We start from the raw sequence: 576,716 nt of genomic DNA on the forward strand, positions 1-576,716 counted from the left end.
GGCATCATCTGCATATATAAGGTAATTGATATTTTTCCCAGCCATCTTAATTTCAGCTTGTGCTTCATCCAGCCTGGCATTTTCCATGAAGTACTCTGCATATAAGTTAAATAAGCAGGGTGATAATATACAACCTTGACGTACTCCTTTCCCAATTTTGAACCAGTCTGTTGTTTCATGTGAGGTTCTGTTTGTTGCTTCTTGACCTACATACAGACTTCTCAGGAGGCAGGTCAGGTGGTCTGGTATTCCCATCTCTTAGAATTAACCACAGTTTGTTGTGATCCACACAGTAGTAGGTCATTTTCGTCTTTCTGTAGTAAAACCTAGACATCTTTTCTTTTTATTGAAATATAGTTGATCTAAAATATTGTTTTGTTTTCAGGCACATAGCACAGTGGTTCAGTTATATATATTCTTCAAATTCTCTTCCCTATAGACCACTATAAAATATTGAATGATTTCCTTGTACTATAAAAGCAAATTCCTGTTGGCTATCAGTTTTATATACAGTAGTGTGTGTATGTTAATCCCAAACTCCTAGTTTTAACTTACCATCTACTTTGGCAACCATAAGCTCATTTTCTACATCTTATTTTTTTAATCTCTCCCTGAAAGCACTTTGAAGATCAAGACTTCTCCCTCTGTTGCTTATTTGTAGTCTTGCATATATTGGAGATGAGTTTGACTTAATTCTACAATCTCCACTCTAAATATATGATTTGGTTAACTATTATCCCAACAAAATGGAAAATAAAAGCATATTTTAAACAGATAATATCAGAAAAAAGAAAACATGAGTTCTTTAGTAATAGCTTTGCCTGAAGAAATACAACATTTTGGCCTATCGCATGACGACAACAGGTGATTAAACCCGTACTATTTGGCAATTCTTTCATTAAACCACCTAGAAATCTGTCAAAGATCTTATACACAAGCAAATACCAGAGTAGGAAAAGGAAAAAACCCAGACTATTACTTGCTTTCATTGTTTTTGGCCTGGATTCTGAATAATTCCTTAAAAATTATTTAAAGTAATTTATGACTTTAAATTTATGAATTTAAAGAAATTATTTAAATTATTTATGACAGCTTTTCAGGAAGAAGTCAATATAAAATTTTAAAAATTGATGTCTCAAAGTTCTTTTTCCAGTATCTCAAGGAAGTAATTTTTACTGAATTACGTAAAAGCAAAGGTTAGTAATCAACTCTTAATATATTCAATATTAGAAAAATAATATGTCAAATCCCAAATTCCAAGCCCTATGCTGTCTCCTATTTAAGTAGCATGATGACAATATATTACAGTATTAATTTGTGTATCAGAGAATCATTCAAAACACTAAATCTAATAAAACTAACAAAATAAGATATTATCAAATTGGCAGTATTTTGAAAGAATATTGGTATAAATATTTCCATTTGCATATAGATTTACATTAACCAAATAAGACCTTCAATTTGCCACAAATATTGCTACATCAATAGAGCAATAATCTTAGGAACTAACTAATAACTCTAAAGTTCTCTTGATACCTAACTGACTAAAACCCTTTGGTTAGGGTTTATTACAAATTGTTTCTTCATCCTTTCTTCTATTGGTTCAACCCTTATTTCTCTCTGGGTGCTTGGCCCTGGGATACAAAGAATAATAAGATACTCTTAATGCCTATTCGGAGAAGGCAATGGCACCCTACTCCAGTACTCTTACTTGGAAAATCCCATGGACGGCGGAGCCTGGTAGACTGCAGTCCAGGGGGTCGCTAAGAGTCGGACACGACTGAACGACTTCACTTTCACTTTTCACTTTCATGCATTGGAGAAGGAAATGGCAACCCACTCCAGTGTTCTTGCCTGGAGAATCCCAGGGACGGGGGAGCCTGGTAGGAGGCCATCTATGGGGTCACACAGAGTCGGACACGACTGAAGTGACTTAGCATCAGCAGCAACCGCCCATTAGGAGTTCATAGTCTGAGAAAACAACACACACAAACAAATAACTGTGGTATTTAACGTGGCAAATACTATGACAGAAACAAGAACAAAGGATAGATTTGGAGCACAGTAGAGGGAAAGATGTTCTTTATCTGGAGAGTTTAAAGAAAGTTCAAAAAAGAAAAAGAATAATTTGATCTGGAACTAGAACCATGATAAGCCTTTCACACAGAATTTACTCTATCAAAAGGAGATTCCTGGGGTGCTTAGGAATTTTTATTTCAAAGGTAAATATTTGTAATAGTAAAGGAGATCAATCCTGGGTGTTCATTGGAAGGACTGATGCTAAAGCTGAAACTCCAATACTTTGGCCACCTCATGCAATGAGTTGACTCACTGGAAAAGACTCTGATGCTGGGAGGGATTGGGGGTAGGAGGAGACGGGGACGACAGAGAATGAGATGGCTGGATGGCATCGTCAACTCGATGGACATGAGTTTGAGTGAACTCCGGGAGTTGGTGATGAACAGGGAGACCTGGCGTGCTGTGATTCATGGGGTCGCAAAGAGTCGGACACGACTGAGCGACTGAACTGAACCTCTTTTTTAAAAAGTTCCTAAAAGTAACTTCAGGAAGTTACTTCCTAAACAAAGCAGAATTTTGAAATTTAACAACATGACTTCATATTAGCTTAATTACAAGACAAAAAACATAATCACAACCTCAAGTCAACAAAGGCAAAAGTCATTTAGCCTGAGTTTGAAATGGGAAAAATAAGAATTAAGTTCTTCTTTCACCAAACAGTGAGAACTAGCTCTACGATCCTGCAAAAGAAGTCTCAAAAATAAATACCACTCGCCAATGAAGAGCAAAGATTTAGCACATTTTCAGAATGTAGGCTCTACCTCCTGCTGTGGTAGGAAGAATAAAGGAAGGACGTATCTTTTAGCTCTGGGGACTCTACAAGATTCCGCACTGTGGTTGCCAAATGCCAGATGCCCTTTGGCAATTCCTAATGACTACTGGCTCTGAGGTAAGAATCAGAATAAGGAACCCATACACTGAAGAATAAACCCCAATGTTTCCAAGACACATAGCCTAGCAGACATCTGTGTACCCAATAAGGCTTGTTGTATGTGAACTGATTCTTGTATGATCTTAGAAGGCCAGGAAGTACATTCCCTCTTGACTTAAGATTTCTGAAATAGCTCTCTGCATTTCAATTAATCCATTGCTAAAGCTCTTTTTTATAGCATGTCAGCTGCTGAAACAGTGATAATGATAGTTTCTAATTAACCCAGAAAGTTCAGAGGAGAGAGGAAGAAAAATGTGCCTTGTTGGCTCCAGGGCATAAGTCAACTTTATAGACGAGTAATGTTAAAACTTCACAGGTGCCAGAAGCATCTCCTGGCTGCATTCAGAATCAGGACACCAACATCTATAAGACATCTGACAAATCTTTTTTTGAAGTCTCCCCAGGGAATGAGGTTTCCCATTGTCCTGTGAGTAGCCATTTCTATGGAAAGAGTAATGTATATTTCACATAATCTCCTGCTTCTAAATTCTTCTTGACATTCCCTTCCTTTAAATAATAAAGCTAAAATAAATCTATGCATCTAAATGTTAAGAAAAAGGATAACTCAATCTTCATATTTAAAAATTCCCCCCTCTTCTCATTGTTTCCACTGAAGAGGAAAAACATTCTCAGTCTGAGAGGCTAGGAAATGTTAGAAAATACTGCCTACACTTAATTTTTCATGTTAGCCAGTTATGTTTTTAATTTTTCAGGAATGACAGATCATATGTTGCACAATTGGTCTTCCCTCAGGAAATATGGGAAGGAATTTCCAGAAAACTTGGTAACTGCCACTTGTTCAAATGCCACAGAAAGAGATGTTTTTGGCTCGATTTGAGTCCTATTGGGAGGCTGAAAGTGATGGGCAAGGAGTATATTCAGTTCCAAGTACACTGTACACTGTACATTTTGCACTCTATGATTCTGAGATTAATAATGTATCCAGCCCAGGTGTGAAAACACCGAGCACATATCCCAGAAAGTTGTATTCTGAAATTGTTTTAACCTCTCATAATTAAGGTTGGGCAGTAATGGGAAGATTTAAGCTTCCAGAACTTTCAATCTGATCATTATTAGCCCAGATCTAACATCTGCAATTGTGTGAAATACCTTGGGGAGAACCAGAAACACCTCAGTCTGTCACTGAAGATTGCTGCTGATATTCTTACTGTACTACTATCCTCTGTAGGACTTAGAGTTTACCAAAGGGTGAATTGTAGTGCATTACCATATATCTGATACATAGAGTGCCTGATGAACTATGGATGGAGGTTCATGACATTGTACAGGAGACAAGGACCAAGACCATCCCCATGTAAAAGAAATGCAAAAAAGCAAAATGGCTGTCTGAGGAGGCCTTACAAATAGCTGTGAAAAGAAGAGAAGTGAAAAGCAAAGTAGAAAAGGAAAGATATAAGCATCTGAATACAGAATTCCAAAGAATAGCAAGGAGAGATAATAAAGCCTTCCTCAGCGATCAATGCAAAGAAATAGAGGAAAACAACAGAATAGGAAAGACAAGAGATCTCCTCAAGAAAATTAGAGATATCAAGGGAACATTTCATGCAAAGATGGGCTCGATAAAGGACAGAAATGGTGTGGAACTAACAGAAGCAGAAGATATTAAGAAGAGGTGGCAAGAATACACAGAAGAACTGTACAAAAAGATCTTCACGACCAAGATAATCACAATGGTGTGATCACTCACCTAGAGTCAGATATCTTGGAATGTGAAGGCAAGTGGGCCTTAGAAAGCATCACTACAAACAAAGCTAGTGGAGGTGATGGAATTCCAGTTGAGCTATTTCAAATCCTGAAAGATGATGCTGTGAAAGTGCTGCACTCAATATGCCAGCAAATTTAGAAAACTCAGCAGTGGCACAGGACTGGAAAAGGTCAGTCTTCATCCCAATCTCAAAGAAAGACAATGCCAAAGAATGCTCAAACTACCGCACAATTGCCCTCATCTCACACGCTAGTAAAATCATGCTCAAAATTCTCCAAGCCAGGCTTCAGCAATATGTGAACCGTGAACTTCCAGATGTTCAAGCAGGTTTTAGAAAAGACAGAGGAACCAGAGATCAAATTGCAAACATCTGCTGGATCATGGAAAAAGCAAGAGAGTTCCAGAAAAACATCTATTTCTGCTTCATTGACTATGCCAAAGCCTTTAACTGCGTGGATCACAATAAACTGTGGAAAATTCTGAAAGAGATGGGAATCCCAGACCACCTGACCTGCCTCTTGAGAAATCTGTATTCAGGTCAGGAAGCAACAGTTAGAACTGGACATGGAACAACAGACTGGTTCCAAATAGGAAAAGGTGTACGTCAAGGTTGTATATTGTCACCTTGCTTATTTAACTTATATGCAGAGTACATCATGAGGAACGCTGGGCTGGAAGAAGCACAAGCTGGAATCAAGATTGCCGAGAGAAATATCAATAACCTCAGATATGCAGATGACACCACCCTTATGGCAGAAAGTGAAGAGGAACTCAAAAGCCTCTTGATGAAAGTGAAAGAGGAGAGTGAAAAGTTTGGCTTGAAGCTCAACATTCAGAAAACAAAGATCATGGCATCTGGTCCCATCACTTCATGGGAAATAGATGGAAAAACAGTGGAAATAGTGTCAGACTTTATTTTTGGGCGCTCCAAAATCACTGCAGATGCTGATTGCAGCCTTGAAATTAAAAGACGCTTACTCCTTGGAAGGAAAGTTATGACCAACCTAGATAGCATATTAAAAAGCAGAGACATTACTTTGCCAACCAAGGTCCGTCTAGTCAAGGTTATGGTTTTTCCCGTGGTCATGTATGGATGTAAGTTGGACTGTGAAGAAGGCTGATTGCCGAAGAATTGATGCTTTTGAACTGTGGTGTTGGAGAAGACTCTTGAGAGTCCCTTGGACTGCAAGGAGATCCAACCAGTCCATTCTAAAGGAGATCAGTCCTGGATGTTCATTGGAAGGACTAATGCTAAAGCTGAAACTCCAATACTTTGGCCACCTCATGCGAAGAGTTGACTCACTGGAAAAGACTCTGATGCTGGGAGGGATTGGGGGCAGGAGGAGAAGGGGAAGACAGAGAATGGGATGGTGGATGGCATCATCGACTCGATGGACATGAGTTTGAGTGAATTCCGGGAGTTGCTGATGGACAGGAAGGCCTGGCGTGCTGTGTTTCATGTGGTCACAAAGAGTCGGACAGGACTGAGTGACTGAACTGAACCGTACATCCAGTGGTTTAGAGGAATACGTAGAAATGCTGGTCCATTCAGACTTTAGGACTGAAGTTCCCCTGTTAGATGGCTTTGACTTTAATAAGCATTTTCCAGGACTCCTCAGAGAAGGGAAGAGATTAGGATCATGCTCACTGTGTGGTCCCCACAGGTGGGGAGCAAAAGATGTGACAGTGTGCATTTACCACTCCTTTAGCCATCAGGAGCTTCCCCAGAGACGTGGTCTGTTACCTGGATATCTGCATTAACATCCTGGGGCAGACCCCTTCACTCTTCATCTTGCTCAAGAGTCCTATGGAAATGATGGAAGAGTTCACACCCAAGAAGTAAAGGACAACAGCCCAAAAATGTGTTCGAATTACAGAGGAGATTTGGAGGAACTCCAGCCTCTGTCTTCCCATATATTCAACACCTCTCTCTGCTTGTGCCCGTGTATGGGCGTTCAAACTGACTACAAGTAAAAAAAAACGCATACACGTTCTGCAATTAGAACTTGATTGTTGTTTTGAAATCTTTGCTATAAAAATGCAAAATTGGAATTGAAATTCATTTGAATTCATCACAGTAACTAGTACCATTATATTTACCATTGAAAGAAAAATAATAGCTACATGATTCTTTAAATGTTCATTTTAATTTTTGAAAAATTGGGGTTGCTGTAAAAATAAGAGTTTCAAAATGAAATTTCTTATCTGCAATATATGAGTATCAAATATGGAAGAGATTAGCATTAAAATGTCTTAATCAAAGATTATATGTTCACTAAAGCAAGTCAAGTTTATTTAAATGTTGATAAGATTTGAAAGTTTTACATATATTTAATTTTCATCTTTCAAAACACTTTGCGTTTATCTCTTCTATCATGAATATATAACATAAAGAAAACAATTTTTCTTTACCAAACCCCATGTTAGATACCTTTCCAAAAATGCTCCATTTTACCCCTGAGTACCAAATACATCATCTTTTATGCATTCAATGAAGTAAAGATAATTGGAAAGCACTTCCTTAGATATGTAAACTTTGCCTGATTTAACAAGTTTGGTTTATGTTTGGCTTAGTCATCAATCTGAAACTGCAGTTGATATTTGTCAAGATAATGGTCAGTAGTGCATAATTCAAATATTCTAAGGCCTCATCAGCATCATATTATAAATTAGATAATATTAATATGCAACACCAGTTATCACAGCTTTAGTCTATCTGTCAACTCAATTCTCAATGAGTTAAAAGTCCCCAGTAGAATCAGTCCCCAATATCTTATTCATAAATCAGGCAAATTCAGTTTACAGATTCATCACCATTGGATATTGAAGATCACCATTCACAAACACCTGGGGCCCCACTTATGCCACTCCAGTAACTTCTCTTCAGGCCACACATTGGCATCCAAACTGCTGCTGCTGCTGCTGCTAAGTCACTTCAGTCGTGTCCAACTCTGTGTGACCCCATAGACGGAAGCCCACCAGGCTCCCCCGTCCCTGGGATTCTCCAGGCAAGAACACTGGAGTGGGTTGCCATTTCCTTCTCCAATGTGTGAAAGTAAAAGTGAAGTCGCTCAGTCGTGTCCAACCCCTAGCGACCCCACAGACTGCAGCCCACCAGGCTCCTCCATCCATGGGATTTTCTAGGCAAGAGTACTGGAGTGGCTTGCCATTGCCTTCTCCAGGCATCCAAACTAGAGAAGAACAAATTAGAGAAGGTACCAAAGGCTCTGATATGCCCAAATAATAACTTGAGAGGTTAGCTTAGGATGCTAACTAACTTCATGGTTCGCCACATTTGCTTAGTAAACACTGGATTTCCCTGGTGGTACAGTGAATAAGAATTCACTTGCCAATGCAAAGGACACCAGCTTGATCCCTGGTCTGGGAAGATTCCATGCCATGGAGCAACTAGGCTGGTGTGCCACAACTACTGAAGCCCACACGCAACAGAGCCAGCAAGCTGCAGCTACTGATCCCCATGTGCCTAGAGCCTGTGCTCCACAACAAAAGCCACCACAATGAGAAGCCCCACTCACCCGAACTAGAGATTAGCCACCACTCTCGACAACTAAAGAAAGCCCACATATAGCAACAAAGACCCAGTGCATCAAAAATAAAATACATAAATTATAAAAAATAAAAATAAGTGCTAATGGTATCAAATACACGTCTAAAAACTGTGAAAAAGCAAAATGGTATTGGCACAATTCATTATAATTTTTCTGTCTCAGGGCAAAGGTAATTCATAAGGCACAGTCCCACATTCCAAAGCTATACCGCTATTCCATGATTACACTACAAAAGTCTCTCCAAATATTTAAGGAAACTGAACCATACCTAAATCAACGGGGACATTCAGGCAAACTTTCCAACCCACATGATCTGAGCATTACCAGAAATCAGATATTCAGTTGATTTGTGACCAATTTGTAGTACTGTGGACTGTTAATTATTCAGATATGAAATTGCATGAAAGAAACACTATATATGCTCTAAAAATTGTACCAGATACGTAAAAATTAAAAATTATGAACGAACCATGCCACCCGCACACATATATACACAGAAAGTGGGCAAGATCCCACTCTTTTGAAAGTTTCTCAGTCTTCTTGCTCCACTAAAGAAAATTAACATATAATCATTTGTTTGCATTTCCTTTTCCCGTACTTTTTGGTGAACGCTTTGACATGAGTTAGATGTTGTCCTCTGAAACGCTGATTGAGTATATGTGCTGGTTGGCTGCAGGACGGGAGAAGGGTGAATTCAATAAAATGTATTGAGCACCAGACAAAAGGTTGGCACAGTGCTTAGCTCTAGACATTGTATACATATCCTCACTCTTTAAAATAACTAAGAATGCATAATTACCCAATTTGAAACATATTCCAGATGTTTGGAGGATTAAATGTAAAAAGTGACACTATCAAAAGTTTAGAAGAAAACATATATGAATATTTATTTAAAATATCTAAGGAAAATCACTTTCTATGTTTAAAGGCAAAAGAGAAAATCATAAAGAAAAAGATCAGCTTGGCTACATACAAATTTAAGTGAAGTGAAGTGAAAGTCACTCAGTCGTGTCCTACTCTTCGTGACCCCAGGGACTATACAGTCCGTGGAATTCTCCAGGCTAGGATACTGGAGTGGGTAGCCTTTCCCTTCTCCAGGGGATCTTCCCAACCCAGGAATCGAACCCAGGTCTCCTGCATTGTGGGCAGCACAAATAAAGGTGTTTAAAAAACTGTTGAAGGAATAAATGTTCAACCTGAAAAAGATTTTGGTCATTCGTTCAGTTCAGTCAGTTCAGTTCAGTTGCTCAGCTGTGTCCAACTCTTCGCAACCCCATGGACTGCAGCATGCCAAGCTTGAGTTTCCATCACCAATTTCCAGAGCTTACTCAAACTCATTCCATCGGGTAGGTGATGCCATGCAACCATCTCATCCTCTGTCATCCCTTTCTCCTCCTGCCTCCAATCTTTCCCAGCATCAGGGTTTTCTCCTATGAGTTAGTTTTTCCCATCAGTTAGCCAAAGTATTGGAGCTTCAGCATCAGTCCTTCCAATGAATATTCGGGAAGGATTTCCTTTCGGACGGACTGGTTGGACCTTCTTGCAGTCCAAGAGACTCTCAAGAGTCTTCTCCAACACCACAGTTCAAAAGAATCAATTCTTTGGTGCTCAGCTTTCTTTATAGTCCAACTCTCACATCCATACATTACTACTAGAAAACCCATAGCTTTGACTAGATGGATCTTTGTCAGCAAAGTAATGTCTCTGCTTTTTAATATGCTGTCTAGGTTGCTCATAGCTTTTCTTCCAAGGAGCAAGCATCTTTTAATTTCATGGCTGCAGTCACCATGTGCAGTGATTTTTGAACCCAAGAAAATAAAGTCCATTACTGTTTCCATTGTTTCCCCATCTATTTGTCATGAAGTGATCGACTGGATGCCATGATCTTCATTTTTTGAATGTTGAGTTTTTAGCCAAATTTTTCACTTTCCTCTTTCATTTTCATCAAGAGTCTCTTCAGTTCCTCTTTGCTTTCTGCCATAAGGGTGGTGTCATCTATAAATCTGAGGTTATTGATATTTCTCCCAGTAGCCTTGATTCCAGCTTGTGCTTCATCCAGCATGGCATTTCGCATGATGTCCACTGCATATAAATTAAATAAGCAAGATGACAACATACAGGCTTGACGCACTCCTTTTCCTATTTGGAACCAATCCACTGTTGAATGTCTGGTTCTAACTGTTGCTTCTTGACCTGCATACAGATTTCTCAGGAGATAGGTAAAGGTGGTCTGGTATTTCCATCTCTTGAAGAATTTTCCACAGTTTGTTTTGATCCACACAATCAAAGGTTTTGGTGTAGTCAATAAAGCAGAAGTAGGTATTTTTCTGGAACTCTCTTCCTTTTTCATTGATCCAACGGATGTTCGCAATTTGATCTCTAGTTCCTCTGCCTTTTCTAAATCCAGTTTGACCATCTGGAAGTTCATGGTTCATATACTGTTGAAGCCTGGCTTGGAGAATTTGAGCATTACTTTACTAACATGTTATATGAGTGCAATTGTGCAATAGTTTGAGCATTCTTTGGCATTGCCTTTCTTTGGGATTGGAATGAAAACTGACCTTTTCCAGTCCTGTGGCCACTGTTGACTTTTCCAAATTTGCTGGCATATTGAGTGCAGCACTTTCACAGCATCAGCTTTTAGGATTTGAAATAGCTCAACTGGAAATCTATCACCTCCACTAGATTTGTTTGTAGTGATGCTTCCTAAGTCCCACTTGACTTCTCATTCCAGGATATCTGGCTCTAGGTGAGTGATCACACCATCGTGATTATCTGGGTCATGAAGATCTTTTTTGTGTAGTTCTTCTGTGTATTCTTGCCACCTTTTCTTAAAATCTGCTTCTGATAGGTCCATATCATTTCTGTCCTGTATTGTGCCCATCTTTGCATGAAATGTTCCCTTGGTATCTCTAATTTTCTTAAAGAGATCTCTAGTCGATTCACTTGTTAGCTTTATAAATACAGATTTTTCAGTAACAAGCATGGTCAAAAGATTGGAACAAAAATACATGCAGGTCAACTTTTTTCATTATAAATGTTCAAAGGTGGTACCTTTGGAAATCTGTTACTAAGGTACACAGAAATTAATTTTTCTGTAACAGTCATTCATTTATTTTCAACATGGTTTTAGGAAAATAAAGGATACTAATTAATTATTTACCAGGAGAGGGAATAAGTACGTGCCAATTCATTCCCATCCGTGAATCTGGAACATGTATAGCTCATACCAAGAGCTAACTGATAACTTTTGATGTCTTAACAGAGTATTCTAAACAGCCCACAAAATAGTCATAGCATCCTGGTAAACAAATGCATACACATGTATACTTGTATATACTTCACGAATATATAAACACGTGATATCATCTGTAGAACTATTCTTGGAGTCTGTAATGTCATATTGCCTTAAGTAAAGCCCTTTATAATGAAGTAATTCAGTATCTGAAGCCTGTAATACAACATTCAGCTTAGATAAGTTTTATTTTATGGCAAATAGTAACATAATAACATTCCTCTATATTTTAGTAAGTGTTCCCAAAATCATACCAAAGGATAAAATAAAAATTCATGTTTTTCTGTAATAGCATCTAAATTCTTGCACAGGAACTAAACCTCTCAATCTTGAATACAGTAATAACAATTTGAATTTTAGTTGTCTGAGGAGGCCTTACATATAACTATGAATAGAAGAGAAGCCAAAGGCAAAGGAGGAAGGGAAAGATATACCCATTTGAAAGTAGAGTTTTAAAGAATAGCAAGGAGAGATAAGAAAGCCTTCCTCAGTGATCAATGCAAAGAAATCGAGGAAAATAACAGAATGGGAAAGTCTAGAGATCTCTTAAAGAAAATTAGAGATACCAAGGGAACATTTCATGCAAAGATGGGCACAATAAAGGACGGAAATGGTATGGACCTAACAGAAGCCAGAAGATATTAAGAAGAGGGGGCAAGAATACACAGAATAACTGTACAAAAAATATCTTCACAACCCAGATAATCACAATGGTGTGATTACTTACCTAGAGCCAGACATCCTGGAATGAGAAGTCAAGTGGGACTTAGGAAGCATCACTACAAACAAATCTAGTGGAGGTGATAGATTTCCAGTTGAGCTATTTCAAATCCTAAAAGCTGATGCTGTGAAAGTGCTGCACTCAATATGCCAGCAAATTTGGAAAAGTCAACAGTGGCCACAGGACTGGAAAAGGTCAGTTTTCATTCCAATCCCAAAGAAAGGCAATGCCAAAGAATGCTCAAACTACTGCACAATTACACTCATATAACATGTTAGTAAAGTAATGCTCAAATTCTCCAAGCCAGGCTTCAACAGTACGTGAACTGTGAACTTCCGGATGGTCAAACTGGATTTAGAAAAGGCAGAGGAACTGGAGACAAATTGCCAACATCTGTTGGATAATTGGAAAAGCAAGAGAGTTCCAGAAATCATCTATTTCTGCTTTATTAACTAAAAAGACTTTGACTGTGTGGATCATAACAAACTGTGGAAAATTCTGAAAGAGATGGGAATACCAGACCACCTGACCTGCCTCTTGAGAAATCTGTATGCAGGTCAGGAAGCAACAGTTAGAACTGGTCATGGAACAACAGACTGGTTCCAAATCGTGAAAGGAGTACGTCAAGGCTTGTGTGCTTATTTTATTACTATGCTTATTTAACTTATATGCAGAGTATACATCATGAGAAATGCTGGGTTAGATGAAGCACAAGCTGGACTCAAGATTGCCAGGAGAAATATTAATAACCTCAGATGTGCAGATGACACCATCCTTATGGCAGAAAGCAAAGAACTTAAGAGCCTCTTGATGAAACTGAAAGAGGAAAGTGAAAAAGTTGGCTTAAAGCTCAACATTCAGAAAACTAAGATCATGGCATCCAGTCAATCACTTCACGGCAAATAGATGGGGAAACAATGGAAACAGTGACAGACTTTATTTTCTTGAGCTCCAAAATCACTGCAGATGGTAACTTCAGCAATGAAATTAAAAGACGCTTGCTCCTTGGAAGAAAAGTTATGACAAAAAAAAGCAGAGACATCATTTTGCCAACAAAGGCCCATCTAGTCAAATCTATGGTTTTTCCAGTAGTCATGTACGGATGTGAGATTTGGAAAATAAAGAAAGCTGAGCATGGAAGAATTGGTGATTTTGAACTGTGGTATTGGAAAAGACTCTTGGGAATCCCTTAGACTGCAAGGAGATCCAACCAGTCCATCCTAAAGCAAATCCGTCCTGAATATTCATTGGAAAGACTGAGGCTGAAGCTGAAACTCCAATGCTTTGGCCACCTGATGCGACGGAGTGACTCATTGGAAAAGACCCTGATGCTGGGATAGATTGAAGGCAGGAGAAGGGGAGGACAGAGGATGAGATAGTTGAATGGCATCACCAACTCAGTGGACATGAGTTTGAGTAAATCCCAGGAGCTGGTGATGGACAGGGAGGCCTGGCATGCTGCAGTCCATGGGGTTGCAAAGAGTCGGACACAACTGAGCAACTGACCTGAACTGAACTAAAACATTGCATAGGGAAACTGAAGTGCTCAAGGTAGATGTCTTTTAAAAAGTGGAGCATAATCACCCTTAAAGTTCTACTTTCTTAATTTATATCTCCACTTTGAAATAAATTAGAATGACCAATATCTTTACTATTGGTACATTAAACATTCCACTAATTAAATAGCTCTAATATTCTATGTTGGTGATGGACAGGGAGGCCTGGCGTGCTGTGATTCATGAGGTCACAAAGAGTCGGACATGACTGAGCGACTGAACTGAACTGAACTGAATATTCTATGTAATGGTTAAACTTCTTTACTCCTACAGAAAAATAATCTGTCATACAGTTTGACAAAGATATTCATGGAAAAGAATGGTAAGAAGAGTGATGAAAACATGACCATCAGCCTTCCTTACATTAAAATATACATCTTATACTTTCAAATAAATAAGCATTCCCATTGTAGTTTTTACAAAAAGCCATAAAACTGAAATGAAAGAGTTCTCCAAAACCACAGGGATATTCATACAGTATTTTTTAAAATAGCAATGGTAAAACCTTTGTCATAGTTTCATATAATATGTTAAGCACTTCTTTCAGAAATAGAAAAGTAACATATCTGCAGATAAATAGGAAGGAGAAAGTCTGAGGTCACTGCTTCCTATCAGCAGCATTGCCAAAGAGAAGAAAATGAGTAACATATTCAATCTAGAGTTGAGTAAAGTCTTCCTGTTTATATAATCATTTAGTTGAGAAAAGCTCATATCTTTTTATTCTTTTTTGTTGGTCTGTTAAAAACAGAATCATAAGCACTTGGAGTCCCCTGCCTCTTACAGGCACCATTCCAAAAAGAATTCTAAGTGAATAAAATGTATATTATGTGTGATTTATCCTGTTCTTAGTAAAAATGGGAAGTAAATTAGTCAGAAGTTTTCTAACAACAAACAGCTTCTTACATACCAGAAAATAATCTAGTCAGCTTTAGCCACATTGTCTTTAAATTAAATAAAGGGGTGCCTCAGGGTTCAGGTACTTCAATGTCATGCACAGTACCTAAATGTCATTTCTAATGCTCCCTAAAGCTACTGTTTCTTTTGATTTATTTCATAATTATGTTCCCTAAACTAGGTAACAAAGAAAAATCAATATCAAATATTGGTTAGGAGATTGGGCTTTTAACTTATTTTTTATAATAATGTATCATTAGACATGCTTTCTAACTTTTTTCAACTTTATATCCATGATCAGTGATTCCTATAAGCACTTTTTCCTCATCATAAGTCCATTGCCCAGTCCACTAACTTGCTTTTAGACAAAGAAATATTTCAGTGCATACTAAACTCAAAAGAGAACTTTAAGACCAATTTAACCCAATAATTCTAGCCGTCTGGAGATATGTATACAGTCAGTCAGTTCAGTTGCTCAGTCGTGTCCAACTCTTTGTGACCCCATAGACTGTAGTACGCCAGGCCTCCCCATCCATCACCAATTCCCGGAATCTAACCAAACTCATGTCGATCAAGTTGGTGATGCCATCCAAACATCTCATCCTCTGTCATCCCCTTCTCCTCCTACCTTCAATCTTTCCCAGCATCAGGGTCTTTTCAAATGAGTCAGTTCTCCGCATCAAAGTATTGGCCAAAGTATTGGAGTTTCAGCTTCAGCATCAGTCCTTCCAGTGAACACCCAGGACTGATCTCTTTTAGGATGGACTGGTTGGATCTCCTTGGAGTCCAAGGGACTCTCAAGAGTCTTCTCCAATACCACAGTTCAAAAGCATCAATTCTTCGGCGCTCAGCTTTTTTTGTAACCCAACTCTCAAATATCCATAAATATACATTATGCCTATTTCTGCTGAATTTTACAGAATTAGTTATTTTCTAATTAGTATGTTGCTAAAAATTCACTAAGGCCCCTGGAACATGCTCCAATTTTTACCAAATGGAAAAATCAAAGCAGAAATGAAGAAAGCGGGTGAAGTGGGTAAAATAAAACCTGGAGCTTACAAACTCAAAGAAACTCACAGGCAGAGATCAGCTGTTGCTTGGAAGAGCACAGAAATCATGGAAATTTGCATACAGTTGATGCAATTTAAGGCAAAGTTACATCTTAATGTGATGACTGTGTGGGAGGAAGGTAGGACAGTTCTTCTGTGCCTTTCCTAAAACTCACTTTGTCTGACATTTAGTTTTGGTTAAGAGGGACACTTGGAGTAAGAGAAATAGCTTATCTATTCAAAATTTAGCCAGAGTCAGAAATTAGAAAAATATACTCCTGAACAGATCATTATATTAATAAAAACAAATATTTACAGAGGAAAATGCTTATTCTTTACTCAAAAAAATGTTGTCGTGTCTTTTTTCAGCTCTCATCTACTTTCGCTTTTTATAATCTTAACAGGCACGGTTATTTATGCCAGAGGGATGGGGGAGCCTGGTGGGCTTCCGTCTATGGGGTCACACAGAGTCGGACACGACTGAAGTGACTTAGCAGCAGCAGCAGCAGCACTAGCAAAATAGAAAAAAGAGGAAGCAGTACACTGACAGAAAAATGTGACAAATAGCATGAGAAAACAAAAATAAAAAGCAGGCTTAAGAGTTCTCAGGAAAGCAATATGAGATCAATTAGCATAAGCAACAAAAAATTCATAAGGCCCTGAGGGCAATAAAACAGGACAGTATATAACACTTATCTAAGGCTTGTTTAAATAAGTCAAGAATGGGTAATACGTAATTCTGAAATATCTTTTATTCTTAGGTGAAAATGTTGTATTATTCAGAAAATGGCTATTTAAAATGGTTCATCCACCAAGTACTCTTGACAGCTAAGCAACAGATGCATCATAACTATAAAGAATTGATTTATATATTAATATAGAACTTTGAATTACTACTAAATCTTGGGAAGTTAACATAGTTCTCTTTTCAACTTTGAATACTGAATAACAATAATAATGAAAGCACTCATAAACCTACACAGTTTTTTTGTTTTTGTTTAGTTTGAAGCACTCTAGTAATGAGTTGTACACTTTGAGAAGCTGTCTTAATTATTTTATATTACTAGGGGTTAACTTAGGATGTTGAAATAAGTAGGAGTTTACTCAAGTGAAAGATAAAGTTATCTGAGTTAGCAAAACATATTCTGTGAATTTCTTCAGGGACAAAGAACACTGGTTCTGAGTACAAAAATCTGAAGATGATCTTATTATTCAATAATTAAAAACATGAAAATGTGAAGCTTCTAAGTATCAAGACAACCCAATAATATATCTGACTTAAATAAATCTATTAATTCTTTAGAGAAAGTGATACATAAATATATAAAATTATACTAAATTTATTTACACTTAATTCTGTCCTTTGCACTTTCATTTAATATTCTTGAGGGAATAAATAAGGAAGCACAGATCTATTGATCTCTTTTCAACTTATTTATAATTTAATAACGAGCCTAAGAATATTTGTACTAATGGTTTTATTCTAAGCAGAATAATGTTACCTTTACAAGAAAAGCAATTTAAGTCATAATAAGATTTGGTTAGGTTATACTCTCATACATTGCTTAGTGAAAACTGAAATAAAATGACACAAACTACCAGACCAATTGGACAGCATTTGAAATGTGCATACATTTTAACCTAGTAATTTCTCCTAAGGAAATAAAGAAGTGAAAAGAAATGACTTTGAAAGACCATTTATTATAGAATTATATTTAACAGGGAAAAAAGGGAAAACAACCTCAAATGTACTAGAAGAGATGAATCTGTTTCTAAAAATGTGGCATACCCACATAATAGAATATCATGTTTATTTTAAATATTAATTTATATTTATTTTTAGAATATTTTCATGATATTAGGTGAGAAGAAACAGGTAAAAAGTCATATGCATTCTCAAACTGCATTTTTTGAAGGATGACTGTCTGTTTAGAATGATTTTTTAAATATGTACATCAAAATGTTAACAGTGATTACACCTGAATGTTATTTATTTGCCTTTTTTCTATATTTTCATAATTTTTCAATCAGCATATTTATATTTTATAGGCATAGAAAAATACAACTACTGCAAAAAAAGATTTGTTTTGGTTTATTTTACTGTTCGGAGAAGGCAATAGCAACCCACTCCAGTACTCTTGCCTGGAAAATCCCATGGACAGAGGAGCCTGGTAGGCTGCAGTCCATGGGGTCACGAAGAGTCAGACACGACTGAGTGACTTCCCTTTCACTTTTCACTTTCATGCATTGGAGAAGGCAATGGCAACCCACTCCTGTGTTCTTGCCTGGAGAATCCCAGGGACGGGGGAGCCTGTTGGGCTACTGTCAATGGGGTCGCACAGAGTCGGACACGACTGAAGCGACTTAGCAGCATCAGCATTTTACTGTTAAACATGCAATTAGCTACTAAGCAAGCTTAACCCAAAAGTATCTCATGTTGATCAAGCTTAATTTCATAAATCACTATGTACAACTGGCCCATAGGCTTCTGTTGACTTCACCAAGGCTAATGACATCTTCCAATCTGGTGTGCATCTTTGATCTTTCCCTTTATCTCAAGACAAAGGAAGCAAGTATCCCCTAGTCTTCCATCCTTTCATATTAGGACACTTCTACAACCCTCAGGAACCAGCCCAAGTGCCTCCTCCTACGCAAACTGTGCCCTCACCACCTCCCTTGTAGAGCATCACTTCTTGCTTTCTGCTCCCCTAGACAGCAAGCACACTTCACTTCTGTGTCTCCCACTCTGAACTATAATCATTCCTTGAATCCTTGACCCCAAGTAGACTGTGAGGTCCTCAGGACAGAAATTATGTCTTATTCATCTCTGTACCACCAGCACTTAACTCCCATGTGGCAGAAGGGGTACAGTATACATATACTATCCACTATGCTTTATATATATTGTTTCTGAGGCTCACAACAGATACTATTCTCTTGTAGGGCAGAAGAAACTCAAGATCCTAAAAAGTTAAGTAACACTATAAAGTCATTTGTCAGGTGTGATGGTTAAATTTTGTTATTAATTTGACTGAGCTAAGGGATGCTCAGATATCTAGTTAAATATTATTTCTGCATGTGTCTGTGAGGTGTTTCCGAAAAAGATTAGCATTTGAATTGGTAGACTGAGTAAAGCAGATGGCCCTCCCCAATGTAGATGGACCTCATCCAATCCATTAATGGCCTGAATATTAATAGAACGAAAGGTGAAGGAAGGTTGGATTTGTACCCCCTCTAACCTGAATTATCAATCTCTTCCTACCCTCAGTACTCCTGGTTCTCAGACCTTTTAACCACCACAAGCTTTCTTGAGTCTCCAGCTGCAGACAACAGATCGTGGGGATTTTCAGCCTCCAAAATCCTGTATACCAATACCTTATTATAAATTATATTTGGTAGCTTGATAAGGATTGCATTGAACCTATAAATTACTTTGGGTAATATACTCATTTTCACAATATTTATTCTTCCAATCCACTGCTGCTGCTGCTGCTGCTAAGTCACTTCAGTCGTGTCCGACTCTGTGTGACCCCATAGACGGCAGCCCATCAGGCTCCCCCGTCCCTGGGATTCTCCAGGCAAGAACACTGGAGTGGGTTGCCATTTCCTTCTCCAATCCACAAACACGGTATATTTCTCCATCCATTAGTGTCCTCTCTGATTTCTTTCACCAGTGTTTTATAGTTTTCTGTATATAGGTATTTTGTTTCTTTAGGTAGATATATTCCTAAGTATTTTATTCTTTTCGTTGCAACGGAGAATGGAATAGTTTTCTTAATTTTTCTTTCTATTTTCTCATTATTAGTGTATAGGAATGCAAGGGATTTCTGTGTGTTGATTTTATATCCTGTAAAGTTACTATATTCATTGATTAGCTCTAGTAATTTTCTGGTAGAGTCGTTAGGGTTTTCTGTGTAGAGGATCATGTCATCTGCAAACAGTGAGAGTTTTACTTCTTCTTTTCCAATTTGGATTCCTTTTATGCCTTTTTCTGTTCTGATTGCTGTGGGCAAAAGTTCCAAAACTATGTTGAATAGTAGTGGTGAGAGTGGGCAACCTTTTCTTGTTCCTGACTTTAGGGGAAATGCTTTCCATTTTTCACCAATGAGGATAATGTTTGCTGTGGGTTTGTCATATATAGCTTTTATCATGTTGAGGAATGTTCCTTCTATTCCTGCCTTCTGGAGGGTTTTTATCATATAAGAATGTTGAATTTTGTCAAAGGCTTTCTCTGCATCTATCAAGCTACCAATGGTATTTTTCACAGAGCTAGAACAAATAATTTCACAATTTGTATGGAAATACAAAAAACCTCGAATAGCCAAAGCAAGCTTGAGAAAGAAGAATGGAACTGGGGGAATCAACCTGCCGGACTTCAGGCTCTACTACAAAGCCACAGTCATCAAGACAGTATGGTACTGGCATAAAGACAAAAATATAGATCAATGGAACAAAATAGAAAGCCCAGAGATAAATCCATGCACCTATGGACACCTTATCTTTGAAAAAGAAGGCAAGACTATTCAGTGGAGAAAAGACAGTCTCTTTAACAAGTGGTGTTGGGAAAACTGGTCAACCACTTGTAAAAGAATGAAACTAGAATAGTCCCTAATGCCACACACAAAAATAAACTCAAAATAGATTAAAGATCTAAATGTAAGACCAGAAACTATAAAACTCCTAGAGGAGAACATAGGCAAAACACTCTCCGACATAAATCACAGCAGGATCCTCCATGACCCACCTCCCAGAATATTGGAAATAAAAGCAAAAATAAACAAACGGGACCTAATTAAAATCAAAAGCTTCTGCACAGCAAAGGAAACTATAAGCAAGGTGAAAAGACAGCCTTCAAAATGGTAGAAAATAATAGCAAATGAAACAACTAAGAATTAATCTCCAAAATATACAAGCAGCTCCTGCAGCTCAATTCCAGAAAAATAAAAGACCCAATCAAAAAATGGGCCAAAGTATTAAACATTTAACATTAAACATTTGGAGAATTAGACATTTCTCCAAAGAAGACATACAGATGGCTAACAAACACATGAAAAGATGCTCAGTTCAGTTCAGTTCAGTTCAGTCACCCAGTCGTGTCCGACTCTCTGCGACCCCATGAATCACAGCACGCCAGGCCCCCCTGTCCATCACCAACTCCTGGAGTTCACTCAAACTCATGTCCACAGAGTCGGTGATGCCATCCAGCCATCTCATTCTCTGTCGTCCCCTTCTCCTCCCGCCCCCAACCTTTCCCAGCATCAGACTCTTTTCCAGTGAGTCAACTCGTCACATGAGGTGGCCAAAGTATTGCAGTCTCAGCGTTAGCATCAGTCCTTCCAATGAACACCCAGGATTGATCTCCTCCAGAATGGACTGGTTGGATCTCCCCGCAGTACAAGGGACTCTCAAAGAGTCCTCTCCAACACCACAGTTCAAAAGCATCAATTCTTCAGCGATCAGCTTTCTTCACAGTCCAACTCTCACATCCATACATGACCACGGGAAAAACCATAGCCTTGACTAGACGGACCTTTGTTGGCAACACATCCCTCATAATCAGAGAAATGCAAATCAAAACCACAATTAGGTACCATTTCACACCAGTCAGCATGGCTGCTATCCAAAAGTCTACATGCAATAAATGCTGGAGAGGGTGTGGAGAAAAGTGAACCCTCTTACACTGTTGGTGGGAATGCAAACTAGTACAGCCACTATGGAGAACAGTGTGGAGATTCTTAAAAAACTGGAAATAGAACTGCCATTTGACCCAGCAATCGCACTCCTGGGCATACACACCAAGGAAACCAGAATTGAAAGAGACACATGTACTCCAATCTTTATCGCAGCACTGTTTATAATAGCCAGGACATGGAAGCAACCTAGATGTCCACCTGCAGACGAATGGATAAGAAAGCTTTGGTACATATACACAATGGAGTATTACTCAGCCATTAAAAAGAATACATTTTAAAAAAAAAAAAGAATACATTTGAATCAGTTCTAATGAGGTGGATGAAACTGGAGCCTATTATACAGAGTGAAGTAAGCCAGAAAGAAAAATACCAATACAGTATTCAGTTCAGTTCAGTTCAGTTCAGTCGCTCAGTCGTGTCCGACTCTCCGCGACCCCATGAATGACCAATACAGTATACTAACGCATATATATGGAATTTAGAAAGATGGTAACGATAACCCTGAATGCGAGACAGCAAAAGAGACACAGATGTATAGAACAATCTTTTGGACCCTGTGGGAGAGGGCGAGGATGGGATGATTTGGGAGAATGGCATTGAAACATGTATATTATCATATGTGAAACGAATCACCAGTCCAGGTTCAATGCATGATACAGAATGCTCGGGACTGGTGCACTGGGATGACCCAGAGGGATGGGATGGGGAGGGAGGTGGGGGGGAGGTTCAAGATGGGGAACACATGTACACCCGGGGCAGATTCATGTCAATGTATGGCAAAATCAATACAATGATGTAAAGTAATTAGCCTCCAATTAAAATAAATAAATTTGTAAAAAATAAAAAAAAATTTTAATTAAAAAAATAAATTATATGTTGGTTTTACTTCTCTGGAGAATGTTCAGGCGTATCAGATGACCATTTAGCTGCAAACTGCAGAACAAAACTGAAAATACCATGAGAATTTATTGGCTGTCTTATCTACAAAGTCCAAGGAAGGGTTAGCCTCAAGTCTCCCTGAATGAGGTGTTAAGGGGCATACTCATTTCTTGTCTTTCCTACATCTAAGGGTAGACCTCATCTCAGGCTGCTCTTGTCATGGACAGCAAAATAGTTGCAGTTTTCATCCAATCTAGAAGTGCTTGACACTTCTGGGGGCTAGTGCTCTTTAGCAGCCCACTTTCTTTTTATTTATAATTTTTATTTATTCATCTTTGGCTGTGCTGGATCTTTGCTGCTGGATGCAGGCTTTCTTTAGTTTCTGTGAGAGGGGCCTAAGCTAGATCTAAGATGGAGTAAATCTCACTCCACTCAAACCTCATGGCTGAGAATAGGGCTATTCCCCTCAACCTCAATTCAGTGTATCTTTTGTAACAAGGTAGAAGAATGGATACAAATCAGCAAATAAAAGGGTATTGAACCATTTGGCATAGAACAAAGATTGTTCTGAAACAAATTGTTATCGTTCAGTCCCTAAGTCATGTTCAACTCTTTGTGACACCATGGACTGCATCATGCCAGGCTTCCCTGTCTTTCATTATCTCCTGGAGTTTGCGCAGAATCATGTCCATTGAGTCAGTAACGTCGTCCAATGATATCATTCTGTCACCCCCTTCTCCTCCTGCCCTCAATCTTTCCCAGCATCACAGTTTTTTCTAATGAGTCAGCTCTTCGCATTATGTGGCCAAAGTATTGGAACTTCAGCTTTAGCATCAGTCCTTTTGATGAATATTCAGGGTTGATTTCCTTTAGCATTGACAGTTTTGATCTTCTTGCTGTCCAAAAACTCTCAAGAGTCTTCTCCAACACCACAGTTCAAAAGCATCAATTCTTTGGCACTCAGCCTTCTTTATGGTCCAACTCTCACATCCATACATGACTACTGGAAAAGCCATAGTTTTAACTGTATAGACTTTTGTCAGTAAAGTGATGTCTCTGCTTTTTAATACACTGTCTTGGTTTCTCATAGATTTTCTTCCAAGGAGCAGGCATCTTTTAATTTCATGGCTGCAGTCACAGTCTGCAGTGATTTTTGGAAACGAAGAAAATAAAATCTGTCACTGTTTCCACTTTTTCCCCATCTATTTGCCATGAAGTGATGGGACCAAATGCCATGATCTTCATTTTCTGAATGCTGAATTTTAAGCCAGTTTTTCCATTCTCCTGTTTCACCTTCATCACCTTTAGCTCCTCTTCACTTTCTGACATTTAAGTGGCATCATCTGCATATCTGAGGTTGTTGATACTTCTCCCGGCAATCTTGATTCCAGCTTGTGTTTCATTCAGCCTGGTATTTTGCATGATGTACTCAGATATGCAGATGACACCACCCTTTTGGCAGGAAGTGAAGAAGAACTAAAAAGGCTCTTGATGAAAGTGTCTTAAAGAGATGAAAAAGTTGGCTTAAAGCTCAACATTCAGAAAACTAAGATCATGGCATCCAGTCCCATCACTTCATGGCAAATAGATGGGGAAACAGTGGCTGACATTATTTGTGGGGGGGGCTCCAAAATCACTGCAGATGGTGACTGTAGCCATGAAATTAAAAGATGCTTACTCCTTTGGAAGGAAAGTTGTGACCAACCTAGACAGCATATTAAAAAGCACAGACATTACTTTGCAACAAAGGTGCATCTAGTCAAGGCTATGGTTTTTCCAGTGGTCATGCATGGATGTGAGAGGTGGACTATAAAGAAAGCTGAGTGCCGAAGAACTGATGATTTTGAACTGTGGTGTTGGAGAAGACTCTTGAGAGTCCCTTGGACTGCAAGGAGATCCAACCAGTTCTTCCTAAAGGAGATCAGTCCTGGGTGTTCATTGGAAGGACTGATGTTGAGACTGAAACTCCAATACTTTAACCACCTAATGCAAAGAGCTGACTCCTTTGAAAAGACCCTGATGCTGGGAAAGATTGCAGGCAGGAGGAGAAGGGGATGACAGAGGATGAGATGGTTGGATGGCATCACCGACTCAATGGACATGAGTTTGGGTACGCTCTGGGATTTGGTGGTGGACAATGAAGCCTGCCGTGCTGCAGTCCATGGGTCGCAAAGAGTCGGACACAACTGAGCAACTGAACTGAACTGAACTCTGCATTTAAGTTAAATAAGCAGGGTGACAATATACAGCCTTGACATACTCCCTTCCCGATTTGGAGCCAGTCTGTTGTTCCATGTCCAGTTCTAACTGTTGCTTCTTGTCCAGCATATAGGCTTCTCAGGAGGCAAGTAAGGTGGTCTGGTATTCTCATCTCTTTTAAATTTTCCACAGTTTGTTGTAATCTACACAGTAAAAAGTCTTTAGCATAGTCAGTGAAGCAGAAGTAGATTTTTTGGAATTCCCTTGCTTTTTCTGTGATCCAATGGGTGTTGGCAATTTGATCTCTGGTTCCTCTGCCTTTTCTGAATCTAGCTGTACATTTGGAAGTTCTTGGTTCACATACTGCTGAAGCCTAGCTTGAAGGATTTTGAGCATTATCTTGCTAGCATGTGAAATGAACGCAATTGTACAGTAGTTTGAACATTTTTGTCGTAGCCTTTCTTTGGCATTGGAATGAAAATTGACCTTCTCCAGTCTTGTGACTGCAGGTGAGTTTTCCAAATTTGCTGGCATATTGAGCCCAGCACTTTAACTGCATCATCTTTTAGGATTTGAAATTAACTCAGCTCGAATTCCATCACTTCCACTAGCTTTGTTGTAGTAACGCTTCCTAAGGCTCACTTGACTTCATACTCCAGGATGTCTGGTTCTAGATTAGTGACCACATCATCATGGTACCGAGTCATCAAAACTTTTTTTTGTGTAGTTCTTCTGTGTAGTCTTGCCACCTCTTCTTAGTCTCTTCTGCTTCTGTTAGGTCTTTGCTATTTCTCTCCTTTACTGTGTCCATCTTTACGTGAAATGTTCCCTTGGTACCTCCAATTTTCTTGAAGAGCTCTCTAGTCTTTCCCTTCTATTGTTTTCTTCTACATCTCTGCACTGTTCTCATAGGACGGCTTTCTTATCTCTCCTTGCTTTTCTCTAGAACTCTGCATTCAGTTGCATTTATCTTTCTCTTTCGCCTTTCTCTACTCTTCTCAGTTACTTGTAAGTCCTCCTCAGACAACTGCTTTATCTTCTGGCATTTCTTTTTCTTGGGGATGGTTTCGGTTACTGCCTCCTGTACAATGTTATCAACATCCATCCATAGTTCTTCAGGCACTCTGTCTACCAAATCTAATCCCTTGAATCTATTTTTCACTTCCACTGTATAATCATAAGGTATTTGATTTAGTTCATACATGAATGGTCTAATGGGTTTTCTATTTTCTTCAATTTAAGCCTGAATTTTGCAATAAGGAGCTGATGATCTGAGTTACAGTAAGTTCCAGGTCTTGTTTTTGCTGACTGTATAGAGCTTCTCCATCTTTGGCTGCAAAGAATATAACTAACCCTATTTCATTTGTTGACCATCTCGTGAGGTCCATGTGTAGAGTCAACAAATAGCCACTCCCTAAAATCCTATCTGAATCCATTCAGGTGTTCTGATGAAGTGGTTCCTTTTTAACAGAGTTTCTTTTTGATAACCAAAAGATATAATCTTAATGATGACTTTACTGTTCTTTCTTATACTTTATTCTGATCACTGCTGTTGATCACACAGGACCTTGTGTGTGCTTGTACTCACACACAGGACCTTGTGTGTGCTTGTGCTCAGTTTCTAAGTCATGTCTGACTCTTTGCAACCCCATGGACTTTAGCCTGCCAGGCTCCTCTGTCCATGGGATTTTCCAGGCAAGAATACTGGAGTGGGTTGCCATTTCCTTCTCTAGGGGATCTTCCGACTAGCTGAACCAAATAAACAAGGTTTTACCTGAGCCAAATCATGCCTGTATTACTCACTATGAAACACACAGAACATCTTGGAATCATCTGAGACGCCCATTAAAGTTTAAACTGCTAAGCTACTAAATCAAAATCTCTGGACAAGGCTCAGGAATCTACAGATTAGCAAACAGATTAGGCTATTCTTATGACCACTAAAGTTTGATATACTTATACCCAACAACCTGCTACTTATTCTAGAGAACAAAAATAAAAATAAATATAATGCTAATTATAATCAGTTATAATTTTACAACTGTATAATCTTGTACAATAGGGAGGAAAATTATTATTCCTAATGATTGGCAAAATTCTTTGAAGTAAGTAGTTTTTATTTAGTAAAATATTTTGTTTGGCTCCTCTCGGCAAAAGAATATTACTCAGAGCAAAATTGAATAATAAGAAGTTAACCAAAGAGAGAACTAAAAACAAAGTAGGCATTTGGGGATTGGGAAAATAATCTAGAAAAAATGTGGACAGCATTTGAAGGAGAAACAAAAAGGGCATAGCAACCTGAAAAGAGGCCAGACGCCCAGTAGAAGAGACAACTAATAAAAATTTTTAGAGCCAGAAAGTTGAGAGATTTTTAAGAAAAGGGTTAACTGAGATGAAATTTTAAATTGTCTGCTGAATAACAGACCTCTTGTCGGCTACAGCTGACGATACTTTCTGTAGCAAAGGAATAGGGACCCTGTCCTATAGTTAACAGGGTAGAAATGGAGTCAGAGGCAAAGAGCTAATATGAGTCAGAGAATAATTTTAAAAGCATTAAATAACAACCAGAAATAATTACATACATTAACATCATCTCCAAAATGCTGAAAATTTTACTCCATAATATACTGGAGGAGATAAGGCTGATTTTACCTTAATATTATAACAGAAAGTGACCTTATACTTGGGGTGATGAGAGACTCTAAGAAATGCCTACAGATAGGAAGGAGCAAGTATATTTGAGCCTTGCTGAGGGTTTTATAAGTATTAAATATAATTCACCTAGAAATCTAGTGGATCTTTATTTTCCACATCATTGATGAGAAAGCATTCTTAGAGTAACCTGCACAGGGACACACAGTGGCAGAGCCTGGCAGAGCCAGGAGTTCAGCTGAGGGACAACCCTCCCCAAAGTCTTTGCTTTCTTTCAGGGTTGGTGGTACAAAAGAGTCCTTCTCAACCTTGTATTCATACTAGAATCTTCTGGAGAGTGTGAAACAGTTACTTATTCTTGAGTCCCACCTCAGACAAACTAAGAATCTGTGGGGTTGCAGATTAAGACACTGTGTTCCTAAACTACTGGGGTAGAACAATAAATGTTTTAATTTTGTTAGTCTTAAGGTAGTTAATTGAATATAGATATATTCAGCCTTTATACTTTGATATACATGATATTTGCCATGTGGCCACTCATTCAAAATTAAGTTTTTAGAAAGTGTCTGTGTGTGTGTGTGTGTGTGTGTGTGTGCATGCGTGCGCACACACACATGGGTGTGTTTGTCTTAATGTGACTCTCAAGAGATATCCCATACCACCAACATACCGGGTAGGATTTCAAAGCATTTCCTTCATTACTCTTTGCTTTGAAAAAAAATACAGAACAATTCTAAATCATAGCCATCTCAAAACCAGATATCATAAGCACACCCTTCAGATATTTAAGATTTTCCTCAGTATTTTTGCTTCTCATATTAACCTGCCTGTGAAACTACTACATGTTTGGCAGATTCCAGATATTTGGAAAATAGTATCAACAAAAACAAACCTTTACCAGCATTTTTGCAATTTTGCTTTTTATCCACACAAGTTTGTGTTAATCCTAGTCATGGTTTTTATAATATTGAACATAACACACTGATGAATGAGAGGAAAGAGATGCTAGTTTTCTTCCTCAACCCAAGTATATAAAACAAAATGTATGACTACCTTTCTTTCTTCTATAAAATAATAAACCTCATTCATAGTAGTACAGTACAAAAAATTTGAAGGACTATTAAAATATCTTCTAAAAAGATACAAAAATTATTCTAGCAATTCATAAAGCTATTCCAATTAAAGGATCTTTTATTTGCATTTCAATGGCTTGTTCAGGCTCCACAAACAATCCAATACACAATTTCTTCAAAATAAGCTGTGATCAGGGACTAGGAAAATTACTCGTGATATTAGAACTTATGCCTTGTTCACCTGGACAAGGGAATGAAAGTAATGATACTTGAGAGCAGCCAGGTGAAAACAAATGAAAAAAGTCACTCTAATCACTCTGAGGCAAATAAGCCCTCATTTATTTTAACTATAGTTATCTGATTGTTATCTTAATATCTCATATTACCAATAGTACCTGAAGTGAAAGGCATGAGCTACTAAAATAACTGAATAGATTGAGGCCCAAGGATAATTAACCTTAGTTACATATTAGCCCCTGTAATATAATTAATTGAAACTGAATTCTTGATATGCTTGGTACAGTGGACCACATTTATTTAATGTCAGACATGAGCTTATACCTATGAATATGTTGTTTTGCTGACATTCAGTGCTCTTGTCCTCTTTCATATACTATATCCCATAGGTGACAGCATTAATATCAATGATCATTTTCACAAAATAGTAAATTTCATTTTATAACACTAGCCTTGTTTTTTCTTTTCTTGAAGGTCTTCTAAAAAGAAATTACTATCTTAAAGGTTTCTTGGGATTTCCACAATATATATTAATCAGACTCCATTATGAATATGTGTAAACAAACATATATACACATATTACACATACATAGATGTTACCATATATATTAACATAAATAGTCTTGCCTGGAGAATCCCAGGGACAGGGGAGCCTGGTGGGCTTCCATCTATGGGGTCACACAGAGTCGGACACGACTGAAGTGACTTAGCAGCAGCAGCAGCAGTGCATGAAAATTTACGTTGTGATTACGTCTAACGTACAGTCCATTTGATTTGTCTTAAGTGAAGATCATTTGATTGCTTTTCATGGTACAGAATTACTGAGTCAATTATGCATCACAGTGTTTCCTTGCAAGAATGTATCTTCAGTATATATTGCATTGCATATATAATCCTCTCTCTTTCTCTGGCACTTCTAACATTAGTATGGGAAAAATTAGATTTCTTTTGTTTTATTTTTACATACAAATGTCTCCCAGAATGCTTTCCACATTATACCCAGATATAAACCAAATTATGTCAATAATTTAGATATACTTCATATTTTTCAAAGAATGTATGGTTTCAGATTTTTACATGCTAGTCACACACATTGTTGAAAATTTGATGATGATATGTCACAAGAAGATAAAAATGGTAAGATGAATTCACTTTTTAAAATTACAGAACATGACATAGTTAGCTAACAGGGACAATCTTAAAGCTTCCCATAACTGAAGAATATTAGAAAGAAAATATAATGCCATTATATAAATTATGGTGTTCTTTCACCTTTCAATTAGGGTCATTTTTCTTGGAGAGACAGGCATACAAATTTTTTAAGAGTATACCAAAAGAGACATTGAAAATGCTTTAAAGACATGGAACACTTACATGCATGAAAGGTTTAAGAAAAACTAGGACTTTTGTCTGATGAAACTACTTTCATTACATGGATAAAACTCAGATCTCTTCACCCCTAGCTTCTGTTTCTCTGCTTGTGTCTAAGAAATTTCTCAGATGTCTTGCTGCTATCTCAATTGGATGAAAGTCTTGTCAGTCAGTAACATTCATTAAGCACCACTGGGTGCTTAATAAATATTTCTGAGCATTATGACAGGTACCCTAGGGAGATGCAATGGAACAGAGGATACAGTCTCTGGCATCAAGGAACTTTCAATAGTACTGATTATTCACACTGTATAAACAGACTAAAATAGGGTTTCCAAGGAAATACATAATTTAATTATTGCAAATTAAAATGGTACAATTATTATATGTATGCCGAAGTGATTCAGTGTGTGATCTGAGTGGGGGAAGCCAACAGAATATTTTATATCATGTATTATAAGGTCAAAAAGATACAGATTAATGAGCTAAGGAAGGAGAGTATTTTGGAGGGTATAAGGTTTGCCTAAAAGGAAAGAAAAATAAATCCTGAAGTAGTGTGAGTGGAACTAGAATCTGAAAGACTATGCAGCAGGCTATTGACTCAACTTTGTTCATGCCTCTTTCCTGCAGTACTAGTTAGCAATTTTTTATCTGACTGGTATCATCTAGAGCAGAATCTCCCAATATTAGCTTTTCATTGACCCTTTTTATGAGGAGAAATGTCCTTCAAATAAACAATGCCTCTCTAACATAACTCCTACTACCTCTATCCATTAAAAACACAATCCACAATTAATGGGGTAAAATTATTAGTATTTGTTATTGCTTCCATCTCTCGTCAACGAAATGTCAAATAAGTTTCCTTCGTACATAAAAAAATTAAGGTGTTGTTGTATCATTACTATTAACACGATAGAGACCACAGTGTGAACTGTGGGGGACTGTCGTAGTCCTCTGTTCTCCCCAGACCACACTTACAGAATGGAACCCAAAATAAGAATAAAGAAACATCAATACCCTTCTACATATGCACACACTTCACACAAATAAACACCTGTATCATGCTCACTATCATTATAGTAGCAGTAGTAGTTAAGAAAATGGTGGTAGTGGCAATCTATATTGATTACATTTACTATGTTGCAGACACCATTAGAAGCACTTTACGCAAATTACTTAATCCTAATAACCACACTAATAATAGTTATTAATCCCATTTCATAGAAAAGATATTGAAGCCCAAATAAGCAACTTGCCCAATGACAAACAGCAGATGGGTGGTGTGATAAGGCTGCAATGACACAGCAGCATGCTTTTAGACATAACAACTTGACTGCCTATGCCTATGCCATGTGCTTACCCCATTAACACTGGCCCTCAGTTTCTAGCTGAAAATAATGCCTATTCTCTTACCCGCCTCTAAAATATATAATAAGGATTAATTTTTATGTCTGCAAAATGTTCTGACCTCTCCATAAAGACATCCATATGATTAAAGCTCCTTAATTTCCATTTCCTCATATGCTATATCTTCAAATACAGTATCTCATAGGTATGCAGTCTGGGAACCAATTGACTTTGCTTTCTCTCATACTACATTCAGGTTGTAATCAGTTCCTATTTTATCATAGGAACATCATCCCTAAAATTCATCAGTTTTATTCTAATTTTGATACTTAAACCATCATTAGTCTCAGTTTTGGTAATCTCCTTTACAGTACTGCATTTTACTTTGTAAAGAGAAAATTTTAATGGAAATTGGGTCCTAATACCCATCAGGGGGGAAAGAAAAAAGTTCATGTGTTAATCAAGAAACAAATAATGTCATTCAAATATGCACATTCTTAAGTGCTCTCAGCTTTGAAATCTGCCTTAAGTCTCAATTCCACTGACTACTTACAGGCTCTCTGTATTTTATTTCTGCACTTTCATGTTTAATTATTTCTTAAGATAGTAGAATTTTGGAGCTAAAACAGAACTTAAAGATAGCCTATGGCAAACTCCATTTAAGAAATGAGAAAACGAAGGATCACAGATGTTAGATAACTTGCCCAAAGTCCCTCTGCTAAAATGTGACAGATATAGAACTAAACCCAGGTATTCTGACTTCAGATATATACTATTTCTAATCTACATGTCCTTCCATTTACTCTCATGGCTTTAAATGCTTTATGTAGAAAACTTTCCAATCCTTTTCTAGTTCTATTTTTTCTCTCAGGTTCCAGGCTTGTATTTTAAACTACTTAGTGAAAGTTTAAGAGGATGATAATGTTGAAAATCAATTTTATTATCTTCCCATCAAAACCTATTTATCTTTGTCTACTTATTGCTCTTGTATTGTCACTAATGTTGAGAACCCAGAGTACAGATTTATCCAAAGTGAAATTCAACAAGGAATGAAAAAGTAAGAATGGGTTCTGTGGGCAGATAGAGGATGCCATCTTCTTGGACAATGTTTCCAGACAAAAGAGGTATTTGAGTCTTGTGCCTAGAAATATTTTCTAAGAATCTGATTTGGTTGTAGTAGCAGAGAAACTGAGCAGATTGATCTACAAAACACACACGTGCACAAACACACAGAGAAACCAAATTCATAATTATGTAAATAGAAATAATTGCTAGGGCTTTTGAAGGTAATAGAAACTTCTGTAGAAACACTTGAAAAAACAGGTTAAAAAATTTTTTTTCTTGGTATTAAGGTAAAAATTGTAACAAAGAGAAGGAAGCTCAGATTAAGCAAAGTCCCAAATCTGACAGGTAGAAGAAAAATGGTTGTCCTTAAAAAAACCTAGATGAAAGGAGACAAGAAACGCCAAATGGAGGTAGAAACAGAGAATAGTCTCGCTTCTGAAGGAAATGAGTTTGCAAGAAAAAAAAGATGTTTGTGTTGCCTCAGAAGTAGTGGAGTAATCCAAGGATGCAGGAATTCAAAAGCAAGATTAAAACTAGGCTTTGGAAGAGAACATGGTAAAGACATTGTAGTGATCACTGGGTCCTTGACAGCACATGTGAGAAGCATGCACAGTGGCAGTTCCCACTGTGAAGTCTTCAGATGGAAATTTTAGCAACTGGATGATAACATTGTGTTTGGAGGTAAGGAGAAGGTCCTGAGGTGAGAATGAGGACCATTACAATATGAAAGGATTTCTGGGCAGTACACATTAGCATCAAATACAGTTCAGAAATGGAAGGATGGGATTTAGATTATTGAAGATCTTGCTTGAATGGAAGAAAAAAATTGAGAGATAAACAGTATTAGGACTATGGGAAATACAAAATAAGGCAGAAAAAAAATGAAAAGAATAAAATCTACAACACTTTCTATTCACCACACATTTAAAAATTTTCTCTGCCTTTTACCATGGAACCATGCTTAGGATTTGAAAATATTTAATAAAGATTAAATATAAATGACCTGAGAATGAGTGAGTAACCATTCTAAATTCCTTATCAGACTGAGAAAAGCTTAAATGGCTTCCTAAAATAGATTTTCTGTTCTCTTCCACCCTGGCTCTTGACAAATATAACAAGTATCAGAAACGTTATAACAGATAATGATGGCAATATAACACCATAATACATTGGAAGGAAAGTTATGACCAACCTAACAATTGCACTCATCTCACACACTAGTAAAGTTATGCTCAAAATTCTCCAAGCCAGACTTCAGCAATATCTGAACCGTGAACTTCCAGATGTTCAAACGGGTTTTAGAAAAGGCAGAGGAACCAGAGATCAAATTGCCAACATCCGCTGGATCATGGAAAAAGCAAGAAAGTTCCAGAAAAACATCTATTTCTGCTTCATTGACTATACCAAAGCCTTTGACTGTGTGGATCACAAAAAGCTGTGGAAAATCCTGAAAGAGATGGGAATAACAGAAAACCTGACCTGCCTCTTGAGAAACATGTAAGCAGGTCAGGAAGCAACAGTTAGAACTGGACATGGAACAACAGACTGGTTCTATATAGGAAAAGGAGTACATCAAGGCTGTATATTGTCACCCTGCTTATTCAACTTATATGCAGAGTACATCATGAGGAATGCTGGGCTGGAGGAAGCACAAGCTGGAATCAAGATTGGCGGGAGAAATATCAATAACCTCAGATATGCAGATGACACCACCCTTATGGCAGAAAGTGAAGAGGAACTCAAAGGCCTCTTGATGAAAGTAAAAGAGGAGAGTGAAAAGGTTGGCTTGAAGCTCAACATTCAGAAAACAAAGATCATGGCATCTGGTCCCATCACTTCATGGGAAATAGATGGGGAAACAGTGGAAACTGTGTCAGACTTTATTTTTTTGGGCCCCAAAATCACTGCAGATGCTGATTGCAGCCATGAAATTAAAAGACGCTTACTCCTTGGAAGGAAAGTTATGACCAACCTAGATAGCATATGAAAAAGCAGAGACATTACTTTGCCAACAAAAGTCCGTCTAGTCAAGGCTATGGTTTTTCCAGTGGTTGTGTGTAGGTGTGAGAGTTGGACTGTGAAGAAGGCTGATCGCCAAAGAATTGATGCTTTTGAACTGTGGTGATGGGGAAGACTCTTGAGAGTCCCTTATACTGCAAGGAGATCCAACCAGTCCATTCTAAAGATCAGTCCTGGGTGTTCACTGGAAGGACTGATGCTAAAGCTGAAACTCCAATACTTTGGCCACCTCATGCGAAGAATTGACTCACTGGAAAAGACTCTGATGCTGGGAGGGATTGGGTGCAAGAGGAGACGGGGACGACAGAGAATGAGATGGCTGGATGGCATCACCGACTCAATGAACATGGGTTTGGGTGGACTCCAGGAGTTGGTGATGGACAGGGAGGCTTGGCGTGCTGCAGTTCATGGGGTCGCAAAGAGTCGGACACGACTGAGTGACTGAACTGAACTGAACTGAATACATTGTCAACAATTTACTGTTTATCTCCTGTACACTTAGGTGGATTCTAATTTTCTTGATTTTAAGAATAATGAGGTGAAAAACCAATGTCCGAGATAACAACTAATAGACATAATAGCTTAGTTGACAATAGAAAGTTTCCTAATAAATCTCTAGTCATACCCTTAAAAGCAAGCAAAAGAAGGATAAAACTGATTTCTGGAAAGAAAAAAATGTAAATAAAAAACATGATGTTCTTTATAAGCTCTTACCTATTTTCTGCCCCAGCAGTTACTTCACACAAAATAAAATCAACATAATTAACCTCTTCCTCTGTGGCTGCTTCCTTTATCCTTCAGAACTGGCAAAGTTTAACGTGGGTAGGTCACTGCTACATTCTTCCAATTCAACAAAACCCAAACATGTAGTAACGTTTTCTTTAATTTGAGGTATAATTTACATATTATAACAATACACAAATCATAACTGTAGAGTTCCATAAATTCTGACAGTAATAACCATCCATGTATAACTACGAGGCCAATCAAGACATAGAATATTTCCATCACCCCATAAAATTCCCTCCTAATTTCCAGTCAAGTTCCCACTACTCAGAAACAAAAACTGTTCTGATTTCTACCACCATATGCTAGCTTTGTCTGCTCTTTCTTCTCCCTTTGAAATAGCTTTATAAAAATAAATAAAGTTCACCCATTGCTGCTGCTGCTGCTAAGTCACTTCAGTCATGTCTGACTCTGTGTGACCCCATAGACGGCAGCCCACCAGGCTCCCCCGTCCCTGGGATTCTCCAGGCAAGAACACTGGAGTGGGTTGCCTTTTCCTTCTCCAATGTGTGAAAGCGAAAAGTGAAAGTGAAGTCGCTCAGGTATGTCAGACCCATTACAAGTATACAATTCATTGCTTTTTTTACTACATTTACAGACTTGCAAAACCATCACCATGAATCAGTTATGCATTTCCACCAACTCAAAACGTTCCCTCATGCCTGTTTGTGTTCCCCCACTCCCCCGTCCATGCAGTCATTGATCTGCATTCCACGAGCACAGATTTGAAATTTAATACATATAGAATCATACAGTATGTAGTCTTTCTGTGTCTAGCTTCTTTCACTTAGCTTTCTCTGTTGCAGTGTTTATCAGATGTTCCTCTTTTTTATGGATAATATTTCATATTCCATTGTACAGATATGCCACACTTTATCTATTCACCAGTTGATGGATGTTTAGATTGCTTCCTATTTTGCTTTGCCTATTATAACTTCATATAAATTTAAATATATTGTTATTTGTGTCTTCTTCCCTTCATTCAATATAAAAGTTTGAGATTATCCATGTTTTTGTTTTAGTTATTTGCTTCTTTATATTCCTGAGTAGTATATATCCTATTGCTGAGTAGTATATATTGTATTGCTGAGTAGTATGTATGAATAGTCCATGATTAATTTATTCATTGTTCCATTAATGAACAGTTCAGTTACTTTGACTTTTGCCCATTATGAATAAAAAAACTATAAACTATGTTGCATCTGTATTTCTCTTGGGTAAATACGTAGGAAAAACTTTTTGGATCACAAGTTAGGTCTGTATATAATTTTTATAAGAAATTGCCAACCTTTTCCACATAACTATATTATTTTAAACACTCACCAATAATATGAGAGTTTCAGTTTTTCATATTCTCACCAATCTTTGATACTGCCATTTTTTAAAATTTTTTATTGGAGGCTAATTACTTTACAATATTATATTGGTTGGTTTTGCCATACATTGACATGAATCTGCCCCGGGTGTACATGTGTTCCCCACCTTGAACCCCCCTCCCACCTCCCTCCTCCCCTTATCCTCCCTCTGGGTCATCCCCGTGCACCATCCCCGAGCATCCTGTATCATGCGTCGAATCTGGACTGGTGATTCGTTTCACATATGATAATATACATGTTTCAATGCCATTCTCCCAAATCATCCCACCCTCACCCTCTCCCGCAGAGTCCAAAAGACTGTTCTATACACCTGTGTCTCTTTTGCTGTCTCGTATACAGGGTTATCATTACCATCTTTCTAAATTCCATATATATGCGTTAGTATACTGTATTGGTATTTTTCTTTCTGGCTTACTTCACTCTGTATAATAGGCTCCAGTTTCATCCACCTCATTAGAACTGATTCAAATGTATTCTTTTTAATGGCTGAGTAAAACTCCATTGTGTATATGTACCAAAGCTTTCTTATCCATTCGTCTGCAGATGGACATCTAGGTTGCTTCCATGTCCTGGCTATTATAAACAGTGCTGTGATGAACATTGGAGTACATGTGTCTCTTTCAATTCTGGTTTCCTCGGTGTGTATGCCCAGGAGTGCGATTGCTGGATCATATGGCAGTACTATTTCCAGTTTTTTAAGGAATCTCCACACTGTTCTCCATAGTGGCTGTACTAGTTTGCATTCCCACCAACAGTGTAAGAGGTTCCCTTTTCTCCACACCCTCTCCAGCATTTATTGCATGTAGACTTTTGGATAGCAACCATTCTGACTGGTGTGAAATGGTATCTCATTGTGGTTTTGATTTGCATTTCTCTGATATGAGGGATGTTGAGCATTTTTTCATGTGTTTGTTGGCCATCTGTATGTCTTCTTTGGAGAAATGTCTGTTTAGTTCTTTGGCCCATTTTTTGATTGGGTCATTTATTTTTCTGGAATTGAGCTGCAGGAGCTGCTTGTATATTTTGGAGATTAATTCTTTGTCAATTGTTTCATTTGCTATTATTTTCTCCCATTCTGAAGGCTGTCTTTTCACCTTACTTATAGTTTCCTTTGCTGTGCAGAAGCTTTTGATTTTAATTAGGTCCCATTTGTTTATTTTTGCTTTTATTTCCAATATTCTGGGAGGTGGGTCATGGAGGATCCTGCTGTGATTTATGTCGGAGAGTGTTTTGCCTATGTTCTCCTCTAGGAGTTTTATAGTTTCTGGTCTTACATTTAGATCTTTAATCCATTTTTAGTTTATTTTTGTGTATGGGGTTAGGAAGTGTTCTAGTTTCATTCTTCTACAAGTGGCTGACCAGTTTTCCCAGCACCACTTGTTAAAGAGACTGTCTTTTCTCCATTTTATATTCTTGCCTCCTTTGTCAAAGACAAGGTGTCCATAGGTGCGTGGATTTATCTCTGGGCTTTCTATTTTGTTCCATTGATCTATATTTCTATCTTTATGCCAGTACCATACTGTCTTGATGACTGTGGTTTTCTTAGTAGAGCCTGAAGTCCGGCAGGTTGATTCCCCCAGTTCCATTCTTCTTTCTCAAGGTTGCTTTGGCTATTCGAGGTTTTTTCTATTTCCATACAAATTGTGAGATTATTTGTTCTAGCTCTGTGAAAAATATCATTTGTAGCTTGATAGGGATTGCATTGAATATATAAATTACTTTGGGTAGTATACACATTTTGACAATATTTATTCTTCCAGTCCACAAACACGGTATATTTCTCCATCTATGAGTGTCCTCTTTGATTATTTTCACCAGTGTTTCATAGTTTTCTATGTATAAGTCTTTTGTTTCTTTAGGTAGATATATTCCTAAGTATTTTATTCTTTTCGTTGCAACAGTGAATGGAATACTTTCCTTAATTTTTCTTTCTATTTTCTCATTATTAGTGTATAGGAATACAAGGGATTTCTGTGTGTTGATTTTATATCCTGCAACTTTACTATATTCATTGATTAGCTCTAGTAGTTTTGTGGTAGAGTCTTTAGGGTTTTATGTGTAGAGGATCATGTCATCAGCGAACAGTGAAAGTTTTACTTCTTTTCCAATACTGTCATTTTTAATTTTAGCAACTTATCTGGCTATAAAAGGTGCCATTTTAATTTGCATTTCCATAATTATTCTGAGGACCACTTCATTTCTCCTCTTTTTGAAGTATCTATTCTCTTCTGTTCATTTTTATTGAAATGATAGTTATTATTGACTTGTAGGATTCTGGAACAATTATCTTGACAGATATAAATGTTGCATATATTGTCTCCAAGTTTATAGTTTGAATTTTATTTCCTTAACAACTTTATTTGTTTTTGATGAGAGAAAAATTGTATTATTTTACAATCCATTCATCTATATTTTGTCTTGTGGTTAGGGTGTGCATGTGTGTGGGTATAGGTTTTTAAGAAATCTTCAAATGTCAAAGACACAATGAGATTCTCCTTTGTTATTTTTCTAGAAGCTTTATGTTTTGGCTTTTAAATTTGGCACATCTTGAATTAATTCTTTTTATATTGTGAAGAAGGGGTAGAGGTGCATTTTCTAGCTGTTGTAGAACCATTTGTTGAACATTTTCCTTTCTGTCATTGAGCTGCTTTGGTGGCTTTGTTCAAAATCAATTTACTATCAGTTCAGTTATGTTGCTCAGTTGTGTCTGACTCTTTGCGATCCCATAGACTGCAGTACACCAGGCTTCCTTGTCTGTCACCAACTCCTGGAACTTGTTCAAACTCATGTCTATCAAGTCAGCGATGCCATCCAACCATTTCATCCTCAGTCATCCCCTTCTCCTCCTGCCTTCAATCTTTCCCAGCATTAGGGGCTTTTCCAATGAGTCCATTCTTCATATCATGTGGCAGAAGTATTGGAGTTTCAGCTTCAGCATCAGTCTTTCCAATGAATATTCAGGACAGATTTCCTTTAGGATTAACTGGTTGGATCTCCTTACAGTCCAAGGGACTCTCAAGAGTCTTCAACACCACAGTTCAAAAGCATCAGTTCTTTGATGCTTAGCTTTCTTTATGGTCCAAATCTCACATCCGTACATGACTACTGGAAAAACCATAGCTTTGACTAGACAGACCTTTGTTGACAAAGTAATGTCTCTGCTTTTTAATATGCTGTCTAGGTTGGTCATAACTTCTCTCCCAAGGAGCGAGCATCTTTTAATTTCATGGCTGCAGTCACCATCTGCATTGATTTTGGAGCCTAAGACAATAAAGCCTGTCACCGTTTCCATTATTTCCCCAACTATTTACCATGAAGTGATGGGACCGGAAACCATGATCTTAGCTTTCTGAATGTTGAGCTTTAAGCTAATTTATTCATTCTCCTCTTTCAATTTTATCAAGAGGCTCTTCAGTTCTTCTTCACATTCTGCCATAAGGGTGGTGTCATCTGCCTATCTGAGGTTATCGATATTTCTCCCAGCAATCTTGATTCCAGCTTGTGATTCATCCAGCCCAGCATTTTGCATGATGTACTCTGCACATAAGTTAAATAAGCAGGGTAACAATGTACAGTCTTGACATGCACAATTTGCTATCCGTTCAGTTCAGTTTAGTCTCTCAGTCATGTCCGACTCTCTGCGACCCCATGAATCACAGCACGCCAGGCCTCCCTGTCCATCACCAACTCCCGGAGTTCACTCAAACTCATGTCCATTGAGTTGGCAATGCCATCCAGCCATCTCACTCTCTGTCTTTCCCTTCTCCTCCCGCCCCCAATCCCTCTCAGCATCAGAGTCTTTTCCAGTGAGTCAATTCGTCGCATGAGGTGGCCAAAGTATTGCAGTTTCAGCTTTAGCATCAGTCCTTCCAGTGAACACCCAGGACTGATCTCCTTTAGAATGGACTGGTTGGATCTCCTTGCAGTACAAGGGACTCTCAAGAGTCTTCTCCAACACCACAGTTCAAAAGCATCAATTCTTTGGCGATCAGCTTTCTTCACAGTCCAACTCTCACATCCATATATGACCACTGTAAAAACCATAGCCTCGACTAGACGGACCTTGGTTGGCAAAGTAATGTCTCTGCTTTTTAATATGCTATCTAGGTTGGTCATAACTTTCCTTCCAAGGAGTAAGTGTCTTTTAATTTCATGGCACAAACAGCATCCACAGTGATTTTGGAGCCAAAAAAAGTAAAGTCTGACACTGTTTCCACTGTTTCCCCATCTATTTCCCATGAAGTGATGGGACTGAATGCCATGATCTTAGTTTCTGAATGTTGAGTTTTAAGCCAACTTTTTCACTCTCCTCTTTCACTTTCATCAAGAGATTCTTTAGTTCCTCTTCACTTTCTGCCATAAGGGTGGTATCATCTGCATATCTGAGGTTATTGATATTTCTCCCAATTTGTTATATTTGTGTTCAATTCTGTTCAGCTGATCTAACTACCTACTCCTATGCTAATAGACACCTATCTTTATTATTTTAGCTCTAATGTAATTCTTAAAATCAAGGGTTTTATGTAAGTACTTCAACATTGTTCTTTCAAGATTTTTTTAAACTATTCTAAATCCTTTCCATTTCCATATGAACTTTTTAAAAAACTGAAGTACAGTTGACTTATAATGTTGTTAGTTTCCAGTATACATCCAAGTGATTCAGTAATATATATTTTTATCAGATTACTTTCTCTTATGTGCTGTGCTGTGCTTAGTTGCTCAGTCATGTCTGACCCTTTGCAACCCCATGGAGCCTGCCAGGCTTCTTATCCATGAGGTTCTCCAGGCAGAATACTGGAATGTGTTGCCATGCCCTCCTCCAGGGGATCTTCCCAACCCAGGGATCGAACCCAGGTCTCCTGCATTGCAGGTGGATTCTTTACAATCTGAGCCACGAGGAAAGCCTATTTTCCCTTATAAGATATTACAAAAACGTTGAGTATAGTTTTCTATGCTATACAGGTCTTTCTTGTATATATGTTAACCCCAAACTCCTAAATTAACTACCCCTCTTCCCCTTTGGTATCCATAAATTTGTTTTCTATATCTGTGGATCTATTTCTGTTTTGTATAAAAGTTCATTTGTATTATAAATTAGATTCCACATATAAGGAATACCATATGATGTTTATCTCTCTTTGTCCACATATAAATTTTAGAATCAATTTGCAATTTCTACAAAGAAAAATTGGGGAGGACTTTATTGAATCTATAGTATTTGTAAAGAAATGACATGTTAACAATATTGAGCTCCAGTCTATGAACATGGTATATCACTCAACTCATTTAGCTCTTCTTTTGCAATTCCTTTCTTATGATTTATAACTACAGAGAATGAGCTTGTGAAAAAGAGCTCTTTTAATTACTAATGATGAACTAAATTGATTATTTAAGAGAATGCATTTATTTTTCTTTGATAAATGCTTACACTAGCTTTTTTAAAAATCATAAAATTTTAAAATTATAAAGAAACCTTGGAAGTTATTTGATCCAATATTTTATTTTTATTGAAATTTGAAACCTTAAAATCAAGATATAAAGTACTTTTATATTAATTGGAATTTGTTTTCCTCATTTGTCTTTGGTAGATAAGTGAGGAGGGCTTCCCAGGTGGCATAGTGGTAAAGAACCTGCTGCCAAAACAGGAGTTGTAAGAAACACAGGTTCAGTCCCTAGGTAGGGAAGGTCCCCTAGAGGAGGGCACAGCAATTCACTCCAGTATTCATGCCTGGAGAATCCCATGAACAGAGGAGCCTGGCAGGCTACAGTCCAGGATCGCACAGAGTCTGAAGCGACTTAACACTCGCATGCAAATAAGTGAGGAAGGAGAATACTGGAAACTACTCTTTTTGCACTGGAAGGAGTAGCTTTGAAGGATCACAGTACACATAACCAAGAGTTTGCTAACTTTTATTTCCAGTTCCCAAGATACTAATTAAGTAAGCCCTGGGTATTCAAAAAGCACTGGTAGAATTTAGATCTCTTTATGACAAAATCTTGGGATTTTGTATAAATGTGTTTTATATATTTCCACTTTTAATGCTTATGATTATAAACATAGGTAGACGATAAGGATCAAAAAGATTCCTTGGATCTTGTTTAAGCCAATAACTCTAGATTCTCTTTAGTAGTCACATTATGTTAGGAAGAAAAGAATATAGAGAAAAATTCTTTAAAATGTAGCAACACAGGGCCCCTGGAGTATGAGGGCCAGCTGAATCTATGTGATAATATCTAGATCAGGGGGCATAAGTTTTCCTCTAAAGGGCATAGCTTTTCAGGCCATGCTCAGATCTGTTGTAATAGCATGAAAGTTACCACAGATAATATACAAATGAATGAGCATTGTGTTCCAATAAAACCTTACTTACAAAAATAGGCAGTGGGTCAGATTCAACCGAGTAAATTTGCAACTTTAATCTAGATTAATTCTCACCAATTACATTATGATGTCCAGTACATATTCCTGTTACATATATGTCATCATACATAAGTACGTATACTCAGACATAAACTATTACACAGAATATTTCAGGGACTGTGTCCTGAAAGTGCAAGAGTAAGCTAAATAATCGAAAATTTCCCATTACTCTCTTTTTTTTTCTATTATATGATTAGTGATGAAGTCATTTGAACCATATCAAAGATATTACATTTATTCTCTGTGGACACTTTATTATCTTTCAAACAACTAGATAACAATACCTTATACTCATTGTCTCTGTGCTTATAAATCAGATACTTTATAAATATTCATAGAAGCAGACTATTCCCTACAGAATTATCTCCAAAACAATAATTATGCAAATTTGCTGATTGTCCAAAGCACTTAATTTCTTAGCACTATGCAATCTTAGCTAGCCTAAAGACAAGTTAATAAACAGTGTTTAAAATAAATGAGAGAAGTACCTTGTATCTATAATCAGTGATAAAGTTTAGAAAACAGAATGAACAATCTGAGGCAGTTTTTAATTTGATAAACACATACTAAAACTCTTACTTCTATGAACTATATGAGAGCTATTATAAACACTACAAATAAATTCAGCATATCACAAATGCTGTAATGTAATAACATTTATTTCAGTAGTAGCAAAAGAGTAATTTTCTATCAGATTTTCCTGAAAGAGTATCGCTTACCTATTTATACATTTAACTCCACTTAGATAACTCAACCAGGATGTTGAAACATTTACTGTGTGCTTTTCTTTGTTAAAAAAAAAAAAAGTTAAAGATTTACTGATAGAAGTGTAATTCTAGTGTCTTTCTATACCCAGTTGCTTTTCTTTCATAGGTATTCTGGAAGGCTTTGAGTGATATAGGTCAACCACCTACAAGGACCGTGCCTTTATAACCATGAAAACAGGGAATTAACTTCAATGAATGAAAACAGCTTATTTAGGAAGTTATGCAATAAAACACACAAACAATATTTTAGAAAATGGTATCAAATCCTTCTTCCAAAAAGTTTGTTACAGAAATATTATGATCATTATTAACAATGTTTTGTTGATTTGACTTTCTTCTCTTCATTTCTTAAGTTGTAATAAAACAACTAAGCAGAGTTTATTGAGTAGCTCAACCCTGTGCTCAGTCACTCAACATTACAGGTGTCCAGTGGGCTGTCCCAGGTAATTTATGACCTATTTAACAACACATAATTCTCAGGAAAAATAAAATTAACAATAAAAGTTTGAAACAAAACTTCAACAATAGAAACTAGCACAAGGAGTCCATCATTAATTTTAAAATGAAAAGAAACAGTTTACATAGCTTAGAAAAAAAAATCTCTAATTATTGAGAGCTTATTTATGTGATTAAACACCCACGTTTCTTAGCCATGAAGAAACAAAGTTTGATTTAGATAAATTTCTTTAAAAACTAAGTTTATAAATAAGAGGGAAAAGTAATCACATGCCAAAATTATTCCAAAATAAATGAAAATAAAATGGAAAACAAATTGGGGCACATGTTGAGAAAAGTTTATAATTAATCACAATTAGTCACAAAATATTGGAAAAATTTCTATGAAACAAGACTATGCACTTTGGTAAAAACAAAAACAAAAAAGTCTCTCTCTAAAGAACTTATATTCTGGTTTGAGGAAAAGGATAATAAATGTAGAAGTGAATAAAAGTATTTAAGTTACTTATAAGGATGACTATGAAGATAATAATATAATCTAACATGGGAAAGAAAACAACTATGGCAATGTGGAATGGAAATCAAATATTTAACTAGATGTAGTCAGAGGGAGCCTCTTTGAGGAGACACTTGGACCAAGATTTCAAAGATGAAAAATGTGCCTGCCATGCAAATGTCTGGAGAAAACTTTCCAAGAAGAGGGGAATTAAAACAGCAAGTACAAAGCCTTCTGGGTAAGGATGAACTTGGTACATCAATGTAGGATACAGAGAAAGAGAGTCATTATGGCTGGAGTATCTTGAAAAGAGAAGGTATATTGATTATGTTAATAATCTCTTCCTACTAAATAATTTTATTTTCATCATTCATGTCTAATTGCAGGAAGCCAAAGTCTAGTGTACACTGAAGTGAAAGTTGCTCAGTCGTGTCCAACTCTTTGTGACCCCATGGGCTATACAGTCCATGGAATTCTCCAGGCCAGAATACTAGAGTTGGTAGCCTTTCCCTTCTCCAGGGGATCTTCCCAACCCAGGGACTGAAACCAGGTCTCCTGCATTGCAGGCAGATTCTTTACCCGCTGAGCCACAAGGGAAGCCCCTAGTGTACACTAGTCTGAAATTTTTTAAATATGATGCTCATAGGTAAAGAGGACACAGAGTAATGCGGGGGAAGGAGTGCTCAAATCTCAGTTTTGCATTTATCAGCTTTCTGAGACCTGGAGAAAGTCACTTAGCTTCCTAGGTCTCAGATTCTTTACCAAATCACACTCAATCTCAGTATGCTCGCCTATAAATTTGCGATGCTTCTATCTCCCTCCCAAGTAATGACCAAGGCTTAAATATGATGTGCAAGGAACCTGGTACATAACTGGCACTCGGGAAGTACAGGTTGTCATCCTTACCATCGTGGTCATTTTTACATGTACCAGCTCCATTACCATAACCATTGTCATCAGTATTAGGTAAGTTCAAGTCTGACAGAATGCTCTTCCAGAAAAGCAGCAAAAATAAGCATGTGGTAACAGTAGCCACTGGAAAAGACCACTGAATTCATATCATATTTTTAGATAATTAAAAAATTAGCTTTAAAATGTAGGTGAAATGTTACGAAAAAGTATACAGTTGTAAGAATATTTACATATTTAAAAATAGTAAAAATCAACTTATTTGCAAACTTGTAATCCCCAAATTGATGTGTAGATTCAATGCAACTTGTGTCAAAATTACAACTTTCTTTTTTACAGAAATGGACAAGTTAATCCTAAAATTTATATAGAAGAAAAGTATAAAATTAAAAAATAAAACAAAATTTATATATAAGTGTAAGTCACCTACTATAGCCAAACAATCTTGAAAAAAAGTACAACACTGAAAGACTCATACTTCCTCATTTCAAAATCTACCACAAAACTTCAGTAATCAGGAATGTGTAACACTAGAAGGGGCTTCCCAGGTGACTTGGGTTTGATCCCATGATTGGGAAGATCCCCTGGAGAAGGAAATGTAACCTACTTCAGTATTCTTGCCTGGGAAATCCCACGGTCAGAGAAGCCTGATGGGCTACAGTTCATGGGGTCGCAAAGAGTTGGACACATCTGAGTGACTAAACAACAACAAATACCTCAGTGGAATGGAATTGAGAATCAAGAAATATACCTTATATTTACACAGTCAACTAATTTTCAATAAGGATGTCAGGATCACTCAATGAGGAAAGCATAGTCTCTTCAACAACAACAAAATATATGTCAAAAGATACTACCAAGAAAATGAAAAAAAAAAAAACACAGTAATGGGAGGAAACATTTGCAAATCATACACCTGATAAGGTTTTAATTTCTAGAATGTGCAAAGAACACCTACAACTAAATAATGAAGAGACAGTCCAATTCAAAAATGCCCAGAGAATTTAAACAGGTATTTCTACAGAGAAGATATGAAAATGGAAAACAAGTACATGAAAAGATATTCAACTAATCAGGAATGTTGCAAATCAAAACTACAATACACCACTCACACTCACTAGGATGGCTATAATTTTTAAAGGGGGGAAATAAACAGTACTGGCAAATATTTGAAGAAATTTTAACCTTCATACATTGCTGGTGGAAATGTAAAATGATGCAGTCAATGTGGAAAACAGTTTGACTGCTTTTCAAATTTTTAAATAAAGAGTTACCATGGGAGCCACCAATTCCACTTCTAGGTATATATCCAAGAGAAATGAAAACATATGTCCACACAAAAATTTGTATACAAATGTTCCTGCATGAATGTGTGCTCAGTCACTTCAGTTGCATGTGACTCTTTGTGACTCTATAGACTGCAGCCCACCAGCCTCCTCTATCTATGGGATTCTAGAGGCAAGAATAGTGGAGGGGGTTGTGATACCTTCCTTGAGGGACCCTTCCCTACACAGCTTCCCTACACAGGGTTCTAACCTGCATCGCAGGCAGATTCTTTACCACTGAGCCACCAGAGAAGCCCTACAAATGTTCACAGCTGCTTTATTCATATTAGCAAAAAGCAGAAATAATTCAAATGTCCATCAACTGATGAATAAACAAAATGTGGTATATTCACACAATGGAATACTATTCAGTCATTAAAGAGGCTGAATCACCAACACATGCTACCACATGGATGCCTTATATAAAGAAGGCAAATACAGAAAGCCACATTTTATGATTCCATTTATATGAGATTTCCAAAACAGGCAAATCTACATAAACAGAAAATAGATTAGCAGTTGCCAGGGGCTAGAAGCCAGGATAATGTGGAATGACTATTAATTCATATAAAGTTTCTCTATAAAGTAATGGAAATATTTTGGAGTTAAATAGAAGTGATAGCTGCATAATCTCATGAATTTACACAAAACCATCTAATTGTACACTTTATAATGGTTAATTTTATGACATATAAATTATATCTTGGGAAATCTCTGACAGCCCAAAGATTGAGACTTTGTGCTTTCATTGCTGAGGGTCTAGGTTTGATCCCTGGTCTGGGAACTAAGATCCCACAAGTCACGCAGCACAGTCAAAAAAATTTTTAAATTTAAAACTATGAACAAAAGAGAATACATATATTTGTATTATGTACCACAAAGATTTCTAAATCTTCCATTATGAAAATATTTAAAGTGACAGAGTCCAGTATGGCTAATTTCATACAAAGAAATTCAATATTAAACAAGCAAGAAAATACAATAGGAAACAATTCAGATATAATTAGATTAATTCCAAATTAACTAACAAGATGCTTGCTGTGATAGTGGCTATTGAAGTTGAAGCCATTTTCTATAGATACTTCCACATTCAAATTAAAAATGAAGAATTTAAGAAATAACAGCATCTTATAATGGTAATTTTCCACTTACATATGATAGATGTATTTCTACAAAATAAAAGTATTTGCCATACAGAAATACATCCATAATGAATATTTGATAATAAACCTTTAGCCTGCCTCTTGTCTAGACCTATCAGTTTTGGCTCATGAGTATGAGCAAGTATCCTCCTTTTCTTCAGTTTCCCTATTTCTCTTTTGTGTGTTTTTATTCTCTAATCCCACTTTACAACCATCAGGGAAGAACTGATGCCCATCCCTCCATCAAACCATCTCTGACATAATACACCATTTTATTTTTTCCATGAGTGTTAGTTTTGTGGCTCTAACTAGACAGTAATTTCTGCTACAAGAACTGTATTGCACTTTTAAAATTTACCATAGTACCTAACACAATACTTGATTCATAGTGTGCATTCCATAATTATTAATATAACGAAAGGTAGCAAGACGGCATCTCAGCTTACTGAAGAAAAGATGGATTATTCAATAAATGCCATTGGGTAGCCATCTAGGAAAAAAATAACATTACAGCTATTCTTCATAGTCTACATCAGGATAAATTACAAATGAATCAAAGATTTAATTGTAAAAGTGAAAGCATAAAAGTATTAGAAGAAACCTAGGAAAAATATTTTATAATCTTGATGTAGAAGAAACCTATTTAAATATGACATAGAAGCCATAAATCAAAAGATTGATAAATTTTACAGCATAAAATATAACAATCTTTATAGCAAAAACTAAAACAATGGTGAAAGAAAAATAGCAAGCTGGGATAAATATTTGCAACTCATATCACAAACCAATAAATACCTACTATTTGATAATAAATGGCCCAATAGAAAAATAAGTAAACAATGTGCACAGACAGTTCGTGGAAAATGAAACACAAATAACTTTTAAACACATGAATAAGAGAATAAGAAAAATTAAAATTAAAACTACACTAATATACTACTATTTATCTATCAGGTGGACAAAAATACAAAAGATTAATAATACCGTTTGGCCAGACAGGTGGGAAACAGACATTTTTGTACGCTGTTAGTCAAACTGCAAACTGGTGCAACTTCTATAGGAGGTAATTTGACAATATTTATCAAAATTATAGAAGTATATACCCTTTAACCCAACTTTACTTAAAGGAGTTTTTCTTAAAGCCATACTTATGAGTCAAAGACCTATATATATGGTTATTCACTGCAATGAGGTTTGTAATATCAAGCTTGGAAACTACCTAAGTGTCCATAACAGATGACCATTCCAATAGATTATGGAGCATTCAAACAAGGAGATAGTTTGCAACCATAAAAACAGAGATAATCTGTTACTTGGGCTATGGAATAATCTCCAAGATATGCGTTTGAAAAGCAAGATTTGGAGCTATGTGTAGAATATGTTACTATGTGTAAAGCAAACTGTACAACCAAGATGTTGGAGAGAATAACCCCCACTTGGCTTGTATCTGCTTATCTGCATAAGGATACACAAGAAACTGGTAATATTTGTTGCCTCTGGGGATGGAAACAGATGAAAAGCAATAATTTTCATGGTGTTTTTATTATGTACCTCTATGTATTTTTAAAATTATGAACCAACTGATCATTTAAAATAAATATTCAAAAATACATAGACTTATAAATCTTTCACAGCACCTAGCAATGCTTGATTTATAGAATAAACTCAGAAAATGCCAATAATAACACTGCCTTAGGCTTGCTTATAGTTTTTAAACTTACAAATTTATTTATATTAATTATCATTTTAAGAAGTATATATAAACTATTCTTATTAATGATCTAAACATTTTAGACTACATGTGAGTGTGGATATCAAGTAATTTGTACTTAATTTCTGAGAAAATTGTCCCATAAAAGAAACACTTAACTCCAAGTATTAGAAAGAATCTTCCTACTTCGATTCAACTTGAGATACTTTTTTTGACTGCCTACAAATGAATAAAATTCCCTGTAAGATTTTGCTTAAAACTTTGATATGCTTAAGAAACACAATTCTTTTTTTTTAATATTGGCAAACTTGATATTTTTAATTGCTATATTTTCCTCATATTTTTCTTAATCCTAGAATAATTTTTTTGTTTCATTTTTAAATTAAAAACCCAAACAAAGCACTACCTATGAAGACTTTTTTCTTTGGGAGATTAACTAAATAATCATCTAGCCATAAAAATATATGCTTATTCCATCTGAGTAATGATTTAAAGGCCTATTTTAAGGATTACATGATATATACTATGATTTACTGGCTCAGATGGTAAAGAATCCTCCTGCAATGTGGAAGACCTGGGTTTGATCTCTGAGTTGGGAAGATCCCCTGGAAAAAGGAACGGCTGCCCACTGCAGTATTCTGGCCTGGAGAATTCCATGGACTACAACAGTTCATGGGGTTGCAAAGAGTCAGACACAACTGAGTGATTTTCACTCACTCACATACAAAAAGAGGTTAGTATTCCCATTCTAACCCACCCTTGCCTTTAGAAACTTTGTTTGCAAACAAAATGTAGGATTTAATCATTTTCAAGCCCCCAATGCAAGCATAAGTTTTTATCACCTTTAATTAGTCTTTAAGTCACTGTTGCCAGGTATAGAAATACAGGCATTGTCTTGAGAATCACTGTCCTCTTTGTAAACAGGTACTGAATTCTCCAGTCTCACTATGTTTAATGTTTAACAATTAGAGGTACCAATAGGGAGGAGTAATAGGAAGCCTACTCTAATCGACCACCCTTCCTATCTCCAGACTCCAGATAAAATCTTTCCATGATAACCATTTGGTTTTAGGATAGCAATTATTTGTTAAATTATAATAATTAGGAGGCTAATCATACTCTAAGCTTCTGTTAAAGCAGTTAGTTTAAAAACTATGATTAAACCAAACCAGACAAATATTTTAATTTTGTAAAATAATTTTACAACTCACATAGGGAATTAAATTAATATGAACTGCTTTGCCTTTAGAAAACCCAGTGCCAAAGAGGAGGCCATTTACATTAGTTGTTATAGGACAAGGTGTTCAAATTTGTGATTATACAGTCAAAATTGGTAATTTGTTAGTTTTAATAATATTATTTTAAATAAAAAGGTTAACAGATATACCTTTAAAATATTTGCAAAAAAAACCGTGATAAATGGATTTTGATTTATTATTAAATAAAAACCAAAAATAGATTCCTTACCTGAGTGAGAGGTTATACTGGGTTTTTGGCCCAGGTCAGCGATGTGCTCCTCTGGCAGGGGCAACAAGTGGGGATACGAATCTCTGATTTTAGCATTTGCCAACTTCCATAGAATAAACTCTCTCAATAGAGTTGATTTCAAGCTACTAAAACGAAGTCATGCAAGGCAGAGTTAGAGAGGTGCCCGATAGGCTCTCACAAGCTAGACAGACCAGCTCCAGCCTACCACTGCCCAAACCCAGAACTAATTCAAATCTCCAGAACTTAGAACATGTATTCTAGAAAAGCTTCCTTAGTGATTACGCTATAGTCAATCAATAGGCCAGTGTTTAAGAACTACAGACTACCTTGTCACACAACTATAGGAGTTTCTGAGACAGAATGGAAAAACATTTGTACGGCTTCTCCTGTGTAGCACAAACCCAGGTGGAAGTGATGTTGGCATCACTATTACCTAGGAAAATTCTGAATTGTGGTAAGAATATATTACTTTTAAATTAAAGCAAACTGTACGGCATATCTTTGGTATATGGCTACTTGTGAGCCCAGTTAAGTGACACGCCTTTTTGATACCTTCCTGAGTCAAAAATGCCTGCATCTGATAAAAGTCACTGAAGTCCTCAGTGTTCCTCAAATAAGTTATCTAGTTCAGTGCTCTGCTTCCTAGAGAGGATGGCAGTTTCATGGTATTTCAGGTCCTATTGCCCACATTCATGAACTACTTATGAGCAGTTTCAATGCTTGGTGTCAAATTATTCAATTGAAGCCAACAGAATACAGGCACTGCTCTTTTATAGATATGCCAACTTCATATGAATTTATAATTTTGAATATCTGGGTTTGCGCCAATCATCAAGAGACAGAAAATGAGAAGGATTAGTATTGGTAATTAGTCTTTGCCTGGGTCACCATGAAAGCCTTAGAAAAAGGCTTGAAGGCAGGTAGTTTATTTTGGAATTGACCTCAGGGAGAAGTAGTGAGAGATGGAGGAATCTGTGGGGAAGAAGGCAAAGTCATTACAAAGATGTGTTATTTAGTTGAAAACCTCCATGGCTAATAATTACTCAATTCAATAACTGATTATAAGAAGATTTATGAACATGCATTTCAGAATTGCCAACCTGGCACTGAAAGGAAAAAACATTTATCTATCTGGAATATTCTCTATCAGCTAAGAATGGCCCTATGGGCATTAACTCCTTTGCCTCCATTCTTTTGGTTGATCATGTGTGAGAGACCAACTATTCTAAGGTAGTCAGAGAAACACAAGATGGGAAAAAAGAAGCAACTGGCTAAGGCTGAGGCAATGTCAGTCTATGCTTATATAAATCTGGTCAAAGTGTGTGTGGACCTGGCTACTATAGCAGTGACTGGATGACGAAATGGAGCTAAGATTATATAAAGTGGTATTTAACAGGGGTTCAGTCTACTAGGTAATAATCAAGCAGCTCTACCCATTTTGTAACTGTTGCTCGGTTCCATGATCTTATTCTTTGGAATTAGATACCAAAAAATACTAACAAGCTCCAAATCAATCCCCAGATTTCTCTACACTGGCAAGAGATCAGGGGGGAACAGATAATCTTCCTCATAAAGGAACAGATTCATCTATAAATTTTTAAATATTGTAAATGTTTAAATGATCCTACTATCTAAGGCAATCTACAGATTCAATACAATTTCTATCAAAATACCAATGGCAATTTTCATAGAACTAGAACAAATAATTTTTAAATTTGTACGGAAACACAAAAGATCATGCATAGCCAAAGCAATCTTGAGAAGGGAGAACAGAGCTGGAAGAATTATGCTCCATACCGTTTTGATTGCTGGAGCTTTATAGTATAGTTTAACTGTATAGCTCCAGCAATCAAAACGGTATGGTACCAGGACAAAAACAGACAGATAGATCAATGGAACAGGATAGAGAACCTAGAAATAAACCCACACACTTATGGTCAAAGGAGGCAAGATATACAATGCAAAAAGGATAGTCTCTTTAGTAAGTGGTACTGGGAAAACTGGACAGCTACATGTAAAAGAATGAAATTAGAACATTCTCTAATATCATATGAAAAACAGACTCAAAATTGATTAAAGGTCTAAATGTAAGATCCCAATACCATAAACACCTAGAGGCAAACATAGGCAGAACACTCTTTGATATGAATCTCAGCAATATTTTCTTGGATCTGTCTCCTAAAGAAAATAAAAGCAAAAATTAACAAATGGGTGCTAGTTAAACCTAAAAGCAATTGCACAGCAAAGGAAATTGTCAACAAAATGAAGACAACTTATTGAATGGGAGAAAATATTTGCGAATGATATGACTGATAAGGAATAAATATATAACATATACAAATAACTCATACAATTCAACATCAAAAAAACAAACTGTTTAAAAATGGGCAGAAAAACTGAATAGACATTTTTCCAAAGAGGAAATGCAGATGGACAACAGGTATATGAAAAGATGCTCAATACTGCTAATCATGAGGGAAAAAAACCTGTCAGAATGGCTATCACCAAAAAGAACACAAATAACAAACACTGGAGAGGATGTGGAGAAAAGCAAACATTTGTACACTGTTGGTAAAAATGCAAATTGGTGCAGCCACAGTGGGAAACAGTGTGGAAATTTCTCAAACTCCACAATGTAGGATCCTAAGAGAAAGAACAGAAAAGCCATAGAATTGATCACATTTCTATCTAGCAATAGACAAGCTAATGCCACTGGAGAAATTTAAAGGGGCAGACAGACAAAAGTAAAGACACTTTTGGATTATGTCCTATGATTGTATTAATCATAAAGATAAGGCACCACACAGTTTCCTTAAAGCAACTGACATCATAAAAATGTTTCTATCTGGAAATTAAGTCAAGAGATGATTGTTTACTTAGATATTTGTTGACAATATCAAATTTTGGGGTTTTACCCACCATGCAACTCTGCTGCTAAGTCACTTCAGTAGAGTCCGCCTCTATGTGACCCCATAGACGGCAGCCCACCAGGATCCCCCATCCCTGGGATTCTCCAGGCAAGAACACTGGAGTGGGTTGCCATTTCCTTCTCCAATGCAGGAAAGTGAAGTCGCCAGTCGTGTCTGACTCTTAGCGACCCCATGGACTGCAGCCCATCAGGCTCCTCCGTCCATGGGATTTCCCAGGCAAGAGTACTGGAGTGGGGTGCCATTGCCTTCTCCCCATGCAACTCTAGTTCACATTTAAATTTTGTATCAATAAGGTCAGTATGAAATTTCAGGAATGTCTAGTTCCATCTGCCTTAGGAAACAACTCAGATAATGATTATGCACACTAAATCTTGAGGACACTGGTCAGTAGCAGCAGTTCTTTAGTACAGTGCTACTGCAGAAGCCATTTCTCTGCAACCCCTTCATAAAAAAGAAGAAACGTTAAGTAGGTAAAAAGAAGAGCCTTAGGTATACTGCAAGCAGCAGAGCGGTTAGGGGATTGGAAACTGCAGCTAGATTGCTTGGTTTAAACAGCAGTAACCTTGGGCAAACTATTTAATCTCTCCAAGCCTCATTTTCTCATCTTAAAAATGAGGATAATAATTTCTACTTCATAGGGCTGCTGTGAGGATGAGATGAGATAATGTATATGCAGCACTTAGCACAGTGCCTTCCATATAGTAGGTTTTTAACAAATATTACTATTATCGTTATCACATTAGTTCTCTAGAAAACACTGCAATACATATATAACACACAATGGGCTAGAGAAATTTCTAAAGTGCTATATGAATGTGAAGTGCCATTGTTGATCTCACTTTCATTCTCTTTCTCGCTCTCTCTCAAAAGGAGATATAATCAAATAAGAAGTTTGCTGTGGTACAAAGAATAAGTTGAACTAGTTTTGCACTCAACCTCTCAGAAACTCAGTTTCCCCATTTATAGAATGGCATGGGCTTCTCAGGTGTCACAGTGGTAAAGAATCTTCCGGCCAATGCAGGAGATGCGAGACGTGGGTTCAATCCCTGAGTTGGGAAGATCCCCTGGAGTAGAAAATGGCAACCCACTCCAGTATTTCTTGCCAGAAAAATTTCATAGACAAAGGAACCTGGCAGGCTACAGTCCCTGGGGTCACAAAGAGTCAGACAACTGACCACAACAAGAACAACAACAATCATATTGCAATGCTTAGGTCTCAGGGATGCTGTAACATTAGAAAAGATAGCATGTTGTGATGAGCCCAGCAGTGAGCACAGACATAATCATGGATATCAAGGGAAAGTGGCTTTGAAGCATCTTCCTTATTCTAAGAAGCTCTTGTTGCATTGCAACAGATAGACTGCAGGATCTTCACATTTGGGCTTCAACAAAAGTAAGAGAAATGCTCTTTCTTTGGAAAAGTGACTTCTTAGGACACAAGATATAAGAACACTGCAATTAAAACTCCTGCCTACCACTAGCTTTAGGCAGATAATTAAGAATATTTTTAAAGATCAAAGAGATCAAAAGAAATAAATGTTATTATTTACAATGTACTAAGAAAGCTGATGGAGAAGGAAATGGCAACCCACTCCAGTGTTCTTGCCTGGAGAATCCCAGGGATGACGGAGCCTCATTGGCTGCCGTCTGTGGGGTTGCACAGAGTCGGAAACGACTGAAGTGACTTAGCAACAGCAAGAAAGCTGATCACCGAAGAACTGATGCTTTTGAACTGTGGTGTTGGAGAAGACTCTTGAGAGTCCCTTGTACTGCAAGGAGATCCAACCAGTCCATTCTAAAGGAGATCAATCCTGGGTGTTCATTGGAAGGACTGATGCTAAAGCTGAAACTGCAATACTTTGGCCACCTCATGTGACGAGTTGACTCACTGGAAAAGACTCTGATGCTGGGAAAGGTTGGGGGCGGGAGAAGAAGGGGACAACCGAGAATGAGATGGCTGGATGGCATCACCGACTCTGTGGACATGAGTTTGAGTGAACTCCGGGAGTTGGTGATGGACAGGGAAGCCTGGCGTGCTGTGATTCATGGGGTCGCAGAGAGTCGGACACGACTGAGCGACTGAACTGAACTGAACTGCATTATGAAATTCGAATTTCAAGAAAACTTGTGTCTGGCATCATTACCCAGTTTACATTCGTGAATTTTTATTATACATATATCAATGTTCATCAAAAACAATGATTGTAAGGCAATAAATGAAATAAAAAGCAATCTGTTAAAAAATACCAAGTATTCTGAAACCTGTAAATATCAAGATAATACATGTAATTGGTATCTAATATTATTTATGAGATATAGACTGCAAATGATAAGTTTACTATATTCCTTAGGAAAAAAATGTATTCAGCACTTCCAAATCTTACACTATTTTGCAATGAACAGGGTATATCATAACTTTTTTAACCTACCCTCAGATTAATAAGGTTTGATTTAGTCACCTTATAGTCACCAGAGAAATAACGATGAAAAAAAGTATTGTTCAGGGCTATATTCCAGCATCACAAGTGAAGGAAGCAGAACTAGTACCCACTGCCTCTGTGTCTGGCCCAATTTAATCAGTCTCTTCTCTTCTTTAAGAGTAATAATTGAATGAGCTGCCAGGGTAAACTGAATGTAAAGGAGCTGGGAGAACTGTTAAGTGCAACATATGAATTGATAAGCCACTCAACCTCACCGTAACTGTTTCCTCATCTGTAAAATGAGGTGTAAGAGTTATCACTAAAGACTTTTGAAGCATGTAAATTCTGTGATTCTAGGCTTAAACTTAAGGTACCAAAATTTGAGAAAGTCCTTCTCCCACTGTATCCCATTCCTGGACATAGATCTCAACCCCCAAATCACACACCATTTTTATGGACTTTTTTCTTCATAGACTGCCTGCCAGACACAGCAGAAATTGTTTGGGTGACAACACTACCTAAGGCAACACACATCTTAAATACACATAGACCCTTCTTCCAAAAGCACTTTGAAAACTGTGAGCTTAATTGCAATTAAGACATCTATTGACATTCAGTGTAACTAGCAGACAGACTTTGAGTTTATTCCAGCATTAAACAAGTTTGTAATAAAATATACCATTATGAATTTTATGTTTTTAAAAAATGGACCCTCGATGGATATGACTATATGTAACATTTAAATATTTATGCATAAATTTGTACTTTACTGCAAATCATAGAAGATTATTGGTTTATCTAATAAGTAATCAGTGTATTAAGGGGATTTTAAATTGAAAAAAGTAATTTAAAATAGCCAAGCATGCTTAATGAAAATTATCCCTTTTAATATGTCCTTTCTAATGGTGTTCAATAAACTGTGGAGTCTAGACATTTTACATTATCCTGAATTAGATAGGATTTTAGGATTAGAAGGGACTTTAAAATGTCACCTGTTTAATGCTTTAACATAACATCTGCCAAGTGGTCATCTAATGAATGTTTTAATTCCTCAAGTTTCAGGGAACTTACTCCCTCTCATTTTAACTTCAAATAGCATAGATTACTAGGATTTCACTTATTCTACCAAAGGAAAGGAAAGTGAAGTCGCTCAGTTGTATCTGACTCTTTGCGACCCCATGGACTGTAGCCTACCAGGCTCCTCCATCCATGGGATTTTCCAGGCAAGAGTACTGGAGTGGGTTCCCATTTCCTTCTCCAGGAGATCTTCTGAACCCAGGGATCGAACCTGGGTCTCCTGCACTGCAGTCAGACACTTTACCATCTGAGCCACCAGGGAAGCCCAAAACTCAATCAAAATTTTTAACTTAGAAAATTAGCAAAATAACCAAATAATTTAATGACCAGAGTCCAGATTTGGAATAACACTATAGTCAAAGCAAACAACTTGTTTAATTCAATTATGCCTGAAGTCATCTGGCATGAGACAAACTCCACCACACAGGTGGAACAAATATCCATGGAAGTTTTTTACAGAGACCAACTGTGCACATCCAATTCCCCACGGTCTGACAATCGGGCCTGAATGCCGATGGCCAGGTGCAGACCCTGAGGAACAAAAATCAGTGAGCTCTGCTTTGCCTGAAATGAATGAAATGAAAATGAGGCCTGGCTGGATGGAGTCATGGTCCCCAAAGTCTGAAATTTGTCTATCAGCAGAAGCTCATGTCTTCCCTCACCACAGTGATGGCAAGTCCCATGCTGGAACCTTTGTGCCACCATTCATACCAAGTCTAGTTTTAGCTTCAGTCATGCCTTCCACTTTATATTCAAGCTCCCTATCCTGAATTCTGGCCCCTTTGCCTGGGATCCAAATATTTGCCTACCTCTTGTCTCTTTAATGGGCCTGGACCCTAGATTTCTGTATCCTCAGTAACAAACTAAGGTTCAGGTTCTTTCTGGGTCTATTTTCCCAGATACAAGCTACTTCTGCCTAACTATAATTTTCTACTCTCTCCAGTTAATTCTATGACTTGATCACTACTTACCATTTTAAGAGCTTCTGTGACATTGGAGAAGGAAATGGCAACCCACTCCAGTGTTCTTGCCTGGAGAATCCCAGGGACGGGGGAGCCTGGTGGGCTTCTGTCTATGGGGTCACACAGAGTCGGACACGACTGAAGTGACTCAGCAGCAGCAGCAGCAGTGACATTGGTAGTTTGTCTCAGACTTGAACTACTTCCCCTTGAACAACAGAATATGGACTTCTGGCCACACTCCACGGAAGTCAGCCCTACTGCCATGTTAATCTCCCTTAGGGGTATCATGAGAGAATAATGGCTCAGTTTTCCAAGCCTTATTCCCACCTGGTCCTGATTTACTCCATGTATATGCTACTGAAGTACCAAAATGCCTGGTGCTAAAAAACTTCTCAGATACAAGGACAACAAATTTAAAGGTCTATAAAAGTTGCTTCAGACTAAAGTGCAAGGATGGATAAGCAGTATTCAATTAAGAACAATTAAGACTACATATATATGTGTACACACACACACACACACACATATATCCTGAGTAGGAGTTCTATAGGATGGCTTGGTAAAAGAGATTGATTTTAATGCTAAATGTAACAAAATGTAACAAAATGAAGCAAACATTTCAAGCTATATAGGGAGGTATTTTCCAGGCAAGTTCTTGCCTGGAGAATCCCAGGGACGGGGAAGCCTGGTGGGCTTCCGTCTATGGGGTCACACAGAGTCAGACACGACTGAAGTGACTTAGCAGCAGCAGCAACAAGGAGGTATTTTGAAACAGAAAGATCTGACCATTGTTCCTGAAATCACATCATTTAAGTGACTTCAGCCAGCCAAAATTACAACTTCGCTTTCCTAATCCCACCAATGCATACTAATCTCCTTCTAGCACCTTTGTCTGTCATCCACTCATGGTGACTATATTCTCTCTTGCATTTTTCTCTATCTCAGATGAATGCATCTGATTTCTAAACCAGATTTCAAACGCCATATCTTACTTTATCATACTAGAAATGTTTTCAGTAGACAATAAATTCTTATTGAATTGAATTGAATCTAACTGAATTGAAACAAATTGGGAGAAAAATGACTACAGTGCAGAAGAGCTAAATTGACAAAATATTTGAATCAAACACCTAATAAAGTTCTGAGACGACATAACTGAGACTTAGAGAGAGACTAAAGCTAACATTGCACAAATTAGAAAACAAAATGCAGAACAGCTATGATACAAAAGCTGTCAGTTATGGACTGTGGGAGGCAGAATAATGGGTGCCTAAAGACATTTACCTCTTCATCTCTGGAATCTGTGAATATATTATCTTAAAGGCAAATGAAACTTTTCAGTTGTGATTAAGTTACAGCTCTTTAGATGCACAGATTATCCTGGACTATCCAGGTGGGCACACCATAGTAACATGAGTCCTTGAAATTGGAAGAGACAGGGAAAAGAGTAGGTCAGTGAGATGATATGAAAAATAAGGAGAGATTTGAAGCATGAGAAGGATTCAAGTTGCCGTTGCAAGCTTTGAAGACTGGGAAGGGGACCAAAGCCAAGGAATGCAAGTGGTCTCTAGAGGATGGAGATGGCCTTCAGCTGACAGCCAACAGTAATGCCCTCAGGGCCATTATGCTGAATGAAATAAGTCAGCCAGAGAAAGACAAATACCATATAATCTCTATTATATGTGGAATGTTAAAAAAAAAAAAAAAGTTCACAGGTACAGAGACCAGATTGGTGATTACCAGAAGTGAGAGGTAGCGGGATGAGAAAATGGGTGAAGGGAGTGTAAAGGTTAAAAAAAAAAAAATGCCATTCACTTTGATGCAATATTTGGGACACACAACGGAAACTGGGGGATGCAAAGATATAATATACATCTTTTCCCCAGTAGCTCAAAACCTTGTCAGTAAAACAGGTGTACCAACAATTTCTATTGTATTCCTAAAGATTCAGCCATTTACTTTCACCTGCATTCTCATTTAACCCTCACAGCATCTTTATACATAGGACATTAGGTGTATTGCAGATTTTAAGTAGACGCTGTGTGTTTGTGTGTGTATAGAAAAACACTAAAAATGGGGCAGGAGGGGGAAAATTCTGGAAAAAAAAAAAATACCCTGCTAAGCTTTAGCTAGTTTACTTTGCACAGTGTAGAAAGGGTCATGAATAACATTTTACCCCCCAAAAATTTCAAAATCAAAATATCTTTTAAATTAAATTCAAAATGGATCAAAAATAATTGTTATTAGTACTAAGCATCAACTAGTCTAAATCCTAAATAAATCTGTGAGCCATTAATATGCAAAATAGCTACTGAATTTCCCCCAAAGTATAACAAAAAAACCTAATGATTAGTTTACCAGAATCCCATGAAGAGATAGGAACTGCATTCACTTCACACCTATCCTATGTTAAACACTATGTAAAGTACTTTACTGACTTTATCTCATTTACCTCAATACAACAACAGTCACAATCGCCTAGGCAATTCCTTTGTCACTGAGGAATTTGAAGCTCAGAGGAAATATGTGGGCTGGCCCACTAAGAAAGAAGTATTTAAGAAAAAACAAAAACAAAGAAATAAAACTGCTGTCCACGGGACAAACTGGGCAGCAAAACAAATGTCAGATAAAGGTATTAGTAGTTTCCTATTGCTGCTATAACAAACTACCAGAAACTTAGTGGCTTAAAGCAATACAAATATATCATCATATAGTTCTAGAGGTAAAGAGTCCAAAAATCTGTCTCACTAGGCTAAGGTCAAGGAGTTGCCAGGGCTGATTCCCTCTGGAGTCTCTAAGGGAAATTTTGTTTCCATGCCTTTTCTAGGCTCTTGAGAATGTCTGCATTCCTTGGCTCATGGTCCCTCCCTCCATCTTCAAGACCAGCAGGATAGCCTCTCCCAATCTCTTTCTCTGATTTCCTACCTCTCTCTGAAAAGGATTACACTGGCCCACTGTGACTGGCTCTCTGTGATTACATTGGCCCACTCAGATAATCCAAGATGATCTTCCCATCTCAAGGTTCATAGTCATATCTGCTTAGTCCCCTTTGCCATGTATGGTAACATATTCACAGGTTCTCATAATTATCTAGAGGAGCCATCACACAGCCTACCACACAAGCATATATAAGTTGAAGTCAAGGAAGAGAATTTAGCTATGAACAAGGAAGTACTGAAGTGGGTAAAAAACTGGGTGAAATAACTTAGCATATCTGAGATTCACTCCAAGAAGGACAAATTCAGATGCAGAACATAAAAAATTAAGCTGGTTCAAGGCTAATGGACTATGCAAATCTCTCTGCAGAGCTTGGGCAATAGCAGTACATTCAAGAGACCAAGATATAATTCTCCCAACCATTGGGATTCCTACTGCTACTCATTAACTGGTTCCAAGTTTCTCTTAGACCAATGTAGAAGATTTTGCTAACAAATAATTACCTGAAATTTCTAAGCAGTTCCTGAGGGAAAAACCGTAGAGCTAGATGTTCTGGCATTATAAGGCATAAATAATCAAGGGAAGAAGAACCAGTGATGGCTCATAAAAGCATTGAGTTTCCTGAATTTTAAGGCCATGCCATTTGAAGGTCTAACATGTAGGTTATTACTATAAAATATAAGTATGATGAAGAAACATCATCAGTGTCTGAGACAGAGGAAGTTCAGTTCAGGACTCAAGCTTGTGGCCTGAGAAAAACATCTCTCCCCATCACTTACACTCTATTACCACAGCAGGTACCTAACCTGTCTCTTTGCCTTCAGTTTTGCCCCATTAAATTCATATGCCTTGGGATTTCCCTGGAAGCACAGTGGTTAAGACTCTTCACTTTCACTGCAGGGGGCATGGGTTTGATCCCCAGTATGGGAAATAAGATCCCACATGCCCCACAGTGCAGCCAAAAACAATTCATATGACTCAATGCCAAGATTATCTTTACAAAACACATATCTGATCACCTTGCTTTCCATCTTAACCTCTGGTAATTCTGTCTGTAGAATTAAGTGTAAACTCTCGGATATAACACATAAAGTCCTAAAACTGAGACTACCTACGTTTATAATTTATCTCCTACTCCTCCCTTATGTGTGTTGAACACTTTTGTCAAAAAGGATGTCTCAATATTGAAGCCACCTTTCTCATTTTTATCTTTGTGAAAGTTATTATTCCTTTGCCTTGAAAAAAAGACACATTTATTCATTGACTTGCCAATTCAAAGGTCAATCATCCAGCAAAGTCTCTCTGAAACTAGCTCGGCAAAGTTTTAAATACTTTCTATGTTGTGCTCCCATTGCTAACATAGAGGCATAGAGAAAATGTTCCTAGTACATGGCAAACTTGAACCCAAGCTACGCCAATATCACTTTCCAAATAATTCCCATCTGGTCATGGCATAACAGGGGAACCCAAGGATAATGTTTTCACCATTTGCTGCCCATCAGATCAACTATGAAGCTTTGTAAAAGATCTTTTTAAAAAGGGTCCTTAAGACCCACTCCAGGTATATTGAATCAGAATCTATGCCAGTGGTGATAAAGGGCTTGGAGGTATTTAATAAGCTTCACAGGTGATTCTGCTGCAAAAAAGAGAATGAACGTTTTCAACTAGGCCAAGACCACAACAGATAGAGGTCAATCAATGAAAGTGACTGGAAGTGTGAGATCAGACCCTCAAAAGACAGTCTAAGCCTAAGCTAAGCAGGTAGCCAGGGCCATGGGTATTTGACTGAGACTCAGGGCAGCAGATGGAGATGGAGAAGGCAATGGCAACCCACTCCAGTACTCTTGCCTGGAAAATCCCATGGACAGAGGAGCCTGGTAGGCTGCAGTCCATGGGGTCGCGAAGAGTTGGACATGACTGAGTGACTTCACTTTCACTTTTCACTTTCATGCATTGGAGAAGGAAATGGCAACCCACTCCAGTGTTCTTGCCTGGAGAATCCCAGGGATGGAGGAGCCTGGTGGGCTGCCGTCTATGGGGTCCCACAGAGTCAAACACGACTGAAGCTATTTAGCAGCAGCAGCAGCAGGGCAGCAGAAGGCTAAAGTCAGGAAACCAAGATGGAAGCTCTTCTATGTTGGCCAAAGAAACATCAGAACTGGAGGAAGAACAGGACTCAGTAAGTAATCCAGTACACCTAGCCTGCCTTAGACACACCAGTTACCAAACTTTGGGAAATGAGAGTAATTCTAGAAGTCACCAAATGGAGGCTGCAACACTGCATCATCTGGAAATACTAAAAAATATTTGGGGCCCTACCCCAGAGCTACTGAATGAGAATCTGCATTTTCACCAGATCCCCAGGTGATTTAAAAGCCACATTAAAATCTGCAAAGCATCCAAACCTGGTTCCAGATGATGCTAATGCTGCTAGTCTGTAGACCACATTATGAGAAGCAAGTCTTGACCTAAAATTGAGCATACAGAAGAAATTCAAGTGTTACCATCGTGAGCAGTTTGAGGGCAGGAATTGTGATTACCGTATCTCAGAAATGAGCATCGGGTCTTAGTAATTGATGACAGTCTATATTGGTTGACACCTCAGGACTTAGAGTTGGTTCACTTCCAACTCTACCATTCACAAGCCATGTGATATTGTGCTTCAGTCTCTCACCTGGAATACAGACATAACTGCCTCATAAGAAATAGGAAGAGATAGCATGTTATTTTTGTTAGCACTGTAAGTGCTCAATAGACAATGAAAGAAAAAAATAAGATAATCAATTACTGATTGATTGGTTGGTATATTAATTTTTGGTGTAAAATAGTTCCAAAATTCTGGTGGTGTAAATGATTTCAGTTTGATTCATATTATCTAATGAGAAGACTGAAATCTTAGTGACTGGCAGGCAGGCATTCCAGGTATAAGATTTCTAAGAGTATTAATATGCAAGTTCTCTTAAAGTGATGGGTGAAAGAACCTGCTAAAGCAAGAGAATCGTTAACCTTTTTGGAGAGGTGACATCAAAATGATGTTTATGAGACTGCAAAGCTCTCAATTCTACCCCAAACAGTATACCCAAGATGACAATTTTTTCATGGCTTATTTTCATTAAATTAAATTTAAATTTATTTACTTGACAATATTTAGAATTTTTGCATTACAGAGTATGGAAAATCTGGATAAGAATCTCTGCCATAATAAACAATACACATTCAAAAAAGCACATTTAGTTTAAGGCAAGTCCTTAAAATAACTTCCTTATTTTCGTCTACTGCTTTTAAATTTTCACAAAACGCTCACTCCTTCCACCTCATTTATCCCCATAACAACTCTATAGTTGTTGTTTTTCCTAAAGCCTAGAAAACTTTGTTATTCCTATCTGATGTTTGAGGAAATGGAAAGTGATTTTAAGTGCTCAAAGTCACATTGCTGGGTTGTGGCAGAAACAAAGCTAGAGTCAACTTTTCTAATTTCCAGCCATTTCTTTGAACTACCATGGGTACCACTACCACCATCTGGTTGCCACATATTACTCTGTAACCAAACCCAAGTCAAAGCCAGGTCACGTACTCAACTGCCCTATATCCTAATTCCTCCCCCAACCAAGTGTCCTTTCCCAAAAAGTATCAGAAAAACAACAGCTTCATAAACATAGAGGAAAATCTTATTTATTTTGTTAAAGTAACATTGTGATACAAGGTTCTAAGTATCAGAAAGCAATAGTTTCCTAAACACAGAGGAAAACCTTTTGTTAAAGTAACTTTTCAGTTCTAGAAGACAGAAGTCAAGTTTGGAGGTATGGCTTTATTTAATTAAAAAATTTTCAAATTATGGTGGAATGTAATTCTTTAAAAGTTGACTAGTTCATTCATTCACTAAATGCTACATTTGCCTGTAGATTTCTCAACTTTCTTTAAAAAAATATTTTAAGTGATTAAGTGAAGTTTTTTTAAAGTGTTACTATGCATTCCCACTTTAGATATCAATATTTATTAAGGATCCTAATACTTGGGTTTTGGAAATGAGCACAAATCTTAGACTGACAAATAATAAAGCAATAAGATCTTATTAACAAAGATTAATATTAGTCTTCAAACATATCCCAAGCAGCATCAGCATGTTCTTAAAAAAAAAAAAAAAATCACTGTAAAGATCTCAACTTAGTCATTAAACTTTAGAACTAATACTGCGAAATGATTTCCCAAAGTTAGTATACATTTTCAAAGTATTGTTAAGAGTTCTGGATAGTCTATTGTAAGATTTTATCATTTATGACAGAACACTTATTGCGGGATCACTAAAGAAAACCTGACAACGCTAAACTGACAAGTGTAAGAAACTCCAAAGTTGCACCGACAATTCAGATCTACTTCCTTTCATGTCCAGATTCACTTAATATCTCATTTGGTTTTCAAACCTCCCCTCAGAAGCAATAGGAACAAAACCATGAGCAAGCTCAATCTCCATTTGGGCATGTAACCCTTTTACAAACACAATTACAGCCAAACACTATTGTAACCTGATTTGCATTTGCACTAAGTTACAAAGCACATTGAAAATGCCTGCTATGCATACTGCAGACTTATTAGGAGGATATATTGCAGGGCTTCTGTGAACACTAATTAAAAAGGTTTTATCTTTCCCCTCTGGTCCACTGAAATTGTTCAAATGCCTTGTCTGCTACAACTTTGTTCAAAAACAGTTTTCAAACATGTGATCAGAGCTAGGCAACTATTTCAGGTGGCTTGATTCTGTTTCCAGGGTGTACAAGGCCGGAGAGACAAAGTTTCAGTCTAAACTTTGAGCTTCCTTTCCTTTGTTATTTTGTATTGCAACCTTAGCATTATCCAACTGTGGACTTTTATCTGTGAATATCTAAATCCTGTCTTGTGGAAAACTAATTACTGAACCACTGAGAGCTTCATAATGTCCTGCATTTAAGTCCTGAGCATCATACATAATGCATAGGCAGCAGTCTCTGCACTCTGATTACAGAACACTGTCATTAAGTGAGCAAATTAAAGATGTGAATAATTCACTGGCTGAGCTTATTGTCAGTGCTGCATTGTGAAATTAGAATTTCTAATAAGTACTGCAATTTTTTTAACCCAATTAACACAGAGAACATCTTGAGACTGATTAGTACAATAAAAATTATTACCTTATTCTTTTGCTTCACAACAGCCAAATTAAATACTGTACTTAATTATGCACCATTCATTCCTTCTCTGATAAAAAAAAGCCTATCATTTTAATAAGAGTTCTAATATTTGTATGTGAGCTAAAAATACAGCACATGCATCTGTAGCTCACTGTCTTTTTGCAAAGTTTTTTTAAGAGTCTGAACATCAGTATTATCACCAGTGGCAGATTATGATGACACTAAATCTATTCTTAAAGCAAATATATTTTCTAAAAAAAAAAACCAACAAAAGCAAAAAACGAGTACACACAAAATTGATAGAGTAACTAACCTCCCCAAATTGAGTTGAATATATTATACCTCTGCTTTTTCCTGGATCTTTAGATGCAGATTAACACAGATTTGCCCCCACTATACTGTTTATGATTGAGGCTGAAACATATATTTAACAAAATTAATTGATTAGGAAACAATCAAGTATCTGTAAGAGTGGGTCTTACCTCAAATGCTCATTTAGCACACAGTGATCTGTCTCACTCCTGCCAGGCAAGTGGGAAAGTCCAGTTTATGCTCGGCATGATGATCCTACGCAGAGAGTGTCTGCTGCCATGTTAAATAAAGAAAATGATCATTTAAACCGGGGCTTTTGTCTCCCAATATTTCCTCCTGCTGCCCCTTTCGCATCAAAGCCCAGAGAGGCAGGCACATCTGGCGGCAGTCCCTGCCCCTGACCGCAGCTGCCTCTGGAGAGCTCCCTCCTTCCTTTCAGCTCTTCTGCATCCCCTTCCTGGGCAACTTCAGCCCCCTAAAATGGGGGAAAGAAACGATGACATTGCAGGCAGAATATCAGATTGTTTGTTCAGCTTCTGCAGCCACCTCCTTCCTGTCTACATATTTTACAGAAAGGGAATGAGAAGAGGGAAACAGCGAAGGTGCTCTGAAAATCAGTCAGACACAATGCAATAGGGAGATGGAGAGCAGGGAAAGGAGAATGAGAGCGAGAGTGTGTGTGTAAGGGGGGGGCTGTCAGTGCAGATGAATCTGCATATGGAAATTAGGGTTATCCTGGGTACAGTTTTATTTAACTATGATCTACTGTTTTTTTAATTAGACCAGAATTTTAGCAAAGGAAAGGAAGAAGGCAAGTGAGTCTTGAAACCAGAGACAGAAACTTCTAATTCAACAGACTTAAAATTTCATAGCAACTGCAAAGAGCAGATCTAGAAGTTGTAGGAAAAAGAAAAGGAACAATAACAACCACACAAAAAAAGGACATTTTCTCCTGTTTTGTTTAATAAACAAGAAAACCTCCCCAGCTCCAAAAATAAATAAGTCAACAAGGAAATTGGGATAAGACTGTAAAGCATTCGAAAAGAAGGGGGAAAAAAAACATCTCTCACGGTCTGTGTAAAATTTTTCCTTAAATGATAGAAGAATCATATGGGACAAAGGAATTGTCTGAAGTAGATAATTGGCATTACATGCGAAAACCACAAGTGACATATTCTGCATTTTAATATCAGAAGTATAGCATTGTGGCTTAGATGATAAAGAGGCCATCTGCAATGCAGGGTTCAATCCCTGGGTTGGGAAGATACCCTGAAGGAGGGCATGGTAATCCACTCCAGTATTCTTGCCTGGAGAATCCCATGGACAGAGAAGCCTATAGTCCACGGGGTCACACAGAGTCAGACATGACTGAGTAACTATCATCTATAGTATGGTTTTTACCTTCAGAAGACACCTTTTGCAGCTCTAACATAGGGCAGAGTGCTGCTGGCTATAATCAGTTTAAGGTTGTCATTCACATAGCCAACTACTCCTCTTAAAGTTCTGGGAGTAAAACAATGAGAAGGCACAGTGACCAAGACTACAGGAAGTTGGCTGGTATTCTGGGCAACGAGCCTTCCTCCAGAGGTGCTGACTGGAGAGCAGTTTGACCAGAAAGAAGCGAAAGTTAATTCTATAATCTGTGAGTGGGGAATTTCAAGGAATGGGCTCATGTTTATAGTCCCCCTACAACATGGCAAGCATTGTAGATGAACACTGCATGGTTTCTGCCCTCATGGAGCCAGAATTCAATAGGAAAAATAAATGAAAAATGAGGTGAAATTGCACTTTTATAAACAAAAGAGCGGTTCAGATAGTCTAGATTTGAGCAGTGAGATGTCAGTGACCTCAAACCTCTCCATCCTCATGGCTGATGGGATCCTTCAAGATCAGCTTAAAGTTACTTTGTCTCTTTGAACTTTAGTTTCTCCACCTCTAAAAGACCTACTTTTGAAGTTTGGGATATGAAATAACAAAAATAAAATATCACCTTTTGTCTCGCTCATGATAATAGTTCAAAAAATATCAAATCAATTATCATTTCAGATGGCACCTCCTCTGTGAATCCTTCCCCAGTATCTACAAATAGGCTCAGAGACTTCTTCTGCAAGTCTCCCACTGTTCTCCATTATATTATATCCTTGTCATTTTCAGTATGTCTGTCTCTTTACCGGTGATTCTCAACCAGGAGCCATTTTGTGCCTTTAGGGGATATTTGACAGTATCTGGAGACATTATTGATCTTCATAACTGGAGAAGGAAGATTGCTGTTGGCATCTAATAGGCACAGGGAAGGGATGGTGTTAAACAATCTTTGATACAAAGAACATATCCCAAAAGGCCCAAAATGTTAACAGTGTAACAATGAGCCCAACTATCACCCAGATATTGGTTTCTAATAAAAGGAACTGAGGGTCCTTGGAAAAAAGGATGATTTTAGATCTCGGGCAAGAAATATAATTTTAACAAACATGCCATCTTAATGTAAAGTGCTAATAATAAGGGAAACCGGGTACAAGTGTACAGGAACCCTCTACTATCTTTGCAATGTTTCTGTAAATCTGAAACTGTCCTAAAAAAAAATGTATTCAATTTTTAAAAAGTCAATAGTGCCAAAGTGAAGATATTCTGCCCTGTACTATATTATAAGCTTCTGAAAGAAAGTGATTTTGTGGTTTTATTAAGTATGTTTATAGGCTCGGGGTGATAGCTCATCCTCAAAGATGACCCCCCTAAACCATGTTTCTCAGAATTCATATTCTTGTGTGCTCCCCTCCACCTGAATCTGGGCTGGTCCTATGCCAGAGTGCAGCAGAAGTGACACTGTGTAACCTCTGAAGCAAGATTCTCAGAAACCTTGTGGTTTCCACCTGAGTCTCTTGCAATGCTTGTTTTGGGAAAGGCATCCACTGGGTAAAAAGTCTGAATACACAGATCTCCATACTATTAAAAAGCCTAAGCTACCAAATGGGGAAGCCTAAGGAGAGAGACCGGAGAGGGCAATGGCAACCCACTCCAGTACTCTTGCCTGGAAAATCCCATGGGTGGAGGAGCCTCATAGGCTGCAGTCCATGGGGTCGTGAAGAGTCGGACACGACTGAGCGCCTTCACTTTCACTTTTCTCTTTCATGCATTGGAGAAGGAAATGGCAAGCCACTCCAGTGTTCTTGCCTGGAGAATCCCAGAGATGGGGGAGCCTGGTGGGCTGCCGTCTATAGGGTTGCACAGAGTCGGACACGACTGAAGTGACTTAGCAGCAGCAGCAGCAGCAGCAGCAAGGAGAGAGACAGAAAGAATTAATACTTATGTGTGTGACAGACAGAAACAGAGAGAAATGGAGATGTACAGCCAAGGCTGTTCCATCCACTCTAGCAGAGACACCAACACATGTGAGTGAAGAAATCACATCTGACCACCTCTACATTCAAGCCTACAAATTCAAGACCAGCCTCTATTTGTCTGAAATAGTATGAAATAATGGAGGAGGACATGGCAACCCACTCCAGTATTCTTGCCTGGAGAATCCCCATGGACGGAGGAGCCTGGCAGGCTACAGTCCATGGGGTTGCAAAGAGTCAGTTACAACTGAGTGATTAAGCACAGCACAGTATGAGATTAAAAAAAAAAAAAAAAACTATTGAGATAGCTCAGTTTACCCACAGAGCTACAGTAAATCATAATAAGTCATTGGTTTAAGACACTAGATTTAGGGGTAGTTTGTTGTGGAGCAGTAGATGAGTGACTGACTTTTCCTTAGGAGGTATTCCAGAAAAATGAGAAAGAAGCTTCAATACTGTGGAAAGAAAACAATGGTGGGATTTCTTTTAACATTTTAAACCATTACTGTTAAAAAAAACTACCAGCAGGAAAATTCAATAAGATAATGGGTTTTGCAATCAGGTATAAAAGGTTTTTTTAAAAAATGTGTCTAATATATAACACATTCAGGCAAAACTGGAATAGAGAGAGAGAAGGGTAAATGGAGAAAGACAGATTCATTATGGGGGTGGCGTGGATATATTTTAACACATGTATTTTATACTTTAATATGTTAACAATGATTTTTAAATTCATTGAGTGCCAGGTATCTTTACTTATAATATTCAGTTCAGTTCAGTCGCTCAGTCATGTCCGACTCTTTGCGACCCCATGAATCACAGCACGCCAGGACTCCCTGTCCATCACCAACTCCCGGAGTTCACTCAAACTCATGTCCATCGAGTCGGTGATGCCATCCAGCCATCTCATTCTCTGTCGTCCCCTTCTCCTCCTGCCCCCAATCCCTCGCAGCATCAGTCTTTTCCAGTGAGTCAACTCTTTGCATGAGGTGGCCAAAGTATTGGAGTTTCAGCTTTAGCATCAGTCCTTCCAACCCAGGACTGATCTCCTTTAGAATGGACTGGTTGGATCTCCTTGCAGTCCAAGGAACTCTCAAGAGTCTACTCCAACACCACAGTTCAAAAGTATCAATTCTCTGGTGATCAGCCGTTTTCACAGTCCAACTCTCACATCCATACATGACCACTGGAAAAACCATAGCCTTGACTAGACGGACCTTTGTTGACAAAGTAATGTCTCTGCTTTTTAATATGCTATCTAGGTTGGTCATAACTTTCCTTCCAAGAAGTAAGCATCTTTTAATTTCATGGCTGCAAAATTGTATGAGATGAATGCTACTTTAATTTTACAGATGAGGAAATAGTGTCTCAGAGTAGCTAAGTTACTAACCTAAGGTCTCCCATCAGGCATATATGACCAGGATTTTTACCTTGCAAGTCTGACTCCAGAGTTCATTCTCTTAGCACAGTCTAAGAGAGAAAGAAGACAAGTATAAATGAAATAATCATATAAACAAATATGTGCAAATACGAACTGTTGTTAAGTTTTAGAAAGCTGAGTGCAAGATACTATGATCATAGAACAGACACCCAACCCAGTCTGGGAGTTTGGGCACACACTAAAGGGTTGAGGTTGAAGCTGAGGGTGTCATTTGGGTTAGTAACATCAGGTGCTGGAGAGATAACCAGCCCATGAACTAGAAAAAGGCAGAGATGAAAATAGTCATATGATTGGCTGTTGGTGAACTGTCTTTCTGAGAACCCTGATTTGTAAGGCACCCAGAGATGATTTCTCTGGAAGTTATGATTTTGGTAATGATGGGCAGTCACAGTGTGGAGAAGTGAGTGTGAAGACATTGGAAGAGATGAAAAAGAGGACAAACTTAGCTTTGCTTTCCTTTATTATAACAACAGCAACAACAAAAAAAAAATCCCTAAAAGTTGTCCAAGCCATTTTCCCTCCTTTTATCCTCTCTTAACCAACTCCTTAGAGCAGTATTTGACACAGCTGATTATCCTCCTTAAATGTTTTCTACATTTGGTTTTCAAAACATCACACTTTCTTTCTTGGTTCTTCCCCTGGCTATTCTAATCCACTATGTTCTTTTATGGAGCCTCCTCTCACCCTGAGCTCTAACTAATGAAATGCCCAAGGGCTTAGCCCTTGAACTTATTTTCTTCTCTATCTATACTCTTTCTCTAAGTTATTTCAACTAAGATCACAGCTCCAAATACCGTCAATATGCTGACTCTTAAAATGTTACATATAATTCTGCCTAGACCTTACACATCCTGAATTGAAGACCTTGTATACAACTGCCTGCCAAAGCATCCAGTTAGATAGATACGTGGGCAGATTCTGGAGCGAGGCTCTCTAGATTCAAATACCAACTTGGCTTTGTTCTAGTTAGCCAAGGGATAATAACGTCCTTGTGCCTCAGTTTCTTCAATTGCAAAATGGGTAAATATTATTAATGTATTTCCCAGAGTTTCTTAAAAGAGTGAGAGCATTTAAAGCATGTCTTATAAAGTGTCAAGTGTCTTCCAAGTGGTGTATTGCTACAGATAGGCATCTTCTTCTTTGTGACTCCTTATATCAGTTAAGGATGTCTCCAGTCATCCAGTTGTTTAAGTCAAAAATTTAATCAAGCAAAAGTGAAACTCTTCTCTCATATAATTCACTACTGTCACAACAGTCCATCCTGTCAGCATCTCCTTCAAATGTATCTCAGCTATATCTGACCACTTTAACACTGAAGTTATTAAATTCCCTCATCTGGAATATTCCAAGAGCCTTCTATTGGTCTCCCCACTGATCAACTTGCTCCCTATAGTTTATTCTCCCCATTGTAGTTGGAGTGATTTGGTAGGACTTGAGTTGTGTTACTCCTCTGCTCAAAACACTCCAATGGTTTCCCATAGTCCTCAAAGTAAAAGTAGTCTTGAGGTCAACAGAATCTGACCCTCCCCATTACACACACACTCCAAAACTCAGTTATTTACTACTGTCTCTTTTTCTTACTTTTCATAAGAAACTTGCTCTTGCTCAAACATGTGAACACACTCCCCAGAAATCAGCTTGGCTTGTTCATCACTTCAGTCAAGATCTTGGATTATATGCCACTTTAAAAAGTGAGTCTTCTCTGGGTCTCCCTATATAAAATACCATACTTGCCCAGGCATTTTCTAACCTCTGCCCCCGCTTTATTTTTTTTTAATAGCTCTCACCTGTATTTTTGTTATTGCTGGTCCTGCACCCACTACAACTTGAGCTCCATGTGAGTAGGCCTCATTTTTTTTTTCTGGCACTTATAACAATACATGGTTTTTAATAGATTCTCAGAAAAAAAAATATTTGTTGAACAAATGAATGTATGTAATTTTTTTCTGGATAGATTGTTAATTAAAGAACTCTTTGAAAGTTGTTTTTTCTTAATCAGTTCACATGTCCCCACACCTTCCTAGTCTTACTATAGTATATACTTGTTCCATTCTACGCATTAAAGATGAGATCTGGCCGTGGTGATTATACATCCTGGATTATACCTGCATACCTTCTTAGAGCTGTTGCATATATGTATAGTCTCAACAAACTCTTTATTTTTAATATTAAAAGCAAATCTCTTCAAAATGACTAAGTCATAGTTTCCTGGGATGCTGTTTTTCTATTCAGGGAGAGAAATCTAATGACTTAGTAAGACAGTTTAAGGAAAATGGGATAATTATTATAATACATAATTGGATCCTTGAATAAAAGGGTAAAGTGTTGACAGGTCACAAAAGGCATCAGAACTAGGAAATTTAAAAGCCTTTAAGAACAACTCAGCTTTTATTTTTTGCTTATTCTTATTATGTTTCATTCTCTCACCTTTCTTTGGACGCATAGTCTATTATTTGTACTTTTTTATGCTTTTTTCTCTTCTCTCAGGTACCTGGTTTTCTCTGTTTCTATATGCGGTAAAAGGTGATTGTCCCATAGTTCCTGAATCAGAATCACCTCAGATCAAATACACAGGCCAGATCTCATTACAAATCCTCCAGAGAGAGAATTCTTTAGATGCTCAGGGAGGCAGTGCCTTTTACCCTACATATAGCTTCCAAATGGTGTCTAGAAGGTATAGGGGGAGGGACATGGGGCACAAAGATTCTTAAAAAAAGAAGGTTGTGATGAACTGAGCAGATAACCACTAAAGGTATCTACTGCAGCTAGAAATCAGATGTAAATAATCATGAGGATTCTTCTTTTCTTCTTAGGTTGATTTGGCCATTTCTAATATTCAACAATACAAACTTGTTATGTGTGCCTTCATTTCCATCTTCCAAACTTTAGTAATTTTGGGGATATAATCTCTGTGTAACCACACAGATATAACATTGGTGTGATATATAAATGAGTTCATACTACACATGTAAAGCTGCAACTTAAACCACATCTTAAACAAAAAGTAACAGCAAGTAGGCATATTCTCTGTTTAATAAATGAGGAGGCTGAAGTTAAATAATAGTTTTCTTTCCTATGACAACCTATTTGATTGGTCTCTGAAACCTCTAACCCAATATGAAAATTATATTTAATAAGTTCACCTATGATCTAGTGCTGACTAAAATAGAATAAGTACACACTGGAGCCCATAATTCACTCCAAATGCAACCCAAAACTCTGGACAAATACAAAAGTCAAATACCTAAGGATTCTGAAACTCAAAGAATACCAGGCAGATTGGAGATGAAAGTCAAAATTTAAAGATGAGTATAGTGATAACTTTCAGGTGCTCAAGCTGGTTTTAGAAAAGGCAGAATAACCAGAGGTCAAATTGCAAACATTCACTGGATCATCAAAAAAGCAAGAGAGTTCCAGAGAAACATCTATTTCTGCTTTACTAACTATGCCAAAGCCTTTGACTGTGTGGTCACAATAAACTGTGGAAAATTCTGAAAGAGATGGGAATACCAGATCACCTGACCTGCCTCTTGAGAACCTGTATGCAGGTCAGGAAGCAACAGTTAGAACTGGACATGGAACAACAGACTGGTTCCAAACAGGAAAAGGAGTACGTCAAGGCTGTATATTGTCACTGTGCTTATTTAACTTATATGCAGAGTACATCATGAGAAACTCTGAGCTGGATGAAGCACAAGCTGGTATCAAGACTGCCGGGAGAAATATCAATAACCTCAGATATGCAGATGACACCACCATTATGGCAGAAAGTGAAGAAGAACTAAAGAGCCTCTTGATGAAAGTGAAAGAGGAGAGTGAAAATATTGACTTAAAGCTCAACATTCAGAAAACTAAGATCATGGCATCCAGTCCCATCACTTCATGGCAGATAAATGGGGAAACCGGAAATAGTGGCTGACTTTATTTTTCTGGGCTTCAAAATCTCTGCAGATGGTGATTGCAGCCATGAAATTAAAAGATGCTTACTCCTTGGAAGGAAAGTTATGACCAACCTAGATAGCATATTAAAAAGCAGAGACATTACTTTGCCAATAAAGGTCTGTCTAGTCAAGGCTATGATTTCTCCAGTGGTCATGCATGGATGTGACAGTTGGAATGTGAAGAAAGCTGATCGCCGAAGAATTGATGCTTTTGAACTGTGGTGTTGGAGAAGACTCTTGAGTCTCTTGGACTGCAAGGAGATCCAACCAGTCCATTCTAAAGGAGATCAATCCTGGGTGTTCATTGGAAGGACTGATGCTAAAGCTGAAACTCCAATACTTTGGCCACCTCATGCGATGAGTTGACTCACTGGAAAAGACTCTGATGCTGGGAAGGATTGGGGGCGGGAGGAGAAGGGGACGACAGAGAATGAGATGGCTGGATGGCATCACCGACTCGATGTTGGTGATGGACAGGGAGTCCTGGCGTGCTGTGATTCATGGGGTCGCAAAGAGTTGGACGCGACTGAGCTACTGAACTGAACTGAACTGAAGATGAAGGTCAATTAAGTATTTATCACCATCAGACTTACTCTAAAAGAAATACTAAAGAAAGTTAATTCTTCAGACTGTAGGTAAATGATACTAGAGGGAAATCTGGAACCTTAGAAATGAAGGAAGAACAACATAAATGACAAATGTCTGAGTAAGAATAATAATTTATTATATCTTATGTTTAGAAAAGTACTTATGACTCTTGAAATAAAAAATCATAACACTGGGTAATTTTTCAATATATGTATGAAAACTACAACCTAAAAGGTTGAGGGTAAAGGAATCTGTATGGTGGTAATTATTTATGGTGGTAATTATATATTAATATGGATGACCCACAAACTGGAGAATAATAAACTAAGGAAGTTCTCGCGCTGTTGTGAGTATTCTAGGCACCCCCATCAGACTTCCCAACCTGGGGATCTAACAGGGGGACTGGAAATCCCCAGGGAATCTGACTTTGAAAGACAGGGGGATCTGATTACAGAATTTCCAAAGGACTGGGGGAAACAGAGACTCTTGAAGGGCACAAACAAAACCTTGTGCCCACCAGACCCACGGGAAAGGAGCCGTGGTCCCAGAAGAGACTGAGTCAGACCTGTCTGTGAGTGTTGGAGAGCCTTCTGCAGAGGTGTGTTGGCAGTGGCCTGCCGCAGGGACAGGGGCACTGGCAGCAGCAGTACCAGGAGGCATGTGTTGGCATAAGCCCTTTTGAAGTTCACTTTTAGCCCTACCATAAAGCCTGTAGAAAAGCCACTCCAGTACTCTTGCCTAGAAAATCCCATGGATGGAGGAGCCTGGTAGGTCGCAGTCCGTGGGGTCGCTAAGGGTCGGACACAACTGAGCGACTTCACTTTCACTTTTCACTTTCACACATTGGAGAAGGAAATGGCAACCCACTCCAGTGTTCTTGCCTGGAGAATCCCAGGGACGGGGGACCCTGGTGGGCTTCCAAATATGGGGTCACACAGAGTCGGACACGACTGAAGTGACGTAGCAGTAGCAGTAAAGCCTGTAGACTCCAGCACTGGGTTGCCTCAGGCCAAACAACTAACAGGGAGGGAGCACAGGCCCCTCTATCAACAGAAAATTGCATTAAAGATGTATTGAACATGGCCCTGCCCACCAGAGCAAGACTCAGTTTTCCCCATAACCAGTCCCTCACATCAAGAAACTTGCAGAAGCCTCTTATTCTCACACATCAGATGACAGACAGAAGAAGCGAGAACTATAATCCCACAGCCTCCAGACCAAAAACATAATCACGGAAAGCTAACCAAAACGATCACATGCATCATAGACTTGTGTAAGGCAAAACGTGGTCCACTGGAGAAGGGAATGACAAACCAGTCAGTATTTTTGCCTCAAGAACCCCACAAAAAGAATGAAAAGGAAAAAAGATATCACACCAGAAGATGAGCCCCCAGGTCAGTAGGTGTCCTATATGCTACTGGGGAAGATAAGATAACCTCAGAAAGAATAATGAGGCTGGGCCAAAGCAGAAACAATGCTAAGCTGTGGATGTGTCTAGTGGTGAAAGTAAAGTCTGATGTTGTAAAGAACAATATTGCATAGGAACCTGGAATATTAGGTCCATGAATCAAGGTAAGTTGGACGTGGTCAAATAGGAGATGGCAAGTATGAACATCGACATTTTAGGAATCAGTGAACTAAAATGGACAATAATGGGCAAATTTAATTCAGATGACCATTATAGCTAAGCACGTGGCCCAGAATCCCTTACAAGAAATGGAGTAGCCCTGAGTCAACAAAAGAGTCCAAAATGCAGTACTTGGGTGCAATCTCAAAAATGCTAGAATGATCTCAGTTCGTTTCCAAGGCAAACCATTCAAAATCATAGTAATCCAAGTCGATGCCCCAAACACAAAAGCCAGAGAAGTTAAGTTGAACTTAACTATGGAGACCTCCAAGATCATCTAGAACTAACACCACACCAAAAAAAGATATCCTTTTCATCATAGTGGATTGGAAGGCAAAAGTAGGAAGTCAAGAGATACCTGGAGTAACAGGCAAGTTTGGCCTTGGAGTACAAAATGAAGCAGGAGAAAGGCAGAGTTTTTTCAAGAGAACACACTGGTCATAGCACATACCCTCTTCCAACACCACAAGAGACAACTCTACACATGGACATGACCAGATGGTCAATGCCAAAATCAGGCTGATTAATTCTTTGCAGTCAAAGATGGAGAAGCTCTATATAGTTAGCAAAAATAAGACCTGGAGCTGACTGTGGCTCAAATCATGAGCTCCTTATTGCAAAATTCAGACTTAAATTGGGCCATTCAGGTATGACCTAAATCAGATGCATTAATAATTATACAGTGGAGGTAACGAATAGATTCAGGGGATTAAGATCTGGTAGACAGAGTCCCTGAAGAACTATGGATGGAGATTTGTAACATTGTACAGGAGGTGGTGATCCAAACTATCCCAAATAAAAAGAGATGCAAGAAGGAAAAACGGTTATCTGAGGAGACCTTACAAATAGCTGAGAAGAGACATGAAAGGCAAAGGAGAAAAGGAAAGATATATCCAGCTAAATGCAGAGTTCCAGAGAATAGCAAGCAAAGATAAGAAAGCCTTAAGTGAACAATGCAAAGAAATAGAGGAAAACAATAGAATGGAAATGACTGGACATCTCTTCAAGAAAACTGGAGATACCAAGGGAATACTTCATGCAAAGATGGGCACAATAAAGGACAGAAATAGCAAGGACCTAACAGATGCAGAAGAGATTAGGAAGAGGTGCAAGAATATAAAGAAGAACTATACAAAAAAAGACCTTAATGATCCAGATAACCACAATTATGTAGTCACTTACCTAGAGCAAAACATCCTGGAGTGTGAAGTCAAGTGGGCCTTATGAAGCATTATTATGAGCAAAATTAGTGGAACTGATGGAATTCTAGCTGAGCTATTTAAAATCCTAAAACATAATTCTGTGAAAGTGCTGCACTCAATATGCCAGCAAATTTGGAACACTCAGCAGTGGTCACAGGACTGGAAATGGTCAGTTTCCATTTAAATCCCAAAGAAAAGCAATGCCAAAGAATGTTAAAACTACTGTACAATTGTGCTTATTTCACATGCTAGTAAGGTAATGCTCAAAATCCTTTACTCTAAGCTTCAACAGTACGTGAACCAAGAACTTCCAAATGCATAAGCTAGATTTAGAAAAGGCAGAGGAACCAGAGATCAAATTACCAACATTAGCTGGATCATAGACAAAGCAAGGGAATTCCATTAAAAGATCTACTTTTGCTTCATTGACTACACAAAAGCCTTTGACTGTGTGGATCACAACAAACTGGAAAATTCTGAAAGAGATGGGAATACCAGAGCACCTTACCTGCCTCCTGAGAAATCTATATGCAGGTCAAAAAGCAGCTGTTAGAACTGGACATGGAAGAATGGACTGGTTCACCATTGGGAAAAGAGTATGCCAAGGCTGTATATTGTCACCCTGTTTATTTAATATCTATCTAGAGTACATCATGGGAAACAATGGGCTGGATGACTCACAAGCTGGAAACAAGATGGCTGGGAGAAATATCAACAATCTCAGATATGTAGATGATACCATTCCAGTGGTAGGAAGTGAAGTAGAACTAAAGAACCTCTTGATGGTGATGAAAGAGGAGAGTGAAAAAGCTGGCTTAAAACTCAATATTCAAAAAACTAACATCATGGCATCTGGTCCCATCACTTCACGGTAAATAGATGAGGAAAAAGTGGAAACAATGGCAGATTTTATTTCCTTGGGTTCCAAAATCACTGTGGACAGTCACTGCAGAAACAAAATTAAAAGATGTTTGTGCTTTGGAGAATGCTATGACAAACATAGACAGGATATTAAAAAGCAGAGACATCACTTTGCCAACAATGATCCATGTAGTCAAAGCTATTGCTTTCCCAGTAGTCATGTAGAGATGTGGGAGCTGGACCATAAAGAAAGCTGAGTGCGAAAGAACCGATGCTTTTGAACTGTGGTGTTGGAGAAGACTCTTGAGAGTCCCTTGGACTGTAAGGAGATAAAAAAGGTCAATCCTAAAGGAAATCAGTCCTGAATATTCATTGGAAGGACTGATGCTGAAGCTGAAGCTCCAATACTTCTGCCACCTGATGCAAACAGCTGACTCACTGGAAAAGACCCTGATGCTGGGAAAGATTGAGAGCAGGAGGAAAAGGGGGCAACAGAGGATGAGATGTTTGAATAGCATTACCGATTCAATGGACATGACTTTGAGCAAACTCCAGGAGATAGTGAAGGACATAGAATCCTGGTGTGCTGCAGTCCATGGGGTTGCAAAGAGTCAGACATGACTTAGCCACTGAGCAACAACACAGGTAAGACACATCAGCGGAGGATATTTAGTATGGCAATCAGTAGACATAAACAAATTAATTTTATGTTATTTTAGGTTCACATCTTTTTATCTTAGTACTCACAGTTCCTAATTGAAAAACTGAAACCTGGGTAACCAATAATGATGTTTAGGAATGGATTGTTGTTGTTATTGTTGTTCAGTCACCCAGTCATGTCTGACTCTGATAGTGAAGGACACGGAAGATATTGAAGGACAGGGAAGCTGGGCGTTCTGTAGTCATGGGCTCTCAAAAAGTTGGACACGACTTAGTGACTGAACAGCAATGACATGGTGGTAAGATTTTTACATTTTATGTAAAGTGATAAATATTAACTCTAATGATATTTTTCCTGGAGAAGGAAATGGCAACCCACTCCAGTATCCTTGCCTGGAAAATTTCATGGACAGAAGAACCTGGTGGGCTGCAGTACATGGGATAACAAAGAGTCGGGCACGACTGGGTGACTAACACTTACTTACTTACTAATGATATTCTTAAAGATTAAGTATGTACAGTGTGATCCCTAAAGAAATTACTCTAAGTATGCTACAAAGAGATATAGTAAAAAAGCTAGTAGATAAATTGTAATATTAAAATATAGCCAAATACATTTATAATAATATTCAAAATATAATCCAAAAGACTATAAGAAAGAGTAAATGTGGGAACAATAACAACAAAACCCAGAAGGGAAAAACAGAAAAGTAACTAAAAAATGTGACTGTATCACATTAAATGAAAATTACCTAAACACACCAAGTAAGACATAGACGGTCAGGTTGAATGGAAAGCAAAATCCCAGGATATGCTCTTTGTAAACTGACCCAGTTTTTGTAAGAGGTCCTCTAATAATATGACACATATTAAAAGAAAAATCATTATATTTGTGACAGGAAAGCTAGAGTGGCCATATTAATATCAGAAATAATAGACTTTGTTGCATGTGCTGTGCTGTGCGCAGTCAAGTCCAGCTCTTTGCAACCCCCATGGACTATAGCCCGCAAGGCTCCTCTGTCCATGGGGATTTCCCAGGCAAGAACACTGGAATGGGCTGCCATGTCCCCTTCCAGGGGATCTTCCCAACCCAGGGATGGAACCCATGCCTCCTGCATTGCAGGCAGATGCTTTACTACCTGAACCACCAAGGAAGCCCAAGAATACTGGAATGGGTAGCCTATCACTTCTTCAGGGGATCTTCCTGATCCAGGAATGAAACCGGGGTCTCCTGCATTGCAGGTGGATTTTTTACCAGCTGAGCTACCAGGGAAGCCCTAGTTGCATGTGTGTGCTAAGTCACTTCAGTCATGTCCAACTCTTTGTGATCCCATTAGCTGTAGCCCACCAGGCTTCTCTGTCCATGGGATTCTCCAGGCAAGAATACTGGAATGGCTTGCCTTTCCTACCCCAGTGTATCTTCCCAACCCAAGGACTGAACCTACGTTTCTTAAGTCTCCTGCATTGGCAAGCGGGTTCTTTACCACTTTGGCAGGCGGGTTCTTTACCACTAGCGGCACCTGCCATGTTTCAATATTATGCAACACAGTACTAAATAACCAATAGGTCAGAAAGAAAGTCTCAAGGGAAACTGGAAAACATTTTCAACTAAGTGAAAATGAAAATACCACGTATCATAATATATGGAATGCAATTGATTAGAGGGAAATTAATAGCACTAAGTGCTTTTATTAGAAAAGAAGAAAGTCTGAAATCAATAATTAAGCTTCCATCTTGAGAAACTAGAAATAAACAGTAAATCACAACCAGAACAAAGAGAAGTAAATAAACACTCAAGGTAAAAGCAGAAAGTAATAAAATTTAAAACAGAAAAGCAATAGAGTTAAGCCACATATTGGGAAAACAAAATTACAAATTATGTACATGATAAAGCATTTCACCAAAGAACATACATGAATGGCCAATAGTGTCATGAAAAATTACCCCAAGTCATACAGATGACAATAACAGGTATTGACAAGGATACTGAGAAAAGGGAAACTTTATGTACTGATGATGAAAATATAAAACACTGCAGCCATTTTGGAAAACTGTTTTTAAGTTTCTTAAAATGTTATACATAAATTTACCTTAAAACCAGAAATTCTATTTTTACTCCATATTTACTCAGGAGAAATCAAAGCATATGTCTACGTAAAAAACTTGTATACAAATGTTCATAGCAGCTATATTGATAATATTCAGAAAGTGGCATGCATGCCAAGTCTCTTCAATTATGTCTGGCTGTTTGTGACCCTTTGGACTGTAGCCCGCCAGGTTCCACTGTCCCAGGGATTCTCTAGGCAAGAATATTGGAGTGGGTTGTCAAAAACCAAAATATTGATACATACAACATGGATGAACCCAAAATACATTTGCCAAGTAAAAGAAGCCATATTAAAAGGCTGGATACTAAAGAACTTAATTTATATAATATTCTGGATCAGCAAAAATACAGGGACAGAGAATTGATTAGTGGTTGTCAGGAGCTGAGGAAGGAGGAGAGAAGGTCTGACTACAGTGTTTGCATGAGAAAATTTCAGGGGGAGTAATAAAGTTTTGATAGTGATTACACAACACTATGAATTTTTCAAAACTCATAGAATTGGAAAACAAAGAGTTAATTTTACTATATGAAAGTTTAAGTGAAAATTTTTTACGGTTTCACTTATGACTTTTCTTACATTAATACTTTCAACTGGAGAGAATGGAAAGGAAAAGTTCCTTCCATTCTTTCAATTTGAAAAATGATAATTCAACTTTCTTTAACCTATAGATACTTTGGAGAACAATTATAAACCGATATCATGAAAATTTTGCATATGTTAAATCTATCTTTAATTATCTATCAGGGTTTCCCTGAGAGCTCAGTTGGTGAGGAATCTGTCTGCAATGCAGAAGACCCCGGTTTGATTCCTGGGTCGGGAAGATCCACTGGAGAAGGAACAGGCTACCCACTCCACTATTCTTGGTCTTCCCTTGTGACTCAGCTGGTAAAGAAGCCTGCAATGAGGGAGGCCTGGGTTCAATCCCTGGGTTGGGAAGATTCCCTGGAGAAGGGAAAGGCTACCCTTTCCAGTATTCTGGCCTGGAGCATTCCACAGACTGTATAGTCCATGGAGTCGCAAAGAGTCAGACACAACTGAGTGACTTTCACTAAATCTATCTTGGCCTTCATTTTCCTAACATATTGCCCATTCAATACCATGTGAACATGGTTTCTAACATATACTTCTCTAATCATTTTATATTTTAAATTTTGTCTGTGCAATAGAATTAGAGCTTTCCTGAGGACAGGAATCATGACTTCTCACGATTTTTAACTACCATGGTGATAGAAATGTCTTAGAATGTTTGTAATTCCTTTTGGAATAGAATGAAATAAAACAGGGTGGGTGATACACGTTGGATAAACTGAAGAAATGGAATAGAAGAGGGTCCCCCATGCCTCTAATAAGTATTATCCTCCAATTCTTAGGTAATAAACCTGACACTCAGAGTTTAAGAAATTTGTCCAAGATCATACAACTACAAAATACAGACTGTGGGATTCAAACTTAGGTATGCTGATCTACGAAGTGTCCTTCAAACAATAATCTACACTTCAGATAATCCTATAACATGGTGAACAAATTCCAGTGAAGCTGAACTGACAAAGACTCTGACATTAGAATTTCAAAATATCAAGAGGAGGCTACAGTACTTCAGTCTTTGCTTCTTACAGAAGCCCAAAATAGTAATGAGAGCTCCCTTAAAATTAACTTATATTATGGTAGAAAGGGAACTGACCTTTGGAGCCCAAAAGTTCTGGCTCTTCCCCTTCCCAAACCTGTGCCTTGTGAAATCTATAAGATTCGGCTTCCTAGAATCAGGAAATTAGGTTAGGTGCTTTTTGTTGGTGGGAAGACTCTGAGACAGAGCTTAAGAGGAAAGAAGTTTATTAAGGAATACTATTGGAAACAACCATCTGTACAAGAAAAGGGAAGGAAAGTAGGAATGGACAGAGGAAGATAATGACTGCAATATAATCTCAATGAGGCCTCAGCTAACTGATGGGAGCTCTGAAGTTGAGATCACCCTTCAGAGTTATCCCAACTTAGGGTAGGGAGAAGAACGGCTAAACACTTATACCTTCATGCCATTGTTATTGGATTCCAGATGCCCCAATTTGGGCAAGCAATCTCTCTTTCTTGAAGGCAATTCTGAAAATGACTGACAAGCAAGGGCTGACAGGAGCATTTCGGCAGCTGGAAGGGGAATCTTCCAGGAAGGTACACCAAGTCCCATAAAGTGACTTCTAAGATTGCTCCAACTCTGGTGGCATCACAAGGATTAACCAGAAAATAATTCCAAATGAAAAATTAAAAAGATCTTCAACTCACACACCTCCCATAGAAAACTGAAAATTAAAGAAGATACTAGGCAGGGGGAAAGTGTGTTGTAGCAACATAATTACTTATAACTGCTGGGTTTCAGAGGGATAATCATAAAGCTCCAAGGAAATTAATGACTCTTCAGTTCAGTTCAGTTGCTCAGTCATGTCCGACTCTTTGCGACCCCATGAACCGCAGAACACCAGGCCTCTCTGTCCATCACCAACTCCCAGAGTCCACCTAAACCCATGTCCATTGAGTCAGTGATGCCATGCAACCATCTCATTCTCTGTCATCCCCTTCTCCTCCTGACCTCAATCTTCCTCAGCATTAGGGTCTTTTCAAATGAGTCAGCTCTTCGCATCAAAGTATTGAAGTCTCAGCTTCAACATCAGTCCTTCCAATGAACACCCAGGACTGATCCCCTTTAGGATGGACTGGTTGGATCTCCTTGCAGTCCAAGGGACTCTCAAGAGATTTCTCCAACACCACAGTTCAAAAGCATCAATTCTTCAGCACTCAGCTTTCTTTAGTCCAACTCTCACATCCATACATGACCATTGGAAAAACCATAGCCTTGACTAGACGGACATTTGTTGACAAAGTAATGTCTCTGCTTTTTAATATGCTTTCTAGGTTGGTCATAACTTTCCTTCCAAGGAGTAAGCATCTTTTAATTTCATGGCTGCAATCACCATCTTCAGTGATTTTGGAGTCCAGAAAAAGAAAGTCAGCCACTGTTTCCACTGTTTCCCCATCTATTTGCCATGAAGTGATGGGACCAGATGCCATGATCTGAGTTTTCAGAATGTTGAGCTTTAAGCCAACTTTTCCACTCTCCTCTTTCACTTTCATCAAGAGGCTTTTTAGTTCCTCTTCACTTTCTGCCATAAGGGTGGTGTCATTTGCAAATCTGAGGTTATTGATATTTCTCCCGGCAATTTTGATTCCAGCTTGTGCTTCCTCCAGCCCAGAGTTTATCATGATGTACTCTGCATGTAAGTTAAATAAGCACAGTGACAATATACAACCTTGACGTACTTCTATTCCTTTTTGGAACCAGTCTGTTGTTCCATGTCCAGTTCTAACTGTTGCTTCAATGACCTGCATACAAGTTTCTCAAGAGGCAGGTCAGGTGATCTGGTATTCCCATCTCTTTCAGAATTTTCCAGTTTATTGTGATCCACAGAATCAAAGGCTTTGGCATAGTCAATAAAGTAGAAATAGATGTTTTTGTAGAACTCTCTTGCTTCTTCCATGATCCAGTGGATGTTGGCAATTTGATCTCTGGTTCCTCAGCCTTTTCTAAAACCAGTTTGAACATCTGGAAGTTCACTGTTCACGTATTGCTGAAGCCTGGGTTGGAGAATTTTAAGCATCACTTTACTAGCGTGTGAGATAAGTACAACTGTGTGGTAGTTTGAGCATTCTTTGGCGTTGCCTTTCTTCGGGATTGGAATGAAAACTGACCTTTTCCAGTCCTGTAGCCACCGTGACTCTAAATAGATGTTATTCAACAAATTTATTACTGTAATTCAGGTGGTGGCAATTCTGTAAAAAGCCAGACAGTAAATAGTTTAGTCTTTGTGGACTGTATACTCTTAGTTGCAACCCTTAACTTCACAGCTGTAGTGAGAAAGTAACCACAAACAATATATTAACTAATGTGTGAGTCTAAGTTCCAATAACACTTTTCTTACAAAAACAGGTGGCAAGCCAAACCTGACCAATGGGTTATAGTTTGTTGACTAATTTACATGAATTTTAACTCATTCCCTTTCTAAATACCACAGAGCACCATGTTAACCCTAGAATGACTATATGACTTCCATGTGAAAGATAATAAAACCTTTTTCCTGGGAGATCATTTTTAAGATGAATTTTCTGTTACCCAAAATATTATAAAAATTTACTTTAGATTGAGTGATCATAAAAAGTTTCTATGAGGGAGAAGAGTTTTAGCCTCTGTAAATTAGTGTTGTAAGATAATAAAACTGATGGGTGTTTGTGAGGGCAACTTCTAGAGTTGTCTATCATATTTAATCTGTTCCCTAATTTTAGTTTGACAGGATAAAGATTGTTATTTCCCAGCTTGCCTAACTTTCAACTAGACGTGACAGAGCTAAATGAAGAATAAGGAAGCACTGAATTGAGTCAGAAACTGGATGAAATGCCTAGGTACATCTGGGGGTGAGTATTATTGTTTCCTAAATAAGCTGTATGATGTAGTATGTGTAAGTGAATGTAGTATGAGCAACTTTTAGAACTGAGCTTAAAAGGATACATGCCCTTCCCTCTTTTTCTCCTTTTTGCCAGATGGAAAGTACAGGTGCTGGCTACAACAGGAGCAGCCCTTATGGACCATGAAATGAACTTAAAATTGAAGCCCACACATTGTGTGGACACAAGATATAAGAATCCTGGAATCCTGAGACCATACAAAAGCACCAGGTCTAGACTGATTTCATAACATTTATGGGAAAAGAAGATGCTTTTGTTTATTGTGCCGTGGTTAGTTGCTTAGTTGTGTCTGAGTTTTTGTGACCCCATAGACTGTAGCCTGCCAGGCTTCTCTGTCCATGGGGATTCTCCAGGTAAGAATATTGGAGTGCGTTGCCATGCCCTCCTCCAGGGGATCTTCCCAACCCAGGGATTGAACCTAGGTCTCCCACATACCAGGTAGATTCTTTACTGTCTGAGCCACCAGGGAAGCCCATGAATACTGAAGTGGGTAGCCTATCCCTTCTCCAGGGGATCTTCCTGATCCAGGAATCGACTTGGGGTCTCCTGCATTACAGGCAGATTCTTTACCAGCTGAGCTACCAGGAAGATACAGTTAATTTGAGTTTTATGCCATTTGCAGCTTTGCCCAACTCAAAGTATTACAGAAATTTATATTAAATTGAGAGTTCAACAGAAACCTCAATAAGGGAGAGAGATTTTAGCTAAGATCTCAAGGACAAACAGGAACCAAGCCTAGAAAAAGCAAGAGGAAAAAAAAAATTAATCCTGGCATAAGGCACAGCATTTTGAGACAGGAAAGAATATAGTGTGTAAGAGGAACTGAGAGAAGGCCAGCATGGCTGATGATTTGTGAAAGAGGTGGAGGGTGGAAATAGGAAAGGGTCAGATCACAAATGTTAAGAGAAAGGTTTCACACTAAGAACAACAGGAGGCCACTGACAGATTTTAAATAACCCAGAGATTTGCACCTCCCCTTGACAAGTGTGAATGACTGCCCCCCAGAGCCTGACTGGCTGTGCCTACCGCCAGCCTCTTTTTAAACTTTTTTTAAAAATTTTATATTGGAGTATAGTTGATTTATAGTGTTGTGTTCATTTCAGGTGTATAGCAAAGTGATTCAATTATACATATACATATATCCATACACACACTACTATATATAACACAGATAATCAACAAAGACCTACTGTACAGCACAGGGAACTCTATTTAATATTCTGTAATAACCTATATGGGTAAAACAGTCTAGCCTCCTTCTGTTGGTGTCACCTAAGCCCTTCAGGCAGTCTTCTTCACAAACTTCCTCCCCAGATACCTCAGGTCTTGCTCCCTCCTTCAGGAGCCACATACCATGTATTTACCCCAGAGGCATTACAGCTCATTCCCTCCACAGCACTCTCTCCTGACTCTGCCACCATGAGTCACACCAGCCAATCTTCTGCTTTATCAGCACTGAGACAGGGACCTGTGTGCCCCCAAATACCAGGGAATACACTTTTGCACATTTAAGTGGTTCCTGAAGTTCTCCTACCTTGACCTGAAGAAAGAGGGGGGAAACACTTCTATGCTTAAGTCTCTAAAGAAATCCTCACTCTTAAAAGTCTAGCCCCTAGTGAATTCTTTTATATATATATAAAGGTGGATGATCAGTTAATGATGATAAAACCAAATTTTGGCTACCTACTTTGCAATAATGATCTATTACCTCAGATAGAATATTGGGTTATAGTTAATTTTCTCAGGGTGATGTCTCAGCTGAAACTGCAAAACTAAGAAAGTATAATTTTAACAACTTTCAAAAAGACCCCCTCCCAAATACAAATATTGATAGTTAAAGACAAGAGGCAAAATTTCATTCATTTATTCAAAAGTATTTTAAAGGACCTACTAAGGTACTATCCCAGATGCTGAAGACATAATAATGGACAAATCTCAAGTTTATTGCCTAGTGAGGAGACAGATACGGCACAATTACTCTGTGTATATGAAGTATATTATCCTGCATATATATGCTATGTATAAAAGTTATGTATTCCACTTGTATGACCTGAAAATCTAACTCAGGGATGTTTAGGAAAGAATAGAACCTTCGATGTAGTCTTTGGACAGAGAAGCAGGGTACCAGAAGGCCAGAGTTGAGGACTTTGTAAAGCAGACCATAAGATGATATCCTGAGCCAGGCAAAAAAATTACCAAATTCTTTGCTAGAAACAGGGCCAAGGATATGTAACTTGGGGAGGCATCAGGAAAATCACTGGGTAACTGAAGAAAAGAGGCAGAGCAGGAAGCAGTACACTGTCTGTGGGGTGGAAATTTTTCTCTCTGGAGGAAGCTGTCTCTCAGAGACAGGCAGGCAGATACATCACAGCTCTTTTGCTGTAGCACAGTAAAGGTAATAATATAGTGCATATTACTTACACAAATGTAAAAAGGAGAATAATTTATTTTTCCAGGACAGGGAGATGTTATGGTAGGATGTGACAGCACAGAAGTGATATATAAGAAGATAATCCCACCAGGTAGAGAAGAGGGAAGGAGTGTTGGGACTCTGTTGCTTTGCCTGTACAGCATTTCATCTTTCTTCTTTTGGTAACAATATTCTGCTTTTGCTTTGGAGAATCACCCCTCTTTCATTTCCTTTTCTCTTAGAGTGATTATAAATTAAGGTGTCCTATTCCCTATTCACTTTCTAACTCCAAGAACCAAATATTAATACACATGTTAAGAAGCAGGAAGTAAAGGGCATGTGTGTGTGCATGTTGTGTCCAACTGTTTGTGACCCCATGGACTGTAGCCTGCCACGTTCCTCTCTCCATGGGATTATCCTAGCAAGAACACCAGAGTGGGTTGCCTTTTCCACCTCCAGGGGATTTTCCTGACCTAGGGATTGAACCCACATCTCCTGCGGCTCCTGTATTGGCAGGCAGATTACCACTGGGCCACCTGAGAAGCCTCAAGTAAAGGGCACAAAACAGTTTAAAATAAGGGTTTTCCAATCCATCTTCATTCTCACAATGATACTGATACAGACTAAAATTCAGGGATTGCAAACTGGAAGCCAGAAGGCCAACGTGGCCTAGAAATGCGTTTTTCTTGCCTCGTGTAATGTTTTTCTAGTGTGTTTATATGTCTTTACACAGGGTTTACAATCTTCTGATTACCACATACTTCAATACTAGTAGTCTAGTGTTAGTCGCTCAGTCATGTCTGACTTTTTAAAACCCCATGGACACCAAGTCCATGGAATTCTCCAGGCAAGAATACTAGAGTGGGAAGCCATTCCCTTCTTCAAGGGATCTTCCCAATCCTGGTCTCCTGCATTGCAGGCAGATTCTTAATCTTCTGAGCCACCAGGGACCTTCTGCCTTATACCAGCCCTAAGGTCTCAGGTGGACATGAAAGGAGGCCAGACTGCTCATACTGCACTATGTCGGAAGCTTTACTTACATTTTTAATGTAATTGCCACAACAAGCTTATGAGGTACAAATGGAAAATGAGACAGGCTTTGAAATCAGACCTACGTATAGAATCATCTTGAGTCTTTCTACCATACCTAAAACCCAATTCAACAATACTGTCACTCATTTAATATCCATTCACTCTTTAATATCGACTTATTGAACATCCTCAAGGTGCATTTTTGAAGGTATCAGTTCAGTTCAGTCGCTCAGTCGTGTCCGACTCTTTGCGACCCTGTGAATCACAGCACGCCAGGCCTCCCTGTCCATCACCAACTCCCGGAGTTCACTCAAACTCATGTCCATCGAGTCAGTGATACCATCCAGCCATCTCATTCTCTGTCATCCCCTTCTCCTCCTGCCCCCAATCCTTCCCAGCATCAGAGTCTTTTACAGTGAGTCAACTCGTCACATGAGGTGGCCAAAGTATTGGAGCTTCAGCTTTAGCGTCAGTCCTTCCAATGAACACCCAGGATTGATCTCCTTTAGAATGGACTGGTTGGATTTCCTTGCAGTCCAAGGGACTCTCAAGAGTCTTCTCCAGCACCACAGTTCAAAAGCATCAATTCTTCAGTGATCAGCTTTCTTCACAGTCCAACTCTCACATCCATACATGACCACTGGAAAAACCATAACCTTGACTAGATGGACCTTTGTTGGCATAATGTTATGTATTTTTTTATTAATTTCTATTTTTTAATTTTTATTTAATAAATGGTATAGAGCACAATGCCAAAAACATTAACAGTTAAAATTTCACCAAATGAAAAAATACTATAGAATACACAGTTGTAAAAAGCTACATTAAGTTATTTTACAACTGCCTCAAGCTTCAAAAAGAAAAAAAAACCCAATGCCATACCTAAGTTATCCCTCTCTCAAAATAATGACATTTATGTTATAAACCATGAGCACCCCATCAAAAGACGGGAAATGCTTTTGTTAATTCATATATATATATGAATTAAATCACTTTGCTATATCACTGTATCACTTTGCTATATACCTGAAACAAAGCTAACACTGTAAATAAAATATAGTACAATATAAAATAAAAATAAGTAACAGAACTTTGGGGCTTTACACCAAGTTAGAGTTCCTATCAGAGGGATAACAGCACGTCAGCCATACTGAATCCTCATGAAGGAGGCACACGAATGACTGGATTACAAGAGTTACAGGAATGAGAGCTGCTCACTTCCTAGAAACTACAGTTCACATAATGTTATGTAAAAGCAGACATGGTTCCTCTTCTCTTGAAGCTTACATTGTAGTATGTGTTTTAGTCACTCGGTTGTGTCCAAGTCTTTGTGACCCCATGGTCTGTAGCCTACCAGGCTCCTCTGTCCACGGGATTTCCCAGGCAAGAATACTGGAGTGGGCTGCCATTTCCTTCTACAAGGGATCTTCCTGACCCAGGGGTCGAACCTGGGTCTCCCACAATGCAGGCAGATTCTTTACTGACTGAGCCACCAGGTAAGTAGTGCAGGATATAAATATTACCAATTACATATGTTACTATAAAGTTGCACCTGTGGTGAGTCCTTCCAAAGTAAGCTCCATGGATACCTATAATAGAGGGAGTTGGTATAAATTACAGAGATCATGGAAAATTTCTCTGAGGGTTAGATACATGAGAAGAGATCTGAAGGATGTACAGTAGTACTATGAAGGGGAAGGAAGCACTTTGGAGGCAGAGAGAATAACATGTACACAGACCTTGCGGAAAAGTGCGTGCATGCCACATCGCTTCAGTCATGTCCAACTTTTGGGGACCCTATGGACCATAGCTGCCAGATGCCTCTGTTCACGCAATTCTCCAGGCATGAATAGTGGAGTGGGTTGCCATGCCCTCCTCCAGGAGATTTTCCCCACCCAGGAATCAAACCTGTGCCGCCTGCATTAGCAGTAGGATTCTTTACCCAGTGAGCCACCAGGGAAGCCTTCAGTGTCTTATGTTGTTGTTGCTCAGTCGCCCAGTCATGTCCAACTCTTTACAACTTCATGGACTGTAGCCCACCAGACTCCTCTGTCTATGGAATTCTCCAGGCAAGAATACTGGAGTGGGTTGCCATTCCCTTCTCCAGGGGATCTTCCCAACCTAGGGATTGAAGCTAGGTCTCCTGTATGGCACACAGATTCTTTACAGACTGAGCCACCAGGGAATCCTACTTCTTCTATAAATGACAGTATTTTTCTCTTTATATATATTGAAGCTCTGTTATTTGATAGATATACACTGAATATTTATCTTCTTGATGAAATTAACTCCATTTCTGTCAGATTCACTCTATTTTTCTTCAGCCTGGACTCTACTCCATGAGCCTGAACTTTATAAGTTACATCCTTGCCCTCTGCTTTTAAGTTGGGTTTGGCCACCAGTGATGAGGGACACTGCTTGGCTATTACACTGGGGAGAGAAAGAGATTTCAGTATAGGTGTACCTTGGCAATATTGTGGGTTTGGTTCTAGACCACCGCAATAAAGTGAGTCACACAGATTGGTTTCCCAGTGCATATAAAAGTTGTGTTTACACTATACTGTAGTCTATCAAATGTGCAATAGCATAATGTCTTTAAACAATAAGGTCTATAACAATTAAAAGATACTTTATTACTAAAAAAAAGTGCTAACCATCATTTGGGCCTTCAGCAAGTCATAATCTTTTTGTTGATGGAGAGTCTCGCCTCAGTGTTGATGGCTGCTGACTGATCAAGGTAGTGGTTTCTGAAGGTTGGGGTAGCTGTGTCAATTTCTTAAAATAAGACAAAAATGAAGTTTGCCATGTTGATGACTCATCAGTGATTTCTCTGTAGCACAGAATGATGTTTGATAGCATTTTACCCACAGTAGAATGCCATTGAAAACTGAAGTCAATCCTCTCAAACCCTGTTGATGCTTTTTCAGCTAAGTTTATATACTAGTCTACATCTATGTTGTCACTGCAACAATTAAGTTTGCTGTCTTACATGGGCCTGGTTTGTGGCACCCCAAAGGAATCATAACAGTATACTCAATGCTCACAGATCACCATAATAAATCTACTAATTAAAAAGTTTGAAATATTGTGACAGTTACCAAAACGTGACACAAGACATGAAGTGAGCAAATGCTATTGGAAAAATGGTACTAACAGATTTGTTAAATGCAGGGTTGCCACAAACCTTCACTTTGTAAAAACACAGTTATCTGGGAGGCACAAGAAAACAAACCACAACAAAAATGAGGTCTGCCTGTACCTAATCCTTTAGCTCCTTCCTGTTGGGTTCAGGTTGACATTGACTATACTCCTTCATTAAGGTAGCAAAGGTGCCTATCAGGTGGGCAGCATCTCCAACAGCAGTTAAGTCTCCCTGGGTCCTGGCAATCTCTTTTTCCTTACTTCTTAAGTCTAAAGTAATCATGTCTCTGATTAGTTCTGGGAGCTTCACCATCACTTTTTGTTTCCTGGTAATACCACCCACCTCTTTGTAAAGTGCCCTTTCATTAAGCACCTTACAACTACGTCTCTTGAGCATGCCATCTGTTACTTGCTGGGGGTTCATACTGATACACCACCTATGAAAGTAGTAGCTTAAATTATTTCAGAGAATTTATTAATTCTTTACAGTCCACTCACTTGTTTAACCAAATTGACTACTCAACAACAGACACTTGAAAAAGGAAAAGGGGGTCTATTTCGCTATTACACCCAGCACAAACTATATTTGGACGAAAGGGCAATGGAGAATACTCAAATTACAGCAGGACATTTAAACGAGAAATTCCCATGTTTTCTTGAAACTGAAGACGGCTCAACGGTGTTATCTCTGATTTAGACTGAAAAGTCTTTACAAAAGTGTCCAAGGTTAAGTGTCTTAAACCTGTCCAGATAATGTTAAAGGTGGGTAGCGGGGGGTAGGGGGGAAAGGCGCGCAACAGTTTTTATACCGAAATCAAGTTCCATGTGACCTATTCAGTGTTTCCACCCACTGGAGTAACCTCACTTTTGCACCTGCCTTGTCTGGTGGCTCAGAGGTTAAAGCGTCTGCCTGCAAAGCGGGAGAACCTGGGTTTGATCCCTGGGTCGGGAAGACCCCCTGGAGAAGGAAATGGCAACCCACTCCAGTATTCTTGCCTTGAGAATCCCATCGACAGAAGGGCCTGGCAGGCTACAGTCCACAGGGTCGCAAAGAGTCGGACACGACTGAGCGACATCACTTGTTCACAATCCATGAACAAAAGGCATCTACGACCTCGACAAAGCAGATGCTGGGACTAGCCCAGGAACTAGAGGCTCAGGCGCGGCCCTCAAACACCCGCTTGCGATTGGCTCTAGCGGAGCTCTTTTCTTAAGTTCCGCCAGACTGCAAACCGCGCGGTCCTTAAACCTTGTTCACCTCAGCCCGTTTCCTTCTTAAGTGAGGTCCCGCCTTCCGTCCCAAAATACCAATTAAAACTACCAAAGGGAGGGGAAAAAAAAGAAAGTAAAAATGCAAATAGCCTGACTGAGGCCTGGACTGGAAGATTCTCGCGAGAACTTGAGGAGTGCCGACTGGTCCCTCAGAGATCTCGCGAGCGCACCTTCAGGGGCGGATTTCCCCGTGGCCCCGCCCTTCTTGAACGCGGGCGTCTTGGCGGGAATTTCGTCTGTTTGTGATCTAGACCCCACGGACTCGCTGGTCTGGCCGGGGTCGCCGGGGCGGATCTCGGGGACTCAGAGTGAGTAGGTACGACGTGCACCAAACCAAGGGCGCTGGGGTGTGCAGGACACCGGATCCCCTCGCCCTGTGGTCGGCCCGCGCCGATCACTCGCGGGACTTGCCCAGGCGGGGAGAGCGGGGATTTGCTCTGGGCCCTCTGGATCCATGCCTGGAGTCGGCCGGGGAGCTTGCAGTTCCGACACTGCGGGGAAACTGGCTCAGTGCGGTGTAGTAACTTAGCGGAGGGCGCAGGTCTAGTCGAGCTCTGGGCTTGAGGCCGAATCTGTCCTGCCAACATTTTTTTTCTCCCCCACTTCGCCCAGTACTGGGCTGCAGGGTCTGACGTAGAGGGGATTTTTAAGTTCCTGCCACAGCCAGTCCGGGGCGCAGTCTAAATTGACAGCCTTCATCTAGGGGGGTCGTGAGGAGGGGCCGGTTGGTGGGTGTATATTTATTAAGAATTTATTTCGCTTCTCGTTGTTTCCCTGTGTGCTAGGGGTGGGGGGCGTTTGGGGAACTTTCTGAGGTCACCCCAAATCTCTCGGCCTTCCCCACCTCCAGGAATCACATCACAACTTCTTTGGAGTCCTACTGATAGTCATTAATGAACTCCAAAAATTTCAGGACATGGTAAACAATGGATAACTGTCCCCATGGGTCCACGTTTCTGACCGACAGCTTGGAACTGGAACTGGAGACAGAATGGTGCAATCCACCTTGCTTTTCTTGTGATTTTGACAACAGAGGAGGAGGAAAACATTTTTCTGGAGAGTCCTACCTTTCCAGCGGAGCTCTTAAGCGGTAGGTTAAAAAAAAAGCGGAAGCTGTTTTTCCCTATTCAGAGTTTAGGAGTCTGTTTAGGAATGTTATTTAATTAAGACTTCAGTCAGTTAAACTTTAATGTTCATCAGGCACTGTTTTTGTAAATCGGCTCGAATTACCATACGGATGCGCGCTAATAGTTCTGTTGGTTTCCTGTTAGAGCATACACATACCTGAAAGATTATGGGAAGGAGAATTTCCTTGCTACCTGCTGTTCTCTTACCTCACCGCTGCCTCAGCTTTGGAGTAGGGAGCCAGACACTAGTTTTACCTTTTACTTAAAGTGAATTATAAACTATCTGGGCTTTTTGAAATGGTACATTTGTTTTTGTTGCCCCAGAGTCTTTTAATTCTTTATATTTACAGGTAGAGAAGTCTTATAGTCTTTTTTTTAACCTTTTTTTTTTAACTTTTGAGTAAATACTCGATTGTGTAAATTCACAGAAATATTATCCTTCCAATCTCTTGTCTTGAACAGTTGCATATTCATATTTCAGTAAAACTGCTGTTATTGAAATATTTTGGAAATACCTTCTGAGGCAGTTTTTTTCAGAACAGAAACCATTTTTGTTGATTTTTACAATTGTACCTTCTTTCAGACCTTAAAAGATGTTATTCAACTTGATTATGCCCCTCTTTAGACATGGCTCAGAATAACTTTAACTGTTTTAAAAATTAAATGTCCCCTCAAAGGGTGAAATTTTACCACTGAAGATCACTGTTGAACACAGGTGAAAGTATGTTCCCTATGGAAAGTATGTTCCACCTTTTCCCCTCAGGGTCTAGTGCTCTTTAGTTATACTATGCTTTTTAAAAAATCATAATATAGGGTTGAATTCTTAATATAGTTCATTTGTAGTATTAGTGAGATACAAGGTACCAAGGCATTACCTGACTTTTAACATTATCGTTAACGTGTCATGAGTAATATGGATTCATATAATGCCAGAAATTCCTGCTATAGTATGAGATATAGCATACATTTTATGAAATTTAATCAGAATTTTTATTTCAGAGTAATTTTGAATCTTGATCCTTTACCAACTAATTTTGAAGAGGATACAGTGGAAATATTTGGCATTGAGTGGGTTACTGAAACAGCATTAGTGAATTCATCTAGAGTTCTCTTTCATCTATTCAGGTATGTATTGTCTTTTTTTAAAAACTGCCATTGAGTGAATATACTGTTTGGTATTTTTTTTTTTGCTATTAAGGTTTAAGTTACATTTCTGGGTGGTTGCTAATACTGTTATTGCAAAAACACCTGTAGGATTGTGATTGCTGCTCACCTGGTTATCTTATCAGTAACAACACTTAAGCAGTAATGCCTGATGGAGTAATGGTTTTAATGAGTTTATTTTTTTAGTGGTTTTGCAGAATTTTTATTCTGCTGTATTTGACATTGGGCTTCTGCAGTGGCTCAGTGGTAAAGAATCTGCCTGCAGTGTAGGAGACGCAGGAGACTTGGGTTCAATCCTTGGGTCTGGAAGATCCCCTGGAGGAGGAAACGGCAACCCACTCCAGTATCCTAGGCTAGGAAATCCCATGGACAGAGAAGCCTGGTGGACCACATACATAGGGTCACAAAGAGTTGGACACGACTGAACACACACACATATTTGACATCATTTATTGAAAACACATAATTAAGCCTTCGAAGTATACCATAACTTTGGAAGAAAAATAAAATACTTTTGTTGCTTTTTGTTGTTCAGTCGCTCAGTCCCGTCTGACTGTTTGTGACCCTGTGGACTGCAGCACACCAGGCCTCCCTGGCCTTCACTATGTCTTGAGTTTGCTCAAACTCACGTCCATTGAGTCGATGATCCTATTCAACCACTTCATCCTTTGTCCCCCCCCTTCTCCTGTCCTCAGTCTTTCCTAGCATTAGGGCTGCCTAATAGACATAATTTTTCAGTAATCTTTAGAGAATGAACTCAGACTTTTCAGGCTGTGTAATAGAAATATGATTAATTAATCTGATGACATTAAAAAATGTTAATGAAAATTTTAAACATATTCAAATATAGAGAGAATAGTGAACCCTCATACCTTCCCTCAGTTATGATCAACATCATGGTTTTATCACATTTCCTTCTGTCCCTTTCCCTCTACCTTTGGCTTAAATATTTTTAAAGCAGATTCCAAGTATCATGCCATCTCACCCTTAAATACTTCAGTATATCTCTTAAAAATAGGATCTTTAAAAAAAACCATAAACATTACATCATTATCACAATTAATTAAATTAAAATGATTCATTATTATTTAAAACCCAGTGCATAATTCAGATTTGAGATTTGGAGTTACTTATCAAAGGCAAATATTGTCTCAAAATACATTAAGAATGTATACATGGTAATTCTAAAGTTTACCTGAAAGCACAAACGATCCCAAATAGCCAAAACAATCCTGAGAATGAAGAACAAAGCTGGAGTCATCACACTTTCTGATCTCAAACTATATTACCAAGGTATAGTAAACAAACATCATGTTATTGGCATAAAAACAGACATATAGATGAATGGAACAGAATTGAGGTAACAGAAATAGATCTACATCTAAATAGAGACAGTTAATTTATGGCAAAGGAGCAAAGAACATTCAGTAAAGAAAGGGCAGTCTCTTCAGTAAATGGTGTTGGGAAAATCAGACAAGCACAGGTAAAAGACTGAAACCAGGCCACCATTTTTTACACAAAAATTAACTCACACTGGATTAAAAGCTCGAATATAAGACCTGAAACAATAAAATAGCTAGAAGAAAATAAAGGCAGTGATCTCATTGACATCAGTATTAGCAATGTTTTTCTGGCTGTAACTCCAAAGGCAAGGGAAACAAGCGAAAAATAAAATAAATGTGACTACATCAAGCTAAAAAATTAGGCACAGCAAACAATCATCAAAGTGAAAAGGCAACCCTCTGGAGGGGAGAAGGTATTTGCAAGTCATATATTTGGTTAATATAAGGGGTTAATATCCAAAATATATAAAAAATTCATTTAGCTCAACAACAATAAAATATCTGAAAAAAATAAGCAGAGAATCTGAATAGATATTTTTCTAAAGAATAGTTGGAGACAGCCAACAGGCACATGAAAGGACGTTCAACATGACTTAAGGAAATGCTGTCACCTCACGTCTGACTGTTATCAAAAAGAAAAGAAATAACACAATGAAGAAGATACGGAGAAAAGGGAACCCTTGTGCTCTATTGGTGAGAATGTAAATCGCTGCAGCCACTATGGAAAACAGTATGGTGGTTTAAAAAAATAAGATAGAGCTACCCTGTAACCTAGCTATTCCACTTCTGAGTATTTATCCAAAGGACGTAGAAACACTAATTTGAAAAGATAATATTCATCTCCTGTGTTCATTATAGCATTATTTTTAGTAGTCAGGATATGAAGATATAGAAACAACCTATGGTCTTTCGATGGATGAATGGATGAAGAAATTTTAAATGTATATATGTAAACATTTATATATATACATTTAAAAATTAATGTATATATGTATACACACATATATATATACATTTAAAAAATTATATATACATATATATACACAATGGAATATCATTCAGACTTAATAACGAATGGAATCCTGCCATTTGCAGCAACATGGATGGACCTTGAGGGTATTATACGTAGTGAAATAAGCCAGAGACTGACAAATACTGTATGGTCACATGGGATCTAAATAAAGCAAATGAACAAACAATAAAACAAACTCAGATACAGAAAACCAGTTAGTGGTTACCAGAGGGGAAGGAGTTGAGGATGTGGGTGGAAAAGGTGAGTCGAGTCAACTGTATGGTGATGGAGAGTAATTAGACTTGTGATGGCGATCATGTTGTAGTGGGTTAGGGTTGGGGTTAGGGTACATAGACGTGAAATTATAGTGTTGTATACTTGAAACTTACATAATTAAAAAAGAATGTATACATGATACATTTAAATGAAAATAGAAAGGTTGAGTGATTTCTCCTCTCACGCTGATCCCATGGAACCTGTGCCATGTTACATGTTCTGTTGGGAAAACAGTCTGAGTGATTCTGTGTAATCTTAACCATTAAAGAATGAGTTTAGTCTTATCCAGGACATAGGTTATAAATATGACTCCGTCTTTAGGGAGTTAAGAAAGGCAACTAGGAAGAGAATGGCAAGAGAAGATTATTGTGAGAAATTAAGGTGGAACATCATAAATTAAAATTTTCCCTGATTAGTCTACATTACATATTCTGTTCCTTTTCAGAACTCCTGTTGTGTAATTATATGACACAGTTTAACATTTCCTTATGTAACTGTTAACCTAGGATGTTTAATATAACTATGTTAAACTTCTTAGAGATATAAACAGTATCTTCTTGATGTTGAAATCTATGATATTTTATTTAATTTTTGAGATAAATGTATCTCTTAGATATTTTTGGGAGGATAGACATAGGCATGTTTTATCTTCTCTCCAAGTGTTTACTACCCGAAGGTAATGCTAATAAACATTCATGAAGCATCAAACATTATTCAGGAATGAAAGGCATTGAAGCTGTGTAAAAGATTTGGAAACACTATCTGTAACTAATTGTTACATTCTTTAAACTATTCGAAAGCTAATTCTTACCCTACATTTTTTAAATTAGGCAACAGCTATACAACTTGGAAACCTTATTACAGGCCAGCTGTGACTTTGGTAAGTTTTAAGTGTGTTTAAAGACAAAAAGAAATGGTTCTCTGTTTCAGTGAATTGTACATGGGTCTATGATGTGTCATTGGATATCATCATAACATGAAGGAAATGTTAGTTCAGAAGTTCAGGAGGCAGTTATATTTAGTGTTCAGGAAAAGTATGACACTTAAATTTTGCTCCTATATGAAATTTATGGTATTTTTCCAAATCTGCAAGTAAAACTGATTTACGGCTAAACATCTCTGGAGTGAGTAACTTGCTTTGGGGGTGGGGAGTGTGGTGGAAATGTAAAGTGCCAGACCTCGTGCTACCTTCTTGTTTTCCTTTGCTGCTTTCTGTTTCTATTTTTATTGTGGGGTAGTTGGTATAATTAAGGTAGTGAAGGGAATTGAAGGACAGTGTGTTTCAGTACAGGCTAGCTGCCTCCGCTTTGAACAGTGTCAGTACAGTATAGTCTTTAGAATCGTGATTGTGTGGTCAGCCTGGGTTCCAGCCCTAGCTAATCGTAGGCCTCACACCCGCTAATGGTTCTCACCTCACTGAGTTCTTGTGAGGACTAAATGGCATAATGCATGTTAGGTGCTTAGCCTAGGATCTTTTATGCCCAGCAACCACAGATAACGCCAAACACCCCTTTGCTCAAAAAAGTGTTTTATTAGCTTAGGAGGCAACGGAGAGAAACGCAGCATGAGGAACACTTGGGGCCTCTCAGCAAGCGGAATTAGGGAGGGGCTTGTGTAGTCTGCGCTTGCGCAGACTAATTTTAGGCCGGGTTTAAGAGGCTTTATATCTTCCTTGGTGGCTCAGAGCTTAAAGCGTCTGCCTCCAATGCAGAGACCTGGGTTCGATCCCTGGGTTGGGAAGATCCCCTGGAGAAGGAAACGGTAACCCACTCCAGTATTCTTGCCTGGAGAATCCCATGGACGGAGAAGCCCGGTAGGCTACAGTCCACGGGGTCGCAAAGAGTAGGACAGGGCTGAGCGATGGAACGGAACGGATTCTGGGTTTGATGCTGTTAAGAAGCTGGAGTAACTTGGTGACAGCGTATGGTAATTTTAAATGTTTATATAGAAGGTGGAACAAAAAGAAGGAAGCAAGGGTAGGTTCTAGTTAGTGATGAAGCAATAGTCAGCTGGAAGAGAGGAATATTCTGGTTTTGGACTTTGTTTTCGTGTGGTTGTGTAGTGCCGTTTCTGTGTCAAACGATTACTGAGGCGGTTTGGTTTTTTTTTTTCCTTGTTTCACCAAAATCATGGAGTGACTTTGTGTGATTATTTTTGATAACGTATGACTGTTTAATTAGGAATCTTCATGGCCTTAATTGTTGTCTGCTGCCAGAGCTGTTTTGCTTTCTCAGTTTGTCCCCATTAAATATTGAATATTCCTGTTCTGTTGTCACCCAAGTCCCTCCTTCATGTGCTAGGTGCTGATGAATCAAAGAGGAAAATTATGCTACTGAAGAGTTTGCAGTTGAGTAAAACAGATAAACAAGCATAATTGGCATGGTAAATGGAAAAGTGTAAAAAAAAGAAAAAGACATGTGCAAGTTGCTACAGGAATCGAGGGGTTTATCTGTTTATGTGCACACCACTGAATGATGCCAGATCCGGGGCTTCAAGGATGAGGAGGACTTAGCCAGGCCAAAGCTTGCAGAGAGGTGTTGGGGATAGGCTCAGTTCAGGTGTGAAACAACTTTGTGACAAAGACATTTGATGTGTGTAAAAACATAAAAGCTGGGAGAAAAGGGAGTAAGTGGTGATTATGTAGGTTGGACCCGACTATGTTAGGAATTAATTTTTGGAAGGGAGGCAATTATAGGTGTCTTTGTAAGCAGTGCCAAAAAGCCACAATTTTACTTTTAAACCCCTGGGGAGCCTCTACAAGATTGCAGTGGAAACAGCGAAAATACCTTTACTATATAGAATGACTTAATTAAATTGGGTTTGTGGAAGGCATTTATTATGCAGGATTATTCCTTGAAAAGCAGTTATGGACCTAAAATCACTACAGTGGGCCATTTGTTGAAATGGTAACTTGTTACACTGACACTTTGGCCCCTTTAGTTGCTTAAAAAAAAAACAACATTTATTGGGCAGGTTAGCAATATTGAAGACTATTCCCTACGTCAGCTCGGGCTTCCCAGGTGGCGCAGTGGTAGGGAATCTGCCAATGCAAGAGACGCAGGTTCGCTCCTTGGCTTGGGAAGATCCTTTGAAGTAGGAAATGGCAACCTGATCCACTGCTCTTGCCTGGGAAATTCCATGGACAGATGAACCTGGTGGACTACAGTCCATGAGATTGCAAAGAGTTGGACACGACTGAGCACGCAGCACACACACATAAGCTTACCCCTTCCATGCAAGCTGTACCAGGCATTTGTTAGTAAACTCCTGGAAACCCTTGGTCCTCAGCCCTCTCCAGAAAGCCCTTAGGGTCAGTTACTGATGTACACATGGTTCTTGTTCTCCTGTTGATTATACTCCAAGGATTGCTTTCCTGTTGAGGCAGAATACTATACATAATATAATTTTTTTTTTTTACTGCTGCTGCTGCTAAGTCACTTCAGTCGTGTCCGACTCTGTGTGACCCCATTGACGGCACTATGTTACTCCTTTTTTGGTATTGTATTTTTTTTGTCTCTAGACATTTCGTCTGGATTTTTTTTTATGTTTTCCATTTCTGTTCTCGTATTTTTTTTTAATCTGTCTTTAACATATGGAGTGTATCTACAGCTGCTATTTTTATCTTTAACTACAGATTCTCTCATCATTGTCATTTCCGGGTTTATTTGTATTGACTTTTTCCTTGTAGTTTTAGGATATATTCTTCTGCTTTTTTGAACATTTAGTAATTTTTCTTGTGTGATGGACTTTGTAGCTTTTACATTGTTGCTTTCTGAATTTTCTTGTATTCCTAAAACTAGGGTTGAATTTTGTTCTGGCTCATTGTTGAGAACTTGTAATCCATTGGATCTTTTTGACGCTTGTAAATTTTGTTAGGACTTTTAAAAAGTAGCCTTTAGTCTAATGTTAATTCAGCTCTAGTAAGGCTTCTGAGGATTTTTTCTGGTTTATTACTTTTTTAAAATTCTTGCTGGTGGGAACTTAAACTGTTCCTTGATCTTCATACGCTTTGTAGGGAATTGTTTTCTGGTATTTTTCTCTGGCCTGCAGATCAGTACTTAGTCAAAGACTCAAAAGAGACCCTCTGCACATCTCCAGGTTCTTTTTTGTGTAGCCATTTTTTTCTTCTTCGGTACTTTTGCCCTGCAAATTTAGACTTCCCTAAACTGGCAGGAGGAGAAGGGTACAACAGAGAATGAGATAGCTGGATGGCATCACCGACTCGATGGATGTGAGTTTGAGTGAACTCCTGGAGTTGGTGCTAGACAGGAGGGCCTGGCGTGCTGTGATTCATGGGGTCGCAAAGTTTCGGATACGACAGAGCGACTGAACTGAACTGACTGAAACTCAGATCTCATGTTTTCTCAAGTCAGTGATCTAGGCTCTAGATCTGTGCTGCAGCCTAGAAACTGTCTCTAGGTGGGAAGCTGGTATAGTCTTGGAACTCATCTCCTCTCTGGATTAGCAGTCTTGTGTTGCCTTTGTCCAATGCCTGAAAACTTGTTTTATGGATTTTTTTTTTTTTTGAGTTTAAGATGAGAGATGAGTAAATATGATTTCCTTTGCTCCATTTTGGCTAGATGCAGCAGTACATAGCAGTTGTTTCTTTAAGAGTACTGCCTTTTTGGGCTGAGAATTGTGGCACCGGGGCATTGTTATGACTTCTGTAAGCAAAGTAGAAATAAGCTGTAGAAGTGCATTGCACTTGTTGATACGTAGATACGTGCACACTATGTTTACACTTACATTCGTGTTGATTTTGCCAAAATGGTATCCATGTTTGCTCATTTGACTACAAATTTTAAACTAAGTTTTTCTTTATGTTTAATATGAATAATAATTCGTTGCCTATTTCTCCTTTTCCTGCCTCTTTTATTTCGGCTCCTCCTCAAAAGTGAAAGTGAAAGTCGCTCAGTCGTGTCCGACTCTTTGCGACTCCATGGTCTATAGAGTTGGAGAAGGCAATGGCAACCTACTCCGGTACTCTTGCCCAGAAAATCCCATGGATGGAGGAGCCTGGTGGGCTGCAGTCCATGGGGTCGCTAAGAGTCGGACACGACTGAGTGACTTCACTTTTTGACTTTTCACTTTCACACATTGGAGAAGGAAATGTCAACCCACTCCACTATTCTTGCCTGGAGAATCCCAAGGATGGGGGAATCTCACAGAAACTGCACAGAGTCGGACACGACTGAAGCAACTTAGCAGCAGCAGCAGGACTATAGAGTCCATGGAATTCTCCAGCCAGAATACTGGAGTGAGTATCCTTTCCCTTCTCCAGGGATCTTCCCAACCCAGGGATCAAACCCAGGTCCTTCCACATTGCAGGAGGATTCTTTACCAGCTAAGCCACAAGGGAAGCCCAGGAATACTGAAGTGGGTATTCTATCCCTTCTCCAGTGGATCTTCCTGACCCAGGAATTGAACCATAATCTCCTGCATTGCAGGCAGGTTCTTTAGCAACTGAAATATCAGGGAAGCCCCTTCCTCCTCAGATCTATTGCTAATAATCAGGCTCCTCGAGTCTCTTCTCCGTACGTCTTTTCCCACATGTACCATCTCATCAGTTCATTTCTAAATGTAACAACACCAAAAATTGAAACATTCCAGTCTCCTTTGCATTGCAGGCTTTGCCCGTCATGCTGCCTGACATCTGTCCTTGGATTGCTCAATCCAAGTGCGTCCATGATGTCCTCCAAAACCAGCTCATGCTGCCCACTTATTACCTGGTGCTAACTGTTGCCTATAAGTCATTCTTGATTCTTTCATTTCCTCTAAACTCATATCTAATCCATCAAATTCCCAGTAGGTTTATGATCAAAAATGTACTTTCAACCTATCCATTTTCCTGTGATCTCTTGAATTACTGCTCCAGGTCTCTTAACACATCCTCCTTAGCCCTTCTATAATCTTGAGTACAAAACCTGCTTTAAATGTATGTCAATTCCTGTTCCTCCTAAATCAGAACCCAGTGAAAGGCCATCTACTGTATTAGAATGAAATCAAGACTCATAATGACTTGTAAGGCTGCCTATCACTTATTCCTGTTTTTCATTCAGCCTGAACCCATGCCATCTTTCCCTTACTTCAGTATGTACATCAGCGAAAATTATCTGGGTGGTTACTGTGTGCAACCCACTCCAGTGTTCTTGCCTGGAGAATCGCAGGGATGGGGGAGCCTGGTGGGCTTACGTCTATGGGGTCACACAGAGTCGGACACGACTGAAGTGACTTAGCAGCACTATGTGCAAAACACTCATAACCACTCTAGGGAAAATGCTGCTGCTGCGTCACTTTAGTCGTGTCCGACTCTGTGTGACCCCATAGACAGAAGCCCACCAGGGTCCCCCGTCCCTGGGATTCTCCTGGCAAGAACACTGGAGTGGGTTGCCATTTCCTTCTCCACTAGGGAAAATGAGTCAGCCAGAAAACAAAAGCAGAGAAAACATCAGAATTATAGGAAAGTGAGGAAGGAAGACTGGCAGCAAATGGTGTCAATGAACCAGTCGCAGGGAATACTTCTTTCAGGGCAAGTTAATTGAAGACAGGTGGTGTCCATTAGATTGGGCAACATGGGTTTCACCAGTGACCTTAATAAGAACCGTTTTTTTGGGGGGGAGGGTGGGAGGATAGTGAGAATCAGTAAAAACAAATGAAAAGAAAGAGAATTTCTGCTTATACAGCTTACAGAATTTTTTGTCACTGATCACTGCTTCTTTAAACCATGATTAACGTTACCTGTTTTGGTTTTAGGGAAGATATCAACGCTGCATTGCAAAGCACACAATATTAGGCAGCTCTGCATAACATTTCTTCATTATGTTAAAGTTTTCATCTTCAGGTAGGCTGTCAGATGAGTAATACAAATAATACATGAATTTCTGAATGCAGATTTATCCAGACTCTAATTGCCTTTTGGATCTCATCATGTTTTAGGTCCCTGCAAGTACACAATGCCAAAAGTCATGTTCCTGTCCATCCCTACGAGACTTTGGAGGCACAACTTCCCTCAGTGTTGGTTGATGAGCTTCATGGGTTACTCTTGTATATAGGACACCTATCAGAACTTCCCACTACGAATACAGGAGCATTTGTAAATCAAAACCAGACTAAGGTTTGATTTGTTACATTTAACTTTTGAAGTATCAGTTTTTGTTTTCTTCTCACACGTAATATTCATTCAAGAATGAGGGAAATTAGTCAAAGGTGTAGTTCTTGGACCAGACTGCTTGAGTTGAAATACTGGCTTCTCCTCCTGTTAATTGTGTGCCATTGGGCAGATAGCACCTCTTGCTTCAGTCTTCTCATCTCTGTAATTGGTTTAGCTTCCTGGAGTTATTGGGAGAACTGAATAAAGTGCATTAAGTGCTTAGAAATCATTTATGTTGAATCACTGATAGCTATTCTAATTTGTAACAGTGCAAATGCTTAAAAGTTTCAAAGCAAATAAAATAACCTTTATGTTCTAAAATTTGTATCCTGTCTCCCATTGATCAGTGTATGGGCAAACCCTATTTTATAGGAAGGCTTAAGATCATCACCTTTAAAAAGTTAGGCTTTCAAAACCACATTGTTATGTTTTCTGGCTTTTGAGATATTTTCAGAATACGAATGTTTTGACCATGCCTGCCATTTTTTTCTGTCTGTGATAATTATTCTCTCTGAATTTTGGCTTTTAAAAAATTGTATTCTTAGCATGACCCAGCCTGTGGATGTATTGAACAAATTCTCCATAGGAAAATGTGAGCTTCTGTGAGTGACAGATTATAATTCCCCATGGGATTTTCTGAGTTCTGTCTAATCTCTTTGACTTCACCAATTGCTTCAGCTTTTAAGAATGAGTCTTTGCCAAAATACATCAGGTACAATAAAGTGTTTATATTTCTGTGAAATTTAACCATTGAAAATCCAACTTTTCAGGGATCAATATATGTGATAATAAAAGTAAATAGAGTTCCAGCTGTTTTCACAGGCGAATACATCTAATCCATAGAAACCAATTAGGTAATTGTTTTTAATCATGTCAATTAATAAAGATTCATGGATGGATTGTGAGGAGGAGGGTAATTTTCCTTTTTAGTCTCTATAAATTGGACTGGCTTTTATTTTCTGAATATCCATCGAATGCTTAAGAAAAATAAAAATAATTTATCTAGAAGCAGAAATTAAAAGATGCATGCAAGGGTCCTCAAACTAAGTTTTACCTTTCATAGGCTTTTAATTAGACGGACTTGTTGAAAATATAGGTTACTTGAATGGAATCACCAGCACATAAACAAAAAAGTCATACACTGAAATACTGTTCTGAAACATCAGCAAAACCAAAAAACCATGAAATAGCATCTTTCAAGACTTTACGTATTTCTTATGTTTTGCTTTTCTCATATGTAAGAAAATGCTTTAATTGGTATTCTTAGTTGAACATCTGTCTTTTATTCTTTTTGAGGGACTTTTTAAAATTAGTAATATTATTTCTTGGTATTATGTAGTACAAATATTTTCATTTATCTTTTTCAACAATTAATCTGACTTGCTAGGTACATCATTTTCTGTAAAATTCTATTTATCAATTTTTTTCTTTGATATAATTCCTATGTTCTTGTAAAATACATACTTTTTTTTAACATTTATCTCTAATTCATCTGTTAAAAAACATACCTTGAAGTAGGAAATCTAGTATCTTGTAAATGAATAAGTTAATAATCCTAACTCTTACTAAATGACCCCGCTGATTTGAATGTGTGTCTAGTTCTCTCTTCCCTGTGTTTGCTGTTTATTATCTATTCCTGAGCCAGTGTTGTTTTACTAGTTTTTTATTTTGTTTGTATATTTGATAAGGCAAGATCCCTCTCCATCATTCTTAGATGTCTTAATAAAAAAGTACGAATCATTGTATTTTAGTGAATCAAAATGTTGATTGGAGAAAATTTATTGATAACCTGCTCAGCACAGTAAAGAGCACTGGCCTTTGAACTGAACAGAATTAGGTTTGAATCCTAAGGAATGAATTGAGGGGTAAATTTCTTCACCACTTTTAACTTAGTTTCTTTATGGACGTGACAGTAGTGTCTTAAATGATTTAAAAGTTCTTGTTAAAATATTTTATGGACGTTCCTAGGCATTCATTAAATTTAAAGCCATACTTCCTGGCTAAAGTCTAAAATAAAATCATGAAAATGGTGTTTTAAAAAAATTCATTTACTGGTTTGGAGCTGTAGTAGAATATCTCTTGGTTGGTAGCTACCTTTACTATGGAAGTCTGTTCTATTCAGTAACCCCGAGGTGGGTCTCTTCAACGTTAGTTGAGAGTATATCCTATATCCTATTTTTAAATATCTCTAGTGAAAAAAGTCCTCTTAACAAACAAGACAGGTTTCCCTTGCACTTGTGAATAGTGGTAGGTTAACTTGTACTTCGGAGAAGGCAATGGCAAGCCACTCCAGTACTATTGCCTAGAAAATCCCATGGATGGAGGAGCCTGGTAGGCTGCAGTCCGTGGGGTCGCTAAGGGTCGGACACGACTGAGCGACTTCACTTTCACTTTTCACTTTCCACTTTCACACATTGGAGAAGGAAATGGCAACCCACTCCAGTGTTCTTGCCTGGAGAATCCCAGGGACAGGGGAGCCTGGTGGGCTTCCGTCTATGGGGTCACACAGAGTCGGACACGACTGAAGTGACTTAGCAGCAGCAGCAGCAGCAACTTGTACTTAGGGAAGATTATTGTGACATGCTGCAAAATACTTAATGAAGTATTATGAATGTTCAATCACAGTTGATAATATCATTCACAGCTTTACCCACCATCATGGCATTTACTACATCTCCACCTAGATATCCATTGGCTGGTACTGGAAATTCTTCACATGCTTGGTGAAAAATTGAGTAAGTTTATAGATTTCTGATTTATGTCCTTTTTTTGAATCTAAACATGTTTTAATCTAGATTGTTTTTTAAGATTATACAAGTAAGTGCTTTCTAGTTATTATTATTTTCAGTCAAATAGTGACGAAACTAGAAAGTGAAGGTCTTCTTTTTTCTAGAGATAACTACTGGAAAGCATGATCCATTTATCCATCCATCTATACTTATTGTTAGTATACATATATAGAAACATATATAGGTAGAATTTTTGTTTTTGTTTCTAACCACAAGTGGTGTCATATTGTTCTGTGGAGGGTTTTATTTAATAGTGCTTTTAGAGATCTGTTGATGTTAGTACATATAGTTTTACTTGATTCATTTGTTACAGATCTTATGGACCTATCATAATTTTAACCAACTTTTTTTTAATATTTCTGTTATTTCTGTTTATTTCAATATTACAAATTACATTTCACTGAGCACCCTTGTGTGATATTCATCTTCGAATACTTGTGCAAGCTATTTTGTACGATAGGTTTTTGGAATAGAAGTAGCATATTGCACTTCTAGTATTGTATATGCTGCTCTGGTGTTGTATAATAAGTTTCCCCAATTTTATACGCTTAACCATGAGCATATCTTTGTCTCATACTCTTGCCAGTAGTGGCTATTATTATTTCTATTTTTAGCCAACTAATATGTGAAAAATGATATTGAATCTGTTTTGCAATTTCCTGATTATCAGTGAAGCTGAGCATCTTTAATTTTGTTGTCGTTATATTTGCTTTATTATTTGATTCATTATATTTTGCAAAACATATGTTGCATAATTTTTTGTTTCACTCTTTCCTGTTTTTCTTTAATTTGAAGTAGTTTGTATATATTATGGATGGTAAAATTTTATTTCACATGTTGCCTATTTATTCTTGGTCTTTTGTTCTTTATAAATATTATCTAGTTGTAAATTATTAATTATTTAGGTTATAAAGACAGTCTATACCTCAGTACCCATTTTTCAAATGAATTAATGCAAAAATACATGTATGTATACATGTGTATACGTGAGCACTTATATGGATTCATATGAACATAGAATCGTATACACAAATGTCATTTCCTCTCTCATGTCGACTCTACTTCAAATAATATTTTTTTAAAGCAATAGTCAGATGAACTTACTCTGACACAGGTACAAATTTTGGTATCTGTTACCTTGGTTTGCTCTATCTCATGCCAAAAAACAGTCACACATGGTTTATCAGTATTTGTTAAAAGAAAAATGTTTTAAAGGCATTATTGGTTAGAAATATAGGTAAAGTTTTTCTAGTATTTAGCTTCTTGTATTTTTTTTTTCTTTTGTTGCTCTTTAAATGGCCATATTAAGGAAAGAACGTCTATTAAATGGTACTTGGGAGGATTGAAACATCACTGCTCATATAAGAAAGGAATTGTTTTCACATTTAACTTCTATTTGCAGAAAAAAATTTCTTTTGTTTCTGTTGCAGTTTTGTTATGTTAATTTAAAGGTGTACAGTCACTTCCTTCTAAATTAGTAAAATCTGCTGTAGTTTTAAACAGAATTTATTTCATTTTTAGAACAAGTTGTATATAGTCATCAGTTTATGAATCTGGCAGGTGACAATTTAACCAATGTCAGCTTATTTGAAGAACATTGTGAAAATCTTCTTTGTGATTTAATAAACCTATCCCTCAACAGGTATGACAAGGTAATGCCTTAAGAGTTTATTCATATTTTTGGTATTTAATGATAGTAGTCAGTACTTAATGCTTGTCGTTTGTTCTATAAGAATTTAACCTAAAATGATTTACTTGTTAATTCTTCTAATTTTATATTTACTTTTATTTGGGAGTTGGTTGGGAAAATAATTTGAGTTAAACATTTAAAACAGGCTAGAATTAGTGTTTTAGAGCTTTTCTATTGGTCAAATAAATAAAATAATGTTTATGATGTTTGGAAATTTCTCTTCAAATAAGAGACCAGCCCTTTAATAATCTATTGTTATATAACAAAATAAATGAGTACTTAGCTAAAGTTAGTTGACACATTTAGAGTGGTTTTGTTTGGTTGTTTTCATAAAAGGTCTAGAATTGGGGGACATTATGTGTTTTTACTAAATTACTTATCGTAGTGCTTAAAGCAGTGATTTAAAAGTGCTATGGTATGCATTTATTTTCAGTCAGTAGAAATCTGTTGACTGTCAGAACTTCAGGTTACAAGCATAATTGTAACCTATGGGAAATTGGGATTTTTAATTTTTTAAAATTTAGGTCATGTTTTATGTATTATCTAAATCTAGTCTGTATTTATAATGTAATTAAGGGTAACTAGATATGATAAAGTATTATCTTGATGGTTATTTTACTATGTTATGTTAGAAAATTGTATAGTATGTGAAATAATGAACACATTATGAATTTCAGAAGTCTGGCTGTCCTTGCAAATATAGTGCATATTCTCTGTATGCCACTTGAGGGTATATTTAGGAGCACTGAGAGTCTGTTTGTTACAAAAATGGTAAAATTGTCTATTCTTTATGAATTCCTAATAAGTTTGCTTAATTATAAAAAAATTTCGTCTCAATTGCAGTGAATTTAAACTTATTTTCTAATCATTTTCTTAGAAATCTTCTTATTTGGCTGATGGATTAGATCACGGTTTGGAAACCATGACCCTGTAGCCAAATCTAGCACATCAACTTATTGTAAATAATGTTTTACTGGAACACATTCCCACATTCCCATCCTTTTCATCCATTGTCTATGACTAAAGTTGCAGAACAATGGCAGAGGTGAATAGTTGTAACAAAGGCTATTTCACTATTAAAGACTCAAATATTTACTGTCTAGCCCTTTACAGAACAACTTTGCTGTCCGTTGGGCTAGATGATTAAAGCATTTTTTTTTAAGTTGGAAATAAATTCATTGTGTACTTTTGTATTTACATGGAAATTTATTTTAAAAGTTAATGAAATGGTATGTTTTTTATAAGCAATTTTATGTAATTGAGCATAAATTTTGAGTCATCAAAATCAATCTTTTAAAACATTTGAGGGGAGATATGTGGCATGTAAAATTCTGCTATCTTGTAATTTACTCTTTTTGGTTCTTTTCTGAAGGTTAGGCCTTCTGAGGCATTAATGAGTCACCATTGCCCATGTCCATGCATTAAAGAATTATGGGTTCTACTCATTCACCTTCTTAATCACAGAAGTAAATGGTCTCTCTCAGAAGTAAGTTATAAAACTGTTGGTTATTTTTACTAACCCTTACATTGAGTTTATGCAGTTGTTTTGGCAAAGAAAAATCTTAGAGCTGTTTTCTTTATAAACAGAGCACTGAGTACTAAATACTTACTGTATTTTTAACCCTAAATTGGCAATATGAAAATTCTAGGACAGGTATGAGGTTTGACTCATAATTTTATCTTCTCAAGTTCTTTTTTTCTTCTATCAAGAATCCATTAAGCTAAAATACTTAATAAATGCTCTTGTAATTCAGGAAACATTTAATCAGGAAATGAGGCAGATTTAGATTTATTAATCAATTTTACAGTATGTTATTTCAAGGAGGGAGAAAGAAAAACACAAAGGGGAAGGTGGCAAATTTTATTTTACCTCACTTTGAATCAGGTCTTCAGAATGGGACTTTATTTCAAGTGTTCTGGATTAGGGGGAAAAGAGAAATAGCCATATGCAGAAGTAAACAAATAATTAATTGTGAAATGATACTTAAAGTGGTTTATATGTTCTTATACAGTTAGGAGTTTAGAACGATTTCTTCCTATATACATTTTCAAGACTTTATCCATAAATTAAAAAAAAACTCCTCTGTAGCTCTCTGAGTCAGAAGCTCAATTGAGCTTTAAATTTCTTTAAAGACACTACAAATTTCTTTAAAGACACTACAAATTCAGGGAAAAGTAAACTGAAAGAACCGAGATACCATTCCTATTAGAATGACCAAAACTGGGAACACTGACAACTCTAAATGCTGTTGAGAATGTGAAACAATACAAACTCATTCATTGTGGTAGAAATATAGAATGGTTCAGCCCCTTTGGAAGACATTTTGCCCTTTTCTTACAAACCTTAGCATGGTCTTAACATATTGATCCAACAGTTGTACTCCTTAGTATTTATCCAGTGAAAACTCATGTCAGCACAGAAACCTGCACATAAATGTTTATAGCAGCTTCGTTTATCAATTATAATTGCCAAAACTTGAAAGCATCCAAGATATCCTTCAGTAGGTAAATAGATGAACTGTGGTATAGTCAGACAATGGAATATTATTTAGCACTAAAAAGAAATGAGCTATTAAGCTGTGGAAAGACATGTTGGTAGTGATGGTATTCATCTGAGTTAGTCACTCAGTGGTGTCTGACTCTTGCAATCCCATGGACTGTGGCCCACCAGGTTCCTCTGTCCATGGGATTTCCCAGGCAGGAATATTGGAGTGGGTTGCCACAGGAACCTTAAATGCATTTTACTAAGTGAAAGAAGCTAGTCTGAAAGGTTACACAATGTATGATTCCAACTACATAACATTCTTTAAAAGCCAAAACTGAAAACAATGAAAAGATCATTGGCTCTTAGGGGTGGGCAGAATATAGGGGACTTTTAGGACAGTGAAAATATTCTATATAATTTTAATAATAACTTAAATTTTACATTCGATACAGAAGAGAGTAAAAGCATTCTGACAGAAAAATACTGCTTTGAAAAGAATGGCAATTAGACTGGCAGCTGATTTCTCAACAGCCATGGAGGCCAGTGGGAATGGTATCATCATTTTACTAAAACAAACTAATTTTCAACATAAAATTCTTCATCCAGCACAATCTTTCAAGACTTGGATGAAGCAGTTTTCAATGAAGCAAAATTAAAGGGAATCCTGAAAGATAAATTTAGTAGAATAATAATAATGCCAAAGTGAAAAGGAAGGTTATTTGAGCTGTAGGAAGGAGGAGAGTAATGAAAGTGGTAAATGTTCTGTATAAATTATAATTGACTGGGGTTAAGAAATAAAGTACACAGTAATACTAGCTTATAAATTGGGTAGGGCATAAATGAGAGTATTTTAAAGTCTTTGTTTAGTCCAAGAGAAAAGCAAGATATATGTGAACTTACCCAGATATTTGAATGTATGCTGCTGTTTCTAAGGTATCACTAAAAAAAAAAATAGATTATTTAACTTACAGCCTGATAAAGGAAAAAATAGTGAAGTTGTCAACCCAAAAGAAGGCAGGAAGAAGGTGTAGATGGAAAAAGTAGGTGTATAAATAGGAATATAGAATAAGGTGGTAGATTTAAAACTAAATTTGAGTCATTATAGTAACTGGAAATGGGCTACTATTGCTCATTTAAAACATATACTGTCAAAGACTGTAAGCTGTTTATAAGAGAATCTAAAACAAAGTTCAGAAGAATTTGGAACTGATAGTAAAAGACAGAAGATATATATCAAGTTATCAAAGAATGGAAACAAGCTACTTAAGAATACTAACACATAAAAAAGATAAAGCCAAACAATGTGTAATTAAGGCTTGTATATTTAAGTGGCAGAACTTACAAAACTAGGGAATGATATAGAAGTCAGAATAATGGTTACCCCTGGATGGGAGAAAATGTGATTGTGGGAGTTGCAAGAGCTAGTCATTCTCTAATTTTTAACCTGGGTATTTTTATTATTCTCTAAGTTTTACATATGTATTTTGTATTCTTTTGTATTTCCTTATAAATATGAAGGAAAAAACCCAAATCAAGGTTTCTGGATCAGTGTCTGAATTTAACTGAATCATAATATACCTCTGTTTCCATAGTCATTTTGGAACTGGTTGAATAAACTACTCAAAACACTGTTTGAAAAATCAAATGACCAAAGAAGATCTGTGCTTATAGTCCAGCCCAGGGACCCATTGGGTTTTAGTTGGTGGATTATTACTCATGTAGCATCATTTTATCAGTTCGATCGCCATGGAACACCAGATGAAATGGTAAGATTTTATTTTTTTAAACTTTCTTAAATAATTGTTAATATTTTTTTTGGTAAACAAATTAGAAAGTGAGCAGAAACAATAAAAATCAGATTATAATCCTACAGAAATAAATTTAGCTTTTGAAACTAGACCTGCTGGATCTTTCTAAATCTTTAAAAAGTGAATAACTGAAATCTCTTAAGATTGCCAAAGGGAAAGCCTACATCTCCAGAAATGAGTTACAGAAGTTTTGGGGGAAGATACTTTAATCTGTTAAACAACCATGAAGTTTACTTCAAATAAAAAGACAGATTTTTAACTAGTATGTTAATTTCTAGTTAGAAACTTTTTTTTTTCAGTGTCATTTAAAAAGCGCTATGAAACAAAACCAGCTGGTTGATGTATTCATTTGAAACCTTATTTGTATATAACTTCTTCCATCTTCAGAAGTAGTATAGTGTTTGTATAAACCCGATAGTTCCATAAAGTAAGCATCTAGAATCTTGAAACTAATGTGTCTATATTTTCAAAATTGGTCTTTTCTTCTGGGGATGATTACAAAGCTGTCTGATCAACAGGCCTACTCTGAGCTTGTAAAAATTCAGATTTTTTTAAATCTGGAGATCCTGTTTTAGTACTATAATCTGGTCTGGAGTTTGGGAATTCTTATTTTTGAAAAGCTCCATGAATCTCTATCAGGTATGGAAACCACTGCTTTATGAAACATGTTTCTTGATGAACTCTTTTTCTCTTTTTGGAATACTGGACAGAGCCCAGAAATCATCCATGGAATCTGAGGGTCAGTTAGTATTGACATAGTGTTGTAGACATGGAAAGGGCCTTAAGAGGGCCTCTAAGTGATCCCTTAGTAATAAAAAATCCTTTAGGAGAGCCCAAGATAAAGTAAGTTAAGTCAGAAAGTGCTCTGACAAGTCCATATACTGCTCAGTATCAGTGGAATTTAAGCATTTTACTGACTCTGAGAGAGAATAACAGAATGAGCTTCTCAAAGAAAGATCGTGTGTCCTTTGTTTATGCTTTTGAGTCCTTCCCTTACTGGTGTATGGAAAATGATAAATGCTATTATTACTGTAGAAGCTCTTATTGAGTATCTTAATGGAGTTAATATGGTTATGTTTCACTTCTTTTAGTTCTTAAAATACTAGAACAAAAAAGAACTCAAAAAATTTACCTATAATTCAAAGGTCTTTGCATAAGCATTTTTATTTCTCTTACCTTAATTCTTCCAAATACATATTTCTGATTTTAAATCACTGTAAATGAATATGGCAATTAGTTAAGCACTTCGTGAGTTCCTGTTGAGTGGCTATCATAATAATAGGTGCCCATGATAGGATTCTCATGAAATAAATTGTGCTGCCTCTTCAAGTAATATGCTTTCAAGTTATTAATGCTTGCTGGAACTGCCATTAACACTTATTTCAATAAGCAGTACATTGCAGTAGTGGTTGATACTGACCCCCACATACTCCCAGTATGGTAGGTAATCTAGCCACATTAATATATATCATTACTATTACTATTGTAGTGTTGAATTGTACTGGTACAACCCTCAGTTGCCATTGCTGAAATCACTCTTCTGTTTCATACAGAGAACTCCATAGGACATTATTTCTTCTATTAGCTCTGGATCAAGATAGTGAAAGAATTATCTGTATTTAAAATAGATTAACCTGTGTCTTTTAATATTGCCAGTAATTCTTTTATGATTTGCTTTTGTCAAGATACTTTTTTTTTTAAATCTTAATCTTTAAAATTATGTAGAAGTTCTAGAGAGATTTAGAGGAACGAGAACCATGTGTTAGTCGCTCAGTCGTGTCCGGCTCTTTGCAACTCTGGACTGTAGCCCGTCAGGCTCCTCTGTCCATGGAATTCTTCAGGCAAGAATACTGGAATGGGTTGCCATTTCCTGCTCCAAAAGAGAGCCAGAGGATTTGGGGAGAAAACTACTTTTATATAATAAAAATAATAAAGATGTGTCATACGTGTGTATATATGTCAAATACATTCTGCCTTTATTCATGAATCCTCAGAGAGTTTCAAACATTTCTTGATTTCTTAATGTCTTTAAAAGAAAAACTCAAACTCTCCAGTTAATGATTTTTTCATTAGGGTTGATACCTTCAGCATTTTGCATTTGCAAAGTGTTTAATATCTCAGAGTGACTATTTGGTTTTTATCTCAGTGAAGTGTTATGAAGTAGGCAAGAGATTAGTATTATATCTATTTTACATGTAAAGAGACTGAAGGTACATAGTAGTTGTACTGTGTGCAACCAAAAAACAGCTACTAAAATAGTTGCTACTAAGAAAAAGCAGCAACCTATTTTTTATTACTTAGATAAATTTGATAGTAGACTTCATCTTATTAATAGGTCTCTGGGAAGGTAACCATGTGTACCAGTTTGCCAGGGACAATCCCAGTTTGTGTCTACTTCCCCCTCATTCCATCTGGTTAGTTTTCCCCCTTTTATTCTCAAAAGTTTCTCAGTTTGGTTTATAAATCATGTAATTATTTTAATCTTTGATCATAAGGGTATATTAACTCATTCTTTCAAAGATTATATAGGATGTTAATTTGTGTCTGAGATCTGCTTAGAGTTTTGAAGATTATCTGAATTTCTTTTCTCCTTATGGTGTATTAGCATAGCCAGCTACTGTATAGAAAATGGTTATGCGTTGATCATGCTTTATGTCACTAAAGAATTACCTGTGAGAGGATGATAGAAAGCAACAATGATTAGTCATATATTCTGCAGCAGAGAACTACCTCCAGTCTTGTGATAATCATAAAGATGTTTCAAATGTAAACTGCTTTGCCCTGAAGGTTAATGTGAAATCTTTCTATTTTAGGTTGATTTCAGATATGGTTAATTTTTTTTTAAGTTTTTGTAAACTAGACATTAGCTATATATGTATTTAAATAAAAACTTGCCAATTGCTTAATACTGGCTTATAAGAAAAATTTGGTATCTCATTTTTCATTCTAGAGGCTTTATATATTCATATATTTCTGTTTAATGCTTGTCTCCCAATAGATGTGTTCTTACAACCCCAGGCATCTGTTTTGCTTTTATTCTTTAGAAATATTGTTGATTTCTAGTGTTTCAGGTATACAGAAAAGTGATTCAGTTATATATATTCTTTTTCATATTCCACTTCATTATAGGTTAATACAAGATATCGAATATAGAGTTCCCTGTGGTATATAGTAGATCCTTGTTATCTATTTTATATGTTGTAGTGTGTTTGTCGGAGAAGGCAATGGCAAGCCACTCCAGTATTCTTGCCTAGAAAATCCCATGGACAGAGGAGCCTGGTAGGCTGCAGTCCATGGGGTCGCTACGAGTCAGACACGACTGAGCGACTTCACTTTCACTTTTCACTTTCACACATTGGGGAAGGAAACGGCAACCCACTCCAGTGTTCTTGCCTGGAGAATCCCAGGGACGGGGGAGCCTGGTGGGCTTCCGTCTGTGGGGTCACACAGAGTCGGACACGACTGAAGTGACTTAGCAGCAGCAGCAGCAGTGTGTTTGTAGTAGTGTGTATCTGTTAATCCCGTATTCCGAATTTATATCTTCCCCCTTTCTCCTTCGGTAACCATAAGCTTTTATTCTATGTCTGTAAGTCTATTTCTGTTTTGTAAATAAGTTCATTTGTATCTTTTTTTTTAAGATTCCACATGTAAGTGATATATATTATTTGTCTTTCTCTGACTTATTTCACTTAGTATGATCTCTAGGTCCATCTGTGTTGCTGGTAATGGCATTATTTCATTCTTTTTTATGGCTGAGTAATATTCGTGTGTGTGTGTGTATACACACACATCTTCTTTATCCATTCATCTGTGGATGGATGTTTGGGTTGCTTCCATGTCTTGGCTATTGTAAATAGTGCTACTGTAGACATTGGGGTACATGTATTTTTTTGAATTAGTTTTTGCCTTTTCTGGGTATATGCCCAGGAGTGGGATTGCTGAATTATATGATAACTCTTATTTTTAGTTTTTTAAAGGCTGAAGACTCCTTACTGTTCTCCATAGTGACCATACCAGTTTATATTCCCACCAACAGTACAGGAGGATTCCCTCTTCTCGACACCCTCTCCACCATTTATTATTTGTAGACTTTTTGATAATGGCTGTTCTGACTCGTGTGAGTCTGATTATAGTTTTGATTTGAATTTCTCTAATAATTTTAATTTCTCTAATAATCTCAGTATTGAGCATCTTTTCGTGTGACTGTTGACCATCTGTTTGTCTTCTCTAGAGAAATGTCTGTATAGGTCATCTGCCCAGTTTTTGATTGAGTGTTTGGTTTTTTGATATTGAGCTATGTGAGTTATTTGTGTAATTTGGAAATGAGTCTCTTGTTGGTCATATCATTTACAAATATTTTCTCTCATTCTATAAGTTGTCATTTCATTGTGTTTATGGCTTACTTTGCTGTACAATAGGTTTTGAGTTTAACTAGCTCTCATTGTGTATTTTTGTTTTTGTTTCCATTATTATAGGAGATGGATCCAAAAAACATTGCTGTGATTTATGTCATAGTGTTCCTATATTTTATGGTATCCAGTCTTCCATGTAGGTCTTTATTCCAGTCTGAATTTATTTTAGTATATGGTGTTAAGAGAATGTTCTAATTTCATTCTTTTACATGCAGCTGCTCAGTTTTCCCGGCACTGCTTGTTAAACAGGCTGTTTTCTCCATTGTATATTCTTTTGTCATAGATTAGGTGACCAGAAGTGTGGGGGTTTATTTCTGGACTTTATCCTATTCCACTGATCTTTATTTCTGTTTTTGTGCCAGTACTACGTTTTAAAAAAAATTATTATTATAGGTCTCTAATATAATCTGAAGTCAGGGCACACGATTTCTCTAGTTCCATTATTTTTTCTCAAGATTGTTTTAGCTATTCGGGGTCTTTTGTGTTTCCATACAAATAAAACTTTTTGTTGTTCTTGTTCTGTAAACAATGACATGAATAATTTGATAGGGATTGCATGAGTAGTTTGATAGGTAATCTGTAGATTGCCTTGGGTAGTACAGTCATTTTAACAATGTTGATTTCTTCCAGTTAAAAGTGATGAGAGTGGGCATCCTTGCCTTGCTCCTGATGAGTGTTACCTCTTAAAATTTTAATCATGTATTTTAAAAACAAATATAGTTTAAAGAGAATAATTACTTTAGAACGTTGCAGGGATCATCAGTACAATCAGTCTGGCCAGCTGGTTCTTGTCTTTGAAACTTCTGGAATAGTGATTAGATAAAGGTGTGAAATACAACCTTAAAATGAGCATTGCTTCAGGTTACCTAGTTGGCTGGATGTGGAGACTCAGTTCAGTTCAGTCGCTCTTGTGTCTGACTCTTTGTGACCCCATGGACTGCAGCAGACCAGGCTTCTCTGTCCATTACCAGCTCCCAGAACTTGCTCAAACTCATGTCCATTGAGTCATTTATGCCATCCAGCCATCTCGTCCTCTGTTGCCCCCTTTTTCTCCTGCCCTCAATCTTTCTTAGCATCCTGGGTCTTTTTCAGTGAGTCAGCTCTTTGCATCAGGTGGCCAAAGTATTGGAGCTTCAACTTCAGCATCAGTCCTTCCAATAAGTATTCAGGGTTGATTTCTTTAGGATTGATTGGTTTGATCTCCTTGTCCAAGGGATTCCCCATTATTCTTCTTCAGCACCACAATTTGAAAGCATCAATTCTTGTGTGCTCACCCTTCTTTATGATCCAACTCTCACATCCGTATATGACTACTGGAAAAAACATAGCATTGACTGTACAAAGGTTTGTTTGCAAAGTGATGTCTCTGCTTTTTAATATACTGGCTAGGTTTGTCATAACTTTTCTTCCAAGGAGCAAACGTCTTTTAATTTTGTGACTGCAGTTACCATCCACAGTGATTTTGGAGCCCCCCAAAATAAAGTCTGTCACTGTTTCCATTGTTTCCCCATCTATTTGCCATGAAGTGATGGGACTGGGTGCCATGATTTTAGTTTGTTGAAACTAAACTGTTAGCATCACTGTGTGACGGTATGCAGGGGGATTTTGAGCATTAACTTGCTAGTATGTGAAATGAGCACAGCTGTACAGTAGTTTGAATATTTGGCACTGCTTTCTTTGGGTTTGGAATGAAACTGACCTTTTCCAGTCCTGTGGCCATTGCTGAGTTTTCCAAATTTGCTGGCATGTTGCGTGTAGTACTTTAACAGCATCATTTTTAGGATTTGAAATAGCTCAGCTGGAATTTGGTCACCCTCACTAGCTTTGTTTGTAGTAATGCTTCCTAAGGCACACTTGACTTCATACTTCAGGATGTCTGGCTCTAGGTGAGTGACTACACCATCGTGGTTATCTGGGTCATTAATGCCTTTTTTTGTACAATTCTTTTATGTATTCTTGCCACCTCTTCTTAATCTCTTCTGTTAGGTCCTCGCTGTTTCTGTCCTTTGTTATACCCATCTTTGCATGAAATGTTCTTTTGTTATCCAGTTTTCTTGAAGAGATCTCCAGTCTTTGCCATTCTGTTGTTTTCCTCTATTTCTTTGCATTGTTCACTTAGGACTCTTATCTTTTCTTTCTATTCTTTGGAACTCTGTATCTTTCCTTTTCTCCTTTGCCCTTTGCTTCTCTTCTTTTCTCAGCTATTTGTGAAATGTCTTCCGAAAACCAATTTGCCTCTTTGCATTTCTTTTTGTTTGGGATGGTTTTGGTCACCCCCTCCTGTACAGTGTTACAAACCTCCATCCATAGGTCTTGAGGCACTCTATCAGTTCTAATCCCTTGAATCTGTTTGTCACTTCCACTGTATAATCGTAAGGGATTTGATTTAGGTTGTACCTGAATGGTCTGGTGTTTTTCCCTACTTTCCTCAATATAAGTCTTGATTCTGCAATAAGGAGCTCATGATCTAAACGACAGTTAGCTTCAGGTCTTGTTTTTGCTGACTGTATAGAGCTTCTCCCTTTTCACCTGCAAAGAATATGTAATCAATCTGATTTCAGTATTGACCATCTGATGATGTCCATGTAGTCTCTTTCGTCCAGGGCAAATTCTGTACTACATGTTTTTTCCTGATAAATATTTTGCATGTACTTTATTTACATAAATATATTTGAGAACACCAATAATTCCTTTCTAAAAACTACATCATGGTACAATACTAGTTATCTACTGACGTGTAACAAAATTTTGCTCCTTAAAAGAATGAACATCTCACACAGTTCTTGAGGGTCTGACATCCAGTAGAAGCCTAGGCGGGTCGTTCTGTCTGAGAATCTCATGAGTTTGTAATCAAGCTGTCCCCTCGGACCTCAGTCTCTGGAGCTGGAGGGTTTACTTCTGTTCTCGCTAACCTTGACAGAAGGCCTTAATTACCCATCATGAAAGCCTCTTCAGTACTGTTCTTAGCATAACTTTTCCCAGGAGTCAATGAGAGAGATTGCCATTAAGACAGAAGCTTCAGTGTCCTTTAATCTTGGGAGTGACATACTTTCAGTACTGTTAGTGCTGGTATTCTTCTATTAACAGACCAACTCTGGTACAGTGTGGGAGGGGATTGAATAAGGGCATGAATTCCAAGAAGCAGAGATCAGTAGGGGCTGTCTTAGAGCTGGCTACCACAGTCACTAAGCATTTTTATTAAGGAAATACTTGTTCAGTGATTTCTTGTAGTTAGTATCCATCTTACATGAGCATTATCCAGCCATGTAAAATCTGAACGTGCTTTCACTTTTTATTGATCACTGGAGTTCATCCTTCTGAACAGCATGGGTGCTATAATAGGGTTCGAAGGGTGTGAGGAAACTCTTTGCCTTTATTCTTTAAGGCCTGTGGCTTAGCTTTCTAAGTTCTCAGGCTTGCTTTTGCACCTTTTGTTCTTCCCTTGTTTGAATCTAGCTGTGATTTGCATCTTTGTGAATGTACTTTCTTTGCTTCTGGTTTTGACCAGTATCCACATATCCAAATCTTTAAGAACTGACTATCAAGTGAACTAGCATGCGTGCTCGGTCATGTCCAACTCTTGGTGACCTTGTTGGCTATAGCCTACCGGGCTCCTCTGTCTATGAGATTCTCCAGGCAAGAATACTGGAGTGGGTTGCCATTTCATCCTTCAGGGGATCTTCCTGACCTGGAGATCAAATCTGGTTTTTCTGCACTGCAGGCAGATTCTTTACCACGGATCCACCTGGGAATCAAGTGAACCAGGCATCCTGTGAAAAGTTCCTCCAGGTTTTCCCTTTGGAAAAGTAGAGTTGTTCTCATTGCTTAGCCTTTGTGAAATATGTTGGCTTTTTGAGTCATTTAATCTTTATTGTAAAGGCTTCTGGATAGTTGAGGTTGCCGGTCAAGTGACCAAATGTGTAAAAGTTGTTTTACAATAACTTTTTTAGTTACTTGTTTACTAGAGTAGACCATTTTGAGGCCATTAGAAGGCAATGGCACCCCACTCCAGTACTCTTGCCTGGAAAATCCCATGGACAGAGGAGCCTGGTAGGCTGCAGTCCATGGTTGAACACGACTGAGCGACTTCACTTTCACTTTTCACTTTCCTGCATTGGAGAAGGAAATGGCAACCCACTCCAGTGTTCTTGCCTGGAGAATCCCAGAGACGGGAGAGCCTGGTGGGCTGCCGTTTATCGGGTCGCACAGAGTTGGACACGACTGAAGTGATTTAGCAGCAGCAGCATAAAACAAAGGCAAAAATCTCTACTGAGTAAAGTACAGAATAAGGAAGATACTCAGCGGTGTAAAAGACTCTAAAGTATACTTAAAGTTTTTTTTTTTTTCCCTATTAGATAATAATTGACAGCAAAAGTTTACTATTTGTTAAAATGTTTATAATTTTATAGAAGTACCACTTTAATAAAACAACTGATAATTGGAGTATTTAACAGCAATAATTTTAATGCAATATTTTCTCCCTTTCTAGAGGCAAATGGAATCAAATTGGAATTTTGTAGAAGAACTGCTGAAAAAGTCCATCAGTGTTCAGGTACACATTTAAAGTGAGATGGTTTGTGGGCTTTGCTAAATTTTTGTGTTACAAATTTTATTTTTAAGAACCAAACAAACCGTTAAAATGATTTAAGTAACAAACTTGGTTTACTTATTAGAAACCCAAGATAAGAATCATCATTCTTTGTTAATGAAGGGTGCTTGTACAATAGTTTTTATTTTGAAGATTTTTATTTTAACACTGAGTTGCCAGTTAAAGGACAAAGATAATTATCCTAGTTGGTGACTTTGACAAAATGTATTCAAAATAAGGAGCAGAAGCTTCAGAATCAGCCATTCCTTGACTGTCTGATATCAAGTCTAGGAGACATGATGAGGGAGATAGTCAGTGGCATTGGAAATTCAGCTGTATCCTCGTCACAGCAGGAAGGTGACTTGCCTTGCTGAGCAATTTGTCTTACAGGCTTGAATCATACTCTGACTGATAAGGTCCTAGTTTCTGAGCCCTCATTTCATAGCTTATCATTTTTCTTTCTGCAGAACTGTTAATGCAGTGCTTCATGGCCCAGAGGTCAGATCTGACCTCCTTTTAAAATAGTTTTAAGTGTGCTCTTCATCACATCTTTAAGCATATTGTATTATAGTTCTGTAAAGTTTTGTGGCATAAGTTGTTTATGTAAGATTTTAAATGGAAATTTTAGTATTTTTTTTGTTTGGGTAATAGACTCATTTTCTGTTAAGAAATGAGGATTGTTAAACAACCTGAAGAGGAATAAAAAATATAGTAGTACAAGACTGCTAAACATATACACATACATCTATTTTTTACCCATATCTTTGAAAATCGTTTTAATAGCTTAAAATTTTGTTTTCCCTATTATCATTACTTTTTTAGGTGAAAATATAAGTACATTTAGTTATGATAAAACTCTAGTTATAAACTAAAAATTCTAGATTAGGATGCCAAAGAATTCTGAATACATCAGTTGCATCAGAAGCAAAAGAGCTGTTAACTCAACCATTGTAAAAATTGTTGTTTCTTTTTTTGTATCATTTTAATTGGCTTTTTGCTCTGTTCTTTTTGAGAACATACTGATTTTAGTAGCTCAAAGTTTCAGACTTGTATTTTTTTTTACTTCAAGAATGTATGGAATCCCTAAAAAGTGGCCATTATTTACATCATCAGTCTTTTAATGGTATCTGTTAAAGGTGTTGTGAAGATACATCCCTAATTCTTATAAGGAGGTAGACTGACCATGTAGATTTACCTGACTTGGAATATCCCAAGATGTGGGACTTTCGGTGATAAAACCAGGGAAAACCGTAGAAAACTGGGCCAAGTCAATCATCCTAGAAGCAAGGATAGTACAGCTAATCTAAGAAACTTTCTTCTGTGAATTTAGGTCTAGCATAAAGTCAAAGAAATATCTCTCCTGTGAGAGAAGAGGTCATTGTAATATTTAGAAAAAAGCGGTCCATTCTCTCTAGTAATCTCAATTTTCTCTTGCCTTGATTGTATCAGGTTAGATTTTATAAGTAGTATAGGACTACTTGCTGGAGTTCTTAAAACCAATTTTGTGGGTTCAGTAGGTGGTCATAAAGAATAAATAATATGTTTGGATAGAGCTATCAGTTTGATTATCTGTTTTCCCCAACTGAGGTAAATTAAAATCTGACCATGCTCGTGTGCTTTGACTTCATCTCCAACTGTGAAAGAAAGAGTCTGTTTGCAATATTAAAAAAAAAAAAAAGTTTTACATATACACCTGTCTTCAAATAAAATTGGTGGGCATTCCGCTGTAGTTTTGATTAAGCAAATAATGTTCCAAATCTTTGTAGCCATAGAGAATCTTCCAGAAACAGGCACTGAGCTTTGCTAGTAAAGAGAACATATATTGTTAAATTTTGCTTAAACTGAATAGTTAAGTATTTGCTCTAAAAACATTCTTATGAGGTAATCCTGTGTAATATTTGTGAATGCTAACAGTAAACATCTGTCCTACCTTTACAACATCATTATTTTCCTATGAAAAGGGATGTTTTTAGTTTTATGCCACTTTTTAAATAAAGCCTCATTATTTTCTGAGTTCACAGCAATTTTCTTTCAAAGGTCATGAAAGGGTGCAAGAAGAAATTCTAAGCAAGCCTAATATTTTATAAATATTTTTATTTGTCAAAGAATCCTGAGTCTTAAGGCTAAAAACAACTCAGAATATGATTAGTTCTGAATAATGTGAGTCAATAATCATCTAATTACATCCAGAATTAGTGTGTTTCTTGGACAGAAGGATTTTTACTGGGATATTGACGTCTAACTCTTTTTGTTTAGTCACTGAGTTGTGTTGGCCTCTTTTGACCCCATGAACTATAGCCCGTCAGGCATCTCTGTCCATGGGATTTCCCAGGCAAGAATACTGGAGTGGGTTGCCTCTTCCTCTTCCAGGGGATCTTCCTGACCCAGGGATCGAACCCATGTCTCCTGCATTGGCAGGCAGATTCTTTACCACTGAATCACCAGGGTAGCCATTAACTCTCTTTATCCAATCCTGATAAAATCCCATCAGACTGACAGTTACTATTTAGCTTGAACATAAGGTTTATTCTCCAAATGGTTTCTGATAGGCAAGTTAGTTATGCATGAAAAATGAACCCCCAGTTGTTATATTGCCATTTCTATAACATAAGCTTAGAGATGTTTTTATTTTTAGTTCAGTAAAATAATTTGGTGCATGGAATATACCCAAATTTAATATGCCTGCCTTTGATCTTTCAAAATAAAAGTTCTAGGAAGATACCCTTTTTAAAAGGACTAAGAGATCAGCAGCAGACACTGTGGAGTATTCTAGGATTGCTTTTTATATGAAATAGTTTATATGTACTCATTCAGCTGAGATGAGACACCCAGAGAGCCCACAGGATCTTGTGATAAATGTAGAAATTGTAGCGTGGGCTCTGGATTTGAGATCGGTAGGTTTGAATCTACATGGAAAAGAGCCCCACGGGCCTTCCGGTTTATTAAAAATCAGAGAGCGTGGATTTAGATAATGTTAATCAAAATTCTTGGTTTAGGTAGAGTTTGGCTTCAACACTTACAAAATTAAAATATGTCCACTTAAGGTACAATAGTGTGAATGTGTTGCGTTTATTATATGATTGTCAAGACTCAATGTTTCAGCTAAAAAAATTCATTCGGAGTGACAGCTGTCGCTGTGCGAGTACTGTCCATAGCACTAAATGTACATTTTCCACTTATGACAGTCTTGTGAAGTTCCATTTTAGACATTAGGAAAACTGGGACACAGAGTAAGGCTTGTCCAGGTGCACTCAGCTAGCTAGGAAGTGGCGGAGCTGGAATTTGAATCTTCACATGTGTTTTTTACTCATTCCAAAGTGAAGTCTCTCAGTCGTGTCCTACTCTTTGTGACCCTATGGACTGTAGCCTAACAGGCTCCTTTGCCCATGAGATTTTCCAGGCAAGAGTACTGGAGTGGTTTGCCATTTCCTTTTCCAGGGGCTCTTCCCAACCCAGGTATTAAACCCAGGTCTCCACATTTAGGCAGACTCTTTACCATCTGAGCCACAAGGGAAGTCCTATGAGGGAAGTCATTCCAAACTCCCTCAAAACACTTGACTTTGTGAGATTCTTATTAAAACTCTGCTTTTTGTTGTTGTTGTTATTTTAAAACTTTCTTTTTTGAAACTTCTTTGCTGTTATGTCTTTGATTAGTAATGTACTTTGATTTGTAAGATCTGTTTTGGTAATACTTGTGGAAAGCAGCTATCTCAATTTTCCACTTTTTTAAATTTGTTTTTGTGATCTTCTCCCTCTCCATTAAGTCTGTGATGAGAAAAATGTAGGAAGAAATTAATATACTCAGATGTTCTCAAACATTATTCTTCACCATATTTCAGCTGTTTTTCCATTATGAATTTGAACTAAGATGTCTGTTGGCTCCTCTACTTCTAACTATTGTAAATTTTTATCTCTTTGGCTTTCTGAACTTGAAGATGGGCAAATCGTTTAATTCAGCGATGTGCGCCCACCCACACAATTTTTAATGGAAAATTCTAAGAAGAACTAAGGGAACATGGTTCAAAACCAAATAATGGTTGAATATACAAAACATGAGAATGTGCTTTACAACAAATACTGTGATTAATTAAAAAAAAATAAGCTTGCTTTTCAAGTCACACTCAACTGACTTACCCTGCCAAAACTTTGGAGAAAATGGTATTTTATAAGACGGTTCTTTTCATTTTAATCTGTAGCCACTAGCAAGAAAAGGGTGGGAAATTTATCTCCTTTCCTTAACAAAAAAAAAAAGGAAAAATCCCGCAGGATACTGTATTTAATTTCTTGATTGGTTACAGTGGAAAGAACATGGGCTTTGGTCTCACAAGCTTTAATTCAAATCTTGCTCTGGCCACTAAGACCAATCTTGATCAGATCTGGTGTCGATTAGATGTTCATTTTTTTTTCCCTCGTGTTTGGAAGGTGGTGTAGTATAGTATGTCTAACAAGCTTTGGAGCCATGAGTCCTAACTCCTTCCCATATGCACTTGGGTAAGCCATTTATAATTTCTGAATCTCAACCCTTTTTTTTTTGTTTTGGTAAAATGAATGTAGTGAAACTGAGATGGTATGAGACATACATGAATAACATACATAAAACATCATATAATACCAGATGCATAGTTGGTATTTAACCTTTTGTTTTTCCCAAACTTTGTATATTTTTATGGTTTAAATATCTTTTTGTGAATTTTACATGTAAAATAGTTTTTAGATACCAAACAAAGCAATAGAAAACTCTTCCGAACGAACCCACTTTTTTCATGTAATTCTCTTTTTAATCTTACAATGTAATTAGTATGTTTTAATTCACATCAGTAGTGTGCCATGAGAATAAACCTACATCTAGTTTAATATTTTCATAATGAAATCAAAGAACATTAGTGACCAATGAGGATTAAATGAGTTTAATTATCAGAGGAACTAAATATCTTTCCCTAAACCATAGAGCTACTTGATGAAAAGAAACACTAGAATTCATATCTGTTTTGTTGGTAAAACATTTACGGAGTCTCTTTGAAGCAGGCACTGTGCTAGGCCTAGGGAGCATTTTCACAGCCCTTAGGGAACTCATAGACTTGAAGGCAGATAGGAAGGTAAGAACTGTGTGTGAAGTGTCGATGAAGGTATGTAACTTTGTACAGGAAGTAGTGATCCCCTTCTCTTTCAGAAATACCTCTTTCAGAGTCCATGATGCTCGGTTTCCTACCTACTTCATTGGATTTTGCTTATAGGCCTCCTTTTTCTTGATATCTAAATTTTGGAATAGCAGTAGGCTGTCAGTTCTGGATTCTTTTCTGTTTTCTGTCCACAGTCTTTCCTGGATTGATCTTATCTAGGCTTTTAACTCTAAATAATCAATATGAAGGTAATATCCAAATTTGTATCAATAGCTCTGACTTTTTCCTTGAGCTGTAGACCCATAAATTGTCTGTGTAATATTTCCACTTGGTTGCCTTGTGCACTCTCTCTGTTCCTTCCCTGTTCTTTGCCACCTTAAGAAATGGTTCCATCAATCCATTTTCTTAAGCCAAAACTTAAGAATTCCCCTTAATTGCTATCTTTCCTTCATACCTTAATATAAGTCATCAACAAATTCCATCAACATAACTCTAAAATTGTCTGCCTGTCTTAATCTTACAGTTTCACAGTTATCTCCTAGAATTTGTAAGTTGGTGGGAGGAGAAGGAAGCAGAAAAAAGGAGACATTTTAATCTTCTGTGATGAAATAACCACACACCTTTGTTGAAAAGAGACAATACTGAATCCATTCAACAATTATTTACTTAAAGCATACTGTTTCCCAGGCACTTTCACATTTCTAGCATGTCTATTTGTACTTAACGTTTGTCTGCTTTTCTGTTACACTGGAAGTTCTCTTTCAGCTCTTCTAACTGATCTTATTCCTCTGTTCTTATCTGCTATTGTCGTCTTGCTTGATCCAGTGTAGCATTTTTGAAACATTCATTTCATGTCACCCCTGTGTTTGCAGTCCTGTAAAGGCTTCCCAAGATAATTAAAATACAGTCCATACTTCTGATTGTGACCTGTAAAGCCTTAAATGAGATATGGTTCCTGACTATCTCTGACTTAATCCTGTAATACCAAGCTTACTGCTAATTCAGGAAGTTTCCATGTATTTTCTCTGCCATTAGTGCTTTACTTTCATTTCTATATGTGTTTGGCTCTTCTCCATCCAATCATTTAACCCAAATTCCAGCCCTCAAAAGCTCAGATGGTAAAGAATCTGCCTGCAATGCAAGAGACCAGAGTTCGATCCCTGGGTGGGGAGGATCCCCTGGAAGAGTAAGATGGCAACCCACTTCAGTATTCTTGCCTGGAGAATCCCTGGAGCCTGGCAGGCTACAAGCCATGGGGTCACAGAGAGTCGGACACGACTGAGCAACTAACACTACTACTGCTAGCCCTCAAAAAGACCTTTCAGTTCGTAGTTCCTAATAAAAAAAAATGACCCACATCCTCTGTCAGTTACTCTACCACATCACTCTGCTTTTGTTTTGCTGTTTGCAGTGGGTGTAACTGTTTACATTTATCTTGTTTGTATCCTCTTTATCCATTCTCCCCAAAGTGTAACTTCATTATGCCTAGTACTTTAGAATAGTGCCTGATATATACTAAGCTTTGAATAACTGACTGGAATTTAGTGTTATGTCAGCTTTTAACAAACATGCATGTTATTTGATATATAAGTTTAAAGTGTCACTTTTTTATTCTTACCTATTGCCGCATTCTAAAAGGTTAAAGCATATGTACTCTGCCAACGCTCTGGTTTTTAGAAGAATAACTCCTATATTTCTATGAAGAATTACTGAAGTATGATTGAGTCTTCTGTATTTTTAGATAACTTATGCTACTTTCTGATTAGGGTTTCTTTCCAGTCTCTGGGGTCTACCCTATTCAGTTTTTAAATACCTATTGCAGTTGTTAAATAATTGAGTTAAAAGTCAAACTGAGTTATGTAATTTCAATTATCATATTAACCTTCTCTAAAGCAAAGTTATATACCTTATGCTGATTCAGACCTTCTGATCTGAAGATGAGAATAGGTATGACTTGGTGATATATATTTATATTCTTTTCAGGAGCAGGTTATTTGCAGCAGTGTCAAGTTATAATAATGTGTGTTGGTCATCATTTAGTTCCTCACAATTTCAGTTTATTTTTTAGGATGGTATACTAGAAGAGCAGTTACGAATGTATCTTCACTGTTGTTTGACCCTTTGCGATTTCTGGGAGCCAAACATCGCAATTGTCACCATTCTGTGGGAATATTACAGTAAGAACCTGGTGAGTAAATAGACTATGAATTTGTTCAGGAATTTGAGGAATTTGAACATGATATTTGAGGAATGTTTTTATGGTTTAATTATATATAATTACGGAGATTTCTTAAAATTAATTTTTCAAAGTAGATTAGAGTAGCTAAAAAATATGTTTCTCATTGTCTGAAGAGCATTGACATAAGGGAACGGAGCATCTGACATTCCTTTTCTCTTAAGGGTGAGATTAAGCAAAGAAACCAGAATTGTGCCAGAAAGATATTTTTTAAAATCCTCATTTATAAATGTTTTCTAACAACTACTGATTGCTTGCAACACATTGAACAGTTAATGCTATCTTGAATAAGAACTAGTCTTGGCATTTGAGTAGCTTTTAGGCTACTAGGCGGAGAAGGCAATGGCACCCCACTCCAGTACTCTTGCCTGGAAAATCCCATGGGCGGAGGAGCCTGGTGGGCTGCAGTCCATGGGGTCGCTAAGAGTCGGACATGACTGAGTGACTTCACTTTCACTTTTCACTTTCATGGATTGGAGAAGGAAATGGCAACCCACTCCAGTGCTCTTGCCTGGAGAATCCTAGGGACGGGGGAGCCTGGTGGGCTGGCGTCTATGGGGTCACACAGAGTCAGACACAACTGAAGCGACTTAGCAGCAGCAGGCTACTAGGGAGAAGCACACATATTGTAGAAAAAAAGAGTTACAGTACTCTGGAATGCTAGAGGAAGTGTATGGAATGCTGACCCAGTGTATGGACTTGTAGAAGACTTGATGAACTCACAATTTTTTAAATTGGCCTGGGGAATAAGAATTTTCCAAGTACAGAAGAAAATGAGCCTCCAAGCAAAAGGAATTATAGTGTGGACAAGTGTATAAAGACATGAAAGAACATGATTTATGCCTCATATGTTAAATAGTTCTAGTGATGGGTCTGAAGTGACTGTGGAGAAATATGGGAGATGAAGAAAGTAGAAAAGTTAGTCCAGGGCTGGATTTTGAAGGGTTAAAGATAACATGCAGTTGAGTTATGATTTATCCAGGAGACCTTGGAAAACAAAGATGTGACACATTATGTATGTGTTTGAGAAAACTTTTTTCTGAAAGTAGTATAAAGGAAGTGGGTACAGATGAGATAGTAATCCAATACCAACCAGTCCATCCTAAAGGAGATCAGTCCTTCATTGGAAGGACTGATGCTAAAGCTGAAACTCTTAATAGTTTGGCCACCTCATGTGAAGAGTTGACTCACTGGAAAAGACCGATGCTGGGAGGGATTGGGTGCAGGAGGAGAAGGGGACGACAGAGAATGAGATGGCTGGATGGCATCACCAGCTCGATGGAGGTGAGTTTGAGTGAACTCCGGGTGTTGGTGATGGACAGGGAGGCCTGGCGTGCTGTGATTTCATGGGGTCGCAAAGAGTCGGACACGACTGAGCAACTGAACTGATGGTAGTATAAGTAAATAATGCAACAAATGGGAACTAAAATAGGGACAGTGAATTTAAAAAGAGGGTAAATTTGGAAGAGAAAATTTTAAAAGTACATTTAAAGGATTGTTACTTGTTGTGAATAGAGAGAAGAGAAGATTTGGAATGTTTGATTTTCTGAGTAAGTATATAGTGAAACCTTTAATCAGGACAGAAAAAGGTATGGAGGATTTACAAGTAAATTACAAGTTTGGGTCTGTACATAATTGAACTTATTAAAAATGAGAAAAATACCTTTCTCTGAAACATGGTCTTCTGGCTGGAGAAATGACCAATTCTAATTTTCAGGCAGAATGTGTACAAGATGGGTCTGTAATGTCTTGTTATATCTGAAAACAGAAGGTATCCAAGTAAACTGGAGTTGTGTCAAAAGAACACAGGAGCCTGCTTTAAGGAGCTCCCATTCCCTGGTGCTGGGTAAATTTGGGCATGATAAAGAATAAAGAGAGCTATGGATTATGTCTTTAAATCCTCGAGTTTCTGGTATTTTGAGAAAAGTTGTTATTCTGGAAACTGTTAAATAAAGGAAAATATAAACTATATTTCAGAATACCAAATTTCAAGCTAGTTTAGAAAGAATGATAGAATTAGAAAATCACTATCTTGCACATCTGTTGAAATAAGCCATTGGATGATGATCATCCTTGGTTGTTCAAACAGTGGGGATCACTCAAATGGATCGATCAGCGTGATCAGTTTTAACATCACAAAAAGAATGAAAGTCAGAAGTTATGTGCCTCTTTGCTAACTGACATAGGAAGTACTCAAGACTGCCATTGGAAGATTCTCACCAAAAAAACTTGACCTGAATCTGATCAGTCCACTAGATAGAGCTAGCAATTTACAGAAAAGATAGCAGATGAAAGAATATATTAAGTGACTCCAGGAAGATGTAAGGAAGATCTTGAAATGTAGGAAGATATAAGCCCCTAAAATCAGAATTTAGGAAATGCTGCACAATAAATTACCTGTTAAATGGTATGATGAAACCATTGGAAATTTTTATAGGATAAAAGATTTAAGAGGCGTGTCAACCAAATGCAGTGTATGAATCTTGACACTATTCTAATTTGAACATGTTAAAAAGACATTTTGGGGATAATCCAGGAATTTGAAACACCCCTTTGTATTCTGTGCTTGAATGGAATTTTTATTTTAGGGGGAATATGTGGTAATGGCTGTGTACTTTTTATGATTAAGAAGAGTCAGAATTTTAATGAGCTAGTTGGGATTTACAGCTTTCTGTTGTTTTTTATTCAGAGATTTAATACTAGTTTTCTGTTTTTTTCCTTTTAGAATAGTTCTTTCAGTATTTCTTGGCTTCCTTTAAAAGGCCTTACATATATCATTAAATCACCTTTGTCTATGCTAGAAATGGTGAAGACCTGCTGCTGTGATAAACAAGATCATGACCTATATAAATCCAGCAGTAGTTACACTATTTTCCTTTGCATTTTGGCAAAAGTTGTCAAGAAAGCAATGAAGAACAATGGTCCTCATCCTTGGAAGCAAGTCAAGGGAAGGTGTGTGCTCTATCTTTCTTTGTCATGAATGTTCACTTACATCTTTGGAGAAATTTTACTATTTGGGTTTTTTAAGTTAATTTGTGCTTGGATGTCTTTATGGTTTACATCGTAAATGTATTTGTTAAAGGACAGCAAAATATGGAGCATTTTGATCTTGCCAATTTGTTACAGTATGAAACCAACCTAATATCCCTAACTTAGGGAGGATTTTAGTTTCTTGTTTATCTCATCAGTCCTGAAGAATGAAATTCCATGTATTAAGTGCAGGTATAAAAGAGAACTATTGTTTTTCTTGCCAAAGTTAATTGTAATGTTTCATGTAATTCCTTGCATATATTTTATTAAAACTTACAGAAATAAAAATCATGTCCAGATTATTCATTGGCAGATGGTAGATTCAGTCTGTAAAATTTTGTGTTCTTTGAGTCCACCAGTCTCACAAGCCCAGCTTTCTTGAATAAAAACTAACCAGAATATAATAGAACAAAAACTTCTGATGTTCTCATTTGAGGAGTATGTCATTTTCATTTCTGGTGTGATAAAATAAATGTTTGGTCACATTGGTCTAGTGTTGTCCTTTTTTGAGAGTTTTGCTTGTTAAACGGGTGTGACTCTTACTGTCTTCCCTTGTTCTACTTTTGCCTATGAGCTCCTTTTCTAGCCCTCTGCTGTTGACTGCTCTCTACTGCTTGCTTAGTTTAAGCAATGGATGCTCTTGCAGCAGAATACTTTTATTTCTGGTAGGTGCTTCTCAGTAATCTCTCACACAATGAATAATTCTTGCAACATTATGGTGATACAGTTTGGATTTTTTATTTAGAATATACTTTTTTTTTTTTAACGGTATCTTTGTTAAACCTCCAGTAATTAGGTAGCTCAAATAGAAGTTACTTTTCTTTTGTTGTGTTTGCCAGTTTGGTTTGAAATCTTAAATATTTTTATGGAAGGCATAATACTCTGAACTTTATTCTGTTCTGTTCTGTTCCATCGCTCAGTCGTGTCCGACTCTTTGCGACCCCATGGACTGTAGCCTACCAGGCTTCTCCGTCCATGGGATTCTCCAGGCAAGAATACTGGAGTGGGTTACCGTTTCCTTCTCCAGGGGATCTTCCCGACCCAGGGATCGAACCCGGGTCTCCCGCATTGGAGGCAGACGCTTTAACCTCTGAGCCACCAGGGAAGCCCTCTGAACTTTATTGCTTAAAGAAATTGGAATTCATAACAAGACTGTATACCTAGCCTATCATGGGTATGATGGGGAGAATATGAAGATAATTAGATCTTTAGGAGCTTATCAGTTTCATTATTTATAAATAAAAATTTAACCTCTCATAAGCATTAGTCATTTCTGTTTTGAATAAACCAATTATAAAAATTGCAGAGAAACTTAACAATCCCTAAGTAAGATTAAAAATGAATGGTGTTCAATTCTGATCCCTTAATTAAAATATATCAGCTCTTAAATTATATTAAGTAGTATTGACAACAGATTTTTAAATGGCTAGATTGGATATCTGAGCACTAATAATTTTTCTTTGTGAGTGAGTAAAAATAATTTTTCCAGTACTTTGCATTGTCTTAACATGTAAGTACAGTAAGAGCCAGGTCTTTGTGAAGGGTAGAGGGGGAAAGAATTTAAGGAACATTGTTATATAAAATTGCCCTGTTAAGAGTTCTATAAAGTACATCAAGTTGTACTTAGAAGAATTACATATTCTTTCTTATTTGTCAGTAAACACTGAAAAAGAAAGGTAATGGGGGGATTAAAATAAAAGGAAAAGCCAAGTACTATATAGAAAATAGTATTTCTGCTGTCCTTTGGGGAAAGCCACCGAATCCTTTGATTCACTTATAGATGCTTGTTGCATCCTTGAGAAATTTGAAGATTGAGAGGGGAGGCATATTCTATGAGTTTTGTGTTCTAAGCAACAGAAGTGATACAATAGCCCCACTATGTAGAAACAGCTAAACATTTAAAGTGATGAGACTGTCATGAGTATTGAGTTAAATGTTATTTTAAAAGATGGATTTTTGTGAATGAAACTGTTAATAATTCATTTGTTTTAATTTTACAGGATATATTCTAAATTCCATCAAAAAAGAATGGAAGAACTAACTGAAGTTGGTCTGCAGAACTTTTTCAGCCTTTTTCTACTGTTAGCAGCTGTGGCAGAGGTGGAAGATGTAGCAAGTCATGTTTTAGGCCTCCTAGATTTCCTCAAGCCTACTTTTAAAACATCTCCTCTCATTTGGAAGGGTCAGATGGCCTTCCTCTTGATGTACACGCAGAAAAATCTGGACATTGGTGTTTTGGCTGAGAAATTTTCAAATGCTTTCCGGGAGAAAGCAAAGGAGTTCTTGGTATCTAAGAATGACGAAATGGTACAAAGACAGACTCTTTGGACCCTTCTTTCCATATATATGGACAGTGTTCAGGAGGTGTTTGAGACAAGCCATTGCTTGCATCCTTCTCATGAAAAACTGCTTAATGATGGCTTTAGTATGCTTCTACGAGCTTGTCAAGAATCTGAACTTAGGACAGTAATGAACTTTCTACAAGCTGTTCTGGCCAGAATCAGGTATGTTTTCCAGTAATGTGCTAATGTATTAATTTGTTTTATATGATTACCTGTGTTGATTCTGTGTTAAAAGTTTTCCTTTTGACATACTCATGAAATTCAATTGTAAAGAGAGCAGTTAAAGGAAGTTTTACTGCTATGTAGTGTAAATCAGTAGTTTTCATACTGTCTTTTCAAACAGCGCTTCTTTGAAAGAAAGCTTACATGCAAGCTTATAAAACTCAACTCTGGTGCAATCCAGGAGCCATGCCTCTTGGTCCTGTCTTGCCTCAGCGATCCCGTGGACTGTAGCCTGCCAGGCTCCTCCATCCATGGGATTTTCTAGGCAAGAGTACTGGAGTGGCTTGCCATTGCCTTCTCTGATCTTGCCTCTCTACCTCTCCTAAAAACATTATCCAGAGGGATATTTCAGACATTCTAAACAAGAGCATGAACTCAAATCTGAGGTGACTTTCATTGAAACATATGCAGTTCTGTGTACTTAAAGAGATTTTGGCCATATTGTACCATTAAAAAAAAAAGTTATTTTCTTTAAATTGTTTGCTGCAGAGTTGTAGCCTCAAACACATGAAATGAGCTGTGCTTAATCACTCAGTCGTGTCCTACTGTTTGTGACCCTGTGGACTATATAGCCTACCAGTCTCCTCTGTCCATTGGGATTGTCCAGGCAAGAATGCAGGAGTGGGTTGCCAATGCCCTCTTCTGAAGGATCTTCCTGACCCAGGGATCAAACCGAGGTCTCCTGCATTGCAGGTGGATTCTTTACCGACTGAGCCACCAAGGAAGCCCCAAACACATGAAATACTCCCAGCTTGAACTGAACTGAAAGCAGTATATTCTAAGAGTGAGATAGGATTGTTCTATAGCAAGTTTTGTGTAGATGATGTTCACTAGTCATCTATACAAAACTTAGCTGTTTTCAGATCTTCGTGAATTATACAAATATGCAGATACACTCAGACCCAAACCGTAATGGGTGAGAACAGTGGTCATGCTGTTTATTGCCTTTAAGGCTCTTTTTACATAGCAGTTTCACCTTTGAAGTTCATGTTCTTAAGAAGTTAGATACTACACTCAGTGCAGTTAGGTGTAGAAATACAATTTTATTTAAAATCATGTCTGAAGTTAATGAAGAGACTGCTTCCCTTTTCTTAGTTGCACATTAAAAAAGTAGCATCTTTTTCAGAGATACTAAACTTAATGAAATTTCTGAATTTTGGATATTTATTCATTACCAATTTCATTTATTAATGATCTTAATTTACATTGGGCTGTGTGTTCATGGAGATCAATCTACGGGTTTTCACTCATTAGGTTTTATGTAGTTTTTATATTCATGTACTCTAGTTCTTGATCAGATAATCATCCCTATATCCCTAAATGTAAGGTGAATCAAATATTTAGACGGACGGATAGATAAATAGATAAGTAAATGAAGAGCCAACTTCATTAGAGGAACCTTTTACTGATTCTGGATCTTCTCCATGAAATAATTTGTTCTTAGTCTAGTAGAGTTTATTAGCAGATGCTATACTTTTCCAAGTGCCAAATTCATTTTGTTTGTTCAATTTTTAAATAAGTGGTAAGCAGTATTTTCCTGTGCTTCTTGGGCACAGTTAGAGATTTCTGGTACCATTTTTGGTTTATTTATATTCGTCTGAATATACAAAGCAAGAAGGAAAAAAAGGGTCTAAAAACTGATCTAAACCAGCCTGGCGATGTTACTGCAGCCTGGGCAAAGGAATAGGAGTTTTTAGCATTAAAACCAAAGCAGTTTCAGGAGTGTTGGGAAAATACTGCTTTCAAGAACTTTGTATGCTGTTCACTATAATGCATTTTTGTTGAATCCATGAGGGTCACTATTCAGAAGTACAGAGGTAGGAATCAAGAGGGCATAATGAAGACTGCCAATTATATAAAGTGAGAGTAACTTTACATTTATATTAGGAATTTCTTTAAAACTGGATCTGGTTTGAGTGTGTTAATTTGGTGTCATCTTAACAGGGGGCAAGGAGTGTGTGCTCTACAGGACTAACTAATTTTTAAAAAAAGGACACAAGTGTTTATGCTGATAATATTTAATTCCTTGTAGAAATGTTTATTTTTGGTTTTGCTTTATGCTATTCAACTATGATCAAAAGCAATTGCTATAAGAGAATGTGAAATCATGTGTAACTTTCTGTCACCAAAATTATCAAGCAGTTTTAACAGAAGTATGAGGTCAGTGTCTGAATGAGAATGGTGTAGTAATGTGCAGGTCCTTATTAATGCTGTCATGGTACAGGCACTGCCATCTTTTAAGTTTCTGAAGCTTGCATAGTAATTTGCAACAGTCCTTCAATGAGACTGATTGCAGTACATAATAAGAGGGACTGTGACTTGCATAGTTTTATTTTATTCCATCAGTCTTCAATACTTCCAAGCAAATATTGTCAAGACAGACTTGCTTTAGTTTGGGATATTTGCAGGGAAAGGGCCCCAGAGATCATTCAGGATTGTTTACCTTAAAAAGAAAAAAAAGAAGGGTGGGAGGGAGGGAGGGGAAACACAAGAAAAGTCTTCTAGGTATTTGATCACATGGTGATGTGTTGCTGATCTCTTAACTCCAAATTTGGAACTTCATTGAAGTTCTTTCCAGAGGACTCTTTGGGTATGCTATAATATTTTTACTATTAATATTATTAGGAAGTTCAAAAATAATTTGAATAGTTGTTAAAAATTAAAGCACAAGCTTTTCTTTTTCTTTTAAGTTAAGAACAAAGCTAAATTCTTTGAATTTTTATTTAGATGGAGAAGGTGGGTTACATTGATTGACGATATTTATTCCTGACTGCATCCCTGACAAAGGGAAGAATGAAATACTTTACCTTAAGCAGTCTCTTCTGTTTTGTAATTCAGGTGGGAGTAAGGTACCAGTCCTTGCATAAATGTGTGTGCAGGACATGTGCATGTGTGTGTGTGTGTGTGTGTGTGTGTGTGTTGAACTGGGTAATAGTTTTATAACTGTATGACAGCGAAATTATAGGTAGGAAGGAACTAAGATCACTGATTATAGAGAGAAGCGGCTCCCTCTAGGCTGTTAAGAAATAATAACTTCATATGCCACTTCCAGCTAACTGGAGCTGATGGCTCACCAGAGCATTCTTTATTGCTGATTAAGTAGCATTATGAAAATACTGACTTGGTTATGTTAACTAAATGCCTCCATGTTTAAAACTCCAAATGTCAAATAGTTTTAGCAGTCATCTTTAACATTTCACATTACCTTTCTGGAATCACATTTCTAGTTCTCACTTGGCTGTTACTTGAGGTTAATATAAAAATGGCAGTCTTTCATTTGTGGAGTTAGGTGTAGCCAAAAGCTTTTCTTTAATTATATCCATTCATGCTGCTATAGTTAAGGGTCTGTCAGCATTTCCATTATAAACCTCCATTTTCAGGGTTTTATAACACAGCTCTGAAAATTAGCTCTGGGCAAAAACTTGACATGCAAGGCCTCATGAGATTCTCCCTCCTCCCCATCCCCCTGTTTCATTTTTACTGAAGTAGAGGTGAGTGATTTCAAAATGCCTTTTGGCATCTGCAAATATCATTCGGAGTTTAAAAAGAAACAATAAATTTTCAGGCTTTGTACCTGTTTGTTCTACCACTTAAGGGAGGTTGTGGACTTATGAATTTAAGCCAAATGGATATTGATCAACTGACATCCTATCTTGTATTAAACAAGAGCCTAGTTTCAAAGAAGTCTAAAGGCAGCTGAAAACTTGTCCGAGATGTCAAATGTGCAGACTAAGAAATAGTTCAAAAGGGAAGATGACCTGTTTTTGATACTCCATGTGCTCAAATGTGACTCCTTAAAAGGTTTAAGATTCTTTTTCTTGGCTTCAGAATACATTTGAAAATACATACATTTTTTCATTCTTTTCTTCTTTTTCCACGAAATTGCAAGTTCATCTGTTTTGTATCTTTTTTGACATTTGGGATGGGTGTGTGTTATGTGTTTGCACACATTATACAAGAACTATGCGTAGCATTCTCCTCAAATATTTTCCATGCTCAATAGTTCTAGTTATTTTAATCTTTTTTGGTATGACAGCATTTATTTTGAAAAAATTTTTATTTTAATCTTTCCTTTGGGAGAGAAGTGGAAATTTTCTAGGCAGGGAAGGAGATAGTTCAAAAGGAAATATTCTTGTGAGACTGTGCTGATCACCAAATAATTTACATGATTTTTCAGAAAAAAATACAGAACTGTTGACAGTATGCAAGCCTTTTCCTCCTTTTGTTATTGGGTGTTCTATTAGTATAATGGGTTACAGCTTTTAATTACTGAAGAATTGTTTGCTACAAAACAAGTTAAAACTAATATGATTGTTTTAAATAATCAGATTATTTTGAGTTATTTGCGAAGTTTCATTCGTATATCCCAGATTGCCCAAAACATCTGGGGTTCTGCTGTTTCCTCATGTGTATATATGAACATCTGTCTATATGTACATATATGTGTATGTGTGTCATATATACACATAGGTACATCATTTTTCTGAGATATGTCACTTTTACAATTCACTTATTGACCAGCTTTGTTAAAATAAAATTCATATACCATATAATTAATGGTCTTAGTATATTCACAGAGTTGTGTAATCCCTACCACAATTTTAGAACAGTTTATCACCCCAAAAAGAAACCCTGTTAACCATTAGCAGTTAACCCCATTTCCCCAACCCCCTTTCCCTTGCAGTCACTAATCTGCTGTCTGCCTCTATAGATTTACCTGTTCTGGACCTTTCATAGAAATGGACTCATACAACACATCATCTTTTGTGACTCATTTCTTTCATTTAGAATAACGATTTGAAGGTTTATCCACATTAAAGTGTGTACAGTACTTCATTTCTTTTTATTACCAAATAATCCACTGTATAAATATGTGTGTGTTAGTCGCTCAGTTGTGTCTGACTCTTTGCAACCCCACAAATTGTAGCCCACCAGGCCCCTCTGTCTTTGGAATTCTCCAGGCAAGAGTACCAGAGTGGGTTGCCATTCCCTTCTCCAGGGGATCTTCCCGACCCAGGGATTGAACCCAGGTCTCCTGTGTTGCAGGCAGATTCTTTATTGTCTGAGCCACCAGGGAAACCCCCTCTATGAATATGCCAGATTTTATTTATCCATGTAGCAGTTGATGAACACTGAGTTGTTTGCACTTTTTCGCTATTAAGAATAACATTGCTGTGGACTTTCATGTTCAAGTTTTTGTGTGGACGTGTTTTTATTTCTCTTGGGTATATACTTAGGGGTAGAATTGCTGGGTCATGTGATAACTGACCTTTTAAGGAAATGCCAAACTGTTTCCATTGCACCATTTTATAGTCCAACTGATACAATCCGACCTTATCCAACCTGCAATGAGAATTGCAGTTTCTCCACATCCTCACCAATGTTTGTTGCTACCTGTGTTTCTGATTGCAGTGATTTTAGTGAATGTGAGGTGATAGATTAGTATCTCATTATGGTTTTGATTTGCATTTTCTTGGTGGCTAGTGGTGTTGATCACAGGCTTTTCATGTGCTTGTTGATCTTTATGTCTTACTTGGAGAAATATCTATTTGGACCCTGTGTCCATTTTTAAATTATTTGTCGTTTTGTTACTGAATTATAAGAATTCTTAATATATTTAGATACAAATCCCTCATCAGATATGATACACAAATATTTTCTCTCATTTTATGAGTTATCTTCTCTTTTCTTTCTTTCTTTCTTTTTTTTACTTTTTGGCCACACTGTGTGGCGTGTGGAATCTTAGTTCCCCAACACAGATTCAAACCTGAGCCTCCTGGGTTGAAAGGTGGAGTTTTAACCACTGGACTGCTGGGGAAGTCCCTTTTCACTTTCTTAACATCTTTTGTAGCATAAAATTTTAAAAATTTTAATGAAGTCCTTTATATCTATTTTTTCATTTGTTGCTTCTGCTCATCTCATATTCTCTTGCCATATTTATCTTGTTGGAGAGCAATTCTGCTTATGTCATTCTGTACTTTAACACCTTTAATGACATCCTGATAAGACACAAGAAAATGTAATGTCTAATTCCTTATCACAGTTTTCGAAGTTATCCACAGTCTGGCTTTATTTTATTTCTGTACCTTTTTCTTGTGGTTCTCCTTTAATCAAATGAAACTATTAATTACCAAGATATTTCCCAAATCTTTTTTTACTGTTACATTTTCCTGTCAAAACCAGTTGAGGGCTCAGATCAGAAAATGGCCAGGACAGTAGAGCTGAGGACTGAATAAACTGCAGATATGTGATAACCAATAATTGTTAAATTCAACAAAGAGTGCAAGCAGTTGTTAAGATCACAAGTCAGAAATGGTCAGTGTTGGTTACAGTAGGCAAAGAGATGGGGTGGCAGAGTACAGGAAAAGAAAGGGAAAAAACCTCGAAAGACTTATTTAGAGGGATTTGGGAGAAGGAAAAGGTGATTTGAGAACTTAGTAGTACCTAGATCAGGGCTAGAGGTGGAATCAGTGAGCTTCAGATAGGAGCATTGTACATGGGAGAAGTCAGGATTTCAGGCAGTAGTGGACAAATCCCCACCAATAAGGTGTGCTTTTTTTCTTCTGTGTATTAAGGAGGTGTGTGTGTGTTCTTCTTGTTGCATCATAGTGTAAAAAGCAGGAGTTTTAGGGTCAGTAAACCTGAGATCACATCGTCCCCCCTCTGCTTACCAACAGTACAGTCTTGAGAAGTGACGTAACCTTTTCTAAGCTTTAGTTGCCAATTTGTAAAATAGTCCTTACTTTATAGGATCTGTATGAATATCTGCCTAGATCTCTGCTGTCCACACACAGTACCTGTGTGTGACAGTTTAAGTTAATGAATGTAATATGACATGCGGTGCCTTGTTGCACTGGTTCCATTCCAGGTGCTCAGTGCCTATTCGTAGTTAGTGGCTGCTGTAGTGGGTGGCAGCAGAGCTCTCGGGCAGCACTGAGATGCTGTGCCTCCCCAGACCACTGACCATAATAATCTCTCGATACATTTATTGTATTCATTTACGTTTTCTTCATTTTTATGTGAACAGTGCTATCCTTTATTCCAAGCTTCTCTTGAAATGTATGCTTGTCCATGTGTCCACAGTCTTATATAATCTCACTTTCCTTGGAATTTCTTTAACACTTTCTCTCGAATGCTCTTGATTGCTTTCTACTTTGTATTTTTTTTTACTACAGAGGATACATCAAACAAATTATTCAGCAAATCCAGCTAATGTTCATGAGTGCCTATGGTGATAACAGGCATTATTGTAGGCAGGCACTTGGCATACATCTGTAAACCAGTTAAGTGCAGTGTATATGATATGCATTCATGTATTTATTACATGAAAGACAGACTGAGAAAATAGAAAGGTACTTTAAGTGTTTATTGAAGCCATCACCTTTTCGTCATTTTATATTTTATTATTTCAACCATTCAGTATTATTTGATAACAATTTATACTTGTCCCCGGATTTTACCTGCTTATCCAACAATTCTTGCCTGTACCACATGAAAGTAGAGAACAGTATCTGTGCAGCCAGGCTATGAGTTTAATGAATTTAATACATAATCTGAATTTAAACTCTGCTTTTTGTCTTCTAAGCACCATTGGGCAGGAGGGACTTCCAGAAGAATGACAGGAGTCCATTCTTCTCAATTAATTGGAAGGTTTTTGATGTTATAGAAAAATGAAACTCATGTCTACTCTAGCTGAAAATTTGGGACCATTTTTTTATAACCAAAACTATTCTCCCACTAAAATATGGAAACAGGTGGAATAAGTGAGCCTTTGAGCTTTTCCCTTGCTTTTGAGAGTCTCCAAAACCTCTCCATCAAGGCTGGGTCCACAGGAACACAAGTAGAGATCATCTGTATTTGGATTGGGTTGGAAGCAAGGTATTAAATATTTGGAAGAGGGAACTGAAATAATGGAATGGAGGAAATACTTGATAAAATAATTTAAAGCAGTTCCCTGGAGTGGAAGATTCCTTATTGAAAAGGCCTTTTGAGCTGCACAATGTAAGAAAATAAGACTAACAGCAAAGCACAGCTGTGTGAATTTCACAGTTTGGTACAAGAAAAAGGTATCAAAGTGTCCATGGACTTCTCAGTCTTAGCCACTTTTCTTAATCTTCTATTTTTTTCTGTTTGCTGTACCCCTGATGTAATCTCCAGTTATAACCTAGGTCAGATCTAATATTTAGCCTCATCTCCAAAATTAGAAAAGTAGAGAGGTGAATAGAACTTTATAGATTTTTTTCAAGATTACTTTCAAGAAGTAGATGAATAGAGCTTTATGACTTCTGATTCATAGTTGTTTGCAAAGTTTGAATGAAAGCAGTAAATTCCACCTCTCATAATTAGGAAAAGGAAGGTAAGAGTGGCGTAAGAACACTGAGAAAAATTATGATAAACGTTAGGATAAAAAAGGACAAGGGCAAAAGAAATACACTCTGGAAAGGAAACATTTCATTCTTTTGAAAGTGGATGAGCTCAGGGAATAGAAGTGCCATGATTATTTTCTATACCAAGCAGTGGAATATTTCTCTTTAGCAAAATGGCAATAAATCAAAAGATCCTGGGATGACGTGAAAGTTACTTTCCCCAGTCTTACTTATATGCCTGTGATTCCGTTTCTGAACTCCATGGTTCATTACAGGTATTTGGACCACCCAGATCTTTGAAGCTTTGGATGAAATTCAGTAGGCTTATAGGAAGGCATCTGCTACTGTGCTCTTTCATGGCACCACACAGGGGTATGTTTCTTAAACCAAAGAAAAGTTGTTATAATAAATATATCGAAGACCGGTAAATCCCATTTGTGATGGGTTTTCTGAAGTTAACTTGTTTCCAACTGTGGAATGGATAAAAAGACCTGAAATGATGATTTCAGTAGGCAGACCCAGTCTTAAGAAACTCAGGAGATAAACTACTGTTGTGGCTTTTGGCTTTAAAAGGGAAGTGCTCAGAGGAAACAAGTGAGGAAGCAAGTAATAATTTAAACATTTAGGTTCAATAAGTGTAGTACAATAAACCACTTACTGTTTTTTAATGATGTGATGTGTCAGAGAAGGAAACTGATCTCTTAATTATCCCATTCTTTTTAGATTAATAAGACCTCAGAAGGCACTATGTGGAAAAGTAGATTTATTGTAGTTTAAAAATGTTCCTAGGTATCCTCACCATCTTCTGATAATTCCCCTGAAGTTATTTTAAAATGTGTTTCTTAGAAAACATCAGAATACATTTTTGTTTTATGATATGGATTTACTTTTGCCATCATATGGCCTGTAAGGAACAAATTCTTACGTTTCACCATCTACCTTGTGGAGAAGGGTAAGTAATTGCTCTGTTTCAAATTTTATTTATATTTTAACAAAATTTAGAACAACTATAAGGAGTGGAACTAGCCTTTGGAACTTTTAATTTCAATTGTTTCTTCTTTACCTTACAAGATATATATTTTTCTCTCTTTAGGATATCTCTTGTCAGATTTAAGGCTTATTTAAAATGAAAAGAAAGCTAGAGCAATTTTCTTTATTCCATTTCAGTCTCCTAAGGCCTATTTCCCCCTGGTGAGCTCATAGCAACAGGGGGGTTTAAGGGAATTCAGCTTTCTGCAAATTAATGTCTCACATCATGAAAATTCAGGACTTTTTTTTTTTTTATCTTGAAAAGTAATACAGTGAGTGCGAGTATTATTTCTTGCCAGCGGGTGGAAGATGAATGATTTTGTCACAGTTTTACTGCTTGATGAGCAGTATCCTGAGGGTCAGGCTTAAGTCTGTGTCACTATGCTGCTCATTACTCTTGAGCTAAATAAGGGCTGATTGGATCTAAATTGCCTAGCACATGGGCCACAGATGAGCTCAGTGAGCAGGGGATGACCTGCTATTCAGTCTGGGAGTAACCCCGGTGTGCAAATGCAGCATTAGAACACCGTGGGAGAATGAGAGGCTACCGGCTGCTGCCAGCAAAAGAAATCGAAATGTAAAAACTCTTTGATGCTGTGATGTTAGAATTTGAAATGTAGGAAGTGACAGGTTGATGGTACTTATCAGCTTTGGCTGGATTAGAGAACAGTGTCATCTTGCTTCTATAATGACAGAAGAATGAAGCCAGCAGCTAACTACTGTGCAGAGTGAAGCCGCCGCCGTTGCCACCAGTCGTTGCTGCCTCCTACCGGCAGTTTTCCTGGAAACCAGTAAAAGAAGGAAGAAAAGAGCATCCTCTATAGATTTCCAGGAATTTGGAACTCTTTGGTGATGAAAAGCTGCTTGTGATAGGAGGCAAAGGAAAAGGGTATTTTGGAGCATACTTAATAGTAAATTGCTTTAAAAAACATTATTATTGAGGAATCGGTTGTTCAAAAATTTTCTAGTTAACCAAGAGTTAATGCATTTATGAAATGAATCTACCCAGTGCAAGAAAGCCCAGTATACTCTTCCTGTAGTAGTTTTCATTCAGGGGCCTCAGTTGGGTTTGTTTCTCTCTCAATTATGTATTTTTATAAATAACAACACTTTACTAGCAATCTTCAAAATCTAATTCAGACTACCAACCAATGTTAGCACAGTTTCCAAGGTACTTGATAAAAATATCAGTACAAAGTGAAAGATGCTCTTGATTATGTAGCTTATGTTGCATAAATCTCCTTCCTAAGTAGGGGATGGGATGGAAGGAAAAGTTTTTTCCTGTAAGTCAAATGATTTTACAAAAAAAGCAAAACCCAGCATAACCCTATGATGTGGGAATACTTCTGTTTCATTTTATTCCTGCAGTTGTGATTTAAAAAAAAAATCAGTGTTAGGCTATTATGTTTATGATATAAAACTTAGAATGAAAAAATGGGGTTACGTACTGTTTAGTGATCTGCTTTTTTTCATTTAATGTAGCGTCAATCACTTTCCATATCAGTGACATCTACGTTATTTTTGGTGATTTCACAATATTCTCATAGTTTACTTGACCAGTTCTTACTGGTGAAAACTTACACTGTTTTGAAATTTTCTCCGATACCAAGTTGTGATGAATGTCTCTTTGAGTTTCTTGAGAACTGTTGTGCAAATTGTGCACTGCACAACTCTAAAGGTGCCACTCTCAACATTGTAAATGAGACTTTGATCTTCATGGATTTGTTTGATTATATGTGGAAGATACTTTTTAAATGATTCGGTTTAAAATATAGAGCCTTAGACATAGTTTTGTTTTGTTTTTCAATTGGGAGATGGGAAAAGGGGACAACAGAGGATGAGATGGTTGGAAGGCATCACCGACTCGATGGACATGAGTTTGAGCAAACTCCAGGAGCCTGGCACGCTGCAGTCCATGGGGTCACAGAGTCAGACATGACTGAGTGACTGAACTGGGAGCCATGATTTAATTATATTCAAGGTTTACATTTACACAGATTGAAGGCAAAAGGAAAAGGGGATGGCAGAGGACGAGATGGTTAGGTAGCACCACTGACAAAACAACAAAAAATACATAATTCAATACATTCTATAGAAGCAAATTTTCAACTAGTAGTAGAAAACCTTAGACTAGAAAAATAAAGATTTTTGCTCTTTGAAACCAAGCTATGCTGCTGCTGCTAAGTCACTTCAGTCATGTCCGACTCTGTGTGACCCCATAGACGGAAGCCCACCAGGCTCACCCATCCATGGGATTTTCTAGGCAAGAACACTGGAGTGGGTTGCCATTTCCTTCTCCAATGTGTGAAAGTGAAAAGTGAAAGTGAAGTAGAGTTTGTAAAGTTTTCAATATGTTAAGTACTCACCGCCTCTAGAGAGGGGTTTTAGTGCTTCTCTATATTATTTTTATATTATCAAAATTCACTTATCCTTTAAAGAATATAAATACTGTACAGTTGTATGCTGTAGAAAATAAAAATCATTCCCTTCCTACAACTACCTCCATAAAGGGAAGTACTGTAACACTTTGTGGAATGCTCTTCTAAACTGCTGTTGCTTCTCCTTTTATCCATACTACTTTTACCACCTATTATTTTAAGTGGGATTAGATTATACCTTGGAAATTTCTACAACTTGAGTTTTTTATTTTTTTTTTTAATGAAAGGGATATCAAAGGCATCTCTCTAGATACACATATTGTATAAGACTACGTAGTTTCTTTTTGTATAATAAAATTTATTTAACCCCCTGTGAACATTTAAGAGTTACAGGTGATTTTAAGTTTGCTCGACTCTTGTACCTATATATCTGATTTTTCAAGATCCTGGTTGAAAATTTAGGTTGCTCAGTTTATTCAGGATATTAGTTGTAGTTCTGTGAGTTAATATATCAAGCATCAAAACCAGCAGAGCACATTTCCAGTTCACTCATTTTAATTTCTATGTATCACACGTGGAATTACATCTTTTGCTTATAGTAAAAAATATTGCTGTAGTTTTTTCAAAAGGTTGCAGATGTGAATTTTAATTCTGACTCTGCCACTTTACTTTCACTTTAATCTTCAGCAAGTTGTGTAATCTCCTTCAACCTCAATTTTTCAAATCTGTAAAATGTGTGCAATAATATATTAAAGAACTGGTTTGAAGCCCAAAAGAGATAACATAAGTCAAATGTCTAACAGAGTACCTAAACGATGATTGCTTTTATTACAATTACTGCTTATCCACTGGTTTCAGAGAATTGAAGTGAAAGAATATATTACACTACAAGTAAATTTAAGACAGAGTTTCCTACTCCAAGATTTTTACAATTGGTTCAATTTTATTCCCTGAAAAAAAATGCTCTTTATGTTTAAAGTGAAAGCAAAAATTATTCTTTATTCATAGTGTCTCACGTCCCCTCTTTTTTTCTTACAACTTAGAGAATTTGGACTGTATTAGTTTTGTTCCTCTTTCGTGAAACAGAAATAACTATATTTTTCAGTCAATCCTTCTTTACTGAGTGCCCAGAAAGTACTTGCTATGGCAGACTTTGTGCTGGTGTTGGAGGAAACAGAGATGCTGAAAACAGATCGCTGCTCTCAAGTGCCCCACAGTGTAGTGAAGCCGACACATAAACAAAGAAATAACACAGTGATCGATACACAAGTGTTGAAGAGACTCTTCTTAAAACTCTTCTGCATCACTTACAGAATTTTCTCTGAGATTGCCCTGTACGAAATACTGTATGTGATTATTTGGCAGTAAGTCATTCACACTGTGTCTCATAGCTGATTGGTGGCAGAAAAATTAGAGGAGAGACATTATAAGTATTTAGCACCTTGTGCTTAGGTAGATACTCGTTCAAAAGTTTTTCATATGGTTTTTGACATCTTTAACATAGTTCCTCTATTAATAAAAATAACTTAGCCACTTATAAGCATATGGAATGGTCTTTGGTGAATTTTTAATAACAGCACTATGTCATTGATACATTTTTCTGCATTTCTTTTTTCTGACATCTATTTTTCTCCTATCCCCATTCTCTGAAACCTTAATGTATCTTTTCTTCCCACCTCTTTAAATGTTCTATAAACTTTTATTTTTTCAGGACAGCATACTTTAATATTAATTTAATGTGACAAAATAGAATCCAAAACCAATATGTAGTATTGGCATTGTACATTTTCAAAAGTTTACATAAATGCTGTCATACCAGCGATGCTGTGTACAGCTTTGCCACTATCTATTTTCTTTTGGTTTTATACTGTTGAGATATACCGCCAGAGAAAATGTCCTACAGGAAAACAAAGGATTTAGCCAAGAACAGGGAACATCTTGGGTTCAAGAAATGAAGAATCCAGGATAGAATAGTGAAGGGATGGAAAACAGTTTTATGTCTGGCCCAGACAACCACCATTCCAGGTTTAAATAGAATGATGGCAAGCTTTGAGAGGAAGGCCCTCAGGAAAAAGTGGGGAAGGGAAAATTATTTTTCTTACTCTGGGGGAGAGTAAAGCAATTTTATTTTAAAATGAACTTTTCTTTGAGTCTGTAACACTGAATGAGAGATTGTTCTAATGACCTGTCAATAAGGAACCTTGTTTGATTTTTAATATTAATTTACCATAGCAAATTACATATAATGGCTTACATACATCAACTTTAGGAACATTCTGTATGTTACAAATGCATTGAAATGTGCATTTTACATTTCCTTTTGGATATATAGAAGTTTTAAGGCTTTTATGTACATAAGTGTCATAATCTTTAAAAAATATTTATGTATATATACATACACATATTTAACAGTTGACAGTTTTTTTCTATTGGTTTTCTGGGAGGAATTCCAGTGCAGTTCAGCATACATTTCTTGGATACTTTCTGTGTCAGGACTGAACTAACAAGTGTTCTGTGTACATGAAGCTGTATCCTATACTTGTAGAGCTACAGTGTAGTGGAAACCAGCAATTGAATGGTTCCACATTTTTATATCTCCACAGTTGCTCTTTTCCAAATTCTAAAATGTCTGAACCATTAGTTTGATCCAGTATATGAATGGTGTTTTCTTATATTTTGAAGATTACACATGTAAAATGGTAGGTTTGGTAGGGCCAAACAAATGATCGAGGCTTTTCAGAATTAACATTACAGTGTGAGTTTTGTGACACGATGTAATTATATATCCCGGTTTCCCAGAAGACAAGTCCATCTTGCCTACTTTAGAGATCATAAACATGGTTCTGTTTTCCCATTTTCATATGAATTGATACAGTCATATCTCATATCATGATTCAGTCATAAGTCATATGTCTTATCTGTTTGGATGCTCTTCCACATTTTTCATTTAGGTTACGACTAGTAGGCACTGGAAGCTTTTATCATTTAAATATATAACCTTTTAAAAACTTTGGGCAGATGATGTCTTAGTCTGTTCAAGTTGCCATAACAAAATACTACAGACTGACTAGTTCACTTAAATAAGAGAAATTTATTTGCTGTCAGTTCTGAGGGTTGAAAGTCTGAGATCAAGGTACTAGCATTGCTTATTTCTAGGGAGAGTTCTTTTACTAGTGAGAAGGCGTTCTCCCTGTGTGCTCACATGACTTTTACCTGTGGGAACATTATTGAGGGGAGGGGAGAGGCTCTGGTGGTCTCTTCCCACAAGGATGCTAATCCTATTGAGTCATGGCCCCAACCTTATAACTGCATTTAACTTTAACTACTTCCTAGTATATGAATCTGGGAAGATACAGCTCAGTCCATAGCAGATGGATATATTTATTCCCGTTGGAATAATGATGCTGACAACAGAGAGAGCAAAAAGGTTAAATTTTCATATACATTACTTCTCTTGTCTTTTACACCTTTTATTTTGGAATCACAGAGTTAGAGAATCCTTTACATACTCTTGTTTCAGTTCTTTTCATGTTTAATGCAAAGTTTCAAAGTTAGTGGAAAAAGTTAAAATCACTCCCTGTTCATGTTCACCTGTAGTCTTGCATATTAAATACATTTTATATGTCCTCAAATATTCATCGATACAATATTTACATTTTAGGAGAGTCTGCTGGTTTCAGAATACATTAAATTTCTGTGGAGAAGCAAATTGAGATGGGATGTGAAATGATACTAAGATCTTTTAGTACTCTAACTTCAGTGGGACCTCAGGCTGACACCCATATTTCAGTTCTTTCACCTGAAGGGTAAAGGCTTGGATTAGCTTACTTCAGTGTTTCAGATTCTATCAATTATATGTTGATTGCTTTAATATTTTGGGGTAAATTTGCTTTTCTTTTTAAAGTTGATAAATGGAAATATGATTTAATAGAGGAAACAGTGACAGACTTTATTTTTGGGGCTCCAAAATCACTGCAGATGGTGACTGCAGCCATGAAATTAAAAGACGCTTACTCCTTGGAAGGAAAGTTATGACCAACCTAGACAGCATATGGCAACCCACTCCAGTACTCTTGCCTAGAGGGTCCCATGGGCAGAGGAGCCTGGTAGGTTGCAGTCCATGGTGTCGCTAAGAGTTGGACACGACTGAGCGACTTCACTTTCACTTTTCACGTTCATGCATAGGCGAAGGAAATGGCAACCCACTCCAGTGTTCTTGCCTGGAGAATCCCAGGGATGGGGGAGCCTGGTGGGCTGCCGTCTGTGGGATCGCACAGAGTCAGACACGACTGGAGCAACTTAGCAGCAGCAGTAGCAGACAGCATATTAAAAAGCAGAGATATTATTTTGCCAACAAAGGTCCATCTAGTCAAGGCTATGGTTTTTCCAGTAGTCCCATATGGATGTGAGAGTTGGACTATAAAGAAATCTGATGCAGAAGACTTGATGCTTTTGAACTGTGGTGCTGGAGAACACTCTTGAGAGTCCCTTGGAGTGCAAGGAGATCCAACCAGTCCATCCTGAAGGCGATCAGTCCTTGAATTGGAAGGACTGATGCTGAAGCTGAAACTCTAATACTTTGGCCACCTGATGCGAAGAACTGACTCATGAAAAGACACTGATGCTGGGAAAGATTGAAGGCAGGAGGAGAAGGGGATGACAGAGGATGAGATGGTTGGATGGCATTACCACCTCAATGGACGTGAGTTTGAGTTAACTCTGGTAGTTGGTGATGGACAGGGAGGCCTGGTGTTGCAAGAGTCGGACACGACTGAGCAACTGAACTGAATCAACATGATTAAACTAAAATTTACTTAATTGGCTTTATTTTTTTAATTTTACTTAAGTAGAGCTGTTCCCCACCCCCCCCCCCCCCGTGTTTCAGGTAGTATGCACAAAATAAAAATACAAAAAAAGGATGACATAAGGAAACACTTGTCTTTAGCACCAACTAACAGCACTACAAATATTATCGAATATTTTTATTTTGGCCAGTAGTTGGTGGGCTTTCAATTCAGTTCAGTTCAGTTCAGTCACTCAGTCGTGTCCGACTCTCCGCGACCCCATGAATCATAGCACGCCAGGCCTCCCTGTCCATCACCAACTCCCAGAGTTCACTCAAACTCATGTCCACAGAGTCGGTGATGCCATCCAGCCGTCTCACTCTCAGTCGTCCCCTTCTCCTCCCGCCCCCAACCTTTCCCAGCATCAGAGTCTTTTCCAGCGAGTCAACTCGTTGCATGAGGTGGCCAAAGTATTGCAGCTTCAGCTTCAGCATCAGTCCTTCCAATGAACACCCAGGATTGATCTCCCTTAGAATGGACTGGTTGGATCTCCTGGCGGTACAAGGGACTCTCAAGAGTCTTCTCCAACACCACAGTTCAAAAGCATCAATTCTTCGGCGATCAGCTTTCTTCACAGTCCAACTCTCACATCCATACATGACCACGGGAAAAACCATAGCCTTGACTAGACGGACCTTTGTTGGCAAAGTAATGTCTCTGCTTTTCAATATATTATCAAGGTTGATCATAACTTTCCTTCCAAGGAGTAAGTGTCTTTTAATTTCCTGGCTGCAGTCAGCATCTGCAGTGATTTTGGAGCCCCCAAAAATAAAGTCTGACATTGTTTCCACTGTTCTTCCATCTATTTCCCATGAAGTGATGGGACCAGATGCCATGATCTTTGTTTTCTGAATGTTGAGCTTCAAGCCAACCTTTTCACTCTCCTCTTTCACTTTCAACAAGAGGCTTTTGAGTTCCTCTTCACTTTCTGCCATAAGGGTAGTGTCATCTGCATATCTGAGATTATTGATATTTCTCCCAGCAATCATAGTTAACTTAAAAATAAGTTAATAAATACTTAGGTTGGTACTTTGTGTAGGTTTTTTTTTTTTTTTTAAGATAGAGGCATAATAACCAAGTCAGAGTTCATTACTAAACAGCATATATGATGAAAGCTTCTACTATGTAAGGAGCTTTAGTCAGTTTGAGTTCTCATTTTCCTATGCGGGGAAGAAAACTTTGAAGAGTTAGCAAATTTTAACTAAGTAGGCTGAGTGGGTGAAAGGTAGGTGGATACCCAGCCAGCAAGTGGCTTCCTTCCTTGTGCCTTCTTGTTACATATCTGTATCACCCAGAGTGGCTATCACTTGAAACACCATCATCTGTCTTTGTCCATCCTCTTCACTGGAGGGATGCTTTTTGAGGGCGGGGGATTTGTCTTATTTGTATTTTTATTTTCAGCACTAGGTATCCAGTTAAAGTGCCTAACACATGATGTTGCTCAGTAAGTCTTTGATGGTTCTGTCATGATGGATTAAAAAGTTAAGGAAACTAAGTAGAAAGCTATTGTGGGTGTTTTGTTTTTTTTAAAACTAGTAATATAAAATTGTATTTTAAAAAATAAAAGTGATTTCAAAATACAGTATGGTAGCAAAGAGCATTAGTTTTGAAGTCAGGACTAAATGATAGAGGGAATAATGGAAAGGAATGATCTGATGACCCAGGCTGGGGCTGTGTAATCAGGCAATAATATTCAAGCAACGTTTTGGGCTATTATGGACATTTTAGGTTTAGCGACTTCTTCCAGACTGCTGAAATTTTTCATTTGTTCTGTGGTCTGTGATTTCCTTCATTGGTAGTATTGATCTCATTACTCTAAGGATGTAAAAAAAAAAACAAACCTTTAATATGATGTTATTTTATCTGGTATTTCAGCCATGTAAATGCAGAGGTTGTAATTTTCAATGACTTCTATACAGTACCTGCACAGTTTTCTTCCTTGTGTGATGTTCTTATGCAGTTTTGAAGGGGATTGTTCAAATATGAGACCTACCTCTTAATTTTGATACTTTTTCAGCAGTCTGGCTATGTATCTGTTGTCTTTGCAATCAGAGAAGGTCCTGTTTATCTCTGGGCAGGGTTAATTAAGCCTTAGGGCAGTGCTGGGTACACAGAGATCTGACAGAAAATCTGCCTGTGACTGGAAGATTGGCATGAACACTGTATTATCCCTATCCAAAAAGAATAGAAATAGTGGGGGCTGGGGAGGGGATCCAAGAGAGTCCTACAGTACAGCTTCTGAGAGTTCCCTTTTGAAGTAGGGCAATGACTTTTAACAGATGGTCACGTTTGTGTGAGAATTTTATCTTTTGTAGTTAATATTTTTCTTCCTAAAAGCAGACAGTTGTAATGAAATTATGTTTTCAGGCTATAAATGCATCTTAATTTCTATGACTCATGCATATTATGCCTTTAAGTGTAACACATGGCATTAGGCTGGAGACTTCTGTTCTTTGTTTCATGTGCAAACATAATTGTCCAGTGGAGCACTTGAGACCTTTGATGATCGCTCTCCGAATCCAGTTTTCAAAGCATACTCATCAGAAGCAAACTTGATATAATCATCTGCTCTGATATAATTTACTTACAACCCTGAAAAATTCAATTATGAAAAGATGAGTGGAACATTTTTTTCTTATCTCTTGGAAGAATTTTACCACAAACTTTATTAGTTGTATGTTTAAAACAGAGAGTTCTCACAAGTGTTGTGTTTTTTTGCCTCTAGCTTGAATTGCTGAGGTTTTACCTCTGCTATAAAATACTGCAATTGTAAAGATACTGTGTCTTACCTTGGTCTCTCAGTCTTTTACTTAGCATTAGGTTGTATTTTATTTGTCAGTTAATGATGGGAGAGAAAGGGAGTGCTAGCACAAATTGAAATTTTAAAATTGCCGCTATATTAATAGACAAATTTAGATAAGTTATTCCACACAAAATATAGAAGTTAGTAGCTAACTTATGCTACCTCTGTATTTGAGTAAGTTTGGCACGGTCCTGATAATGGATATTCAGTGGTTTCTTTTAACTGTATTTATGTCACACTGAGAAATGTTATTCTGTCTTTCCCCCACCCAAATGCTTCACTTTCTTTTGAGGCAGTAAGGGATTGTTTTAAAGAAATTGGAATAAGCTAATGTCCCACCCCTTAGAGTATACTTTGAAGGTATATCATTTGACTATTGTGAAAAAGATTATGGAATATGCAAACTATTGAATTTCTTTGTCCTCTGTAAGATAAAAATATAAGGATATAGAATAGAATTTATTTTAATTCATTGTAAGGTGTGTTAGTCTAGTGTTGTATTGAAACTTGTAGTTTTTTGAGTGTAAATTTCTTTTGGAAGATGTGTATGAAATGTTTTATTTTTACTGAAGGCATAGTGTACATGCACATGTAGATGACAGGCGAGACCAGTTTTGAAAACTCTCTTGCCATCTCTTTTTTTCTTCTTACTTTAGATATGTTCTGTAAATTGTGCTTCTAGAAAGGTAGGGGGGAATGTGGTAAGAGGAAAGTCGAGGAATTAAAAATCATTCCAATAAAATGGTTTAATTTATGCCTCGGCAGTTAAGCAGTGCTCCTGGTTAACAGAAATACCCTTCAGCTACACAGGATTTTGGAGGGTTGGAGGGCACTCATTTGCACATAAATAGCCATTAACTGATAAATTCCCAGAGGTCTCCTGTTGCATGTTAGTGGTTCTGACCTACTTAGCTAGCTTAAATTTGTTTTACAGAATTATTATAATTCTATCCTTGGTACTTAAACTTTGTGATTAATGCATGCCTCACAATACAATTAAAGTATAATTATACAGTTTTGCGGTTTCCTATCATGGTGTTATTATTACCAAGATCTGGATTTTGCAAATATTAGAAGACTTAAGGTTTTGATATTTATTACTTTTGCTGTTATTATGTGATTATGTTAAATGAGACCTTTTTATGTCTGAAGAATGGATTGGAGAGAGGCAGACCATTCGATGCAGAATTTGTTAGCTTGGAAATGATTGAATCAGTCACTGTGGGATCACTGGGTGCACTGTGTGGATTGACAAGTCCTGGTTTTTCCTGCTTAACCTTTTTCACATGTTTCTGAAGTACAATAGATTCTTCACACCATTTCCCCCCACCCGGAAGCAATGTTTGGAAAAAATGTCGGGAAGCAATAGAAAAACCCCAGAGTGGGGTTCAGTAGATCTGAACTGCAATGCTGGCAATTACAAAAAGAACTCATGTTCTTGAGGCTCTGTGTTCTCACCTGTAAAGTGAGTAATTTGGACCAGAAACGGTTGGCGAACCAAGGTGTTGCCGACCAAGTCTGGCCCATGGACTGTTTTTGTACAGCCATTGAGCTAATAATGGGTTTTACATTGCTTAAATTTTAAAACAGCAGGAACAGGTGACTCTGTATGTGATATGCAAGGCCGAAATAGTTACCAAAAGAAATTGTGCCAATGCTCTAACTAGATGTTTCATAGGGTTTCCCTCAGCTCTTGGCTTTCAGCATTAAATTGTTAGTTGATTTTTTTTAAATGTTGATGTTTTATATATAGCCATGCCCATCTGTTTGGGGTTTCACTTCTTTCATGTTTACTATTTAGAGTCATCTGTGACCCACAACCTTCTCTTTCAAACCCATTTGGAATCCAGTTAGTATCCTTTTAAATTTGGGGATGATGACTACTTTTTAAAGAACTGTTACTTGAAATTTAGATTTCTATTAAAGGAAATTTCCAGTAAAATGAGATAGTATGGTGTCCGTTCTGTCGAAAGGGAGGAAGAAACACTTATTTGAAATACTTCACACTTTGGAATGCTTTAAAAGTTGTATTGTTTTATAGAAAAGTTACATAGTTAAATAATATTTTCTAACAAACTTCAGAAACCTTTTCTATAAATTCTTTCTGAATATTACTTTTAGCTGACATATGGTATTGTATGACAGTAAGGGTTGGCATTCCCTGCCCCTGTGTCACTGAACATGAAATTACGAACCACTGTTAAAGCTTGGATGCATTTGAATGATGGTCAGCTGTGACAGCTGGAGGAATTTGGCATCATCTATTGTTTGCTTCTTAATATGCATTAAAGATAATGAGCTAAGTAAATTTTAAACCATTTTTATTTACTGTTGTGGGAGGCATTTTGGGCCCCTCAAGAAAAAAGCAAGGTCAGAAACAGGAGCCGCTTTGTAAAGTTGGCAGGTAGTCATCATATTTCTCCAAAGAGAAAATGGTTACCCTGTAATAATCAGTATAATGAATTCAGAAATTCATTGATTGTCCTAGCTCTGGGTAGATTAGGTAGAGACTTGCTTCAAGGAGTGGAATTTATGAAATGTTTGCTGCATCCAGCTAGCAGAGCCGCTATAATACAGCTGCCTCCTCAGTGCTTTGCTTTGATCCTGTGGAATGAAAGGACAGGAGGATCAGCTCAGGTCTAAATGAGATTACAGCTGGTTCTGCAGCTTATCTGGTCTATTGCCAACTAGTGTGGCTTTGCACGTCCTAAGGGGTTTACAACAGAAACTGTTTATTGAGTATCATCGGTTTACTCAACACAAGCAGGCTAATCCTTCCCAGCTTCAGCGTGTTGTAGAATTGTGCAAGAGCCAAACCCAAAGCTGGTGTAGCCAGACCCTCTAGAGCCCTTTGTCTCACTCTATATTGATTTTTACCTGAGTTAAAGATACTGAAAAAATAAAATAAAACCAATAACCAATCCTGTTGTGAGCAAAAGGTTAATCTTACCTAAAATCTTACAAAAAGCATCTGTTAACCCTAGAAGAGACAACCTTCTTTTTTTTTTCTTTCTAGACAGGTGGGATTTTCTACTTCCTAATTGTGAAGAACAAGATAAGAAAAACAGTTTAAAAGATCTTGCTGCACAGTCCAAGTTAAATGCTTAAGTCTCTAGTTGTACCCTAACAAATGGCTTTGTGTATGGAATATAGGATGATCTGTTTCTAAATGCTAAGTTTTTGTTTTATATCCATTTTGCACACTGCAGTTATTATTATTATTTTTAGCATGGCAAACAAAATTCATGAAAACAAGGCTGGAAACCTTAATTAAAGAGTTCAACTACCAGAGTTAGTAACCAGTAGTCATTTTGCCTGGTGATCCCTTGGTTAGTAGTATATTTCTTCAGTGAATAAAGACTGGTGATCAGGAGTATAATAAAGATACACCAATTATAATCTTTTGTGTGTTCAAGTTTTGTTTTACTATTTTATTAGGCACTTATTGAAAACTTCAGGTATCAGATTTTAATTACTGCAGTCTCATCTTGACTAGGGATCTTCAGTATGGCTTAGAGGAAAATGATTTGGAATCGGACACACCTGGATTACAATTCCACTTCTGTTATTTATTGATCAAGTCATTTAACCTGAGTCCATTTTTTTCACCACCAAATGGAGATACTATTTACCATGCAGTATCTAAGCAAACCAAATTAGAACATAGTAGCAAGTAACATTGGAGAAGGCAATGGCAAGCCACTCCAGTACTATTGCCTAGAAAATCCCATGGATGGAGGAGCCTGGTAGGCTGCAGTCCGTGGGGTCGCTAAGGGTCGGACACGACTGAGCGACTTCACTTTCACACATTGGAGAAGGAAATGGCAACCCACTCCAGTGTTCTTGCCTGGAGAATCCCAGGGACGGGGGAGCCTAGTGGGCTTCTGTCTATGGGGTCACACAGAGTTGGACACGACTGAAGTGACTTAGCAGCAGCAGCAAGTAACATTGGAGAAGGCAATGGCAAGCCACTCCAGTACTCTTGCCTAGAAAATCCCATGGACGGAGGAGCCTGGTAGGCTGCAGTCCATGGTGTCACTAAGAGTCAGGCACGACTCAGTGACTTCACTTTTCACTTTCACACATTGGAGAAGGAAATGGCAACCCACTCCAGTGTTCTTGCCTGGAGAATCCCAGGGATGGGTGAGCCTAGTGGGCTGCCATCTATGGGGTCGCACAGAGTCAGACATGACTGAAGTGACTTAGCAGCAGCAGCAGCAAGTAACATGGAGAAGGAAATGGCAACCCACTCCAGTGTTCTTGCCTGGAGAATCCCAGGGACGGGGGAGCCTGGTGGGCTTCCGTCTATGGGGTCACACAGAGTCGGACACGACTGAAGTGACTTAGCAGCAGCAGCAAGTAACATTGAGTTAATCACACTAGTCAAGGCTGCTATAGTTGCTCAAGAACTCAGAGGCATTGAAGATTATGCGTGTAGGATCCCTCCCATGCTGCTAGAAAGGATTTTTAAAAGCTGTGGTGCAGTAATCATGACAGCTGTGCTCTGCACATATAGATCAGAAACACCCTTTGCCATTTTTAAAGGTGTCTAAATCTTGGGCAGGTGGATAGAGGTTGCCAGGTAAATACCTTTCCCTTCATGCACAGAAGTAGCTATTGGAAAAGCCATGCGGAGTATAGAATTCTAGGCTAGTTTGAAATTTCTAAGAAGGCCTGAATCGTAAACTTGTATTTAGGATAGGTAAGTGAGCCATGTATTTGTTTATTCCTACTTGAGTGATTATTTGGTTGATTCATACACAACAATAGATGTGTAAATACTGTCAGCTGTATTAAGTGCTAAGTAAAAGACAAAGCTATACTGTTTAAGAAGAGTTCAGTGGTCTCTGCATTTACTTTCTCCTAATTGGCAGTGAACATGTATCCTCAGCTATGTGTAAGCACAAAAATGTTACTATGGAAACATTTGGAGGCTTTCTAAATGTACTGTGTGATGGAATCAGCTAAGACTGATGTTTATCTTAAACACATAGCTTGTCCAATATTTAAACCTAATGGACAAGATGTGTACCAGTTGAAAATGTAATATTTATCCAATCATTTCTATTCTATCAAGACTAGCTCTAAAGCAATAGGTTGTACTCATAGAGTAATAAATTTTTAGTGCATTTGGAGATAAAGGCTATTGGTGGTGATTGCTTAAACTCTTTTTGCTCAATCATCTGAATGGTGCAAATCAAAGCATTTTGTCAGACTGTGAGAAGTTTCACCTAGATATTGCTTCCCACACACGTGGGTCACCATATAAATTACGTTCACGGTTTTACAGCGTAGCTGGTGCTAGAAGTTAAATTGATGCCCAGTGGTGGAACTCGTAAAACATTTTCCTGTTAACACGACCAGGCAGCGTTGACATTGTTGATGGTGGGTTCGACCTAATAAACCATTGGTTCTAACAGTGATTTTTACTGTGTTTCAGAGGTGATGATGATACAAGTTTAGTGATCCAACAGTTCTTCCTGAATGATAGAAAATTAGCTCTACTATCTATATTACCAAATGCTGAGAACAGTAGGATAGGGGGTGATTGAAGCCTAATGTAACCTCAGGTTCTGAAAGATGATGAATTACAGGAGCAAACTCTTAACTCGATGTGTAGCTTCTTCACAAAGAAAAATACTGATTTTTCTCAAAAGAATTGTGTTATATATCATCTGTTTAAAATTTGGAAATAACCCTGTTATTAGAATATGTAGGATGTGCTTTCCTTCAGAATCGTTTACACAGATGCTTCTAGGCTGATTATCATTTCTGAAAGGGAAGTGGTTTTACATTTGGTTACCTTTTCGTTTCTATGTTCTCTAAAGTTACTTTTCTTTAAAGACATTAAGCTTTATCAAAGGCTTTTCAGTTAAGAACCACAGCAACAAAAATCTAAACAGTTTTTCCCCCGTGAAAGTAAATTTCAGGGGTTAATTTTCTTCTGCTGGTTATAAACAATGGAAACTAAAGTTTATTTTGAAATATTTCTTTGGTCATAAAGCTTCATCTTTTCTTGTTTAAAGTAAGGTAGTTTTTTCTCATTTCTGGTTAAAATTCACAGAATGGTAACAAAGCCCTTCTATTTTATCACTGTAAGCAAGGGTCTTTCCAATCCTTCTTTTTCGGTGCTGTATTTGCTCTTTTCTCCCTGTTGCGCATTCATACACAATTGGTGATTTTCCTGTAGTTTAGTTCCATTTTATGAGAGATCATAAGTCTTTATTCACCTCTTTACCATTGCTTACCACAGTTTATGCACAATTATTTTTTTTTTTGCGTCAGGAGATGAGCTTTTTTGTTGTGCAGATAAATATTATCAATTATGCTACACAGATGAAACCTGCCGTGTACAAATAGCATGTATCAGACCGCAAGCATGCAGAACCAGATAAATCAGCTCATATGCTGAAGCCTTGCAAAAAAACATTAGTGATATAACAAAAGCCTTTGAGGCTCTCAATCCTAGTAATGGAGCTTCATAGTAACGCTCACAGATTGTTGACAAAAGGAGTAATCTTTTAGCAAAACTTTTTCCCCTTCTATCTTTTCCTCCCTTTTAAAGAACTGTCCTAAAGGTGGCAAATGGCATCTCCAGAAAGAAATGCATGTGTAACTAAGTATCTGAAATAACTACAAAATTAAAACTAAGAAATGAGTGGGCTGTTAACATGCAGGTTTGTTCCAAAGAAGCTTATACATTTATTTATTTTGATAATTGATCTTATTGACTAGTAACTGCTTTTTCTGTATAGAATTCAGATGAAACTTTCAGAGTTAGACACTTGATACACAGGTTACAGCTGGGTTGTTGAGGACAGGAGAGGCACAGAGGGTAGAAATGAAAAGGAGGGAGAAGAGGAGACAGGGTTGGAAATCTATAGGAAACGTCTAGTGGGAAACAGGATCTAATTGGTGGGTTTCATTCATCTGAAGCAAGCCCTTTTTAAAAGTCTCATGAAACTATAGTCTTTCTCATCACAAAAATATATCTACACAAAACTTTACACATAATTTCAAGGGGTTTATAGACTTCTAAAGTGTATCTACCCCAGGTTTTGCATTATATTAGTGATTAAGCTGAAATTCCTGTTAAAATTTGGTTATTTTATTGGCTTCCCAAGTGGCTCAGTGGTAAAGAATCTGCCTGCAAATGCAGGAGACCCGGAAGACACGGGTTTGATACCTGGGTTGGGAAAATCCCCTGGAGAAGGGAATGGCAATCCACTCCAGCATTCTTGCCTGAGAATCCCATGGACAGAGGAGGCTGGCGGGCTACAGTCCATGGGGGTCACAAAGAGTTGAACACAACTGAGCGTCTGAGCACACATTCATTCTTCTACATCCCTAGGTACTTTTTAACTCTTTTGCTTGACTGAGTTTTGAAACCTGAAAACCTGGTCAGTAAGTAGGGCTGATGATGAGGTTTATTAGATCCATTATCACAATTGGCAATGGTCAGTGGTGTCTTGTTTTGTAATTTACTACATTTCTTGAATGTAAGAGAAATATTGAAGATGTAGAATGCCTAAGAGGTTTTAGAAAAAATATTTATCAAGGAACACTACTTTTTCCATTGCATTAGCTATTGTAATTATACATTGGTACAATCTGTTGACATAGAGTTGGATTTGATTTAAATGGAAAGAAAAAAAAAGACTGGACATTTTCAATATTTATTGATACACCTAGTCCATTAAGGTAAATTATAGAGCAGATTTCACTGTGACAGGAACATTTGGGTTAATGTAGTTAAGAATCAGTCAACATTGCCATTAGACCCTTTCTTTTTAGGAATTTATTACCACCAATTAGGAAAAAGTGCTCACAAATGGAATTTAGTCCTAGCTTACTTGTTGTGGAATATTTGACCTCCCAAATGTTTGAGTCTTTAATAAAATGTCCTGAATTCTTTTGAATCAAACTACTTTCTCCAGCATTGCAACTAAACACTTCTAACATGTGTAATCCTTGCAGCTGTAAGTAGAGGGTACAGCTGACTATATACTGTTGTTTTCAGAAGCGGCTGCTGGGATGGTGAAAATTAAGCTAGTTTTTGAAGGATGGTTTTATTAATTAGCTTTAAAAGATGAAATTCATAAGCTCGCAAACATGCTACTCTATATCTAGGATTATTAAAATGAAACTCGCTTTTTAAAGCTCAATTATTAATGAAATGGTAAAGCAACAGAACTGAGTAAAATTTATTGAGAGTAAATGTGATACCATCTCTAGAATGTGTCAGTAGTTGCTTGTGGTGGATAGATAGGAAACTAAAGTTGTCTTTCTTCAAATAATCTTGTCTTTGCAATTCATTTGTCCGAAAACAAGTCTGGAATTTCTGAGATTGTTGCAGATGGTCCCTCAGAGTCTTGAAACATAGCTGTTTCATCTTAAATTTTCCTTTGCATAATAAACTATGCCAAAATTTAGTGGCATAAAACACACCCAGAACAACTTTTTCATAATACGATGCTTACAGATCATGTAGGTCAAGAATATGGAAAGCCAAGGACAGCTTTTCACTGCTCTCCTGTGTCTGGGGCCTCACCTAAAATGTTTCAGTTTGGGATAACTAAAAAAGCTGGAGCCTTTCTGGTCTCACTGCAAACAAAAGTCAGTTTATACTATACTGTAATCTATAAAGTGTACAATAGATTATATCTTTAAAAACAACATATATATCTTTATTAAAAAATAAAGGTATTGCTCAAAAATGCAATCATCATCTGACAGCACAGTTGGCACAAACTTTCAATTTGGAAAAAACGCAATATCTGAGAAGTGCAATAAATGAGGTATAACATTATTGCAAAAAATAAAAATACATTCTGATTCCCTCTTTCAACCAATTCTTAAGGTCCCCCTCCTTTTTGCTTGTATGAGAATTCTATAGATAACTATTCTGGTAAGATCTAATGCATGTATGGTTTCTCAATTGTGCATATCCACTTACAGTTAAAGAGGAAGAGAACCATGTTTGAAATCCCAAAAGACTGGTATGGCAGCTGTAGATATTTTATCAAAGATGTGTACATTTTGTTGTGAGACTTATTACAGGGAGGGTCTTAACTCTGAGTGTTTCTGACATCAAGGACAAAGATGCTGGATCATTCATGTTCTTCCCCAACAGTATTATTGGAAACTAGATAGTTCTATATTGAGCCCAAATCCCTCCCCTCTTACTTTCTTCATTATCTTGTACCCATATACTTGCTATGAAATTTGGAGGGTAAATTCTGGAAAGAAGGGGTCTAACTGAACATAAGCAGTGTTACTGTAGCACTACTCCTTTGAAAATGAGTTGTCACAGGCAGATGATGATTACTATCTTGTACTTTTAGAAATCCTTTAAGTCATGACATCCATCTGCCTATGGTTTCTTTCAGTTTTAATGTCAAAGAACTTTACCCAAGCCTTAATGTGGTCTTTACCCTCAGCCATTTATTTCCATGAAGACATCTTAAGGTGCTGTAAAACTTCAATCTTAATATCCAGCATGACACTATTTCTTTGAGTCATTGTGTTGAGTTCAGGACTATTACTTGTTGATCACAGGCTAAGCTGTTCCTCCAAACAGAATAAATGGCAGGAACAGACCACAAAAAGATAAGCATTCAACTTAAGATAGTGTAGTAGAGACCCCATTTACTAAGAGCATTTGCGCTACATTGTGCTAATAATATGAATGGCTATAGATCAGGCTCAGTTTTATTAAATTAGAGCATAAGATAGCATTTCAAGCATTGGCAGAAAATATAAAAGGTATTGTGATGAGTAGTTGACCGTTGAACAACATGGGTTTGAACTGCCCAGGTCCACTTATGTGAAGATATTTTTCAGTCATAAATACTACAGTACTACACAGTTCATGGTTAGTTGAATCTATGGATGCAGAGGAACTGCAGATTTGGAGGACATATATGCAGATAAACCTCTCCGTTGTTCAAGGATTAGCTCTGTGTGTGCGTGCTTGTTCGGGTGAGCACCAGGCTCCTCTCTCCATGGGATTTCCCAGGCAAGAATACTGGAGTGGGTTGTTATTTCCTTCTCCAGGGTATCTTCCCGACTCAGGGATCAAACTCATGTCTCCTGCATCTCCTGCATTTGCAGGCAGATTCTTTACTGTTGAGCCATTTGAGAAGCCTCTAAGTCATATATACACATACTTAAGAGGTTGAATTTTTTAATGAAGATATTTCAAAGACAAATAACATTGTAATATTGCTCTGTGCAGTTACATGGGGTGTATGTTTGTCTATGATAGGGCTTATAAGCGCTAGGTTATATTGAGAACATATGTGGGTATGTTGGGTGTATAAGTTGGTTTTTTTTCTGCTAATTCTCCCCACCTTAAAGAATTATTTACTTGTATCTAAGCTGGAGAAGGCAATGGCAAGCCACTCCAGTACTCTTGCCTAGAAAATCCCATGGATGGAGGAGCCTGGTAGGCTGCAGTCCGTAGGGTCGCTAAGGGTCGGACTCGACTGAGCGACTTCACTTTCATTTTTCACACATTGGAGAAGGAAATGGCAACCCACTCCAGTGTTCTTGCCTGGAGAATCCCAGGGACGGGGGAGCCTGGTGGGCTTCCGTCTGTGGGGTCACACAGAGTCGGACACGACTGAAGTGACTTAGCAGCAGCAGCAGCAGCAACATTTTTAGATGGCATGGCCCTCCGTGACCTGGTCTCCATCAATAATATAGTTTCATTTTCCATCATTCTGCCTCTTGACTCTTCATCTTCTGAAAATACTAGCCTGTTTATGAGTTTCCTCATATACCATGCAGTGTCATGTCACTTTGCTTTACTTATGTTATTGCAACTTCCTGAAGCTTTTTGTGTTTTTTCGGTTAACAGCTTCCTTAATCTGATAATAGTGTATTTACCCCTTAAAGCCTTCATCAAACACCCAGGTGGACTAAATGTTTCCTTTGTGTGTATGGTAACATTCTGTAGATGCCTCTGTCTCCTCACTTAATTGTAAGTTCTTTGAGAGTACTGACCATATTTGATTGCATCTAATACACTACCTCAAGTAACTAATAGTCATTAAAATGTTCATTAAAATCGGCTGAACTACTGGGCACAAGTGACTTCTGAGTCTGAATGTACTCTTGGATTCTAGGTCCAGATTTCCAAAAACTTTGAGGATTTTGTTACTTAAATTTTCTGTTTGCAAATCAAATTATACCCTTCTTGTGTAGTAATTAACTGTCCCTCCTACCTTTGTTTCCCTCTCCCAAAAGTTAGCAATAACGTTGATTGGTCTTTTCTCTCCTTCACAAAATGCCAAATAATTACTGTTAGCTTTCTTGTTTCTTCATAAAGTGGCTTAAATTGCACATTAATTCATACCTGCATGTTTACAGAAGCTTCATAATTGGTCTCTCCTGTCTCTCGTCAGTTTTTATTCTAATCCATTCTGTTTGCCATTACCAGATTAATCTTTCCCAAAGCACTGTTCTCATTATATCACTCCTCATTTCAAAATCTTTTAGTGGTTCCTTACTATTCCGTTCCGTTCCGTCGCTCAGTCGTGTCCGACTCTTTGCGACCCCGTGGACTGTAGCCTACCAGGCTTCTCCGGCCATGGGATTCTCCAGGCAAGAATACTGGAAAGGGTTACTGTTTCCTTCTCCAGGGGATCTTCCCGACCCAGGGATCAAACCCGGGTCTCCCACATTGGAGGCAGACGCTTTAACCTCTGAGCCACCAGGGAATACTATTAGGTTGGTGCAGACATAATTGTGGTTTCGGACCATGAATTTTAAATCATTATAACTAGGCTCAAACACATCTTTATGAATCAAAATAGGAACCATTACAATCAACATGATTTTGCCAATGAGAAATAACGTTTGTTTATTACTGTAGTGTAAAAATCCGTGTTGCAGGATTCAGTGAACTCTTAGAAAGCATTTCCTTCATCGTGCTGGTTGTGGAAGCATTTTACCTGCAAGAAGTTGAGATGCTTACAGAAGTAGTAGTTGGTTGGCAAGAGGTCAAGTGAACGTGGTGGGTGAGGCAAAACTTCATAGCCCAATTCGTTATTCAGCTTTTGAAGTGCTGGCTGTGCCACTTGCAGTCAGGTATAGTCATGCAGAAGAATTGGGCCCTTTCTGTTGACCAGCGCTGGCTGAAGGCGTTGCAGTTTTCAGTGTCTCTCATTGATTTGCTGAGCATACTTCTCAAATGGAATGGTTTCACCGGGATTCAGAAAGCTGTAGTGGATCAGACATGCAGCAGATCACCAAACAGTGACCATGACCTTTTTTTTGGCTCAAGTTTGGCTTTGGAAAGTGCTTTGGAGCTTCTTGGTCTGACCACTGAGCTGATCTTCGCCAGTTGTATAAATTCCACTTTCTGTCGCATGTCACAAACCAGTCAAGAAATGATTCGTTGTTGTTGCATAAAATAAGAAAAGATGACACTTCAAAGCGACAGTTTTTTTGATTTGCGGTCAGCTCATGAGGCATTCATTAATCAAGCTTTTTCACCTTTCCAATTTGCTTCAAATGCTGAATGACAATAGAATGGTCGATGTTGATTTCTTCAGCAGCTTCTCGTGTGGTTGTGAGAGGATCAGCTCAATGATTGCTCTCAATTGTCAACTTCTGAAGTCAGTCTCACTGTCAGCTCCTCAGGCTCAAGGCCCTTGTCTCCTCTGCAAAACTTTTTGAACGACCACTGCACTGAACATTTTTTAGCAGTTCCGTACTGCAAGGAGATCCAACCAGTCCATTCTAAAGGAGATCAATCCTGGGTATTCATTGGAAGGACTGATGCTAAAGCTGAAACTCCAATACTTTGGCCACCTCATGCGATGAGTTGACTCACTGGAAAAGACTGATGCTAGGAAAGGTTGGGGGCGGGAGGAGAAGGGGACGACAGAGAATGAGATGGCTGGATGGCATCACCGACTCTGGACATGAGTTTGAGTGAACTCCGGGAGTTGGTGATGGACAGGGAGGCCTGGCGTGCTGTGATTCATGGGGTCGCGGAGAGTCGGATACGACTGAGCGACTGAACTGAACTGAGGCCAAATGTGTTGTTGATGTTGCAAGTTGTCTCTGCTGCTTTACGACCCATTTTGAACTTCAATGAGAAAACCACTCAAATTTGCTTTTTGTCTAACATTTCCATAGTCTAAAATAAATATAAAATAAGCTGCAAATAATAAGTCATTAGCTAAAAAACTATAAAATGAGAAATGCACATTAAAATGATATATAACATAACTACATTTATTTAAGAATGTGTTCCAATATCAAAGGCAAATTTCCGCAATGCAAAAGCCACAGTTTTGCACCAATCTAATACCTACAGAATGAAGTCGAGATTTTCTTTTTTTAAGAGCAGGATGTGCCTTAATCGTTTCTATACCTCTGGCTTCGCATACAGTGACTGGCATTATAACTTCTTGTGAAGTGAATGAGGAGAACATGTGACTGAACCAGTATTCAATATTGTCTTTATTTTCTACTCTTAAATTTATTGCCTTCTAATTCTGCTATAAAAATTAGCCATTATAGTCAGACTGGTTACTATTTTTTTCCCCTTCCCCAAATACCTTGCTTTTTCATATGTTCCTTTTAAAAGAAATTCTGTAACTCTTCTGCTTGGAACTCAGTTTCCTCTTTGATTCATCTGCTTTTCCTTCCAGCATCCTTTGTGCTTCAGCCAACTGGCCTCCTACTTGCTGTCCTTGAGCCCATAAAACCACTGGCCTAGGCACCTATGCACTTTTGTTTCTTCTGCCTGAAGTTCTCTCTCCACATGTACCTGTGTGATTCTCCCCCTTACTCATTTAAGTCTTTACTCACGTGTCACCTCTTCAGAAGGTATTTCCTGATATTCCTAGTTGAATATCGTCATCACTCATCATCCCCGTACCTTGATTTCTGTTTATCCATAAAGCTCACCACAACCTGAGGTGATCCACATCTGTGTTTAATTATCTGTCTCTCTTGAAAATACAAGCTCCAGGACAGAGACTTTGTTGTAATGACTTTGTATCCCTACTGCCTAGAACTTGTGTAATATGCATTGAATTAGAGAGAGTAAATGTGTGGAATTTATTTGCCTTTGTGTTTTTAGTTCCCTCATTTTCACTTTCCTCATCCTTAACCTGTCCTCTGAGAATCATTTCCATGCCCGTTTTATTCTGCTGCCGTCAATGATCTTTAGTTTCCGAATTACTATAAAACCTATATATTTTTTAAATTTAATGTATTTATTTTAATTGGAGACTAATTACAATATTGTAGTGGTTTTTGCCATACATTGACGTGAATCAGCCATGGGTGTACATGTGTTCCCCATCTTGAACCCACCTCTCTCCCCATCCCATCCCTCTGGGTCATCCCAGTGCTCCAGCCCTGAACACCCTGTCTCATGCATCGACCCTAGACTGGCGATCTATTTCACATATGATAATATACATGTTTCAGAATAATATTCTCTCAAATCATCCCACCATTGCCTTCTCCCACAGAGTCCGAAAGTCTGTTCTTTACCTCTGTGTCTTTTTGCTGTCTCACATATAGGGTCATCGTTACCGTCTTTCTAAATTCCATATATATGCATCAATATATTGTACTGGTGTTTTTCTTTCTGACTTGCTTCACTCTGTATGATAGGCTCCAGTTTCATCCACCTCATTAGAACTGATTCAAATGCATTCTTTTTAATAGCAGAGTAATATTCCATCCGGTATATGTACCACGGCTTTCTTATCCATTCATGTGCCGATGGATATCTAGGTTGCTTCCACATCCTAACTATTGTAAACAGTGCTTCAGTGAACATTGGGGTACACGTGTCTCTTTCAATTTTGGTTTCCTCGGTGTGTATGCCCAGCAGTGGGATTGCTGGGTCGTATGGCAGTTCTATTTCCAGTTTTTTAAGGAATCTCCACACTGTTCTCCATCGTGGCTGTACTAGTTTGCGTTCCCTCCAACAGTGTAAGAGGGTTCCCTTTTTGATAGCAGCCATTCTGACCAGCGTAAGATGGTACTTCATTATATAAAACCTAAATTTTGTTTTACCCTTATGCCTGTAGAGTACAGGAATGATTATCAACCTTCTCTCATACAGAATTACAATTGAATATTCAGTGTGATTCATGGACTACTTGTTGCATGATCAATTCTTCATCTGTTGCAAGAATCAAGTAAGACATATTCAATAAATGGAATATCTGTTATTGTTAGCCAGAAAATCAGACTGTTAAATGAGAATGTGTGGCAACCCTATTCTAAGTGTTTGACTTTAATGAACTAATTTAATCCTGTAGATACTATTATTGTCACCCTTTTATAGACAAGAAGAGCCAGGAAGGTAACTGCTTAAAGTGTGGTCATGGGCATGCAAAATCTGCCTGCTAGACAGGTAGACTCTCGGGCCCCTCCGCAGACCCACTGAGTGAGAATTGTTTTTAAAATAATAAGCTTTGACCCTAGACTTGTAGATGCAGTAGGATCTTTAGTGCAGTCGGAACTTTCATATTTCTAGAAAGCTCTACAGATGACTTTAATGGTAGTCAAGATTGAGAACTACCAAAGTAGATCCCTGTTTTAGTGTACCATAAAATGCAATGAAATATCACCAAAACTTTTAAGTCATTTGAGACCCATAGTCATCTACATATGTAAGACTAATAAAATTATAAGGATAACTTATAAAAATAATCATTTTTATTGATGTATTTTCATGCTATACCCTTTTTTGGGGGATAGGGACAAGGAGATTTTTTCCACAGGAAAATTTTAAATGGTCACATGGCATTGAAATTTGGAATCCCTACAGAATTCTCTACTTTCCAGAACTATTAAACTCTGTATATGTGTGCATCTTTTGTGCCATCAGGATTGGATGTTATACTGCTTTGTAACTACCCCTTTTAGGAGCTTAGCATATGAATGAATGAATACAGAAATAATGGCATTTAAGACATGTATTGTTTATTTGGGTCGTAAAATGGTATTTGGGTAGCTGTAGCATAGTTGCAGTGATTTTTCCTGTGGTCATGTATGGATGTGAGAGTTGGACTGTGAAAAAAGCTGATCGCCGAAGAATTGATGCTTTTGAACTGTGGTGTTGGAGAAGACTCTTGAGAGTCCCTTGTACTGCAAGGAGATCCAACCAGTCCATTCTAAGGGAGATCAATCCTTGGTGTTCATTGGAAGGACTGATGCTAAAGCTGAAACTGCAATACTTTGGCCACCTCATGCGACGAGTTGACTCACTGGAAAAGACTCTGATGCTGGGAAAGGTTGGGGGCAGGAGAAGAAGGGGACGACCGAGAATGAGATGGCTGGATGGCATCACCGACTCTGTGGACATGAGTTTGAGTGAACTCCGGGAGTTGGTGATGGACAGGGAGGCCTGGCGTGCTGTGATTCATGGGGTCGCGGAGAGTCGGACACGACTGAGCGACTGAACTGAACTGAGCATAGTTGCATGATAGCTTGACTACCTGGATTCAAATTCTGTCTCTGCTGCTTACCAACAGTATAACCCAATCAAATTATTTATTCTTTCTGTTCTTAGATTCCTTGTCTACAACATGGGAAAAATAATGCCTACGGAATTAAACTAGTTAATAAAGGTCAAAAACAGAATATGGTAGCACATACATTCTCACTAAACAGTCTTTGATTCTCTGGCCAATAATATTCCGTTTGTTGAATATGTTTTATTGGGAGTTCTTGTAACAGTTGAGGAAATGGCCATGCCACTAGTAATTGAGAGAGTAGGATTTGTTCTCTGGTGTGTCTGTCTCTAAAGCCCATGTCTTTCTAGATAATGCTCTACTGAATGTGGGGACATAATCATTAGAAATTGGAGTGAATAACAATAAAATTGAAGTAGATATTACCTTGCCTTATAGCCTATAAATTGTTTTTACCTAAGTTGTGTAATTTGACACTTTAGCAGCTCTGTAGAGGATAGTAAGGTGGTATTCCCATTTAAGAGATGAAAAACTTAAGTCTTAGTTTTCCGGGGTCACAGACTAGTCTTCTATCTCCTACACAAGTGTTCATTCGGACAATTTGTCATTACATCTTGAGGAGGCTTTTTATTCCTATGTTGTTGTTCAGTCTCTTACTCTTGTCCAGCTCTCTGCAACCGTATGAGCCACAGTACGCCAGGCTTCCCTGTCCTTCACTATTTCCTGGTGTTTGCTCAAACTCAGGTCCGTTGAGTCAGTGATGCATCCAGCCATCTCATCCTCAGTCACCTCCTTCTCCTCCTGCCCTCAATCTTTCCCAGCATCAGGGTCTTTTCCAGTGAGTCGGCTTTTTGCATCAGGTGGCGGAAGTATTGGAGTTTGGAGTTTCAGCATCAGTCCTTCCAATGAATATTCAGGGTTGATTTCCTTTATGATTGACTGGTTTGATCTCCTCGAAATCCGAGGGACTCTCAAGAGTCTTCATCACGTCAGTTCAAAAGCATCAATTCTTTAGCCTTCAGCCTTCTTTATGGTCCAACTCTCACATCTGTACGTGGCATTGGAAAAACCATAGCCTTGACTCTACAGACCTTTGTCAGCAAAAGTGATTATCTCTGCTTTTTAATACATGGTCTAGATTTGTCCTAGCTTTCTTCCTAGTCACAAGTGTCTTTTAATTTCATGGGTGCAGTCACCATCCACAGTGATTTGGGAGCCCAAGGAAAGAAAATCTGTAATTGTTTCCACTTTTCCCCCATCTACTTGCCAAAAAGTGATGGGCCAGGTTGCCATGGTCTTCATTTTTTCAGCACTGAATTTTTAAGCCGGCTTTTCGCTCTCCTTTTTCACTTCCATCAAGAGGCTGTTTAGTTCCTCTTTGCTTTTTGCTATTATACTGGTATCATTTGCATATCTGAGGTTGTTGGTATTTCTCCTGGCAGTCTTGATTCTGGCTTGTGAGTTAACTAGCCTGGCATTTCTCATGATGTAGTCTGCATAAAAGTTAAATAAGCATGGTGACAGTATACAGCCTTAATGTACTTCTTTCCCAATTTGGAACCAGTCCTTTGTTCCATGTCCGGTTCTAACCGTTGCTTCTTGTTCTCCATACAGTGGTGCATTATATATGACCAGAAGTATCATTGCCAGTACTGGGCCTTTTTTTTTTTTTTTTATCATCACTTAATAGTCAAAACAGCCCTAAACTCCTTGCCTTGACCTCACATATTCACTCAGTCATTACCACCCACTCACCTCCTCGTCCATGTACACACAGATACATGGAGGCTCCATTCCAGGGAGTCCGGATAGGATGTGCCTGGGCTACTACTCACCAGCCTGGTTTGTGACCTGTTGCGTCTCCCTGGTAACTGGATATGCAGAGAATTGTGGGGCAGGACTTAAGTTCCCATTATCTTCTAGTGAGACTTTGCAGTATTCTCTTTATACCTAGAATCTGCTTTTGTTTTTTTTTTATTTTTTGAAGACAGGATTGGATTAAATGATTTTTAAGATACCTTCCAGCTTTAAAACCTTGTTTTGGGGGGGGTTGTTTGTTTGCTTTCTGGTAATTTTGCTATTTTGGTTATCTTATATTTTTTCTGGGTGGTAAAGCAGATTATAGCCCTATTTTATAGATGTGACTAAGAATAAGAAGATCCAAAGTACCTAAGGTTTTTTTTTGTTTTGTTTTTTTTAGTAAATTTAATTGAAACTAAAAATGGTAGAGTATCCTGTTTCCCATCCAATTTTCCATTAGTTACATTCATCAGACACTTGGAACCATCACTCATAGTGATTTAGAACAACTTTTTTTTTTTAATTTAGAGCTTCCCATTATATTTTTCACTGATGTAGATTGAAGAAAGCTGGCAGGCTTTGAAGTAGAACTTAAAAAAGGAATTCAGTTATTAATTGTTGTTAACCCCCTTGCTTTCTGTTAGCTCTTACCAGTCATATTAATAGATGCCTCAGTATATTTGTATGTGTTTGTGAGGATGGGGAGGTGGGAGGGTGAGATAAATAAAATCACTACAAAAAGTAACATGGAAATAAAAATAGGAAAACAGATCTTGGAAAGTAGAGCACAAGAGCAGTTCAGGAAAGTGCTTGAACTAAAGAAGGTGAGCCCAAAGAAGCAGGACACCAGAGCTATTAATAAAACAGAAGCATTCGAAGAAGACCTGGATAACTAGGTATGTACAAGTTTGGGCATTTCCATAGTGTAGCGATGGGCTTCTCAGGTGGATCAGTGGTAAAGAATCTGCCTCTCAACCCTGGAGATGAACGTTCCATCTCTAGGTCAGGAAGATACCCCGGAGAAAGGAATGGTAATCTACTCCAGTGTTCTTGCCTTCGAGATCCCACGGACAGAGGGGCCTGGTGGGCTACAGCCCATGGAGTGCAAAGAGTCTGACACACTTAGCGACTAAACAACAACATAGTGTAGTGATAGGTTCCTGAACACTTTTGAGGATGTTATTCTTCACATATTATCTTCACAGTAACCCTGGTAGGTGGATGATAAATGATTTTTCCTAATTTTAATTCTTTCGAAAATGAAATTTGGGTGGTTGGTTACTCATTATTTTTTTAAGGTCACACAGCTCTGAATAGCTTTGCTAATAACCAGCAGTTTTACCCAACACAAGCTACTTCTATTGCCTCAGTTTCCTCGTTTATAAGGTTTGAATCATAATTATACCTACCTCATAGGGTGAGAAACAGTGCTTACAAACTTCCTAGTGTGGTTCTTGGCACATGGTAAGTACTAGTAAATGCTCAATGTTGCTATTGTTCCTGTGAAAGCTGCAATTTAAATAACTTGACATTCAGCAGATTTTTTTTTCTGCTATATTGGATTTTTTAGAACATAAGTGGGTTGGTTATGCATGTATATTTCCAAAATGATTTTAAAGTCAGTCTTCTCCTTTAAACCTACATCCCTACCACTTGACAAAGCAAAGCTACATGTGGCTTGTCCAGCTTCTTTTCTTAGACTTAGTAAAATTTCTTCAGTCCAAGTGGGGAGAGAAGAAAATTGATCAATGTTTTAATTGTGTGTGTGTGTGTGTGTGTGAGCGCACACACATGCACGTCTTAGTGTTAAAGGGTGTGTGTCTTCTTAGTGTATAAGGGAAAGTACAGGCTTCAGAGTCAGATTTTGATTCAGAGTATGGGACCAGCTCTTCTTAGCTATGTGACCTTTGGGGATATCATTATCATCTTTATCCTCTATACAAAGGATTAGTGACACCCATCTCAGAATTGTTCTGATTTTTAGTTAAAGAATTTCCAGCTTCATAAAAGATGATCAGAAATGATACCGCTTCCTGGAGAATTGACTTTAAAGAGTGAAGAAAATGGCTTATTTTATTTAGAAATAGTAAAATCCGTCATACCCAAGTATAATAAATTATTTATTATCCTTTGAGACCAATATACTTGAAAAAGCTTTAGATGGGTTTTGCAAATGGTGGTATTATTTCACTTGGACTCCAATGTCTTGAAATGTACCCATGAATTTTGCTTTGTTGATATAGGCAATTGAGTTAGTTGCCAAATGGATTTTAGTGGTTTGATATTTATCTTACTCAAAGCTAAAGGACCTGAAATAATCTTTAGCCACTAGTTCAAGTTGAAAGCATCTCAGGCAAGTTTTACACGAAGAGGACATAGCAGATATTTGGTTAGTTTTTATGAAACTTGCTTTCTATGATATTCTTTCTCCAGGTATTTTGAACCGCCCCCAGTACTGCAAGTAGCATTAAGTTGTGTCTCATAGTTATCCAAGAATTCCAGAGTAGAGAGACAGAGAGTACTAATGTTATATAAATTATAAAATCTTTACTTTTGTATAGTTATGTGAAAAATATGATGATGTGGTCTTGAAACCAGTTTGATCTTTTTGTGGAATTGCTTTAGATCCATGCATTAGTTCCATATTTTATATAGTTACTTTGAGTGTCCACTTCCTCTCGATGAATTGATTTAAAACAACAGGAATATTGGACTTAATGTAATTTTCCTTCTTTTTTTAAAGTACTAGTCATTTTTCTTAATGGAACACTGCTACTATCAAAGGAAGTATTCTGGCTTAGCTCCACTGGTTAATTTTCACTGTTTGCTCTTTAATTGAAGAAAACAAATCTAAGGGTGCTGTTTATGCATTTGCATCTACTCAGTTGAGATGGCAGTTATATATACAGAAACAGGAATAACATCACAGTTGCACATTTAGTTTTAAATAATATTGTTAATTGTTGTGGGCATATTGCAGTAATGCCTTCTATTCCAGATCACTAGAAAAATCTTTTGGTATTCACCCCTGTTATGTTTCTGTTAAGGTCTTAGAGATGTCTCAATTTTCCATAGGAAAAGTGAGTAAATGACAAATCAAAACTTGAGGCAGTATTAAATTCATGTTTTACTGATTTATGGAGAAGAATGATTTTATTATTTTCTACCATGTGAAAATGATTATGGGTCTTTCTGGACCAAAGGACTAATAATATATCTAGCACAGTTTTATATTCTATCTTAATGTCTATGTCTGCTCTAAACAAGGAAAGTATTTTAATTTAAAATATCACATATAAGCCATAAATGCTTTCCTCTTGGTACATCATAACCTAAAGCTCACAGGAGAAGTGGCTTAAAATTTTGTTTTTATGTCTAGATTGTAAGTAAAATCACTTGTCATAGTGAGTTGCAAAATGCAAACCTTCATTTTGAAGCTGCCTGTTTTTCATTTGGATCTGACATATTAAAAAGCATATAATTAATGCTTGACATTAGTAATTAACATTAACATTATGGTGCTTAATATGCCATCGTTCATCCATCAAATAACTAGAAATGCATAATGTCTTGGCATAAAGGTTTTAATTAGATAGAACTGTCCTTCAGTTTTCACATGGTGTAAATGTTAAAACCCCAAACTGTATTTAAAGGAACATTTTGTATTTGTTTGTTGGGTGTTAGCTGTATTTTTATTTATTTTTTTTTAGGAGTATGCATCAACAATTGTGTCAGGAACTTCAAAGGGAGAATGGGGACCTCATTGTGCAGTCTTCATTATCGACTAAAGAGCGCCACCTTGCTGCAGTTGCCAGTGCACTATGGAGGCATTTCTTTTCATTTTTGAAGAGTCAGAGAATGTCGCAGACAGTGCCTCTCTCGCAACTCGCGGATGCAGCCGCAGGTCAGCGTTCTTAATTTGCCAATTAGTTTCTCATTTTGCAGACTCTGTCAGTTTTTTCTTCTGTTTGCTTAGTAGCAAACTCTTATTTTATTACAGTTCTATAAGTATTTTGACAACCAGGAAGAAAAGAATTATGTATCTTAAAATTAGGACTATTTGGGTTGTTTTATTATTTTCCTGTCAGTAAAAATTAAGTGATGATTTGCTACAAAGATCATTTTTAACCTTAAAAATTCTGCATATACATGAGCTTTTCTTATTCATGCGTTATTGGGAAAGTGCAGCAGCATTTGACTTCTAGTTCAGGTCGTTTATTTTCAGATTGTATGTGCAGATACCTAGTAAAATATGAAACTGAATAAAGAGCAAAAAGAGATGGAATGAATTCCACTTCAACATAAAGCCGATGAGATCAGAATGACATGGAGTACATAGAATGTTACTGTTCAGACTTGTTAGATTCTATTTTAGGTTGTAATTTTTACTTAATTTGATTATTAGCCTATAGACATGTCCTTAGACTTTAATGGACTCTGAATCAGATGAAATTATAGACAAGAATTTGAATATATATATTCACATATGCACTTTCCCCAAAAGAAGTCTTCATCTTTTTCAAAGGGATATTTTATCCAACGTATGTTAAGAAGTACTGGAATAGAGATCAATATGGTGACTACATGTATTTAAATGCAGTTTTTAAGAAGATGTTTAATGTATTGAAATGTAAATGCTTTTAAAAACCTAAGCTCTAAACCAAGGTTTATTTTACTCTAGTGTGAATAAGGAAAACAGCTAAAAACATTACATAAAAGACTTCATGATACACATTTTAAAAGATTTTGAATTCTGGTAGTGCTTCCATAATTAACACTTTACAGTGATGTGTAGATTGGAGAACTGTGACAGGGCAGTGGTTTCCAACCACTGTAATGACTATGAAAATAAATACTGATTTTCAGTTTAACCAAAGCAGTTATTACTAGTTGATATGACTTATCTTTCTACCATTCATCATCCCAACTCTCACTTAATGACCAAAATGATACAAGTTAGTCAGTACTGTCTTAGGTACTGAAAATAAATAGTAATATAGATATAAAGCAAAAATATGTGGGTTTGGGGTTTGTTTTGAAGTAAAGACAAGAGGCAAAAATTTCCTGCGTTGAAAAATAGTTAATGAATACTTTGCCATTGGGGATTTAAAAATGGGGAAAAAAGAACTGCAATTCCTTTTTTCATGCATGAGCTCCACCTTCTTATGGAAGGAAGAGAGCATAGGTAAGTAAAATGTGTAATATGTTAGATGATGATAAATGGAGAAAAAGAAAAATATAGAAAGGGATAGGGAACCTGGGTTCGTTCCCTGGGTTGGGAAGATATCCTGGAAGAGGGCATGACAACCCACTCCAGTATTCTTCCCTGGAGAATCCCCATGGACAGAGGAGCCTGGCGGGCTACAGTCCATGGGGTCACAAAGAGTAGGACACAACTGAGCTATTAAGCACAAGGAAAGATCACAGGCAAGTTATAATTTTAAATAAGAGTTGCCCGGGAAACTTGTATAAGTATCATTTGAGCAAAGACCCAAAGGAGGTGAGATATGCAGCTATGCAGATATGAGCTATGCAAAAATCCAGAGGCAAGAGCATGTCTGGTGTATTCGAGAAACTACATGGAAGCTGTCAAAGCTCTTGTGGCATAAGAAATGGAGAAAGAGTAGTCAGAGGTGCAATCCACAGGCTACGGAGAACTGCTTTCTCTTCTGCCTGATACATAGTTGTAAAAATGTTCACTTTTACCCTGAGACTAGAAAGTCTTGAGCAGAGAGGTGATATGATTGCTCTGGCTGCTGGATGGAGATTAGATTATCAAGAGGTGGGGAGGTCATGTAGAGAACTCTTGTAACAGCTTAGAGATGGACAGCTGGGGCCACGGTGGAAGTGGTGAGAAGTGTTCAGATTTCCAGTTTGAAAGTAGAACTGACAGAATTTTCTAAGTGGGTTTGATATGGTAAGCAAAATAGACAAACAGAGAAACCCTCGATTGAGATGAGAAAGATTATGGCAGGAAGAAATTTTTATGAGTGAAGACTGGGATTTTTACTTGGGATATGCAGATATATATATATATCCCTTAAAATCTGAGTAGGGTTGTTGAGTAGACCCCTGGATAATGAACCTGCGTTTCAGGGAAGAGGTCCAAGCTGGAGATTTAAATTTGGAAACTATGTACAAATTGTCTTATAAAGCTATGACCTGGATAAGACTACTAACAGAGTAAGTGTAAAAAGAGAAGTTTGAAGACAGGTCCCAGGATATTCCCATGTTCAGATTTGTAGGATTAGAAGGAACCAAGAAAGGAGACTGCAAAGGAATACCAGTGAGGTGATGTGAAAACCCATGAAGTGTAGTGCCATGGAAACCAAATTACAGAGCATTTTAAGGAAAGAATAGTGATCAACATTTCGAATGTGTTTAATGGGTCAATTAGGATGAGGCCTGAGAATTGGTCATTGGTTGTAGCAGGACCAAGGTCACTGGTGACCTTGAAGAGCAGTTTTTTGCTGTAGTGGGTAGCGTCAAAGGCCCATTAAAGATATCCAAGAGAAGAGGAATTGCTGGCTGCAAACATAAGTAAATGAATATCACCACTAAAAGAGGCTTCCCCGGTGGCTCAGATGGTAAAGAATCTGCCTGCAATGCAGGAGACCCAGGTTTGATCTCTGGGTCAGAAGATGCCCTGAAGGAGGAAATGACAACCCTCTCCAGTATTGTTGCCTGGAGAATTCCATGGACAGGCTACAGTCCATGGGGTCGCAGAGAGTCAGATTCGACTGAGTGACTAACACACACGTATAAGAAGTAGAAAAAATGGGGATGTTAGCTGGTGAGGGAGGTGGGGTCAAGGAGGGTTTTTATTTTATTTATTTATTTTTTATAACATGGGAGAAACTCCAGCATATTTATCATGCTGACAGGAATGTATAGGAGTGAGAGAAAACTTGATGCTGCAAGAGAGTCATTTGTGTTTTAATGCCCAGGAGAAACGGGATCTCATAGGGGACTCGGCCTCAGATCTCCTGCGGTGGCAGATGAGAAGGCAGAGTAAACGGGTCCACTTGGAGGTGGCAGGGTAGATGTGGTGGTTCTCATTTCTCCATGAAGTAGTGAAAGTCGTTAACTGAAAACAAAGATAGGGAGGAGATGCTGACTGATGGTGGAGAGAGGAGAGAAGGTGGGCAGCAATCCTCTAGGAGAATGAAAGACCAGATGGACTAGGGAAATGCGGTAGGAATGATGGCCAGCTCTAAGGACCCACTTGCCATCTGCAGTCATAAATTTAAAGTGCGATCAGTCCATGGTTGTTCGCCAGCCACTTAACACTGGTCATAGGTGCCTATGGGGAGAAGACGACGAGTTGTAATTAAACAGATGGTGTTTTTTTTCCAGGCAAGTTCAGTGAATCAAGTCAGAGGCAAAAGAATTGATGGTATATGAAAATGAGTATAATGATGAAGCATTCAGTCAAGTTGCCTGAAAAGGGAAAGGAAGGCACAAAGTCAGTGAAGAACATAGGGAAAGTTGTAGGACTGATGAATCGTAGATCCTGATGGAATCAAAAGATTGCTGGAGGAGTTGGGAACCTAGAGGAGCCTAGAGGAGGAGAGCTGAAAAGCTAATTTGATGCCAGAAAGGGGTCTTCAAATTAGGGAATTCGGTGATATTGTACTTATGGGCAGTGTCGGGTTCTCTGTATCACCATGGGAGTGAGTGGCTAAAGTAGTGGAAGACAGTCTCACTGAAGGAGAGAAGTTCAAGGCCAAGAGACTGGGAAAAAATAATCATCAGGAACTATGACAGGAGTGCAGTTAGAAAGGATGATAGTGAGCTACAGTCTTCAAGGAATGAGAGGTGGTTAAGGAAGAAACAGTAGACAGGTGCAGCAAAGAGAGTGTTGGTGTAATTTGATGACCTGAGACTCAAAGCCAGAGGTTTTCAAGAAGAGGGAGGGAGAATGGTCTAGAAGCAGCAGTGTAGACCAGAAGTTGCTCACCCTTTGTGGGTCCAATGTATGAGAGTGTGGGAAGATAAACAGCCACCATTTGAGAGAGCATTACTGGAGGCAGTGCTTAATAAACAATTTATTGATAAACATAAATTGATGTCAGACAAGGAAATGGCAACCCACTTCAGTATTCTTGCCTGGAGAAGCTCATGGACAGAGGAGCCTGGTGGGCTACAATCTATGGGGTAAAGAGTTGGACACAACTGTGTACACATGCACATAAATTTATGTACTACAAATTAGGTTGGGGAATCCCAGGAAATCACAAAATAAAGTCTATTTGTTTACATGGTGATCTAAGAAATTCTGGTTCCTAGGCATTTTGAGTTCTGAGGGAAATGGAGTATCATTGATTGTAGGAGATCACTGTTTACTAGAAGAAAATGTCCAGTGTTCATGGTGAGTGAGAGCTCTTCATTTCTGTGGTCAGTGAAAGTGGAAATCGCTCAGTCGTGTCTGTGGTAGGTGATGAGTAAATTAAATTGATTGGAAAAGAATGGATGCTAGAAATATTTTTGGTAATGGATCATTTGAGTGAGAGAGGCTCTTTAGCAGAGCCATCAGGTTTAGAATTTGCCATTTGAGGGCTTTTCTGGTGGTTCAGTGATAAAGAATCCTTTGCCAAGGCAGGAAGCATGACTTTGGTCCCTGATCTGTGAAGATCCTACGTGCCTTGAAGCAACTAAGCCCATGCATTACCACTATTGAGCATGAACTCCAGAGCCAGGGAACTGCAACTACCAAAGCTCGTGCTCCCTAGAGCTTGTGCTCCACAACAAGAGAAGTGACTGCAATGAATCAATCAATAAATTTTTTTTTTCTAATTTACCATTTGAAGGGCCTTTCTATAAAAGAAGCATTGTGATGATGCTGAGACAGATTTTTCCAGACCCTTTCTTGGAGATGCATAATTAGCACAGAAATTTCTTTGACAATATGAATTTAGTTCAGTTTTAGCTTTCTGTTGTACATTTCTAAAATGTGACATTTACTGTTTAGTGCTGATTTTTTAAAAAATCACTATTAACATAATTTAAGGGAGATAGTAGGGTTTTTTTTTTTTACATTTTCACTGTAAGTTTCTCTCATTCTAAATCTAGATTTTACTTTGCTGGCAATGGACTTTCCCAGCACAGCCCCATCAGATCTTCAGCCTCAGCCAGTTACATCAATGATACAACTCTTTGGTTGGGATGATATCATCTGGCCCCAAGTTGCAGCCAGATATTTAAGTCATTTCCTACAAAATAGGTAAGTTTTCTTATTTCAGGTGTACACATTAATATAAACCCACAATAGTTCTCCAGGAAGGTGAGCGTTTCCAAAATAAAAACTGATCTTTGCTATGTATACTTTCACTTGGACAATTTGTTGCTTTTCTGTGTATCCACATTTTGACTGTATTAATAGTAGGAAACTTTTCTTAAAACAGTGTTGCTGCTGCTTTGTCAAAATGGTTTTTATAGGACTGCCTTAACCTCATCCTGAAACGATCTTTCTACTCTCACCACTGTGAAAGAAATTACACAATTAATATTGCTAAATCTGTAAGACACTGTTTTATTTTTATAGTTTTAGTTTAATGGTAGAGTTCCTCTTCACACTAGGTTTTTAAAGATCTGACTTTTGTGCAGTGATGAACAAGAGACTTCATCACCTTGAACTTTGATTTCCATGTCTTTAAGTGTCTGCATTACATAAGAGATCTGAGGAACCCCAACAGAAAAAATATACAGTTGGTAATAGAAATGGTATAGAACAATCAGGGTGATTCAAATAAGAATATAAAGATAAGGGAAAATAAAATAAGTACACAAACCTAAGAGACCAATGTAGATCTGGTCGCAGCTGCCAGTCAGTGAAAATGAAGAGAGGTATTCTTCTCAAAAGGAAGTTCATTAAACATAGTCATTAATCATTTTCTCACTAGCTTTCAGTTACACAGTAAGGGAGTTCAACTTCAATTGGATTACTTTTAGGATCCCTTCCAGCTTAAGAATTCTTTCATGACAACAAACATTTGTTTATATTATTTGTTAAATACTTGTGCTGAAATTATCTCAAAGGATTTGTTTTTAAAATAATATTGGTATGTTAGCAGCAAGGAAGGACTAACTGAAATGAAGCAACTGAAGTGAAATGCAAAGATGTTAAGTAGCTTTGGGATGTTGTATAGGTAATAAACTATCTGAGTTCTGTTTTATATATTTTTTTATGAAAATGTCTATTCAGAGTATTTCAAAACAGTACTTTTAGAGTTATGATTTATGTATTTTTCAAGTGTCTAACTTTACCCAACATTTATAATTAGGTTAAGACTATCCCCATCCCCTTTTATAAAATGATTAGAAATCAGATTAAGCCAGACCTTTGACTTCGTAAAATCATATAAAAAAACTCTTGTTCAGATGTTATTTTGGAGTTCTTTAATGATGACTACTTGTGGGCGGGGGGAGCAGGAAAGGAAGGGATGGGGATTGGATTAGTTGGGAGACCCTCGTAGAAATGTATTTTATCTTTTTTCTTCTGTATATGGTCAGGACCGCTTCTCTGTTTTACTCTAAGGGCCACTTTTTTATTGTGCTTGCCACTTCCTTCAGTATTATCACACAAAGCTACTTAAACCCCTTCCTTGTTGTTCTAATTTTAACCATGTCTCTCCCTTGGCATAAGTCATATGTATGCCACCAGTGGAAAAAGGAAAATTTAAAAATAAAGGCATTATAAATGAAAGCAAGAATATTTGTCTAAAATATTTTGTGGTATTTAGTGTTTATTTTCAGCAGAGCATGTCTGCATTTGTGAGTTTGTAAAATAAGTGAGACCAAAAACTGGGGAGTATTAGAATGTTTTATTTCGGAATCTCTGTACTCAGGGAACACATTGTCAGGGTTTTGTTTTGGTTTCCGTTTTTAATATTAATCAACTTTTTTTTACAGCATGTTATGTGAAGCACTTTCTCATTCAGGCTGTGTATCTTTTCAAGCCCTAACTGTAAGATCATGGATCCGTTGCATTTTGCAAATGTATGTGAAAAACCTTCATGTGCCAGATGACTCATTCATTGATATAAATCCTGAACAGGCAGTTGGTAAGTACTACAAGTGTTTTGCTTTCTGGACTGCTAAGTGTGTTTAGAATTTCCTGCTTTGTTACATAAATTAATAGAAAATATTAAAAATATATATTTGTAAGTAGGTATTAATATGAACAGAAGTTTATTTCCATTTGCAGTCTGTTTCTTTTTTCTTGATATTTTCCCATTACTGTATATGACAAATTTCTCTCCTATAAAGATAAAAGAACTTATTTCCTTGGAAACTCAGAACAAAAATTTGCTCTCAGGTGACAAGCTATTTTTTTACCTTGAAGAAACTGATCAGGAAAAAAAGTGGAGATAGGAAGTAAATAACCAGATATCATGCTGTGAACACCGTATAAAGAAAATATCCAATTATGAATAATTTCCTCCTTTTCCTTGTAACTTTTTTTTTTTAATATTCCATACTGTTTTGGTTGTCTGGAGCGTATGCATTTTCCTTTTCCTAAAGCTATTGTTTATGGCCAGTTGTAAATCTTGGAAAGGCTGGACTGAAAACATGCTCCACATTTACTTTTATATTTTATTATATCAGTTGGCTTTACATTAATAACTTTTGGGACTAGGATGTTCACAAGTAAATATTTGTTTGTTTTTAAATAAAGCCTTCCTGTAGTGAGAGAAACTTACTTTTTAATAATGTAGAAACTTTAATTTTAAAACAAGTCATTGTCACAAATGAAGAATGCTACTTTCTCTGCTCTCCCGTGTGTGTGTGTGTGTGTGTGTGTGTGCATCTGCTCAGTTGTGTCTGATGCTTTGTGACCCTATGGACTATATATAGCCCACCTGGCTCCTCTGTCCATGGAATTCCGCAGGCAAGAATACTGGAATGGGTTGCTGTTTCCTACTCCAGTAATGCATGTATATATATATATAACATAAATTTATATAATAAACATATAAATATAATTTATTTTGACAGAAAAGGACTACATGGAACAGTTGACTGAACTGACAAGGTTGCTATTTAAGCTATCAGAAGTAAAGGATATTTTCTCAAAGTCTCAAGTTGAATATTTACCCATCCCAGAAGATCCTAAAAAAGCACTTGTTCGGTTCTTTGAGGTATTTTTTTATTCATTAATATAATTATCCAAATCAGTTACAATTATTTTTCAAAAAATCCTGAAGTGTTCATTATGTTTTTCTGTAAAATGAGTTAAACTGAATCATATTATTGGTTTCTGCTATTATAAAATTCTGGAGGAATAGAAATGTGAATCTAAGATATAGCATACAAGTCATTCTTGAGGACAGCAGAGGAATTACATTTAATGAAAAATAATAAGAGTAAAGAATACCACATAAAAACCTTACTCCAAATCTGATCAAAATCATAGGAGTATCTTTGCTAAAATTGCTGGATAACCATATTCTTCAGGTACTTAAATTTCCTTGTATATGGTCCATAATAGTTTCAACTTAATGTTTACCACCCTGGAACAAACTGTAAATTTTACAGTAAAATTTTAGTGTGTATTCAGCATAAGCACCAACTACTTCATATCCAATAACATGATTGGGGCTTTAAAATCTAATCCATTTGTTTTGTCTCTGTAATAAATAGCCCCATTCAACATTTTACTTTTAATTATTAATTTTGTAGGGATCCGTCTTACGTGATAGTCTTTGTTTTATAGCCTGAGGTTGTTAATGTGCTTGGATTAGTGTTTTTGTAAGCTATTCACAGTAAAACTTGTTTTATTTTCCCACAGTGGTTGATATTAACTGCAATGAAAATCATTACAACCGATAAGCTCTTTCCATAAATGTGAATTCTTCCATTGGTTTTTGTTAAGTTAAAATATAATTGTAAAACAGAGATGTTGTATTAATCTTAGAAATATTTCATAATGGTATAGTGAAAGTGAATATAAAAGTCGCTCAGTTGTGTCCGACTCTTTGCAACCCCATGGACTATACAGTCCATGGAATTCTCCAGGCCAGAATGCTGGAGTGGGTAGCCTTTCCCTTCTCCAGGGAATCTTCCCAACCCAGGGATCGAACCCAGATCTCCCACATTGCAGTCTTATTATTGGGAAGCCCAAGAATAATGGAGTAGGTAGCCTATCCCTTCTCCAGGGGATCTTCAGTATATGCAAATATAAAATACACATGTTTCTGGAGCCTTTTCTTTAGTTGTTGATTGAATCTCCATCTGTAATTAAACACCTTTGCCAGGGACCATCCTGGACCAGAAAAGAATGTAAAAGTCAAGCACCCCACCAATCATATTCAAAGGCTCTCCTAATTTAATCCTACCCAACTTAATTGCTCTTTCACCACTCACTAAATTACAGTTATTCACTAAATGCTAGATAGTATTAAGTGAAAATTTCTTAGGAACTTGAAGAACCAAAAGAACTAGTCCTTGATCTTAGTGAACTTTTACTTGTCTGAGAATACAAGACATGCCCAGAGATTAAAATAATAATATAAGGTAGTATATGATAAGTGCCAATTAGTTGACAGGTCAATCAGCAGGTTAAGAATTCAGAGCATCTTGATATAAGAAGTTTAGATTTTATTGTGAACAGGTTTTATAAATTTTTAAGTAGGTCTGATTTGATCAAATGACTTTAAGAAAATTGGTAACAACGAAGTACATTGAAGGCTCAGGAGCACTAATGGCCAGAAACTAGTGGGATTTAGGAGGAATTGAAGATTGAACTAGGGGATCTTTGAATGATTAGGAAATACTATGTTTAGAAGAGTGACCTTAAGAAGAGATTATGATTTAGGATGGGGCCAAAGTAGGTGAGAAGCCCTATTTTAAACCTATTGAGTTTGAAGTGGTGTCAGGGGGTGCTCAGGAACCTCTCCCCCACCACGTGCTTTGACTCACAGAACTCAACATATAGAGTGAAAGGTTTCAAAGTACAGTCAGCAAAGAAAAGAGGTACATGGGTAACATGTGGAGTAACCAAGCACAGCTTCCAAGAGTCCTCTTCTAGTGATGTTCCCCCTGGACATGCTTAATTCTTCCAGCAAGGACTTGTGAGAGCACCTGGGAAATTCTTTACTGGGGGAGCTCTTAAATAACTGAGCGCCCAGGGTTGTTTTTTTTTTTTTTAATGGGCGCTGGCCACCTAGGCCCTGTTTGTTCAGCATTTTTAAAAATCCAGATTCTTAGAAAGAAAGCAGATATCCAGCATAACTGTATTGGTTGCACAAACTGTTGAAGCACAGTGAGCCATTCTTATCAGAAAATGATGGGGGAAAAATCTAAGGTTCCAAGGGCCAACCTTGCATATAAGCCTTTTAAAGATAGTGACATTGGGACCTGCTGTGTTAATTCTTCTTAGCAGAGAAACGATAGCATGGCATGAAAGTAGGGATAGTCAAGGCACTGAAAAATACACATGTCATAATTTGGAGAGGTTAAGGCTAAACTTAGAGAAATACGGAAATCTAGGGCACTGGTTTTCTCAGAAGTCCTTTCATAGACTTCAAGGAGTCAGTAGTTTTCAGGGGTTCTGTGAGCTCAAAAGTATATTGGCGTTTTTACAAAGAACATAAAAGTTGTAGTAGAATTCAACACCATGGCCCAAGATTATACTAGTAATCATTATAAATTTTAAGCCCATGCAATCACACAGGGGGAGAAAAGCCAGTTCACTTAAGAATATCACTAATGAAACCATAAAGTTACTGATTTTAATAAATTTTGACACTTGAGTACATGCCCTTTTTGTATTCTGTGAATGACAGTGAGTGAGTGAGTGAAGTCGCTCAGTCGTGTCTGACTCTTTGCGACCCCATGGACTGTAGCCTACCAGGCTCCTCCATCCGTGGGATTCTCCAGGCAAGAGTACTGGAGTGGGTTGCCATTTCCTTCTCCAGGGATCTTCCCAACCCAGGGATCGAACCTGGGTCTCCCGCATTGGAGGCGGATGCTTTAACCTCTGAGCCACCTAAAGTACGTTTGCTGCACACCAAAGAAAGACTGTTTAAATAAGAAACACTTTCGTAATTGAGTTGCATGCTGAACGGACACTTTTATCATGAAAGAACAACTGACAAAATATGGTTATTCAGACCTGAGTATTTGGCAAATATTTTCTTAAAAATGAGCCTATCACTTCAAAGACCGCATTTTTGCTAATAATATAATTTAAGCTTTCAAGAAAATTAGAATTTTGGAGCACTTATATTTGCCACCAGAAACTTGAAAACTTCTTGATAGTTTAAGACTTTTGAATAGCATTGGTGTTAACAAATAGCAATTATTTGTTATATTAACAAATATGATTTTTAAAAAATATAGACAGTGAAATGTGTTGTCCAAATTGGGAACCAAAATTTTTCACATAACAGGTACAGACTTTTTAGAAAGCATTCATGGGTGGAAAACATGCATTCAAAGCACAGGATAGACCAATGACTTTTAGTGTAGCAGAATACAGAATATGCATTAAAGTGACTTTGGATGCCATATTACAACTCACGTTTAAGAAATACCACCTGTCAAGTTTCCATATCAAAAAGGAATCCCACAGTCATCTGAAAAATTTATTAAAATATTTTTTCTTCTTCCAACTACATGTACTTATGAGACTTATTTGTTTTTATCTAAAACAGATTGCAACAGATTGTATGCAGAAGTAGATATGAGAATAACTATCTTTTATTAAGCCAAACATTAAAGAGATATGCAGAAATGTAAAAAAAAAAAAGCCACTTTTTTAGTACTTTTTTTGTTTTGGAAAAGAAAGTTATTTTCACTAAAAATATATTACTTGTACTAACATGTTTATAATTAAAAAATAATTTAAAATTTTCTGTTGTAATTCCTAATATCATAAATTTCAATGGATATAGTTGAAATAATATAATAATAAGCCCTTTAAGATCCTCAATTTAAAGTGTATAACAGGAAACTGAGACAAAAAGTTTGAGAATTTCTGGTCCAGGTAAAGAAGTATAGAAAACCAAGGGCAGAGACCTAAATGGAAAAGGGGATTCGTTGAGTATATATCTTTGTTCTTATCTGTTCACTTCCTAATCACTCAAGTTCACTGTGTTTCTTATCTTTTCCTTCATTCTACATTTTATCATCAACATGGCTAACTTTAATATTACCATGGGTAACTTATCTTGAGTCCTCATTTCAAATCTTCTCCAATGGTCTCTCGGTGATCTTCACTTCTGCTGTCATCCATCCACTCCCATGACTAATCACTGAACCATGGCATCACTTGGTGCATCTGAAATTTCACTGACTGTCACCACTTTCCTTCCAACTCTTTGAGTGACTTCATCAGGACCTTCCTTTCCCTTTTTTTCAAGTGCAGCATCCTCTGATGGTCTCACTTTCTTCTCTATCTACCTTAACTAAACCTCTTGGAGGCCTCATTTCAACTACTCTTAACCAACACACTCAGAATCTCCCATCCCTGTCTTTTGGTTACAGCTCTAAACCTTTAACTTTGGATCAGTACAACCACCTGGTTTCTTTCCTTTGTCTTATCTTCTGAGAACTTCAGGATAAAAACCACATAACCATGTATACTGGTGCCATTCATGGTCCAGTTTGGGTGATTGAAATTGATTGTAAGTTCTCAGTACTGGCTTAGAAACATTACTACTGTCCTCAGACCTCACCCATCCCTATCCAGTTTTCTGTTGAATCTTTTTGTGACTTCTCAGCTCTTGCTTATTCTCACCTTGTCACAACTAGCCTCTCATGTATTTACCTTCTTCTTCTGACTTCATCATTATTCTTTTACTACCTCATCTCACACTTCTCTGCCTCCCCATTTTGCCATTTCTACTCTTTGTATCTTTTTTTTTACTCTGAAAAAGTTAAGCTGGCAACTATTGGCTTATAAAAAAAATTCTGAGGAAAAAATCGACCCATATCATAAAGCTGAACTTTATTTGTGGACATCTGACTTGTAAGAGTTTATTAACCTCACCAGTAGGTCTTTTTTGTAGAAATTTTAGTTTCAGAATTCCCAGTTATGTGCTAGAAATATGGTGAGCCATCCTGTTTGGAATGCCTAATAGGAAATTTGTTTATAAGCTTCTTGTGTATTAGTTCCATGTGTCTTTAATTAATACTTTGCTGACTCATAATTAATTGGTGAGCTGATTTTTTAAATTCTTCCTTTAGCCTTTATTTTAATCATAAAAGGCAAGATAATTCTTTCTTCTGGATTTTAATTGCTGTGAACATTTATTGGAAAGTTATGGATGAAGGCTTAAATGTAAGGAATATGTATGTGCATGTGTGTGTGTAGAAAGAAATTATCTGTATTTTTCAAAGTCTGTATTGTAGAAAACTCGGGAAGCTAAATCATGTTTTTTCTTATTTATAGGCTGTTGGTATAACTTATGGGAATCTGCAGACATTTTCTGATAAATCTGCCATGGTCACAAAGTCCTTAGAATACCTTGGTGAAATATTAAAATATATAAAACCTTATTTGGGAAAAAAAGTTTCCAGTGCAGGGCTGCAGCTGACTTATACGATGATGGGTATGTATTCCTGACTTTATTAAAACTTCCCTAGACTGAACCTATGGTATCATGATGGATAGGAATATACTGATACACTGGCCAAGTCACTACTCTCCACACAATCTTAAGAATAATCTGAAAGACAGTGATTTAGTTTAAAGTAATTCATGTTGACTTTCAAGTGTATCTATGTCTTGCCCTACCTCCTTTCAGAACTTTTCTTCTTATGCTTGGTTAATACTAAAATTAATTATGATCAATCCAAAAAACACACCAGCTCCAGCTTGCTACAAATATAGTCTGTTGTAAATCATTCACATTGTGAATGCCTGCATAATTAAAATTTACCTTTTTCCAACACTTATCTATGCTTTGTTAGAATTTAAAACTTCAAAAAACCATCACTTCTTTCTATTTTTTATGGTCTGCTCTGTATGAAGGAGGTCAGGAAAGGATTTATTATAGTGCTAAAAGATATTTATGCTTCAAATCTTGTTTCTCACAATATGTTTTCTCCTTTCAAAAAGAAAAGAAATCTTTTTCTGTGTCTGCGCTATAACAACAGAGGTCATCCTTCTTTAGGAAGTCAGTAATTTGAATATCTTTGTTCACTAAAACCTTGTTGCTAACCAAAAATAGGAACTGGATAAAGGGAAATGAGAAGGATTTCCTTAGAAGTTTTTATACAGAATTTAAGTTTATTTTTTTTCTCTGTGGCCAAAACCTTATATCTGTTCCCTTTGATCTTGTGAACATATGAATAAACCTGATTTGGGCTGTCTGAAACCTTTTATCTTTGTTGTGAAAGATAAAGGAGAATGTGAAAATGTGTAAATATGGATGATGTAGGATGTAGTGAAAGCAATAGTAGCAATTCAGTCATTTTAATTTTAGAGAAAAATATGTGAGAATTTATTATAAATTTAACTTAGTAAAATGTAGAATAACATGTATTTAAGCTTATAATTTATTAGTTGCTATTAGATTTTTGCCAAGCTAAATGTATGATTTTAGAAGGATGTCTTTATTTTACAAAATACATGATTGTCTTATCAAGAACTGCAAAATCATTTGGATTGGTGATATGTAGACCTGGGACATTCGCCTGATGAAGAATTCGGGGGGCCTTTGTTTTCTTACATGCTTGATTTTTCATTTAATGGCCAGTGGATATGGTATTCTTTCCCTTTGTCTAGCCCTCAGAGTCTGGGAATAGTGTTGCCCATTTAGTCAGCAGAAATTAGGAACAGACATCTTTTACAGGTATACAGGTTTAGAAGAAAACAAAGAGCAAATACAAATTGTTGAGAGTTGGAACCTGTTTTGGTGTGTTGCTGTTGGGATATCACATCATCTAGAGTGAAAGAAAATTAACCATTGGTTGGTTGTTTACCTGGCTGGTTCCTCCCTGGGGATAAATGCCTCTGCTGTTCAGTTGCACTGCTGCTAGTGGAGGCACTAACTCTTGACAGCATCACTCCAGATTAAGGCATCTGGGGTCTTAATTGTCTCCAGGTAATTTCTGAGAAGGCAGGATTGATCTCTCAGTAGTGTCTTCAACTTTCCTTCCCTTTATGTCCCCCCCCCAATTCTTTATATCTCTGGTTTTTCTGTTTCCATGACTTTCCTTTTGATCATGTTTCTCTCTTGGGATCATTCTTCCCCTTTGATCTTTCAAATTGAAATTCTACACATGACCCTTCACTGTCCAGCCCAGAAAGACCTGCTCTCCCTGACTCTGCTTCACCTGTCCTTCTCTTCTGACTTTTTTTTTTTTTGGTAGCTTTCCGTTTATTAAAATTATTTGTGTACTTGATATGCCTCCAGTAAAATTTAAACTTGCTAATGGTTAGTGGCCATATCTTATTATTCCCATCAGCATGTTGTATTCTGAACAAATAAGAACATTTACTGAGTGTATATCAGGCACTGATTTGGGAACTAATGATATAGTGGTTAAAGAGATTGTCCAGTGTAGAGGATGGCATATATTAAGTAAATATTTCTGAAACTTAATCTTAAACATAAATCTAGCTATTAGTATGTAGTGTGTTTTGTAGTGTTACTAAATGAGCAAAGTTGCTTTCTGTTAACTACATCTAAAAATATATAATGATCTCAATTGTCTTTTTTTTTAAGGCATAATATACACATAGAGTAGAAAATAAGTAAATACATAAGAACTCTTGTGGTGTGGCTTTCAATTGTGAGAATATATTCCCCACAGTTTTCCTATATTTTTAGCTTTATCAGTGAGTAAGTAATAGTTCTTGGTTGTGGTTTAGTCACTAAGTCGTGTCCGACTGTTGCGACCCCGTGGACTGTAGCCTACCAGGCTCCTCTGTCTGTGGGATTCTCTAGGCAAGAGTACTGGAGTGGGTTGCCATTTCCTTCTCCAGGGGGTCTTTCAGATCCAGGAATTGAACTCAGGTCTCCTGCATTGCAGGCAGATTCTTTACTGACTGAGCTACAAAGGAAACCAAAATGAAAGTGAAAGTCACTCAGTGCTCTCCGACTCCTTTCAACCCCCTTGCAATTCTCCAGGCCAGAATACTGGAGTGGGAATAGTTCTTAGCCAGGAAAAATACTTGGTTACTTATGAAGCTACTCTGAGTATTTAAACCTTTTCCAGGGTTTTTTACTTAAAAAATTTTTTCCTTTGCATTTTTAATTCCACACACCCTTGAATGTTGTTTCCTGAAATTTTCAATTAGGGGCTTGATAGCAGTAAAACAAATGTATCATCTCTACCTTCTATGAACTCATGAAATTTCAGGTCTTCGTCAGTGTTATAACCATTGCAGAAGATAAAATACAAGGGTAGGTGAGGCGTTTTCAGTTGGAAGGTCCTTGCTCTTTATAAGTCAATACCTGTGTGACACTTAAGAGTGATATGAATCATTTCAAATGGTGGTGGTGATGACAGTTCCTCTTACCAGTGTATTAATGTTGCTTAGAATGTGAGCTCTTCTTACATTGCTGTCATCCTCAGGATTTTCACCTACTGGAAAAATGAGCAGCAGGACAGCGTTATTTAAAATATTGCTAAGTGAGCATTGTGTTTCTTTTGATTGATTATTATATTTCCTTTTACAATAGAAGATTAATGTTGTTGTTTGTTCTTAGAAGTGATTATTGGTGGTGGTTTTTTTTTTTTTAAACTGTATATTCATCGATAAGCATATTTTTGTTTTCCTTCAGAGCTCGAATTTTAAACTTTGTGTTTTATGGAAATGATTTTAAATTTTATCTTCTTTTTTGCTTTCCTAAGATGAAATAAAATATAAAAGTTTATGCAGCAACTGTGCCACTGCTGTTTGGACAAGTGCTTAATTATCTCCTTTTAAATTAATAGCAGTTTTTTGATAGACTCCTACCATTAGGAAACCATAATACAGTTCATGTAGTAAAGAAGTCCATTTCTCTTCTTTCAGAATCAAAATGTAAATTCAGTGTTTATGTTAAATAGCTTGAAGTTATAAAAACTGAAGTTCCAAGAGGTTAAGTGTTTGCTTCAAGATGTTACAGCTAATCTTTTTTCCAACTTCAACAATTAAATTTAGTGATCCCTCTTGTGGCAAACTGGGTTCAGACAGCCTGTAAATGTAATTTAAAATATAAAGAAGTAAGACTGTCAGTAAAATTTAGAGTAGCATGAAGAAGCCCAGGGAAAAGTGAATATATACATAAAAGCATAATATATGGTCTTACAGTGTTCTTAAAGTTGGACTGCAGATTGACCTCTGAGTTTCCTAGCAGCCTGAGCAAAAAGAGAGAGAAAGAGAGAGATCTGGCTAATTGCAACATTCAGTCTATATAACTTCACATAATGTGTAACCACACGTTGTGTGTATGTATTAAATGCCAGTTGCTCAGGAAGTGTATGTTTTTCTTGGCCCAGAATTCTGAGACAGTTGCCTCTTTAGTGAAATACTTGGCATATGTCTTTTGACTGTTAATACATATTTCTTCCTATTGCCAACTTTAACTTGGTCCTCTGTGTTTTAAATATACTTTTTTTTTTTTAAACTGGAATGACAAAATTTTCTGGTTAGAAGATAACCATAATTTCTCTTACCACTCCTCTTTGTTAGGAATTCTAGTTAAATCATGGGCACTGATCTTTGCCACCTCTAAAGCCCAAAAATTACTATTCCGGATCATAGACTGTTTACTGCTGCCACATACAGTATTACAGCAAGAGAAGGAGCTGCCTGCACCTATGTTGACTGCAATTCAGAAGAGTCTTCCTTTGTATCTCCAGGTATAGTAAGTGTGACTGCTTAAAAGTAAAAGGAAAAAAAATTGACACTTGCCTTAAAGCAGTTTACTAATTGCAGATTTCAAAACCATACGTTGTATTCCTAATGTACATGTGTGATGATGTATTTCCACTGAACATGTTTAAAATTCTTTTGTGCTGAGCTCTGAAAACAAAGATGAAAGAGGCAAAACCTCCACTCTCAAGAAGCTTAAAGTTGAGCGAAGAGACTGACTAATGTAGACAATCCAGCATTTGCTCAGTATTTTCCTCAGAGGACTCTGCTCTCTGTCAGCCAGACTGGGCTGAAGAGATGCAAGAGAAGATAACTGTAGTAAAGAATATTAGGTGTTAAAGAGCAGAGTGGGTAGGAGTTGAAGGACTGTTCCTGTAAGAGGGAACAGCATGTGGAGAGCATAAGCTATAAGAAAACATGACTCATGGGGAAAGGCAAATAATTCTTCTGTGGCTGGAGGCTTATACAGGAGGAGCCACATAGTGAAGAGTTTTGTGTACTATTAAGAAGTTTGGACTTGCCCTTGTACAAGGGGAATGTTGTTGGATTGTGGGCAGAGAAGTGGGAGAGACATACCATATTTACATTTTAGAAAGGTGATTCTAGTGACCACCTTTAAGCTGGTGAGGAGGTTAGAGTGGAGATTTGGAAAGCAGGGGGTAGTTCATTATCTGAAGGTATGGAACTAAGGCAGTGGGTACAGATCACACAGCAGATTTTAGAAACATTTCGTATCACCAGTCACAGAGTTGCTGAGTATGAGTGTTGTAGAGCAGCAGAAAGAAATAGAATACTTCTTAGATTCCATGGTGGCTGCTTATATCAATAGTTGTGTGGAGTCCTTGCCCCAGTGTGGCCCTCTGATACCAAAACAGTTCACATAATAAGAATTCTTACAAACTTCCTAAGTTAAAAAATGGGTTGAATTATCCATTTGGCACTTGGAGCTATGTCTTTAACTTCTTAAAGGTATAAGCTCTTCTCATCAGAAAATTTTTTAAAGTATTCATTTATTATTTTATCTTGTGATGTAATATGCTTTTCCTCAAACAGAGCATGAAAGAAATGGGTGGGGGAGTCCACTGTTTTGTTTTTTTAATTGTTGTTTAAGTGCTTATGTTTTAACAGCTTTGTACTGGTTTTCATTAGAAATAAACTTTCAAAATTTCTTACTGGACAAATACCATTTACAGTTAAAATAGAGACATGACCGTCATTTCTGATTATTTCTCTGGAAAACCACATTGTGAAATCACCAAGGTACCAAATTGTAACTGAACTTTTTAGAGCATAATTTGTTACTCTGTTGGTGATTATTTAGTAAAATGAAATATTTAGTAATAGTAGCAGAAAAAGATTTTTTTCTTAGGGTGTTGCTTTGTTTGTAAGTATCAAACACTGCAGTCCATGTGAAAGTATCTCATTAACTCTGTACAAATACAAGAGTTTAAATCAACAGACATATAATAAGACATTGTGAGTTCTGTTTGACCATGAATTCATCAAACTCTTCTCTAAACCTCAATTTCTCCAGCTGTAAAATCAGAGATATAGCACTATGTCTGTGAGGATGTATTTTGAGAAATTTAAATGAAATAATGAATACAAAACATGTGGCACAGTGCTGACATATAAAAAAACCTCAAAACCAATTGTCATTATTCTGAGTCTTCTGCATTTCTCTCCTTTTGTTATTTTTATTTAAAAAATATACTATGTTTCTTAGCATTGAAAATTTTAGCATAAATTTTATAGTCTTATTCAGATAAAATGACCAGTACCATAAGTTTTAAAATAAACCTAACAAGGGTGGGATGATTTGGGAGAATGGCATTGAAACATTTGTATTATCATATGTGAAACAGATCACCAGTGCAGGTTTGATGCATGAGACAGGGTGCTCAGGGCTGGTACACTGGGAGGACCCAGGGGGATGATATGGGGAGGGAGGTGGGAGGGGGGTTCAGGATGGGGAACACATACACCCGGGGTGGATTCGTGTCAGTGTATGGCAAAACCAAAGTAATTAGCCTCCAATTAAAATTAAATAAATGTATATTTATAAAATAGACCTAATGTGTATTTTATAACATTGTAATTACATATATATTTCATTGATGAGTGTAATGGTGAAGTTTTCTGAAGATGAGACCCAGAAGGGAGCTTCATCTGTCTTCTTGTTTTTCTCCCCTGCTTCCTCTGGGTGTGCCCCAAACACGTGTGTTCGGTTAGGTACCATTACATACGTTAACCAAACTCAGCTGCTCCCTGAGCTTCATACAAACATTACCTGTTGATTATGGAAGGTGTTCTTGTTGACTCTGTTAAGTTACACATTCTGATATATAAATGTCAATGCTGGGGGCAAAATTAATAACTTCCTAATTTTTTTTTAAACTTTATCTTTTGGTATTTCTCTTTTTTTTTTCTCCTGTAGGGCATGTGTATTGTGTGTTGTCAGTCTCAAAATCCAAATGCCTATCTGAATCAGTTGCTGGGGAATGTTATTGAGCAGTATATCGGGCGATTTCTTCCAGCCTCAGCTCATGTCTTAGGTCTTGGACAACATCCTGTTTTGTTGGCATTGAAAAACTCAGCCAGTGTTCCACAGATGTCATTGCTAAAGAAATGCATTGTCCATGTCATAAGGTACATCTAAATATAAAGAATAAGTGGTATTTACAATGTATTATTCTCTATTAAAAACAGAATAGTTCTTATTTTCTCTATTAAATAATAAATTTCTCTAATAATTTTCTGTATTAAAAAATAACAAAAGTATTGGCAACCTGTAGGATTCTGAGTTTAGAAACTTTTTTCCTTAGAAGTATCTTAGAATTTATCAGAATGACTTGGCAGCCTAAGACAGAGCTCTTTAAATTGTTTTCTCTGAATTGCTTGTTTTCTCTATAGTGCTGTTATTTTTCTTATATATGTCCTGCTGCTGCTGTTTAGTCACTAAGTTGTGTCCAAATCTTTTGTGACCCCGTGGACTATAACCCACCAGGCTCTTCTGTCCATCTGGGAAGCCTATATATGTCATTCATATATATATATATATATATAAATATTTTTTATCAGTTAAACTGATTGTATTTTGTACTGTACAAAATGAAGTAATTATAAGAGAGAGTTAAGTGAAAAGAAGAATGCTAATATGAAAAAGGAAGCAATATGAAGTCCTGTTTCTTTTAGTCTTCTCTGTCTTAATAACGGTTTTATTATTAGGCAAATGAACCAATGAAACTTCTTAGGTTTTCTACTAAACTCCACATCTTCTAACTGCAACATTAGAAACCACATTTTTTTTTTTTTTGGTCTTCATGAAGTATTTAGCTTCATATGAAATTAGTTTTAAACTTTTAAGATGCTATGGTGATATATATTATTCTTAGTGTTTTTTTTTTCCTGTGTTTAATCGTCTGATAGCTGTAATATCCTAGTAGTATCTGTTACCTCACATTACAGAATTGTATATCTGAGATCTATTCTCCCTCTGACTTTCTCTGTGTGTTCCTAGTGTTCTGTTACTTAAGTTTGAAAGCTTCATATTCTTTGTTTCCTCTCCCTTTTCAGCCTTTGGCAAATGATCATCTCCTTCCCTTTTCACATCCCTTTTTTATCACATTATACCTACACTATTGCCAGAGTCTCATAACTAATTTCACTATCTCTAGTCTTTTCTTCCCGTTCCGTTCCATCGCTCAGTCATGTCTGACTCTTTGCGACCCCGTGGACTATAGCCTACCAGGCTCCTCCATCCATGGGATTCTCCAGGCAAGAATACTGGAGTGGGTTACCGTTTCCTTCTCCAGGGATCTTCCCGACCCAGGGATCGAACCCGGGTCTCCCGCATTGGAGGCTGACGCTTTAACCTCTGAGCCACCAGGGAAGCCCAAATTTAGAGAAACTGTTTTAGACAGACATTTTTAATCTTAATAGAGTTTATCTAAAAGCTCTTGTCTCATTTACATTTCTTAGAAGTTTTTGTGTCTTTTTTTTTTCACTCAAGGTAATTTCTTTGTCGACAAACTTGTAACAGATGTATTTAATTTATATTGAACCTAGGTACAATGAAAATATTCTACTTAATGTTAATTACTCTAAGACATGTCTATATTAGATAGATCAACAAACATTAATATCAGGTATTTAATACTGAATATTTTCCACTTTACTTGAACCTGGAATTTATTAATTTAGAATTATCTGATTTGTAAGCGCTTACCCTTTAAGCCAATTAAATAGAGCTCATTTACAAATTAACTTCAAAAATATTTCTTCCCAGTCTCACCTAAACAATTCCCCCTGATTACTTTTCCTAAAATGTTTTTCCAGTGTGACACTTCCTTGCCCTCAAACTTTCTTTGTTTGCTGTCCGTTTTCTGTCACTTAACTTTCCCATGTATATTTCATCATATACAAACCCTAATGATATTGGTTTAATTATCACCCTTCCAAAATACTTGACATTTCCCTATATCACAGCTTTCGTTCAGCCCATTTTCTCCGTTGAAATGCTAATCTACTGGGCTAAATGCTCCTAGGCTTTATGAGACCTACACCTAATATCTCAGTGTACCGTGATGCTTCTTTCTTTCTTCTGGAGCCATGTGCTCTGTATAATTCAGTTCTCAGAATCATGATAGGTTTGCCTAACTTGTATGTGAATTTTCAAGCAAGATTATAGTACTCTACCACTGTGTTTGACACATTGCATAGGTAATTTTAGTAAGCCAAATGGCAAGTGCTGAGATGAAATCAAATCCTTAAGACCTTAAAGCTGTTAAAGCCCAGTGTTTAGGACCGTGGCTACTTTCCTTGACTTTCCTCTTTACTTTCTATACAGTGGAAATGTTTTTCTTACTGTTTCTAGTTGAAGACCGAAACAAGTAGCAATTCCTTTTCCTTTTTTTCTTTTAACACTCAGGAAAGACATAGAGATTGTCTCCTATACTTCCTCTATTCCAAGCTTCTCTACTTCTATAATTCCCTAGCTTAGGACTCCTTCTACTGAATTCCCAAGAATTCTGGGATTATCTTGCAAAGCACCTATCACACTATAATTGTTCTTTTCTTCCTTATCTAACTTTTCCACTGGACAGTGAACCATTGCTTTCAGAGACCATATTTTGCTGTCTTGTTCTTAGACTTCTACCAAGCACACCACATACTCAATGAATGTTTGTTCTAGGCATTAGAAATTCAGCATTAAACAAAACACATAAAACAATTGACCTCAAAGAATGAATGAATTTTCTAATATGTAATATTGTTGAAAGTCATTGTATGGAGTAGAAATGATGAAGGCATAGTTCCACCCTTAAGGAATTTATAATATTTAGTGATTTCTATGCCTCATTTTGCAAATTATATCTCTTCACAAAGTATATGTCGATGTCTGGTTTAGATTTAGCTATATTTGACACTTTTTCATATTGTCTAGACTTTTTAGAAACTGCAGTTTCCACTTTGCATTTATTCACGTAAAAAAGTACACTGAACACCTGTTATGAGTTGAGAGCTGTTCTAAGAGGTAGAGATACAAAGATGAGGCAGATGAGTTATCTTTATGACTACTAAGTTCAAATGATAAAAGTTGTCCTGCTTTAAAAGAAGATATTAAATCCTAAATTACCTCTCTAATTCTTTTACTTCATAAGGGAAGGAAGGATACAGGTTGGAATGGAAAGATAATTTCTAGTATAGTTCTCTTATTTGGAAAAATAAGACTCCCTTTCAAATCCATAGATAAATAAATATGAGGCGAGAATCTTTATGCAAATTCAAATTAAGAAAATGTATCATTGAGCTCATAGGGGAGATCAAGCTTACATTAGAAAGGAAAAAAATTAACAGATTTATTAGATTTTGATTGTTTATTTTAAGGCCAGGTTGCTTCATATTTAGTTTGTATCTGTATTCTGCTTTGGCCTTTATAGCATGCCACTAGGATGTGCAGTCATTGCTTCAAAAATCTTAGGTTTGAAGAGACTATGGTAAAATATACATAGTTTTAAAAAATTGTGCTTTATGGATTTCAGAGATAAAATAGTCCATCATCTTTCAAGTGTATGACATTTGATTCTGCTCTATTGAAACTTTAAAGAGAAGGAAGAACAAAATTGTGCTTCTTTTCAGGAAGTCCTACTTTGAGTTTAAAGGATCCTTGCTCCCTCCTCGCTTGGCATCCATTCTGGCCTTCATCCTCCAACTTGTTAAGGAAACTAACACCGATGTTTCTGAGATTGAACTACTCCTCCCTGGAGTATTAAAATGCTTGCTGCTGGTCAGTGAACCTCAAGGTTAGTTCATGTAAGAGTTTGTATTTGTTATACTTTTATGTTCACAAATTAAGAAAGTATTCAGTTCTATCAGTTAAATTGACAGTTATGAAAATATATGGTTATTTCACATCAACTTAATTTTTATCATGTTTAAAGAATGAACTCCAGCTAATAGCTGAGGTTGGGTGTGATAAAATGGTTAAAAACTAACATGATTCAGTCTCAGTTCAGTTCAGTTCAGTCGCTCAGTCGTGTCCGACTCTCCGCAACCCCATGAATCACAGCACGCCAGGCCTCCCTGTCCATCACCAACTCCCGGAGTTCACTCAAACTCATGTCCACAGAGTCGGTGATGCCATCCAGCCATCTCATTCTCTGTCGTCCCCTTCTCCTCCCGCCCCCAACCTTTCCTAGCATCAGTCTAGTCTTTTTTTTTCCCCCTCCCAAATAGTTGATTTATGTTTATTTAATTTTTGTTCAACTTGTCTCTGATACTGAATGCAACTTGCTAAATATCAAGTGGTGAGGGGGCAGCCTACTTTCTCCTATCCTGGATTCTGCTATAATATGTAAGCTGATCTCTGGGCAAACCTGTAAATACATGTTGATCCTTTTGTTTTCAGTCTCATCAGCCTTACTGTCTGTGATCACTTAAAAATATTATTTATTTAGTCCCTGCTGTGAGTAGCAGGCCTTAACAAGCTTATTGGGAATATGCAGAATAGTGGCTGTAGTTCTATCCTGAAGGGATTTTTAGTGTAAATAGATGTTTTTTGTATTTATCATTATAATGTGATCGTTTGGGGCAGGCTTCTTAAATGCTTCTACTTAAGTACTTCTAACTACTGTGATAAGTGAGTATGGTATCTATCCTATCCTAAAGAATACGAGGGCGGGATGCAGAGTGGCAGCTAAAAGCTCAGACAGCTCTTTGAAATGTTCTGTTTTATCTCAAAAATTTATGCATGTTTTGTTTTAATCCATGTTATTTTAATATTTAAAAATGGTCCTCTCTGCTTCCAAGCTTGGTTTTGTGAAAGATGTTGTATTATGTTAATGTAAAATACCCTTACTTGATAGTAACACCTCTTCAGTAAAGAATATCTAGAGATAGATCCCAGACTGTTCTTTAGAAATTTTACCTTCTTTGAAAACGTTTGCATGCTTTTAATTTCAGTGAAAGTCTGTTGTACTATACAGTACAAAATTTGAGACAGAGCAGATAGTATAGCATTTTAGCTAGCCTGTTGTTTCAGTGAGTGTATTTTATCATGAAAGAGGTCAGGTTTGGGGAGGGGCTTTTGATGCTCATCTGTAGCTAATGGTGTGTTGCATGTTCCAAATAACAGGTATATAGAGTGAATGTTCTATCTCCACATTGTCCTACAAGCTGAAGGAGCAATGTTTAAGCACAAATTTGTGTGATTGGCTCAGAAAAGATTCTCTGACTCTCCTTGTAGTCTCAGTGTTTTAGAAGGACAGTTTGTAAAACTGTAGAAAGTTAGTGTTATGCCCAAGGATATTTCAGTGTCTATGCAAAATACCTGTACACAAGAGCTTGAGTTCACTTCCAGCATGGTGACATGAAGAGCTCTGCAGCCTTGATCCCAAGAAAAACTGGTGAAAATTATTTAAAAGAAAGCATTTAAATTCTCTGGAAATGGTCCTAAAAGGGTTCACAACAAATGGAGAAATTGTATTTAAGAAAATCTACTGGAGCTTGGTAGAAACAGCAAGTCTTTGACATTTGAACCAAGACTACTACCTTCTCTCTTCCTATCTCAGAGGCATGGCAAATCTGGTAAATTAAAGAATGAGGGTTCCCTCTCCCTGTAGCTTCCAGGAGGAGGGCTGTCTTCCTAAGAGAGGCAGAGTATCAGTGTTTCTCATCCTGCCTCCTAGCCACCTGATGTTAAGCTTATATTCTAGGGGAGTGTGGGTGAGAAGTGAGGCTTTCATTCTTCCACTCAGCTCCCACTTGTGAGATGGGAGCACTGTACTGAGTATGGTATCAATGAGAATACTGGAGTGTTGATTGTCCTTGGTGCAGCTTAGAGGTAGAGAATTCATACCAAGTGGATCTGTAGGTAATACTCCTCCTTCCACAAGCATGCAGCACCTAACGTGTATGTCAGTCAGAAAATAGAGGGCACCATGATCTCTGTCCCCAGCAACAGAACTTCATCTCTGAATTTTGCCTGAGAGTGGGTGGGGGAAGGAGAAACCCATAGGACAGATAACTCTGAATTTCTCCCAAAGGAACAAACTTCATTTGCAACAAAATGTGAAAAAGTTCAAGCCTGAGGGTGCTGTCAAAAGCAGTGGAGTTTGTGGTTAAAAGGCAATAGGTAGGAGAATGATAGATTTATTGGAGGTGTAAGCGAATTGTAGGTCAACTTGTTTAGTGAGAGAATTGGCTGCAAAGAACACTGGGGTGAGAACAAATATCAACACTAATCTCAGAAATCCCCCCTTTAAAAAAGCCTGGATTTGATAAGATCATACACTTTCATTTACAGAGAGAAAATCAGTCAACAGATCCTGCCAGTATGAGTAATCAGATATAGGATTTCATAAACAAAGACTTCAGAGTAGCCATTATAAAAATGTTCATAAAGCTCAAGGAAATCATGGTTAATAAAGTAGAGGAAGATGTGATGACAATGTCACTTCAGAGAATATCAGTAGAGAAATAGAAATTATTAAAACAGAAAATAACCAATGGGAATTCTGAAGTTTAAAAGCTAAACCAAAAATCTTAAATTTAATTTGACTTGATAGACAAAAGAATTAGCAAACTTGAAGATAGATTGTTAGGTGTTATGCATTCGAAAAAACAAAAAAAAAAATGAAAAAAATGAATAGAGCTTTAGAGAAGGACATCATCAAGCACACCATCCTACATAGAATATCAGGAGAGGACAGAAAGGAGCAGAAAAAATATTGAAGAAATAATGGCTGAAAATTTTGAAAATTTATTGACTAATACCAGTCTATACATTCAGGAAGCTCACCTAATTCCAAATGGAATAAAATTAAAGAGATCCACAGACAGATGCAACTTAGTGGGGGGAAAAAGTTTAAAGTCAAAGGCAAGGAGAAAATTTTCAAAGCAGCAAGAGGAAAAACAACTCTACTTTCAAAGGAACCCTGGGAAGATTAACAGCTGACTTATCAGCAAAATCAATGGAAACTAGAAGGCAGTGGGATAACACTGAGTGATCAAAGAAAGCAGTCAACCAAGAATCCTATAGTGAGCAAAGCTGCCCTTTCAAAAATGAAAGTAAACTCAAGATATTTGCAGATAAAAAATGAGAGAATTTGTTGTTAGCAGACCTGCCTTATAAAAAATTACTAAAGGAAGTTCTTCAGAATGAAAGTTAAAGTGAGCTCAGATAGTAACTTGAATCCTTATGAGTAAAACAAAGAACAGCAAAGGTAATTATGTACATTTGACCCTTGAACAGCATGGGTTTGAACTGCACAGGTCCACTCATTTGCAGCATTTCTTTTCAATAAATCCATACTATATTACTACACAAACTATGGTTAGTTGAATTTATAGATGCGGAAACCTGACTGAACCCTTTCTGACTTTACATTCAGAAAGCAGACTATAAAGTTAAACATAGATTTTCAACTGCATGGGGGATCAGCACTCTAAACCTTCATGTTGTTCAAGTGTTAGTTGCTCAGTTGTGTCCAACTCTTGCAATGCCATGGACTGTAGCCCACCAGGCTCCTCTGTCCACGTAATTCTCCAGACAAGAATACTGGAGTGGGTTGTCATTTCCTTTTCCAGGGGATCTTCCTGACCCAGGGATCGAATACAGGTCTCCTACATTGCAGGCAGATTCTTTACCATCTGAGCTATCAGGGAAGCCCCATGTTGTTCTAGGGTCAATTGTAGTTGAAAGGCAGCATAAATGCATATTTTCACCTTTTTTCTTTCAACTGCTTTTAAAAGTAAATGTATGAAATAATATGTATATAATTGTCCTATAATGTATAGAAATTTAATATATTTACCAAAACAGTATAAAGGAGATGGTGGGAACAAAGCAGTATTAGACTAAGGAAGTGACTTCAGATGATAACTTAAATAGGAACAAATGATGAGAACAATAAATTTAACAAAACCCAAAATATATATGTGTTCTCCTTTCTTAGCTTCTTAGAAAACATAGGAATTTTATAAGGTAGAAATTATAATAATTTATCACTGAGTTTTAAAATTTGTAGATGTAACATGTATAACAGTAATTCCATGAAAGAGGGGAAAGTGACTAGAGCTGTGTAGGAACGATGTTTCTATATTTTGCTGGAATTAAGTTCGTGTAAATCTGAAGCTCTGAAGAGTTAAGATATACATGATAAACCCAGAGCAACCACTAAGGAAATGATTCAAAACTAATGGACAATCATTAAAATAACTAATATGTTACATTTGAAAATATTCACTTAATTCAAAAAGAAGAGAGATTAGATGGACAAAAACATAAGCTATTTAGAAAGCAAAAGGTAAAATGGCTGATGTATAGCCAGCTGTATCTATAGTAATATTAATTGTGAAAAAGTTGAACAATCCAATCAAAAGACAGAGATTTTTTTTAAAAGCTCTATCTTTATATGCAGGAAACACTTTTGATTCAAAGATTGGAAATTAAAGGATGGAAAAGGATGCATCATGCAAATTGTAACTGCAGCAAGCTGGAGTAGCTCGACTAACATCAGAAAAGACATCAGGCAAAAAAAAATATTACTAGAAATAAAGAAGAAACATTTTATAATGATTAAAGGGTGAATCTGGAAGATTTAACCATTATAAATATATGTGTATCAGGAAAAGGAGTACGTCAGGGTTGTATATTGTCACCCTGCTTATTTAACTTATATGCAGAGTACATCATGAGGAACGCTGGGCTGGAAGAAGCACAAGCTGGAATCAAGATTGCTGGGAGAAATATCAATAACCTCAGATATGCAGATGACACCACCCTTATGGCAGAAAGTGAAGAGGAACTAAGAAGCCTCTTGATGAAAGTGAAACAGGAGAGTGAAAAGGTTGGCTTGAAGCTCAACATTCAGAAAACAAAGATCATGGCATCCGGTCCCATCATTTCATGGGAAATAGATGGGAAAACAGTGGAAACAGTGTCAGACTTTATTTTGGGGGGCTCCAAAATCACTGCAGATGCTGATTGCAGCCATGAAATTAAAAGACGCTTGCTCCTTGGAAGGAAAGTTATGACCAACCTAGATAGCATATTGAAAAGCAGAGACATTACTTTGCCAACAAAGGTCTGTCTAGTCAAGGCTATGGTTTTTCCCGTGGTCATGTATGGATGTGAGAGTTGGACTGTGAAAACGGCTGATCGCCGAAGAATTGATGCTTTTGAACTGTGGTGCTGGAAAAGACTCTTGAGAGTCTCTTGTACTGCAAGGAGATCCAACCAGTCCATTCTAAAGGAGATCAATCCTGGGTATTCATTGGAAGGACTGATGCTAAAGCTGAAACTCCAATACTTTGGCCACCTCATGCGACGAGTTGACTCACTGGAAAAGACTCTGATGCTGGAGGGGGTTGGGGGCAGGAGGAGGCGGGGACGACAAAGAATGAGATAGCTGGATGACATCATTGACTCGACAGACATGAGTTTGAGTGAACTCCGGGAGTTGGTGATGGACAGGGAGGCCTGGTGTGCTGTGATTCATGGGGTCGCAAAGAGTTGGACACGACTGAGCGACTGAACTGAACTGAATAATAGCAAAATACAAGAAGAAAAAACTAAAAGAAGGGGAAAATAATTCACAGTAATAGTTGGAGAAACTTTGGTTTCTGCTATAATAATAAAGAGCTTGGAAGTCATCACTCACCCTCACAATAAGAAAAACTTGGACAGCCTGGAAAACAATTCTTCTTAGGTGCATCAGAGAATTGAGGTCATAGGGCAAATCACTGCCCTCAAAACTGAGCATACAACAATTTGTCAAATTCAGCTTAAATATTCCTACCAATACCAGCTACATCAGAAGGCTTCTGCTCCTGACTAGCTGTGATTCTGTGTATCCACCATTTTGTTTAGTTTTAACTTATCTAATAGGTAATTTTTTAAAGAGGTAAAGGATGTACTAAGAGAGGAGAGAAAATGTAATCATAGAAAGTTCTCAATTAAAACCTTCAGAAAAGGCAGGAAAAGAGGGAAAGATTAAAAAAAAAAAGAAGGTCCAGAGCAAAGACTAGAAAAACTATGTATAGTGTAGATATTAATTCAACTATTTCAGTAATCATTGATGTCAGTAGTCTAAATAAACCAATTAAGAGACTGACAGTGGATAAAAAGGCTTAACTGTATGTCAGCTACAAGGAATCCACTTTAAACGTAAAGACACAATTAGATTAAAAGGAATGGAGAAATATATACAGTGCTAAAAATTCAAAACACAGGTGTAGCTATATTTCACACAAAGCAGACTTCAGGACAAGAAGAACCATCAGACGTAAAGATGGGTATCACATAAAAATGATCTGGAATAGAGAAGAGAACTGCTTTAATCAGATAAAGGACAATTTTGAAAATCCTACAGCTGATATCACATTTAAGATGCTTTCTCCCTAAGGTTAGGAACAAAACCAAAGTGTCCACTCTTGCCACTTCCTTTCAACATTGTACTAGAAGTTCTAGTCAGTGGAAGAAACGGGAATAAAAGGCATCTAGGTTGAAAAGGAAGAAGTAAAATTATCCATGTCTGCACATGATATCATTTTGTTGTTCAGCCGCTCAGTAGTGTTTGACTCTTTGTGACTCCATGCACTGCAGGGTGCCAGCCATCCCTGTCCTTCACCATCTCCCGGAGCTGGCTCAAACTCATATCTGCTGAGTCAGTGATGCCATCCAGTCATCTTATCCTCTGTCATCCCTTTCTGCTCCTGACTTCAATCTTTTCTAGCATCAGGGTCTTTTCCAGTGAGTTGGCTCTTCTCATCAGGTGGCCAAAGTATTGCAGCTTCAGCATCAGTCCTTCCAGTGAAAATTCAAGACAGATTTCCTTTAGGATTGACTGTTGGATTGACTGTCCCTTGCTGTCCAAGCGACTCTCAAGAGTCTTCACCAGCAGCACAGTTCGAAAACATCAATTCTTTGGCTCTTAGCCTTCTTTATGGTCCAACTCTCACATCCATACATGACTACTGGAAAAACTATAACTTTGACTATACTATATGGATATATATGAGAACGAAATGGCAACCCACTCCAGTGTTCTTGCCTGGAGAATCCCAGGGAAGGGGGAGCCTGGTGGGCTTCCGTCTATGGGGTCACACAGAGTCGGACATGACTGAAGTGACTTAGCATTAGCAGTAGCATATATATATATAATCCTAAGGACCCACTGAAAACTATTCAGTTCAGTTCAGTTCAGTCGCTCAGTCGTGTCCGACTCTCCGCGACCCCATGAATCACAGCACGCCAGGCCTCCCTGTCCATCACCAACTCCCGGAGTTCACTCAAACTCATGTCCACAGAATCGGTGATGCCATCCAGCCATCTCATTCTCCGTCGTCCCCTTCTCCTCCCGCCCCCAACCTTTCCCAGCATCAGAGTCTTTTCCAGTGAGTCAACTCGTCTCATGAGGTGGCCAAAGTATTGCAGTTTCAGCTTTAGCATCAGTCCCTCCAATGAACATCCAGGATTGATCTCCTTTAGAATGGACTGGTTGGATCTCCTTGCAGTATAAGGGACTCTCAAGAGTCTTCTCCAACACCACAGTTCAAAAGCATCGATTCTTCGGCGATCAGCTTTCTTCACAGTCCAACTCTCACATCCATACATGACCACGGGAAAAACCATTGCCTTGACTAGACGGACCTTGGTCAGCAAAGTAATGTCTCTGCTTTTTAATATACTATCAAGGTTGGTCATAACTTTCCTTCCAAGGAGCAAGCGTCTTTTAATTTCATGGCTGCAATCAGCATCTGCAGTGATTTTGGAGCCCAAAAAAACAAAGTCTGACACTGTTTCCACTGTTTTTCCATCTATTTCCCATGAAGTGATGGGACCAGATGCCATGATCTTTGTTTTCTGAATGTTGAGCTTCAAGCCAACCTTTTCACTCTCCTCTTTCACTTTCATCAAGAGGCTTTTGAGTTCCTCTTCACTTTCTGCCATAAGGGTAGTGTCATCTGCATATCTGAGGTTATTGATATTTCTCCCAGCAATCTTGATTCCAGCTTGTGCTTCTTCCAGCCCAGCGTTCCTCATGATGTACTCTGCATATAAGTTAAATAAGCAAGGTGACAATATACAACCTTGACGTACACCTTTTCCTATTTGGAACCAGTCTGTTGTTCCATGACTGGTTCTAACTGTTGCTTCCTGACCTGCATTAGAACTAATAAATAAGTTCAGCAAGGTTCCCTCCCAGAATTCAGCAGGCTTCTTTGTAGCAAAATTGACAGACTGATTCTACAGTTTGTGTAATCCTGCAAGGGACCTAGAATAGCCAAAAAAATCTTAAAGAAGAACAAAGTTGGCAGATAACACTTTTCAATCTGAAAACTTAGTACAAAGCAACAGTAATCAAAACTGTGTGGTGCTGGCATGAAGATAGACATATAGATCAGTGAGATAGAATTGAAAGTCCAGAAATAAACCTATACATCTGTGGTCAGCTGACTTTTTCTTTTCTTTAAACAGGGGTGCCAGGATGATTCAATAGAGGGGAAAATAGTCTTTTCAACAAATTGTGCTAGATCAGATGGATGGCCAAATTCAAAAGATTGAACTTGTACCTTTATTTCACACTGTATGCAAAAATTAATTCAAACAGGATTATATACCTAAATGTCAGAGTCAAAACTATAAAACTCTTAAAGCAAGAGTAAATCTTCATGATCTTGGATTTGGCAATGAATTCTTAAACAGGACATCAAAAGCACAAGCCACAGAAGAAGACATATATATTGGGCTTAATCAAAATAAAGAACTTTTGTGTTTCAAAGAGCACTGTCAAAAAAGTATTACTAAAAAGACAATTCAGAGAATGGGAGAAAGCATTTGCATATTACTGATGTGATAAGGAAGTTGTATCAAGAGTATATGAAGAATAAAACTCAGTAGTTAAAAACAGGCAAAGGATTTGAATACAGTTTCCTCCAAAGAATATAAACAAGTCGCTAAAAAGCACCTGAAAAAGGATTTGAATACAGTTTCCTCCAAAGAATATAAACAAGTCGCTAAAAAGCACCTGAAAAAGTGCCCACCATCATTAGTCATGCTGCTGCTGCTAAGTCACTTCAGTCGTGTCTGACTCTGTGTGAGCCCACTGACGGCAACCCACCAGGCTCCCCCGTCCCTGGGATTCTCCAGGCAAGAACACTGGAGTGGGTTGCCGTTTCCTTCTCCAATGTGGGAAAGTAAAGTCGCCCAGTCGTGTCCAACCCCCAGTGACCCCATGGACTGCAGTCTACCAGGCTCCTCCATCCATGGAATTTTCCAGGCAAGAGTACTAGAGTGGCTTGCCATTGCCTGCTCCGCATTAGTCATGAGGAGAATGCAAATCAAAACTACAGTGAGATACCACTTCAAGCTCACTAGGTTGGCTATAATGAATAAGATAATAACAAGAATTGGCAGGAACATGGAGAAATCTGCATCCTCATTTACTGCGTTTGGGAATGTAAAATGGTGTTGCCGCTTGGGAAAGAGTCTAGTAATTCCTCAAATAGTTGAACATAGTTACCTTGTGACCAAGCAATGCACTCCTAAGTTTTAATATATACCCAAGATTAATGAAAAGGATAAGGCAATGGCACCCCACTCCAGTACTCTTCCCTGGAAAATCCCATGGATGGAGGAGCCTGGAAAATCCCATGGATGGAGGAGGCTTTAGTCCATGGGGTCGCGAAGAGTCGGACACGACTGAGCGACATCACTTTCCCTTTTCACTTTCGTGCATTGAAGAAGGAAATGGCGACCCACTCCAGTGTTCTTGCCTGGAGAATCCCAGGGACGGGGTAGCCTCGTGAGCTGCCATCTGTGGGGTTGCAGAGTCAGACACGACTGAAGTGACTTAGCAGCAGCAAGATTAATGAAAACATATGTCTACACAGAAACTTGTACTTTAATATTTGTAGCAGTATTATAATAGCCAAAGGTGGACTACCATCATCTGATAGATGGATTTTTTTTTAATGTGATCTATCCATACAAGAGAATATTATTTGAATATAATATTAAATATATATTCAGTATAAGGAGTGAAGTACTAATTCATGCTACAGGAAGTATTGCTACAGCGTGTATTGCTATAGAATGTATTGTAAACATTATTATAAGTGAAAGAAGCCAGTTAACACAAGGCCACATATTATATGGTTCTATTTATATGAAATATCCAGAGTAGTTAAATCTATAGAGATGGAAAGTAGATTAGCAGTTGCTTAGGGGGTATGAAAGTAGATTAGTGGTTGCTGAGGGGGTATCAGAGGATAGGAGGCAGTAGCTTTAAAGGGCGCAGTGTTTCTTTTCAGGATTAAGAAAATGTTCTAAAATTGCAGTGACAGTTGCACCGTTCTGTAATTATGCTAAAAACCATTGAATTGTACGTGTTAAATGGGTGAATTATATTGTATATAAATTATATGATAATAAAGCTGTTATTTTTTAAAAAACTGAAAGACAATCCAGTGTTTAAAAACAATGCCCAGTTCAGTTAAACAGAGGATAGATTTTTTTAGAAACCATGTACACTAATGCTCACGACAGTGTTATCCATAGTAGCCAAAATGGAGGCAACCCAGATATCCATCAACTAATCAATGAACTGATAAACAAGATGAAATAAATGGAATGGTATTTGACCATAAGAAGGAATGAAGTACTAACATGTTCCTTAACATGAATGAACCTTAAAACATTTTGCTAAGGAAAGGAAGGCAGTTACATAAGACCAAATCTGTATGATTCCATCTATATGAAATTCCTAGAAGAGACAATCCATAGAGACAAAAAGTACATCAGTGGTTCCAGGGACTGAGGGAGATGACTGCTAATAGGTATAAGGTTTTGGAGGGAGGTGTTGAAAATGTTCTGAAATTAGATACTGGTGATAGCTTCACAATTCTTATGAATATACTAAAAGCCAATGAACTGTACACTTTAAAAGGTTAGTTTTTATATGTGAATTATACCTAAATCTGTTATTTTTAAGAAACAGTGCTTACTTTTAATACTTTATGAAGGGTATTTCTTCATGTTCTGGTACTTTTTCCACAAAGGGACTTGTGGATTTTGGGTTTTTTTCCAAGGAAGTATCTTTAAGAAGAATCATTTATACTGGCTCTAGAATTGCATCTAATATGAGGACTTACTTGTTCAATAAAGACAAGTATGCTATATCTTCCTTATCCACTATCCTCATGCTATGGAAAACATTATCTGCTACTTAATCAATTTAGGTTCATGTGCATTACATACTTTGTACTCTTGCCATAGTGGATTACAGTTTCTGAAAATTTTTTTGTTCTTTAGAGAAAGTAATTTTTTTCCCCAGCTACTTAGATTTAATATGCCAAAAACAGCATAAAAAATGTATTAACACTTAGAACATGGTGAATTTTCAGTTCTTTCTTGATTTTTTTTTACCATTTTTATGTACAAATGCACAGCTGTAAAGGATTTGGTTAAATACTGAAAGAATGTAAATGATCTCTTTGTAACTTTGCTGTCTTTAAGAAGGAAGTTAGCATCAACAATAGTTGATTTTATATATATATATATATATGTAGACCATCAACTGATGGATTATGTGTATATATGCTGTCTTTAAGAAGGAAATTAGCATCAACAATAGTTGATTTTATATGTATATATATAAAGACCATCAACTGATGGATTTATGTGTATATATGCAGTCTGTGGTGTCACAGTCAGACACAACTTAGTGACTGAACAACAAATATATAAATCTAATTTTAAGCAAAGATGAACTGTTGGTAATTTCTAATTTACTACATATATATTTGTGAATGGAGGGAATATGAATTTAAAAAATCAATCTGTAAGCTGAATTATTAAAGGTTATCTGTTGTCGGTGTTTAACAGTGTTTGCAGTGTTAGGATGGTAGAATGGTTTTGAATACGGACTCTTTTCTGATAGAAAGGCATGTCTTCACATGTATTTTTTCAATTACAGTATTTTTTCAGTCACATGTGAAAAATAGACTCAAGTGTTTTATATTTTCTTAAAATGGAAGATAGCGAGACTTTAGAACAAAAGCTCATAACTATTTCACTTTGAAAAATAAAAAAGCATGTACATACTTTAAGAAAACAACATGTTTTTCTAAATCTAGAGTGCTCATGAAAATGAGGATCCAGATGGTGAATTCAGGCACAATGTGTAATGCTGTAATTTTCCCTCCTAGTTAAAAGGCTGGCCACTGAGAACCTTCAATGCATGGTCAAAGCCTGCCAAGTGGGGTCAGGAGGAGAACCTGCCGCCCAGCTGACTTCTGTGTTTAGGTAACTGGAAAATATGCCAACTGGCAAGGAGACTATTGCCAGCCATTTGACAGTCAACATGTTTTTTAAATAACTAATTATCCAAAACATAATGTGTTACTACTTGTTTGTAGTTTCAATTATTATATTTTTGGCAGTAGTTTTGCTATGTTGTTGTTTTATTAAAAAATAAAATTACTAGGAAGAAAGATGACTTAAAATTACCTGAGAATTTAGTAAGGAAGATGCTTGCATGTGTTTCAGAGGAAAGAGTGGAAAACGTGAGTTATAGTGACAGGTATACAGGCTTTGGAGCTGGTAAACATGCTACTCAGCAACCAGCGTGAACGTGCCTGTCACTGGTCTTCCTGTTCACTGTAGATGCTGTGAACCCACAAAGCTCCACTGGATGTAATTTGTGAAGCACAGACTATATAGATCTGTTGTTCCTTCATAAGAATAACTGCAACTTGTAGAACGTTTTCTGTTTTGTTTCTGTTTTCCTGCCTTGCACCGTATAGAATCTTAGGCTTTCTGTTAAGGCAGTACTTTTAAAGTGTATCTTTCTCATAGTTTCTACCCATTGACCTTCATTTCATGTATCTCTACCATAGCACCACTGTGTTAAATAGTTTGGGTCCATTTCCTTCATTCTGTGTGGGATTTTTGATTACTCAGCTTTCTTTCTTCTCACATAGTTGGGACTTGTCAGTTGTTTACAGTTTATTTACAGAATATAAAAATTGTGATCATTTGAAATAAATACTGGATTTAAGAAAACTGTAAAACCCTAAGAGATGAGGAAGGATTTTATATGAACAAAGATTCCATGTTTGTTAAGTACAGTTTACTAAGCTAGGTGACTTTTGGCGGGGGTGGGGAGAGTGGAAATTTTACGGTTAAAATATATAATTCTTTTTTATATAAAGAATTATATATTCTTTATATATAATGTATAGTTATATAATTCTTTATAAAATATATTCTTCATATTTCTTTTGTGAGTCTAAAGTCTCTTGTTCAATTGAGGAATATAAAAATTAGAAGTAACTTGCTTTCCTCATAGAAATACCATTTGATTTATCTAGAGATAGGAATAATTAATTAAAAGATATACAAAATAACCAGGAAGCTGGGCTCATTTTCTGTTTCAGTCTCTTCTACACCCTTTCCACCCAGATTGACCACATGCAAAGTATAGCAGGAAAGTCCCTGGCTTTAGATTTTTCCCTCTTAATTCTTCTCTTGGGATTCCAACTCTTCCCTCTCTCTCTTAATGCCGTCACTCTGGTCATGGCTCACGCTGAAGCCATTTCTTTTCTTTATATTCAAGTTTCAGTCTTTATATGGCATCTGTCATAGATCCTTATGATAATCTTACATAAAGTGATTTTTCTTGCATTCAGATTACAGCTCATTGCTGTAATTGGGCTAGATACATACTAGCCCAAGTAATTGCCCCAAAAGTAATTCTAAGTCACCTTTTTACTTTCAGGCAATTTATTGAAGATTATGGTATGAAGTATGACTATCAGATTTACCGCATTTTAGAAGCAGCAGCCGCACTGGACCAGCAGGTTGTTATCCACTTGCTTCCTACCCTTACTCAGTCTCTGAAGAATTCAGAGCGGAAGTGGGGCCTTGGCAGAAATACTGCACAGAGGTATGTTTGATAATTTGATTATATCCTTTTGGACAGTGATTATGAAATCTAGATTCATTTTCCTTGTAATGGCCTATTTTCCCATTTATAAAGATTTGGAGTCTGTTCCAGTGAATAGGGTTAGTGACTCAACTAGATAATATGCTTTTGGTCAAAAATAGATAAAAGCTCTTTTTTTTTTTCCTATAGGCTTATGACTGAATATAGCGCTGGACTATTTAGAGTAATGAAACACGGTGGGATAAGTCTGTGTATCCCAGAGAGATTGTTTTAGAAGAGACCCTGATGCTGGAAAGACTGAGGGCAGGAGAAGGGGGCGACAGAGGATGAGATGGTTGAATGGCATCACCGACTTTAATAGACATGAGTTAGAGCTAACTCTGGGAGACAGTGAAGGACAGGGAAGCCTGGAGTGCTGCAGTCCATGAGTTCGCAGAGTCCGACACGATTTAGCGACTGCACAGCAGCAATAAACATATATCTCTCTCTTCTTTTCTTTTGTCTTTACAGGGAAGCCTATAGCAAACTTTTATCTCAGCTAGGACAAGTGGGACAAGATGAGATACAGAGACTGGAAAATGATCATGTCGAATCTATTTTGTGATTTCATCCTCAACATTAATTATAACTACCTAAAGCCACTTTGTACCATTTGACTCCTACTTTTATTAATTGTATAATGTTCTGTTAAAAATACTTTATAGGATCTTTTCCGTACATACCTGTAAGTATAAAGTATATAAATAAGAAAATAAAAGTTAATTAAATATGTTATAGAATCATTGGAACTTGGTAAAACTGCATTCTGTTTTGAGGCAGTTTTAGCTAAAAAAACTTTAAGTTTTCCTATGTGGGAGTGTTGTCTGTGTATGTCTATGCAGGTTTGTACTGATTGATCCATGGGCATTTTATTGTAGTGTGACTTTCTGCCTTACAAGTAATTTATTTCTGTTTTTTGTTTCTTTACAAGTTATATTTAATCATGACACTATTTCACATTACCTGGCTGCCCTATGCTGGTTTTGTTACTTGGTTGCTTTCTTGTTTGCTTGTTTTTATTGATTTCTTTTGAGGAATGGTCAGGAGATAGGACTGTATATTTGGTATCCTTTTTTATACTATGTTTGAGGCAAGTTAATAAAATTCTTTCAGAGCACACTTAACTGAATCTGGCTAAGGGATTATACAGTTATATATGTAATTTTTTTTTTCACTTGGGCTAACAGTGTTTATACTTGGGATCCAACAGTTGCCAGATGTTTTTCTAGTCATCCTTTCTTTTGGAGTTGTCATATCAAGAGGAGGATAAATAAGAGCCTTTAAAAAGAGAATAAATAATATTCTGGAAATTTTTTAAGGTTACAAATTAACAGAAGAGTTCTGAAAAGTCAGCTGAATTATCTACTTGCTCTTCAACTAGAGCCTCTTATAAACTAGCATCTTACATATTTGCAGGTCACTTTCACTTTTCACTTTCACACATTGGAGAAGGAAATGGCAACCCACTCCAGTGTTCTTGCCTGGAGAATCCCAGGGACGGGGGAGCCTGGTGGGCTTCTGTCTATGGGGTCACACAGAGTCGGACACGACTGAAGTGACGCAGCAGCAGCAGCTTAGTTTCAAGGTTACAAATTAACAGAAGAGTTCTGAAGAGTCAGCCCAATTATCTACTTGCTCTTCAACTAGAGCCTCTTATAAATTACCATCTTACATATTTGCAGGGAACCAGCTTAGTTTCCTGTAGCAGTTCATTTCTCAACCCTTTAACTATCTAAAATTTCAGATTTATTTTACTGGTTGGGCTTTGTCCTTGACTGCTTTTTCTAGTGAGCATTATTTGGTAAAAACAGTTCTAATCTTAGTGTTGAGAACCCATGTGGGTCTTAAACCCAGCTCTACTTTGTGACCGTGAGCAGATTCTTAATCTTTTCTGAGCCTTAGTTTTTTCATGGAGAAAAATGAGTAATAATACTTCTCGAAATTTCACAATGTTCTGGTAAGAATCAGTGGGATAACTGATTTATAATCATGTAATTAAAATGTTTCAGCCCTTTTCTGGCTCAGGTATCTTTTAAAATGAAATGCACTGCAGTCGGGAAACTATAGTTAGTTAACAGCCCTTTCCTAATTGAAATTTGTGAAGTCTAAAGGACTTCATTACTTATAAATGGTCTATTTTACCCCTAAATAAACTTATTCAATAAATGGGATGAATAAAAGCCTCTTTAAGGTTACTTAAGACTTCATAGCAATGAATTTCTTCTCATTATAATAGTGACTTACTAATGATGTATTATTTTGAAAGTTTTAGCAGTTGAAATTTAAAATATTTAATGGAGTGCCTTTAAAGGGTTTTTTATATGTGTGTGTGTGTGTGTATTCCTCCCCAAGGGAAATTGATAAAGATGTCTTAGATAATCTTGCTCTTAGTTTATGAAACTTTTTAAGGGTTAAGAAAATCTGTTACTGAATATACATTAGGATATGTACCTGTGTACATTAAGAATAAATTTATACATAAAACTCAGTAACAAGAAAGTCTGTAACCTGTACATGTAAATATATTTAACTTGTGTATCAGTAAAATTTTAAACTGTTTTATTCATTGAAGAAAAAAGAAAATTTATGATTCAGTTCCATTTCTTAAAAATCTTCACTGACCCTTAATTATTACTATAGTCTTATCTCTTTCCATTGCCAGACTTTAGTTGCTTCCTTAATGTTCTTTTTCCCCTAAAATCCCTGTAATATCTGAGGTGACTGCTTCTACCATTGTTAAGGTAAGCCAGTCTCTTGTGGTCTAATCTGGAATGTGTTCTCATTTTCCTTGGGCTTTCGCGCCTCTGTGACATTGCACTTTTTTCTTCTCATCCCTTCCTCAGCGATACTGCTTCTTCCTACATACGCATTTTCCCTTCTTGTCCCCACTGGTAAGATCTGGCCCTTCACCCTCTCTGTCTCAACATTCTTCTGGTAGTGAACTGAGAAGACTAGCTAATAACTTTATCTTTCACATCTGTACCTAGTACAACTTTTTCTCTAAACCTATCTAGTTGGATTCTCCTGGAATCTCAGGGCAACACGTCAAGCTAACTTTGTCACCTCTTTTCCAGAGAAGGTGACACTGTCTTTGCCTTCATTTTCTACCCAGAGCATACACCACTTTCCCAGTTCACTTAACCTTGCTGTTTCTTGGATTCTTCATTCCCCACTTTTCATCTGATCAGCAGTAATCAGCAGTACAAGCTCTTGCTATTTTTTTCTTTTTGCCATCATGTGCATCCAAATTTATTAGGCACTATAATCGCCTCATCTCCAGACTATTGAAATTTATTCTTCACATATTTCTGACGTTAATGTTCCTAGAGGACTACTTTCATCTTGTTACTTTTCTGCTCAAGGAGCTCCATTTACTTCCCATTGTTAATAAGCTGACATTGAAGCCCTTCTGTCAGAAGAATTCCTGCCACCTGACACTATTCTCTTTCCAAACTCAACTCAAGCAGGAGAGTAGGCTGTCTTGGCTGCTTTCGCTGAATGACATGTTCATTCTACACTGTGGGCCTCATTCAGTTTGCCAGCTTACCACCATTTCTACAGAAACCTAACTTTAAGATCCTCAAATAGGAAAATTAAAATATACATGTTAGGCTTCCTTGGTGGTTCAGATGTTAAAGAATCTGCCTGCAATGCAGGAGACCTGGATTCCATCTGTGGGTCAGAAAGATTCCCTGGAGAAGGGAATGGCTACCCACTCCAGTATTCTTACCTGGAGAATTCCATGGACAAATGAGTCTGGCAGGCTGCAGTCCATGGGGTCGCAAAGAGTCAGACACTTGTTGTTCAGTTGCTCAGTCATGTCCAACTCTTTGCGACCCCATGGACTGCAGCAGGCCAGGCTTCCCTGTCCTTCACCATCTCCCAGGGTGGGCTCAAACTCACGTCCATTGAGTCGGTGATGCCATCCAACTATCTCATCCTCTATCATCCCCTTCTCCTCCTGTCCTCAGTCTTTCCCAGCATCAGGGTCTTTGCCAATGAGTCAGCTCTTCACACTGAGTAGAGTAGTGTAGCACTGCACTGAGTCGGAGAAGGAAATGGCACCCCACTCCAGTACTCTTGCCTGGAAAATCCCATGGACGGAGGAGCCTGGTAGGCTGCAGTCCGTGGGGTCGCGAAGAGTCGGACACGACTGAGCGACTTCACTTTCACTTTTCACTTTCATGCATTGAAGGAAATGGCAGCCCACTCCAGTGTTCTTGCCTGGAGAATCCCAGGGACAGGGGAGCCTGGTGGGCTGCCGTCTATGGGGTCGCACAGAGTCGGACACGACTGAAGGGACTTAGCAGTAGCAGCAGCACTGAGGAGCACTGAGTAGAGTCGGACACTACTCAGCGACTAACACTCACTTTCTGTACGTAAGGATTCCAGTCAGTTTCTTTAAAATATCAGGTGGAGTGTAAAAGATGATTGAAGGACAACAGGGTGATGAAAAGGACTTTTATTAGACACTCAGATTTGGTTATGATTTAAATTTCAATTGAACATTTAATTAGGTTTTCATAGGGGAGAAAATGACATGGGTGTATTATTGTCTCTATACAAAATCATTCGGTATTCAGTGCATTTGTACTGGAAGAGTTTCACAGTATAAACTTTTACATCTTTCCTTATCCCTAGCATATTTTATTTTCTTACTAAGCATATTTGACTTTTTTGATTTTTCGGGGTAAGTAAAAAAAATTATTTGTGGGTTGTTAGGTGTGTATTTTCACTACACATTGTTATTTTTATCTTCCGTGCTTCATCACAGACCTTTAAAACTACTGTTTATAACTAATTACATGGACTCCTTTGCATGTACATTCATAGAATCTTGGCAGTTTTTATTTTTAGGATTATATAATCCTATAAGAATTTGACAAGCTGTTACAGTTGAGAAAAACCTTTAAGAAAACTACTTTCTCTAAGTTCTACACTTCAACTTAACACTTTGTTCAGAGATAAAAGGCAGATATCATAGAAACTTCACCAAAAACTGTTATCTGTTCTAAACCACTGGTTTTTGATTCATACTCTTTTTTTACATAAACCTTATATCTTCCAAAAACTGATCTCCTGCCTCCTCCTCCTGGGGTTAAAAATATTGCGTTGTCAGTCAAGTGGAGAGTATGTTGGTATAAATAACAGGCTCTGTTTGTGTAAAACGGTTGGGGAACTAGCAAAATAGTATATTCTTTCACATATTTGATATAAGAGATGAGGCATATTTTGATTCTGTGATAAACTATATTGTTAAGTTTACCAAAATCAGTATCAAATGATTAGAACTGACCAACTTCTGCTTACTGAAGTTTTTGGTGTGAAGACAGTTACCCAGTTCATTGCACTTGTGAATTATGCTTTTAGAAAAATTCCAGGCATTTTCATTTTATACACGTTTTAAGTTATTTGTGTACAAAGTAATGAGATATAATAAAAATGCAGGTATTCAACTTACACCGCACCTGTGATTATTCAGCTTCCTCTTTATGGTAGATTGACTCTTTGAAAACCAAAATAAAAACGAACCATGTTACCTCGAGGAAGATTTTTTATCTTATGTACTCGTGTTGCTCTTATACTCTGCCTACACACAAAAAAGTTAATTTTTCGGCTGCTGTAATGGCTGAGGGTATACAGTATACATATGGCCAAACTGAGGAAAATACAGAGAGAAGTGGTGTGAAAAATACCCTAAAAATAACCAGTTGGCATTTTGCTCTTAAAAGATCTAAGGAATTTTACTGCGTTTTACATACATATTATTTTAAAGATTCATGTCTTTCGGGCTTTTCCTCCTAGAGTAAGAACACTGCTAATATCTGTGTTACTGCTTTTTCTTTTTTAAAGTACAATCTTGAAATGATATTTAAATTGTTTTAAGTTTCATGGTTTTATGGAAATTAATAAATACAATATGGTCTTTGAAGAATAAAAATGGAAGATGTATTACTGTAGAATAGTTCACTATAATAGAAAACATGTATTTGAATAGTTTCAGTGGACTTTGATATTTATGACCAACCATTGTTCTCTAGAATTTTTCTCATTAGCTCTTATGATTGGTAATTTGAGGGACAGGATCGAATTATAAGTGATCTGGATTTTTTCTTTGTGGGGAAGGGTTGCTGTACTTTGGATGCTATTCTTTGTTTTCAATTATATGTTTCTGAAAATTATGTAAAATTTATATAAAAATTCCAACTTCAATTTATAGTATTACTATTATACAATTATTACTGAGTAATACTATACAAGGAAAGGTTTGATAATATATACTGATTTGTTTTCAATGAACAGTTAGAAGTTTTCACAGAAATTAGAATAATCTCGGGCTGCCTTTCCATTTATCAGTCAAACAAGTTCACTTTTAGACCATTTCCTTTTTAATAATTGGGTAAAGAATCTGGGATTAAAAATAGATTGTTTTATAAGGTAAAATTCCTGGAGGGAAGAAATCTGTGTGTCAAGTAGAAATTTTAGTAAATCTGAAATCACTGTTTAGGTCCTTGTTGAAAAGATTTCTGAAATGTTGGGAGTCCACTTTCCTGACACTGTAAGTAAGGCATTTTTAAAAATTTAGATGGTTTATACTTTATAAAGAGACTCTGTTTTCCTTCTAAATATCAATTACCAATTTTCAGTACTGTACAAATACTCCTCTAAGGTTTTTTGTCTAAATTTAAAATCTTTTCTTTTAAAATTTTACCACTCTTTTTCTTACCCTAGTCTCCCCTCCCCCCTTAATCTGAACAGCCAAAAATTATATATTTATTTTTAATATATTGATATTTAATACATATTTAAAATAAGTGTTTTAGGTATTATATAATATATAAAGTTAGTGATTTCTCTATTTAGGATTAAAAATAATCACTTTTGTTCACTTCTGCTTACTAAAAGTGGCTACATGAACAAAATGACAGTTTCCTATAAGCCAAGGATTGCTGAATGCTTAAACTATACCAAGGAATAAAAGTGAAGTCTTCTTTTAAGAAAGGTGATTTATCCTAACGAGATTAGAGAAAGGGGAAAAACTCACATTATAGTTGTGGAATTTATGTTCAAATACGATTATTGAGTTGTTTTTTAACTTTTTGTTATAGACAAAGCAAATCCAAACACCTAGCCTAAAAAAATTCTTATGCATTATTAGAAATGGTAGTAATATGTATTGGTGATGGAGAAGAATCCCATAAGCACTCAAGATTGACATAACCTTTAACAAAGTGGAAAAACTTTTATTAGAACTACCGATTCTAGGTTCAAATTTATGTCAGAGCACTTTATGATACCAAAATTAGTCCAACTAATTTTTTTTCGAGCTTTAAAATGTCACTTTTCACTAAATAGTCTTAAATGAATTTGTACAAGTTTAGGAATCTTTGGCTTTGGTAAACTCCCTGTTTTCTCCTTAGTATGTCTCTTTCACATGCTTTTCAGAATCATCTCATAGCATGCTTTCAAGTTCTATCCAGTAATTCTTAAACTTCAAAAATAATCTTCCAGTTCAATTACAAAGTCCTAAAAACAGTAAAATACCTTGTAATTTGAGTGATATTTTTTCTGAGGCAAAGTACTTCAGAGTATTTGCCTAATCCTCACAACGTTCTTCTGAATTAATATGTAAATCAATAATTGCCCTCCTTAAAAAGTGAGAAAACTGAAGCACTGTAAAGTTAAGCCAAGGTCACAGAGCAACCAAGGTGAAAAATCTGTATACTCCATCTGCTGTTCCAGTGTACTTCTGTTATTCATATTACCTTGAATAAAATACGGCATTTAAAAACTTACGATGTCATAATGGTGAGTACTCTGCTTATACAGCAGTGTTGTATAATGTTGAATTTTTAGCAGAAAAATTACAAACCCAGGGTTTAGTAAAGAGATTAAGTACTGACAATTTTTTTGACGATCACTGATGGCAGTACTTGTGAAATAAACTGCCTCACTATGAGTGTAGTGTCCTGGACAGCACTGATTAGACAAGGTGTATAAAGAATGCTTTAAAGACCCATAGACCATTCAGTCGGCCCTAAGCTAACACCACAGTAAAAGTCATACATACTGTATATTGACACACATGGAGAAAAGTGACAGGCGTTTTCAATAATGTGTATTTTAGAAAACTTCATTTTTTGCTTATGTTTATCTGAATATAATAAGATCTAGAAAACAGAACAAGGAAGCATTGAGCACTGAGTATTTTCATGCCCAGTATCCAAAAGTCAGGCTTTTTTTCCTCCTGTTCATGACGGGTTATTAAGAAAGCACTGGCTTTTCAGACAGTGCCAATCCTGTGATGAGGCACTTGAAGAGTCTGAAGGTTAGGGCATGTGAAATACGGAGCGGGGAGGAAGCATGCTGCTATTCCATTGGAAGCAAAAGGGAGTCTAGGCCCATAGAATACTTCTTCTTTGCCTTCTCTACTTACATCCAGTACCTGCAAAGGAAGGGAGAAATCTGTATGTTAAAGGTGGTTGTTCAAAATAAAGCTGTGTACACATGAAAGAAAACTTGCAGTTTCAATTATGCTGACTTGACTCTCTCTTACATATTGCTATTTTTCTCACAGTGCTGTACCAGAAATATGTATTTAGTTCCTGTAAAATGCTATTCTACACATTTATGTGTATGTACATAGATGTTTGTTTATAATAATTTAGCCTTCAGAACAAGTGTTGAGATGTAGGCAGCATTATCGTCTTTTAATAAAACTGCCTTAGATTGGTTAAGTAACTTGCCCAAACTAGTAACCGTTGTTTGTATGCTGGCTTACAAATCTTCATCTGCAGTGTGAAAACACCATTGACTTTGCAGCTTTGCTCTGAAAACTGGTGAGATCATCTCACTCAGGGTCTGGCACAGACAATATTATATCTTCATAGCAGGTCCAAGAAAATCAGTTGCTTCTGGAGATTTTTCCCCAGTTATTTCCTGGTTAAGCTGGAGTTTCATCTCTTTCCTTATATGGAAAAGAATCTTTGTTAGTGCCTGCTCTCACCTCACTGATTTCTGGTTTAATCTTAACTACTAGGAAGATTCTTTTTTTAAGACAAGCTGGCTGTGTCATACTTGTTGAACCCATAAAACTAGCCCTCAATCATCTTATCCTCTCTTCATATGACCTTCCTCTTTCATTTAAAACTTTTCCTCCCTTGGGTTCTATGACCTTAAAAACAAAAAATGTCATTCATATTGTCCTGCTGTCAGCCACTTTGGTCCACTTCTTCCAGCCGCATCCTAAATGCAGACGTGCCCCAATATTCCAACCACAGACCCTGTGGCACTCTTCAGTGGTCTTGTCCACTCTTACACCCACATCTGTCACCTAAGTGGATAATTCTTAAGCTTTTAATGCAATAATGCATTATTTAAGATGAAAGGGGGCGGTGAGATTTGGGGATCCAAGCCCATAAAGATGGACATCAGTAAGGCCTAGAATAAAAGATCAAACCTGTAGCTTTTTCTCCCCAAATGGACATTTAGCTGTCCCATCCCATTTACTGAACAATATGCCCTGTCGCTACTAATTTTAAATAGCTCCAATACATGCTACATACAGGTTTTTCTTTGTTCTCTTTTGTTGATTTATGTATCTTCCTACAGTAGTACATTTACAGTTACTTTGGGTAAGGGCATGTCTCTCTCATTCATTTTCAAGCATTTCTTGGTTATTCTTATATTCTTTCCTAGAGAAACTTCAAGATCAATTTGACAAGTATTATTCCCCCACCCTGTGAATTTGACTAGCTGTGTCACACAGCTAGTAAGTGGTAGAGCCAGTTTTTTGGCTCAGAGTTGCAACCCAAGAAAGAATAAGGATTTCATGCCATTTTGTGACATCCCTGCCCCGACTGAATACATTTTTAGAACACAAAAGCTGAAGTCACCATCCAGAGAACTTTTGTCTAGTTTCCTGGACCAAGAGAGACTGCGTACGGTAAGTGCTTATGTGCATGCTCAGTCAGGTCCAACTCTGCAACCCCATGAACTATAACCCCAACAGGCTCTTCTGTCCATGGGATTCACCAGGCAAGAATACTGGAGCAGGTTGCCATTTCCTACTCCAGAGGATCTTCCCGACCCAGGAATTGAACCCATGTCTCTTGCATCCCCTGTATTGGCAGGCAGATTCTTTACCACTACGCCACCTGGGAAGCCACTAAGCAGATGTAATTTATTTAATCTGTAAGACAGGGAAAACGAAGGGTTGGTGGTTTTTCTCCAAAACACTCCCTTGAAAGCTGGCAGAGAGAAGGCATTGGGGAGAAGTAGGTGCCAACTTGGCAGCATATCCTCCAGCCAAAAAGAAGTAATAGTAAGTGAACAGCAGTGGAGGTGATCTGACAGCACAGACTAATCACTTGGGCAGCTGCTCCTTTATGCTTGTCATCCACAGGATACCAGACTAGAGTCAAGCTCTGTGCCAGCTGCTTGCTTACACACCCACTGAATAAACAAGAGCACCTGACTCCTTAGGACTTAACATTTTCCATGAGTAAGTATTACTAACAAGTCCAAAGCTCAACCTTTAAAGTATTGATTTAAGAGCATCTCAGCTTTTCTCATTTCAGTTGTCCTCATAATGGGTTAAACAGTCTGTGGTAAGTCACATAGCAGAAAAGAAGATAAAAAAGTATGGTTTCTCAACATTTGACATGCTTCATCCCTGTGTGGCTGAATCCTACAAATGATAGTTAAATAAACTTTAATGAGAGTCCAGAAGGGTCAGTCTTAATAGATTATTGTCTGGTATTTTCAAGATGGGGGAAAAAAAGACGAGTCCTTCTGGATGTTAACAGACCAGTCTGAACTATTTAAGTGTGACTTTCACTAATCTTAGTCAGCCATGCCTTTAAAATCCAAGAATTCTACATATTTGTGACTTATTAAAAAAACTTGAACTTTTGATATTTTTAACATCTATACTGTTTTCTCCACTCTTTCCTATACATTTTTCATTCACAGATCCTATCTCAATTTATTCAATGTTTTGGAGCTTAAAATTTTTTTGTTTGTTTTTAATTTTTATTTTACATTGGAGTATAGTTGGTTAACAATGTTGATAGTTTTAGGTATATGACAAAGTAATTCAGTTATACATATATCTATCCTTTTTGAAATTCTTTTCCCATTTAGGTTGCTACAGAGTATTGAGCCATGTACCCTGTGATATACAGTAGCTCCATGTTGGTTATGTGTTTTAAACATAGCAGCATGTACATGTCAATCTGAAACTCCCAGTCTATCCCTCCCCCTCGACTCTCCCCCCCATGGTTATCATAAGTTTGTTCTCTAAATCTGTGAGTCTGTTTCTGTTTTGTAAAGTTAATTTGTATCTTTTTTTTTAGATTTTGCATATGAATGGTATCATGATAATTTGACTTTCTCTAACTTCACTTAGCATAATAATCTCCAGGTCCATCCATGTCATTATAAATAGCATTATTTCATTCTAATGGCTGAGTAATATTCCACTGTATATATGTAGCATATCTTCCTTATCCATTCCTCTGTTGATAGACATTTAGGTTGATTTCATGTCTTGGCTATTGTAAACAGTGTTGCAATGAAAATTAGGGTGCACATATCCTTTAAAAACATGGTTTTCTCCAGATACATGCCCAGGAGTTGGATTGCTGGATCATGTGGTAGCTCTATTTTTAGCTTTTTAAGGAACCTCCATACTGTTCTCCATCATGGTTGTACCAGTTTACATTCCCAACAGTGTAGGAGGGTTTCCTTTCCTCCACACTCTCCAGCATTTACTGTTTGTAGACTTTTTGATGATGGCCGTTCTTACTGGTGTGAGGTGATACTGTACTTTTGATTTGCATTTCTCTAATTTTTAATGATGCTGAGTGCCTTCTCATGTGCCTCTTGGTCATCTGTGACCAAGATGTGACAGATGACACAGATTTAGGTCTTCTCATTTTTTGTTTGGATTCTTCTGATATTGAGCCACATGAGATGTCTGTAAATTTTGGAAATCCCTTGTCAGATGCACCATTTGCAAATATTTTTTCCTGTTCTGTGGGTTGTCTTTTGCTGAATTTTTTATAGTTTCCTTTCCTGTGTAAAAGCTTTTAAGTCCCATCTGTTTATTTTTGTTTTTATTTCCATTATTCTAGGAAACAGATCAAAAAAGATACTGCTGCAATTTATATCAAAGAGTGTTCTGCCTGTGTTTTTCTGTAGGAGTTGTATAGTATTGGGTCTTATATTTAGGTCTTTAATCCATTTTGAGTTTATTTTTGTGTATTGAGTTAAAAACAATAATTTAATTTTTCCCAGCACTATTTATTGAAGAAACTGTGTTTTTTCCATTGTATATATACTCTTGCTACCTTTCTTGTAGATTAATTGACTGTTGGTGTGTAATTGACCACGGGGCTTTCTATCCTGTTCTGTTGACTTATATTTCTGCTTTCCTGCCAGTACGATACTGTTTGATGACTGTAGCTTTGTAGTACTGTCCGAAGGTCAGGGAACCTCTTTCCTCCAACTCTGCTTTTCTTTCTCAAGATTGCTTTGGCTATTTGGGGTCTTTTGTGCTTCCATATAAATTAAAAAAAAATTTTTGTTCCAGTTCTGTGAAAAATGCTGTTGGTAATTTGATAGGTAAGGCATTCAATCTGTAGATTGTCTTGGGTATTACTGGTCATTTTATTAATAACTATATTGATTTCTTCCAATTCAAAGATACTATGTATCTTCTGTTTGTATCATCTTTAATTTATCAGCATCTAACAGTTTTCAGAGTCTTAGTCTTTTTCTTCCTTAGATCGATTTATTCCTAAGTACTTATTCTTTTTGATGCAATGGGATTATTTACTCTTTCTGATCTTTCATTGTTAGTGTATAGAAATGCAACAGATTTCCTTGCATTTTGTATCTTGCAATTTTACCAAATTCATTAGCAAGCTTTAGTAGTTTTCTGGTAGCATCTTTAGGATTTTCTATATATAGTATCATGTCATCTGCAAACAGTAACAGTTTCACTCCCTCTTTTCCAATTTGGATTCCCTTTATTTCTCTTTTTGGATTACCATGGTTATAACTTCCACAGCTATGTTTAATAAAGTGGTATGAGTAGACATCCTTATCTTTTTCCTGATCTTAGAGGAAATGCTTTCAGCTTTTCACTGTTGATTATGATGTTAGCTGTAGGTTTGTCACATATGGCCTTTAATTATTTTAGGTAGGCTCCCTCTATGCCTGCTTTCTGGAGAGTTTTTTAATTGTTGAATTTTATCAGAAACTTTCCCTGCATCTGTTGAGATTATCATAAGGGTTTTATTCTTCAATTTGTGGGTGTGGTACATCACAGATTGATTTGCAGATATGAAAAATCCTTGCATCCCTGAGATAAACCCCATTTGATCATGGTGTATGAGCCCTTTAATGTACTGTTGCTAATGTTTTGTTGAGGATTTTTACATCTTTGTTTACATCAGTGATATTGGCCTGTAATTGTTCTTTTGTGCATTTCCAATATCTTGCATTTGTGCTCTCCTCACAATTGCTGATTTTGATACCATATTTGTGTGCAGATGATTTCCTACCTTCACTGTATGTTTGTCTTTACCAGAGAGCTTTCCCATTTATAATTTTGTTTCTAGTCACGGCCTTTTCTTTTCCACCTGGAGAAGATCCTTTAGTATTTGTTGCAAAGCTGGTCTGGTGGTGCTGAATTCTCTTAGCTTCTGCTTGTCTGTAAAGCTTTTGGTTTCTTGTCAAATCTCCAGGAGAGCCTTGTTGAGTAGGTTGTAGGTTCTTCCCTTTCATCAGTTTAATCTATCGTGCCACACTCCCTTCTTCCCTGCAGAGAAATCAGTTGATAACCTTACGGGAGTTTCCTTGTACATTATTTTTTTCCCTTATTGCTTTTAGCATTTTTTCTTTGCCTTTAATTTCTGTCAGTTTATAACTGTCTCAGCATATTCCTCCTCGAATTTATCTTGCCTGGGACTCTGTGCTTCCTGGACTTGGGTAACTGTTTCCTTCCCCATGTTAGGGAAGTTTTTAGCTATTTTCTCTTCAAAGATTTCCTCGGGTCCTTTCTCTCTCTCTCTCTCTTCTTCTGGGACCCCTATAATGCAAATGTTGGTGCATTTACTATTGTCCAGAGGTCTCCTAGACTATCCTTATTTCTCTTCATTCTTTATTCTGTTCCACAGCAGTGATTTACACCATTCTGACTTCACAGCCACACTCCCCTAGCAGGTAAGTCTGGCCTAGTCTCATACAAGGACAATGACTGTTTTCCCTGAGTTCTGGTACACACCAAACTCTCTGTGAGTGCCCTCCATGAATGGAATTTTGTTTCCCCCAGTCCTGTGAAATTCCTGTGACTAAACTACACTGGCCTTCAAAACCAGATTCTCCGGGGGCTTCCCCTGTTGCCAGAGCCCTAGGCTGGGGAGCCTGATGTGGGGCTCAGAACTTTTACTCCTGTGGGAGAACTTCTGTGATAGAGTCAGTTTTTGGTTTGTGGCTTACCCACCCAGCATGTATGGGGCTGAGCTTTACCACGGTCGGCCCCGCCCACCGCCTTGCGGGCGCAGGGTTGGGTGGCTTCCAGCACTGGTCAGTGGGTGTTCAGCACTTAGTTGTGATTTTGGTATTTCCACAGAAGAGGTCAGCTCGTGTCCTCTACTCCACCCTCTTTTCTTGTCTGCTGTGATTTTCAACCTGATGATATGTACTCAGGAATTTCTACTGTCTAGTCAGTATCTTCTCATAAATACTATTTCAATCTCTCATCTTCTTACTTCTCTGCTGGATATTCTTCCAGAAAATAGTAAGGAAATGGCTTGAACATCTAGGTAGTCTCTTCAACCATCAACATATTTACTGTTAATGAACCAAAATAAATAGTTCTGTAGTCACCCAAAAAATAGATACTTGAGACTGTACAGCCATGGTTTAGAATGAATGATAATATAACCCATAATCAGCTGTCAGTAGCTAAACTTGAAGATATATGATGAGTCTGTTATCCAGGAAGACTTAACATTCCAAGCCTCTCTTTAAATGACAATTCATATGCTTATATGAACTTATTATCTACAAACAATAAAGGCTCTTAAAAGCTTTTATCAAGTTTATCTGTGCTTTGTGGGACTAACATGCCAGCCAAGGAAATAAACATAGCTTTTGCAAATGATTGATTGATGTGGTACTTAAAAGTGACTATGGGAAGGCAGAACTACCCATAATGCTTATTTTTTAAAAAAGCAGATACATTAGGATCTTTTATTGTCTAATCTCAGAGATGAAATTTATTCCATTAACACAAGCTTTGATTAAAACTTATTTGATTAAAATGTATGAATTGCCTCTTTCAGAATCACCTTAATCCTGAGGCTACTCTACAATATCCTCAGTGGCTTAAGATATACACATGTACTGCTTCATCTTTTTGAAAACAGATTTGTTTGGGAACAGCCAGATGTAATGAGTTAATTAGTGTACATGACTAGTGACCCTTGTGCACTGCAGGTAGGGAAAGCATGTGAATTGGTGTAGCTTTGTTGTTGTTCAGTTGCTAAGTGGTATCTGACTCTTTGCAACCCCATGGACTTCAGCACAGAAGGCTTCCCAGTCCTTCACTATCTCTCGGAGTTTGTTCAAACTCATGTCCATTTAGCTGGTGATTCTATCTCTCTCTCTCCTACCACCTCCTTCTCCTTTTGCCTTCAATCTTTCCCACATCAGGGTCTTTTCCAATGAGTCGGTTCTTCATATCAGGTGGCCAAAGTATGGGATCTTCAGCACCAGTCCTTCCAATGGATATTCAGGGTTGATTTCCTTTAGGATTGTCTGCTTTGATCTCCTTGCTGTCCAAGAGACTCTCAAGAGTCTTCTCTGGCACCACAGTTTGAAAGCATCAATTCTCTGGCACTCAGCCTTCTTTATGGTAGAACTCTCACATCTGTACATGACTACTGGAAAAACCATACCTTTGAATAGGGGGATCACTATTGGCAAAGTGATGTCTCTGCTTTTTGATATGCTGTCTAGGTTTGTCATAGTTTTTCTTCCAAGGAGCAAACGTCTTTTAATTTCATGGCTGCAGTTTCCATCAGCAGTGATTTCAGAGCCCAAGAAAATAAAGTCTGTCACTTGTTTCCATTGTTTCCCCATCTATTCCCCCATAAAGTGATGGGACTGGATGCCATGATCTTTGTTTTTTGAATGCTGAGTTTCAAGCCAGCTTTTCCACTCTCCTCTTTCACCCTCATCAAGAGGCTCTTTAGTTCCTCTTCACTTTCTGCCATTAGAGTGGTGTCATATGCCTATCTGAGGTTGTTGATACTTCGCCCAACAATCTTGATTCCACCTTGTGATTCATCCAGCCTGGCATTTCTCATGATATACACTGCTTATAAGTTAAATAAGCAGGGTGACAATATACAGCCTTGATATACTCCTTTCCCACTTTGGAACCAGTCCTTTGTTGCATGTCTGGTTCTAACTGTTGCTTCTTGGCCTGCACACAGGTTTCTCAGAAGACAGGGAAGGTGGTCTGGTATTCCCATCTCTTGAAGAATTTTCCACAGTTTGTTGTGATCCACACAGTCTAAGGCTTTAGCATAGTCAGTGAAACAGATGTCTTTATGGAATTCCCTTGCTTTCTCTATGACCCAGCTAATGTTGGCAATTTGATTTCTGGTTCCTCTGCCTTTTCTAAACCCAGCTTGTACATCTGGAAATTCTCAGTTCATATACTGCTGAAGCCTAGCTTGAAGGATTTTGAACATAACCATACTAGCATATGAAATGAGCACAACTATCTGGTAGTTTAAACATTTCTGGGACTGCCCTTCTTTGGAATTGGAATGAAAACTGACAGATTTGCTGACATTAAGTGTAGCACTTTACCAGCATCATCTTCTAGGATTTAAATAGCTTGGCTAGAATTCCATCACCTTCATCCACTAACTTTGTAATGCTTTCTAGTAATGATGCAGCTACTATTGAAAAAAGTATGAAGTTTCCACAAAAAGTTAAAAATACCTTATGATTTGTAACTCCACTTCTGGGTATTTATGCAAAGAAAACAGAATCAGTATCTTGAAGAGACATCTGTACCATGTTCACTACAGCATTATATATAATAGCCAGGACATGGAAATAACCTAAGTGCCCACTTATGGATGAGTGGATAAAGAAGATGTGAGATAGATATCTGTCTACACACACACACAAACATATATATTTAGAAAGAGACATAAAAATAGAAGTCCTTCTTCTGCAACAACATATATGGACCTTGAGGGCATCATTATTCTAGGTAATGGGTTGGCCAAAAAGTTTGTTCAGGTTTTTCTGTACCATCTTATGGAAAAACCCAAGCGAACTTTCTGGCCAATCCAAAAAAATATATATCAGAAAAAGACGAAACTCTATGATCTCACTTATATGTGGAATAAAAAAAAAATGTACTCATAGAAAGCAAAGACAGATTGGTGGTCGCAAGAGGCAAGCAGTGGGGAGTGACAGAAATGGGTGAGGTAGTCAAAAGATACCTCAAAAAAGTGATAAGATTAAGTTCATGGATCCAATGTCCTGAATGCTGATTATACTTATATTGCATATTTGAAACTTGCTAAGGAAGTAAATCTTAAAAGTTCTCGTAAGAAAAAAGTACAAATGTGAGGTAATGGATGTTCAGTTTACTGTGGTGATTACTTAGCAATGTATAGGTATATAAAATTATGTCATATACCTTAAACTAACACATTACATTCCCACTGTTAGATCAGAAACTACATCCATCAGGACAAGCCTGTTAAATATTCATTTCTATGCTACCTTTGCTGACTTAAAACTACTTATCTATATCAAAAATAGAGTTAAAATCCCCAGACAAATCTTGGGCAAGATAGATCAAGAATGGAAGGAAAGAAAAAAAAAAGCAATATTACGAATGTAAAGCAGACTATAACCAACTCAATATCTATATACTAACATTTTTGAAAACATGGAAAAGTTTCTTGAAAAAAAGATACATACCTTATGAGATGTGAAGAAGAAATTAAAAGCTCAAATAGTCCTGCAACTATTAAAGACATTGAAGCATCTGTTTAAAATCTTCCCACAAAGATGAGGTTAGATATTATGAATAGTTATAATGATATATTTTTCTGGAGATCAGGGAAAGGTCAGGGCTAATACATGTCAATATGTTACCAGAGAACTCAAAGTAGAAAAACAGCTCTGGTAAGAATTGTTAAAAAAAAAGGAAAAAAAAAAACAGCCATAAATAATACCACCTTGACTATGTATATCAACAACAGCCATTGCTGTTCTGAACAGCCCAGCTAGCAGCTTGCCCAGTCTGGGCTGCTCACATGTTGATGTGCGAAGGATACTCTGGGAGCAGAGGTTCCCCCCTCAGACCAATCAGAAAACATGGCTACTCACTTCTGCTAGGAAAGAACACCATTACAGAGGGCATTTGTTAAATGAACGAATTGGAATATATAAAAAATAAGTTTTGCAGATATGAAAGTACTGTTACCAAGATTTCAACAGGTTTTGGTTTATAAAAAAGGGAAAGGCATTCCACTTCCCCCACTTCCTGTATATATTATATATACTGTTAAAGCTCATTCCCATCTTTATTTTCAATAGGACTCAATCATTAGATATCATCTTAAGGATGCAGAATGAAGTTTAGTGGCTGAACTAGCTGCACAAAGGAGCTCAATCTTCTTTCTACATGTAAATATTCTCTTCCTTCAATTCAGCACTGCAAAAAATAACCTCACTGAACCATGTGAATGAACTTCAAAAGGGGACTTCAACCACTCACCTGGATACAAGCCAGAGGCTCATTTGTCCAAATTGAATATCCACCAACTAAGTATATTCTCTCATTATGGACAGCAACTCCAGATTCATTTTGGCCTAAAGTAAAGAGAATTGAATAAAAGAGGAAAAATAAATCTATTTCCTTGCATGTCTTAATTAACCCTTTTGCCACTGAGGGATAGTTTTTCCCTGTGGCACATGGGTATACTCCACGGGATTTTTGCCGCAACTAATCCCTGCCTCCCAGGTCTCAGAGGGAAGAATTAACCACTCTCAGAGAATGAATCTGTGCTGGGTCAGAACTGGGTTATAACACTTAATAGCCAGTCAAATTAGTAAATACAGCATTAAAGACAGAAATAATAAGCCATATAGAAGAGTTTCATACCATGTTGTATGAAACTCCAATACTTCGGCCACCTCATGCGACGAGTGGACTCACTGGAAAAGACTCTGATGCTGGGAAGGATTGGGGGCGGGAGGAGAAGGGGACGACAGAGAATGAGATGGCTGGATGGCATCACCGACTCGATGGACATGAGTTTGAGTGAACTCTGGGAGTTGGTGATGGACAGGGAGGCCTGGCGTGCTATGATTCATGGGGTCGGCAAAGAGTCAGACACGACTGAGCGACTGAACTGAACTGAATGGAAATAAAATAAATTTTAGGAATGCAAAACACTTCTTGTTCTACTGAATACAAACACTTTTAAGGCAAGTGCTTACATCTGTAACAGCTGCAACCCCAAGAAGCGAATAAAACAGAGCCATGCCCCTAGTGTGCCCCAAATGAAGACAAATGACAGAAAAAGACTGATAGTTACTACGTTCCTTTTTCTTTACATACACAACAGTTTTAAGACTATATTAAAGTTCCTGAGCTGGGACCAGTCTGGGTAGTCCCTAGATATAGACACGCCAAAATGATGAAAGGTTCCTCCTCCATTTAAAAAAAAAAAGAATAACTCACTACCACATATTCTTCCCTGGAGGCCATCAGAGAGTGAGACAGTCTCTTCTTATTGATGGGCTGACACAGAATTGACTCAGGTAATAAATAAGCTGGATCCTATAGCAGACAGAATCACAGATCGAGAGACCAAGGGGCTAAGGTACCACTACAGGAACTTAGACTTAAGTGCTTGTAGGTGGGCCTCGGATCATTTTTCAGAAAAACAGGAGCTCAGTATAAAGCATCTAAACCTCTCACATTGGTTATGCCCCCAATGTGGCCTCCTTAGCAGTGGCTGTGAGTGACTGAGTGCCCACTCGGCATATTAAAATGCCTTCAGGCCATAGTCCTGGCCAACCTTTTGAGTCTGTGATCTTAATAATGGAAGGGAAGGGATCTTAATAATGCAAGCCAAGAAGGGAGGAAGTTTTCAACTTCATAAAGAAACGTCAGGGGTAGGCTGTTTGCTGCTTTCTTTTCATTTGCTTTGGGATGAGGATGGTCCCTACCTAGTGCTGCTTGTGGTGATGGCTGGATAGGTCTGCGTGGTCAGAAGTGCTGCCAAACCCCTATGCACAGAACATCTCCAGCGTTTTCTCTTTAGGGAAAAAACAGTATCTGACAGTGATAAACAGTGAAGACCATTCTCCTGAACTCATAAGAAATAAGACTAAAAGTGAGAAGACAGAAGTTAATTGCTCCTATAGAGTTGTTAACTCTTTCAGCACCTGATCCCTCCTACTTACACCAGTGTTCCTACATGAATATTGATTGACAATAATGGACTTGACATGTCTCTCTCAACAATGTGAGAACACACACAGAGGTAAACAGGCCCTGAGAAACTGGATGCTCAGCCAATGGACTGAGTCAGAGATAAACAATGTTCACCTTTTGTAATAAAACCAAGTTGTTCTACTATCATGCATTTAATATTTAGAGCTGCCCTCAAGATGTCTAAGAAAACAAGTTTGTCAGCTTCCTGAATCTCTTCTTTCTCTTGATTTACTTAATCAAAGGTACTCGCCAGTCAACAGGTTAAAATTGCAGCGCGTCCACTGGTCAGTGTCTATGTTGTAGGAATCTATATGTCGCACGAGGATCCGGTCATTATTGTAATCCAGGTCATTGCCTCCAAGAACATAAAGCTTCCTTTGAACAGCAGCCATGGAATGGTAGACCCGCCTCTGCAGCATAGGGCTACGGCTTATCCACTTATTCTGAAAAGAAAAGAAATGCAGGTGAACTGTTAACTGGAGATGTCCATGGCAGAAAACAGCAGTTCCTCATTAGGAATTGCTGGTGGACCACATTCTATTTATTGTTTACTTAGTTTGAAAGGAATGGGTGTCTTACCTGAGCACAAGTGCATAAGATCCCACATGTTCTAACTCTGTTTTGCAACTTACATAAGGCATTTCCTCTTGTTTGGGTTGCATTTTATAGGGCATTTTGCATTTGTAAGAGGAGCATATGAGAATTTAGAAGTTTTCACGATAGTTATCTCCAAGTTGACAGAATATTGTCCTACAAATGGCTTAGGAGTGCACATGCATAGTATTTGTGTACAGTGGTGTAATGATAACAAAACAGAATCTGGATCCAGGATACCGAGTTTATAATTTGTGTGTGAGCTTGGTAATTTACTTAACCTGTCTGTGCCTGCTTCCTCCTCTGTAAAACGGAGATAACAGTACCCAATCAACAAGCCTGTTGTGAAGATTAAATGAGCTAATGCACCTTAAGCCTTTACAACACTGCCTGGCACACATGTCTGATAATGTGCACTTCAGGAAACTTGATTTAGGTCACACCTGAATGGTCTAGTGGTTTTCCCTACTTTCTTCAATTTAAGTCTGAATTTGGCAATAAGGAGTTCATGATCTAATAAGCCACAGTCAGCACTGGAATGTGAAGTCAAGTGGGCCTTAGGAAGCATCTCTATGAACAAAGCTAGTGGAAGTGATGGAATTCCAATTGAGCTATTTCAAATCCTGAAGATGATGCTGTGAAAGTGTTGCACTCAATATGCCAGCAAATTTGGAAAACTCAGCAGTAGCCACAGGACTGGAAAAGGTCAGTTTACATTCCAATCCCAAACAAAGGCAATGCTAAAGAATGTTCAAACTACCGCACAATTGCACTCATCTCACACACTAGTAAAGTCATGCTCAAAATTCCGCAAGCCAGGCTTCAACAGTACGTGAACCGTAAACTTCCACATGTTCAAGCTGGATTTAGAAAAGGCGGAGGAACCAGAGATCAAAATGCCAACATCCGCTGGATTATCAAAAAAGCAAGAAAGTTCAGAAAAACATCTATTTCTGCTTCATTGACTACACCAAAGCCTTTGACTGTGTGGATCACCACAAACTGTGGAAAATTCTGAAAGAGATGGGAATACCAGACCACCTGACCTGCCTCTTGAGAAATCTGGATGCAGGTCAGGAAGCAACAGTTAGAACTGGACATAGAACAACAAACTGGTTCCAAATAGGAAAAGGAGTACATCAACGCTGTATATTGTCACTTTGCTTATTTAACTTATATGCAGAGTACATCATGAGAAACACTGGGCTGGATGAAGCACAAGCTGGAATCAAGATTTCCGGGAGAAATATCAATAACCTCAGATATGCAGATGACACCACCCTTATGGGAGAAAGGGAAGAAGAACTAAAGAGCCTCTTTTAAAAGTGAAAGAGGAGTGAAAAAGTTGGCTTAAAACTCAACATTCAAAAAACGAAGATCATGGTATCTGGCCCCATCACTTCATGGCAAATAGATGAGGAAACAGTAGATAGAAACAGTGACAGACTTTATTTTCGGAAGCTTCAAAATCACTGCAGATGGTGACTGCAGCCATGAAAATAAGAGGCTTGCTCCTTGGAAGAAAAGTTATGATCAACCTAGACAGCATATTAAAAAGCAGAGACATTACTTTGCCAACAAAGGTCCATCTAGTCAAGGCTATGGTTTTCCCAGTGGTCATGTATGGATGTGAGAATTGGACTATAAAGAAAGTTGAGCACCGAAGAATTGATACTTTTGAACTGTGGTGTTGGAGAAGACTCTTGAGAGTCCCTTGGACTGCAAGGAGATCCAACTGTCTATCCTAAAGGAAATCAGTCCTGAATATTCATTGGAAGGACTGATGCTGAAGCTGAAACTCCAATACTTTGGCTACCTGATGTGAAGAACTGACTCTTTTGAAAAGACCCTGATGCTGGGAAAGATTGAAGGTAGAAGGAGAAAGGGATGACAGAGGATGAGATGGTTGGATGGCATCACCAACTCAACGGACATGAGTCTGAGTAAACTCCAGGAGTTGGTGATGGACAGGGAGGCCTGGCATGCTGCAGACCATGGGGTCGCAAAAAGTCGAACATGACTGAGCAACTGAACTGAACTAGGAAACTTACTGTGATGAAATCACTGGCTCACAGGGTACCCTACATAAGCTAATGGGAGGGCAGCTTTGCTGTTCTTTCCAGGATGAACCTCCTGAGGTCAATGGAAGAGCAAAGTTTTGATTCAGCAACAAACCCCTCACAGCCTTTAATATGTTTACACTCATATCTTCACCAAATTGGGAAAAGTTATTTCCAGGCATATTGTTATTTGGTCTTCTGTTACAGAAAACCAAATTTTCTGTGATAACTTTAGGAAACGGTGAAACCTCTAATGTGTGGTTCTATATCACTCTCAGGATTACAAAGGTATTCTCAACTTCTCTCAAATAAGGTTATTTAAAATATAAAAATAGGTGAAAATCAAATATGACTTTAAATTAAATCTCAAGTAACGGACAGGTAAATAAGCCTAATCATTTTCTTCTTATATAAACACTAAACATACAGGAAGAACACAGATAATTTCTTTTTGCCAAGAAAAATCATGATGTTTTGAATACATACAATTTCACCAGTTCACAGAGGTGTAAAGGCAGAATCGAAAAAAAAAAAAAAGGTTTTGTATAAATATTGGTCAGTTCACTAAGGGCATACTGACTGGCTCATTTCTAATTTCTCTTTTAAAGATACACTCACAAGAAAACAGAAAGTGGTTTGTCCAATTGTTTAAGACTTGCATTCATCTGCTCCCCCAGTTTTAAACATGTCATAATAAGAATATCCTTCCAATTAACTGTATCTTTAATACAACAGTTAAACCTTTTAGATATTCTAAGAAATACCTTTAATACATTACACATGAGTGGATTTAACTCAAGACACTGATGGTGCTTTCTGGAGGTGCTTTCTATGAGGAAACGCATCACAGTATGAGGACTCAAGTGTTTGCACTGGCAGTCCAGTCCCCTGCCACAGGACTATGGATGCCATCTGGTTTGCAAAGCCTGCCTGCATCCCCTGATTATATCTTTAGCTTTCTTCACTGCCGTGCCTGCCAGGTGAGCCGCCAACCACTGCAAAGGCAAAGAAACAGAGAGGCCTGGTGGGGTCATTCCTAATAAGCTAGCGTGTGAATACTAATCAGTGCTGAGGAAGCAGAGGTCACCCGGCCTGCCTGTTGGCAGGTAGCGATGTGCTCTGTGGCAGATGGCAGGCATTACTGACTCTCCACAAAGGCCTAGAAGAGAAATAAGCACCAGGGCTGAATGATAGAGTTATTGAGATTCTGAGCAAGATGCAAGCAGATGTGATGTTTGCCAGTACCCACCGTAAACAATATGCCAGCAGAATTTTAAAAAAGAGCATGTGTGTACAAACATGAAACAGAACTCATTTGAGAAATGTTAACACCTTCTTCCTCTTTAACCACGTGTGCACCAAACTCAAGCAACTGTAATTAATGATCCCTCTTGAGACACCCAGCCCAGGAACACATGGTCGCCAAAATCAACAGCTTATAATGACATCAGGAAACACACTTGCAAAGACAGAAATACTTTTGCCACACTCAGAATCAAGGAATTGTAAAAATTAAAAGATACAAAATAGACTGAGGTCACTCTGAACATATATTTGATGGCTAATCCCGACCCAGACTGTCAAAGCCAGCCTGTTGTTTCTGTGTTCCATTATCTTCTGCTGATGATTTGACCTCCAAATCATTCTGGAATATTGTCATAATCAGGAAAATACTTACATTACCAAAATCACAGAAATGGCCAAATTCAGCAAACATGTGCCACAGTTACAGATACTTTGGTAGAAGGAAAAGAAAATAAAAGTACTTCTTTTGTGGGGAAAGAAAAGTCATGAAATGTGCATGAGAAGTGGGCAGAAGGCACAGGCACCATCCCAATATGCCCAGTCCAGGCCCAGCTCTTAGATGAAAAACATACTCCACCTCTTCAGATACTCCTCCTTCAGACTTATCCTTCACAATGCCCTGGGATATGCTGGCTACACAGGGTTAAATAAGTTACCATTTATTTGGGAATAACAAAACCATAAGCATGCTCCCCTCCCTGAATGACAAGCCTTCTCAAAGGCTGCAGCAACAGGACAATGCAAATCCTTTCTTAGGGTATCTCAAAGACGGACAGCCACTTGAGATAAACGGAAATAAGGGCAGTTAACTCATCAACATATTTTCCCTTTTTCCTACATTATGCAAAACTCTGAAAGAGTTAAGCACTGAGTAGAGCATAAAAAGAGCTGAAATTTCGTGCTTTGTAAGGAAAAAAAAAAAAAGCAACCCAAAAGCAGTTTATCCAGATGCTTCCTTTTCTTTATGTAAGTTTAAGATGCATGTGTGTGTATAGACTTGGCGTTCCAACTCCTAATTACTGGAGGAATCTTTAAAAATTCATTTTAATTAAGGTAATCAGCTTTTTCTTAGATGAGTCTTACCTGGTTAGGTTCATATACCATTAGTCTGTTCTGATATTGTGCCGTGTTAGTTACTCCACCTGTAATGGATTAGCACATGTTAGCGCTTTCATGAATAAGAAATGGGATAGTCCAACATAAGAATGAGATACAATTAAAGGAAAATTAGCTACTGCCGAGGATCTGTTTGTACACCCTAGTGGTGAACCCATGACATAGTTAAGAAGCTTATTGTTGAAGCAGTTTCATTTTCAAGAAACATTTCAGAAGCAATCCAGTTGAGAGCAAGCAACAAGTATGCTGAGATTACCACGAGGCCCCCAATTCTGGCAAGCTGCTCTGCATGGCCAGAATGAGGCGCAAAATATGGTGAGGGAGTGGGAGCAAGCATAGCACACTTAACACAGATCTCTACAATATTTATGCCAGGGACACAGTTATATGGAAAATTCTTGTCCTTGGCCAACTTGGTCATTTCATAGCTGTAGTCTTAGGTGTGCTAACACAGTGAACTGTATCTTTTTTTTTTTTAAGCCTTTTTGATGTGGATCATTTTTAAAGTCTTTATTGAATCTGTTACAATATTGCCTCTGTTTTACATTTTTGGCTTTCTGGCCCAGAGGCATCCAGGATCTTAGCTCCCCAACCAGGGATCGAACCCATACCCCCTGCACTGGAAGGCAAAGTCTTAACCATTGGACTGCCAGGGAAGTCCTGACACAGTGATATCCTGATGTCTCTTTGGAAGAACTGTGTCTAAAAAAACATATTACTTATCAAAAGAGATCTAGAACCAGTGCTGTCCAATAGAATAAGCAAACAGGAGTCACATATACAATTTTAATTTTTCCAGTAGTCACATTAAGCAGAAAAAAGAAATCCTTTAAACTTAATATGAATTTAATTTAACTCAATAATAATCCCCCCCTTATCTCTGAAGGGGGGGACCTGCACTGGATGCCTGGAAGTGCAGGATGGTACCAAATGCTGTATAAACTTTGTTTTTCCTATATACATATACCTATGATAAAGTTTAATTTACAAATTAGGCACAGTAAGAGATTAATAACAATAACTAATAATGAATTTGAACAATTATAAAAATATACTCTAATAAAATTTATGTAAATGTGGACTCTTTCTCAAAATACCTTATTGTACTGTACTTCTGATAATGATGATGTGGATGATATAACCTACTTGATGAGATGAAGTAAGAGGAATGACATAAATCATTTATGAAGCTTCCTGCAAGTTTTACAACCCAGGAGTATCTTCCTTGAAGACCTGGGAGCCATCCCATTGAGATGTTACCATCAAGGAAGATAATGTTCCCATCTCTCAGTTTCTATGGAGGCTAGGAGCCTAATTCTGATGGATGCAAATCATGAAACACAAATGACCAAGCCACAATGGAAAACATTTACAGATTCAGGGTAACTGAATATGCTCAACACATCACAAGGATAAAGCACTTCGGTATATTTCTTCTAGTTCACCCCAATGCTTAAAAACCCTATTGTTTTTCAGAGGAGTTGACTTCAGACTGCATTCTAATCTCTCTCCCCTAGTGCAATAGTCTTGAATCAAGTCTTCCTTGCATGTTTAACTTTGTCCATTAAAATTTTTGCTTTGTAGTTCAAATGCTTTGGATAGGTCATGACTATCAACTCCATGGCCAGGAGTCAAATCAACCAAACACCACAGAATTAGTGCATCAGCTTAACAAAAGTGGAATAATCAATCAGTACTAATGGATATATAAAGGAGAGGAAACCAGTCCAGGCCAACCATGACTGTCTCAATCCCTGTAAGGAGAATATATATTTCATGTAACTGACCATAGCTACTATTAACTGGGAAGGCTTTTTTTTATAAGTTCTATGAAGCTGCAACTACTTTCAAGATCAAGGAAAGTGGTTTGTCTGCAGAAAAAATCCACAAAGAACAGAAAGAAATGAGCTTCCTGCCCTCAAATAGTCTTCTCTGGATTTCTCACTGAATGTCTCATTTTTAAAGATGAAATCAAAGAAAAAGATAGTACACTTAAGAAAGCTGAGGCTGAAATACCTATGTAGAGTCAAAATGTATGTCAAATACAGAGGGATGTTTGCTTTCCCCTCAACCTTCCTTTATTTTATCTGATTAAAAATGGAATGTCCAATAATTCTTTCTCAGCATAACTACAGAAAAGTAATCAAATCTATTGATACCTCACAAGTCTTCAGGGTTAAAATGATTGCCAAGTGCTTTTGATCTGGTCCATAACCTCCAGATTAATGTCCAGCTTGCCTATAATCATTTCTCCAAATGAGAGGGAACAGAAGGTGAACTCCCCCCACATTATTTCAAAACTCTGACAGTCTCTCTACTTGTTTTAGAAATATGAGACAGAATTAATATCTACTGCAGTAAACTGTTTATGACACCATTTGAAGATATTTACACTACAATACGTATCAGACTCTACCCATTATAGATTAAATGTACAACCAATGGATTAGAATGCAGCTACTGCACCTCTCTCCCAAGCAGGGCACACCACTTATCTTCCTGCTTTTCAGAATTACTATTTACTGTCTTCCTCAGATGCATTTATAATACAATTCTTCCCCCTTAATCTGCGCCCAGTAATTAGATTCCTTACCCTTACATACAAATTTTCACTCTTATGACAATGTTTAGAAATGAGATATTGGGTTACTAGTTGGGGGTAAGAATAAAAGTCCTAGTTAGTTATTTGGTTGATTACTTCTAGAATGTTAAACCGCAGGAGGTGCCTAAAAAGCTGAGTGCTGTAACTTTTGCCAAGTCAGGATGGCAAGGGAAAAACCTTAAGAATTGGTTCTATTGCTTTCCCCCTTTGAAACAACTTACAAATGAGCATATAAATAAAAAGCATTTCTTCTCAGTACAAAAAATAAATTTTAAAAAAGCATCCAAGTTTTCAGCCCACATTTCTCTAGCAGTATTACTCATTTTCAGAGCTTTATCATTACATTCCCTTCACATAACACTCTTCACTTTTAGATTAATCTTCTGAAATGAGATGCTAAGGATTTGCATACAGATTTGACTATACAAAAATAGATATGGAATTAATAACAGTCTCTATATGTTTTAATTTCTCCTAGACTGGAGTACCCTTGCCTGCAGCAGTATTCCTGGCTTTGAAAGTCATCAAGCTGATTTGTCTGCTCTGGGTTATGATGCCACATGCTGCTATACTGTCCCCTGCAATCAAAGCACTTGCAAAGATAGATTCCATGCCTTCCTCTATCGAGTATATTTTATAGATTGGCAGTTTTGATCTCCCTCCCCCACCCCAGGGGGGATAATCTGCATCTTAACAGCTTTCTATAGATACATCTGTCATTAAATATGCCATCTTGTATCAGCAACCATTTTTAAAGCCAAGTTTTCCCTAACTTTGAAGTGCCAGAGTCAAAGTTAAGACTTTTCAGCCAAAATTGAAAATGAACAACCCTGTCTCATACTTTTGAACTGTGACTTAAAGATATACGGCAGGTTCCCTCAAAGTCAAATAAGTCTTTAAAAACTGCCAGAAGGAATGAAAAGTTACCACCATGCTACCAGCAGTGAGAAATGCTTTCTATCATCAAGACAAGAGTAAAACATTTTTCTTAAGCTTCCCTGTTCAACTTCCCATAAAACGTTGTGATAAATGGGTGAGTGCATGCCAGGGAGAAGATGACAGGTGACTGCCAAACAAACAACCTTTGTCTCCACTACTGCGAGCTCACTACTCCTAAATGCGTTGTGCTCAAGCGCAACAACTCACCAGTGCTCACAGTGTCTATAAAATAGTGTTGGTCAATATATGTTAGTCAAGTTAGGTCAAGTCTGTTGGCTCTGCTCTTTTTTTTTTTTCAGGGATCTCTGTTGGTAAGTACAGAGTACTAAAGTCTTTAATAGGAATCTGTGATACCTAATATAGTGGTAGTACCCCTATATTGGAACAGAGCAGGATGCAAAGAACTGAATGTGTCCGTGCTCTTAGCTGAAATCAGGATTGCCAGGAGAAGTATCAGCAACCTCAGATATGCAGATGATACTACCCTAATAGCAGAAAGTGAAGAGAAACTGAAGAGCCTCTCGATGAAGGTGAAAGAAGAGAGTGAAACGGTTGGCTTAAAACTCAACGTTTAAAAAAGAAGATCATGGCATCTAGTCCCATCACTTCATGGCAAATAGATAGGGGAAAAGTAGAAACAGTGACATTTTCTTTTCTTGGGCTCCAAAATCACTGCAGATGGTGACTGCAGCCATGAAATTAAAAGATGCTTGCTCCTTGGAAGGAAAGCTATGACAAACCTAGACAGCATATTAAAAAGCAGAGACATTACTTTGCCAACAAAGGTCCATCTAGTGAAAGCTATGGTTTTTCCAGTGGTCTTACATGGTTATGAAAGCTGTACCATAAAGAAGGCTGAGCACCAAAAAACTGATGCTTTAGAATTGTGGTGTTGGAGAAGACTCTCAAGAATCCCTTGGAGAGCAAGGAGATCAAAGCAGTCAATCCTAAAGGAAATCAACCTGAATATTCATTGGAAGGACTGATGCTGAAGCTCCAATACTTTGGCCACCTGATGCAAAGAGCTGACTCATTGGAAAAGACTGATGCTGGGAAAGACTGAGGGCAGGAAGAGAAGGGGGTGTCAAAGGATGAGATGGTTGGATGGCATCCCTGGCTCAATGGACATGAATTCGATCAAACTCCAGAAGATAGTGAAGGCCAGGGAAGCCTGTCATGCTGCAGTCCATGGGGTCTCAAAGAGTTGGAACTACTTAGCAACTGAACAACAACAACAATGCTCTTAGGGAAGATGCTCCAGGCTGGAATTCCGTCAGCCAGTTCAAGATTGTGGCAAACCATCTAGAGTTCTTTGCAACTCTCTTGAAGGCCTGCAGTGCCAGCGTCACAGCAGTCTGGGGGTAGGGGAGAGAGAATTTCAGCACAAGCTGTGTTATGTGAGTCCCTCCTTACAGCTCCTTTATGACTCTATTCTTGGGTAAGTCATTTAGCAGCCAAGCCCAGGTTCCTCATATTCAAAATGGAGACTGAAACCTCTCAGGTTTCAGACGAATGAGAGTACTTGGAATAGCAGCCATCCATAAAGGGAAGTTTACCACGATATTGTAGTAGTTTATTCATAAAGGTTTCTTTCCATTTTCATAAAAGGTACAAATGAGTATATATGGAATACTGAATAAGTGACTAAGAATGGAATATTGAACTAATAAATGAATGAATTTTGTAGTCTGAAATAGATTCCTTACAGTTCTTTTTTCTAATAACCAGAATTACTGACTGGTTTCTAAGGGTATCTGTGACTTTTTCCTTTTTAACAGTTTTAGCTTCTGCTCTGGATGTAAACTTGCTCCAATTTGCAAAAGATTTTTAAAAACTTCACACTCATAGGATAACTATCAAAAGAATAAACTGGCATTATTTAAGTTCATATAAGTCATTTTTAAAAAGAGCCAGACTCATTAATATTCCTTTGTAAAAGGGATACCATGAGAATATTTATAATGAATGCAAAAATAAACATTTTCTTATCTTATTTTTACATATTATACTGCCCATATTTTGGGAGTGTTAATACTGCCACATAAACAATTAAAGCCAAGAATCTTTTTACTAAATTAGCATCTTGAATAGAAGCATCCTTAATCCATGTATTAAATTAAAACTAGAATCCATATTATTTCTGTCACACTTGAGGAAACCACATAAATGGATAGGTAATTAATACATTCGAAATCCTGCAAAGAAAGTCTCAAATTTATAAAAACCTATAACGAAAAGATTGATGCACTTGAAAATATAAATTTTATATATATATATATATATATATATGTCACCTAGAGTGAGCAGATATAAATTCGTAACCCAAAATATGTAAAGTATGCATCATGTGTTATTTTAAGTAAGTGAAATAATAAGTGATGGTAACATCTACTACAATGCAGATGTCAGCTGACCTTTAAAATCTCAGTAAAATCCATTATAACTCCAATTCCTCATTCTGTAGAAAGCTGGAATCCTGCCTCCAAAGATTCCATAGGTTCCTAGCAGGATTAAACTCTAAAGGTCACTACTGCCTATCTCTAGCGTCCTGGCTTTGCTGTGTTCTTGTTGAATCTTTTACCTTTTTCTTGCTATTATACAAACTCTTCAACCAAGTCCCTATTTCTTTGATGTATTGGGTTGGCCAAAAAGTTTGTTTGGTTAGTGAATAGGTTTTTCAATCAGGTTCCCAGTGAAAATGAAAAATATGTATTTCCACTTAAAATCGAACAAATTTTTTGGCCCACCCAATAGCTTTTCTCTCCTCTTGGGAATAAAGAAAAAATGACATATTTCTCATATTCTTAGGTAGAACAATTCAGCTCACTCTTTTTTCTACTTTCTTTTTCTAAATTCATCTAGACAGACATAAATTGATCATCTGAACAAAGACTGTTCTTGCCATGAAAGAAATGGAGCCAACTGCTGTTTGTTTTTTTTTAACCTACTTAAGCTACCAATTTGAAAGGCCATTAGGCTACTATATTATAATATGTAATCCTTTCAGCAAACAATGTTCTAATCTAAGCCAATATATTGATACTTTAGAGTAGTCCATATTATCACTATTCCTTTATAGGCTTTAACTTTTATCATTTCTGTTTCAGAATCTAAACTATAGAAGCACAAAAAGAAAGACATTATATAGGTCAAGTCTGTGCCCTAAGATGGTCAGTTAATTAAAGACAATCAAATGATCATTGATCCTACACAAATGTCCAGGTATGAAATATTCTGTGTATCATTAACTCTCAGTCATGCCATTTGGAAGTTCTTTTTACAATGTAAGCATCTGTTTTTGAGATCTTTCTTTTTTGTAACTGATTTGTGTGGTTTCATGGGGAAAGTATGGTTTTCAAAAACCAGAGACACAAATCAAATTCCTTCTTCACCAAATAATCACTGTGTTATCCAAATAAACCACTTAACCTCTTTAAGCCTCATTTCTTCAGGAGCAATGTGAGGGGAAACTAAATGCTGCTTCAGAATAAAAGGAAGTCAGTTTAGGATGAAAGCTTTGGTGATTATTTTGGAGAATGTGCAGGTGATCTGATTGCTCTCTTTGAACCATTTAGGTCTTTTAAAAGCATTGTAGAATGGTTCATTTCTGTTTGGCTCCCATCTCAGTATAATACTGTAATGGTTTTGTTTTAATCTCTCTCAGATGGGGAGTAGTACAGGACAGAGCATAACTGGGGGAGGGGGGGTAAACCAGAAGAAAAAGTAACTGCTAGCACCAGCTAGCTGCTGGGACCTAAAACAACAAAAAGATCATTTCATTCTTAGTGGAATTCCAGCTTACTAGAAACTGAGGGTAAAGAATTCACCAGGGATGCAAGAGATTCAGTTTGATCCCTGGGTCGGGAAGATCTCCTGGAGAAGGAAATGACAACCCACTCCAGTATTCTTGCCTGGGAAATCCCATGGACAGAGAAGCCTGGTGGGTTACAATCCATGGGGTTGCAAAGAGTTAGATACAACTACTGAGCGACTAACACTTTCAGGAACTTTTTAGTGGCATGTTAAGCTATCAAGCCCCAAACTCCTCCTCAGGAGCAAGAAACAGAGCCTTTTGCGCAGTCATTCCACATCACAACAAACTTATTTCTCCCTCAAGCAAACCTGAGGCCCTGGACCCCACCTAACTGGGATCCCAGCATGCTGAACTCTTCCAGTAGATCCTCTGGGCCATTCCCAGTCTAAAAACTTTCCATCATGAGTGAATTCAAGGATTTGCCCTCACCAACTCTTCTAAGTACCACCAAAAAATAGAACAGAAATTTGCATACTGGGATACCATAATTTTGTGGTTTCTAATTTAGCATAGGTTCTGACACAATTTGTATAAACATGTTAGTTCCCTCTGTTTTCTCTCAGAAACTTTCCCCAAGTCCACTGCCCTCAGGCCCTCTTCCTGATCCTGAAATGGCACGACCTCCACCAACAACTCTGCCTCTTGCTTGACCAACTTCATGAGGTCCCTGCCCCTCCTCTCTGAGCTCATCTAGGTACACCCAGCTTGCATCCTGCCCTGGAGCTGGGGGGTGCTCTCTCCAAGCCTGAGCCCCTGCCTAACTCCCACTGTCCTGTCTGGGACCCTGTGTCTGCAGTCAATACTGTATCCCCCACACTTATTCCCATTCCTGGTACCTATGAGCTGCTCTCAGCACTTAAAACCAGAAGATGCCCCTAGTCCTTCACTTCAAATTCCCTTTGTCCTTCCCCTGAGCTATAAATTTGCTTAATGTACTCATTCCTCAAAAAAAGTTCCCTCCTTTCACCTAGATTTTTTTACCTCTAGCTAATCTCCATTCTCTCAGCCAAACTTGTCTTTCCTTCCGTCTTTCCTCCTTTACTCTTCCTAAAGCCAAAATGCTATTAATTTATAATGAAAAGTACAGCTGTCACCTAGACTGAAGTATGTGAGTACCTAGCACAGTACCATCTCTTCCTGCAGGATGGAGCATGGTAATAGGAAAGTTGAGGGGAAGGTTCAATTCAGGGAGTCAAGTTTTGATGAAATCCCAGCATTGTGCAAAGGTGGTCTATACTTGCAGCTCTCACTTCTTCACTCTCCACCCACACCTTTGACCGTAGCATTCTAGCTTCTACCTTCTCTCATTCTCCTGAAACTGCTTCCAGTAAAACTACCAAGTAGTTCCCGGCTGAAAAATGCAGAGGAAATATTCTGGACTTGGACGCCCCGCAGTCTTGGACACCTCTCACCCGCCCTTCTGCACCTGCTCCTCTGGCCTTGCCATCGCACATTCTCAGGCTCCTTCCTTCGTTCCCCTTCCTCTGCTCCTTGCTAGTGTTTCCCAACCTTCTGGCCCTTTCCAGACCATCTCCAGCTCCTCTGGCTCCTCGCACTCTTCACCACCTTCTTGCACTTAATTTGCCGCAAGAAGCTCCTCACTTCCATTTGCTCTGAGAAACAGGAGGCAGGAAGCTAGTGAAGGAGTGGAGATGAGACCCTAGTGGTGGGGTGCAGAGATGACTCGGGGGCTGAGCAGACATACATACCAAGCCCCCTTAGCTGGCCTCCTCCTACCGAGCTCAGCTGCCCAGGTACATGTACCAAGTGGACCACAGGGTTTTTTCAACACTGGATGCTTGCCAGGGGCTAAGAGAGTTATGGAAATGGATGAACCACGAAGCCCAAGCCTGAGCACAGGGAGGGGTTAATGGGCAACCAGGAAGCAGCCAAAGGACCTGAAGCTGAGGCTGAAGATGCCACAAACTTCCATGAAGCCTCTGGCTCCCCTACACTGACTACTCTCTGCTTCACGCTAGTTCTGTATCTTGGGAAGACAGCTCTCATGACACACATCACACGACACTGTCATCATCCATTTAAAAACTGTGAGCCCCAGCATGGGACCTGCCTTTGTGTCTTTGTGGCTGCAGCACTAGCCCAGAACCAGACTCAGGGTGGTGAGGAAACTTGCTCAGTTTGCTGGTCGGCAAAGAGTGGAGCAAGTTTCACACATGCGTGAGCCCTAAGTCCGTGACCTCAGTTCACACAGCCAGCCTCAGTCATGCCCCCTGCGTGTCCCCAATATTTTGTATTCAGTTTCTTTAGATGCAATAATATTTGCACATTAAAGCTATAGCTGTGGCATTGTCAAAATGCTGACTATATTTTATATTGTTCTAATTATAATGAATACCAGAAAAATTAAAGTCCCTTTAGTGGGTTTGAATAAATAAAAGCTATTTTAAATGGGGCAAATGCAAACTTCATCTCAATTTAATCAAGATGAAAATAAATATATATTCTAGGGAGTTAAAGAAGCCCTAGCAAATATTCTTTCATGAATGAAATAGCTGAAGAAAACTTTTGATTGTCCACTCCTAGAGGGCAGGAAGTGTGTTTGCTGATTTAATCTTATGTATCCATGATCCAGCACTGACTTAATAAGGATAGACCATTTGCTGAGAGAATGAAGACAGCACTAAGGGCCACTCTTGAGGAAATGCAATACCATCTGTCTTATCTTTGTAGTTTTAAGGCACTAATTTTGTGGTTAGCGTCCCATTATCCTGCTGCCATTTGACAAAAATGAAAAGTAAGTTATTTTGCAAGATGAGTTTGGGATTCACTTTCACTCACACGAAAAAGGATCTTTTCAGTAGTTCACAAACAATCTCTTACAATGGAAAGCATGCCTTTAAAAAGTACAACAGCGGGATACTTAAAGCTTACTTTACTTCAGGATTGTGAATTTCAAGTAGAAATGATGTGCACATTTGTGAACTGGGTCACGATGACATATGCTAGAGGAGCCTGTAAAATCTGACTGTCTCTAACATCTTAAATCACATGCTAATAGGCATATCTACACAGCCCGATTTTCTGAATTCATCTCTGCTTGTCTCATTTTAAAAACAAGGGGCAGGTTTCCAGGTGTCTTGACCCTAAAATGGACAGTGAAGGGGAGAGGGTATAGAGAAGAGTGTGAGCACACTGGAAATACTGAGTCTCTAAAGAAACATTCATTTTGTGTTCTATGGGACAAAATAAGCCCCTAAAATCCACGTCACCTCAGGCAAAGTTTACAAAATACCAGAAGGATGCCAATGACCCAATCCACCATCAATTAAACTGGAAAAAATTAATTATTTGGTAAAGGATAAGGAATAGCCCGAAATATTTTTATCTACTCCAAAAAGAAATCAGGGTAACACTTCTAAATCAGAGACAGTCAGGGTGAACTGTATACCTTTTTTTTTAAAGGGCCCCTAGCAACCCTTTCCTATCCATGGTTAGATTCACAACTGATTTATTATAAGCTGGGCCTGAGGAAATAGGCAGACGACTCAAGGTATTAGATATTAGAGGTGATTTCCTCTTCTTTCCAATTAAAGGTATTGTACTATACACAGGGAAGTAAGCGTTTCATCTCAAGTACACAGTAGGGAGAAACAAACCTGAGAAAACTGTGATTGTTTTCATTAAGTATGGTTAACACAGGCAGAATATATTAGTGCAAAAAGAGAACAAAGGAAATTATTTCCTTTCATAGTATGGAAAAAATAAAGTGATACAGCAGAAGGAACTGAAATAAATTGATATATTTAATAAAATGGAAAAGGAAACATATAGACCTACATGGAGCAGAAAAGGAAACATATAGACCCACATGGAGAGAGAAGTCAACTAGAAGGAAAGTTATGACTAACTTAGACAGCATATTAAAAAGCAGAGACATTACTTTGCCAACAAAGGTCTGTCTAGTCAAGGCAATGGTTTTTCCAGCGGGCATGTATGGATGTGAGAGTTGGACTACAAAGAAAGCTAAGTGTCGAAGAATTGATGCTTTTGAACTGTGGTGTTGGAGAAGACTCTTGAGAGTCCCATGGACTACAGAGATCCAACCAGTCCATCCTAAAGGAGATCAGTCATTGGAAGGACTGATGTTGAAGCTGAAACTCCAATGCTTTGGCTACCTGATGCAGAGAGCTGACTCACTGGAAAAGACTGATGCTGGGAAAGATTGAGGGCAGGAGGAGAAGGGGAAGACAGAGGATGAGATGGTTGGCTGGCGTCACCGACTCAATGGACATGGGTTTGGGTGGATTCCGGGAGTTGGTGATGGACAGGGAGGACTGGAGTGCTGCATGCAATTCATGGGGTCACAGAGAGTCAGCCACGACTGAGCGACTGAACTGAACCTTGGTTGAGATCTGGATCTAGGTTAACATAAGCTTCTCTGCTTTCTTAAGGCCTCACTCAAGAAAGTGTTAAATAGTTATACTGCTAAGACTATGTAAGGGAAACTCCAGCATTCTTTAAAAAAATTTATAGCCAAAATTAAAAATAAGGAATAATCATTAAATTATGAGAAGTTTATACAAAATTTAGAAAATTCAATGCAAAATTTAGGAATGCAATATGTTAGCCATATGTGAAAACTGAATGAGCCAATGAAAGGAATGTTAAGTTGGAAGACAATATAAAGTACACTGATTTTATAAATCCATCGTTTTGTTATCTAAGTACAGATCCGTTCTTCCTAATAGCAACGACTCTCTTGTAGCCAAGTTTAAGGTTTCTTCAACAAATCTAACAGGATATAGTCCTAGTGGCTTTTTTCTTAACTGCTGAAATATATACTTAAAGAAAAAGGAGTAAGTCACAGATAAATGAGGTCTTATCTACATCAATACATCAACAGCATACACACTCATATCTAACGTTGATTTGGTATACAGGACCGGTAATTTATCCTCTTTTACCCTCTTCCTTGGTCTCAATCTTCATTCATTAATTATTGAGCAGTTATATCCAGACATGAGCCAGGTTTATTCAATAAAAATCAGTGAATTGCCAATAACTGAGACACTACCCAGAGACGCCAAGACTACAGCTGTCTCCCTAGTTACTGAAGATAGCAGAAGGAAAAATGGGCAGAGTCCAGTGAATTTACTTTAAATGCAAGGGAGAATTTTATTGGAGCAGATTTTAGACTAGAGAAGATCACTGAAGGAAACTGAGAAGTCTTCACTAGTGTACTTAAAAGTGATTGTTTCTTCCAAGTACAAACATCTCTAACTTACTCTTAGTATTTATTTGATTTGACTGTTCCTCTTTGTCCTTGACACAGAAACCTAGTAAGTTCCATTTGGGTCACAAAATGAGTATCCTCCAACTGAGAGGAGATGCAGCCCTCCTCCCTAATAGGCAAACCTTTCAAAGGAGTACATATGAGGTTTTTTTCAATAACAGGATTGGAAACACAAGTCGATAATGTGATGTTAATAACACATGGCTCACGGGTTCCTTCTGTAGCAGTGCAAAGGCAGACATGAGAAGCTAGAAGTGGCATGTGGGTGTGAATGAGTCAAGAGTGGCCCCGAGCAGGTACCTGCTGAAGCTGGGTTATAGAAGCATGGGATTCATTATATTAGTATCTCTCCTTTTTTAATAATCAAAAGCCTTCCAAAAAAAAAATACAAAAAAAAAGTAAAATAATCAAAACCCCCAAATAATTAGGAAGAATGGGAAAATAAATAGGAATAAAGGACTGGGATGGCATGAGAAACTGTAATTCATAGATAAAAGGAAAATGTTATTTTAGCCAATAATTTAAACCTCTACCCTCAATGCACAGCAATGGCTCTGACCTGGATCTATTCTCACTGCTATACCCATCCATATGGATTAACTGGGCTTTTCTTCACCTGCCCTGTCTTTGATAGAATGGCTCTTACTCAGACAGCCCAAGGTGAAAGGAAAAGCGAAGGACCACAAGGAGTGCAATACAGTCCATGAATATGAAAAGCTGACAATCTAAACAATAGAAGGTTTGGTAGAAAAAGAGATATAATGGGCCATTAATTTCCATTTTTGAAATTTTACCCCACTAATCACTCAGAAAGTCACAGAAAGGTCAATTACTTCCCTTTACACTGCTCTCTATAGAAACAGGTGCCCAGTAAATGAATGTGAATGAGCTAAAATGGCATCCTTGGCTGAATTTTTCAGACACATGTGGCCACAACCTCCAAAGCTTGACTTTTCAATTTATGAATGAAAGTGTTTGGTAGTAAATCCAATCCATGAAGCATGTTCTACCTGATATCCACAGAAGACCATCAGCCACATATCCAGCATGACAGGACAGGGAACGGTCAAAGGACTGGACAAAAGTCCACTTGTTCTTCTTGGGGCAATATCGCTCCACCGTAGGCAGAACCTGACGCAGTTCATTTCTGCCCCCGACAGCATAGAGGTATTCATCCATGGCTCCCAGCACAAAATGCTCCCGGCAGTTTTTCATGGGTGCTATCTCTGCCCAGGAGTTACTGCGGGGGTCATAGCGACAGGCCGTCCTCACAGCACACGTCCGACCACTGGCATGCTCAACTTCCCCTCCTGCTACAAACAGGAAGTCCCCCATGACGGCCACACAGTGGTGGCTCCTCCCCACGGGCATGGGAGCCAGCTCACTCCAGTTGGCCACGGCAGCGATGAGGGCATTCTCCTGATCCACGGGATTGAAGTACCGGAGTTCCTTGACTTTACAGACCTCACGCTTCTTCCCACCAATGATGTACAGGGTATCTGACTGGAACCGCGGTTTGGTCCTGCGAGTCTGCCACACGGGCTGCGCGTAGATGCTCTGGTGGTATTCCAGGGCCTCGTTGACCAGAGCTGTTGCCGTCTCACTTGCCTGGACCAGCGGGTGGGACAGGGCAACTGTGTGGAGCGTATCCACGTCCATGAGGCCAAAGCGGATATACTGCAGGAGCTCATCCAAGTACTGGTAATGGCAGCTGTGTTCCAACCACCTCACGGCTAGCTGAAACAGAGGCAGGGAGGCGGGGAGAGCACAGAGGTAAGAAAGAGCCAAAGCAAGGGGGCGCACAGGCCTTGCCACGTGTTCTTTCAGACACTTCATAATTTGCTTTTTTTCCTCACAAACCATGTACCACTCAAATCTTGTGATACCCAGTTGAGGGATATTTTTTTCCCTTTCTGCATCAGCAGAGACACAAAAGGACTCAAAACACTGTTGGAGAGATTAGGAACAATGTTATGTAAAATTGACAAGACTTAAAGTATCACTTGGAGTGCACAATAATTACTTTTCAAAAAATGAGAATATGGTGGTGCAACAGCCTGTTCTCTTGGGTTTTAGACGTAAGAGGCTTGGTGCCCCCACCTCCACCAGGAAGTGTCAACAGTGAACCGTGTCATCAGTGTAAGCAACATATGTCAACCAGTGAGTCAAGGTGCTGTATTGATACGAGTAATGTGAGAAAATATGTGAGCATCTGAGACCAGAGGGTGTGCTTGAGAGAAAATCAATATGACACTAGTAGCATGATTTAAAAAGAAAAAGGACTTTTCCCCCTGCTCCTTTGGTAAGGTATCAGTCAGGAAGCAAGAGAAGAAAAAGAAAGATGGCAATCTATCAATGTTATTTTTTCTCAATTAGTTTTCATTTTGAAGACAGTTGTTTGCACTGTAAGATACAGCAATTTGATAGAGCTATTTTCACAAAAACAGGATATGGAGGAAATTATTTTTGTATTATGGACACAAGAGCAGAATTTAACCCTAGCCTTTTTGTTTAGGTCTAGAAATCTTTCAAGAAAAAGTAAAAACTTTTGGCTACAGAAAAACAGAATTTCTTTAAGGCAGCTGCATTAAGTCATAAATAACAAATCTGAGTAATAGTTTAGAAAACAATAGCAAAAGAAGTCAATTCATGATATGGAACACTTAAAATAAGTTAATTAATGTGACTTAATATTTAAATTTGGCAAAGTTTTCCAAACACCAGCATAAAGAAGTATATCTAATAATTCCAGTCAACATATTTGATAGAAACCCAAGTCTCCCGCATTGCAGGCGGATCCTTTACCAGCTGAGGCACAGGGAAGCCCTTTATTCTTAACAGTACATATATTAAAGTAGATCTCCTAAGCAATATAAATGTGGACCTGAAGGAATTAGCATAAATAGAATACTGAATAATTTTGCTGTGTTTTACTTGCTTTCTGACCAATGGAACTGGGGTTCTGGGCTTCCTTTTTCAGCTGATTCACTGCACTAGAGAAAAAATGCCTACAGAGAGAGAAGGAAATGTCATGGCCTCAGGTCATTACTCCTTGACAAACATGAGCCGGGTTTTCATCCTGGTGAAAAGGATTGCTAAACTCTCTAAAGCATTAGATAATTTCTGACTTGTATCCATTTGACAAACGGCTCCAAAAGGCAAGGCATATTGCGAGCATGTCTTTTTAGTTTTCCAGATGAAGAGAATGTAGTCGGTGAATCTGCTTCCAATATATGCTAAATTGCATCTCTTAATGAATAATGAGTGAAGAGAAATGGAAAAAGAATGTCATTGGGTGCCAGGCAGCCTACAGATGCCACACAGGCAGATACCACAGAGGGCAGATGAGTGACACTCTTTAGCTGTTTTTCCAGAAACAGTATTTTTTTTTTAATTTAAATAAGATACTAGCCTGATGAAAAAAATTACCTGTGTACAGTAAGACAGTAATAATCAAAGACAGTGCAGAAGAAACAGATTACTCATCAATCACTAGGTCTCTGCCAGAAGTGGAGAGTTTTCCCACAGGCCACATCCTGGTTTTCCTCTACCCTAATTTTAGAAGTTTCAAGAAATGGGTTCCAATTATTTCCCTTGGGAGATAATTCTACAACTTAATAAATGATTTTCCATTCTTTGTCCCACAGAGCTTTCAAAAGTTTTCAGAGATAAGTCATCCCACTGAACGTCACTCCTGTACCAGGTAAAATTTTCTGAAACTTGATCCTTCATATTTCTCCTAATTTGAGTCATTCCAGCTGGTATTGCTTTGTTTTGTAACAAACTTCTCAGAATCCTTAGAGCCTAATGTTTTTGCATCTTGCACATGGATACTACCGGAAAACAGCTCTGGAGAATTACCAAATAAATGCTCGTGTCTTTACAGCCTCTTTTTATAGCACAGTGCCGCCCATTTAATTACTTTCCTCCTTCCTCATAAATCAGTTCTTCCCATGCCCTAATCAATCTTCCAGCCCATCTCTTAACACTGTCCAATCTACCTTGATCTTTCTAGTGAACATTGTCACTTACTGTGTAAAAGGAACATAAGCCACAGTCAGGCTCTGCTTTTAAGAAAATTTCTAAGGAAACAAACGGGCAGCGGAACAGTGACCCCTGTGATCTATCACTGATTCATTTTTGGCTTTCTGTGTACTTATCACCCCTACGTCACAAATATCATGAGAAGGTCCGTGCTCAATTTCCCCAAATATTATGTATTACAGAAAACTTCGTGCACGTGCATTTAGTCCGCATTTTCTGGGCTCCTTTTTCTTACTTACTGCCAATATGTCTAACTTCTCACATTTTTCATATAATTTTCACACATTCATTATTTATAAATATTTTCAGACTACACAGTCATTCATATATGTTGGGCTTATCTTTTCTCCAGATCAAAGGTAAATATAACTTACAGTTCTGCCAAATTCAAACCAAGATAAGAGTATTAGTGATAGATTTAAACCCAGTGCTTCTCAAACCTAACACGTGCATGAATTACCTGGGGTTTCTGGTCAAAATACAGATTCTGATTCAGTAGGAGGAAGAGAAGGACTGCAAGTCCACATTTCTAACATCTCCCAGGTGATGTGTATGCTGCGAGTCCATGAACCACATTTTGAGCAGGAAGGTTTTAGACAGATTCCCATCCATGAGACTGTAAACTGCTGCTGTATTACAGTAAACTAAGTCTGCTGTTTCAAATTTTAAAAGGCTTAAAATCAACTGAAACTTAAGTAGGATGCTTTAATAAAGATATAGGGCATGTATAGCTAATATTATGGGTAAGACAATGTATTTCCTTTATAGTAAGATACGGGTAAGATCTTACTATGGGCAAGACAGCATACTTTCAGACCTTGGGTCTATAAATCAGTACCTGATTCTGATAGCATAGAGGAAGCCATACAAACACTCTGCAGTTTTGCTTTTGTAATAATACATAAACAAAAGTAAAAGTGTCATCGTACTCAGTTTTTACTTTGGTGACAATATAAAAAGAGAAAAATCATTGAAACCATGGATAACTCTTACTTATCCAGATAATGCAAGAAATGGCAAAGAAAATCCACTGCCATGCTGAATTGAGGGCAAGGTGGTACATGCAATCCTGGAGCCCCTTTAAGAGGTTTAGAACAGAAACTATACTAGGGCTTCCCTGGTGGCTCAGTCAGTAAAAAAATCAGCCTCCAACATAGGAGACCTAGGTTTGACCCCTGGGTCGGGAAGATACCCTGGAGAAGGAAATTGTAACCCACTGCAGTATTCTTGCTTGGGAAATCCCATGGACAGAGGATCTTGGCAGGCTATAGTCCAAGGGGTTGCAGCATCAGACATAACTTAGGACTAAGCCACCACCACTAGAAACTATAGCATACACAGATGGCTGATTCATCACTGGGCATCATGAATCACAAAGACCACAGGTAGCTCTGTAGTGTATTTGGGGGCTTATATTTGCAAATGTTTATTTAAGGAGCTTTTGGCGATACTACACCTAGAAAGCATAACTCAGGGAAGGTGAAAATCCTATTCGATCTTAGTACTCTGACACACTGACATTCCCATCACCCTAATTTCTAAAATATTTTAATTGGGGGGAGGGTGGAGCATATAGTGAAAGTTTTATCTCTCACTTGCTTAGGTGACAAAGACAGCAACAGTGGAAAAGAACACAAGGATTCAGGTTGGGAGGACAGGTCAAAGAGTACTTAGGAAACAGGGCATTAGGCAAGGTGTTTCCTAAACCATCTGAAACACAGGACCGCCACCTCCAAAGACCACAGGAGATCTCCCAAGCACCTTGCCTAACCCAATCCATTTCATCTTGCCCTGATGGACAACTGTTTCTTCCTCAAAGGAGCATTTGCTACTGCTTATTCCAGTGTCAACATATCTCTCAGTTTCTTGATAAAAACAATGCCTAGCACATAGTACGGAGAAGGCAATGGCAAGCCACTCCAGTACTCTTGCCTAGAAAATCACATGGACAGAGGAGCCTGGTGGGCTGCAGTCCATGGGGTCACTACTAGTCGGACACGACTGAGCGACTTCACTTTCACTTTTTACTTTCACACATTGGAGAAGGAAATGGCAACCAACTCCAGTGTTCTTGCCTGGAGAATCCCAGGGATGGGGGAGCCTGGTGGGCTGCCGTCTATGGGGTCGCACAGAGTCGGACACAACTGAAGTGACTTAGCAGCAGCAGCACATAGTAGGCTACCTATATTTGGTGCATAATGGAAAATTCTTTATAACAATTCTTAGGCTATTTCTCACACTTCTTTTGAACCGATGACATCAGATTCTGTATATATCCATATCTGTCTGTCTATAGGCTTCCCCAGTGGCTCAGATGGTAAAGAATCCTCCTGCAATGTGGGAGACCTGGGTTCGATCCCTGGGTTGGGAAGATGCCCTGAAGGAGGGCATGGCAACCCACCCCAGTATTCTTGCCTGGAGAATCTCCATGGACAGAGAAGCCTGGAGGGCTACAGTCTATGGGGTCACAAAGAGTCAGACATGACTGATCTATCTATCACAGGCTTCAATTTCCTATTATCTCATCTTTGTGATTTTCCTATAAAGCCCTTATAAGCTCTCAAAACTTCACAAGGCAACATGCACTGCACTGGACTTATTTATATACGGTCCTCGTTTTACTCCCTCCACAATTGGTGCTGGCCACCTCTATTTGAAATTATTAGCAATGCAATGCACATTGTAATATGCTAATCCCTCAAATAAATTGTAAAATATCAGCACAAGAAGAAACTTTTGAGTACGTTTGGTTCAAACTTCTAAATCTTAGAAATCAAATCCGGACAAGTTATTTGACATACTCTAAGTCATGCAGCTGATTAATGGAAAATCTGGAACCAGAAATGCCATTTTCAAATTATAAACATGTTCTATTATATCATATAATCATTATTTGTCCATCAAAAATTATTTTAACGTAGAATCCAGGCACTCAAAACCAAACCCAACTTCCATATTGTCTAAATTAGAGAAAAAAGTCTGTTTTTTAAAAAATGCATGCTTTGCTTTAGATAGGTGAAAATGTTTTTCATTGACTCTCATTTATGGATTATTTTTGCATAAAAACCATGATTTAATGGTGCCAATTATAGAGTTTGTAAGTAAAGAACAAGTCGTTAGAGGAATGGGCTCCCCTGATTATTGAACTTCTGTCTCACTTTTTAATGGGAATATATATTTAAATTCTAGGTTATCCCCTGTTAACTAAACCTGGCTCAAAAATATATTGAAAATAGTCCCCTCCTTTTAGTTTTCTCAGTGTATCCCCACTGATTGCTATTCTATGAATAGAATATATAATACTAAATATAAAAGTATATAATTTTAAATTATGCAAAATTTTCTGATTCAATTAAAGTATTCAACCTATTTAGATGTATTTCACAAATATGTGAAATATATGAATGAACATCACATTCCTAACATGATAAACCCTCAAGCTGTGATCCAAATTCCTTTACTGTTTCTCAAACACACTGAGATAGAAGCTGCTGTTTTAAAATATAAAATTCCTGATCCTTTGAAAGAAGCTGCCGTTTTGAAATCTATCTCTGCTTATATATGTCCACAAGTATGTGTACTGTCCAACATGACCCCCAAAGCAATGCCAAAGCAATAACAAATTTTATATTAACAGATTCTCTGGAAAATATATGAATTAGGAAGTTATCCCAAATCCAAGAATACACATCAATGCGCTCTTCCATAAAATTGCCTTTATATCTTGCAAATATATATTAAAATGACCTTTACAAAGCAGTTCTCATCAGATGTGATCGAGTATTTTTAACCAACACTAACAAAAGATATAGCCCTGTCGAAAGCAGTAACTCTTTCTTTCTCTTGGTTCACAAGTATTCTTTTTCACAGAATTCATCAGCCAAAACTGAGTAAGCAAGAAGCAGCATTTTTGCCCACAGTCTGACTTGACCCCCTTGGCCTGGGGCAGCTATAATTACTCTCTTATTCTAAAACTTGGTTGCAAACTGCTTTGTTGATGGAGAAAACTGAGACCTGCCTTTTGCAGGTGCCCTGCTGTGAAGGCACAAGTGCCTATATCCTTGCCAGCCCTGTCATCCTACTGAGATAAGCCAGGGCACCCATCTCCCCTCAGTGACCGACAGGCAGCACAAATTCCACACTCCTGCAAATTCAGAAAGGAACAGAGGAAGGGCATAAGAGCAAGTCAGCAACCACCTGGCATTCCTGAAGCTCTACCACAAACCTGGCGTGTTAAAAGAGTGCTTGGGAAACAAGGAGTGGGGAGCAGAGCATGTGTTAATGGAACGAGTGACAATGCACAGAGAGAAGTTTTCCCTTCTAAATGGACGAGCAAGGATGCTCACCATCTTCTAATATATGGCCTCAAAGGGAAGCTGCACTGACTGTTTTATGTTGTGTTCAGATACACTAACTCATATGTTATTTTATAATGCCTTAAATTTCAATAAACTGTAAACACTTTAGCAAGATACCCTTTAAATATTATACACAGTTTCTTCAGATGAAAAATGTGGAAAGTTTCCCACGTGCAAGTGAACAGGGGTTGAGATTTGCCATGTTCGACTACACAGAAGCTCATTTATTTAATATGAGTCATGTTAAAGCTCTAAATGGTGACATACTACACCAGAATAATGACTGACACAGAGGAAAGTTCATATTAATAAATAAACACACAGAATTTTACAGTTTTATTCTCCTCTTTGAGATGAAATGAAAGATTTCTGTTCAAAAAGGCAACAATCTTATCCAAAAGCAGCAGAAACCAGGGACATAAGATCAGAGTGCGTTGTTCCACCAGAACAATGAAAATGTTACGATGGAGGAATATTAAAAATTACAACAGTGCTCACTCGAGTGCTATAATTAAAACTGTGTCAACATTTTGCTTGTAAAACAGTTTTCAAGGGAGGTTGTACATTAACCATTACAGCTGACTACAGACTTATATATGACACATAGGCTATTTTTTCCTCTGAGAAATATATTTCAATTGAATCAAAACTGATGAGGTCCCAGGTTCATATACTGTCAGAAAAAAAAAAAAGACCTGACAAATTTTAAATAGAATACTCAGCTTAGCAGGTATGGTAATAACACATATTCTTTCACTGTTCATTTAAAACTTTATGAAGTTGAAAGATTGACAAATGCTCTAACTGTCACCTTTAGCAAAAAATTTGTGCTTGATAATACTCTAGTTTCTCTTCAGATCATATATGTCTTTCACCTTTTACTAAAGATATCCGTGGAAAAGAACAGTTATGAGGAGTCTTTTTAGGGACTTAAAAAAAAAAGTCATGATGTATACAACTTACCCTCAAATGGCTCAGAAGAAAAGCACACATGTGTGTTCTCTCCCTCTCTGCCTAAATAGCTATTCTCCTACTAGATATTTATAGAGAGATAGATATCTAGAGATGGAGGCAGAGAACATATGATAAAGCAAATGAAGTAATTTGCTAAGAAATGAGCAAATCATATGGATGTTCTTTACTATTCTTATTCTTGCAACTTTTCTGTAAGTTAGAAATTATTTTGAAACAGAAAATTGAAAGAACAAAAAAAGTGCCTGTTAACCATCTTTAATACATATTTTGCTCAAAAAATACATACTGCCAAGCATCAGAAGCAAGAGCCCTTGCAACCAAGGCTGTCTCTCATAGACTGTGACAAACACACAGGACTGGAGGAACCACAGGAAAACTGCCCTGAGGCCTGCCCCATTTAAGTTCCAGGTATTTGTGAGGGCAAATACAAGGACTTGAGTTGTCCTTTGGTTCAGTCTTCTAACACAAGGCAATTTTTAAAAAGATAAATTATATATCAAGAAAAAACAAAAGTAGGAAAAAGAGATGAAGTTAGTACACCATGATATCTTTTACATTTATAAGAACTGGCCACCAATTTGAGCTGATCTTTGAAAAGTCACTACAAAGAACAGCAAGAATACATGGCCAACACTGGACCAGTCATTTGGCACCTCATCTGTTAAATGAGTGAGTTGATGCAAGAGTCTCTTTATCTCTGGGATATATGTCACTTACAAATCCACCAAAAAGTAATATTTTAAAGTAGAATCCTCAAATACACACTACTATATGTAAAACAGACAACAAGGACCTACGCTATAGGATGCTGCTGCTGCTACTGTCACTTCAGTCGTGTCCGACTCTGTGCGACCCCATAGATGGAAACCCACCAGAGAACTATATTCAATTTTTTTAAAAAAAACCTAAAAGGGAAAAGAATCTGCAAAAAGAATGTTATTGTTTACAGTCACTGGGTCATGTCTGACTCTGCGACCCTGTGAACTACAGCACACCAGGCTTCCCTGTCCTTCACTATCTCCCTGAGTTTGCTCAAACTCATGTCCATTGAGTCAGTGATGCCATCCAACCATCTCATCCTCTGTCACCCCCTTCTCTTCTTGCCCTCAATCTTTCCCTACATCAGGGTCTTTTCCAATGAGTTGGCTCTTCGCATCAGGTGGCCAAAGTATTGGCGCCTTAGCTTCAGCAGTAGTCCTTTCAATGAATATTCAGGACTGATTTCCTTTAGGATTGACTAGTTTGACCTCCTTTCTGTCTAAGGGACTCTCAAGAGTCTTCTCCAACACCACAGTTTGAACCCATCAATTCTTCAGTGCTCAGCCTTCTTTTTGGTCCAACTCTCACATCCATACATGATGACTGGAAAAACCATAACTTTGACTAGATGGACCTCTGTTGGCAAAGTGATGTCTCTGCTTTTAATACACTGTCTAGTTTGTCATAGCTTTTCTTTCGAGGAGCAAGCATCTTTCAATTTCGTGGCTATAGTCACAGTGATTTTGGAGCCCAAGAAAAAAATCTGTCACTGTTTCCACATTTTCCCCATCTATTTGCCATGAAGTGATGGGACTGGATGCCATGATCTTCATTTTTTGAATGATGAATTTTAAGCCAGCTTTTCATCCTCATCAAGAGGCTCTTTAGTTCCTCTTCACTTTCTGCCATTAGAGTGGTATCATCTGTACCTGAGGTTGTTATTTTTCCTGGTAATCTTGATTTCAGCTTGTGGGTGTGTATATATATATATTTATTAATATATAAATAATATATTTATATAATATATATATTTTTAACCGTACTTAAAAAATAATAATGAATTGTTTTTATTTCCCAAACAAGGGAAAGGAAATAGTTAACCAAATCCAGCACAAAGAGTCCCAGGCAGGATAAACCCAACAAGGAGCACCCCAAGGCACATGGTAATCAAAGTGACAAAAATTAGAGACAAAGATAAAGTATTAAAAGCTCCAAGGGAAAAAAAGACAAGTAACATACAAGGGAAATCCCATAAGGTTATCAGCCTATTTCTCAACAGAAACTCTACAAGCCAGAAGGTAATGGCACAATATATTCCAAGTGATGAAAGGGAAGAACCTACAACCAAGAATTCTCTGTCCAGCACGACCTTCAACCAGATTTGATAGGGAAATCAAAAGCTTTCCAAACAAGCAAAAGCTAAGAGAATGCAGCACCACTAAATCAGTTTTACAACAAATACTAAAGGAACTTCTCTATAGTCAGTAAACTTGACAAGAGAAGGAAAATATCTACAAAAAATAAACCACAAACAATAAACAAAATGATAATAGGATCATACATATCGATAATTACCTTAACTGTAAATGGATTAAATACACCAATCAAAAGACACAGACTGGATGGGTGATAAGAAAGCTGGAGTAGCAATACTCATGTCAGCCAAAATAGACTTTAAAACAAAGACTGTTATGAGACAAAAAAGGACACTACATAATAATCAAGGGTTCAATCCAAGAAGAAGATATAACAATTATAAGTCTATATGCATAAATCTATATGTACCCAACAAGAGGAGCACCTCCATATGTAAGGCAAATACCAACAAAATAATAATGAAATATTTTTAATTAAAATTTTGAAAAGTTAAAAACATAAAGTAGAACCCTCCAAAATTTCTACAGGTAGGAAAGACAATCAAAGCTAATCACTGTGTCTAGTATCCAAGCCACAGATTTCCATAGCACAAATAGTTTGTATAAATATCTTCTCAGAACAATGAAGTGATGGCTTTTGTCTATAATTCTGAACTCACCAGAAATATATATCTGTGTACGGCAGGTGAAAGTGCATGTGTACACAGGCCCACACAGAAATAAAATGATCTCAGCCAAAGAACACACATTTCAAACTTGTAAGGTAACTGCTTCAAGGTGTTATTTATTTAAAATCCCAGAATGAGATTTTATTTAGAAATGAAAATATTTAATAAACTAGTCACGTAAAGTTTTACTTCAGGAGAGGCTTTAAATACACCATCCCCATATCTAGAATATACAAAGCTTTTTAGGTGGGAAGAATGTCCCTCGGGACAATAAAGACAATCATCATGACCCATGCAGGAAAAACGAAACCTATTCTTGATCTATTCACACTTTGCAAAATATAAGTACATTTAGAAATAACTTCTTATACTTGACTTAAATGGTCTAATAATGGTCTGAGCCAAAAGATAATAGTCATCCATTAACTGCTGATGGCATCAGAGTATCACCTGATGGCAGATGGATGGGTTTTCTAAGTAAGATATTAGTGATGCACATTTATATACAATGTCCTTCTGGAAATAAAAGGGACACTGAATGCAGTGGTGAGATATTAAGCTTATATTGTCAGAACAACACGGGAAAATCAGAGAAAACCAACTTGGTCAAAGAAGAAAATCCTACGTATCCCACTGGCAACAGGGAGCAGAAGTGACCCTCCCTGGGTCACACCGTTTCACATTATCTCCCAGGTATTGCAGGCAATGAGGGTGCATTATCAGGGTGAAGTCAGCTGAAAGGACAGGGAAATTTTGATGCTTTTTTTCTACCGCTAACTGATACACGCCCATGGAGGTGAATGGGACACAATGAAAAGGAGAAAAGGTTTCTTAATGTATCTGAGCGTTTATGAAAAACATAAATATACTGAGCCTAGGTTTCACCATCTGTAAAACAAAGATGATGTTACTTACGTCACAGTGTCTACATAGGACCGAATGAGATAACACGTGAAAGTGCTTGGAAAACCGTGACGTTTAGACAATAAACAGAGTTATGATGATGGCAATGAGCCACCAAGAGATGGAGCTAATTCTCAATTCAATTATCCTTCTGAATTCATGTTAAAGCCAGCACATTCAATTTTTACATAAAACAATGCTGTGCAATATGGACATAAATTTTGAGAGATCTCTAGAGATGATAAGGAATTTGCTACACTATTAAAATACTTCATGTTATAAAATAATAGTAAAATCCCAGCAGATAATCTGTTGCAGATTAAAATCTAGGTCTAAGATGAGCCTATTTCTACACCAATGAATTCAATAATTCTAACCCAGTAATTAAAGATACAGGATTTTTGTTAAATTTCAAATAAGAGGAAAAACAAATGAGTGGATGAACAAATGAATGAAGAGAGATACAGACATAAACTTAGTTGTCTCTGCGTAACGGCCAGCGTATATTCACTTTCTTTACTTGGTTTGAATGTCCCATTAAAAATATTTGAATTCAAGTCCATCAGTTCCCTTAAATCTCAATTAACTTAGTGCAAGGAAATTATATGTATACACTAAGCTATCTGACTTGAGGAAACTAAAATAATGATTGATTAAGTTGATTACTTTCTTCTTTTTTTGGCTCTGGGGTAAATGATATAATCATGAATCTTTTAGTGTTTTTATTCATCCATTCCTCAATTTATTTTTTTTAAATTTGTATTTCTTTTATGATAAACCAAGAATTCTCTTATTTTCTTTTGACTGTACTGTGCAGTCTGTGGGATGTTAGTTCTCCAACTAGGAATTATACCTGCACCCTGTGCACCGGAAGCAGGAGTTTTAAACACTGGACCACCAGGGAAGTCCCTTCAATTTCTTATTGAGTGTCCATTATGTGCCAGGAACTTACCCAGTGAGAAAGAAATTCTCTCTCTCTCTCTCTGTATATATATATACAATCTTACTTGCCATTCAGTTCCAAGTTCTGTTAGTACCATATAACTCAAGCCTTACTCTTGACTTCAAGTGTCTTAACGTATCCCTGTAAAATATACTCAGGGTGTATGGAATTAGGGGAGGAAAAATCCTACAATTTTAGAAGCTTCAGTCTATTGTAGGCAGATTTTCAGACACAAGCAAAATCCATCTTTTAATGTTGCCATGTCCCTTATGGGTGTTTTAAATATTGCTGGTACATTTATACATTTTAAAGTTTGTTTTGTTTAAAGCTGTTTAATTTGTAAACATGCCCTGGAGCATCCTGAGAGCATCAAGCCTTTGAATATTTCTTTATGAACTGATTCAATAATAATGAATCAATTACAGGTTCACTGGTACATACACTCCCCACCTGAAATGAAACCTTTAATGACCAAAAGGAGCTCATAGGCTAAAGCAGCTGCCCCAGGTCACAGACACAGAGATAGTCAAATCCCTCAAATAAGGGGACCGTGATGAATTAGATGTTCAGAAACAGAATTAGAAAAAATATCTTCACTCTTTCCCATCATTTGTTACAACCAGTGCATTTGGAGGGTTTGCTTTAATATTAAGAAGCATCTTACTTAGTTCCTCTTTTGCCAAACCATTTGTATAACCTGGAATTGTTAGTATTTTTCTTGTTACAGTCTTGTGACTCGTGGAGATGGACAAGTACTACAATAAAATAAAGTGAATTGTTTTGTAACATGGTAAAAAAAAAAAAAAAGAATTAAATGTTCAGGAAGTACCTAAGCTGCAGGTAAGGGTAAATGTTGGCAGCCTCCAAAGAAAAAGAAAAGAATCCTCAAAGGTTACTTTAAACATTAATTTAGAGGTGAGAGTACAGTGAATGGAGTGGGGAACCCACTATATGGAGCACGTGACTAAACACAGTCAGGGGCCAGCCTCTATTATCAGGGATGGAGCTGCTGGGCTGGGGTACCAGGGCCTACACTCAGTAAGTTGCAAAGAACACACTTAGATGCCATGCTGACCACTAAACCACCTTCACCATGTGAATTTCAGCCTGGCTACTAATGTGTGAAAAAGATACTTCACACTGCATTTTTCACCTTCATTTCATCACAGTATAAATAATGGGAGACACCTATTAATACCCTGCAGCACCTTTGAATATAAAAGTGATATTTTTGTCAAAAAGATACACTCTTTCAGCACAATTATGATTTTTTTTGAGTGGGGGAGGTGACTTAGAAAGCCAATGTATAATAGCCATGTATGGAAAATGGATAGTCACATACAGGTGTAACTACGTATAGATGTAGTCACGTAAAGACTGGGTGCTGAAGAACTGATGTTTTCGAATTGCGGTGTTGGAGAAGACTCTTGAGAACCCCGTGAACTGCAAGAAGATCAAACCAGTCAATCCTAAAGGAAATGAACCCTGAATATTCATTGGAAGGACTGATAATGAAGCTGAAGTTCCAATATTTTGGCCACCTGATGCATAGGCCGACTCATTGGAAAAGACCCAGATGCTGGGAAATACTGAAGGCAGGAGGAGAAAAGAGTGGTAGAGGATGATATGGTTGGGTGACATCACCGACTTAATGGACATGAATTTGAGTAAACTCTGGGAGATAGTGAAGGACAGGGAAGCCTGCATGCTGCAGTCCACGGGGTCGCAAAGAGTTGGACATGACTTAGTGACTGAACAGTAACAATGGAAAATGGGTGTGTGGAAGACAGGCCCAGTGCAGGAGAAGCAGTGGCTTGACAATCAGAAAACCTATGAGGCGGGAGGGGCCGCAGTGGGTGAAGGAAGGAGCACTAGGAGGAATTAACAGGAGCTGTTATCCTGAGAGAAGGAGCATGTTCCACGCTCTCCTGAGAGAAGGAGCATGTTCCACGCTCTCCTGAGAGAAGGAGCATGTTCCAGTCCCATGGCCAGGCGTCCAGAAGGAAATATGTAAGTATTTGCTGAAGGAGAAAAAAAAATTTTTTGGTCAGCAAAAAAAAAAATGTGCTGAAGGAATTATGAGACTGCAATATGAAGAAGTCACTGACCCAAGACATCTTTACCACATTCAGAGGAACGATGTGTTGAAACAACAAGGGGAAGGTGGAGGCAGAAGAGTTGAAGAGGAAAGAGAAACTGGTGCCAGTAACTTGAGTCCAGCCCTAGGAGCAGAGGCCAGGAGATGAAGTGTGAGACACTCTGGGGACCCTGTAATGGGGGACATCACTGCTGAGGGGATGCAGTCTCAAGTGAATGGAGTCACCATGAGAGCACGGTTCTGGGAATGTGGTGGGGAGCTTATAATGACACAGAGAAAGTTCTTTACCTTTAGATATTACTTTTCCACAACAGGTAAAGGGTTCAGCAGGCTGGGGGAAGGTAGAAACACAGGCAGGCTTGGATCAAAAACGATTTGAAATAATGTTATACTTCAAAAAAAATTTTTTTTTGCTTAAGTCTAATTAATTTGCAAACAGAATGAATCTAAAAATAAAATATAGATACCACTGTGGCAAGTCATCTTATTTTTTAAATACTAAAGAAGAAAAAACCTCTCCTGATTGATTTGACTGAGACTTTTCTCCCCTAATTACCTTTTTATTCTCTACTGCTGAAATAAAAACAAGACATAACTAATCAGTAATTTTACTAAGCATCCCTGAGGGTGATTTTATCCATGCTATCCAGAGAGCTAAACAAAAATAATTATTCATGGTCTAGTGCAATGAAGAATCTGGTTAGATTATATATACATACATGCACGACCCTATTCTCATATATTTTCAAATATTTTAAACAGCATTGATACTTAAATAAGGGCTGCCTTAAAACAGTAACTGAATTCAATGACTTAATTCATTTTTTTGAGCCTCTTCACGTGAGACTGAATTATCGCTTAATGACTCCCTTTACCATTCAAAAACGAATAAGCTTTTTTTTAAGCAAGAAATAATGTGAAAATAGAACACTTGAAGTAAAATTATAATCATTATGACGCTGTCACTTTAACATCTATACACTTAATTGTTTTACAACTGACATGTAAGAAAAAATGTCCCACAGCTAAGTAGAAATATGCTGCTGAATGTTCATGGTGTGGAAGGGAGGACCGGAAGACAACATAAATGAAAACGCAGAACAGTGATTCTGGCTCTCAGGTCCCTAATCTATGAGACCACAGTGCAGAGCTTGGAGACAGAAATGAAGGCCTTCCTTTATTTTTTCTTTTCCTTCATTTTTTGTTTTAAAAGGTGTGCATAAAGGAGGACTAAAATGAGCCATGCATTGTAAACACCAGCACCATTAGACGCCTGCATCTTTTTTACCTTATGCTTCAAAAGCAATAAGATTAGGTGCTGGGATGATACAAATTGAAATTTGCAACTTTTAATAACATTCGTTGTACTGTGGACAAATATCTGTCTCCCCAGCTCAACCCCTCCCCTCATGCTTCCCAAGGAGGGAAAAGGAGTTAGAGGCTGCCCTTGGAAACAAGAATTCATCAGACTGCTGTGAGACATGCTGGTGAGAGAAACGTAGGGAGGATGGAGCCTTCAGTTCATATATGCGCCCATTTTGAATTTCCCAGCTTTGCTGGTTGGTGTAAGAAACAGGGCACAACAACTGTGGGAGCTGCTGCATTAGCAAACTGGCCAAAGTACCCCTGTCATCTACATCCCCCACTGCACAACCAGGATGGGAACATTTGCTCTATTGGAAGGCAGCGATAAGGATGGATTTTTTAAAGTTTCCATTTTTAAGTGAAAATGAAAGAAAAATGCTCTTCTAGATGTGTTGTGCCTTTGAGCTCCATTTGAAAAAAAAAAAAAAAAGGCAGAGAAAGCTGCTGTGAAGGTCACTGAGTGAAAGAACTTCCTCGGGGCACAGAATAAATTAAATCCCAAGGAAAAAATAAAATGTGATTTCCAGAGTGTGAGGCACAAACTCCAAATGACAATGATTGACAGCCAAACTATATCCGTGCAATATCCAAGACTGCACGTTCTCATTTACCTCAGTGTAGCCAGCAAGCGCCCATTAAACATCCGTCTGATGCCCAAATTAACCTTCTTGGCAAACTGAAAGAGGCACAAACTATCATAATCAACCTTTCATTATCACAGCAGCCTCTAGTTAAAGGGTCAGAATAATTGTGCCATCAGAGCCTTGATTGTTTTCAATCAACAGACGGCTGGAGTGACAGCTCGGTGATGGAGGGGTCTGATGAAACCGCACCAGGCCTAATCAGAGCAGATGAAAGGAAGGCATGATTGGTGCAAATGAACAGTCGTGCCTCTCCTTTTCATTTACAATCTGAAATTACTCTTAAATTTGTGGGTTTTTTTTTTTTCCTCCCTTATGAGCACCACTGAAAGAATGTTTGACTTATTATGAGTTCTGACAGTGCAGAGTTATAAAACACAGGTAGGGTTATCAGCTGAGGCTTTAAGTGGGTATTCAGCATAATTCTAACAAATTCACTCTTGAAAAGCACAAAATGACTAAAAAGGCTTCCAATGACCTAACCTCTCAGTGCTGTTTGATTAACAGACCCATTTATTCCACTGGCATTCTAAATGATGAGATGATAAAACCGAGGGCAGAAATATCTTGTAAATGTTTTCTCTCAACCCCTCTGCTCTGCTTACTTTAGTACCCATTTCTCTGTCCCAAATCCTTTACTGTTCTTGAAGACCACCACATTAGGAGCTCATCCGTCAGAGGGTACAGATCAAATAAGGGTGATTTTGAGTTAGGAACACGTAGCTATACTGGGAACCACAGGGGTAGGTGGAACCCACCAAACCTATGCTGACATTAAAAAGAATATTTGAGGAAAAGGAATAAAAATTTCTGTGATAGGCCAGGCGAAATTTGGCACAAAGAGATTTGGAAAAAAAATTGAGATGATTTTTGCTGCATTCATGTGGCAACTACACAGACTATAGTCATTAATATTCTTAAATAATTTATGATAATAGAATATACACCTGGAGTAGCAAAAGTAAGTTTCTAACTTCTGTTTTCTTCCTTAATCTTGGGATCAACCAGCCAATCATGAGAGTATTATGATTCAGGTCAATAGTGCAAAACAAAGGAAAGTTTTTTAGCTGTAAAAATACGCATGCAATCTGTGATATACATGTATGTGTCTGTCTACCTGCAAGTGTTTGTGTGTGTGGTGTGAACCCGAGCCCTATGTGTGTAAGAGACAGGACACGATAGTTTTTAACCTCTCTACTCAAAACTTTTACATAAAACGTAGGTCATTTTATTTGCTAGACTGTGAGTTGGAATGATACAATAGGGGTATATAATAGACAAAGTAAAAAGAATTATTAAAAACAGCATGGAATTTTCCATGCAATATTTAGTCTCCTCATAGCTAGATCTCATTTTATGGGTCAAGTGCTCACCACAAAAGTATCAAGAATGTACAAAATTTCCATAGTTTTACTTACATGTACGTATACTTCAAGCAGGATATTGCTAAATTTGCCATATGACTTCCTGCTGCTGCTAAGTCACTTCAGTCGTGTCTGACTCTTTGTGACCCCATAGACGGAAGCCCACCAGGCTCCCCCGTCCCTGGGATTCTCCAGGCAAGAACACTGGAGTGGGTTGCCATTTCTTTCTCCAATGTGTGAAAATGAAAAATGAAAGTGAAGTCGCTCAGTAGTGTCCGACCCTTAGCGACCCCATGGGAAACAATTCTCCTAGAAAGATACCTGGCAAATGGTTCAAACACAATTATTTTACAAAACTATCTTTGCTCTCCCACCACTGTCTCAGGTGGCAGAATCCTTTAACAGCCATCTTACTTGTGGTGTGTACATAGGGGCCTCCAACAAGTTTTATTAATGACCAGGCTCTGCATCTCCCGAGGGTTCCCTTCTTCTCCCTGAGTAGCATTGGTTTTTAAAGCACAAACTTCCTTCTGCCCAGAAGGTAGTTTGTATATTGGTCAATTAAGAGTGACTTTGGGGAACTTCCCTAGTGGTCTAGGGGCTAAGATGCTGAGCTCCCAATGCAGGGGTCCCGGATTTGATCCCTGTTTGGGGAACTAGATCTCACAAGCTACAACCAAGACCCAGCTCAGCCAAATAAATAGATAAATAAAAATATTTTTTAAAAAAGAAAAGAGTGGCTTTGGAAAACTGACAGCACGTGGGATTTAAGAGAATTTCCTTAGCTGGTTCACAGACCAGGAGGATGAAAAGCAGGCAGACCTGTGTCAGTGTCTGTTCTAACCTCTTGAATCCAAGAGGTGTGGAATTTGTCGTTCGAAAGCACTACACAGCCCCTCTACGTGGCTTAAATCGTACAAGAGTTGAGAAGAACAGAAAGATTCTTCAGGAGATCTGGCAACCTGACAAATCAATCCCTTTGTTTACTTTATTATTTACTCTCTGTGTTGGGCTTCACTACAGAGTATTCAGTCCCAGCAGTGAGCAGAATAAGAAATTGCTTACAGCCCTCGGCAGGCTCAATGTCATTCTCATAGCCAAAGAGAGGGATGTCTAAAGTCTATTTGCCTCTTAACTAAGCGTTGTCCTTTCTGGATGGAGAATTCTAGTTTTACTTTCAGCTGTGAGTAATTTCCCATTGTGATTGGCTGACTTATAGTCAATTTAGTATAATTAATGCCAAATTACATTGTAATTCACCTAGAATTACAAATTAAAAGCTATATTAAGAGCAAATGAATTAATCAAAATTAATGATATTATGCTCACTTGTTTTAAAGTGTTAATAAGATAGGTCCCCCTAAAACGTTTAAACTTCAGCGCACCATCCATCACTACTTCAATTACCTGACTTCCTTGTGTGGCCAGAGGAGCTGGTGTGTGGGCATTTCTCATCAACAAGAACACACACAAAGAAGATAAGTGCATTCAGCCTCCAGCTGGCCCAGCTCTTTTTAGCTTCTGTTCTTGAAACATAAGTAGTATCTGTACCACTTACTGAAACTGACTTCCTATAGACAAAGAGGAACAATGCAAAAGCCTGTGCTATTTATCTTTAGAATTCATCAAAGATTTTTTACCTAAGAGAATTTTTCTTTCTGGTTATGTTTTGTCTAGTGGAATACTGAAATCTGTTTACACGCCTCCAATGTGGCACCCCAAGTAACAAAGAGGTGGTCCTATTAAAGAGGAGAACCTCGACTATTCATATTTCTGAATACTGCCCATGATTACTATCTTAGAATGGCCACCTTTCCCCTCCAGGTAAGTTGAGAGATGTTCTTTAGTTTTACTTGTAGCCAGTCCTGGAGACAGGGGTGAGTCAAGCAGAGTGAAAGGATGTCGGCATTTAAAAATAAATGCCAAAGGTTCCCCAGACATCTCTTAGGAATATTAACAAACCTAGAGCCTCTGGGTCACTCCATGGCTAAGTTGAGAGCCTCTCTAAAATACCCAGGACAGGCAATCTCCCATGGTCTGATATGGCCAACTGGCACAAATACCATGGCCAACAGGCACCCAACTGGCCTGGTAAGGATTCCTATAGAAATAGTCTGGCAATGCAGGACATGGGGTACAGGCTCATTTCTACCAGAAAGACACTTAACATTTATCAGTGTTAATAAATTAATATTTTTCTCCCTTTCTTTTAAATCCCTTGTCTAGGCCATTACCCAGATGTCATTTTCTACTACATAAATTTCTCAATTTTAATATTCAGGTATAAAATTAAGATATCAGGATTAATAATTTCCATCTGACCCATCCTCACTCTCACAACAGTCTGAAGACTTTCCATCACTCAGTCTGCGGGACTGCAACAGAAATAACCATGTTCTAAGTTCTTTTTCACACTGATCAAAATCTCTTGATCGGATTTTAAGTGATCCTCCATTATGGGCTGTCTCTCCCTGCTTTGCACTTTATCCCTTTGTACCTCCAAGGAACGGAAGGTGGTTCCCTATCTCTGCCAGAGTCCTCCATTCACTCCTTCTCATCAAACCATCTACAGCCTCAATTTTCCAGGCTCTGATAAAAGAAAGACCTTCAGCGACACTTTTTTGTATGACTCTGATTAAGAGTCATTTTTGTAACTTCCCACAAAGCAGCACAACAGGTGAAAACTGGTAATTTATTAGGAAATGTAGACTGCTGGCTCACGTATTATAGAGTAATATAGTTGGTTTGACTTTTGAGGAGCTGTATCAGGTACGCTGAGTTTCTGTTTTCTTAGTGATTTGGAGTATTTGAAGAAAACACAGTGAGATCTACATTGAAACCATACTGTGAAGGGAGTCAACCACTTGTCCTCTGTTTTTCACTTTCTCACCTGTTAAAATTTGGGTGATAGTTGCCTCATCAACCTTAACAAGGCTGATGGGAGACTTGAATGAAATGATGTGTGTAAAAATGCTTAAAAAGTATAAAGCTCTCTAAGGATTGTAAAAATTATTATCGGTGTTATTATTATTGATGAACTTCTGTGCCTGGCCTCGAGGTTTCTACCTCATGTTTAGCATACAGTTTGGGTTTTATTTTTAAATCCCTGATAACCCAGGTAGCAGCAATATGACTGCAGGCTACCAATGCATAAGTAATGTTCTCCAGTCATCTTTTTCCTTCTCACAGCAGCAACAACAAAAATATCAGTCTGGAAACAACATGAATCACAATGAAAATTAGAAGCAGAGAACATAAATATGTCATATCTCATAAATCACCTTGTTGTTCTGTTGTGCTCATTTAAAACAAAATAAAAGGAAGGAAAAAGAAACTATTAACTCATGGGAACAGCAGCACATGAATACAAGTTAGGTCTCCTGTAATTTCTGATAATCACTGCCCTGCACGGCCTCTTGACAATGCACAGCTCTAGCACTGAGGATTAGCTGGAGCAAAGTCCCTCTGAAATGAATGTGCTGTGCGTCTCTCAAAGGCACACAGCCCAGACGAACAACAGCAGGACCACTAGTCAAGCTCCTCGGGGATGAGTCCTCACAAGGAATCAGCCGCATGCAGATCAGGACAAGTGACTGAATACACACTCAGGCCCCTCTGAGCACCAAGACCTGAAATAGCAGAAGCACTCAGTGTCCAGCTGGGGGCATTCCCAGGATCAGACATCCTCCAGGCACAGCACTATGTGGGATGTGAATGAACCCCTACTTATTCTCAGTGTAACATCTAGTAAAAAGGAAGTGAAGATGCCCTCATCACATTTGTAGAAAAGACTGTAGGTATTTGGGAGGGACTGCCAGAAGCTTCCAGAGAAGGCAATGGCAAGCCACTCCAGTACTCTTGCCTAGAAAATCCCATGGATGGAGGAGCCTGGTAGGCTGTAGTCCATGGGGTCGCTGGGGGTCGGACACGACTGAGCGACTTCACTTTCACTTTTCACTTTCACACATTGGAGAAGGAAATGGCAACCCACTCCAGTGTTCTTGCCTGGAGAATCCCAGGGACGGGGGAGCCTGGTGGGCTTCCGTCTATGGGGTCACACAGAGTCAGACACGACTGAAGTGACTTAGCAGCAGCAGCAGCAGCCAGAAGCTTCAGGAAGAAAACTGAGAAATGTTACACATTTAGTTAAGATGCCCAGAAAGGACCTCTCTGAAAAAATAGTAATGATACATGCATATATGAAATTAAACTGAGAAAGGGCAGGGATATAATGAAAGACTGCAATTAGGGGGTGGGGATAAGAGTTCTCAGGCTACAATATTTTATTTCATGTCTAGCTACCAAGTGTAAGAATGAGGACAGTACTTATGGAGTTTTTTGATTAAATGGTCACCCACAGTCTAATTTCTTTGAGGCTTGGACTCTACTGCAGTGATTGACAAAGGTTTGCAAAGCTGTTTAAGAGAGTAGTACAATGAACAAAAATGAACAATGAGGGACTTCCTTGGTGGCCCAATGGCTAGGACTCCACTGCATTCCCAATGCAAGGGGCCTGGGTTCAATTCCCAGGCAGGGAACTAGATCCCACATGCCACAACTAAAAAAGATCCCACATGCTGCAACTAAAACCCAGTGCTGCCAAATAAATAAATATTTTTGAAAAAAGAATTAACAATGAATAAAGCACTGAAGGCAAAAGGGATACCAGGTGATGTTGAAATGTCCAAGCAAAAGAATTTCGTTTTCTAATCCACCCATACCAACACACCCAAAATTAACAAAGAAATCACTACTGTATTTGGCAGAGGTCAGTCCCCACTGGGAAGCAATCCGGCACAGGGTGGGGGTGCACAATTAAGCACAGGGAGCAGAGAGTCAGCGTTAGCCACATGACACAGGTATGAAGGTGCAGAGCTGGCCCCTTCAACCTGCTGGCACCACACCAGGGGACAGGAACAGCCAAGCCATTCCTAATTTCTTTTCCAGTCACAGGATTAACTTGATGCACCTCTGTGTCCACCACACCCCAGGTATTTTTGCACTTCTATTACGAACTTGGCAGCTATGGGCCAAAGTGGGAAAAACCCAAGAATTAGAAGACGTGAATTTGATTTCTAGCTCTGTTACTTCAGGTTCCCCATTTGTACCACAGGAGCACAAAGCAATGCAAAATGAAGACGCATTCTGGAAACCGGGATGTGACATTCAAATGTGAAGTGTTACGATGGTATTGTTGGACACACAGTACTGTTTGAAGTCTTTCCTTCTCTCTGGCCAGAGGTGCATCTGGGACAGTTTATCATCTTAGAGATAAAAGTCAAACACTGAGCACATCGCTAGTGTCCTCTATTTTCCAACTATAAAGGGATAGTAGCTTTTTGTTTGGGTTCACTTTCTGGGACTCCTTTTGAGGGAAATGATTAAATCAAACCTAAGGTGGGTAGTTTGTAGAGTAGATAAAAGCCCAGGAGGGGCCTGTCAAAAAAATCACTGCATCAGAGGTTGTTGACTACTCTAAACAATATGTGACTTACATCTCTAGAGATATAAAGTGAATGTGTTACTAACAGTATGACTTACAGAAGCAAATTTCCAACTAAAGCGCAAGAAAAAAAATGCTGTTTTAAAAGGTGAAACTCATTTAGTATACCAATTTTCTTAGAATAAATCCAGCCCTTTATAGGAACAGTAGGATGCCTTATTATCCATTCAATACATTTTAATATAAAAACTATACATTATTGTTTTTAATTCATTATTTATAGAGTGTAAGAGAACAAGAAGGGAGCATTCAACACAAACCTACAGGTACAGCCTCTGGCTCTGGGGATGAAGAATCAAAGACAAATGTAAACCTGATTACCCACTCCAATCCCCGCAGCCCCAAACCACATGACATGGATCCTCTTTGCCAAACTAAAAGGGGACAGGACTGGGATAAAAAAGACTTTCCCTGCCAAGGTCTGGTCTTGTCTGACATCAGTAATGTGACCACTGAATCGTCTGCTCTTATTATCTACTGAAGTCCAGGCAAAGTTAGGCTCAAAATATAAGGAGGAGCCCTCAAGCCAAGGTTAGCAAAGGATGAAAACCACTGATGTATAATTAACACTTATTAAATAATAAGTGCTTTTCACTGAAAGTACGAAATAGTTAATAAAATAAGAATTAAAGGTAAACAAAAATTTTCCATGTTCAGAAATAAAGCTAAGCTAAATCCCTCTAACCTGACAACTGAACACTTTTAAAGAGCTTTTTACCCCAGGATCTAACTTCTAAAACTGTGCCGAGCACATAACAGGTATACAATAAATACTCATGTGTAAATCAACAATCTACTGTACCCATTTTTAAATATCCTTGTTTCTACTTCAGAGATGAGATAATAATCCAGAGAGCTGGGTAATGGTTTAAAACCAGAAGGATCCTTCCCAATTGGGGTGAAGATTAGGAGAGGGAAACGGAGTTAGCTAACTTGTACTCTGCCTTACATTCCATGGTTTGGGGCATTTAGTAGAGAAGGCAATGGCAAGCCACTCCAGTACTCTTGCCTAGAAAATCCCATGGATGGAGGAGCCTGGTAGGCTGCGGTCCATGGGGTCGCTAAGAGTCGGATACAACTGAGTGACTTCACTTTCACTTTTCACTTTCATGCATTGGAGAAGGAAATGGCAACCCACTCCAGTGTTCTTGCCTGGAGAATCCCAGGGACAGGGGAGACTCATGGGCTGCTGTCTAAGGGGTCGCACGGAGTCGGACACGACTGAAGCAACTTAGCAGCAGCAGCAGCAGTTTATACTGATGAATAGGGACTTCTCTGGCAGTCCAGTGGTTAAGATTCAACATTTCAAATACAGGGGTTCTGGGTTTGATACCTGGTCAGGGAACTAGGATCCCACATGCCATGTGGCGCAGCAAAAAAAAAAAAAAAAATATATTGATAGGTGGACAGCCACACTTTCTCCTTACGCTAGCAAATACAAGAATTTACATAAGATATAGGTTTTTCTACAAACTACACTGCCATAGAGGGTAACTTCCCCTTTATTCTCAGAAAAGTTCAGTTCAGTCGCTCAGTCGTGTCAGACTCTTTGCAACCCCATGAATCGCAGCACGCCAGGCCTCCTTGTCCATCACCAACTCCCAGAGTCCACCCAAACCCATGTCCATTGAGTTGGTGATGCCATCCAGCCATCTCATCCTCTGTTGTCCCCTTCTCCTCCCACCCCCAATCCTTCCCAGCATTAGGGTCTTTTCCAATGAGTCACCTCTTAAAATGAGGTGGCCAAAGCACTGGAGTTTCAGCGTCAACAACCATCCTTCCAATGAACACCCAGGATTGATCTCTTTTAGGATGGACTGGTTAGATCTCCTTGCAGTCCAAGGGACTCTCAAGAATCTTCTCCAACACCACAGTTCAAAAGCATCAATTCTTCGGCGATCAGCTTTCTTCACCGTCCAACTCTCACATCCATACATGACTACTGGAAAAACCATAGCCTTGACTAGACGGACCTTGGTTGGCAAAGTAATGTCTCTGCTTTTAAATATGATATCTAGGTTGGTCATAACTTTCCTTCCAAGGAGTAAGCTTCTTTTAATTTCATGGCTGCAATCAACATCTGCAGTGATTTTGGAGCCCCAAAAATTGAAGTCTGACACTGTTTCCACTGTTTCCCCATCTATTTCCCATGAAGTAATGGGACCAGATGCCATGATCTTAATTTTCTGAATGTTGAGCTTTAAGACAACTTTTTCACTCTCCTCCTTCACTTTCATCAAGAGGCTTTTTAGTTCCTCTTCACTTTCTGCCATAAGGGCAGTGTCGTCTGCGTATCTGAGGTTATTGGTATTTCTTCCGGCATTCTTGATTCCAGCTTGTGCTTCTTCCAGCCCAGCGTTTCTCATGATGTACTCTGCATATAAGTTAAATAAGCAGGGTGACAATATATAGCCGTGACGTACTCCTTTTCCTATTTGGAAGCAGTCTGATGTTCCATGTCCAGTTCTAACTATTGCTTCCTGACCTGCATACAGGTATCTCAAGAGACAGGTCAGGTGGTCTGGTATTCCCATCTCTTTCAGAATATTCCACAGTTTATGGTGATCCACACAGTCAAAGGCTGAGGCATAGTCAATAAAGCAGAAATAGATGTAGAGATTGTGGTAAAAAAAAAAAGAAAAGAAGGCAGAAAATATACCTTCCTGAGGAAAAAACAGGTTATCCAGTACCTCCTATGAAAAGAGAACAGACCCAATATGTGGGAGTGCAATGGAACTGTTTCATGGTTTTACTCTAAGTTTCAGAGCAGGACCCCCGGCTCAGTAGTCTGAAACTATATGTTGAATCTAACGAGAGAAATTTAACAGGCCCCTGCTGAAACAAAGTCCTAAGTCAAAGCTAAAACCTGAAAGCAAAATAAAACTGGTGGAGACCTGCCAGGTCATGGGTGCCAGTGACCTCACGCCCCGTGTTTCCTCCTCCGCTGATGTGCTCATTTTTAGTCTCCTCTTTTTTTGAACGCAATAACCAATTTGGTATCTTTCATCTGGAATCTGAGAAATTGCTGGCCTTGAACTCTAACACCAAATTGTTGAGCAGAATTGAACTGAATTAAAAAGAGAGAGATTTTTTTTGAGGGGACTTCTCTGTCTTTATATATCCAAAGTGTATACGTGGTAAAGTCTCAACAGTACCTGTGAATATAAAGTGAAGTTAATGAACAGACCCAGTAGTTTCAGGCTATGGAAGGGAGAAAGTAATTGTTTAGGGAGATGAAGAAGCCTCTGTGAGAGAGAAGACTTAAGATAAAGTTTTAAAAGGTTAGGTGGAAGAAAAGAGAGCAGACAAAAAGCATAATATCAGGGGATTTCATAGGTTTTCAGATGCACAGAATGGTTATCACAGGCTTTAGCACATTTTAGCACGAAAGGGACTAGATACGGGACAGCAGGAAAAAGAAAAAAGTCTGTTCAGTTAGGATAAAGTGACAGTTCTTATGACATGTACTTAGAGCCAAATTGTGTAAAGTATGGTGAATAATAAAAATTGGGCCTTTTGCCAAATAAAGTGGATATCCCGGATTACACTACCAGTAGATCAGAGAGTGGAAGAGCCACATGTGTAAGGGTGTGTGTGTGTGTGTGTGTTTACTGAGCTCTCACATAAGTTACCAGTTGCACATAATCAAACAACACCATCCCTCCATCTGCTTTTCCATTACTTGTCCTACTTTGTGCCAATTTTCTGTTTCCTCCCCAACACCCCTAGATTCACTGTTCTTCTTTAAGACATGGGATAGGGATTTGTCAAAGTCAATGAGCACTTTATTACAGTGAGAACGTTCCGTAATGAACAATTCAGCAATTTAATGAGATTCTGTAGATCTGTCTCCAACCTGTCCATCAAGTTTCACTTCTATAAAGTCACCCTGACACTAATCCTCTGGCATACCCAATCTTCACCCTGGGCTGAATATTAGATTCTTCCCTGGTATATTGCATTACCAGTATAACCTCAGCAAAAATGATGAACTTAACTATACTTGAGGTGATATAACTGGACTGATCTGATTTTTCTCTATTGGGTTGAGTATGAGGGAATTACTTATTTACTAAGATAATGCAAAAACAGTTTCTTATTGCCAGTTGAATGCCTAAATTGATAATATTTCTGTGAGTCTTTTAATTATTTCTTTAGGACCAGGTCTAAGAAAATATTGCCTGCAGCAGAAAGCAGCTTTTGAGATTCTACATTGTAATATTAGTAACCTTTAGAGAGGCAATTACAGTAACTCCTATGTGAATAGCGTGAAATTTTTGGACACTCGCACATCTGTACATTACCATGTTGATATCTGGCAGTGCTTTCAACCATGCCACAAAAAGAGACAGAAGCCACAGGGATAGTTGGCTCACATCTCAATTTGGTTAGAAATAATCAAATGCAGAATTCATTCTAAGTCTTTTTCCCTTTGGGAAGTCAGGAAAAATATGACAATTCCTCACTTTGAATTAACCACAGTAATTCTGAAGATTTGTGCTTTCCACACATAATTAAAATTCATACCCTCAAACTCATCCCCACCAACACTTCTGACCTCTGCCTGAACAAACACTATGAGATATACCTAAGAAGCAGAAAATAATTTGTGGCTTGTTTTTTTCACTTATATTTTCTTGTCAAGACAGTGTGGAATACTTGAAAGATGAGGGCAGGTGTCAGCAAACATGCATTTGAAGCCTGGCTCTGCTCTGTAACCCTGAAGCCTCGTTTTGTTTGTCCGGAGGATGGAATGCTAACAGCCATCCTTCGGGCCTGTTGTGATGATAAGTTAGTAAGTTTGCAAAGAGCCTGGGTCCTGTAAGGATCCAATACACTGCGGCTCTTATCCTCACTGGTGGAAGCCATGGTGAAGAGAAAAGTTGCTGATTAAAGTAAGGTAAACAAAGAAATTAGGGAGAAAGGCATCAGGAAAATTAGCCATCAGTAGAATCAGATGTGGGCTTCAAAGGTGGCTCAGTGGTAAAGAATCTGCCTGCCAATGCAGAAGACGTGGGTTCAGTCCCTGGATCGGGAAGATCCCCTGAAGAAGGAAATGGTAACTCACCCCAAGTATTCTTGCCTGGAGAATCCCCATGGATAGAGGAGCCTGGCAGGATATAGTCCATGCGGTCACAAAGAGTAGGACACGACTTGGCAGTTAAATCACCACCACCAGAGAATCAGACATTGGATAATTCACAACTACCTATGACTCCATTTCAGCCATAATTAAAGTATTCTCTAAATGTCTTTTGATAAGATACAAGGTTCCTCATCTGCTAATAGAAGACTTTATATTTTCCTTTGTATTCTGTATTCATTTTCAAATGACCATGAAATCTTGAAGGTACGGAATCCAAGAAGTAACAAGATGGCTAGCCACTACTTTAGAGAGGAAGACGGAAAGTATAAGGAGAAGCGGGGAAAGATGGACTCTGTCTTTGGAAAACAGTCAGACTGGTGACTCTGTGGTGACAGTTTTCCAAAGACACTGTGTGGACTGTTCAAGTATAGTCACTGGAGATGAGCACAATGGATTTCAACTGAATAATCAACTTGAAAACACAAAACATCCTCTGTCCCCTAAACAAAGAGTATCTGAAAGGAATGCTATGTCCGGTGAAAAGGCAGGGCATAGGAAAACAGCAATGAGCACGGAAGGAAGGAAGGAAAGAGGTTTTCCCAATGTGAAGCAGAAAGAGCTTCGTCTCGTTTAAGGTCCCAGCTGCTCTCTACTGCAACAAAGGCCTGCTCCCGAACTGTTTACAGGAAAGCCCAGAGCTTATTCTGATTCCATTGGTCTTAAATAGGCATAAATACCACTTTACAATCTGTCCTTCTCATATTCAGCTTCAGTAACTATGTTTGGCAAGAGAATAAAACTCCTTGACTCTTTCTGATGTAACCCCCTTAGGTTCCGGAAAGCCATGGTGAGGGTCTGAGGAATCCTACCTGTGATTCCCTCAGTTGAGCTGAGCGGGATGAAGCCTCAAGGGCTGATGTTCTCCAATTACTTGCCCATCAAGGACATGACTTCTAAGACTTAAAATCCAATGTGGAGCAAACCAGACAAAACAGTTGTCATTGTTCCTCAATCCTTTAACTTTTAATCATTCCATGACTTCCCGCCGAAGGAGGACCCATGCAGAGTGCCCTTACCTGCCAGATCTGCTCTTCGCTCAAGGAGGTCAGGCGGTCGCTCTTCAGTACCTCCTGAAGCAGACAATAAGGCAGCGTTAGAATGTCCTCCGGCCGACTCTTCAGGAGCTCAGAGAGGTGTTTCACTAAGAAATCGATCACTGCCTTCTCCAACAAAGTGAGGTTAAAGAGGTCAGCAAGTCTGTACAGATCCAAGTAATTAAAGCTATTTAATTCCTGGGTGTCAAAAAAATAAAAATGGAAAAAGATCTCTTAGAAATCAATCCAAGAAAGAATAAGCAAGAAATTCTGAACAGCCCCGAAGTTTGCATGACAGGAGTGGGAGAAAGGGAACTGTACAAAACAACAAAATCTTCATTACAAGGCTCTGGGCAGAGAACTGGTGTTCTAGAATTTAACATTTTTTCCCCTGAAAGGGGTTTCAGGTTTCACTGGCAAAAATGTTACTTTGCAACATTTTAGGATCATTTTCCCAATGAAGACAATTTTTTTCATTTTACAGCTCTCAGGTGATACATTTTTTCCACTAAAGATAAAATGAGGGCAGGTAGAGTGGGAGCCCTACTCTTTTTCCAAAACACAACTGACAATGAATTAAAACAAAGATTTTTACATGTAAAGTCTCAGGGAATGAGGAAATCTCACAGAAAAGATTCCTGTCCTGAGTAATTCTATATTGAATCCACCTGAGATGAACGATTTATAATTGTTCTTTGCTTTTATAAAATTTAGACAGTCAATGGCAATCTTTCCAAAGAGTTTCTGTTGCAATACTTTATTGTGAGGGAGTGGGGTGGGATTTCACCTGTCTCTACAAGTTCTCAAACTCATGGCCAAGCTATAAAATAATGCCCCCAGAAGCCAGGACATCTATGAAATCTCTGTCTTGTAACTCTGCAGGAACCATAGTGGGCAGGCAAGTTTGTTGATAGAAACCTTACCTATTTCAAGTAGACTGAGAGGAGGCTCTGTCCTAGTTCTCCTCCTGTTTTTCAACTTGGAATTATTATAATATTTCCCAGTAACTTAAGGAATGCAGGACACCATCAGATGGCTATTTACTCCATTGACTGATTTATTTTCAACATACTTAGCCCTGTTTTTAGTAATCTAAAAAGTATTAAGAACTCTTTCTAAAACCTATATATTCTAATATACCTGTTTGCATAATAGTTTAAGGTTTCAAGGAATATGTTCTAAACTGGCACTGTCCAACATGGTAGCCTACTAGCCAGCCACATGTACCTATGCAGCATTTGAAATGTAGCTAGTGTGATTTGAGATGTGCTGTAAGTGTTAAATACGGGTTTCCCAGGTGGCACAGTGGTAAAGAATTCACCTGCCAATGCAAGACATGTGGGTTCGATCCCTGGGTTGGGAAGTTCCCCTGGAGGAGGAAATGGCAACCCACTCCAGTATTACTTGCCTGAGAATCCCATGTACAGAGGAGCCTGGTGGGTTACAGTCCATGGGGTCACAAAGAGTCTGACATGACTGAGTGAGCATGCATGGAGGCATAATGTTAAATATATATGAAAGCAAAGAGTAAGAAAATTAGAATGTAAAATGTCTCATTAATAATTTTTATATTGATTATATGTTGAAATGTTATTACTCTGGATATAGTAGATTAAATATCATTAATTTCACCTTTTTTTTTACTTTTAATGCAGCTACTAGAAAATTTTAAATTAATATATATGACTTCCATTATGTTTCTACTGTACAGTGTTTTTCTAAATAATGAAAAGTATAGTGAAGATGTAAAAACAAGTCTCAGAGTAACAGTTGCAACATCATTCCAGCCACCTGATTCTTTTTCTTCAGATTCTATTTCTTTTGGTGGGAGATGACACTTTAATTACATTCCTAACAGGAGTCAAGCTACATGACTTCAGCAATCAGACATAAGATTCTGGCTCTTAATAGCTCTATTTGCCAACACAATTGAAAAAGAATAAATAACTTGTCTTTGAAATGAAGTTTACCACAGTTAACCACTAAAATTCATTACAACTCAAAATATGTAAGGGTCCACTCACAGCCACTCAATTAAAATATGTTGGCTTTCCATTCAGCAGATTTTATCAAAGGAATACTGCAGATTCTGCCTCCAGCACCAATTTTTTTAAAGTACTGTTTAAACTCATTCTCCAAATCTTACCTTTTCAGACTGGTAAATTCTACTATGGAAGGAAAGAATATGTAACCCTTGCACGTGGAGCTTCTACAACCAACTTCAGGACCATCTTCTCGGAATGAGTAAGTTATTTCTAGTCAGTACATCTAGGAAGCAAGTTTAACTGCTTCTGGGCGCTGGATACGATTTTAGCTTCCAGGTAAGTCACTCTGCGGCCTTCCCTGGCAGCTCAGCTGCTAAAGAATCTGCCTGCAATGCGGGAGGCCTGGGTTGGATCCCTGGGTTGGTAAGATCCCCCACTCCAGTATTCTGCCCTGGAGAATTCCATGGACTGTAGAGCCCATGAGGCCGCAAAGTGTCAGACACGACTGAGAGAGATGGCTACTACTACTAAGTCACTCTGCAGCCCCTCAGAAGCGTGGGGTGTCAGTGCCTTTCAGGCACCCAGGGTGCACGCCTAAACCTTGCCTCAATTCTGTGTGGCAGAGGCCGGCGGCACCGCGCAAAAAGACGAGCATGCGCAGAGGCAGAAACCACCAAGCTAGGCAAAGTAAAAGATAAACGCGCACAACACAGGGACAGTGTTTTTTCCCCACTCATTCTGCCAAAAAGGTGTACATGACCATGAGTTTGCGGCTGGATTATGCAGCAATCAAATATTCTTTTTTAAGTATCTTTGTATAGAGATACTGGGTTTCTTCTGATTAGAAGTCAGTCCAGTTCAAAATTGCAGAGGACCAGAGAATTAATACAGGATTTTAAAACGTGTTTCTCTTCTGCTGTGATCCTTTTGAATGTGATCATTTAATTCCTACTTCCACAGTCATGAAATATTTTTGTTTCCTAAAAGGGTATAATTTTATATCACTCCCAAATCCAATCTAACAAAGTATTTGATATTAGTGGAGAATGAAGGCTAAACGGACAAGTGTCAATGCTTGAGTGAAGAGCAAAGGCAAACTCAACTGACATATACTGGTGTACAAGAGAAACAACAGTTAAAAGTCTGCTCCCTGCCTTTACCTTTTCATTTCTCCTCTCTTCTGCTTAAAAGCATGCTGCTGCTGCTGCTGCTAAGTCGCTTCAGTCGTGTCTGACCCTGTGCAACCCTGTAGACGGCAGCCCACCAGGATCCCCCTTCCCTGGGATTCTCCAGGCAAGAACACTGGAGTGGGTTGCCATTTCCTTCTCCAGTACATTAAAGTGAAAAGTGAAAGTGAAGTCGCTCAGTCGTGTCCGACTCTTAGCGACCCCATGGACCGCAGCCTACCAGGCTCCTCTGTCCATGGGATTTTCCAGGCAAGAGTACTGGAGTGGGTTGCCATTGCCTTCTCCAGCTTAAAAGCATAATTTCCCCAAATCGCCAGTGCTCTCTCTGTCAGAGCTTCTGGTTCCCCTTGCTATGCATACTCAGCACCTCGGTAGTCACACTGTGTAAAGTGGGGAACTGAGAGGAAAAAAGAAAACCTTCACTGAGGTCTTGATACCACAATATACATCCCTCGTACTGGGGCCATGTGTTCATGTGAGTCTTGAGCAAAATCATCACTTCTTGTTCTACTGGCTGAGACCATGTGCAAGCAAAAAATAATGCTGCTTTTAAGGATTCCCATTAATGTGATGGGGGAGGTGGGAAGCACTGGTTAAACTGCACTGAATGTTCATCTATAATTCTCTGCATGGAAAAAAAAATCATCACTGTTATGGAAATAGTACCATTATGTGTCTGGTTATAAACAGTAATATATTTTTTCATTTCATAAAACTCAGAAAGTACAAAGTATGGAAAAGAAAACAAAAATCATTCCCATTTCACCATGCAGAGATAATCACTATTAATGTTTCTGTACATATTTCTAGACATTTTTTGAAAGAACTCCTTTATATATATAAGAAAGAGAAAGAACAATTGTATTCAGGAGCAGAACAAACCATCAACAGCCACAGGCACTCAGAGACAATCCAGGTTGGTGGAGAAGACCAAAGCCCACAGAATCAGGCAGACCTGGTTCGAATCCAGCGTGTTAATTATTATTGTTGGCTATGACCTTGCATCAGTCACTGAACCTCTGTTATTCCTCATTTACAAAATGGAGAGTCCACCCAGTTCACGTTGTTATAGAGATGACAGAAAATCACTTACCACACAGCTTGGTCCATAGAAAGCAGACAGTAGATTTGGCAGGCAAGGAACCATTAAGTACATTTGAGCACTGTTGTTTGGCATCCATAAACCCTGATTCATCATTGATGCTAGGAGGGCAAAGTGAAGAATGTGGTCCCTTCATGTATCAAAGTCTTAAATAAACTGCACTAGTAAGTCAAGGAAAAGGAGGCAAGCCAAGTAAAAACCATACAACTGAGTCACAAATTGATTACATGTTAAGGCCTCCCACTTTTATATTATTAGCCCAAACCTCTCTCCTAAGCTCTGAATTCATTCTCCCAACTGCCGATATGAGGACATCTTCTCTTGGATATTCCACAGCCTTACTGAACTCAACATACCAACGCTGAACTTATATTTTGCAAACCTGCATCTTCTCCTATATCCCCCTTCTTGGAAAATGACCACATTCTGTCCCCACAGCAGGGTCCCCAAAGGTGGTCCATATTCCTCCCTCATAGCCAATTGGTCACCAAATTCTGTTTGCTCTTCCTCCTTAGCATTTCTTGTTCTGTTCATCATCTCCTATCCAGACCTCCTACAATAGAGTCCTGAACTGCAATTTCCTGCTCCCAGTATCAGACTCTCAATCCTCTCTTTTTACAAGAATCTAACCATACCGATCATCTATTTAAAACCCATCAATAGGTATCCATTTGCTTAATGGAGAAAAGTTCAAACTCAGTTACAATGCATAGCCTTCCATGACCTGCTGATCTGCTTACCCTGTTGTGTAACAGTCCCACACACCTTTGCTTGGCTTCCGCCATTTCAGTGACCTATACATTCACATCATGTGCCAGAACCACACCAGGCATAAATAAAACAGAGACGAAGAAAAATAGGCAGGTCCTAGGCTTCATAAGATGTACAGTCTATTGGAAGAGTAAGACATTAATAAGAAGTGTTGAAAATAAATGTAAAGTTATCAGTGAGGTAAAGGTTACAAAGAGTAGAACAGAGAGCTATAAATGCCCAGTGGATAGATTTGACCTGGAGTGGAATTAAAAGACGCTTACTCCTTGGAAGGAAAGTTATGACCAACCTAGATAGTATATTAAAAAGCAGAGACATTACTTTGCCAACCAAGGTCCGTCTAGTCAAGGCTATGGTTTTTCCCGTGGTCATGTATGGATGTGAGAGTTGGAGTGTAAAGAAAGCTGATCGCTGAAGAATTGATGCTTTTGAACTGTGGTGCTGGAGAAGACTCTTGAGAGTCCCTTGGACTGCAAGGAGATCCAACCAGTCCATTCTAAAGGAGATCAATCCTGGGTGTTCATTGGAAGGACTGATGCTGAGGCTGAAACTGCAATACTTTGGCCACCTCATGCGACGAGTTGACTCACTGGAAAAGACTCTGATGTTGGGAAAGGTTGGGGACGGGAGGAGACGGGGACGACAGAGAATGAGATGGCTGGATGGCATCACCGACTCTGTGGACATGAGTTTGAGTGAACTCCGGGAGTTGGTGATGGACAGGGAGGCCTGGCGTGCTGTGATTCATGGGGTCGCAGAGAGTCGGACACGACTGAACGACTGAACTGAACTGAACTGGAAAGATAATAATGGTGTCCCAGAGAAGCCAACATGCAGCTGATAACTGAAGAAGAGCAGATTAACTTGGCAAAGGGTGGAGTGGGGTACATATTAACTATATTTTCTTGTTTTCTGTATCTTGATGCTCTGGCATCAGGGGTCTCACTGACTGGGGAGAGACCACCTCTCCCTTGGGATATCCAGTTTTTAGAAGGATTCACCTTTCATATGCAGAGTAACCAATCAAGAGCCCAAACAGCCACCCACCTCCTCTAGCTGGCTCCTACACTCCAAGGGTCAATATTCCTCTGCATTCCCAGGTGTCTCAAGTGATAAAGAAACCACCTGCCAATGCAGGATCCACAGGAGACGCAGGTTTGATCCCTGGGCTGGGAAGATCCCCTGGAGGAGGAATTGGAACCCCACTACAGGATTCTTACCTGGGAAATCTATGGACAGAGGAACCTGGTGAGCTACACAGTCGATGAGGTCCAAAGAATCGGACACTACTGAAGTGACTGAGCACACACACGCTCAATGAACCTAGGGCTAAGTAGCAGACACCCAGAGATAGCCTAAATACCTTAGACTGGATAAGCCTGCTCATCGTCCTTGTCTTTCCGGAGGACGCCACAACAAATGCTCTTGCCCACTATTTCCCTTCATTCCTTCCACCTCCTGTTCAACCCTGGCACTTCCCTCTGTGGCAGGGAACTGTAAGTAACAAAGTATCGTTTCAATGGCAGTGGTCTTCTGATTTGTTGTTTTTACCATCAGTTCAGTTCAATTCCTCAGTCCTGTCCGACTCTTTGCAAACCCATGGACTGCAGCACACCAGGCTTCCCTGTCCATCACCAGCTCCCGGAACTTGCTCAAACTCATGTCCATTGAGTCAGTGATGCCATCCTACCATCTCATCTTCTGTCATCCCCTTCTCCTCCCGCCTTTAATCTTTCCCAGCATCAGGGTCTTTTCCAGTGAGTCAATTCTTCACATCAGGTGGTCAAAGTACTGGAGCTTCAGCTGCAGGATCAGTCCTTCCAATGAATATTCAGGTCTGGTTTCCTTTAGAACAGACTGATTGGAACTCCTTCAAGACCAAGGGACTCTCAGGAGTCTTCTCCAACAACACAGTTCAAAAGTATCAATTCTTTGGCGCTCACCTTTCTTTATAGTTCAATTCTCACATCCATACATGACTACTTGAAAAATCATTGCTTTGACTGGATGGACCTTTTTTGGCAAAGTAATGTCTCTGCTTTTTAATATGCTGTCTAGGTTGGTCTTAATTTCATGGCTGCAGTGATTTTGGAGCCCAAGAAAATAAAGTCTCTCACTGTTTCAACAGTTTCCCCATCTATTTGCCATGAAATGATGGGACCGGATGCCATGATATTAGTTTTCTGAATGTTGAGCTTTAAGCCAACTTCTTCACTCTCCTCTTTCATTTTCATCAAGAGGCATTTGAGTTCCTCTTCACTTTCTGCCATAAGGGTGGTGTCATCTGCATATCTGAGGTTACTGATAATTCTCCCAGTGATCTAGATTCCAGCTTGTGCTTTTTCCAGTCTGGCATTTTGCATGATGTACTCTGCATATAACTTAAATAAGCAGGGTGACAATATGCAGCCTTGACATACTCCTTTCCTGATTTGGAACCAGTCTGTTGTTCCATGTCCAGTTCTAACTGTTGCTTCCTGCCCTGTATACAGATTTCTCAAGAGGTAGGTCAAGTGGTCTGGAATTCCCATCTCTTTCAGAATTTTCCACAGTTTGTGGTGATCCACACAGAAAAAGGCTTTGGTGTAGTCAATAAAGCAGAAGTAGATTTTTTTCTGGAACTCTTTCTTTTCCGATGATCCAACGGATGTTGGCAATATGATCTCTGGTTCCTCTGCCTTTTCTAAATCCAGGATGAACATCAGAAAGTTCACAGTTCATGTACTGTTGAAGCCTGGCTTAGAGAATGTTGAGCATTACTTTGCTAGCATATGAGATGAGTGCCAACTGTGCAGTAGTTTGAGTATTCTTTGACATTGCCTTTCTTTGGGATTGGGATGAAGACTGACCTTTTCCAGTCCTGTGGTCACTGCTGAGTTTTCCAAATTTGCTGGCATATTGAGTGCAGCACTTTCACAGCATTATCTTTCAGGATTTGAAATAGCTCAACTGGAATTCCATCACCTCCACTAGCTTTGTTCGTAGGGTTGTTTCCTAAGGCCCACTTGACTATGCATTCCAGGATGTCTGTGGTGAGTGACCACACCATCGTGATTATCTGGGTCATGAAGATCTTTTTTGTACAGTTCTGTGTATTCTTGCCACCTCTTCTTAATATCTTCTGCTTCTGTTAGGTCCATACCATTTCTGTCCTTTATTGTGCCCATCTTTGCATGAAAAATTCCCTTGGTATCTCTAATTTTCTTGAGGAGATCTCTAGTCTTTCCCATTCTACTGTTTTCCCCTATTTCTTTGCACTGATCACTGAGGCTTTCTTATTTCTCCTTGCTATTCTTTGGAACTCCACATTCAAATGGGTATATCGTTCCTTTTCTCCTTTGCCTTTCATTTCTCTTCTTTTCATAGCTATTTGTAAGGCCTCCTCAGACAACCATTTTGCCTTTTTGCATATCTTTTTCTTGGGGATGGTCTTGATCACTGCCTCCTGTTCAATGTCATGAACCTCTGTCCATAGTTCTTCAGGCACTCTATCAGATCTAATCCCTTGAATCTACTCATCACTTCCACTGCATAATCATAAGGGTTTGGCCACCTCATGCGAAGAGTTGACTCACTGGAAAAGACTCTGATGCTGGGAGGGATTGGGGGCAGGAGGAGAGGGGGACGACAGAGCATGAGATGGCTGGATGGCATCACCGACTCGATGGACATGAGTTTGAGTGAACTCCGGGAGTTGGTGATGAACAGGGATGCCTGGTGTGCTGTGATTCATGGGGTCGCAAAGAGTCGGACACGACTGAGCGACTGAACTGAATGGACTAGTGGTTTTCCCTACTTCCTTCAATTTAAGTCTGAATTTTGCAATAAGGAGTTCATGATCTGAGCCACAATCAGTTTCCAGTCTTGTTTTGCTGACTGTATAGAGCTTCTCCATCTTTGGCTGCAAAGAATATAATCAATCTGACTTCAGTGTATGGCCATAGAGTCTTCTCTTGTGTTGCTGGAAGAGGGTGCTTGCTATGACCCGTGCATTCTCTTGGCAAAACTGTTAGCCTTTGCCCTGCTTCGCTTTGTACTCCAAGGCCAAATTTGCCTGTTACTCCAGGTACCTCTTGACTTCCTACTTTTGCTTTTCATCCCTTATAATGAAAAGGACATCTTTTTGGGGTGTTAGTTCTAGAAGGTCTTGTAGGTCTTTATAGAACCATTCAACTTCAGCTTCTTCAGCATTACTAGTCAGGGCACAGACTTGGATTACTGTGACATTTAATGGTTTGCCTTGGAAACAAACAGAGATCATTCTGTTGTTTTTGAGATTGCACCCAAGTACTGCATTTAGGACTCTTTTGTTGACTATGGTGGCTACTCCATTTCTTCTAAAGGAATCTTGCCCACAGTAGTAGATATAATGGTCATCTGAGTTAAATTGACCCATTCCAGTCCATTTTAGTTCACTGATTCCTAAAATGTTGATGTTCGCTCTTGCCATCTCCTGTTTAATCACTTCCAATTTGCCTTGATTCATGGACCTAACATTCCAGGTTCCTATGCAATATTGCTCTTTATGGCATCGGACTTTACTTCCATCACCAGTCACAGCCACAGCTTGGTGGTGTTTTTGCTTTGGCTCTGTATCTTCATTCTTTCTGGAGTTATTTCTCCACCAATCTCCAAGAATATATTGGACACCTACCGACCTGGGGAGTTCATCTTTCAATGTCCTATCTTTTCGCCTTTTCATACTGTTCATGGGGTTCTTAAGGCAAGAATACTGAAGTGGTTTGCCATTCCCGTCTCCAGTGGACCATGTTTTGTCAGAACTCTCCACCATGACCCATCCTCTTGGGTGGCCCTACACAGCATGGCTCATAATTTCATTGAGTGAGACAAGGCTGTGGTCCATGTGATCAGTTTGGTTAGTTTTCTGTGACTGTGGATTTCATTCTGTCTGCCCGCTGATGGATAAGGATAAGAGGGTTATGGAAGCTTCCTGATGGGAGAGACTTACTGAGGGGGAAACTGGGACTTGTTCTGATGGGTGGGGCCATGCTCAGTAAATCTTTAATCCAATTTTCTGTTGATGGGCAGGGCTCCCTGTTTGACCTGAGGCCAAACTATGGTAGAGGTAATGAAGATAATGGTTCAGTTCAGTTCAGTCGCTCAGTCGTGTCCGACTGTTAGCGACCCCATGAACCACAGCACGCCAGGCCTCCCTGTCCATCACCAACTCCCGGAGTTCACTCAAACTCATGTCCATCGAGTCGGTGATGCCATCCAGAATCTCATTCTCTGTCGTCCCCGTGACCTCCTTCAAAAGGTCCCATGCACGCACTGCTGCACTCAGTGCCCTGGACCCTGCAGCAGGCCACCGCTGACCCACACCTCCGTCAGAGACTCCTAGACACTCACGGGCAAGTTGGGTCAAGTCTGTTGACTACAAGATGGTGGAGCAGAAGGACGTGCACTCATCTTCTCTTGCGAGAACTCCAAAATCACAACTCGCTGCTGAACAACCATCGACAGAAGAGTGTTGAATCCTACCAAAAAAAGATACCCCACGTCCAAGGGCAAAGGAGAAGCCCCAGCAAGACAGTAGGAGGGGCAAAATAACATTTAGAATCAAATCCAATACCTGCCAGAGACGCTCGGAGGGCTCTAACAAACCTTGTATGTACCAGGACCCAGAGACCCCACAGAGACTGAGCCAGAACTGTGTCTGAGAGTCTCCTGCGGGGGTATGGATCAGCAGTGGCCTGCTGCAGTGGCAGACAGCCACCACACTTACACAGGACTGGGGAAACAGACTCTTGGAGGGCACAATCAAAACCTTGTATGCACCAGGATCCAGAATAAGGGAGCAGACTCCACAAGAGGCTGGTTTCACCATACCTGAATAATAATAAAACCTACATTTTAAAACAGGATGGTGATGGGATTGAGGGAGAATATTCCAGAAGAAGTAACACTTGCAGAATTCCTATGGATGAGGAATTATATTTCTATCTTTCTACCTGACCTTATCTGAAGCAGCATGTCCCCCGCTTCCTCTCCATGCCTCCCTCTATCACATTACTCCGCTTTCTTTGCCTTGAGCATGCATCACTATCTGAAATTATCTTCTGCATTTATTTGCCTACTTATTCATGATGTGTGTGTCCCCTTTCCCAAGTCCCAAGTTCTATAGGAAAAGGGACTTATCTGTTTCATTCACTGCTATATCCCTAATGCGCCAAACACTGCCAGGCACATGGTAGGGGCTCAAGCCACACTTACCGAATGAATGAATCCATTTTACTTTTTCAGCTTCCCTTGTTCAGGTTGAATTGACCATTTCCTTCTTTGTGCCTCCACCCTGTCCTCTGTAGATTTCCAGCACTCCACTGGTCACTATAAGCAAATGCTCTTTGATTACAGATGTGTCTACTAAATCTAAAGTGCTTGGTGCCAAGGATTGTATTGTGCCCTTGGTGTTTATCAGGGAACAGATGCTCAATACATAGGAGTATAATGAAAGAATAGCCATGAGCTTTTTCCCCGTATTTATAACCAAGCGAAACCAGAATGGGCCATGCCTCTCCAACATGTCTGCCCAATTTTGAATAACATCCAAATTGGGCCATTTTCATACCTCACTGGCCGCCCTCATCTCCCTGTCTCTTTCTCGTCCTCCTTCCTACATAGACACAAGGCAAAGCCAGTGGCCAGTTTTCCAAATGGGAAAATTATTACTAATATCTAGAGTTGAAAGTGTTTAAAGACAAGCGCAATATAACAGCTCTGCTGTGAAAAAAATTCAAATATTTCAATCCACCCAAAATTTCTTTTTTAGCCCAAGAAAATTACTTTCTCTATCAACTGGCTATTCAGATCAAAGTAGCTTTTCAAATGATACTTTCTTCTAGTTATGAGATTGTCTCCCTTCTCTTATATACTGTGACTTAGAAATCCAAGTAACCCAGCAGAGGCAGTGGTTTTGAATTGAAGTTATAGCTCAGCAACACGAAACTCTCTTGAGTAAAAGGAAAATCTTTTATTTTTCTAAAAAGGTTTCATTTCTGTCACACTGCTTCTCACTTGAAATTTACTTTCTATTCAGAATTATGGTGTACACATTGTTGTTCTTTGGGGAATCTTTTTAAACAGTATTTATTTTCCTCTGGTTTAGGGCTATTTGGCTTCTGTCTTCCCTTCTATTTGTTTCTTATAGTGTGAATGACAAGTTAAATAACAGAAGAAGAGCCATAAAATGTGTCCCCAGTACTATACTAGCTATGGAAGAAATACCAGTTTTGCAAGTATAATAGTTCTTAAACCTTATATATTCTCCAAATTCAGTCTTTAGGTGTGGCCTATTTCCTTAATTAGTTAAAAACAGTTACTCCCCAGATTAACTACTGAATACACAGTAGGGAAAAGAAAGCACAGGAAAGGAAAATGCTATCTTATTGTGGCTTATATTCAAAGGTAATTACTTTTGTGAGGGAAATAATCAGGTGGTAAGGATGTGAGTTAAAGTGGGGGCAGTTTGTGGGCTGTGGGTGAACTCTGTGGCCCTTTTACCAAACCAAGGGAGTAAATCCACTTTTGTGATGGATGGTGGGGTTCTCATCTGTAACTGAGCGACTGGTCTTTATGTATTAGCAAGTGTCTTTCAATATCTAATTAAGCAAGTATTAATAATTAGTGATGAAAGTTCATACAAGACAAAAGAAAGAGCAGAGAAGATTTAAGCCTATCCCTGAACCAGTGTCACCCACACACTGCATTCTAATACGCATTCTTGAATAGGAGAAAATGGTGCAGCCTCATAGCTGAGGTCTGCAGGTTCACTGTATATAACCCACAGCCTAGCTCATGTGTGCCACAGACTAGAGACGTGTGTTGATGCGTGACAACACTGATACAAGCTGGAAATCAACAATGCGTATTTCTAATATGTAGTCTGTCTTTGTTTCAGACACACTCACATGTACCCTGGCCCAACTGTCAGTAACCCCTGGCCCATCCAGCACTGCAGTTTAATCACAGCCCTGGCACAGGAATTATGCAGAGCACAGAAAATACTTGTTGTCTTGTGACTGCATCTACTGGAGAGTATCCCCAATGTCAGCCCCACAAATACTCTCCCTCAAATCTAGGAGTCTGTGTTAAAATGACAAGATTAGGAAATCTAATGAAGATGCTTTAATACCATGGATACCTATGCAAAACACAGCCTTAATAACACCTATTTCTCTTGTCACCTCATGTAATTCTGAGACCATTATAGACTTGTGAAACAAAAGTGAGCATCAACAACCTGTACCTAAGAATGGAAAACTATGAATTATGCTGAATATAAACAACCTCTCTCAAGGTCAAATTAAAAGTAATGCTCTTTTGATTTCCTGAATTCCCCACCCCGCCCATAAGAAGACCAAATTGAATGGGATTCCAAATTTTTCTAGGTAATAATATTTAAAAGATGTGACTATTTTGACAATGCTGTGTTTCATCGTTATAATTATAACCTTTCTTTTCCAATTATTGATCCCCTTCATTTATACCTCCCTTCAAAATGTCACCTCAATTACCACATGTCAATACTTTACTAAGATAAAGATGGTCAGGAGAGTGGTTTCTATGCCTCTTATCTAATAGCATGCATGAAATTTGAAGTTCTATTATAAAATGTTGATAATGTCTGAGGATGTCTCTAAATGAAAAGTCACTCTTGCTACAGAAGTCAAGAAATCTTAAAAAAAAAAAAAAGAAATATTCAGAAATAGATTCAAAATAGCCTGCTACAGTTACTCTACACATAAAACCAGTATGATTTGATTTCTAGCAAGTTAACTAGAAGTTAAGTAAAAACACTATATTGGCAGCTTATAGGAACCAAGTCAGACAGTAAATATAAAGCTCTTGGTCACTAAGTTCTCATGTTTCCCACTTCAAGTCTACTGTCACATCCCAATGAACTTGTCACTAAGCTGTTCATGCAGATATCTTCCAGTAAGTAAAAAGCTTCCAGTAAGGTAGTAAAAGGTAGGTTTTATATCTTATGCTTTTTGTATCCTGTACAATACCAATGACAATGCTTTATCACAGATTGCAATTTTAAAATATTTGTTGGATTATGAATTTTAAAAACAACACATTTGGTTTTTGTATTTTGAGAGTTATGTTTTATTTGGTGGGAATTTTTAGGACTTCAAGCCCAGGAGACAGCATCTCAAGTAGCCCTGAGAGAACTGCTCTGAGGAGGCAAGGTTCTCTGAGGGGGTGAGGAGGGAGAAGTCAGGTTATATAGAAGTATTACAACAAAGGGCAGGTTTTCTGAACATCAGATTATTGTTAATTAAAGAAAACCAGAGATCTCAAATTAAGGAATTTAGTGCTTTTCTACATATGGGAAGATGCAAGAGTCTGGGATTACTGAAATCATTTCTTTCATGTGCATCTCACCTATCCTGGGCCAGTATCCTGTGTTTTTTCACATCCTGAGCTCCCTTGGGGCTCACCGTAGGGAGTGACTGCAGTCCTGGTGGCTGCTAGATCACAGGTATTTGTCCCCTTCCTCAGTGCCCTTAGGCCCAGGAACTCACATTGAGGGCTGCAATCACTGATGACTGTGACATCCTTGTTTACTGATATGGCAGGAAATATTCCAATTCTCAGTCCCTCCCCTTGGTCAGGAATTCGACCAACATGTGGGGGACATTTCATGACAATTTTTGTTCCACGGTGCTGGGAGGCTCCTCCCAGATTAGGCTAAAGTTCTCGTTGCTATGCCACTCCAGGTGTTAATTTCCAGAGTAGTCTCATTGACAGATTATAAAAGGTTCCTTGGATCTACTATCTTCTAACCTAGTATAATCCAGGAGATACTCCCCTTGTAAAAACAAAAAAAAAATAAATTTTTTTTGAAGCATACCCATGACTTCAAGTGGAAAGAGAAAAAGGCAATTTGGTTATAGGTCTGATTTTACAACTGAGCAACATTAACTGATTGCTCACAATTAACTGAGAAAGGTGCTCTCAAATATTAAATCTGAACTTCAATATTAGCTCTCTCTTGATGCTAACTACCCATCATGGCTTTTATATAACTGATAAACACGGGGAACACCCACTTGTGCCAGATGTATCAGGCCTGGCTTCCACAGTGAATCTTGGGTCTTCTGTCTTTTCACAGGCTTCTTAGAATGCTGAAAGGAACCTTACTTCTCTCTGTATTGAGTGATAACCAGAATATATAAATGTCTATGCTGTATACCAAAAGTATAACAAATACCACCAGTGTTGGGAAGGAGGATGACAACCAGGATCAGATTCCTCTTCCTAAGAAAGCCAAACCACTCCAGCTGGAAGGCCTGTTCCCTCAGCTGACTTCTAATTTCAGGAACCATTTGTATACTTGAACCATTTACTCAGCCCTTGTGCATAAAGGTGCAGACTGAATCTGTACTTCTTTAGATCTTCCTCTCCATCTTCATCAAGTGGCTACTTTATAAACTTTGATTGGTGGATAGTGACTAAATAATAAAGATTATCAGACCTTTAAAAATTCAACTTTTATTGCCTTTACTTCTTAGTTTACAGGGAAAACACTGATTATCCTACTTCTCTAAAAGTATTCTAATATTAAAAAATACTTGAATAATTTATTATATACTAAATAAACTGATTAAATATTTTAATATATAAATATTTAAAATGCCTAGAATGTTAGCCACACTGGAAATAAATATGGTAGCCCAGGGGGCTTCTCTGGTGGTCTGGGGGTTAAGAATCCACCTGCCAATGCACGGGACATGGGTTTGATCCTGTCTAGGAAAACCCACATGGTGCAGAGCAACTAAGCCTGTGCACCACAACTACTGAGCCTGTGTTCTAGAGCCTGGGAGCCACAACTACTGAGCCCACGCACCGCAACTACTAAAGCCTGTATGCCTAGCACCCACACTCTACAACGAGAAACCACCACGATGAGAAGCCCATGCACCCCAAGGGAGAGCAGCCTCCACTCGATGCAACTAGAGAAAGCCCACACACAGCAACAAAGACCCAGCACAACCAGAAATAAAATAAATAAATATACAAATATGGCAGCCCAGAAAGACAGAGAGAAAAAAATAGTTATTGCCTAAACTTTTCACAACTGTATGTTGTTTGGGGTCTACAATTCAATAGTAGGTATGTTGCTATTCTTTATAACTGAGAAAAATTATAAGTTCAACTTCTGAATGTTTATTTGAGTTTATAATTTTATATTTTCCCTGTCTCCTTCTCTAGGTTGTAAGTTGTGTGGACAAGGAACTGGCTGCATCTTCAGTCTGGTGTGGCAGGGAAAGCATATGCGTTGAAACTGATACATATGGATGGCCTCAGCAAGTGATGACCCTCTCAGTAGGAAAATGGAAAAAGGAAGTCCAATTCTTTGAATGGAAAAGGTGAGTCTAATTTTTTCATTAGAAAAATGGGAAAGGTGACCTGTGTAAGGATTGCCAAAAACATATGTAAAGGACCTTCTACACAGTAGATGCTCAACATAGTAGCTATCTCATTATTGTTATTTATGGCATTCCACTGTAGCTCAGTCAGTAAAGAATCTGCCCAATCCAGGAGACCTGGGTTCAATTACTGGGTCAGGAAGATCCCCTGGAGGAGGAAATGGCAACCCACTCCAGTATTCTTGCCTGGAGAATCCCATGAAGAGAGGAGCCTGGCAGGCTACAGTCCATGGGGTTGCAAGAGTCGAACACGACTTAGCGACTAAATCACCATTATTGTTATTCCTTTTTAAAATACTATTAACTCTTCTTAAGCTGTAGTTTTGCATATTCCACAAATTTTACTCACAGATAGGGTAAAGAGAGGAAAATGCTGAATGTCCAATATAAACTTTATTTTTCTATGATAGCAAAAATCATAGTTGTTGTAAACCATCATTACTTTTGTTCTTACAAAACACTTTATCAGAGACAAAAAGGGAGAATAGATTGAGACATTATACCAGACCATCACCAGCTAGGTATTACTAGAATGTACTCTGGCTCCAATGCTCTGTATTACATACAGCCAAAAAGGCACACAGAGAAATCTAAGGATGGAGGAGCTGCATTTCTTTATGACCTTATTTGAAAGATAAACTCCTTGGGGAAATACAATTTATTCAGATTATCAAGACCCTGCTGTGCAAATCTACAGTCTGGGAGCACACTATGGAGATCAAAAAATATTTACTTTATTCTGTTGGGTATAAAAGCTTTTAATGAATGCATAATTAAGGCAAAAAAGAGTGTATACAGCTTTAGAAATTCCACTGCTGAGCCAAGCCATTAATATCCAAGGCACCATACCCAGTTGTGATTCCACCTGTTTCCTATTTGGATTACAACCGAGTTATAAATCAAGGTATTATGTGACTACATGACCTGGTGCTGCAGAAAAGGATTGCACTCCAGGATTAGAGAAAAAACATAAAGGGCTTTGTCGTGGATGTGTGGTGAAGGGTTGGCCCTTTGGAACATGTTGAAACAAATAAAATCTGATGCCTGGAGATGAATCATGTAGAAAAAAGTCATCAGACATATCAAGCATGTAAAGGAACCTGTGAGCTTTCTCCATAATATATTAGAGTTGATGGGATAAAATCCAATAGCTGTGGAAAAAAAGATGAGCAAATCATTGACAATGCAGGCCAGTTTATTTGTGATATGATAAGATAATGTAAAACCAGATATTTTTATTTGTATAAATGTACAGAGATAGATATATTTGTATACAAACATAAAAATATATGGACAACTGAATGCAACTATATATTTGTGTATTGATATAAATATGCATAAATACAATGTGCTTAGTTAGACTAAAACAAGATATTAGCAGCAATTCAAAAATATAAGAAAAAACCCCAGCATGCTCTAATTCTTGAAGTCTTTGAAGGCCTGTATAAATATATTTGTGCTGTATAACAGAAGAACTCTACAATTAGGTTACTAGTACATTTTCATAATCAATTGTATGCATAAATATCCAAGGCTCATGCATAATTTTATATTGTTCCTTGGAAAAGTCTGTAGTAAGCTGGAAATCCAGTATGAAGGAAGTACAGAGACACAGCCATCATCAACAACTAATAATTCTTGCCCTGGTCACTATGTGCTGCAAAGTGCTATCAAAAAGCTTACTAGAGCTGCCTCAGCACTCCAGGTGATTACTACTAAATTATGGACTCTATAGAGAAAATTAATGTATACTTTTCTTTTTTCAGTTGAAAAACAGTCTATCTGAGCAACTGGGGCTTTAAAATGAAAATTTCAAGAATCACAAACCTTTTGTGAATGATGAGAGGCCAAATCAGTTTAAAACATTTTTAAAGAATAGTAGAGCCTGGAAGTAATTATGATGCATTTCCATACATCATAAGCTGTGCTACTCAAAGTCAGTTGCTGAAAATTAGCTCAATGCTGCAGAATTTCAACAATCTCTCAGTTTATTCACATAGACTTTGTCAATCATTATTACACATAAGAATGAAGACTGGTAAGGTTTTTTTTTTTGTTTTAACTCTGCATTGTTTTGGTTTTTTATATTTTGGATGCTATGCAGGATATATGATATCAGTATTTTACATCACATTTACAAATTTTATTATATAATGTAAAAAATTTTATATATTTATAACTGGGACCAGTTCAAATTTATCTAGATGTTATGACACTTTCAAAATCTGAAGTCAGTTACTTAACAGGCTGGGAACTGATGTGTAGTTAGGTGGCAAGAGCATCTAGAACAGTGGTTTTCAAACTGTGGTGCCCAGAGCAATAACATTAGCATCACCTGGGAACTCGTTAGGATGCAGATATCCAGGCTCCTTAGATCTCCTGAGTCAAACTGTATGGGCAAGCCCAGCAGTCTGTTTTAACCCGCCATTCAGCTGATAACACATGTTGTCAAGTTTAAGAACCACTGATACAAAGCACACATTTGCGTGAAGAAAGGAATAGCTCTAACCTGCAAAACATATTCAAGCTGCAGAACAAGCTGCAAGACCCTAGTGCCTCATCCCAGACTCTGAGGTGGGCAAACAATATACTGAATGTACGGACTGAGGCCATGGTACGCACGTGTGAGCTCAGCCGCTCAGTCATGTCCAGCTCTTTGCGACCCCATGAACTGTAGCCCACCAGGCTCCTCTGTGCATGGCAGAGAATACTGGAGCAGGTCGTCATTTCCTCCTCCAAGGGATCCTTGGGATCAAACCTGCATCTCCGTGTCTCTTGCATCGGCAAGCAGATTCTTTACCACTGAACTTACCTGTACCTGGAGCTAAATTAATGACACACATGAGCAATCATTTCCTAGGGCCCGAGCACATGTCCCCTGGAATGCAGCAAGAAAAGGTTGGCAACCTGCTCTAAAGGATATTTGTGGAGGGAGAGTGGGAAGTGGAGGTGGGAGAGACATCAGGGAAGGAAAGACACCTAGAGGGAGGCAGACATATGGATAGCAGTCTTCTGGTAAGGAATAGCTTACACTTTTCTTCTGTTAAACAAATGCACTGCTTATATATCCCCTAATCAGGGAACTCAGGACACCATGTGGCTGTATTACAAAAAATTCCTCTCACAGGGAACTCACTTGGCACATGGAGAAGGAATTCAAACAAATATGTGTTTCTAAGCAACTATGATGCACTAGAGCTAGAAATAAAGAGTTTTCTAATTTCTCCTTGAATCCTGTAAATGAGGAAGGAGCAAGATGTTTTATTTACAGGAAGGGCAGGGGGAAAACAATAAAACAAAAACTTCCTATTTACAAAGCAGCAGCACCAACTATTATGTTGCTTTTAAAAGCATCAATTTTTACTATTTATTAAAACTCGAATACTTTGGCCACCTCATGCGACGAGTTGACTCACTGGAAAAGACTCTGATGCTGGGAGGGATTGGGGGCTGGAGGAGAAGGGGACGACAGAGAATGAGATGGCTGGATGGCATCACCGACTCTGTGGACATGAGTTTGAGTGAACTCCGGGAGTTGGTGATGGACAGGGAGGCCTGGCGTGCTGTGATTCATGGGGTCGCGGAGAGTCGGACATGACTGAGCGACTGAACTGAACTGAACTGAAAGTATCAGTTCAGTTCAGTGTTATGTTTTCACTTATCAGAGGAAGGGAGAAAGAGATGGTTCATTTGTGACTTTTTTTCTAAAATAATACATGCACATCTACAAAGCCAAGAGAAGTGGCCCATAGGAAAAATACATTTTCCAGAATGGTTATTATTTCCAAAATTTCCAGGAACAGGCCTGTCCAATATGCTGTTGATTGGAAGTAGGTAGTAAAGTTTGTGACATTTCCAGGAATGAAGGAACACAGGAGTGATGGAAGTAGGTAGCAAGGTAACTGTGGAATTAATAGAGAAATTCACAAGCAAAGCATGCCACTGTACTGGCTCTGGTTTTCAGGATACATACTGTGTGTAGGGTACTATGCTATAATATACTTTGCATGCACCATATCATGAACATTCCAACACCCCTAAGATGTACACTCTATATATATCATCATATCTGAATTTTATGGATGAGGCACGTGGGCAAAGAGGTTGTATAACCTCTTTTTATGTGATCTTTGCCCAAGGTCAAATAACTCTGAGACATGAATTTATATCACAGGGAGACAGAAAAGTAAATCAACACAGGTAATATGGTGTCATCAGCACCCCAGAAGAGTGCCCCATAATTAATGAAAAGGAGAGAAATCTAACTCCAAGATCGACTGATCAGCTCTGGAAGAGGAGATAACATGTGAGCAAAGTCCTTGCAGGTTAAAGAGAAACTCACAGAGTGACACTGTGAGAGAAGAATAATCCATGGAGAAGGAGGCTTCATGTAAAGAGGTTTGCGTATGGGGATATGCATGAAGTTTGCAGTGACTGTGTTATAGCATGTGGGTAGTAAATTGTTTTTTAAAAGGCTAAAGAGATAAGATGTTTCATAGTAAAAATAGAACCTGTTTTGGGACTTCCCTGGTGATCTGGCAGTTGAGACACCACACTCCCAATACAGGGGGCATGGGTTTGATCCCTGGTTGGAGAACTAAGATCTCACATGCTGCACACAATGAATTTTTATTTAAAAAATGGAACATTTGAACCACTTTAAGTGTTCTTGCCTGGAGAATCCCAGGGACGGGAGAGCCTGGTGGGCTTCCGTCTATGGGGTCACACAGAGTCGGACACGACTGAAGTGACTTAGCAGCAGCAGCAGCAAGATGAATAAACCTTGTTTTGGAGTGAGGCAAGAGTGAAGACAGATAGGTTCATTGGTTATCAGGAAGTTTCTCTAGCCCAGGAAATAAGTATTGAGGATTTGAACTAAGACGGTGGTCACAGAAATAGAATGATACTGATTTATACAAATTAAGGGAGTTTATGCAAAGTCCTGCACACAGATAACAGCTCATCATAATTGCCTAAACTTGAAGTGACCAAGATGTCCTTTAGTAGACGAATGGATAAATAAACTGTGGTATCCAGACAATGGAATATTACGTAGAGCTAAAAAGAAGTGAGCTATCAAGCTATGAAGAGACAGAGGGGAAATTTAAATGTGTATTACTAAGCAAAAGAAGCCAATCTGAAAAGGTTACACACTGTATGAACCTAACTATACAACATTCTGGAAAAAAAAAATGAAACTATGGAGACAGTAAAAACATCAGCGATTCCAGGGGTTAAGAGAGGGAAGGAGAGATGAATAGGCAGAGCACAGAGGATTTTTAGGGAAGTGAGACTACTCTTATGATATTATAATGGTACATACACATTTTGTTTACACAGGATGTAAAACACCAAGAGTGACTACTATAAACTGCAGACTCTGGGTGATGACGATGTGACAGCAACAGTAAGGCCATCAACTGGAGCACATGTGTCTACTCTGGTAGAGGGTGCTGATAATGAAGAAGGCTATTCCTATGCTGGGGTACAGGGGAAATCTCTGTATCTTCCTCTTAATTTTGTCATGAGCCTAAAACTCCTCTTCAAAAACAGAGTATAAGAAAAAGTTAAGGAGGTAAGAGTGAAAGGTTTTGGTGACAGCCTATGTGCAGCACAAAGATGGAGTGTTTTAGGATGACTCCTGAATTTCTGGCTTGGGTTAACTCTCAGAAAGGTCACATCTCTATGGAATATCCAAGAGGAAATGCTGACTAAGCAGTTGGCTTAGAGATGATAAAACATGCTCTACAGGACAGTAAGAATAGTGCACATTAAGGAGATGAGAAAGATAAAGGACAGGGTTAGAAACACAGTCTGTAACCAGGAGACAGGGATGAACTCTGAAGCTGGAGTGCAGGAGAGGGGACAGAGGCACTCCACACGTGGATGAAAGAAAGCGAAGGGGGGCAGAAGAGATGAGCACTCATGTGACACCAGAGTACCCAGGGGGATATTCATGGAGCTGATGGGAGAAGAGTCTGTAAAAGAATTGAAAAGGAGGAGGAGGAGAACTAGGAGAGAGTCTTGAGAAAAGAGAGGTGTAGGAAAGAAAGGCGCTACCGGTATTGAAAGGCTATAGAGTGGTCACGTTAAAGACCATAAAGGCCCACTGCCTTTGACAATTTGGAGGCTTTGGTGACCTTCGCTGGAACAGCCTTTGAGGAGTAATGAAGGCCGAGGACTGAGTTCAATAGAACTGAGGAAAGAATAAGTGGTAAGGATGCACAGACACTGTCCCCAGTTTGGTAGTTAATAGGAGAGGGCTGTGGTGATGAGAGAAGAAAAGTTTCTCCTGTCTTATTGATCCTATTTTAAAAATGAAACAAAGGTACCAGCGGAGAAGATACTGAAACTATGGGAAACACAGGAGGTGGCTGACAGATCAAGTTGCTGAAAGGCAGTTTAGCCTCAGAGAACAGAGCAAACATTTAACTATGGGCAGAAATATTTGCAGGTGGAGGGTGGGCAGGAGGATGAGTATCTTAAATGAAACATAGATTTTCTTTTAATGTCTCTAATTTTGAGTATTGATAATGGAATTAAGTGTGACTGATTTCGTTTGCTTTATTGATTCTGAACTCTGGCATTAGTAAAACATTGGAAACATTTTATTTTTTAGAAAACTATGTTGAGAGTGGTTTTAAAATTGCTCACTGGACAACAAATAGTTAGCTGAAAATAGAAATGACTAATATTAGAAAAATCCTTCAAGACATTCTTGTCCTTAAAAACTCACAAACAAAGAAGACATAGTGAACCCTAGATTATCCATATAACAAATTAAAATGACAAAATGACTTCCTTGGTCAGCAGGCACATCTCTGGGCTGTCACTGACATCCTTTGGAGTGGGCTTAGGGAAAAAGAGCCAACATAATAGCATGTGAAAAAAACTGACTGGGATCCTAAAATGGCTACTACAAAACCTATGATATATTTTAGAGCCAAGTATTAATGACATTTGGCAAATATGACAGTCTAGATTACCCATGCCAGATAGCAAATAGTCATGATTAGAACAAATAATTAGTAGTTGGCAATGATTAAGTAAGGCTGATACATTCCTACCCTTTCTGATCATTCTCACTGACTTAAAAAGAAATCTGAAAGATTAAATTGATTTTTAATGTATTTTCCAAAATTCGTACTTTAACTTTCTCCAAAGACAAAAGCATCAGCTCTAGTGAACTATTGAATAGCACACAGTATATTTGATTAGGGGCACATTAAATATATATGTTGGTACAATCATCTGTCTTATCTAATGTGGGAAAAAATAGCTCAGTGGTGGAGAAAAATGAATGTAAGTTATAACTTCTCAACCTTGAGGATAAATTATTCCATTTAGAACACCAACTATATATTATGTATCCAGGAGACAGTGCTAATTTAATAATTAAAATTATAATAATACATTGTTTAGAAGAGATAACCTCCTATAAGTCATTGCCATATTACTTAGTTAAAAAATGATAATCTATTAAAATACTGTAAAATATGAAAGATCTTTAGTGCTAAATGCAATCCCCATAGAAAGTATTTTCAACTTAAAAATAACTGTATTCAATGGGTAACAAAAGACTTATTTATTAACGTATTTTCTTCGCATAATACAAAATTTCAATATTTAAGCAGGAGAAGTTTACTGAGTGGATGTACCATTCTCACTAAACACTGCTATGGACTGAACTGCATCCTTCCAAAATCTGTATGTTTAAGTTCTAAGCCCCAGTGTTATGGTATTTGGAGGTGTGCCTTTGGGAGGCAGCTGGGTTTAGATGAGGTCCTGAGGGTGGGGCCCTCATGATGGGATCAGTGTTCTCCTGAGAAGAGATACCAAAGAGCTTGCGGTCTCTCTCTGTCATGTGAGAACACAGCCAGAAGGTGGCCACGTGCAAGACAGGAAGAGAGCCCTCATCAGAGCCTAACCATGTTAGCACTTGATCTTAGACTTCCTGCCTCCAGGACTGTGAGAAATAAACACCTGTTTATGTCACCTGGTCTGTGGTATTTTGTTATGGTAGCCTGAGCTGACGAATAAACACACTGAGCCCCTGTGATGTGACAGGAGGGAGGGGGTAAGAAATAGAGAGGTGTCAGGTATGACTCCTGCTTCCAAGAGCCCCACAGTGTAACTGGGGTGGGTAAGACACTTTCAACCACGTCAGCCCATGAGGAAAGTGATGCAAAACCAGCGCTCAGAGACTTTCCGCTTCTGTGACATTATTTCAAGGATCCAGCGCTTCTCGAAGTTGAAAGGGAAAAAAGTCATTTCTAAGTAAAAGAACACTAAAAATCACCATTTATGAAAAAAAAAACAAAACCAGAATACCCAGAATTCCTAATACCCTCATGGGAGAATAACATTCTTTAAACCTTTGTACCTTCACTGAAGAGAGAAAATGACTAATTCTCACGGCAGCCCATTTAGTGTAAGACTAAATGAAGACAAGGGATGACTAATAAGCATCAGTCACAGAGCAGGGAGATTTAGGGCAGGAAGTCACTTCCTCCCTCCTGCTCCCTTTACATTCTTGGCTTCTGAATGATTAATAGTAAGAATTTTGGCTTCGCTTTACGAGGTGATCCAAAAATGCACACCATAAACAGAACAATGCCTTCAATCTGGGGAAATGCTCTTTTATGCTTGTAGAAACAGAAAACAAAACAAATTAAAAAAAAAAAAAGACACCCCCAGCCCAGTTTTCCTTATAGTGATAAAATACTCTACCTAGGGCACTCCTACCCTTTGCCGCTCACATCACAGCAGCACGTCTCCTCTTTCAGGTCACGTCTTCCCCATAAAAGTGCTAAACTAATGCCGCTTAATGACAAATTAATGTCCATGAATAAAAAATACACCTCTAATAGCATAGAGTAATTTGCCATTACAATATCATCATTGGACATGCCCCTGGTTTAATACGATGTATTTAATTCATAACCTAATGAGTGATATATAAAAAGAGGGAGATGAACCCTGCAATTACATTTATGTGAGTCTGTCACCTTATTTGTAAAACCTTAGAGTCATTTACATTCAAATTAGAACAAATGAGTGATTTCACAAAGTGTGGTGATAAATGACCACAGCGGCCCAAGACAAAACTGTATTTCCTGTGAACACATTAACAGTTTCCTATTATTTGTTAAAAATTACAATGCATATTGCCCAGTGTGGTGTGAATAATGACTTTTTTACTGATTAGGTCAGAAGACTAATATGTAGCAAAATAAATAATTTTTCTTTTCATTTTTTCTGATTTTTGCTTTAAATTAACTACTGAATTCTGGTGGATTCACACTGCCACCTGCTGCCTAGGAGCAGATACTAAAACCATATTCCTATCAAAAGGAGTAAATTCACCACTTTGGTGGTCTTATTTAGAAAGTCTAGTGAGAGTCTTTCTCGTCAGTATATTTAAATTGCATTTCATAATAAGGGCTGATACTTGGCAAACCAAAAGATCACTTACTAATCAAATAATAGGATATACCATGTGTTGTTTAGGGGAGGGAGTACAAAATCTACAAACCTTTTTTTGAGTACAAAATCTACAAAGCTAACTACAAAAAAAGCCATTTTCAGCAAAGCATGTTTATCTCCTAACACATCACTTTCAGAGGGTACAGCAGAAAATCCAGTGGCCAGTACCCCTGATCTTATGTTAGGGGAGTTATGGGTAGGGTCGTGTGTGGCTGTGTGTGTGTGCTCCCTACTCTTGACCCTTGGTACAATCTGAAGGTGATGACTGAAGGTGCTGCCTGTCCACTGAGGATCTCCACCACCTAGTCCTTCCTCCCAGTGTCAAGTTCCAACATGAGAGGAAGGCCTTACTGTCCAGAACAGAGCAGACTAGGAAAGGCGTGAGGATAAGATACGAGACTCAGGAGGATCAGGCCTGGCCTTGGAGACCAAGTAAGGGTTTCTGTAGTTGAAATGATGCGGCCAAAGGGTCATTAGGGAAGCTAGTACAGTTTTCCAAACAAGATCAACATCCTAGCTCTGACTTTGAGTTTCTCCATCTGCAAAGAGAAAAGAACACTCACCTGCCTTAAGGGTTGCTCAGCAGAGGAGAAATGGGAATCTTTGTGCAAATGACTCAATATGGATAGGCTCTCAATAAATGTTAGTTCTCTTTCCTGTGAAAGATAATGATGGCTCTGGGGGCTATGGTTGGGCATAGATAGAGGTGAGAAACAAGCAGACCCCTTAGGAGGAAATTATGAACTCATAACATATAGCCAGTGATGGTGAGATTCTAAAGAAAGGTAAGAAAACTAGCACTGGAGAAAAGGACCTGGTCTGAGAGATATTTGGGAGGTAGAACCAACGCAACTTGATAACTGATCGGATACAGTGATGAGGAAGGGGGTTCTGAGACTCTGTCCAAATTTCTAGACAACTAACAGATCAATGGTACCACCAAGAGAGAAAAGGATAGATTTTTTCATGTTGGATCTGAATTGCCTGCTTAGATAGAGATGTTCAGAAGCTAATTTTAAAAAGGTAAGGAAAAATCAAAGTTTAGGAAAACTGGACTCAAAAAGTTTGTAATGTTTATCTGAAAGACTCAGTAAATCAGCAGCCACATCAGAATCCCTTTATTCACAGCCCATGTCCTGAGGATGGTCTGCAGAGATTCCTTTACAAGATTTAACATAGTGACTGACATGTGTGTACACATGCATACTCTGAAAAATAAGAAAATTTACATGTTTTACTGGGCCTACTTTAAAACAAATATTGCTCTTTAGTGAACTGGTTCACCTTTCTGATGAAATTTTTAAAAAGAGTACAGCGGGTAAGAAAGAGGAGCAGAAGGCGGAACAGGGAAAGTAACATTCACATTTCATTTAAGACTGAATCTCAGATAGCAGGTAAGGCTGACAGGTCATGCTTATTAATAATATATAACACGACAGGCTGTACAGGATGGAATCCTACAGAATTTCATTGTAAAGCAGTAAGAAAGGATGCACACTTGAGGAGTTGTTTATAAATCCCTCATCTTGGGATGATGGGCTATTACAGTAGCCACTCCTCCTTGCAACCACCCTGTCCTCAATGAGTTAGCCGTTTTCACAGCCACGCTACCAGTTAATCCCACCAACATGCACTGAGACCACATGTGTTCTCAATGAGAGGTCCACTGAGAGGGCCTGGGGCCAAAAATGAATAAGTGAGGACCTCACAGTATAAGGAAGACCTCACACTCTGAGAGGCTAATTCGTGGTTATCCTCCCTAACACAGAGGGATTCTGCTCTTGTGATGTGGGCTCCTGGCCCTCAACAGCCTGCCAGAGAAAAAGCAAGAGAAAGGAGCCCACACAGTGACCTCAAAGTGTCCCTTCCCTTGGCTGGGGGGCAGCAGCAGCATCTAGGCATGTGCCGAAGAAGCTTCAGGTCAATACAACAGCTGATGGCTGGGGAGGCTCAGGGTGGCTTGGGTAGGGCAGTGGGTTTCTAGAAGTGTCCACCTAGCACTTCTCCTAGCATATGCTTTTTAATGAGCCCTAGAGGTCAGGGGGAGGCACCAAAGCCAAAGTCTACCCTTCACATCTCTGAAATAATGGTAATCTGAGAACAACAAAATAATACCAGGTATCTTAGGAAAATGGCTTCACAAACTCCTTGTTGTACCGAACAAGGACTACTCCAGTATTCTTGCCTGGAGAATCCCATGGACAGAGGACCCTGGTGGGTTACAGTCCATAGGGTTGCAAATAGTTTGACACGACTGAAGCGACTTGGCAAGCACCAAACAAGGATGGAGAAAATACTAGTTTCGGTGTTGGGTCTTAATTTCTTGCTATAGCTAAAGCACTACAGATTTTCCATTTTAACAGAAAATGTTTTATATACCCAATAAAATTATTCCATAGGAAATTAAAAACTAGTTAAGCAATAATACCAAAAAAATCATAAATGGGTATAGTTATTTGACTCTGTCAAAACATAAAAGCAGACTGACCCCTTCTGGTAATTTGATAATTCTAAAAGAGAGGCAGGGGATATATTTGTAAAAGACTGACATAATGAAGGCTTCTGCACACAAATGGTTTTAATTCACTTATAGTCAAATTTCCTTCTAAAAGTTGAACACCTTGTAACATCAGAGATAAAAAGGAAAAGGGAAGTTACATAAGAGAATGAAATTAAAACATTGGTGAAAAGAAAGTGTAACCCCTGCTCAAGCAGGCTAATAATAAATGACCTATCCAGAAAACACATCTGTATGCAAGTTACATTTTTTTTTCCCAGAGCAAACAATGAACTGCAAGATTTAAAAATTCCAAAGTGACACAAGTTAGCCAATATTTCGACAGGTTCATCTGATGGGTAGGGAAAAATACTCATGAATGTCCCATGTTCACCTAGAATCCTCATTTAGAGAGAATTATAGTTTATACACACACACACACCCCTGAATATACACACTATTTTAATATGCATCATGATAGTTAGCACCATAAGCAATCTTTTGTCAACACACATCATTAATTATTGTCTAACAGGGAAAAAGTGAATCAGGTGATGATGCTGAAAGCACAAGTTGTAATACTTGTTATAAAAATGTCAAATAAAAGTAAATTCAGTTTCACAAATCGAACACACAGATTCAAAGTCTTATAACCAATGTTATTCTCATTTGTTACTTGAAGAAAAGGATTAAAATAGCTATCCCATATCACCCAATGATATTGAGGGGAAGTGGAAGGAAAAGAAGATAAAACATTTAAACGTTTGCTATTAGATTAAATATGCCGAGAAAATGATAAAATTTTCATCCTCTGTATTGGAATTGCCCCATAGTTGAACATGGCTGACATTCCTTACACTGTCCCCATAGGGAGCACTGGTTCCTATTTCCTGAAGTTGCTGGGGGTATGAAATAATACAATATATGAGAAAGGGCTTTGGAAATGACCTAATGAGTAACAGAATGGCTATATTTAAAATTAGAGAAGTTATTAGGAAGGAAATAATTAGGCAGAAAAAATAGGATTTTTCTACTTACTAATAACATGTCACATGTACAAGGATAGTAGAATTAAATTATGTAGATTTATTATTTTTTCAAATTTACTTTCACTGTTATAATCCTGTAATAAATGCAAGTTAACAGTCATACTAGTAGAATAAATTGGAGGATCTCAAGATAGGGGGTTGGTACTTAACTCTGCAAAATACGAGACTCATAGCCATACTACCTGCCTAAGATGGCCCGTGTCTTCCTATTGAAACAAAGGGTTTTCATCCAAGAAGAAATAAAAAGGTCTTTGGAATCAAAAAGGCCTATCACTCACCAGCTATGGGCAAACTGGGATTATTTCAAATCTTTGATTTTTTACCTATCAAAATTGTACGCTGTTGTGAGGGCCAAATGTGAAGCATCCGTGAGCAAGCACAGGTGCTCAGTGGATGGGCTATTCTCCCCGTCCCCTTCACAAAGCCTTTCCTGCAACCCTAGCAAATCAGGGCAAAAATGCACAGATCACTCATCACTTCTCCAGAATTTACTACCCGAGAAGTTCATGCAGCAATTAATTATATATGACTTCATGATATGCTGGCTACTGTTACTGAAATCTGAAATGACTATCCAACTTTTCATGCATTTCCACAACCAGACAGCATTGGTTCAAGTCAAGACCCTTCCTGGTGTCATCTCTCAGGGCCCCAGCAGTGAACCCTATCTGTGGTTGTTGAGTTGCTCTGCCGCCCAAGGGGAGTGGAGGCCTAGGGTGGGCGGGGAGGGCTGGGGACATGAGGTAGGACGCTGAGAGTTGCAGCTGCCCTCCTAGAAGCCTCAGCTTGTGTCCTGGAGAAATTCTACCACCACAGGCCACATCTCCCACCCACCCCGCTTGTATTTTATCTGTCACTGGGCTCCAGTTGGTGGGTTACTGCAGGGAGAGGAATGTGCAGGGCATACCAGTAGGATGCAAGCTTACATACCTGGATGAGATAGTGAGAACATAAATTGAGAAGCTCCAGTAATTGTAGGTGACTGCCAGCTGCTAACACATCCTGGATCACGCCTGGCTCCAACAAAATCTGGGTTTTTTTTTTAAATAAAAGAAAATAATCAGTTACTTAAAAATTGCTTAATATGCAAATATACTGTATTTAAATTGCTCCTTAACATACTATATCTGAATTAATACTGTTTCTTATTATGAAAGTCAGTCCTTTTTTTGTTCTGATTAATGAGCTGTGGCCCTCACTCTAACAGCTGAGTTCTCACTTCCAATACTCATTTCTTGTGCACAAAGCTTTACACTTAACCACTTACTTTTGCAGGAGGATATGAACATCTGCAAAGACCAATATAATAGTCTTAAAATTCACTTTTTGATGAATGTCATCTTGTAAATACAAAAGAATTTTAGTTTTTCAACGTATACTTCAGGATGTTTTTCTTCAGTAAATCGCTGAAACAGTACAGTTAACAGGTATTTTAGGGAAAAGGGCTTACATTTCTCCTTGAAATATGAGACCAGAGGTAGATATTACTCCATTTTACTTCTAAATCCTATAATAAACTCAATCACAAGCTTTCATTTTTTTTCCTTCTCGATCTCTGATTCTCGAATCCTTTCCATTTCAAATAAAAGATGGAGAAATAGTATTTTTAGAATAGAAAGGCATCAGAGAGAAAGCAAAATGCCCCAGATATACTGGCAATAGCACTCTTCATTTTTTTCTAATTAGGTCCAACTTTGGGCCTACAGCTGCCAGCGCTTGAGCTGGTAAACAGGACTGGAGAAAAACACACAACTAAGTTGACTGAATTAACTTGACGTCCAAGACTGCCAGGCACAGGAAGACTTCAATGCTGCTCCAGACTTCCTCACCCATTTCCCAAGCCCAGTGGTTCCAAAAGACCTGGAAAATCCTGAAAATTGCAAATTCTTAGGCACCTCCCCAGATCTAACTGAATCAGAAACTTTCAAGTCAAGCCCAGCAACTGGTGTTCTGACAAACCCCACTGGGGCTCCCAATGCCCAGTGAAGCCAGAGAACACGGATGGAGTCAGCTCGCTCTCTCCCTCTGTTCCTTCTCACACACTCCTCTCTCCCCAAGCCTGCCAACTCCTCGTCTCTCCTCTTATGCTAATCTCATGATCTTCCAAAGGCTCCCACCACCAAGTCTACCAACCCACCTACTCTTATCTGTTTCAGCACATTTTATGCTCCTCCACACTCCACCTGGGCACTAGATCCCATCGCTCTCCGCCTGATACTTCCCCCCTCTCGTTCCTACATCATCAGCTGTTCTCTTCTACTGGATGATAACTCTTATCAGCATACAAATATGCCATTCGAGCTCTTAAGAAATAAAAATCCCATCCCTTGACCCCAAAGACCCTTCCTGCTTCCCATCATAACAGCTCCTCAGGGGAAGTTGTCTATATAAAACCCCATTGTTTGCTCTACTCTGCTCTTTCAAATCTGTACCTGTTGAGTTTTGTTCCCATGGTTCCTCCAAAAATGCTCTCATCAAGGCCATCAGTGACTTCTACATCCAAGAGCCACTTTTCAACATTTAATCTTACTCAAGCCAGCAGCAGTTGGCAAAGCTGATTGCTCCTCTTCTTGAACAATTTCTTCCCTTGCCCCTAGGACAACACTCTCTCGGTTTCTTCTACTTCAATAGCCAGAGCCTTTCCATCTCCTTCCCAAACTGTAAGCGTTGGAGATGCTCAGAGCTCAGTCCCCCATCTCTTCTTTCCTCTCTCTACTAACTCCATGGATGACCTCACATAATCCCATGGCTTTAAAACTATCCACACACTGATCACATTCAAATTTGTTTCTCCAGCCCCAACCTCACCCTTGAACTTCAGACTGATATTCAACCACCTATTCTGTGTCACCACTTGGGTATCTAATGGGCAGCTCAACCTGAAAGTGCCCCACACTGAACTCTTCATCCTCTCCACCAACCGCCAAACCTGCTCCTATCCCAATCCAGCCATTTCAGCAAAAAGCAGCTCAGTTATTTTCACTAAAACCCCAGAGCCATTCCTAACTCCTCCTCTTTTTCTCATACCTCACATCTGATCCATCAGCCACTCCTGTTAGCTCTACTTCAAAACAGTTCCAGAATCAAACATACTCAGTACCTCTTTCATCATTATCTCTCTAGTCCAACCTACTGTCTCCTATATAACAGCCTCCTACCTAGTTGAACTGCTCTCTCCTTTGCCTCCTCGCACTGCTAGTATCAATCACACGGTTCTTTAAAAACAGAAATGAAATCATGTCACTCTTTCATTCAGAACTGTCCAACAACTTTTTATCTCATTGGAAAAAGACCAAAGTGTTCACTATAAGTTCATTTCGATACACAGAGCACCTTAGTGTTTACATCTAGCTGCTTTCTTTGCCTGGATTGCTCTTCCTCAAGATATCAGAGAGGCTCACTCCTCATACTCTTCAGACCTCTGCCCAGACAGCATCTTTCCTAAGAGGCCTTCTCTGACCATCCTATGTAAAACAGTACCCCACTCCCCATCACCCCATCCCCAATCTCTTTGCTTTACTCTCCTTCATAGCACTTAACATCTCTCAAAATACTACAATTTGTCTCGATGATTTTCTGGTCCCATCACTTCATGGGAAATAGATGGGGAAACAGTGGAAACAGTGTCAGACTTTATTTTTTTGGGCTCCAAAATCACTGCAGATGCTGACTGCAGCCAGGAAATTAAAAGACGCTTGCTCCTTGGAAGGAAAGTTATGACCAACCTAGATAGTATATTAAAAAGCAGAGACATTACTTTGCCAAAAAAGGTCCGTCTAGTCAAGGCAATGGTTTTTCCCGTGGTCATGTATGGATGTGAGAGTTGGACTGTGAAGAAATCTGATCGCCGAAGAATTGATGCTTTTGAACTGTGGTGCTGGAGAAGACTCTTGAGAGTCCCTTGGACTGCAAGGAGATCCAACCAGTCCATTCTAAAGGAGATCAATTCTGGGTGTTCACTGGAAAGACTTATACTAAAGCTGAAACTCCAATACTTTGGCCACCTCATGCGACGAGTGGACTCACTGGAAAAGACTCTGATGCTAGGAGGGATTGGGGGTGGGAGGAGACAGGGACGACAGAGAATGAGATGGCTGGATGGCATCGCCAACTTGATGGACATGAGTTTGAGTGAACTCCTGGAGTTGGTGATGGACAGGGAGGCCTGGCGTGCTGTGATTCATGGGGTCACAAAGAGTCGGACACGACTGAGCGACTGAACTGCACTGAACTGATTGGCCACACCCAGGCGGCATGCAGGATCTTAGTTCCCCAACCAGGGATAAAACCTGCACCCCCCTGCAGCGGGAGCATGGAGTCCCAACCTCTGGACTGTCAAGAAAGTCCTCTAGATATGTTTTTAAATTCAGAATTAACTTTATTAATAAGCCTAACATGAGAGGAAAGAGGGAAAAGGACTATCCATTTTATTTCTCAATGATCAAAGAAGTGAAAAAGTTAAGCATGTGTGGCAAAAATACCAACACTCATCTTATTCTGAAAATTCTTTATAGCTCCTTTCCTGTCTAGTCAGAGGGAAAAACCTGAATTTTTCTAACTCCTCAAGGAGAAAGGCTTTGACTGACATTCAGGAAATTATTGCAGCTCCCTTCACAGGAGCAAGGATGTAGTGCATTCTTGCAGAAGAGGCATGGCCTAAGGCGCAGAATGGGGAATAGATGGATTAGAAAGGTTAGTCTCAGCCTTTAAATCCTGTCAGTTGCGCTTATTTCACACAACTGGCATTCATGATAACCTCTAAGGCTCGGTAACGCCAAACACAAAGACAGATATCACAGAGAGACAAGATGAATATTCCATAGCACGTGTAACACGTCCAGCGGGCCACCTGGAGAAACCTCAGAAGAGAAACCCATACTGGGATTGGTTTTTTGTCTTTGTTTCTTGATTTCTGTTCTGTATTTTTCTTCTCTCATTATAACATAAGTTTCTCCACAAGAAAAAAATGCTTTAGCACGGAAAATCCCTAAGTGATTTTAAAGGGAGTGGTTTGAAAAAAAACAAAAAATCTATCAGAAAAGCTGGGTCTCACTTATAGAAATGGAACCAGCATTTCCAAGCTCCACTTACATTTATTTACGTTAGTCGCTCAGTCGTGTCCAACTCTTTGCAACCCCATGGACTGTAGCCTGCCAGGCTTCTCTGTCCATGGGATTTCCCAGGCAAGAATACTGGAGTGGGTTGCTATTTCCTTCTCTAGGGTATCTTCCCAACCCAGGGATCAAACCCGGGTCTCCTGCATTGCAGGCAAATTCTTTACCATCTGAGTCACCAGGGAAGCCCTTAAAGTCTTTTCAATTCAGTTCTGTAGCTTATTGGTGACTGCTTGTCCTCATATATTTTTCCAGAGAATTTGTGTTTGGGCAGAAAAACAAAGGTTGGATCTCATCACGGTGTACAGTATGGCCAGTCTATCAGCTGTCTAGAAGAACTGGGTGAAAATGGCCTTCTGTAGAAGGAAGGGCTCTCCCACACGTCAGTTGATAGATGACAATGGAGATCGCTAAGTTTAAGTGTTGCAGAGCACATGCTGGGCACGCTTAGGCCTTTTCAGGAATGCAAATCCACCCACATCTAGTCTGGCACTCAAAGCAGGTCAGATGGGAAGAAGGATCACTCCAGGACCCAGGACCACCCACAGGAGGGAAGGGTGTCCCCTGACAGTTCAGAACACAGAGTAATAGAGGGGGAGCTTGACACATCTAGTCAATCATCAAACTGGAGGAGCTTAGCTCAGATGAGATAGAGGACAAGACCAATGTCTGAATAACAAAAAAAGATTAAGAAATGCAGGATGCATAAAGCCAAGTAGTCCAGAAAATCACTAATGCTTCCCAACTGGGCTGGCATTGCCTCCTTCCTCAGTGATGCTCCCCTGCCTGGGTGGAGGCAGAAGTGGGGTGTCTTCAGACTGTTCAAAGAGGTTCTGATGCAACTCAGGTGGGCACGAGCTGCCTGTTCACAGGCCATTGTATGGAACATGCTTTCCCTGCCACCCACTCACACTTGACCTCCAGGCAACAGAATACAGAGGGCTGAACTTGAAAGAGGGGAGCTGACAGTCCTAGCTGGGGAGGTGACAATATCATTTCAAAAGCTTTCCTGCAGCTGGTAGCAAGCTAGTCCGTGTCAGCTGAGGAAAGATCCACTGCTGACCCCTGCCCGAAATGCTGAGACTCTGCCTTTATTGTGATCAGCTGAGGATAAGAAGCAGTCAGTGGCTCTAGTCAAGGCGACACTGGGTAGTTTGACAAAGCAACAGAGGTAAAAGCCACAACTACAGTTGAAGATGGTGGTCTCTAAAGATACCAGTGAGAGTTACCACATCAGAATTCAGGCATGAAGGGTCCAACTGCCTTGCCAGAAGGAGGCACTCCTGAATATTCAGACCAAAGGTGTCATCTGGCCACTGATCTAAGCAAGGTTGGATCTGCACAATCTTTGTGTGTGCTAAGTCCCTCAGTTGTCTGACTCTTCGTGACCCCACGGACTGTAGCCTCCTCTGTCCATGGAATTCTCCAGGCCTCCTCCAGAGGATATTCACAACTCAGGGATCGAACCCCTGTCTCTTAGTCTCTTGCAGTGGCAGACGGGTTCTTAGCTACTAGCGCCACCTGGGGAGCTGCACAATCTCTAACAAAGGGCTTCCAAATTGGAATGAGACTGGGGCTCTGGGTCCCAGCAATATCCTCGGGCAGGACACAAGGCCAGAACCTTAAGAAAGAAAAGTATGAGGGAGAGGTGAGAGTCTACAGAGGCTACAAGATGAGCCATGTCCTCACTTGACAGGGCTCTGGGAGGACAGGGCTTGGACTAATGGAGCACACAGACCCCAAGGTCTGCCTTTCCTTCTGCAGCTCCTTCTCTCAAATCACCAAGTGTCTGTTCATCCTTTTAATTTTGCCTTCTTATTGTTTTCTTCTCTTTATTTTTTTCTCTCATTTTACCTTGCTTCTTGGAGTTGCTACTGGTAAGGACTGTCTTTAATAGCCATGGCAAGTCTTGATGTGATCTTTTATCCTGCTTTATGAATAGGTGAGTTAGCATCTTCAAAAAAATGTTGCATCTCAGTTCTTCAAAGCTATCTTCCTCATTTTTTGCTTCAGGAGATGTTTAAATTACTTACTTCTGGGTTTGTGGATAGAGTAGTCTGAAAGAACTGAACATGCTGAAGTCAAACAATGAAGATCTTTACCAAACAAACAACTGTGCACACAGGAACACAAGCACTTTTGAAAGCTCTCATGTAAGCGAAAATTAGATGCGGCTTAAGACTATTTATAAGAATAAATGAGAGCACATTTATTCTTCTTTATACTTGTTTCTTTGGGACTTTTTTTTTTGTATAATATAGCAAAAATGGCAAATGATTACAATTTGAATTTATAAATAAAAACAAGTAAATTATGTAAATAACTTTTAAATTATCTGATATTAAGGATACATAAAATGCTTTGTATAAAGTTCTTCAACAGACTTCCTATAGACAGAATGTGAACCATAAGATCTAGCTGTGAGAAACTGCCATCAATTTAGTTTTTCTTTCAAAACCATTAAACTAAGGATTTTTTAAACCACAAGGTGGCGCCTAAGATTAAAGTAAAAGGATTTTCTAAATTAGGAAGAGTATCTTTATAACAGACACTTTATTTCTCAGAAAGAATAATAAAAAATAAGGACAATAGGCAAGTATGAATTCTACTTTCTAGGTGTATCTATAATTTTGGGAAATGTTCATAAACATTTCTGTTGAAACACTTAATACAAGTGATCCAATCAAAATTCAGTAGTTCTCCATAAATCAGGTCCCAGTTTATGAATATAAGAAGTTCAAACTTTTTGTCTTTGTATTTAGAAATTCTTATGATATGGCCCCAACCTAATTTATAAAACTTCCAATTCTGAAACCCTACGGTTCCTTTGCTAAAGCCAATAGCCCACTGTCTTCCACATACAGGCAATACCTTTTCTCCACCTTGAATGCCCTCCTAACTTCTTTAATCTCTATATCAAAATCCTACCCATTTGTCAAGATTCAGTGAAGTCCACTTCTTATACAAAGCTTTGCAAGATTTCCCTTCACCCTAATCTGAAACTGGGATTAATCTCCTGGACTCCAAATTACCACAGATGTCTAATGAACTAAAACTATGAGCTCCAGGTCACACCACCTGACTTCAAATCCCAGCTGGCAGAATGAAATTGAGATAACTACTCAATGCTGCCTCAGTTTCCTTATTTATACAATGAATTATAATACCTATCTCAAAAAATTGTTTTAAAGACTGAGAAAATGCATTTTATGGAGATTTATGGAGAACTACTGAATTTTGATTGGTGTCACTTGTATTGTTTCAACAGAAATGTTTATGAACATTTCCCAAAATTACAGATACATCTAGAAAGTAGAATTCATACTTTATTATCCTTACTTTTTATTATTCTTTCTGAGAAATAAAGTGTCTGTTATAAAGATACATCATTACAACTGTATATGGCTGTGTTAGCTAAATGGCTTAAACAATTCAGGACTTATTTTTCTCATGAAACATAAATTAGGCAGCTTGGAGTGTCAACAAACCAGGTTTCTTGCAATTTCCTACTTCTCCAATTTTAGCCTGTGGTTTCACGGTCACAAAAAGGCTGCCACACCTCCAGGCATTGCATTTGCACTCAAAGCAGAATGAAATGAGAGGAAAAGGAATAGAAATAGTATGCCAGCTGATATTATTTACTAGGAAATAACAGATTTCCTAAAAATACTACCACATGGACTTCCATTTACATTTCATCTGGCAAGTCTAGTTCATGTGGCAACTCAAAACTGTAAAAGAACCTGGGAAATTGAGTTTTAATAGCTAGATGCACTATTGTCCCAAATTAAATTGGAATTTTATATAAAGAAGAAGGAGGGAATGGGTGTTGTGCAGACAAAGTATAGGCCATGACTCTTAGCAGAGTAACTGCTTACATAAATCTGCAATAAATGTCAATCATTATGTTTCTTTTTCACGTGACTGCTTTCGCCCTGAGTGAGTTAGGTGTGTATGTGTGTCTTATTTTATGTATTACCTATGAGACTATGATGACAGGGTCCATCCTATTTCATCTTCATTGCTATTGAACAGCTTAGAAGACTACCTCAGGAATTATTTAGTAAAGAAATTTACAGGAGTAAAAAATACAGATCCTGGAGAAAATGTTCAGTTCAGTTCAGTTCAGTCGCTCAGTCGTGTCCGACTCTCCGCGACCCCATGAATCACAGCACGCCAGGCCTCCCTGTCCACCACCAACTCCCGGAGTTCACTCAAACTCATGTCCACAGAGTCGGTGATGACATCCAGCCATCTCATTCTCCGTCGTCCCCTTCTCCTCCCGCCCCCAACCTTTCCCAGCATCAGAGTCTTTTCCAGTGAGTCAACTCGTCGCATGAGGTGGCCAAAGTATTGCAGTTTCAGCTTTAGCATCAGTCCCTCCAATGAACATCCAGGATTGATCTCCTTTAGAATGGACTGGTTGGATCTCCTTGCAGTATAAGGGACTCTCAAGAGTCTTCTCCAATACCACAGTTCAAAAGCATCAATTCTTCGGTGATCAGCTTTCTTCACAGTCCAACTCTCACGTCCATACATGACCACGGGAAAAACCATAGCTTTGACTAGACAGACCTTGGTTGGCAAAGTAATGTCTCTGCTTTTTAATATACTATCAAGGTTGGTCATAACTTTCCTTCCAAGGAGCAAGCGTCTTTTAATTTCATGGCTGCAATCAGCATCTGCAGTGATTCTGGAGCCCCCAAAAATAAAGTCTGACACTGTTTCCATTGTTTTTCCATCTATTTCCCATGAAGTGATGTCAAAAGTCTCCATGAGATAGCCTGGTCAACATTTCAACTAACAGTCGTAGTAATGTGTACAAATAAAGGTCACCTTTGGGCTGGATGTTTCATATGATGAATTTGTGATTTGATTATTGATTCCTTAAGTTTCAAATTTTGTCAGGTAGTTTTCTTCCAAACATAGTACACTTGTACAAATTCCTACAAGATCTTAATATCAAACACTGAAATATACTAATTGATTTTCAATTTATGAAAAAGCAATAAACTTTTCCATCTATTAGAATACAAAAAAAGAGAAAATGAGACTTGATTTTCAGACTATCTTGAAAAAATGCTTAAAACCACAAAGGTAAAACCACAATAAAAACATACTAGTAAAAAAAAAAAGTATGGTGATAATCACTTGGAGATTCTACTATTTTCCTTCACAAGGTTACAGTCTCATTTGCTTCATTTGAAGTTTCTAAGGTTATAGGCAGATAGTAGAAGCATAGTCCCTAAGATGCTAAGAAATCTTGGAATAGATAAGGACACCAGTACTATATTACTGGGACTTCCCTAGTGGCTCAGTGCTAAAGAATCCACCTGCCAAGGAAGGAGACACAAGTTCAATCCCTGGTCCAGGAAGATCCCCTGGAGATGGAAATGACTACCCACTCCAGTATTCTTGCCTGGTGAATCCCATGGACAGAACCTGATGGACTATAGTCCATGGGGTCACAAAGAGTTGAACATGACTTAGTGACTGAACCACCACCACTATATTACTAGGAAACTCCATGTTGCCCCACAAAAATTTTATTACCATAATGAAACTTTAAAAGTCTACATTTGTTGCTCCGTATTCTTCCTTTCCTATTTTAGGACACGTGAAAGGGTGATGGATTAAATACTCAAGCTAGGTGCTCAAGCAGAGAGAGAAGAAACGACTCAGATGGAATTACTAAGGTGCTAAGATTAGCAGTGGGCACAGGGTGATACAGGAGCATTTGGCTGGAGGTGCTTCATTTCAATGAAGTTGTGAAATAATTCTTTACACAAAAAACTTGGTCCCCTCATTTTGAGCAAGCCTCATTTTCTTTTAGCCCCTTTTCCATTTTCATAGTTCTGGTATTTCAAAGCTCTAAGATCAATAATTCTGTCAGATAGCCACTTCCAACAGTTTTCTTCATTGTGTTTAAATTAACAAAATATATTATTTAACAAGATGTAAAGATGAATTATATATACTTACATTCCTTTAAAAATATGGCCTAATTATTTGAAAAGGCAGAACAAATTTTTAAGAGTTTCTAACTCCAAGAGAAAGAAGCAGTCCCAGCAATTAAATATAATGAAACATGAAGGTCATTACAGGTTATAAGAAACGCCAAATTAATTATTAAGATTCACTGTTATAACTAGTGCTCTTTCAAGGGTGATGAACATGGGAGGATTCATTTCATTAAGCTCTATAAATGAATCTGAACTTTTCCATACAGAACTAGTTTCTTATAATGCTAGTATGGCCAAAGGAAAAAGAAACATTACTTTAAAATACTGACGTCCAAAGATGGAAGGTCTCTGGGAGAATGAATAGGGCTGGTGCCAATGTTCATTTATAGCTGGCTGCTATGACGTCACTGCTGGGTGCCTGAGCGTAGACAGAAGCAAAGAGCCAAAAGGAACCATTATGCTTCATGCGATGATAGCGTGGGCACAGGATGCTGCAGGAGCACTTGGCTGGGAATGCCTCATGTCATTGAAGGAAGCTGTAGAATAATTTTCCACATGAAGAAATAACTCACTAATCTTCAATTCCATGTTCATTTGGGGAAGTCCCTGTATTTACCTTGTAAGAATTGGAAGTAAAAGTATGGCTTCAGGAGCCACTGTAGCAACACAGGCAAGTTATTGACATGTTTGTTTTCAGCATCATTACATTTTTATTTTTTGCATCATATTTTTAAAACGGGGGGATGACTACTATCTACTTTTGTAAAGTCTACATATCAGGATAAAATGGAATAATTCTGGTAAAAATTTAGAATAAGCCCTGGCATGTTTCACAGGGTAAAAAATATAGGTGCTATTATTACTGTCATTAATTCCATGAACAGAAAATAATTACTTCACAAATAATGACTTCTATTTCTAATGTTTACATCGCCTACTACAGACCAGGTGCCATCTGAGGTAATTTCATACATGTTATCTCTCTTTCTTATACTGTTCCCCACTCCTCACTCCTGCAAGGTAAATATTAACCCTAAGGCAAACGAAGAAACTGAAGGTGGAGAAATTTACCCATTCAAACAGAAAAATCTGTTCTGAGTGCTACACTGTCTAGGCACCTTTCCAGGCACTTTGGGTACGAACATGAACAAGACAAACAAGTTTCCTCATTGTACAGTGCTCAGAATCTAGGCTTTGGCCACTAAGATAGACTACTGCTGCTGCTGCTAAGTCACTTCAGTCGTGTCCGACTCTGTGCGACCCCACAGACAGAAGCCCACCAGGCTCCCCTGTCCCTGGGGTTCTCCAGGCAAGAACACTGGAGTGGGTTGCCATTGAGGTACCATCAACTGGCAAGGGTAAAAACAAAGGAAGAAACAGATTTGAAGGAAACATCAAAAGTTCCATTTTGGAGCTATGTTAAATGTGTGGCTTACTGGATGGCTCCTGGTCATCCAAACAGAGACATCAAGTAGTCAGAAATATATGAGTCTAGCTAGCAAACTGTAAGTCCCAAACCAAATTTTTCTTTCACATACTTTTTGTATGGCCTGTGAGCTAAGAAAAAAACGGTTTAAGACAAAAATTTTACTTGCATTTTTAAAATTTTATTTTAATCATTAATAAACTTCATCTTTTAGAGCACTCTTAGGTCCACAACAAATTGAGCAGAAAGTAGAGTCCCATATGCTTCCTAATCCTGCATACGCACAATCTCCCCCATTACAAACAGTTCCCACCAGGATGGCACATTTGTTCCAATCAATGAACCCACACTAACACAGTATTAGCACCCAAACTCCATACTTCATATTAGGGTTCACTCTTGGTTTGGGGTTTGGATGAACATCAGGAGTGAGTATAGAGTATTTTCACTGCCCTAAAAATCCTCTGTGCTCTGCCTTACTCATCCGTACCTCCCCCAAACCCCTGAGAACCACTAATCTTTTTATTATATCCATCAGTTCAGTTCAGTTCCTCAGTTATGTCCGACTTTTTGCGACCCCATGAGTCGCAGCACACCAGGCTTCCCTGTCAATCATCAACTCCCGGAGCTTGCGCAGACTCATGTCCATTGAGTCGGTGATGTCATCCAACCATTTCATGCTCTGTCGTCCCCTTCTCCTCCCGCCTTCAGTCTTTCTCAGCATCAGGGTCTTTTCCAATGAGTCAGTTCTTTACATCAGGTGGCCAACGTATTGGAGCTTCAGTATCAGTCCTTCCAATGAATATTCAGGACTGATTTCCTTTAGGATGGACTGGTTGGATCTGCTTGCAGTCCAAGGGACTCTCAAGAGTCTTCTCCAGCACCACAGTTCAAAAGCATCAGTTTTTTGACACTCAGCTTTCTTTATAGTCCAACTCTCATATCCATACATGACTACTGGAAAAACCATAGCTTTGACTAGATGGACCTTTGTTGGCAAAGTAATGTCTCTGGCTTTTTAATATGCTATCTAGGTTGGTCATAACTTTTCTTCCAAGGAGCATGCATCTTTTAATTTCATGGCTGAAGTCACCATCTGCAGTGATTTTGAAGCCCCCCAAAATAAAGCCTGTCACTGTTTCCACTGTTTCCCCATCTATTTGCCATGAAGGGATGGGACCATGATCTTAGTTTTCTGAATGTTGAGTTTTAAGCCAACTTTTTCACTCTCCTCTTTCACTTTCATCAAGAGACTCTTTAGTTCCTCTTCGCTTTCTGCCATAAGTGTGGTGTCATCTGCATATCTGACGTTACGGATATTTCTCCTGTCAATCTTGATACCAGTTTGTGCCTGATCTAGCCCAGCATCTCTAGTACTCTGCATACAAGTTAAGTAAGCAGGGTGAGAATATATAGCTTTAATTACTCCTTTCCCAATTTGCAATCAGTCTGCTGTTCCATGTCCAGTTCTAACTGTTGCTTCTTGACCTGCATACAGATTTCTCAGGAGGCATGTATTATCTTCATAAGCTTTGCCTTTTCCAGGATGCCATACAGTTGGAATCCCAAAGTATGTAGCCTTTTCAGATTGGCTTCTTTTACTCAGCAGTAAGCACTTAAGTTTTCTCCAGGTATTTTCATAGTTTGATAGGCCATTTCTTTTTAGTGCTGAAAAATACTCCATTGTCTAGATATACCACAGTTATCCATTTGTCTATTGAAGGATGTCCTGGTTGCTTCCAACTTTTGGAAATTATGAATAAAACTGCTATAAACACCTGTATGCGTGTTTCTGTGTGAATGTTAAGTTTTCAATTTCTTTGGGAAATACCAAGGTATGTGACTGCTGTATTGCATGATTAAGAATATGTTTAGTTTTGTAAGATGTGTCTTTTGTGAACATTGTCCCCCAATCTGTGGCTTGTATGCTCATTCTCTTGATAAATCTTCTGCAGAGCAGGTTGTAATTTGAATGAAATACAGCTTATCAAATTATTTTTTTCATGAGTCATGCCTCTGGCATTGTATCTAAAAAGTCATCGCCATATCCAAAGTCATCTAAATCATCTAAGTGTTCTCCTGTTACCTTCCAGAAGCGTTATAGTTTTGCATTTTACATTTAGGTTTATGATCCATTTTGAGTTGATTTTTATTTGGGCATAAGGTCTGGCTAGACTCATTTTCTTGAATGTGAATGTTCAGCTGTTTCAGCATCATTTGTGAAAAGACTATCTTTGCTCCATTGCATTGTCTTTGCTCCTCTGTCAGAGATCAGTTTTCCATATCTATCTGGGTCTATTTCTGGTTTCTGTATTCTGTTCCACTGATCTATTCATCTATTATTTCCAGCCAATACCACAGTGTCTTGATTACTATAGCTTTATAGTAACTTGAATTCAGACAATTTCAGTCCTCCAATCGTTTTTCTTCAATGTTCTATTGGCTCTGGGTTCTCTGCCTCTCTCCATAGAACTTTTAGGAACAGTTTGTCAATATCAACAAAACAACTAACTGGGATTATGATTAGGATTGCAAGGGAGAGTGACATATTAACAGTGTCGCATCTTCCTATCCATAATCATGGAAGCTCTTTCCATTTATTTAGTCCTTTGATTCCTTCTATCAGAATTTTGTAATTTTCTCACACAGATCTTGTTCATATTTTGACAGATTTCTTCCTAAGTATTTTATTTTAGGGTGCTAATGCCTAAGAATGCTTTTAATTTTTTAAAATAGGTTGGAAAACTTCAAAAGATGAATAATATGCTGATATATAAAAAAAATATCCAGCTGAGCTATATCAAATCCTAAAATATGATTCTGTTGAAGTGCTACACCCAATATTCTAGCAAATATGGAAAACTCAGGAGTGGTCGTAGGACTGGAAAAGGTCAGTTTTCATTCCAACCCCCAAGAAGGGCAATGCCAAAGAATGTTCAAACTACTGCACGATAGAATTCATCTCACATGCTAGCAAAGGAATGCCCAAAATTCTCCAAGCCAGGCTTCAACAGTACATGAACTGAGAACTTCCAAATGTTCAAGTTGGATTTAGAAAAGGCAGAGGAACCAGAGATAAATTGCCAACATCCGTTTAACTTATATAAAGTAGTCACTCAGTTATGTCCAACTCTATGCGACCCCATGGACTGTAGCCTACCAGGTTCCTCCATTCATGGGATTTTCCAGGCAACGATACTGGAGTGGGTTGCCATTTCCTTCTCCAGGGGCTCTTCCCAACCTAGGAATCGAACCTGGGTCTCCTGCATTGCAGGCAGACGCTTTACCATCTGAGCTATCAGGCAGGCCCGTTGGATCACAGAAAAGGCAGGAGAATTTCAGAAAAACATCTCCTGCTTCATTGACTACGCGGAAACCTTTGACTGTATGGGTCACAACAAACTGTTGAAAATTCTTCAACAGATGGCAATACCAGACCACCTTTCCTGCTTCCTGAAAAACCTGTATGCAGTCAAGAAGCAACAGTTAGAACCGGACACGAACAACAGACTGGTTCAAAATTGGGAAGGAATATGTCAAGGCCGTATGTTGTCGCCCTGCTTATTTAACTTATATGCAAAGTACATCACGCGAAATGCCAGGCTGGGTAAAGCATAAGCTGGAATCAAGATTCCCAGGAGAAATATCAATAACCTCAGATACGCAAATGACACCACCCTTATGGCAGAAAGCAACGAGGATCTAAAGAGCCTCTTGATGAATGTGAAAGAGGAGAGTGAAAGAATTAGCTTAAAACTCAACATTCAAAAAACAAAGATCATGGCATCCGGTCCCATCACTTCATGTCAAATAGATGGGGAAACAATGGAAACACTGACAGACTTTATTTTTTGGGCTCTAAAATCACTGCAGATGGTGACTGCAGCTATGAAATTAAAAGACACTTGCTCCTTGGAAGAAAAGCTATGACAAACCTAGACAGCATATTAAAAAGCAGAGACAATGCCAACAAAGGTCCATCTAGTCAAAGCTATGGTCTTCCCAGTAGTCATGCATGGATGTGAGAGTTGAACTATAAGGAAGGTTGGGTGCTGAAGAATTGATGCTTTTGACTTGTGATGTTGGAGAAGACTCCTGGGAGTCCCCTGGACTGCAAGGAGATCAAAGCAGTCCATCCTAAAGGAAACTGGACCTGAAAACTCATTTTAAGGACTGACGCTGAAGCTCCAATACTTTGATCACCTGATGCAAAGGGCTGACTCACTGGAAAAGACCCTAAGGCTGGGAAAGATTGAATGCAGGAGGAGAAGGGGATGACAGAGGTCAAGATGCATCCATAAATAAAGTTTTATTGGAACGTAGCCATGCTCATCTATTTACTTATCTGTCTCTGGTTGTTTTAATTCCATAACAGCAGAGTTGAGTAGTTCCAACAGAGCTGGATATGGCCTGCAAAGGCTGAACTATTTATTATTTGAACCCTCACAGAAAAAGCTTGCTGATCTCTAGTCTGGAGTGCAAGTGGGGACTAGCAGTCAAGAGCACAACATTGTACCAAATAACATGGGTCTGGATGATGGTACTGAGGAAGCTGTTTAGATATAAACAGGAGGGTTTTGACATATGAGGAACTCAGAGCCTACGGAAGGAGGCACAAGCAAAGACCCTTGAGAAGGGACGATGGGGAGGAGAGCTGGGGGGAACAAGAACAAGAACCCACGGAGTGTGGTGCATTCACAAAACGGCTTCAATGGAGAGGCAGGCTGACTGTGTTGAATGCAGCTGAGAGGACAGGATGAAATCAGTCCAGCAATATCTGTGACTATCAGATCAGTTTCAGTGGGATGCTGAAGATGGAAACTTCCAGACATGATGAATGGATCAGGGAGTAAAAATGAGGAAGAGTGAGTAAGTTCATGCAACTCTTTTCATAAGTTCTGCTGTGAAGGAAAGCAGAGGAATAAATGGTAGTTGAAGAAGGAGAGAAAAACAAGAAAGGGATTTTTGAAAGATGAACAGTAAACCATGTTTTCACACTGGTGGGAATACGCCAGTGGAGGAGAAACTGATGACAGAAGAGACAGACATGAGGATTCAGGAATGAGGTCTGAGAGGATAAGAGGAAGAAGGAGATTAGCCTCTCATAAAGCAAGGATGTCTCTTCCAGCATAAACGATGGGAATACACAGAATAAGTGCACAGAACCTGGGAAGTCTGGGGAATCGATGGTGAAAAGATGTGTCTCCTGTCTGCATGTTTCTCAATGGAAGCTGAGTTTCCCGTGTGCGTATGTGTACCAGGGCAGGGTAATGAGAGGGCGACAGGATTTGAAAAGAGGAGAAGAAAAGAAAAACTTTGCAGGAAGAGGAGGAGAGCAAATTTACCAGGGAAAGAAATTAGCACTGCCTGGCTAGAGTGAGCATCCAACTGAGATTTTGGAATCTGAATTTGAAGTGAAAATGCTAACTTTTTACAGCAACAGTCAGTGCAGTTGATACTTATCGTGGAATTCAGTCAACAATTCTCTAAAGCTGCCACAGGCTGGAAACATGCTTGAGTCCCTCTAGGTCAGTGGCTGTATTCTTTGGGTTGTGCCAAACTGTTTCTACCCTGATACACATATGATAACATAAGGATGCATGGTTATAATCAATTTTTAAAGAGCTGTATCTATTCAAATACCATATGTCAAATGGCTACATTTTCTCCCTACAAAGTAAACTGCAAGTAGTACTCTATAAAGTACTCCAGCTCAATAATTCATTCTCCTATCTGAACTAGTGTAACTTTTGGAGTACTGAACATTCTCACCATGCTCCACACACTAATAATTGAGGCCCCATTTCCAATAAATGCAATGGTGTGTTGATCTGTCATTTCACCATTCAGCCCACTTTGAGAAAGCATTCACGGCATTACTTCCATCAATACAAATCAGCATTACTTCCATCAATACAACCCCAATGTCCTGTGAGTCTAACACATAGTAGGTTCTCATGAACCATTTGCTGATTTAATAGATCTCAATTTGAGGATAAACTGTAAATGGTTTTTTATAAAGGATACAAAGAAAATAAAGTATTCACAAATTAACTTAGAACATTAATTAACAGAGCATTCAATGCATTTGAATTAACCCTTCATTTGAAACATTTGCATGATTATTCCACTCAAATGGAATATCAACTTGCAATATAAATCTTCTCAAAAGCTTTGCTTGGCTAGTTAAGTTTTTATCTTGAAATTAACTATGAAGCCCACATATATTTGCTATCAGGTTGTTTTCTTTTAAACAATCTTACATTTAGAATTATAAAACTCCCATCTATTACTAACTCAACAGAAATACTACACACTTCCAGCAGAGGGCTCAAGAATTCTTTTTTAAGACAAGAAGTTTATAAAATTCACTGTCCAACAGCAGCTGTTGCAAAACTTCAGAATGCACTCTCACAAAAAATATGTTCTTCTTGAGCAAGTGATTCCAGGTCTACAAATTTATTTTAAATAATCCAAATCTGTAAAAAACCTGTATTACAATAAAGCAGCATATATTATGAATTTATGGATAAATGTACTTTTATCTAATTCCAGAAAAGACATTAAATTATAATCACAAAAAAATCTATATTAAATTACTCAGGAGATGGGGAAAGGCCAGGGGCAAAGAACAGAAAAATAACATAGTATGTTAGTGAGAATTTAAGTGAATATGGCTTTTCACTTTCATTCATGTTTGTATAAACATCTGGGTGATCTTTTTCATTTTCAAAAGATGAAAAATAGTAATTTATCTTTACAAAATTAGCACACTTCTTAATTTTAGTTCTGAAAATAGGGGTGGAAAAAATTTAGGAAGCAAGTAGAATGGCTATTTGTGGAACAACCTGGGATTCTGGAGACACTTCATTTTTGGAGGCAGAACTAACAAGATGTAGCACCTTTTTACTCATGCCTAAATAACATTAAAGTACTCCCTGGGATACCAGAGATTTTCAGATAGAACTCCTAAATATTTTTATTCACTTTTCTTATTTACATATACTCATTTTCAGAAGGATCTGAGGCATCAATACAAGCATTTAACATTTAGAAACATAATTCGAGCCAGGAGAAAATAGGAAACAATGTGAGGTTGAGAGGAGATATGTGTGTGTATATATCACACACATCTTCATAACTATTAATAATGGCCTGCAAATATGGCTCTAAGCCTCCTAGCATTAAAATAAAAAAAGAAAGAAAATGTAGCCTAATACAAGATAAAAAGATGAAAATACTGAAATGAAATCTAGATTCTCCAAGCCCTGAGATCTAATGGAAAACTTCCTTCAGACATTATGACTATCATTCAGTGACCTACCTGGTGATACTTTTAATACCAACGTAAGTGTATTTTGTAAACTTTGCATAAAAAGTAAAAGTTAATCGAGATTCTTCAAAATTCAGATGTAGTTTTCTGATTTTCTCCCTTGATATCTTGATCTAGATATAAGATTTAGAGTAGATGAGCAGTGGTTCTTAAAGCAGGTAGTACAACCTTGTAGGGAGCAATTTGGAAATGCATACAGATATTTTTAGTTGTCTCAGGAAGGGGGATACTACTGGCCTTTATTGGACAGTACCAAGGCAAAGCACAGGACAGCCACCAAATGCAAAGAACTGCCCTCAATCCTGCATATCTGAGTGCCGTGCTGGACATGTGTGTGCATGCAAGCTCAGTCGTGTCCGACTCTGCAACCCTATGACTGAAGCTCATCGAGGCTCCTCTGTCCATGGGATCCTTCAGGCAAGAATACTGGACTGGGTTGCCATTTTCTTCTCCAGGGAATCTTCCTAACCCAAGGATTGAACCCGAGTCTCCTGCATTGGCAGGCGGATTCTTTACCACTGAGCCACTTGGGAAGACAGACATGTAAATAAGTGAAAAACTTGTTCATAAAACCCTAAGCCCAGAATTGAACTCTATTTTATATATACAAGTTTTTATTTGTTTTGCATCAAGATACACTGCATTTTCCAGGAATGCTACCACAATAAAAACCAAGAGAAGACTACTGTTTTGTAAGGAATTTTACTGCAAGTTGTTAAGTACTTCAGAAAATCAGGTTGCCGAGGGCATGCCCTTGTGGTATCTCTCAGTTTCAAGCAAAACATCCTTTTGTGTCACTCTGCACAAAATGCAGCATGAGGATTCCACCTGTAGCTATAGACAGGCAGCTATTTCATTATGTCTTGTGAAGAGTTTTACTCCAGCCTCTACACACTGAACTGCACATTATTTTCAATATACTTTCTTTCCTTCTGTTTATTATTTATATTTGGTTAAGATATTCTTGACTTCCCTGGTGGCTCAGATGGTAAAGAATCTGCCTGCAATGCAGAAGACCCAGGTTCGATCCCTGGGTCAGGAAGATCCCTGGAGAAGAAAATGGCAACCCACTCCAGTATTCTTGCCTAAAGAGTTCCATGGATGGGCCATAGGCTACAGTCCACATGGTCGCAGAGAGTCAGACATGACTGAGTGACTAACACACACACAAGATATTCTTACTAGTATTTAGAGTAATTTTTGTGGGTAAGTTATATTATTAGGAATTTCATTTCAGGATAGTAAAGGTGGCCTTGTATATTAAGGCTTGATAGATAAGGTTGAGAATCACCAAGCCAGACTGGCAGGCTGCATATCTTCTGAGAATTCGTTGTATGTATAATTCCTCCCAGTCAACTTTTAGTGAAAGCTTTCTAGCAAACAGGCTGAGGCTGGAGTGTAAGTATTCTCTTTTGCTGAATAAGTGGAAAAGTTCATGTCCTTTAAAAAGCTATCAATAGGCTGACATCTTCTTATGATAACTAAAGAGCTAATCAAGAATCTCCACTAGATTGAATGGAATTGTAGCATGTATATTATCATAAGTGACCAGTCCAGGTTCGACGCATAAATTTTCCTCTGTTCATTTCTTTGCATTTGTGCTTTTTTAATAAAATTCTTTTTTAGATATAAAAAAATAATAAAAAAAAAGAATCTCCACTAAATATACTGGTAAGCTGCCTCCACTCAGAGATGATTTCATGAGACACCTAAAGGAAGGGTCACAATTTCCTTAGGGAATGATTCTGAGTACAGCCAACCTTCAGAAATTCCAACGATCAAGAAAGAACACAACTGTAATGATGTCTGCTTAGAAATACTCCGAACAGGAGTTGCTACTCATCTGCCATAGCAAAGGAAAAACTCAGATGGACATGATGAAATGAGAAATGTCTAGCAATGGCATTTTCTGCCAAAACAGAGAGAAACAAGTGCACAGAAGTGCAAAATCCACCCTGAATTAGCTTAATGGGGCTGACCTACTCTTTTGAGTTACTGAATATATTTTTTTCTACTTTGGAGGACATCAAATAGAAAAGAAAGGATTGTTTATTGCTCCACTTGTGACAATAAAGCCATTATCAAGAGCACGCAGGAAACACTTCTCTTTCTATTCACCATCCTGGCAGTAGGGTAGCACTGGGAGGTAGAGTGTGGGAGGGAGAGAGGAGGACCTGGGAACAAATCCAGCTCATTTAAATAAAGTTTTGTATAATGAAGACAAGGTTAAAACAGAGAGGGGTCACACGCATGCTTGTCATCTAATATCATCTCAGATATCCAGAGACCCTTTGAGTGTCATCACTGTGCATGTTCTGTATGCATAAGCTCAAGTACCTTGGTCCACAATGGGTCCTGCAGCACAGAACTTATGCCAAGAAAGATTATAAATGCTGTAAGCATACTGCTCAAACACATTTTGTTTTCAGCAAGTGACTGAGTTTCACAGTGTGCCATAGGAAAATGTCTGTGTCTAAAATGTGACTACCACTCAAGAGAAATGCTACACTAACGCAACGGAATCCATCTCCAATTTTGATGTGTGATTGATCGGTGACAGCTCTCAAGCCCCGCCACTCCCTCTTCCCTGCTTGCTCCACACCTGGGGGAAAATACAGGCAAAGTCTGAGGTCTCTCTCCCTTGATGCTGGTGGAAAGTTCAAACCACACAAGCCTCTGGATTACATGGAGAATCCTCCAGCCACATGGAGAATCCTCCAGCCGCACCTCCTAACCACAATAAACATCAACGCTGATCAACCACCCCTACTTGCCCTCTGAAGACATATTTGGACCTATTGGAACCCACCCTTTTAGCCCCGAAAGCCTCACTATGTAAGTGACAAACCCTTTCCTATCCTCTTGGTCCATGTGTCCTGTTATCAGTCTCAACACTGGAACAAACGCTGAGGGGGTGAGGGGGCCATTCTGTTTCTGCAGAGTGACTATCAGACAACTAAGAAATCCTCAATTTACAAATTATTAAGAAAAAGCCAGGAAATACTTTTTTTAATCAAAATAATCAGTTTTATTACCAAATTGGAAAGCTGACCTCAGAAGTGTGGCCACACCTGCAACATTTTAGACATTGCTATGCTGAGCAGATGGCTCTGTAATGCCTGGAGTACAAACCACAGCCTGAGTCTTCTCTGAGCAGACACACACAGGGATTTCATGAGATTAAAGGGATGTAAGTCAATACATGAGTTTGAGTAAACTCCGGGGGTTGGTGATGGATAGGGAGGCCTGGCGTGCTGCAGTCCAAGGGGTCACAAAGAGTCAGACACGACTGAGAGACTGTACTGAACTGAACTGAGGGATAACAGGCTGGCACAGGCAAACTGTCAGTTAAAACTGACCCTGCTCTTTAAGTAGGGGCGCTCCCAAAGACCTTCACTTTGAATTACTGTCGACCATGAGGAACAGACAGGCTTTGGGTCCAGTGACACTGTTCTTGGGTCCTCAGCTGAGAAAAGTAAGCTTCTGGGGTCAGGCAGGATCGGAACTTTTAAAATCTCACTTCTCAGTTTTTCACAATAAATGCTTAGGTCCCCAACCTGTCCTTATAGTTTTTACTACCAAACCGCATCAAGGATTTATCATTTTACTTGACATTCTCAGAAGCCATAAAAATTTCATTTGGCATATGGTTCCTGTCTGTCAAGTTAGTTGACACTTTCTAGGAAACCACACATGGGAACCTGTAACATCCCTCACCCCAAAACATTAAGCAGACGTATCTGCTCGTTTGTTTCAATAATCCACTGATAAAAAAAGAGAAAATCGCTCTAAAGGCAATAATATAGAGTTTCAAAAGATCCAAGAACGTGAAAACTCACTGATGGAATTCAAACTTTTCCCCTTCATTTCACTCTTCTCAAACTTTTCTATGTCAACAATCCAGTTATGGACTCTGGCACAACTTTGACAAGAATTAAGGTAAGAAGAAAATAATCACTTTCTGCACAATTCAAAATATTCTTCCTTAGTCTGTGGATTGTAGACTGTGTGCTCAGGAGCCTACGGCACAGGGTGCATACCCTGGGGGCCTCTTACTTGCCAGGCTTCTGTAGGTACTGCCAGGTGAAGAAAGAATTTTGCAGCTAAAATATTTTAACCACTGAATGGTCCTAATGCTACTCCCAAATGAAGCATTTAAAAAATATTTCTCCCAGATTTTTTCCATGTGCTAATAACATTTAGTTCCACCAGGTTATGTTTATAATAAGTAAATCTGATGGGGACTTTTTCTCATGTAAAGTGACACATCTTTTCCTGAAGGAATAGTTTATGAGAAGGCAGTTCCAATTAAGATTCCTGTCACTCTGCTGCCAGGCCTGATGTTCAGGTCTCCAGAGAAAAGTATTCCATTGTAGAGAATAAATACATTTTCAATGATCATCAAAATAAGGCTACAGTGTCTGCCTTATCAGGGCTATAAAAAAGTCATGTGAACACATTAAATAAACAAATGAGAATCAGGAAGAAAACCTTGACTACACAAGAGCAAGAAAATTAAGGAGCTATGTCTTCTAGTTTTCAATTCCTGATTACATAAGCACAGTTTTAGCTAAAAAAGGTCTTTTTTAATATAAAAAAGTCTTTTTTTAATAAAAAAAAATCTTTCTCACTTTACAGTGTCATACTTTTCTAGATTTCCAAAGAGTTCAAAATACTAATACTAATAGTTATACAAAATGTCCTTGTGAAGATTCTACTAAAGCATTCTCTGCACCAGAGAACAGTAATCAGGATGTGTGTCCCCACACAGATAGGTTCTTCCATGATGCAGAGGAACCACAGGCTGGAGCTACTGGATGTGAAAAGAAAAGCAAGGGAACAACAGATATCAAAGAATCCTTTTCATCTGCCCAGATACAGTGTGCCTGGTTCATGGCTGACAAAGTTAGCAGTACCTAGAGGGGTACTCTGGGAAATTCAAAGGGGATTACAAACCTATCATTGAGTGCACAGTTTCTCTCTTTACTGGGTTTCTGGAAATGCTCCATCAGGCAGCAAGGGACAAAACACATGGAATGGAGAGTTCTCAGGAAAGTTAAGAGGAAGCTAATGAGCTTGAACCCCTTGCTCTACTATATGGAAGGCAGTTAGTCCCTGATAGCTCAGCTGGTAAAGAATCTGCCTGCAATGCAGGAGACCTGGGTTTGATCCCTGGGTTCAGATCCCCTGGAGAAGGGAGTAGCTACCCACTCCAGTACTCTGGCCTGGAGAATTCCATGGACCGTATATTACATGGGGACACAGGGCTGGACACGACTGAGCAACTTTCACTTTATCACAGTACTTGGCATATAGTCTTTCGTCCTTAACATCAAGGCAGCCAGGGTGTTAATACAGCAGACTTTATTGTAGCTCTCAGGCCTGTTTGCTTTCATTTTTGGTCCTTACCTACTCAAATTCCAAGAGGCATAATCAAAGGCCTTCAGGATTGCATGTTTTTCCACTTGTTGAGCTGGTGGCTCAGACAGCAAAGAATCTGCCTGCAATGCACAAGACCTGGGTCTGATCCCTGGGTTGGGAAGATCCCCTGAAGAAAGGAATAGCTACCTACTCGAGTATTCTTGCCTGGAAGATTTCACAGACAGAGGACCCTGGTGGGCTATAGTTCATGGGGTCACAAAGAGTCGGACACAACTGAGTTACTAACACTTTCACTTTTTTCTCACTTACACTTGCTGAGCAGCGCTCATATCTTTATGAAATGGTCTTGATGTTAGGTGCTCCTCACTGACTGGCTGGGTTTTCCGAGGCATCATCTGAGGCAGCCATCATCTCCATTAGAATCCTTCTTTTTAAAAAAGTTTATTGAAGTGTACTTGGTTTAAAATCTTGTGTTAGTTTCTGCTGTATAGCAAAGTGAATTCGTTATAAATATATCCACTCTTTTTTAGATTCTTTTCCCATTTATATCATTACAAAGTACTCAGTAGCTGCTACTGCTGCTGCTGCTAAGTCACTTCAGTCGTGTCCGACTCTGTGTGACCCCATAGACGGAAGCCCACCAGGCTCCCCCGTCCCTGGGATTCTCCAGGCAAGAACACTGGAGTGGGTTGCCATTTCCTTCTCCAATGTGTGAAAGTGAAAAGTGAAAGTGAAGTCTCTCAGTTGTGTCCAACCCATAGCGACCCCACGGACTGCAGCCTACCAGGCTCCTCCATCCATGGGATTTTCTAGGCAAGAGTACTGGAGTGGCTTGCCATTGCCTTCTCCGGTACTCAGTAGAGTTCCCTGTATATACAGTGGGGCCATGCTGGTTACCTATTTTATATATATCAGTGTGCATATGTCAATCCCAAGCTCTTTTTTTTAAAAAAAGTTTTATTTATTTTTTAAGCAGTGGAAAGCTGCTTTATAATTTTGTGTTGGTTTCTCTAGCACAATAGTCAGTATTACAGAACAACTGAACTGTGAATCCATAACTATATATATATATATATATATACCCCATCACTCCTGAGCCTCCTTCCCTCCTCCCATCCCTAGACAGTTTTTTTCCCCTTCTTTTTCATGTCTCTTCTATCAGGACTGGGCTGAAATAGGAATGGATTCCTGGCCAGAGTTGGAAAGCAAGGAGATTGAGGGACAGCAGGGGAACAGGATTCCCTTTGCTCACCACTAAGTAAAACGTGGCATTTTCTCAGGTTCACTTTGTCTTTTTCTCCCTATGGCAGATCTGCCCGGTGACAATTTTGCATCATACCCTTTGCTTTTAACCTAGCTCCTGGAGCCAGCCCAGAACAGGACTTGCAGTCTGGCTCCTCTGCTCTCCACGGCCAGTTCTGCTGTGTATAGCTGTGCAAGGTCACCCACGAGCACTGCCATGCATGTGGGGCTCTGCTCAGGCTGTGACTCAAGCAGGGTGTTTCCACAGGAAGGGTATGCCTCTAATTAGCGTGAAGCCAGAGTATGTGTGTTCCTTGATAAGAAAAGTGCACGCATTTTCAGAGGATGTATTAGCATTAGGAGGACAATTTGATTTTTCTTTAAAATTTCCTGGATGATATCTGTGACCATTTTAAGAAGGCTATGCTTTAGAACAGCGTGTAGGAGGAACACACACACACACACCTTGTTACACAGTGGTACTCATTCATCACACCCACTCCATACTTTCAATTTCCTTCCCAAGGCAGTAATGATTTTCAGGCACTTAAAATACTTAACATTTTATACTATGCTTACTACAACAGACTGAAGGTATAATCAACTATCAGTAGGAATAGCTTAGGTAGATAATTTAAATGTTAACTCATATTTTTACAAATCTACATACATATCATGGCTGAAGACCATCTTTCAGCAAATGTCCACATTAGTAAATAACAAGTAAGAAATTGAAGAACCATGCTTTTATTCATGTTTTTATTCTAAACTCTTTGCTTAACGTTCATTTCATTTCTAGAGTAAGAAAAAGCTTTCTTGCATTTCCCAAGTATACTACAATTCCATTTTTTACCATCATCTATGTTCATGTTTCAAAGAGAAAACAGATTTATCATAAAGTCATTTTGGTGTTTAAGAAATCAAACTACCATGGATGTTGCTCAAGAAAGACTGTACCAACTTCCACTCTGCATCAAAGAATAATCACATATGAAGTACAAACGCAACAACTCAGAGCCCTCATGAACTCAGGACTGGAAAAGCACCCAGGCTGGGAGAACCATCAAAAACAGTTCACTTTCTAAAATGTCCAAATACTTTCCCACCCCCTTAAATCAAGGTATAACCAATATGGCTTAATCTTTTCTTAATGACATAGAGCATTAAGAAAGGGTTAAGAATAAATGGGCTCCAAAATCACTGCAGATGCTGATTGCAGCCATGAAATTAAAAGACGCTTACTCCTTGGAAGGAAAGTTATGACCAACCTTGATAGTATATTAAAAAGCAGAGACATTACTTTGCCAACCAAGGTCCGTCTAGTCAAGGCTATAGTTTTTCCCATGGTCATGTATGGATGTGAGAGTTGGACTGTGAAGAAAGCTGATCGCCGAAGAATTGATGCTTTTGAACTGTGGTGTTGGAGAAGACTCTTGAGAGTTCCTTGGACTGCAAGGAGATCCAACCAGTCCATTCTAAAGGAGATCAATCCTGGGTGTTCACTGGAAGGACTGATGCTGAAGCTGAAACTCCAATACTTTGGCCACCTCATGCGACAAGTTGACTCACTGGAAAAGACTCTGATGCTGGGAAAGGTTGGGGGCGGGAGGAGAAGGGGACAACAGAGAATGAGATGACTGGATGGCATCACCGACTCTGTGGACATGAGTTTGAGTGAACTCCAGGAGTTGGTGATGGACAGGGAAGCCTGGCGGCGTGCTGTGATTCATAGGGTCGCGGAGAGTCGGACACGACTGAGCAACTGAACTGAACTGAAGAATAAATGGAAAGGATTCAAAATTAAGAGGACTGGGTTTGACTTACTGGATCAAACCGGGGAGATTGATCTCAGTCATTTACTGCATCTTCCAGGGCTTGTCGTCTTTCAAACAGGATCACTAAATTCCTCAGAGCTGTCTAGAGTATTAGGCTACACAGCACACACGAAATGCCTGGGGCAGTGCCCTTGTTCTTGCAGACGGTGCTCCATGAAATGCCAGCCCACTTTCTGTCCCTTCAGTGCACAATCTGAAAAGATGAGCTACTGCTGTATATGCTGCAGGACTGTCACCTTTGTGTGGCTGCAACATCAAGAATGGGTCGCTGGGCAGAATAAACACAACTCTAAGTCTCCCCCTAGAATTTTGTTTTTAGTGCACACACACATTTTTCTTCTGCAAACGTATTCCCTATTCCCTAGCAGTCTCCTTACCCTTCAAAGGGCTTCCCTTGTGGCTCAACTGGTAAAGAATCTGCCTGACATGCGCGAGACCTGGGTTCGATCGCTGGGTTGGGAAAGTCCCCTGGAAAAGGGAATGGCTACCCACTCCAGTGTTCTGGCCTGGAGAATTCCATGAACTGTGTAGTCCATGGGGTCGCAAAGAGTCGGCCATGACAGCAACTTTCACTACCCTTCAAAAGTCAGCTCCCCTAATGCCCTTATCTTCAGCTCAAGTTGCATAGGTCCTTTGTGCCAAAAGTACAGTGTGTGTCTGTGTATTGTTGTTCAGTTGCTAAGTCATGTCCAACTCTTTGCGACCCTATGGACTGTAGCACGCCAGGCTTCCCTGTCCCTTCACCATCTCCCAGAGCTTGCTCAAACTCCTGGCCAACAAGTCAGTGATGCCATCCAACCATCTCATCCTCTCTCTCCCCCTTCTCCTCCTGTCCCCAATCTTTCCCAGCATCAGGGTCTTTTCCAATGTCTGTATATACATATATGTGTGTATATGTGTGTGCGTGTGTGTCTATGTATATATATATAAAACTTCATCATAATCACCAAAAACTGGAAGCAACCAAGATGCTCTTCATATATCCATGCAATGGAATAGTACTCAGCAATAAAAATGATCTATCAAGTCATAAAAGACACAGAGGAAACTTAAATGCATATTTCTAAGTGAAAGAAGCCAATCTGGAAAGTCTACATACTGTATGATTCCAAAAAGTATATGACATTTTTCAGAAGACAAAACTATAGAGACAGTAAAAAAAAATCTGCTATTGGTTGTCAAGGGGAGAGGGGGAGAGATGAACAGGTGAAGAAAGGGTGACTTTCAGGGTAAGGAAATACATAAGTATATAAACGCATGTACAAGTTTATATATACAGAAGTTTATATATATATTTAAAACATATAATATGTGAACTTAACCATTGTGAAAGAAACCACAAAACAAGCAAGGCAAATAATAAGGCAGCCTCTTGTATTTGAGTGTTTTACCTCTGCATTCACAGCAGTTTTCATGCTCTGTCATTTATCAGTGATTTAAACACGCTTTGCACCCTTATAGCCTTTAAGCTTAAGCCATTTTGTTGTTAAGGCATCTAAGTATAGAGAGTACTTATTTGGGCAGGTTTATAAAAAAAACAATATTTACTATTGTATCCCCATTGGTCATCAGTGAAGTATGATCTATGGGTTATCAAACATACTTTAGACGTAGGCAAATGCAGGTGTAGCTGTCATTCAGGTGTGGAGACAGAAATATACACAAGTGCAAACTAGAACTGGTGTCCTTCTTTACATCTATAACTTAAACAGCACACGACACAGTATTCACTCACCTCACTAGGAATATGTTTCGACAACCCTGTGAACAATCGCTATCTGCTTTTCTAAGGCATGAGATTTGGCTGGGCTGATCCTGCATTTGTGGTCCATCTCCTTTGTATTCTCCTTTCTACCCACTACTTGATGGCTGATTTTTTTTCCTTTCTACGTACTGTTTTCATTCCAGTTGCCAGAGCTGACCCAGACATTCTATGAAACCTATCTCAAATTCTACCAGTTCTGGAAAAGAGAATGAACAATATCATATACCTTAATATGCCTCTGAAGAAAGAATGCTAGTAAAAAAACTGAACTCCCAACATTTTTCAAGACCCAAACACCACCTTCTCTGTGAAGGTTTGCACTGAGGAACCGAGTTAACTGCATCCTCTCTTTTGTCCCCGCTGTGTCTTGTATTCTGCTATTATGCCTCCCACCACAGTGAGGACACGGAATTATGTATATGACTCCCCCCACCAGGATGTGAGCCTGCCAAGAGAAGAAGCCCTTGTTTTAGCACAGAAGATGCTGAACGTAAGTTGGATGAAATGAAATGAAAGAACAAAACTCTATAAAAGAAGATAAACAACTACTCGGTATCTGGTCTGACGTTGTTGAGTAGCTCTCAAATGAAAGTAGGGGGTGATGAGGGTGGGCCAAATGGGTGAAAGGGGGGTCAAAGGTACAAACTTTTATAAGATATAACAGTTTTAAGATAAGTCCCGGGGTATAATGCGCAACATGGCAACTACAGTTAACAATACTGTACTGCATATCTAAAACACGCTGTGAAAGATTTTAAAAGTCCTCATCACCCAAAAAATTTGTCAACTTTGTGTGGTGACAGACATTAATTAAACTTATTACAGTCATTGTTTTGTGGTAAATCATTCTGTTGTACATACTGAAAATCACTCTGTTGTATACCTACAACTAACACAATGTTATACGTCAGTTACATCCCAATTGGGACTTCCCTGGCAGTCCAGTGGTTAGAACTTCACCTTCCAATGCAGGGAGTGCAGGTTCGATTCCTGATCTGGAAGTTAAGACCCCACATGCTTCGTAGCCAAAAAACCAGAACATAAATAACAGAAGCAATGTTGTGACAGATTCAACAAAGACTTTTTAAATGCTCCACATCAAAAATAAATCTTAAAAAAATTACATCTCAATTTTAAAATAATTCTATCAGATGGGTTTTGTGTGCTCTGATAGTTGTTTCACTAACTCTCAACTAGGTAAGAACGATGAAGCTTCAGATCTCTGTTCATACTGTTCATGTGCAGTTTTGTTTCAATTTTCTCTGACAGTCATACACTAACATATGTTAGTTGTCACTATTATTCTTTCATTTAAAAAGCAAGAAATAAAATGAAATTTCTCTGGAGATTCCTGTAGGTCCTCTACTGATTTTAGTGCTGAACAGACTTTGGCTTTTAAACCATCACATTCTAATCTGAGGCCCTGACCCTGAAATAAATGCAAAGGATAGGGTGCCAAGATGTTAGACACAGCTCTTTAAAGCTTTAATTTGGTCTTTTTGGTCAATAAAGCCATGATTGAGTCACTGAGCTTCAGTGAACTGATAACAATGAAAATTCTAGTTATCTTGCAAACTCTTCCCCATATGATAATCCCTTAGGATATTTAAAAATCGTATCAGCAAGCCACTGAGCTAAGATCAAAATGCTGTTTTCTGAGTCATATTTAAAATCAAAGTGTTCTACTTACCTTTCTATTATTTTAGTTATTAAGTGGAGGCAAAACTTTTTTTTGTAACATTGACATGAATAACAAGAAAAATACCTAGACCTCATTCCTCAAGGATAATCTCCTCTGGTCATGTGAAGTTAAGCCTCTCGGGTGACATCTGGTACCATACCTGTCCTGTGTATGCAAACTCCAGAGCCTGCTTTAAGCCAAGACTGGTCACACCGTGTAAATTCACCTCGTCAGCACCACTTTCCACCATACAAAGACTGAACATGGCCTGAGGTAGGAGAGAAAGGAAGACAGTTATGGGACTGAGAAAGCAAGGGAACACAATGAAGTCCTAGAGAAACTAAGAAAGAAACAAGTTAAAGATTGATTTTGGTTTCTGAAATGCTTCTACAAGGCTTCCTTCACACGAGCCACTGCTGGTAACACACAAAGGGCCCTGCATGCCTCATACACAGAGGAGCGTTGAATCCCACAGCTGTTCTCTGGGGGTGACTTGGGTTCAGGTTCTCTCCCTGAAGTCACTGGCTCCCTCCTGGGGTCTTAGAGAGCTAACCTGAAATGGGGAGCATTCCCAAACGTTCTTGCCAGCAGGACACGGAAACATCAGCATCTCCCGGGAACGCCTTAGAGTATAAACTTATGGGGCTCCAACCGAGACCTTGGAGAAGGCAATGGCAACCCACTCCAGTGTTCTTGCCTAGAGAATCCCGTGGACAGAAGGGCTGCTGGGCTGCTGTCCATAGGGTCTCATGGAGTCAGACACGCCTGAAGCGACTTAGCTGCAGCAGCAGCAGCAGCAACCTAGACCTGGAGAAGGAAATGGCAACCCACTCCAGGATTCTTGCCTGGGAAATCCCATGGACAGGGGAGCCTGGCGGGCCACCAGTAACCTGGGTTGTAATAGGCCATCAAGTGACTCCAATGCTTACCGGAATCTGAGAACCACTGTCTTAAGATATTCAGTGAAAATCAATCTGCCCCCAAACCAGTTCTCCAAATGGCCAACTGATTGAAAATCAGTTTGTCAAATGAAAACTTTGAAATTTAAAAAAATACAGGAATTTCCTGGCAGTCCAGTGGCGAGGACTCCGTACTTTCACTGTCAAGGGCATGGGTTCAATCCCTGGCCAGGGAACTAAGATCCAATAAGCCAGGTGGTACAACCAACAATAAATAAAATTTTTAAAAATGAAAAACACTAATTTGTACACCTATAACAAGTTCGACTTAACAGGTAATAAAGAGAATATTCTATTGTGGACCACTGATGATGAAATACACTATTTAGAAAACTGTAAATCTATGTAGTGAAGAATTAACCTTATCCAAAGGACCTCTCCAGGCCTAAGACTATCCTGCCTGAAAGGAACATCTCTGTTCTCTGGGACTATGGCCAATGACAGTACAACAACATAATTTATGACGGGAGCTTTGGTTCACACTGTATCAGCTGTAACCTCCAGAGAAGCAAGAGACCAAATGTAGTAGTCTGACCTCCAGGAGAGGCTAGAGATGAAAGGTCAGCCACATAGGATGACTGTGAGTAAACACCAATAAAAACTCTGGACACCAACAACTTGAGAGAGCTTCCCTGGCTGGCAGTCCCCTGTGCATACTGTCACAGAGCCTGGTCAAGAGTGGGTAAGGGTAGGACTCCACAGGTGGAGGAGGGCCAGACGCGCCATGCTGGGGCCCTTTCGGGACTCTGCCCTTTGTGTCTCTTCCCTTGGCTGGTTCTGATATATTCAGTTCAGTTGCTTAGTTGTGTCCGACTTTTTGCGACCCCATGAAATGCAGCACGTCAGGCCTCCATGTCCATCACCAACTCCTGGAGTTTACCCAAACTCATGTCCATTGAGTTGGTGATGCCACGCAACCATCTCATCCTCTGTCGTCCCCTTCTCCTCCCACTTTAATCTTTCCCAGCATCGGGGTCTTTTCAAATAGTCAGTCCTTCGCATCAGGTAGCCAAAGTATTGGAGTTTCAGCTTCAGCATCAGTCCTTCCAATAAATATTCAGGACTGATTTTCTTTAGGATGGACTGGCTGGATCTGCTTGCAGTCCAAGGGACTCTCAAAAGTCCTCTCCAACACCATAGTTCAAAAGCATCAATTCTTCGGCGCTCAACTTTCTTTATGGTCCAACTCTCATATCCATACATGACTACTGGAAAAACCATAGCCTTGACTAGATGGACCTTTGTTGGCAAAGTAATATCTCTGCTTTGTAATATGCTGTCTAGGTTGGTCATAACTTTTTGTCCAAGAAGTAAGCGTCTTTTAATTTCATGGTTGCAGTCACCATCTGCAGTGATTTTGGAGGCCCCCAAAATAAAGTCAACCACTGTTTCCCCATCAATAGATGAAGTGATGGGGCCAGATGCCATGATCTGTTTTCTGAATGTTGAGTTTTAAGCCAACTTTTTCACTCTCCTCTTTCACTTTAAGAGGCTGTTTAGTTTTTCTTCGCTTTCTGCCATAGGGGTGGTTTCATTTGCATATCTGAGGTTACTGATATTTCTCCCGGCAATCTTGATTACAGCTTGTGCTTCTTCCAGCCCAGCATTTCTCATAATATACTCTGCATATAAGTTAAAAAAGCAGGGTGACAATGTACAGCCTTGACGTACTCCTTTCCTGATGTGAAACCAGTCTGTTGTTCCATGTCCAGTTTTAACTGTTGCTTCCTGACCTGCATACAGGTTTCTCAGGAGGCAGGTCAGGTGGTCTGGTATTCCCACCTCTTTCAGAATTTTCAACAGTTTGTGGTGATCCACACAGTCAAAGGCTAAGGCATAGTCAATAAAGCAGAAGTAGATGTTTTTCTGGAACTCTCTTGCTTTTTCAATAATCCAACGGATGTTGGCAATTTAATCTCTGGTTCCTCTACTTTTTCTAAATCCAGCTTGAACATCTGCAAGTTCACAGTTCACATACTAGTGAAGCCTGGCTTGGAGAATTTTGAGCATTACTTTACGAGCATGTGAGATAAATGTAATTGTGTGGTAGTTTGAGCATTCTTTGGCATTGCCTTTCTGTGGGATTGGAATGAAAACTGACCTTTTTTAGTCCTGTGGCTGCTGCTGAGTTTTCCAAATTTGCTAGCATATTGAGTGCAGCACTTTTACAACATCATCTTTTATGATTTGAAATAGCTCAACTAGAATTTCATCACCTCCATTAGCTTTGTTCGTAGTGATGCTTCCTAAGGCCCACTTGACTACGCATTCTAGGATGTCTGGCTCTAGCTGAGTGATCACACTATCGTGGTTATCTGGGTCATGAAGATCTTCTTTGTACAGTTCTTCTGTGTATTCTTGCCACCTCTTCTTAATATCTTCTGCTTCTGTTAGGTCCATACCGTTTCTGTCCTTTATCGAGCCCATCTTTGCATGAAGTGTTCCCTTGGTAGCTCTAATTTTCTTGAAGAGATCTCTAGTCTTTCCCATTCTGTTGTTTTCCTCTATTTCTTTGCACTGATCACTGAGGAAGGCTTTCTTATCTCTCCTTGCTGTTCTTTGGAACTCTGCATTCAAACGGGTATATCTTTCGTTTTCTCCTTTGCTTTTCTCTTCTCTTCTTTTCACAGCTATTTGTAACACTTTCTCAGACATATCTGTGAGTATACAAGCTTTCAGTGAGTTGCATGAGTCCTTCAAGCAAATTACTGAACATGACAGTACTATTTAAGCTCATACTAAAATATTTTTAATTTTAAAAAGTGATTTTGTTTTGCCAATGGATTAATATTCATATTATAGCAATATTTTATTCTGACAAATTCATTTTTGATCTTCACAATTCTTTATGTTTTAAATTAATATGTATGGGATGAGTGGATTTAATTCATAGTCCATTATTCTTTCTAGGGGGTGGTAAAGAATCTGTCTGCCAATGCAGGAGAGGTGGGTTTGATCCCTGGGTTGTGAAGAACCCCTGGAGAAGGAAATGGCAACCCACTACAGTATTCTTGCTTGGAAATCCCATGGACAGAAGAACTTGGCAGGCTACAGTCCATGGGATTGCAAAAGAGTCAGACATAACTTAGTGACTAAACAACAACATTTTTTCTTGAGGTCCTCATTTCTATTTCACACAGTAGAGTTTTAAGTTTCATAATGAATAAGATTCTCTTTGATAACTTATAGTTAACATTATAACTTGTTAGAAATACAAAATTACTGTTCTCTTACCATCTGAGAAATTTTGTAAAGAATATTTTAAATCTTACAATGTGAGAAAATAAAAAATAACATGCAAAGTGTCCTAAAGACATTGGGAGTATGTAACATGTAGCATACACAATTGCATTTGTAAGATTAAACAGCAAACATTCAGAATATATTTAACTTTCAAAAATTTACTTTATCATGAATAAATGAAATCTAATATTCATTTAGAAACTGTCAAAGGTGAATGGTCAATATGGCAAATTTGACAATTTGGTGAGTTAGTGAGTTGATTTGACTTCCCATGATGCCACTGGCAATAAAGGTACTATGCATAGGTTAAGAACACTAGAGGCGAAATTACATAATACTTGATAGGTGAAGAACAGTGATAAACAGCAAACTTGTAACCAAGAATTAAGAGTTTGAACAATCACAGGTGACTTGAACAAACATACCCTCTCTATGATTCAGTTTTATTATCTGAAAAATGGGGCTAAAAATTGTACCCATTCATAAACTTGAAGATTATAAAATAGTACACTGGAAAAGACTCTGATGCTGGGAGGGATTGGGGGCAGGAGGAGAAGGGGACGACAGAGGATGAGATGGCTGGATGGCATCACCGACTCGATGGAGGTGAGTTTGAGTGAACTCCGGGAGTTGGTGATGGACAGGGAGGCCTGGCGTGCTGTGATTCATGGGGTCGAAAGTGTCAGACACGACTGAGCCACTGAACTGAACTGAACATATAAAGTATTCAGTAGAGTACCTGATTATGGCAAGTTCTTAGTGAAATTATTTATACTTTATGATAACAATGAAATAGAACGAAGCTTCTCCTATGTATTCTCTGGTTAAAAGGATTGACATATCAGAAGTATCAATTCTGAGAATTTTTTATTTTGCTTTGTTTTATTTTTTAAATCAAGTATGGCTATAGATAAAAATGCTCATAGGAAAGACATAATGTTAAGTGGATGCTGCTTAGGCATTTGTAGATCTAAAATTTAAAAAGCATAGGTTACAATACAAAACTTTCAATCTGTGTAATTCTAAATTTGTTTCTAGACTTCTTATAGCTTCTTTTAAAAGAAACTGAAAGAAATTTCAGCTGTTTTAAGTGTCCTTTTTTTATTTTACATTAGATGAGTGTTTCAGTTTTTAATATTCCCCACATTAACTTGATTTTTTTCAGGTTTCCAAGTTGTAATTGCACCTGATATGGTAACCAGCTGCTCTCCATCAACCCATATACAGAGCAGGACAGAAATGGCTCAAACTGCAAAAAAAATTATCTGGGTTAATGAAACGGAAAATATTCCTTTTTAGAGTAAGGTTTAAATAACAAAACAAACTGCCAAGGGAGTTTTTGGAATCTGTTTTCATAAGGATCGTTCAAAAGCAACCAACACAATATTGCTTAGAACAGGTTTCCATCCTCAACCGGAGATTTGTGAGCTATGATCCTGAAACCTGGCTTGGCAGAGTTGGGAAAAGAATATAAACCCTAAAAAATGTTACATGTTTGTATAAGCAACAAAGCAACACCAAATTGGTCACTGTGGTGATTATATTATAGAGTATAACTATAGAGGGAAGGAAGGAACTACTATTTCACTCCATTTACATATAACATTATTTGGATCATTATCACGAACATGCGTTACCTGTGTATTTCTAACAACTGTCTTTTGAAAACTGTCATATTTTTAAGGTTATAGGTTGTGCAGGAAGACACATCTGATTCATATCCTGGTTCTATAACCTACTTGGTCATGCAGGCTATTTACCTTGAACACATGGCCTTTGGATAATTTATTAACCTCTCTGAACCTCAGGCTGTTATCTGTACATGGGGACAGTAACAACCTCACAGGGTTGACTTGATGTTTAGATACAATTATGCTTAATGTCAAGCATAACCCCTGGCACAGAGTAGATGCTCAATAAACAGAAACTCATTTCTAATCCAGAGCTAAGAAACAGCCTCCTACACTCGCCCTCTGCCCAAATCCATTCCTCTCAAAGACTTTGCTAATGACAATTCCATTCAAAATTCCTATGTCTGGCCACAGGACTTCACATTCACCACATACTCCTACACCCTACTTTAAGACTGACTCCATCATACAAAACATCACCTCCATTTCTAAGAACACCTAACTTCTGATAGCAAATCATTTGGTCTTAGAAACTTAATGTTACAAACAACACATCATTTTTAAAAATCAGCAAAGCTCATTAATTAAGAGGTAAAAAAGGGTCCTTCCCTGGTGGTCCAGCAGTTAACAATTTGCCTGCCAATGCACGGGACATGGGTTTGATCCCTGGTCCAGGAAGATTCCACATGCTGTGGGGCAGCTAGGCCTGTGTGCCACACTACTGAGCCTGCTCACCTAGAGCTCGTGGTCAGGAACAAAGGTTGCCACTGCAATGAGAAGCTCACATGCCTCAATGAAGAGTAGCCCCTACTTGGCGCAACTAGAGAAAGCCTGCACATAGTAACAAAGACCCAGTGCAGCCAAAAATAAATAAATCAATTTTTTAAAAAGGGAACTAAGAAATCAGTGTCGTGAGTTTAATAAATTTACGAGGCACCTCAATTAGGAAGTGCCTCATCGGGTAACACCAAATAAGGAAGAACCCAGCCATCTCACACAGTGAAATGCCAGCTGCCTAGGCTACCTAAGCTTGTTAAACAATGTCTGGAGACCTGCTGGAGCCCAAGGTGAAGAACAGAGTCTCCTTCAGTAACAGAAGAGGTGATGAGACCACGGGTGTTATTTTGTAGCATCAAACTTACTGAAAAGTTAAACCGTAATGTGCATAAAAGTGAGCACCATATTTGCCTTCTCCACCCTGGAGCCCCTTGACCCGAGCATTGCTCGCGTGTAATAAGTACAGGGCAATGAGTGACGGACTGAATGAATGAATACCCTGACAGACTCTTTAAAAATTCAACAGTAGATAATGACCAGCTCTTCTACATCATCATTTGACATATGAAAGAATTTCTGGATATAAGGCATTTTAGACCCTGGGATAAAAAAGTACCGAAAGTTAGAGTATCTACCAAATTAGTTCAAAGCTAGACATGTAGAAAAAAAGTACGAACATATGGCAATGTCCTCTATCAAGCCACAACATTCTGCCAAAGCATGGGAGGCTTCTGCTTAGAAACAAGAAAACACTGCACAGACTCCTTGGTTCACACTGTTTTGTCTTTGGGAGAGCCTTGGCCAGGCTGAGATTTACAGTCATCACAGCTTCCTCTTGGCTGATAATGTGCTGCAACCACCACAAATCTTTCTAATGGAAAACCCTGTTTGTGAGAATGCAATCCACTTGAAGTGCCTACCACAGATAGAGTTGTGGATTTATAGTGTGTCATTCCTTCTGTAATTCTCACGGAAATGACACGAATTGAGTCCTAAAATCATAGTACATGAATTAAGTTTCCGTGGGTCACATTAGTTGTCATGCAGTCACAAGATGAGCTACAACCAATTTTAGGTTGGGACTTGGGACATCATGCCACAAAACTGACCGATGGCAATTCTACTACATCCTTAAAGATAAGTAGAATGACAGATGATAGACTTCGTTAGGCACTTAGTTGGTGAAATATGATCTCTTTACCTGGTAAGCTACATGTAGCTTTGGAGTTGCACTGGATAGGAGCAAAATATATCGTGAATTCTCATTTTATCAGGAACATGAATAATTTTACAGATGAAATAACTAGATTGTTTGGGGGGCACAGTCAACTCTTATCTTTTGTGAGAGATAAACAAAAGTAAATGTGTCTAAGGGAGGTATAGAAAAGAGCAATTTGCAAAGACTGTGACAGACCCAGCCTGATCCCTAAAGCCTTTTATATATTATGTAATTAGTGATGTTTACAATGGCCATGAGGCATTACAGAGATAGGAACTAACCTCTGAATCAACAAAGATTACATTTTGCTCAATTTAGTGTTAGTGGTGATTATCCTTTATTGCATTCTGGTTATACCTCACATATAAAACAGGTAGTAAATCTCAGTTGATGAGACTGTTCAATTAACCACAATAGCCCATTTCCTTGATTTTAAGGATAGAAGGGTCTTGACCATAGTTTCAAACTGGACTATTTACCTTCTTTATCTCACAAATGCAAAAGCAATCCAAGCCATTTGAGGAGCTTAATGGCCTAAAAGAGTGGGGATATCTGGTTGGAGTGTTTTTTCCTCCCTGTACATTTATGGCTTTTAAAAATTCTCCCTCAAACAATACAGTAATACTCTCAGAGAATAAAATGTCAGAACAAATGAAAACAGTAAAATAATATTACTATAAATATAATCAAACAGAAAAAAGGTGAATTTATTTCTGAAATACCAGTTTTCCCTCACCTTAACCATGTAAAGGAAAAATCCACCTTACATGCTAAAAATTATGAAACATATTGATTTCCCAACATCTTCAAATATGTAGCTTGTTTACTCCAAGAATCTAACTGTGTTTCACAGCTTTGCTCTTGGCACGTTACTTCTTAAACTAACTACATGGTGATAATGAGCCCTTCAAAACCAGCATGATTATGGTTTATCCTACTTCTCCTTAGAACTCTCCTCCTTCTAGATGTGGCCATATTTCAACTACTTGGGTCTGCTGAGAGAAAATGGAATGGAAAAAGGACACAAATCAAGTTGTTCTTTTCTTAGCTAAAGAGACAGTACACATGAAAACCAGAAACTGTTTGCCCATCACAAAGTCAGGTTATATTTATCTTTGTCACCATTTAGATACTCTGGAAAATGACACCCACACATCTGGTTTTAGCCTTGCGTCACCCTTTCAGATCCCTCATTCCTCTGATGCCTCTGAGGTTATACTCTTTGTTGCTTAGTTGTGAAGTCATGTCTGACTCTGGGGACCCCATGGACTACAGCTCACCAGGTTTCCTCTGTCTGTGGGATTTTCCAGGCAAGAATGCTGGAGTAGGTTGCCATTTCCTCCTCCAGGGGATCTTCCTGACCCAGGGATTGAACCCACGTCTCCTGCATTGGCAGGCAGATTCTTAACCGCTGAGCCACCAGGGAAGCCCTCTGGTACCTTCTAGTCTATGGTTGTATCCCATGGGTATGGGATTTCAACACTTCACTATCCACCATATAAAGAAATTCATTCTTTTTAAATGTCTTTCAGATACTTAGGGATGGCACTTTTACTCTTCCTTATTGAATAATCTTGATAAGCTATTATTGTATGAATCTTTCCTACACAGAGACCTTTTTGGTCTGTCTTCACACGGCAGACATTGGCACAATCCTGTCTTTCAAAATTTACTATGGACACAAGGATAAGACCAAACCTGGATTACATTTTGACAGCTGTCCTAAAAGGCAGAATTCAGGGTCCACATGAAGGAGTGACCATGCAGATGTGAAAGAGTCTGCATGAATCAGGGGAAGGAGCTATGAAGAACGGGGAAGGAGCTATGAAGAACGGAGAAGGAAATGGCACCCCACTCCAGTACTCTTGTCTGGAAAATCCCATGGACGGAAGAGCCTGGTAGGCTGCAGTTCATGGGGTTGCTAAGCATCGGACACGACTGAGCGACTTCACTTTCACTTTTCACTTTCATGCATTAGAGAAGGAAATGGCAACCCACTCCAGTGTTCTTGCCTGGAGAATCCCAGGGACGGGGGAGCATGGTGGGCTGCCGTCTATGGGGTCACACAGAGTCGGACACAACTGAAGCGACTTAGCAGCAGCAGCAGCTATGAAGAAAGGACATTTTTTAGAGGGCTGTAATATCAGACAAGTCTGAAAGCCTTAAGAGAAAATGAAGAGGTGGAGCTACTGAGGAGGCAGACTGATTCTGTTGATTAAAATATAATAGGTATTAAGTGAGAATTCTGTGAATGACACAAAAGGGGCTCTGATGTGGCTTATCAGAGCTGCACAGTATGTGTCTTAGGTATCATAAGTAAAACTCCAGCTTTTTTTTTTCTGTAAATGGAATTTTAAAATTGGAGGGTACTTTAGAGATCACTGGCCTCTCGCTGCTCAGCATGTGGTCCCTAGGGCAGCAGTACTGGCATCAAAGAGAACTTAATAGAAATGCAGAAATGCAGACTCTCAGGTCCACCCACACCTACTGGCTGGAAAGCTGCACTTTAACATGAGCCCCTAGTAACCCACATGCACTTCAGAGTCTGAAAGACGTAGCTGTGGTCAGTACTCTACCCTTTCAACCCTCCTTGCCTATCTGAATATTTGAAGTGATGAGACACCCAATACTTTCCTTCTCCAGGGGATCTTCCCAATCCAGGGATTGAACCCAGGTCTCCTGCACTGTAGACAGATTCTTTACCAGCTGAGCCACAAGGGAAGCCCAAGAATACTAGAGAGGGAAGCCTATCCCTTCTCCAGCAGATCTTTCCAACCTAGGAATCAAACTGAGGTCTCCTGCATTTCAGGCGGATTCTTTACCAACTGAGCTATCAGGGAAGCCCCAATACTTCACAGGAGAATGCAAAGCATTAGCAATACTTTCAGAATATGGAATCATAGTCACTTTCCTGACAACTTTCTCCCCTTGGTGTCTTAGTAGAAAGTCAATAAATTCACTCTCATTTCTGCTTAATGGCCTTTCCAATATGTGATAACAGCTCTTAAGTCTATTGGAAACAGCACCTACTCCATATTATCTGAGTCATAATAGGTTAGCACTCAAGGTCAATGTTAGAAATCCTGCACTCCAAGCAGGAGACTGGAGTTAAAATTCTAGCAAGCAAGAACTGATCTCCAGATTTAAGGTGAAGGGACGGGAAGTTACTGCTTAGTTAAGGACACACCCACAGTTCTAAGAACAAGACCTTTAAAAGAGTAAATTATCCCATGTTCTTAGGTGACAACAATGGTAGGAGCCTTCAGACAAATCCATCACTTTACTTTCCAATTCCTAATTACTTCAGTTGACTTTCTCTAGTCCATCTCCTCTTTATATTTTCCTGAGGAGGAAATTTGGGTGGCGACCTCAAAGTTACTATTGACACAAATCCCTCAGACTCATTTCTATAGAATTCAAAAGTAGAACCTTTTAAGGATTTTCAATTTGCCATAAAGAATGGCAAGGCAACCCAAGCAAAAAATGGGCAAGAAACATGAACAGACATTTCTCCATAGAAGATATACAGATGGTTAATAGGCACATGAAAAGATGTTCAACACTGCTAATTATTAGAAAAATGCAAATCAAAACAACAGCGAGATATCACCTCACACCTATCAGAATGGCTATTATCAACAAGTCTACAAACAACAAATCTTGGCAAGGACTTAAGAGAAGAGGGAAATCTTGCACACTGCTGATTAGAATTTAAATTGGTGCAAGCACTATGCAAAACATTATGGAGTTTCCTCAAAAACTAAAAACAGGACTACCATATGATCCAGGAATTCTATTCCAGAATATATATATGGAAAAAAATAAAAACACTAATTCAAAAACACATACCTCAATGTTTATAGCAGCACTATGTATAACAGCCAAGACAAGGAAACCACCAAGTATCCATTAACAGACAACTGGACTAAGAAGATGTGGTATATATGTTTGTGGAATGGAATGGAGTATTACTCAGCCATTAAAAATAATGAAATACTGATATTTACAGCAACATGGATGCACCTAGAGAGTATTATGCTTAGTTAAATAAGCTGAACAGACAAACAAAAACATTGTATGGTGTCACTGATATTTGGAATCTAAAATACAAATGACTGTATATGCAAAACAGACTCACAGATATAGAAAACAAACTAGTAGTTACCAAAAGGTAGAGAGAAGGGGAAAGGGACAAACTAGAGGTACAGGATTAACAGATACAAACTTCTCTATATAAAAATTAGACAAGCAATAAGGATATACTGACTAGCACTGGGAATTACAGCTATCAGCATATAATAACCTATAATGGAGTATAATCTGCAAAAACACTGACTCACTATGCTATATACCTGAAACTAATACTGTAAATCAACTATACTTCAACTTAAAAAAAAAATGCCGAAAGAAAACAAAAAAAGAACACCAAGGTAGTTTCCTGCCTGCCCAGACTAATACTGGTATTGACTGGTGAAGCCCTGTTGAGAGCTGTGAGGCGTCATCCAGGCTCAAGTGAGAACAACCAGGATCTAGTTATTACGTCTGTCATATGGATAGAAAGGGAGCAGGAGCAGATGCACCAGCCCTGCACCTTAGAGTATGCATATGTACAGTCACTGAAACACAGTTTCTGTCCTAAAATTCATGACATCATCATATAAAATGTTTTACCTCTTTTCTATACAGAACGTTTTTGAAGAATGTTGAGATAATAGCGTGGGAACACCTCAATTACCACTTTTTAGTTTACTCTTTAAAAACTCAATTTAATGATTGTTCTTAAAAATTTAACCCCAAATTTCAACAGTTCCTCTTTTATTTTCAAAGTCCTCCCTTAATTTCTTTTTCGCCAACATGCTTACATAAAAGAAGACGTGTAAGACTATAAATACAGGCACCCAGTCCAGCTGTGCCATCTCTTTTCAATCTTTCCTTTTATTCACCACTTTGGTTTGACAGCTGTGAATCAGGCAATACACACTGAAGCCACTCTCCCCTTGTTAGGTGTTCACACAGAGGAGGGCAAGAGGCCCAGCAGTTAACACACAGTTTTCTCTAACTCCATTAGTTGCCAGGCAACCACTTCACTGGAACCTTCCTGATGCAAGGCAGAATAAGCCAGTTTAATATAAAGTGTTTGGGTCATCCCTTATGCTCAAGTTCACTCCTTCTGCAAACACATTTGATGCTTTGTTGATGCGGGCTACATGCAAAGTCTCTACATCTTACAAAATGGGAGGAAAATAGTTTAAGAATAATCTGCAAGAGCTCAAATACTTTCAAAAGTAACTAAATGGAGAACTTCTTTTAATCCTATGAAAATATATATGCATAGATATATAATTTTTAAAGTGATATGAATGATTTGATATGAAAATCTCTCTCATCACTTCAGAGTCACATCTCTCTAAATGAGAAGAAAACTGATAATTCAATCCTGGATTCCTATCCAGGCATGCAACCCCAAATCCAATCAACATCAGATAAGCTAATTAAAAGCAACTGATTTGGCAAGTGGCTGGATCATCTCACAGTGTGGACAATTCATTTTGAACCAGTTTTTTTAATAAAAATGATAAACAGAATCAGGGCTTATCTATAGATTCCAATAATTCTTTCACCAACTCATCAGATTCACATGATCAGCTATCTTTTATATCATGTCCCTCTATTATAAAACATCTGTCTCTGCTCAATACTCAATCTCTAAAGGTTTAAAGTCTTCATCAGCTTCATTATACTTCAAACATGTTTTCTTGTTCTTTCCGATAAAGCTAAGGTTGACTGTATTACTGTGATTAAATAAGCATGAGCAAAATTGTGATTTTAAATAAAGCAGTGTGGAAGTCATAAATTTAAAAGCATAAAAAAGATATGGCGGAAAAAGAAAAGAAAAATCTCTCAATACAAACTTAAATACATACAAAGAGCCTAGCACAATGACTGCAGAGAATTAAATGAGGAAAAGTTAGCTGCTATTATTACAAGTATTTATCTAGCTTCATAGTGTTTATATTCAATAGAAATGAATCAGTTTAAATAAAGGAATAAAATGCAGACCAGAGTTCACCATTCTCCACTCACTATAATGAACACAGCGCACTAACAGCACAATAATGAAATTAATGGTTATCTGATCCAAAATGTTAATGATTTCTCTGGCACTCATGTACATAATTTTAAAAGGGGATGTGACAATGATTGTTTAGAAGCTCTCAGCTTTCTATTTAAAGAGGAAATAACAGTTGATCACTACCACTATGAACTGGTACTTCACCTTGAATAGACAAAGGGAATACTGTTTATAATGACTGTGTTCAGTTTCAAAAGGAAATTATGAATCCATTTTAATTTAACATGCAAAACAAAACCCCAACTCCATACACATTTTGGTGCTCACAAGATCCTGCTGCTGCTGCTGCTGCTAAGTCACTTCAGTCGTGTCCGACTCTGTGTGACCCCATAGACGGAAGCCCACCAGGCTCCCCCGTCCCTGGGATTCTCCAGGCAAGAACACTGGAGTGGGCCGCCATTTCCTTCTCCAATGTGTGAAAGTGAAAAGTGAAAGTGAAGTTGCTCAGTTGTGTCCGACCCTTAGCGACCCCACGGACTGCAGCCTACCAGGCTCCTCCATCCATGGGATTTTCTAGGCAAGAATACTGGAGTGGCTTGCCATTGCCTTCTCCGCACAAGATCCTATCTCACAGTATATCTAAAATCAGCCTTCTCTTGGTTACTCAAGCACTGCAGCTTCTATAACAGACAGATGTGTGGCTGTTCATTGTCAGCCAGGCAATTAATGCTTATCGAACATCCAACGGGTGTGAGGCTCCGTAACAGACTGTCTATAAAATGTCAGATTGACTGCTTAATTTGGCTTTGCTGAATGTCAAGGCCATCATTAATGGTGCTATTTTTTCTGGCTAAATTTAAAAGCTAGTTCATGAGGCCTCTTCTTGGTAGATATTAACTAAATGACTAATCAGTGGATAAAAGTTGCAGAACGCCAACATCTACTCACAGATAGCACATGCTTATGACTTAGGTGAGAAATTCAACACATTTTCAACTGCGATTATTTCTGTCAATTTCTATGACTCCTTGGAGAGCTATGTTTGTTTGCAGGGTTTTGTTTTTTTTCTAAGTCACAATCACCCTAAGAAGTGTACTGCAGCATTTTAAGTACCTCTTCTGGACCAGATTCTAGTATTTTTGGAGTCACAAGCTGAAGGGAAGCAACCAAATGCTACTATATTAGGTCCCCAACTAATTAGCCAATGACTCTAAAACTTACGAGTAGCTAGCTTCTAGTTTCAGAGAAGGCAATGGCACCCCACTCCAGCACTCTTGCCTGGAAAATCCCATGGACGGAGGAGCCTGGTGGGCTGCAGTCCGTGGGGTCGCACAGAGTTGGACACAACTGAAGCGACTTAGCAGCAGCAGCAGCAGCTTCTAGTTTTCCCAGGGTCTTAATTCCCTATCGGCTTCAGGTGATGTTGCACATATCCAACCAGGCCAGCTGGATCCGAGAAAACAACAAGATGTCTGCGGGTCACAAGTCTTTGGAAATCAGGACTTAAGTTCCCTTTCTAGTAGTACATATCCATTAAGAATCTAAGAAGTTCTATATTGGGGAGCTAGTATAATCATCACTCTCCTAGGTTTTAACTCAATCTCAGTATCAGTAAGGCCATATTCTCAAGTGTGAGAAAACAAATTCAGTGTCCTAGTGTCCCCGAGCCATCCTTCTGCTCCCCTACCTTCACGCTAGTTAGTATACACAGAGATCTGGACAGATAAAAACAAAAATATTATTTAGTATTAATGAAGATCGCTTTTACTTGTGAAAGCTGAAACAGGTATCACTGCTGCTGCTGTGCTAAGTCGCTTTAGTCGTGTCCGACCCTGTGCAACCCCATAGACGGCAGCCCACCAGGCTCCTCTGTCCCTGGGATTCTCCCGGCAAGAACACGAGTGGGTTGCCATTTCCTTCTCTAATGCATGAAAGTGAAAAGTGAAAGTGAAGTTGCTCAGTCGTGTCCGACTCTTAGCGACCCCACGGACTGCAGCCCACCAGGCTCCTCCGTCCATGGGGTTTTCCAGGCAAGAGTACTGGAGTGGGTTGCCATTTCCTTCTCCAACAGGTATCACTGGTCAGTTTTATATTCACAACTGTATATATGGACACAGGCATTCTTGTCACTGGTGAATAAATACAGTTCAAATTCCATAGGAAAAAGATTTAGCTGACTGTACGCATGACTCCAAAAGTTTACAAAAACTAAATGGTGACTTTTGTCTTTACTATTTTCTAGTTATATACTTAATACATAAATATAGTCTTCTTTAAAAACAAGGTTGCTGCTGCTACTGCTGCTAAATCGCTTCAGTCGTGTCTGACTCTGTGCGACCCCATAGACGGCAGCCCACCAGGCTCCCCCGTCCCTGGGATTCTCCAGGCAAGAATACTGGAGTGGGTTGCCATTTCCTTCTCCAATGCGTGAAAGTGAAGTCATTCAGGCGTGTTGGACTCTTCGTGATCCCATGGACCGTAGCCTACCAGGCTCCTCCGTCCATGGGATTCTCCAGGCAAGAGTACTGGAGTGGGGTGCCATTGCCTTCTCCACTAATTTTACCATAGATAAAATTAAAGTCTTACTTTCTGAGAAAGTAGTATTTATGCAAAGATCTGAAGGGAACAATGGAGAAAGTCATGTAGCTATCAAAGAGAAGAGTAATGCACACAGAGGAAATAGCTGTGCAAAGGCCCTGAGGTGAGTATATGCCAGGCATGTCTGAGAAACAACAAAGAGGTCAATGTGATGGGGATGGAAGGGCAAGAGTCATGGGAAAGAGGCCTGATGATGTAGAATCAGGTAAACTAAAAGACACTGGCTTTTACTCTGAATGAAAGTAGAAATCAGCAGAGAATGTTGAGCAGAAGCAATAAAATCTGACTTGCTTTCAAAAAGATCACTGCAGCTGAAGTACTGAAATAGACTCCAAGGGCTCAAGGATGAAAGTAGAAAGATAAAATAAGAGAACGCTGAAAAACTCCAGGAAAAACGATCCCAGCTTGCACCAGGGTGGTAGCAGTAGGAATGGCTGGGGTCTCAATATATTTTGGAAGTAGAGCCATGGAGCTTACTGGTAGTTTGGAAGCACAAGAAAGGACTCCCAAATGACCCAGCAGTTTGGGGCCTGCACTATTTATAGAGTTACTGTTAACCAAAATGGAAAACACTATGCAATAAGCAGCTAAGTGGGAGGAAACGGGGAGCTTGATTTAGACATATTTGTGATGCCTCTTCAACATCCAAGCAGAGATACTAAGCAAGAAGTTGTATATAGGGAAGGTTCCATTCTGGAGATATAAATTTGGGAGTCATCATCTGTGATAGTAAAGCTTATTTTCAACTTGATTGGGTCACAGGAAGCCCAGAAATTTGGCCAAACATTAGTCTGTGTGTTTCTGCATGAGATTAACGTGTGAATTGACAGTCTGAGTAAAGCAGACACCCTCCCTAATGCAGGTGGGCCTCATATAATCAGGTGAATGATTGAATAGAACAAAAGGCAGAATAAAAGAGGATTCTCTTTGCCTGGCTGCCTTTACACTGAGATGTTGGCTTTTCTTTTTTTTGGCCACACCACACAGTTTGTGGGATCTTAGTTCTCTGACCAGGAATTGAACCCAGACCAATGGCAGTAAAAGCCCTAAGTCTTAACAACTGAACACCATGGAACTCCCATGGCTTTTTCTTGCTTTTGGACACAAAACTAAAACACTGGCTCTTCCTGGGTTTCAGACTACAGCTTTCACATTGAGACTACATCATTGGCTCACCTGGGTCTCCAGCTTGCTGGCTGGGTAGATCTTGGGACTTGTATTTGTATGAGTCAATCCCTTATTAAAAAAAAAAATCTCTATATATAAAATCTTATTGGCTCTAGTTCTATAAAGAACCCTGAATAATATATCATTTTATATTACATATATATGTATAATGGGGCTTCCTTGGTGGTTTAAACAGTAAAGAGTCTCCCTGCAATGCATGAGACCAGGGATTGATCCCTGGGTTGGGAAGATCCCCTGGAGAAGGGAATGGCAACCCACTCCGGTATTCTTTCCTGGAGAATTCCATGGACAGAGGAGCTTGATGGGCTACAGTCCATGGGGTCACGAAGAGTTGAACACGACTGAGCAACTAACACACACACGTATGTATAATACACACACACACACACACATATATATATATATACACACACATGAGACAGTATGAGATTATCATGAAAGCTGCTATAGACAGAGAAAAGTGTAAGGACCAAGTCTGGGTCACTTCATTTTAAGAAGTTGGGGAGAAGAGACAAACCAGCAAAGAATATTGAGAAACATCAGTCAATAAGTGGGTTAAAAAACCAAAACCCAAAAGCCAAGTGAAGACAGTGCTTCAAGGAACAGGAAGTAACTGAGATGAGGATGAGTTAGAAAAAAGCAGACTGAAAACAGATGTTGGATTTGGCTTTATCGACAATTTCTGTTATGCTTCTAAGTAAGATTAGGTTCTCAATTCTTTTGCTGCCCTTTTTTTTGGTAACAGAATTACATCAGCCTTATAAAATTAGGTGTGTGGCTTTCCATTTTCTTATAGACTTTAGAATAGGTTTATGGGAAACAGCTGTTACATAAAGAGTTAGTGGTTCAGTTCAGTTCAGTTCAGTCGCTCAGTTGTGTCCGACTCTCCGCGACCCCATGAATCACAGCACGCCAGGCCTCCCTGTCCATCACCAACTCCCGGAGTTCACTCAAACTCATGTCTACAGAGTCGGTGATGCCATCCAGCCATCTCATTCTCTGTCGTCCCCTTCTCCTCCTGCCCCCAACCTTTCCCAGCATCAGAGTCTTTTCCAGTGAGTCAACTCGTCGCATGAGGTGGCCAATGTAAAAAATCTGGGCCCACTGCCTTTCTGAGGAGGTATACACCTACTTTGACTACTCCTCCAATTTCTTATCTCTTCCCTTTTCTTTTGATTCAATGTGGTAATTCATATTTTCTTAGAAATTTGCTCACTAACGTTCTGGTGTTTATTGATATAAAGTTTCTATGGTTTCTTTGATAATCATTTTTCCTTTCTTCATCTATGTCACCTTTTTCATTTTATAGAAATTTAAAAAATTTTTTTATATAATGACTCTTCCTTTTCTAAAATTCTTAAGTAAATTTGGCCAAAGCTTATCTAAATAATATTAAAATATAGCTTAAGAATATTGGATATAAATATATATATGCTGTTTCAAGAATACTTGCTTTTATTCATATTCCCTCCCAACTATTTTATTAGGGTTTGTTTTATAATTTCAGCTTTTGGATTTGATAGCACAGTTCATCATTCTAGATCTTTCCTATTTTTTTTTAAATAAATGCCAATGGCTTGGAAAGGGTATTGTGATGTGGCCCCCACCCCCCAGTCACCTTTAATGAAGAATCTGTGGTCCCAGCTGCTGGGAGAACTGTGGGCAGACAGACTTCAGCCCCCAGCCTCTTCAGGGACTGCTCAGCTTCTGAGAGTACCTTGTCCAAGGTCCTGCCCCTTCCTAGGTGGCCCACAGTCAGTGAGTAATCAGTGCAAGAATATAAAGTCCTAGACACCTTGGCCCAAAACTAAAGGGCATTTAGCTCCAGAGTTTCCTGTAGAGTCAGCTGAGACTGTTGTTGGACTGGCATCAAAGGTCAGCTTCTCTTCCTAAACCCTGCTTTCTCCACCTCCCTCTGTTGGTGCTGACTTCAAAGTCTTCTTCCCAGGGAACCCAAACTGCAAAGAAGGCTATAACTGTCCTTCTTCAAATTCATGTTAAGAACAATGCTTTCATTAATATTTGGTTTTAAATATTTTGTTAATTCTGATGTTTTCTTTTGATTAAGGAATTACCTGAGTGCTTTTTAAGAAAAAAATTGCAAGTATATGGGGTGTAAGACCATTAATTTTTCTTACTGATTTCTGCTTTTAATAAGTTTCTTATGACCTACATACAATGTGGTTGGAATGACCTACTTAACTACAATTTTTACAACTACTTCGTATGTGTTGAGAATGTGTGCTATCCAGATCCTCTAGCTACACTTTTATTATTGTGAGTCTATATGATCTGTAAATTTCAGAGAGAAGAGTGTTAAAAATCTCCCACCATGATTGAGAATCTGTTGATTTATCCTTATGATCCTATTTTCCTAATATTCTATATTAAGTGGATATAGGTTCATAACGAATTATAGAAATGATCCCTGAAAGTATGGGCCCTGATTCTGGGGAAGTATGAAGGCAGAAGGAGAAGAGGGCAACAGAGGATGAGATGGTTGGATGGCATCACCATTTCAAAGGACATGAACTTGGGCAATTGCCAGGAGGTGGTAAGGGACAGGAAGGCCTGGGGTGCTGTAGTCTGTGGGGCTTCAAAGAGTCAGACATGACTGAGCAACTGAACAACAACAAGGTTCATAACCGTTACCTTTTTGATGGATTGTTACTTTGGTCAGAATGTTACTTTTTGTCCCTTCTAATTGACTATGCCAAAGGCTTTGACTGTGTGGATCACAACAAACTGTGGAAATTCTTAAAAAATGGGAATACCAGACCACGTGACCTGCCTCCTGAGAAATCTGTATGCAGGTCAGGAAGCAATAGTTAGAACTGGACATGGAACAACAGACTGGTTCCAAATCAGGAAAGGAGCACGTCAAGGCTGTACACTGTCACCTTGCTTATTTAACTTACATGCAGAGTACATCATAAGAAATATTGGACTGGAGGAAGCACAAGCTGGAATCAAGATTCCCAGGAGAAATATCAATAACCTCAGATATGCAGATGACACCATACTTATGGCAGAAAGTGAAGAGGAACTAAAGAGCCTCTCGATGCAAGTGAAAGAGGACAGTGAAAAAGTTGGCTTAAAACTCAAAATTCAGAAAACTAAGATCATGGCATCTGCTCCCATCACTTCATGGGGAAACAATGGAAACAGTGAGAGACTTTATTATTTTGGGCTCCAAAATCACTGCAGATGGTGACTGCAGCCATGAAATTAAAAGACAGTTACTCCTTGGAAGAAAAGGTATGACCAACTTAGCATGCTTAAAATCAGAGACATTACTTTGTCAACAAAGATCCATCTAGTCAAAGCTATGGTCTTTCAAGTAGTCCTGTATGGATGTGAGAGTTGGACCATAAATAAAGCTGAAAGCCGAAGAATTGATGCTTTTGAACTGTGGTGTTGGAGAAGACTCTTGAGAGTCCCTTGGACTGCAAGGAGATCCAACCAGTCTATCCTAAAGGAAATCAGTCCTGAATATTCATTGGAAGGACTGATGCTGAAGCTGAAGCTCCAATACTTTGGCCACCTGATGCAAAGAACTGACTCATTGGAAAAGACCCTGATGCTGAGAAAGACTGAAGGCAGGAGGAGCAGGGAAAGGCAGAGGATGAGATGATTGGAAGGCATCTCGGACTCAATGGACATGAGTTTGAGTAGGCTCCGGGAGTTGGTGATGGACAGGGAGGCCTGGCATGCTGCAGTCCAAGGAGTCTCAAAGAGTCAGACAAAACTGAGCAACTGAACCGAACTGAATTCTGTTCTTGAATTCTAGTCTGGGCCATATTAACATTGTCATACATACTCTGTTAGTGTCTAATGTATTTTTCTGAGGTATGCTTCTTATAAACAAAATATACTTAAGATTTATATTTTTCATCAACTTAAGTTTTTTTCCTTTCAGTGAATGACTTTGAACAGTTTACATATATCATTATTACTAAATACTACTACTAAAATGTTTGTTTTGGTCTGACTTCTGCCATCTTATGTTGTGTTATAATTTTTCACATTTTTGTTTCTTTTTTCCCTTTGTACATATGTAGCATTGAAAACAGTTTTATTCTTTCAGTATTACTTATACTTAATGTAAAATCTTTCTGACTATATCAATAACCATTTTCCACTTGTCATACTTTCAACCATTTGTTGAGTCTGTCGATAATTCTGTATTAAGGCAATGTGACATTCAGTTCAGTTCAGTCGCTCAGTCGTGTCCGACTCTTTGCGACCCCATAAATCACAGCACGCCAGGCATCCCTGTCCATCACCAACTCCCGGAGTTCACTCAAACTCATGTCCATTGAGTCGGTGATGCCATCCAGCCATCTCATTCTCTGTCGTCCCCTTCTCCTCCTGTCCCCAATCCCTCCCAGCATCATTAGGTAGTTTTATATTAATAACCGATAAAGCCCATATTCCCATGGCTTCACTCATGACACATCCCAGTGTGAGAATTCCTACATAAGCCACTATGCACATGGTTTTTTAGGACCCTTTCATCTCATGGATCTGCTCTCCTCCGAGTCCTTTCAATCTGGCTTGTAGACAGAGAAGTAGACTGTGGAGCAGGTATATCTGCTCAAAACCACTTTGTCCCATGAGCAACTTATACCTTTTCCTCATATCCTTTTGGCAAGAACTTATCCTGTGGCCCCAACTAGATGTAAGGGGTGTTAGAAAATGAAAACCACAACTGAGTAGACACTTAGAAGCAACAACTCCAGCAGAGGATTAGCTGGCTGTATCTGCCACATTCCGGCTTCTCTGCGTTCCTGAATTATGTGGTTTGTTTATCGCTACCTCAAGCATGGAAAACCCTGGCCCCTTAGCATGCACAATTCATTTCTTTATGCTCCATGCTCTCACCCACTTAATCCTTGCATGAATCCCAGCCTTCTGTTCTGTGTTTGGCATTATCTGTTCCATCAGCCCTTCTCCAGAATGAGATGCTATCAGCATCCCATTGGGATGCTATAGGTAAGCAGACCAGTTACTCTCCCAATGATGAGGGTATTCCCTCTGTTGGCCTAAACCATGAATAACAATGCTGGGAATACAGAAATCTCCCATTGGAATTAGCTTTGCCATCTGTCTCTGAGCTCAAGTAAAATCTTTTAGATGCAACCAGACTCAGCTTGTTAATCCCCCAAGTCCCAAACGCACCTATTTACTTTCCGACAATTATATCCATCAGTCTTTATAGTTAACTTTGCTATATGTTTTCACTGCATTTTAATTTTAAATCCTTTTTGATAGATTGCTTTTAGCAACACACAAGATTTCACCATAAAATGTCAATTCCTATTTATCTAGAATCCAAAATCTAAGAAGTCTATTTACTTCTTGTTTCCATGGCAACATAAATGAGGACTGAAATTTGTATTAGACACCTTTAAGGCAGGGAAAATGCCAAATGGTTTTTGAATCTCAAAAAGATTAAACTTCATCAAAATGACTTAGCCCTTTATATGATAAATCACATGTCTGTGTTTTACTGTATCAATAATTTATATTTATAGGTAAGCAGACCAGTGTCACATAAGGTTTCACATCAATTGTATTAGATACAATAATCTAAACAATGATCTAGAAAGAAAACATTTTCCCTTAACTAAAAATTTAACTAACATATGTTCCATTTGTCCAACTGATAAATTATTACCATGTGCTTTAAAGTCTACTCACTATAAAGCCAAAGTGTGCATTTACTCTTTAGGGAGAGATTTTGAAGGGGAAGATCAGTGAAAAAAGATAAAATAAAAATGGAGAGAGAACAGTGATACAAAGTAAAGCAAACACACACACACAGAGATCCAGAAACAGCCAAGACAGCAAATTAGGAAAAAAAGTGCAGAATGTCAAAGACAGTACCATGGACCAAGAGGTGTACTCATCTTAGTTATTCAAGCAAAGGAGAGAAAAATGAGTCAAACTTTCCTGTAACGACAACCCTATTCTTTTATGACATGTTACTATGGCTATTCTGCACCTATAAGCAAAATGGCATGTTGCTTCTTGGTATATAACACCAACCAAGCAAATTAATATATTCAAATTAATATGTTCTGTCAGTAACTTTTAGTTGAGTGCTTACTATATGCTCTGCTCTGCTAGAAGTGTTGCAGGTTTGGTAGTGAATAAAAAAGACAAAATCTCTGCCCTGATGATGCTTTCAAGTGGAACTGAGCTATCTGTCTATAGAATGGAGGTTTCTTTCCTCAACTGTGCAGTAACTTTTCAACCTAACTTCCAATTACTTAAATTGCCAGCAATTTCCTTTAACCTTGGTTTTTAATTTCTGACAATGTTAGAAAAGCTGTGACCTTGAATACATGCATCACTACAATCCTAGTTCATACATGAAACGGCTAGAATGTTCAATATTACATTCTGTATTCTGTTTCGCTATCGTAGTACTCTCCAAGCTTTTTACTTGTACAAACATTATTGACATGTTTTGAGCAGGAGCCCTAATATTTATAATTTATAAATTATGGAGAATATTATATACCAATCTGTTTACATACTTTATAAAATAAACCCCAAAGCAGAAACTAAATTGATATAAAAAGTTACAGATAGTAAGTTTTCCCCTACATCCCCAGGACTCATCTGCCCCTTGAGGGGTACACAAAGCTCCACGTGAGAAACCACTGCACTTAGGCTAATTTTTCACACTTTTAAACTTTATGACAACAAACCTATAAAATAATCCTTTATCCATTTCGACAAAAATTGTGACAGAAGAAAAGAATCTGACTCAGTAAATCACAGCAAGTTGCAAAGTTGGCTTAATTCCCATAGTTTGCTGTTTTTTTCCTTTGCCTTAGTAGATAATAAACATTTCAGTTCTGGGCTCAATGAAAAATTAATATAAATTCTGATTGAAGATTTTCATGGAGCTTATATCAAAACAATGAATTACTTCTTAATAAACACTTTCATCATTTACTAAATGTTACTTTATCCTTTCATGGAATCCAAAGGCCTTACTGGATCTCTCAGTGCTAGATTTGGTGTGGGTATGTGTGTGTGAATGTGCATGTGTGTATGAACCAGGGCCTTTCTTACTAACAACAAAAATACTACCCAGCATTGGTGTAGCTATTATTCCTTTCCACTCACTGACATTTACCTGTCAGCAATTTCTATTATCTCAGCAATTTTTTAACGGGACAATAGAGCAGGTACTATTATTCCAATTTTACAAACAAAGGAACCAAGGCACAAGAACTGAAGTAACTTTCCTAAGATAATGTGGCAAGTTAACAACAGAAGATTCTAAAACAGAATTCACCTAACACTAGCCCAGAGTGCTTTTCTGATTTCAAACTGCTCTGATATACTAACTACTGAAATGTGCATCTTCTAATACAACATGGTCACAAATCTTTTCTTCACAAAGTAACAAGAGTGTTATTCCAAACAAGGTTTATTTTAAGAGCACTTACTGTCTTTCACTTATTTAAAGGACAGGGGATATCCTTTTCTCACAAAACCACAAGTCATGGGATTTCTTCTATTTAAGGTTAGAAATTTCACTGGTCACACAGTGATCTCTTGTTATTTATAAGGCAAAGCTGAAACATTAAACAGGGACTCCTTTTGAATTATGGTGCTCAGGAAGGAACAGTAAAAAATAACAATAACCACAATGATAACAAATTCTGTACCAATACATGAAACCCATCTGAGTCTTGTGATATTCTGCTTGGAGATACAGGAATCCCATCACTTCTTATACAATGACCTCCATATAGTTTACTTGTTCTTCAAATCTGAGACCTAAGATTTTGTCATTTTCCAACATTATCAGGCAGCACCTATGACAGCAGGGCTACAGAAATGATAGTAAGCAAAACCATATCCGAAAATTCTCAAAAACATCAAGGGAGAAACCACTGCAGCTAGTTACTGTCAAGATGTTTATATTAGTTTCCTACGGTTGCTACGATAAATTACCACAAACTTAGTGGTACACAAATCTTAACAGTTCTGGAGGTCAGAAGTTCAAAATGGACTCAGTGTGCTAAGATCAAAGTGTCAGAGGCTCTAGGAAGAATCTGTTTCCCTGACTTTTCCAGCTTCCAGAGGCTGTGACATCCCTTGGCTCAGGGTCCCTTTCATCAAAGCCAGAAGTCACATCACTCCAAACTTTGCTTCTGTTGTCACATCTTCCCTGACTCTTCTGACTCCCTCTTCCATCTTTCAGAGACCCTCATGATTACATTGGGCCAGCTGTCTAATCCAGAATTCTCTACCTCAGTGGCCTTCATCCCACTTGCAGAGTTCCTTTACCATGTGGGGAAACATTCACAGGCTGCAGGGATTAGGATGTGAACATCTTAAGAGGCCACTATTCTGCCTAACAATGCCTGCATCTAGTGAGAACCAGCAGAAAATTCTCTGAGGTTCACATAGCTTGGTGTCAAGGAAAATTTAGGGAGTTTGGAAATATGTGGTCCTAGACTGGGATTTGCCTGTGGCATGGAGAAACTGTTTAAACTTTAATTATCCAACACTGAGCAAGCTCAATTTCCTTGTCTGTAAGGTTGCTGTAGATTACATCTGATGGTTACTGGGGGATTAAATGAAGATAAGAAATGTGAATACACGGAGTACTGAGGCTAGTAAACAAATACAGATGTTAACTCAAAGACATAAATGGACAAATGTTTTAGACTTTGCAGTATGAATAACAACTATTACTTCCTTAGTAAGAAATATATTCATTTCCTGGCCAATCCTTATACTATTAATATTCTTTTCCCCTAAGTAGTTTCTAATACATTTATTTTAATATTTAAATAACTAGGGGATTCATTTTCAGTGATCCTGATTCTTAATTTTAATTCAAGATAAATTACTGGTCTGAAAAACACACTTCAGTGAGTTGGGGTTTTAGAAGAATTTATAGAGTTTTTAAAGTTTATGGCAAAGGAATTCAACATTTTTATAATTTAAGATTCTTCTTTGTCCTTTTAAAGTGACATTTTTCATTCATTATATTAAAAAGCACATGCTTCTTTTCATTATAGCTTTGAGATTAGCTCCCATCACACATATACTTTGTGATGAGTAATTAATAATTGTCATCTCTACTAGAAAGCGTGTCTCTTTCCAACTATCAGGACATAATTCATTGTCTTTTCTAGGTGATTTATCACAAACTTCTTTAACTTTTGGCTACAATATGAAGAGATATTCAGCATTCAAAGAAGAATATGTCCATGATTCTAAGAACCGGAAATTTTATTATGACCTCAAATGTTAACCTAATGGAATTTAATGTGTACTTGGCTACCCAGCAGATGAACAACCCAGTAACAAACTCATGGCATATATGATAAACATATCGCATTCCAACACTATCCCTCCTCCTATCCCTGCCTGCTGATATAATAACACTCCACGGGGAATCTCTCTCTGATTTACCAGCTAGAAGCAGTATCTTACAAGCAGACAGCAGCATACACCAGATGTAAGAGTTAAGGTCCAGAAAATACTTCCACACATTCACAAATATTTTTGCTTTGCCTTGCTGGAAAATCTCCAGTAAAGAACAGTAATCTAGCTACACCACATTTTAAACTTGCTGCCCACTACTCAGTGAAACTAGTGACTATTTCGCTGCTTAGAAGAAGAAAAAGAAAAAAAAGACAAGAGATATAGAGGAATGTACTTTTTTATTCTTCTAGGTTACTTTTCCTTAAAGTAGTTAGTTATTTGGTTGCACCAGGTCTTGGTTGCAGCATGTGAGATCTTGTTCCCGAACCAGGGATCAAACCTGGGCCCCTGCATTGGGAGCGCCATCTTAGCCACTGGACCACTAGGGAAGTCCCAGTTAGTTTTCTTAGATCTACAAAAAAGATATTTCCTTTCCTAGGTGGAAACGTTTAAAGTCATTTGGATTTTTTTCAATACAGAACCAATTATATAGGCTATTAACAGATTTTTTCTTTAATAAAACACTTTTTCAGTACTTTCTTCACTTATGCACATACAAAACTGAGAAAAGATAAAGAATAAATTCTTCTGTATCTAAGATAACATGATGATGCCTCAACAGAAGTAATTTAAGAAAACAAAGCATTTTATCGGCCTCAATTTATAAAATTTTGTGATGATGTGAATGATGCTCATAAATGTTTCAAAAAATATTTGCTGCACTACTTATGTGCAAAGGTCAGGGCTGAGTATTCAGTGAGGGTCAGGGAGAATAGGGTAGAACAGACATATGTACAGGTCTTGACTCTCTTCTACCATCAGCCCTCCACCGCGAGCTGTACCAGAACCTACCAGTTTTTTCCTCAATCACTGTCCTTATATCACTACCTGTTCTGTGGCTTCTACTAGTTTTCATTATTGATAATCTTTAATGAGCCAGGAGCATGACCAAGGGCATTCTATATTTTCCTAGGAAGCGAAGTAAAAGTTGCTCAGTCCTGTGCAACCCTGCTCGCTTAAAACAAACAACAAAAAAAACCAGTCCCCAATTCTTTCTGCTCCAACGTCAACAGAAAAAATCTAGTAGCCTGATGGGGCCATTCTAGCTTGTTTATTTTCCTTTTCTCAGTAGAAGGCTGAACAGAAGTCCTCACAGTCTACAGGCTGGTGACACAGCAGCCTGCGCATGAAGCCCTCTGACTGACAAGCCCCCCTCAGTCCCCAGAAATGGTATCAACACTCTTTCATGAGGAATGTAAATTACCCCCAAAAGCTAATCTCTGTATACAGTTTTAAGATACTAGGATTAAGGTCAAGAAATCCCTGACATACTTTTAATATGTGAAATCATAAGATACTGGGGAGGTGTGAGCATGAAATATACACAGCCTTCTTTACTACCATCCAACAGTAGCTCATCCCACTTCTATCAAACAAGGAATTCAAAATGGAAAACAAAGTCTGTTCAAAACAGTAAAAACACTCCAACAACAAAACATACACACATACTCCACTTTCATAAAACATGAAGTAAAGGAACATTTCACTTGCATTCCTTTAATCCCATAAAAATTTTTTGCAAACATTTAAAATTATGTTCACAAGTATCCTGGATTGTAAATTAAAGCAAAAGCAACCCATGCCTGGCAAATCCTAAGAAAATTAACTGTGAAGAAAATCTGGGGTGCCTTGGAGCATTTCAAAAGACTGAAGAGTTAGAACTCAAGAGTACTGCCTTGGGAAAAATAATTTCTAAATAAAAGAAACATTAAAATCTAAGAAACAGACAATACTGGCAAAAATTATCTTTGCTGAGTAGTCTTAAAATAAGGCTTCTTCTTAACAGAATATTCAGTTTAAAAACCAAAACTACTCTCCTCTGCTTGGAAAACAAAAACTAATATTAATACCAGTAAACCATCAATTTAGCACCCAGGATGTTTCAGACCCCTGGTCTGCATATGACATTTATGATCTCATTTAATTTCTACATCAGACCCATGAAGTCAGTGAAAATTCATACTTTTACAACTGGAGGAGAAAAAATGAGACTTAAAGTTGTTTGCACAAGGACATATACAGTCAGAAAATATTTGAAGAAAGCAGTTATAAATTAGATTAGTTTTGTCTAAAACTGTATTGACTCTACAATTCTTATAAAAATGTGAGTTCCTTACGGGAATACAAAAATACATTTTCTTTTGCTGTTAAGCTGTATGACTTTTTTTTTTAAATAAAGTTTTTTTATGTGAAACCTTAAAAAGTGAAGTCATCAGAGGCAACCAGGAACACCTGAGTCACGTCAAGGACCTGAGAGCACACCGGCCCCAAGAAGTTCAGGCAGCTCCCTGAACCAGTGTGACTAGTTCCCTAGTGTGACTTGCAGGGAACTGAAGGGAACACAGCTTGCGGCAGGCCTCTCCTCTCATTTGCCAGTGGGGGAAGGGGACAGGGCACCTTTTACCACATGGTGTAAACAGCGTGACGAAACAAATGCCCGTCTTGGCTTTGCATGGCTGCTCCACTTTAGGACGCTTCCCCAGCGTTTTCAGTCTTAATTTTCTTTCAGGTAGGTGGGAACAGCTGGATGATGTCACAATCAAACAAGACCGAATGACTAACTCACTGGTACAACAGTCGCCACAAAACCAGAGGCACTACCATGATTTCTTCTGCTTGCCCTCACCTCCACAATCACCTCAGTGCTAACCAAGACTGAAAAGCACTCCTGGGACTTATGTCCAACTCTTTGTGACCCCATGGACTGTAGCCTACCAGGCTCCTCCGTCCATGGGATTTTCCAGGCAAGAGTACTGGAGTGGGCTGCCATATCCTTCTCCAGGGGATCTTCCCAACCCAGGGATCGAACCCGGGTCTCCTGCATTGTAGGCACAGACGCTTTACCATCTGAGCCACCAGGGAAGTCCTTACTGTACGTGTTTAGTTCAGTTCAGTTCAGTCGCTCAGTCGTGTCCGACTCTCCACGACCCCATGAATCACAGCAAGCCAGGCCTCCCTGTCCATCACCCACTCCCGGAGTTCACTCAAACTCATGTCCACAGAGTCGGTGATGCCACCCAGCCATCTCATTCTCTGTCATCCCCTTCTCCTCCCGCCCCCAACCTTTCCCAGCATCAGACTCTTTTTCAGTGAGTCAACTCATCGCATGAGGTGGCCAAAGTATTGCAGTTTCAGCTTTAGCATCAGTCCTTCCAATGAACACCCAGGATTGATCTCCTTTAGAATGGACTGGTTGGATCTCCTTGCAGTCCAAGGGACTCTCAAGAGTCTTCTCCAGCACCACAGTTCAAAAGCATCAATTCTTCGGCGATCAGCTTTCTTCACAGTCCAACTCTCACATCCATACATGACCACAGGAAAAACCATAGCCTTGATTAGACGGACCTTTGTTGGCAAAGTAATGTCTCTGCTTTTTAATATACTATCTAGGTTGGTCATAACTTTCCTTCCAAGGAGTAAGCGTCTTTTAATTTCATGGCTGCAATCAGCATCTGCAGTGATTTTGGAGCCCAGAAAAATAAAGTCTGACACTGTTTCCATTGTTTTTCCATCTATTTCCCATGAAGTGATGGGACCAGATGCCATGATCTTTGTTTTCTGAATGTTGAGCTTCAAGCCAACCTTTTCACTCTCCTCTTTCACTTTCATCAAGAGGTTTTTGAGTTCCTCTTCACTTTCTGCCATAAGGGTATTGTCATCTGCATATCTGAGGTTATTGATATTTCGCCCAGCAATCTTGATTCCAGCTTGTGCTTCTTCCAGTCCAGCGTTCCTCATGATGTACTCTGCATATAAGTTAAATAAGCAAAGTGACAATATACAGCCTTGACGTACTCCTTTTCCTATTTGGAACCAGTCTGTTGTTCCATGCACAGTTCTGACTGTTGCTTCCTGACCTGCATACAGGTTTCTCAAGAGGCAGGTCAGGTGGTCTGGTAGTCCCATCTCTTTCAGAATGTTACACAGTTTATTGTGATCCACACAGTCAAAGGCTTTGGCATAGTCAATGAAGCAGAAATAGATGTTTTTCTGGAACTCTCTTGCTTTCTCCATGATCCAGCGGATGTTGGCAATTTGATCTCTGGTGCCTCTGCCTTTTCTAAAACCTGCTTGAACATCTGGGAGTTCATGGTTCACATATTGCTGAAGCCTGGCTTGGAGAATTTTGAGCATGACTTTACTAGCGTGTGAGATGAGTGCGATTATGCGGTAGTTTGAGCATTCTTTGGCATTGCCTTTCTTTGGGATTGGAATGAAGACTGAACTTTTCCAGTCCTGTGGCCACTGCTGAGTTTTCCAAATTTGCTGGCATATTGAGTGCAAAACTTTCACAGCATCATCTTTCAAGACTTGAAATAGCTCAACTGGAATTCCATCACCTCCACTAGTTTTGTTCGTAGTGATGCTTTCTAAGGCCCACTTGACTTCACATTCCAAGATGTCTGGCTCTAGGTCAGTGATCACGTTATCGTGACTATCTTGGTCGTGAAGATCTTTTTTGTACAGTTCTTCTGTGTATTCTTGCCACCTCTTCTTAATATCTTCTGCTTCTGTTAGGTCCATACCATTTCTGTCCTTTATCGAGCCCATCTTTGCATGAAATGTTCCCTTGGTATCTCTCATTTTCTTGAAGAGATCTCTTGTTTTTCCTATTCTGTTGTTTTCCTCTATTTCTTTGCATTGATCACTGAGGAAGGCTTTCTTATCTCTTCTTGCTATTCTTGGAACTCTGCATTCAGATGCTTATATCTTTCCTCTTCTCCTTTGCCTTTTGCTTCTCTTCTTTTCACAGCTATTTGTAAGCCCTCCTCAGACAGCCATTTTGCTTTTTTGCATTTCTTTTCCATGGGGATGGTCTTGGTCCATGTCTCCTGTACAATGTCACGAACCTCCGTCCAGAGTTCATCAGGCACTCTATCTATCAGATCTAGTCCCTTAAATCTATTTCTCACTTCCACTGTATAATCATAAGGGATTTTATTTAGGTCATATCTGAATGGTCTAGTGGTTTTCCCTACTTTCTTCAATTTAAGTCTGAATTTGGCCATAAGGAGTTCATGATCTGAGCCACAGTCAGCTCCTGGTCTTGTTTTTGCTAACTGTATACAGCTTCTCCATCTTTGGCTGGAAAGAATGTAATCAATCTGATTTCGGTGTTGACCATCTGGTGATGTCCATGTGTAGAGTCTTCTCTTGGGTTGTTGGAAGAGGGTGTTTGCTATGACCAGTGTGTCCTCTTGAAAAAACTCTATTAGCCTTTGCCCTGCTTCATTCCGTGCTCCAAGGCCAAATTTGCCTGTTACTCCAGGTATTTCTTGACTTCCTACTTTTGCATTCCAGTCCCCTATAATGAAAAGGACATCTTTTTTGGGTGTTAGTTCTAAAAGGTCTTGTAGGTCTTCATAGAACCGTTCAACTTTGGCTTCTTCAGCGTTACTGGTTGGGGCATAGGCCTGGATTACTGTAATATGAATGGTTTGCCTTGGAAACGAACAGAAATCATTCTGTTGTTTTTAAAATAGCATCCAAGTACTGCATTTCAGACTCTCTTGTTGACCATGATGGCTACTCCATTTCTTCTAAGGGATTCCTGCCCACAGTAGTAGATATAATGGTCATCTGAGTTAAATTCACCCATTCCAGTCCATTTTAGTTCACTGATTCCTAGAATGTCGACGTTCACTCTTGCCATCTCCTGTTTGACCACTTCCAATTTGCCTTGATTCATGGACCTAACATTCCAGGTCCTATGCAATATTGCTCTTTACAGCACTGGACCTTGCTTCTATCACCAGTCACATCCACAACTGGGTATTGGTTTTGCTTTGGCTCTATCCCTTTATTCCTTCTAGAGTTATTTCTCCACTGATCTCCAGTAGCATACTGGGCACCTACCAACCTGGGGAATTCCTCATTCAGTATCCTATCATTTTGCCCTTTGATACTGTTCCTGGGGTTCTCAAGGCAAGTATACTGAAGTGGTTTGCCATTCCCTTCTCCAGTGGACCACATTCGGCTGTGGTCCATGTGATCAGATTGACTAGTTTCCTGTGATTATGATTTTAGTGTGTCTGCCATCAAAAAGATACACTAAAAATAATTACCATATGTACTCAAGGATTTGATGGTTATTTTACTATTATTTTTATTCTTTTTTTTTCTGAAAAGGTTAGTTTTAAATTACTCCTAGCTAACAATTAATTTTTAAGAACTGTACTAATCAGATTGTGACAACAGTCCTGTGGATCAAGAGAGTGAATCCTCATTACAGCATGGAGCCCAGAGACCGCTCAGAAGGTTCCCACCCCGCTGTGGCAGGGGTGACTGAACAAAAGACAAAAACAGACTATGCAAAGTCCTTTAATATTTACACAGGTAGCATTGACAGTATTCCATGTACATTTAATTTTATTCTTAATTTTATTTGTTTAAGCAAAAAGACAGTTTACTGGAAACACTGGGAGCTCACAGAGTCAGTGAGGAAAGCTCATGAATGGGTAAGGAATAAAGGCAAGAGGCTGCAGGCTTGGCAGCCAGAAGCAACGTGACTGTCAGCACAATGATGCTGTTTATCCTCAATGTGATAAGACACAGTATGTCTCATATAGGATTTCTGAAAATCAGAACTGTTCATGAAGAGTCTCTAAAACAACCAAATAAGAGACAGCATGAACCCAACAATTTGTTTTTGTTTTACCCTGCTTCAAGGCTTGCCAGAATCTTAATTCCTGAATCAGGGATCAAACCCCCGTGGTAGAAGCAAGGAACTAACCACTGGACCACGAAGGAATTCCCTCATTTATATGTTTTAATGTCAGCGGTGCTATTACCTTAAAATCTTTATAGGAAACACGCTTAAGAAATAACATGAATTAACGTGTTAAACAGATAGTATATATAACGGGTGTGAGGAAGATGGATTTAAAACAAGGTTCAAGCCCTCCAACACCACGCAAATCACTGATATAATTACATTACACCGTAGTTATTTGATCACCTGTCTGTATCTCTTACCAGACTATTAATTCATTCTGCATCTAGAAAATAGTAGGTATGTAAGAAAAACTCACTGAATTTAAAAAAAAATTGTAATTACATATCATATACTTATTTAATAGCCTTCAGTGCCACTGCGGAGAAGGAAATGGCAACCCACTCCAGTGTTCTTGCCTGGAGAATCCCAGGGACGGGGGAGCCTGGTGGGCTGCCGTCTGTGGGGTCGCACAGAGTCGGACACGACTGAAGCAACTTACCAGCAGCAGCAGCAGCAGTGCCACTGTAATCAAATAGTGACTGGAGAGTATGATTATAAAAATATAGGGAACACAGATTTTTTTTTATTATCATGGGCTTTTCCTCATCTCTCAAAACTAAAAATTATATAGGCAGAGCACACTGAGGTTATAGTGAAAATGATGCTCAAATATTTAACTCTCCAAAATGTCATATTTGAATCACTTTGCCATCATCACATATGCAAAGCTATGTTAGACAGTCAAGACATCTGTTTCCTTGGCCAGAAAGTGTAGGCATTCATGGAGACTGAAGCTGGAGATAGCAAATGTTAAACAACAGCCTCCAGAAGCTGCAGAGTGGGCCACAGCCCAGGACTGCCAGAGGGGAGAGGGTGAGAGGTTGACTCACCCCCATTTTTTACCCACACTCCAGATCAGAAGGCCTCCAATTCCTCTCGCTGCCTCCGGTTCGGTTCTTCCTCATTCAATTCTGTTCAACAATACTTTGATAACCTCACTAGTCTTCAGCTAGTCACAGTCGCTCTCAGGGATATCACTGGTGAAAGGGACTGGAGCACATGACACATCAGCTTCAATTCCTTTAAAAACAAATTTCCAGCTCTACTGAGATATAACTCAGTATATAACTCAGACACATCATATTGTGTAAGGTTAAGGTATACAATGTGATGATTTGATACACATTTATACTCTGAAATGATTGCCACAATAAAGTTAGTTAACACATCCATCACTTTACATAGTTAACTTGTGTGTGTACTAAGCACTTCTAAGAGCTACTCTTTCAGCAACTTTCAAGTCTACAATATAGTATTATTAACTCTAGTCACCCTGCTGCATAGTAGAATCCCCAGAAATTACTCATCGTATAACTGGAAGCCTGTGCCCTTTGCCAACATCTCCCCATTTTATTTACTCCACAGCCCCGAAAACCACCATTCTATTCTGCTTCTATAAGTAAGATCATACAACATTTGTGTTTCTGACTTATTTCACTTAATGTTCTCATGAATCATCCATGTTGTTGCAAATGGCAGGATTTCCTTCTTTCTCACGAGTAAATAATATCCCATCACACACAGCAAGACATACATAGGTCACATATTCTCTATCCATTCATCCATGGACAAACACTTGGGTTGTTCCCACAGCTCAGCTATTACGAATAAGGCTGCAATGAACTTGGGAGTGCAGACGTCTCTTTGAGATCCTCGTTTCATCTCCTTTTGAAATACACCCAGATGTGGGATTACTGGATCACATGGTACTTCTATTTTTAATTTTTCTGAGAAACTATGTTTTCTATAATGGCTATTCCAATTCACATTCCCACCGACAGTGTATAGGGTTTCCTTTTCTCCGCATTTTCACCAGTATTTCTTATCTCTTGTTTTGGTAATAGCCATCCTAGCAGGTGTGGGGCGATTTCTCACTGTGGTTTTCCCTGATTAGTGTTGTGAAACATGTACCTGTTCAGGTTCACATGCCTGTTGGCCAATTGTGTATCTTCTTTGGGAAATGTCTATTAATATCTCTTGCCTATTTTTTAATCACAGTATTTAGCTTTCTGGTATTAAGTTGTATGAGTTCCCTATATATTTGGGGTATTAACTCATTAGGTTGCCCTTTCGTTCTTGTTGACCTTTTATTCCTTGAGGAAGACAAGCTATAGTTTTAAGTCTTCAGAAAAGAGGGACATTCTGTATGAATTTAATGAAGTGGCAGAGAGTGCACAGGATAAGGCTCTGTGGAGGACATCACACTTGTCGACTGTGATAAATCTTCGAAGACAGAAGGTAGACTAAAGGTGAGCAGGAAATTAAGGTAGAAGGAATGGTAATCAGCAAGGCTGAGAGGTGGAAAAGCCCTTAGGTGGAATAGGGTGTTTGGAGAACAGTTATGGCCTCAAGATCAAATAAGCAGATGGGAGAACACAGATGAGGATGAATGATAATAACACAGCATGGAAGCCGCTGCAGGGGCCTGGCAGACACGCAGTAAGGATCTCCAGGGGACCTGAGCAGGGCAGTGAAAGTTCATCACACAGTCATCCGCACAATGGTTTGCCAAGGGACAACCAGAGGAGGAAAAAGTTAAATGGCTGGTAAAATGTTCTAAGCAAGAAGGAAGGTGTCAGATTCAGAAAATGACAAGATGGGAAACACTATGGCCCAGGTGCATCACTCAGTTGTGTCTGACTCTTTGTGACCCCATGGACTGTAGCCCACCAGGCTCCTCTGTCCATGGAATTCTCCAGGCAAGAAAACTGGAGTGGGTTGCCATTTCCTTCTCCAGGGGATCTTCCCAATCCAAGGATTGAACCTGAGTCTCCTGCATTGCAGGCAGACTCTTTATCGACTGAGCCACCAGGGCAGCCCTAAGATAGGAAAGGATGAATCCAAAAGGTTATTCTGACCCATCAAAAGGTAAGGGCGTCTAAAGCCAGGTAAGCTCAATGATGAGCAGTCTTCTTTACCCACACCTGGCCAGGCAGACTGACCGGGAATTCCAAATTAAACAGAGAATGTTTGTTGAAGGTCTGCTGTGCATCAGACACAGCACTGAGTGCATTACAGACCTTATCACTTTTGAATCTCTGTATCCATCTATTCTGAGAGTTATGCTTTATGATCACCAATTGACACATTAAAAAAACCTTAGGTTCACAGAAGTCAGAGGACTTGGCCTATATCAAAGAATAAATAGTGAAAGAGGGTCAATAACAACAATAATAATTAGAACAGCATCCAGTATTTTTCAGGGTTTGTGGGAAACAATGGTCAACAGGGAGATACACTCCCTCCCGCTATCTTCAAACTGAGACCTGACTTTTGCATTCTTTCTTTTCTTCCTTCCACTGTTGTTTCACTCTTATAAAAGGTGCCCTTGGTCTGACACAGTTACAGCTTTTGATTAATGCCATGTTGTGCTGTTATTAAGCCTAAACTTTTTTTAAAAAAAGAAAGACTTCATTACTTGGCTGAAGAATGTGCTTCCACTCTTTCATTTAAAGTGATGATTACAGAAAACCACAGTACTTTGTGTTCAACTGCTCATTATTTGTATTTTAAGCCAGAAATGCTGATACCATCTCTCAGATCAATATAAAGAAACCGTTTACATCAAAAGTTGGGTCTTCTCACTCGTGCTGTCCCACATTTCCTGAATCAGAACAATTTAACTTCAAAAGAATCTGCCAAGTGTCAGAACATTGTTGTCGTTTAGTCACTAAACTGTGTCTGACTCTTGGCAACCCTGTGGACTGCAGCATACCAGGCTCCTCTGTCCTCCACTATCTACAAGAGTTTGCTTAAATTCATGTCCACTGAGTCAGTGATGCTATCTAGCCATCTAATCGTCTGCCACCCCTTTCTCCTTCTGCCCTCAATCTTTCCCAGCATCAGGGTCTTTTCCCATGAGTCAGCTCTTCGCATGAGGTGGTCAAAGTATTGGAGTTTCAGACTTAGCATCAGTCCTTCCAATGAACACCCAGGACTGATCTCCTTTAGAATGGACTGGTTGGATCTCCTTGCAGTCCAAGGGACTCTCAAGAGTCTTCTCCAGCACCACAGTTCAAAAGCATCAATTCTTCGGCGATCAGCTTTCTTCACGGTCCAACTCTCACATCCAGACATGACCACGGGAAAAACCATAGCCTTGACTAGACGGACCTTGGTTGGCAAAGTAATGTCTCTGCTTTTTAATATACTATCTAGGTTGGTCATAACTTTCCTTCCAAGGAGTAAGGGTCTTTTAATTTCATGGCTGCAATCAGCATCCACAGTGATTTTGGAGCCCAAAAAAATAAAGTCTGACATTGTTTCCACTGTTTCCCCATCTATTTCCCATGAAGTGATGGGACCAGATGCCATGATCTTACTTTTCTGAATGTTGAGCTTCAAGCCAACCTTTTCACCCTCCTCTTTCACTTTCATCACAATATACATTACGTCCAAACAAATACTGTTTGATTCCACCAGTATGAGGTGGCTATGGCAGTCAAATTCATAGATTCAAGGGGTGTACTGGTAGATGCCAGGGTGGAGGTGGGGGGGAAGGGGAATGGGGAGCTGGTGTTTGGTGGGCAGGGAGTTTCAGTTTGGGAGGGTGACAGGTTAGGGAGATGAATACAGTGAGAGTCGCATGGCAATGTGGGTGTACTGGGTGCCACTGAGTCTACAGCTGAATATGGTTAAAATGGTATGTTTTATGTTATGTGACTTTTACCACAATAAAAACACATTAAAAAAAAAAAACCAGTTTCATTTCTTCTAGCAGCATCCCTGAATCTGTGATAGATTAACTTGCTGGCTTCCAACTTGGATAAACCACAGACCCTTGATAGTTCTTGACAGTGGTAGGTTGCAAAAATGGTAACAAATTCTTCTCCTGCCTGCATCCATGTCCTTTAGTATACCCTCTTACAGTGATTCAGCTTGGCCATGTGACTTGCTTGATCAATGAGACATTAGTAAGCAGGACACAAACAGAAGCTTGAAAAGCATCTGTGCATTGAAGCTAGCCTACTTGCTGGTTTTAGAATTTAGTTGTCATGTGAAAAATCCCAGATTAGTTTGTTCATGAGAAATACATGCCAAGTGTCCCCCTGAACCCCAGCTGTGACCCTACCGATCACCAGACATGTAAACAAAGCCAACTGAGATCATCCAACCTCCAGCTGACTCTTCAGTTAACTGCTGATGTGAGAATGAATCCAGCAGAGATCTGGGAAGCTGCTAGACCAGAGGAACGATCCAGTTTCTAAGTTTGGAGGTCTTTTGTTATGCAACACAGGTTAATAAAGATATAGGGTACAAGGGAAAAATGACTTCCAGTGTAATAACTGTATTACAAGTTCTACAGGGTTCAGTCTATGTCTGGTTAAATACTGTATAACTATAGCGCTTAGCACAGTGCCTAGGAAAGAGTTAAATACCAGTAGGTCCAAGTTTGTCATAGTTTTCCCATCTAAATGATTGACACAGAGGCACTGAAATTTCACTTCACAAGCAGGTGTTGAGATTGAAGGAACTGTGTATGAATCCTGCAGGGCACAGGATTATGTAGAAAAAGCACAACTTGGTACTTAAAGAGACAAATGCTCCGATGGATGAAAATCAGCTCTCCTACTTAGTATCTGGCAGTCCGTGGGCAAGTTATTTAAACATATTGCACTTTAGTTTCTGTATCTGCAGGATGGGAATAAAAAAGCTTTCTTCACAGGCTTTATAACATCAGTAGTTTAAAGGAGGCACTCTGTGCAAGACCTGTCATAGTATGAGGGGCAATGTGGCAAAGAGATAAACTTGGAGTAGCAGCAAACATTGTTAAATGCCAACAATAAGCTAAGTGCTCTCTGGGGCTCACATGTATGCACTCACTTGCACATTCTCTCTCTCATACACATATGCACAAAATCAAACCCCAATTAAATTCAAAATGCAACCCACAGAGATCGAGGAGGAAAAAAGCTAAGCACCAACAGGGCTACATTATGATCTATAAGAAGACAAAACTCATATAATGTACACAAGTTATACATAACAATCCAAAGTATTTTGTTTCAAAAGCCCTCCAAGTAATATAAGCTTTCTGGAAGAGTAATGCCTGATAATTAAGTATATAAAATGTAAATTATATTTATGAAACCAGAAGGGTACTTTATAGACACTGCTTCATTTCTGCAGTTTAGAAGTTAAATCCCTACTTTTAACTTTAGATAGATATTTTAAGTTTAATTTAAGATAGATATTTATCCTCTACATCACCAGGTTTTACCACATTTAAAACAGTTTTTAAAAACATCTTTCTTTTATGATCTGGCATCTTTGAAAATTCTCTTTAAATGCTGACTGGCAATTGTGTACAGTTGATATTGTCTCGTAAACATCAAAAAACAAGATTACTACTGAAAATTTCCAAATCAAGGACTTTCCTGGTGCTCCAGTGGTTAAGACTCCATGTTTCCACTTCAAGGGGCATGGGTTTGATCCCTGGTTAGGGAACTAAGATTCCACACACTATGGCCAAAAAAGAAAAAAAAAAATTCCAAATCAAACCAACAAATTGGCCCAGGCTAGAGTTGGTTTCTTTATCATTTTGAGACGTTGGAAAAGACTGTATGCTATTATATTTTTAAAATGTTGCCTACTCACTAGTTAATTGATAAAAGATTGAAAAAAGTTAAATAGCAATTAAATAATGTACCTTCATAGTTTAATATTTCAAAAAATCTGGTTAATAATTGTCATGATTTTCTTTCTTCGATCCACATTAGGGGTAGTACAGAGTACTGGTTAAGACTCAGGCATGGATTTCAATTGTAGATCTGCAACTTCAAACTGTGTGACTTACTACTTAAACTCTGAGTTACCTCAAATTACTTAACCTCTGAGATTCAGTTTCCTTACATGTAAAATGATCTTTATAGTATGTGTATATGTTTATAAAATGGATTGTTATGAAGATTAAATGACATATGCATTTAAAGTCCTTTGTCTATGACCTGAATCATAAGAAATACTAAATAAATAACATTAAATTTAGCTATAACCATCCCATATAGTCACCTTCCAAAATAACAACAACAAACAGATCATCACGTATCATTAGCCACTAGAAACAAAAATCTAAAGTTCTACTAAACAAGACAACATATCCTCAGAGAAGTAGGTACCCACATGTCAACCATAGATACCCCTTATGGGGCTGATTGCACCCCTGTCCCTGGAGCAGAGAGTTGGAAAGCACTAAAACAAGAACATCCATAGAAAATTAAAAAATCAGACACACAACATATACTGGGGGACTTAAAAAAATACACTGCTTCACAGACTGTCCTTCTGATCAATGCAGAAGTACCCCGCCGCCAGCCCGCACTCCTGTTATGGCACAGTACAATGCCACACTGACTTATGGTGGTAAACTGCTGGCTGACAACTATGTGACAGTTCAGGAAAACCGTCATCCTCCGTTTATTTGCATAATATCCTAAGAGAAACAAATAACAAACTGCCTTGACTCACCCGGAAGTAGTCGCTGCAGGCCGCTAGGACGGCCTTGTGAGCATGGAATTTCTGCTCCTCGGCAATCAGGGTGACATCACAGAGGATGCCGTCACTTCTCTGCTGATTCAGTGCTGCCAGGACGCTATCGTTGTGAGATTCCGAGTGGCAGAGCCTCTGGCCTGTCAACGTTTCTTGAATACTGTAGAGAGAGGGAGCAAGTTGATGTTCTTCCTCTCAGCAGCCCGGCCACCCCCACACAATCTCCCTCATAGCAACTCAGGGAATGCGGGTCCCAGTGCCTGTGACAGTGCAGCCGTCCTAGCCCCACCATCTCTTGCTCCAGCAGCCTCCTGCTTTCTTTGTCTCTAATTCTCTTTTCTTCACCCCACGGCACTTCTTCCTTTCCTACTATCCCTCTCTTTCAGAATTTGTGTTTGTTGCGTGTCCATCTGTGTCTGGTATTGGCCCATATCTGCAGGCCTGTAAACCTCCGTCTCCTCAGTATGTGTTCAGCTGAGCACACATCTCTGGATGTGTATGTACATATGCATGTGACTCCTTCCACTCTGGGACCCCCTTCCTAGTCTCTGGTTCCTTTTCTAGCTTTGTAACACCTGTGTGAGGTTAGCACAAGCTCAGAACCTGATCTCTGGCATGCACTGGGCCAGCACTGAATCCACAGGACCTACATGACTCATCAGAGACACAGGAGTCACCATGTCTCCTCACAAGACACAATACTCCATTAATAAATAAGATGAAACCAAGCAAATGTTGGGTAGGGTAAAAAAGGGCTGTCTGTGACCACTTCATGTAAAAGGCCATTAATTAAGCCGTAGCAGCTTATTATTAAACTTGGGAAATTATGCATCACCAAGAGTACATCAAAAGAAATGCCATTGTAAGGAAAAACTTTAAGGCTGAAAGCAAACTGTATCTGTGTTATTAGCCTGCAGCAGCTATGTGCGGTCACTGTACTTATGAATGACGATGCCATCTATTTTCTGCTCTATTTTGCGCAACTGCTAAACTTATTCATTGTGAAACTTTCCCCTTCACTGCCAACCCTAACCTAAAATATTCATTACATGTCCTTTCAAAACTCCTGGGTGAAACCCCACATCTTCCTAAAAGAGTGTGGAAGTAATGCTAATAAACACCAAATGCAAACTGAATTTGTAGATAGTTATAAACAGTTGCATCTTAGATACATGAAAATTTCCATGGCCCTCTAGGAACCTCAGAATCGGCACTGGACTAAGAGGAGATGGGGACAAGAACTATTAAGCTCTATTTCTGGCCTGTGGACTCTTCCTGAAGTTGAGTAAAGTTGCCATAGGGATGGGTGAGATTGTCTCTTCCAATCTGACAGCTCCTGTGTCCAGTTCCTTCCTCTGAATGTGAAAGAGCCGCTCAGGGGAACCAAGGCATCACCACCAGTCTAACCTGCATGGTTGGTTTATCTGACAGGGCTGTGGTGCCAGCTGGCTGATAAATTACAGTTCAGCATAAATCACTATCTTAAAGGAAACCAAATGCTTCCCATAAAACGCCAGAGTGCAGCCAATAAGCTTTATTGGACATTTTTGACTGGGGAGCCTCAGAAACGTCAGAACTACTGAAAGAAAAAAAAAATCTGACAGGAGGTGATGATATAGTAAGTTCTCGTGGGAAGGTGGGAGGATTATTTTCAGCTGAAATACAGCAGTGAGTTTTGAAATGGTTACTGTCATCAAATATTCATCTAGCATCTCTAGCTATAGGCAGACTTTTAAAGTCAGTAATTGAAAACCATGCTCGGAAGCATAAATAACTCTTATACATATTGCTATGCAAAGGCTAGAATGGAGTTAATCAGCATGGCTCAAAGAAATGAAGGAACAGAGTAGTAATAGAAGTATTATATCAGCTAAATAAGCTTTAAGACAGTCTTTGAAAAATCTTTCCTAAAAGGATGACATTTTTATACATTTCACAAGCACAAAGTCCTTACTATGTTTCATGAATTATTCTTAGTGATTTACATTATTAATTCATTTAATCTTCATAACAACACTATGAGGCAGGTAATAATATCTCTTTCACAGATAAGAAACCTGATGGTCCAAGAGTAGACATTTTGAGAATCTATTACCATGAATATAATAATGCCATTTGTCCTTCTGCTTAAAAAATAAAACAAACAAAAAAACCTGAAACAAAGGCAAACAATGATCATCTAAGATCTCAAAAATCTATGCTAGAGGGGGAAAAAACCCCACAAAGTCACATTAATTATATATTTAGATTATGCATAATCTCAAAATCAGAATGTCTTTGAAAAATAATACATATTAGCATAATAACATGAGATAGTGATAAGAAATGTCTGAAATCATGCTTCAAAAACATTTATCTTTGCAATGATTAAGTTTGGAGAGAGAAAATAGATTTTAATTATGATAATCTTAGAACATTTATGTGAAACTCTCATAACTTTTCTCCCTTTTAATATACCTGAAATGCTAAATAAATGTATTTTGAAATTTCATTTGTAGTGGAACAGGAGAATATATTAAAATAATTGCCTTATAATGTTTCCTTACTCATTTTCCAAATATAGAGCCACAATTCACATCCTTATTATTAAGACTGAACCAGTGTTTGCATTTCAGATATCTACTGACAGAGAATAAATCTTGACAGGGAAAGAGCAGCTGTAAACTGAAATTTGGCAAAGAATAAAGGGCTCAGCTCTGAAACAATTGGGATGCTGCACAATTTCACAGGATCATTCAGCTGGGCTTGAAATATTCAAGCTTAAAGAAAACAGTATGCTAAATATTTAAGGCAACACTTGGCACAAGATACCAAATGTTTTGGAACCAATATGTTAGGAATTCTTAAAAGCAGAAACAAATACTCCAACATTTGGCAAGAAATAAAGGCCTATTAATCAACAAGTCATTGTATTGTATTTTGAAGGGAACTTTCCACTCAACTCTCAAGATGTAAATCTGCAGAAGACCTCAACTCTTTAAGTGTGAAGGCACAAGCAGCCACAGAACACAGATGCAAGGCCACAGGTCCATAGGATAAAGCCAATAATCATAAACCAGGGAGCAGGTGACTCAAAGACTATTATGCACCATCTCTGAACTAGGGTGGGGAGCAGACATACCCCTGCAAATGGCTTCCTTGGAATCAAACTTCTGCAAATTAGCAAACTACCAACTTAGAGCAGTGCCCTGCCATTCCTTGGGAAACAAGGAAGGAAAAACATCTTTCTAAAACTTCCTAAAGTACTAAACAAACAAGCAAACAAAACATAAGACAGGAGCCACATTTTCAGAGGGTATACAGGCTTGAAGGTCATCCTAAAATTGGGAAAGGTCTTCCATGGAAGCAATATTGCCACCTTGAAATTCACAAGTGAGTGCAGAGGGTGACCTGTGACCTGGCTCTGGCAAGGCAACCCCAATACCCTTTCCTCTGAGGAACTCCTTAAACCTGCATTGTCCAATATAATAGCCACTAGCTGCGTGTGGCTACTGAGTAAAACGTGGGCAGTCCAAATTGAGATGGGCTCTGAATGGAAAATGTACACCGGATGTCAAAGACACAGAATTAAAGAAAAGAATGCAAAAATATCTCAGTATTTTTATACTGATTACATGTCAAAATGATAACATCTAGAGTACATTGGGTTAAATAAAATATATTGTTAAAATTCATTTTACTAGTTTCCTTTCACTTTAAAAAAATGTGTCTGCTTGAAAAGATTAAATGATATATATACTTCATGCTATGGTTTTACAGGACAGTCTACAAGTTCCCTGGGGATATGCTCCTCATGTCTTTCCATATGAACCGTATAATGGTTTCAGATACCCCATCAAGCTGCTGATGAGTCTGGCTGTTCTTGATTCTCACAGGGCCCAGCCCCTCTCAGGTACAACACAGGAAGCCCCAGACTCCCTGAGCAAGAAATTGCTTTTTAGTGATGCCAGGGAGCAACCATCTGATTGGTCAAATGTAGCATCCAGTAACAGGGAGATAAATAAAAGAATCTCAAGGAACAGAACTATTCATGACTTTAAATCTTTAACTTTCATTCTGAAATTGATGATAAAAATTAAAAAATCAAATGCAGAGCATGAAGTTCATAACATGGTACAGCTCACTCACAGGGAAGCACTGCGTTATCACAAACCACTACTTCAAACTCACAATGAACATTTCTGATCACAGAAATCTCTGAGTCTCATTTTTACAGCATACATTTTGACTGAGGTCACTCAGTTTATAATATATAAATTGCAGAATGGTTATCTGGTTTTTAAATATCTGAAATTCAAATTTTAAAATTCAAGTCAGTTTCCATATCAATGTTTACTTAGTATTTAGATACACAAAATATATGCAAGTAGTCTTCAAGTAAGGTTACCAATAAAGTGTTGCATACTTGTATATCAAATACAGTCAAGTACTGTAGAGATCCTCATTTCCTAAACAGATTACACCAAAAAGAAAAGGACTGGACAAAAAAACCTAACAGAACTAAGATTATGCATGATAATCTCAGTTCAGTCTGTTGATAAACTGTGCCCTAATCACTTCCATTCTACAGTCAAAATATTTTAATACAAATTAAATACATTAATATTAAAAGAACCCTATTTATTTAAGTGGTGCTTAGTTGCTTAGTCATGTCGGACTCTTTTGAGACCCCCTTGACTGTAACCTGCCAGGCTCTTCTGTCCATGGGATTTCCCAGAACCCCATGAATACTGGAGTGGGCTGCCATTTCCTTCTCCAGGGTATCTTCTTGACCTAAGAATAGAACCCATGTCTCTACGTGTCTTGCATTGGCAGGCAGATTCTTTACCACGGAAGTGGACAAGCTGTTAAAAAAAAAAAAAAAAACCACCAAGGAACTTAAATTTATTTTTAATAGAACACTTTACAATTTGTAAATACTTCTAAATTAATGCTTACAATGCTGCTGCTAAGTCACTTCAGTCGTGTCTGACTCTGTGCGACCCCATAGACGGCAGCCCACCAGGCTCCTCCGTCCCTGGGATTCTCCAGGCAAGAACACTGGAGTGGGTTGCCATCTCCTTCTCCAATGCGTGAAAGTGAAAAGTGAAACTGAAGTCTCTCAGTCGTGTCTGACCCTCAGCAACCCCATGGACTGCAGCCTCCTCTGTCCATGGGATTTTCCAGGCAAGAGTACTGGAGTGGGGTGCCATTGCCAATAGTAAGGGTCAAAATAACAAGCAAAGAAGATACAATATGCTTAGTAAACGACCAAGAAATAACGAAGACTACGCAGACAGGAATGTATTTATAAATGGATAATCTCGTTTCATTCCTTCCTTCCTTTATTCCCTCAAACATGTACTATCCTGTGCCAGGTACTGTACCAGGTTCTGGAGATAAGATGATGAACGCTTTATCTGTTCACAGAACCCTCAGTCTTGTGAGGTAGTTAAACTTTAATCAAATAAGCTAGCCTCTCTGATGAAGTAATGCTGGGGCAGCAAGCTGAAGGATGAGAACAAGTTACCAAGGCAAAAGGGGCGAGCAGAGTTTTACAGGCAGAGGAACAGCAAGTGCCCTGATCCTGTGGCAGGAAGGAGCAAGGCCCTGACACTGAGTCTACAGAATACTCACGGCTAGAACCCTGAGGACAAGCACAGGCCTAGAGCAGGATCTGAAGCTCAGAAAGAGGTCTTGGCTAGAGGTGCAAAACTCATCTGGATGGAGAGAATGACAGAAGCACAGCTGTGTCTCCAGAACACGCTTGAGAGACAACAGTCAAAAGCTGCTGAGAAGATAAGAAAGACAGGATTCAAAACACAGAAGCAGGGCTGGGCTCAGTTGTGAGAAAGGACTCCTTTCTGAGTAGCAGGAGGGAAGGAATAAATGAAGCAGCAACACGCATTAAAACCTAGGGCTTTGTTTTTTTTTTTTTGCTGAATTTAAATATTCAGTGGAACCAACCTCCACTGGACAATGGAGGCATGAAAACACAGATATTTAGGATCATCTGGGTTGGGATTTTGTCAGGCAAATGCAGAGAGCAAGAGAAATTAAGAATTAAAAAGAGCGACAGATTCTAAACTGGTTAAGAAGGGAAATGAGAGAAGGAAAATACTGATGGATTTGGTGGGAGTGGCCCGGCCACTAAATGAGACGCTGCCATGAGGTCAAAGTACCACCACGGTGAGGGTAGGTAAATCAGGAAGCTAGAAGGAGAGAAGGTCCTGGCAAGAATAATGGCGGATGCAGTGGTTTCAGAAAGTGAGCAACTTCTGGGGATGCAAGATCCATGGCATGACCACGGGAGCAGGTGGCTCAATGAGGGAGAAGGTCACAAGCAGGTAGAAGATCCAAGGCCATCAAGTCAGGCAGATTCTCCATATGAATACGGAGGGCCCCGGTAAGTAGTAAAGGGTTTGTGGTGAAGAGGAGACTGTCGGCCCAACGCCAAAGGCACAGTGAACGAGAGGAAGTCACCCTGCTGGCGTGGGGAGGAGGAGAGGATGGAAGAGTTGAAGAGCGCCACCTCCAGAAGAGCCCGTCTTTGTTGTCGTTTTGTCAGACAACCAATATAAGGAGTAAAGACTGAGAAGCAAAACTGTGTCCAGGTTGACAACAAGCTCAAAGTCCAAAGTACGTGAGAACTCAGAACATAAGGCCAGCACTTGAGAGAGCTACAAAACAAGTGGTGCCCCAGACAAAGAGAGGGCCCAGTGAAGGCAGGAGGGGCTCAAAGCGGCAAAGCGTGAGGGAGATGACACAGCGGGGCACACACAAGACCCCGGTGCACAGCTCCACAGGGCACAGGGAAAGTTAGAAAGGGGTGGAAAGGAAGGTCTGTGTTGCAGCAGTGAAGGAAAGTCCATCACAGAGATGATGGTGCTATGGCGGACAGATGGCAGTGGGATCAGAGTTTGTCAGAGATGGCAAATTTAAAGTAAAGAAAAATTTGGAGAAAAATCCACATGGATCGTGGTAGCCAGAAATAAAGCACTTTGCTTAGTGGTGGCAGACCAATACCATGGTCTCCTTCCATGTTCTATATTGGTTGGATGCCAGATCTAGAGCAGGGTTTCTCAACCCCAGTGAAATTGACATTCTGACATTTTTTGCTATGAGCATTATCCTGAGCACTGTAAGATGTTTAGAAGGATCCCTGGCCTCTACTCACTAATGACAATAGCATCTCCAAGCCTGGTGCCAACCAAAAATGACGTCAGAGAGAAGACCTAAACGGATACTTCTTCAAAGAACACATACAGATGGCCAAGAGGCACATGAAAGGATGGTCACTACTGATAATTATCAGAGAAATGCAAATCAAACTTCAATGAGATATCACCTTACACTAGCCAGAATGACTATCATAATAAAATCCACAAACAAAAAATACTGGAGAGGGTGTGGAGAACAGGGAACCCTTCTAAATTGTTGGTGTGAATATAAACTGGTACAGAATACTATAGAGCACAGTATGGAAGGTTCCTTAAAAAACTAAAAACAGAGCTACCATATGTCCCTGCAATCCCACTCCTGGGCATATATCTGGAAAAAAAACATGATCAGAAAGGATACGTGCACCCCAATGTTCACTGCAGCACAGATTACAACAGCAAAACATGGAAGCAATCTAAACATCCATCGACAGAGGAATGGATAAAGAAGGAAGGAAAAACATATTCCTAAAACTTCCTAAAATACTAAATAAGCAAACAAAACATAAGACAGGAGCCACATTTTCCAAGGGTATACAGGTTTGAAGGTCATCCTAAAATTGGGAAAGGTCTCTATGGAAGCAATACTGCCACCTTGAAATTCGCCAGTGAGCGCAGAGGGTGACCTGGCTTCGGCAAGGCAACCCCAATACCCTTTCCTCTGGGGAACTCCTTAAAGCTGCACTGTCCAATATAATAGCCACAGCTACATGTGGCTACTGAGTAAAACGTGGGCAGTCCAAATTGAGATGGGCTCTAAGTGGAAAATGTACACTGGATGTCAAAGACACAGTATGAAATAAAAGAATGCAAAAACATCTCATTAATATGTTTATACTGATTACATGTCAAATGATTGCTTTAAAAGGGACAACAGTCATGTATATGTGGTTTTCTGATTATTTATTACATCATGTATCTTTATGGATGTATACCGTTAGTTTGAGGGAATTAGCATCCTAAATAAAGAAAAGATAAAAGCATAAAAAAGATAAAAAGTATTCTTTGAAATACTTAACCATTAAACATATCTAAGTTTGGGCAGTAATTACATCTTAGTGGTTAGCCCTTGTGCTACCAAACTAAATTCACACACACTCACAGACTGATTTGCTTTAATTCTTTCAATACTTGTTCAGTGCCTTCCCTGTGCTCGGTCCCAGATATTACAGCAGGAGGATTTCAAGTCACACAAGGCTCACTACCCCAAGCCAAGATGTATCCTACAGTGCCCACCTGAGGAAGCGTTCAGACGGCATTCTCCAGCTGGGTTCCTCAGGGTCTCAGCCTTAGAAGGTCGCAGAGGAGTCGGCAAGCATTCCAGCTAAATGAAAAGACAAGAAAGAAAAGCACAGTGACTTAAATGCAAAAAAAAGAAAAAAAACAAACATACTCTGGGCCTTCATGATGCTAATATTTTAGAATCTTGAAGAGTTTGATAGACAAGATACAACAATCTGACTGAATGCTCTTGTGATAGGCAATGTTTCAGAATGCTTGTAAGTTTTAAAGTTTTTTCACCTTATTAGAATTTCAAGGACTAAAAATTAAAATCTGAGAACCAAAAGTAGCTAAAGAGTTACATTAAAAATTAAAACATCAGATGGCCAGAGGGAAAAATTAAGATTTGAAAAAATATTGTTATGATTTATGTCAAAGAAGATTTTACCTATGTTCTCTTCTAGGAGTTTTATGGTGTCATGTCTTATGTTTAGGGCCTTCCCTGGTGGCTCAAAAGGTAAATAATCTGCCTGCAATGCAGGAGACCCAGATTCAATCTCTGGGTCTGGAAGATCCCCTGGAGAAGGAAAAGGCAACCCACTCCAGTAGTCTTGCCTGGAGAAATCCATGGACACAGTCTTTAACCCATTTTGAGTTTCTTTTTGCTTATGGAGTGAGGGAGTGTTTTAACTTTACTAATATACATGTGGCAGTCCAGCTTTCCAAACACTCATTATAGAAATAAAAGCAAAAAACAAACACATGGGACCTAATCAAACAATCTTTTGCACAGAAAGGACACCATAAACAAAATAAAAAGACAACCTTCGGACTAAGAGAAAATATTAATATTTGCAAACAATGTGACAAGGGCTTAATTTCCAAAATATATGAACAGTTCATACAGTTCGATATCAAAAAGACAAACAACCAATCCAAAATGGGCAGAAACTGCCATTTTTTCAAAGAAGAGACACAGATGGCCAACAGAGACATGAGACATGCTCAACACTGCTAATTATTTGAGTAATGCAAATCAAAACTACAATGAGGTACCTGTCTGACATCTCACATCTGTCAGAAGGGACAGCATCAAAAGGTCTACAAATAGTATATGCTGGAGAGGGTGTGGAGAAAAGAGAACACTTCTATACCATTGATGGGAATGTAAATTGGTGCAACCACTATGCAAAACAGTATGGCGATTCCTTAAAATACTAAAACAAATACTAAAACTCTAATTCAAAAAGATACATGTACCCCAATGTTCATAGCAGCACTACTTATAACAGCTAAGACATGAAAGCAACCTAAGGGTCCATCAACAGATGAATGGATAAATAAGATGTAGAGTGTGTGTGTGTATATATATATATACATATATATGTATATACGTCTATGTATATAAAAGAATATTACTCAGCCATAAAAATGAAAAACATTTTGTCATTTGCAGCATCATGGATGGACTCTGAGATCACTATACTAAGTAAAGTCAGAGAAAGACAAATATTCTATGATATCACTTATAAGTAGAATCTGAAAAAACAATATGAATGGATTTATTTACAAAATAGAAACAGGTTCACAGAGACACAGAAAACAAGCTTACCATTACCAAAGTGGAAGTGGGGATAAATTGCTGCTGCTGTTAAGTCACTTCAGTCATGTCCGACTCTGTGTGACCCCATAGACGGCAGCCCTCCAGGCTCCCCCCATTCCTGGGATTCTCCAGGCAAGAACACTGGAGTGGGTTGCCATTTCCTTCTCCAAAGTGAAGTCGCTCAGTCATGTCAGACTTGTAGCGACCCCATGGACCACAGCCTACCAGGCTCCTCTGTCCACGGGATTTTCTAGGCAAGAGTACTGGAGTGGCTTGCCATTGTTAGGTGCATGGAATTAACAGATATACACAACTATATACAAAATAGATAAACAATGATTTACAATATAGAACAAGGAATTATATTCAGTATCTTATAATACTTATCATGGAAAAGACTCAGAAAAAGAAAATATAAAAAACATATATTTACATGTATAAACACTGAATCCATGACTATGTTTTACAACTCTCATTAGAAGGTCTAGCTGCTGCTGCTGCTAAGTCGCTTCAGTAATGTCCAACTCTGTGCGACCCCATAGACGGCAGCCCATCAGGCTCCCCTGTCCCTGGGATTCTCCAGGCAAGAACACGAGTGGGTTGTCATTTCCTTCTCCAACGTGTGAAAGTGAAAAGTGAAAGTGAAGTCGCTCAGTCGTGTCCAACTTTTTGCGACCCCATGGACTGCAGCCTATCAGGCTCCTCCATCCATGGGATTTTCCAGGCAAGAGTACTGAAGTGGGTTGCCATTGCCTTCTCCAGAAAGTCTAGCTATCATTTTCTAATATACCCAAGTATCAAAATTAATTCCAATTTGAATCATCTTAAACAGGCTCTCTTCTAAGTTTCATTTTGAAAAGCAAAAACAGTGTAAAAAGACATGAAAGAAATATGTAAAGCTGTGCCTATTTCTGCTAATTTTATAAAAGAGAGATCTATGATTTCCAATCTAAAATACAGTATTTGTTACACTGTATCCAAACCTTCAAACTATACTAATTCACATAAATACATCATAATTTGCTGAGGATTCATTTCACTGTTGTGGAACATCAGGTTGTTTCAAACATTTCATATATTCATACTTATTTCTTGCTTTTTTAATTACTGAAAATAGTAGACCTATACTTTTCATTTATTTCTAAGTTTTGACAAATCTAAAAATGAGTATCATTTTCAATTAATTCACTACAACTGAGCAATAAAGAGGGTCAGAATAGTTCACGACACGTTGTTTAACTAGCTTAGAGACTTTCCTAGCACCTATCACTGCTACAGATTCCTTTCATAAACTAGGTTATAAACTGCAGGTTCTTATTGCCTAACACAAAAACTACAGAGATAGTCACTTTAAGATGGCATAAGAATATTTATTATTATAGAGACGTGAAAAAACCTTAATCTCTCTGAAATTCTAATATTTTAAAATGCTCCCAATAACTAGGGCTTCCCTGGTGGCTCAGATGGTAAAGCATCTGCCTGTAATTTGTGAGACCCAGGTTCGATCCCTGGGTTGGGAAGATCCTCCGGAGAAGGAAATGGCAACCCATTCCAGTACTCTTGCTTATTTCTTGCTTTTTTAATTACTGAAAATAGTATACCTAAAAGCAAGAAATATTTTAAAATGCTCCCAATAACTAGGTGAATATAGAACAATAATCCAAAATTAAAGGACACACTTTATTGATATTTTTCAGACATTCCAAATACAGCAATTAAAAATCTCAAGATAAATCCCTTTATTGTTTGGAGACCAACTCACTAAATTAGTTCTCTTCAGAAATTATCTAACTACAATCTGTTCCATTCTACAATGTTTAGTGAAATGAACACCATTTTAAAGGCTAGGAGTTAAAATGAGTTAAAGGATGAATCAATCCCTGAAAATTACTGTTATTTAGTATTTACTAATATTGCTTATATTTTACTACATATATTTTATAGTATCATTAGATTATGTATTGCATATGATAGTTTATCTTTAATTCTGATTATTTCATAAATTGGTATATTTTTAATACCAGTCAGTCAGTCAGTTCAGTCGCTCAGTCGTGTCCAACTCTTTGAGACCCCGTGAAGCGCAGTACGCCAGGCCTCCCTATCCATCACCAACTCCCGGAGTTCACTCAAACTCATGTCCATCGAGTCGGTGATGCCATCCAGCCATCTCATTCTCTGTCGTTCCCTTCTCCTCCCGCCCCCAATCCTTCCCAGCATCGGAATCCCTTTAGTTTGAAAGGTAAACATTCAAGGTATGCCACTGGTATACTTTCCTGCATGGAACATAATTCCTGAAGGTAACAAGGATGCTTGCCCTTTCAGTGGGTAAAAACATCTAAGCTCTTACTCCAAACAAAAAAGACGTTGAGATGACTTAATTCTAACAGGAAAAAATTCAATGTGTGATTAGAGCACAGTTTACCAACTGAATAGAAATTTAGGCCAAAAGAACACAACTGTCCCATTCTTACAAAACCCTACAATGCTTTTAATCTATAAAAGATAATCATTCAGGCTTTATTCCTGAGATCATAATGTTAAAGCCTTTCTATTAAATATCTGCTATTTTGTTTTAACTTAAAATTATAAATAATAATCACTTTACCTATTCAGTTCAGTTGCTCAGTCGTGTTCAACTCTGCGACCCTGTGGACTTCAGCACACCAGTTCCCTTGTCCATCACCAACTCCCAGAGCTTATTCAAACTCATGTCTATCGAGTTAATGATACCATCCAACCATCTCATCCTCTGTCATCCCCTTCTCCTTCCATCTTCAGTATTTCCCAGCATCAGGGAAAGTTTGTTGATCAAGACCATCCCCAAGAAAAAGAAACGCGAAAAGGCAAAATGGTTGTATAGCTGAGAAAAGAAGAGAAGCAAAAAGCAAAGGAGAAAAGGAAAGATATAAGAATCTGAATGCAGAGTTCCAAAGAACAGCAGGGAAAGATAAGAAAGCCTTCCTCAGTGATCAATGCAAAGAAATAGAGGAAAATAATAGAATGGGAAAGACTAGAGATCTCTTCAAGAAAATTAGAGATACCAAGAGAACATTTCATGCAAAGATGGGCACAACTAAGGACAGAAATGGAATGGACCTAACAGAAGCAGAAGCTATTAAGAAGAGGTGGCAACAAGACACAGAACTATACAAAAAAGATATTCATGACCCAGATAACTACAATGGTGTGATCACTCACCTAGAGCCAGACATCCTGGAATGTGAAGTCAAGTGGGCCTTAGGAAGCATCACTACAAACAAAGCTAGTGGAGGTGATGGAATTCCAGTTGAGCTATTTCAAATCCTGAAAGATGATGCTGTGAAAGTGCTGCACTCAATATGCTAGCAAATTTGGAAAACTCAGCAGTGGCCACAGGACTGGAAAAGGTCAGTTTTCATTCCAATCCCAAAGAAAGGCAATGCCAAAGAATGTTCAAACTTTACCTACTACCACAAGTCAAATGTTTTCTTTGATTGCTCTTACAATAAGAGGTACTTCATATGCATGATCTCATTTAATACTCACAACAACCTAATGTGGATGATATCATTTTCATTTTATTGATAAAGAACCCAGGGGTATAAGTAATTCACAAAAGGCACAGGACTAGAAATTGGTAGTCTCGGGGATCAAAACTGTTTTGACTCCAAAGTTTGTACTCTTAATTATTCTGCTCTAATTCCAAGTTTTATTATAAACCATAAAACTACTACTTTTGAAGTCACACTAAAATAAAAATATATAGAGCATATGAAAATTAAAGAAGAAATAGAGTCAGTAAGATCTTCTTAACAATATAAGCCATAAATAGGTATATAATGATATATTGAGTATTTATTATCCTATGAGAGAGGGAAAAACATCAAGAAACAAAAAGTTAAATAAATATCTTTTCATAGCTGGATTTCACTAAAGGTCACCAGGACACAAAGCTAGTATAAACTGACCCAGCACAATAATTCCAGATAAATAGATATTCGTAATAGGGAGAAAACAAATCCCTTTAAAATTATGGGACACATCAAATCATCAATTGTTTTGAATAGGGTGATAGGAAACCACATGTATCTAGTTAGGAAAGGAGAGCCAATATCCATGGAATCTATGAAAGCTCATGCAGTAGAGTTTCTAGGTCTTCTATACTATTCTATTCCACATTTTACATATTTGAAAGCATCCAGTATGATACAGGAGAAGGCAATGGCACCCCACTCCAGTACTCTTGCCTGGAAAATCCCATGGATGGTGGAGCCTGGTAGGCTGCAGTCCATGGGGTCGCACAGAGTCAGACACAACTGAAGCAACTTAGCAGCAGCAGTATGATATAGCATCTATCATGCAGATTCACTTATCCACACTGAGCTATTCTCTCCCTTCAGGATACTGGTACCAACCATCTTCTCTGTCCAGAACTTCCCATGTCCTTTTTACCTAGTTAGCTCCTATTCATCCTGCAAGTCCCAGAGGTCACCTCCTCTGGGAAGCCTTCCCTAAAACTCCCCAAGGTCCCAGTTCCTTACTTTTCTATGAGCTCCAATAACACCTATACATCCAAACACACAGCATAATTAGCACTCTATATCATTACTCGTATGGGGAAGGGTTAGAAGCTATTGGCTTAGACTCATTTCTACTCCTAGCCCCACCCCAAGACAGTGAGCTCTTTAAGGAGAATGAGCCATTTTGGAATAGCCATAGTTTTGTTTATTGTCCCAGTGTAATTACTAATTGCACCCCCATTTATTCTCTGTGGTTTTCCAGTTTTGATCACAAATAATTTGATCATCCTGTCTACATAGGCAGGATCCATATCTATCTTGCTCACTATCTTGATCCCCTGGGACTACTATTATTCTCACAAAATCCCCCAAAGTAAAAAAAGCAAAAGTATAATGTATCCCTGTTTTGCATGTATTAAATCACAATGTTTTAGTGAATGTTATCAAAATGTTCTTGTTAAGTTACTCACTTATGTCTGACTCTTCTGCAAACCCATGGACTGTACTGTAGCCCACCAGGCTCCTCATGGTATTTCCCAGACAAGAATACTGGAGTAGGTTGCCATTTCCCTCTCCAGGAGATCTTCCCAGATCAGGGATTGAATCCAGATCTCCTGCAATGGCAGGTGGATTCTTTACCACTGAACCACCTGTGAAGCCCATACTATCAAAATGCATGCCCTAAAAGGAAATGCTGCACTGAATATTAAAAATTCCTCTAATGAGAACAAGGATGAATGTGCAGTCACCCTCATGAATATAGCTGGAGACCTTGTGAACCAAAATAAAATAGAACGTTTAAGTCAGTTCTTCCAGTCACATTAACACCCCTTTCCAGTTCTTTTAATTTTTAGCTCCATCACTCCTCTGTGAATAGAAACATAAAATGCTTAGATCAGTTACACAGTCTTGTCAAAATAACCTAACCTGCAATTATAACATCCTAATGTGCTTTTTAAAAATGTTGCCATGAAAACTTTTTCATTAAACAATTTCTTTTAGTTCTCAGACCACTGAAAATTAAACCAACTATTTGCATCTCTGTAGATGGTAAAATGTAGATCTTGAATATATAAAAATATTTGTATGACAAAAATATTATTGTATGGAAAAAACAATATGCTACATTTATATAATTATTTTATTTCATTAAAAAATCTGTTTGAAAAAGTTATTATTCAGACAACGAACATTCTTCTTATTAATGACTGCCTTCTAGCAAACAGAAAATATTCAATTCACAGTCTTCTAACACATGATCTAGACGTAAACCAATCTCCCATTTTCAAACAGAGAAAGTTTTACCATTAAATTTTAAAACATGGACTCGTCATTCATTCAAGTATCTACTAAAGGCTTAATATATTTCCAGCAATCACTGAACAAGATGTGATGACAGACACAAAAGAATTAAAAATGGTCTCTGTCCTTCAAATAGTTTATAACCTTTAAGAAAGGGATAACATCCACATAGAAGGCGAAGTAGCTTCAGTCACGTCCAACTCTTTGTGACCCCATGGACTGTAGGCCACCAGGCTCCTCTGTTCATGAGTCTCCAGGCAAGACTACCGGAGTGGGTTGCCAAGTCCTCCTCCAGGGGATCTTCCTGATGCAGGGATCGAATCTGTGTCTCTTATGTCTCCTCCACTTGCAGGAGGGTTCCTTACCACTAGCGCCAAGGCATAATATCCACATTAGCTTCACCCTAAGAGTACAAGACATTCTGCATTTTCTTCAGCTGGGAGATTCACAATTTCCTCTCATTTTACAATTTCTAAAATTGAAGCTGTACTTTAAATTGATTGTTGATGTACTGAAAAGCTGATATGTATCTCACATGTGCAAAAAGCATTAAAACTGGTGAAGCACCACAGTTCAAGTACTTAAATAAAGAGGCTGGGATTACATGCAATATTACATACAGTTCTTACATTGACCAAGCATTATAAGAATTATGGACCCATTTTTTCCAAAGAAAAAGCAGAGGCCCAGCAAGCTAAAATGCTTGAGGTTTAAAAAAAAAACAACTGGGAACTGGTAAAGCTGAGACTCAAATCCATCTGTTACATTCTGCTGTACCATATTGCCCTACCAAAGGCAAGCTGGATGTTGGTTAGCATAGTGGAGGAAGGTAAGTGGAGGAGCACTGAAAGATGCAGAGAGAGAGGAGGCGGCTTTCCAGATGAAAAATACAACACACTGAAATGTAAGGAGGTTTCTAAGTTATACTCTCGTAAAATAAGAACTCTGAACCAGCCGAAGATGCAATGTAGACACGTGTTCAGTCTGCCATCTTTAACAGGAAGCCCTTTTGGTAAGTCCTATTTTATGCCTATTTTCCTGATTAGGAAATCAGAGTGTAGAGAAATTAAGTAACTTCAGGAAGGTGACACAACCAGTATGGGAGCTAGGGTGAAAACCTAGGAAGGTAGACTACATCCGAGTACTAGTGCTCAGTCAGGTCTGAATCTTTGCAGCCCTGTGGACTGCTGCCCCCCAGGCTCCTCTGCCCATGGAATTTTCCAGGCAAGAATACTGGAGTGGGTTGCCATTTCCTATTCTAGGGGATCTTCCTGACCCAGGGATCAAACCCGCATCTCCGTACTGGCAGAGACCACTAGCACCACCTGGGAAGCAGTCTGTATCCAGACCCACTCTATTAATCAGCAAGCTATCCTGCATCTCTAGCTGCATAGGGTTCTTATTTTACAAGAGTATAACAGAAGCCCCCATGTCTTTGAGTGTGTTGCACTTCTCATCTCATAATAAATATGCTAATTCTCTCAGACACAGGATTTGGTTTTTCATGAAAACAGAGATCTGACCAGGTTTGAATAACAAAGAATCTACTATAACTATTCACTAAGCATCTTCTCTCTCACTCATTCAACATTTAAACTGCTTTTACCATATGCCAGGACAGCATGTAAAAGAGTAAGATTACAATGACTTTGTAAAACAAAATGTCTTTTTTTTTTCTAAAATGACAAGTGATAAAAGCTATTGCTTTTTAAAGCATAATTTTCTTTTACAAAAGAGATGTAAAGTAGAAGAAAGGACGTGGGCATGAGGTTAAGTTCCTTCAGCTGAGTTGAGCTGCACCTTAACTGATATCTTTATGAATTACAGGGGTAGGGACCTTGTCCCGCTGATCTCTATGTAAGAAGGAATTTTGTTCCCAGAAGACTTGGTAAAAAATGAATTGTTTATAAAATAGTTATTGTTCAGGAAGTTAATGCAGTTTTATCACAAATGCAGAAGTTCCAAACATCTCCAAAAACACTTTTCTCTGTCATTAAAAAGGCACTACAAGTCTTTTACAGAATATGCACATAATCTTAACCAAGATATCAAAACCAGAAAGAAATCCAAATTTCATTTAAAAATTAATGTGACTTTAAAACTTTGGGGCAACACTGAACAAAACGATGTGACGTGACAGTTGATGCATGTCTGCTCTGAGTGGTCAGGGAGATGGCTGAAGAAACGAAGTTCATCGAGAATGTCACTAATGACAAAAGAATATGAGAGAATATTCCAAAGTCAGACAAGAAAGTTTTCCACATGATGTTTTGTGATTTGAGACATGTTTTGAATTGCTCCCTGATTTTTTGGCATGAGTCAGAAGAGGAGGAGGAGAGTGGAGTCTGTTTTCTTGGCTCAGTCAATAGGCTTGGGTGGGCTCAACAAGTGGGAGGACAAATCTCAGAGAGAAGAGTGTGGGGGAGGTCGGGGAAGGGGGGGAAGACTGTCAAATCCATCATGCTTGGTATTTCACAATGACTGAAGCAGAATCCTTTATCAATCCTAACTCTCCCAATGCGTCAAATCTAAGATCACACAGTTTTTAAGTGTATTTTCTAATGAAGACGTTATTGCCCTTTGGTGATATTCTGCCTCTTACAGGATATACATATACAGCTATATACTATAAGTAAAACAAAATCACCATTTTTATTTCATGAAGAAAGCACACCATAATTGTATCCTATGGTTTCAATAATTCTGTAGAAGAGAAAAACAGACTTTCCCACTGACATCACCAAAATTTTAAGTCCCAGGATCTATTTAATGTCTTAGCTAAATACTTTTTATCCACATACCATTAAAAACAACAAGAACTTTGAGTCTCTCTGGGGAAACTGCTAAGAATGCCACCTCTAGGAATCTACCAAGCAGAGAATATCAATCCAACATCAAGTTTTAGGTAAATAGGAAGTTAACTGTCCCAAGGTCAGTGAGTTAGAAAGTGACAGAGCTGGGATTAAGAACCTAGCAAAGTCTGACTAGAGTTCACACCCCTGTCGCAGGCTGTGTTGCCATCTGAATGATCAACGCACAACAGCTGGACTCCAGGGATTTCCAGTAAGCAAAAATTTCTTTCATAAATGGTCAATAATTTCCAAGATGTCAGGTATCAGAGATAATTTTCTGGAAAATATTCAGCATAAACATTTCTCTTGTGGACCCTCTAAAATATGGTCTTCAGCTTCAGAAAGGCATTTAGCACAAGGATTAATGGTGCAAATATTATCATGAAACTGTCTGGTTTCAACTCTCAGCCCACTAGCAATAGGCCCTTGGACTAGGATGTAACCCTTCTGTGTCTGTTTCCTCTTTCTATAAAATGATGTTAATAACACTATCTACCTCACAGCATAGTTACAGAGGTTTAAGAAGCCAATATAAATAAATATTAAGAACAATGCTGAGAACATAAAATCAATGAAAGTTCTAGCTGTCATCATTAAATAACGCCAGAGTAAAAACTGCTAGACTTCAACCCTATCACACCTCCTCATCTGTACCTTCAAATTATTGCCACTCAACATACTAAAGCATAAGGTGAATAAAAGTCTAAAGAAGGTGCTGTAATAACCCTGGAAAGATCCCTGGAAGACACTGCTCAGGACATTCATTATACAGCATCCTTTTCAATGAGAATCTGAAGAGGGCTTTCTTTATACTGGCTTTCTCCAGTATTGATGTTCAGAAACTGATGTTTCTGAACAAGGGGTTTTGTTTTACTCATAAATGCTTTATATTAAGTAACTAATCAAAGCTCACTTTTACAAAAATTTACAAGAATATTTAGAATGAAACATATCCCCGCCTCTTAGTATCTGGAACTTAAAGGTATATGCTGCTGCTGCTAAGTTGCTTCAGTCACGTCCGACTCTGTGCGACCCCATAGACGGTAGCCCACCAGGCTCTCCCGTCCCTGGGATTCTCCAGGCAAGAACACTGGAGTGGGCTGCCATTTTCTTCTCCAATGCATGAAAGTGAAAAGTGAAAGAGAAGTTGCTCAGTCATGTACGACTCTTAGCAACCCCATGGACTGCAGCCCACCAGGCTCCTCCGTCCATGGGATTTTATCGTCCTGTAATTGCTCTTGGTTCATTTAATAACCACCCCCTTTCTTTTTCCTTAGCCAGCCAATTTACATCAAGTTAAATTTTATTCTTTTGAATAACTAAGGTATGAAACAAAGTATCTGGATGAATAGGAAAGGAAATAAAAGTAAGAGTGGTGATCTCATTAGGATCTTCCTCCAGGACTTTAAGAGCAGGGTTGGCATCTGCTGCTGACCTGGAGGCTTAGGAAGAGCAAAAGCATAAGCTAAAAAGCACAAATTTGAAAGTAGCCTGCCACAACTACACCCTCACCCGCAGGTAATCTGTCTAATGATCTATCTCATAAAAGAGTTCTCCATGTCCCTATTCTTCACTGTCTCTTCCTCACAAAACACATATAATTCCAAGTTCATAGATTTTTGACTTAATAATCGACAAGTATTTGCTGAGTGCTTCCATGTTTCAGGCATTTCATTTTATATCAGCAAGCAGAACAGACAAAATGCATTCCCCATGGAGCTTAACTTATACATGAGAAGATAAACCATAACCATGGCAAATAAGTAAATTACAGGGTGTGCCAGAGAGTGATAAATGATATGAAAAAATCAAGCAAGCTAAATAGGATCTGGGTGAAGGTTTTATGTAAAAAAAAAAACTTTCAGTAGAAACTGAAAATACTATAATAATTTTGAATGGTTATGTTGGTTAGAATGATACGTATCAATTTTTCAAAATAGATTTTTCTTTTGTCCTCAACTCACATTTTAAATGTTTGAAACATTAATTCTGTTGCTATTTCTTCCGTAAAGTGAATACTCTTTCATAAAACAAACTAAATCACATCCTATCATTCATATACACCCTTTATTTCTCAGGCACTTCAGTAAACACTAGGATTCCAGAAACTGTTATATTTCCTTTCTGGCCTTGCACCCACACCTATAACTCTGGAAACGCCAACTGCAAAGGGAAGACAGGTTGTCAGTTTCAGGATGTATCTCGTGGACTCTCAAAAACATAACCATCCTCTCAGCCCCTCCATTCTCACTTGTCTACTGTGCAACAATGCCCACTGCTGAATCTACGGATCCGTACCCCAGAGGACACAGGCTCCTGCTAAAATCACTGACAGTGGCAGTAAAGCTCATGACAGTCCTGAGATGCTACAAAGACACTCATCTGAAGTACTCATTGCCCAAAAGTACCCACTCATAAAATGACCACAATTCTAAGTGCCAGCACAGTCCACTACTCCAATGCTACCACGTATTCAGGATCCCTTAGAGATTTCAACCAATGCATTATCTTTCTCGCTCATTTTAAAGAATCCCTCCCTTTCTAGAACTTGGACTTGAGTCCACATGGACTTGGGCCAGAGGACAATCTGGTGGCAGACACTATGTTGTACTTGGATTCAAGCTTTTGCTCTGACACTGGCCCACTGGACTGGAACTAAGCTTGTAAGCTTTGATTCTCTCCATAAAGTCTGTGACATCCAGAAGAGCTTGCCCCAAAACGTTCTCCTGACACGCTTCAATCTTAGGATACATCCTGGGACTTCAGACCTATGGGAGTTGGATATGGGCTTCCAGCTCTCCGGGAGAAAAAGCACACTTACGGGTTAGATGGCCTCAGGTGAGCAATGAAAAGTGTTAAGAGTTGGCCCTGCTATGCACTGTCTATACCAGCAGGAAGAGCTGGCACAGCAATGTGCTGAGATAAGGGGGTAATGGTCAAAAACCACAAATAAAAATTAAGTATGGGAAGCTACATAAAATTTCTCAAAGAAATGCTTTCCAAATTAAAACTACAATATTTGGGGTTAAGTCATAATAAAAGATTTACAAATTCAATAAAAAAATATGGGAACATCCAATATAGGGTAGTCATACCCTACACGTGAAAAGAGTTACCAAGTAGTTATATTCTTACAGTTATAGGTTTCCCTGATGGCTCAGACAGTAAAGAATCTGCCTGCGATGCAGCAAGACCTGGGTTCAATCTGTGGGTTGGGAAGATCCCCAGAGAAGGGAATGGCAACCCACTCCAGTATTCTAGCCTGGAGAATCCCAAGGGTGGAGAAGCCTGGTGGGCTGTGTCCATGGGGACACAGACACAAGAGTGACACAAAGAGTCAGACACAACTGAGTGACTCACTCATTCACTCAGAGTTATAAAGGTAAGAGTAAAAACGATCAATCTTCCAGTGAAGAAATTTTTACAAGTCTATTAAAAAAGCATTTTTTTCCTTCCTGTGACTATTTATTCTTTTGATAAAGATTAGATCCAAAATATTCCTCCAAAGAAGACAGTATTTCTTATCAGTTCAGTTCAGTCGCTCAGTCGTGTCCGACTCTCCGTGACCCCATGAATCACAGCACGCCAGGCCTCCCTGTCCATCACCAACTCCCGGAGTACACTCAAACTCATGTCCACAGAGTCGGTGATGCCATCCAGCCATCTCATTCTCCGTTGTCCCCTTCTCCTCCCGCCCCCAACCTTTCCCAGCATCAGAGTCTTTTCCAGTGAGTCAACTCGTCGCATGAGGTGGCCAAAGTATTGCAGTTTCAGCTTTAGCATCAGTCCTTCCAATGAACACCCAGGATTGATCTCCTTTAGAATGGACTGGTTGGATCTCCTTGCAGTATAAGGGACACTCAAGCGTCTTCTCCAACACCACAGTTCAAAAGCATTGATTCTTCGGCGATCAGCTTTCTTCACAGTCCAACTCTCACATCCATACATGACCATGGGAAAAACCACTGCCTTGACTAGACGGACCTTGGTTGGCAAAGTAATGTCTCTGCTTTTTAATATACTATCAAGGTTGGTCATAACTTTATATTTTCCTCTAAATGCTAGAAATATAGCAAATATATATTACAGAATTTTCTGCCACCTGACAAATTTGGAAAGTGTTACAAAATCAGGAACAAATCTTACATTCTAACCTAACCTCACAGTGTATTATCTGTGTAACTTGGGCAAATCAATTAGCCTTTCTTAGCCAAAACTTACTTCTCCCTGATGCTGCTGCTGCTGCTAAGTCACTTCAGTCGTGTCCCGACTCTGTGACCCCATAGATGGAAGCCCACCAGGTTCCCCCATCCCTGGGATTCTCCAGGCAAGAACACTGGAGTGGGTTGCCATTTCCTTCTCCAATGCATGAAAGTGAAAAGTGAAAGTGAAGGCGCTCAGTCGTGTCCGACTCTTCGTGACCCCATGGACTACAGCCTACCAGGCTCCTCCATCCATGGGATTTTCCAGGCAAGAGTACTGGAGTGGGGTGCCATTGCCTTCTCCTTACTTCTCCCTAAGACAGGGTAAAACAACTTCTTCCACAAATACTCTCACGGACATTAAGTGAAACGATGAGTTTGAACATACTTTCTACACATGGAAGTGCAATGTAAGCAAACAACCTCATCAAACTCACTCTAGCAGGTGTACTCATTCTGCAGCACATGGGGCATTTATCTATCTCACAATAACCTGATGAAGCGAAGAAAACGGACTTGTTCCCCCCAAACAGCATTCCTCCAGGTCTTATAACTCTATTTTGTAAAGAAGTTAAAAAAGACAACTGGTTAAACTCAAAGCTCATTACCTCCACAGAGCAATTTTAGCCAGACTATCAGAAAAAAACAAGAATGAAGACATTATATTATTGCCTGTCGCTGTCATGTTTTAGTCGCTAAGTCGTGTCCAACTCTTTTGTGACCCCATGGACTGCAGCCCACCAGGCTCCTCTGTCCATGGGATTCCCCAAGCAAGAATACTGGATCAGGCTACCATTTTCTTCTCCAGGGGACTGACCTAGGGATGAACCCTCATCTCCTGCATTTCAGGCGGATTCTTTACCATTGAGCCACCAGGGAAGCCCTTCTAGTACTGCCTGCTGCTGCTGCTGCTGCTGCTAAGTCGCTTCAGTCGCGTCCGACTCTGTGCGACCCCATAGACGGCAGCCGACCAGGCTCCCCCATCCCTGGGATTCTCCAGGCAAGAACACTGGAGTGGGTTGCCATTTCCTTCTCCAATGTGTGAAAGGGAAAAGTGAAAGTGAAGTCGCTCAGTCGTGTCCGACTAGTAGCGACCCCACGGACTGCAGCCCACCAGGCTCCTCTGTCCATGGGATTTTCTAGGCAAGAGTACTGGAGTGGCTTGCCATTGCCTTCTCCGCTATTACTGCCTAGGCTACTCTATATAATGCCTTTTTTCCTGACACCTTGAATCGCTGCTTGCCTTGTAGGTAACATTTTCAATTATTCAAGCACTAGTTACGATTGCTGGTGTCGGCATGATCAGTAATTACTGTCTTAATAATCACAGGCATCTGATTCCAGCTGCTCCCATCTTTGATATTACCATGAGCAACAGCCTGGAGGACAGGAGCTGACAGGCAAAGAATTCAGCCGGGGGTCAAGTTAATGCTGGTGCTGTACGAGCTTTCAGTGAGCTACCAAAGCCAGAGAGACAGGCTGAAAAGTGAGATCACAGATTGAGAAAGAATTAATGTCCTGAGGGTTTTGTACAAAATATTTTCTGAACATGAGAATGGCTTTTGAATCTAAATCTGAAGAAGCTGGCTAAATAACTCATACCTTCAACAACCCTGTTCTAGGTAATTATAAAAAGACTTCATCTGCATACTCATTCCCCTGCCAGATAGGACTTTTCCCTTCCCCAGATGGTTGGGGTGAATGTCTGTGCATATGGCAATGGAATAACAGCAGGAGCTCAAAGTCCTCAAAAAGAAGGGAAGGCTTACAAAACGTGTCCTGTGTGAGACACCAAAGGGACTACGAAACCAAAGAAGAGTGACCAACGAATGAAAAGTCTGGGGGACCTGTGTCCTGGCCCCAGCTCTGTCTCCCTAGGATAAGCCAGTTTGCTTGTCCATGCTTCTGCTTTCTCATGTGGACAGCAGTGTGATCCAATTCAAATCAGTCTGGAGAGTTCTCTGTGGCCTATGTGAAATTATCCAATGTGAGGCTCAGCAAAAACAGGTAAAGCCGTGCCCCTCAATATCCACCGGGGATTGGTTCCAGACACCACTGCAGACACCAAAATCCACATGTGCTCAAGTCCCTTGGTCAGTCCTCCGTGCATGTAGATTCCGTGGACACAGAGGCCCAGCCACAGAAGATCATACCACCGCATGGATCCTGTGAGAACACCAGGAAACCCAGTGCTTTAGGAGCTCTCCTGTAAGTCCTTCTAACCCCTAGAATACGGAAATCTGCATCCACTATAAATCAAATATATTTTTACAAAAAAAAATAGGAGAATGAGAATGTGTGTGCATGGATAAGGGATGCACAAGTGTGCTCAGTTCAGTCGCTCAGTCATGTCTGACTCTTTGCAACCCCAAGTGTGTTCAAATGTGTGTGAAGATATGCAGATGTGTGTGCTGGTGGGTGGACAGGAGCACAGACAGTCCACAGAGAACTCATTTCTCCTTTCTTCCTGTCTCTTTTCCCTCTAAATCTCTGGCACTGAGTGCTCATTTAATTTTTAAGCAAGGCACGTGGACAAGGAAGAGGTGAAACAGGTTGCCTACTTATTTCCCAGGCTAGCTCAGAAACCACTCTGCATTAGGGAGTGATTCTCACAGATAGGGACAGTAGAGGATTAGTGATGGTGTAGAGATGGAGGGAGGGACATCAGCATCACCTGAGGAAAGGCTTTTTCAATCTCTCTATGCGTTTTCCTCTCTCCCCCTCCTTGAGATTCTCATATGACCCTAAAAGAATAGTCTTAACATATCCACACATACATACATACGCACACTCATCACAGCTATAAGTTATTGCCACTTTTTTGCTAGGGGAATAAAAGATGAAGGATTTCACTACTAATGTCCCTTCCTGTTCTGACACTGTGGAACTTTGCTCCTGTCACTGACGCACTTTCTAATTAAGGAAACACTCAAAATGACCAGAGAACAACAGAAAGCTTCACCACATAGCCATGTAGAAAACTGAGTGGCAAGTAGATGAGAACTAAAATAAGGAAAAATACTCTCTGGTAGAGCTAATCAGGAGTGGGGTTTTCATGAAGGAAGTAAGCATAGCACTAAACCTTGGTGCACAGACCTTAGAATGAGAGGGAGGTGCAACCACGTTGAGCCAGGGGTCAGGCACACATGTTCAGGATCGAACATATGCAGGAGGGCACGAACTAGAAAGACAGCAAGGGGAGACAGCCACAGTGCTGGGAGTGGTGCAAGGTGTGATGACTGGGATAAGCAGGGTCAGTTGACCGTGGGCTGCAAATGGCACAGTGCCAGAACTTAACAGCAGCACCTGTGGAGTCATCACTGGCTCTAAAACAAGTGCATGTTAAGTGGCTTCAGTTGTGTCCAACTCTGAGACCCTATGGACTAGCCTGGACTAGCCTGCCAGCCTCCTCTGTCCAGGGAGATTCTCCAGGCAAGAATACTGGAATGGGCTGCCATGCCCTCCTCCAGATCTTCCCGACCCAGGGATCAAAACTGCATCTCTTCTGTCTCAGGCATTGGCAGGCAGGTTCTTTACCACTAGCGCCACCTGGGAAGCCCCTAAAGAAAGAGACTACTACAATGAAACACATGTCTGAGAAAGTGCCTTCAGCTCCTGGTGCCCAGGATGGTCACAGCAGAAGGTTCCAACCTGCGATCCATGAACTGACTTCGAGCACGCGACAGCCCCTGCTGTTCTGTGCCACTCTTTTTCTGAAGCTGCGAGCATGCATGCATTTTGTACAGCAAAGAAGAATTTATTAAATTCTCAAAAAGGTATGTGACAACCACTTTCCCCATCCGACCCCCATCCCACCTACACACAACACAGGAAAACTGAGAATTCAGTAGAAGAAAGTGTTTGCCTATTTTCCTTGTGGGTGGGGGAGGTGCAGGCAGGAAAAGTCAAGGGTAAAACACAGAAAAACAGTGGCTGGTAGGCACCATCCCAGGTGATCCCTGCACAGCAGGGAACCCAGAAAGGAAAACTGAGAAGGCGCTTTTCCAGGCTCAATTTCAGGGAGGTGCTAATAAAAGGGGCTTTCACGGATTATGTGAAGTCAGCTACAACAGCAGTCTTATCCTGAATTGTTTTCCGATCACCCCCTCGTAACAAACCTCTTTTGCATTATAAAACCAGTTTCTCGGAGCTAAAATTTCACATAAAATGTGTCTTAAGTCCTTCAGGGAACATTTAAGGAATGAGATCAAGTACAGTTAATTCTTAGTGGAGACACAAAAAGACTTCCAAAAAACAGCAAGAATCATATTTCTTAAGTCAAATATCAAAATCCACATTTGACCACCTCCACTTATTCAGTAGGGACATTTCTCAAAATATTAAAAAAACTAGAGGAAGGGAGGTCAGCCAGAGCCGGAGGGGGCAACCACGGCCCCAAAAAGGCATCCGATACAAACTGCAGGCAGGCTTGTTGCTAATGAAGACTTCTTGGGCTTGGGCCAGTCGATATCCGCCTGAGAAGGTGCGCCGGTTGTACACCCAGAAAACCGAGTGGCAGGGACAGGGGAGGCGATAAGTTGCAGCGACCGCGCTTGCCAAACACCTGGTCGCCTGAGCTGCTCGGACTGGGAAAGGCACAAAACGCAGGCCCAGCCACGTCTGCGCCTTTGTGGAGTACCTGAGAAACTGAACTTGAGACGCTCAGACCTGGGAAGTGCATGCAACCCAGCACCGGCCTCGGACAGTTCCCGGCAGAGCAACCTAGAGCCTGTGCAGTGTAGACTGGGACAGCACAACTGCTGTGAGCGGGGGCAAAGCCAGTGTGGCCGAGACGCTGCGAGCACTTCCCACAGACGCCAGAGATATTTGTCTGCAGCGTTCCTCCCTTTCCAGAACAGGACTGAACAACTGAGCCTTAAAAAGTGCCCACCCGCCCCCTAGTATCAGGGCAGAAATTAGACACTGAAGAGACCAGCAAACAGAAGCTAAAACAGAGGGAACCACCTTGGAAATGACAGATAGAGTAGTCTAGAGGCTACTCCAAGAATAAGACCAAAAATCAGAGGCAAGAGGCTTAAGCCTGAATACTGAGAACACCAGAGAACTCCTGACTCCAGGGAACATTAATCGATAGGAGCTCATCAAATGCCTCCATACCTACACTAAAACCAAGCACCACCCAAAGGTCAACAAGTTCCAGAGCAAGACATACCACACAAATTCTCCAGCAACACAGGAAAATAGCCTTGAGCTTCAATATACAGGCTGCCCAAAGTCACTCCAAACCCACTGACATCTCATAACTCATTACTGGACACTTCATTGCACTCCAGAGAGAAGAAATCCAGCTCTACCCACCAGAACACCGACACAAGCTTCCCTAACCAGGGAACCTTGACAAGTCACCCGTCCAACCCCACACACAGCAAGGAAACTACATAATAAAGAGAACTCCACAAACGGCCAGAAGACGGAAAGGCCACCCCAAGCAAAGCAATATAAGCAAGATGAAGAGGCAGAGAAATACCCAGCAAGCAAAGGAACAAGATAAATGCCCACCAACACAAACAAAAGAGGAAGATATAGGGAATCTACCTGATAAAGAATTTCTAATTTTGATGGTAAAAATGATTCAAAATCTTGAAAGCAAAATGGAGTTACAGATACGTAACCTGGAGAAAAGGATTGAGAAGATGGAAGAAAGGTTTAATAAGGACTTAGAGGAAATAAAAAAGAGTCAATATACAATGAATAATGCAATAGATGAGATCAAAAACACTCTGGAGGGAACGAACAGTAGAATAACAGAGGCAGAAGATAGGATAAGCGAGCTAGAAGATAGAATTGTAGAAATAAATGAAACAGAGAGGAAAAAAGAAAAACGAATTAAAAGAAATGAGGACAATATTAGAGACCTCTGGGACAATGTTAAACGCTCCAACATTCGAATCATAGGAGTCCCAGAAGAAGAAGACAAAAAGAAAGACCATGAGAGAATACTTGAGGAGATAATAGTTGAAAACTTCCCTAAAATGGTTAAAGAAATAATCACCCAAGTCCAAGAAACCCAGAGAGTCCCCAACAGGATAAACCCAAGGCGAAATACTCCAAGACACATATTAATCAAATTAACAAAGATCAAACACAAAGAACAAATATTAAAAGCAGCAAGGGAAAAGCAGCAAATAACACACAAGGGGATTCCCATAAGGATAACAGCTGATCTTTCAACAGAAATTCTTCAGGCCAGGAGGGAATGGCAAGACATACTTAAAGTGATGAAAGAAAATAACCTACAGCCCAGATTACTGTAGCCAGCAAGGATCTCATTCAAATATGAAGGAGAAATCAGAAGCTTTACAGACAAGCAAAAGCTGAGAGAATTCAGCATCACCAAACCAGCTCTCCAACAAATGCTAAAGGATCTTCTCTAGACAGGAAACACAGAAAGGGTGTATAAACTCGAACCCAAAGCAATAAAGAAAATGGCTACAGGATCGTACTTATCAATAATTACCTTAAACGTAAATGGGTTGAATGCCCCAACCAAAAGACAAAGGCTGGCTGAATGGATACAAAAACAAGAACCCCATGTATGTTGTCTACAAGAGACCCACCTCAAAATGAGGGACACATACAGACTGAAAGTGAAGGGCTGGAAAAAGATATTCCACGCAAATAGAGACCAAAAGAAAGCAGGAGTAGCAATACTCATATCAGATAAAATAGACTTTAAAACAAAGGCTGTGAAAAGAGACAAAGAAGGAAACTACAAATGATCAAAGGATCAATCCAAGAAGATATAACAATTATAAATATTTATGCACCCAACATAGGAGCACCGCAATATGTAAGACAATTACTAACAAGTATGAAAGGGGAAATTAACAACAATGCAATAATAGTGGGAGATTTTAATACCCCACTTACATCTATGGTTAAATCAACTAAACAGAAAATTAACAAGGAAACACAAACTTTAAATGATACAATAGACCAGTTAGACCTAATAGATATCTATAGGACATTTCACCCCAAAACAATGAATTTCACCTTTTTCTCAAGCGCACACGGAACCTTTTCCAGGATAGATCACATCCTGGGCCATAAATCTAGCCTTGGTAAATTAAAAAAAACTGAAATCATTCCAAGCATCTTTTCTGACCACAATGCAGTAAGATTAGATCTCAATTACGGGAGAAAAACTATTAAAAATGCCAACATATGGAGGCTGAACAACACGCTGCTGAATAATGAACAAATCATAGAAGAAATCAAAAGAGAAATCAAAATATGCATAGAAATGAATGAAAATGAAAACACAACAACCCAAAACCTCTGGGACACTGTAAAAGCAGTGCTAAGGGGGAAGTTCATAGCAATACAGGCACACCTCAAGAAACAAGAAAAAAGTCAACTAAATAACCTAACTCTACATCTAAAGCAACTAGAAAAGGAAGAAATGAAGAACCCCAGGGTTAGTAGAAGGAAAGAAATTGTAAAAATTAGGGCAGAGATAAATGCAAAACAAACAAAAGAGACCATAGCAAAAATCAACAAAGCCAAAAGCTGGTTCTTTGAGAAGGTGAATAAAATTGACAAACCACTAGCCAGACTCATCAAGAAACAAAGGGAGAACCAAATCAATAAAATTAGAAATGAAAATGGAGAGATCACAATTGACAACATAGAAATACAAAGGATTATTAGATAATACTATCACAAATTATATGGCAATAAAATGAATAACCTGGAAGAAATGGACAAATTCCTAGAAAAATACAACTTTCCAAAACTGAACCAGGAAAAATAGAAAATCTGAACAGACCCATCACAAGCACAGAACTAGAGGCTGTAATCAGAAATCTTCCAGCAAACAAAAGCCCAGGTCCAGATGACTTCACAGCTGAATTCTACCAAAAATTTAGAGAAGAACTAACACCTATTCTACTCAAACTCTTCCAGAAAATTGCTGAGGAAGGGAAACTTCCAAACTCATTCTATGAGGCCACATCACACTAATCCCAAAACCTGGTAAAGATCCCACAAAAAAAGAAAACTACAGACCAATATCACTGATGAACATAGATGTAAAAATCCTTAACAAAATTCTAGCAATCAGAATACAACAACACATTAAGAAGATCATACATCATGACCAAGTGGGCTTTATCCCAGGAATGCAAGGATTCTTCAATATCCGCACATAAATCAACGTAATACACCACATTAACAAACTGAAAAACAAAAATCATATGATTATCTCAATAGATGCAGAGAAAGCCTTTGACAAAATTCAACATCCATTTATGATAAAACCCTCCAGAAAGTGGGAATAGAAGGGACATATCTCAACATAATAAAAGCTATATATGACAAACCCACAGCAAACATTATTCTCAATGGTGAAAAACTGAAAGCATTTCTCCTAAAGTCAGGAACAAGACAAGGGTGCCCACTCTCACCACTACTATTCAACATAGTTCTGGAAGTTTTGGCTACAGCAATCAGAGCAGAAAAAGACATGAAAGGAATACAAATTGGAAGAAGTAAAACTTTCACTGTTCGCTGATGACATGATCCTCTACACAGAAAACCCTAAAGACTCTACCAGAAAGCTACTAGAGCTAATCAACTTTACTACTAGAGTAAAGTTGCAGGATATAAAATCAACACACAGAAATCCCTTGCATTCCTATACACTAATAATGAGAAAATAGAAAGAGAAATTAAGGAAGCTATTCCATTCACTGTTTCAATGAAAAGAATTAAATACTTAGGAATATATCTACCTAAGGAAACAAAAGACTTGTACATAGAAAACTATAAAACACTAGTGAAAGTAATCAAAGAGGACACTAATAGATGGAGAAATATACCATGTTCGTGGATTGGAAGAATAAATATTGTAAAAAAATGAGTATACTACCCAAAGTAATTTATGTATTCAATGCAATCCCTATCAAGCTACCAACGATATTTTTCAACAGAACTAGAACAAATAATCTCACAGTTTGTATGGAAATACAAAAAACCTTGAATAGCCAAAGCAATCTTGAGGAAGAAAAATGGAACTGGGGGAATTAACCTGCTGGACTTCAGGCTCTACTACGAAGCCACAGTCATCAAGACAGCATGGTACTGGCATAAAGACAGAAATATAGATCAATGGAACAACATAGAAAGCCCAGAGATAAATCCACGCACCTATGGACACCTTATCTTTGACAAAGGAGGCAAGAATATAAAATGGAGAAAAGACAGTCTCTTTAACAAGTGGTGCTGGGAAAACTAATCAGCCACTTGTAAAAGAATGAAACTAGAACACTTCCTAACACCATACACCAAAATAAACTCAAAATGGATTAGAGAGCTAAATGTAAGACCAGATTCTATAAAACTCCTAGAGGAGAATGTAGGCAAAACACTCTCTGATGTAAATCACAGCAGGATCCTCCAAGACCCACCTCCCAGAATATTCGAAATAAAAGCAAAAATAAACAAATGGGACCTAATTAAAATCAAAAGCTTCTGCACAGCAAAGGAAACTATAAGTAAGGTGAAAAGACAGCCTTCAGAATGGGAGAAAATAATAACAAATGAAGCAAATGATAAAGGATTAATCTCAAAAATATACAAGCAGCTCCTGCAGCTCAATTCCAGAAAAATAAACGACCCAATCAAAAAATGGGCCAAAGAACTAAACAGACATTTCTAAGAAGACATAAAGATGGCTAACAAACACATGAAAAGATGCTCAACATCCCTCATAATCAGAGAAATGCAAATCAAAACCACAATGAGATACCATTTCACACCAGTCAGAATGGCTGCGATCCAAAAGTCTACATTCAATAAATTCTGGAGAGGGTATGGAGAGAAGGGAACCCTCTTACACTGCTGGTGGGAATGCAAACTAGTATAGCCATTATGGAGAACAGTGTGGAGATTCCTCAAAAAACTGGAAATAGAACTGCCATATGATCCAGCAATCGCACTCCTGGGCATACACACCGAGGAAACCAGAATTGAAAGAGACACGTGTACTCCAATGTTCATTGTAGCACTGTTGATAATAGCCAGGACATGGAAGCAACCTAGATGTCCATCTGCAGACGAATGGATAAGAAAGCTTTGGTACATATACACAATGGAGTATTACTCAGCCATTAAAAAGAATGCATTTGAACCAGTTCTAATGAGGTGGATGAAACTAGAGCCTATTATACACAGTGAAGTAAGCCAGAAAGAAAAACACCAATACAGTATACTAACGCATATATATGGAATTTAGAAAGATGCAAATGATAACCCTGTATACGAGACAGCAAAAGAGACACAGATGTATAGAACAGTCTTTGGGACTCTGTGGGAGAGGGTGAGGGTGGGATGATTTGGGAGAATGGCATTGAAACATGTATATTATCATATGTGAAACGAATCGCCAGTTCAGGGTCGATGCATGTTACAGGATGCTCGGGGCTGGTATGCAGGGATGACCCAGAGGGAGGATAAGGGGAGGAGGGAGGTGGGAGGGGGGTTCGGGAGGGGGAACTCATGTACAAATGGGGCGGATTCATGTCAATGTATGGCAAAACCAACCAATATAATAATGTAAATAATTAGCCTCAAATAAAAATAAAATAAAAAAACTAGAGTCAATCCAGATTGAAAGAACAAAGACATACCTTTTTCACTATATACCTTTTCCTACCAGAAGCAGTGTTGACTTCTTGGGTACTTCAGTTAAATTTAGTTTGCTATTGGAACATATGAATCATAAAAGCTGCACCTTTAAAAAAGAGTTTTCAGAAAAATTTATTTTTTGAAACTTCAACCTGGTAAGCAAACCTTTGAAAATTTGTTTGCAAAAATACAAAGGAAAAAGCAACACCTGAGAAAGCCTAATGAAGTAATTCCTAAGGTGTTAATTATCTCAGATTTCCAGGAGGCTTCTGGCCCTGAAATATGCTGCTTTGGTTGTGCATTTCATGTTTCTATTTTTGATTGTGCATTCCAGATCTTCCACTAAGCCTTCCATTCTCTGAATTCCTACAGTTTGTGCCTCTGTGAGGGATGCGTACATTAGGCCTAGATGACAGTTACACATGACTGTAGTTGCATCTCTCCTCTCCGCTGTTCTGTGAGTGCATTCCGGACACAGACCACCTCTCACCCAGCTTTCATGAGAGTACCTAACAAAGTCTGCAGAATGAATAAGTAGACACTGTCTCAAGAGAAGTTATGAGCCTTACTGCAAACTCTGGTGTGGGAGAAAATTAAGAGCTTAACCCGCTGTTTCCTACAACTCAATTTCTGTTCTACCCATTGGGAAGCGCTGCCTTCTTGGGGCTGCTCAGAGTTACGGTGTGGTTCCAGGATTTACACGGTGGCATAGTGACCTGGGCTGCCAGGTGCCTCTGGTCTCCAAGTCCACCTGAGTACCTTAGCTGGACTGTCATTAAATCCAAATATCATTTTCAGTCTTTGACTTACTGGATACTGGCAGCATTCAAAGCGGATAAATGCTTTCTCCTTTTGAATCTTGCTTACTTCCTTGACTTCTATGATTCCATCCTCTCCTGGTTTTCCCTCTTCTTCTCTAGTTACACATTTTTCTTGCTCCACCCTCTCTACCTAATCATTACGTGCTGCAGTTCTGTGAGGTTCAGAGTTCAGTGGTCTACTTTATCTCTAGGCAATTCCAACCCCGATTAAAAACTGTATCAGACAAATTACAAAAAACCTCGAATAGCCAAAGCAATCTTGAGGAAGAAAAATGGAACTGGGGAAATTAACCTGCCGGACTTCAGGCTCTACTACAAAGCCACAGTCATCAAGACAGTATGGTACTGGCATAAAGACAGAAATATAGATCAATGGAACAACATAGAAAGCCCAGAGATAAATCCACGCATCTACGGACACCTCATCTTTGACAAAGGAGGCAAGAATATAAAATGGAGAAAAGACAGTCTCTTTAACAAGTGGTGCTGGGAAAACTGGTCAGCCACTTGTAAAAGAATGAAATTAGAACACTTCCTAACACCATACACCAAAATAAACTCAAAATGGATTAGAGAGCTAAATGTAAGACCAGAAACTATAAAACTCCTAGAGGAGAACGTAGGCAAAACACTCTCCGACATAAATCACAGCAGGATCCTCCAAGACCCACCTCCCAGAATATTCGAAATAAAAGCAAAAATAAACAAATGGGACCTAATTAAAATCAAAAGCTTCTGCACAGCAAAGAAAACTATAAGTAAGGTGAAAAGACAGCCTTCAGAATGGGAGAAAATAATAGCAAATGAAGCAACTGATAAAGGATTAATCTCCAAATTATACAAGCAGCTCCTGCAGCTCAATTCCAGAAAAATAAACGACCCAATCAAAAAATGGGCCAAAGAACTAAACAGACATTTCTCCAAAGAAGACATACAGATGGCTAACAAACACATGAAAAAATGCTCAACATCCCTCATAATCAGAGAGATGCAAATCAAAACCACAATGAGATACCATTTCACACCTGTCAGAATGGCTGCTATCCAAAAGTCTACATGCAATAAATGCTGGAGAGGATGTGGAGAGAAAGGAACCCTCTTACACTGTTGGTGGGAATGCAAACTAGTACAGCCACTATGGAGAACAGTATGGAGATTCCTCAAAAAATTGGAAATAGAACTGCCATATGATCCAGCAATCGCACTCCTGGGCATACACACCGAGGAAACCAGAATTGAAAGAGACACGTGTACTCCAATGTTCATTGCAGCACTGTTTATAATAGCCAGGACATGGAAGCAACCTAGATGTCCATCTGCAGATGAATGGATAAGAAAGCTTTGGTACATATACACAATGGAGTATTACTCAGCCATTAAAAAGAATACATTTGAATCAGTTCTAATGAGGTGGATGAAACTGGAGCCTATTATACAGAGTGAAGTAAGCCAGAAAGAAAAACACCAATACAGTATACTAACACATATATATGGAATTTAGAAAGATGCAAATGATAACCCTGTATACGAGACAGCAAAAGAGACACAGATGTATAGAACAGTCTTTGGGACTCTGTCGGAGAGGGTGAGGGTGGGATGATTTGGGAGAATGGCATTGAAACACGTATGTTGTCATATGTGAAACGAATCACCAGTTCAGGGTCAATGCATGTTATAGGATGCTCGGGGCTGGCATGCGGGGATGACCCAAAGGGAGGATAAAGGGAGGAGGGAAGTGGGGGTTCAGGAGGGGGAACTTATGTAAACCCGGGGCAAATTCATATCAATGTATGGCAAAACCAACCAATATAATATTGTAAAATAATTTGCCTCCAATAAAAAATAAATTAATTACCTAAAAAAAAAAAACTGTATCAGAGTTTTCTATGATAACCAAACATACAACAACCTCCTATTTGACATCTTCAGTTGAATACCTTAAGACAGCTCAAATTTAATACTGCCAAAAGCACACGTAATTTCCTTCACCTATCCCCCCCCACCTCTTCTAGAATCCCTTTCTTGATGAATTTTACCAACATACACCCAACTGCACCACCATCTAGCTATATGGATTAGTTTCACCACCACGCAAATGGTGCCTCCACCCACACAGCTCTATGGAATAGCACCAGCTCCAGAGACCCAGGACTCATTAGGGTCAACTCAATATCCGATCCAGCACCAAGACCTGAAAATTCTACCCTTCCACAGCCCTAAAATGGTCTTCTCTCTTCCTCGCAACCTCCTTTCACCAAGCGACTACAGTCCTCTCTGACCTGAACCAGAGCAACAGACGGTAATGCCTTCCTATAGTGATGCGTGCTCTCCTCCAATCAGAAGCCACTGTTAGCTTTCCAAGTGCTGTCACTCCTTGACTAAAACCCCTCCTCAGTGGCTTCCACCGTTTTTAGACTAAAGACCCAGGTGTGGTCGGTCCTGCACTCCCCACCCTCGAGCATCAGCTGCCCTGCTCCCTCTCCCTGGCTCTCAGCATCCCACTGCACTCCACTGTCACTACTCTCCCCCTTAACACTGCACTGGGCCTCTGCACGTGAATGTTTCTCCGTTATCTGAAGCATTCTCCACCCTCTGGCTTTCACTTCATTATCTCGTCACATCCTTCAGACCCCCAACCCCACCTTCTCAGGGAAGGCCTCCTCACCACTTCAGAGCAGGTCAAAAGCCTTTTTACACTTTTCCCACCATCACAAGCCTCAGCATTTATTTCTACCATGATTTTACCCTTATTTGTGAAATCGTCTGAGGAATGCCCCTCAATTCCACTGGAGTGTCAGCTCCAAGACGATGAAGCTATGATCTGTTTTCCTCACCATTGAATCAGCAGAACTTGGCACAGAGCCTGACATCGAACAGATGCCCCATAATTATGTGCCGAATGAGCATTCTTGACAGAACAGAATAATATTAATGAGAAAACTGGCAATGCTTTCATAAGCAAAAACACCAGTAGCAGCATATTTAATAAGTGACAACAACACAGGATCTTTTATACTTTTCATCCTGAAATGAGAGTACTAGGGTCATACAAGCACAACCAGGTGTGGCCCATGAATCACAGCTTTAGACCCCGAATACTAGAAAACAGGTGATAGTCAGAACACAATTGCTGACATTCTCATTACCCCCACACCCAGAGAGAGGTGATAACAGGAAGAAAGACTGCTCTCTCCAATAACAGGGGAGCAACCTTAGCTCCCAGGCCTCTGCTTAAGAATAATCATAGAAGTAGATTTACTGAGCGGAAAAAAAAATGTACTGAGTGCTTACTTCCTTGCTGAACAAGGATAACACATATACATTATTGCATCTTATCCACATAATTATACTACAGAGTAAGGATAACTGTCTCCAGAGTAGAAATGAGGATACTCAGGCTCAAAGAGAGAAATAACTTTCCCAAGATCAAACAACTGGTAAAAGAATGAACCAGGTTTCCACATATGAGCTGTCCGCCTCGAAAGCCATCCCGTGGATGCACCACCTTACCGCTGCTGATACACAAGATAAGAAAGGCAGCTACAAGCATCCAGAGCCCCCCTGGCTGTGGAGGAGGGAAGTGGCTGGTGGACACCGTAGTCCAAAGACAGTTTTAATATCACCAGTCATCACAAAGGGCCAGAACAGCTGAAATCAGTAACAGCACGGAGAAGGTGGGGTGTACATGAGAAGGCTGGATCCCAGAAGAAAAAGTCTCCACTCTGGACCCCTGGACCAGTCCTGCCCAGTACCCTCCATCAGGGAACAACAGTGAACACAGAACAGAGAATCAGAGCCAAGGACTGTTCCTGATGCTGGAGGGCCTCAGCCAGACACGTGTTGTTTTGTTTCCACTATGGAATTAATCCTGTAACTTCTCTTCACCACACTGGTGGCCAGAGAAACCCCTGATTAAATTTTTTTTTTCAGTTCATATAAAGCAAGTTTGGAAGAGTTGTTTTGAGAATACTCAACATAAGAAATTATAGTAGAGATGAATTACTGGATTCCTTTAAATATCCACTTCCCAGAAGCATTAAAGACTTTTGTTGTTGTTTTTATTAAATCACAGGTTACTCGACAAAGAGGCTTAGGAATCAGACAATTAGAGGTTGAAGAGAAATCAGTACCTCCTGAAAGCCTGTTTACTTACAAAGTCTGAGAAAGGGAGATGGTTCACACTGGGAAGAATTAGAAGGCAGGTGGGGAAATGCTTTTTGAGACTAATTTAGCCACACGTCTTAGAGAGTCTCAGGAGGTTTTTAGAAAGAAGACTGAGATAAAGAAAGCCAAGTTTCCAAAGATATCGATCTGACAGAGTCCACAGGAAGGGATGGAAGAAAAAAGAAAGCAGCACAGAGACCAGTACAGAAGCTACAGTGCTGAGGACCTGAATCAGAAAAGTGGCCAGCAGAACAGAGGGGAGAGAAGGGCACAGGAGCTGGCAGGAAGGAGAGACTGAGCTGCCTGGGGACTGCACACTGCGATGACAGCCTAGGGAGCCACAGATAAGATCAGACACACTTGAATAGGGTAATAATTGAATTTTACATAAACATCCAGCTCCTTTAACCCACACTTCCTGAGCACTGGTGACACCAAGTCAGAGAAGCCAGAGATTCAAATGTACAAAAAGCTCCATTTATTGATACAGAGATTAGAGATTACCTAGGGTGGAGGGGGAGTGGAAATAACTGTGAAGGGGCACAAGGCAGATTTGGGCATTGATAGAAATGTTCTAAAAGTCAGCTGAGGTGACAGCTGCACAATTCTATATACATTGACTAAAAACTATTGAACTGTACACTTCAGTTCAGTTCAGTCGCTCAATCGTGTCCGACTCTCCGCGACCCCATGAATCACAGCACGCCAGGCCTCCCTGTCCATCACCAACTCCCCGAGTTCACTCAAACTCATGTCCACAGAGTCGGTGATGCCATCCAGCCATCTCATTCTCTGTCATCCCCTTCTCCTCCTGCCCCCAACCTTTCCTAGCATCAGAGTCTTTTCCAGTGAGTCAACAACAGTCTGTAAATTAACCCTCCATAAATCTGTTCTTTCAAGTGATGAGAGCTGTGGAAAGGGGACAGTAATACAGGGTAAGAACTGAGAATGAAGGGTAGCGGCAGAGGGGGGGAATAGTTTACATTTTCAGTAGGTGACTGAAGTGGGCCTCAGTGAGAAGGTGACATTTGAGCCAAGATCTGAAGAAGGTAAGGGGATGAGTCTGGAGACAAACAGGAAGAGGAGCAGTCCAGGAAACCAGGGACAATGTGCACAGGTTCTACAGCAGAAAAGGAGGCCAGCGAGACCAGGGCAGGAGCGGACAGGAAACAGTAGAAGATGAGGACGGGGATAGGAGGGGAAAGATGGTGTGGATTGTGTTGCTTCCTGGGATGGAATCTATTGGAGGTTTGAGCAAAAGAGGAAGGTGATCTAACTCTGGTTTTAGAAGGATCACCCTGGCTGTGGTATTGGAAACAGTCTACAAGAGGCAAGGGTTTCCCAGGTGGCACTAGTGATAAAGAATTAGCCTGCCAATGCAGCAGACACAGATATGGGGGTTTGATCCCTGGGTGGGAAGGATGTCTGGAGGAGGAGCCTGGAGGGCTACAGACAGTAGCCCTCTCTACATGGGGTTGCAGAGAGTCGGACACAATTGAGCAACTAACACTACTGCAAAAGGCAAAGGAGACCAGCTGAAAATCTGTGACAGTAGTTTAAGCATCAGCTGGTGCTGACTGGGGCAATGGTGGGAGCAGCAATATGGTGAGAAACGGTCAGATTTTGGGGTGCATTTTGAAGGTAAAACCAACAGAATCTCCTGACTGCCTAGATATGAGTTGTTCGAGAAAGAAGCAAGGTTGACTCCACAAGGCTCTGCGCGTGAGTACTAAAGATGGGGAAGCTCTGGAGGAGGCAGGTTTGGAAGAAAAAAATTTAAAAAGCATGTACTGGGCAGTTTGCTACTAAAATACATTATATATGCCAAAGTCACAACACATAATTTTGGTAACTTTCTCTTAAAGGTCAATTTCATTACAGGGTTTCCTTCCAACATATTCATCAGTTGGGGTATTCTAGAGAATGAATTGGCCACGCAAAATTTAGAAATGTCTATTTAAACTCCTGATTCTTGGCCTTCTTTTTAATCCTTAGGACTGCTGAACAGCTTATTTCTTATAACTCTTTAATTATACTTCTAATGACATCAGACTTACCCTGCTTGGAAAGGTCCTGCTGTTGGTCCAAGTGAACCAACAAAAAAGAGCAGTGATACCAAGGAGAGTCACTCATCCCTCAGTGATTCTTCTTAATAGAGCTGTTGAGCTGAGAAAAGGCCCCATCAATGAATTTTGAGATATATTAATGAACTTCACCTCCTATAAAAATAGCAACTTCAGAGCAAAATCTATGAAGCATCACAAAGAAATGCTGAAAATCAAGGTCAGTCTCTCCTGTAGTTATTTCTCCTTAGAAGAAAGCTTCCCTAGTGGCCCAGGTGATAAAGACTCTTCCTGTAATGCAGGAGACCAGGGTTCGATCCAAGGGTCGGGAAGATCCCTTGGAGAAGGGAATGGCAACCCACTCCAGTATTCTTGCCTGGAGAATCCCATAGACAGAGGAGCCTGACAGGCTACAGTCTATGGGGTCACAAAAGTAGGACACAACTTAGCAACTAAACCACCAAACCACCAGAAGAAAGCTACCTTATATAAGGAGATGAAGGTAGAAAACATTAAAGTCCTCACTGCAAATTTAAATAATACCTACTTTCATTTCACGATGTAAAACACAAATTTTCCTTTCTTGCACCTCTAAATTTCTATGTGTGTATTTGGTTCCTTCGATTTATTCTACACATTTGGTCACCGGACATCTCCGTGTGATCATTATCATTAATAAATGAGTTAGAAATCCACAGTAGACTCAGAAGCTGTGCCCAAGGCCATTACTTCCTCTAATTTGGCACAGATGGCCAAAAAGATGCTTTTGGCAGGATAGCCAAGTGCTAACCACCTAATGAAGCTGCAGCCTTAAAAACCAATTGATGGTAAATACAATTGTACAGTTAACTTCACCCTTATCTCTGTCTCTCCTGTCCTTGACACAAAAGGCAGAAGAAAGCGCATACCCTAACTCCAATTTGGTAAAGCTCTAAACATACCACTTCATCTCATTTTCCAGGGAGGAAAAGGTAACTCAACAAAACAATTCCAGTTCTAAAATGGTAATTCTTTAGGTCAAAAGACTTTTTCAACTCAAAAATAATCCTGCAAAAGGGATTAAGCTGGTTTGTACCCAACTCAATAACAGAGAAACCATCACAACAGGCATAATAATGATTAGATTGATCACAGACAAATAAATAAAAGTATGATATCTGCCCTTCTTTCATATACTCATATGCCTTAAAATGACTTCTCTTATATTTATAAATAGGCAACATCCTCACCATTCATAACTCTGATCATTTTCTCTGATCAAAATCATGTATAATTTCATAAATGTCTCATGACAAGGCTTCCTTTTCTCCTTATATATACACTGGTGCTTAACAGTTGCATGTCTCCTCAAAATGCCTGATATTCAAGTATTTTGATGCTTTAAGATGATGATAATTAAGACAGTCATGAAATTCCCCTCAGACATAAAAAATGCATACACACAGTCACACTGTTTCAGCCAATTTCTAAGAACAGAATATTAAATTTAAAAACCTATACTGAAAAAAAAAACCCCGCAAAACACCTTCTAAACTGTCCCTAAAACAAGGAGCAAACAACAATTCAAAATTATGGTTTCTCTGCTCCCAAAATCCTGATGTAAAGATCTACACTATTCTGTCACAGTTCACTATTGTTAATCAATGACTCATAGGATTTCATCCCCTGTGGAAACTGTATTCTCCATTTGGCTTATATAACATCATGTAATCACCATCAATGCTCTAAATCTAAAAAAGTATAAAATAAAAAGCATCTCATTTCATCTTGTGCAGAAATATCCAGTGTGATCCCTCAAAAGGGAAGAGTGTTAGTCACTTAGTCGTGTCCAACTCTTTGTAACCCCAAGGACTGAAGCCCAGCAGGCTCCTCCGCCAATGGGATTCTCCAGGCAAGAATAGAGTGGGTTGCCATTGCCTTCTTCAGGGGACCTTCCCAACCCAGGGATCAAAACCGGGGTTCAAAAATCTGTCTGCAATGCAGGAGACCCGGGTTTGATCCCTGGATTGGGAAGATCCCCTGGAGAAGAGAATGGCAACCCACTCCAGTATTTGTGCCTGGAGAAGCTCATGGACAGAGGAGCCTGGCAGGCTACAGTCCATGCAGTCACAAAGGGTAGGACAGGACTAAGCAACTAAGCACACACAAAGAAATGTCCATTTTTTTAATCAATCAAACTACTTCAATGTTGGTAATAATACAATGAGAATATTTACAAAGACGCTATCTGCAGTAACTCACCTGATTTAGTTGTACACAAATCTGAGTGGAAAATCCGAAGTTCTGTTTCAGCAGTGGAGATGTTAATCACACATTACAACTCTCATCCAGGGCACTTGTTTAGTAAAGAATTGCCTGCAATGTTGAAACGCCGACTGAGTATCCAGAGAGCACTGTGACTCAGGACTTATTTGCTGTGTTATTTTTTGTTAAGTGTGAATGAAAAGAAAACCGAGGCCCAGATCCAGGGGGCCCGGTGGGTCCTTGTGAGCGAGGAATAGGAGCAGAGTGTGACCAGGTCCCCATGCTCTTGACCTGCAGCTCCGGGATTAGGCCCACCATGAGAATCACTCAGGAAAGGTGTCATAATACACTGGGGCTCAGCAACCAATATAGATTCCAACACAAAAAATATAGAGATTCCAGGAATCTGTATTTTTAAAACAACCTCAGGTCCTTCTGAGGATCAGCCTGGTTGCAACATTAGGGCTGGACTTACTTGCAGAACAGTGATCAAGTATGATTTTCTAAAGCAAGGTTCCAGAACAGCCAAACAAGCCAATAATACAGCTCTTTTATTAATAAACAGAGCTTTTAAAAAACATATCCAATTTTATTCTCATGATTCTATTATCCCAGTTTATAAAGAAGGAGACTCAGGCACAGAGGTCCCCTGGTAGACCCGGAAACAAGAACACTCTGACTCCGAGGGCCTCTGCCCTCCTGATCCACCTCACTGTGCCCCACCTAATGTACAGAAACATGATCAGTGAAGGATTTTCAGTTCTGAACCACAGGTAAAAGCAGCCTTAGGAAGAGGCCTTATCAATACTGGCACTGCCCTCAGAAAGCCTGGGAGCTGGCCTAGGAGGGAAATATGGATGATTCTTGTGAGATTCTCTTTCCTGGCTAAGATACTGATGGGTGCTTTGCCACCATCTAGAAAACCCCTCTCCTGAAACTCTCAATTCACTTCTAGCCCTGAGGCCAACCTTGAGGTTCCAGATAAGAAGAGAAGAGAACTCAAATAGTTCTTGAGTCAGTGATATCTGGGCTTCTTAAATATCTTGGTCCTCATTGGTTACTGTCCAACCCACTTAATGGGCTCACTTAATTCTGGAGAAGGCAATGGCACCCCACTCCAGTACTCTTGCCTGGAAAATCCCATGGATGGAGGAGCCTGGTAGGCTGCAGTCCGTGGGGTCACTAAGGGTCGGACACGACTGAGCGACTTCACTTTCACTTTTCACTTTCATGCATTGGAGAAGGAAATGGCAACCCACTCCAGTGTTCCTGCCTGGAGAATCCCAGGGACGGGGGAGCCTGGTGGGCTATCGTCTATGGGGTCGCACAGAGTTGGACACGACTGAAGTGACTTAGCAGCAGCAGCAGCAGCAATGCTGAGATACAAGAGGTCCTCTTTCATGCTTGCCTGGGTCTCTTCATCAATCAACACACAAATAAACAAAAGGAACAGGATACCCATAGCTGCAGATTGAGGCGCTGCAAGTTTGCACACGAGCAAAGAATGACAGCAACAAAACTCTGAGGCAACCACAGAATACTGATTCTCCAAAACAGGGTCAACATAGAGGAAGCAGAAGAACTCTGAGAGTACAGTGCCTGAAAAGAAGAACACAGTAAGCAAGGCACATATTGAAGGGATCTGGGAACTTCATGCCCCATTAGGTCCAAGGGCAAAGTATGTCCTCATTTACAAAGGCAATACATACAGCTAATGCTACTATGTAGTTGAACCATGTACTGACTCCTCTTGTCCCAATGCCATGCTTATCAGACACTCAGCCACAAAGAGAGAAGGTGCTGGTCAAAGAGTTCCACCCACATCTACAAACCCCTTGGCAGTTACATGCATTAAATATATCAATATTCCATTTTAAAGCAATTAATAATATGCAATAACTATAATTTAACTACAGACGTCTGGAGAGCAATATTGATAGAACAACATGAAACAGAAATCAGAAGTTGACAACTGTGAAATATGACAAGTTAAGAAAATTTTAACCATAAAACCCTATGGATGACACATTCACAAATTATAGAGTTTCAGTCAAAAGTCAAGTTAAATGCTGTGTAGAAAGGCCAAAGGGCTGTGCATGAGTTTCTCAAATGATATTTGATCAATTGGGAAGCCCTATCTCTAGACGATATGAAATACCTTCAGGAAATGATAAACAGCTTTGACCTAAAGCTAAAGATGATAAGCTATGCCCAAATTAAATCAGACTATAGTTAATTAATGTTTCCATAGAAGAAAAAACCAAAACTTTCATTACATAATTCTTTAGCCTCTGTATTCTTAAAAAAAAAAAACATAATCAGCCATATCAGCTTAAAGACATCAGCCTGAGAAAGACTAGTGAATCTTTGCTGTTGAGGGGTTACTGGATTACATCTACACTACTGCCTATCACAAAAACAGCATCTTTTTTTTTTTTTAAAGACTCTTTCAGGGAATGTCAGACAGAACAGATGAGGATGCAAGTCAATGAGAGACTCTATCAGAATAAATCTCTTCCATTTGGATATCTACCTCAATTATGAACATGAATCTCTAAAATAATAACCACAGCTGTCACTTGGAAAGTGGTTGAGAATATGCTCATATTTAAAGGTTCTTTTTCCTTAGCAATATGATTTTAGAACTTTGTTAGTGTATGAATTGGATGCAAACACAAGATCTGGTACTGATATCATCTTGGCTACCATATTTTTCATCCCGAAATTTGCACCTCACTGTAATTAATATCTACTACATACTGAATCTTTTTAAAAATTTTACTATATTCTCTTCTGGCTTCTTAGAGAGTAAAGAAATAAGTAAAGGATATTCTGTCTTTGACAAACGATCACAAATTCAGCATGAACAAATTCCCTAAGCCCTTATTTTAGGTATTTAAATGGATGTTCCGTTCAGTTCAGTTCAGTCGCTCAGTCATGTCCGACTCTCCGCGACCCCATGAATCACAGCACGCCAGGCCTCCCTGTCCATCACCAACTCCCGGAGTACACTCAAACTCATGTCCACAGAGTCGGTGATGCCATCCAGCCATCTCATTCTCTGTCGTCCCCTTCTCCTCCCGCCCCCAACCTTTCGAGCTGGGGGATAACCTCGAAAAAATTCAGGACACACTAACCTCATCTGTGCTTATAGGGTGTCAGAGAATCTAATGTATCCAAAAAAAGAGGAAGATCACTCTGCCATTTGTAAAGATGAGGACTTGCTTGGCAGGGGCAAGGGAGAGGGAATAAAATGGTACAGAGGAAAAAGGAAAAAAAAAAAATAGATTTAACTTTTAGAAAGTATTTTCTTCAGGAAGACTTTAATCCTATCCGACTTGACAGTGAATTTGAGGAGTTTTTTTCTTTGAGCCTAGGGAGCTCTTGACCTTTTCATAAAATTTACATAATTCAGCATGAAGGGAAACCCCAGGTTGACTAGAAAGATGTTGGCAGCAAGAACTTGACCTCACAGAAATGGTAAGAGGTATCTTGTGTCCACAGGGGACACAAGAGGCAGGCTGGGCTTCCACAGAGGGGGTCCCCAGAAGAGATCCTAAAATAAAGCCCCAGCAAGTTTCCTTCGTGGGGAAAACTGACCCTCCTGCTTTTCCCCTGTGGCTCCAGGAACAGCAGAAAAGAGAGGGGAGGCTTTCCAAAGCCTCTGGCAGCCATAACCCCAACATACACATTTCTCTCCCTAGGGGGGCCCACCTAAGCAGTCCACTGCTCACTCAAACTCCAATACACAAAAAGCGGCTGCTCCTCTCTTAAGGCTGATGGGCCAGATTAAGATATTTTATATACTGTGAAAGTTGCTCAGTAGTGTCCAACTCTTTGCAACCCCATGGACTATACAGTCCATGGAATTTTCCAGGCCAGAATACTGCAGCGGGTAGCCTTTCCCTTCTCCAGGGGATCTTCCCAACCCAGGGATCGAACCCAGGTCTCCTGCATTGCAAGCAGATTTTTCACCAGCTGAGCCACAAGGGAAGCCCAAGAATACTGGAGTGGGTAGCCTATCCCTTCTCCAGCAGATCTTCCTGACTCAGGAATTGAACCAAGGTCTCCTGCATTGCTGACAGATTCTTTACCAACTGAGCTATCAGGGAAGCCTTTTATATACTAATAGAATATAAAATTTAAGTGAATTCTACCCTCATGTTGAGGAAGGAAAAGGTAGGCAGGGAAGAGGAGGCAAAGGGAAAGAATTAGTGAGTACTGAGATTTTATTATGCACCAGGCATTGTGCTAGATGTTTACTACACATATCTTATTTAGTCTCAGAATAGTCCTGTCATTAGCGTAATAGAGTTCCCATTTTACAGATGAGGAAAATGAGATTGAGGGGAGAGAGATATGTAGCTCGATCCCAGAGCCAGTACCAAGATCACAGAGCCAAGAAGTGTCAGGTTGAGCATTTGAAACCAGGCTCCAAGGCTGTGTCATGCTACTTTGTACAGACAATGCACAAGAACTGGAAGAACTAAAATGTATAAATAATAAGATTTCTAAATAATGATTTAAAATGAGGCACCAGAACTCATGTCATAAAAACAATTGCAAAATGCCTCCTCCACTGCTCTTGGCATCTGTCCCGTTAGCAGTGACTGTGTTCCCACTGAAGCAATCATCCGGAATGGGACTACTTACTCGAACGATATCCTGTAAGCCAGACAGGCTGTGATGGGGAGTAGAGGGATTATAGGAAAGTCCTGCTTCTAAGTAGCTGGAACTAGCTCATCTGGCATAGAAAGCAGAATATATTATACCTCAAATAAACATGTAGGAGTAAGTCAAGAGTCGATGAAAACTGCCAAAGATTTTCCTTCTTCATTTAAAAATCATCTTATCAGTCAGTAATTCCAACCCTGCAAAACGTCATTAGGCAAATTCACAGCTTTCCATGCTTTTACCATATGCAGAACTAATCTGACTCCAAGTCAGGTTTGCAAAACTGTTATTTTTTTATACATAGTTCTTTTTAAAATCTTACCGAGATTTACAGCACCATATGTCTAAATCAAGTTAAGCTAAATGCATTAATGCATCACAATGTGCATTTGAAACAAGACAAAAGACAAAGAAAGCTGAGTGCTTCTTCTGCCTCCTAGGTAAAGATCTTGGCAAGCAGGGTATAAGCATGAAGGACCCCATCAGAAGTACAGAACCAGGGAATACATGAACAAAATTAATTTCAACTATTGATTTCCAATAAGAGCGTGTTCTGGGATAAATTCTCAAGTCCTACTCTCCAAACTGGAAGAAATTCTCAGATAAGACAAATCAGGTATAGAAGGAGGGAAGGGGGAGTAAGGCACTGCCTGACACAGAGACAAAACCAGGTCAGTCTCCACCATCACCAAAAGCTCCATTTAATAAGAGGGAAGGGGATTCTCCTGGTGCCAATGCAGGGGATGTGGGTTTGGTCCCTGGTCCCAGAAGATACCATATGCCATGGTGCAGCTAAGCCGGTGTGTGCCACAACTACTGAGTCAGCACTCTATTGAAGCCTGAAAGAAGGGCTCCTAACATCACCTGTTCATAATATTTTCCATTACTTGCCAAATATATCTGTGAAGAGCAAATCATCACATTGGCTTATATTGTACTTGATTGGAATTAAAATCCCTCCAATTTCAAAGTGAACTCCTGACAAGCCAAATGTCCTCAGTGCTAGACTTTAGCTGGCTATGTCATGTTTTCTTTTTGATTTCATCCTGTTACTCTGTGCCCATCATTCTAACAGGAGTTCTCCCACCCAGTCATTCCAGATCTAGTACTTGAATTCGAATCTAACTTTCCCTTGTCACATTTTTTTCATACTTCCACTCAAGTAACAAAAAGTGGAGCCAATCAGGATCAAGAACAGAGTACATTTATCTGACACTAAAGGCTTCTGAGTGTGAGTACAGATTTCCAAACAGCTAACACACCATACATTTCTCCTCACTTATCCCACAGACATGAGACTTCATAAAAGATGTACCTAACATTAAAATCTCTACTTGCTAGAGTCTCTCTAACCTCCAAGCCTATGATGTTTATACTAAAATTTATACTAATAAATGCTCTTTTCTCATCTAATTTTCATAATCTTTCCCATTTTTAAAAATTCAAATATTTGTCCATTCTAATCGCATTCATATAAAAATATCTATAACTTTGCCGACAAAGGTCCATCTAGCAAAAGTTATGATTTTTCCAGTAGTCACGTATGGATGTGAGAATTGGACCATAAAAAAGGTTGAGCATCGAAGAATTGATGCTTTTGAACTGTGGTGTTGAAGAAGACTCTTGAAGAGTCCTGTGGACTGCAAGAATATCAAACCAGTCAATCCTAAAGGAAATCAGCCCTGAATATTCACTGGAAGGACTGATGCTGAAGATTAAGCTCCAATACTTTGGCCATCCGATGCAAAGAGCTGACTCATTGGAAAAGACCCTGATGCTGGGAAAGATTGAAGGCAGGAGGGGAAGGGGATGACAGAGGACAAGATGGTTGGATGGCATCACGGACTCAATGGACATGAGTTTGAGCAAGTACTGGGAGTTGGTGAAGGACAGGGAAGCCTGGCATGCTGCAGTCCATGAGGTTACAAAGAGTTGGACATGACTGAGTGACTGAACAACAAAATATTTATAAATGTTCCTTTCCATAGAAAAGTGATAATATGAGAGGAAATTATGTGACAGATGTTGGATGTTAAGAATACAGACACACCATTGTAATTAACCAGTATTTGCCATGTACCAGACTCTGTATAGAGATCATAATACTTGGTTCATCCTTTGCCTTAGGTTCACTCTTTTCGAACAATCAGTACTACACTCTGGATTCTATGTCTACAACTACCCTCTTGGTCTTGTTCACCAACCCGGCTTCCCCCATCCCCTCTCTATATTCCCAGTTCTTTCTTCTTGATGCATTTCAGTTGGAGACAATATCTCTTCCTACATCTTGCATCATCCCTTCAGCTACAATGATGAGCTCATCAATATCAGAGATCATGTACATTATCCTCTCAATGCACAATTCCAAATGACTATCTGGCAGAACCTTCCATCTTTTGACAGCTAAAGGGATCTTCATTTACTATAATCAGACCCACAGGCCATCAAGATCCAGCACTAATTCTCCTTCTACACAGGACCTACCTGACCTCCAGAATCAGAACAGTTTAAAGATTTTTCTCATATCTGTGTTTCTGTGGAATTCTATATCTCTGTCATAGCATTTCACACACAACTGCCTCAAAACCACAATTATGTGCATATCTATAACACCCATTAGGAAACTGGTAGAGAAGTGTGGGTGTCAAGTGAGGAGTGTTGTTGAGGTTTAGAGTTTTCTTTCATTGGTCCAATTTAACTTCAAATAATCTATTCAGTGGTCAAATAGAAATAACATGCTCACTTTATTGGGATGTTATGAAGACAACATGGAAAGCAGTTTGCATGTAGAAGGGGCTGGAAAAGTAAAAGCTTCCAGGAACAATATGCTTGTTTGCTTTGAATCTTTAAGGGCGGAGGTGTTATCTCCACAGCACCCAGCCAGGACTTTGTTTTATTAGTACTGACTAACATCTGCCTGACTCTACTCCATGTGCAACACACTTTCAAGAAATGAAAACTGAAATTCACTTATTTATCACTAAAACCTCCTTCAAGAGAGTAATTTTAGAATGACAGAACTAACAGAAGCTACTGTCCAAATGCTGGCTTTTTCTTTTTTAATGAGACCTTGTTTGGATCCACAAAAGAAACGATGGAAATAAAATACCACTCCTTTCTGACCACCAGGTCTGCTTCGATGAAGTCTACAGACATCTCTGTAATTTTAGTAGACATATGAGAAAGTGGCAGCCTCTCAAAAATATTTGCTTCATTATAAGACTAGTTAAGGAGTAAACAGCATTTTCTCTGCCAAGGTCCTAAAATCAAATGTCTCTGAGTTTCCATTTACATTTGTTCCTTTGGAATCTTGCAATATTTTGTTGTAGGTTTTAGCTAACTAATACCCTAAATCCTTAAAAGGAACTTTTCACTGAAAGGTTCAGGATGCTTTTTTTTTCTGTTCAACTTTTCATTATACCTCTTCCAACAATGACAGGTAACCGACTGACTTGTTTTATATACAGAATAAATTAAATTAGGATCATGAAACATTTTAAACTATAAATGATTTTGCTTCACCAGATTCAAAAATTCTTCTTCCGGAGCACTTCATGCTCTTTCATTTTCTCTGAGGTGTAAGAAAAGAAACCAAGGAACCCTCAGAAACAAACTTGGACCTGTTCATTGGATGTTGAGCAACTTTGCTAGAGATTTTAATAGAAAAATAAGGAAACGCTTAATCACTCTCATAATAATGGATGTATTTGTTTACATTAGTATTCTATTACTGAAAAACAGTTTTAAATTGAACGAGACTTCAGTAGTTATGGACAGCAAACCAGTAGGCCCCAGGCAACTTGTGGCCCAAATATATTTTTAAAGCGGTCCTTACAGTTTTTTTTAATTGTTAGTCACTCAGTCGTGTCCGACTCTTTACAACCAGGCTCCTCTGTCCCTGAAGTTCTCCAGGCAAGAACACTGGAGTGAGTTGCCAATTCCTTCTCCAGGGGATCTTCCCAACCCAGGAATCCAACCCAGGTCTCCTGCACATCAGGCAGATTCTTTACTGTCTAAGTCACCAGGGAAGCGTTTTTAAATTAAAGACACTTAAAAAAAAAAATCTGGAAGTTACTTTTTTTCTTGAAAAAACAAGAACGTTTTAGAGCCAGGGTGGCAACCAGCAACAAACCAGTAAGAGCTGCCCCATTTAGAGGGGCACACAGGTTCCAGAGGTCACAGTCCACACCCCCCTCACCCACGTGCCCCCTACTTGGCCTTGCCTTACCTTACCTGTTAGACACCTGCACACACTGGATAAGTAGACACAGGATTTTCTTACAGGCAAAGAGCCTGGATCCAAAAAGGGCTTTTCCATTCACTAGCTCTGTGACCTTCAGCATACTCTGAGTCTAGGTCCCTCAGCTCTAAATTGAAGATAATTCCGTGACCCTACAAGGTTGTCATGGGGATTAAAATAGAAATGCACAAAATACTCTGTAATCTGGAATCGTAAAATGTTTGTCATCATTATTCATTTCTCAGTCCCCGTCGGTTGCACAAATCCCCTCTACCTACCTCAGTTATTACTGCTTTTCTTCTTTCTCTTATTATTACACTCTGTATGACACTGCTTAAAATCTAAATAAAAAGAGTCCGATGCATTTCCTGGCCTCATTTAACTGGAGAAAGAAAAGATGAACAAATATCAAAGGAAAACAAAATGAACTGTTGAATGCCAGTGATTATTTCTGTTTGTAATGAAGGCATGAAATTAGTGCAGAGTTTGACTACTGGACTGCTGATCTCTCCGAGTGCTGTGTTATAAGTTCACATTAGGCTCCTGAGGCCTCAAGGTAAAACTCACAGCCCAGTTATTAGGGGTTCCTGTGAGACAAACCTCTTCACTGGGCCTCACGCAGTGCTCCAGGAAAGGATCCAATCCATCAGAAAAAAACCCAAAAGGATCTTCAAAGCTTTTCTGGGTTTCTTTCCTCTCTACATGTTAATATAAGCTCCAAAACCTTAGAATCTGGTGTATTAAGCCAGGGCACACATTTTATATCTATATCTATACATATAGATGTATGTCAGAAGCCAACAAGAGGAGATATATGGATACACATAGCTGATGCACTTCTCTGTATGGCAGAAACACAACACTGCAAAGCAACTATACTCCAACCAAAAAAGACTACTGCTAATCACCAAAAGAAAAATAATAAGAGACTTGAAAGAAAACAGAATCTTCTCAGAAAAAGGGCAGAGGAGCAGAAAACTGCACTTAAAGAGTGATACCATAAACACAGAAATGTTGGCAAAGATGTATGTTATGAACGCTATCTCCCTACATTAAGAATTCACATATGCATTCCTGTTCTGGTCATTTTACAACAGAAGCTCATCCTTGTGTGAGGAACCACAATTAATTCATTTACTGCTTTTTAATGTTAAGACAATCACACAAACACGCTTGAGTGAACTGCAACATATAATGGGAGAAGAAGGGATTTTAATTGGAATCAGCTTTCTTTATAAGATCACCAAAATGGGAGTAATTTATGACTTAAGACACAATTCGCTGAAAAATCCCTCTGACGAATCCTTTTTAAAGCATTCATACAGGGCAATTACCGCTTTTCTTGAATGAACCCTTCGCTTGAATACAGATTAACGAGTGTCAAATTACCACATGGTCCTCAGTGTACGTTTTGTTTTTTAAAAAAAATCAAAGTAAGTAACAGCATTATTTAAGAAACCAGTTCTTTCAACAGACGCCCCAAGGTTGATGTTTAAGCAAGTTTCCCTGGCAACCAAGGAGCCAAGTACATCTTGGGCTAGGAGGAAGGGGAAAAAGGGACAGCAACTCTAAGGGGTGGGAAGAATAAGTAACCGGGAGTAGTAACTGCTCCCGCTAGACAACGCTGCTAGAAGCTGCATGGGCTGCAAAGCCCCTGAAATTTCAACTCTGATCTCGCCCCCACTGGCTCACAAGCAGACTCCCACCCTCTCCCACCGGTTTGAAGGACCAACTCCGAACAGGTAACCAGGAGAGAGGGTGAGCTGTCTGCGGGGTTACGTACCCGAGGCGGCAGCGCAGGCACCTGGCTCTCGCTGATGCACAATGGTCGTGCTTCGCCCCACGATGCCCGATGCCGAGGTTAAGAGAAACCGCAGTAGCTTCTCTCTGCCGGTTTGGGGATGCAGTTGTGAAGAACGAGCGCGCTAGCGTGTGTGTGCGTATGTGTATCCGTGAACGTGTGTGCGAGCGTGTGTATGTGTGTCTGCGCGCTCCCCGACTCTCCCGCAGGGAAACGGTGTTGCCTAGTAAATAAAGGCAGCAGCTAGCCCTGCGGGTGGCGCGTCCGGCTAGCTCTGCGCTAGGCGACGGCGTCAGGCTGGGAACGCACCCCCGCGGGCCCGCGCGGCTCAGACTGCGAAGCGGCTCCGCCCCCTCGCGCCTGGGGCGAGTCAGCGCGCACGCTCGCCCCGCCCCCCGCGAGCACGCGCGCCCCGCCCCCAGCATCGCCGCCGGGGGCGCGCACGCCGCGCGCCGCCGTCCCCGGCCTGAGGCGAGCCGGCGCGCGCCCGCTCTCCCCGGAAGTCCACCTCCAGCGTGCCGCACCTTGCTTGCTTTCTGGCACCTGTGCTGCCCGCTGCTGGGTCGCTTGGTCCGCCTGCAGTTTCAGCAGCGTTGCCTCCTGCCACGACCGAGACACTGGGAGCCAGCCTGCCTGCTCCCAGACTGCCGCCCAGGGCTGGAGAGCGACCTGCGGGAACAAATGCCATGACCCCAACTTCGGGTAGCCGCGAGCTCTGGCCCTCTGCTTCCCTCCCCCAACCCAACTAACGTGTGAAGTTCAAATTTCCCCTTTTCCTAGTGGCCGCTTTGCAGGACTTATATCTCCACCCTCCTTAGAATAATACACTTTGTGGTACTGTCGAAAAGGGCTTTCCAGTAACCTTGAGAAATAACAGGGGATCCCAGGGTTGGATGGAAGTCCTGAACCTGAGGAATGAGGAAGACTGGTTGGTTGCAGCTAACCCATTGGACAGAGAAGGCAATGGCGACCCACTCCAGTACTATTGCCTGGAAAATCCCATGGATGGAGGAGCCTGGTAGGCTGCAGTCCGTGGGGCCGCTAAGGGTCGGACACGACTGAGCGACTTCACTTTCACTTTTCACTTTCACACATTGGAGAAGGAAATGGCAACCCACTCCCGTGTTCTTGCCTGGAGAATCCCAGGGACAGGGGAGCCTGGTGGGCTTCCGTCTATGGGGTCACACAGAGTCGGACACGACTGAAGCGACTTAGCAGCAGCAGCAGCAGCAACCCATTGGAAGGACTGATGCTAAAGCTGAAACTCCAGTACTTTGGCCAGCTCATGCGTCGAGTTGACTCACTGGAAAAAGACTCTGATGCTGGGAGGGATTGGGGGCAGGAGGAGAAGGGGACGACAGAGAATGAGATGGCTGGATGGCATCACCGACTCGATGGACATGAGTTTGAGTGAACTCCAGGAGTTGGTGATGGACAGGGATGCCTGGCGTGCTGTGATTCATGGGGTCGCAAAGAGCTGGTCACGACTGAGCAACTGAACTGAACTGAACCCAGCATCAAACCTGTAAACAGACAGCATCCCCAAAATACCACCGTTAAGTTCTGGGGCCTGGCCCACTCTGGTGTCACTTGTGGGTCATTCATGTCATTTTTGTATAAAACATGCTTAGAAACAAAGTGAATGGTTTTGATAGGTAAAATATTACATGTTATACTTTGGAATTGAAAAAATTTCATCCAGTGTGGAGTTATGCAACCAGTTAACAGTGAAATGGGTGCTTCCCAGGAGGTGCTAGTGGTAAAGAACCCGCTTGCCAATACAGGAGATGTCAGAAACACAGGTTTGACCTCTAGTTTGGGAAGATACCCTGGGGGAGGGCATGGCATGCCACTCCAGTATTCTTGCTTGGAGAATCCCCATGGACAGAGGAGCCTGAAGGGCTACAGCCTATCCAATCACAAAGAATCAGAATCGACTGAAACGAATTAACCATGCATGCATGTAACAGTGAAATGAAACTCTAAAATTGAAGTAAACTGTGTTTTGTAGACAATCAGGATTTAACTTTTAGGAAGATGGAATTTCACAGTTGAGTCTCTTAGCTTGCAGGTTCTTCCACTGTTGGGCCAGGGAACAGTGCCCTGATCTAGTTGAGGTGTCCCTAACATTCTCATTATTCTCAAATCAATCGTTCAGCAATTTTTTTTTTCACTTTCAATCCACACTCACTCCCTTGTAGCCTCTTTGGCCATTCAGTGCTTAATTGTATTGGTCTTGAAATTTGGATTTTATATCCTCAGTCCTACTTGTCCAGCAGTCCTGGACACCAAGATGGGCAGAGGGAGAAGAATGACAAACTGATTACAAACATTAGGTGCAGTGTCATTTTCTAGAATTTTTCATAAGCAGTTTTATATTTTCCATTAAGTGTTATTTTATACCAGAAGTTCAAATGTTGAACCATGCTTGAACCTAAAATACTGACAATGACTTAGTGTCAATAAATACACTCCCTTAACGTTAATAAAGTATTTTGAATGTGCTTAAAATTTAAACCCATCTATAGTATAATGATTAGATTATCTGTTTGTTTATAGAATTGTTCAGTCACTAGGTTGCTAAGTCGTGTCTGACTCTTTGCAACCCCATGGACTGCAGCCTGCCAGGCTACCCTGTCCTTCACTAGAATAAATAGAAGCTAAGCAAAGAATATAACTGTATTTACAGAGAAAAAATATGTCACCAACTCACTCACCACCTGCGCGACTATAGAGGGTTTCTTACTGCTCAAGCCTAGTCTGTCTTATTCATCACTGTATTCCTATAAGCTAGTAGAATGCCTGCCATATATTGGGGGCTCAGTAAATATTGTTTATTGAAGTTTAAAGAAGAAAATATATATTATATTGTCTATTAAGATGTTCAGTTCAGAGAGGGCAATTTTCTCCTAAATGCCTCCTTTAGACTGATTTAAAGTACAGTTTTTTAATTTAAAAAGTCTTTTATTCCTCTGAAATAAGACTTGGCATTTTGTTAAACAGCCGTAAAAACTCAGCCCAAGTGTGTTTTCCAATATACTCTGTTACCAGAGCAAATAGATGTTAGGCACTGTTTCTCCCTTGGGCACCGATTGCAGCCATGAAATTAAAAGACGCTTACTGCTTGGAAGGAAAATTATGACCAACCTAGAGAGCATATTAAAAAGCAGAGACATTACTTTGCCAACAAAGGTCCATCTAGTCAAGGCTATGGTTTTTCAAGGGGTCATGTATGGCTGTGAGAGTTGGACTGTGAAGAAAGCTGATCGCCAAAGAATTGATGCTTTTGAACTGTGGTGCTGGAGAAGATTCTTGAGGGTCCCTTGAACTGCAAGGAGATCCAACCAGTCCCTTCTAAAGGAGATCAGTTCCGGGTGTTCATTGGAAGGACTGATGTTGAAGCTGAAACTCCAATACTTTGGCCACCTGATGCGAAGAGCTGACTCATTTGAAAAGACCCTGATGCTGGAAAAGATTGAGGGCAGGAAGAGAAGGGAACGACAGAGGATGAGTTGGTTGGATGGCATCACCAACTCGATGGACATGGGTTTGGGTGGACTCCAGGAGTTGGTGATGGACAGAGAGGCCTGGTGTGCTGCGGTTCATGGGGTCACAAAGAGTCGGACACGACTGAGCGACTGAACTGAACTGAACATATGGTCATTCTCTTTGTTAAGAAAATAGTTTAAAACAATGCTTCACAAAAGCTATGCAAAAAAATTTTTGAGCTCTTAAAATGTATTTCACAGAATGATCAGTGTAGGGCTTCAACTGTCAATAATTAGATGTTTTCCCTGTTTCAGTCTAGTGATATGAGAGGTAAGCTTCAACTCCAGAACAAAAACCTGTCATGACTGCCTTGTCCCATAGTGAATGAGAAGCTCAGTGTCATTCTTAATGCCTCTGTCATGGTTTTCTGTCATAAGCCAGTAGTGACATGAAGGAGTTGCTGAGCCAAATTTCCAATTATTCTTCCAGGGGAAACCGATCATTATAAATTATGCCTAAACCAAAATTGATTTTTTTGGCTCATGCTCTGTAGTTCTCAAGTGGAAAATACAAAATAACTAGCTTAACAAAACACTTCAATTTATTCAGTTACCTGTTGGGTACATTTTGTAGCTAATTCATTCTACTTATTGGAAGCTAGTGTCACTCTAATAATGGGAAAATCTTTTACCATTAATATTTTTGATATTTATAGTCTCTGCCACATTATCTGGTACCAAACACTATTATTTATGTTGTTTTTAGCCTAATTCAGTATAATCAAGTAGACACATAATGGATGCTTAGAAAATATTTACTGTTCTGAACACAAAATAGTCCTTGCCCACAAGATAGCATATTTTAAGTGCTCTACTAAATAAGTACAAACAAAATACAAAAGGGATTTTTAGTCATCATTAGGGGAGGCAACTTTTAAAATAAATTGAATTTTTTTCATGTATCGGACTAACAAAAATGTAAAAAGATTATAATATCCAGTGTTAGAATATGGGTAAATAAAAAACGTGAATGCACATGGATACAAACACTTTGGATGACAACTTGTCTGTATTTACTTTTTTTTAACGCACATTCCTCTTGTTAGAGCAATTCCACTGCTAGGAATTTATCCCGGGGTTACTGTTGGTTTGCAAACTCCCCTCATACATGGAGGGCAAGGAGGGACTGAAAAAAGAGGCAAACCACTCCAGATTGGGAGGTGGCTGGTTTAATAAGCAAGGGAACTTACACAGGAGTAGATCTCTGCGCCTGCCCTCCAAAACCTTCAAAGTTTATATAGAGGCCTTAATGGGGTTCCATTGCACACATCATTCAGACAATCTCAACAATGCTTTATTCTTTCAAGGCTATGTTCTTGGAACAGCTCCCAGTGTAGGAAAGATGGGCTGAATATGCATTCCAAGAATGAGGGAGGCGATGAGGAGCCTTTGATTGTCTGAGTCCATCTCATGAGTCAACCAGTGGTTACGTCCTCTCCATGACCTCCTCCAGGACTTACCTTTATTGAAAAATGAAAAACTGGGTGGAAGATCTAAGTAGACATTTCTCCAAAGAAAACATACAGATGGCCAAAAAGTACATGAAAAGATGCTCAACATCATAAACTATTAAGTCGGACACGACTGAAGTGACTTAGCAGCAGCAGCAGCAGCAGCAGCAGCAAGGTAAGGTGACAGAGAAGGAAATGGCAACCTACTCCAGTACTCTTGCCTGGAAAATCCCATGGATGGAGGAGCCTAGTGGGCTGCGGTCCATGGGGTTGCTGAGGGTCGGACACGACTGAGCAATTTCACTTTTACTTTTCACTTTCATGCATTGGAGAAGGAAATGGCAACCCATTCCAGTGTTCTTGCCTGGAGATTCTCAGGGATGGGGGAGCCTGGTGGGCTGCTGTCTATGGGGTCGCACAGAGTCGGACACGACTGAAACGACTTAGCAGCAGCAGCAAGGTAAGGTGAAGTTGCTCAGTCGTGTCCAACTCTGTGTGACCCCACGGACCATAGCCTACCAGGCTTTTCCATCCATGGGATTTTCCAGGCAAGAGTACTGGAGTGGGTTGCCATTTCCTTCTCCAGAGGATCTTCCTGACCCAGGGAAATGCAAATCAAAACTATAAATGGGGTATCACCTCACACTGGTCACAATGGTCATCATCAAAATAACGTGTGTGTGTGTTTAGTTGTCATGTCCAATTCTTTGCAACCCCATGGGCTATAGCCCACCAGGCTTCCCTGTCTATAAACAATAAGTGCTGGAGAGGGTGTGGAGGAAAGGGAATCCTCCTATACTGTCCGTGGGAAGGTAAATTGATGTAGCCATTGTGGAGGTTCCTAGAAAACTAAAAATAGAGATATTGTTACATAACCTCATACTATGTTATGATGCAACAATCCCACTCCTGGGCATATATCTGGAGAAAACCATAATTTGAAAAGATACATGTACCCCAGGGTTCATTGCAACACTGTTTACAATAGCCAGGACATGGAAGCAACATAAATGTGCACCAGCAGAGGAGTGAATAAAGGAAAAGTGGTACATATATACAGTGGAATATTACTCAGCTATAAAAAGGGACAAAATAATGCCATTTGCAGCCACATGGATGGAGCTAGAGATTGTCACACTGAGTGAAGTCAGAGAGAGAAAGATATCGCTTATATGTGGAATCTAAAAGAATTGTACAAATGAGCTCATTTACAAAACAGAAATAGAGTCACAGATGTAGAAAACATACTTATGGTTATCAAGGGGAAAAGTCAGGGGGATAAATTGGGAGATTGGGATTGACATATACACACTATCATATATAAAACAGATAATAAGAATTTACTGTATAGCATATGGAACTCTACTCAATACTCTGTAAAGACCTATATGGGAGCGAATATATGTATATGTATAACTGATTCACTTTGCTGTACAGCAGAAGCTAACACAACTTTGTAAATCAACTATACAGCAATAAAAATTAATTTTTTAAAAATGCAAAATTTTATGTAAAAGAATGTTCATGATAGCTTTGTAATAGCCAAAAGAAACAGGGAGAGAAAAAAAAATAGGTAGAGGGAGAAGGCCAGGTGGAGAGAATTAGAATCCATCATTTGGAGACAAGTCATATTATTAGGATACTAAGTGGTCATTTAAAAAAATAAGTAGATCTTTAAACATTAATGTCAAAGATCTATTACTAACTGTAAAAAAGCAAGTTGAAGATCAATAGGAATAATATGAACTAGCTTGTATAAAAGCAGAGCAAGAGTCGGAGGAAAGGAGGGAGATGTGTACATAATAGTATATTTTTCATTTTACTGGCTCAGGCCGAAAGGGGTGAATCTCAAGCAGTCAGGAAGTCCTGACATTAATCAGGCCACCCTGGCAACTACATAACTATGTGTCTATTAGTCACTCAGTTGTATCTGACTCTTTGTGATTCCATGGACTGTAGCCCACCAGGCTTCCCTATCCATGGAATTGTCCAGGCAAGAATACTGGAGTGAGTTGCCATTTCCTCCTTCAGGGGATCTTCCCAACCAAGGGATAGAACCTAGGTCTCCTGCACTGCAGGCAGACTCTTTACCAGCTGAGCCACCAGGGAAGCCCTCTACATAACTCTATCTGCATATAAGCCTGATAAGGATATAAGACTAAAACACAAAGAAACACAAACGTATATAAACTGACCCTATACTTCCAACACTTGGTAAACAAAGACCCAAGATTTCTCCTTTTCAACTCTGATCCCATACTCTTTCCTGACTTTCTCCTTTTCTTTTTGGCCATGGTCACAAACCAATCACAATATTTTGCTCAGAGTCTCCTGTATTAGTCACAGTTTGTTGAATTCTGTTTTCAGTGGCAGACACTGATTCTGAGTCACTTAAGCAAGAATACACTTTATTGGAAGGGCACTGGTGACTCAGCAAATAGAGAAAGGCTGGGAGGGAAAGTCCAAAGAGCCAAGCTTTGAAAGACCAGAAACCCAAAATAATATCATTCTAGCCAAGATTCACATTCCCAGGAGAGTCTAACTGAGACAGTCTAGGTCCTAAGTCCATCATGATGAGGTTTGTGATTGGAGAGGCAGTGGTGAGGGATGGATTTGACCATGTGGAATGGAGTGGGAAAGAAGGAGCTCCCAAAAGGAAAGGAGTAGTGAAGTTCTCTTACCCCTCAAGAAAGGCAAGGGATGCTGGGCAAGCAAAACCAATGACTATCCATTACTGCCATCTTCTACATGGAGACAAAACTAAAGCATTTTTATTCTCTTTTATTATCTACTCTCCCACCCTTTAACTGCTTCAAAATATATTTCAGATGGGATTGAAGCTATTTTGAAGCAAATTAATGAAAGTTCTTCTTAAAATTTATATTTACTTATTTGGCTGTGCCGTATCTTAGTTCCAGGATACAAACTCTTAGTTATGGCATATGGAATCTAGTTTCCCCACCAGGGATCAAACCTGGGGCCCCTGCATTGGGAGTTCGAAGTCTCAGCCACTAGACCACCAGGGAAGTCTCCAAAATTCTTTTCAGTGATATAAATTATTTTAAAAGTGAAGAGTAACTTATTAAATACAAGGATGACACCTCAGGAACCCTGTTTAGAAAAATTTTTCCCTTATGTCTAGGCCACCTGTTGTGGAATTTAAATGGAACTCTTGATGATACATCAAAATTTTAGTTTTTAATATTAGAACTATCTGTGTGGGATCAACTTTCACAGAAAGTTCAAGACCATCTTACAGTAGTATAATGCAGATGAAAGTTCCTAATGCTTTGAAAATTCTAATCCCACAGCAGCAATGTATGAATATAAGCATGCCATTAAGAAAAAAATTAACTTCATTCATTAAATTCATCCTTTCATTCAATCATTACTAATGTTTCCCAGGTCACATCAGTCTAAAGGTAAAATAGGTCGTGCAGCTGTCAAAAATAACAAAAATATTTTTCCAGCTTCAGCCTGCCACTTAACAGAAAGCATCAGCCCCACTTCAAGTTGTCTCAATAGTATTTTACCCAGGAGCTCTGATGACTCACCTAACATATCTTTGGTAACAGAAGAGGCAGCCTTTTTGCTGCAGACACAGTACATGCAGCTTCCACTCATGTCTTGGACATCAACTCTTGTCCTTTTACTGACTTTTTTTTCCCTTAACACCTCCTTTCTTCCAGAACAAAGTCAATCTTGCCTCCCAGAGGCATAATGTCTGGAGATGTTAGTGTTTTTCATGACTGCAGAAGGAGGATGCTACTGGCATCTAGAGGATGTAGCTAGGGATGCTACCAAACACTCTGCAATGCACAGAACAGCCCCTCACAACAAGAAATATCTGGGCCCAAATGCCAATAGTGCTGAGGCAGAAAGACCTGGGTCTCAGAAAGCTGGCCTGCAGGACAATCTGAGGAACAGTAGCTCTTCCATTCTCAAAAATCACCTCTGGTATTTTTAAGCTAAACATGCTCCTCCTCTTTACCTCTCCTTAGGATGATAGGATTCTTGCAACATTAAAGGCAGTCTTGCCTCCTCTTTGGAGAGTGTAATGATCATTTGAGACACTGAACAAGAAACAGTCTCTCTGTCATAGCTATTGTTTTCTGTTACCACACTCTCTCCGGCCCCATCCTCCTCCTGGTAACAGATCCCGCTGCCTTGACCCCCAGGGGTGGGCCTATAACTCAGGTGAGCCAAACAATAGGCCTTCCCCAGGTTTTTCTTTTTCACTCAAGCTGAGGAAAGAGAATCTCTTTTCTGGTCTGATGGCTATGTAGTAAGAGGCTCTGGGGGGAAACATATTGAAAGAATGAGGCTCTCCTACAGAGAGAAGCAGAGAGGGAGAAAGCAGGGAGAGAGGAGGAAGTGAGAGAAAGTAAGTGCTTTCATCCCAGGTCTTCCCAAGTCCAGTTCCATTTCCATACATCCTACCATTTGATTTTATGTGCAGTTTTCTTTTTTTTTTAACTGCAAAATACGTTTATTGATGATAACTTTATATAATTTACTCCCTAAATTTGATGTTACAAACTTTAGGGTCTTTGAGATAGGCAGGATCCTTGTATGTAACTGGCATAAACCCCAATATTTGAGCTCTCTTAATTGCTTTTGTGATTCCTTTTTGTTTCTTCCCACAAAGACCTGTTATGTCTCTTCCATAAATGCAACCAGTAAATGGAGAAATAAACTGGGACAAAAGCTGTACATTCTTATAATCTACACGTTTTTCACACAAGATACATTTTTTCAGAGGCTCCTTATAAGGATTTTCCATTGGAATAGGCAGGTCCTCATTGCTGGTTACCTGTTTATATTGTGAACAACTTCTCCACAGCACTGCGTGAGTCCCGGGATTTGTGAAGCGGACAAAAGCTGTTGGGAAACAGCTTTCTCTTCCCTGCTGCTGCTGCTGCTAAGTCACTTCAGTCGTGTCCGACTCTGTGTGACCCCATAGACGGAAGCCCACCAGGCTCCCCCATCCCTGGGATTCTCCAGGCAAGAACACTGGAGTGGGTTGCCATTTCCTTCTCCAATGTGTGAAAGTGAAAAGTGAAAGTGAAGTTGCTCAGTCATGTCCGACTCTTAGCGACCCCATGGACTGCAGCCTACCAGGCTCCTCCATCCATGGAATTCCCAGCAAAGAGCTACCACAGCAGCCATGGTTCCTCCTATGTGCAGTTTTCATCTTCTGTTTAAGCTAGGTTAATCAGAGGCTTTATCACTTCCAGCATAAGAATTTTGGTTAATACACGTGTCTTCAAAATCCTTATAATTCAGTACAGCAGTATAGAGTAGCAGATTAAAGTGGAGCAGGGCCTTGTGGGACTCCTGGGCACAAAAGTCTTTCTGTGTCCTCCCTTTCTTGCTTGTAGGAAACAGTCTTCATTTACCCTCCTTGACCTTCCCTGAGTTCCAAAGGGCAGGTTCAAACAGTTGTTAATCAGGAAAGAGATGGGGTGTGGAGACTAGAAAGGAGCAATCAAGAAAGTGTTGCAACCTTGGGGCCCAAGGTCCTGGTTAACTCTGAAGGAATATAGGTAAAAATATCTTTGAGCTGTTTTGCAAATACTGAAACTGCCACCAGGTGGAAGAAGTTAATCATATGCTCCCCATAAGCATGTTGGAGTACGAAATGGCAACCCAATCCAGTATTCTTGCCCTGAAAATTCCGTGAACAGAGGAGCCTGAAAGGCCACAGTCCATGCGGTGGCAAATGGTTGTGATCTTGGATGGCCTCAGCCTGCAGTGGCTTGGACAGGGGCTTGGGTTCTCAGCCAGAGTCTGGGCTGGGTTGCATGGTGAAAACACAAGATCCTAGCCACTAGACCTGGCCCTTCTGACTTTTCAGAAAAGAATTCCCACAAAGACAGAAAGTAATGAAACTGTTAGGGGAAGCACACTGATTGAAACTGCCAGGCACCTGGCCAGGCACCATAGTAACAATTTGCATGAGTTGCTTTATGACAGGAGATCCTGATAAGGAATACGGAACTAATAAGCCACCACCAACCGGAAGAGTTTGGGAAAGGTCAAAAGGAGACACCGTACTTCCCAGAATCTCGCTAGCATCCGTCTTGGCTGAGCGATGCATGCACCACCAGGAAAGACTCTGAATTAGAATGATTGGCCAAAGACTACCAGGAAACTAATCCCATCACCATAAAACCCGAGACTGCGAGCCACGTGGCAGAGCAGTTCTCCTAGGTTTCCTTACCCTACTGCTCTCCACCCAGGTGCCCTTCCCAATAAAATCTCTTGCTTTGTCAGCACATGTCTCCTCGGACAATTCTTTTCCGAGTGTTAGACAAGAGCCCAGTTTCGGGCCCTGGAAGGGGGTCCCCTTTCCTGCAACAAAACAAGTATAGAATTTATTAAGAGGAAAAAAGAGTACAATAAATGTGGATAGACACACAGGCAGACTCGAAGGGAGAGTCCCAGAGTTGTGCACTCACGGCAGTTTGAATTACTTTTATGGGGTATTTCTTCCAGGTTTCCTTTGGCCACTCATTATCATTTGCCTTGAAGGAGGAAACAGAACAGGCTCAATCTTGAAAGCAGGACTCCATCTTGGGCTGGACTGTGGACTTTGAGCTATATGCCCAGTATCTATGGAAGTGACATACCAACTGGAAAACCAGGCCCCCAGAAGGAAGAGCTCCAGGGCTCATACCTAGACTCTCTGTAACTTAAAAGAATACCCTAATTATCTGTGTAACTGAATAGAATCATACATTCTATTATGCTTATTGGGGTATAACCACAGACCTATTAATAATTGCCTATTGTTAACCACCTAGGCTTAAGGCATATGAATCACAGGTTAACTTTGATGTATCTTTTTTTTTTTCCTTTGTTCAGACTAGTTTCAGGGAATTTGAGGAGGTGGGTTTGGGAACGTATATAAGGTTTTCACAAAAACTGGTCGGGGTCCTTGGCTAAGAGGAGACTCTACCTTAGGCCCGCCAGTGTAATAAACTGTACTCCGCTATCTGCATTGTCCTTCTGAGTGAGTTTGTTTCCCAGAACACGTGGCTACAACAGCCTGGTTCACAGTCCATATCTGGTGTATCTCAGGATTTTCCCATGTGTGTACATGAGTCTCTTAGCCAAGATGGATCTTACTGAAAAGGCACATGGGTAGGGAATACCCCTTTACATAACTCCCCTTTAGCCTTCCAGGAGCCTTTTCTGTGCATGTGTGGTTGGGGAGGTCTCCCGGCTTCATGAACAAGAAATACGTGGTCTAGCCAGGACCCCTTACTTGTCCTGCTATTCTTGTCTTGGAGTTTCAGTCCACAGGGAATGACTCTCCAACTGCTTTACCCTGGGTGGGGGGCTCCCATCCGCCTTCTGCCTCACTTGGACATGACTGAGCACACACATAAGCATGTAGACCCCAGACTGGCTGGAAACAGAAAGTTGATGATGCTAATTACCAATTACCTCACCACCAACCAATCAGAAGAATGTCCACAAGGTGATAACGCTCTTCCCTTTACTGTAAAACTCCTCACTACCACCCTCCATGTTGGGACACACAGTTTTGAGAGCGTTGGCCTGCTGTGGCCCCCACCTTTGCCTGGCAAAGCAATAAAGCTATTCTTTTCTACTTTACCCAAAACTCTGAGATTCAACTCTGTATTCTGGTGTACAGAGGCCAAATTTCAGCTAGTGCAGCATGAAAAGTGCCCCAGTGAAGTACACACAAGGCTGCTGAGGTTCTGGTTGTTTTGTACTCTAAAAAGGATTCAAGATTGTTCACTTTACAACTATCCATTGAGTTGCATATTGGTTTTGTGGAAAAAGCAGTTCCTTTATGATTAGCACTAGTGAAAGTTGCTCAGACATGCCTGTCTCTTTGCGACCCCATGGACTATACAGTTCATGGAATTCTCCAGGCCAGAATACTGGAGTGGGTAGCCATTCCCTTCTCCAGGGGATCTTCCCAACCCAGGGACCAAACTCAGGTCTCCCCCATTGCAGGTGGATTCCTTACCAGCTGAGCCACAAGGGGGCTACATAGCAAATTAAAGGAATTTAAAGGAAAGAAAAAAGAAATGATAGTTGACCTCAGCCATTAATAATGGGTTTTATTTAAATAAGTGTAGAGGAGGAACGGAGAAGTCAATGGCAAGCCACTCCAGTACTCTTGCCTAGAAAATCCCATGGACAGAGGAGCCTGGTGGGCTACAGTCCATGGGGTCACTACTAGTCAGACACGACTGAGCGACTTCACTTTCACTTTCACACATTGGAGAAGGAAATGGCAACCCACTCCAGTGTTCTTGCCTGGAGAATCCCAGGGATGGCGGAGCCTGGTGGTCTGCCGTCCATGGGGTCGCACAGAGTCGGACACGACTGAAGTGAGTTAGCAGTAGCAGCAGAGGAGGAAAAATAAACAACCTTTTCCTCTACTCGCTTCTGTTATATGCCTGAGACCCACGAATTAAACTGTCAAAAAACAGATTAACAGGAGAGAAAGCATCCAAACTTTGTTTAATGCTAATATTTTAATTTTTATGCACATTGAGGTCCTCAAAGAAAAAAGTGAAGACACAAGAATTAGTTACACCTGGGGGCTATATAACATTTTTAACAAAGGGCAGTAAATTGTAGATAAGACAAAGGAAAGGAGGTTTGGGTTTTCAAGGTGGTAAACAAAGATCATGACATCTGGTCCCATCACTTCATGGGAAATAGATGGAAAAACAGTGGAAACAGTGTCAGACTTTATTTTTTTGGGCTCCAAAATCACTGCAGATGCTGATTGCAGCCATGAAATTAAAAGACGCTTAATCCTTGGAAAGAAAGTTATGACCAACCTTGATAATATATTAGAAAGCAGAGACATTATTTTGCCAACAAAGGTCCGTCTAGTCAAGGCTATGGTTTTTCCCGTGGTCATGTATGGATGTGAGAGTTGGACTGTGAAGAAAGCTGATCGCCGAAGAATTGATGCTTTTGAACTGTGGTGCTGGAGAAGACTCTTGAGAGTCCCTTGTACCGCAAGGAGATCCAACCAGTCCATTCTAAGGGAGATCGATCCTGGGTGTTCATTGGAAGGACTGATGCTAAAGCTGAAACTCCAATACTTTGGCCATCTCATGCGACAAGTTGACTCACTGGAAAAGACTCTGATGTTGGGAAAGGTTGGGGGTGAGAGGAGAAGGGGACGACCGAGAATGAGATGGTTGGATGGCATCACTGACTCTGTGGACATGAGTTTGAGTGTACTCCGGGAGTTGGTGATGGACAGGGAGGCCTGGCGTGCTGTGATTCATGGGGTCGCGGAGAGTTGGACACGACTGAGCAACTGAACTGAACTGAACTGAAATTGTGGGAAGGTAAATATTGGGGGAACAAATGGAAGATAAGGGCCACTTAAGTGAAGTATGTTTGTGCAGACCCATCTCTGATGATTTTCTGGCTCCAGAGATAAGCCTTGTTCTCCTGTGAAAAATGGAGTGTCTCCTGACGTCAGTAAACAAGGATGTCACAATTCAGTTCAGTCGCTCAGTCGTGTCTGACTCTTTGCGACCCCATGAATCACAGCACGCCAGGCCTCCCGGTCCATCACCAACTCCCGGAGTTCACTCAAACTCATATCCATCAAGTAGGTGATGCCATCCAGCCATCTCATTCTCTGTCGTCCCCTTCTCCTCCTGCCCCCAATCCCTCCCAACATCAGAGTCTTTTCCAGTGAGTCAACTCTTCGCATGTGGTGGCCAAAGTATTGGAGTTTCAGCTTTAGCATCAGTCCTTCCAATGAACACCCAGGATTGATCTCCTTTAGAATGGACTGGTTGGATCTCCTTGCAGTCCAAGGGAGTCTCAAGAGTCTTCTCCAGCACCACAGTTCAAAAGCATCAATTCTTTGGCGATCAGCTTTCTTCACTCTGTGTTTGCTGCTTCTTAATTGCTTTCAGCAAAATAATAATCCATAGGCCAAAGAGGCATATTTTGGGGTGGCATGTTCTGATTCCTTTCATAAGTAAACTGGAATCTTGTTTACATTATTCAGATGACAGAACATTCTTAATTCTCACTCTTGCTACTCACAGTTCTATAAATATTCTTTACCCCATTTTTTCCCTCATGAGTAAATACTTGGCAATTCAAGTTAATTCAACAAGAAATTAATTGCAGAACTGGGGCCAAAATCAGGTTTCCAGCTCACAAACGCAAAGTCCTTTTCATTGAGGTGCAGCTGTGTCGGAATGGGAGGAGGAAGTCACTGAGAAGACAGAGTAAGCCACTCACTGTGCCTCCCCCACATCGTGGCCCCCGAACTCCCAGGGAACCTGCCATATCTCCCTAGCACTCATTGTCATAAGTTACTGAACTTTTGTGTGTGTATTTAAATATCCTCCATTAGAACTGTGTTGCTGGAGAAGATTCCTAAGAGTCCCTTGGACTGCAAGGAGATCCAACCAGTCCATTCTAAAGATCAATCCTGGGTGTTCATTGGAAGGACTGATGCTAAAGCTGAAACTCCAATACTTTGGCCACCTCATGCAATGAGTTGACTCACTGGAAAAGAGTCTGATGCTGGGAGGGATTGGGGGTGGGAGAAGACGGGGACGACAGAGAATGAGATGGTTGGATGGCATCACTGACTCGATGGACATGAGTTTGAGTGAACTCTGGGAGTTGGTGATGGACAGAGAGGCCTGGCGTGCTGTGATTCATGGGGTCGCAAAGAGTCAGACACGACTGAGCGACTGAACTGAACTGAACTGACGCTGTAAGTTTTGCCCTTTTGTTTTTGGTCTTACATTTTCCCATGCCCAGGACAGTTGTTAGAAGAGTACTTAGTAAATGTTTGTTAGATGATCAGTGGACAGATGAATTCATGGATGTGAACCGGTGAAATACAAAACAACTTTTGGGATCACTGTGATTGAACTATACAACTCAGTAGAGAAATACTGAGAAATACCTTCAGCAAAGTAGATTGGGGCAAAACTATAGGAAGCTGTGAATACCAACTCAGGGTGTTTGTACTTTAGCCAAGTGGCACAGGTGATATTAATTCTTTCTCTTCTGGAGGGCTGACCTTCCTAATGGGTCGGAGGAAGAGCTCATATAATTGTCTAGGATTTAAGTGCTGGGCATGCGGCTGCAGGGGCTGAGGAAATGGACAGGGAAGGAACAACGTTGGGGTTGTCACTAGATATATGCCCTTCTGACTCATGAGCACATGATGCAAGGTCACCAGACTGGTACCTGGTACGTGTGCAGTGGTGCAGGGAGTTAGACAATTTTTCTATCAAGCCAGGTTTCAAATGCCAGCAAGATGGAGTACAAGTAAGACCAAAGGGCAGAATTGTAGTTAAGGTTGCAAAGCCACAGGATACGGAGTCAAAGTTAAACAAGTCCTTAGCAAATGCAGAGGGTCCTTGGTAGTGTTTAATAGTGATATCCCTTTGTATTCATTGCCTATTGCTGCAGTAACAAATGATCACAAAAATAGAGGCTTGAAACAACACGAGCTTAATTATATTACTGTTCTGTAGGTTGGAAGTCCAACAGAGGTCTCACTGGACTAGTATCATGATGTCAGCAGGGCTAAGTTCCTTCCTGAAGGAACTAAGAGCAAATCTGTTTCCTGGCCTCTGCCAGCTTCCAGAGGCTGTCCATGGTCCTTCACTCTTAGACCCTTCCTGTATCTTCAAAGCAAGGAACCCTGGGACAATTCATGCTTAGGATGCCCTCTCTCAGGTTCTCTTTCTTCTACTTTTAATAAGCCTTGAGATTACATTGGGCCCCCTAGATATCCAGGATAATCTCCCTATTTTAAAGTCATTTGAATAGCAGCTTTAATTCTACCTGTACTCTTAACTCTTCTTTGCCACATAAGATTACATACTCACAGACTGCACATGGGCACCTGTGTTGGTCTTTATTCTGTCTACCACACCCTTTACCCTGGGAGGGACGGCATCAGACCTCGATTGCATGATAAGAGCCCTACTTGCTGAGGGGCAAATATATCCAGGGAAAGCCTAGAGACCATCTGAGTCAAGTCAGTCTCACAAATCACAGACTTTTTCTCCAGTCATGATGAACATTATTGGTGGAAATAGAGTTCACATAGTTCCTTTACCACACTCATCAAGACTGGTGTGCTGGTGCCAGATTGTAAAGCTTGCAAAAAGCTTTTATTGCATTTTCAAGAATTTTGCAACGTCAGGGTGACATCGGCTGTGGTAGGACTATTAACACCATAGTGATGAGCAAACCCTGCAAATGAGGGCCTTTGCCCCGGGAGATACAATTATTACACATTTGCCATACCACTGAGTACGCATGAACTTAAAAGTGAGTATAATCAGTAATCAGGCTGGGGACCCACATCATTTCAAAGATAGTAGCTGGCTGCTTCAATTAGTTTGGGTCTCCCAGACAAACACTAAAACCATATATTACAATTTTGTCTAATGAGCTTCTGCTCTCCAGTAGGACACACAGAATTCAGTTTATTAGTTGCTAGGGTTTTGCCAAGGTCAATTGGAGTCATGATGTACCTAAGCTGAGTGGGCATGCCAGAAGGCCTTCCTCCGTGATTAATATTGGTACATCTTGATCTTAACAAGATTACAAACACCCACAAATCCACCCTTCATGAGGGCTCAAGCACTTCAATGCTCATCCAGGAAGTAGAGAATTAGCAGAACAGGTGACAATATTCCACTGGAATATGGACTCATGTAATTCAATATTACATTGGAGTCATGTTTCATCCATATTCTTTCAGTCAACCAAAAAATTTGAGCTTGTACTAGGGATAGAAGGATCGCAAGCTACCTTGGTGGGAAGTCTGTGTGTGTGTATGTACGCATGCGTACAGGCAGTGGGTGGAGGAGAAAACAGACAGATGAATAAGTAATTATAATGCAGGGGGACTGGTTCTTGGAAGTACTCAATTTTTATGAGGGTCAACATACCGAGGTTGCCCAGGGTCAGGCAAGGAGTCCTGGATGAAGTAACATATAAGCTGAATCCAACAAGTAGTAGTAATAGTACCAATAATAACTAATATTTATTGGGTACTTCCATGCTTCAGTCTAAGCCCTAAGGTCTTAAATTCATTTTACTTCATTTAGTTCTTCTGACACCCATGAAGTAGTTATAATTATTATCCTCATTTTAAAATTGAGGAAACTGAGACACAACTTAGTTAAATAATGTTGTCCAAGGTCTTATAGTGGGAGTAGGACTGGGAGAGTATGAGTTAGGGGATGTTGGAGAGAAGATTGTTCCAGTAAAGAGAAAAGCATACGGAAAGTCAGGATGGGTTCTAGGAAAAGAAAACAAGTTTATCTGATTAAACATTCAAGTGGAGGGTGATGAACTATGAAAGCAACCAAGAAAAGCTTGGTTAGAAGCAGATTAGATCATAAAGGACCTAATAAGCAATGTTTATTTGTTTGTTTGCAGGTAATTAGCAAGTTGGTTTATTTTAAAAGAATCACTGCAGTAAAAGTATGGAAACAGAGGGAGAAAAGCCAGAGAGGAACGTGTAATCCAGGAAAGAGATGAGAAGGAATGAACATGCATGATGAAGGGGTTGTAGAGGGGATAAGAACTGAGGATGCTGCCCAGGTCTGCCTCGGATCACTGGAGAGGTGGTTGTATTCATCACTGTGATGGGAAACACAGGAGGAAAGGTAACTGCTGCCTGGATTTTCTGGGGGAAGAAAAGTTCCGGTTCAAAACACATCTGAAAGGCCTATAGGACACCTGGGAGGAAGTGTCCAGGAAGCAGGTGGCTCAATGGGTTTGTTTCTAAATAATATTGTATGCTGTCTAAGCACAGGTATGCTGTGCTGTGCTTAGTTGTTCAGTCATGTCCGACTCTGCGACCTCATGGACTGTAGCCCTCCAGGCTCCTCTGTTCATGGGGATTCTCCAGGTAAGAATACTAGAGTGGGTTGCCATGCCCTCCTCAAGGGGATCTTCCCAACCCAGGGATCAAATCCAGGACTCCTGCATTGCAGGCAGATTCTTTACCATTTGAGCCACCAGGGAAGTTCACGAATACTGGAGTGGGCAGACTATCCCTTCTCCAGGGGATCTTCTCAAACTGGGATTATATAGGTATAACACTGTGGGAACATGTTAGAAAAAGTCGATGTCATCTCTCAGAATATGGGAGTAACAGTGGTGTGGAAAAGGCTTTGATCGATGCCCATTTGTTAGTGCAAGTGTTGGTGGGTCCACCTGCCCCTCTGCAAGCTGAACCATGAATGCTGGAAACTGAACACTGTCATTCTATACAGTGCAGATGTAGCTTCTCTATCACCTGTTTTTTCCTGGTGTCAAAGGAAGAGGTCTACAGCAGAGGCCCCACATCCCTCTGCCCTGGCTTACAGAAAAGGGGGGCTGGCCTGACAGCTGAGTTTCTCTAAGTTAAAGACTTTCCCAAACTGTCCAGAGCATCAGACAGAGTGTTCAGAGCAGAGAGTTAAATGGAATCTACAATCAGTGAATCACAGAAAGTGCCCCTTGGAATCACAAATCTAAGAGCAGAGACAGTTATCAAAAGCTAGGAATGGCAGTCAGGGATTGGAAAGTCTTTCTGAAAAGAACAGGAAGCAATGGGTCCTGCGAGGAAGTGGCAGGAAACTGGCTGAACACTGGAGAGCTGTTGTTGTTTTGTTCAGTCGCCCTTCCGTGTCCAACTCTGTGACACCATGGACTGCAGCATGCCAGGCCTCCCTCCCTCACCATCTCCCAAAGTTTGCCCAAGTTCATGTCTATTGCATTGATGATGCCATCCAGCCATCTCATCCTCTGGCGCCTTCTTCTCCTGCCTTCAATCTTTCCCAGCATTAGGGTCTTTTCCAACGAGTCGGCTGTTTGCATCAGGTGACCAAAATGCTGGAGCTTCAGCTTCAGCATCAGTCCTTACAAGGAGTAGTCAGGGCTGATTTCCTTTAGGATTGACTGGTTTGATCTCCTTGCTGTCCAAGGGATTCTCAGGAGTCTTCTCCAGCAGCACAGCTCAAAGGCATCAATTATTGGGCATTCTGCCTTCTTTACAGTCCAGCTCTTTTTCTTTTTTGTCTTTTTATTGAAATACATGTTTTTCAATTTTATTTTTGATTGAAGGATAATTGCTTTAAGTTTGTATTGGTTTCTGCTGTACAACATGAATCAACTGTAAGTATACATATGTTCTCTCCCTCTTGAGTCTCCCTCCCATCCCCATTTCCTGATTCCACCTCTCAAGGTCAATACAGAGAACCAAGCTGAGCTCCCTGTGCTATACAGCAGCCTCCCACCAGCTATCTATTTTACACATGGTAATGTATATATGTCAATGCTACTCTCTCAATGTGTCCCTCCCTCATAGTGCTATTCTTGGTGGAGAATGATTCCACTTGTTTCCAGCAGTAAAGTATGGGGGAAGAAGAGGGGAAGATGCCAACAGACTTAACATATCACTGAGTTGCTTGTATCAGAGGCACATTCAAGAAGAACAAGAGCCACAGTGAAACAACGTACCAGCTTTCCTAATATTTGATCAAGTGCCCAAGAAATTTCAAAGCAGAAGAAAAACATGAGGCTGCACACAGTGCTCATATTTAAGGTTACATGGGGGCATCCTGTGTCTTCCCCCCGGAATCTGCCCATTAAGACTGCTAAGCCTTAAGTGTGAGATCTCACCAATAACTGAGAGAAAGCCCAGTGTAACGCACACTTACCAGGGCTAGGGGTCATTATTGGCAGAATCAGTTCAGTTCAGTTCAGTTGCTCAGTCGTGTCCGACTCTTTGCGACCCCATGAATCACAGCACGCCAGGCCTCCCTGTCCATCACCAACTCCCGGAGTTCACTCAAACTCATGTCCATCGAGTTGGCGATGCCATCTAGCCATCTCATCCTCTGTCGTCCCCGTCTCCTCCTGCCCCCAATCCCTCCCAGCATCAGAGTCTTTTCCGCAGAACAGGCCCTGATAAAAACCATCCCCTCCCCTCATCCCCCATACAGTGACTGGTAAGCACTCAGAAGGCTTCAGCCCAGGAGCTGCAGTGCCTGCCAGGAGCTTCTGATTCCCTCTCTAACCCTGTGACATGAAGACATCCGTCAGGGAGGGAAATGGGCCGACTGCATCCTGGCCGAGGAGCTGGAACTACTGGCGGGATAGCTGGCCAGAACTGCCTTCTCTAGGAGAAAGAGCAGACGCTTGGCTGGTCTGTTTTCAGGATGATATCTAGAAGTGCAGGGAAAGAGGAAGCTGCAGGCCTGGGTCCTGCCTTGAAGGCATAATAGCTTCATCCAAAAGAATGTGACCTAAAGAATATTTATCAATTACATTCATCATTCTTCCTGCTCCTACGTGGGAGCTAAAAATGGGGTAGAAAGAGAGTTCATCTTCTCTGCCATAGTTAAGGAGCAGAATCAGGCCTGCTTTCCAGAAAGAAAAGAAATGGGACCTGATTTGAACAATCAATCATTTAGTTAGACATAAAGAAAAATTTCTTTTTATTTCTTTGGCTGCACCAGGTCTTAGCTGTGGCATAAGAACTCTTAGTTGCAGCATGTGGGATCTAGTTTCCTGAGCAGGGTTTGAACCCAGGATCCCTGCATTGGGAGCATGGAGTCTTAACCACTGGACCACCAGGTAAGTCCCTAGACATAAAGAAAAAGTTCTTAATGTAAGAATGTGTCAATCCTTAAGGAAATCAGTCCTGAATATTCATTGGAAGGACTGATGCTGAAGCTGAAACTCCAATATTTTGGCCACTTGATGCGAAGAACTGACTCATTGGAAAAGACCCTGATGCTGGGAAAGATTGAAAGCAGGAGAAGGGGACGACAGAGGATGAGATGGTTGAATGGTATCATTGACACAATGGACGTGAGTTTGAGCAAACTCCTAGAGATAGTGAAGGACAGGGAAGCGTGGTGTGCTGCAGTCCATGGGGTCTCAAAGAGTCAGATATGACTTAGCAACTGAACTGAACTGACTGAAGAATGTGTAGTGGGTTGAACTGTGTCCCCTAACTCCAGAAACCTCTGAATCAGTCAGTTCAGTCGCTCAGTCGTGTCCGACTCTCCGCGACCCCATGAATCACAGCACGCCAGGCCTCCCTGTCCATCACCAACTCCCGGAGTACACTCAAACTCATGTCCACAGAGTCGGTGATGCCATCCAGCCATCTCATTCTCTGTCGTCCCCTTCTCCTCCCGCCCCCAACCTTTCCCAGCATCAGAGTCTTTTCCAGTGAGTCAACTCGTCGCATGAGGTGGCCAAAGTATTGCAGCTTCAGCTTTAGCATCAGTCCTTCCAATGAACACCCAGGACTGATCTCCTTTAGAATGGACTGGTTGGATCTCTTTGCAGTACAAGGGACTCTCATATGATGACCTTATTTGGAGATGAGTCACTGGAGATATACTTAGTTATGGTGAGGTCATCCTGCAGTGGGACCAGTGACTAATCCAATACGAGCGCTGTTCTCATCAAAAGAGGGAATTTGGATTTAGACACACACACAGGAGAATGCCATGTGAGGATGAAGGCAGAGATCGGCTCTTCTGAAAGCCAAGGAACACAAAAGATTGTCGGCAAACCACCAGCTGCCAGGCGAGAGGCCTAGAATAGATTCTCCCATAACGCTTAGAAGGCATCAACCCTACCAAACCTTGAGCTCAGATTTCTAGCATACAGAACTGCAAGGCAATAACTTTCTGTTGTTTAAGTCATCCAGTCTGCAGTACTTTGTTAAGACAGCCCGAGCACACTATATATAGAATGTCAAAGCACTAAATGTAGTTTTAAAAAGATATTTAAAACACAGTTGTATCTTATATTTTTATTTTTTTTTTAATTTATTTTCAATTGGGGGAAAATTGCTTTACTATGTTGTGTGGGTTTCTGCTGTACAACAGTGCAAATCAGCTACACAACTATACATATACCCTTCACCCTCCTTAGCCTCCCTTCCCTCCCCCCCCACCCCTCTAGATCATCACAGAGCACCAGGATGGGCTCCCTGAGTCATATTCATATCAAATTAATCATACATAATATATAAATAATTATAACTTTAGTAAATAGTAGTATTTTATTAGTAAATAGTTATTTACTCTGCCCAAACACCTGCTTTAGTGTCAAAGCTTGAGTTTCTTCTAGTTTTGTGTCTTTCTAATTTCATCAATGGTCAAATCTAATTGCTTCATAGTAATCCAGATTTAAATCATATTTCTATTAATAACTGAGGATTTACCTAAAAGGCTTAACGGATTACATGAGGAAATGCAGCAAAGATTGAGGAATAAATCAGTAACTCTCATTAAGATAACATTGATCTTTTAAAATAAACAAAAATTATACACTTGCATTTTATTATCAGGAACAGATATCTATTAAGCATATATTTCAGATCACCATATACAGTGATGGAGGTGTATGGAGGAGGTGACAAAGATACCTCTCCATGGGTCCTACGCTACAGTTGGGAAAGCCAGTGCGAAAGCAGAAACAATAAGCAACACAAGTTAGAGTGTCACACAAAATGCTGCTGCTTATCTAAATACCGTTTACGTTTTTTGTAACAGTATTTGCAGTTTCGAGCAAGGGAGTCAATCTTCTCTCATATAAACTTATCCTTGGATATTGTCCTATGAGAAACCTCTCTGACAACTGTGAAAAAAAAGGAAATCTTTATCTTTTTCATATCTTCTGTAGGACCAGTGTCATTAAAAACGGGGAGGTCTAGGTGTGGAACTTCTCAGATGCCATTCTCTGGTTCCAAAGGAAAGAGACCCTATGAAGGGGAATATCGTAGGTAGTGGAGAGGTCTGTTGAGGGTGCAGGAACCTGGTACAGCTCTTTACTCCTAAAGTGAGAGGCTGCTGTTGCAGAGTCTGGCAAAAGTGCTGTCTCAGAATAGCGTTGCAATGGGCTTTGGTAACCTGGCTCGCTTCCCAAACTGGCTGCATGTGCCTTGTCTCTGAACATCCCGGCACACGCCTCCAGTCTTCCTCCTGCCACTCCTCTTCCCCACTGTCACATGTATGGAAGAATGCAAAGTCATTTAAATCTTCTGATTCAAAACTCTCATCACTCTTCTTAATAATTACACAATTCCAGCAGGACAAATGGTCGATATTCTCACTTTTTTTTTTTAAGCTGCAATGGGTCTTCGTTGCCATTCACGGGTTCTTCATTGCTGCGTGCAGGGTTTAGTTGCCGGGAGCGAGGGCTACTCTTGTTGTGGAGAAAGGGCTCTAGGACACACAAGCTTCAGTAGTTGTCACGAGCTTAGTTGCCTCACAATATGTGGGATCTTAGTTACCAGACCAGGGATCAAACCCATGTGCCCTGCATTGGCAGGCAGATTCTTAACCACTGAGCTACCAGAGAAGTTCCTATTTCTCACTTTTAATGTGTCCAGATCACAATCCCATGCCTGCACACAAAAGACACAGCACTTTCAATCTCCTCTCAATATGCTGATATCCTGGCAATAGCTCTGTCTGGTTTCCTCTCATGAGTAGCTCTCAAATGCTGGACTGACAGTTAGTCCACGCGGAAAGAAAGAGCACTGGATGGGGAATCAGTATACTGGATTCTAGTACTGAACCTTCCCTAACCATCCGTAGGATCTCATCTCTCGTGAGTCCTTTCTCTCCAGCTGTTGATTATGGAGCTCAGAGATGGGACTGACTTAGCTAAAGATTAGCCCAGAACAAGGTGACCAGGGCAGTAGAAGACTGGCTCTTTATAAAGCTGTGGGATAAACTGGATTACAACTAACCATAGTCCAGAACCAAAATTAAGACCAACCACACAAGGTGTTGAGTCAAAGACCAGGTCATTAAAACCATAAAGAGGCTCCAAAATAAGCCTTTGTGACACATGTGAAATTCCAGTGAAAGTGGTAGTCACTTAGTCATGTCCGACTTGCTGTGACCCCATGGGTTGTCCATGAGGAGACTGCCAGGAGACCCCAGGCTCCTCTGTCCATGGAATTCTCCAGGGAAGAAAACTGGAATGGGTTGCTATTTTCTTCTGCAGGGTCTCTTCCCAACCAAGTGATCAAACCTGGGTCTCCTGAAAAGCATTGCACGGGTTCTTTACTGTCAGAGAACCAGGGAGCAGAGAGTTAATTTTAGGAGCTGACAGGAATGTTTTTCTCTAGGCAGTGTGTCAATCTTTACATCCCCCACCTCCATGATGTTCTGGTAGGTGTGCATGCTCAGTTGTATCCAACTCTTTGTGACCCCCCTGGACTGTAGCCCACCAGGCTTCTCTGTCCATGGGATTCTCCAGGTAAGAGTACTGGAGTGGGTTGCTATGCCCTCCTCCAGGGATCTTCCCGACCCAGGGATCACACCCATGTCTCTTGCATCTCTTACATCTCCTGCATTGGCAGGCAGGTTCTTCACCACTAGTGTCACCTGGGAAGCCCGTAAGGTTCAGGTAGGGATGCCCAATGCCCCATGATCCACTTCACGACCTGCATCAGGTCAATTAGTGTCCCTCTTGTTGGAAATTTACACCTGGAGTGGAAAAATTCCAGTAGCATAAGACAGCTGGACCTGAGTCACCAGATGGTAACATCTTAGCCCCTTGCTGAAACATCTCAGAGTTGTCTTCATTTATATTTCTAAAGGCACATGACAAGGCTCAGCCTCAAGGTTGCATTCCACAAGAGACCTGAGAAGGTAAAGCAAGCCCCCTTCCAAGGTATACCCGGGGCAGTCTGTCTCATAGGCTGAAATCCCACCATCAGAAATTTCATCCCTTGATTCAAAGTCTCCTGTCTGTTGGGACAGAATTCTTATTATGAGCATATAAGAGTGAGTGATCAGGTGACTGACTACAGGATCAGGGCTCAGGAAAGCTTCCAGCATCAGGAGAGCACATAACAGGTGTCAGGCCTGGACCAGGTGTCCTGGGCCAGACCACATGGGTGCTCACCCCTCGGAGGTTAGTGCAGGCTCAGGCAAGAGAAGGCGTGGCTGAGGAGCCCCAGGGAACAGTAAAGCTGTAAAAGATGAGCCTGACCATCAGGATTTTCTCTCACCCCAATTCTGTAAAGGCTATTCTTTACCACAGCAGTCCCCAAACTTTAAGGCACCAGGGACTGGCTTCATGGGAGACAATTTTTCCATGGACTGGGGGTGGGGCAATGGATTCTGGATGACTGTGCCCTTTATTTCTATTATTATTACATCAGCTTCACCTCAAATCATCAGGCATTAGATCCCAGAGGTTGGGGACCACTGCTTTAGCAAAAGACAACAGGGTCCATCTGTGAGCATCAAGAAACTTAACAAGGTTAAAGAGTAAAAATATTTTCGGTATTTGACAGGCAGAATAGTAAAGCCAAACTGTCCAATCTGAGGCTGTTCCTGACAGCTGGAAGAGGCGGGAAGCAGTTTGCAGATGAACTCTGGGTCACAGTCGTACACACCAGGATGTTGTGGGTGCCCTGTTTATTAATATGTACTTATTACCTCCCTTATTTGTGTGTCTTCTGTGAAAACTCCATGTATCCCATCCTGCTTTTCACAAGCAAGGCTTGGAGCTGCCTAGAAAGCATTGGAATAGGGGAATGGAACTCTTACAGTTCTGGAGGTCTGAAATCAGTTTAACTGGGCTAAAAATCAAGGTGTCTTTAGGTCCATGTTCCCTCTGGAATCTCTAGGGAGGAATCTGTTTCCTTGACTTATGGCCTCCCTTTCTCCATCTTCAAAGCCAGCAATATAGCATCTTGCTTCACTCATTACATCATCTTCTATGTCAAACCTTCCTCTGTTTTCCTCTTTTACGGAAATTTATCATGGCATTTAAGGTTCAGTGAGATAATCTCAAGAGCCTTAAATGAATCATGCCTGCAAAGCCTCTTTTTCCAGACAAGGAACTGTTACACATTCCAGAGATTAGGACCTAAATGTGTTTGGGGTCATTATTCAGCTACCACATCTCTAGATCTTAGTTGACCTGTGTGTTAAGTTTAGGAATTTTGCTGTATTATATACTATTTGTGAGGACAGGAATCTTCTATCTGTTCTATTGGATTCTGATGAAAGAATTGATTAGTCACTCACATGCAAAGTAGAGCTGTTGTTATACATCTTAGGCACTAATTCAAATTTAGGGGGCTGGCAAGGAAACAGGGGTGGAATGTTGACATTCACATGAATCATACTTCATTTGTCATCTGGATCTACAAATCAATTAAAAGCAAAAATGGCCTTGTAGCAGGACAGAAATGAGCTGGGTAAGCTCAGTTTGGGCATCATGTGATTACAGAGTCACTCTTCTGATGAACAGCCAACTCTAGAGCTTTTTCGAGGGAGGAAAACCAGTGAAACGGAAGCCTGTGGGCAGTGAGGTATGCAGAGAGGGCAAGACACAATTTCAAGAGCTTCAAATGCATGAAGTGTTTAACAGTCATACTATGACTTTATTGTTCAAGTCAATAAAAATATTATTGAAAGCAAATAATAACAAGTTTACCAAATATAAACCCATCCAAAAGTCTGTACCTTTTCCTCATTCACAGCTTTTTGAAAAAGACTGTCATTATTTTATGGTTGTTTGGCAAGATGCCATTATTATTATGATAAGATTAATAGAATTTGTCTCAAAATAATGGCAGAATGTAGGAAAATGGGAAGGTATATACAAAAAAAAGTTAGGTTGGCCATGAATTGATATTGATTGATTCTGGCTAATGGGCACATGTTGATTCACTATACTAACTGTATACTTAATTGTGTTTGAAATTTCATAATCAAAAGTTATTTTTAAAAGGGCTACCACTAGTTTTCTAATAAAACCACACTGGTTAAAAACAGGTTTACCTCTGGCATAAACATTTAAATTTCTTATAGTAAACACATTCAAACTCCTTATCAAAATATAGCCAGGTGCATGAATTTTTTTTGACTGAAAGAGAAACTAGCTTACTAGCTTACTAGATCACATTGCTGAGACACCTGTAGACAGAACTGACATTTTTATCTTTCTCTGGAAGTATAAGGGTTATGTGCCTGAGGCCATGGGTTGGGAACCTGAAAGTCAACAGGATCATAGTGGTACATTCTGAGCTTCTCTTCGATAAAAAGCTCTAAAAAAGATTAACTACACCAAGAGTGGCATGAGATTAGGAAAATAACTGACTACATTTCATGCTCCAGCCTATAAACCCCCTCTCTGAATCCTATCTATTCATCCAGATTAAGGGGAAGGCATTGGAAACGATATCCCCACAAAGACCCCTTGTTAAATAGGTATCCTTAAGAAAACCGGACCAAAAAAGCTTACCATATGGACAATAAAAACAGCATCTTATCTGGTCTCTGTCTTACAAACCATCCTTTATGTAGATGTCAATCATCTTTCTAGAACAGGTCTATGGCTCTCTGACTTCCATTCAAGAGAACTTAAGACAAACAGAATGAAGAATGAACTCTGTATTCCATCATTTAAAAAGGTCTATTAGCTTTGTGATGACCTCAACAATAGCGTCTTTCCATTTTCCTGCCCTTCCTCTTTATTCCTAACCCCTCTCTCCTTTTGTATTTTAAATCCCTGATGACATGTGTTGATTATTTAAACTGGTTGTAAATCTTTCTGGTTCCCTCATTTATGAATTAAACAAAATCATTGACATGTGTTTTTATATAAACTATGACTCATGATTGCCCCTTCTACTGGCAAAACCTTTGTGTAACTTTATGTAGGCTTATCCCTACCCTCTTGTGTTTTTGGCTTTTAGTCTGTTCTTTCTGTTACCAGTCTCACGTGATAACACTACATCACAGTACTGTCACCTTTGGTCACAGGATCTGATCTTGACTTCATACCTAGTGCCCCATACAGTGCTTTGGCCAGCTGTCAGGCACTTGATGTGTTGTGTGAGATGTGGGGAACAGGATGCAGTCCTTGCATTTTCTTGGATTTGTGGGTTCAAGGGTTGGGGCACATCTTCGTCAGGCTTTAGGATTGCTTGGATCCATCACCACCTACTTCATCCCCAACCTTACTTTCACACTACCTCGTATATTCATTTTCTATCATTGCATAACGAGTCACCGCAAATGTAGAAGCTTAAAATAATATCCATTTCTTATCTTGTTGTTCTGTAGGTGAGAAGGCCAGGCTTGCTTAGGGTCAGTAGTGGTCACAGAACTCTGTCTTCTGCACCTGCCCCCATGCTAACAGTGTCACATCCAACAGAAATGAGATTCACAAAGGAGTTGTGTGCACTAAAGTTTAGGGAGCGAAGCTAGTAAAAGCGGAGCCTATTGGGGTAAAAAGATAGAATTGTGCCTGCAAAGGTAAGGACTGGCAATATAAAATTGCTCTCAAAAGCCTATGGGCAAGAGCATTTCATGTACTTCCTTACCTACCACTGTATTTATTTAACAAAATCTTTATTTATTTGGTTGTGCTGGGTCTTAATCGCAACATGTGGGATTCCGAGTTGTGGCTTTGCAGGATCTAGTTCCTCGACAAGGGACTGAACCTGGGCCTCCTGCATTGGGAGTGCTGAGTCTTAGGACTGGACGACCAGGGAAGGCCATACCTACCACTTTAAAAATAACAAGCAGCTAAAAACCTGGAGAATCCCAGGGGTGGGGGAGCCTGGTGGGCTGCCGTCTATGGGGTTGCACAGAGTCAGACACGACTGAAGTGACTTAGCTTAGCAGCAAACGCACCTTCTAAAATATGTCTAATGTGAATAAAATTCTACACAGTGTTGCCGAACGTATTAATGAAATAATGTATCTGAAAATACTGATTTCTAAACTATGAAGTATGAATCAAATGATGTTATTGCTATCCAAATGTTTCATATTTTATTAATATTTTTGTTATGTAAAAGAAGAGCTAACAGTTTTTGAAGGTTTCAGTTCACTTCAGTTCAGTTCAGTCGCTCAGTCGTGTCTGACTCTTTGTGACCCCATGAATCACAGCACGCCAGGCCTCCCTGTCCATCACCAACTCCCGGAGTTCACTCAAACTCATGTCCATCAAGTCGGTGATGCCATCCAGCCATCTCATTCTCTGTCGTCCCCTTCTCCTCCGGCCCCCAATCCTTCCCAGCATCAGAGTCTTTTCCAGTGAGTCAACTCATCGCATGAGGTGGCCAAAGTATTGGAGTTTCAGCTTCAGCATCAGTCCTTGCAATGAACACCCAGGATTGATCTCCTTTAGAATGGACTGGTTAGATCTCCTTGCAGTCCAAGGGACTCTCAAGAGTCTTCTCCAGCACCACAGTTCAAAAGCATCAATTCTTCGGCGATCAGCTTTCTTCACAGTCCACCTCTCACATCCATACATGACCACGGGAAAAACCAGAGCCTTGACTAGACGGACCTTTGTTGGCAAAGTAATGTCTCTGCTTTTTAATATACTATCTAGGTTGGTCATAACTTTCCTTCCAAGGAGTAAGCGTCTTTTAATTTCATGGCTGCAATCAGCATCCGCAGTGATTTTGGAGCCCAAAAAAATAAAGTCTGACACTGTTTCCACTGTTTCCCCATCTATTTCCCATGACGTAATGGTACCAGATGCCATGATCTTTGTCTTCTGAATGTTGAGCTTCAAGCCAACTTTTTCACTCTCCTCTTTCACTTTCATCAAGTTTGCTATATGTCAAGTCCTACACCTTCACAAGGATTATGTCTCACAGTAAACTTCTCTGCTGAGCAGTATTGTTATTTCCATTTTATAGATGAGGAAACTGGTGACCAGAAAAATTGTGAACCCAAAACATGAACTCAGGAAGATAGAGCCAAGATTCAAATAAAAGTCCGTCTAGTGTCATACCTGTTTGTGATCATTATGTTTTGCTATGGTCATTAAGGAAAGAGTCAGAGAGACAGTTGCAATCGGGGAGAAAGACCTAGACCTAAAGATGGACAGATAAATGGAGGATGCAAACATGGACCCAAGCTCTGGAATTACTGGGTTGGGCTCACTAGCTTAGGTAACCTGCTTTAGTTGCAATTTACTTTTCACAGTCCTTCTGAAATTCTGTTTCATATACCTTGTTTTCATAATGTTTGATATGAAAATGAGTTCTTGAGTATTGGCTTTTACTTTTTGACTTCCCCCTGCCCTTTTTTCCTTCCCAAATTGTCAGGAGTACCTTTTGTGGCTGGGGCCAAGATGGAGAATTATTGTATTGGTTAAATTGCTGTGGACAGAACAAAGTTACCTCGTTGGAATTAAGCCAAAACCTAGCCACGACTAAATGTTCCTTACTTCTATAAGCAGCAAAACAGTGTGTATTTGAAGGATAGATACACTATGAAAGCTACCTCATCTAGGGAAAAAGAAAAAGAAAAAAGAAGAGACAGGGGGCTTCCCTAGTGGTACAGTGGACAAGAATGTGTCTGCCAGTGCAGGGGACATGGGTTCGATCCCTGGTCTGGGAACATTTCACATGCCTCGGAGCAACAAAACCCGGGCACGAGGGCTACTGAGCCCATGCTCCAGGGCTCATTAGCTGTAATTATTGAGCCCACATGCTCTAGGGTCTGAGCACTGCAAGCACTGAGCCTGTGCACCACAACCACTGAAGCCCATGCATCCCAGAGCCCGTCCTCTGCAACAAGAGAAGCTACTGTAATGAGAAGCCTGAACACTGCAAAGAAGAGTAGACCCCGCTCCCCACTGTAACTAGAGAAACCCTTCACAAAGCAACAAAGATCCAGCACAGTCACAAATAAAATTAATTAATTAATTAAGAGACAAGGAAGCAAATGACAGGTGGGATCTTGGAGAAGGAGAAATGGTGGACTGTTAAATCAATGTTGCTGGAAGCCTGGCCATCCGTTTAGGAGAGAAAAATGTTAGATCCTTACATCACTGGGTGATTTTAAATTGCATGTAGTATGTAATTAAATTCATCTTGTCACTATTATATTTACAGATTTATTTACCTAGTCCTATATCAATACCACACTTTAAGGTTTTTATACTGTATTTTGATATCTTGTAGGGTTCAGTTCAGTTCAGTCGCTCAGTAGTGTCCGAGTCTTTGAGACCCCATGAATCACTGTACGCCAGGCCTCCCTGTCCATCACCAATTCCCGGAGTTCACTCACACTCATGTGCACAGAGTCGGTGATGCCATCCAGCCATCTCATTCTCTGTCGTCCCCTTCTCCTCCTGCCAGCAATCCCTCCCAGCATCAGAGTCTTTTCCAGTGAGTCAACTCATCGCATGAGGTGGCCAAAGTATTGGAGTTTCAGCTTTAGCATCAGTCCTTCCAATGAACGCCCAGGACTGATCTCCTTTAGAATGGACTGGTTAGATCTCCTTGCAGTCCAAGGGACTCTCAAGAGTCTTCTCCAGCACCACAGTTCAAAAGCATCAATTCTTCGGCGATCAGCTTCCTTCACGGTCCAACTCTCATATCCATACATGACTACGGGAAAAACCATAGCCTTGACCAGATGGACCTTTGTTGGCAAAGTAATGTCTCTGCTTTTTAATATACTATCTAGGTTGGTCATAACTTTCCTTCCAAGAAGTAAGCATCTTTTAATTTCATGGCTGCAATCAGCATCTGCAGTGATTTTGGAGCCCAGAAAAATAAAGTCTGACACTGTTTCCGCTGCTTCCCCATCTATTTCCCATGAAGGAATGGGACCAGATGCCATGATCTTTGTTTTCTGAATGTTGAGCTTCAAGCCAACCTTTTCACTCTCCTCTTTCACTTTCATCAAGAGACTTTTTAGTTCCTCTTCACTTTCTGCCATAAGGGTGGTGTCATCTGCATATCTGAGGTTATTGATACTTCTCCCGGCAATCTTGATTCCAGCTTGTGCTTCTTTCAGCCCAGCGTTCCTCATGATGTACTCTGCATATAAGTTAAATAAGCAGGGTGACACTATACAACCTTGACGTACTCCTTTTCCTATTTGGAGCCAGTCTGTTGTTCCATGTACAGTTCTGACTGTTGCTTCCTGACCTGCATACAGGTTTCTCAAGAGGCAGGTCAGGTGGTCTGGTATTCCCATCTCTTTCAGAATGTTCCACAGTTTATTGTGATCCACATAGTCAAAGGCTTTGGCATAGTCAATGAAGCAGAAATAGATGTTTTTCTGGAACTCTCTTGCTTTCTCCATGATCCAGCGGATGTTGGCAATTTGATCTCTGGTGCCTCTGCCTTTTCTAAAACCTGCTTGAACATCTGGGAGTTCACGATTCACATATTGCTGAAGCCTGGCTTGGAGTATTTTGAGCATGACTTTACTAGTGTGTGAGATGAGTGCAATTGTGCAATAGTTTGAGCATTCTTTGGCATTGCCTTTCTTTGGGATTGGGATGAAGACTGAACTTTTCCAGTCCTGTGGCCACTGCTGAGTTTTCCAAATTGGCTGGCATATTGAGTGAAGCACTTTCACAGCATCATCTTTCAGGATTTGAAATAGCTCAACTAGAATTGCACCACCTCCACTAGCTTTGTTCGTAGTGATGCTCTCTAAGGCCCACTTGACTTCACATTCCAAGCCGTCTGGCTCCAGGTAAGTGATCACACCATTGTGAATATCTTGGTTGTGAAGATCTTTTTTGTACAGTTCTTCTGTGTATTCTTGCCACCTCTTCTTAATATTCTGCTTCTGTTAGGTCCATACCATTTCTGTCCTTTATCAAGCCCATCTTTGCATGAAATGTTCCCTTAGTATCTCTAATTTTCTTGAAGAGATCTCTTGTTTTCCCTATTCTGTTGTTGTCCTCTATTTCTTTGCATTGATTGCTGAGGAAGGCTTTCTTATCTCTCCTTGCTATTCTTTGGAACTCTGCATTCAGATGCTTATATCTTTCCTTTTCTCCTTTGCTTTTCGCTTCTCTTCTTTTCACAGCTATTTGTAAGGCCTCCTCAGACAGCCATTTTGCTTTTTTGCATTTCTTTCCACGGGGATGGTCTTGGTCCATGTCTTCTGTACAATGTCACGAACCTCTATCCAGAGTTCATCAGGCACTCTATCTATCAGATCTAGTCCCTTAAATCTATTTCTCACTTCCACTGTATAATCATAAAGGATTTGATTTAGGTCATATCTGAATGGCCTAGTGGTTTCCCTACTTTCTTCAATTTAAGTCTGAATTTGGCAATAAGGAGTTCATGATCTGAGCCACAGTCATCTCCTGGTCTTGTTTTTGCTAACTGTATAGAGCTTCTCCATCTTTGGCTGCAAAGAAAACAATCAGTCTGATTTCGGTGTTGACCATCTGGTGATGTCCATGTGTAGAGTCTTCTCTTGTGTTGTTGGAAGAGGGTGTTTGCTATGACCAGTGCGTTCTCTTGACAAAACTCTATTAGCCTTTGCCCTGCTTCATTTCATGCTCCAAGGCCAAATTTTCCTGTTACTCCAGGTGTTTCTTGACTTCCTACTTTTGCATTCCAGTCCCCTATAATGAAAAGGACATCTCTTTTGGGTGCTAGTTCTAAAAGGTCTTCTAGGTCTTCATAGAACTGTTCAACTTCGACTTCTTCAGCATTACTGGTTGTGGCATAGGCTTGGAGTACTGTAATATTGAATGGTTTGCCTTGGAAACAAACAGAAATCATTCTGTTGTTTTTAAGACTGCATCCAAGTACTGCATTTCGGACTCTTTTGTTGACCATGATGGCTACTCCACTTCTTCTAAGGGATTCCTGCCCACAGTAGTAGATATAATGATCATCTGAGTTAAATTCACCCATTCCAGTCCATTTTCGTTCACTGATTTCTAGAATGTCTATGTTCACTCTTTCCATCTCCTGTTTGACCACTTCCAATTTGCCTTGATTCATGGACCTAACATTCCAGGTTCCTATGCAATATTGCTCTTTACAGCATTGGACATTGCTTATATCACCAGTCACATCCACAACTGGGTATTGGTTTTGCTTTGGCTCCATCCCTTCATTCTTTCTGGAGTTATTTCTCCACTGATCTCCAGTAGCATACTGGGCACCTACCGACCTGGGGAATTCCTCATTCAGTATCCTATCATTTTGCCTTTTGATACTGTTCATGGGGTTCTCAAGGCAAGAGTACTGAAGTGGTTTGCCATTCCCTTCTCCAGCGAACCACATTCTGTCAGACCTCTCCACAATGACCCGTCCATCTTGGGTGGCCCCACACGGCATCGCTTAGTTTCATTGAATTAGACAGGGCTGTGGTCCATGTGATCAGATCAACTAGTTTTCTGTGATTATGATTTCAGTGTGTCTGCCCTCTGATGCCCCCTCACAATACCTACTGTCTTATTTGGGTTTCTCTTACCTTGGTCATGGAATATCTCTTCACAGATGTCCCAGCAAAGCACAGCCACTGTGCCTTACCTTGGACGTGGGGTAGCTCCTCTCAGCCATGCTTCCACGCGTGGTCCATTGCCCGAAGTCGGTCTCTCTTGCGTCTGGGCTGCCCGGAGAGTAGGACTTCCCTATTGCTATTTTTCAAAAATGTATTGGTTCCAAAGCAATGCTGAAAAACATCAAAGCTGAAGGCATCACACTCCCTGATTTCAAACTATTATTACAAATTATAGTAATAAAGACAGTATAGTACACAGATCGTGGAACAGAATAGAGAGCCCAGAAATAAACCCACATATACATGGTCAATTTATGACAAAGGAACCAGGAATATATAACAGGGAAAGGACAGTCTCTTCAATAAATGGTGTTGGGAAAACTGAACAGCCACATGCTAAAGAATTAAACTCGAACACAATCTTACACCGTACGTAAAATTTAAAACAAATTGAAGACATGAACATGAGATCTGAAACCATAAAAATCCTAGAAGAAAACATAGGCAGTAAGGTTTTTGACATAGGTCTCAGTGATTATTATTTGAATCTGACACCAAAAACAAAAGCAACAAAAGCAAAAATAAATAGCTTCTACACAGCAAAGGAAGCCATCAACAAAATGAAAAGGCAACTTACTAAATGGGAGAAAATAGTTGTAAATCATATACGTAATAAGGAGCTAATATCCAATATACATAAAGAACCCATACAACAACTCAACGGCAAAGAAAACAGACAATCTGATTTAAGAACAGGCATGGGATCTGAACAGACATTTTCCCAAAGAAAACATACAGGAGGCCAACAGGTATATTGAAAGAGTCTCAGTATCATTAATCACCAGGGGAAAATGCAAGCCAAAACCACAGTGAGATATCACCGCAACCTGTAAAAACGGTTATTATTAAAAAGACAAGAAATAACAAGTGTTAGGATGTGAAGAATAGAACCTTTTATATTGTCTTTGGGAATGTAAGTTGGTACAGCCACCATGGAAAACACTGGAGGTTCCTCAAAACATTAAAAATAGAACTACCATTGATCAACTACCAGTGATCCTGTTGCAGGAAAGGGGACCCCTTCTAGGGCCCAAAACTGGGCTCTTGTCTAACACTCGGAAAAGAATTGTCTGAGGAGACATGTGCTGACAAAGCAAGAGATTTTATTGGGAAGGGCACCCGGGTGGAGAGCAGTAGGGTGAGGGAACCCAGGAGAACTGCTCTGCCGCGTGGCTCGCAGTCTCGGGTTTTATGGTGATGGGATTAGTTTCCTGGTGGTCTTTGGCCAATCATTCTAATTCAGAGTCTTTTCTGGTGGTGCATGCATCACTCAGCCAAGATGGATGCTCACAAGGGGGATACTGGGAAGTGGACGGACACCCGGTGTCTTCTTTCGACCTTTCTCAAACTCTTCGGGTTGGTGGTGGCTTATTAGTTCCGTATTCCTTATCAGGTTCTCCTGTCATAAAACTCATGCAAATTGTTACTATGGTGCCTGGCCAGGGTAGGCGGTTTCAATCAGAGTGCTTCCCCTAACAATCCCATTTGAGGGTATTTATCCACAGGAAACGGAGAAGGCGATGGCACCCCACTCCAATCCTCTTGCCTGGAGAACCGCAGGGACGGGAGAGCCTGGTGGGCTGCCATCTATGGGGTCACACAGAGTCGGACACGACTGAAGCAACTTAACAGCAGCAGCAGCAGCATCCACTGGAAATGAAAACATTAACTCAAAAAGATATATGCACCCCCATGGTCATTGCAGCTTATTTACAATAGCCAAGATATGGAAACAACAGAAGTGTCCATTGATGGAAAAATAGATAAAGAAATCATGTACATATACATACAATGGCATATTACTCAGCCATAAATGAAGAATGGAATCTTACCAATTATAACAACAGGGATGGGCCCCGAGTGAATTATGCTAAATGAAATAAATCAGAGAAAGACAAATATCATGCAACCTCTCTTATATGTTAAATCTTAAAGCAAAAAACACAAGCTTATAAATACAGAGAACTGAATGGCAGTTTCTAGAGGCAGGAGGTGGGTAGTGGGAGAATTAGTATAAATTTATTTTAAAAGAAAAGAACAAATGGACAAAACAGTATATATTGTATGCTATATTTGTGAAAAAATATTATTGGCTATTTTTTCACATTTTCATTTCCAGATGAACGTTATGAGTTGTCAAGTTTCACTTCAAAATTTCAATTGAAAGTGTATCAAAGTGAAGTGAAGACGCTCAGTCGTGTCCTACTCTTTGTGACCTCTCGGACTGTGTTCATGGACTCTTCGTGACCCCATGGAATACCAGGCTTTTCCATCCATGGGATTTTCCAGGCAAGAATACTGGAGTGGGTTGCCATTTCCTTCTCCCGGAGACCTTCCTGACTCAGGGATTGAAACCGGGTCTACTGCATTGTAGGCAGACGCTTTATCATCTGAGCCACAAGGGAAGTTTAAAGTGTATCAAACTTATGGATTAATTTGTGGAATAATTGACATTTTTACACTGTTGAGACTTTACATCAAGGAACATGCTATGTCTACCACTTGTTCCTTTTTTGTCTTTTTGTAAATTTTGTCGTTTACTTAATTCGGGTTTTGCGCATTTTTGGAAGTTTATTCCTAGATGCATAATAGATTTTGTGACCATTGCACGTGGAATTTTTCGGCCATTCTGTTTTCTCACTGGTGTACAGAACAGCTAGCTTATTGAATTCTTTTTAAGATCTAATAATTGTTTGAATGATTTCCAAAATTTTGTGGGAAGACAGAGGCACTGACTGTTCAAAAGAACAAATAGGTTCTTACTTCCTTTATTCGTTCTTTATTAGCTAGGACCTCCAGCAAAATGTTAAATAAGACTAGTCGCAAAAAGTACTGCCTTTACTGGTCTTTTTCTAACATTCACCATTCTAAATGATATTTGTTACAATTTTTTAATATGTACTCTTTATCAAGTAGACGAGGCTTCCTTCTATTCTTGACTATCCATATTATTACTAATGGGTATTGAATTTAACAGAGAAGGCAATGGCACTCCACTCCAGTACTCTTGCCTGGAAAATCTCATGGATGGAGGAGCCTTGTAGGCTGCAGTCCATGGGGTCGCTAAGAGTTGGACACGACTGAGTGACTTCACTTTCACTTTTCACTTTCATGCATTGAAGAAGGAAATGACAACCCACTCCAGTGTTCTTGCCTGGAGAATCCCAGGGACGGGGGAGCCTGGTGTGCTGCTGTCTATGGGGTCGCACAGAGTCAGACACTACTGAAGCGACTTAGCAGCAGCAGCAGCATTGAATTTAACCAAGTATATATTGTGAATCAGTTGAAATACAGTACTTGACTGGCTGGAGGTCCTCTTTCAGGTTCATGCAGTTGTTGCCAAAATTCAGTTCATTGTGGTTGTGGGAATGAGGTACCTATTCCTTTCTGGCTGTCACCTGGGGGCTGCCCTTATCTCCAAAAGGCCCCTGATGTTCTTTCCCATGTGGCTTCTTACAGGTTCTCTGTTGTTCAGTCGCTAAGTCATATCTAACTTTTTTCGACCCAATGAACTGCAGCACACCAGGCTTCTCTGTCCATCACTATCTCCCTGAATTTGCTCAAACTCATATCCATTGAGTCAGTGATGACATCCAACTATCTCATCCTCTGTCTCCCACTTCTCCTCCTGCCCTCAATCTTTCCCAGCATCAGGGTCTTTTCCAACGAGTCAGCTCTTCGCATTCAGTTCAGTTCAGTTCAGTCGCTCAGTCGTGTCCGCATTAGGTGGCCAAAATATTGGAGCTTCAGCTTCGGCATCAGTCCTTCCAATGAATATTCAGGGTTGATTTCCTTTAGGATTGACTTTTTTTTTAAATCTCTTTGCTGTCCAAGGGTCTCTCAAGAGACTTCTCCAGCACCATGGTTTGAAAGCGTCAATTCTTTGGCACTCAGCCTTCCTTGTGATCCCTCACATTCATATAGGCTCTCTAAAGATCCTCTAACCCTGCTTATTTAACTTATATGCAGAGTACATCATGATGAACGCTGGGCTGGAAGAAGCACAAGCTAGAATCAAGATTGCTGGGAGAAATATCAATAACCTCAGATATGCAGATGACACCACCCATATGGCAGAAAGTGAAGAGGAACTAAAAAGCCTCTTGATGAAAGTGAAAGAGGAGGGCGAAAAGGTTGGCTTGAAGCTCAACATTCAGAAAACAAAGATCATGGCATCTGGTCCCATCACTTCATGGAAAATAGATGAGGAAACAGTGGAAACAGTGTCAGACTTTATTTTTTTGGGCCCCAAAATCACTGTGGATGCTGATTGTGGCCATGAAATTAAAAGACGCTTGTGAAGAAGGCTGATCGCCGAAGAATGGATGCTTTTGAACTGTGGTGCTGGAGAAGACTCTTGAGAGTCCCTTGGACTGCAAGGAGATCCAACCAGTCCATTCTAAAGGAGATCAATCCTGGGTGTTCATTGGAAGGACTGATGCTAAAGCTGAAGCTCCAATACTTTGGCCACATCATGCGACAAGTTGACTCACTGGAAAAGACTCTGATGCTGGGAAGGATTGGGGGCGGGAGGAGAAGAGGACGACAGAGAATGAGATGGCTGGATGGCATTACTGACTCCATGGACATGAGTGTGAGTGAACTCCGGGAGTTGGTGATGGACAGGGAGGCCTGGCGTACAGTGATTCATGGGGTCGCAAAGAGTCGGATACGACTGAGCGACTGAATTGAACTGAACAACACGGCAGCTTGCTTTTCCAAAGCCAACAGAAGGCTCTCACTCCTGATTCCTCAGATAGAGTCTAACTTTATGTAAGGTTATCACAAGAGTGATGTATTCTATTCTATAGTCTGTCTGTTCTGTTTGCTGTTTAATTGCTCAATTGTGTTTGAGTCTTTGCAACCCCCTGGACTATAGCCCACTAGGCTCCTCTGTCCATGGGATTTCCAAGGCAAGAATACTGGAGTAGGTTGCCATTTCCTTCTCCAGGGGATATCTATGCCTATTTGATTCTATCCTGTCCTACTTAATTTTATTCACAGTTCCCACATTTCATTGGCTGTAAGTAAGTCACTCAAGGAGAGGAGATCATATATTAAAGTTGTATATAAAGTTGCATCTATCACTTTCTCTCATTTTAAAAGGTTCTCTACATTTGTGATCATACTCTTTCCAAAAAAATCCCTAAGGTTTTTTACTTGTGCCTTTATTTTTACTTAGATAGGTCAGATTTTTAAACGTTCAAAGAACTATTTGTTTTTGTTTTCTATGTAATTAACTTCTGCTTTATCTTCAGTTCTTTAAAAAATGGTTTGGATTTATATTTATATTCTTTTTCTCATGCTTTTGAGTTGGATGATTAACTCAAATTCATTTATCTTCAATCTTTCTAGTGTTTTAACATATGTATTTAATAGAAACACACACACACATTTTCTTTAATTACTGCTTTGCCTACATCCCATAGGTTTGGATAATTTTTTCTTTCAGTGTTGTTCATTTATAAAGAGTTCATACAAGGGGACTGGCAGAAGGAAAAGCTACTGGGAGAGGAGCTGGGTGTAGTGCCTTCTCAGCCCTAGGGAGGGTTGCAGATGCCTTTTTTCTGCTCTGATTATTCTCTGGTTCCCTTCTTTCCTTCCCTTTCCCACTTTTTCCAGTAGCTTCTCCCTCTACCCTCTCTCTCTCCCACTTTTCAAACATCTCTCTTCTTTCAGTTCAAGTCCAAAGAACTGATAAACTCTTCCACAAATGGCCTGCCTTCCCCAAGAGTACCTGCCTTTTAAAAGTGGATTAGATAGAGAAAAGGGTGAAAAAAAAAAAACATTAATGCAAACAAAGTAATAGGTGAGTGATTGTGAAATTCTAAGCCGAGAGGGAAGTAACTGAGTGGGAAGGAGAGAAAGGCGGTAGAATTCTGGTGTCGCTAAGGTGCCGTAACTAGGAAAAGCAGTCCTGCTGCTTTATATACAAGGCAGATGATGGAGCAGGCCAAAACGTTTGTTCAGGGCTTTCCAGAATATGTTTCAGAAAAATCCAAACAAACGTTTTGGCCAACCCCATACATACTCTTTCTCACTGAAGATTGTCAGAGACAGGTGCTCCAGAGATGGTGAAAGAATGGGACCCTAGACGAACTGCTTCTCAGTGCAGTGTAGAGATCCGGCAAGGTACTGATAAATTTACTTGTAAGCTTACTATGGCTCTTAGGCAAACTCTAAAAGAAAGAATACAACTGCCTGAACAAAATGGTTTTATTCTTTCAACAACTAGGTTGTTTCTTTGGAATATAAGCATTGTGGGGCTGAACAAAGAATACTAGCCATTCTCTCCATTGTTCTAGTTTTGAATTTTACTAATTTGATCATAGACACACAGGTAGATACAGATGTTCTGAAGATGGTGACTGTGCTGGGCAGGACATGGACCTCCAAAGACATCCATCTCTTAATTCCCAGAACCTGCAAAACGTACTTTGCAGATGTGACTGAATTAAGGATGTTGACATGGGATATAATCCTGGATTATCACATTAGGACCAATGTAATCATAAGGGTGTAAAAGGCAGGCAGGGGAGTCATAGAGAAGGAGATAATACAATGAAATGATTCATTTGCTGGTTGTCAAACACTAGAAGTGTCCAGAAGCCCAAAAAGACCAGAAAAGGAATTCTCTTCCGGAGCCTCCAGCATGAAGACACCTCTGCTGACACCTTGATTTTAGTCTCCAGAAACCCATTTCCAGCTTTCTGACTTCTGATCTCCAGAAGTGCAAGATTAAATTTGCTCTTTTTTAAGGCAGTGCTGCTGCTGTGCAGTGCTCAGTCATGTCCAACTCTTTGTGACCCTATGGACTGTGGCCTGCCAGACTTCTCTGTCCATGGGATTTTCCAGGCAAGAATACTGGAGTAGGTTGCCATTTCCTCTTCCAGTTTAAGGCACTACTTGGCAGTAATTTGTTAGTTGTGATAGGAAACTAATACAATACCCAAAGTCATGAGTGTGGTGGCCACAGAGTAGGCATCTGGTAATAATTGGTGGTTGATAATTCTAATCTATGAAACCTAGAGTTTCTCAACATGAATATTGGATCTACCAAAGCCTAGTTTGTTCTGGTTTTCAGGATTTTTTTTTTTCTGAAATATTCTAGGTCTCACAAACGCACAACACTACATCACAATGGAACCGGTAAAGTTTGGGAATCTGGTAAATGACCTCCGCTGTACTCACAAATTCCTTGGCCCCTGGTACTGGAAATCCAGGGCCTGGAGTAGTTCCATCTGAACCTGGACATCTCTGCCAGGATGAGACATTCCTCCACAAATCTACCATGCTGCTCACGTGTAATTGGGGTTTGGTCAATGAAACCTCTGGGGACTTTCCTGAGCATCTTGAGTCACTTGTCACGTGGGTTTAGTTACTGCTATCCTTTGGAGAACACAGAACGCCTTTGAATTATGTTCAAAGAAAGGTGTGCGTGCATACTCACTCATGTCTGACTCTTTGTGACGCCATGGACTGTAGCCCGCCAGGCACCTCTATCCATGGGATTTCCCAGGCAAGAATACTGGAGTGGGTTGCCATTTCCTCCTCCAGTGCAGGAAGGTAAAAATCTAGATAGAGAAAGATTGAGGATGAAGGAAGGAAGCAAGGAGGGACTCTTTCTGCTGCCAATGCCAGGCAAAGCCTTGTGGTGAGCTAATGACACCCACCCAATTTTCCATCTTAATGGGCCCAGCAACGCTGTGTGCAGAACACACTAATCAGAGAATAGAAACTGAAACTGGAATACCTATTTTTTTTAAATTAAATTCTTGAAGAACTTGAATCACTTTACTTTCATATATTTATTTTATTCATTTTACTCACCTATAGACCAGGGCTTCAGAATACCTGCTTCTTTTTCAAACTTCTTTCTGTTCCTCTGAAAAATGGAAACGAATGCAATACTCAATATCACATTCTGAGCTAGGCACTGTATCAGATACTTCATATTTTTAAATGGTGCAAAATCCATTGCTGCTGCTGCTAAGTCGCTTCAGTCGTGTCCGACTCTGTGCAACCCCATAGACGGCAGCCCAACAGGCTCCCCCATTCTCCAGGCAAGAACAAAGGAGTGGGTTGCCATTTCCTTCTCCAATGCGTGAAAGTGAAAAGTGAAAGTGAAGTCGCTCAGTCACGTCCGACTCTTAGTGAACCCATGGACTGCAGCCTTCCAGGCTCCTCCGTCCATGGGATTTTCCAGGCAAGAGTACTGGAGTGGATTGTCATTGCCTTCTCTGGCGAAATCCATTAGATAATTGCTATTGTCCCAGTTCTAAGATAAAGTGAGTATAACCAGAGTGAGTGACTTTCACAAGGATTCATTTCTGGTAGAGGGGCTGGTGTTCAGGCAGAAACCTATTTAAGGCCTAGACTCTCAAGGGCTCTGTTCATTTTTGTGAAGTGAAAGTTGCTCAGTCATGTCCAACTCTTTGCAACCCATGGACTGTAGCCTGCCAGGCTACTCTGTCCATGGGGATTTTCCAGGGAAGAACACTGGAGTGGGTAGCTGTTCCCTCTTCCAGGGGTTCTTCTCAACCCAGGGATTGAACCCAAGACTCCAGCATTGCAGGTGGATTCTTTACCATCTGAGCCACCAGGAAAGTCCCTGCTCATTTTGGGTTCATTTAATATTTATCTGGGCTTCTCTGGTGGCTCAGCAATAAAATATCTGCTTTCAATGCAGAAGGTTGCGTTTGATCCCTGGGTCAGGAAGATCCCCTGAGAAGAAAATGGCAACCCACTCCAGCATTCTTGCCTGGAGAATCCCATGGACAGAGGAGAGGTGACTGAACCACCACCGCCCACCAATATTTACCTGACATTTGTTTAGTACCAACGTGTACCAGGCATTGTTCTGTGAGATGCAGACAGCAGTGAACAAAGACAATAATTACTGTCCTCAAAAAATTTACATTCTATTGTGTTGGCAAGACTCTGGGTTTACTTCATTGGTACAGGATATTCAGCAATATAAATACATCATATGGCAGTCAGAGAGATGATTAATTCTGAGCAATGTCCTAGTTATACTTTCCATGGGCTCCTGACTTCAACCTTAACATGAGCTCAGAGAGAGTTCTCAGTTCACACTTCCTGTTAATTTGCATATTTAATAAGAAGGGCTGGAATTATGCATTTGTGATTCAGGTTTTATCTCTAGATGACTCCCAAGGGATGATAGGCAATCATGTATTTCTCAAGTACCTCTGCCTTCTGTTCTGCTCTTTGAGGACTTGAACACTCCAGGGCCAGCAAGGCAGGTGGCCTGGACTGGATGTTCCTTAAATATTGAATCCAAGTATGTGTGTGATTCTCTCTGTTGTGTCCGACTCTTTGCAACCCCATGGACTGTATCCAGCCAGGCTCCTCGCACATGGAATTCTCCAGGCAAAAAGATTGGAGTGGATTGCCATTTCCTGCTCCAGGGGATCTTCCTGATCCAAGGATCGAACCCGGGATTCCTGCATTGCAGGCAGATTTTTTACTGTCTCAGCCACCTGATACCGATGTATTGAATCCAAAGTCTCCTTAAATGTGGAAAATCAATAAATCCTTTCGTGTGGGTAATTCCTATAGCTCCCTACACTTCTTATAACTTCTGTCTCACATTACTTTTCCATGCTGCCAGAAGTACAGTGGAATTTCTATGAAAATGAATTTTTCACTTTTAAAATATTTTTAACAGGCAGTGAATGGAATTACTACCATAATTTTTGAAATATATGGATGTGTGAGGCAAAGGAAAATGTTTTGGTGTACATATGTAGAAATATGAACACCTGTGCTATAAAGCACTTACAGACATGCTTGTCTCAAAGATGGAACTCTTGGAGCAGCCTGCCACCTTCAGGATAACTTCACAATTAACACTACCAGAGAACACTGGTTTCAGCCTCTGTAAATTCCAAATACCAATTCCAGTAAAAAATTTCATGATAGTTAATGGTGGAAGCTATGTTCCTTGTAGAACTTTTGCTATGATTACTATATGCAATAATTTTATTATTCTTTAAAGAAAACAGCCCTTTCTTTAGTTTGAGATTCTTTTAAAAATCATAACTTACTGTTATATCATTTCACTGCTTTTAAACCTCATTTTGCTAAGGAGAGCTGAGAACCCTAAAAACAGATCTTGCAGCCACAGTCTGAAAAATACTGTAACTTTGGAAACTCTGCTACTTTTTAGTGGGTTCTTTATGAATTAATGACAATATTTTTTGAAGAATCTTAAAGAAACGCAACACAGTAATCCTTTCAGAGGGAGAAGAAGGAAGAGGGAGAGAAGGGGAGGGAGGGAGAAAGAGGAAGAAAACATGTAACACCACTTGTTTTTGTTGTCTGTTTTTTTCCTATTGGCTGTTCCTTTCACTAAGTTACAAGGAGGTCTCCGTGGCTTAAAAAGAATAAGGAAGGTATAAAACAAAGGAGAAATAGGCTAAGGAATGACGCAATGACTCAATACTTAATGGCAGGGACACAACACAAATTAGAATTTAAAATACACAAAAAGAAGGAAAAGGAGAGCATAATGGAAATCGATAGGTCAAATGCATTACGAGAGCGCGGTGTAAAAGATTATGGAAAAAGAGAACAGGGTTGATTCAAACGCAACAGGAAACGGGACAGGAAAACAAGCAACATTTAAACAAAGAGCGACAGAACAAATATTCATCGAGGATGAGTAAGCTTTCACTATTTTCCTTTCACAAAAGGAGGAAAGGGCTATTTTAGAACCTTCCTTTAGCCATTAATTCCATTTTTATTGGCTTCCTCTGTTTGCACCGACCTGTGAAAGGACTCACGGTCAATTTGCTTAGACGTTGATTCTCAGCCTGCAACTTTGGGATCACGTGGGAAACTTGAACCAAAGCCAGGCCTCACTCGGGAGAGATTAAATCAGAAAACCTGGGGGAAAACCCGGCAAGAAAACTGTCTTAAGTTTCCCGCCCGACTCCACCAGGCTGTAGAGCGTAAAAGCAAGGTGTGCCCAAGCCCTGAGTCCCGCCCCAAACCGCGGGAAGCAGCCGCAGGTGGGAGCATGTCTCCGCCCCCGAGGGAGGTGCTCCCTTTGAGATGCTCTAGGTGGAGACGCGGCGTGTGCCCTCCCGACCGCTAGGGGGCGAACTGCACGCATTTAGCGCGCGTTTTGAAGCTCCAGCGCGGTCACCCCGAGACGTGCGCATGCTCCGGGTGTCCCGGAGGTCGCCGGCGCCTGTGCTTAACCACGTGTGGTGGGACTTAGGGCATCATGTGAAGCAATGGGGGCTGCGGTGGCTCGCGCAGTCAGGAATTTCAACCTAGAGAACCGGGCGGAACGGGAAATCAGCAGAATGAAGCCTTCCCCCGCTCCCAGGCACCCCTCCACCAAGAACCTCCTGCGAGAGCAGATGAACAGTAAGTGGTGCCGGGGCGCCTCGGGCCCCGGCGCTCGGTCTCCGGGTGTGGGTTGAGTGGTGGACCTCGGTGCACTGGTGGGGTGACCGGGGTCAGCTGCAGCCACCCGGGCCGGCCGGACTCGGGAAGGTGGCGCCCCCGGGCTGGTGACATTGAGACTGTCTCCTTGCTCCCGCGGAGTCGGCGGCTCCGCCTACTTCGAGTCCTGGAGGTGTCGGCGTCTCCCCGTGCTGACCCCGCCCTCGCCGGCTTTAATGCTTTGCGGCATGATACAAGGAATCAAAATCAGAAGGGATCGTATGCGAGAGAACTCTCTAGACGTCTTCGCACAACAGTGGACACCGAACTTGACCTAGCTTTATGAGTTACATTTAAAACACGTCCTATTGTGTTCGAGTGAATGTTGATTAAGCAAAAAATGAAGTGACTTTAACAGAAAGCAACTCACAAAGATTTCGAAAACGAACTTATGGTTGCCGGGGAGGGTGGGCGTGTAAGGGATAGTTAGGGACTTTGGGAAGGTCATGTACACACTGCTATATTTAAAATGGGTAACCAATAAGGACCTATTGTATAGCACATGAAATTTTGCTCAATATTACGTGCCAGCCTGGATAGGAGGGAGATTTGGGGGAGAATGGATACATGTATATGTATGGCTGAGTCCCTTTCCTGTTCACCTGAAACTACCACAGTATTGTTAATCAGCTATACCCCAATACAAAATAAAAATTTTAAAGTTTGGGGGGAAAAAAGTGACTGTTTTGTGTTAAGTGTTAGGATCTTATAGGAAATTTTCTTTGGCTTTATGGTTGTAACATTCTTTTTCTTTCCTTAGGCCATCCAGAAATTAAGGGAGAAATTGATAGGAAAGATGACAAACTGCTGTCATTACTAAAAGACGTGTATGTTGATTCCCAAGATCCTGTGTCTTCTTTGCAGGTAATGTGTGTTTTCATTAGTAAATATATAATTTAACTCCTTGGAGCTCCAGGAGAATCACGTAGAGAAGTGTGGCAAATAGTAAAAGGGAGTCAGGGCTCTGCAAGTGTAAAAGTGTCAGTGTGCTTCTGAACCAGAATGCAGAGCTTTGGCAAAGTTGAAGCACAGAGGTCTAAGCAAGACACAGATGCCTCTGTTCATTGAATATTTACTGAAATCTAAAAGACTTGTGAAAAAATAAGTAAAGACTTGTGAAAGTATTGGTTGAATGCACTTCTGTTATTTCAGAATTTATAGGATTTGGTAGGGAACTTCTACCAAATGACAATTGGTCACTTAAATAACATTTGAATAACACTGAGAGAGCTTTAATACTATTTTCTCTTCAGTGGTTTGAGGTATGTTCTGATGTCAGAGCATTTTTTAGTGTTGTGTTGTTGGTGGGCTTTTTTTTTGTTTTTAAGAAAATATTCAGATAGAATTTGTAAAAGCAGGGAGGTCGCAGAATACATGGGAGTGGGAACCTGTATGTAAATATCAGGCACAGTGCTCTGTGTGCAGTGATGAACACAGCAGTTCTAGTCCTTGCTGTCACAGTGCTTATAGTGTTGAGAGGGACACAGGCATTAAACAAATGAGCAACCACAGGTACATAATTACTAAATCTGTAAAGAAGAAATGTAGGCACTGAGCATATCAGAGGGAGCTTTTTGAGATAGAAGGATCAGGGATGGTTTCTGAGGAAGTGACATTCAGACTCAGGCCTGAACAATGGGTGGGTGTCAGCCAGATGAGTTCATGGGGGTCAGGAAGCTTCTAAGTAGGGAGAAGAGTTTGATTAAAGGAGAGGGAAGTGCCAGTGACAATTCCCTTTTCATTCTAAAATTCTCCAATGTCTTTCTCTGTAGATAGGCAATAAACTGCACAGATATGTTAATAGTTATTAGTATAATTTTAACTAGGGAAGAGAAAACGCACATGTAAAATAAGGTTTGTAACTTGTTTTAACAACAGTTATAGGGTTCAGTTATCAGATGTTCACACACACACACATAGGGGTTGATGTTCATGTTCTTTATATTATCTTTAGACAGGTGTTGGATATTACTTCGGTATTGTTTCTCTTACATGTACTTATTCTAAAATTAACTCTTGGGGAACAAAAAACATTTAATACTTCTTATGTATAAAATATAGGAATGTAAATATAATACTTAGGAGATACACGGCTGTGTTAAAATTTCTTGGAGGGGTATTAGGAAAAATCTGAAAAGACTCATTCATGGGCAAGTGATAGTGAAGAAAGTGTTTATGTTTGTCTCTTTTTCTTTTGAGCAGTTCATTATTTTTTTAATGATTTGTGATGTCTTTAGACATCAGTGGTTTTGTGACTGTCATATGTCAAATAATTTATTTTTGTCCGACTTTTTAATCTATTGCTATTCAAAATTTTGTGAAATATATTAACCTTTCTGTCTTTCATTGTATGGACTCAGTCTAACATAATGACAGTCTTCTATATTTTTTCAGTACTTTTATGATTATATATTTTATGTTAAAATCTTTATTTGGCATTAAATAAAGTTTTTGGTGAGGGAGAACTTTTCAACTGGATGGTCAGTTGTCTAAATATAATTTATTCAATAACCCAGTCCTTTTCTCACTCATTTAAAATGCTAGTATATACACTTATAAGTCTGTTAACGGATTCATCAGTTCTATTTATTTTTCTATGTCTACACTAGAATTATACTATTTTAATTAATAAAACTTTGTAAAGTATCTCAATTTCTGTTATGATCATCTTTGTTTCGTTTCAGAAATTCTTTGACTGTTACCACACATTTTATCCCTATATGAACAGGTTCTTAAAAAGTCTTATTTTGACTTTGAGTGTAATTGAATTGGAATTTATAGATGGAGAATTAACTTTTTTGTTTGATTGAGTCTTTGCAGGGTAGAGGGAAGATTGTTACTATGGATCTCTTTTCTCCCTAAGTTTTTAACTATTTATTGCTAATATGCCACACAAAAAAGTGATTTTTTTACTATAGGTACCTGCTTTTCTAGGTTATTATTTCTCTTTGTTTTTCAGTTGATTCTCTTATATTTTTCTAAAGATATTCTCATACCATTGGAATGGAATTAGTTTTCTCTCTTTCTAGTATTTATACTTAATTCTCCTTTTACTGTGTCTATTATTCTGTCCTGTTCTTTCCTTGCATAGGGTGCCTGTAATTAATTGAAATAAAGTGATTTGGTCTGATTGAAAAATACTTTTATCACAGTTAGGATGTTTTGTTCTATTTTTAATTTGCTAAGAGTTTTTTTTTTTAATTAAAAGAGGATGTTTATCAGATTTTTTTCAGTGTCATAATATTAATTTTAGTATTTAATATTAATCAGAAGGGAAAACTGGATTAAAAAATATGTATTAGGTGGTAGGAAGATACAGGACTAGGAAGATAAGGGAAACTTGAGTTTTTGGAAAATGAAGTTGTTGTTAGGAGTGTTTCAGGCCAGAGTTATAATATGAAGGTAGGAGAGAGTGTGGTGCCTTTAGAGTTCAGTACTGTTAGGAGCTTCCCAGGTGGCTCAGTGGAAGAATCTGTCAGTGCAGGAGCTGCAGGAGACTTGGGTTCATTATCTGGGTGGGGAAGATCCCCTGGAGGAGGGAGGCAATGGCATCCCACTCCAGTATTCTTGCCTGGGAAGTCCCATGGATAGAGGAGCCTGGCGGGGTTGCAAAGAGTTGGACACCACTGAGCAACTGAGAATGCACACGCCCCACAGTTAGAAGAAGGTATGAGGGATGAATTTGGGTCGATGAAATGGGGTGGGGTAGAAAGTTAATAGGGGCCAAATCATGACGATTGTTATTTGTCTTGCTAAGGAATTTGAGGTTTATCCTGAGGGCAGTTGGAAGTCACTGAAGAGTTTCCTGTGGAAGAGTGACTTCAGATTTGCTTCATTCTGAGGGCAGTTTTGAGGCGGGCTAGGAAGAAGGGAGGGAAAGGCATTTTATCCAGTGAAGAGGAGACCAGGCTTTTGCAGTAGTTCCTGTAAGAGACATTGGCTTGGACAAGGGTAATTAGTGACTGGGAGAGAAGTGAACAGGTTTGAGAGGGACTTAGAAGCACGAGCCAGATTTGGTCATTAATTGGTCGTAATGAGTAAGGAGAGGGAAATGTCAAATATAACATTCGAGAAACTTTGAGTTTTGAAGTGGGCTTTGGGAGGTGGGTGGAGTTGGTTACTGAGCTAGAGAATCTGGGGACAAAATTGTATTTTCAGAGAAAAGGGACCAGTTCAGCTTTAGACAAGTTGATCTTTGAGGTACTTTTAGGTTATCAAGTAAAAATGTAGTTAGTCGTTTGGGAATTGGGATCTGAAAGGTCAGGAGAAAGGTCATATTTGAGAGTCATTGATGTGTGGATGATAATAATAAGGGGGTGGTGGGATTGCTTGGGGGGAATGTGTAGAGTGAGAAGAGGGCATGGGCCAGAAATTGGGGGCATACTAGCATTTGCAGGGTAGCTGAAGTGAAATAGACCACAAGGAAGGAACCACTGCAGAGAGAGGTGGTATGGAAACCGAAGAAAAAATAGTTGTGGGTATGTGGGAGTGTCAGCAGTGTTTGCTTAAAAAAATGGCCTCTGGATTAAGATGTAATCCTTTGGATTTGAGATCGCAAGTACTATTTTTTAAAGCTGAACTGAAAAGAAGGAAACTGGTCATAAAAGAAGAGTTGTTGGGTTTGATGAGTGTTTGTAAAAGTTGGTGACTAGGACACTTTTTTTTTTTTAATTTATGCACCAGCCAGGGCACTTTCATATTTTTACCAAAAAGCAATAGTAGGCAGGGCACGTTTGAAAGGAAAAGTAAAGGGACAGGGGGCTCTAGTTGATGTAGCAGATAGAGGAATAAAATACAGAGCACAAACCCAAGGATTAAGCTTGGATCAGACAGGTGGAAAGACGGGTGTGGATAGGTGGTTTTATTTGTTGAGGTCTTGGAGGCAATATTTCATTTCCTCTGAAGAGGCAAGATTTCTAGCAACATTTGAATTCACTCAGGGTGTTTGGAGGCACATAATATAAATCCGATGCTGTAAAGAGCAATATTGCATGGGAACCTGGAATGTTAGGCCCATGAATCAAGACAAATTGGAAGTGGACAATCAGGATATGGCAAGAGTGAACGTTGACATTTTAGGAATCAGCGAACTAAAATCAAATGGAATGGGTGAATTTAACTCAGATGACCATTATCTCTCCTACTGTGGGCACGAATCCCGTAGAAGAAATGGAGTGGCCATCATAGTCAACAAGAGAGTCCGACATGCAGTACTTGGATCCAGTCTCAAAAACGACAGAATGATTTCTGTTCATTTCCAAGGCAAACCATTCAATTTCACAGTAATCCAAGTCTATGTCCCGACCAGTAGTGCTGAAGAAGCTGAAGTTGAACGGTTCTATGAAAACCTACAAGACCTTCTAGAACTAACACCAAAAAAGGATGTCCTCTTCATAGGGGACTGGAATGCAAAAGTAGGAAGTCATGAAATACCTGGAGTAACAGGCAAATTTGGCCTTGGCGTACAGAATGAAGCAGGGCAAAGGCTAATAGAGTTCTGCCAAGAGAACACACTGGTCATAGCAGACACCCTCTTCCAACAACACAAGAGAAGACTCTACACATGGACATCACCAGATGGTCAACACCGAAATCAGATTGATTATATTCTTTGCAGCCAAAGATGGAGAAGCTCTATACAGTCAGCAAAAACAAGACCGGGAGCTGACTGGTTCAGATCACGAACTCCTTATTGCTAAATTCAGACTTAAATTGAAGGAAGTAGGGAAAACCACTAGACCATTCATGTATGACCTCAATCAAATCCCTAACGATTATACAGTGAAAGTGAGAAATAGATTTAAGGGACTAGATCTGATACTCTCCCTGATGAATTATGGGTGGAGGTTCGTGACATTGTACAGGAGACAGGGACCAAGATCATCCCCAAGAAAAAGAAATGCAAAAAAGCAAAATGGCTGTCTGAGGAGGCCTTACAAATAGCTGGGAAAAGAAGAGAAGCGAAAAGCAAAGGAGAAAAGGAAAGATATAAGCATCTGAATGTAGAGTTCCAAAGAATAGCACGGAGAGAGAAGAAAGCCTTCCTCAGTGATCAGTGCAAAGAAATAGAGGAAAACAACAGAATGGGAAAGACTAGAGATCTCTTCAAGAAAATTAGAGATACCGAGGGAAAATTTCATGCAAAGATAGGCTCAATAAAGAACAGAATGGTATGGACCTAACAGAAGCAGAAGATATTAAGAAGAGGTGGCAAGAATACACAGAAGAACTGTACAAAAAAGATCTTCACGACCAAGATAATCACGATGGCGTGATCACTCACCTAGAGCCAGACATCTTGGAATGTGAAGTCAAGTGGGCCTTAGGAAGCATCACTACAAACAAAGCTAGTGGCGGTGATGGAATTCCAGTTGAGCTATTTCAAATCCTGAAAGATGATACTGTGAAAGTGCTGCACTCAATATGCCAGCAAATTTGAAAACCTCAGCAGTGGCCACAGGACTGGAAAAGGTCCATTTTCATTCCAGTCCCACAGAAAGGCAATGCCAAAAAATGCTCAAACTACTGCACAATTGCACTCATCTCACACACTAGCAAAATAATGCTCAAAATTCTCCAAGCCAGGCTTCAACAATACTTGAACCGTGTACTTCCAGATGTTCAAACTGGACTTAGAAAAGGCAGAGGAGCCAGAGATCCCATTGTCAACATCCTCTGGATCATCGAAAAAGCAAGAGTTCCAGAAAAATATCTGTTTCTCTTTTATTGACTATGCCAAAACCTTTGACTTTGTGGGTCACAATAAACAGGAAAATTCTGAAGGAGATGGGAATACCAGACCGCTTGACCTGCCTCTTGAGAAATCTGTATGCAGGTCAGGAAGCAACAGTTAGAACTGGACTTGGAACAGCAGACTGGTTCCAGATAGGAAAAGGAGTACGTCAAGGCTATATATTGTCACCCTGCTTATTTACTCACATGCGGAGTACATCATGAGAAATGCTGGGCTGGATGAAGCACAAGTTTGAATGAAGATTGCTGGGAGAAATATCAATAATCTCAGATATGCAGATGATACCACCCTTGTGGCAGAAAGTGAAGAAGAACTAAAAAGCCTTTGATGAAAGTGAAAGAGGAGAGTGAAAAAGTTGGCTTAAGGCTCAACATTCAGAAAACTAAGATCATGGCATCTGGTTCCTTCACTTCATGGCAAATAGATAGAGAAACGTGGAAACAGTGGCAGACTATTTTTTGGGGCTCCAAAATCACTGCAGATGGTGACTGCAGCCATGAAATTAAAAGACCCTTACTCCTTGGAAGAAAACTTATGACCTACCTAGTTTGCATGTTAAAAAGCAGAGACATTACTTTGCCCACAAAGGTCCGTGTAGTCCAGGATATGTTTTTTTTCCAGTAGTCATGTATGGATGTGAGAGTTGGACTATAAAGAAAGCTGAGCGTCAAAAAATTGATGCTTTTGAACTGTGGTGTTGGAGAAGACTCTTGAGAATCCCTTGGAGTGCAAGGAGATCCAACCAGTCTATATTAAAGGAAATCAGTCCTGAATATTCACTGGAAAGACTGATGTTGAAGCTGAAACTCCAGTACTTTGGCCACCTGATGTGAAGAACTGACTCACTGGAAAAGACCCTGATGCTGGGAAAGATTGAAGGCAGGAGGAGACGGGGACGACAGGATGAGATAGTTGGATGGCATCACTGACTCAATGGACATGAGTTTGAGTAAACTCTGGTAGCTGGTGATGGACAGGGAGGCTTGGCATGCTGCAGTCCATGGGGTTGCAAAGAGTTGGATATGACTGAGCAACTTAACTGAATATGAATACAAAACTAGGAAAAAGGATGAAGATTGTCAGGTAAGCTGTTAGAGCAGCATCAGGATTCTGCCCTTCTAAAGCAGTTTAGTTTTTCTAATCAACTTGTTATTCTTTTAATGTATATGAAATAATGTGGTGAGTGGATGGTATCCATTTTATTCTTTTCTACCTAAATTTAATGATTGAACTATGGTTGTGAAATGGTGATATGGCAAAAGCATCAACAAACTAAGACTCATCATAAAGAGAAAATGTAGTTTGGAGAGCATGGGAAATATTTGTTTGAAGAAGAAAAATAGAGATTCAAGGCAGGAAAGTAGATGTCAAACTTTTGCTGTCATCCTAAAAGCCTGTTTTTTGGTTTTTGTCTTTTGATACTAGGTAAAGGAAGCCGCAACACGTCAGAAGCCTAAGGAGTTCAGGTTGCCAAAAGACCATCAGTTTGATATGATGAACGTTAAGAACATTCCCAAAGGCAAAATTTCCATTGTAGAGGCATTGACACTTCTCAATAATCATAAACTTTATCCAGACACATGGACTGCTAAGAAAATAGCTGAAGAATACCATCTAGAACAGCAAGATGTCAATTCCCTTCTCAAATATTTTGTTAGTTTTGAGGTCAAAATCTTCCCCCCTGAAGGCAAGAAAGCAATACAATCAAAATGAAGAGAATCTCAACAGGACTTTTCCTGTCCTCATCTCCATGCCCTGTTTATTTTCATTTGTAGCATGTTAAATTATATAAATTACCAATTGTGTTGAGCTCCGTCCTTGTGAGAGCTTGCTATTTATGAACTCTTGAATTTTCAGGATGGCTGATAGGATTGACTTTTCTCTCTTTTAGTTTGTGTTCTTATGTAATATCAGCATGACTAATCAGCACATGTATAAATTTACTGTAAATAAAAGTTACTGTATTTTAAGCAAATCTATCATCAGCTTTTAAATTGGTCATGTAGCCTCTTGGGAAATGTCCTGAATCCTTTGTTTAACATTCAGAGCTTCATCTTCTAGTGTAGGTGGCTGGTTTATTCTTCCTGTGGAATAGTGAAAAGAGGAGTTTTCCTGACTCTTAAGGCTGAATTTTTTTTTGTTGAGGAAAGGGACGCTTGAATTGAAGTCCAAGAACAGTGTTTCCTGAATAAAGGCAAACAGGAGACTGGATACAAAACAGTAGAAAAAATATTTTTATTACTGTTCCAGGGAAAAAGAACTAGTAGGAGCCTTACTTTGTTTTGAATGAATTTTACATGTAAAATAACTTTTTAAAAATACAAGCAAGAATTGGTGTTTATAAAATTTTGTCAGCCTCTGCTTTGACAACCAAACAGGTAAGTCCAAAAGCTTTCAGAGAGGCAGGCGGTGGAAACTGAAAAAAAATAAGTTTTCTGTGGACTTAATGTATAAACGTACAAGAAAATCTTAAAGCATAGTTAAAAAACCTTGGTAAATTGAATTTGGTGATCAGATACATGTGTTTTTTTCTGATTTAAATACTGGTTGAAAGGAGATAAAAAATAGCAAGTAGAAATGTAAAGTGTGATCACTGGGAAAGACTTGGAAAATTGCTGTCTCGATCATTTAATAAACTTAGGAGCACAGTGTGAGCCAGTACTAGGGTCTTCAGCAAGAATGTGTAAGTTTAGCTCTGTCATATTACTACCTCTGGGCGTTTGGGTAGATTGCATAACCTCTTTGAGATTGTTTCCTATGTAAAATGAATATAATGCTGCTTTATTAAGTCAAAAGGTTACTGTGAAAATGCATAATAACTACAAAGGATGGAACAAATTCGACCTGAATTTTTGCAGTTGAGATGAGAAGCCTGGGGAAGTTTCCTGACCTATTTAAGATTATTCTGTATTTTATGACATAGTCAGGCCCAGAATTTAGGATTTTAAAGTCCTAGTAGTATATTTTTTCTATGAGCTGTGGGAGTATTCATAGAATGTGGTTAGAAAAATTTCAATTTATCAGTGTTTTTCTGAGGGAAGACAGGCATCCCCTACTTCCCAGGGATTTCCCCTGGAAATAATACAGAAGGTGCTGAGGAATTAAGCATGATGATGGAATGAGGCCTTTGTAATGCTGAGAAGAGAAAAACTGACAGAGATGGGAGAATTTTAAGCTGTGTTCAGATGCAGTTTCATTATGTGAATAAACTATACCTAGACCGTATTTGGTTCAAAACCGTTTTTTAAAGAAAACAAGAATTCTGTCTATAAAATTGTGTTTTTAAACTCTGGTAACTCAAATCATCAAAACTGTTTTTCTTTACCAAATAAAAGTCAATACCTGTACTTGAATCATGGTAATGCTGTTTCTGAGCCATCTTCACTATTCAGATCTACATGTGTATAGGTAGCTGTAAATACGGCTGTGGTTATGTAGTGTCGCGTGATAAAGTCTTTCCCATATCATTGATTAGCCTATTACTGCTTTGTATCATGTGTAGGAGAGTGTTGGGTAGTAGTGGTGTCACAGAAGGCGTGGAGTTGAGATTCAGAAAATCCGGATGTAGATCTCAGCATCACCTCTAGCCACGTGATGTTGGAAGTGTCCTCAATTGTAAAACACAGGTAATAATCGCTAGCATCTTTAAAGCAATTACTGTACTAGGCATTGATCTAGGTGCTTTACATGTATTAACTTGCTTAATATTTACCACTGGTAGGAGGATAAGTACTGTTACTGTATTTTACAAGGAAAATTGAAGTACAGGGATCTATAAAAGATTGCCTAACAAATGTTGGAACCCAGATTTAAACTCTAATATTTTCAAAACCTTGTGCCCCTGACCGCAGCACTGCCTTCATTGTTTCTCTGTGGGATTATAAAAATGAAGTGTGATGGTATGCAAGGTGCCTGGGCTGTGTGAAGCCAGGACTACTCAGTGCCCTGAGTATGAGAATCTTCTGTGGACCTCTGGAAAAACACACATCTGGGCCTTCTCTGCTGTGGTAGACTGCTTTAGTAAGGCTGAGACTTTTTTGTTGATGAGCTCTGGATCAGGGATGTTTTAAAAGTATTTAATGATCAGTGTGCTACGCTGACCATCTGTGCAGTTTAAGTATCAACATTGTCTGGGTCTAAAGTTTCCTATGAAGAAAAGGGATAGGAGATAGGAGGGTAATTTTGAGGGAGTTTGAAGGAGAGAAATTTTATGGGGCATGAAAAAGGAAGAAGGGAATAATTTCTGGAGGTTTGTGGTTAGCAGGGTTTGGGGAAAACACAGGGAGGTCAGTCATAGGATAAACAGAACTGGGATCCAGGAAGCTGATACAGAAAAGCTGCCCAACTGGGCAGATTTGGCAAAATTCTGCCATAAATAGGGTCACCATATAATTTATTGCTCAAACTGAGACACTTGAGAGTGAAACGGGCACCAGTTACATTAAGACAATAGGCATAAGCTGGAACGTCTTGGACGAGCTAGGAGGTATGGTGAAAAGGCACTGATGGAGAGCTTGGCCACCTGTGATCTGGCTGCAATCCCCTCAGCTCCACATGGTCAACATTTAGCACCTCACCATTAGCCAATCAGGAGTGGCTCCTGTCTGTGCCAGAAGGCTTTTCTTGGTCCCAACTAATGCTTATGCGTGGACATCCCCTCCTCCATATCTACTCCATGCTCTAAAATAGACGTAATCCCAAGGAAAGGGGGGTGGGGCCCTGGAGGTTTAGGTTAGTATTTGACACTTATGTACTCAGACCTACAGGGGTTGAACTGAAGTGGCACAAAGCACCCTGAATTGGGGCTGAGCTTAAAGACAGCTTATTGGGTACAGGCTAAAAATAAGAAATGAACACAAAGGATTAAAATGATTTTATTCATCTTAAATAGCCATCACTTATTATATAGCTCATCACTTTATAGCTACTCTAGCTTTCTGCTCTTGACAGACCATTAAATCTTTTGAGAGGACTATCCATTTGTTTATCTGGCTACTCCATTTCTTCTGCTTTAGGAATATTATAATAGAACTAAGTTACTTGTTAGGAGAAGTGGTGAAATAACAGAAGCTCTTAGATCTAAGTCCATATGTAAAAACTCAAAGCTTAACCTTCAGCACATTTAGGTGACTAATTCTGTGGCTTTTCTTTGCCATTGTCTGCACTCCAACAATAGAGCTGTAGGAGTTCTTGGGAAGAACTGTAGGAGAACAGAATCCTGAGCAGAGATGAGGTTCTATAAGTTTTAATGTATTAATGTTGTGAAGTATAAAGCAGGTAACGTCCAAATTGATTCTTCCTTACTTCCTGTGAGGAAAAAACAATGGGTAGGTCACTATAAAGATGAATAATTTGGAGATAAGAAGTCAAAATGAGATAAGCTAGTACTTGGATGTTGAGAAGTAATTGCTGAGATGAGAGGAAATAGCAGTGTAGTCTTGAGGAGCAGAAAGATTTCTTGGTTATTTGAGAGAATATAACCTTTGGAAAGGTGCATTTTTAAAGAAGAGAGCTGCAACAATGTCACCTGAACTCTCCTGGTTCCAAAGAAAATAATAAAGATATTTACACATAGAATTGATTACTGACATTCACGTCTGGAAACAGTGGGGCTACTGAGGAAAAAAATAAGTAGTATTTGATTCATTTGTAAAATAAGCCTCAGGCCTTTTTCTTTTTTTTGAAATAATAAGTAATGATTAATACGTGTATGTTTTGTCTTGAAAATTCCGCTTAGAATAATTTTGAGCAAATTTGCTATTTTAGTATACCTTATGTGTGGGAAACATTATAGCCAGATTTCTCTTTAAATGCCTTCCTGCATTTCTAGGAAGGTATAATAATTCAAATTAATAATTTAACTGAAATATGTAATGAAGATTATTTTGTAACTAGTTTCATTTTTCAGTGATGCTTATTATACAATAGTGTGTTTTTGTGTAAGATTTAAATTGTATTTTCCTTTTACCTTGCCTTTTTCAATATATGGCATATGGTTCAACATAAATTTTTATGAATTGGTGAGTACATAAACAGATGCTGCTTTTTAATTATTCAATTAAGAAACAGTAAAAATGGACTATATTTGTACTATGTTACTATATAATATATTACTTAAATTTAATATTACTTTATATTTATTTTAATATTACTTTAATATTACTATATATTACTTAAATTTCTATTACTGTGGGGAAACCCCTGCACAGAATATTCAACTCTTACGAACTCTGTGCTTCAGGCTATTATCTATTTGTTATACAATCATTTCTATTTCAGCCTTCCTGTCCCTAGTGTTGGTCCACACTGATGCTTTTGGTTCAGATAAGGTGCTTAGAAATGAAAAAACACTTAACATATCACAATGTCACCAAAGCAAATGAGCACCTTTTCTTCTCTTTGGTTATTCTTGTTACATCTTTTCCTTTTGTTGCTGACCATGTGCTTCAGGAGGAATAACAAAAGGTAAGATAAAAGATTTTAAGAGATTCTAAAGCCTTAATGAGATCTTTATTAAATATTTAGGTTGCACAGTCTATTTTTTAAGGGACCCACTTTTAGTTAGGTCAAATGGATGACCCATTTCTGAATGTAGATATAAGATGAATAGCATGATTTTTTAAAAAAACTTTGCTTGCTCAAGTAATTTATTAAGGCAAGAGAAGACAAACATTTCTCCTTTGCTTCATAGTGTTGAATAGAGAAGTGGCTTTTCATATCATTTCCTCGAATCAGTAATATTGCTGATTATTCATTTGTTTATTCATCACCACAAATATTTAGTTTTCTATTTACTGTGCCAGGCACTGTTCCAGAAGCTAGGAACACAGAGAAGATAACATCATGGAGCTTACAGTTTTACAACATTGGCTGCTGTTTCAGTTATCTATAGCTCTACAACAAATCATCTCAAAATCTAGCAGCTTAGGGACTTCTGTCGTGGTCCAGTGGCTGAGACTCCACGCTCCCAATCCAGGGGGCCTGAGTTCAATACCTGGTCAGGGAACTAGATTCTGCATGCCACAACTAAGAGTTCATATGCCAGAACTAAAGATTCCGCATTCCTCAATGAATATTCCATGTGCCTCAACCGAGACCTAGCACAGGCAAATAAATAACTATATTAAAAAACAAAACAAAACTGACAGTTAAAAACAATTCCTTGTTATCTTCCAGGGTTTTGCAGATTCTTGGAGCTCAGCTGGGCAGTTTTCCGTTGTGATCGCTCGTGTTAATTACAGTGGGAACTGGTGTCATCTGAAGGCTGACCTGGGGTAGATGTCCAAGGTGGCCGACACACGTGGCAGGCAGCTGTTGCTGGTTGTTGACTGAGAATTCAGCTAAGACTGGATCAGCACATCTGTAGGCAAGCTCTCTTATGTGGCATGGGCTTATAGCATGGTGACTGACTGGGTTCCAAAACCTAATATTACAGGACAAAGAAAGAAGAATTGTCAGAAATTGTCAGAGCATCACTTCTTTTGTCAGTGCAGTCACAAAGCATGGGTAGGGAGCATGGGTAAGGATTCAAGGGTAGGGAGCACTGGCCATAGCTCCCAATGGGAGAGTGTCAAAGAATTTGTTGTCATCTTTGCCCTTTGCAGTGCATCATATCAGGAAGTGCATACTGTCAGTTTGTCATTTGGATGATGTTAACTTTGACAGCTTGGTTAAGGTGGTATCTGCCATATGTTCTCTGTAAAATTACTATTTTTTCCCTTGTAATTAATAAGTTATTGATTAGGAAGGGGAATGAGAGGTACTTGAAGTATTATCTATTTTGATCTGGGTGGACATTGCATTAGTATATACCTATGTACAAATACATCAAGATCAAGCCATTCATTTCAAAATAAAGCATTTTACATACTTGAGTGTAATATGCTTAATATTTCAGTAAAAAAATGTCTTAAATCTTTATCTATATATGTTGCCTGGTTGTACTTTGGTTGATTTGACAATGATTTCACTAGTGTCCCAGTTACAAAGACCAAAACACTCAGACCTCTCTTGACTGTTCTTTAATTCACCCTGCCTGCAGTTTCCAGCCTCCATCATGACTATAATTCATTTTCCAACTGACACCCGGACTCATTTTTCTTAAAAAATGCAAATGTGAAACTGTTGTTCCCCTGCTTTAAATTCATTCATCACCCCTAGGATAAAATGCAAGTTCCTTGAATTTTAAGGAGCTCCATGCCTGCTTAATCTCTCTAAACTCATTTCTCATTACTTTCAGTGTGAACAGTCTTCTGTACTCAATTTCCTACTGAGGTACTATTTGTCTATGACCTAAAAGGCAAAATAACACTTCAGTGGTTTATCGAATGGTAATTCAGTTCACTTCAGTTTGATAAATATTACTTGAGTGTTAATTGGGTGCAAGTCTCTGACATAGAGGTAAGAGTTACGACAAGGAATGAATGAAGTCCTTGCTTCCTGATGGAATAAGAGAAGTGTACAAATCCCCCTCACTATAGGGCAGAATTTAATAAGTGCCCTCTCAGAGGTTAAAGCGTCTGCCTCCGATGCGGGAGACCCGGGTTCGATCTCTGGGTCGGGAAGATACCCTGGAGAAGGAAACGGTAACCCACTCCAGTATTCTTGCCAGGAGCATCCCATGGACGGAGAAGCCGGGTAGGCTACAGTCCACGGGGTCGCATAGAGTCGGACACGACTGAGCGATGGAACGGACGGACGGACGGAAGAGTTATCGGAGAAGGCAATGGCACCCCACTCCAGTACTCTTGCCTGGAAAATCCCATGGATGGAGGGGCCTGGTAGGCTGCAGTCCATGGGGTTGCTAGGAGTTGAACACGACTGAGCGACTTCCCTTTCACTTTTCACTTTCGTGCATTAGAGAAGGAAATTGCAATCCTCTCCAGTGTTGCCTGGAGAATCCCAGGGACGGGGGAGCGTGATGGGCTGCTGTCTATGGGGTCGCACAGAGTCAGACACGAATGCAGTGACTTAGCAGTGGAGAGTTATAAATAAAATGCAATGGGAATTCATAGGAGGAAGAGATGAGAACCCTGCTGAGCAAGGTTTATTTGTCTTAATTAATGCTACTGTCTCAAGGAAAAAGAAGGGAAAAATCATATAAAAGTAATTAGCTAGTCAAAAAATTAAGGTTCCAGAGATCCCAGTCCATTGATGTGGGTGGTGTATTTGGTGGCTGTGCAAACAGGAGGTCTTTCACTCCCTGTAACATACTTTCACATTTATTGAGAGGTTATTGAAAGTATGTGCCTTTTGTGTGGTTTCTATTTTCTTATGCTGGGAATTACTGTTTCCACTTTTATTTTCTCCTTGCAGAGCACTGCTGGCTGACACAGTGCAGGTTCACCCTCTCTGTAATGCTCACTAGAGGGCTTTTGTGCTGAGTGGGCTGTTGTGAGAAGGATTATTTTAATGTTTATGGAGAAGATGTGACCTCTCAGATCTTCACATTTCATTAGATTCCTAGTGTTCCTTCTACTCCAGTTCAGTTCAGTCGCTCAGTCGTGTTCGACTCTTTGCGACCCCAGGAACCACAGCACACCAGGCCTCCCTGTCCATCAACAACTCCCAGAGTCCACCCAAACCCATGTCCACCGAGTCGATGATGCCATCCAACCATCTCATCCTCTGTCGTCCCCTTCTCCTCCTGCCCTCAATCTTTCCCAGCATCAGGGACTTTTCAAATGAGTCAACTCTCTGCATCAAGTGGCCAAAGTATTGGAGTTTGGAGTTCAACATCTGTCCTTCTAATGAACACCCAGTACTAATCTACTTTAGGATGAACTGGCTGGATTTCCTTACAGTCCAAGGGACTCTCAAGAGTCTTCTCCAGCACCACAGTTCAACAGCATCAATTCTTCGGCGATCAGCTTTCTTCACAGTCCAACGTTCACATCCATACATGACCACGGGAAAAACCATAGCCTGGACTAGATGGACCTTTGTTGGCAAAGTAATGTCTCTGCTTTTTAACATGCTGTCTAGGTTGGTCATAACTTTCCTTCCAAGGAGTAAGCATCTTTTAATTTCATTGCTGCAATCAGCATTTGCAGTGATTTTGGAGCCTAGAAAAATAAAGTCAGTCACCGTTTCTACTGTTTCCTCATCTATCTGCCATGAAGTGATGGGACCAGATGCCATGATCTTAGTTTTCTGAATGTTGAGCTTTAAGCCAACTTTTTCACTCTCCTCTTTCACTTTCATCAAGAAGCTCTTTAGTTTTTCTTCGCTTTCTGCCATAAGGGTGGTATCACCTGCATATCTGAGGTTATTGATATTTCTCCCAGCAATCTTGATTCCAGCTTGTGCTTCCTCCAGTCCAGCATTTCTCATGATGTACTCTGCATATAAGTTAAATAATCAGGGTGACAATATACAGCCTTGACGTACTCCTTTTCCTATTTGGAACCAGTCTGTTGTTCCATGTCCAGTTCTAAATGTTGCTTCCTGACCTGCATACAATATTTATGTACATTAGAATGCTTTGATTATATAGCTGCTATAGAAGAACCGGAGAAGGCAATGGCATCCCACTCCAGTACTCTTGCCTGGAAAATCCCATGGACGGAGGAGCTTGGTAGGCTGCAGTCCATGGGGTTGGTAAGAGTCGGACACGACTGAGCGACTTCACTTTCACTTTTCACTTTCATGCATTGGAGAAGGAAATGGCAACCCACTCCAGTGTTCTTGCCTGGAAAATCCCAGGGACGGGGGAGCCTGGTGGGCTGCTGTCTATGGGGTCGCACAGGGTCGGACACGACTGAAGTGACTTAGCAGCAGCAGCAGCTAGAAGAACCAACTGTATTCATTTTTTAGGGTTGTCATAACAAGGCACCCATAGTTGGTGGCTGAAACAAACACACCTTTTTCATAGTTCTAGGTTCTAGAAGTCTGGAAGCAAAGTGTTGTCATGGCCGTTTCTCCTGAGGCCTCTCTCCTTGGCTTGAAGGGAGCCATCCTCTCCCCGTGTCTTCACAAGGGTTTTCCTCTGTGCCTGTCTGTGTCCTGACCACTTCTTATAAGAACATCAGTCTCATTGGATTAGGGCCCACTCTGAATGGCCCTGTCTTAATGGCTCAGCACTAAAGAATCCGCCTGTAGTGCAGGAGATGTGAGTTTGATCCCTGGGTTGGGAAGATTCCCTGGAGGAGGAAACAGCAACCCACTCCTGTATTCTTGCCTGGAGCCAGGTGGGGCTCGCAAGAGTCAGACACGACTTAGCGACTAAGCCACCACTACAACCACCACTACACCAAATACAGTCACATTCAGAGGTATTTGGTGTTAGGACTTCAACAAATGAAGTTTGAGGGAACATAATTCAACCAGTAACAGCATCAGAGAAGGCAATGGCACCCCACTCCAGTACTCTTGCCTGGAAAATCTCATGGACAGAGGAGCCTGGAAGGCTGCAGTCCATGGGGTCGCTGAGGGTCGGACACGACTGAGCAACTTCACTTTCACTTTTCACTTTCATGCATTGGAGAAGGAAATGGAAATCCACTCCAGTGTTCTTGCCTGGAGAATCCCAGGGACGGGGGAGCCTGGTGGGCTGCCGTCTATGGGGTTGCACAGAGTCGGACACGACTGAAGTGACTTAGCAACTTAGCAGCAACAGCAACCTATGTCAGATTTTAGTTGCATATAATTATTTTTTTAAGGACATAATTCAATCTTGGTGTATTTTTCATTGCATAAAGTTCAAATTGGCTTATACAGCAGTTTAGAAAGCACATTTCTATTAATGATAGTGGGGACTTCTGTCCATTGAAGCATCCTATCGCAATTTGATGGTATTTTAGCCAGAATTGGGCTCATCACCTTCATTTTGCAGGTTCACTGTCTAAAGTCAAACAATTCAAAGCAGAGTCTAGGAATTCAGGGTCCTAGTTCCCCAGTTCACCATGCAGTATTCGACCTACATTGTAATATTGCTTAGTTTCCTAAAGGTGATCTGGAAACACTGTGAAAGTCTCTTTTGTCATCAGAGATAAAATTAGTAATAGTTCTAGTTTTAGGCTTAAGGCATTTAATTGTATTCTAGTGCTTTGAAAATATTTACAATCTGTATGTAATACCCTTGTTAATTGTTCGTAAGTGAACTAGAGGTTATTTAGCATATTAGCAAGGTGTACCTGTGTTCAAGTGTCAGCTTCTACCACTTATTGGGAAGTTACTTAAACATTCTCAGTTTCATTCCCCCAGCAATGTAGTTCCCCTACTATTTAGCTATGAGAATATATCAAAATAAGAAATAAAATGTCTAGTTTTTGTAAACTTCAGAATAAAATAAAAATCCCTTATCATAGCAATGTATCATTTTTATGTTTCTCTACCATAACTGTGATAATGATTAAAAAATGGTTTTGGGGTCTGTGGTAATTCTTTTTTCACATTATTATTGTATTTATATCTTTGTAAATTTAAATCCTTCCTACTTCATATCTGTTTCCACATTTATAAACATTTTTCATAATTTTGAAATATTTTCAGAAATGACAATACAGTTTATAAGTAAAATAAAGTTGTTTCACTAATTGAGAGTTTAATTAATTAAAAGGAAAGAGAATTCTGTAAAAGAATATTAATTTAAGAGGAATGTCAAACTTGATTTGTCTTGAGTTATGAGAGAGGCTATGAGATAAAAGACATTAGAAAGAAGATTAATTCTTAATTTTTTAACCTGATACTTACTGTAGTATAATCAGACTCTATCACTTGGGATTTTTATTATTTGCCAGTACTGGACAGAAGTAGACCATTTAAATAAAAGTGATTTCTAAGAAGAAAGCAAATGATAGTTTGCTGAGCAAACTTTTGGACACATTTAACTTGTTCTGGAGAATAAATTTTTTTTAAAACTAAAATTTGCTTTACAGACAATATATTACTATGTATTTGAGGAGATTATGCTAATTACAAAAGTGTGATTATTTTTTCTCTGATACGACTTCTATTTAAAAAGTGTGTATGTTTACATATCTTTGCTTGTCCTGTGAATTTACAAGAAAAAAACTGCATGCCTTTAAAGAAAAAAAAAATGTTTTTAGCTGTGCTGCAGTTTACGGGGTTTTAGTTCCCCAACCAGGGATTGATCCCCTACAGTGGAAGCACCGAGTCCTAACCACCAGACTGCAATGAATTCCCTAAAAATATTATCATTAGTGCATTTACCAATTTTGTCAGCTTGATTAGGGAGATTTCAATCTAACTCTAATGATGGTAAATCTTTATGAAATAAATAATCTGTAGGAAACCCCAAAGTAAACGTTTTATTCCTTTGTGCATGCATGCTAAGTTGCTTCAGTCCTGTCCAACTCTTTGTGACCCCATGGACTGACTGTAGCCCGCCAGGCTCCTCGGTCCATGGGATTCTCCAAGCGAGAATACTGCAGTGGGTTACCATGCCCTTCTCCAGGAGATCTTCCTGACCCAGGGATCGAACCCACGTCTCTTGTGTCTCCTGTATTGGCAGGTGTGTTCTTTATCACTAGCACCATGGGGGAAGCCCTGTTCTTTTGCACATGCGTGTTAAGTCACTTCAGTCATGTCCAGCTCTTTAGGACCCCATGGACTGTAGCCCGCCAGGCTCCTCTGTCCATGAAGATTCTCCAGGCAAGAATACTGGACTGGGTTGCCATGCCCTCCTCCAGGGGATAGTCCTTTACAGAGTACTACAAATATGTGAACCACTGAGTTCATCATGCTAATGTTGATAATAATATTTTTGTGGCATATATTTACAGTGTTTATTATTTATTGGACATAGTGGTAAGTACTTTACATTTCTTATTGCATTTTATCCTCCCAGTTACTCTATATGGTAGCTTCTTTTGTCCCTGCTACACCACGAGGCTTGCGGGATCTTAGTTCCCCAACTAGGAGTGGAAACTCTACCTCCTGCTTTGAAAGTGTGGAGTCTTAACCACTGGACCACCGAGGAAGTCTTTATGGTGGCTTTTTAAAATTTATTATCCCCAGGTCACAGGTGAGAAAACTAGATGTTAGAGTGCTAAGTATCTACTTGATTGTCAGTCATGTTGTCAGTCGATGGGGGAGGGGCAATCCCAGATGCGAGTCCTGGTCCAAAGCCCTGGCCTTGACCACAGTGTGGGTGCTGGGTTGCTTTACCATCACCACACCGAGATTCTACTTGTCATGCTCAGCACACAAGCAAGACTCTTTAACTTTGAGGCTGGAAACAAAGATGACCTACAGTAAGGATTCCCAGAAAGATAAATTGCAGAGTGAAGTTATATGCCATAATGAATCTTACAGGAGAAGTGGTTATTGGGCTGCACATAAAAAGAGAGCTAGGAATTTGGAGGAAAGCTTTTCCTGGTGGCTCAGGTGGTAAAGAATCTGCTTGTAATGCAGGAGACCTGGGTTCTCATGCCTGGGTCGGGAAGATCCCCCGGAGAAGTGAGTGGCAACCCACTCCAGTATTGCCTGGAGAATCCCACAGACAGAGGAGCCTGGTGGGCTACAGTCCATGGGGTTGCAAAGAGTCAGACATCACTGAAGCAACTAACACTTGCACTTCTTTTTTTTTTTAGTGTAGAGAGAGGGAATAATGTATAAAGACTGGAAATACTCATTTTACCCAGTGTTTATGTATTTATTGAGTATGGGTCAGTAGTTTGCCTTATATTCTTTTCCCCTACATTGCCTCTGTCCCCCTAGGGAGGATTGGTTTCTTTATTTTCACAGATTTAGAGGACCTCGACTATCTTGTATTGCTAGAGCTTTTCTAACATCATGCTCTGTCTTGAGAGTCTTTTCGGCCTTGCTGTTTGCCTCATCTTTGATGAATCAGTGCTGGCCTTTGAGGTACACACACATGTTTCTGCATAGTGTCCTTGGTGATGAGATGCTGATAGAGGCTTTCAAATGCTGATTAACTGGACCTTCATATTCAGACATCTCAAGGGCTCTGAAAAGAAAGGTCAGCTCCCTAAATGAGATTCCTAAAGATATGCACCAGAAATTCTCTTCTCTCTTGACAACATCTTATTATGTTAATTATGGCACCTTAGTTAGCTGTTCTGATGATAAAGGGAGAGGAGCCCTAGCAAGGAAGGAGTGGTAGAAGATTTGCTTTGAGGGGAGGGAAATAGGCTGCAGCATCTTTTACCAGATCTCACTTTTAGTAAATAGCCTTGGCTGTCACGTCACCTCTGTCTGTGATGCTGGTACGTTTTCCATATGTAATGAATATACTTAAGTATACTGGAAAAGTAAGAAAAGGATTATGATATTTGTTCTTGTTTTCTTTCTAGTCTAGTCTGACTTTCTGACTAGTCTCTGTCATCACTTAAACCTCTTGACTCATATTTATAGTCATGTCCTGAAAGCAATAGTGATACGTTACTTATCTGTTAACAGCATTTAAAGTTTTCAAAGTTATTTCTCTAGTTCTCTTGCTCAGGTATCTGATTTTAACACTTATGATTAAAACATAATCAAGTGAACACTTTATCCTTACAATTTTTCAAGGCTCAGTTATTAACTTCTTTAGGCAGAATTAACCCACCCTATTGGTTAAGATTTTGGCAAATGTGACCCTCTTCAGAAAACTAAGATCATGGCATCCAGTTCCATCACTTCATGGCAAATAGATGGAGAAACCATGGAAACAGTGGCTGACTTTATTTTTTGGGGCTCCAAAATCACTGCAGATGCTGATTGCAGCCATGAAATTAAAAGATGCTTACTCCTTGGAAGGAAAGTTTTGACCAACCTAGACAACATATTAAAAAGCAGAGACACTACTTTGCCAACAAAGGTCCATGTAGTCAAGGCTATGGTTTTTCCAGTGGTCATGTATGGATGTGAGAGTTGGACTGTGAAGAAAGCTGATCGCCGAAGAATTGATGCTTTTGAACTGTGGTGCTGGAGAAGACTCTTGAGAGTCCCTTGGACTGCAAGGAGATACAACCAGTCCATTCTAAAGGAGATCAATCCTGGGTGTTCATTGGAAGGACTGATGTTGAAGCTGAAACTCCAGTACTTTGGCTACCTGATGCGAAGAGCTGACTCATTGGAAAAGACCCTGATGCTGGTAGGGATTGGGGACAGGAGGAGAAGGGGACGACAGAGGATGAGATTGTTGGATGGCATCACCGACTCAATGGACATGAGTTTGGGTGAACTCTGGGAGTTGTTGATGGACAGGGAGGCCTGGCGTGCTGTGGTTCATGGGGTCGCAAAGAGTTAGACATGACTGAGTGACTGGACTGAACTGAACTGACCCTCTTCCTGCTCATATGTAGCAGTTTTAACTGAGAGGATTTTGAATAGCCAGACAGCGTAATGAACTTTACCTGGGTTTCTCTCCTCCCAGCTGACTGTGATAGAATGTCTTTTTAATTAAAAACACACCCTGTCAATCAGACATTGGAGTGCACTGCTAACAATTTTGGGTATGAAAGATGAATAGCCTCCTTGCACACTGTCTGCTATATTAACTCAAGATCTGGGGAGACAGGGTGTTGGCCTAGAGAGAGAGAGAGAAAGATGCAAATGATAACCCTGTATACGAGACAGCAAAAGAGGCACAGATGTATAGAACAGTCTTTGGGACTCTATGGGAGAGGGTGAGGGTGGGATGATTTGGGAGAATGGCATTGAAACACGTATGTTGTCATATGTGAAACGAATCACTAGTTCAGGGTCAATGCATGTTATAGGATGCTCGGGGCTGGCATGCGGGGATGACCCAGAGGGAGGATAAAGGGAGGAGGGAGGTGGGAGGTGGGTTCAGGAGGGGGAACTTATGTAAACCCGGGGCAAATTCATATCAATGTATGGCAAAACCAACCAATATAATATTGTAAAATAATTTGCCTCCAATAAAAAATAAATTAATTACAAAAAAAAAAAAAAGAGGATAATTGCTTTACAGTGTTGTGTTGGTTTCTGCCACACACCAGCATGAAGCAGACATTGATATACAAATGTCCCCTCCCCTCTGGAAACTCCTACCCCATCTCACCCCTTTAGGTTGTCACAAAGCACCCAGCTCTGTGCTGTACAGTAAATTCCCGCTGGCTATCTATTTTACGTATGTTAATGTATATATGTCAATGCTTCTTTCTCAATTCATCCCATCCTCTCGTTCTCCAATGTGTCCACAAGTTTCTTCCTTCTGCATCTCTACTGCTGCCCTCCAAATAGGTTCATCAGTATGGGTCCCTTTTTGAAGAGGAAAACAAGGAAAAGTTGGCAAGAATTTGAAGAAGATGGTTTGAATTGTTTTTTTCCTTGGATTTTCAAAAACAGTATTTGCACATATAAATACTTATCATCTAAAAGTGAAAGAGGAAAAATGATCATTTTTGAGAAAGGGCAGGCAAGAGATAAAAATACCAGTATGCAAATTTTGAAATAGTGTAACTCTCTGCTGCAGTCTTGATTTACTTTCATTGTCATGGCAGAGGGCACAGAGAAAAGAGATTAAGCTGTTTTGCTCCTCTAGGACTCAAGCTCTTTCCCAGAAGTCGATTTTGTATTTTTGCAAAATCCCAAATCCATGTTTACTTTTTCAGTGTAGCGTACAATTTAACACATCATTTGTCTTCTTCATTGTTTCGTATACTTAAGGTCTTCATAAATATCTCATTCTCAGGATTCCAGAAGACATTGAAGTCCCACAGGCTTATTTCCCACTTTACCTCAGAACAACACAATAATAATATCTGGGTATTTCTATTTTTATCCTATAATGAGGACACTCAATCTAAAATTGCACAGAGCCCTGAGCTGTTACATTTCTGGTTCACTTTAACCTGAAAAAGGACTTCAGATTTTCCTGAAATCAGATGCTTGCAATGCCTGTTTGTAGGCAGTACATGGCTTGTTATCATCAGAATTCAATGTTTATTTCTCATTGTGATGAAAAAGGCCCTCTGGCCTTACCAGCTGTAATCTTTCACCAGTTCTGAATAAACATTTCAACCCATAATGAGTCATTGTTGAATTTGATGAAGAAAATGGAATTAGAAACAGAGTAATTTACATCTGTGCTGGCCACCCATGTGAGTTTTTTTAACAAATGTGAGTGAAGCAGAAAGATGGCTGTGGTTTTCAGAATGTGGAAAAACAGTTGAAAAAGACTGCTGTTACTCTAATGTACTGATCCAGGAAAGAAACAGGCCAAGCAGCTGGCCTTGCTGGAGTGACTGACTGCTATGCCTGCCTCCTGCTAAATGGCAAGAAAACTTACATGGACATGAAGTTGAATCCCCAAGAGCAGGGATAGAATTTCCACCCTGGGGACTTACCACACAGGATCCATCCCTGCCCAGCACTTTCCCCTTCTTCAGATGGGAGTTTTGTTAGAGAAGGCGGACAATTAGAGGGAGATGGTTCCTGTGTTAAGAGGCCTGGGTCAGCTTCCTCTCTAATCCATGTGTCTCCCCTTGAGGCCCTGGAGTTGCTGCCCTTCTGAGTGAGTCAGATCATTTGGGCAGAACCTGCTTTGGAGAGCCCTAGTTAACTGAGAACTTTCCCAGGTGTTTTAGGGAATTCTCAGCTCCAAAATCACTGTGGACAGTGACTGCTGCCACGAAATTAAAAGACACTTGCTCCTTGGAAGAAAAGCTGTGACAAACCTAAATAGCATATTAAAACGCAGAGACATCACTTTGCCGACAAAGGTCTGTATAGTCAAAGCTATGGTTTTTCCAGAAGTCATGAACGGATGTGAGAGCTGGACCATAAAGAAGGCTGAGCACCAAAGAATTGATGCTTTCAAATTGAGATGCTGGAGAAGACTCTTGAGAGTACCCTGGACAGCAAAGAGATCAAACCAGTCAATCCTAAAGGAAATCAACCCTAAATATTAATTGAAAGGACTGATGCTGAAGCTCCAATACATTGACCACCTGATGCGAAGAGCTGACTCATTGGAAAAGACCCTGACTCTGGGAAAGATTGAGGGCAGAAGGAGAAGGGAGCAACAGAGGATGAGATGGTTGGATGATATCACTGACTCAATGGACATGACTTGAGCAAACTCCCGGGAGATGGTAAAGGACAGGGAAGCCTGGTATGGTATAGTCCATGGGGTCGTAAAGGGTCAGACATGACTTGGCAACTGAACAACAACAATCAAGCCTCAATTATCTGGAAAATTGCTTGGGGGGAGCCCACCTGCATCTCCTGTAGTTCCCTTTTATGCCCTTGAACCACCAGATGCATTTTTCTCAAATAATCAACTGAACAGTCAATGTTTTATCCAAAATAAGTCGAATTGTATGACTTTAGCTTCTGAGTTTTCCACATTTTCAAAACTCTGGCCTTGGTGCAGAAAATGTTCTTTTTTGTGTAAAACTGTATATGGACTTTTGTGAAAGATCAGGAGCCTCAGAATGGTGAATGTGATGGCATAGATAAGCAGGTTACCACAGAAAGAGAAAAAGGGAAGCTTGAGAATCCAGTTAATAAATATAGGCTACAAAGTGCAAAACCTTCTGAGCATTCAGCACGGCTCCTTGGAGCAAAGCCGCACACTCCACGTCTTCTAAGTTGCCAGCTTCCCTGCAGCCTGTGTGCCCTCTCAGAGAAGAGACAGTTATGCTTAATTTTATATTCACTGGTTGAATTTCCTTAAGCCACTTTAAATATTAGAGCAGCATTCTTACCATAAACAGAAATGTTGTTCTGAAATGATTATTTAAATGAGTTTGTCACTTTCACAGACTGGAAATCTTTTAGGGAATTTTGTTTCCAAAAGGACTTCAGAGAATACTAGCAAAGATCTTTTATTTTATTAAAGTGAGACAAGTGATAAAGAACCAAGTCTTTCTAAAACTACAGATTGTGAATCACCGGAAAAATGTGTGGCTTTTGCGTATCAAATCTGTGCTCAAAAACATCATATTGCCAGAAGGCTGTGACTGGAGTGCAGACTAGAAAAAAGATGCAAAACGTCAATGGCAAATGTGTAAAAACGATCAGCCAAATAATTTTTGACAGAAAAGCAGATCTGGTAACTATATTTTTACTTCTCTAGCAGACAACATTGCCCACCGTAGATGCTGAAAAAAGACCTCTGTGTGATGATTCCTAGGAAAAGAAAAATCAGATTATTTAAAAAGATACTGACATTTACATAAGCCATTTTTACTTACAACGGCAGTGCCTTCTTTTTAAATAATGATGTTGGGTTCTTGAAAATGGTTTGATTCTTGTATCTGAGGACATGATGATTATAAAATCTGAGATAACAAGAGAAAGAAAGTTATCCTCAAAGTCCCTGTGACTGAGAGCAACAGATCAATTCTTTCAAGTTTTTACTTTTTTAAAAAAATATTAAAAAAAATTTTTATAAACAAAGCGATTCTCCTTTAACATACTCGCCACCATCCCGCTTCATGTTTCCTTTTTAAGGACATTGTGATTGTGCCAAGGAGCTCTCTCCTGGGTGTTAGCTGTGCTTGCCCCTATAGAGAAGAAGGATTTCATGAAGTAAAAAAGAGAAAAACTACGAGTTTTAGATGTTGGTCTTCCTTCTGTCCTAAAGTATGGTAGTCTTTTATATTTCTGCATTTCCTTTAATATGGAACCGAGAAAATGATCCATAAATGACTTTTGAGTGAATACATGAATAAACACCCTCAGACTAGAGCAGATTTCCATATAGACAGAATTCAGCACATATATCTAGAATTGATGTAACACATTAAAAAATCAACTCAAAGTTCTCTTTAAAAAACAAGTTTTGAAGAACATGTAAGCAAGAATTGTTTTTTTTTTCTTCTCATATGTCTTCAGAGTACACTGCCCCTGAGTAAACATTACCAGGTGGCGCAGCGGTCAGCGCAATAGACTCAAGAGACGCGGGTTTGTTCCTCCTTCAGAAAGATCCTCTGAAGTAGGAAATGGCAACCCATTCCAGTCATCTTGCCTGGAGAATCCCAGTTAGTCCCCTAATTTCTTGAACGTAGGGACCTAATGTTGTTAATTTTGTTAAAAAATTGAGGTATGATTGTCATGTGGTAAAACAAACACGCAGTAGTGTACAGCCCAGTTACTTTGTATTTTTGTATTCACCCATGTAGCCAGTACCTAGATTAGGATATAGACTATTTCAGAGATGTGCAGTCATCTCAGAAAGTTCTTTGTCCTTCTCAGTCAACAATTGAAAATGCCTCTGCCCCTGCTCTGCTGCTGCTGCTGCTAAGTCACTTCAGTCGTGTCCGACTCTGTGTGACCCCATAGACGGAAGCCCACCAGGCTCCCCCGTCCCTGGGATTCTCCAGGCAAGAACACTGGAGTGGGTTGTTGTTTCCTTCTCCAATGTGTGAAAGTGAAAGGTGAAAGTGAAGTCGCTCAGTTGTGTCCAACCCTTAGCTACCCCACGGACTGCAGCCTACCAGGCTCCTCCATCCATGGGATTTTCTAGGCAAGAGTAATGGAGTGGCTTGCCATTGCCTTCTCTGCTGCCCCTGCTCTAGGTAACCACTATTCTGATCCCTATTATATACATTAACTTTGCCTCTTATTGAATTTCATATAAATGGAAATATTCAGTGTATATCATTTTGCTCAGCATAATATTTTTGAGGTTCATTTGTATCACTGTACCAGTTGGGTTGGTTGTTTCTTAGATTCTTATTTATTATTTCATTTTATGAGTGTATCACTTTCCTGTTGATGAATATTTGAATTTCCAATTTTGAGCTATTATCAATAAAGCTGATATTCACATTGGTTGTACATGTCTTGTTTTAGAACATATGCAGTCATTTCTCTAAGGGTGGGATTGCTGCATCGTAGGGAGACATATATTTCACTTTGTTAGAAACTACCTAATAGTTTTCCAAAGTGATTGTACATTTTACTGTCCTGCCATTAATGAGCCTTGCAGCAGGTCCAAAGCTTCACCAGTACGTGGTATGGCCAGTTGTCTAATCTTAAGTCTTTTGGCTGGATATGTCAGTCAGTTCAGTTCAGTCGCTCAGTCGTGTCCGACTCTCCGCGACCCCATGAATCACAGCACGCCAGGCCTCCCTGTCCATCACCAACTCCTGGAGTTCACTCAAACTCATGTCCACAGAGTCGGTGGTGCCATCCAGCCATCTCATTCTCTGTCGTCCCCTTCTCCTCCCACCCCCAACCTTTCCCAGCATCAGAGTCTTTTCCAGTGAGTCAACTCGTCGCATGAGGTGGCCAAAGTATTGCAGTTTCAGCTTTAGCATCAGTCCCTCCAATGAACACCCAGGATTGATCTCCTTTAGAATGGACTGGTTGGATCTCTTTGCAGTATAAGGGACTCTCAAGAGTCTTCTCCAACACCACAGTTCAAAAGCATCGATTCTTCGGCGATCAGCTTTCTTCACAGTCCAACTCTCACATCCATACATGACCACGGGAAAAACCATAGCCTTGACTAGACGGACCTTGGTTGGCAAAGTAATGTCTCTGCTTTTTAATATACTATCTAGGCTGGTCATTACTTTCCTTCCAAGGAGTAAGCGTCTTTTAATTTCCTGGCTGCAGTCAGCATCTGCAGTGATTTTGGAGCCCAAAAAAATAAAGTCTGACACTGTTTCCACTGTTTTTCCATCTATTTCCCATGAAGTGATGGGACCGGATGCCATGATCTTTGTTTTCTGAATGTTGAGCTTCAAGCCAACCTTTTCACTGTCCTCTTTCACTTTCATCAAGAGGCTTTTGAGTTCCTCTTCACTTTCTGCCATAAGGGTAGTGTCATCTGCATATCTGATGTTGTTGATATTTCTCCCGGCAATCTTGATTCCAGCTTGTGCTTCTTCCAGCCCAGCATTTCTCATGATGTACTCTGCATATAAGTTAAATAAGCAAGGTGACAATATACAACCTTGACGTACACCTTTTCCTATTTGGAACCAGTCTGTTGTTCCATGTACAGTTCTGACTGTTGCTTCCTGACCTGCATACAGGTTTCTCAAGAGGCAGGTCAGGTGGTCTGGTATTCCCATCTCTTTCAGAATGTTCCACAGTTTATTGTGATCCACACAGTCAAAGGCTTTGGCATAGTCAATGAAGCAGAAATAGATGTTTTTCTGAAACTCTCTTGCTTTCTCCATGATCCAGCGGATGTTGGCAATTTGATCTCTGTTTCCTCTGCCTTTTCTAAAACCTGCTTGAACATCTGGGAGTTCACGGTTCACATATTGCTGAAGCCTGGCTTGGAGAATTTTGAGAATGACTTTACTAGCATGTGAGATGAGTGCAATTGTCCGGTAGTTTGAGCATTCTTTGGCATTGCCTTTCTTTGGGATTGGAATGAAGACTGACCTCTTCCAGTCCTGTGGCCACTGCTGAGTTTTCCAAATCTGCTGGCATATTGAGTGCAGAACTTTCACAGCATCATCTTTCAAGACTTGAAATAGCTCAACTGGGATTCCATCACCTCCACTAGCTTTGTTCGTAGTGATGCTTTCTAAGGCCCACTTGACTTCACATTCCAAGATGTCTGGCTCTAGGTCAGTGATCACGTTATCGTGACTATCTTGGTCATGAAGATCTTTTTTGTACAGTTCTTCTGTGTATTCTTGCCACCTCTTCTTAATATCTTCTGCTTCTGTTAAGTCCATACCATTTCTGTCCTTTATTGAGCCCATCTTTGCATGAAATGTTCCCTTGGAATCTCTAATTTTCTTGAAGAGGTCTCTTGTTTTTCCTATTCTGTTGTTTTCCTCTATTTCTTTGCATTGATCACTGAGGAAGTCTTTCTTATCTCTTCTTGCTATTCTTTGGAACTCTGCATTCAGATGCTTATATCTTTCCTTTTCTCCTTTGCTTTTCGCCTCTCTTCTTTTCACAGCTATTTGTAAGGCCTCCTCAGACAGCCATTTCACTCTTTTGCATTTCTTTTCCATGGGGATGGTCTTGGTCCCTGTCTCCTCTACAATGTCACGAACCTCCGTCCAGAGTTCATCAGGCACTCTATCTATCAGATCTAGTCCCTTAAATCTATTTCTCACTTCCACTGTATAATCATAAAGGATTTGATTGAGGTCATATCTGAATGGTCTAGTGGTTTTCCCTACTTTCTTCAGTTTAAGTCTGAATTTCGCAATAAGGAGTTCATGATCTGAGCCACAGTCAGCTCCTGGTCTTGTTTTCACTAACTGTATACAGCTTCTCCATCTTTGGTTGCAAAGAATATAATCCATCTGATTTCAGTGTTGACCATCTGGTGATGTCCATGTGTAGAGTCTTCTCTTGTGTTGTTGGAAGAGGGTGTTTGCTATGACCAGTGCGTTCTCTTGACAAAACTCTATTAGCCTTTGCCCTGCTTCATTCTGTGCTCCCAGGCCAAATTTGCCTGTTACTCCAGGTGTTTCTTGACTTCCCACTTTTCCATTCCAGTCCCCTATAATGAAAAGGACATCTTTTTTGGGTGTTAGTTCTAAAAGGTCTTATAGGTCTTCATAGAACCGATTAACTTCGGCTTCTTCAGCATTACTGGTTGGGGCATAGGCCTGGATTACTGTAATATTGAATGGTTTGCCTTGGAAATGAACAGAAATCATTCTGTCGTTTTTAAGATTGCATCCAAGTACTGCATTTCGGACTCTTTTGTTTACCATGATGGCTACTCCATTTCTTCTAAGGGATTCCTGCCCACAGTAGTAGATATAATGGTCATCCGACTTAAATTCACCCATTCCAGTCCATTTTAATTCACTGATTCCTAGAATGTCTATGTTCACTCTTGCCATCTCTTGTGGCTGGATATGTAATGAGGCTTTAATTTTTATCTATCTGATGAGTAATAAATAAATTCTAAACACAGCTGGTTATATTTGTGATAGAAGCACTTGTGATTTCATGTAAAAGACGCTTACTCCTTGGGAGGAAAATTATGACCAGCCTAGATAGTATATTAAAAAGCAGAGACATTATTTTGCTAACAAAGGTCGGTCTAGTCAAGGCTATGGTTTTTCCAGTGGTCATGTATGGATGTGAGAGATGGACTATAAAGAAAGCTGATCACTGAAGAATTGATGCTTTTGAACTGTGGTGCTGGAGAAGACTCTTGAGAGTCCCTTATACTGCAAAGAGATCCAACCAGTCTATTCTAAAGGAGATCAATCCTGGGTGTTCATTGGAAGGACTGATGCTAAAGCTGAAACTCCAATACTTTGGCCACCTCATGCGACGAGTTGACTCACTGGAAAAGACTCTCATGCTGGGAGGGATTGGGGGTGGGAGGAGAAAGGGACAACAGAGAATGAGATGGCTGGATGGCATCACCGACTCTGTGGACATGAGTTTGAGTGAACTCCGGGAGTTGGTGATGGACAGGGAGGCCTGGCATGCTGTGATTCATGGGGTCACGGAGAGTTGGACACGACTGAGCGACTGTACTGAACTGATGAGTAACGATGTTGAACACCGTAATTTGCTTCAGTTCAGTTCAGTTCAGTTCAGTCGCTCAGTCGTGTCCCATGAATCACAGCACGCCAGGCCTCCCTGTCCATCACCAACTCCCGGAGTACACTCAAACTCATGTCCACAGAGTCGGTGATGGCATCCAGCCATCTCATTCTCCGTCGTCCCCTTCTCCTCCCGCCCCCAACCTTTCCCAGCATCAGAGTCTTTTCCAGTGAGTCAACTCGTCGCATGAGGTGGCCAAAGTATTGCAGTTTCAGCTTTAGCATCAGTCCCTCCAATGAACACCCAGGATTGATCTCCTTTAGAATGGACTGGTTGGATCTCCTTGCAGTATAAGGGACTCTCAAGAGTCTTCTCCAACACCACAGTTCAAAAGCATCGATTCTTCGGCGATCAGCTTTCTTCACAGTCCAACTCTCACATCCATACATGACCACGGGAAAAACCATTGCCTTGACTAGACGGACCTTGGTTGGCAAAGTAATGTCTCTGCTTTTTAATATACTATCAAGGTTGGTCATAACTTTCCTTCCAAGGAGCAAGCGTCTTTTAATTTCATGGCTGCAATCAGCATCTGCAGTGATTTTGGAGCCCAAAAAAATAAAGTCTGACACTGTTTCCACTGTTTTTCCATCTATTTTCATTGGCCATATGAATCTCTTGCAAAATGTCTCTTCAAGTGTCTTACATATTTTAGAAATTGGATTGTCTTCTTTCTTGTTAATTAATCATGTTACTTTTTGAATTCCCTGTGTTCGGTGACTGGGAATACTGACTGACATGAACAAATATTATTTAAAGATTTGTTGAATAAGACAGAGTAAATAAACCTGGCTTTATTTGCAAATTTTTCTCTGTCACTGGCCATAGGAAGTAGGTTGTGGAAGTAATTAGCTTCTATGGTGCATTTAAATTTGTTGGTTTTTGAAAATATCATACATAAATTCTAAACACAGCTGGTTATATTTGTGATAGAAGCACTTGTGATTTCATGTTAAATTTTGGTTCATTCATGCATTTAAAGTACTCATCATCATAGTGTCTAGAAGCCCAGAAAAATTTTGGACTAGAATACAAATTGTAATTTTACTTTCTGTTCTCCTTTCATCATGTTAATAAGGTAGATTAGATATGATAGTCAAAATGCAGGTTTTATTCCACTAGGAACATTTTAATTTTATTTCTAGACTAGAAATATGCTTTCAAATTCCATGAAGATGAGTTTTTAAAAATATGGAAAAAATTTAAAGTCCAGATTTAAATTTATATTATATTTTAATAATTTGTGTAATTATCAAGTAAAACTTCTTTTAATTATCAAAATAAACCTCACATGATTTTGAATATTTAGAAAATATGGAAATGTGAAGAGAAAATCAATCTTTTTTATTGAAGTTTAATTGATTTACATTGTATTAGTTTCAGGTGTATAGCAAAGTTATTTTTTTCTGACTATATTCCACTATAGGTTATTAAAAGATATTGAATATAATTCCCTGTGCTATACCATAAATCCTTACTGCTTGTTTATTTTGTGTATAGTAGTTTGTATTTGTTAATCTCATATTCTTAGTTTATCCATCCCCTCACCTTCCTTTCCAAGAAAAAGTTCATTTTTATGTATGTGAGTCTGTTTTTGTTTTATATATAGTCATTTGTAATATTTTTTAGATTTCACATGAAAGTGCTATCATAGAGAATTTAAATTTCTCTGACTTCATTATGTATAATATTTAGATTCATCCATATTTCTGCAAATGGCAATATTTCATTTTTTTTAATGGAAAAAGTATATTCCATTGTATCGTATACACCACATCTTCTTAAACCAGTAATCTGTCGATGGGCACTTGGATTGTTTTCATGTCTTGGCTACTATAAACAATGCTGCTATGAACATTGGGGTACATGTACCTTTGCAAATTAGAGTTTTGTTTTTTCTGGATATATACCCAGGAGTGGGATTGCTAGATCATATGGTAGCTCTATTTTTAGTTTTTTGAGGGAACTTCCATACCGTTTTCCATAGTGGCTGCACCAGTGTATGTTCCCACTGACAGTGTAGGAGGGTTCCCTGAGAAAAACAATTTTAATTTGACCAAATACAGATTCCTACTCTGAGCATCTGGCCTTCTTTCTCTGTTTTGTGTGTGTGTCTGTGTGTGTGTTTATACTTATCCCTACATATATGTGTAAATATGTGTGATGTATGTAACTATATGTTTATTTTGTAGTTCTGCTCAACTTTCCCCTGTGGGAGATTAGGGGATTGTTGGCATGTATATTTGTATAAAGGAGAAATTTAGTTGTTCAATGTCTCTGGTATCTTTTGTATAGCTTTTTGCTCATGTAGCAAAGCTGAAATAGGTATTGGTTAAACTTTCCCACTCTCTGTACCCCTTTGGGGTAGGAAGTATGTCCATCTTTTATACCCTCTAGCCCCTAACATTATGCCTTTGTATGCATTATTAACAATAGCAGGCACTCATCACAGGTTAGTTTAGTTACAGGGAGACCTGTTGGCTCTGTTAGAGGCATCTCCATTGTAAAGAGAGGTCAGAATCTGTGTCCTCAGTAAGAATAGGTCATTCTGTGTGATTCCAAGTAGATGTAAGAAATTCATGGTTTGCTTCAACTGTTGAGGTTTTATGGAGTCAAGGAGCTCAAAGGGATCCTTAAAGATCTTCTAATTCACTTCTTTGCATCCAGGCAGATGACTTGGTGAACCCTAGGACAGACGTGAATTCTCATGAAGGTTTTTCCAGATGGAGACTATTGAAATATTTTATCAAATACAGTCTCCAGCAAACATTATTTCTTGAGTAAATTTAATCAGTAATTTAGTTATGTTTAAAATAGCTCAATTTCAGCTTCCACTTTTCTAACCTTAAAACAGATAATTATATTCCACATTTAGGTGGTAAGAAGACAATGATAGCAGAAAGCAATATACTGAATTTACAATGAGATTTATTCTCTAAATTTTGAATATACAAAGTTGTGGTCCTGCAAGTTAATGTGACATATAGTTTTAAAATAAAAATCTCACTTATGGAGAAATAAACCCAAAGGAAATATAGAACTATACTATAGTGATCTCTGATTATATTAATACATATAAGGGTATATTCTCCCTTATTCTTTTTAATATTAATAAATGCTTTCAGTGTTATTATACCTTCAAAATTATGTTCAAACATTATTTTCCTTTAAAATAAGGTTTACATGGATCACTCATGGAAACCTTACATGAATTTACAATGTATGTCTTTAAAAACTTTCAATAGGTTTAACTAACACAAATAAAATGAGCCTTGACCCCCCCAAACTTTTCCCTAAGGTAAAAGATGATACTGGGTGTATGGACGGATACCCCCCTCCTGTATCATTACCTCTCCAGAGTTTTCTACTAAAGTAGAGAAAAGATCTACAAAAATCAAGGCCAAGATGCTCTGGGAAATAGGTGTATAACCTTTTCTATTCTACTAATTTTCTGGGTGTTATAATGTTAAAACTGTGGAATATTTTTAACAACTATGGTACTCAGTAGCTGACCCCAGGAATATTGGCCCTAAATATGTAAATGGATTCTGCTTTCTCTGCTCTCCTCCCTTGCAAAAGGACTCACTACCCTAATAGGAAAATTAAACTTCTGAGTATGATCTGAGTGCATCAGTTTTTTTTTTTGCAGTTGATTATTGTTAGTAAATAGACAAATATTTCATTAGTACCCAATGTGGCACTGAAGTCTAATTATAAATCTAGTTCTTCTTATATTTGAAATATCAATTTAACTGAGTCTGGGTAAGCTTAATGAATTCCAGTTCCTTGAGCAGTTCCACATCAAAGCACTTAGTGGGGTTAAAATAATGTCATACTATATATATTGCAACTTACTTCATACTAAGTGTAGGACATTAAAATGCAGGTTGTGCTTTTTGTAAGAAATGGAATCTTTGTGTGGCTTATTCTTTTAAATTCATCCCTTTAAAATAAATGAAATAGATAAATAGACAAAATAGACACATTCTACTATGAATCCCCAATGTTCCCTTTCCCGTTAGACATCAGGTCTGCTGATCACTGCCCAGGAGACCTTCTTGGCCCCACGTGTCTTTAAAATTGCCAATTAGCAGTCTTGCCCAGATGCAGCTTGTTACCAGTCACAAAGCAGGGATGTTGTTTAAAAACAGGCAGTCCACTTCTCCCATGATTGGGCTAAAAACATGCAAATAGGGCTACGTGAAACAAAGGATGGCTTTGAAGTTATTGAAATCATTCTGAAACTGAGAACTGCTGCTGAAAATGTTACCGTATGCTTGAGTACCTCTCCACTGAGGGTTAGCACCCTGGAGACTGGAGGCGATGTTTTGCTTCACTCAGTGCAAACTGCTTTGAGACTCTCTGGCATCATTAAGTCAAATTTTAGCCCAGACGTTTTGCTGAGACCTAAACTCTGAATGCGGAGAAGGCAATGGCAAGCCACTCCAGTACTCTTGCCTAGAAAATCCCATGGACGGAGGAGCCTGGTAGGCTACAGTCCGTGGGGTCGCTATGGGTCGGACACGACTGAGCAACTTCACTTTCACTTTCACACATTGGAGAAGGAAATGGCAACCCACTCCAGTGTTCTTGCCTGGAGAATCCCAGGGAAGGGGGAGCCTGGTGGGCTGCCATCCATGGGGTCACACAGAGTCGGAAACGACTGAAAGTGACTTGGCAGCAGCAGCAGCAAACTCTGAATGACACTTACTAGGTTGATTAAGAGGGAACTACGATATCTGGGAACTGCTTGTAATGTGATACAAATGTTGAGTTCAACTTGGGCTGAGATATACATATAGGCATATAGTCCATATTCTATACTTATGTCTATATTTATCTATGATCTGTTTATATATGTCTGTATCTCAGCTTTCAATGTTTTATATCCTGCTGTGAAGATTTTAATTCTCCTGACTCAAGTCAGTCTGGTTAATAATTCAGGTCCATGGCACGCTTTTTTTTTTGAGAAACATGCATATTCTTCTGCGTGTTCTGTCCTACTTCAGCTTCCCACCCCCCATCTTCTAGCCCAAAGAAGTATTTGCCTTTCCATTTATTATCTCTTGTGTTTCATTATTTTAATACAGTGATATTGAGTACGAACCTGTACAAAATGTTGTCGCCTAAAGAAAATAATACTGGGCCAAGTTTATAAAAGGTATATAAATCTAGATAAATTCATTTAAAACAAGTATTATATACTTAATCTTGTTGACATAAGATCTGGCCACATGCCTTTAAGTATGTTAGAAATAATATCAATAATAATGGTGTTAATATTTATTGCAGTCTTATTTGTGGTAAACGTTATATTAAGTACTCTACATGAATAATCTTTTCTAAGATAAATTTAAAGGTCCCCATTCTTAAAATGAAGAAATTGAGGCTCAGAGAGGATAAGTAACCAGCCTAAGGTTACGCATATCAAATGGGACTCAGGTAGGACAAAGATCTAGACTAATCTGCCTGACTCAAAACTGACATACGCGGCAGTGAAGTATCTGTGCAAGGCATTGAGAAATTTAATGTTCAGAAGTATAGAAGAATGGAAAAAAAAGAAAAAATAATTTGAAACTTGGGTGGTTAGGCGAAGTTCTGTGGAAAAGTTGAATGCTCTGAGAAGTGGTAGATTGGAAATGTGAAGAAAAGGAGCCTGGGAGAGCTCTTGAAGGAAAACCCACACCCTCTGCAAATCTGTGCAGACTGTTTCATGTTGAGTCTTTAAGTCCTCAAGGTCCCCATGTTTGTCAAAGTTGTCAGGCAGCCAACAGAGAGAGCAAAAATTGTGTCCAATCACTATGTCTCTGGTTGGCCCTCTATGTAACAAAGCTGGTGGGTTTTTCTGCATTATACTGTTGACTCACAGATTTGGGAAAAATGTCAACATAAGCTTCAATTAGAGACACATCATTTGTCAGAAACTTTGTGGTTTACTTATCTTTTTCAAGAGAATTCGTTGAAATTCTTTGGTTCTATCAAAATGGGACTTCATTGTGTTGGTGAAGAAATTAGAGTTCAGAAGAGCTTCATAAGAACAGCATCATAATATAAGCGTAGGAATAGTATTTTCTAACACTGTTCTTTTTTCTTCCTTAAAAATGTATCATCAGCATATTCTTAAATGATTAAATATTCTTTCACACCATAATTTTAAGTTGTTGCATACAATTTCCTCATATGCGTATGGTAATTGCCTTAAGCAGTTCTCTGCTGTTAGACATTTAGATTGATGATATTCCTCTATTGTCAATGGTGTGAGGAAGGATATACTACATTGTATATATTGTGGGTAGGAATGTAAATTTGACAATATCTGTTAAAATTTAAAATATGCATTTTTTTAACAAATGACACTACTTAGAAAAATTTATCCATTGGACATATTCACATATATACCACAGCGGCATTGTTTATTTTTGCAGAAATATTGGGAAAAGCTTATATATTCATATACTACCAATTAGATAGGTCATGTTATATTCATACAACAAATACTCTACAGTCATGAAAAAGATCCAAATGTGCTGTCATGGAAGGCTTTTCAAAATATGTTTTGAGTGAAAGTATCAGATTGTAAAATAGTGTGAACCCACTTATTAAATATGTGAGTAGAAATATTTATGCATAAAACAAGTTTAAAGTAATATAATGCAGGTCATAAAAAGTGATCTTTTCAAAATTTATTAGGTGGGTACATGCAAACATAAAGAGAAATGGGTTCTATCCCTGGATCAGGAAGATCCCTGGAGGAGGGCATGGAAACACACTCCAGTATTCTTGCCTGGGGAATCCCATGGACAGAGAAGCCTGAAGGGATGCAGCCCATGGGGATGTAAAGAGTCAGAAATCATTGAAGTGACTTAGCACACATGCACGCACACATATATATGCTGAACAAGAAATTAGAGGCAGCTTTGTATTTTATACATTTCTGGTTTTCCTTAACTTTAATATTACTTTTATTTTCAAAACCTTTTTCTTTAAAACCATTAAAAATTTTTTTTCTCTGGGAAAAAATAAACAAGTGTCACAGGTGGTAGATCAGTTCAGTTTAGTTCAGTTGCTCAGTCATGTCCAACTCTTTGCAACCCCATGGACTGCAGCACACCAGGCTTCCCTGTCTATCACCATCTCCCAGAACTTGCTCAAATTCCTGTCCATCGAGTTAGTGATGCCATCCAACCATCTCATCCTCTGTCGTCCCCTTCTCCTCCTGTCATTGTTTCTATTGTTACCCCATCTATTTGCCATGAAGTAATGGTAGAGACCTTGTCTACGTGGCTTCTGACCCCTCAACATGGCTGGCCCAGATTCAAGCTGTTTCAGATGCTTGGTGTGTTCCCATTCCACTGCTGGCTTTTGTCTCATTGGAGCTGCCCTTACTCTGGGGACTTCCCACCTGCCTCCACTACCCTCTCTCCCAACACCCAGAACCAACCAGGCTGAACTGTTCCCTCACCTCCTCCTGTCTATCTCACAACCTGCTTTTGCCCTTCCAATCAAGGAATTATTTGTGAGGTTTTTTTTTTCCACTTCATTTTCTCAGAGGTCAGTCTTCTTCCTTTATGTGATGATTGGACAGCCAAATTCTGTGCTATTCTTCAGTCTGGACAGGTCTGCTCTGCATCTGATAGATACCTCTTGAAATTTCTCCTATTTCAGTGGTTCATTTCCAGTGCTGGAATCCTTGGTCTCCATTTTTACATTTCCTGAATTGTTTTGGTCTGGAACAGAAAGGGGAGAGTTGTCTGTCTCTACTCACATTTCCATCTTTGCGTGGAACTCGCAGTGCCACATATTAATGAAGCCAGACCCAGGAGGGTATACCAGGCAGAGGGAGTAGCACAAGCAAAGGCACAGTATTAGAGAGAATAGGGTACATTGAGGAAATTTCAGGTAATTAGGCATAGCTTGAAGATGTTCCAGGAATATAAAATATGTGCCCTTAAACTGTAATTGCACCTCCATCCACTATACATACACTGATTAATTATGGAGGTGACCTCAAAATCCATCTCCACAGACTCCCTATGAGCCATCATCTGTGGGTAATAGTTTAAAAGGAAACTCATTTCCCATCTTAACTGTAAAGCCTTCCCTAAGGTCCCAGGTAGAGTCATTTACTATCTCTGTAGTGCCGCCCTGTCTATAGCAGTCATTGCAGTACTGTGCTGACAGTATTTGATGGGTGACCTTCATTCTAACTTCTTTAGTGCACAGATATATTCACTAATCTTCCTATTCATCCTTGGTAGGTAAATGGCTGTGTAAGGAGATAAGACTGCTTGAGACTCCGGAAAAGAACTTCACTGCAGTTGATAAAATGTTCTCAGAGAAATGTTAATAAGTCTCACTGTGATTACACACTTTCTTTCCGTTATATTTCTTCTAATTTTTGCTTTATGTATCTTTATTTCTCTGTTGTTATGTGTCTAATGGTTATGATGTCTATCTTCTTTGTGAATTGTACCTTTTTTCATTAAAAATATTCATCTTTTGTTTCATTAAAAAAAGAACTTCACTACATGGCTGAGAAAGAAGTTCAGGGCTGAAACATTCATTTTGATTTAAGAGGGAGCAATGGAGCTACTTTTCTCTGCTGATGTATAATTTATCTCTTGAATGTTTCCCACATTTTCCATTGGATTGGTATTTCTTAAATTTATTGTTTTGATTTCAAGCTTTGTATTTATATTCCAAATTTATTTGCTGACAAGATCAGCTTTAACCAAAGACAGGGAAATTTAGGACATTTAAAATGAACATTTCAGTGTTAATAGTTGGGAACTGAAGATGTTTATTTTATGAAGTTATTTTTATTTCTGAAGCAATTAACATGCACTTCTACATTTGACAGTTCACTTTTTCTCTTGAATGAATAGACTCTTGAAGGTACTTACAGTCTAAAAAGCTGCTGGAATTATGGATTGAATTTAACTCTGAATAATTCAATACTATTTCACTTTCTCATTTCTGTTTTCAGTTAGGAGGACTTTTAATGATCATTGCTAAAATGTTGACAGTTAAATTTATATTCAATCCTTTATCAGTTCAGTTCAGTTCAGTTAAGTCGTTCAGTCGTGTCCGACTCTTTGCGACCCCATGAATCACAGCACACAGGGCCTCCCTGTCCATCACGAACTCCCGGAGTTCACTCACACTCACCTCCATCGAGTCGATTATGCCATCCAGTCATCTCATTCTCTGTCATGCCCTTCTCCTCCCACCCCCAATCCCTCCCAGCATCAGAGTCTTTTCCAGTGAGTCAACTCATCGCATGAAGTGGCCAAAGTATTGGAGTTTCAGCTTCAGCATCAGTCCTTCCAATGAATACCCAGGATTGATCTCCTTTAGAATGGACTGGTTGGATCTCCTTGCAGTCCAAGGGACTCTCAAGAGTCTTCTCCAGCACCACAGTTCAAATGCATCAATTCTTCGGTGATCAGCTTTTTTCACAGTCCAACTCTCACATCCATACATGACCATGGGAAAAACCATAGCCTTGACTAGACGGACCTTGGTTGGCAAAGTAATGTCTCTGCTTTTTAATATGCTATCTAGGTTGGTCATAACTTTCCTTCCAAGGAGTAAGCGTCTTTTAATTTCATGGCTGCAATCAGCCTCTGCAGTGATTTTGGAGCCCAAAAAAATAAAGTCTGACACTGTTTCTGCTGTTTCCCCATCTATTTCCCATGAAGTGATGGGACCAGATGCCTTGATCTTCATTTTCTGAATGTTGAGCTTCAAGCCAACCTTTTCACTCTCCTCTTTCACTTTCATCAAGAGGCTTTTGAGTTCCTCTTCACTTTCTGCCATAAGGGTGGTGTCATCTGCATATCTGAGGTTATTGATATTTCTCCCAGCAATCTTGATTCCAGCTTGTGCTTCTTCCAGCCCAGCGTTCCTCATGATGTACTCTGCATATAAGTTAAATAAGCAGGGTGACAATATACAACCTTGACGTACTCCTTTTCCTATTTGGAACTAGTCTGTTGTTCCATGTCCAGTTCTAACTGTTGCTTCCTGACCTGCATACAGGTTTCTCAAGAGGCAGGTCAGGTAGTCTGGTATTCCCATCTCTTTAATGCCATAAGCAACATTTGAATTAATAAAGAGAAAACAATGTTTTCCTATAATTTTGTTTTAAAATTTATTTTCTAAACCATGTGAAATAAAAGTGAAGAAAAAAATGACTTCTCACAGTCATATCCTCCAATATCTCCATGTGTTTTCATTTTTATCTGTCATCTTTAAGTCTTTGTCTATGTATAACAGAAAATTTAAAATTGTACTGTAACAGAAAACAATGTTTAATTTTATTACAGTAGGAATTACATTTTACAGGTCATGGCCAAGGTGCAAATCTTCGTAAATATCAGCTTCTTTTCTGATGTCATGTTTTCCAAACCAAGATTTCTTGGATTCTCTCCTTTTCATATGTGTTCTGTCACCGAATTTACATGTTATGTAGTCTCATCACTTAGGAAATTACTCCTTCATTCATTCCATAAAGCAAAAGGCAAGGGAGCTATCAAATTTTGGATATGTTGGCTTTTTAGATAACCAAGGGTGGTTCAGTCTTTTTTCTGATATTGTAATTCAATATTTTCTGAATTCCTGTTTTTAAACCATGGCATTTATATTTTTATAAACCTAAAGTATTTGATACTGAATGAAAATGAAATTTTGTAGACTATCAGCACAGTAGAGCCATCCTCAATCAGTTCAGTCTTTCAGTCGTGTCTGACTCTTTGCGACCCCATGGACTGCAGCATGCCAAGTTTCCCTATCCATCACCAACTCCTGGAGCTTGCTCAAACTCACATCCATCGAGTTGGTGATGCCATCCAACCATCTCATACCCTGTTGTCTCCTTCTCCTCCTGCCTTCAGTCTTTCGCAGCATCAGGGTATTTTCCAATCTTTAGTTCAGTTCAGTTCAGTTCATTCGCTTAGTCGTGTCCGACTCTTTGTGACCCCATGAACCACAGCACACCAGGCCTCCCTGTCCATCACCAACTCCCGGAGTTCACTCAAACTCATGTCCACAGAGTCGGTGATGCCATCCAGCCATCTCATTCTCTGTCGTCCCCGTCTCCTCCTACCCCCAATCCCTCCCAGCATCAGACTCTTTTCCAGTGAGTCAACTCGTCGCATGAGGTGGCCAAAGTATTGGAATTTCAGCTTTAGCATCAGTCCTTCCAATGAACACCCAGGATTGATCTCCTTTAGAATAGACTGGTTGGATCTCCTTGCAGTCCAAGGGACTCTCAAGAGTCTTCTCCAGCACCACAGTTCAAAAGCATCAATTCTTTGGCGATCAGCTTTCTTCACAGTCCAACTCTCACATCCATACATGACCACAGGAAAAACCATAGCCTTGACTAGACGGACCTTGGTTGGCAAAGTAATGTCTCTGCTTTTTAATATGCTATCTAGGCTGGTCATAACTTTCCTTCCAAGGAGTAAGCGTCTTTTAATTTCATGGCTGCAATCAGCATCCGCAGTGATTTTGGAGCCCCAAAAAATAAAGTCTGACACTGTTTCCACTGTTTTTCCATCTATTTCCCATGAAGTGATGGGACCAGATGCCATGATCTTTGTTTTCTGAATGTTGAACTGCAATCCAACCTTTTCACTGTCCTCTTTCACTTTCATCAAGAGGCTTTTGAGTTCCTCTTCACTTTCTGCCATAAGGGTAGTGTCATCTGCATATCTGAGGTTATTGATATTTCTCCCAGCAATCTTGATTCCAGCTTGTGCTTCTTCCAGCCCAGCGTTCCTCATGATGTACTCTGCATATAAGTTAAATAAGCAGGGTGACAATATACAACAGCTAAGTGGAAAAAAGTAATAGGTTTGTGCCCAGTAGATAACTTGACTGTGGAAGTGGGTTCTTGAGACCAGTGACCCAGGATGACTGGTAAAGAGGATGCTTTCTTGGTACAAGAAATTGTGGCCATGGAAGGGCCTGAAGCTAAGATATTTGCTTCTCTAAAGTACAGTGACCTTGAAAGAGGGGCAAGAGTTACTCACTTATTCATGATGGCCCTGAATAACTGAAGTATCAACACTTACCCAATGTGTGCAACAGAGCAACTTGTGAATGGCTATTTTTATTTTTAAAATCAAGACATGTTTTTTTCTATATTCTATAGACTTTACATTTTCTTTGTAAATGTTAAAATCCCATTGATTTTTATAAGTTACAGCCATATCTAAGGGCAAGTGTTTATAATCTGCTAGGCATTTATTTGTAAAAGGAATTTTTAAAAATTCCTTTGATCCTCCTGTGAATTAGGCACTGTTATTGTTTTGTCCCCATTTTTAGGATGACATGACCACTGCACAGAAAGTTTAGGTAAGTCACCCTGCTTAAGAGGAGGAGCCAGTAAGATGAACAGGGTAGTCTGTTTTCAGAGCCTACAGACCTACCCTCCAGCTGCAGTAGCAAGGCATAGAGCAAGAGACTATAAAACTTGAGACTTGTTAGGGAAGGCATGGCTGCATGAATAGGAAATGGGTGTTGATAGAAACATCCCACCTGTATTAACTTTGAATATTTCAGAGAAGGAATCTGAGTTTCAAATTATTTGTAGAAAATAGCTATTGTTGTTCAGTCACTAAGTCGTGTCTGACTCTGCAATTTCATGGACTGCAACACACCAGGCTCTTCAGTCCTCCACTGTCTCCCGGAGTTTGCTCAGATTCATGTTCATTGAGTAGGTGATGCTGTCTAACCATCTCATCCTCTGCTGTCTCCTTCTTCTTTTGCCTTCAGTCTTTCCCAGTATCAGGGTTTCTTTTTCAGTGAGTTGGCTCTTCACATCAGGTGGCCAAAGTATTGGAGTTTCAACTTCAACATCAGTCCTTCCAATGAATATTCAGGGCTGATTTCCTTCAGGATTGACTGGTTTGATCTCCTTACAGTCCAAGGAACTCTCAAGAGTCTTCTCCAATACCACAGTTCAAAAGCATCTGTTCTTCGGTGCTCAGCCTTCTTTATGGTCCAACTCTCACATCCATACACGACTACTGGAAAAACCATAACTTTGACTAGATGGACCTTTGTCAGCAAAGTAGTGTCTCTGCTTTTAATATGTTGTCTAGGTTTGTCATAGCTTTTCTTCCAAGGAGAAGGCATCTTTTAATTTCATGGCTGAAGTCATCATCTGCAGTGGTTTTGGAGCCCAAAAAAGTAAAATCTGTCACTTTTCCATTGTTTCCCCATCTGTATGCCATGAAGTGATGGGACTGGATGCCATGATCTTTGTTTTTGGATGTTAAGTTTTAAGCCAGCTTTTTCACTGTCCTCTTTCACCTTCATCAAGAGGCTCTTTAGTTCCTCTTCACTTTCTACTGCAAGGGTGGTGTCATCTGCATATCTGAGGTTATTGATATTTTTCCCAGTAATCTTGATTCCACCTTGTGATTCATCCAGCCCAGCATTTCACATGATATACTCTGCATATAAGTTAAATAAGCAGGGTGACGATATACAGCCTTGATGTACTTCTTTCCCAATTTTGAACCAGGTGTGCTTCCCAGGTGATTCAGTGGTAGAAGAATCTGCCTGTCCAGCAGGAGACACTGGTTTGTTCCCTAGGTTGGGAAGATCCCCTGGAGTAGGAAATGGCAACCCACTCAATATTCTTGCTTGGGAAATACCATGGACAGAGGAGCCTGGCAGGCTATAGTCCATGGGGTTGCAAAAAGAGTTGGACAAGACTTCGTGCTAAACTACAATAGCACAAGGAAAGTGCTTATAAGCAAAGCCACCCCTCTTTTGTAATTTTGCATCAGATGCAGAGGAACTGCATGTGATGTGGTGGATATGATACTTCAGTGAACAGGGAGATGCCTTCCAGAGTTTGGGTGGAAGCCCTTTCACTCATTTTAATCTCAAATTCCAGATGTGCCTCCATCTCTTCACACAATAGCACCACCCAGGCTCTCTTCCTTAGTCTTCTTTTTCAATATAAAGCCTCTTACCCTGTGCTTGCCTCCAGTGATGATCATGAGATAACCCATGTCATCATCAGGCTGGGCATCAACACTTACACTCCAGCAGGTCATCAAGAGCCAGTCTGAGATAAGCTCAATAGGATATCTGAGGTAAATGGAAATCCTAGACTTCTAAGCACATTTCAGATCAGAAGTGATTGTATCTAATTATAAAAGAGGCTGGGAGCACAGAAGTTGAATGTGAGGGAGAAAAATAATCCTCTTTAAGATTATGTCCAGAGCCCACTAGGCTGCTACATCCCTCTTCTTTCTCCTTCCTCACTTGGGTACAGCTGGGAGGGAGGAGGCTTGCTTTTAATGGAGACTTGGCTTCCCTTTGATCTACCTATTTAGATTTCTTGAACTAAATCAGAGATGTCAATGATCCAATCTACTTAGGATTATTTCACTTCTTTATGCCTCTTGATAGTGGTGAAATCAGTTTAGTTCAGTCGCTCAGTTGTGTCCAACTCTTTGTGACCCCGTGAACCGCAACACACCAGGCCTCTCTGTCTATTACCAACTGCCAGAGCCTACCCAAACCCATGTCCATTGAGTCGGTGATGTCATCCAACCATCTCATCCTCTGTCATCCCCTTCACCTCCTGCCCTCAATCTTTCCCAGCATCAGGGTCTTTTCAAATGAGTCAGCTCTTCGCATCAGGTGGCCAAAGTATTGGAGTTTAAGCTTCAACATCAGTCCTTCCAATGAACACCCAGGACTGATCTCCTTTAGGATGGACTGGTTGGATCTCCTTGCAGTCCAAGGGACTCTCAAGTGTCTTCTCCAACACCACAGTTCGAAAGCATCAATTCTTCGATGCTCAGATTTCTTTATAATCCAACTCTTAAATCCATACATGACTACTGGAAAAACCATAACTTTGACTAGATGGACCTTTGTGGACAAAGTGAAATAGGTCATCTCTTACAAGTTATTTAAACCACTGTGAAGCTGGCTCAAGAAATCCTGTATTGTTTGTTAAAAGCTCAGTATGGGTGGAAGAAACAAGCTCAAGCCTGTTGCTGCTGCATTTTACGATTGGTTTGTTTGTTTAATTTTTATTTTAAAAATCCTACCAGTTGAATACTGGAACAAATTATTTAAGTTTTCAAATTTGAGCTCTCAGTTCAGTTCAGTTGCTCAGTTGTGTCTGACTCTTTGCGACCCCATGAATCGCAGCATGCCAGGCCTCCCTGTCCATCACCAACTCCCAGAGTTCACTCAAACTCATGTCCATCAAGTTGGTGATGCCATCCAGCCATCTCATCCTCTGTCGTCCCCTTCTCCTCCTGCCCCCAATCCCTCCCAGCATCAGAGTATTTTCCAGTGAGTCAACTCTTCGCATGAGGTGGCCAAAGTATTGGAGTTTCAGTTTTAGCATCAGTCCTTCCAGTGAACACCCAGGACTGATCTCCTTTAGGATGGACCATTTGATGGATTAAAGGTCTAAATGTAAGACCAGAAACTATAACACTCCTAGAGGAGAACATAGGCAAAACACTCTCCGACATAAATCACAGCAGGATCCTCCATGACTCACCTCCCAGAATATTGGAAATAAAAGCAAAAATAAACAAATGGGACCTAATTAAAATTAAAAGCTTCTGCACAGCAAAGGAAACTATAAGCAAGATGAAAAGAGAGCCTTCAGAATGGGAGAAAATAATAGCAAATGAAGCAACTGATCAAGGATTAATCTCAAAAATATACAAGCAACTCCTGCAGCTCAATTCCAGAAAAACAAACGACCCAATCAAAAAATGGGCCAAAGAGAAGCTTTTGATTTTAATTAGGTCCCATTTGTTTATTTTTGCTTTTATTTCCAATATTCTGGGAGGTGGGTCTTGGAGGATCCTGCTGTGATTTATGTCAGAGAGTGTTTTGCCTACGTTCTCCTCTAGGAGTTTTATAGTTTCTGGTCTTACATTTAGCTCTCTAATCCATTTTGAGTTTATTTCTGTGTATGGTGTTAGGAAGTGTTCTAGTTTCATTCTTTTACAAGTGGCTGACCAGTTTTCCCAGCACCACTTGTTAAAGAGACTGTCTTTTCTCCATTTTATATTCTTGCCTCCTTTGTCAAAGATAAGGTGTCCATAGGTGCGTGGATTTATCTCTGGGCTTTCTATTTTGTTCCATCGATCTATATATCTGTCTTTATGCCAGTACCATACTGTCTTGATGACTGTGGCTTTGTAGTAGAGCCTGAAGTCCGGCAGGTTAATTCCCCCAGTTCCATCTGCAGATGAATGGATAAGAAAGCTTTGGTACATATACACAATGGAGTATTATTCAGCCATTAAAAAGAATACATTTGAATCATTTCTAATGAGGTGGATGAAACTGGAGCCTATTATACAGAGTGAAGTAAGCCAGAAAGAAAAACACCAATACAGTATACTAATGCATATATATATGGAATTTAGAAAGATGCAAATGATAACCCTGTATACGAGACAGCAAAAGAGACACAGATGTATAGAACAGTCTTTGGGACTCTGTGGGAGAGGGTGAGGGTGGGATGATTTGGGAGAATGGCATTGAAACCTGTATGTTGTCATATGTGAAATGAATCACCAGTTCAGGGTTGATGCATGTTATAGGATGCTCGGGGCTGACGTGTGGGGATGACCCAGAGGGAGGATAAAGGGAAGAGGGAGGTGGGAGGGGGGTTCAGGAGGGGGAACTCATGTACACCCGGGGCAAATTCATGTCAATGTATGGCAAAACCAACCAATATAATATTGTAAAATAATTTGCCTCCAATAAAAAGTAAATAAATTAATTAAAAAAATGGGCCAAAGAACTAAACAGATATTTCTCCAAAGAAGACATACAGATGGCTAACAAACACATGAAAAAATGCTCAACATCCCTCATAATCAGAGAAATGCAAATTAAAACCACAATGAGGTACCATTTCATGCCAGTCAGAATGGCTGCTATCCAAAAGTCCACAAGCAATAAATGCCGGAGAGGGTGTGGAGAGAAGGGAACCCTCTTACACTGTTGGTGGAAATGCAAACTAGTACAGCCACTATGGAAAACAGTGTGGAGATTCCTTAAAAAATTGGAAATAGAACTGCCATACGTCCCAGCAATCCCACTCCTGGGCATACACACTGAGGAAACCAGAATTGAAAGAGACACATGTACTCCAATGTTCATTGCAGCACTGTTTATAATAGCCAGGACATGGAAGCAACCTAGATGTCTATCAGCAGACGAATGGATAAGAAAGCTTTGGTACATTTACACAATGGAGTACTACTCAGCAATTAAAAAGAATACATTTGAATTAGTTCTGATGAGGTGGATGAAACTGGAGCCTATTATACAGAGTGAAGTAAGCCAGAAAGAAAAATACCAATACAGTATATTAACACATATATATGGAATATAGCAAGAGGATAGCAATAACCCTGTATATGAGACAACAGCAGAGACTCGGATGTGTGGAGCAGTCTTTCGGACTCTGTGGGAGAGGGTGAGGGTGGGATAATTTGGGGAAAAAAAAAAGGATAGACTACTTGGTTTAATAAACCAAGTGCTCCCACGTGGAATTTTTAAATTTATCTCTTTTTTGTTGCTCTGGGTCTTTGTTGCTGTTCCAGGCTTTCTCTAATTGTAGTGAGTGAGGGCTACTCTCTAGCTGTGGTACATGGGCTTCTCTTTGAGGTGCTTTCTCTTGTTGCAGAAAATAGGCTCTAGGCACATGGGCTTCGGTAGTTGTGGTACACGGGATTAGTTGCTCCACTTGCTCTGTGGCATGTGGAATCTTCCCGGATCAGGGTTTGAACCTGTGTCCCTTGCATTGGCAGGCAGATTCTTATCCACTGTATTACTCGGGAAGTCCTCCCATGTGGAATTTAAACAAAAATCTTTAAAAATAACCACTTTGATTCATTTAGTGAAAACAACAACAGCAAAAACAGGAAACTCCTCCTTCCTGTAAAAAAGGGCTGCTCTGTGAATGGAAAAATGAAAAACCCAAGCTATCCCAAGAGAGAAGTCAGCAGACACATGGACAAAATTGAGAGGAGAAAGAGAGATTCATGGATGCTTGCCGATTCTTGGCTTCTGACGTGTCCTTGTGTGGGTTTCTGTTACTGTCAGCTAGAATTATTTTCACTAATATTATAAATAATAGGAAAAGCTATAAAGTTTTAAAAATAAAATTCATGACATGCATTTTGCTGAATGAAGTGTATTGGAAATACTCAAATGCTGAGATTTGTTTGCCTTTTAAGTTTGAACAACGAAGGTCCTCTTAGGGATGGAATTGCTACTAGGACAGCATTTCTCAGGCCGGACCTTCACACCCAGAAGGGAAAGAATATAACTTAAGGGTAAGAAGAGGTCGTAGAGTTAACATAAGAAAGCACGATTCTGTCAGGGTAAGAGAGAGTGCAAACTGCTGTTTATCTATTTTTGCCTTTGGCTCAGGGAGTTGTTCACTTGTGTGCAGCAGAATCCTGGGCACTTCAGGAAGGGCTTGTGGGACAAGATTCTGACAGTGAGATGCCATCTGTATGAGATCTCTTATCCTGACAGCACTTCGTAATCCCAGGAGACACTCAAAAGAAACCAGAAGTAGAGAATGGAAAGAACTTAGAATAACTTGAAAAGACATAATATAAAATGTAAATGGATGAAATGCAAAAAAACACGTTTCAATCTTGAAGTTGCTTCAAGTGGTAAACAGAGAAGAAGCATGAAGTTGTGTGGACTTTAGACACCTTAAAATGTTTTGAGGAAGGAAAAAAAATGGGTGGATGAAACCAATGTGGAACAGGTATGATTGTGAGGCACGTAATAATATAGGACTTGAGAAAATAAACATGGAGAGGGCAGGATGTGAATGTTCAGATGTGTTCAGTTTAGACACTTCATAAATTTTGTTTTATCTTTGATGCCCTAGAAATATAAATTGAAATATTTCCTCACCATCCAGGAGAGTTTAAAGAGACAGCCCTTCCTGCCCTTAGGGAAAGAGAAAATTGTTTTTAATATTTAGGCTCTGGGTGTAATGGGCTTTCACAGCTCATTGTGAAAGAACAAGTGGAAGTAGAGAGTTCGTGAAAAGAAGCAGAATAGCATGGAGTAGCTGAGGCAAGAGGGGACTTCCTCAGCCTGGAAGCAGGGAGCAGAAGAGGCTCAGAGTATTCAGAATCTGTAGTTCCAGGATGGCTGTACAGTGAACCTATGAAGAAGGTGAGATCCTAAGAACCAAAGTGGCCAATGTCCTGGAAGATCCCATGTCAGGCTCAAGGCATGCATGCTAAGAGTTTAAGAGACGTTGTCAGACTTGCTTAATGAGGAGATATGCAGATGACACTACCCTTATGGCAGAAAGTGAAGAGGAACTCAAAAGCCTCTTGATGAAAGTGAAAGAGGAGAGTGAAAAGGTTGGCTTGAAGCTCAACATTCAGAAAACAAAGATCATGGCATCTGGTCCCATCACTTCATGGGAAATAGATGGAAAAACAGTGGAAACAGTGTCAGACTTTATTTTTTGGGGCTCCAAAATCACTGCAGATGCTGATTGCAGCCATGAAATTAAAAGACGCTTGCTCCTTGGAAGGAAAGTTATGACCAACCTTGATAGTATTTTAAAAAGCAGAGACATTACTTTGCCAACCAAGGTCCGTCTAGTCAAGGCAATGGTTTTTCCCGTGGTCATGTATGGATGTGAGAGCTGGACTGTGAAGAAAGCTGATCGCCGAAGAATCGATGCTTTTGAACTGTGGTGTTGGAGAAGACTCTTGAGAGTCCCTTATACTGCAAGGAGATCCAACCAGTCCATTCTAGAGGAGATCAATCCTGGATGTTCATTGGAGGGACTGATGCTAAAGCTGAAGCTTCAATACTTTGGCCACCTCATGCGACGAGTTGACTCACTGGAAAAGACTCTGATGCTGGGAAAGGTTGGGGGCGGGAGGAGAAGGGGACGACAGAGAATGAGATGGCTGGATGGCACCACCGACTCTGTGGACATGAGTTTGAGTGTACTCCGGGAGTTGGTGATGGACAGGGAGGCCTGGCGTGCTGTGATTCATGGGGTCGCGGAGAGTCGGACACGACTGAGCGACTGAACTGAACTGAACAGCAGCCATGACAAAAGGGATATTAGAGGTCATTTTTCTCCAGACTCCCAGAGTGCCTTCTGGCTTCTGACAAAGCTCTGAAATGGGATTAGGGTCCTAATAAGGAATCTGCCTGCAATGAAGGAGACCCATATTCAATCCCTGAGTCAGGAAGATACCCTGGAGAAGGAAACCCACTCCAATATTCTTGGGGAATTCCACGGACAAAGGAGTCTGGCTGGCTACAGTCCGTGGGTCGGACATGACTTAACAAATAAACCACCACCAATGATCCAAACAGAATTTACCTCCAGTGAGATAGGCTCTAAGGTAGAACCTGGATTGAATTCATGAAAAAAAGGTAACTTTTCCCTTTATGCCTGAGTTTGTAGACTGAGTTTCTTGCTAGCTACATAGTTTTACCCAATATTGGTTTCTGTCCAAACACTCACATGCATCCTGTTTTCTGTGAAGGTATACCACCTCTTTATGAAGGCTGAATTGTCTTCCTTTTGGAACTCAGCATTTACCCCCGCCCCCGCCACCACCTCCTTTTGTTTTTTTTGGTCTTATGGAATCTAACAGAAATACTGAGAGTGAATAAAATTATCCTATATTTACAAGACTCCCCAAATATGTGAAAATATTCCTTACCCATCATTTGTTTGCATGTGTGCTCCTTCACTTCAATCGTGTTAGACTCTTTGCAACCCTATGGACTGTAGCCTTTCAGGCTCCTCTGTCCATGGAATTCTCCAGGCAAGAATACTGGAGTGAGTTGCCATGCCCTCCTCCAGAGATCTTCCTGACCCAGGGATTGAACCCATGTCTCTTGTGTGTCCTGCATTGCAGGTGGATTCGTTACCCACTGAGCTGCCTGGGAAATCCATCATTTGTTTAATCCTGTTTAAAAGGATTAGATGTTAACATGTATGATGAGGGTTTCTTTGATAAGGTCAGGTTCTCTACATTTGGACACTAATTTGAAATGTCTCTTCTTCTAAGTGGATGGGATGGTGGGAACTCAAATTTACATGATTTGTTTTGCATTAATGGAAGCCTGGAATTTAAAGAAAATTTTTTGGTTGAGGTAATTCTTGCTTATAGTTATATTCAAGTCCCACTTTCTCTTTCTTGGGTTAATTCTTAGATAAACGGCCTAGAGTATGGAGTAGAAAAGTCTTATGTCTCTGATGATAACTCAGGGGTGTTGACTTGAGAGAAAGTTCTATGAAGTAGAAGGCAGGTTTGGAGTTGATTTGGGCAAGTGCTACTACTAATGAAGTGTTGAACTTCCTTTGTGAAGGAAATGTGAATTCCAAGGTGAAGTCCAGTACTATCATAGACATGCTATTGTATTTATAAAATGTGTTGGATCAGATGTAAAAGAGGGAAGAAAAGAAAGATAACAAATTTGTTCGAAGAGTTATCTTTTCCTAAAGATAAAAGCATTACATACTCAAAGAAGGAAAATATAGAAAAAGATAGAGAAAAAAAAATTAGTTTCATCCAGAAATAACTATTATAAACATTTTGGTGCATTTCTATACAGTATTTTTCTGTATATGTAGATACACATAAAATGTATCTACATATAAACTGGTATTCCATCAGAAATGTATAATATAGCTTATTTAACCCTTCTGCTTTTTTAAGGGATTTTTTTCATGATGAAAATCATTGCACATAAACCTTAGACATACTTTGATTTTTCCCTCAGGACAGATTAGTAGATATAGAATAACTTAAGGAGACAAAAGATATGACATTTACTGTGGCTCTTGATTTATAATATAAAACTATTTTCTAGATGTTGTACCAGTTTATGCAAGGGTGACAATTTCATTATTTCTTGAAGGTCCTGAACAGTATCTTCTGAGACTCTTTACATTTCGAAAATGCTTAAAATATTACAATTGTTTGAATTTGCATTTCTTTGACTGTGAACTTGAACATATTTCATGGTTAATTAGTCACATACATTTCCTTATCTGTAAATATATCTTTTTCTTTTCCACTGAGGGTTTTAGTATTTTTCTTAACACATCTATTGCTATATATTGAAGACAGTAATCCTTTGCTATATTTGTGATATATGTTATGAATTACATGGTATATGTGTGCTTCTGTACTAAAACTATACCACTCTTCATCTTTGCTGGAATCTATTTTTGTTTCATGCACATATCCTTCTCTGAAGTTCTTACCAATTCTTAAGGGGCCAACTTAAGCCTTCTATCCTCAAAACTGTTCAAGATCCCTGAAGTGAAATGAAGCCTCTCCCCTTCCACATTACCATCGTATTTGGTTTCATTACCCTATACCACTTGTTTCCAGCTGTTTTAGAAGAAAGCTTCCCCATTTGGAAATAGTCCTTTTTCTTTTTTTTAACCCATTTTGATATCCCTTCCAGTGCTCACACAATCCTGCACAAAACAATTGTTTAATATATACTCATTGTGTTAAATGAAGTGACATCAAAAGCATTATAACTTAACTTTCAAAAGGTAGTAGATTCTTATCATCTTGTAGTTGCATGTGCAGGAGATTTGACAAAATCAACTATAATCTGGTTGAATTAAAAAAAAAACAACTCACCAAGAATTTTCTTTTCATAATCCAAGCACAAAGCTGTGGGATTTGTGACTCTATAGTAGTTTGGTTGAAGTTACTCTACCAAAAGTGAGTGAAGTCCACTCTTATGAGCTTTTTCTAAACTATGAACTTCCATATAATTAAATTTCACTGGAAAATATAGCATAAAAACCACTAGAAGTAACACAGTTATAAAAAAAGAGAAACAGAAGCTAGGCAGGCACACTTAATCACAATTTCTAATGGGATTAGAAATGTGAAAACAGCAACCAAAACAAAATGTCCAAGAATGAAATTTGCAGAGTTAAAATTGCCAGAGTGATTGTGAGCAGTGTAATTTTGTTTTATTGGTACCTGAGGCCTTTAAGGATACAGAATAGAGTGATAAACATAACCAATAAATAGGATAGTACATGGTGCAGTGGTGGACTATTCATCAGGAATGCAGGTATAAAAGGCTTGACTTGTTGTTCAGTGGCTAAGTCATGGCTATCTCTTTGCGACCCCATGGACTGTAGCTCGTCAGGCCCCTCTGTCCATGGGGTTCTCCAGGCAAAAATACTGGAGTGGGTTGCCATTTCCTTCTCCAGGGTATCTTCTCAGACCAGGGATCAAATCTGCGTCTCCTGCATTGGCAGGTGGATTCTTTACCACTGAGCCATCAGGGAAGCCCTGAAAGGCTTTGACTACTTGTTTGTAAAACTCAGAGCTCAATTTTCTTTGAGAAGCAAGGATTGTCTTGCTTTTTAAGGAAAATTTCTATGAATAGAGATCTAAAGGCCGGTTCTAAAAGTAATGCATATATATGGAATTTAGAAAGATGATAACGATAACCCTGTATACGAGACAGCGAAAGAGACACAGATGTATCGAACAGTCTTTTGGACTCTGTGGGAGAGGGCGAGGGTGGGATGATTTGGGAGAGTGGCATTGAAACATGTATATTATCATATGTGAAACAAATCGCCGGTCCCAAGTTTGATGCATGATACAGGATGCTTGGGGCTGGTATACTGGGATGAACCAGAGGGATGGGATGGGGAGGGAGGTGGGAGGGGGGTCAAGATGGGGAACACATGTACACCCGGGGCAGATTCATGTCAATGTATGGCAAAACCAATACAATAATGTAAAGTAATTAGCCTCCAATTAAAATAATTAAATTAAAAATAAATAAATAAAAGTGGAGTTGAGGAGTGCCATTAAGATGCTAATTAATAGCATGATGACCTGTACCCAGTCATTTGGCTCAGCAAGGATGGAGATCTACCTGGTGTCTGGGTGTGCTCAGTCCTCCAGGTTGACATAAACTATCCCTGAGGCTGCCACCACTGTTGATATATGGGAAATTATTTCAGAGTAAGTGCATCCTCTATAACCCAGAAGCCAAAAGAGAGGGAAACTCTTAGAACTCAGCTCGGTTGTTCTGTGATAACCTAGAGGGGTGGGACAGGGTGGGGGGTGGAAGGGAACCTCATGGGGGAGGGGACATATGTATACCTGTGACTGATTCATGTTGTTGTACAGAAGAAACCAACACAACATTGTAAACCAATTATCCTCCAATTAAAGATACATAAAAAAGAAGTAAGCCCTTAATATGAAACCTGCTACTTTCTTAAGCTTTGATGTTCTAAGTGTACAATCTAGGTGTGGAACTCAAGAGATCTGGAACATCGGTTATTCTGCCAGCAAGATAAGAGTTGTAACACTGAGTCACAAAAGTAGAAGTTCCTGACAAAGAAGTGCAGCAGTCTGCCTCTCCACCCCTCCCTCCTTCCTGTCCTCAACTCCTCTCCCAACAACACACTTTTTTGATGGGGGATACAGCAGAGAATATAAGGGAAGACATCCCCCACTACTTTTCGAAAGATCCCAAAGTAAAGAGAACTTTTTCTCAGCAAATGTTCCAAGCTACCAGGCATGGGAAGTCTAATAGAGGTGGAGGCAAAGATCTGATGGATTCATATGTGTGCTCACCTAAAAGAAAATAATATTATGAGCAAAAGTTACATGGTACATTGGAACAGTTGTAGAAAAAATTAATTTTAGAACAGGAATGTGCTTCAGTGATGACCTATTCAAACTCTTACAGTTGAGGTGGTCTGACCAGAACGTTTAATAACTTACCACAGCAGATCAGGTCATTGGTAGCAGAGTCCAGATTAAAATCTAAGCTTCTGTTGCCCCAATGCTCCTGCTCTCCAGGACACCAACTCCCCATCCTCCCAGGGTTTCTAAACTCTGGTCCCAATTATTTCTTTTATAGTTTTGCATTTTATAATTTTTTACGTAATTAAAATATTTTATTTGGTTTTAGAAAACCAAAACTCTCAGAGGAACTAGGAAGAAAAGTAACAAGGCTGGATCTAAGTTTCTTCTATTCTACCCAACAAATTCAACTATGTTAACTCTTTTCTTCCTTGTTCTCCTAATATTCCTTTTGGTCTTTATTTAAAAATAAAATACTGATATGTTTATTGATTAATTTATGAACTTCAGATTTTGCTTATCGATTTGATTGAAGAGAATTTAGTTTGTTACATCTCCCTCCTGTTTTTCTTCAAAACCCACACAATCCATCACCATGTAGTACCACTGACTCTCATTTTCTTTTAATCATGACCTGTGTAGAGCATTGTTGTCTTTTTCCTTTATTGTTTTTTAAACTACATTATTTGATATGTAATTATATGTAGATTACATACTTAATACAGTTTTAACATCTATATGTGTGTTGGTTAAAAACACATTGCTCAGGGCTTTCCTAGTGGCTCAATGGTAAAGAATCTGCCTGCCAATGCAGGAGACATGGGTTCCATCGCTGGTCCAGGAAGACACCATGGGTCAGGGAGCAGCTAAGCCCGTGTCCCACAACTATTGAGCCTGTGCTCTAGAGCCCAGGAGCTGCAACAAATAAAGCCCACATACCCTAGAACCTGTGCTCTGCAACAAGAGAAGCTACTGCAATGAGAAGCCCTTGTACCACAGCTAGAGAGTAGCCCCTGCTTGCCACAGCTAGAGAAAAGCCCATGCAGCAACAAAGACCCAGCACAGCCAAAAATTAATTAATTAATTAATTAAAATGTTAAAAAAGCTATCACTGTGGGAAAAAAAATTTATTGCGCAGTTTGTTTTTGAGGCCTAAAATATATAGTGGCATATTATTTTCTATTTTTACATCACTGTATTTTTTCTTTTTCTTTTTTATTGGAGGATAATCACTTTACAATGTTGTATTCATTTCTTGCATACAACAATGTGAATCAGTCATAAGTATACATATGTTCCTTCTCTCTTGAGCCTCCTTCCTACCTCCACCCCATTCCACCTGTCTAGGTTGCCACAGATACTGGGTTGTGGTCCCTGCGTTATACAGCAACTTCCTATTAGCTGTCTATTTCACATATGATAATGTATATCTTTCAGTTTTACTCATAATTGAAAAGGACACATGAACCTCCTGTGTTCACTGCAGCACTATGTACAGTATTTAGGACATAGAAGCAATCTAGATGTCCATTGAAGATGAATTGATAAAGAAGATGTGGTACATATATGCCATGGAATATTACTCAGCTATAAAAGGAATGCATCTGAGTCAGTTCTAGTGAGTGGATAAACTGGACTCTGTTAAACAATGTGAAGTAAGTCAGAAAGAGAAAAACAAATATCATATATTAGCACATATATATGGAACCTAGAAAAATAGTACTGACAAGCCTGTTTTCAAGGCAGGAATAGAGATGCAGACAATAGAGAACAGACCAGTGGACACAGTGGGAGAAGGAGAGGGTGGGAGGAATTGAGAGAGTATTAGCATATTTTAAATACTGTTCTTGGATTTGTTTTCTTCCCTCAGTATTATATCTCCAAGAGAAATTAATTGTATTGCTTTTTTTTTTTTAGTTCATTGTAAAATCTTTGTGATATCCTGTTGTGTGAATGCATTACAGTTTATTCATCCATTCTTCTGCTGTCACTATGGACATTTGTTTTTTCCTTTTCTTCCCTCTCCTGTTGGGAACATTGAGATGAGGAGCATTCTTGTGTCTCCTGGTGTGCAAATGCCCAGTTTCTCTTGGGTGCATAGTTAGAAGTCACCTAAGTGTATAGTTGCTGGGTCACCCACTCTAATGAAGTTCAACTTTTAGAGATACTGCCAAATTGGTCTTCCCCTCATCCATGCATGCTTAGTTTCTCAGTCATATCTGACTCTTTGTACTCCATGGACTGTATCCTGCTAGGCTCCTCTATCCATAGAATTTTCCAGGCAAGAATACTGGAGTGGGTTGCTATTTCCTCCTCCAGGGGATCTTCCTGACCCAGGGATGGAAACTGCGTCTCTTGCATCTCCTACATTGGCAGGTGGATTCTTTTACCACTGCAGCACCTGGGAAGCCCTTCCATTTCACCAGTGTTATATAAATTTCTATTGATTCAACAGCTCTCCACAACCACTGTGAAGTGATATGCTTATGAAGTTGAATGATTTTTACATTTTATATATTGATTGGCCATTAATTTTTCTATGGAAAGCCTACTTACATCTTTTCTTGATTTTTTATTAGATTGTCTTTTTCATATTGATTTGCTCAGTTCAGTTCAGTGCAGTCGCTCAGTCGTGTCCGACTCTCCGTGACCCCATGAATCACAGCACGCCAGGCCTCCCTGTCCATCACCAACTCCCGGAGTTCACTCAAACTCATGTCCACAGAGTCGGTGATGCCATCCAGCCATCTCATTCTCGGTCGTCCCCTTCTCCTCCCACCCCCAACCTTTCCCAGCATCAGAGTCTTTTCCAGTGAGTCAACTCGTTGCATGAGGTGGCCAAAGTATTGGAGTTTCAGCTTTAGCATCAGTCCTTCCAATGAACACCCAGGATCAATCTCCCTTAGAATGGACTGGTTGGATCTCCTTGCGGTACAAGGGACTCTCAAGAGTCTTCTCCAACACCACAGTTCAAAAGCATCAATTCTTTGGCGATCAGCTTTCTTCGCAGTCCAACTCTCACATCCATACATGACCACGGGAAAAACCATAGCCTTGACTAGACGGACCTTGGTTGGCAAAGTAATGTCTCTGCTTTTTAATATATTATCAAGGTTGGTCATAACTTTCCTTCCAAGGAGTAAGCGTCTTTTAATTTCATGGCTGCAATCAGCATCTGCAGTGATTTTGAGAAATCCAAATAAGACGGTAGGTATTGCGAGGGGGCATCAGAGGGCAGACACACTGAAATCATAATCACAGGAAACTAGTTGATCTGATCACATGGACCACAGCCGAACATGGTCCACTGGAGAAGGGAATGGCAAACCACTTCAGTATACTTGCCTTGAGAATCCCATGAACAATATCAAAGGGCAAAATGATAGGATACTGAATGAGGAATTCCCCAGGTCGGTAGGTGCCCAGTATGCTACTGGAGCTCAGTGGAGAAGTAACTCTAGAAGGAATAAAGGGGTGGAGGAAAGGCAAAACCAATACCCAGTTGTGGATGTGACCGATGATAGAAGCAGGGTCCGATGCTGTAAAGAGCAGTATTGCATAGGAACCTGGAATGTTAGGTCCATGAATCAAGGCAAATTGAAAGTGGTCAAACAGGAGATGGCAAGAGTGAACGTAGACATTCTAGGAATCAGTGAATTAAAATGGACTGGAATGGGTGAATTTAACTCAATGACCATTATATCTACTACTGTGAGCAGGAATCCCTTAGAAGAAATGGAGTAGCCATCATGGTCAACAAAAGAGTCCGAAATACAGTACTTGGATGCAATCTTAAAAACGACAGAATGATTTCTGTTCGTTTCCAAGGCAAACCATTCAATATTACAGTAATCCAGGCCTATGCCCCAACCAGTAATGCTGATGAAGCTGAAGTTGAATGGTTCTATGAAGATTTACAAGACCTTTTAGAACTAACACCCAAAAAAGATGTCCTTTTCATTATAGGGGACTGGAATGCAAAAGTAGGAAGTCAAGAAACACCTGGAGTAACAGGCAAATTTGGCCTTGGAGCACGGAATGAAGCAGGGCAAAGGCTAATAGAGTTTTGTCAAGAGAACGCGCTGGTCATAGCAAACACCCTCTTCCAACAACACAAGAGAAGACTCTACACGTGGACATCACCAGATGGTCAACACCGAAATCGGATTGATTATATTCTTTGCAGCCAAAGATGGAGAAGCTGTATACAGTTAGCGAAAACAAGACCAGGAGCTGACTGTGGCTCAGATCATGAACTCCTTATTGCCAAATTCAGACTTAAATTGAAGAAAGTAGGGAAAACCACTAGACCATTCAGATATGACCTAAATAAAATCCCTTATGATTATACAGTGGAAGTGAGGAATAGATTTAAGGGACTAGATCTGATAGATAGAGTGCCTGATGAACTCTGGACGGAGGTTCATGACATTGTACAGGAGACAGGGACCAAGACCATCCCCATGGAAAAGAAATGCAAAAAAGCAAAATGGCTGTCTGAGGAGGCCTTACAAATATTGATTTGTAGGAGTTATTAATTAATTATGAATACTGATCTTATGTTTGTTGTGTGGCATAATCAGCAATAAGAAATATATTCAAAGCTATGGTTTTTCCAGTAGTCGTGTATGAATATGAGAGCTGGACTGTAAAGAAAGCTGAGCGCTGAAGAATTGATGCTTTTGAACTGTGGTGTTGGAGAAGACTCTTGAGAGCCCCTTGGACTGCAAAGATATCCAACCAGTCCATCCTAAAGGAAATCCATCCTGAATATTCATTGGGAGGACTGATGCTTAAGCTGAAACTCCAATACTTTGGCCCCCTGATATGAAGAACTGACTCCTTGGAAAAGACCCTGATGCTGAGAAAGACTGAAGACAGGAGGAGAAGGGGATGACAGAGGACAAGATGGTTGGATGGTATCACCAACTTGATGGACATGAGTTTGAGCAAGTTCCGGGAGTTGGTGATGACAGGGAAGCCTGGCATGCTGCAGTTCAAAGCGGCCATGACTGAGCCAATTGGACATGACTGAGCAACTGAACTGAGCACTGATAATCAGCAAAGATCTTGTCAGGGGAAAAAAAACACATACGCACCAATTATTTGAACAGGAAACACTTAATATCAGTATTGCTAAGTAGTAGAATGTAGTTATCTTCTAAAAGGGGTGAAAGCTGAATCTAACAGGTCCAGAAGCAGCAGGTTCATAGCCTCTCACTGCCAAGGGAAAGACCTCTTCAAAAGCCTGCTAGTGGTGAAGAGAGTTTTGAGAGGGAACGGCCAGAGCTAGTCTGTTAGAAACACCCACCAGTTCAGAAAGGTGTGGATAAGACTTTGCTGGGGGGTGTATAGGTAGGTGAGAGCTGGTCTGTAGGAGCCATCAACCATTGCAGATGATGTGGTGGCTGGGGAATGGCTGAGGTTATGTCTTAAGGTTTGATTAGATTCAGATTAAACATTGTTGGCAAGACTACTTCATATTAATAGGTAATTTTATATTCTGCTATTCGACCACACCAGGAAGCAACTACTTATTAGTTCTTGCTGTGCTTTAGAAAGTTCCATGTTAAACCCACAGTTACTCTTTCATATAAGATAAAATGAAACGTTGCACTCTGAGAATATATTGTTCCTTGACAATCTTTTGTATAATTTTATAATTAAAAATTTTTTTTTTGCCTTCCTGGATGGCTCAGTAGGTAAGAATTTGCCTACAGTGCAGGAGACACAGGAGATGCAGGTTTGATCCCTGGGTCAAGAAGATCCCCTGGAGGAGGAAGATGGCTACCCACTCCAGTATTCTTGCCTGGAAATCCCATGGACAGAAGAGCCTGGAGGGCTACAGTCCATGGGGTCACAAAGAATTGGACATGACTAAGCATATAAATAATACCTTGGGTACTGCAGAATGGTGATGATTCCAATTTTATGGAACCGTTTGTGTTTATTAGCCTGCATTCTTCTGTAAAGAAGTACTTTCTTTTTATTTTTTTTCTTATAATAGCAAGTAACCAAACACCCAAAGATTAATTGATAATGTCAAAAAGCTGCTGCTACTGCTGCTGCTAAGTCACTTCAGTCGTGTCTGACTCTTGTGTGACCCCATAGACGGCAGCCCACCAGGCTCCCCCGTCCCTGGGATTCTCCAAGCAAGAACACTGGAGTGGGTTGCCATTTCCTTCTCCAAGTCAAAAAGCTAGGAAGTGGAAAAATGATGATGGCCCATCTTCAATGAATTTCTTAATGTCTTGGTGATAAGATGACCTTAAGGCCACTTGGTGGGGTATGTTTAGGAGGTGGCTGAGAATACTGCATAGACTAGAAGCATTCTAATAATTTCATCTCCTGTGCTTACATATGCCTTCTTCTATAACTCTGGGTTTCAAAGTGTGGGTCTAGTACCAGAAATGTCAGCAATTACCTGCACATTTGTGAGAAATTCAGTTTGTTGGACATCATCCTGACCTACTGAATCAGAAACTCTGGGGTGAATCCCCCAAATCTGTGTTTTTAAAAACGCTTCTGAGATTCTGTTGCTTGCCAAAGTCTGAAAATCAGTGCTAAGAGGCGCTGAAAGCACACCGTCTAAGAAGTCCAGCCACCCTGAGGTCACCAAGCTGGAAAGGCTACACAGAGAGACTACACAGGAACAGAGAAAGATGCCCAACGACTTCCAGATGATCCAGCCCCTCGCTGTTTGACATTCACTTCTGATGTCTCTTAATATATCTTTGAATAGATATGTGACTTGAGAAATATGTGTTGTGTGTATGTGTTTTTAAAAAGCAGAGACATTACTTTGCCAACCAAGGTCCGTCTAGTCAAGGCAATGGTTTTTCCCGTGGTCATGTATGGATGTGAGAGTTGGACTGTGAAGAAAGCTGATCGCCAAAGAATCGATGCTTTTGAACTGTGGTGTTGAAGAAGACTCTTGAGAGTCCCTTATAGTGCAAGGAGATCCAACCAGTCCATTCTAAAGGAGATCAATCCTGGATGTTCATTGGAGGGACTGATGCTAAAGCTGAAACTGCAATACTTTGGCCACCTCATGTGACGAGTTGACTCACTGGAAAAGACTCTGATGCTGGGAGGGGTTGGGGGCGGGAGGAGAAGGGGACGACCAAGAATAAGATGGCTGGATGGCATCACCGACTCTGTGGACATGAGTTTGGGTGTACTCCGGGAGTTGGTGATGGACAGGGAGGCCTGGCGTGCTGTGATTCATGGGGTCGCGGAGAGTCGGACACGACTGAGCGACTGAACTGAACTGAACTGTATGTGTTTTTCATTTACGTAAGTAGTATTGTCTTGATTTGTTTCTTACATTTTTCACCTAAAAGTATATTTTCATATATTTCTCACCACTGCATGGTGTCAGGCGAGTTTGTAATTTCCTCAGTTCTGTCTCGCTGCAGCAAAAATTTGAAGCGACGGATGGACCAGTGTTATAGCTTGGTGTTACAGCTCAGTTTACATCACAGGAGTGTGTAATTTCCCTGGTTCTGTCTTGCTGCAGCAAAAATTTGAAGCAACAGACAGACCAGTGTTACATCTCGGTGTTACAGCTCAGTTTTATTTGGCAAGCAAAGGAAAATACATCCTTGAGGCATGAGGGTGGGCCGAACCAAAAGACATGAAAAGAAAGACTCAATTTTGGCTCCTCTTTTTATACGTTTTTTTCTCCTCCCACGAGCCTGCCCTATGTAAAATGGGCTAGCCAGGAGGGTAGTTTGTTTCACCTGAGGTTCTCACTCTGGTCCTTGGACCTTCCTTTGTTCTATTTTTGTGGGCTTTTTCCTTTCTTTGTCTTTTAGCCACCACTATTTTGGACTTCTTTTTCCTATTCTAACTACCTAACAATGGTAATTCTTCATATGTATCTACTCCCTTTAGCATTCATTATCCAAACGATGTGCATCTAGATTGCTTCAACTTCTACTACTACAAATGATGATCAGTATCCTTATATGTGTCCTGCCCCACTTCATGCCCTGCAAAGAATATATACTGATGGAGAAAAACTTACATTCCTATTTTTAATTAGAAATAATTCTATTAGACGATAAATCTTTTCTGTCTGAAAATTTAAAAGACTGGTTGGGAGATAGTCAATACAAAGAGCCTTAATAATTTCATATATATATGAAATATATATGTATATATCACATACATACAAACATAACTCCGTGTTCCTGATTTTTATGTTGAAATGAACAAAAAAGTCATACAAGTTGTTAATATCTATGGAATTTTCTACCAAAGTTTGTACCAACTGACGCTTTTTAAAATAAAATATGTACACATGAAACCAGCTGAAGAGCTCATTTCCCTGTGGGAATGTGAATTCCTTCGACGGTTGGCAATAGCTGCTGCTGCTAAGTCGCTTCAGTCGTGTCCGACTCTGTGCGACCCCATAGACGGCAGCCCACCAGGCTCCCCCGTCCCTGGGAACATATAATGAAGGAGCCATGGTTAGTGCTAAGTGCTTTAAGAATATTCATGGAGTTAATTGCTATCTTAACAACAGATCATTCTCTAGGACATTTGTATCTGTTATTTTGTAAATTTATTAACCATTCAGAAACAAATGTTGTAATGTCCTTAGAAATAAAAACAATATATACATTATAGGCCTCTTGAAAGCACTTCTAGTTTGTTACATATTATTTAAACTGTGACATCTTGTACACATAAGTTAACTGTCTATTACCCATGTTTTAAGGAGAAGAATGAGGACTGATTGTTGTTAGTGTGAGGTTTCCTCAAATTCCATCACTGCCCCTCCTCCTCTCTGGGATTCCCTTGCTGACAGAGTGGTATATTCTTAGACTAAGCCAACTGGGGAAAGAATGAACAGGTTCATTTATTAGGGCTTCCCTGGTGGCTCAGTGGTAAAGAACCTGCCTGCTAATGCAGGAGACATGTGTTTGATTCCTGATCCGGGATCCCACATGCTGAAGAGCAACTGAGCCCATGTGCCACAACTATTAAGCCTGTGCTCTAGAGCCCAGTAGCCACAACTACTGAAGCTCATGTGCTTAAGAGATCGTGCTCCACAATAATAGAAGCCACTGCAATGAGAAGCCCAAGAACTGCAACTCAAGAGTAGCCCGTTTGCTACAACTAGAGAAAAACCTGCACAGCAAGGAAAACCCAGCACAGCCAAAACTAAAAAACAAACCAAAACAAAAACTGTACTCTTAAAAAAAAAAGAAAAATATAACCAGGAGCATTTCTGATACTTCAGTCAGTTCAGTTTAGCCGACTCTTTGCAACCCCATGAACCGCAGCACTCCAGGCCTCCCTGTCCATCAACAACTCCCAAAGTTTACCCAAACTCATGTCCACTGAGTCGGTGATGACATCCAACCATCTCATCCTCTGTCATCCCCTTTTCCTCCTGCCCTCAATCTTTCACAGCATCAGGGTCTTTTCCAATGAGTCAGCTCTTCGCATCAGGTGGCCAAAATATTGGAGTTTCAGCTTCAGCATCAGTCCTTCCAGGACTGATCACCCAGGACTGATCTCCTTTAGAATGGACTGGTTGGATCTCCTTGCAGTCCAAGGGACTCTCAAGAGTCTTCTCCAACACCACAGTTCAAAAGCGTCAATTCTTTGACGCTCAGCTTTCTTTATAGTCCAACTCTCACATCCATACATGACTATTGGAAAAACCATGGCCTTGACTAGATGGACCTTTGTTGACAAAGTAATGTCTCTGCTTTTTAATATGCTGCCTAAGTTGATCATAATTTTTCTTCCAAGGAGTAAGTGTCTTTTAATTTCATGGCTGTAGTCACCATCTGAAGTGATTTTGGAGCCCCCCAAAATAAAATCTGACACTGTTTTCACTGTTTCCCCATCTATTTGCCATGGAGTGACAGGACCGGATGCCATGATCTTAGTTTTCTGAATGTTAAGACTTAAGCCAACTTTTTCACTCTCCTCTTTCACTTTCATCAAGAGGCTCTTTAGTTCTTCCCTTTCTGCCATAAAGGTGGTATCATCTGCATATCTGAAGTTATTGATATTTCTCCTAGCAATCTTGATTCCAACTTGTGCTTCATCCACCTAGCATTTCTCATGATGTACTCTGCATATAAGTTAAATAAGCAGGGTGACAATATACAGCCTTGACATACTCCTTTTCCTATTTGGAACCAGTCTGTTTTTCCATGTCCAGTTCTAACTGTTGCTTCCTGACCTGCATACAGGTTTCTCAAGAGGCAGGTCAGGTGGTCTGGTATTCCCATCTCTTTCAGAATTTTCAACAGTTTATTGTGATCCACACAGTCAAAGTCTTTGGTGTAGTCAATCAAGCAGAAATAGATGTTTTTCTGGAACTCTCTTGCTTTTTAGCTCAACTGGAATTCCATCACCTCCACTAGCTTTGTTTGTAGTGATGCTTCCTGAGGCCCACTTGACTTCACATTCCAGGATGTCAGGCTCTAGGTGAGTGATCACACCATTGTGATTATCTGGGTCATGAAGATCTTTTTTGTACAGTTCTTCTGTGTATTCTTCCCATCTCTCCTTAATATCTTCTGCTTCTGTTAGGTCCATACTATTTCTGTCCTTTACTGAGCCCATCTTTGCATGAAATCTTCCCTTGGTATCTCTAATTTTCTTGAAGAGATCTCTAGTCTTTCCCATTCTATTGTTTACCTCTATTTCTTTGCATTGATTGCTGAGGAAGGCTTTTCTTATCTCTCCTTGCTATTCTTTGGAACTCTGCATTCAAATGGGTGTATCTTTTCTTTTCTCCTTTGCTTTTGGCTTCTCTTCTTTCCTCAGCTATTTGTAAGGACTCCTCAGACAGCCATTTTGGTTTTTTGCATTTCTTTTTCTTAGGGATGATCTTGGTCCCTGTCTCCTGTACAATGTCATGAACCTCTGTCCATAGTTCATCAGGCACTCTGTCTATCAGATCTAGTCCCTTAAATCTATTTGTCACTTCCACTGTATAATTGTACGGGATTTGATTTAGGTCATACCTGAATGATCTAGTGGTTTTCCCCACTTTCTTCAATTTAATTCTGAATTTGGCAATAAGGAGTTCATGGTCTGAGCCACAGTCAGCTTCCCGGTCTTGTTTTTGCTGACTGTATAGAGCTTCTCCATCTTTGGCTGCAAAGAATATAATCAATCTGATTTGGTGTTTACTGTCTGGTGATGTCCATATTAGTCTTCTCTTGTGTTGTTGGAAGAGAGTATTTGCTATGACTAGTGCGTTTTCTTGGCAAAACTCTATTAGCATTTGCCCTCCTTCATTCTGTAGTCCAAGGCCAAATTTGCCTGTTACTCCAGGTGTTCTTGACTTCCTACTTTTGCATTCTAGTCTCCTGTATTGAAAAGGACATCTTTTTTGGGTGTTAACCCTAACTTCAATCAAGACTACAGTAAAAATGGAATTGGCTAAGCCAAAGAAGTATCTGCTGTGCACTTGAATTGAGTATATCCAGACTGCTGGACCAAATTCCTAACCCAGGAAAGGACAGGGGAGAATGTCTAGGTCTGATGGGGAGATTGTTTAAAGGAAGCTGAAAGCTTACCCACTGCACACAGGAACATGACCTAAAGAAAATGGTTGGTTTAACACAATCAATTTTCCTTTAAGACACAATAACATGGCAGGTAGATAACTGTGACATAATGAGGGTTGACCCACCCAACAAATATTTACGGAGAATGTATTTAAGTAGATACAAAGAAGAACACACTTTGTCTTTATCCTGAGTTCACAAGCGAGAATAATCTTTTTCAAAATGTGTATTCCAAAGAATAGATGCTCGATGTAGAAGAGATCTGTGGTCAGGAAGGTTTGAGAAATGCTGGATTGTTTGTCCTGCTTGGACTGCTATAGCAAAAGTTTCCCAGGGACTAGGTGACTTAAACAATAAACATATATTTCTCATAGTTCTGGAAGCTGGGAAATCCAAGATTAAGGAACCGGCAGATCTGGTATCTGATAAGGGCCTGCTTGGGCTTCCCAGGTGGCTCAGCAGTAAAGAATCCGCCTGCAATGCAGGAGATGCAGGTGACATGGGTTTGATCCCTGGGTTGGGAAGAGACCCTGGAGGAGGAAATGGCCACCCATTCCAGTATTCCTTCCTGGAGAATCTCATGGACAGAGGAACCTGGTGGGCTACAGTCCATAGGGTTCACAAAGAGTTGGACACGACTGAAGTGACTGAGCATGCATGCATGCACGAGGGCCTGCTTCCTAGTTCATAGCCAGCTGTCTTCTTGCTGTGACTTCACAGGGCAAAAAGAGAGTGAGAGAACACCCTGGGGTCCTTTTGTAAGGGCACTATGTCCCATTCAGGAGGGGACATCACCCTCATGACCTCCCAAAGTCTCCACCTCATAATACCATCACACTGGGCGTAAGGATTTCAACGTATGAATTTGGGGGGGGACACAAACACTTTGTACACCGCATGGGTTATAAATATTAAACAGGTTGCTTTTGGCAGGACTTCTTAGAGCATTTAATATGCAGAGGACACTGTGATTCTCCAAAGGGAACAGAGACTGTAGTATTTGCCAAACTTACTAAGGAACTAATTTGGAACACATTTCAAGGGACAAACCTCGAATAGCCAAAGCAATCTTGAGGAAGAAGAATGGAACTGGGAGAATTAACCTGCCGGGCTTCAGGTTCTATTACAAAGCCACAGTCATCAAGACAGTAGGGTACTGGCATAAAGACAGATATATAGATCGATGGAACAAAATAGAAAGCCCAGAGATAAATCCACGCACCTATGGACACCTTATCTTTGACAAAGGAGGCAAGAATATAAAATGGAGAAAAGACAGTCTCTTTAACAAGTGGTGCTGGGAAAACTGGTCAGCCACTTGTAAAAGAATGAAACTAGAACACTTCCTAACACCATACACAGAAATAAACTCAAAATGGATTAGAGAGCTAAATGTAAGACCAGAAACTATAAAACTCCTAGAGGAGAACGTAGGCAAAACACTCTCTGACGTAAATCACAGCAGGACCCTCCAAGACCAACCTCCCAGAATACTGGAAATAAAAGCAAAAATAAACAAATGGGACCTAATTAAAATCAAAAGCTTCTGCACAGCAAAGGAAACTATAAGCAAGGTGAAAAGACAGCCTTCAGAATGGGAGAAAATAATAGCAAATGAAGCAAATGATAAAGGATTAATCTCCAAAATATACAAGCAGCTCCTGCAGCTCAATTCCAGAAAAATAAACGACCCAATCAAAAAATGGGCCAAAGAACTAAACAGACATTTCTCCAAAGAAGACATAAAGATGGCTAACAAACACATGAAAAAATGCTCAACATCCCTCATAATCAGAGAAATGCAAATCAACACCACAATGAGATACCATTTCACACCAGTCAGAATGGCTGCTATCCAAAAGTCTACATGCAATAAATGCTGGAGAGGGTGTGGAGAGAAGGGAACCCTCTTACACTGTTGGTGGGAATGCAAACTAGTACAGCCACTATGGAGAACAGTGTGGAGATTCCTCAAAAAACTGGAAATAGAACTGCCATATGATCCAGCAATCGCACTCCTGGGCATACACACCAAGGAAACCAGAATTGAGAGACACATGTACTCCAGCGTTCATCGCAGCACTGTTTATAATAGCCAGGACATGGAAGCAACCTAGATGTCCTTCTTCAGATGAATGGATAAGAAAGCTTTGGTACATATACACAATGGAGTATTACTCAACCATTAAAAAGAATGCATTTGAATCAGTTCTAATAAAGTGGATGAAACTAGAGCCTATTATACAGAGTGAAGTAAGCCAGAAAGAAAAACACCGATACAGTATACTAACGCATATATATGGAATATAGCAAGAGGATAACGATAACCCTGTATACGAGACAGCAAAAGAGACACAGATGTATAGAACAGTCTTTGGGACTCTGTGGGAGAGGGTGAGGGTGGAATGATTTGGGAGAATGGCATTGAAACATGTATGTTGTCATATGTGAAACGAATCACCAGTTCAGGGTCGATGCATGTTACAGGATGCTTGGGGCTGGTATGTGGGGATGACCCAGAGGGAGGATAAAGGGAGGAGGGAGGTGGGAGGGGGGTTCAGGAAGGGGAACTCATGTACACCCAGGGCGGATTCATGTCAATGTATGGCAAAACCAACCAATATAATATTGTAAAATAATTAGCCTCCAATTAAAAAAAGAAAGAAAGAAAAAAAAAAGAGAGACACTGACCTCATCTTTCCCTTTCCCCTTCTCCAGGGGCACTGGTCTCTGTTCTTTGAGTATTCCAGGATCAGGAAGAGGCTTGGCCTTGATGCTCCTCCTGCCTGGGGCACTTCTACTCAGATAGTCATTGTCCTGAACCTCTGCAGTAATTTTATTAGTTGTTCTTCTGGCCCCTTTGTTTTCTCTTCCCTATTTTCTTTTTCTCCACTGAGTTGGTCGTCACCGGTTGTCATATAAAATTCACTTTTTGTTACAGGTCACAGTCTGATCAAGAAGTGGTTCATTGTTGCATAGAATAAGTGAAGATGACACTTCAAAATGAGGACTTTTTTTTTTTTTTTGGTCAGCTCATGAGGCACCCACGTACTGAGCTTTTTCACCTTTCCAATTTGCTTCAAATGCTGAATGACCATAGAATGGTTGACGCTGAGTTCTTTGGCAACTTCGTGTGTAGTTGTGCGGTAGTTTGAGCATTCTTTGGCATTGCCTTTCTTTGGGATTGGAATGAAGACTGACCTTTTCCAGTCCTGTGGTCACTGCTGAGTTTTCCAAATTTGCTGGCATATTGAGTGAAGCACTTTCACAGCATCATCTTTCAGGATTTGAAATAGCTCAACTGGAATTCCATCACCTCCACTGGCTTTGTTCGTAGGGATGCTTTCTAAGGTCCACTTGACTTCACATTCCAAGATGTCTGCCTCTAGGTGAGTGATCACGCCATCATGATTATCTTGGACGTGAAGATCTTTTTTGTACAGTTCTTCTGTGTATTCTTACCACCTCTTCTTAATATCTTTTGCTTCTGTTAGGTCCATACCATTTCTGTCCTTTATCGAGCCCATCTTTGCATGAAATGTTCCCTTGGTATCTCTCATTTTCTTGAAGAGATCTCTTGTTTTTCCTATTCTGTTGTTTTCCTCTATTTCTTTGCATTGATCGCTGAGGAAGGCTTTCTTATCTTTCCTTGCTATTCTTTGGAACTCTGCATTCAGATGCTTATATCTTTCCTTTTCTCCTTTGCTTTTCGCTTCTCTTCTTTTCACAGCTATTTGTAAGGCCTCCTCAGACAGCCATTTTGCTTTTTTGCATTTCTTTTCCATGGGGATGGTCTTGGTCCCTGTCTCCTCTACAATGTCACGAACCTCTGTCCAGAGTTCATCAGGCACTCTATCTATCAGATCTAGTCCCTTAAATCTATTTCTCACTTCCAGTGTATAACCATAAGCGATTTGATTGAGGTCATATCTGAATGGTCTAGTGGTTTTCCCTACTTTCTTCACTTTCAGTCTGAATTTGGCAATAAGGAGTTCATGATCTGAGCCACAGTCAGCTCCTGGTCTTGCTTTTGCTAACTGTATACAGCTTCTCTATCTTTGGCTGCAAAAAATATAATCCATCTGATTTCGGTGTTGACCATCTGGTGATATCCATGTGTAGAGTCTTCTCTTGTGTTGTTGGAAGAGGGTGTTTGCTATGACCAGTGCGTTCTCTTGACAAAACTCTATTAGCCTTTGCCCTGCTTCATTCCATGCTCCACGGACAAATTTGCCTGTTACTCCAGGTATCTCTTGACTTCCTATTCTTGCATTCCAGTCCCCTATAATGAAAAGGACATCTTATTTGGGTGTTAGTTCTAAAACGTCTTGTAGGTCTTCACAGAACCGTTCAACTTTGGCTTCTTCAGCATTACTGGTTGGGGCATAGGCTTGGATTACTGTAATATTGAGTGGTTTGCCTTGGAAACAAAGAGAAATCATTCTGTCATTTTTAAGATTGCATCCAAGTACTGTATTTCGGACTCTTTTGTTGACCATGATGGCTACTCCATTTCTTCAAAGGGATTCCTGCCCACAGTAGTAGATATAATGGTCATCCGACTTAAATTCACCCATTCCAGTCCATTTTAGTTCCCTGATTCCTAGAATGTCTACATTCACTCTTGCCATCTCCTGTTTGACCACTTCCAATTTGCCTTGATTCATGGACCTAACATTCCAGGTTCCTATGCAATATTACTCTTTACATCATTGGACATTGATTCTATCACCAGTCACATCCACAACTGGGTATTGGTTTTGCTTTGGCTCCATCCCTTCATTCTTTCTGGAGTTATTTCTCCACTGATCTCCAGTAGCATACTGGGCACCTACCAACCTGGGGAATTCCTCATTCAGTTTCCTATCATTTTGCCTTTTGGTTCTGTTCATGGGGTTCTCAAGGCAAGTATACTGAAGTGGTTTGCCATTCCCTTCTCCAGGGGACCACATTCTGTCAGACCTCTCCACCATGACCCGCCTGTCTTGGGTGGCCCCACACGGCATGGCTTAGTTTCATTGAGTTAGACGGGGCTTTGGTCCATGTGATCAGATCGATCAATTTTCTGTAACTATGATTTCAGTGTGTCTGCCCTCTGATGCCCCCTCTCAACGCTGCTGTTGCTAAGTTACTTCAGTCGTGTCCGACTCTGTGCGACCCCATAGACAGCAGCCCACCAGGCTCCCCTGTCCCTGGGATTCTCCAGGCAAGAATACTGGAGTGGGTTGCCATTTCCTTCTCCAATCCATGAACGTGAATAGTGAAAGTGAAGTCACTCAGTCATGTCCGACAATTAGCGACCCCAGGGACTGCAGCCTACCAGGTTCCACTGTCCATGGGATTTTCCAGGCAAGAGTACTGGAGTGGGGTGCCATTGCCTTCTCCCCTCACAATACCTACCGTCTTATTTGGGTTTCTCTTACCTTTGTCGTGGGATATCTCTTCACAGCTGCTCCAGCAAAGTGCAGTCGCTGTTCTTTACCTTGGACAAGGGTCATCTCCTCAAGGCCGCACCTTCTGACATGAACATGGAGTAGCTCCTCTCGGCCCTCCTGCGCCCACGCAGCCACCGCCTCTTGGACCAACATCCGCTGGATCATGGAAAAAGCAAGAGAGTTCCAGAAAAATATCTATTTCTGCTTCATTGACTATGCCAAAGCCTTTGACTGTGTGGATCACAATAAACTGTGGACAACTCTGAAAGAGATTGGAATATCAGACCACCTGACCTGTCTCTTGAGAAACCTGTATGCAGTTCAGGAAGCAACAGTTAGAACTGGACATGGAACGACAGACTGGTTCCAAATAGGAAAAGGAGTATGTCAAGGTTGTATAGTGTCACCCTGCTTATTTAACTTATATGTAGAGCACATCATGAGGAACGCTAGGCTGGAAGAAGCATAAGCTGGAATCAAGATTGCCAGGAGAAATATCAATAACCTCAGATATGCAGATGACACCACCCTTATGGCAGAAAGTGAAGAGGAACTCAAAAGCCTCTTGATGAAAGTGAAAGAGGAGAGTGAAAAGGTTGGCTTGAAGCTCAACATTCAGAAAACAAAGATCATGTCATCCGGTCCCATCACTTCATAGGAAATAGATGGGGAAATAGTGGAAACAGTGTCAGACTTTATTTTTTTGGGTTGAAAAATCACTGTGGATGCTGATTGGAGCCATGAAATTAAAAGACGCTTACTCCTTGGAAGGAAAGTTATGACCAACCTTGATAGTATATTAAAAAGCAGAGACATTACTTTGCCAACAAAGGTCCATCTAGTCAAGGCTCTGGTTTTTCCCATGGTCATGTATGGATGTGAGAGTTGGACTGTGAAGAAAGCTGATCACCGAAGAATTGATGCTTTTGAACTGTGGTGCTGGAGAAGACTCTTGAGAGTCCCCTGGACTGCAAGGAGACCCAACCAGTCTATTCTAGAGGAGATCAATCCTGGGTGTTCATTGGAAGGACTGATGCTAAAGCTGAAATTCCAATACTTTGGCCACCTCATGCGACGAGTTTACCCACTGGAAAAGACTCTGATGCTGGGAAGGATTGGGAGCGGGAGGAGAAGGGGATGACAGGGAATGAGATGGCTGGATGGCATCACCGACTCGATGGACATGAGTTTGAGTGAACTCTGAGAGTTGTTGATGGACAGGGAGGCCTGGCGTGCTGTGATTCATGGGGTCGCAAAGAGTCGGACCCAACTGAGTGACTGAACTGGACTGAACTGAACCGTGTAGTTGTAAGAGGAGCAGCTTCAGTGATGGCTTTTAATTGGTCGTTGTCAACTCCTGGTGGCCGGCCACTACACTTCTCATTTTCAATGCTCTTTTCTCCTTTGCAAAGTTTCTTGAACCAAGACTGCTCTGCACATTCATTACCAGTTCCTGGGCCAAATGCATTGTTGATGCTGCGAGTTGTCTCTGCTGCTTTATGAATCATTTTGAACTCAAATAAGAAAATTGGTCAAATTTGCTTTTTGTCTAACATCATTTCCCTAGTCTAAAATAAATATAAAATAAACAGTAATACATCATTAGCAAAAAAATCAAAAAGCGAGAAATATGCATTAAACTGATGTGTAACATAACCACATTTATTTAAGAATGTATTCCAATATTAAATGGCAAAATCAACAATGCAAAAACCACAATTACTCTTGCACCAACCTAACAGTAAATTCGGAGAAGGCAATGGCACCCCACTCCAGTGCTCTTGCCTGGAAAATCCCATGGATGGAGGAGTCTGGTAGGCTGCAGTCCATGGGGTCGCTAAGAGTTGGACACCACTGAGTGACTTAGAAGCAGCAGCAGCAGCAACAGTAAATTATTACTGAAACATATCCTTAACTAGGGTCCTTGCTTATTTAACTTATATGCAGAGTACATCATGAGGAATGCTGGGCTGGAAGAAGCACAAGCTGGAATCAAGATTGCTGGGAGAAATATCAATAACCTCAGATATGCAGATGACACTACCCTTATGGCAGAAAGTGAAGAGGAACTCAAAAGCCTCTTGATGAAAGTGAAAGAGGAGAGTGAAAAGGTTGGTTTGAAGCTCAACATTCAGAAAACAAAGATCATGGCATCTGGTCCCATCACTTCATGGGAAATAGATGGAAAAACAGTGGAAACAGTGTCAGACTTTGTTTTTTTGGGCTCCAAAATCACTGCAGATGCTGATTGCAGCCATGAAATTAAAAGACGCTTGCTCCTTGGAAGGAAAGTTATGACCAACCTTGATAGTATATTAAAAAGCAGAGACATTACTTTGCCAACCAAGGTCCGTCTAGTCAAGGCAATGGTTTTTCCCGTGGTCATGTATGGATGTGAGAGTTGGACTGTGAAGAAGGCTGATCGCCGAAGAATCGATGCTTTTGAACTGTGGTGTTGGAGAAGACTCTTGAGAGTCCCTTATACTGCAAGGTGATCCAACCAGTCCATTCTAAAGGAGATCAATCCTGGATGTTCATTGGAGGGACTGATGCTAAAGCTGAAACTGCAATACTTTGGCCACCTCATGCGACGAGTTGACTCACTGGAAAAGACTGTGATGCTGGGAAAGGTTGGGGGCGGGAAGAGAAGGGGACGACGGAGAATGAGATGGCTGGATGGCATCACCGACTCTGTGGACATGAGTTTGAGTGTACTCCGGGAGTTGGTGATGGACAGAGAGGCCTGGCGTGCTGTGATTCATGGGGTCGCGGAGAGTCGGACACGACTGAGCGACTGAACTGAACTGAACTGAACTGAGGGTCCTGTGAACCTGAAGTAAGGTAACCTTTCCTTCTCCCCCCCCCCATCTTATGCTGAATGCCTATTTACTGAATTTTCATCGAATGTAACTTGATTAAATTGTTTTCAATTATGTTTATGTCCCTGTATGCCGCAACAAGGCTGTTTTCAAAAACCAACACAAAGAAGAAAGAAGAAATAATATAACTCTTTTTAGTTTCATCTTTCTTTAAAAAATAAACTTAGGAAAATCGATCTACTTTTCTGACGTAATTTTTAAGAAGTGTTGGGTATTAATTCAATGTTTTAATTGTACTGGAATAAACTTAAACTTTAATATTACTTTTGTATTATGAAAGTTTTCGAACAGACACAGAAATAGAATAATACAATAATCCAACAGATCTCTTCTTTAACTTCAACATCTATCAGTATTATATCATACTAGAATTTTAAAAATATGAAAAATGAGTCTTCATTCCAAAAGGAGCCCTATTTTAAGTACTACATCAAGTCAGATTCATTAAATTGTATGGCATATCTTGATTTCATACCAGTTGGCTCAGTGGATAAAGAATCCACTTGCAATGCAGGAGACACAGGAGACACGGTTTCATCTCTGGGTCTGGAAGATCCCCTGGAGGAGGAAATGGAAACCCACTCCAGCATTCTTGCCTGAAAAATCCCATGAACAGAGGGGCCTGGTGGGGTACAGTCCGTGGGGCTGCAAAGAGTCAGACATGACTGAGTGGTTATTAGGTGTCTATCTTACAATCAGTGAAACATGTTAATAACTGAAATTGACCAGTGAGCAAAGAACTCTGCTTGACCTATGGTCCACGGGTAAGGTTGGGGGGTGGGTGGGATTCCCTATAGCATACAGTGATGGGAGGGAAAAAAAGAAAACTTTTCCCTTCTATTTCCTATTTGTCCCCCTCTCAAGTTTATCTCACGTAATAAAATAACTACCCTTAATATTAGTTACCACTTATTGTGCTGTCTTCTCTGTCCTAGCCAATTTCTTATTTCCTTTAGAAATATTTATTTATTCAGTTTTCACCAACTCTACAAGCTAGTTCTTAACACATCCCCATTTTACAAATGAAGCAATTGAAGAACAAAATAGCTAAGTAAGTTTCTATGGTTGCACAGAATCTAGAGAACGGGGCTGGAATTCAAACCTAGGTCTGCCTAACTGACCAGCTACATACCAGTTTCTACCCCCACCCAAGGCTATGCTGTCCTTAGTCCAGACTTGGTGACTCTTTTGTGAGACTCCTTTGCAAGTCTTCATGTAGAAGATGCTGTCATAGCCCTGCTCAATCTACTTGGCAACTAATACTTGCATGCAAGCTAGCTACACTTCTGACTGTCAGAACCTGCATCTCTGCCTGTGGGCTCTTTCTCACCTCTGAAGTCAGTTGTTTCCCAGCACAGGATGGACTGGAAGTTCCAGAGAATAGCCACTTTCTATTCAACTAGTGATTCTGTGTGCTGTGCTCAATCAAGTCTGACTCTTTGCAACCCCATGGACTGTAGCCTACCTGGCTCCTCTGACCATGGGATTTTCCAGGCAAGAATACTAGAGTGGGTTTCCATTTCCTCCTCCAGGGGATCTTCCTGATCCAGAGATCGAACCCACATATACTCATGTCTCCTGCATTGCAGGCAGATTCTTTACCACTGAGCCAACAAGGAAGCGAAATATCCCAACTCCCTCATCCTCGAGAATGCTAACTCTGAAGTGCTAGTTCTGCCCTGGCTCCAGAGATTCTCAGAAGTGTTAAATTCTAGTCACACACAGTGGAAACGTACCCTTTAATGATTTTCTTCCCTTCTGTCTCATTTTCCCATCTCTTAACTTCTTGCAATCAAATTTTTGTCAGGATATGCATTTAAAGGAACTAAGTAAGGCTCTTTATATGCCTCAAGCTCCTTAACTGTAAAAACTGTAGGTGTTGTATGAGGTGAATTTAAGAATTCTATAATTCTGTTTTATGTAACACAGACATCAGATGGACACTTCTTGGCTCTTATGAACCAGATAAAATGATCTCAACACCATCCACCCCAAATTCATGGCTATGGAAATCCAAAGCCTTCTCAAGAGTTCTTAGAATTTCTGAAGACTTAAGCTTTTATGCTTACATCTACCTCCCAGGCTTCTGCTTTTTTAGATATTCTAGTCTGTATCATGTAAACCTAGGTAGGGATTTCAACTTTGAATGATCTTAAAGTAAACCTCTCATGTGGCTTTGCGGTAAAGAATTGGCCTGCCAGTGCAGGAGACATAAGAGATGTGGGTTCTATTCCTAGATTGGGAAGATCCCCTGGCGAAGAGAATGGCAACTTACTCCAGTAGTCTTACCTGGGGAATCCCATGGACAGAGGAGCCTGGTGGGCTACAGTCCATGGGGTCACAGAGTCGACAAAACTTAGCGACTAAATAACAACAATAAAACCAACAACAGCCAAAAATAATTGCTCTAAAAGCGCTTGTAACTTAGACAGGCTTTGCTGAATTTCTGGAGAGATGAAGGAATGATCTGTGTTCTAGAAACGCAAATAGCTACAAGAAGCACAACTTTATAACAGATCTTACAAGGTCCTGAGGACTCCACCGCTGGGGGGCTTTACTGATCCTTACTACTTCCAGTTTCAGGCCATCTCCCTCTCCTTCTTCCTCCTCTTTTTGGCTCTTCACGCTCTCTTCCTCTTTGTTTCTCTCAGGAGCAATAACATCCCACCATGCAATCTAGCATCTCCCTTCTGGAATATTCTGGCACGTTTGTCATCTAAGCCTTAACAGCCTTGCTTAAATCAGCCTTATCAATTTGGTCTCCCAAGCAATGACATGTTCCTACTTAGGGAGGCTTCTGGTTCAGTGATTCATTCCTTCACTTTCCCCAACCCCTTCCCCTAGGAATTAGAATTCTTTTCTTTCTTTTCCTCTAGTGGGCACTGCTATTATCGCTTTGACTTACCAAAACACAAATCCTACATTATCTTTCACTTTTTCTGTTTCATATTTCTAAATTGAAGTTACAGTTGATTTATAAAAGTATATTAGTTTTAGGTATATAGCATAGTGATTTAGTATTTTTACAGATTATACTCCATTAAAAGTTATTACGAGATAATAACTATAATTTCCTGTGCTGTAGAATATATCCTGTTGTTTATCTATTTTATGAATAGTAGTTTGTGGCTGCCAACTCCATATTACTAATTTGTCCCTCCTCCTTCCCTCTCTCCATTTGCAACCAATATTTTGTTTTCTATGTCCATGAGTCTGTTTCTGTTTTACACACATATTCATTTGTATTTTAGATTCCACTGATAGGGGATATCATACAATAATTGTCTTTCTCTGTCTGACATTTCACTAACAATTATATTTTCTAGGTCCTTCCACGTCTCTGCAAAAGACAGAATTTCATTCTTTTTTATGGCTAAGAAATATTTCATGTATATCTATATATATCACATCACTTTATTTTTTTGGGCTCCAAAATCACTGCAGATGCTGATTGCAGCCATGAAATTAAAAGACGCTTGCTCCTTGGAAGGAAAGTTATGACCAACCTTGATAATATATTAAAAAGCAGAGACATTACTTTGCCAACCAAGGTCCGTCTAGTCAAGGCAATGGTTTTTCCCGTGGTCATGTATGGATGTGAGAGTTGGACTGTGAAGAAGGCTGATCGCCGAAGAATCGATGCTTTTGAACTGTGGTGTTGGAGAAGACTCTTGAGAGTCCCTTATACTGCAAGGAGATCCAACCAGTCCATTCTAAAGGAGATCAACCCTGGATGTTCATTGGAGGGACTGATGCTAAAGCTGAAACTGCAATACTTTGGCCACCTCATGCGACGAGTTGACTCACTGGAAAAGACTGTGATGCTGGGAAAGGTTGGGGGCGGGAGGAGAAGGGGACGACGGAGAATGAGATGGCTGGATGGCATCACCGACTCTGTGGACATGAGTTTGAGTGTACTCCGGGGGTTGGTGATGGACAGGGAGGCCTGGTGTGCTGTGATTCATGGGGTCGTGGAGAGTCGGACACGACTGAGCGACTGAACTGAACTGAACTGATGCACTCTTGTCTGTTGACACTTAGGTTGCTTTCAAATTTTGGCTATTGTAAATAGTCCTGCTATGAATATTGGGTTGCACATATACTTTCTTGTGTTTTGCTTTTTTTTTTTTAAATTATTTTGTATTGCTTGTGCATGCATGCTCAGTCGCTTCAGTCCTGTCTGACTCTTTGTAACTCGATGGACAGTAGCCTGCCAGTCTCCTCTGTCCATGGGATTCTCCAGGCAAGAATACTGGAGTGGGTTGCCATTCCCTTCTCCAGGGGCTCTTACTGACCCAAGTATTGAAGCCAGGTATCCTGTAGCTCCTGCATTGTGCAGATGAATTCTTTACCTCTGAGTCACCTGGGAAATCTATTCGGTTTTGTTGTTATAGCCAACTGACAAACAGTGTTGCGATAATTTCTGGGGAACAGCAAAGGGATTCAGCCTTACGTATACATGTATCCATTCTCCCCCAAACTCGTGTATCTTTCTGAGGTAGTGTTTTCTTTTTTTTCAGATATATGTCCAGTGGAATTGATGGATCATATGGTAACTCTATGTTTAATTTTTTGAGGAACCTCCCTGGTATTTTCCATAATGGCTGCAACTATTTACATGCTCACTGACAGTGTGCAAGTGTTCTTTTTCTCTTCATCCTCTCTGACATTTGTCATTTGTAGACTTTTTGATGATAGCCATTCTGACAGATGTGAAGTGATATCTCATTGTGGTTTTACATGCACCCCAATATTCATAGCAGGGTTATTTACAATAGCCAAGATTTGGAAGCAACCCAAGTGTCATATTTTATCTCATATTGGTTTTGATTTGTATTTCTCTAGTAATTCACGATGTGCTTGTTAGTCATACATAGTTATACATAGTTATGTATAAAATACATAATTATGTATAATAAGGAGTGGAAATGATTTTATATGGTAATTTTGAGGATAATTGTTTTTTATTAGTGATTTTTATTCTAAAATGGAGGCTTTTGGCTTACTTCCAAGAAAACCAAAATATTCGAACAAAATTCCTTTTAGCTCAAATAAATGTTTGTCTTTTTAAAAAGCTAAAATACTGAGATTTTATAACTTCTAAATAGTTATAACTTCTAAATATTCTTTAAAAGTTCTTTGTAAAGCCAATTATAATTGTTTTTAAAAATATCAATTGTATTAAAAACAAGTCATTACAAAACAGATAAAATGGGATTTCCCTAGTGGTCTAGTGGTTAGGACTCCTGAACTTTCACTGCTGAGGTCCCAGGGAGAGAAGACAGAAAAGGTGATAAAACTTACTATCACCAGGGTAAGAACCAATTCTCCTGTTAAAAAATTCATGTACATTATCATATGTGAAACGAATTGCCAGTCCAGGTTCAACGCATGATACAGGATGCTTGGGGCTGGTGTATTGGGATGAACCAGAAGGATGGGATGGGGAGGGAGGTGGGAGAGTGGTTCAAAATGGGGAACAAATGTACACCAGGGGCAGATTCATGTCAATGTATGGCAAAACCAATACAATAATGTAAAGTAATTAGCCTCCAATTAAAATAAATAAATTAAAAAAAAACCAAAATAACCTCTGTATTTAAAAAAAAAATTCGTGCTAAAAACAATAACCCCTGACTGTCAATGACACTGATGTTGAATATTGTTTATATTTCTAAGTGGAAAATTTTCAAATTTGCTGCCTATTATGCCACAATTTTCTAAAAAGGAATGTGACAAAAGAACACCTAGAAAATACAAACTCTGTGTCATTAGTAATAGTGTAACACACACTGATGTTAACTTCATATCAGAGACTAAGTATTTTAGATCAATATCTTAATCCTCATAACACTTCATTCTTATTTTCCATTTACAGACCAAGAAAGTGAGGGTTGAAGAGGGTAGTTAAGCTCCTTGTGTCCCTCCATCATGGTGGTACTAGAAGCAGAATTTGTGATTATCAAACTCCAAAGGGTTTACTTATCCACTTCACTACCTTTCATTTTTAGTGAAGTCCCTGCACAGTTAGGCTAGCAATGTGTGAGCTATGAAGCTTCGTCCTGCTTCTACAGATAAAAGGTAGAATCTCAAAACTCTTGGTTGCTTGTGAAATACCTTTGTGAATTTATTGTATCCTCAAAGTAGCTGTACTTTTTATTCATTTGGGATTTTAAAAAAATTTACCAAGTTTTTAAAACTTAGCTTTATCTAAAGAATACCCAGGAGACTGATGTGCTTGTTACATTTTCTAATTCATAACAAATTAAATACACATAGTAAAGGTTATCCTCTCCTCAAATTGACTCTTGTGCCAATATAAGTCCAGACACCAGTGTTGGCGAAACACTGGACTAAGACCAAGACCAAAAGCAGGCAGAATGGCTGCTCTCCGTCTCCTCTCACTGGTCTTGGCCTGCTGCATCTACCACTGTAATGTTTATTTGGTATATGTGTGTTTGTGTGTTCACGCTTGAGTATCCACCTTCTCTGGGGGGAGGGAACAGTGTGATGGGGTAAGATGGGGAGGGAAAAGGCTAAGAGATTATGTCTTCATTGCAGCTTACAAAAATGATAGGAACATCCAGCCAGTTGGTCTCTATGAACTTACCTGTAGACTTCACCATGAGCATTCTAAGGTGGAGGCAGTCAAAGCCAGTCATTGGATTGTTATCGGGGCACAGAGACACTTGCAGGGGGCACCTGCAACACCGAGAGCAAGCTATGTTGGGGGATCGAGTACTCTTCCCGCAGAAGTGAAGTGAAGTGAAAGTCACTCAGTCATGTCCGACTCTTTGCGACCCCATAGAGTATACAGTTCATGGAATTCTCCAGGCCAGAATACTGGAGTGGGTAGCCTTTCCCTTCTCCAGGGGATCTTCCCAACCCAGGGATCGAACCCAGGTCTCCTGCATTGCAGACGGATTCTTTACCAACTGAGACACAGGGGAAGGCCAAGAATACTGGAGTGGGTAGCCTATCTTTTCTCCAGGGGATCTTCCTGAACCAGGAATCGAACCGGGCTCTCTTGCATTGCAGGAGGATTCTTTACCAACTGAGCTATCAGGGAAGCCCACAGAGTCCCTCCTTTTGACCAATCCTACCTCACTAAAGCAAAAGGATTGGCTCTAGAACTTTATCTCCACTGTGCACTGACTTAAACCATGTCTTGAATGTGACTAGTAACTACTGGTCAAAAATATTATAATAAAAGACTTCTGAGCTTAAAACCTTGTTTATAAATATATTAAAGATGTACTAAGGCACACATTTATATATATATTTATCACTGCCCTGTTGGTGAAATCATGAGAAGGATTTTATATCTTTTTTTTTTTTTGGAAAGCTACTTTGATTTTTATTTATTTATTTTTTAAATTTTTTTTCAAGGTTTTCCATCTATTTTATTTTATTTTTTTCAAAAACAATTTTAGGAATCTTTACTTAAAAACCTTATCTTAAAATGGAGTAACTTTGGTTTTACGAGCAGCAAGCAAAGTACAGAAGCAAACATGCATTACAGGAGCATTAAGTTCTACATTAGGTCACAGCGTCTAATCTGAAATCACACCTGTAATATCATTTTTCAGGATATCTGGGAAATAGTTATTTCCCAGGATGTCTGAACCATAGCTACTCTATCTACTCTATTTTGACTTTTAATTGTAAAAAAAAAAATTTTTTTTTAAATAGCCAAAGCAGATTTCACCATTAATGACGTCAGTGTTTTTCTAGGTATGAGAAGATGCAAGAATTGGAACTCATAAAACCCTTTTCTGAAAAGATCTATCTGAAGGCCTGTTCTGCCAGTTTGTTGTTTTTTTTTTTTTTTTTGAGAGCACAGAGTGCCTCATTCCTGATTTTCACCCTGAACTTCTTTCAGGGGGTGTTGAAGGTCAGCAGCTTGCAATGGTCATGATGTAATCTTTGTAGAGGCAGCTGGCAAGTACCAACTTCCAGTCAGCAGGGTCCCTTCATAGCCACATATCTGACCATGTGACACCATTTCATGGCCATTGTGTCCCGCAGTGCTGGGAAGGCTCATTCCCAGGTCTAGGGAAGTGATGGGCCACTCAGTGTGCTAAAATTGGACCAGGCCTTGCAAGTAGCAAAAGTCTCTGGACCACTGTCTTACTAGCCTCCTGGTCAAGGAAAATATTTCCTCTTGTTGCTTTTTCCCATACCCAGAGTCACATTATTGCAATTATTGATCTCATATGGAACTCTCAGTTCAGCATTATATCACAGGCTCAGTGAAACAAGTGACATAGAAAATAATATAGCCATAGCTAGCAGTTATTAGTAAAATAAGAGTTATAAGTCAAGAACTTTCATTAGATAAAGCCTGGTACACCCCAAGTCACCTGACTTCATTCATTAAATGATTATAGTCTGGTGTTAATCTCCTGGTTGTACATTATGGAGCATCCGACCTTTATCTGAAGATTGGTTACTGAGATAAGCCTTAGAAACTAACCTAGAGTGTCCTTTTTAATAACTTAATTAAATCTTTTAGCAGTATAACGTAATAAGGAACTGTCTCAGCAGTGAGTCTTAGTAAGCCCTAGACATTAACAAAACTAGAAACTTAATTTAACAATTTACAAAGCTTAATATTCCGTGATTTTTCATAATGGAGGCCCTGTAGCCAGGGAGGCTTTAACCCATCAAATAAAAAATGAGTTTTGTCAGGGAGCTGGGAAAAGCCAAGCAGCCATCTTGGATTTCCCGTAGCCCTGACTCTGATTTCCAGCTATTGTTTTTAATTTTCCAATTTAGAAGCAGACTGTTGCCATGGTTTAAGGACATTAGGATGGCACAAGTCTAACAGAGTTTTTGTATAAGCAGAATGAGCTTTCACATGTCTACAAACCCGACAATTGGATTAATTTCTAAAACTAGCATAGATCAGGCCTATGGTAGAAAAGCATTTGATTTATATGCAGAGGATTTTAATAAAAGATCAACTCAACATCCAATACATCAAAACACAAAACTTTTTTAAAAATAATAACTTTGTTAGGGGACTTTCCAAATATATATACACAATAATGGGAAGTAAAACATAGTAAACCTCCATGTATCTGTCCCCCAGCTTCAAAACTTAATCAATCATTTTCATCTATTCCTCCTTCTATTTTTTACAAGATTATAGAATTCTTCAGTATGTACCTCTGATGACATTTCTGGTTTTTATGTAATTGTGATGTTATTATCACATCTAACATAATTAACAATAATTCTTTTATAGTATCTAATACTTAGTTTATAACCCAATTGTCCTGACTGTCTCAAGGGTTCTTTTCATAGGTGGTTTGGTCAATATAGAACACAAAGTCCACACACTGCATTTCATGATTATTATTCTTTTTTATTTTTGTCCATACCTGGAAACATGTAGGATCTTAGCTCCCTGACCAGGGATTCAAACCCTTACCCCCTGCAGTGGAAGCACTGAGTATTAACCCTGGACTGCCAGGGAGGTCCCATTTTGATTATGATTCTTAAATCTCTTTT

General features: G+C 39.3%; 3 protein-coding genes, 1 long non-coding RNA gene and 2 pseudogenes across 8 annotated transcripts; 4 read left to right on the forward strand and 2 right to left on the reverse strand.

Moving 5' to 3' along the window:
- The first annotated feature begins 95,349 nt into the window (after positions 1-95,349).
- Positions 95,350-224,059, forward strand: MMS22L (MMS22 like, DNA repair protein). 5 transcript variants are annotated; one of them, XM_088840702.1, is made up of 25 exons: positions 95,350-95,478; positions 96,076-96,252; positions 97,289-97,414; positions 100,915-100,964; positions 106,838-106,925; positions 107,021-107,198; positions 109,879-109,969; positions 111,545-111,675; positions 113,086-113,199; positions 115,791-115,964; positions 124,908-124,970; positions 132,195-132,314; positions 135,088-135,314; positions 137,393-137,896; positions 179,344-179,537; positions 184,706-184,856; positions 186,545-186,696; positions 187,631-187,773; positions 193,029-193,188; positions 197,265-197,434; positions 199,885-200,096; positions 203,589-203,752; positions 216,162-216,258; positions 217,733-217,900; positions 218,411-224,059. In XM_088840702.1, exons 2-25 carry the CDS (start codon positions 96,089-96,091, stop codon positions 218,502-218,504), a joined length of 3,735 nt encoding a protein of 1,244 aa, XP_088696828.1. In that variant the 5' UTR covers positions 95,350-95,478; positions 96,076-96,088; the 3' UTR covers positions 218,505-224,059. The 5 variants fall into 5 exon arrangements, with proteins under 5 accessions (XP_088696828.1, XP_088696829.1, XP_055289018.1 ...); XM_088840703.1 differs by having other exon boundaries at positions 95,358-95,478; positions 96,013-96,252; XM_055433043.2 differs by having other exon boundaries at positions 95,375-95,470.
- Positions 224,060-226,223: 2,164 nt separating this feature from the next.
- On the reverse strand, positions 226,224-443,948 carry KLHL32 (kelch like family member 32). The gene is made up of 11 exons (XM_055433048.2): positions 443,622-443,948; positions 398,543-398,630; positions 390,087-390,267; positions 348,792-348,899; positions 317,821-317,919; positions 287,340-287,555; positions 257,191-257,917; positions 243,539-243,597; positions 238,747-238,939; positions 236,769-236,863; positions 226,224-226,385 (listed from the first exon to the last, which is right to left on the reverse strand). The coding sequence occupies exons 2-11, from the start codon at positions 398,563-398,565 to the stop codon at positions 226,224-226,226; spliced, it is 1,863 nt and encodes a 620-aa protein (XP_055289023.1). The 5' UTR covers positions 398,566-398,630; positions 443,622-443,948.
- LOC129560839 (uncharacterized) lies at positions 226,421-236,862 on the forward strand. The gene is made up of 3 exons (XR_008686865.2): positions 226,421-227,885; positions 228,345-228,443; positions 236,588-236,862. It is a non-coding gene; the product is annotated as an uncharacterized LOC129560839 (long non-coding RNA).
- LOC129561356 (U5 spliceosomal RNA) lies at positions 265,420-265,529 on the forward strand (annotated as a pseudogene).
- A 9,203-nt stretch (positions 443,949-453,151) lies between the features above and the next one.
- LOC148776325 (small ribosomal subunit protein bS18m pseudogene) lies at positions 453,152-467,619 on the reverse strand (annotated as a pseudogene).
- A 22,543-nt stretch (positions 467,620-490,162) lies between these two features.
- NDUFAF4 (NADH:ubiquinone oxidoreductase complex assembly factor 4) lies at positions 490,163-499,038 on the forward strand. The gene is made up of 3 exons (XM_055433504.2): positions 490,163-490,397; positions 491,236-491,339; positions 498,655-499,038. Exons 1-3 carry the CDS (start codon positions 490,262-490,264, stop codon positions 498,940-498,942), a joined length of 528 nt encoding a protein of 175 aa, XP_055289479.2. The 5' UTR covers positions 490,163-490,261; the 3' UTR covers positions 498,943-499,038.
- The last annotated feature ends 77,678 nt before the right edge of the window (positions 499,039-576,716 follow it).

The sequence above is a fragment of the Moschus berezovskii genome, chromosome 10 (genome assembly GCF_049115385.1).
Source record: "Moschus berezovskii isolate FMDL1 chromosome 10, NW_MosBer_1.0, whole genome shotgun sequence".
NCBI lineage: Eukaryota > Metazoa > Chordata > Mammalia > Artiodactyla > Moschidae > Moschus > Moschus berezovskii.

Bases quoted from the DNA above. Each gene is read 5' to 3' on its own strand.
- NDUFAF4 (XM_055433504.2), top strand. From the start codon at position 490,262: ATGGGGGCTGCGGTGGCTCGCGCAGTCAGGAATTTCAACCTAGAGAAC. The intron at 490,398-491,235 runs GTAAGTGGTGCC...TTCTTTCCTTAG, and splicing joins CCTGCGAGAGCAGATGAACA to GCCATCCAGAAATTAAGGGA. The intron at 491,340-498,654 runs GTAATGTGTGTT...TTTTGATACTAG, and splicing joins ATCCTGTGTCTTCTTTGCAG to GTAAAGGAAGCCGCAACACG.
- MMS22L (XM_088840702.1), top strand. From the start codon at position 96,089: ATGGATAACTGTCCCCATGGGTCCACGTTTCTGACCGACAGCTTGGAA. The intron at 109,970-111,544 runs GTAAGTTTATAG...TTTCATTTTTAG, and splicing joins CATGCTTGGTGAAAAATTGA to AACAAGTTGTATATAGTCAT. The intron at 197,435-199,884 runs GTATAGTAAGTG...TTTCTCCTGTAG, and splicing joins GTCTTCCTTTGTATCTCCAG to GGCATGTGTATTGTGTGTTG.
- KLHL32 (XM_055433048.2), bottom strand. From the start codon at position 398,565: ATGCCGTCTGAACGCTTCCTCAG. The intron at 287,556-317,820 runs GTATGTAAGCTT...TTTGACACCCAG, and splicing joins GTTCTCACTATCTCATCCAG to GAATTAAATAGCTTTAATTA. The intron at 243,598-257,190 runs GTAGAACATGCT...AATCCATTACAG, and splicing joins TGGTCTTCTGTGGATATCAG to GTGGAGTAACTAACACGGCA.